General features: G+C 40.6%; 22 protein-coding genes, 2 long non-coding RNA genes and 1 other non-coding gene across 56 annotated transcripts; 12 read left to right on the top strand and 13 right to left on the bottom strand.

Annotated features, from left to right (window-relative positions):
* The first annotated feature begins 9,076 nt into the window (after positions 1-9,076).
* On the top strand, positions 9,077-142,731 carry nfixb (nuclear factor I/Xb). Of its 8 annotated transcripts, none has more exons than XM_088436028.1 (14): positions 9,077-9,670; positions 27,957-27,992; positions 51,791-52,322; positions 113,646-113,711; positions 116,384-116,458; positions 117,059-117,179; positions 118,488-118,523; positions 118,915-119,045; positions 120,939-121,013; positions 124,851-124,979; positions 129,000-129,175; positions 130,776-130,923; positions 132,752-132,843; positions 136,596-142,731. In XM_088436028.1, the coding sequence occupies exons 1-14, from the start codon at positions 9,668-9,670 to the stop codon at positions 136,608-136,610; spliced, it is 1,635 nt and encodes a 544-aa protein (XP_088292154.1). In that variant the 5' UTR covers positions 9,077-9,667; the 3' UTR covers positions 136,611-142,731. The 8 variants fall into 8 exon arrangements, with proteins under 8 accessions (XP_088292154.1, XP_088292153.1, XP_088292156.1 ...); XM_088436027.1 differs by lacking the exon at positions 9,077-9,670 and adding an exon at positions 25,349-25,825; XM_088436030.1 differs by lacking the exons at positions 9,077-9,670; positions 27,957-27,992 and adding an exon at positions 25,349-25,825.
* Positions 142,732-145,787: 3,056 nt separating this feature from the next.
* Positions 145,788-154,720, bottom strand: rad23aa (RAD23 homolog A, nucleotide excision repair protein a). 2 transcript variants are annotated; one of them, XM_088436034.1, is made up of 9 exons: positions 154,676-154,720; positions 153,197-153,358; positions 152,505-152,716; positions 151,984-152,027; positions 150,767-150,894; positions 148,493-148,580; positions 147,990-148,120; positions 147,437-147,598; positions 145,788-147,371 (listed from the first exon to the last, which is right to left on the bottom strand). In XM_088436034.1, exons 2-9 carry the CDS (start codon positions 153,206-153,208, stop codon positions 147,258-147,260), a joined length of 891 nt encoding a protein of 296 aa, XP_088292160.1. In that variant the 5' UTR covers positions 153,209-153,358; positions 154,676-154,720; the 3' UTR covers positions 145,788-147,257. The 2 variants fall into 2 exon arrangements, with proteins under 2 accessions (XP_088292160.1, XP_088292159.1); XM_088436033.1 differs by lacking the exon at positions 154,676-154,720 and adding an exon at positions 154,107-154,354.
* Positions 149,442-150,420, top strand: LOC148410958 (uncharacterized). Its single transcript, XR_015868076.1, has 3 exons — positions 149,442-149,498; positions 149,581-149,640; positions 149,921-150,420. It is a non-coding gene; the product is annotated as an uncharacterized LOC148410958 (long non-coding RNA).
* A 10,719-nt stretch (positions 154,721-165,439) lies between the features above and the next one.
* gng13b (guanine nucleotide binding protein (G protein), gamma 13b) lies at positions 165,440-173,148 on the bottom strand. Its single transcript, XM_088437362.1, has 3 exons — positions 172,749-173,148; positions 167,064-167,190; positions 165,440-166,075 (listed from the first exon to the last, which is right to left on the bottom strand). The coding sequence occupies exons 2-3, from the start codon at positions 167,159-167,161 to the stop codon at positions 165,970-165,972; spliced, it is 204 nt and encodes a 67-aa protein (XP_088293488.1). The 5' UTR covers positions 167,162-167,190; positions 172,749-173,148; the 3' UTR covers positions 165,440-165,969.
* Positions 173,149-177,900: 4,752 nt separating this feature from the next.
* Positions 177,901-186,540, top strand: traf7 (TNF receptor-associated factor 7). 2 transcript variants are annotated; one of them, XM_088437812.1, is made up of 22 exons: positions 177,901-178,031; positions 179,101-179,262; positions 179,458-179,515; positions 179,611-179,702; positions 179,837-179,953; positions 180,208-180,300; positions 180,659-180,692; positions 181,074-181,296; positions 181,374-181,508; positions 181,598-181,693; positions 181,838-181,959; positions 182,043-182,116; positions 182,323-182,371; positions 182,547-182,674; positions 183,077-183,159; positions 183,265-183,304; positions 183,404-183,520; positions 184,239-184,361; positions 184,952-185,071; positions 185,176-185,307; positions 185,379-185,498; positions 185,576-186,540. In XM_088437812.1, the coding sequence occupies exons 3-22, from the start codon at positions 179,464-179,466 to the stop codon at positions 185,588-185,590; spliced, it is 1,965 nt and encodes a 654-aa protein (XP_088293938.1). In that variant the 5' UTR covers positions 177,901-178,031; positions 179,101-179,262; positions 179,458-179,463; the 3' UTR covers positions 185,591-186,540. The 2 variants fall into 2 exon arrangements, with proteins under 2 accessions (XP_088293938.1, XP_088293939.1); XM_088437813.1 differs by having other exon boundaries at positions 179,614-179,702.
* A 552-nt stretch (positions 186,541-187,092) lies between these two features.
* Positions 187,093-242,954, bottom strand: caskin1 (CASK interacting protein 1). Of its 6 annotated transcripts, none has more exons than XM_088436660.1 (24): positions 242,783-242,954; positions 221,090-221,141; positions 217,736-217,833; positions 217,508-217,653; positions 216,470-216,565; positions 216,197-216,327; positions 214,209-214,317; positions 213,030-213,138; positions 211,632-211,726; positions 209,716-209,833; positions 206,650-206,895; positions 204,046-204,150; positions 203,256-203,374; positions 202,315-202,396; positions 200,965-201,074; positions 199,493-199,603; positions 198,079-198,180; positions 197,851-197,989; positions 197,161-197,304; positions 195,887-197,025; positions 195,542-195,811; positions 194,153-194,702; positions 192,629-193,127; positions 187,093-192,104 (listed from the first exon to the last, which is right to left on the bottom strand). In XM_088436660.1, the coding sequence occupies exons 1-24, from the start codon at positions 242,874-242,876 to the stop codon at positions 192,008-192,010; spliced, it is 4,761 nt and encodes a 1,586-aa protein (XP_088292786.1). In that variant the 5' UTR covers positions 242,877-242,954; the 3' UTR covers positions 187,093-192,007. The 6 variants fall into 6 exon arrangements, with proteins under 6 accessions (XP_088292786.1, XP_088292785.1, XP_088292789.1 ...); XM_088436659.1 differs by having other exon boundaries at positions 194,153-194,726; XM_088436663.1 differs by lacking the exon at positions 206,650-206,895 and having other exon boundaries at positions 194,153-194,726.
* A 2,971-nt stretch (positions 242,955-245,925) lies between these two features.
* LOC148410962 (phosphoribosyl pyrophosphate synthase-associated protein 2) lies at positions 245,926-256,084 on the top strand. 3 transcript variants are annotated; one of them, XM_088437422.1, is made up of 11 exons: positions 245,926-246,065; positions 247,791-247,951; positions 250,955-251,007; positions 251,361-251,427; positions 251,497-251,708; positions 251,812-251,927; positions 252,463-252,518; positions 252,604-252,752; positions 253,474-253,544; positions 253,614-253,760; positions 254,638-256,084. In XM_088437422.1, the coding sequence occupies exons 2-11, from the start codon at positions 247,869-247,871 to the stop codon at positions 254,794-254,796; spliced, it is 1,113 nt and encodes a 370-aa protein (XP_088293548.1). In that variant the 5' UTR covers positions 245,926-246,065; positions 247,791-247,868; the 3' UTR covers positions 254,797-256,084. The 3 variants fall into 3 exon arrangements, with proteins under 3 accessions (XP_088293548.1, XP_088293545.1, XP_088293547.1); XM_088437419.1 differs by lacking the exon at positions 245,926-246,065 and adding an exon at positions 246,686-247,673; XM_088437421.1 differs by lacking the exon at positions 245,926-246,065 and adding an exon at positions 247,020-247,673 and having other exon boundaries at positions 251,536-251,708.
* Positions 256,085-256,943: 859 nt separating this feature from the next.
* On the bottom strand, positions 256,944-283,979 carry LOC148410963 (neurabin-2-like). 3 transcript variants are annotated; one of them, XM_088437014.1, is made up of 15 exons: positions 283,892-283,979; positions 278,066-278,449; positions 277,087-277,295; positions 276,292-276,624; positions 274,668-275,342; positions 269,747-269,879; positions 268,148-268,268; positions 267,224-267,328; positions 266,853-266,988; positions 266,325-266,468; positions 264,860-264,913; positions 263,661-263,792; positions 263,037-263,134; positions 262,856-262,952; positions 256,944-261,551 (listed from the first exon to the last, which is right to left on the bottom strand). In XM_088437014.1, exons 2-15 carry the CDS (start codon positions 278,370-278,372, stop codon positions 261,498-261,500), a joined length of 2,598 nt encoding a protein of 865 aa, XP_088293140.1. In that variant the 5' UTR covers positions 278,373-278,449; positions 283,892-283,979; the 3' UTR covers positions 256,944-261,497. The 3 variants fall into 3 exon arrangements, with proteins under 3 accessions (XP_088293140.1, XP_088293138.1, XP_088293141.1); XM_088437012.1 differs by lacking the exon at positions 283,892-283,979 and having other exon boundaries at positions 278,066-278,908; XM_088437015.1 differs by lacking the exons at positions 256,944-261,551; positions 262,856-262,952; positions 263,037-263,134; ... (1 more) ...; positions 264,860-264,913; positions 283,892-283,979 and adding an exon at positions 265,350-265,916 and having other exon boundaries at positions 278,066-278,907.
* LOC148410964 (uncharacterized) lies at positions 264,647-269,901 on the top strand. Its single transcript, XR_015868176.1, has 3 exons — positions 264,647-265,326; positions 266,354-266,488; positions 269,757-269,901. It is a non-coding gene; the product is annotated as an uncharacterized LOC148410964 (long non-coding RNA).
* An 855-nt stretch (positions 283,980-284,834) lies between the features above and the next one.
* carhsp1 (calcium regulated heat stable protein 1) lies at positions 284,835-295,111 on the bottom strand. Of its 2 annotated transcripts, none has more exons than XM_088437050.1 (5): positions 294,920-295,111; positions 286,644-286,701; positions 286,419-286,527; positions 285,713-285,835; positions 284,835-285,472 (listed from the first exon to the last, which is right to left on the bottom strand). In XM_088437050.1, exons 3-5 carry the CDS (start codon positions 286,508-286,510, stop codon positions 285,310-285,312), a joined length of 378 nt encoding a protein of 125 aa, XP_088293176.1. In that variant the 5' UTR covers positions 286,511-286,527; positions 286,644-286,701; positions 294,920-295,111; the 3' UTR covers positions 284,835-285,309. The 2 variants fall into 2 exon arrangements, with proteins under 2 accessions (XP_088293176.1, XP_088293175.1); XM_088437049.1 differs by having other exon boundaries at positions 286,644-286,759; positions 294,920-295,110.
* A 1,060-nt stretch (positions 295,112-296,171) lies between these two features.
* Positions 296,172-300,951, bottom strand: naa60 (N-alpha-acetyltransferase 60, NatF catalytic subunit). The gene is made up of 7 exons (XM_088436078.1): positions 300,740-300,951; positions 299,742-299,857; positions 299,478-299,607; positions 299,190-299,286; positions 298,643-298,877; positions 297,504-297,673; positions 296,172-297,429 (listed from the first exon to the last, which is right to left on the bottom strand). The coding sequence occupies exons 2-6, from the start codon at positions 299,849-299,851 to the stop codon at positions 297,517-297,519; spliced, it is 729 nt and encodes a 242-aa protein (XP_088292204.1). The 5' UTR covers positions 299,852-299,857; positions 300,740-300,951; the 3' UTR covers positions 296,172-297,429; positions 297,504-297,516.
* A 946-nt stretch (positions 300,952-301,897) lies between these two features.
* On the top strand, positions 301,898-305,000 carry dnase1 (deoxyribonuclease I). Of its 2 annotated transcripts, none has more exons than XM_088437414.1 (9): positions 301,898-302,017; positions 302,657-302,824; positions 302,932-303,020; positions 303,125-303,211; positions 303,857-303,972; positions 304,141-304,253; positions 304,333-304,487; positions 304,601-304,694; positions 304,863-305,000. In XM_088437414.1, exons 2-9 carry the CDS (start codon positions 302,687-302,689, stop codon positions 304,911-304,913), a joined length of 843 nt encoding a protein of 280 aa, XP_088293540.1. In that variant the 5' UTR covers positions 301,898-302,017; positions 302,657-302,686; the 3' UTR covers positions 304,914-305,000. The 2 variants fall into 2 exon arrangements, with proteins under 2 accessions (XP_088293540.1, XP_088293539.1); XM_088437413.1 differs by having other exon boundaries at positions 302,686-302,824.
* trnaq-uug (transfer RNA glutamine (anticodon UUG)) lies at positions 304,762-304,833 on the top strand. The gene has a single exon. It is a non-coding gene; the product is annotated as a tRNA-Gln (tRNA).
* Positions 305,001-305,418: 418 nt separating the features above from the next.
* On the bottom strand, positions 305,419-307,977 carry eci1 (enoyl-CoA delta isomerase 1). Its single transcript, XM_088436172.1, has 7 exons — positions 307,921-307,977; positions 307,254-307,379; positions 307,004-307,131; positions 306,767-306,913; positions 306,247-306,368; positions 305,993-306,171; positions 305,419-305,915 (listed from the first exon to the last, which is right to left on the bottom strand). The coding sequence occupies exons 1-7, from the start codon at positions 307,961-307,963 to the stop codon at positions 305,749-305,751; spliced, it is 912 nt and encodes a 303-aa protein (XP_088292298.1). The 5' UTR covers positions 307,964-307,977; the 3' UTR covers positions 305,419-305,748.
* On the top strand, positions 305,888-313,695 carry LOC148410970 (growth hormone secretagogue receptor type 1). Its single transcript, XM_088436173.1, has 7 exons — positions 305,888-305,896; positions 309,465-309,585; positions 310,229-310,404; positions 310,514-310,812; positions 311,119-311,312; positions 312,494-312,581; positions 312,936-313,695. Exons 1-7 carry the CDS (start codon positions 305,888-305,890, stop codon positions 313,132-313,134), a joined length of 1,086 nt encoding a protein of 361 aa, XP_088292299.1. The 3' UTR covers positions 313,135-313,695.
* Positions 313,696-319,125: 5,430 nt separating this feature from the next.
* tac4 (tachykinin precursor 4) lies at positions 319,126-320,923 on the top strand. 2 transcript variants are annotated; one of them, XM_088436174.1, is made up of 5 exons: positions 319,126-319,317; positions 320,162-320,258; positions 320,395-320,427; positions 320,508-320,561; positions 320,680-320,923. In XM_088436174.1, the coding sequence occupies exons 1-5, from the start codon at positions 319,195-319,197 to the stop codon at positions 320,712-320,714; spliced, it is 342 nt and encodes a 113-aa protein (XP_088292300.1). In that variant the 5' UTR covers positions 319,126-319,194; the 3' UTR covers positions 320,715-320,923. The 2 variants fall into 2 exon arrangements, with proteins under 2 accessions (XP_088292300.1, XP_088292301.1); XM_088436175.1 differs by lacking the exon at positions 320,395-320,427.
* A 966-nt stretch (positions 320,924-321,889) lies between these two features.
* Positions 321,890-337,487, bottom strand: LOC148410972 (histone acetyltransferase KAT7-like). Of its 3 annotated transcripts, none has more exons than XM_088436171.1 (16): positions 337,287-337,487; positions 336,045-336,101; positions 335,794-335,938; positions 335,050-335,223; positions 334,261-334,542; positions 334,094-334,176; positions 333,528-333,614; positions 331,923-332,021; positions 331,752-331,841; positions 330,222-330,413; positions 329,783-329,872; positions 329,350-329,490; positions 328,857-328,950; positions 328,424-328,570; positions 326,343-326,449; positions 321,890-325,744 (listed from the first exon to the last, which is right to left on the bottom strand). In XM_088436171.1, the coding sequence occupies exons 2-16, from the start codon at positions 336,069-336,071 to the stop codon at positions 325,646-325,648; spliced, it is 1,857 nt and encodes a 618-aa protein (XP_088292297.1). In that variant the 5' UTR covers positions 336,072-336,101; positions 337,287-337,487; the 3' UTR covers positions 321,890-325,645. The 3 variants fall into 3 exon arrangements, with proteins under 3 accessions (XP_088292297.1, XP_088292295.1, XP_088292296.1); XM_088436169.1 differs by having other exon boundaries at positions 331,731-331,841; XM_088436170.1 differs by lacking the exon at positions 336,045-336,101 and having other exon boundaries at positions 331,731-331,841.
* aldh16a1 (aldehyde dehydrogenase 16 family, member A1) lies at positions 337,368-345,779 on the top strand. The gene is made up of 17 exons (XM_088436168.1): positions 337,368-338,120; positions 339,096-339,192; positions 339,403-339,529; positions 339,633-339,790; positions 340,050-340,127; positions 340,248-340,432; positions 340,521-340,679; positions 340,748-340,906; positions 341,065-341,218; positions 341,303-341,378; positions 341,590-341,695; positions 341,833-341,957; positions 342,342-342,512; positions 343,571-343,775; positions 343,884-344,069; positions 344,166-344,291; positions 344,381-345,779. The coding sequence occupies exons 1-17, from the start codon at positions 338,031-338,033 to the stop codon at positions 344,552-344,554; spliced, it is 2,376 nt and encodes a 791-aa protein (XP_088292294.1). The 5' UTR covers positions 337,368-338,030; the 3' UTR covers positions 344,555-345,779.
* A 1,462-nt stretch (positions 345,780-347,241) lies between these two features.
* On the top strand, positions 347,242-348,779 carry LOC148410974 (ferritin, middle subunit). The gene is made up of 4 exons (XM_088437739.1): positions 347,242-347,543; positions 348,031-348,177; positions 348,255-348,380; positions 348,460-348,779. Exons 1-4 carry the CDS (start codon positions 347,442-347,444, stop codon positions 348,613-348,615), a joined length of 531 nt encoding a protein of 176 aa, XP_088293865.1. The 5' UTR covers positions 347,242-347,441; the 3' UTR covers positions 348,616-348,779.
* A 1,011-nt stretch (positions 348,780-349,790) lies between these two features.
* On the top strand, positions 349,791-356,378 carry syt5a (synaptotagmin Va). 2 transcript variants are annotated; one of them, XM_088436843.1, is made up of 10 exons: positions 349,791-349,912; positions 351,324-351,475; positions 352,372-352,386; positions 352,605-352,786; positions 352,954-353,040; positions 353,129-353,296; positions 353,362-353,529; positions 353,678-353,795; positions 354,440-354,573; positions 354,695-356,378. In XM_088436843.1, exons 2-10 carry the CDS (start codon positions 351,328-351,330, stop codon positions 354,902-354,904), a joined length of 1,230 nt encoding a protein of 409 aa, XP_088292969.1. In that variant the 5' UTR covers positions 349,791-349,912; positions 351,324-351,327; the 3' UTR covers positions 354,905-356,378. The 2 variants fall into 2 exon arrangements, with proteins under 2 accessions (XP_088292969.1, XP_088292970.1); XM_088436844.1 differs by lacking the exon at positions 352,372-352,386.
* An 869-nt stretch (positions 356,379-357,247) lies between these two features.
* On the bottom strand, positions 357,248-366,776 carry tnnt1 (troponin T type 1 (skeletal, slow)). 5 transcript variants are annotated; one of them, XM_088436851.1, is made up of 14 exons: positions 366,750-366,776; positions 364,672-364,722; positions 361,801-361,828; positions 361,685-361,701; positions 361,470-361,592; positions 360,787-360,808; positions 360,388-360,448; positions 360,095-360,211; positions 359,383-359,460; positions 359,077-359,190; positions 358,893-359,002; positions 358,217-358,307; positions 357,558-357,598; positions 357,248-357,451 (listed from the first exon to the last, which is right to left on the bottom strand). In XM_088436851.1, the coding sequence occupies exons 3-14, from the start codon at positions 361,824-361,826 to the stop codon at positions 357,406-357,408; spliced, it is 846 nt and encodes a 281-aa protein (XP_088292977.1). In that variant the 5' UTR covers positions 361,827-361,828; positions 364,672-364,722; positions 366,750-366,776; the 3' UTR covers positions 357,248-357,405. The 5 variants fall into 5 exon arrangements, with proteins under 5 accessions (XP_088292977.1, XP_088292974.1, XP_088292972.1 ...); XM_088436848.1 differs by lacking the exon at positions 366,750-366,776 and adding an exon at positions 365,848-366,476; XM_088436846.1 differs by lacking the exon at positions 366,750-366,776 and having other exon boundaries at positions 364,672-366,476.
* Positions 364,695-371,886, bottom strand: pih1d1 (PIH1 domain containing 1). 2 transcript variants are annotated; one of them, XR_015868167.1, is made up of 13 exons: positions 371,740-371,886; positions 370,211-370,327; positions 369,931-370,027; positions 369,788-369,845; positions 369,523-369,711; positions 368,705-368,766; positions 368,411-368,492; positions 368,224-368,320; positions 367,865-367,891; positions 367,610-367,688; positions 367,054-367,197; positions 366,750-366,852; positions 364,695-364,722 (listed from the first exon to the last, which is right to left on the bottom strand). XR_015868167.1 is itself a non-coding variant. In XM_088436845.1 (12 exons), the coding sequence occupies exons 3-12, from the start codon at positions 370,009-370,011 to the stop codon at positions 366,820-366,822; spliced, it is 852 nt and encodes a 283-aa protein (XP_088292971.1). In that variant the 5' UTR covers positions 370,012-370,027; positions 370,211-370,327; positions 371,740-371,886; the 3' UTR covers positions 366,621-366,819. The 2 variants fall into 2 exon arrangements, 1 of the variants encoding a protein (XP_088292971.1); XM_088436845.1 differs by lacking the exon at positions 364,695-364,722 and having other exon boundaries at positions 366,621-366,852.
* LOC148410978 (uncharacterized) lies at positions 370,644-379,645 on the bottom strand. Its single transcript, XM_088436877.1, has 12 exons — positions 379,590-379,645; positions 377,093-377,177; positions 375,837-375,908; positions 375,449-375,514; positions 374,643-374,696; positions 374,479-374,559; positions 374,280-374,388; positions 373,419-373,457; positions 373,013-373,165; positions 372,792-372,904; positions 372,523-372,555; positions 370,644-371,988 (listed from the first exon to the last, which is right to left on the bottom strand). Exons 1-12 carry the CDS (start codon positions 379,643-379,645, stop codon positions 371,947-371,949), a joined length of 903 nt encoding a protein of 300 aa, XP_088293003.1. The 3' UTR covers positions 370,644-371,946.
* cpt1a2b (carnitine palmitoyltransferase 1A2b) lies at positions 377,711-393,282 on the bottom strand. Its single transcript, XM_088436842.1, has 19 exons — positions 393,216-393,282; positions 391,566-391,708; positions 390,525-390,664; positions 389,217-389,394; positions 388,824-388,925; positions 388,597-388,734; positions 388,099-388,176; positions 387,496-387,603; positions 387,268-387,355; positions 386,959-387,154; positions 386,550-386,738; positions 385,528-385,633; positions 384,632-384,748; positions 382,184-382,348; positions 381,435-381,563; positions 381,108-381,263; positions 380,554-380,667; positions 380,339-380,431; positions 377,711-380,215 (listed from the first exon to the last, which is right to left on the bottom strand). Exons 2-19 carry the CDS (start codon positions 391,704-391,706, stop codon positions 380,087-380,089), a joined length of 2,367 nt encoding a protein of 788 aa, XP_088292968.1. The 5' UTR covers positions 391,707-391,708; positions 393,216-393,282; the 3' UTR covers positions 377,711-380,086.
* A 1,254-nt stretch (positions 393,283-394,536) lies between these two features.
* LOC148410980 (serine/threonine-protein kinase BRSK1-like) lies at positions 394,537-412,608 on the bottom strand. 3 transcript variants are annotated; one of them, XM_088437154.1, is made up of 21 exons: positions 412,259-412,607; positions 411,354-412,169; positions 409,774-409,868; positions 407,910-407,995; positions 407,651-407,791; positions 406,986-407,102; positions 406,679-406,712; positions 406,541-406,609; positions 405,373-405,519; positions 404,428-404,459; positions 403,650-403,814; positions 402,744-402,841; positions 402,490-402,640; positions 402,356-402,416; positions 401,011-401,611; positions 400,398-400,446; positions 399,860-399,983; positions 399,653-399,754; positions 399,291-399,399; positions 398,326-398,415; positions 394,537-398,227 (listed from the first exon to the last, which is right to left on the bottom strand). In XM_088437154.1, exons 2-21 carry the CDS (start codon positions 411,445-411,447, stop codon positions 398,016-398,018), a joined length of 2,577 nt encoding a protein of 858 aa, XP_088293280.1. In that variant the 5' UTR covers positions 411,448-412,169; positions 412,259-412,607; the 3' UTR covers positions 394,537-398,015. The 3 variants fall into 3 exon arrangements, with proteins under 3 accessions (XP_088293280.1, XP_088293283.1, XP_088293281.1); XM_088437157.1 differs by having other exon boundaries at positions 401,011-401,287; positions 412,259-412,606; XM_088437155.1 differs by having other exon boundaries at positions 398,079-398,227; positions 398,295-398,415; positions 412,259-412,608.
* Positions 412,609-413,887: the final 1,279 nt, after the last annotated feature.

Below are 413,887 nucleotides of genomic sequence, written 5' to 3' on the forward strand. Positions count from 1 at the left end.
GTTAGCGCACACGTTGCTACGTTGGTTCGAGGTCGGTGACTCGGCAAGAGTGCACATGGCAGAAGGAGCACTTGGACCAGTAAACCATGAGGCACAGCTGCTTGGAGAGTGCTGTGTGGCATTTCTGTGTCGCTTCTTCCTCCAAACACACACACACACACACATCAGAGCATACATACAGTATATACTCCTACACACACACTCCACCGCTCAAGCAGCAGCACCATCCTACTACCACATTGCTCCTAAACATTTTTTTTTTTGCTGACATATTCATCATATATTTTTCAGCAGCAAGAAGAGGATTCTAGCGTGGGAGCCAACGTGACAGCGCGGAATGGCGTGGGAAAGGTGGCAGCTGTGTTACGACTTCTCTGCCAGGTCATGGCGCATGGTAGGATGGATTCTTCCTGTCTCCCTTTTATGACCAGTCAGTCTGTTTATCTTCCCCGCCTCTCGGTTCCCAACGCAACCGCAAGACGTCACGTTAGATGCGGATGCTGTTAAAAGACAATGTTTCGTTTTCCATAATTTGGTGGATCAAGGCCACGCAAAAAGGCTCGTTTGTTTATGAGCTGTGAGATATGAACTTTCTCCTTGAATCCAGTCACGTGATATTTTGAGTGAAAACATGAATGATTGACTACATCAATCACATCTAGGTCTTATCCCAAAGGATGTGAAAAACTCATTTAAACCCACCAGAGGAAATTGATTTCATTAAGGCCGCGATCCACTCAAGAGAAGTAAACCCATGTTTGCTCCTCATTTGAAACATTTTCTAACTTTTTTTCTTCGCTAATGTTATGTTTACCTTTTGAACTAACACACTATTGATTTCACATTGACTATCTTCTCTGTGCATGACCTTCAGGTAAATTATCCCAGATTTCTACCCTGACAACATCAATCATGCTCATTTCTTGGTCGGTACTTATTTTTTTATTATTATTTCCCCCCGTGCAGCATGCAGTGTTGATCACAGACGCGTCTCGAGGCCTGACATAGTTTGTAAACCCGAGGGTTCCTCTCGGTGCCAGCCTGCTGCACTCGCCGCTATATAGGGCAGAAGTAGACCCTTTGCTTGGATGGGTGGGAATGTAGGGGGGGGGTAAAAGGGGAGTTATGAAGGGATGGCGGCCAAAAATGGGGCCCCATGCAGGGATACAGGAGATGGCGAGCTGGGAGGGGGGTTACGGGGTGCTAGGGGGGCACGGAGAGGGGCGCAGGCTGGGCATGGGCAGCCTGGCAAAGGAGCAGCCCTCCATCTGTGCCGCTCCGTGTCTCGGCTCCGTGACATTTACGTGGGGCACAAGCCGCTGCGCGCGTAACGCTCGATTGTTTTGTTTGTTTTAGTTTTGAAACTTAGTTGCTCGTATTGTGAGAGATGGCGGGTTTATACGGCATCGCGAGGATGGGGATGGGGCAAAAGAGCTAGCGAGGGACGTAGGAGACAGTTGACTGATTTTTTTCGAGACCTGCATCAGGTCACATGCTCTTATTGAAAATCCGTTATGTGCTGTATCTTTGCTAGGGCCTGACCGAGATAGATTTTTCAGGCCAGTGCCTATTTTTGGCCGAAAAAAATGACAGATTAGGGATTAATCAAATGAATAAATAAAAATAAGATGTATGTGATGAATAAAATATTTTTGTTGCCCTCACTGGGCATCAGTTATTTGGTAGTTGCACCACTATTGCACCACTATTCCCCAATTTGCAATTGCGATGTTGATATCTGGAAAATATGTGAAGGCGTGGCGGGCAGGTATTAGGAGCGACTGGCCGCTCCTAAATGAATATACATGTAACACGGCAATGCTTGCGTGGCCAAAATCGCTCAGTCGATTAATTGCTATACATTGCTCACCAAAAGTTATCAGCAGCCACCGAAGGCTCATTTTATCAGCAGCCGATTCCCAAATTGATGATGTCATTACAATTGCAATTTATCATGGTTGACAATAGATGAAAAAAAGAATCTTGACAAAATCTTATCTAATTTGGAATATATAGGGAGGGAAGCTACCATTTCTGCCAGATCTGATCCAAAATGCACATTTGTTAGCCATTTAATGGAATATCCCATTTAATATGTTGAGGCAGCTACAGTACATCTCCGACAAATCTTATCAGATCAGCCTGTCATTTGTCCTGCTTATTACAATAGCCCCCAAAAAGCTGAATCTGAAAAAAAAAACATGAAGCTCCTTTAAGCTATTAAGATTGAGTCTTAATAGATGAACAGAGATTCACTTTTTGTAAATCACATTTTCCAAGGACCGCCATTGCAAATGTTTGCGGAAATAGAACAAAAAAATGTCCTTTTTATTCAGCAACAGATTCAATTTGACGACATTTGTTACTTTTCAGCTATAGTGAAGTTTAGCATATAAAAATTGCGATTGCAATTGCAATTTTTTTTTTTAAATACCCCAATTAATTCACGGACTCCCTGCAGTCGGGCCACGGACCCCCAGGGGTTCTCGGACCCCACTGTGAGAACCGCTGATATGAAATATTACTTAGAATTACAAGTTTGTAATGTATGTGGAGTTTGTAAGGGAACACTGCCATCCGATGGTCAGAATTATCACTGCAGAGCTCAATTGGCTTAATAATAGATAAGCATTAGTCAAGGGTGTCAGCTACCCTCTATAAAAAAAACGTATTTGACTAGAATTGTATTATTCATTTTATTATTTTACTGTTTTAAAGCCTTTTTGTCCATGTCACTAAAAGACTTAAAAATATTGCACATTTTTGTGGTCAAGCTCAGGACATTTCTTTTTAGCTTTAACGATCAGCTGTCTCCCTTTGCTACTGTCTCACTTCCTTTCATCTCTGTAGCTGTCTCTCTCCACCCCTAGACAGACCCTCCCATCGGTGGCCATTTCCCTCCGTCTGGCTTATCCCCTTCCTTTCACCCCGGCGACCCCACCGCCGCCCCAGTGTCTGTCCGTCCGATTCTCCTTTATCCAGATGCAGTCCGCCCGAACCACCGTTCCTCCTCACCGTCATATTTTATAGTACCAAGCGTTCGGCGGTCTCCTCGGCTCTTCCGACTCCGTCTTTGTTTCCGTAGATCACTTGCTTTTATTTCCCCTTGATTTTCCTCTTTTGGTACGCCGCTACGGCACAGATGTCTGGCTTGGCCTGCAACACCTGCTTCGCCATGTGTTACTACCAAGTGTTGCCTTCAACCGCAGTGCCCAGTGTGTGTGTCTGTGTGTGTTTTTTTGGAGATGGGGGAGTTGATGCCACAGAGCGAATTAGTCATGAATATTCAGTGTGGCGATAGCACCAAATAGAAAACGGTGCCACGGGGAAGACTCGACTTGGAAGTAGAGACCCAAAAAATGAGATGACACCACTCGCTAAGATTTTTATTCTCGATGCTTCTCAACTTCTTTTCAAAGCTGTGATTTTTTTTTTCAGCCAAATACCCTCTATTTTAACTAAATCATCTGTTCTACATTTGCTCTTTGAAATCATTGGTTCTTAAATAGAGGTGCAAGTACTCCAGAAGGAATCAGCAAACATAATACAGAATATCCATCCATCCATTCTCTAGTGCCGCTTATCGTCACAAGAGTTGCAGGCTTGCTGGTGCCTATCCCAGCTGACTCAACTGGTCGCCTGCTACTGTAAGTGCAGGGCACGCAGAGAAGAGAAAACGATATTTACATCATGAGCATTACCTCACTCATATGCACATGAATTAGTCAATACATGATATACCGTATTTTCTGCACTATAAGGCTCACCGGATTATAAGGCGGACCCTCAATTAATGACATATTTTAAACCTTTTTCCATCTATAAGGCGCACCGGATTATAAGGCGCACCCTAAATCAATGACATATTTGAAAACTTTTTCAATCACAATATAGTAATAGTCAAGGTAATAACAATAATAACTCAAATGATAACTCTAAACTCTCAATAGCATTATAACTCAATGTCAATACGAGCAACCTTGTTCAACTGTAAACACACAAAAGAAACAGGCAAATCTTACTTTATCACTTCATTCCCCATCTACCAATCCCAATTGCAATATTGATCCATATATAAGGCGCACCTGATTATAAGGCGCATCATCAGCTTTTTAAAAACATTATGGCTTTTAGGTGCGCCTTATAGTGCGGAAAATACGGTAATCCTAAACCTGGTGAGTTTTTTTCTAATATTTTTATCTTAAAGATGCGTAACTGATTACATGTCTCAAATGGGTACATCCCGAGATACAAAATACTTTTCAGAAAATGCTTGAATGTGTCATATGTTACTCACCTCCCTTGAAAGTGGAAACGAACGCTTTGCTTCCTTTTTGAATTGTTATTCATGACACTGACAACAAAGTTTCGGCTTAAGAAATGATTTGCGTTTTTTTTTTATGAACACAGGAAGTACATTATATCAGTTATTCGTGTACAACGCTGTCCAACAAGCCAAAACCTCTCAAATGTGCGCTTTGGGCAGGGTTAAGAACTTTTGTTGCGCTAACAACGGAAATTGCTCAAAAGTGCTGTAAAGTGCGATACGTTTGAAATCCAAGTTAAAAAGCAAGATGAGACGGAGGGAGAAAAAAATCAGGGAAAAGAGACGATAACATGTAAAGCGTCGGGGTGAGGGGCAGCACATCTAAGTGGACCAAGACCCTTGTGGCTGTTCCTCTCACTTTCATGGAGTGCCAAAAAAGGAGATTATACCAGCTCTGCTTTCTCCTATGGCGTTGGTGGAGGGGTGGAGGATATTGGGAGGGTGAGTCGACCGGTCCCTTCCACGCGTCCTCTCAATTCCCTCCCCCACAGATAGACTCCTCCGCTGGTAGAGGCTGGACGGAAAAGCAGACGAAAATGACTACGTTCATATTCAGTAGATTTTTCAAAGAATTTATGCAAAAAAAATGAGTCCGTTATAAATCGTGTTTGTATTTTGACTAAAGCAGGCATTTGTCTGGGTTATTAGTTGTGAGTTCTTGGCAAAAATGCACATTGGACAGAAATGTCCATTTTTGTATTTATACAAAAAAAAAAAAACTTAAAGTCTCAACCCAGGAGCCAGAAAGTCCAAAGTGATATCAAAGTGTATGAAAATAAGATTAGTGGACGATTTGGCTCGGGCACGCCTGCAAGACTAGTGAGGATAAGCGGCTAAGAAAATGATGGGATGGATTATTTATCTTACAAATTTAGCAAAAAATCTCATTTAGTCTCGTTCTTATGGACTCAATCTCGTGTGATATCTTGTTTTGTGAGATTTGTATCTAATCCCACCCCTAATAATTTTGTATTGGTAGAAAACTGATCAGCACATCCACCTCTCACGTGGAGGTTGTGGATTCGCTTCTGACTCCGCCCTTCCTGTGTTGAGTTTGCATGTTCTTCCCATGCCTCCCCATTTTCTCATTCAACTTCTTAAAGAGAAAGGTAGAAACTGGTTAGCACACCCGCCTCACAAATGGAGGTCGTGGATTTGCTTCTGGCGTCACCATTCTTGTGTTGAGTTTGCATATCCTCCCCATGCCTTCCCATTTTCTCAATCAACTTCTTAAAGTGAAACGGTAGAAACTGGTTCGCACACCGGCCTCACACGTGGCGGTTGTGGATTCGCCTCTGGTGTCGCCCTTCTTGCGTTGAGTTTGCATGTTCTCCCCATGCCTCCCAATTTTATCATTCAACGTCTCAAAGCGATGATGTAAATAGTCAAGACAACAAAGAAAACCCATCAAATGAGAAGATGTGTCCAAACTCTGCTGTATGTAAACATTTCGTCCCTTCGGGATGCATTCCAATGGTTCTGTGTGTGTCGTACTCTCCCAAAAAGTGCGTTGTTGAACATCCACTACACTTTAGCACCTCTCTTTCCGTCAATTAAAACAGACACCGGTCTGATATCTGCAATCATAATTACTTCTCACTTTCCCACCCCAAACAAGGCAGTCAAACAGTGAGTTAATCAGAGCTATAAAAGCCTACTTTGCCGCTGGAAGATAAAGCAGTTAGCTGGTCGTCCTGCACTGCTGAGAGCAGGAGAGGGGCCTTGTGGCTGCCTGATAAGAAAGGAGCGTGCGGGATACCCCGAGAGATCCGAGCACACATGTATGCACACTTAAGTTGGCTTCCCTCAGTGTCAGTTCAGCAAATCCTCTAAGGAGCCAATCGGCTATCAGCAAGGCCCCAGGCTCAACCAATCATTCGTCTGCATCAGTTGTTGATGTCAGCACTTTGCCCTGTAACCGTGTTCCTCTGTGTGTGTGTGTGTGTGTGTGTGTGTATATATATATTTTTTTTTAGGGTTAGGGTTTTTTTTTTTTTTTACATATTTCTAATGCTGTTTTACACAAATGATTGGTTTCAGCATGCGAAGTGCACTATAAGCTCCATTGTTATATGGGTTCTTAGACCTGTGTTTGTGCTCAAGTTCAAATATTCATATGTCATCACTCGTACAAAACGGCCACCCCACTTCAAATGGTTGGTTAGTAAATGAGAAGGGAGTGTAATCTAGACTAATGAAAATTTAAAGTGCAGTGCAATGAATACATGTCAGTTTATAAGCTGCAAGTTCAAATCTGATCAATTTTGCAATGTTGAAAGCTCACGTGCGGTTGAGGGCTTTGTCGGATGTCCGATTTCAATTTGAAACAATGCCCATGGAAAATTATTCATAAACAACATGTTATTTGTCATAAGAGTACACTTATTAACTTAATTTGTTGGCAGGAGATTTAACATTTTTATTTTATCAGCATATAGGTGCTAAAAGTATCTTGTTTTTGTAAAACAAGCAAAAAATAAGCTTGGACATTGTTTTTCTTTATTAATATTGTAATAATAAATTAAAACGACGGGCAATTATGAAAATAACGAAATAAGGTCACATTCCAATGTATTATTGACAGTAATGTGGATTTAGTATTTTTCTTTCTTTCTTTTTTTCTTTCATTCTTTCAACTTTTGCTACATTATCCATCGATGTTTTTAGTGTATTTTAATGCATTTCTGACTGATGCAAACGCGCTGGCCTCCCACCACAATGGCTACTTTTTATGCGCAGGTCAAATGCGCCAATTCCATCTCAAAGAAACCAGAGAATAGATGCGGTCGTGGCAGGTTGGAGTGGGCCTGCCAAGGTCAACATTCCTAAATGGACCGTTGCCCAGCGGGTCTTTTGTCTCAAAAGTTGAAGTTAAAAAGCCCAAGCCAAGACGATACAAATGGGCCTTCGGCATTCAGCGCAGACGGGTGCGTGCACGCGCATTAATGTTCGCGCAACACGTCAGGAAAAGGCACAACTTGTCGATGAAAATAAATGTAGTGCTAATATTTTGGATGCTTCGTGTCGCGCTTGCGCCGCAGTGCCGTTAAGCAGGTTTTTGGGGATATAGGCCTGTTACATAACGGTGCCAAATGACTCGTGTTCTGTTCAAACAACGAATATTGACCTCTTTAGTGGGCTATGTAGGAACATATTAAATCCGTTAAAAAGCATTTCGTTGCTAAGAAGATTATTAAAGCGCCGTATTACGCTTTTAGGTCGTATGTTTATTAGAGTAAGCTGCAAAGTGTTTTGAACGTTAACCATCAGTTGAAGTTCAAAATCAAGCCAATTGAGATTTTGAGGCCTATTTAATATCTTGGTCTGCGAAAATGTGATGTTTTATTCGTTTTGTTTCGTTAATTCTGTATAGAACATGATTTCTCAGTCGTGCTGTGGTGCGATCATCTCTTTTGCATGCTTGTTTAATTAAAAATGAATGTTTTTCTTGGCTGGACATGCCACCACTGTAAACTACGTTAATATTAAGAGCCTAATTTTGATAGTTACTCTCACCAATTATAATTGTGGCTGTTAAATAAAAATATGAATAGATCTCTTTTTTTAATTTCTCAAGCAGATGTATAAAAAGAGGATTTGGTGACGTACAGTAATACGTTTACTGTATTTATACTGCATGAATCAAATTATTTTACTCAATATTACAACACTTTTTTAGAATTTTATTTTTCCTGTTCTTTTTTCATTCAATCATTTGATAATACCTCAAAATGGTGCACACGGAAATCAAAGAAGCTGGCAACTTAAATGAAATATAATGCTACGAATGAATACATATGCTTGTGTAAATAAATAACTACGTGTGCAAAATACACAATGTCTAGAATTAGCAAAATAGCAGTGGGAAAAAAAAAAAAAAAACGTCAGAATCAGCCCCACCCAGAAACTAACATTGGTCAAAGCACTTTATTAATTACTGTGTGTATATATATATATATATATATATATATATATATATATATATATATATATATATATATATATATATATATATATATATATATATATATATATATATATATATAAAATGTGTGTGTGTGAAAAGAGAATTCATTTTGAAATGTAATGAAATTGAGTGTGTTTAAAAAATGTCGTCGTGTAGTTTATAGAGCTTTAAAAGCAACTTGCAGGCCACGCAATTCAATTGACCAAAAATATTTCAGAAACTATACAATTTAACTGCTTCATATTCTTCATCTGACCATTTCAGATTTGCTTCTCCATTTTTGGCACAAGAACCATGTCCCATAAACTTTATATTACGCAATCTTAAAATGCAGTTAATTTAAGGAAATTAAGCGTTAGATGTTGTTCCCATTCACGTCGACCGACTCAATTGCCTATGAATATCTTTTTTTTTTATCTTCTTAATTGAAATATATGGAACGATCTCCCCCTTGAGTTTTTATGGCATCCTTGCTGATCACATGGGACGATGCCCCGATGCCTCCTTAAGATCTGGTTATTTTATACCTTAACATTGCATTTCAACCCCCTCCCCAATCCAAAACTAGAATTTTTGACGAGCGGCACCGCGACTACCGAACCGATCTCGGATTCGCTCCCTCCCGTCCTGGCGAGGGAGTGAGTGCGTACTTCGGCCTGGAGCTGCGCTCGAGTCCGCTGCGGGCTCTCTAATCCCCCCCTGCGTCCACGCTTTCCTCTGAGCCGGTATTTAATTCCTCTAAACCCCCAGCTGCCGCCCTGCTTCCTCACTGAGCACGACAGACTGCGCACCGCTGCGGTTATTAATAATTCAGCCGCCCTCCGCTCCGCTTGGCGGCCGCAGTAGGAGACCCGGGCATCCTCGCTTGGCTCCGGTTGCGTGCATGCGCGCGGACCTCGCGCTTTTTCTTCTTCTTCTTTTTAATGCGCTTGTTCATCAACTCACAGGGACGTAAGAGCGACCCATCATTGAAAGATTTCCGCAACTTTCCCCCGCACGTGCAGCGAGGAGGACCGCTTAGTGAAAAGCATGCAGCCGGTTCGGGTCGACTGACGCTGGAAGCCCGGAGAGATCTCGCTGTAGAGCGCGAGCCCAACATCGGGACGGGTTTTGTGGAAATATGACGTACCTTGCATGAAGAAGTCGGGAAGATTGGATTACAGCCTGCGGTTTTCAAAAAACAAACAAAAAAAAAGAGCAACAATGTTTGCCAGACCGTGTTTGCTTCCGGTACCATAAGGTCGAGCTAAACGACAAACCGAGCCCTTTCCTTTCCCCCACAAACTTTTTTTTTTCTCTTCTGGAAGCCGAACTTTTTTTTAGAGTGGAAAATGGGTCTCTGAGAGGGTTTTGGCACCTTTCCCTACACCACAATGGTACGTGCTGTGTAAACCAATAATTTGCTCATTTGTGCAGTCAGCTCTAAACGTGATTGTAGCAGCGCATGCATTTAATGACTTGCATTTAGTGAAGTTTGGGATTTATTAGTAATATGTCTGCATGTGTGTGCCAAGGTCCCACCACATCACTTTATTTGTTTTATTATTGTTTAAATTACGTTGACATTCTCCGTTTTGCTTTCTCGATCTCCCGGAGCTGTTCTGATGAGTGAAATCTTAATATGCCTTCACCCTGCTATTAATACTTCCATATATGATATGGTATCATATCATACGGTGTAAGCAGACAAGCAGAATGCAGGCCAGAAGTTGTGGAAAGGTTGTTGACCTGTCAAGTGTGTGTGCAAAGTTATCTTTGGAAACTTGGCTGCAAAGGGGCCGTTTCAATAATGCAGCTTTTTGTGTAATTATGCAAAATGTGTCCATTCTGCAATGTTGGTTAGTTTTGCAATTCAATATTTTCACAGGCCACAGAACAAAGTTTGTGAGACCATCTGACCAATTCCAGATCCAGTAAAAATCCCCGTTTTGCCCCCAGTGAAACGTCGCCAGACTGTCAGCCACTGTAACAAAAAACGTCTGTTTTTTACAGATGCGCCGTGATGTTTAACTCGCACATCGTTGACCCTCAGATGAGTTCTATTTTCTACTTTTCGCAGTTGAACTTGAGCCAGTAGTTAGTGGAACCTCCCACATACAACCTTGGCGCTTCTCGAATTCCAGCAAGCCATCTTATTTGCACATGAATATGGGAGATTATTAGTATGAATAATTATTTGTTTACAAGAATCCGAGCTAATGTGGCAGCTGTTCAAAAAAAAAAAAAACTCCTCCGTGAAAAGGATACAGAATTCAGGACAAGTCTCGTGTGGGATTATCTTGATTTGCGAGTCTCCTGCTGTAGGAACTTGTCTCATTTGAGGAAAAAAAAAGATGTTTGCACCAAACAATCTTGCAGTGTGATGAGGTATGTGTTGATCAGTGTCAAGTTTCTCTGGAGACGAACTCTTCCGCACTGACACATAAACACCACTTAGATGATTTATATTCGCCACTATAGTGAGTTGTCCAAATATGCTGTGGAGCAAATGGGATGTTTAACCTCTTGCCCGGTCAACCTCCAAAAGTGTCGTGTGTTAAATGCTGGTTCAAAATGTTATCATTTAACATTCAAACAAGAAAAAGAAGACATTTTCAGATTTAAATCGTGGATACACTATGGTGGGAGTACTTTAGCCTTTTGAATGTGACCTATATGTGTTATATATACACAGCACGTTTGTATTTAAAAAAAATGCTGACATTTACTTACTGACATTCAAAGAATTTGAAATCCAGTTTGCTGCGTTTATGAATCTTTTTATTGTAGCAAATACTGCAAATTCAAATAGGTGATTCCAGGTCATGATAAATATTTATTCAGCAACAACAAACATACTGTGTGTATACAAATACAAATACGACACAAACAAGTGACCGAAATATTCCATCTTAGTGTATCCTCAAATAAAATCTGAAAGTATGTCTTATTTGTCTAATTTTTTTACACACACACAAGCTGCAAGAATCAAGCCAACTGACTATGGCATCTGGTACTTGCACTTTTGCTGAGTGACAACTGAACAAATGCTTTACAAGTCAGACAAATGAACCCTTGAGGCATTATGTTACAAATGATGACAATTCCTTTTTTTTTTTTAATGATATAACATAATTCATGGGAAAAAAAAACTAGGTGCTGAATTTCCTGCAGATTATTAAAACATGTAAAATTTTAAAACGCGACGATTCCGACAATTCTATGTGATTGCAGCTGGACGTGCGAGATTTTGTGTACAAAAATGCTCATTGTCCAAATTTTGGACCATGTAAAACCATTATAATTACAATTTTCGAGATGCAATTTAATAAGATTTATTGCATTGATTTTGCTGCGATTTTCGTAACATTCCATTGAGCAGCCGTCAAACTACGTCATTAAACAGAAAATTCTTTGTCGACTCGTGTTTCACCTCAAGACAGTAGGTGGCGGTAGAGGTCAGTTAATGGCTATGTCTTAAAGTGGCATCATCACAGATGACAAAGACCATTTTTCAAGTTTTTTGTGGGTGTTAGTAAATTTAACCAATATCTGTATGGATAAAACTAATCCAACTGAACATTTTGCGTGGTTGAGGAAAAACAAATATTCATAATTTATTCAAGACTCCTTTAAAAGCATTAACAGAATAAGGGGAAAATGGCAATGTGTGTAATTTGCAAAGTGTGTGCTCAAGGGTTAAGAATCACGCAATCAGTGACTTCATTTCAAGTAAATTTTTGTCATAAACGACACACCCTTTGACATCATGTCACCGCTAAGCAAAGGGAGCAGAAAGTTTGACTTCATGCAAGTTGCATTGCTAGTTTCTTTCGCAGAATATCTTGAGGTCTTGCGTGAAGTTACGAGTGACAGCGGGTTAAACTCTATGTGCCGCAAAAGAGGCTCGCTTTTCCACGAAACGGAACGACGGTTTTATTCTAAATTATATGACCTTTCCAATGGTTCCACTGTAAAAGTATTTTAAGTGTAGAATATGCGGCTTACTCCCTTTAAACTCAGAAAAATACCAATTTACATTAAAGTTACGGTGAGAACGGTTTCTACAAGCATATAACATCAAATTAGTGCGTTGCAACTACCTATATAAAAGTACACCAATCCTAAAAAAAAAAAAAGAGGAAAAAAAATATTAGTTTTTCTAAAGTCACCCTTTAAAACAACAGCTCAGGCACATACAGTAGTTGTGACAGGTTTGATACAATCAAGAGTAAAACCTGTAATTTGATATAGTATGCATCTGTTTTAGAGCGTTTGCACAGAACATTGCAAAAATGCAGTAGCTAATTGTATTCGGCGGACTTGGATGCATTATGAAAAGGAAAAGACGGCTTGACTTGTCCGTTCAAGACAAACCGTTTCAAACAAATCGGACGGTGTCCGAAGATGGCTACCTGCAGAAAAGTAACGAGGATGTTTGAACAAGCGATGAAGAGGAAGAAGCAAGTCCGAATTGAAATGGGAGGAGCTATTTGGTGTGCCTGATAGTGATGATAACTTTTAGACTATAATATTCAGACGTGTCAAAACAAAAAAAGATTGAAACTTCAAATAATGTCATTGTTTTTATCATTCGCATCCACGCGCATGAGTAGACTGCCTCGCAGTTTTGCCCCCCCCCCCCAATTGCAACAATATGTTACTCAATACAAGATCTAGAAATGCCTCTAAAAGTAGAGTAATTTCATCAGTTTAATAATACACATCGTGTGTTTTAATTGGACAGCCGTGATCTGTGTGACCACTAAAGTCGGGGTAGACTTATCATCGCGTTTTTGTAAAATTCACCGCATTTACAGTAGAAAGGGGGGGTAAAAGCCGTCAACTTGTGCTCGGAGAAATACGGTAATTTAGATTGTAATGGAACAAATGTGCGAAATGTGGGAAACAATCGCATGATGTACTCTGTAACTACCGACCAATAACACAGATGTTATAGCACTTAAACCATACAAATAAAGACACGGTTCGCCATGTTACTTTGTCTCACGCGGATAACGCTGCTCTCTCACAGCTAGCCCTGCTTCAATTACTTTGTCAAGATTTAACTCTCACATTAATTGGTTTCACAGGACATCCAGGCGGCACACCAGCTGCGTAAGAGTCATTTGAATCTACTTAATTTTGGAACGACTTGCTATCTACTGCTGTGTCATTTTAATTTGAAAATAAAATCACAGCAACAATACATGTATTTTCTCTGTTCTCGCTCCTCTTTAGGGCCTTAATGAGGAAATGGAGCCAATAGCATTATTCATTGCGCAGCGCTTGCCAGCTACTTATCGCTGCGACGATATTAGCATATTTTGGGGCTGATTTCCACCACTTTTTTGAAGCGTTCATAACCAGGTTTAGCATTTTGAATCATCTGGCATCAAGTATGTCTCAACAAACTGAATGCAGAAGCAGGACCGGTGGCAAGCCCCAGAAACATACTAAAAATCCTTTTAAACACACCCGCGCTGCTCTAATTACCGTCTCCCTCCCTGCACCCTGCCTTGTATTCCTCGCCCCTTAGATGCAGGTGTAAAATATCACATTTACCCAGCGTTTCTCCCCGAGGTGACGTTGGCTCGGGCTCACACAACACCAATTTCCCCTTTCATTTTTTTCGACAAACAAGGCGCTCCTCCCATCCTTTCCCGGACTTTGATGTCCTTGCCACATCTGCGCAGGTTTGTTAGCTTGTTAGCAGGTGAGGAACGAGGACGCGGTTAAGGCGGGACGAGGCGAGGCGCCCGTCGTGTCCTCGCCGATGGCCGGCCTCCGACGCCCTAGAAAGCGTCCGGCCCATCGCCTGGAAACGGAGCAATCGGAGGGCTGTCGGCTAATTGCGGGGGTACCTGCCTCTCGCGATCGCTTGGAGACCGCGGGGACCCAGGTGGTTTATGAGCTGCTGTGTGAAGTCTGAGTGATGGTGAAGGGTGGGCCATATGTATATGCGCTCTGATTAATCCAGCGCCATGAAACCTGGCCAACTTCAGCATCCCTGTTACGAGCTGTCATGCTTTATGAGAGGTGGAGATAACAGGCGGGCAGATGAGGGGCTACGCCGACTGAGATTAATGCGTCGCACTTTACTGTACTTACTAGGGATGCATCCCGATGAAAATGTTCGAACATGAGGGACGCTGAAAATCGAAAGAAAAACAGAAGAAACTTAAATGACTTTGGAGGGAAACCCTGCACAGGTCGTGAAATGATTATCCATTTTTAATGCCTGTTCAAAGAGGACTCATTTTAATGTGCTACATTTGTTTGGCGTAAATGCAAAAATGGTCATATATAACAAAGGCGTGTTTATTCTTTATTTCGATTCATTGACATACCAAGCACTAGAATGGAAAATAGAGGCGTTATCCGAATAGTTCTCAAAAACATAAGCGACTAGACGGGCAATTTTACACAATTCAATTGTCGTCAACAACAAGGCTCATTTTTCTTGATGCATTATGAAAAGGAAAACACGGCTTGAATTTTGCTTTCAAAACAAAAATGCGAGATTGCGTAATTTCGTCATTTTAATAAACACACCATGTGTTTTAATTGGGAATTTTGTAAAATCCCGCCAAATTGCAGTAAAAAAGGGGGCAGGGTCGACTTACAAGCAAAGCTGACTTGTATTTGGAGTAATACAATAACTATTAAGGCATTGATTGAATTCTTCTTTTTTGATAAGTTTGAAATGTTTGACTGCATCTGAATGCACCACATTTTATTTTGAAGTCGGCCTTCGCAACACGCCATTGGTGTGATGCGATGTTGTTCGTCTTCCTTGTTATGACTTTTTTATGGCTCACCCATTTTTTTTGTGAGCACTTAACTGCAGTCAAGCGTTCTTTGACCGCTGCTGAAAAAGTCCAGATTTTTCTGACAGGAATATTCTACTCGGTGCGCAGTACACATTCCTGGCTTGGACACAACTGGAAGAGGTGTGCTTGAGCCTGGCATGACCTCTCATTAATAAGCCAGCCAAACTTGACACTTTGTAACAATAACCGCAATATTACATAGTGGAAGTAACCTGAACCATTACGAGGGGAGGGAAAAGTCGTAAAAGTCTTGTACATAAGAACCGTTGATGCATGTCCCAAACAAAAGAGTTCTTCAACACTGGGACAGAAGTGTGTCAGCGTGGTTGGCGCAAGTGTTCAGCCCTTGAGTGGGACTGTGTTGAAAAATGTGTCCCTTTTAGTCTTGGCTTGAAATGTTTAGATACGCTTCTCGACAAAGTCAAATCATGAACGATTATGAACATGCATGTAGATTTGCCGTGTGATAAATCCAAGTTTTTATATCAGCAGAATTTATCTCCAAGCACCTTGATCAAACCCTCAAAAATCAGATGACACATTTTACCAGATTTTAGACTTGCTTTTGGATAGTAAGGTGTCAAATTTCAGTCCTTGAGGGCTGGTATCCTGCATCCATGCAGTATACTGGCCCTCGGGGACAGAGTTTGACACCTATGGTCTAAGGTCTAGTCGGCTTCCTGTTACTAAATTGTCACGTGCACCAGGAAGGTGTAAACACTCAAAACGCCAAGCATGGTACAGTCTGCTACATTCCTCAAAACGTCAAACTAGACTTGACCCAACAAGTAAAATGTTGTGCCCGTATTTTGTCGTATTAAAATTCTGGCGCTGATGACTCGTGAGTTGTGTTTGTTTCAATTTTAAATTAATATTGACAGAAAAGGCGACTGGTAGAGTTAGCCGGTTCCTGTTTTTTTCCCATCTGCTTGCCGTAGGCGATTCCGTTTTTCTCTCACCAAACTTGTATCCCCAGGGCTCTGCGTGGGCAGCGTATCATTACCAAAATTGGGTTAAACATGTTTAGTTTATTAAAAAGGTTATCATTGCATGATATATATATATACATGTGCCCAATGTGGCATACATGTAACAACACAGATCAAATTTGTTATTCTGAAAATAGACAAAAAAACATCAGAAATGCGTTTTTGTGGTCCACTTGTCCGTGGTAAACAGTAGACCACATCATTTTCCTTCAAGGAAAAATAGGTCTGGGTATTTATGGATTAAAATGTGCATGTAAATGCAAAGTTTGAATTTTCGCCAGCAAAGATTAATTTCACGTGTGACTAAATACTGATCTTTTTATATACAGTGGCATAGTCCCAAAATCCTGAAACTGTATTAGACTACATGACAACAACGTAATCCATTCGCCATTCTATCTGCATCATGTATGACACCAGGAGCCTCTGTGGATTCATACAATGCACACTCGCTAAACTCTCCATCAGTATGAATCTGGAAACAATCAGTTGTGCAGGAACAAATTAGCAAATTCAATGTTTTATGTCAGTCCAAACAAAACTCTCCAACGCAAGGATTTTGGCCCTTTTTCATTCCCAAACAAAATCAATATTCTTGAGGACATGAGTATGATGTCACGTAAAATGACGATTGTGCGTGTGTTTTTTTGACTGTGCTTCTGAGGTTCATTGATATTGTTTTCGGAAGTACTATCAGCATGTGGGAGTGGCTTTAGAAAATGTCTGTAATTTGAGAGAGTTTCGGAGGTTTATACAGTCATCAGTCATGGGCGTATGTGTTTGAAGACATGCTAGTGAATCAACACCCTCTCACATGTGTTTTAGTCATCAGAAGTGTCTTGGGGTTGCTCTGCAATTTGTTGTGAACTGGCAGACAGGACAACACTTGCATTTTGTCTGCCACCACCTGGGTGCTTTGCATTTATGCGGTAGGCTAAACTTGAGTTGCTTCTGTGATGAACAAGCTACTTTTTACGAAGAAAGTGTATTACTACTTTTAGCAAAGGTGCCATCTGGTGTTTACATTTTGAAAATGCTCCTCAATTTTCACATTTTCCCTCCTTTTTGCCTGTGAAACTGGTTCTGCGAAACACAATGACAACCAATCAGGGTCCACTTAAGAATGTGATTCACCTTTTTTTACCAATCTCCAAAAACTCAAGAAGCCAATGCATGAAAATGGATCTGATCACCAAAAAGCTAGGTATTAAAAATAAGGACACCATTTTAAAACATAACGTTTTAACTGTAATTAATTGATCGCAACATGAAACAATAAGCCCGTAAATAAACAACAACCCTCTGTGAGCGTCGCTAGCTAGATTGCGATGGAAGGATTAGCTCTCTTAAGCGTTCTACATATATTGTCAGTTTTCTCTTTCATGTCTACTTATGTCTTGGGCATACTTGAACCTGATTTGTTGCGCCCGAGTCATTTTTCAGCGTCACAACTCTTAACAGAAACAGGCACTTAGAATTGCCGGTCTGCCTTCGTTTGAGCTACTCTGTGATTATAAACAGAGTAAAATATATCCCTCAGCTGGACCGGCCAGTTTAAGAGCTTAGAAAAAAGCCCAGAGAAGTTGACAAGGTTACTATTTAGTGGGACAAATGGTTTCCCTCGGGTGTTATCCCACCAATTGATGATGACAAGAAAGGATGGATGCCGAGGCCGGACGCCATGCGCGATGTTTTCGCAGTCGCTTGGATTATTCCAGTTTTAAATTTGCGCGAGCGCTTCATGTGGCTTGCGCTCAACTCCTCAAGAGCGATGCAGCCTGTGCTTAACAAAACCAATGTTGATCTAGCTCTAATCATTCGGACCTTCTACCAAACAAACAGAGTAAATTCGCACAAGAAGAGTCCCCTTCCCGCGTCGGAGTCAAAGGGAAAAGGCTCGAGCTGTAACCTCTCATTCGGCCGGATATGAATAGCCTGTGTCTCTCGCTCGCAAACCGCAGCTCGCTCGGCCAAAGTCTGGGACTTATTATAGTTGTGTGTTTATGTATGTGTCTGTTCATGTATTTGTTCAAGTGCAGTCCCGTGTCATAGTTTGCACATGTGTGTGTTTCTGCATATGTAAAAGCTTAAGTGACCTAATGTCTGTTTTGATTCCATAAAAAATTGTTTATGCCACATGCCGGTTCAAATGGCGTAACTTGCCCATTATGAGATACTGTATACCTGTATTTGTTCCGGTGTTGGGCACGTTTGTTTCTCTTTAAGGTCACAATATAAAAGTTCTGGAAAATATGATTAGTTGCTTTCTTGCCCTTTATACGACGATTAAATCCATGGTTCCTCGTCTGAACTCACTTTCTTGAGTTGTTTTTTATTTTATCCATGCAATCACTGCCAGCTTAGTAAAAATGATTCTTTGGCGTCTATATCCGTCAATGGCAGTGAATGAGGGTGAAAAAAAAGATTTGAATTTCATTTATTCTTGCTCAACCTCCAAGTGTGACTTTCTTACGGCACTCAGATTACTTGTAGCTCACGTATACACGAATAAAAGTAATACTGCAAAAAGTATGAGAACATTTCAGCACTACCTTGTAAAAGGCATGCGAGGCAAACTAGGTGCTTGCGGTCATTTTCTCTGCCCCAAAAAAAATGTATTCATCGACTGGGAATACATTTTATAAGTCTGCATATCCCCTCTAAAGTTTATCCCAGCAGAATACCCGTTCAACATGCGCATTAATCTATTATTGATCGGTGACATGCTTGTCCCAGATATTCTTTATCGACTCGAGAGTGTGGGTTGTTAAGAGCGCCCCCTGCTGGTGGATGCAAGTGGTCATCGCACTGTTGGCGTCGCCTTCTGTACGACTCTTGCTACCTTAGTAAATGGTGTGCACTATCGCAATTTCTCTTTCTATGTCATATGGCGCTCAAAAAAAGCATCTGTCGGAGTAGTGGCTCGGTGCAACAGTGGTTAGCACATCTGCCTCACAGTTCGGGAACCCCAGTTCAAATCCGCCTTCCCGTGTGGAGTTTGCACATGGTGCAAAGAAAACCAGGCTTCATTCATCATCAGACCTTACCATGCCTACAGTAAAGTATGGTGGTGGCAGCATCATGCTATGGGGATGTTTTTCAGCAGCAGTAACTGTCAGGATAAAAGGAAAAAAGAAAAGACAGAAGAGTCTAAAGATAGGCAGGCTAAACTTGTGCTATTATATTTAAGAAGACTTGAGGCTGTAATTGTTGAAAAAGCTGGATCAAAAAGTATTAAAAAATATATTGAATATTTAAGTTTTCTATTTTTAATACATTCAAAAAAATGGCTAATAAAAACAAACTTATTGTATATTGGCAGTTAGATGACAAAATGTGGAAAAAGTTAAGCTTGGTGAATAGTGAATACTTTCCAGACACGTAATATTTATACAGAAGGTTAGACGTATGACCTGAGTACTGTATGTGGCTGGTGCGTGCATGTGTAACGTCAGTGACGTTGTGTGCATGTGTGTGTACGTGTGTGTGAATGATTTTTGCTGAATCAGTGAGCAATGCAGGTGAAATGGCAGCGACAGGAAATGCCATTGTGCTGGACTGTTGTGTGCTGCCACCACAGCGAATCACTTTGCTACCCATTCAAGTTGCAATGAGTGACGGGCTTCGGGCCTGCGCAGAACATGAGCTCGGGCAGACGACACACACTATTCAGCATGTATAGAGACAAATAGAGGCTGGGGAGGGGAGGGGGCATCTTATTTATTTATTTACTCCTTTATTTTTTTAATGGCATGTGATCATATGTGTTGGCACGTCATTTCATTGTTTGAGAAAGACAACACAACATGTGCCATCAAAACAGATGTTGATCACAACTATGCAAAAATATTTGGCCATCATTAGATCGGAATTGTTAGTTTTAGCATAAACGAGAACCCGTGATTACCAATATTTACCAAATTGTTCACCCTACGCCCGAAGAACCAAGTTAAATTCAAATGAGAGATGGGCCGATGTGGAAAAAGGTCAGAAAAAAGAACGCTCGGGGTGGCCCAATACTTTTGCACAGTTCTGCACAGGTTGTCAGTCCATGAGTGAGTAACTGTTGTGTTGTTATTTCAGGCAACCGAAAACTTTCTGTTGAATGAAGAACCCTCCAGAGGTCCTGGGATGCCTGAATGCTTTGTTGTATCAGATTCATACAGGGTATGCATTATTATTATTATTATTATTGTTATTATTATTGTGAGTCATTACTTATTACGACTATGACGGACAGTTGGTGTTCAAGCTCTTGGTAATTGCCACAATTATAGCGTCATTCACAGCACTATAAGTCAGCTGCAAGCCATTACAATCATTATTTCCACACGCACATTCTACGAAAAGGGGGCCTTCGCAAAACCCCCCTTAGCGTCAGCCCCCAAGGAATGAAAATGATGTTGTATGAAAATGTGAAAAGAATAGCAAAGCCTTCAAGGAAAAGATCAGTTGATTTCCACCAGTCATCGTGATTAAAATGGTTTGAAAAAAAAAAAAAGGAGTGAAGGGTTGAGGGGAGAAAGACGGCTGGGATTATGATTGCTAATGAGATGGGAGCCACAGGTTTTTTTTTTTAGGCCTCGGCCTTTTGTTTTCACTAAGTTTCGACTCATGCCAAGTCTCACGGAGAATCTGGTTCGCTATACCGTATCGTGTGTCTCGGGGTACAGAGATGAAGCATGATGGCTGTAATTGAAGTGCACGGCTAGTAGGAGCTTTTTTTTTTTTTTTTTTTTTTAAACTGGGAGGGAAATGTGGCTGTATTGGATTCCAGGGTAGTGAGTTCAAGAACTTCCACAGGAGGGTTTCTACCGTCTCATTGTCATGAGTAGGTCTGCACTGGACTTCCTTCTGGAGAACCTTGCCCCACTTAAACTTTCTGACAAGCGTATCTACAGTATAAACCAATAGCAAATAACGTATCACCAGGCATCATAGCAATTCTTGGCTATATGCAATTACGCCCCCTAGAGGCTCTTATCGTGATTTGATCACATCAAAAACAGCTTTTTAGAGTAATAATATGACAAAAAGTTGAGTATTGTGGGAGTGGTCTCACATGAGAGAACACTTTTCTCCTGGGGTCGAATGCTGAGATCTTTCTACATTCATTTCATACATACATAATATATATGCTGTGAGTATTTTTCTTTTGGAGCGGTTTTTGTGAAACATTAACTTAATTTGAGGATCAAGTTCCTTTTTCTTTTTTTTTTTTGCTTGGACCCGAATCATTAGTTTTATTAAACAACAATAATAATATGACATTATTCACAATTTTTATGATTACTACTATGTAGCCATCCATTTTATTAGCTGCCTTTCCCCACTAGGGTTGCGGGTGAGTTGGAGCCTATCTCAGTTATTATCTCTATTATTATTATTATCATTATTATTATTATTAGTGGTGTTGTTATTGTGGAGGAAAATATATCCTCAAGTGGGTCAGGCAGGTAAATTCATGCAATATTTCTTTTTAAAAAAGTGTCAGTTATATGTAGATTTTTGTGCATTTTTGGGGGTCTACTGTGAAAAGAATGTTGAAAAGGAAATTCAAAAAAATAAAGACAGTTCATGACGATTCTTTGCACATCTATAGATTAAAGCAAGAAACATTGTCAATTGAATCAAAATTCGTTTTGAATGGTAGACTCAAAAACCAGAACCCAATCAAATCATGAAGACAGCCAAAGATTCCTGTCCCTATCACAAACTACAACTTTCCCAGCTATGCGCTCCTCGAAGGATTCTTTCGGGATCTTCCGCAGCGCCGCCGTCGGAAGGATTCTCCCCAATGACCGCTTGAGCTTGGGAAAAAAGATTACAGTCACAGGAGGTGGGGTTCTCCCACATGGCGATCTTCTAACTGCCATAAACTGTCAATTGTTCTAGGATGAGGGTGTCAAACGTATGGCCCGTGGGCCGGATTCGGCCCGTGAGATGATTTGATGGAGCATTAGAAACATAAAAAAGGACTGCACCCATTAGTCCGTAATCGATACACAAACATCTTACTTTTATGAAACACTACATCACTTTTCATGTTCGCATTAGCTTAATAGAGTTCACAGTGGGCGGGGTCAAAATCTAGACATTTGACATTTTTAATTTTACTGAAATTTACAGCTCAGCAGTAAGCACGCAGCATTTCCGTATGTTATGTGACATCATGACATCTTTGGCGCCATCTACTGTCTTAAAGTGTTACACACAAGTGATTCGAGAAATTTCTATCTGTTGGCCTATCTTAACCACCGCTAAAGATCTCGGTTAAAAAATCGCAAGAAATGCAATATAACACATAGGTTTAACATCCATCGACAAAAACGTGGATTATAATGGGTGTGGGTATGTCCAATTTGGTTCCCATGAACATATGCGTCATAATTATTTAGAACGCCAAGTTGCAACAGTTTAGAATTTGCAGCTTGGTTGTATTTTGAACTTGAACATGATTATATAATTAGCGTGAAATTTCAACTCCCTGGTGTTTGTTTTCAACGCTTTCTCCTTTGATTTCACCAAGAAATCACCGAAAAGGTCCCGCATTGGTACCATGTGTGCACGAGGGTTAAAGTGCAAAACTCCAGGTTTGAAAATGCATCTATTGTGACCTCACGTATTGAGAGAAACTTCAAGTAACAAACACAATTGACTTCAGAAGTCAATTTTTGGACAGATCCTCTGACCAGCCAAGAGTCTTTGGCAGGTCATGACTTCTATATTTGGAGGCACTTAACGCAACGCCAGCCACCACAACCACACATCGCTTTCTCCCCTTTGCGCCGCAGCGACAGCTGGGTGTGGTGTTATTACCGACTGCGATATCAAGGCAAACCTCTGATTTCCCATCCTCTACCAACGCCGCTCTTCTCCTCGGCCGCGTTTCTTTCTTTTACATAGCCGAAAGTCTCAGTTCCGCTTGCAAAACGTCCCGCAGCCGTAAATACGCACGTTTGCGCCGCGCGAAAAGGCCAGGAGGCGCGGCAGACCTAGCGAGCGTAAGCATATGGCTCTAGCGTGCGCTCCTTAATGAGAGATTTACTCACGTCGACCGCTAAATGCGTGGCTCGTTTGGGGAGCGCTCGCATGTGTTTCGTGCAAGGCGACCCGTTTGAAGGATTACGATCTGTGTTCGGTCGCCCTCGTAACCTTTTGCACTCATGCTACTTTCAATAACTTGCACGATGCTCTGAAGTCCTGAAAACGAAAAAGGTTTCAGGTCCGGAAGGGGGTTTTACTCACGTCGGCGTTAAGCAGATCCGATCGGCTGGATCCGATTGGCATTTTATGCAAAATCGGGAATGAAATAATTTGCGGGTTGATTGTCGTCACCTTTGATCCAATCTGTTAACTCATTCAATGCCAGGGATGTTTTTTCACGTTTTTAAGTTTCTGGACAACCGATACTTAAGTACATTAAGGACATCAATTCCCAGATTAGGTATTAAATAGACACTTAAGTATATAGGATTGAATGTCTAAAAAACACGTGAAAATACGTCCATGGCTTTGAATTAATTAAAAATCCAAGGTTTCACAATACATACAAAAGAGGTGTATACTCAAATAGTGGGGTGGGGGGAAAGGGGGCATGACAAGGGCCCCCCCCCCCCGGGAAAAGACTTGGTTTTTTTCATGTGAAGTGTAAAAATAACAATTTTCATCTTTTTTTTTATTTCAGGCTCTTTGATGTACTTGGTTATTTTTTTCTGTTTTAGACTAAGCTGTAACCCATATAAATGCTGTAAAAATAAGTAACAGTTGTTGAAAAGTGATTTATATATTTTTTTTTTCTTTTGTTATTGTTACAAAGGATATGGGTTTAGGTATCATTATACAATTTATAGAGATAATAATCTTATATATAGTTGAGAAGCACTGACTTAGAATGATTGAAGTTAAAATTGTCTGGAATTGATTATTTTTAAGTAATTTGGGATTTTATCTGGGGTGGGCGGTATGCTACAATTATCTTTTTTTATTTCCAAGAGAATTTTCACGTTTTTATTGTGATCCCCCCCCCCCCCCCCCCCCCCACTGCATTTCAGTGAATGTAAATCACCTGTGTCAAACATAAGGCCCGGGGGCCAGATCCGGCCCGTCACATCATTTTATGTGGCCCATGAATTGAGAATTATGACTTCAAATTTCTGGCTAAAATACCAAATTTGCATGTTATCTTCAACTTTTACTCATCTTTTTGCAACCGATACTCCTTTAGAACATTTTTTAGCGGCCACTGATTTCAAAATGTGTAAACGTGCGACGGTCATAATTTGATTTGACTTGATAGTCACAATGGCCCTCCAACAAAAACTAGAACTACAATGTGGCCCATAATAAAAATGAGTTTGACACCCCGGTGTAAATTTTATGCAGATTTTTGACTCTTCGTGGTACCGTCTGTTCTCAATCCACCCCCTGAGTGTACAATAAATAAAAAGTTGCTTGCGTAGCGTAGATACGTTTTGATTGGATGAGTTATCATTTTTGAAAAAAATATTTTATTACTCTATGTGTATGGGAGGTGACAGGGGTTTTGACCACCGAGTTTTTTTTTTGTTTTTTTTTGTCCATCGTGACTGCAGTAATTAGCCACACAGACCCCAAATCTCTTTGTTTGACCTGCGCAGAACGCACAAGCGGAAGGCCTCATCAATTTGCGGGACTCCAATGTCAGGCCCCAAATTAGCTCCTCTTCTTTTACAATGACTTCACTCCCGCCCAACATTTCCACCATACATTCGGGACCTCATCCAAAAAAACTTCACTCTTTGTTTTTTTTTTTCTCTTTTTTTATGGGATGAATCACTCGCTACTGTGTGTGTGCGCGCGCACGACAAAACGACGCACGCATTTCTGCTGGATGGTATTTTGATACCGCTTGATTATATGTCTGTCCTCGGCATTTGGCGTTATTTCCCCTTTCAACTCCAGCGAATGCTGACTTGTTTGGCTTGGCTTCACATGAAAAGTACAGATGTGGCCTCTGGACGGGGTGAAAAATGGTTCAGTGGATAAATAGTCTTCACTTCATGAAATAATGCATCTATTCACACGCCCCGGGATGAATGAAGGTGTTAAATCCAGAGCGAAATGGAGCTCGGGTGAAATGATTGCATCAGCAGCCGCAACAGTTGAAAAACATTTGACATATTTGTATAAATCGGGATTTGAACGTTAACGCGTCGCCGCCGCACGAATTGATGGCGTCGTAACGTAAAGCGAAGGTTTGCGCCGAAGGAGACGCATTCGCCTCGCAGCTGGCGCATGTTTCTCAGAAGGCGTTTGCGTGGCATGATTTTCAAATGGAATCGTTCGACGAGTGTACTGCGGTGTCGCAAATCCGAAGGTTCAGTGAACGCAACTGGCGTGAATGTCATCGCAGCCGGAGGAAGCGATGACTTAAGTCGATAAATGCAGGAAAATATGTTTGCATAGTTTCACGTAATGAGCGCTTATGCGAGCGTGATCAAAAGTGAGAAGCGCGGAGTTGGAAGTCCTGCAAAGACGAGAAGAGGGTGGGAGGCAAACTTTTTCTCCCTGAAAGTTTGTGTAAGCGTTCAAGGCGGGGTTACTGTAAGCTTGCAGCATGGAGTGAGAGAAACAAGGACGGCGAGCGATTGCAATGCAGCACCACGCCGAGCTTCCATCCAATTTTAATAAGCTCTCCGCTTCTTCCGTGTGAAAAGTCACCATGTACTCCCCGTACTGCTTGACACAGGTAAACTGCCTTTTGTTTGTTTGTTTTGCGTCGCTTTGGCGCCGCTTTCGCTTGCGCTGGGCACGGAGATTCTATTTGGCAAAATTGTTTCCTTGTGCTTGAGTCGAACTCCAGCAAACTTGCACCGCGGTACTTTTTCCCAATGCTCGCGAGTCATTCGCCGCTTTTTTCTTTTTTTTTTTGGAAAGAGAAAATGGCGCTTATGCCCAAATGTATTTCATACAAAAAAGGAGGAGGAGATCCTACGGCAGGAGGAGGAGAGCGTCAGTGCGCACGGATACACTGACTGGATTTGGGAGTTTAATATTAGCGCTGGTAGCGAGGGAAGAGAGCGGGAGAAAGTGTATGGACGTGTGTATCCAAAGTGTGTGCGCGCACGTGCGTGTGTGCTGTGCGCGCACCCGCCCAACCTACATAGCTTTACAGTCAGTCTGCATCCTCTCACGTTGTATGTTGACTTTCCTATGGGATAGGACACTGCTTTTGCCAATTTGCGTGTTTTGCACTTGAACGCAACGCGTCATCTGTCGCGCACTGGATCAAGTTTATGATTTCGGATTTTACGGGTGTGTGTGTGAGTGTGTGTGTGAGGTTGTGCGCGCGCGCACGCCCTTGTAGATACGCGGGAAAGGGGGTTGTTGGTGAAAGACCTCTTTCAAACTGTCATTTTATTAACATCTGTGAGGAAGTTTTGCCTCTGGTTTGCTTGTCAGCCACCAAGATTTCGCAGAAACCACCAAAGCGAGCTTTTATGAACCTTGAAGGAGTGAACCGCCCCTAAACGTTGCTACATTATCACTCTGTGAATATATATATATATATATATATATATATATATATATATATATATATATATATATATATATATATATATATATATATATATATATAACATTGTGCAAATTACATACACAGACAATCCAACACTCTTTCTCTTCTTCCAGAAAATTATAATATTGATATTGTCTGTAGTAAAAGACTGCTCTCTATTATGTATTCCAAATTAAATCTAAAATAAACAGCAATGCCATTTCATATAGTCATTTTTATAGTTCATTTCTCTTTTGAGTGAGACCTACTTTTTCAGGTTAATATTCTGTGTATGTTGCATATGAGCGTGTCTGTTTTTGCGGTATGTATACTTTCCTATGTTAGAAATGTTTGGCCCTCATTAGCTTTGTTTGCAAGGCTTGATTTATTCTGTGTTTGTAGTTGTTTCATTGAACAGTTTACTATTAATTTCTGCTTGACGAATATGCTCTCTGCAGTATCTTTATCATGCGGCAAATCTTATGCCGGAGTTCTGCTTGAGAATATTAACTAGACAATTTGTCCTCTTGGTGATGCCAGAAAAAGGTAAAGGAGATTTGCGTGTTGGATTATTTTTTTCAAACAGGCTGCTGTGTGACTGAGTCAGAGAGTGTAGAATCACACCTACGTATAATAAGATGGAAAACAGACAGGGAATGATAGCAGTTTTATTGGTATTGCCTGTAAAATATGTTCCTACGCTTAGTATGTATTTATCGTCCATATCAGGTGATACAATTGAAAGTAAATGATAATATTCAGAGGCGTATTGTTTCTCCGAATAACTTCATACCTACGTTGGACGTTGCCTGAAAACAATGTGTGATATTTCTCGGAACTATAAATTTCCCTGACTGCTTATACACACACACACACACACACACACACACACACATACGCACGCTGAGACTTTTCCTACAATATTGTTTGCAGACAGACAACACATTTTGTCAATCTAATTTCTGTTAATCGTCAAAGAAAACCCAAACTCAGATGTGGAATATTGCGGTAGTCCACTAAAGATGAATGATTAACAATCGTGAATGATTGCTGAACAGCCGGGCACGTGCTGAGCCGTGGTCTGTGGAAGCAAAGTGTGTGTGTGTGTGTGTGTGTGTGTTCCTTTTCAAAATCTCCTCTTAGTTAAAAAAAAAAAAAAATGTGTTCCTTGTAGGCCAGAATGCGACCACACTTTGCAAAGCTTGTGATGTTTTGACTGGTGCGAACATTTTTAACTTATTCCTTCCCTCTGCCCTCTCTGCCCGCCTGGACGCTGACCCCCCTGCTCTCCTCGTCTCTTAACACCCTCTCAACACTAAAGTATTACCCTACTCACCTTCTAAACAATGCCCTAGTGGTAAGTCCTGTCCCTATTTATTCAGCAATAGTCTTTTCATATTTTTTTTTTAAGTATATGTTTTTTGTGTGTGATCATCTTTAGGGACATGCTGACCCGGAGCACAAATGATAGGCTCATGCACAATAGCGCTAACGTTTTGTCTAGATTTTCTTGAAGCTGTGTTATTGTATGGCGTTTGTTGCTATTTCGCCTCAGAAAAGAGTCCAGATAGTAGAACGGTCGTAGCTTTTCCATAAAGACGGAGTTAATTGTTCTAAGCTATGCAAAAGTAACCTTAGCTCTGTAAGATGAGGAGAAAACTCGGTGAAAATGAAAGAATAAAGCACTAGGCAATTTGGAACAGTAATAATGCCTTTTTTATAGCACTGCATTGCATTATATTATATGTTGTCTTGGGAAAACATAATTTCCTATGTTAAAGCAAAATGTTTTTTTTTTTTAATGTATTGGTCTTAAATTTTCATCCAGGCTATCTTATTTTAAAAGTTAAGTTCACATGTGCTTATTTATTAGATCGGTGGTTCTCAAATGGGGGTAATAGTGGTTTTAGGGGTACTTGAAGGAACTTCAGGGGGTACTTGTGGTTTTAAATAAAACCAACAAACAAACATGCAAAAATCTTTTAAAATTATTGAATTAACTAATCAGGAAAGTATAAGTTCATAAAACAAATGTTATGTTCAGTAGGTTATTTAATTTCATTATTTTAAAAACCCAGATTCTGCCCTGTACTAGGATGGTTCGGTCCAGCTTATGTGCCGCCTCTCGTTACCTGTCAAGTTAATGATTTGTTTTTGTGAACACATCTCTACTATGATCCCATTGGTTGAATATTTTTTCTGAAGTATTTTTTTCTTAATTATTTCTGAGAACAGGTCGAACACTTAATGTGGATTTTTTTTTTTGGGGGGGGAGGGGGAATATTCAATAATGATTAAGTTAATTATGTATTTTTGTGACAAATTTATTAAATGAATGATGTATTTTTGTGAACAGATCTCTATTGTCATCCTGAAACAGGACGGTTTATGTTTCATATTTTTCTGTGCACGAACATTTATATATAATTAGTTTTTTAGAACAGTTCTGACACTTTACATGCTTTATTTTTTGCGGAAAATTTATTTTTAATAATGAATCTATTTCTTTTGGAGAACTTAGCATGATGATAGCATGATTTAAGTTTTTTTTTTTTTTTGTTTTACCTAAAAATGATTTGCATTAGTTAAGGGGTACTTGGCTGAAAACATATTTCACAGGGGGTACATCTCTGAAAAAAGGTTGAGAACCACTGCATTAAATCCTCCCAAACTTTACACTTTTTAACTTATTAGCGCATCTCATCATATCGTGCGACTTTAGTGTATGCACTTTAAATATTTACAGTATATATAATGAGATGACTGATTGCTTGGTGGTAGCAGTCTAGTGCAAACACTTGCATGTTGCTCCAAGAGGATGTATTGTATTTTTGTTCCATCCCCAGCAGACGTTATCACCCTTTTAGAGAGCAATGTTGTGAAAGAAAACAGAAAAACATTATTCGGCATGGCAAGCCTGAGAACGCATGGGAAAACATAGCTTACTAATGATTTAAAGGGGAAGTCAAGTCAAAAATGTTCTTGATCATATGCTCCTTGTACCCTTGTCCAAACAAGGCATTTTGGAATAGGAATTAAGCAGCAAAAGGTGCTATAATGTTTTGTTTTTTTTTCAAAATGGACGCCTCGTGAGATGGATAAAAACCTGTGAATTTTGCTGCTGAATTGTTATTCCACAAGAGCAATATTAATCAGAATGTCGGGTTTAACTAATGTGGCTGCGAATTATTGTGAAGACCTTTTTTGAGTTGACTTTTTCTTTAAGGGGAATATAATCACAATTTGTTTTCACATGTGCTGAGGCGGCGTCAAATACGTCTTTTCTGGTTAGACCTGGAAAATAAGTTAAAAGATCTCTAGTCATATTCAAAGTGGTGGAATAGAGCTATTTTTGAAGTATTTTGTTTTCTCAGATATACAGTAAGTGGATCAGCTTCGTTTCATGTTCCTGCTCCGAACGCACAAGGTCGTTTTTGTGGAAGGTTTTATGGTTCCGAATAAAACGCCTGCACACACCTAGAAAAAGCTTTTCATGAAACACACTCTTTACACCTTTGCTGCCAGTTTCCAGCCTTGCTTAAAAATAGTCTTTGCTGGAAAATATCGTTAGTTTCATTTTTAAATGCATCATTAGCTGCTGGCTTGAGTCGTGCATAAGTTTTGACTCGCGAATCGAGAATTTTTGGACACTAAAAACAATGAAGTAGGTGTGTTTTTGATTGACAGGTAGGCTGATCTGTTTGGAACCAACTTTCAAGATTCTATTCTCATTTTAGGATTCAGAAGTTTGGTGTATTTTTATCTTTGAATTCTGCCTGTTTAAGGCAATCATGTATTTTAATGGGAATAATTCACAAACACATTTATGGGACAAATGTTACGCATCTATGAGTAGGAAAGTTCTCAAGAAATTATTTTAATATTAGTTGATAAAAAGTTAGACAACTCTTCTGTGTGGCATTATTCTTTTTTTTTTAAATAATGGAGGCGGGAGTTAAAAAAATAAGAGGGTAAGTTGACAAAAATATACAAAAATTACAAACAAATTTCTAGTTTGTGTAATACTATCTGCCATGCTTTTGGAATTTTGCTTATTGCATTACAAATACAACTCAAAATCAGGACTCAGTTTGATCAACTCCAAACACTGCCTGATTTAAAAAAAAAAAAAACCTTTATAATCATCAGAATAATGTGACTATAAATAGATGTACAATCTATTCTGAGGCTGTATGTTGGAAAAAAAAATACTCAAAGCTATAAACTGATTTGTGCATTAAAAAAAATGTTTCATATTGTTTTTTCTCAGGACTATATATATATATATATATATATATATATATATATATATATATATATATATATATATATAGTTAGGTGACTGAAAACATAAGTGACGGTTTACCACTTTTTGCCAGTTATTAAAAATAATTTACTGCCGAAGCAGCCGAAATACTGTCAAAACTCACTCGTGTACATATTGTGCATAGTTTGAACTAACAACATTGGAACCGTGGAATGCTGACGGATAAAATTTGATGAATGAGCATACAATGACATATGCATATTCATGTTCCTCTGATAAATGTCACATTTGTAATATGGATTTTCTGCTGGCGAGGGAGGCCCGATCGGGTGGGATTTATGGCAATGGTTTGCAAAGGATCGCATCAAATCAAAGGTGAGCTTTTGGCAAGCGGCGATATAGATTTGAATGAAGTCGCACGTAGTTCTTATCTGGCGCCGCACACAGAGGCGGAACCCACTAATTCAATATCAGCACAGCTGTCCCAGCATCCATGGAGAATGGATTCTTACCGCTATTGCCACAGGAGGCCCCGGCCAATAGGAACGGGAGCAAATCCAGAGTTGCGCGCTTGTGACTGAGAATCGTTAGTTTTACGCTAGTGTGTTGCTGTGCGCGTGTGAGATTTTTTTTTTTTTGATGTGTCCCTTTCTCTTCAGTACCGTCACCTCTGTCTTGGATTAGTCTTTGGCAAAACCCCGTCGCTGCCCACAGGCCCAGTGAGATTCCGCGGCGGGTGATATGTTATGCCGTCGCTACGGCAACCGAACACACAGGCAAATGCGAAATTGCATAATTGAGCGACCGTATACGAGAAAATAGTTAGCGTACGCAATATGGCGAGAGTGAAAAGAGGGGGCGTCAGCTCACACGCCGCCTCCGCAAGGCGGCCCAGCACCAGAAAATAGAAATTCGGCGGTGAATATTTGAGCGCTTCGTCATAACTGAGCTACAGCCGCCAGTACAGGATGTTCTTTCCTCAGATTTTGAATCATAAATCTAAATAACAGTGCAGCCATTATGCGCGTATTTGGAGCGCCGGGACGTCCAATCCGACGGGGCGACTGAGGACAAGGTGCTGGTGGCGACGCACACGTGCTGTTTATGACGGATGGAATCCTCCCTGCTTGTGTGAAAGAGGGAAGGGCCGCTTGGAGTCGTGACAAATACGGTTCGCCGCGGGGCGCGCGCTCCTATTTCAGCGCCGAACCCGCAACCGTCCCAGCTCGTCTGAGGCTTCGCTTTTTCTTCTTTTGTTTACCTATTGTATTTTTAACACCGGATTGGAATAAATGTGTCATTTTCTCCGGCTTGATAGATTGTCCGAAGAGAAAGTGAGAATTGCGTCGCGAGAAATTTTGAGAGCTGCGAGACGACGACGCCTCCAAAGAAATTCATAAGGACAGGAAAACGTGTTTTTGTCTTCGTCCACATTACTGATGCTTGTTGAAATGAAGAAAGTGACAATTCAAAGGCCTGTATCAGTATTTTCAGTTTTCCAAATATGCATTTAAATGATTAAATCTACCTTTGGCCAATCAGAAATGGAATTTCTTTTCAAATATGAGTGTTTTTGGTGCTTGACTTTCATACCAGGAAGTGAAACGGCTTGTTCCCTGAAACCCCGCCTCTCACTGTGTGACTGCCCCGCCCCCTCAGCAGACCGCCTTGACAAAAAAAAAAAAGTAATCGGTGATCAGTAATGGGAGTCAGAGGCAGAAGAAGCTCGAAACAGGCGTTTTACTGACATAATAAATGATAATGATAATAATATTGAAGGAAACGTTGCTGTTTACTTGGCCTTTGTTGTGCAAAATCTCTCCTCCCCAACCCGGAATGAAAATGAAAATAAAAAAGGGGACCGTAATTCGCATATATAAGGCGCGTCTGTGTATAAGACGCAGCCTTCATTTGGGGGTCAAATTCTGGTATTTTTCATGCTACCGTGTATAATATGCACCAACACTTGCAATGCAAAAACTATAGAAAAAAAAAAGAATAAATCTCATCGTTTGGAAACCCTTTATATTTTCTTGTATTTAGATCCGTAAGTTATATATTTGTTACGCGTTAGGTGTGTTTCAGATTTCCCATATGATGAGTGATCAGTGAACGCCTCGAAATACACATTTGCTCATAATTGTGAATGAGCAACAGGAAAGTTAAAGTTCCTGTGCGTGTACTCAAGTTTGCTGATTTGCGTATTGAATCTTGTCCACGTCCGCAAGTTATAATATCAAATGTGATTTGTTTTCAGAATGATTCCTGGGAAGCAAAACCCGGCCAACCACGCAGTGTGCAGTTAGCCTTAAATGTAAATTTTATGAAATCATTGTGACATTAAAAAAATGTTACATTGTGTTAATGACAGCCTGGAAAATGCTAGCGAGCGTGCTTTTGTTCTCGCATTGAGCACATTTGAACAAAAGCCAGTATCAACAGAAGGAACAAATGTTGACAGTAATTCACCCTCTGCGCTTTCTTTAATCAGTCACATTTTTGACAAACTGAATATAATTGAATTTTAAAGATCTTTTTTTTTCCCCCCCTCACGATAAAGACAAAGGTTTGACTGTGCGTAACTGGGAGCGTGCCGCATTGGTCCGCCGCAGGTCGACTCAATCGGATGGAGTTTTTGTTCCAAATCGATGGCGGCCCATCAAGGTCACTTCAGTGTGGGCAAACGGGGCATGTTGTCTGGCCTAGCCTGGCCCGGCCCGGCCCGGCCCGGCCTGCCTGTCTGACCTATATCTCCCTGCAACAGCTAAATATATACAGTAGAACCCTTCATTACAAAGCTTCCAGATTAATCTGGATGAAATCTGAGCCGTATTCGTCTCCGCTGCCGCTGCTTTCGCTTCAAACATTTTGACTAGGCTCACTTTGTCTACGCGCTCAAACTAAATGATTGTGAGGTTTCCATGGGCGCTAACCTGACTGTTGGGGTGACCGGACGTACCCGTTTAACTGGGACATTCCCGCTTTTGAGCAAGTGTAGTAGTGCACCATTATTTACTTGTCACTTGGTTAAAATACTCCTAGAATGATGTGGAAGAAAATGACCTAAAAATGATCAAAATACTACAAAAAGTTAAATTCATTTACAGAAAAACGATATTCCATGAGGAAACTTGAAAGTAGAGCTGCCTGTTAGCTGATAGCTCAATAACTTCCTGTTCTCCTTCTTTTTCATCTTCGTCTTCTTGACCAGCAGACTAGGAAGGTTTCACGTTTGACTACCTTCCACCGGTTGAAATTTGCACACCTAAAACCGAGTAACGACAAACTATAATATTTATTTATATTTATTAGTCGACTTGTATATTAAGTTGATGGACCCTACTTGGTCAACATTTTTCTCAGCTATAATTCAATGCACCAAACAGCGTTCACTAGATTGAGTACATTGCAGGGCATAATGGTTAGTGCCACTTGTTTTGCACTGTTGCACGTCAGATAATATCTAGCATTAACTAAAGTAGTAATGCGACCACTGGCTTTAACATTTTAACAGTTCTTTGTGGGGAATTTATTGCATATTTGATTTTGAGTGAAATTATAGTGTTCGTGGTTTGAATTTAGAAAACATGATCACTAGTAATAAAGGACTGAATGCAGTAAAGTTTCCATTTGAACTCAGAACATATTATGTTTCTAATAGACTGCGGCATGGATAGTAAAAAATATAAAAACAAAACAAAAAAAATAACGATTACAGGTTGTCCTCGTTATTTTAAACAAGCTGGTCTGTAATCGATTACGGGGCAACCTTTAACTTTCAACCGGTTTCCATGGACAAGACAACATTGGAATGAAGATGTTTATCTGTTATATATATATATATATATATATATATATATATATATATACATATATATATATATAGGTGGGAGTGGTGGAATCAGTTATGTAGTAAAGGCTTTTGTTAACTAAGGTTGTACTACATTATTTTTATTAAAAGAAGCAAGCAGACTGAACCAACGTCCGAATCCATCCATTTTCTCAAACAAGGGAATTAAGATGTGATTTATTCATGTTAAGGATTCATCAAGTCCTCCGGTTTGTTTTGTTTACTTACCTGTGTTGTCTTACTATGAAATATTTGCTTTTAATCTGGAAGGCTGCGTTGTAGTTCCTGTTTATATTCTCCGGTCGTCATTTAGCTTTTAGCGTTGTTCGTGGTAGCCAAGATCGTTACCTTCTTGGTTTCAAGAAACCGACCCAAAGTTTGAGTCCATCCATGTTCACATGCGAGGCTCTGAGATGACATTTATTCCGTGCTGCTTGAAGCGCATGTACGCCATTGGATTTCTCGCCGCGCACCTGGCGAAACCCGCAGAGACAGTTGCAATCATTTTTGTGCCTTAGATTAGGAAGTCATTGCAGGATGACATAACGCGTTGAAGCCACCAATTAATGTCAAAGCCTTCATCATCTTTTCACCACGTCTTTGGCTCCAAGTTGAAGTTGAGGTTACAGAAAGAGGCATTGATTGGCTCGCTGATTGCGTTTCGACTTTCCAGAAGTTTTCATCATCATCCTGCATTACCTCATATGTCCGTTCCAAAACAACAGCCCAGGGTGCAGGGCTTTTAATGTGCGCTGCAGAGAAACATTGACTTGTCGTCTAATGACGCTTGCAGCTGTTTATTCATGTTTCCGAAAGCAGTGGTTCTTTTTTTAGTGATATGTGATTTAGCAAAGCACCCCTTAACCAGTGCAAAGTATTTTTGGGTTTAAGAAAAAAAAAAGACTGAAAACATGCCATAAGTGTCTGATTTATGAAACTTAAGAACCTATCAAACTTTCAACAAAAAATAGACCTGTTCTCAGAAAAAAATAACTTATTTATTAATAAATATTTATCCACAAAAAAATAATCACCAAAGTGACAACCTGTTTCTCAAAAATAAATAATTATAAATAAATATTTGTCCAGAGAAAAATTTTAAACATATACCATCCTCATTTGAGATTACAGTAGAAGGTCACAAAAATAAATCATTAATTTAATAATCAATAAATATTTGTCAGCAGAAAATAATCAACATAGAGTGTCAGCCCTGTTCTCAAATTAAAAATAAATATTTGCCCAGAGGAAAATATTGGACACAAAGTGTTCTTGTTTGGGATTAAAGTAGAGGTCTGTTCAGAAAAATAAATAATTAAATTAATTATAAATATTATATTATAAATATTATAATATATAATAATAATATAATATAAATATTATAAATATTTATAATACTTATAAATATTTGTCCCCCAAAAAAATCAACGTTGCTCGACCTGTTATCAAAAAGAAATAATTATAACTAAATATTTGCCCACAGAATAATATTCAACTTATTATATCCTCTTTTGGGATCATAGTAGAGATCACAAAACAAATAAAAAAATCAATAAATTCACAAAAATATATCATGAACATGACAGGTAACGAGGGGTGGCACGCGACAGGATGGGTCAAACCATTCTAGTTAGGAGAAAAAACTGGGACTAACCTACTGGAAATAAAACTTGTTTTATGAACTTATATTTTCCCGAAACATTATTTTTGTTTTGCTTGTTTCATTTCAAATCTCGAGTACCCTCTGGAGTTCCTTCAAGTACCCCCATTTTCGAACCACCGTCCCAAACTCTTAATATGAACTTTTCTTTCACCAAGAATCTGACTGAAACTCGGCATTTATTGGGTTAACGTATGAAGGAAAATCTTTTCCTGTCTTGGGGGCGGGTGGAGGAACGTTGACGCTTGGAGGCTTATGAACCCGCAAGTCAAACAGTAATGAAAACAGTTGTGACCTGATTTTGAGAGCTGGGAAACAAGACGCAAAGTGGCTAGGAAAGAGCTTTTTTTTGTTGTTTTTTTTGCTAGGCAAAATGGAGGACAAAGAACAACGTGCAAAACTCTTTCTTTTGCCTTCTTGGGCTGGACGCTTTCCCATTTTCTCCACGTTACCTTTTTGCTCCGAGTATCTAAAAGGGTCACCCGTCCGGTCGGGACTAGCTGTCACCCAGGGGAACTAAGTGCTCGCTCGCGCTAGCTCTCTGGAGCAGGAAGCTGGCGTAGGGCCAAGGGTGGAAAATCTATACTGTGTTGCATAATATAACATATCTTTACCTCAGATGAACCCTGAGGAAACCTGGCAGCTGCCGGACCTTTTGCACTGTTAAATCACGATGTCTGCGGGAGCGTGTGCGTCGGGCATTTTGGGTGTTCGTTTTATGGTTCATGTGACTTGCCAAATAGACCCTTGTTTTGTTTTTGTTTTTTTTTGAAGGATCAGAGTGAGAGTTGTGTGAAGGAGGCCAAGGAGGGTTATACTCAAACACAACTCTGCGGCTTCTCCCTTTGGCTCTGGCAGCCAGTAACTACTATCCTCCTCCAGCGGCACCATACGCCGGGCTCCGGTTCAGATATAAAGTTTCTGCTCCGTTTAGGCCCGAAGAAACGGCTCCAAGATTTGTGGAAAGTCCTATCTTTCAATGGAAATTTCACTGAAGATTTGGCAGTAGCGTCGAGATCAAAAACAAAGATTGATCAGATTTATCTCTATCTTGAGAGTCTTCGCTTGATTACGAGAGTTCATAAATTTGCCTCGGTTCCTGCTGTCGTCTACTGGCTCCCCATATTTATGTGCATATGAGCTTCCAAAAATGAATGTCCTCAAATGGTAGAATTTGGGCTTCAACTAGGGCTGCGCATTTCATCGAATTTTAATCGCGGTCACGATATTGGCTGGGACGATTAGTTAAGATGATCTTCAGCAAGATTTAAAAAGGCGACACTACATTTCAAATCAAGCGCTATGTCATCCTACCACCAGGGGGCAATGTTTCCCACATGTTTGCATGACGAAAGCCTCTGCTTTTTCACCCTAACATATTATTTACCAGTGTGAAATGGCGTTGAGTTTCTCACCTGATTTCTAATGTTTACGGTGCTAGCTGTCCACCGAGACCGAAAATTGGAATACACTTGGTTTGAAATGACCGAAAATGACATTTTGACTGCGAATTGAGTAAAATTTGCTTACAAATCAATAATGTGCTTAATTCTAGGTAGGGTTAATTTTTATTCATTGGTTAGCATTCAGAAAATTAGCTGTGTTGCCCTGTGTGCCAAGTTTTTGCCTTGTCTAGTGAATTTGTTTTATTTATTATTTACTTTCTTTATTTGTTTTACTTGATTACTATTATTCAATATCAAGCCTAGAAGCCTTGTTTATATACTGCTTGTTTAAATCAAAAGGGCAATAAATTAGACATTTTTAACTTAGATGGGTAATTGTGATTAATAATTGTGGTTTCAAGATTGACCAAAATAATTGGGATTCTTTTGGACAAAATCGTGCAGCCTTAGCTTCAAACAAAATGCCTCAAATGTCACTCTTTTCTATGCCCGGTAAAATGCCATCATACGCGAAAATAACATTCTACTCAGGGAAACATGAATCCATTTTGCATTTTTCTTTCTCGTTTATTGGGAAATATTTTCAGTATCAAATATTTAAGCAGACCATAGAAACTGAATTGTGTTTTTATGCCAGACAGAAATACACTGAACTAGCCATGCCAATTCTTTTATTTTTTTTCCTTTGACGGAAAACATTTGAGTTTGACATTAAAAAATGACCAAGGGCAAGAGCTCAGCAGTTCATCTTTTATTTCCAGGTTCTGAATCTGTGACTCAAACCATCAGTTTTCAAATGAGAGGGTATATGAAAGTCTTTCAGGTTGTACCTGCGAATGCCATGACAGAGAACAGTGCATTTTTCTTTTCAAAATAAGAGCAGATTAATTGGAATATGAGGAATTACCCAACCCTTTGCTAAACTGTGTTATAGTGACTCCTGGAAAACTTTAAATGCTTTTCTTGTGTTTATATTTCACAGAAATGTTTCAAAGTATTTTGAAAAAAATTGAATTTTTTTTACTGGTTAAACCTAAAAAAAGAAGATTTCTAAGAATGAAAATGGAGCAATTACAAGGTTGAGATTAGATAGAAAATCAACCAGAGCCATTGCATAAACATTGACCATAGCCAGTGCCACCATTTAGAATTTACTGAAGAACGAAACAAACAAACAAACACAAATACCGGTGAGCATACAAAACTTTCTGCCAAAACAACAAAGACATTGAAGGTGGCATGGCCTTGTAAATCTCAAAACTTAAACCCCGTGGAGCTTGGCTTTTACCTGCTCAAACGAGTACCCATCCAAAACAAGCGCTTTGACGAGAGCTTGCCAAAGCATCGCAAATAAAAGGCAAAAGCTTTATTGATGCCAGCGGCTCATAGATGCAAAAAAGAATTTCAGATTCAAGTCAATCAAGTTCTCTATTTGAAGTTCAGCTGTTCCAATACTTTTGTTCACCTAAAAGGAGTAGATTCCAACTCATGACCTTGATGATCGCGCCGTGAGCCAATCACGTGTCTTGTAGGAGTGCCCATCCCCCTACGATGTGTATGAGTGTCCAACAAGAGATTTTTTTAAATTGCAACTGCTCTTATTTTGAAAAGAAAATTGCACTGTTCCCTGTCCTATATTGTTTTATACTTTGGAGGTCCCACTATTCTCAGAATAATATTCCTGTTAAATGTGGATACGGAAAAAAATGCGAGGACGCGTGGTTGGTGGTCGAACAAACGTCAAGCCGCTGTCAGTCTCGTCTGCCGCCACATCTTGAGATCAAATCCCAGTGAAACACAAACTGGGCTAATGACGGTCATCATCTGGAATAAGCGCAATCATCATCAACCACCTGTGGAAATCGCTCTCAAAGTTGTCGGTCGCAGTTGCATACATGTAACCCAGTCGTCGCTTTTGGTTTTTGTCTTGTTTTTTTTCCCCCCACACCTGAATAAAACTATTTGGGAGGAAGGAAAAGTTGAGAGTGGTGCGGGGACCACAAATTGACCGTATATTGCAGCCAGGCTTTGGAGATTTATGATGAAAGCGAATAGGGATGTGTGGGCGAGAATTCAAAGGTGCATGTTTTTTTAATACTTGGAGGAGCTGAAGGCCTTGAGAATGGAGTGGAAAAACTCAAAAAAAAAAAAAAGAATGGCTCTGTTATTTCTCTCCCTCTCAGCTCAAAAAAAGATTTAAAAAAAAAAAAGAGGGATTTTGGCGGGAAGGAGCGAGGCACGTTTTTTCATAATCATATTAGACTGGGGTCCACTCTTTTTTTTTTCACCACACAATTAGTTTGATTTACTCTCAATCAATCAGCGCATGACGTGTTTAAACCATTTCAAAGTATTTAAAAAAGACTATGATGCCGTTTGTCTTTTCCCTTTGAAGAGGAGCGTGATTAAAACAGACGATATAAGCATATTGAATTTCCCAGGGGATTGGAAGGAATGCAAATGCATCATAACTTTATTATGCTAGTTTGGAGCAGTTTGTATTGCCAAGCCTGTGGAAACAGGCGACTTAAATTTCCACAAGTTACCTTAAACAATGGTTCTCAATCTTTTTTTTCAGTGATGTACCCCCTATGAAATATTCTTTTCCAGTCCAGTACCCCTTAACCATTTCAAAGTAAAAAAAAAAAAAAAAAAAAAAAAAAAAAAAAAAAGACTTAAAACATGCCATCGGTGTCTCATTTATTGAACTTTAGAACCTTACGAACTTCGTTTGTATTGGTCCACCAAAAAATAATCAACATAAAGTGTCCTCTTTTGGATCATAGAAGAGATATGATATCAAAAAGAAATAACTTAATTATTATTATATATTTGTCCACACAAAAAAATTCAACAGTGTCAGACCTGTTCCTAAAAAGAAATAATCATGAATAAATATTTGTTCGCAGAAAAATACTAAGCATAAACTGTCCTCTTTTGGGATTTCAGTATAGGTCTGGTCACAAAAAATAAATTATTAATAAATAATCGTCCATAAAAAAATAATCAACATAATGTGTTAGACTCGTTCTCAAAAATACAAAATTATAATTAAATATTTGTCCACAGAAAAATGTTAAACATAAACTCTTTTGGAGTACAGTAGAAATCTGTTCACAAAAATAAATCATTAAAGCTGTAGTTATTAATTCATATATGTCCACAAAAATTAATCAACCTAAAGTGTCAGACCTGTTCTGAAAAAGAAATAAATATGTGTCGGTAGAAAAATATTCAACTTAAAGTGTCCTCTTTTGGGATCATAGTAGAGATGATAAATCATGATCTTGACAGGTAACGAGTGGTGGCACAAAATGACAAATTGAGTCCAACCATTCTAGTATGGGGGAACATCTGAGTTTTAAAAAAAATTCAAATACAATTAAATAACCTACCAAACAAAAAATGTGTTTACATTTAATTACTTCAATAACTATTTTTAAAGGATTTTTGCATTTATTTAAAATCTCGAGTACCCCCTGGAGTTCATTCAAGAACCTCCAGGTGTACTCCCACTGACCTAAAAGAACCCTCGGTCCTGCAAAAATACAGAATCACAGAACAGCAAAAACACAAAAGAATACCTGACACTATATTTGACATTTCATTTTGCTGGATTAAAAGCCATATTTTAACCAGCGCCAAAACACATTTCTGCCTTTTTTATTTGCGTGTGTGGATGTGTGCCCGAGTCTGCAGCACCCGTTTGGCATTTTAGTTGTGAGGGACGTATGTTGCTGGTGGGATTTTGGCCCGCACAATCCCTCCTCTGTTAAAACAATGCAGCAGTTGTCCTCTCTAACCTAATTACTCCCTCCAGGGGGAGAGAGGCAACAGAACCAAATCCCAGAGTTTGGAGCTCTGATCTGGGCCCTTGTGCAAGTAAAAGCCTTATTCACGTTTTTCTTGCCTTTATGTACAAGCACACACTTGGACATTTTCGCAGATGTTCCATTCAACTGGTATAGATGTTGAATACGCTCTTAAATGTAGTCTGATTATTTTACCGTATGCGATTATCATAAAATTGAAGCGGACACCAGGTACTAAAACCGTTTTAATGAATGTACCGTTTTTCTCGGATATAAGCCGCACCGGTATATAAGCCGCAGCAGCAAAGTGTGAACAAAAAAAAAAAAAAAAAAAGATTTTTGTCACGGATAAGCCGCACTGGACTATAAGCCGCTGGGAATAACATGAGATATTTACGCAAAAAGATGTTGCATGGAAGTTTATATATATTTTTTTTTTATTTATTTTTTTTGTAATTGTCTGCCAAAAGCAACATCCTCTCATGCATGTTTATAGAAAATGGATGGATATTTTCAACACTAACAGAATACTGTTAGTTAACTAGCAGTTCAAAATCACTACTTCTATAGCATTTTTTTTTTTATAGCTTTTTTTCATCTCCTTTTGTTTGATAGATTATTTTAGTGAACATAAAAACACATCACGCATAATTCATATATATATAATCATAAATATGTAAATAAAATCATATATCCTGTGTACTGTGTATAAAATTTACAGGTCACGAATTTACCCAAAATTTTATACATTCCCTCATTCGATATTTTTTTTTAATAATATATTTTTAAAACTCTTCTTGAGCACAGCCATTGATTCACATCTTTTCAGTTCTATTTCATAGTCGTTCCATAAATTGAAACCTCGAACAGAAACGCACATTTGCTTGCTGGTGGCTATCAAAAAAACAAACAGATAAGCCGCACTGGACTATAAGCCGCAGGGCTCAAATCACGAGAAAAAAGTCGCGTCATACAGTCCAAAAAATACGGTAAACGTATCTCAGTTTGCAATGACACCCTTTCTTTGTATTTCCTTCTTCTCTTCCTTTCATTTCATTTCCCTCTGGCCTCAACCAGGGCTCGTACAGACACATGCAACCACACCTCTGTTAAATATTTGCCCCTGGTTGGTGTTTTGTATACCCGTGAAGAGAAGGGACGTGAGCTAAAGGCCTACAGGCTTCACATTTGGTTCCTTGCTTTTTTCAAACTCCGCACAGCCCTAACCTGAGATACTCAGCCGATTTAATTAGCAGCCATCCGGTGGTTGAAACACGCCTCGGATAGGACGGCGACCTAAAACAGGAAGTCGCGCGGCGGCTTGCGCACGACGCGGAGGGTTGCGAGTCGGAGAAGCATTTGCATAAAGGGCAGGGCGGCATGCCCGATGGTGGAAGAGGTTGGCAACACGCCTTTCAGACTGGCAAAGAGGAAAGGCTGCAGAGACAGACAGAAAAAGAGGGGGTGTAGTCAATAGTGCATCCCTTGTTCCGAGAGAGGAGGTCCCTCGTTGTTGGCAGGAGCGCAGCCCTAAATCTCTAGTTTGATTGTGTGCTAGATTGTCCCTTTATTTGTCTGATTGCAAAGCGTTCAACGCGGCATTAGCGAAGGGCTTTATTTTCCTGCTGCTTTTATTCAGACAAGAGATTTCCCGTCTCTCAGCTTGGGCCGCCATTGTCGTTTCGCATACGTCTCCGCTTTTATGCTTTTTTTGAAGAACTTCCTAGTCTCTCCCCTGGATCCAATCTGGTCTCGGGGTTAACAAAATCATTTGATTGCCCTATATTCAAATGTGTTTTCAACAATTTACAATTCGCCAGAGATGTGTGGATAATTATAGGCCCCAAAAAGAGGCAGGCCAATCATTAGCGCGTGCAAATGTATACGTTGTGTTTGTCCAAATGCGCCGTCTGTGCAGATTTGATGGTGGCCCGTATGCATATTCCGTTTGGATTTATTCTCCACAGTGTTATGTTTTCCACGCCCCAGTGTAACATTCGTCCTAACCCTATAGTCAGGGCTAAACGATTTTCTAAAGTGAATCTTTGCATTTTTTTTTCTTTTACTATACTGTTAACTATGCATTTTTTCTCGTAGGATTGATCAAAATTCATGATTGTTCTTCGCTGAACCTTTTGACGTTCTAACAGCTCGGATTATAATTTTCAGACCGAAATCGTGAGCTCAGACGACCCGATTTTGAGATGGTCAAAGCTATGTTATTTTAAGGGGCTTCTATTGCTGTTCAATAGAATACAATTCACACAAATCAATTCCAAGTTAGTTAAAAAAAGAAATCAATCCGTCCATGTCACTTTCTCGCTCATACACATACAAGCGATTTGTTTTATGGCCGCTCTGCAAACGACAACACTCTGCGCTAAACTAGCTTGCGCCGCACCGGCACTGACTTCATATATGTCCGATGTGCCGTATTTTCCGCGCTATAAGGCGCGCCGGATTATAAGGCGCACCCTCAATTAATGACATATTTTAAAAGGTTTTCAATAACAATATAGTAATACTCAAAGTAATAACAATAACTCAAATAATAACTATAAACGCTCAATAGCATAATAACTCAATGTCAATATGACCAAACTTGTTCAACTGTGAACACACAAAAAAAAACAGGTAAAGCTTACTTTATCACTTCATTCCCTATCTACCAATCCCAATCTCAATATTGATCCACATATAAGGCGCACCCGATTATAAGGCGCACCATCAGCTTTTTTTAAAACTTAAGGGTTCGCCTTATAGTGCGGAAAATACCGTAATTCATGCAGCAAACGAGCTGCATGATTCAGATCCTCTCCATCGTGGCGAAATGAACTATCCTACTTACGAGTATCGCTTTTCAAAAAAGGTAAACAAGGTAAGCATGTCTTGCGTACGCATGTGTCAACTTGAGTCAGTGGCACGCCAGGCCGACTCGGCATCGCGGCAGCCGTGACTGTTTTCTCACCGTGCCAGCCGACAGACCGCCGCTCTCTCTCTCGGCCGCCGCTACCGACCGGACCGGAATGCGATTTGTTGTGCTAACGTTTTTACATTTAAATATAACGCTGGTGAATCGGGGGTGGCGGGGGATTTACGACTGACTGTGAAAGAAAAAGGTCCAAATACCCATCCTGCCAAAGTGGCTGGTTGATGTGACCAACTTCAAAAAGCACGGCCAGCTTTTAGCAGCATTTGGCCGTCATTGGGCGTTAATTTTCTACTCTGCTGAAAACCAGCTGTGCAATCGGTAAACACATTGCGGCTGACCTGCAACAAAGAAAAGATTGAACAAATTCATGTTATGATTGAATGCAGTAGTATAACCCTGGCGCACACACTTTGCAAACTATACACATTGCATGTTTTTTCCCTAATTTTGGAAATGATTTTCAAGGCATAATAATGAAAGTGATTTATTATTTTTTCCTTCGACCACTCAAATTGTTCAGTGGTATTAGTTCTATACATACATGGTAAAAATGGTATGGTCTGTATTTGTAGTCTGTGACATGATGATGACACTTTAAGACATAGCCTTTAACTGGTCTCTACTGCCACCTACTGTCTTGAGGTGACACATAAGTCAACAAAGACATTTCTGTTTGCTGACATAGTTTGAATGCCACTCAATGGAATATTGCAAAAATCGCAGGAAAATCAATACAATAAATCCTATTAAAATGCATCTCAAAAATTATAATTGTACTGATTTTATTTGGTCCAAAATTTGGACAACGATTATTTTTGTACACAAAATCACTGCTGCAATCACATAGAAGGGTCAGAATCGTTGCATTTTGAAATTTTACATGATTAAATCATCTGTTGGACATTTCAACTCCCCAGTCTTTTTGTCCCATTGATTCTTTTATAATATCATCAAAACAATCAAAGGAATTTCCATAATTTGTAACATAATGCCACGAGGGTTAAATAAAAGAAATACAAAAACATGTGGCTGCCGTATAAAGCGTATGTCTAATTATTTAGTGGTAGTCTTTATTACATATTACTTTTTTTTTTTTCACAGTCAAAAGCATGGTTGACATGAACTTCAGAGAGAATTACATGCATGCTGATTAGTCAACAGGCCCAAAGGATGTTACAACCGCGCTTATGTTTTTTTGTAGAATTCATTTTTTTCCCTAATGGAATTCATCTCTTTTAAAATGAAAAGTGCACGACTTTAGGGGAGTACGGGCACACTAAATGACGGCCGAAGCTTCCTCCGGAATCCCTCACATTGTGCATACTTGAGCATTTTTTAATGAGTATTACGCCGTTGTCTCCACCTTTTCCCACTCTCAAGGTACATGGTGTTTGACTGATTTATGAGCAAGCATTAACACCCTATTAGCGCTCCTAAAAGACATTACACCTTCTTTTTCCATCATATTGATGGATACTTATAGGACTTGCTGTTGTTATTGGGCTTTTTTTCTCCTCTTAAGTACAGCTTTAACATTGGAAAATGCTTTTCCTCATTAAAGTTTGGAACTGTACATGCTGCATTTTCTTGCGCCGGCTTTTTACCGTAACGTGCAAGTCACTTTGAAATATTCGACTTAATGGAAAACAACATAATCCACTAAAAAGCATGATGGCTGAAGCTTGTGCGTGTGCCATCGGTGAGTCATCCAAACCATTTTGGGATATTTTATAGTCATTTATTAAGTTTGTAATATGAAGAATTTACTCATCTCCACTGTGTTGAAGCCAGAACCATCAATTGGAGCCACAGTAAATTTGTGGTGGGGCTAAACAATCATTTAAATTCAAATTGACATTGCGATGTAGTAAAGCAATTTTCCAATTGCCAAGGCTGCAATTGTGAATAAAAACAAATAAAATTCATAACTTTTCTCTTGGTGGGTAGACTTTATTTTTTCTCTCTGTGTATATACATATATAACATATATACCTCTTATATATACCTCTATGATCCACATTATTCTTTTTGTGGACCAATACAAATGAAGTTCGAAAGGTTCTAAAGTTGAATAAATTAGACACTGGTGGCATGTTTTTTTTTGTTTGTTTTTTTTTTGGACCCAAAAATGCTTTGGACTGGTTTAGGAGTATTTGGCTGAAAAGATATTTCACAAGAGGGACATCACTGAAAAAAAAGGTTGAGAACCACCGGCATAGACAATATTCTAATCAACATTTTGGAGTTAGTAAACTCTTCAGGAGAAGCAAGCGGTGTAAAAACGGTACGAATTGCATCGGTTCACATTGGAACGCATAATAACACGGGTCTCGGTTGAATTTTTCTGGCTGAATTTGCCTCGCAACGTGCAACCTGCTGCAGAATGTCACACACCGGTTGACGGAGGGGTAAATAGGACAAGCTCGAAATTTCAGACCCAAAGATTTCAGCGAGGCATCAGAGCCTCTTTGTCGGATCGGAATGCGCCGTGCGTGCCTCTTCCTCAGTCGGTTTGACCGTGGACCACCCTGGGCAAAGTTAGTATGCAGACACCGCAAATTGCTTGCAGATTTTTCACACGTCGCAAGGTGCGGCTTTTTCTGAACTCTGATGAGTACAAGCCATTCAGGATGTAAATGGCTAACTCGCTCGCCGCAGCGACAAAGACTGTGGGTTGTTCTGGCCTCCTTTTTTTTCTCCCTGATTTCAAACGTAATCATGTGATGACTAACCGTAGTAGTAGTAGCGGTAAAGTAAATACTTCAATCTGTTTTTATGAAGACACGCACACCCACACGCAACCTTTTGAGGCAACTCCATCCTGGGCTTGACGTTTTATACGTCGGGGCTTTTTAGTCAGCTGAGCTCAAGTCAAGGGGATGCGGTGTCGTGCACTTTCCAGGGTCAGGGACGTGCGTTTGGGCAGAGGAGGACAGCAGAGCCCCCAACAGCACAAAACTGCACTAATGAAGGGCCGGGCGTATGTTTGCTGGGGCCTCTGGTCACGCAGGTTGTGTTTTAATTGGTCTAATGAGATGCAGCGCCACCTCGGTGAGGTCAGATGACACAGGAAGAGACAAAGCAGGCCTCAAGCAGAGACGTTTTTTTTTCTGGTTAGAGATAAATTGTTCAGGAAATTCAAAATTGAAAAATGTCATTGTTGGGATACAATAAAGACACAGCAGTGTTTGGCCAGTTTTAATGTCGCTCGGATTATTGGTGAGATCTTTTTAAAGGACTTTATTTGAACGCATGCAAATATATTTAAATATTTGAGTGCAATTTCCCTTTTTTTCCCTATTGTGAAGAGAGGAACTAATTTATCCATTCGCCAGAAAAAAATACAAGCAAATATTTGAACAGTGAAAACCAGTCCGAATTGTGTAATTAAACGAGAAGGTGACAGTGCAATGGGTTTTTAAAGCGCAGTTTGACAGAGTCACGCTTCTATTTGCAGACTTTTCCCTTCCATAGTGAAAGAGTTAATCCCAAATTGGCACCCGCGTCTGGGTCAGACGTGCAGAGAATTTAAAAAAAAAAAAAGAAATGCATGCAAAGAAATCACCTCGCGTCTGAATCAAGCTAATCCGCGACTGCGAATTTTCCGACGAATGAAATAAAATACGTTTGACGACAAATTCAGTGTGCGCGACCATATTTCACAGTAAATGATATTTTAGGAGTTTTTTTTAGAAATGCCGGTTTGTTTCTGCGTGCGCGTGTGTGTGTGTGTGTGTGCATTCACTGACATGCGAAACAGTGCAGACGAACGCGCGATTCATTTCCATGATACACACATCACACACACACACATCTTCTTGTGTGCGTCGTCAAACGATCGTTTTTGTTTTTTTTTGCAGTAAGGTAAATGCGTCGCTTGCAACGTAAAGACAATTAAAAAAAAAAAGTACGCTATTGTGTGAATGTGTTCCTATAATAGAGACGAGGAATGGCGTGTGTGTGTTTTCAGAAACCATTACTGAAGCGTAAACCCAGATGTAAAATACATATGATATTAGACGAAAAGAAAAAAAAACGGAATCTAATTAATGATAGATACAAATGTAATCTGGCCTAATTTAATTCCCGGATAAATGGACGAACCTATAAATCACCTACTCGTTATTTATATTGGCTGCAAGACCCTATTGTGAGAATCTCCATTCAAGTGGGCCTGCATGTAAAGCAGACACGCTGATCTAGCGCTCACCCACGGAGGTTTTCCACTTTGTAGTTTTACACCCACCAGATTTGGCAGTTTTAGATGTACACTTATGTGGATTTTTCAGGCTAGAAGTATGACTAAGGAGAATGACTGGAACACCCTTGAAGTCAAATTTTTGTGACGTTTGAATGGTGCTGTATTTGCATTTTGGCAGGGTCACCCAGAAAGCCGTCATTTAGTTTGAAAGGGAATCGCATTCAAGTGCCAGTTTATCTCGTTTTGAGTTTCCGGATTTTTGTTCCGCAGGTGGTGGCAGCGAACAAAAATATACATTTGAGGATGAAGCCACCTTCGCGGCGCACGTATTTGGGCAACACAATAAGACTTGTGAATCTCTTTTCCTTCCTTGGCTTCTTTTGTGGCTTTATCTCATTTGGCATCAGACAGCCGAGACCGAAGCCGAGTAAGGATGGATGTGGAGGTGTGAGGAGTGAGAGCCACCGTGGCCCTATGATGAAGCTCAAATGAGTGTTCTGCTGTTTGGAATTGGAAGATTTTATTAGCGGGACAATTGCTTGCGTTGTGCATGTCTGTGTGTGTAAGTTTTATATTGATTAAATATGAATTTCAAGCCACAGCATGTGACCTCCATTTTTTTTTTTTTTTAGTTTTCCAAGAGTCAGCAGAGTCTCATGAAAATGAATTGCCGCCGTTTGAGACATTTGACATCATTTTATTCTCAATTATTGGCTCCAGCAGTCTTATTATTATTTCGCAGTGGACGGGACATGCCAGCTCTTGAATGATGATCCGAGTTGTCTTTTTTTTTTTTTTGAGGATTGAGCAGTTTACCTTCAGAGTTACCGTCTGCAGTGCAGGTGCAACCCCGAATGACGTGCCAGGCGATGAGGCAACATGGCAGCCGGCGCCGCTGGCAGACTGGTTTCCCAAAATTGTCATGGGAATTTGGGAGGATGTGCGTAATTTTCGGATCGGTCGGCAGCGCATCGCACTCTGCTGAGCATTTATCTTGTGTGGAAACAGCTGAGGCAATTTCATCTTTGCCTCCCATGTTGCTTTTCTCTCAAAAATCTGTAACCATATCTGCGTTTTAGAACGCCCCCCCCCTTGCTCACACACAATGTATTGGTGCCTAGAAATCATCTGGCCATTCATGCGTATGCGCCTGGTGTGTGCACAGTCAGAGCCCGGGCTGGCTGGGTTTGTTTCCCCCCTCTTTGTTTGCTGTGGTAAACCCACGAGCAGCTGCGGGTGGCGCTGGTCTGGAGGGATTCTGAAGCTGCGCGTCCGTCTCCGTGCCATCCTCTGCCAAGGTGGCATTATGCAAGCGGGGCGGCGGGCAGGGGCTGGGGCGGCGGGCAGGGGCTGGGGCGGCGGGCAGGGGCTGGGGCTGGGGCGGGGGCGGCGCGCGGCGGAGGCCGTGCTAAAGATGGAGGGGTGCGGGGTAAGACTTACTCCCCTGAACTTTGTCTCCGTGTCAGAGTGGAACTTGTCGATTTGGCAAATCGCGCCACGTCGGACAAGGCTGCGCGCTCCCCGGCGGCCCCCCCTTCTCGTTCCCTCCGTCTCGTCGCCGCTCTCCCTCCTCCTCTCCCTCTGTCTCTCTTCCCTCCCTTTCAGCCCTTGAAGCAAAGGCATTGGCTGAGCTACAGGCGTCGCGTTGCCAAATAGGTGGGCCTTGCTCGTGCTGGCAAAGGCTCAAGCGATGGTTGGGGAAAGAGCGCGGCGAGGACGAGAGACGGCGAGCGGGAAAACAGAAAGAGAAAGAGAGAGAGTTGGAGAGAAAAGGGGAAAAAAGAAGCGGCACTCGGCTTTGCCAGCGGTCGTATGCGCTCGTCCAACATTGATTCGACTCTCCTTCCCCCCCGCTCTGTGCTTGCCCCCCCCCTCCTGCCTCTCTGTGTATGTATGTGTGTGAGTCTTGCACCGGGCCCAGGGATCAGAACAGACACCACTACCAATTACTCCTTGCCAAGGATTTTTTTTTTTTTTTTTTTCTGTGGGAGATGCACAATGGATCGTTTAATTTTTAAGTGCATCATCTCCGTTGTCCTTTTTTGATCCCCACAGTGCAATACTGTTAATAATTCTATTTTTGCTGGACTTTTTTTTTTTTTTTTATTGCATTTTCTGCTTTTGCTGGCCACTTTCCTATTGCAGTGAAACCTGAACTTTTTCCCTCTTGAATTTTTGTTTAAAAAAATTCCAACCCACTGCTTTTAGTAAGCGGCTTATTCTGCTAATTATTTTTGACATTGTCTCCATTTTTTTTCCTCTCTCCATTAATTCTCCACTTCTTGCCAAACCAGCCCTTGCTTTACATTGGGGAGCGCGGGAGGGAAAAAAAAAGAAAAAAAACTGTTGCAGGAGATTTTTTTTTTCACTAAACGCTGTGCCAAATTTATGATGAGAGTGCAAAATGGTAACTACCAGGCCGTCTGTCTTCTTGCTGTGTGGTGTTGTGTGACCATTTCTGTCTGCTTTCAGTTTGTTGTGGAAATGTGAGTCTGCTTGGAGCTCTTTTGCATGATATCAGAGACAGGAAATGGTATGGCTGATCTTTTAGCAGCGCATTTCAGCAGTGGTCTTGTGGCGGCAAAACTTGGCGATGGTGAGCGACCGGTGTGTGGCAACCCTGGCACGGGAACGCTATGGCGAGATCTGGGCTTTGTTGCCCAGAGATATGTAGTGAAGGTATTACGGTTCAGCAGAATAACTTGTCTTTTACCGCAGAAACTGGCGGGTGCGTGATTATGAATTTTCTAAGTGGCTCATTTTCTATTTGCATCCTTACTTATTTGTGCATGAGGATAGAAAGAGAATTGATTCTGCTCTCTTAAATGCTGCCATTTTAACTTCATTTTGCTTACGTCGTAAGAACGTGTGACGATTCTTACAAAAACGATATCATTAGCTGCTAAATATGAAGTACTTTAAATGTAATGCATGTCCCTTCATTTAAATGTGCCTTTGGTGTATTTTAGCACGCTTCCGTCCAAAGGAAAAAAGCACGCGCCCACCGTGATCTCTTTCTTTCACCAGGATGAATTTCATCCCTTCATCGAGGCCCTCCTCCCCCATGTGCGTGCCTTCTCCTACACCTGGTTCAACCTGCAGGCCCGTAAGCGCAAGTACTTCAAGAAGCACGAGAAGAGGATGACCAAGGACGAGGAGCGCGCGGTGAAGGACGAGCTGCTGGGAGAGAAGCCCGAGATCAAGCAGAAGTGGGCCTCGCGCCTGCTCGCCAAGCTGCGTAAAGACATTCGGCCCGAGTTCCGCGAGGACTTTGTGCTCACCATCACGGGGAAAAAGCCGCCCTGCTGCGTGCTGTCCAACCCCGACCAGAAAGGAAAGATCCGCCGCATCGACTGCCTCCGTCAGGCCGACAAGGTGTGGAGACTGGACCTGGTGATGGTCATCCTCTTCAAGGGCAGCCCGCTGGAGAGCACGGACGGCGAGCGGCTGGTCAAGTCGCCCCAGTGCTCCAACCACGGCTTGTGCGTCCAGCCGCACCACATTGGAGTGACGGTCAAAGAGCTGGACCTCTACCTGGCCTATTTCGTCCACACGCCAGGTATGTGCTACCGACATTTTGATTTCACCTAAATGTACACCATCACGGGTAGCAAACGTACACCCTAAAAACAAGTAGGGGCAAAAATGACCCAATTCGGGTCAAAAAAGACGTTTATTTGACCCCAAATCAGAAATAACCACATGAACAACCGGTTATTTGGATTATCCTTGTGGTTTTTAAAACGAATTTACACCCATCTGATGGGCTTGCTTTTGATCGACCCGTGATTGTTTTCAGGGGCAACCTTACGTCTTTTATTCGTAACTTTCTTTTCATTTGAGCCTTTTTTTCTTGTCTGGGCTGAACTTTCACTTTATGTCTGGCCACTTTTAGAGGTCGTTGATGTTTTTACCCGTGCATCTCTGTCAGTTTCTGGGCATGGCAAAAATGCTGTATTTGATAAATATTATACAAAGTTTTCTTGATACTCCATAAACAGTATACAAGTATATGTAATAAATAAACACGTTTTTTAAATATACATATTGCCCCATCTTGGGATCAGATTGGTGATCGGTTGTTTTTAAACTCAAATTGGGATCAGCCCCAAATTTCCTGATCGTGCAAAGTCCAATTTTTATAATAATCTATACCTTGATGAGCACATATCTTACATGGAAAAAAATGTACACCACAACGAATTATATACCACGTCCCTCCTCTCAATGCGTTTGTTTTGTGTGTGTTATTCATGTTATATTTCACCCAACTGTCTTTCGACACGCGTGATAGTCTACCCCGAACTGCATAATCTTAAACATGCCTCTGAGATTGATACTCATCTCCGGTTTTATGAGATTTTGCAAATTTAACAGCCAGGATCAAAACCTGTGTTTACCTAGGGCCGCGTTTGCGTCGCTGCATTTGTTCAAGTATTTGCGCACAAATTTGTCTAAATCCAAATGTGCACGTTTCCCAGCGCCATCTGTAAACATAAGCATCTGCAGACCTGTTTATCTGCGTGCGCACGCGTGCGTCTGTGTGTATGGCTCAATGTGTGTGCCCGCGCGCAGCAGTATGTCATGTGCCTATAATCCACGTGAATGTTTTTATGAGATTGCTGTGTATCAGTAGCAGTGTGCTGTGCGTGGCTTTCTTTTTTTATTCGTGCGTGTGGCGGGCTAGAGAACGCTGTGACAGCTGGCCTGATCCCAGGTAGTTTCAGAGACAGCGAGAGTCCGCCTGTCTGCATCCTCAGCCTGAATGAATCCGGCTCAGCTTTCTTTCCCTTCGCAGCCAGCACACACACACACACACACGCGCGCACTCTCACACATACGCACACACGCTGCGCACCGTTCCTTCAGATCCGGAACCCAGCCTCTGTCATTGATCTTTGCATTACGATCACACAAGCAAGTCAGTGCTTGATTTCATTCTTTGGTGCTCAGCGGTGATGAAAAAGATAAGAAAAATATGCAGGAATTTTACTGTGAGACCGTTTATTGATGCGAGGAAATTTCCTGTTAATATATCATAGAGTTTGCATCTAAAACAGACCGAAAACCTGATCAGAATTTGAATTTGAGACTTGCATTTATTTACCCTATATTATTTCATAAATGGCAATAACCTTGTAATTTTTTGCATGCACTCGTGGGAGCTTTAGGGGCATTACGGTACATACACACTCCTCCTCCGGTCGTGGTAGCTGGGGAGTGCCACCCCCCACGTAATATCATTTAATGATAACTAGACCTACGATTATATTTAAAACATACTGTTGGCTGTTAAAAACACATTTATTTGCAGGTTTTTGAAATTTATAATCATTGAATTGATCCATTTTGAATGAAAAACCATCTAAATCGTACACACTGTCACGGGGTTTTTCAAAATAAATGCAAGGGATAACGGCAAACGTGTCCTGCAGATTTGGAGAATTTGTTTGTCTCATATTTAAAAGGTGTCCAAAATGTGTTCAGCAGAAATTCTGCCCTTTTATGACTATCCCAGTTGAATTTAGCATAGACCGGCCTACGGTTACTGGGCTTTAATTCTTCTACTTGGCAGGGAGGCGCAGCCTTCCTCTGTGACAGCGAACCCCATGCCAGGCTCTTTTCAGCCCAGTGTGTAACACCGCTTGAGTTTGCCGGGCCTCCGCGAGCGCCTCTTCCTGTTCCACAATGCGCCGTGGCGAAGTGCGACTCAGATTAGCTCCCAGCGCAGCCTGGTGCCCCTTCGAGTAAAGCCTTTATTTACCCGCTGCCAGAATCCGCCAGCCAGTCGGAAGCCGCTCGCCCGTGCCCGGATAGACTTCGTCTTTTCGCCGTGCGCTTAAGTGTACTTAATAGCTGTGTAAGCGTTGTTTTTTTTGTTGTTGTTGTTTTTAAGAGCAATTTCGCTTGGTCCTCGTTTGGACCGGCCGCAACGTGCGTTCATTTGAACCTTCGGCGAGGTGATTTTAGACTTTTATTCTTAGCCCATGGTTCCAGGGAGTCCGTGTGTGGAGTCCATGCCGAAAGAGTTTGAGCGCTCTTGTCCCTCTGATGTCACTGTCGCCAGCTGCAGGGGAGACTCTGCTTTCAAGTGGTGTGATTGACAGGACAGCGGATCCTCCCTCTGTTTAACCCCTTGTCTGTGGCTTCTTCTCAGCTGGACAAGGCTCTCCCTTTCCAAGCTGGGATATTACATCCTGCGCGAATGGACACGTTAAATTAAGCGGCTCAAAACAACATTTGGATCGGCACTGCTGCTCCGCAGCTGCAACCTTACACTCGCAAAGAGGATTTTTTTTTTCCCCCTTTTTTGATGAATACATATATTGTCAGGCGCTGATGATTTATTTATTAATCATTCTGCAGTCGATTTTGGCCCTTCAAACATTGGCACAAAACAATTGGCCAATAATCCCCAATTATTTTATCTTTATGCATTGAAGACATTCTCAAGTAAAACGGGTGTCATTTATTACACAAAAATACATATCATGTGTTCTATCCTTGGATTTATTCAGGAAATGGCCCTTGATGCATTGCCCCCCCCAAAAAAAAATCGGCAAATATTTGCCAATTATTTAATCTCGTTACCTTTATGTACTCAAAACATTCACAAGTAACACATTATTTGTTGCAGAAAAATCTATATCATGCATTGTATCCATACGTTTTTTTCATGAAATTTATTGAGATGGTCAATATGAAAACAGTTCATTTTTACAAATAATCAAGAAATTGAAATAGATGCCACTACTTTACGCACCTAAAGACGCAGTTTGATTAAAATAATCATAATCGTGCAATATAAAGTAAACAAAAGTGGTAAATATGGCACACACATTCCACTTATGGTCACGAAAACACATATGACAATGGTTAATGTCCTTACAATGTGATAATTTCAATATGTTATGCCACACAAGCTATTCAGGGAAAATGTTTAATTTAAGAATATATTTACAGTTGACCCATGCTATTTTCGGGGAAAATGTATCAGGCCGGCCCAGTGAATAGTGAAAATATGCGCATACAGTAATCGATGCCCATTGAAATGCATAGGAAATAAACAAATGCTATTTTATTCATTATAACTTTTCAAACTAATCAGCCGAGATGAACCTGTATTTTTATTTTCTGCCTAAATTCAGCCTCAGAAAAAGAAATCCATATCGGTCGGGCCCTAGTGTGAAGTGTAGGACATGCGAAGCGAGGCGGGCGTTGAAGTTTTCCCTTTGAACACATTTATGGAAACCAACATTTGGCTCACCGTTCGGACTCCGCTTTGGCCCCGCTTCCATCCAGGGGCTCAGATCGGGTCATGTTCTCTGAGCCAAGTGTTCCGTATTTGTCATTCTTACTCATCCAAAGAGTTCCAGCATTAGTCATGTTTAGAGTCCGAGCCGCCTCATATGACTTTCATTACTTGTGCCGTTCGGATGAAAAGATGTTGCAGGGTGGCGCCGACATTACATCTCAAAACCAGCAGAGTGTGTGTTTGTGTGTGGGGGGTCCTCACAACATCCCCCATCTGCTATGGTGCTTTTACATGCTTATTTAATCATTTAATTGTCAGGGCTTAGTCGCCCAGCATTAAAAATGGCACAAAGAGTGTGTTTTCATACACATATCTTAGCTCAGTGGTTCTCAAACTTTATCAGTGAAGTACCCCCCTGCGAAATAAGTTTTCAGCTAAATTCTCCTTAACCAGTGCAGAGCATTTTTGGATTAAAAAAAAAAAGACTTTAAACATGCCATCAGTGTCTGATTTATTGAACTTTAGAATAAAAAAGAAAGAACTTAATTATCAATAAATATTTTTCCGCAAAAAATAATCAATATAAAGTGTCAGAATTAATTATAGATATTTTTTTCACAGAAAAATATTAGTGTTTTGGGATTACAGTAGAGATCTGTTCACAAAAATAACTTAATTATTAATAAATACTTGTCCACAAAAAATAATCAACAAAGTGTCAGACCTGATCTCAGAAAGAAATATGAATAAATACTTGTCTACAGAAAAATATTCAACATAAATCATCCTCTTTTGGGATTACATTAGGGATGTTTTCACAAAAGTAAATCATCAGCTTAATTTTTAATAAATATTTAACCACAAAGAATAATCAACATAAAGTGTCAGACTTGTTCTCACAAAGAAATAATAATAAATACATATTTTCCACAGAAAAATATTCAACCTAAATCATCCTCTTTTGGGATTACAGTAGGGGTTTTTTCACAAAAGTAAATCATCAACTTAATTTTTAATAAATATTTAACCACAAAAAATAATCAACATAAAGTGTCAGACCTGTTCTCACAAAGAAATAATAAGAAATACATATTTTCCACAGAAAAATATTCAACCTAAAGTACTTTTGGGATCGTATCAGAGATCTGTTCGCAAAAATAAATCTTCAACTCGACAGGTAACGAGAGCACCCCCATTTGAGAACCACTGTCTTAGCTTATATCACCAACCCAAAAACGAGATAAGATTATCTGATTTATAAGAGGAGAAAACACAGGTCATGCCGCTGATCGAATACAAGAAAAGGAGAAAAAAAAATGCGGTGGGACGTTTGGCGCGGAGCATTTTGGTTGGGCGCGAGAACACAGTTGTGCTCCAGCATCCTGGCACGGGTTCGTAACCGCGGCACACGGAGCGATGAATTGTGTTGGCGCCGTCGACGTGATGCGAGAAACACTGCCGGTCAGACACGTTTTACGGAAACTTCCTTGTCGCCATCTTGAATAACGCGACCAATAGAGACCGAGCTTCGGCAAGTGACGGGTTTTAGAAGAACCGTGGTGTAGGGCCCCCCTACCTTGGCAATTTTTCAGAGTCATTGTGTGTGTGTGTGTGTGTGTGTGTGTGTGTGTGTGTGTGTTGTAGGAGCGTAACAGAAGAAAAAACAAGTGTGTGAGCAGAGTATAAGGAAACAATGATAAACAGATTATTCCATTCCGCAAATGTTTGTGAAAAATGATAATTGCTGCGCTTACGCTCCACGTGATCTTCTGACTTGCTTTCACACAGCTCTCACGATATTCCTTTCCAACATACCGACAGGCTGACTATCGAAGAGCTCGACACACTGCTGGCAGCCCAAGCCGCTTCGCACGCGGCGTAATTATCCAGTTTAGTGAATAAAAGAAGACACGATACACATAATGCCGTGTTTGTGATTAAATTAAATTAAATTTAGAAACAAAGGTCAAGTTTTAGTTTTACAAATAGAAAAAGCCACCGTAGCAGAAAGTGATTATTGGATTACCTTTATTTCCTAATTTCACTGTACAGTAGTTTCTAATTGTTTGTATAATTAAGGTTAATGAATAAATGCAATGCTATGAACATCTTATGCTGTTAAGAAGCGCCAATCTGCATTTTTTTTCCTAGTCAATTTCCAAATAGTAGTTAATGTGTTTAACAGCAATCTATCTCCCGCATTAAACCCTGTGGCATTATGTTACAAATTATGGAAATTGTTTTGATATTTTTGATATCATAAAAGAGTCAATGTGGGGGAAAAAAACCTCGAGTTAACATTTCCAGCAGATGATTAAAACATGTAAAATTTCAAAATGATTCTGAAATGATTCTGACATTTCTATGTGCTTGCTTCTGGACGTGCGAGATTTTGTGTACAAACGTAATAATTGTCCAAATTTTGGACCATATAAAACCATTATAATGACTATTATTTAGATGCATTTTAATAGGATTTATAACATTTATTTTCCTGCGATTTTTGCAACACTTGGTTGAGAGGCGGTCAACCTATGTCAGCAAGCAGAAAATTCTTTTACTTGTGTTTCACCTCAAGACAGTAGGTGGCGGTAGAGACTAGTTAATGTCTTAAAGTGTCATCCATCCAGTGTCATACCATCAATTTTTGCGGGTGTTAATAAATGTAATCTACATATGTATGGATAGAACTGATGCCACTGAACAATTGGAGTGGTTGAAGGAAAAAAAATCACATTACACCTTTAAAAGCATTTACAAAATTAGGAAAAAATGCAATGCGTGTAGCTTGTAAATTGTGGACAAGGGTAAATAAGCATAGCAATACATTCAATAAAATCGAGATGCTAACTGCTATTTTCTTCCACTGGATGAATTTGACGGTGATTGATTTTTTTCAATGACAAAACTACGTCAAAATATTCCACGTGTGAACCCCCATAACTAGTCTGCTCCTTCTCTGTGCAAGCGCCAGGCCTGAAATCTGTCTTTCCTCCAAAAACATACGCGGACCCACGCAGGAGCGGCAGCTTGGCTCGTCCGCTTCCTGATCCGAGGGGCGGCGAACGAGCCGAGGGGAGAAGAGGTAGAAAAAGACCGGCGCCTTTTCTGGGCCGTTTCCCAGCAGCTCCATTCTAATCGCTCTCCCTCGCTCCTTGTTCTCCCGGACCGATGGAGCGGAGCGTGACCGGGCGGCCCGCTAATTTGGAACCGCCCTGCGTCTAGAAAAGGGCCTTGTAACGTTATCTGGTGCGGATACCACCAATCCTCTATTATTTCAAAATAGAAATAATCTGGGCAAGGGACCTAATATAATCATTCAAATAAACAGGACTCCAAAATATTTCTTCTTCATTTCTCCATCTTAGCGGCAATAAACGTCCGTCATTGGATTTAGGACGATGGCGAGCGCAGATATAAGGTAAGAAGAAAAGCTCGGGATAAAGCTGCTGCAGAATGCCACGTTGAAAACAAAGGGAGAGGGAGGGCAGATATTCAGGCTAGTGGCGCTGCTTGGCAGCATTTGGCACCCGAAGCCGCTGCTCCGTTTAGAAGATGCCAGCTTTTTCAAACCGACACACACTCCCTGCCAACTTCGCCGCTTCTGATCCTTTCTCTCGCTCGCTCTTCCTCGCTTGCCTTCCCTCTCATTTCGTCACTTCTCCCTTCCATTGCCTTGTTTACGTTTCGCACCTCTTTACCCTCTGTGCGTTTGTCCTGCCCCTCGCAGTAGCTCCTATGGGTAACATTTCAGCAAACGGACATCGGAACGAATCGTTTATTCGGTTTGTGTGTGAGGAGAGCCTAACCTAAAAATGATTTCTATTAAGTAAACCTTTTTACTTTTTTTTTTTAATGTAGGTTTTTTTTTGTGAATCTATATATATATATATATATATATATATATATATATATTAGTGTTTTTATTTGTTTTTAATTTTGCTACACCTATTAGATCACAATTGACTGGTCAATATTGTGATATATTGGGCACCTATATATATATATATATATATATATATATATATATATATATATATATATATATATATATATATATATATATAGTGTGTGTGTGGGCGGGGGGGGGGGGGTATTACATTACATATACAGTATAGGTATACATTGACTACAGTTCTAAATGTTTCTAGTACAAATATACATAGACAGGACAGGTGCCTGATGGACCTCCCAAAATTGAGGAATGGAAATGCGCGGTCAGATTAAAGCGCCAATCATTTGAGGAGCGTACTTCTTTGGATCCGCGAGCAAGGTGCCCGCCAGCGATGGGCGAAAGCCCTAAAGGCTGGCTTTGGGGGAGGATGGAATTACTCAATAATGATCAGAAAATTAGAGGCATTATTAGAGGAGAGTAAACAGGCCTCTCTTAGTGTGAAAGGGCCCCATTCAGCCCAAGCAGGAGCAGGACTCCTTTCTTCTTTTCATGGATCCACCCATGGCCTCAAGAGCCCGGCTTTTGTTTGCTGAAATAACACAGTGAATATATGGGGTTGCATGGGTGGGGGGTTCTCTTCCCGGTGTGAATCACTGTACTGAATAAAGCCTCAGACTGTAAAGTACACCCCATATATAAATGTCCTCGTTGGAGTTATCTATTCACAAGGCATAGCGTGCTTGCCCTTGTAAAAGTTTGAATCAGGCTTGCCTACTTTTTTTTTTTTTTTTTTTTGTGATGCGTTTAATGAGTCTTGAAGAAAATCCGAAAGCACATCCCGCTCGTTTCTACACGCTAAGAGGCGATGGTGGGCGCAAACCAGGCGCTAATGGCGCAACTTCTGTTTGTCAGTGTGAATGTTCGAATTCATGGCACGAGAATGAAAGTCGCTGCATTTCTGAGCAGCTGATCAGCAAATGTCAACTAAAACGGCGGCAAACTGGACAAGACTTTTTTTCACACTAAGAGTTTCTTTCAAGCGATTATTTCGCTCTGCTTTACTCTTACGTAGGCCCGGTCTGTTGGCGGTTCATTTCTTTGACGTTTTTTTTTTTTGAATGATTATGTTTTTCTGTGATGGCTATTAAATCCAGTCAGCAGCTTTCAAATCCTGATCAAAAAACCAGCCAAAAAAAGCGAACAGATTCACTCACATCTTTCCCTTTCATAAGGTTGGCCAGCTCCATTTCACAGTCGCAATTTTGGAGGGCAACGTGCTTATTATACCATCAACCGTCAACGCCGCACTCGTCTATGATTTCAAACCGCCTGGCAAGTCATTTGCATACGTTTCTTGAAACGCAGATTACAATCTCGCCGTTTGTAGATGGAGCACCTTAGTAAACTGATGGATTTGTTTTTGATTTGTTAATCAGTGACATTGAATTACCGTAATCCCCCAAATATCTGACGCACTTTTTTCAGCCAAAAAAACATAGGTAAGGGTGTGTCCTATAAACACTGAATTTTTTTTTTTTTTATTTCACTCCATTTGAGGAAGATTTCCATGTCATTGTTTTCATTAAAAGAAGCGAGCAGACTGAACCAACATCCAAGTCCGTCTTGGGCACACACAGGAAAACTACAAAAACTGAGAGGATCATGTAAAAGTTATGACGTTATGAAGTCCCCAGCTGATTCATTTAATTTTGGCAATGTATGGACCCTGTGTGCACCGGTTAGAGAAGACGGAAAGATATTCCATTTGACTTCAATTTGAGTTTAGAAACTGCAGTCTTTTGGCATATAAACACAATCAAAAACTCGGTGAAACACGGACGCTGCGCAACTTCGGGTATTTATGGTAAAACGAATACGCGCTGTTACATTGGCGAGGCGTTCACTGCTCACTCACAATGTGGGAAACACACTTAACGCTCAACAAATATATAATATACGGATATGCACACAAGAAAAAAATGAAGTGTTTATACAAAAGATTAGATTAATTCTGTCATGCTATCGTTTTTATATTGTTACCAAAGTTTTGGTGTGTCTTATGTATACACGGTAACATAGAAAATACCAGAATTTGACCCCTAAATTATCGCGTCTTATACACGGGTGCGCCTTATATTTGGGGAGTTGCGGTAATTGTTTTACATGGTTTATTGTTGCAAATTTCCGGAAGCTAGCAAATGAACAGAGCTACACTGATGACCAGAGCTATTTTTTTCCACAGTCTCCTTTTTTTTTTTTTTTTTCACGCTTCCCAGGATTGTCAGCTATTGGCCTGATTGGACTGATTCCTTGGCATGGTGGCCCACAGTGTGAGCACTGAGGCGCAAACAACAACACAGATCGTGTTCATTCTATAGAGGGCTTCCCCGGTCTCATGCATACCTATGACGCTGAATAAAAAAAAAAGTACCGGGGCGCAAAGAAAACAGTAGATTTAATCTAGCCGATTCATAAAAATTGCTGTCAATATTGTTGATTCATTCATTCACTGCCATTGACGGCTATAGACGTCAAAGATCAATTTTTACTAGGCTCGCAAAAAATGAAAATGTACTTTAAAACTTGCAGTGGATAAATCATTCTACCATGAAAATCTGCCATTTTGCAGAAGAACATTTAACTCATTCAATGCCATTGACGGCTATAGATATCAAAGATTCATGTTTACTGAGCGTGTTTCACCGAGTTTTAAAATTTAATTGAATGTGTCAGTGATTATTTAATTGGTGATATACAAACAAACAAAAAATTATGCGAACATTTAAAAAAATACATTTTTAAAAAAAATATATAATTTATTTGTTTGTTTGTTTGCACAAAAGGGCAATGACAACATATGAAATACAATAACAACAAACGGTGAATTTAAAATAAAAATATCAAAACTTTATTATCCGCAAAAAGAAGGTTGCAAGTTTGTACTAACCTGTATAAATCTGTATAAATTCTTGAATGCAATTTTGGGTGTGTTTATTAACGGGAACCTGCAACCACAAAACTCTATCATCCATCATTGGTCGTATTTTTTCACAATTTACAGTTTTTTATTTTAAGTGTTGCCAATGCTTCACATTAATGTTCCAGACCACCCGAAAACGAATCCTCTGGTTATGAATCATAAAAGGCAGTCTCATAGATCCCAAAGATATTAAAACAATAGCAACGAGAAGAGGTTGCGTAACTGTCGGACGGCCAAAGCAAAGCGTGGGGTTTTTGTTATGTTAAACAGATTCAGCACAGGCATATACAAGGCTTTCCTTGGCGTTTGTTGGAAATTGCATCATCTTGCTGACAGGAAAAAAAAAAAAAAAGAAGTTGGCCAAAACAATAGTTTTGTCATAACTTTCTTGGCATCGGAGATAAAGACAAAATCACTCAACCTCTGAAACGAATGTGTCTGTTATTTATGTATTATATATATATTAATATTATTCATTTAAAGGGTTTAGGAGCATTTTTTGGGGGGGTTTAGAACGGATTAAGTTATTTGCATGTAAAAAGTTTCTCTACTTACGAAAGAGTTTTAAGAAATGACTTCCGTAACAAATTAATTTCATAAGTAGAGGAACCACTGTATATAAATACCTACCTGAGATTAAATCACTGCACTCTTAAAAAATGTATAAATAAGTCTTTAGGATTGAATGAATTAACTCTTCTAGTTGGTTAGTATGTTTAGCATTTTCACTCATCTTTCAAGGCCTACAGAAAATTGTGTGGTATGTCTATGTAAATATAGGTGCTATCATATGAAAGATTGATTTCCGTTCCTTACTTTGCATGCGGGTAATATCTGTGTCGTAAGTGTGGAAACACTGCCATCCAATGGTCACAGTTATCACTACAGTGCTCAATTGTATTATATTAAGTCAGCATTAGTCAAGGGTGTCAGCTCCCCTCCGTAAAAAAACAACTTTGAATGTCATCGTTTATTATTGTTATTACTATTTTAAAAGACGTGAATTCTCATCCATGGCACTGAAAGAGTTAATGCTGAACTTGAGTCTTCAACGCACTGATGTCCGGACTACATTCACGCCAAAAATCCTATTACTTAATATGTATGGGTCTTGTTTCAAGACAAATGACATTTTCCACGTGATTCAACACAAATAACTAAACATAACTTTTGTTCATCAATAAAACATGACCTCTCCCATGATAAACCGTGCAAAATTATGATCAAAACTCCCTTTTAAGCCCCAAAGAGATTCTGTGTTGAGAGCTAAGGTCAGAGCTTTAACACCAGACATTAACTGCAGTATAAATACTCAACTGACGTATTAATCCATCCACTGCATGTGAGTTGTAGTTGAATTAACATTCATAAGCATGGGCCCGCAGCCCGCCTGCTTTCATTCCTTTAAGGCAATCTGCTTTCTCTCTTAAAAGATTAAGCCTAACTCCCAAGTGGCTGTCTGTAAGTCCGCCGGAGTCCAGCGTGTGATGTATGTTTTTGAGCTGTTGCGCATGCAGGAGTGCCGCCATGCATAAACGCACGTGCGCCATAGAAGGCGGCCGAGCGACAACAAACACTTTGCATCGGAGCGTGCGATGGTTCTCTCCGGAGCGCCCCTCGCTCACCCGGCACCTGAACCCACTTTGCACCTGATGCCCACGCGCGAGGCCCGCGTGTATACATGAATAGAGAAGACCGCATTTGCGAGCAAACATCTCCACGCGCTCGTATAACCCATCTGGAACGGCGCGGGACATGAATGGAGCGAAAATTAGGCCCTCATTAGAAACATGGGAAAAATTATTTTTATATAATGAAAATCCTTTCTAGAGATTATCCCTTCAATGTTTGTAATTAAGGAGAAAGGCAATGTATTTGTTTTTGGTTTATTTTGCTATTGTCCCTCTCCTTAATTACTAACATCAGCAGCAATGATGGACTGCTACTTGCCCTTTAAGTGCGACCATCTGATTGGTTTATTACAAGCGTCCCTACTTGAGCTTCTATTATTTTGTTTGTCGTCCTTCGTGCGAGACTCTCCACCAGCTAACGTACAAAACAAGCACACATTGATGCGTGCCTAACATTGCAACACAAGAGGAGATTCAAGGTAGTGTATTTAGTACGCCGATGTTAGTTTATGTAGATGCATTCAAGTTGAGTGTCATTAAAAGTCTCGAAAACAATTTAGAAGCGGCCAAGGAGGGGGAACGGGGAAAGAGAAAGAAAAGAAAAGATGGCGGCTAAATTATAACAGAACTTTTTTTTTTTTATCTTCTAAGATACAAACACCATACTGCTCCAAACTCCAAAAGGTTAAACAGTGAATATAACCGCGGCTCTCTGTGAAACTACAGCCAAAGGGAATGGAAGGGATAACAGTACAGTTAATGTGTAAGGTTTAATTGTAAATATGTGTATTGCAGTAATATTTGTCTTAAATATGTAAAGTATAAATACTTTTCACATTTAAATAATGCAATGATATAATAATTCAGCTGGTAGCTGACGGCAATGAATAACTTTCGATGTGTAGCTACACACAAAAACAACAAGCAAGGCCTCATTCAGATAAGAGTTAACTCCGAGGGCAACAGAAAATCTTTCACCTCTGACTAAAGTGGAAAATAAAGGTTTTTGTTTTACCGGTTGGTATGTTTCATAGCAAACGAATTTCTGTTTTTTGCGAAAAATCACTCGAAAAACCTTCCGAGCCAGGGAATGAAAGCAAAGGATTTCTGTAACTTAGTCCGGTCGACGTGTATTCTAGCACAGGACGTGAGCAAACCGTCTCAGGTTTTTTCTTTTCGTTCTCTGATACCACGATAGTCGTGAGATTCCTGTATTCTGCACAGAATCCAAACATCCAGTCCCTGAAGTAGCATAGCAACCCCAAACCATAACGCTTACATATTTCACAGTCGGTACATTGTTCTTTTTTTTTTTTTTTTTTTTTGCTTCCTTTAGTTATTTAAAAACATAAAGCTGATGGGACTTGCCAAAACGCTTCAATTTTTGTCTAATGTCTAAAAACTTTCTCACAGAAACCATTTTGGTGCGTTCCAGTCTTATCAATTTTCACCATTAAAGGTTTTTTTCTTTCTGTAGTAAAACAGGAATCAGTTTTATCTGGGTATGTAATTGTTTTGTTACAAACTTTGGAAATCGATGGTTTTGGGGCAAACTGACAAACTAGCAAACTAACGACAATAACATTTAAATTGAAAAACGACTTTTCCCCAATTAGTGTTTATGCAGTAATGATTCTTGATTATTTGGTATTGTTTAACGATTAGAGAACAATCTAAAAACTAAGCAATATCACATAAGAGGGATTAATGCTGTAATCACTAATATTTGGACAGTGATTCACTCATTGTTTTCCAAAGTAAAAACAGATGTTTGCAAACGTCTTATTTTTCATTAAACAAAAACTCGACTTTCATTCAGTAGAAAACAGAAAATGTTTTCTGTTGCAAACAATTGGACAATCGTATGTCAAACTCTTTGTTAAGATCTACATGATTACTCAATGAGTAAAATAATCGATACATTTGATAGTCGATCACTTTTCCATTAATTTATGAAGTTACAAACGCAACAATAATTGATGGGAAAGAACGTGAATGCATGCCCCCGTTTTGCCATGCGGATCAAAATAGCACACGCGATCACAACGAATTATAGAAATCTGGCCCTCGTTGAGCAGGAAGATTTTTATCAGTGGTTTTGGCTCAAAGAGCGATAACATCCCCCAAATGTTTTCTCCAGACTCGGCGCTTTGTTTTTGTTTCTGTCTTTACCCGCTATTTGGTTCTGACTGTAAAGCAAAATCCAAACAAGATCATATTGGCGGCAAAGGCATGAAGAATGGAGTCCTTTTCCCCCCTTGCCTTGGTCTTAAGTGGTTTTCCTCCAGCCTGACCTAAACAAATTTGCTGATGTGATTGCGACAGAGCCAAGGTTTCTCTTTTGGAAGGATGCTTTGAAAAATTCCCTCCGTCTTTTGATCCAGTCAAAGATTGTTTAATGCGCGATCCCGGCGGTTACGCAGGGAACTCCTTGTGTTAAGAATCACGATTATCTCAGCAATCTGAAGATGGCTTTACAGCAGACTCACACACTCACTTGCTCTCCCTGTGTGTGTGTGTGTGTATATATACATAAACTAAAACTAACATTTACTACTTGTTTATGATTTAAAACACATTTTTTTTCTCTCCGTCTTAGTATACTCTCAAGGGATTTATTCAAGCTAAATCTTTTAACAGAGAAACAGACTAATGAAAAGGCCGATTTTGCTCCTTATCTTTAAAATTTTAGATTGTGTCAACTTTTTCTCTGCTAAATGTCACGTTGACATTTTGCAGTGACACATTCCAGTTACAGTTTCAGTCAGAGTTGAAGTCCAGTGTGAAGTGTGTTCGTCACACATTTAAAATCTGGTAAAATCTGTTCAAAAGAGAGATTTGGTAGTAAGAATGCTTCTTTTCTTCCCCCCCAATATTTTTTAAAACTAAAGACAACTTGCAAATGTGGTATTTTAGACAGAAACTTGAAGTCAAATCGGGCCACATCAACTGATGAGGCGGGCCAGATCTAGCCCCCGGGCCTTGAATTTAACACCCGTAACCTACAAGGAAAGCATGTTTTAACACGCATTTTAATTTTAGCAATTTACTTAGCTTCTGTCAGGTTCACCTAATAGGCATTTGTGAAAAACTATAAACAAAGGAGGAGAAAAGGCATTCGTTTCTGCTAATGCATGAGGAGAACGGAGAAGGACTGCACAAATACAATCCTGCCGCAGTCTCTCAGAATCCTCTCTTTTTATTTGGTTCAGAGGTCCCTAGGTTACATGAAGGTTCAAGCCTTAGGTTTCTCATGCAATATAAATAAACATGAAGCTGTTGACTGACGTTTTAAAGGCTGCACACGTTCATTGCTCATCGCAAACACTCCCACATGCCACCATTCACACAAGCTTGTCCTCTGCTACCCTGATATTAAGAAGAAGCCTTGATGTGGTCAATGAATGGCGCGGCACTGCTTTACGACAACTTTCGCTTCTTCCTTGTCTGTTTTTTTTTTTCTTCTCTGTTCTGTTTTCTGCATCGTTCAAATACACATCTCCCCTCTCTTTTCCGTGCTGTTGTATTTACAGGATTTACAACATCATAACACTTAGCTATAATTCACTATTCCTTTGGCGGACGCAGAGAATATGTATTAAATTGAAAAAAAAAAAAAAAAAGTCCACGGAAATGTGTGAGCTTCCGTTTTCGGGCTGCGTTGTGGGATAAATGGAGTTGAGAATGTGTGCAGAAGGAGATAATAGCGCAACAGTCCACGCTCACACGTGTTGTAATTAAAAAGGTCTTTGGGTTCTTGGGCCTCGCGGCACTTGGATAAATGAGGGAAGCGAGTCAACTCCAGGCAGCAACAGGTAAATCCTGTTTAGATGGGGCCCAAGGCTGCGCTCATTTCTTGTTTTGTGTGTGCGCGCGCCTTACCTAAATCAACCCTCCATCTCCTCCTAATCTTGCGCAAGCACCCAGCACATGCTGATGTCTTGGGGTGCGCTGCCAGATCCCCTTCTGGATTTTTGAACTTACTGCACACATAAACTATTGATTGCTTTGCTTTCTTCCCCGTCTTATCTGGCGGCGCAAGCCGTAAGGTCAATTAAGTTGACGAATGTGACGCAGAAGGGCAAGGTGACTCTGACACTGTTATGCCAACATAAAGCGACACACTTTGCCCCCATAGTCAATAAACGTTTTTCGGCGCCGGCTGGAAATTTTGAAAATGTACTCCAAAGTTGTTGGGGGTGCGGAATTTGAAATAGACAACTTGCGTAGTCTTAATGAGATGCGGCGGATAATTAAGAGGGCGGCATGTCTCGCGAGACTTCAGCTTCACAAGCGTCTGAAGGATTTGCACTTTTTCTCCGGTGTTTTGAGTCTTTGGCTTTTCTGTGCTTTATTTGGAACGAAACGTATTGTCACTGTTGGGGGGGAAAAACCAACTATGGCCAAATTCTGTCAATTTCATATTTTTCATGAGTGTACTGTTGGTCATTCCCCTTAAATGCATTTTTAGATGATAGTTCAACAGCGCTAAAGTGGTCAGTGAGCCATGTTGCAAGTTTTTTGTGTTAAAATTTGCTTCCCCTGCTTTGAAAATCGAGTTGAGGCTGTTCCGATTTTGGTTTGTCAAATAAATAAGAAAATGTTTCCACGCACCTGCTGCAATGTGCTGCTATTCATTGCTAGTGGGTGTATTAAACCGGTATTTCCGTTGATGATAAAAATATCCTACAGTGTTGGTGGTCTTTGAATGCATCTTCAGTCCACTATCCCTGTTTGAATGTGAGCACTTTTTTTTTTTTTGCAAAATTTTCCCAAACTTTCTGGCTTTCTGGACTTAAAAAAAAAGATGCAATCTACATACAATCAGGAAAAAAAAAACAACAGTTGGAGAAATTCAAGATGCAAGGTTTAAAAACCGAAAAAGAGCGAAAAAATAAGAATAGATTTACACGGTGCTTACTTTCAGGGCATTTTTCTTTCGCCCATTTTAATGACAAAAGTAGACTAGCCCCAACGCCACCGAAAAGCAGGACTGAGTTGTGGCACAAGTGATGTAACAACTTCTGCACCATGCATCTGCTCACAATTCACGAGATATCTTTTGTGACACGAGTCCTGGAAATGTTATCTTACACTACAAAAAATATAACATCAAATAACCACAGATTGGATTTATTTTCAACCTTGAAGGATCCCCTAATACATAGTCAGAGGCTTATTCAATAATCCTGTATATCAGACTGACAATGTTTACATTGTCCCAGCTGCAGTGCATCTTTGTTCTTTTTTTTTTCCGATACATGCATTTAAAGAGCAAAAGACCAATAGTATTTCAGTGTTCTCCCAATCCATCTGTTCTCCCGGTGTGATGAGTATAACTTACAGTAGCGTGGAGGGTCTCCTGAGGTCAGAGAACAAAAATCACAAGGACATGTGGAATGCTGAAAATTGGCCAGTACAAACAGGCAGGCCTGGCTCTCCATCTGTGCAGAGCTCAGTAACCACCAGCAAGCCCACCGCCATCCAATAGAAGGTAAATTCATTGTATTTTTTAATGTGACTTTTAACTTTCAAACAGGAAATGAAATAAAAGTTTCAAAGCATTGTGACAGCTCAGAATGGGTAAAAATCAACTATCAAGTCATTCTTAATGTAAATGCGCATCTCAAAGCTTTCAGTTTTCTCAAAAACTGACAGCGCACCTTATAATGCAGCGCATAGACCGGGAGTTTCATTTTCGGAGATGAAAAATGAAATGAGATTCAAGAGTTTTATTGTCACATGCGTAGTAATACTGCACTCCAAGCAGACTATATTCAATAATCGAGCAAATAATAAACTAGGTAATAAAACAAAACAAAAAAATATTCACCATGTACATTTTTACCTCTGCATTTCAGGTATGAATGTATTTTTTTTACAATTAATTATTATTATTTTGTAAATAACCCTGTTTGACATTTTGATATCCTATTTTTGATGCAATTTATATGGGAACCAGGCACAAAAAACACAATTTTTTGTAAAAAAAAAAAAAAAAAAAAAAAAAGCCATTTTATAAAAGAAAAAAATCCAGAAATTATTTCAAATCAACAAAACAATATATTTTAAGGTTTTTGGTTACAATTTTATTTTTAAAAAAAAGTTTAATATTTAACTGAATATCCCCTTATATATTATATTTAACTAATATTCCCATTCATCAGATAGTACTTTCCACAACCCATCTTTGTTCTTCATTTGCGACTATCAATAAAGTTTGACTGATTCATCTGATTGTTTTGTTGACATTCCCTCTGGCGCAGCTCCATCTAGTGGCAACTCCAGCCACTACTGTAGCTTCTATTCTATGCGCCTTATAATATGGTGCTCCTTATGGACGAAAACATCTTTAAAACATACAATTCATTTAAAGTGCACCTTATAATCCGACCTCATGTTTGTCGTAGTGATGCACGCGTCATACAAGACGTGATAAATTGGACGACTGTATGACAAAGAGCGATTTTAGTTTTAGTTTACATCTCGGTGATCCCGTGGTATCCAATCTGATGATTATAATGCTTACCAACTGAGGTCCCCCTAAATTGTCCAATTTATGAGGCTTGGTTTCTCTCACTGGCACGCATCCATAACAATGGAAAGCATTTGGGTCCAGCGGGGCTCCAAATCCACACAAAATAAAGGCTTTCACCTTAGAGCTGCACAAAAGAAAAGGTTGCGGGCGGATGGGGGTGAGGGCAAAAAAAGAAAACAAACACAGTGGAATTGCTGAATTATGGGTAAAGACAGCTGAAGCTGACCAGGTTTGGCCTCCATAATGCAGTGGGGGGGCTTAGTGAAAAGTCCATGACTCAGTCTCAAGGCTGTCAATTTCTTCCCCAGAAATTGTACAAAAACACACGCAGTTAGATATAAAGCGGAACACCTTTAAAAACATAAAACCCGAGGGTTCAATATGGTCATGCAAATGTTCCACGTATCCTCGTTGTTATTGCCAAAAACGGAGGAGGCGGAGAACTGCGGTAAGACTGAAGGGAGCGAAGAGTGAAGGAAAGGAGAGATCTCTCCTCACATTTGCTATCAATTTAGGGCACTGAAAATAAGCACCAGGTTTCACTGGAACCGTGTGGAACACCAGGAATGTTATTCTGTATAAAATGTTGGGGGGTGGGGGGGGGGGGGGGGTATTGAGGGTTTGGAGGAGAGCGAAAGGAGAAAAATGATGACAAAAATTTCGTTTGAAAAAAAAATGCAGGGGGGTGGGGGGGGGGGGGTGATTGTGGTTTAGTAATAGCACCTTGGGTCCAGATGTGAATCCGTCAAAGTGGGAATGTGAAAGTGAGGCGGTTTTCGCGAATATGCTGACCCGCTTGACCTCGGAGGACAGGAGGAAAGGGTTCTAGCGTGATAGTCATTCTAAAGATTTGGCTTGGCGAGTAGCGGCGTAGAAATGACACCTCGGCGTTAAATGAGCATCAATCATGCCCGTCTTTTTTGCACTTCTCTGTTTGTGCATGCGATGGTGTCGGGGCCCGCCGGAGCGACCGGAGACTCCCTCAGGGCTCCGCTAGCCGCGGCGGATGAGGAATATTCTCTTTTGAGAAGGGGAATCGATACTCGAGCCGCCACATTCCTCATTTCTCTTGCGCGGTGCCGAAGCTTTGCCGCTTTACCGCACTAAAGAGCTCCAAAGGTCCGTCACCCACCAGTGTTGTATCAACAAATGGTTTCGGAGGCAGATAAATATACAGTCACTGAGCAGTTTGTATACATGAGGTTGAGGGACACAGCAGACTTGGACTCCGGCGACGGACTCGATTGAGCGGTTGACCCTCGAGCAAATCCGCTTCACCCGACTCTTCCCACCAACAAAGTGTTCCTCTTGTGCTGATAGAACCAGTCGAAAAGGACCAGAAACAAGGAGAGAGTTTAAAGAGTGAGCAGGCGAGAGTGGAAGGGGGGGGGGGGGGGGGCAGGAGACAGACCAGATGTGTCTTTTGTTTAGATTTGAACGAAGCGGAAAGGAGGGGTGTAGGAGTTAGGAGGCAAAAGAGAGAGGAAAACCAAGTGGGAGTGTTTTTCTTTTTTTTTTTTTTGGGTGGGGGGTGGGGGGATACTGTAATGAAACCAAGCATTCATAACTGAGCGGCTGAATGTGGGGAGAGCGGCTTTGCCATGCAGTGTGTTATTACCTACCAGTGAAACCACATTCATTATACTAATTGCTACAATGGTCCCGGCGGCTGGGGGGACTGGAAGAGAAAGCGGCTGAATTTTGAACATTTGTTAGGCTCGTTGAGTCCCAAATTCATTACATCTGTCATTATAGGTCACTGCGATGAGCTGCATTCTTTTATTTACAAAGACACCGATCAGCTAGAGGCCTAGTTTGACCTCTGAATCGCTGGTTCTGAACCCTGAACCCTGTGAAATAGGTTTTCAGCTAAGAACCCCTTAACCAGTGCAAAGCATTTCTGAGTACTTCAAACATGTCACCAGTATCTGATTTATTAAACTTTAGAACCCTTCAAACTTCATTTGTATTATATGTGTTTACCAAAAAAATAAATAAATCAACTTCAAGTGTCTTTTGGATCATATAAGAGATCAAAAAGAAAAAAAAACAAGACTTAAAACACGTCATCAGTGTCTGATTTATTAGACTTTAGATCTTTTCAAACTTCATTTGTATTGATCCACGAAACAATAACCAACATAAAGTGTCCCTTTTCGGATCATAGACGTGATCTGTTAAAAAGAAATAACTTCCCTGAAAAATAATCAACATACAGTGTCAGACCCATTCTCAAAAAGAAATAATTATGAATAAATATTTGCCCAAAATCAAATAATAAACATAATCCGTCATCTTTTGGGATTACAGTAATGATCTGTTCACTAAATAAGTCATTAACTTAATTATTAATAAATGTTTGTCCCCCCCAAAAAAATCATCAAAATAAAGTGTCGGACCTGTTCTAAAAAAGAAATCATTATAAATAAATATTTGTCCACGATCAAGTATTAAACATAAAGCGTCATCTTTTGAGATTACATTAGATATATTCACAAAAATTATTAAATGACTTAATTATTAATAAATATGTGTACACAAAAAAAATCAACATCAGACCTGTTCTCAAAAAAATGTATTATAAATAAATATTATCCTACAGAAAAATATTCAACGTTTGGGATCATAGTAGAGATCTGTTCACATAAATAAACAATTCACTTGACAGGTAACGAGTGGTGGCACGTGTCAAGTTGGGTCGAACCATCCTCGTATGGGGGACAATCTGGCTTTTAAAAATAATGACATTGAATAAACCTTTATGCACTTATATTTTCCTGGAACATTTATTTCAGTCAATAATTATTTTTAAACGACTTTTCCACGTTTGTGTCATTTCAAATCTGGTGTACCCCCCTGGAGTTCCTTCAAGTACCCCCAGGGAAACCCGTACCGTATATGAGAACCACTGCACAGCATCGGCAGGCATCACGCATGCATAGGCCATTATATGAATATTATGACTAAAATGGTAGGAATTTCCTGCATTTTCCCGCATACTATAGTCGCGCTCTCAGCAGCTTGTGTCAATATTTCACTCCTTCTGCATGTGTCCAAAGTATGCATAGTTCTCAGAGCGGGCGAATGCGATGACAGTTGGAACATGTGTGATGGCGAACACACACACCATCACAGCTCAATCTGCTGAGTGCTGGGCCCAAATCAAAATTGTTCCCCCCAAAACAGGGAATTTTGCCAGTTGTGATCTGCAATATGGCCAGCAGTTGTTTGTAAAACATTAGCACCACATTGCCGAATTCTTAAGTGTTCCTTCACGGGAAATGAAGGACTGAGTGACTTAAGGTCTTCATTACTAACCTTCTGACCACACAATCGCTTCCTGCATCATATATTATTTATTATGATTTATTCAAAGTAGTGTCTATGCCACTGCCATTGATGTATAACATGTAAAACTTTGGACGTGACTGTTGAGGCAACAGAAGCTCTCAGATGCTGCGTCACTGCAAATGTTGCCATTAAATATGATGAAATCAACATGTTATTCCTTTTTGAATAGGCATAATTTCCCAAATATAAGACGCACCCTTAAGTTTAGGGTCAAATGATGGTATTTTCTGTACATTACCACGTATAAGACGCGCCAACACAATTATAGCAAAACTGAAGACATCTCATTAATAAATTCTTCACATATGCTTGTGTTCCTATCCAAAAATTATATGGTATCAGTGACAAGTCAAATAAAACACAATTAAATACACGATACCAATGTGAATATCAAAAACCTCGCGCTTTAGAAGCTCGAGAAGAGGAACAAAATCGGCTAAAACAAGGGTTCCTTTTCTTTGATTATGCTTGTGAGGATTTGATGTTCATCTTTTAAAAACCAAAACAACAGATTCATCATACCTTTCATTATTTATTATTCATATATTTTATTATCATTATCTTTAGATAAGCAGCTTTTATTTTACAGCGTATAGAAAACGTCACGTAACTTACTCCCACTTCCTCGACACCCACGCCATTTTTCTTTCGCAATTAATCTTATTATCACCGCCTATTGTTGGGCACACTTTAAGTGATTCCCCCTACCCCACAAGAAAGCCCCAGAGTTGTATTTACGACAACGGCATGCCGGGACAATAACTCAATCTTCTTCTTTATAGCATTTTCTACCTTTCCTGCTCCACTGGCCAGAAGAAACCTTAGGAAGACTCTGGTCTGGCTACGCTAGCCTGTTTAGAGAGCCAAAATAAATGTGAAACCCTCCCTCCAACCTCACTCTTGGAAGTGCGCGCTAGTGTGGTAGGAGACCGATGTTTGAAGGGAATTCCTGTATGTTGACTGGAGCACTCATGCAACACTTACTGTGCATTATGTTCAACTGTATATTTACACAGAGTGAATGGGTGCTTCATCATAATGATTGATCGCAGATTCCCGTCAAATGTCAGGTAGATTTTACGCGGGTTCGTAATAGCGGGGCCGCGGTGACAAGAAGCGGAGAGAAATCAACCGCTTTGAGATGATGTTGGCCCGGCAACAGCACTGCAGCTCTGCTTTGTCACTGAAAGTTGACAGCTCACGGATGATATCGCCTTTCCTCGCGCTGGCATTTGCCCCACGTCTCCACCCCCCCCCCCTCCCCGTGCCCCGCCCGCTCAGGGGTAAAGAGGAGAGCGGAGTAGGCTTGAGGTTGCGGGTCCAAGTGTTTCTGTTACAGTGTGTAATGACTAAGTGTGGATGTGTGGAAATAGTTGCCACACTGTGGTGAGACTCCCCCAAGAGTAGGAGAAGCCGAGAAAAAGGTTATTACGCCTATTAAAGTAGTGAAAGTGCCCGGCAAAAATTAACCCTGGCAATCCCGAGAAATTGTCAGCGAATCATTGCAAACTTTTTTTGGGGGGAACTAATAAAAGTGGAAGTTTGAGATATTTAAGGCGTATATTGTTGCTGCCGGCTCAACTTCGCATGAGTAACAGATTTAATAGTAAAATCGTTACATACTACTAATAAAGTTCATTCGTGTTGAAGTGTTATTTGTTCGGAACATTCATAAGTATTAGCAAACATATTGAAGCATATTTGCAAACTCATTTGAACATATTTAAATGCATTAAACATATTTGCAAAGTTGTTCAAACAAGATGACTGCATTTATTCAGCCATTTCAAGTAAAACAATGTTTTGTCTGATTAATATCATAAATTATACATTTTTCATGTGCAACAAGAGTCTTTAAAAAAACGCATTTTTGCATATGACGTCCTCAAGGCTTAGGTAACAACCAATCATGTCTCAGCTTAGTCACATGACCAAACCCAGAAAACAGGTGATTTGTCAATGGTCATTATATTAAGTCTTGAGCACGTGTGATGTCATTTGCAGTCAACCGTACATGAAAAATGTTTTGTTGTCAAAAATATTGACATAATATTTACTTTTTGCTGCTTAAAAAAAAGCTTAAAAAGTTCAGTATCACTTTAAGTGCATTTAATGCAGTTCCATGCTTTCAGACATCATAAATTCCCAAGTTTGGTCGGAATTTAATTTAAAAAAATTTCAAGACGAATAAATAATGAAATAGGTACTAGAGTACTTTAATAATAAAGTAGATTTTCATCACAGTGATGACAGCTGAGCTTTCTTCTCTCGCTTTCCTTTCCTCGTTCTTGCTGTGGCACAAGGGGGGCTCCCATGCTGGGTGCATTTGAAGTGGCTTTAGGGAGGCCCTGGAGTGTGCCAAAAGGTCAGAGGTTACAACAACCGGGCCTCCCTGGACCACCCTCCCTCACACATACACACGTGCGTGCTTCATCTCACCCACCCACTCCTGTCAGGATCACAGATCACTTCCAGATCTCCCAGACACATTTGACAACAATAAATTAAACAAAAAATAAAAAATACAGTTCCAAAATGGTATCTTAAAAATGGGGGTAAAAAACACTAGGGAGCTGAAATTTCCAGTAGTTGATTAAAACACGTAAAATTTGAAAATGCAACAATTCTGACACCTCTCTGTGATTGCAGCTGGACATGCAAGGATTTGTGTACAAAAATAATTATTGTCCAATTTTTGGACCATAGAAAACCATTCTGATTACAATTTTTGAGATCGATTTTAATAGGATTCATCACATTGATTTTCCTGCGATTTTTGCAACATTCTGTTGAGCGGCGTTCTAAATATGTTTGCAAACAGAAAATTCTTTCTCGACGTGTGTTTCACCTCAAGACAGTAGGTGGTGGTAGAGACCAGTTAATGGCTACGTCTTTATGTCTCATCATCACGTCACAGATGACAAAAACAGACCCTACAATTTTTCGCTTTTTCTTTGTGGGTGTCAATAAATTTAACCTACATATGTATAGATAGAAAAGATGCTGCTGAACGATTTGAGTGGTTGAAAGAAAAAACCTCCACAAATAACTTCAATTTCTACGTCTTTAAAAGTATTTATAAAATCGGGAAAAAAATGCAATGTGTACAGTTTGCAAAGTATGTACACAATGGGTTAAATCAAAATATTCCCTTCTACTCCATGCAAAGCACAAAAGAAATGACACGTGAGGTCGATGGACACACGCGTTGATTGTTTTTGATCACGTGTAGAACTGCTTGACAAGAAAGCAATCAGAAAGTCATTTTTTAATTGATATTATTACCATGTATTTCATGAATGACCCGTTTAGCGCGTTTTCACCACTTGGTTTGTGCGGCGCTTTCCAAGAGGATGTTTTGTGCGCATTGTCACCAGCACAGGAGAATTTGTCAAGCATGCAGCAAGCTGTGAAATTACTCTGTCATTCATTTCACCTAGCAGAAAAAGAGGCGTCCAAACCGCTCTGATCCTTCCTGAGTCCGATTCGTTCAGCGGCCCCATTCTTTCTTTCTCTTTTACTAAAAGATGCGTGTCTTCGTTTCACTGAAGGATCAAGCGCTCGCTGCCCCTTGCCCCCCTCCTCAGCTTAACATCTGTTTTCAGTAAGGACCAGTGAGGGAATGTCGGACTCTTAAAATTAATTAGCGTATTACCAAACGCTGGAGTGAGCGAAGACCTCGTTAGACTCCTGTTACTCTACCCCAACGTACCGCAGTCCCAAGAGAGGGAGATTGTTTATCACGGGAGCAATTAGAGTAGGACGTGAGGTCGCTGACCTTATGTCTGGTTTCATCAGCTTCTGTGTCACCTAACAGGGGGCATGCCACCGCATGGAGGAATTCACAGAGAAGGGGATGCCGGCTGAGGGTTTTCTGTGTGTGTTTTGATCTCGGAGGTCACGACTCGCTTTTACCTGAGACGTCCTTGTTGTGAGATTTCGTCTGCGGGATATCATGAGTGAAAAATGACTTGTAAAAAGGGCTCTCTTTAAGCGAGAAACAACATAAACTCAGCTATTTTATTTAGTATCAGTGACATGTGTAATAATACAGTCAGGTAACAATGAGCCAGAATGCAAAGAGCCAAAACGACACGGTTCAGAAGATCGAGAAGAGGAACAAAACACGAAGTTGAAGCTAAACAGACGCAAACTAAAATGCAGAGTTTTTCTAACAAAATTCACTTTTATATGAGTAATTACAATATTTATAAGTTGACGGATGCAATATAAACAACATAAAATCATCTATTTTTTTTTTTATTATCAGTGACAAGTCTAATAATACACAATCAGATAACGATGAGCCAGAAACCTCGGAAGATCGAGAAGAGGAACAAAACACACATATTAAAGCTAAACAAACAAATTCTTAAAGTAAAAAGCGTACGTTTTCTACCAAAATGAACTAAGTTATATCAGTAGATGTGATACTAAGAAGTTGATGAGGGATGCTACATTCAAGTCCTCACCATTTTATTGCCATCACGTCACAGAGCGACCAACAACACTCCGCCATAAAAAAAATCAAATAGAATCACTGATTAAGGATCATTTATATTATCATTGTATAATACAGAACACGTATCCAGTGTTAGCCACTAGCTGCTAACTATGTACATGGTGCATGACAGCAAAGACGTAAATTTCAGACAGAAAGAAGTATATACCGCTAATGTCGAAATATTGTGGTTTTCCTATGTATAAAAGCTGACGTACATCAAGTTGGATGAAGGGAGTGAAATTTCTCAGATTTTTGTACTCGATTAAAATAAATGGTCCATCTACCGCCTCATGTTTAGTAAGCAGTTTTATTTCATTTGCAGACCTATGCAGGACGCCGCTTATGACATTACAGTGCGAAAAAAGTTGATTTTATTTGATTTCGTTCAGTGTTTCGCTTCCCTACAAGCTTTATTGGTTTTCATTTTCGACCCCAAATATTCATTTTGATGAATTTTGCGCATCATGGCCTTGCTGTGTAGAAACAATGGTGCTAATTGAGGCTTTCGTTGATTTTCTTTCCCCATGTTTGTACCCCTGACCTTCTGCTGCATTTGCCCTCCTCCCCAAAACAGGTAAGAAACAATCCTCTAAACTTGACCTTTTCCAAACGCTTTTCTCATTCCACCATCCATTCCCAAACACGGCTTTAAAATGTTGACACCGCCTTCAATTGGGAGTATTTTTATAGCATGTTGGAATAAAGGCCCGCTATTGTATTGCGCTCTGCGATAATGCATGCAGACAAATGTTTGAAGCGCCCACTCCTCCTCTCCTTCTGTCAAGTCTCGATTACAATGCCTTAATTTGTTCACAGACAACATTTGCCACCCTCGGCACCGGCGGCCCTCCCCGCCCCATCCACGATCCCACCTCTTCCTCCTCCTCCCGCTAGCTCGCTCGTTTTTTTGTTCTTCTTCTCCTATCTCCCATCTCTCCTCCTCCTTAACATTTGGCCTCCTCCTTTTCCACCCTCCTCTCGCTCTCAGGCCCAGTTCTGTTTGCGTCTGTTTACCTCCATCGTTTCACCAGATGGTTTGTGTTAAGACTCAACATTTGACAGCTCGGCTGCTTTTTTTTTTTTTTTTTTTCCTTTTTAATATTTTTTTAACACCGCGCGGACCGCTCAGACCTGTAGAAACATAGAAGAAAAGCAAGCGAGGGGGGGTACTAGGAAATTAAAATGCTGTATTAATTATCTCTCCACTTATTCTGTCAAGCGAAGGGCACTTGTCATCACTCGATGCGCTTTCAGTTGCTTCCACTATACTTTTTTAGGACAAATATAAATACATACCGGGTAGTTTAATATTGACTTAGAGCACATATGTGAGAGTGATTTAATCCGAGTTCTCTACCCTCTCTCTTCCATGTCTTTTTGGAAGGCAGAAATGGCCGCAGCTGCCAGAAATAATTGCCCGTTTGCTGGTATTTACTTAAAACTGTCAGAGACGGAAAATGAAAATGAGTCAGTGCAGGAGAAAGATGGAACAATCTACACGGATCATCTATCCATTCTGGCCGATCCTGTTTAGGGTTTTCCGGGAACCGGAGGCTATCCCGTATGACTTGGTTAAGGCGCTGCGCCTATATCAACAGACTAACTTTCGGAGGGTTACACATACAGAAAAAAAAAAAAAAAAACGTATAAAGCACAGCAAAATCATACATTGCTGGAATTTTATATTATTTATATTTTACTGTTTGTGTGTGCTTTTAACTGATCCTTGAGCAGCTTTCTATATGATGAATCGTTTAGGATTTGAAGTTTTGAGGTGGTTAGAGACCCTTTAACCTTCTAGAAGATTTCTCACCCTACACCCAACAGCAGCTAAACTTCATCTTTACATTCAGAACCTAAACAAGAACAATACGTTACTTAGGAATTACCGTATTTTTTGCACTGCAACTTTTTTCTCATGGTTTGAGCCCTGCAGCTTTATAGTCCAGTTTTAAAAATATCGTCTTAAAAAGATCAAAATTACGTCTAAAATTAATAAGATCTTGCATAAAATTTTGTGTAATTTGATATATGATTGTACGTATGAATTATGTGCAATGTGCATATATGTTGACACTGTTGCCGTAAGCAGGCATTTAAAAAGTTTTCAATAAATATTACGCCTATTTACCATCTTTCTCCATAAATATCTGATGTTATAACGTGCGGCTCATAGTTCGGTGTCACTTATATGCGACAAAATCTGTTTAATGCTCAATTTTTGCTGGTGCGACTGCTGTACCGATGCGGCTTATGTACCGGCGCGGCTTATAGTCTGAAAAATATGGTGATTAACAGTATACGTTCCCATTTTGGACCTTGTATATTTAAAACAGCTTTACTACATATCACACAAATTATTAATAGCAAATTTCATTTTTTTATGTATGCTGGAAGCCACTTAAAATTGAACAGTACGCCACAAATGGGCTCCAGCTCAGAGTTTGGACACTACTACCCAACAGGATGTTTTCCTTTTGTGATCCTCGTAGTTTTACCTTAACATAAGAGTATTACACTTGTATTGAATTTCAAAAGTGTCCAACAGTCAACACTACGTAGGAAAGAAATATGCCATCCGTTAAACCTTAAATCTCAGCCGGTGTTGGATGGATTTTGGCACAGGGTTCACAGGGCGGTCATGATCAAACGAAAAAGACAATACAGCGCTCCAGAAAAATTCTTTGTACAGTAATGTAAGTTATTGAATCATCCAAATGTTTGCTTATAAATGTGCTCTTTCTTTGCGCAGACTACATTGACTCCCACAAATGCAGTCTAATGCAGTTAGTTCCACTCTCCTGCTAAAGTACGCTATTGTTGCTGCTGATTGCATTCCATAGTGAGTTGTGACATCAATTTCTTGTTTGCCCATCATTGTGACGGATATACCCACATAACTCAAAACCAGACCATTTTTTTTCCGCATATCTGTGTTTGAATAACATTAATTCGAATGGGAAACAAGTAATATACAAATATTAAAATGATTATAGACAGGTTTTAGAGGGTTTGCACTTTCAAATGCACTCTTGTCTCATTGCCTCTTTCTTGTCAACAACGAGACTGCATGGGTCATTTTTCTGGCGGACTTTGACGCATTATGAAAAGGAAAAGATGGCTTAAGGAGCCATTTGGAGTATCAGATAATGATGATGACTTTTAGACGAATTCGCATTCAACCGTGTCCAAAAATAAAGCATTGAAACTTCAAATCGTTTTCAATTAGTTTCCGCATTCCCGGTTATGTGCGCATGTATATCGCCTTGCATTTGTCTCCCACAATAACCGCAACGGTATGTTATTTGATATACCATGAAGAAATGCTTCTAAAAGTACCGTAATTTCATCATTTTAATAACATACACCTTGTGTTTTAATTGGACAGCCATGATATGTGTAACCACTAAAATCAGGTGTAGACTTATACTCTTAAAATTCGACTTCTAAGCGAGGCGGACTTGTACTTGGAGAAATACGGTGCATCAAGCTGTGCACCTTTTGACCACAAATTAGTTGAGACTGACACATAGTCAATCAATGACTCATTCTATCCATTTTTTTCTGCGGGTTGTAGGCTAACCTTGGGCATAAATCAATTCTTAACTCAATCTGTCATCGTGACCTTTGCTAATTTGCAGTATATTCCTATTTTGAGAGCTTTTCTTCTGCCTAAAAACAAAAACTGAATAATAAGGAGGAGCAATATGCGGTAGAATCATGCTGTTTAATTTTTCTAAATATAATTAGTTTAGGAATTTGTCAGACAGCAGGAAGTCGTAGAGGTGGGTGCCTTTTATATTATGAGCAGGATCAGGATAACCCTCTGCCTCAAGCGAAGCTAATCACCTCTTGGCTCTCGCTTCTTGCCTAATGGATAGCCTCTCTGCAATCACGCCAAAAAGCACATTCCCTCTGAAAAAGTCTGTAAAAGTTGCCAAGAAGATTGCTAGCCATCTGGCTAGTTTGTAGTTTAGAAATCCCTTTCATAGTGAAGTGTACACACGGTCGGGTGTGTGTTTCATCCATAGTTGAGTGCAATAGTGCATCTTTGAGTGGGTGTTTCATTACCGTGCCTTCCATGATTTACATGCCTTGTCCTGAGCGGAACTTTGTCTTCGCACCTAAACCCCGGAACAGATTGAACGTTTTGACGTCATGATGCGGTGCGTAACTGTTTCTTACTCTATTTACGGTCGTTTTACAAAATAAGGTAGGATGGAACGATTTCGATAAAGGATCTTTTTCTCAATATTGCAGTGCAATAAACAATTTTTTTTCAAGGTCCTCTTCTCATGTGTTTCGTTTTAAACAATCACAAGCAGCAAACTACAGCGTTGCAATAGAAACAATATCGGAGTTGTTATACCTTATTTGTTTCATTTTATAGGTTATGCTCACACTAAAATAAAAGTAAAGTAACCATACATATATAAATATACACTACAATTAGTGTTTACCTGCCCTAGTGAGGGCAAGCAGCTATAGAAAATGGATAGATGGATGGTTGGTGGACCAAATACTTTGACTTGCAGTCTTTTACGTATTCCCGACGACGACTGAACAAATTTCCACCAATCAAACACGACATAAACTTAAATCAATGTCATAATTTTCATTGGAGTAGTAATGCAACTTTCCATGTTTCATGAAACAATAATATGAAAACATATGGACCACAACTCCTGAACTGAGTAATTTTACGATGGAACTCACCCATCCCTAAAACATACAGACTGTTTTTCTAACAAGAATAGGGTGTAAAATCCAGATTTTATTTGCTTATTTTTTCCACGATCAACTATGCATATGGATTCAACTAATGTGCACATCCCCTCATATTGATTTATACTTATTCTTTGGTTTTGTTTTATTTTAGTTTGCCACTTTTCCTGCAGAACCAAATTACTTGAAATATATATATATATATATATATATATATATATATATATATATATATATATATATATATATATATATAACTCATACAAACATGCCTAAAATACATGAGTCATGGTTTTGTCTGAAGATATAAGACTTTTGCTCACAAGGTTTGTTCCCGTCGTGTTTTGAGCTATTTTAGCTATCTTAGAATGTCGACGTCCATGAAAATCCACTTTATTTTGAAGCATGGTCCCAGTCTACGACGCACAGTAAGCCTAGCCGCTCTCCACTCCGTCCTCATCCTCTTCCACTCCCATTACCTCCTTTCTCCCCATTCGCCCTCCCCGAAGAACCACAAACAATAAACCTTCTGTTGCATTTAACCCCCTCGCGCATTTCCCTTCCTCCCCACCTCAATCTTTTGCTCTCCCTCTCATCGCTTGATAGATGTTTGGTTTCTCCCCTTATTTGCTCACTCATCTCTCTCGAGTCCTTTCGGCTTTAAAGTGTGGACTCGACAATACAGTGGGTCAAAGACCAAACGCACACGCACGCGGACTTATTCCGGCCTCTGCTTACTCTGCCACTGTAAGCCAATGACAGCAGAGATTAGTATCTGGTAGCAGATCAGATTGTGCGTAAAGTGGTGGTGTTTGTGTGCATGTTGACTGTACAATACCTTAGTAGTAGCATTACCTCACACGGGCTTCACAGCGGCGGCGGCGGCGGCATTGGGACCGCAAACAGATGTTGGCCTAATCTTCCCCTTAATGAGATTGGTCTCTCATTCCTACGTCTTTATGGGAGCAGCGAGCTGGCAGGCAAACAGACCGACGTTGTCGATGGGAGAGTGGACGCAAACGCTGACGATAGCGGCCGAAGCGGAATGACGTGGATGGGAGTTTCCTGACAACCAATCGATAAAGAACACAAAACCTCGGTGTTATATTGTGAAAGAATGAAAATCGTGTCTCAATTTGCTTCGACTTTTTTTTCTTATTCAGGTGGCCTGTTGCACAAAGCTTTCGTTTGGTTTTTGCAATACAATAGTAGCAGATGGATACACAAGTTAATTGTACCCTCGGGTGGAAAATTTAATTGGTCTGTCACACAGGACATCACTGGCATGGATAGATGGACAAAAATATAATCATTTGTCATAAAATGGGATTTTCTGGGGAAAATCACATGGTGAAAAAAAGTAAAGGGTTGGCTGGTGTTATGTGATGTCAAAAACAACCCGATGAAGGCTCAAAAAAGGATCACCCAATATTTGGATGAATCTGACCCAACTTTCTTTTTTATTTCATACAAAACAACCTCATTTTTAGGATCATCTTACACATATTCATTTTTTATTGCAAAACATCCCAAAGAATGGAGTCAAATTGACCCAATTTCTCTTCTTTTTTGACCCATAATGAGGTCATTTTTAACCTGAATTTCTGCATATATCAGCAAATGTAAAGTTTAATTCTTTGTTATTTGTGTATACAGTTGAGCCCCGTCATACGACATTAACCGTTTCCGAGATGCAATCGTATCATATTCATAGCACATGGGCATCTTCGTGACACCGTGACGCCGACCGATAGCAGACCAGCATCTTAGTGACATATGCAGTGATGCATTTAGTGACGTGTGAGCGTGGTGTGACTCGCACAGTCATTCGCAAACACGCTGACCCCCAAGTTTGAATTTTGTCATTGATGTTGATGCCATAAGGTTGGAAAAATGCCATAACAAGGCTAAGAAAATCTTCATATTCCACTCATGAAAAAAGCTACGGGCGCGGTAACCCGGGGGTCCATTGTATTTCTTTTCAAATTAAGAGCACATTCATTGGAACATGACGTCACTTTGTAACTGCTAAATTGTGGTCTAGTAACTCCCTTGCGAAACATACTCCTTTATTTTGTTAAGTTTGGTATGGATGCATTGTCATTTGTGATGCAATTTTACGGTAGGCAAGCCTGGAAATAAACTGACGATTCATGATTTATCTTCTGTTGAATTTTGAATCGTACACGCCTAGAGATACCAAAACATTTGCAGTTACCGAGTTTAATAAATCAGAAATCGCTGTCAATGCACACAAAAAAAGAAATCTGCGAGTAACGTCATCGGAAAAAGTTTGAGTGTGAAAAACGTGTCGAGCCGCGATTTGATTTTGACGTATGCATTCGCACACCATGGAGATCCAGTCGCCATCATGCTCATGGTGCCAGGCTCTTATTTCCCCACAAAAATAAATAGGTCCGAGTTGAATTTTATGACTATTGGCTTGCGTATTTAAACATGAAACGCTTTAACTCCGAGTGTCATGTTCTGATGCTTTTACAAGACACACGTTTTCTATTTTTAAGCAGTTAAGAGCACAGGTGGATTTTTTATTTTTTTTCCTTTCCTTTGAATCGGGATATCTCACGGCAAAACCCCGCCTATAGAAATGTTAGCTGCGTTTTGGATCGCGGTTGAGAAACAGAGGGGAAAATCCAACATGCCGTTACGGGGACAAAGTTTATGGTTTTCCAAATTTGGGGCTAAACGTTTTTCCCCACTGCTGAGGTGGTTGTAATGTGTAGGACTGTAAGATTTTGTGGCTTGCGGTCCATATGTACACAATGTTCTCGTCACTGCTAAGTTTGGAGCTTTCAGTCGGACATGTTACTTTTATTTCTTTTCTTTTCTTACTAACCTGTTACAAAATGTAACAGAAAGTTCCCCATGCCCCGTCAATGGAAATTTGTCATATTTCCGATGACGGAAGCAATCCGCATCGGCCCGGGCCTTAACCGCAGCCTGAAAAGGCCGGCTGCATGCTGCGGTTTAACATAATGTGCGCAGACACGCACACGCATTTATGCATGTACAGTATGTGGCAGATACAGGATATGTACGCACACACACACACACACATGCAAAGACACACTGCTCGGGGTTACTGGGTACGTTCTCCTAAAAGAATGACCTCACTTGAGCTGTTCGGAGGCTGCAGGCAGAACTGAAATCAAACTGAGGGAAAGAGAAAGGGCTCGGCAAAGAGTCACATGGGAACGTGCATATCGCGCGTTTTTTTTAACCAAAGCAAATATATTTAGTGTACGTTGTTAATAAATATAAACAAGTTCGGTTTCGGTCAATGAAATTGATGTGTACTATTTCGCATCGCAGTGAGACCTGGCCGGAACATGTGCGGGACTTGGAATTTTATTATTGGCGAACAGGTTTGTGTTACAAGAAGCGGTTTTGAAGGTCTAACTTACTCCTGCACGCTTAAAAAAATTCGAGTGAAGATTTCAAGGAAACAAACTAATATAGAATTAAGTATTTGGAGTTTTGTCAATGAGAAAAGACCAAAATGGACCAAAAAACACAAATGCATGTTTGGTGCGCTAACTGTCCCTCGCATTTGTTTTTTGTTTTTTTTTTGGACGATTTTCTTAAAAATTAGTTATTACTTTTCATTTACATTCAATGTCTTTAAAAACATTTTGCATTTACTGTCAACTGAAAATGACATCAATTGTGCTCAAGAAATAAGAAACAACCAATCACAGCTCATTTGTTTTCCGGGTTTGGTCATGTGACTTTGCTGAGCCGTGATTGGTTGTTACCTAAGTACATGTGACTGATATATTTAAATACATTGTTATCCTAAAGAAATAAATGAAATACATTTTACTAATTCCCGACCGAAATGATGTAAAGTATCCAGTATCCAGTTAATTTTAAGCCCCCACAAAATGAATTGTGTTTTTTTTTTTCACCACAGGCCTCAGTTTTTAGGTGTGTTAAGGATATGCAACGCATTTTTTCAACACATCATTTTAAATTCTAAACATACTCCTTATCCAAATTTACAGTGTGATTAGACGATAGTGAGCTGCTGCAAAAAGGGGCTGACGCCCGGATGACCGTCTTGTAAGAATTCTTCTGGGACACCTTATCCAGTATAGCGCCTGCCGCAAAAATACCCCTCTATTATCCTTTAGGGATATACCGAGCCCCACTGTGGGTTAAATTAGCTCCGGATAATCATCTCCTTCTGGACTATGGCACACTAGAACTGTTTTACACCCCATTTGCCAGGACGAGGGGGAACGACTTGCCTCGCTGACCCCTTTGCTTTAAATTCATATAGCCTTCAGCGAGAACATGAGTTCCTTCTGCTATTTATCAAATTAACACCCAAAATTAAGCAGATGTGAATAATCGTGTGACTTTGAGCATGCGAAAGGGAGAGGATGCAGCTGGAGCCGGCTGGGAATGTCAACTAACAGCAGGATTACACTGCAGATAGGACTGTAGCAAGAAAAAAAATGGCTGAAGTGTCTCTGAAGGATGATAGATCATGAAGGACCCTTGCGCTGTCTCCCCGGCCTCCTCTCCCTTGTCGTCATCCGCTGAAGCTGTATCTTTACCGCTCCCACACTCCCCTGCCACTCTACCCGTTGCTATTGCGTCTTAAATCTCTCTTTCCGCCTGATTTTGCCTGAAAGTTGGAGGAGGTTCTCGCTCTGGTAGGAAACGAGCGCCGCTACAGATGAAAGGATGTGCGTGGAATCGGCGCGTTACACAACCTCGCTGCTACAATCCTCTTTTCCATACCAGAATGATGCAACGCACACTTTGACATGCGAGCAACTATATGTTCAAATACCTCATCCATAGAGTCGGTAAAACCAACAATCAACAAGAAAACGTTTGAAAAGCTATTGAGATTTCTTTGTGTGCACGTCCAGACTCGCTGGGACACAAATTGTAAGTCCAGATTTGCTCTACGCACACACAACTCGCAGCGGCGTCCTGAGCCTGTGTGGCCCAGTGCTGGGATGTGGAGTGAAGCAGGAAATGTGTGAGCCATGAAGGCATGTGTTTATGCTGGCTGCAGTCGCCCATCACCAGCCAGAGGGAAAACAGACACCAGCGCCGCTCCGTTTGCTGCCGGCCTCCTTCGCGCTCATTCTCCTCCTGGCCCTCTTCTTCTTTTCTCACCTTTGGGCTCTCCGACGTGTCTTGCCTCAGTTTAGCTTCCTTTTTATTTTTGTCGTTTGTATTTTCTTGCTTTTCACCGTATGGGCTGCAACTCGCAAAGCTTTTGGATGACTAACCGAGTAACTCAAAGCTAGGGATGAAAAAAATGAGGGAAACAAATGATTCTTGTCGAAGTGGACTTCTGACTGGGTCACCGATGGGCTATAAATATAGTTAATTGCATCTATAAAATTATAGTACGAACACATTCGCCAATTTATTACTGATTTTTAAAATAGATAGAACTGACTACGCAGATCCATTAAGTCTCCCCTTGAAGAAAATTATTACTGACGACTTAAATCTTTTACATTGAATCCTGTGAAGCGGAGTGTTAAATCCGACAAAAGAGATCAAAATGAAGAAAGTTTTTGTCTATCTCATGGGTTAATTCGTAAAATATAACACCGGAAAAAAAGCTATACTTTCTTCTTAACGTTTCAAAATCTCCTGTGCAGGAAGAAAAAAACCACGTGTTCGACACGCTCATTTGTGTTTGTTTGTCTTCCCGCTCTTCACTGTGGACAAATAAGGGTGCGTTGAGAAATCCGTCCTGAGGGTGAACTGAATGCTTTGACTGAGAAAAGCGAAATAAGTACGACAGTGCAGTAACGATTTTACGAACAAATGCGCTCGTTGGCGAGCAATGGATTCATGTTTAAAATTTCCCTGCGCCCCAACTCTGACAACCACTACCGAAACCCAAAATTCGCTACCTTCTGGAACATTCTCAATCCATCCTCTTTATTTGTGTTATTTTGCTCACATTGTGTATTTATATTCAGAGATTGACACAATAGGAAAGCCCCGAGTCCGTGTTGCTAAAAGTGAAATCGTAATAAGCCTACTAATAATATCAAAATAAATCAAAGGCCGACTTACAGATCCTGGCTCTGACTCTCATCTTGCTTGGCCAGAGCCCCAAATCAACAATTCTGTCAAGGTTTTCCTTCAGCGATGGACATTAAGGCTTTTGGACAGGAGAAGGTTCCGTCACACAATTGAATGGATTTCAGTATTTCTACGTTTGTTAGACGGCTACATTAGCTTAATCATTACCTGATGTTTCCTGTATTCTGTGTGTGTGCAGTGCAGTTACCCAGAGGCACTGTCAGAGATTGCAATCAGATCTCTGGATTAGAAGGTGTTAGAGGAGAATGGAACACCACGCTAATCACATTTAGTCCCGTCTGTATTCTTCTGCACCGTTACCCCCATTCAAATACTGCTATTGATCCAAAAACATGCAAATTGTGATCTGTCGATCGCAAAAATATCAAGAGTCAGTAGATGGAAAATCCGTTTTTATTGTCTTTTCATTCCCTTTTACACTTCCATGTTCTCACGTCTGCCCAATCAGAAGGTCACGGAGAACGCCGTATTTTAATTCCTGTGAATGTTTACACGGGAAGTTATTAAAAAGTCTGGAAGTATGGACACCAGCACTATTTCTTTTCGTCACTCGCAATGCCCAACGTTCGAGCTGGATTTAAACTCCAGACTCCGAACTATGCTAACCACCGAGCCGCCCTTTACCTGCTGCATGCGATTGTCCCTGCACCCTGCCCTCGCTGGCATAATATCAATTCATTGCAAGCTGCTGCTGATAGGGATATAATATTGGTCAATGCAGCTAGGGCTAGCGCATCATCAGTGGCTGGAGAGGTCAGTTCTAGAGCAGATAGATTTAGCGCTCCGACCACGGTCAATGTCAGTGGGATCTGTGAGGCTAAGTCCTTGTGAGCGGGTAGATCCCGGTGATTGAGTGATTGAGCGCTTAGTGTTTGAGCCTGCGGACAGCCCAAACAAGTTAATCCCTACCACCGCTAACCCGCCTCCCTCACGATCCTTTTACTAACTCTACGGGCCGGGAGCAAATTTAAAGGACGGGGTTTTAGAAGGACTAGTCAAAAATCTCCTTAATGATTTAATCAGTGGAGATACTTATTTGCTGTAATGCAAGGGTGGCCTGTTGCACCCTGTACAGAGCAGCGAGGGTCGGGCCTGATGTCGACGGAGGAGCATTCGTGATTACGGGGCTGGATTAAAAGACTTGGTTGTGCTTTTTGATTGGGGGCACAATCTCGGCCTGAGGTCACAATGGCTTGTTGGAAATTGGATGATCCTTTATGGGAAGACAAGATTCGCTTAGATGCGTGCAATGGAACCTTTAGGATCTCTGTTTTACTTTGAATTGGATGAGGTCCGGGCTTTGTATGGTACAGTTGGGCTATTGTTGCAAATTCTCCAAATGCTCGCCTTTTTATTGTCTTTGCCTGATTCAAAAGTCTCTTAAAAGCTGAACGTGTTCATTTCTTAAAAATGTTTTGTGTCATCAGTGACATTTACACAAACGTGACGAGCTATACGAACTCCACAAAGGTGCGTGACATGGCATCGACAAACCTCAGAGACTATTAGTATCTAAATTCATTATCCAAAAGAAATCATCCGGCCCGCAACTCTAAAATTACGTTTTTGTCGATGTTTCCGAGAATGACGTCATTGGAGACTGTTTGATTATAAGAAAATACCAGCACACTAGTCTAAACACAGGTCCAGTTACATTTGAGAGAGGAACCACTGCAGTCAAGGGAAGTACCAATCAAGACGTCTGCTGTGACGGGGTTCTGAATACTTTTCCCTACCCAAACTGTTATCTTTGTAAGCTAGACTCTCGAGTCCACTTGAAAAACAAGAATAAGTATCTTTTTTAGTATTATTATTAACACGTTCTCTGCCATAGATGTCAAGGATCCATTTTAACTGGGATGGCAGTGAATGAGTTAAAACAGGTCTTTGGTTGTCATTTCTGAAGCGAACTGACTAAATCTTGTGAAAAATCATCAGAGCCCATGGTTCTCACATTACCGTCGGTATTTTTTCCTATGTTTATTGTCAGTTAAGCGAAGGAGACATATATTTAAAAAAGAAAAAAAAAAAAGCAGGCTTCCTGTAGTTTCAAGGTTGGAGATTGGAGTAGAAAGTGCAAGTAAGGAATAAGAATAAAGAGCAGAGTTGGAAACACTTCTCAGATCGCACCAATGACAACAACGCCGGGGCCAGTTTCTGCAGAGAGCTTTAGCAGTCGTTTCCCAGTCTCTTCCTCTCATGTGCTGTGTCCTTCGCTTGCAGTAACCCCCCCCAACAATTTTTTTCCATTTTCGCTTACGATCCCAGTGAGGTTAGTGTTGGTGAGGTGCTTCCTGCAGTAAAAATTTCCTTGAGCGTGTAAGTACTCTTTGAAATCACCTGGGGAGCAGTCAATCAGGATTGGACGATCTTCTGAATAGTTCAGCGATGCACTTGGTTTTTGTTTTAAATGTGTTCTTTTTTCCTGTAACCCAACCGGCAATGGACAAGTTAGCAAATCAGCTTCTTTTTATACTCTTGTATTGCTAAGCTCTGCAAGCTCACTTGTGAATTATCACTGGCATGTGCAGATACCAGAACGGTCCTGGAACTCTCGCATATGTCTCACATGTTTCACTGTCCGGTAAAGAGGAAACAACAGTTGATTTTAAATTATAGACGGAATGAAGGTGGTTCAAGTAGTCCTGGAACTGTTCAAAGGAGATTCATAGGCAATGGTAAGGGAATCTCATGCCGAGCGTCCGATAGATTAATTGTTTACCCCTCCATTCATTTTCCATACCGAGTGTTGGAGACTATCCGTACCGACTTTAAAGGCAGACTACATACTCCATCTTTCAGTCAGGATTCACACTCACATTTACACCATTTCTGACTGGGAGTTTAAACCTTAGGTGCCTACGTGGAGGCGGGGCTATCAAACCAAACGGTAGACTACCAAAGAGTGACTTGATATATACATAATGCAACCAGAAGATTCCCATAAAAGGCGCTTTGGGACGAACAGTTGTATTTCACCTCAAATTTCTTTAAATAACCAGGTAAATAGTTCCAATAAATGGCTATATTTCATTTTCTTGTCATTCTTCTCTCTCGTGGGATCATTCGTAAAAGTTAAATTCTTCCTCCCTGCTAAGATTTCATTTCAAGCATTTGAAGTGGGGGGAAAAAAAGCGCTGTCCTTCAGGCAGGGCATGTTCTTTTACGTGCAATTCCATCTCCAGAATCGATGGTATAACTCTTATTTTCCAAATCCCACATCACAGCCGGTTGTTCTGCCGATTTATCTGAACGTTCTTGCGATATGTTGACCCCCGACTGAGGAGATAATGTCTGATACAGATGTGGGGCTCATAAATGCAGTGAAAAAATGAGCTGGAAGGAGAGCAAGATGACAGAGGAATGACAGAGCACACTAGAAGTCTCTGATCCAGTTCACAATGCTTTGCTCTTTGGGAGCAATAGAAAGCAATCAAGGATACGGTTTGGGCTGAGATGACTGACGTCTGTTATCTTCGATGTGCTGACTCGGCGCATTTACACATATGGGGATACACTATATAGGCTATATTGTTTTTGTCAAAGAACTCAACTTTACGCAGTACTTGAAATGTGGGACGGCGTTTGGTATGCAGTATTTAAGTTCTTAGGCTCAAAAGTCATGTAGCTTTTTTCTTTTGTTAATGTAAAAAATATTCAATTCTCGGTATACTTAGGAATACTCATATTTATTCCAACCTGATATGTCTCATAAGATATACCATGCTTTGTAAGTAAAAAACAAAACAAAAAAAACGCTGTCAGTAGCAAACATATTTTCCGGTTCAAATTCAGGGTATTTTGCAGCAAAATGACACTGGCGGTCTCCCGGGACATGCGCACGTGTTGATTTCTACGTGGCCCAAGCTAGCTTCCCCTGAGGTCGCAGTCTCGCGAGATGATTGGTCCGAGCACTGTAAACTAAACGGGCTGTGTCCACTCTCTTAGAGCAGGTAGGGCCTTCTATTTTTGCTCTGACGGCTTTGGCAGATTTCAGGGAACCGGCAACACTAGCTAGCTGAAATGAATAGTCAAAACGAATGAATAAATATATTGCACTGGAAGCGGATATGAATGTCATGCAAAGAACATACCAGGGTAGAATCCTTTTATTTTTAAATATCTATGAATAAGTGTGTTTTTCTGAGTACGGTGAGGCCAGAAGAGAAGGATTTGCTGGTCCCCAGGGCCTACCACTGTATTTATATGCTAACGTTGTGGTTAGTAGCCCGAATTTATGATTTCATTGTGACTGTGAGACATGGGTAGTCAACAACAGCGGTGATTTACATTGGGATGTGCGCCCCCTGTCTGCAAGGGAGCAAGTCGCGCAACCTAAGCAAAGCAGTTATCGGATGACTTTGAAAGTCGGTCAGTCGAAATTCGGTCGAAAGCTCCTCCGAACCTCCCTCGATTCTGTCTTTTGTCAGTCCTCTCATTTGTACCATGCCCGCCTTCTGACACAAGGCTACATTGATCCCCCGACTTCTCCCGACGCCGCGGCGACATATCCCTGCAGCTCATTTTACCTGACATTACGCAGCATGCACGGCACAGGAAAGCCTCTTCGCTCTTCGCGGTCCCTTTGTTGACTGGCCTCCACTTGGGTGGCAGCCAATGACACGGACAATGTGAGTGATCTACACCATTTAGCCACCCCTCCTTGAACCTAAGCTTCTTGGTCTTCGCTGTATCCCTCTCTCCTTCCTGCCGACAGCACTCTAATCCGCAGAGAGGTATAATTCAATCTCTGGTGCCACTGGGAATACAGGCTTGGTTTCATTGTGATGTTTAATGGGCATAGCAACAGACAGGGTTACATGGCTGCAAGGCCATGCGGGTGCTGTTTCGGGGACGGCTCAGTGGGGAATTTGTAGTCTTAAACAATCGGTTTTTCCTTTTCACTTTCCTTGTCTCTACGTGCGCCGCGAAGATGAGACCGTCGCACCGCACGGTGTAAGATACGTACCACGTCGAAGTTAAGAAGGGATGCAAATTCGCTACTTGCTGACAGAAAACATACCGAATTTTTGTAATGCCCGCTGTCACAACGAAAATGTTTCGGGCAGACATCAGGCACTTCAAGCTGTTTAAAGGCTCCGTCTCTACAAAAATAATTGTAAATCCTGTTTGCGTGGTTAGACATGGCCTTGCATCACGCAAAGTGATCACGAAATGCCTTATCCGCCTGCGCACACATTGCGGATTCATACATGCGGACGCCGCGCTCGGAAAACATGCGTGGTTAAAAAAAGAAGGTGTTGAGACCTGAAAAACAGTGGTTGCTTTGTGGTAATTGTTCTCGAGGGCTTTGATTTGTATTCACGTATGATATGTGGGTCTGTTTTTTCTGGCCCGGGAGCTCCAGGTGGATAGATGATGGATTCAGAGAGTTTTGTATTTCCATTTAGTTTGTGTTTTTGGCTGGAGCATAAACATCTCCTGCAAGCCCCGTTGCCGTATGGAAGGGAAGACCAAAGCGAGAGAGCGAGCCTGGAACAAAAACCCGGTCTGGTTCGTTCCCTTCTTTGACTTCCCCTATCCTTTTTCCATAACTCCATCCATCCTCTCACACCTCCTTCTTTTCATTTCCTCTTCATTCCTCCTTTCGCCAGCCCCCAGAGTCAATTTCCTTCAAATGTCTTCACTCCCACCCCGGCCTGTAACCCCCCCCCCCCCCCCCCCCCTTTCGCAATTACAGTAATATGTAACATCAGGCTTGGTGAGATTTAGGACTTTACCTTACATAACCCTAGGATTTAGCTGCAAGGTTTTAAGGCCTCTGAGCCGCTGAGCTGGGGGCAATCGGGCCTCTTAAAAATATTTTCAAATGGCTGAAAATCCCCAAAGGGCCTATGAGCACGTCGGGCTAGGCAGGCTTTGAAGGCCCTGATACAGTGAAGCGTCATTATTTTTCTATTAGTATGGAGACTGATCCATTTAAAATAAGTCTTTCTCTCGGTTCAGCGGCAGTGTTGTCTGTTATTAGAGGTGGGTCAAAGAGGCGTTGGCTTGACTGACAGCTTGCGCATACTGCCAGATGAGGTTATGCCCTGTTAGGTTTCTGCTCTCACGTCTCGTTCAATTTTAGATTGATGTGTTGAAATACTGGTCATAGGGGCTGTAGGATCAGCCCAAATATTCAAACGCGCAAACACTAGCGCAATTCATTCACTATAACTAAAGTTATTTCTCGGACAAAGGCGAGAGGATTATGTTTGGAAGTGTAAAAAACTGCGTTGTGCTAATGGGTGTCTTTGTTTCAGTAATGCAAAGACCTTGGCACGCTTATTAAGACCTTTTTCATGTTTTATTTCTTACACTTAATATGATATGGCTTTGTATTGAACTGTAAAAGACTTTTTTTTTTTTTTAAAGTTCGAAGGGGGAGTTTGGGTTTGGCCGCAGATCGCATTGCCAACCAAAGGCTGATTTTATTCCTCCTCGAGGCAAGCCAAAGAGACAGGCCGTAAATTTGAAGTAATGAACTACCTGGCCTAAGTCGGTGATTTGATCCAGTGCGGGAAGTGAATTGCTGCGAAGGATTTTAGTCCCGCCCGACTGGCCCGCCAGTAACTTCAAGAGAATCCGGCGGAGCGAAAACAGATGGAGGTAACCTGTGTGTCGGAGTGTGACTTGAGGACATGCATTTGCATGAGATGAAGTAGACAAGAATATATGGGAGGAGCTAACGGTGGCTGGGACGCACTCTCGGTTATACGCCGCGTCGTGTCAGCGGGGTTAATGTTGCTCTCCAAAGCCGACTTCTTCAGCGTCTTAGGGCACATTTTTAATTTCTCTTCGGATCTTGTCCTGAGCTAGCGGGGGGAAAGTTTTAAGATGTAAAGCCGCAGGGATTAGGCCCGCATGAGGAGACGACACGGGAGGAGAGGACGGGATGAGCCCCCTCGGGGTCGAGGAGACTGTCGCTGACCGGTTTGCTTGTCAATTTCAGATAGTCAACAGGGGGGCTTTGCGCTAGCTCCGCAATGTCTGTTCTTACAGCGCACGCGATGGAGGGATGAGGACGAGATGGCGGGACGATTAAAATCGCTGAGGATGCAATTCTGGAATAGACTAGGCAAAGTTATAGCATGCGAGTTTCGAAATCTTGACTCGCTTTGCTAACGCCACATATCCAGAAACACTTCAGTATGGCTCAGGTCATTCATTGGCAATCAAACGTCATTTCCTTTGCGCTGTTTATCTCGGGAGCAACCATTCGCGATAGCAAATCGGCAATACAAAGACAAGTGGAGTGAGAGAGAATTTCAAAATAAAAGCACACCAAGGCTTTCGCCTACATATATTATTGGGTAAAGTAAGGTTTATTTTGAAGTTGGCCTCACGGCGTTTCCGGTGGGTTTTACTGTCATGCAGAGAATTCATTACTGTCGCTGCAATTGACTTGACGTGTTATTTGTTATGTACGCTAATAAGTGGGTATTTTGGACAAGAAAAATACATTGAGCATTTTTTTAAATTCCTCAAGGACTCGTTTCAGCCCACATCCTCTCTTTTGTACAGACAAAAATCGTAAAGGAAAAACTAACCTGGTTTGTTGAGGTCTTAGCTATTGTTTCTCGAGAAATTATTTTATTACTATTTCGCCAAAGGCTGCAACAATTGGGACATACGCTAAACCTAACAGGAAGTCCGCCTTTTTGTTTTATTTTGGAATTTGTTGACAAGTTTGGCCTTGTGAAATGTAAGCTTTTCTTCAGTGTTTGCACAATGTTACCATGCTGTTGCTCTGTTTGAAAAGAAAAATGTTTTTTTAGGGGTCTAAACCTAAGATGTCAGGTCTGGCAAATACATTTCCATTCTAGTGGGCTATTGGCCTATGTGCCAGTTCTCCAAAATGGCCAAGCTTGCGTAGATCCTCGATATCTCCTCGCAGCACCCGTTTTCTTGTTGTTCTTCATAATAATAAGTGACATTACGCAAACGTGGCTCGTTTTCTTTTTGTTCTCAGTAATAAAAAGTGACATGCCGTTCTTTGTAATAAAAAGTGGCGCGTAATAAAAACGTACCTCCAATGTTCTCTGTTATTGTGTTGGATTACGCTTAATAATTGAATTCCTTGGTGGAATACATTGTGTTGGGCCAGTATGATGTCACCTCACATGACACGGCTCAACATCTCACTCAGGTTAGCCCGCTAAAGCAGATCAGGGGATTCTTTCTGATCCCTTTATGGCAAGATGACCCGAACAGAACCGCTTTGCGAATATGTGGATTCCACTGTTTAGATTTGTTTGTCCTTTTATTAAAATTGTCACACATGGCCTCAGCGCTGCTCCTTGTAGTGTTCAGCACATTTCACTGGCCGTCCTGTGCTTTAGCGACTACTGCTGCAAAATAAATTAGAAAAGTACATTGACAAGTAAATTGTGGACCATAATGTCCATGCCGTCCTCTAATCTCAACCTTTTTCTTACAAACGCGTTCTCGCGCTCCCCTTTCCTTCTGCTCATCCTTAACCTCTGCCAGTTGACTGCTTTGCGCAGATGTTCGACAGTAGTTGTCTGTTTGTTTGTCTCTGTCTGCCCCCCCCCCCTCCTCCACCGCACACCCCAAAACTCCCAGTCTGCTTTTAACTCATGTACACTTTGTCTTTTGTCATGCTTTTTCCACTGCAGGCATCTTCTGCTTTTGATTAGTGTTAAGAAACTCAGCATAATGTAGTTTTCCCTCCTCTTACAGAAAACCATCACATATTCTTAAAAAAAAAAAGGTTGTTTAAGCTACGCGGCATGGAAAACACTTGCACTGTTTGGAGAGCGTTCCATCAATTTTATCTTGGACTTTTTAATCTTGTAAAATGATCCTGAATGAATAATGCTGATTGATGATTGCATGAATGGATACCTTCAATAGTAATGTACTGTGTACCAGCATGAATGAATAGATGAATGAATTTGCGACATGTTTTCTTTACACGTGTATTTTATGCGTGGCCCCATTTGGTTAAATACGCCATTCGATATTTTGTAAATCGAGCATCAAAATTCATCTGTTTTCATATATTTTGCAACTTGATGTTGACTGGAAAAGCCGTCACAATGCCAATCACACGATAGCATATTCAGTAACATGCAAAATAATTTTTGTCATGTAAAGTGCTTGGGTTGTGTGCCAGTGACAAAAATTCTTATCAACTATGTTTGTTTTTTTATCTTTTAATGAATGGGTTGATGCAGCACTCCCCTTAATATTATGCCAATCAAGCACTGTTGTAATGTAGTAATATACATACGCAAACTGTTATTTTGGCATAAACAACAAATGCTACTAAAAAAACTTGTGTCAAAGTCACACCGTTTCACAAAAAGCTCATTTTGTCCAAAATTGCTGTCACTCAAATGACCTATTTTCAAACAGGGATTACTAAAGAACGGAATAAGAATCTGACATAAAAAAAATCCAATCTTTCATATGGTACCACCTAGGTCCAAATAGTCATACAATATAATATTCTGCCGGCCTTGAAAGATGCACAAAATCGAAGGGTTGCCTTTTCGGATAATGCTTGGCACGGAAAGAGTGAAGAAAAATAAAAACATTTATTAAATAGAAATAAAAAGATGTTCTACAACCTGCCTCTAATACTACAAGATGGATAAAGAATTATGACATTTGCTTTGGGTCAAGGAGCTTGGACAGACATAGTAAATTCAATTGTGATCTAATTTTAATTTTTTTTGTAATATTTCTCTTCCCATCTTGATTGCTGACTTTCGAATGAGCTTATGTGTGTGCCTGTGAATAAATATGCAGAATGTTTCACCGTGACGGTCACGGTTTGGAGATATAAGGACAACGATCCTTTTTTGACCACACAAAAAAACTATGCAGATTGCCACAATATCCCACAGAATATCTTTTGGATGCTGTCAGTGTTTCCATAGCGATCCAACGCGCGTTTAGTTAATTGCTTAATTGGTAGATTTACCATGTCATGCAGTTACACACTACGATCCATAAACGTAAGCTTCTGTATTTTTTTTTTCCTTGGTTGAATGTGTGCTTCATGAATTAGAGAGCGCACCTGTTGTTCACCTGAATTTACTCCAAGCGAGGGACCCCCAGGCTACTCGGGGGCCTCAGGAGGACCCAGCACACATGCAAATGCAGGAAAACGGAAAACACCGCATGATCATCTCAAGCGGTTCCCCCTCTCGTTTCAGCCGCTAAACCTCCTCCTTTCTCTGCTATCTCTATTTTCTGTCCTCGCATGTCATGTAGTTCATTCTTCTGGTTTCTCCGCCGCTCCATCATTTCATTCCCGCTCATTCCTGCGTTTTCTGTTTTTCATAAACTTCTGGCCGAGCGAGCCCAGCGATCCCAGAGGCACGGTATGAAATGCTAGACATCTCTGTGCGAGTGCCAAACAGATGCAGGCTCCTCTGGTCTGTCCCTCAACTCCAGCATCTTCTCCGTTTTACCACTGGGCCACAGGCAATCATGCTGCAGATTTCTAAATTATATGTTTGAGTAGTAAGCTTGTCATGTCATGCTACTGTATGATATGTGAACCGCTGGCTAACGCCGTGTACAAATACTTTATGTGCCACCTTGAAGCCACATCAGTAGGAAGCGAAACTGAAGATCTCATTTGGGGGCGTTGAATTGCTGTTATGAAAGTTTCAATTGTCTTGGTCTGTCTTAGAAGGTATCTTTTCTAATTCACCCCCGAATTTGAATGAATGCTCTAAAAGCTTCTTCAAATGACAGTGGGAGCAAGTGTAATTGAAAACAATCAAGTTCTGGGCAGTTTTAAGGCACATTACCACATGGCGCAACATCGCCATGATGAAGATTACTGTCAAAAATTGCTCGTAATGAGACGCAAATGTCTTTTGCGCTCTCGTTGGGCTCCGTTAGCTTCTGGAACTAATATATATATATATATATACGGACGGATGAAAAACAGCTAAGATACATCTGAGGCTATGTATATAAAGTTAGTGGAAAAGGTTTAAATAAATTAAAATAAAGGAAAAAATAAATGAATGAGTAGACACATAGAAACACACACACTCACAAAAAATAGTTTGTTCCTATTTTGGGCTTCCTCAGTATGGAGATTGTACAGTAACTACCCACCTATTTAACATTCTTCCCAACATATACTTTTCTCTAAGCTCGTTTTATTTATTTTTTTGACTTTTTCATCTGTGAAAATGCTCTTTGCGATTATCCCTTGACATCGTACCTGTTCTCAGATGATAAAGCCATTCAGGATGTCTTATAATCATCACGTTTATCCGCATTGGGTGTTGTAACTCATTAAACGGATCGGCAGTGTTTTAATGTTGCTTGGATGGCGATGAGTGGGTGGAAGGAAGGTTTTTTCTTGGTTAATAAGTTAATAGACGGATTGATAGATGTAAGAATAAATCTCCAATCAGCTTGACCGAGAGTCAAGCCCTAAGCTGTCCCATCTAGGCCAATCCTCAATGTGCAACATGTATAACAAGCCTTTTGATTCACTTGCGTCGTCTGTTGACGTCAGTTTGTTAATTCTTGGCTCAACACAGGGCTGCAGAAGCATCCACGTTTCGACGTCAGTGTCCATTCACTGCCATTGACCTCTTTAGACGTCAAAAATAAAGCTTGCGAATGCCTCTGTGTGCTTTGGTGCGATGTGGTTCTGATAAATTTTTTTGATTTCCTCATTGTAAACGCCACTGAGCTGAACCTTACTGAACTGTTTGGTGGCTTTACCAGTTTGTAAAGCAAACCCGGATTTTAATTGTCCCGCCGCTTAATAGCATAGCGCAGAAATCACAGGAAATGCAATATAACACATCCGTCAAAAAAACGTGGATTATAATGAGTATGGGCGCGTCCAAACTGGGACAATAAACATTCGCGTAGTTAAAATTTAGTATGCCAAGCTGCAACAGTTTACAATTTGCAGCATGGTTGTATTTTGAACGTCAACATGATTAAATAAATAGCGTGAAATTTCAACTCGATTGTGTTTTTTTTTCCTATGCTTTCTCCTTTGATTTCACTAAGGAATCATCAAAAAAGTCCCATAATTGTACCAAAAAAATCATATCAGTGTTTTCCTTCTTTCCACATTTTACGTAGTGGACCTTGGCTAGGAACTGGAAAGCTGAGCCAGGCACTTGCTTGACTCTTTCTTCCTGTGGCCCGGACCTGACACGGGGGAACATGTGGTGAGGGCAGGAGGCTGCTAGCATGAACAGCTTGCAGCCCGGCTAGCATGCCAGAGACAGGAAGCCTGGGGGCAGCTGTTTACTTACCTTATCTGCCCGAGAGATAAAGCCAGCTTTGACACACATAGCCGACAGCTCCCACGCATAGACACAACGGCGTTCGCAACGCGGCAGTGTGCAGCCACACGCAGGCAAACCACACAAACGCCGGCCTGTGATGGGAGCCACTGACACTTGGACCGGGTTCATGCGGGGACGCAGACTGACAAATGCGGCTGGGCGGTGACTTCCAGACAGCTGGCGGTCAAAGGTCGCCTTTCTGTGTGTGCCCTCATTTTGGCTGCTTGATTTTTTTTTTTTTTCCCGCCTCTTCTCCCCTGTACGTCTCCTATGTTTAGTGCTCTCATCCTTAACCACTCTTACTGCTTAGAAAATTTAACGTCAGTTCATGCTGTCGGTATGCAGATTTTGCGGTTCCCTCTCCCAGAATTACTGCTTGTGAACCGCTTTTCCACCTATTTTTTTGGAAACCCTCCACTTATTTTGTCTTTTCTGATACTTGTGCATTTTCAGCTACTATTTGTATACACGTTCCTCAATAGTAATATGAATAGGGTGAATAGGATCTGCCATTTAAGATGATCAAACATTTGGTTTGTTTTTGAGCTCAAATCAGGAGTTTGCAATCACATGCTTCATGTCCAAAAATTGTAAAAATGCGATAATACCAAAAGTACCTATGCTGTTCATTTATATATTTATGAAATGGAAATTGTAATATCGGAGTATTGTGACTTTAGAAGAATTTTGCATTATGGGAGTCCAGGCTAAGCCAATCATCGAAGTGAAAGGCTTGCAAATGTCATAAGTTGGCCGCGTTGGGGAGTCAAACAAAAATTTCTATTAGGCCCCATTCAGGAGTTGCCCTCAAAAGAATTAACGCAAAAAATTGGGGGAAATACATGATAAAACATCGGGTTTTCAATATGTCCAAAATTGACAATTTTTCCAAATTTGAATGGCAGTAAATGATTCTGACATGGGCTAAATTTGACACCTATAGGGTGTACCTCTCGACTTCTTGTATGCAATGTTTTAGAAGGGACTGCGTATTGAAAGACATCATGTTTTGACACTCTATGCAGTATTTTAGTCTCCTAGTGTTTTGTTTTGGGTTTTTTTTGTATGTTTTTCCTTTGATAGCACACATTTTTGATAGCACAAATTTCCCCCAGGGGTTAAAGTGGCATCAGCCTCTGGATAAAAACAACTTCCTAAATTTCGGATCAAAAAAAAAAAAATGCGCATGAAACCTGATGATAATACACAGAGCATGCAGAAGAAAAACGCTTAAAGCCGTCGGAGAATCTGGAAAGCAAAAGCGTGCTGACTTACGGTACCTTCAAATGATACAGTATCGGACATTTTACATCTATCTAAATGGTGAAGGGAGGATGTGCAGCCAATTCATTAGTCCAAATGAGCATTTATGCAGCGTCCACATTATTTTTACAGGCCTACTTTATGTGTTTCTGTGGAGTTTTACAGCCCTCGTTAAAGATGTCCTCCAAGCTCCAGATCGAGTTGGGAGTGTTTATTTGCCTAGTTCACAAACCCAAAATAAATTGTTAGTGTTTTCTGGCCCAATTTGGATTAAACCGAAGTCCTACGGGTGTCAGAAAAGTGCGATTCCCAAAGCAAATTTTGACCTCCGTTGATATTTTTGCTCAAATGCGCGAGGTGCCTTTTGCAACCATTGCTCATTTGAATATATGATAATCTGCTTTTTGTTGATTTTCTAATTGTGCGGCCCTCGGGACATTGGTCCTTAGAGGTTCTACATTATGGCTACTGCCAGGATACTTTGTTGGAATTAACAATGCGCATTTGCATATATTTCCTTGTTTGACCGGGTAGTCATTTTAACAATCGGGCAGGATGGATTCGGCGCTAATCGTCTGTCCTCCGACCGCACGGTGCAAATTGTCGTGTTCTTTATGTTGCGGGAATTGTTTGTGATTTATGTCAAGTAGTGATTCGAGTGTCCTTTCGCTTTTCCGCGCCCCTAATGTTATGCCGCTGACGGAATGGCTCGGTACTAGCCGGTGCCCACTCTATAGCGCTTCAACCCCCCACCTTCCACCCCCTGCTCTCCTCCGCCGCTCTGCCAACAAGTCTCTTTCTTTCCCATTCCTTCTTTTATCCTCTCTTCGTCTCTTGGCGGGGCAAAATGTTCCCACAGCTCGCACAATGCCCCCCACCCTTTTTTCCCTCCTCTCATTCACTCCTCTTTCTGTCTTTTTCTTGTCTCTACTTCTCTATACTGTCTGTCCCGACTCCCTCTTTTTCTGCCGCCATTTTTTTGTCGCTGTCTCTCTCTCTCTCCATTCTCAGCCTCTCTCTCCACATTCCCTGGCAAAGCCTGGCATCACATGATCTTTTCCGCCATGCCCCGTGTAAACATTTGACACTTTGGAGTTTTCGACCCTCTGTGCTATACATTTTCAACATGGAACAGAATGTACTGCTCCTGTATTTTTCAGTGTTCATCCCAAGCTAGAGTTCAGTGAAAGTTAGAAGAAATACAACAATCAAATATGGCTGTACGATTCATCGCATTTTAATCGCGATCGCGATATTGGCTGCCACGATTAATTAAGCTGATTAAGATTTAAAAAGCCGGCTGCCGTACATGTCAAATCAAGCACTTTGTCATCCTACCACCAGGGGGCAATGTTTGCTACATGTCGCATGACAAAAGCTATGGGTTTTCTCACCCTAATGTATTATTTACCAGTGTGAAATGGCGTTGAGTTTCTCATCTGATTCCTAATATATACCTGCCAATTGAGGCCTGTTTTGAAAAATCCCAGTGGCAAAAATTGGAATAAATTCGGTTTGAAATGACCTAAAATCACATTTTGACTGCTAATTGATTAAAATAGTGTGCTTGGTTCTAAGTAGGCTCCATTTTTTTTCATTGGTTTGCACTCTGCAAGTAAGTTATCGTAGCTGTTGTCCTGTGTGCCATCTCTTTTTTTTTTGCCATCTTTTTGCCAAGTTTTTGCCATCTCTTGGGTGAATTAGTTTGAATTTTTATTTACTTTATTTATTTATTTTAGTTTATCATTGTTATTTGTTAGTATCAAATCTTGAAGGCCCATTTATATACTGCTTGTTTAAAAAAAGGTTTTGTTTATTGGTAGTTCATTATTATAGCCCTTATTGCTCTTACTGTTTTTTTAAATTATTTATTTATTTATTTTTATTGCCTACTGTATCATTCCCTCGATTGTGGAATTTAGTCTGCTCGGAGAAGTGAACAGAATAAGAATTCCATTGTGTAGTATTACTCCGCATTTGACAATTCAACTCTTGAATCTTGAATAAATGATGAATAACCATGATTTCAATATTGTCCCGAAATAATTTTGATCATTATTTTGGCCATAATCGCGCAGCCCTACAATCAAACAATAATAATTGACCAAAATGCTTGAATGAATACTGCAGTTGAGCTGGATGGAAATCTTAGTCCAGTATGTCAAATTTGACATACACTTGAGGGCTGGACATTTGAGTTTGGGAGATTTTTGGCGCCACAAATGTTTGGTCGGACTAAAGTGAAATATGCCAAAGTGCTCCCCCCCAGCAATAAACTCCAGCACCCTCCTGAAATCTCTCTTGATTTATTTCGCATGTCCCTGCCATGTGCGCCGTTGCTAACATAGGACATCTGCTGGCCAAACGGCAGAATTACACCCTCACCTCCTCTCATATTGCTTCATAGCAGTAGACAGGAAAAAAAACTTTACTTAAAAATGAAGCACCGTATTAACGTGCCATATAAGCCAAGCTTGACGATATCCATCAATGTTATATACGGAAAGCCACGAGAAGGAGGAGACGCCTCTCCGCTTTCCTTCCCCTGTACATCACAGCTCATCAGCATAGACAAAGATAAAAGGTAAAAGAAAAAGGGTTGTGGGGGTTGGGGGGTTGGGGGGCACGGGCATCCAGCCAGCCACCCCCTCCACTCACGCACACTCAGCCCTCCATCTTCCCATCCCTTGCCCTCGTCTCTCTCCCATGGTTGATTCCCTTTAGGCCCTTCTCACCCCCCCCCCCCCCCCCCCCCCCCCCCCCGCCTCCTCACTCTGTGGCATTGGCACTGGGAGGGCGCAGGCGGCACACAGACGGCCACGCAGATGGGCAACGGGCATTGCGAGGGCTGCCTCCCCACACCTGCTTCTTGCTGGCACAAGGCTCGCTCCGCTCCGCGCCGTGCACGTGCGCATACTCATACATGTACAGAAAAAGGAAAAAAAAAAAACATAGATGTTCATCCTATGTGAAGCGCGCATGCACCAACCGCATGCTTGTGTGTTTTTGAAAAAAAATCACTGTCTCCCTCCCACACGCCAATGCTCAGCCCTCAGTCACAGATGTTTACATGCTTATCTCCAACTGCGCCTCAACATGTGCTCGCCAGACATTTTTTTTCGCCGACATATACGCCATCATAAGAGACCTATAAGACACAATATCGCATCCATTTAAATCAAGCGCCGTATTTTTAGACGCACGCCCCCACACGGTCACACTCCAGCAAAGCCCCCCCCCCCAAAAAACACGTTTTACAATGAATCACCTCGTTTTGTCTTGTCACATGTAATGTCATACCGGTCTTTCAAGCGACTTCGTAAAGATGCGCTCCGCTTAATTTCTACGGCAGTAAAATGATTTCCGTCCTGTCGGAGTGGCGTTTTAAGAGGTCCTAATTGCCGCTTGGTTTCCTTCGACATAGGGGGACTTTTCGGCTGCGAAGCTGCCGGTTGAGTAATTAGGGAGTGGCGGCCAAAATAACTGTCAAGGAAAGCACCAAGAATAGTAAAAGGGGGAAACCCATCTTAGAGGCAGAAAATCACAGTCTAATTCCCACCATTTTTGAAGGCCTCTTTTTCGTTTGCCATTGATACTATGGATACCATTCATTTGAAATATTTGTTCACCTTTTGTTTATTTTGTTTATTAAAAAAAAATAGGTTTTCAAGTGTTTATTCCAAACAGGATATTCTTTCACATCGACAAAAACAATCGTTTATGATTTATTTCATTGCCGGTTTAGTCAGGAGCATGTCGGAAAATGGGCAAATATATTGATCAGTTTTTCAAAATAAAAGCAGGAGTTTGCAAATGTTTTAGTACAATTATATATTCACTAGATCCCATTGTTTGCTCTACATTTACATATTTGTACGAATTCCTCAATCACAGTGCGATTGTATGATACGTGGTGCATTCAAATTCAGTCAGGCATTTCAAACTCAGGCAGACAAAAGGTCCATCTTTGCATCAAACGTTAATTGTGACTATCTAAACCAGTGTTTCCATCAAACCGGCAATTCTTTTTGAGGAAGCTGATCATTAAAACAAAATAAAGGAACATATTTCACCTTGGATTCGAAAGAAATATTTTATTTTTACTAAAGACGGCTTTATGTGCACATAAAACAGGCGGTGTTGAGTACCTCCATCACTAACCGAAACAATGTGGGCTTACTATCAATCTATAAAAGGTTGCCTTCATCAAGAAGAATGATGGGAGTGCGATTATTTTGATTATTTTGCCTAATTACAATAAGTAGCCACCAAGCCACTTATTTTTCCAATACCCCATCACACAACAATAAAATCGAATACCTTTATTGTCCTTGTTTATCGGCGAAATTGTGCGTCCCGCTCCAATTACTGTATATTAATAAATACGACGAATAAATAGAATGAATAATATAAGATATAATTTAATACAACTGTACAATTGAAAACATCAACATCAAACCTGTTACCTGTGGAGGCAGAAGACGAGGCGGAAAATGAGGATGTGGTGAAGGAAGAGAAGGAAAAAAAAAAATGTTGAAATGAAGTCCAATAAAAGAGCCGAGCGAACATCTGTGTGGGATAGCCGTGGGGATTAGGAGGGTTTGGAACATTTTAAGCGCATTAAAGATTTAAAAAAAGGGTCAGAATGTTTAGCAACATACTGATAAACCTCTTAAGCGAAACCCAATTGGGGAGGCTGCTTGGGTTTCTTTATCCAGAGGCGAGTAGATGGGAGGGGGTTCCAGAGGCTGAGAGAATTGAAAATAGGGGAAACGCGCTCTTAAATGTGATGCCGTGCACTCATTAACCACTATGTTAGGTACACCTGCAGAAAAAAGTGAGATCCAGTGCAGGAGTCGTGTGAAAATTACTTGAAGGAACTCCAGGCAACTCCATGCAAAAAGCCTTTGGAAATAATTATTGAATTCATTAAATGTTTCAAGGAAAGATAAGTTCTTTAAAAGGAATATATTTTTGAGTAGGTTATTCAATTCCATGATTTTTAAAACCCAGATTCTCCCTCATACTAGAATGCTTTGACCCAACTTTTCTCGTGCCACCTCTCGTTACCTGTCGTTATGATTTATATATATATATATATATATATATATATATATATATATATATATTAGGGCAGGTCTCTTTTGTGGGCAAATATTTGTTCATAAGTAAGATATGTTTCACATTTTTCTGTTCTGGTCTGACGTTTACGTCGACTATTTTTTGTGGACAAATATTTAATACTATTGAAACGATTTCTTTTTGATAGCAGATCATTTCTATGATCCAAAAAAAGGACACATTGTGTTGTTGATTTTTTTGTGGACCAATACAAATGGAGTTTGAAAAGATCTTGAATAAATCAGACACCGATGACATGTTTGAAGTCTTTTTTATTTATTTATTTATTTTCAAACTTTTTTTTTTTTTGCACTGGTTAAGGGGTACTTAGCTAAAAATATAGTTCACAGGGAAAAAAGTTTGAGAACCACTGACATGGAAAGTATCCCTCTATGCCGATTCTTTCTGCATGACCCGCGGCAAAATCGTAAAAAACTCCCAGATGAAGAACTTTCAATACTTCTCGTATCCAAATTCTTGTTCTCTTGTCCTGAGAATACTCCTGCTCGCTTGTTTGCGAAATTCTCTTTCGCCGACAAAGTTTCCATCGCATCTGGCCGTAGATGTGCGGACACGAGACCGCAACTGGATTCCCACATTTACCCGGAGTCTGATACCGAGCTGTTGCCGGTACCCGCACGCCGGAGCTGCAATGACAGGGTTTGGACCAGCCACTGCTAACTGCCATAACTCATCTGGACAGATGAATAAGAGAGTGGCAGAGGGAAGACAGAGATGAAGTGGGTGAGAACAGTGGCGGACTTGTCGGCAGAGCTTTCAAGCAGTCGGAGGTGGAGGCCCCTATCATTTGACTGTGAAGTCAACCATGTCGGCATCTGCGCAGCTAGCCCTAAATGACACCGTGCACAGAGAGGCGAGGCGCGCTGACGGAACCAAAAGCTGTCGGTCACAGCCGAACGCTTGCTTGTTTGTCCCTGTTTGATTTGAGCGCCGAAGAGACTTCCGTAACGCAAGACCTTTCTAAATGGCGTGGAGATTTTCTCTTGGGGTTGTTTGAGAAGAAGCTTTGAGGAGATTGCACGTCTCCTACGGCTCTAAGAACCACAGCAGGAGCCGCGACGCAGCCCGACGTCGTTACGGCATGGGATAGAACTTTGTGTTTTTGAGAAAGAAGATCACAGCACGGAAGTGCACCTACATCCCCCACGATCGCAAACCGATTGTCTCCCCCGACACTTATAGGAAACGATTGTAACTAACTGGGACCAACCACCAAAATGAATAAATGAGGAGCGGACGAGATGTGCAGGTTCATGTCCACTCTCCTCGTGAGAAAAAGCTTGTTGTCTTCCTTCTGGTTTGTCGTTTAGTAAATGATTGCATGAACCTAAGGAACGGTTTGTGGACATGCCTCAGAACACGGAATGAATAAAGGTAACATTTTAAATGAATGAACACCAACTGGGTAATGTCTTATTTTTGGTAGGAAGCATTCTATTTGTGTCCAAGTGAAGCTTGAGTGTAATTGCCGCATTAGAAATCAGTAGCCGAAATAACTTACTTGAAAATCGTTGATAATTATCAGAATAACTGATACATTTACATGAGAAGATTCTTCGGCGTTTCCGTGATTGCTCGTCTGTCATCTGTCGGGGGGAAAAAAAAAGTTCCAACCGTCAAGGTACATTAGTTCAGAAGGTGTGTTTGCATTTGAGTGTTTGTGATGCGCAAGCACTCAATAGAACCTTTAGTGGGAAAAAAAAATAAAAGGCCATTTGTGCCATCTGCACTCACATACAGTATGAATGCGTACACTCTAAATGCCTCCATTAGTGCGAAGAATGGCTGCCGGTGAGTGATTGGGTGTTTCTTTTTTATAAGTTCAAGTGTCTCTTAATGATTTACCCCTGCACTTGTGTGTCATTGAGTGATGAAGTGCGTGTGTTTTTTTTTAAGTTTGCATCCTTACCTGCTTGTGAATTTTCGCCTGTGCACGTATGGAATTCGCAAGACAAAAACTGCACGTTCAGTCTTACTTTAAAGCTTTGCTTACAACGTGTGAAGAGTCTATCAGGGGGAGTACGCTATATTGACCAGGCATCATTATGTGTGTGGTAAGAGTGATAACATGGTGTATTTGGTGGCCCGCGTGTGTTTGTGCATTATCTTTGAAGGGGCATTACCAGGGGGCCTCGGGGCAACTGTGTGCACTAGATAAGGGTGATTCATCTGTGTTTCAATACGTGTGTGTGTAATAGCATTTTTGCAAGGAAATGAATCTGTGTCGTGCATGTGCGCGTGAGAATTTGAATGCATGTTAATAAGTGCGCTTGGGTTACACGCGCTGCAGTGTTTTGTGTGTATTTTTTATGTGTGTATGTGTGATGCCTGTGGGTATGAGATGCTTTTTGGCAGCGCTTCTTCCCTGCTGGTGGTCTTCGGAGCATCAGCCGGAGCAAGGTGCTCGTCGCAATACAGAGGCTCCCCATTGTTCGGATTGATAGAGGAGTGCCTTTACACTCTCCGCCTCCCCCTATGAACCCCCCATGACACCCCTTGTACCTCTTCCAAGGTGCCCATAGTAAACGCGGTAATAGATAGCTGTGCTGTAGCAACACAGAAATACGGTGGGTAATGAGAGATGGAGTCTACTTAAATACTCACCGTAATTCCTCACATATAAGACGCACCTGTGTATAAGACGCTCCCGTAATTTGGGGGTCAAATTCTGGGATTTTCTGTGTTACCCTTCTTTATAAGATGCACCAACACCTTGGCAACAATGCAAAAACCCTAATAAAACAGAATGCATATAATCTTGCAAAACGTTTTATATTTTCTCGCTCTCATGTCCGTAATTGTTTATCCATCTCCTCGCAACGCACCTCTGGTTCATTTTGCCATGAATGCAAGAAGTTGCGCAGCGTCCGTGTTTCACAAAGTTTAGCATTGTGTGTGTAGATGCAAAACGAGCACAATTAATAAACTTTTTTGTTCTCTAACCGGTGCACTCTTGTTTGAGTTGAGACGGAGACGTCAAAACTTTTACAAGACCCTCGCCGTTTTAGTAATATTCCTCTGGGTGAACAAGGATAGACTCGGACAATGGTTCAGTCCGCTCGCTTCTTTTATTGAAAATATTACCGTAACAACCTCAGCTAACACAAGTTGCTGCTAGCACCGGTTGCTAACAACCACCTAACGTCCGCCTTCTACCCCGTCCTGTTACGGCGATTATTGTGACAATACAACAGAAAGAAAAATGCTGTCAAAACTCGACTCATGTGGCTGACAGACCAATCGTTCTCGAGTGGAGTCGAAGAAAGAAAAAACAATCAAGTTTTTAAGTTACACACGCAAGTTACGTTTATAGGACGCACTCATATTTTTGGCCTTCGATTTTTGTCTTATATTTGAAATATAACAGTACACGCTACTTATATAGTAACAGTCGTAGACTTTATTTCGCTGTTAATTTTTGTCCTACCTCTAATAGCCTTCCCTCTACATAAGGGATCACTAGGTGGCAACATGGGCCTGGCTGGACTTCAGAAGCATCCCGCTGCACCGCATGAACAATACTTACACACTGTCGTTTTTATATTTAAGACCATTGGGTCTGCGTGAAGAACGGCGTGCGTGAGTGTGTGTTAAGTGATTGTGTGTGTGTGTGTGTGTGCATTGGTTCGGGGGTGCCGTCAGCTAGCAGGAATGCATGGGTTCCGCCAAATCTAAAATGGCTGCCAAGCGCTAAGATGGCTGCCAGGAGCGACAGCATGATAGATAAAGAAAAACAGAGGACAACTGCGGGTGATAGGAAATGAAGAAAACGTTCGCGAAGGCGGGCGGCGGGAGGCCGTAATGGTCGAAAATATTGAAATGGTTGACTTTCTCCCCGGGCTTCTCATCATGGCTTCTCTCTGACCCGGAGCGACGAGGTGATCGTGTTTGTGGCTTTTTGTTTGGTGTTGATGGGCAGCCGCGGTGAATAGCGCTGCAGCGGCCTGGCAAGCAAAGCGTGAGCGCCACCCAAGATCAAGTCACCGGTTTGGGCTTTGAGGACTTTGAGATTCGGGGGCAGAGTAGCGGCTGCGAGGGGCCGTATCCTGGCACGGGCCAAATTTTCCCCTCTTGGCCCTGGAAGGCCTCAATGCTACAACTCTGTGTGCTAATGGGCTTGGATGGTGCAGGACATAAAGCTCCACGAGGCTGCTTTAAGTAGGCCAAACAAACTGAGCCCAAACGGGCTGCCCTCTGACTGCCTGTCCCGAAACAATTTCGCATAAACACACAGCGATACACTCCGGACCAATTCCCGCCAGCTTAAAAACAATTACATTACAGGGCATATCAACATTGGTGACGTTTTCTGGACACAACAACAAATGTTATCTTATGACCGCAGCCTTTACTAAAACAGTAAATACAATCCAAAATTTCCTCAAAATGCACCCCACAATTATCACAGATGGTACCTAGATGTAATGCTAATAATCTGTAATTTCATATTAAAGGTTATTATTGCTCACTTGACCTATCAAATGTAGTCCTTTCTTTGAGTTATTAGATGTTTTTCAGGCTCATTCAATTAATTTTAAATGTTGGCTATTCAACGATCTCAGCACAAATATGTCTCGCTCTGTGTTGTCATTCCTGCATGTGTCCGCTCACGTCCCAGTCCTTTCCTCTAAATTTTAGTCTCTGCGTAGCTCTCTCACTCACAGCCACAAGTCTGTTAGAGTCCATCCATCCATTTTCTAGAGCCACTTATCTTCACAATAGTCGCAGGCCTTGCATTCCAATCACAGCTGACTTGGGGCAGCAGGCCTGAACTGGTTGCCAGCCAATCGCAGGGCACACAGAGATGAACAACCCTTCACGCACCCAATCACACCTAGGGACAATTTAGTATGTCCAATTAACCTGCCATGCATAACTTTTGGAATGTGAGAGTCAGAGTGCCTGGAGAAAAAAGGTGGAATGAGGCAGATTTGAACTCAGGTCTCTTAACTGTGAGGTGGACGTGCCTTCATTGTGGCTGAACAAGACCGAGTATTAACAGGCTGTTAGACTGCTATCTATCTATCTATCTATCTATCTATCTATCTATCTATCTATCTATCTATCTATCTATCTATCGATCTATCGATCTATCTATATGTATATATATGTGTGTGTATGATCGGCTCGGTTTGGCGTCCACCCAAATAACCTCGACTCTACTTTTGTCATGTTTCAGAACAATCAGGACAATCAGACAACACAAACCAGCAAGGAGAGACAGATGTCAAGCCCCCGCCAAACGGTAAGTACGCATTCATACACTGATGTCACAACGTAGCCAGTTATTCGCGCTCGCACAAGTGCTTTGAAACGACTGTCAGCATGGGCCCGTATAGATACGAACGCGGGGCCCCTCCGAGAGCGGGGCCGTCCCAACAGAGTCGGCCGGGTTTATTATGGTAAGGAGAGCTGATGGTACCGCGGTGCGGGGATGGTGGTGGGCCACTCATAAATCACACTGACGTTATTAGAAGATAGGAACCACATGGCCGTTGCGGAGCTAAGCGCTGACCTCATACGCTGTCGCCGCTGCGGTTAACCCTGACAGTGCTTGACTGAATGGAGAGCAAGAGATGGGGACCGGGAGGGGAAATGAGGCAAGGGGGTTGTAGCGAGGAGATAAACAATGTAAGGAACCGGCCGGGAAGTGCTGGGCTGATGGATGGAGGGATGAAATGAAGCCGGCCGCATTACATAGGGGTCAGCGCGTTGGGTCCGTCAGGACAATCTAATGAGATCTAACCCTCTCAGTATGAAGTGATGTTCTAGACCTGTTATTCTCCACCCTTTTTTCGGCCAACTACCCCTTAAAGTACCTCCTTAGAGATCTTTTTTTTTCTATGGCATATACGACCGGAAACATTTCCAGTGGTTTTATGTAGCAGCTCCAGCAGATAGATTGTGTCATTTCATCTGTTTTGTTCTTCGCCCATCAGAAAATCGCATCGCTGATTACAATGTGCATCTGTATCAAACTGAAGAAAATCAAGGTTTTGCAAGGGGCGCATACTTTAGCAAGGGTTCTGCATGTTCCACTGAATTTGCTCGTAATTTGAAAATAAAACAAGAACTGTTCTTATCATGGCGTTCAAAAGCATCACATTTGATTTGCACTGTTAAAATGAGTCGAATGAAAATTCCCATCCAGGTGGGACTGTTAAATTATGATAAGACTTCAAAATTTTGTCTTAAGGAAAATTTTTTAAAAATGGCACAAACTACCGAAATTCCCCAAATATGGGACGCACCATTGATTGTAGGGTAAAATCCTGGTATTTTCTATGTTACGGTGAAAAAAACTCATCTTTTGTCATTTCTTATTATTTGCTTGCGATCATATCTGTGAGTTATATATTTGTTGCGCCTCCCGTGCAACGTTGACTGCGAGTTGTTTTTCTTTTACTCGCAAACGAGTCAACTGGAACACATTTGCGTGTTCTCTAACCGGTGCACTCTTCATTGAATCAGATGGAGACATCTTTACATGATCTTCTTCATTTTAGTCATATTCCTGTGTGTGAACAAGGATGAACCCGAACCTTGGTTCAGTCTGCTCGCTTCTTTTATTGAAAATACTAATACGATTAATATTCAGTTATACCGTAATAGTTTTCGATCCTCTTCCCACAGTGCTAACATTAGCGTTACTGTGCCGTGCATTTTTAAATCCTTTGCCGCACACTAAAAACATACAATCAAGACGTGTTTATTTCAAGATTGACTTTTTGCTGCACTGACAAATCTTGATTGTGTTTACTATGTGTATTTTTTGGCTTGGCTTCTTTTTTCTGAACATGTCCTGGTCACTTAACAAGTATTCACTCCTGTATATTTTTACTCACCACAATGTCTTAAAAGTAAATTATACCTCCAGTCAGTCAGAGGAACATAAAAAGGAAGGCGAATAAAGCAGTATTGGAAGCTAGAGCTACTTAGGGTGTCAAATCTTATTTTGTATATTGTATATACCGTACCCCTTATATATTTCACTTGCTTCTGCGGACCATAAAGTTTGTGTCCTTTGCGTTCAGTTGTTTTGTGAAACAAAACTGACTTGTTTTCTCAGATATTGGCTCCAAAAAATAAGTTAAAAAAAAGGATAACAACTCGATTTTGTCCGCAAATGGAAAATAGGGAGAGAAAAAAAATACAGGTGCTTTGGATGTCTCATGGATGACGTTTATGACAAGGAAAATCAAAAAGTGAATTTCTGTCGGTACTTTTATTTAAAAAAATAAAATACATTAAAAAAAAATATTTAAAAGCATAAAAATACTAGGAAAACCGTTTCGACAACCTATTTTTAAAACAAAAATTGTGGAATTTTTGTGGAAAAATATTTCTTAATAATTAAATTATTTTTTATAACATTTTTTTCTCTCATCCAAAAAAAGAGAATTCTGGTTTATTATATTTTTTGTGCACCAATCGCAATGAAGGGTTTCAAATGTAATAAATAAGACACTCATGGCCTGTTTTAATTTTTCTTTTAATCCCTAAAAATGGCCTCGCACTGGTTAAGGGTTACTTGGCCGAAAGCATATTTCTCAGGGGGTACATCACTGCAAATAGGTTGCGAGCCACTGACGTAGTGTACTGTATACATTATAGAGCTGTCCTTGTGGAGATTGTACCCTTTAGTTGAGCCTAATTGGTGCGTGCGTGCACAACTGTCAAAGGAGAAAAGAATAACATGTGGAAACCGAAAGGCCTCCTGTACCTTATGGGAAACATATGTTCGCGCTGTATGACACCAGCCGCGTGTCAACCCTTTTGCACTTTCTCTCAGCGTCTTCGCGTATAGTAAAGTACACTATATGCTGTGTGTGTCCATTATGCACAATTTTACATTTTTGCTCTACAACATATGCCACGCAGCCCTCTCACTCACTCAATCTTTTTTTTTTTACACAGGCCACTTGAGTTTCCAGGACTGCTTTGTGACTTCAGGAGTGTGGAACGTAGCCGAGCTGGTCCGCGTGTCACAGAGTGAGTCACAGCTATAATTTAGCCTGTCAATCTCTCCAGAGAGACACACACACTTTCTATCTATCATTTGTTGCACGCCGCGCCGTATCCGAGTCAAACACGGCAGCGGCTCGCTTTGCAGCGACTGGTAAAAATTTGGAGGAGGGGAGTGTAATGCACATTTATGACATAAATTACAATTTTCGCTTGAGCTCACTAACTTCTTTCATATGTGCTTCCAAAACCTGATAGAACTTTTTCCATTCCTTCCCCCCCCCCCGTTGGCCATCCGGACTGTTGAACTACAACAAAAGCTGGATGGAATCACATCAGCGTCAATTCTTAATACCGAGCGCAGTGAAATTAGAAATGTAAGGCAAAGTGCTTTAAAAGTGCTTTGAGTGCCTTGAAGGGGGAAAAAGTGCTAAACGGGTAAAAGCCTACCCAAGAAGATCAGTTGAAAGCTGCACTCAGCTCCGCACTGACAAGGAACATTTATAATCGGAGCGATGTTGTTCAAAAGACGCGCGTGAATCATTTTCCGTTGTGTCATCTTGAAAAATCGCACCATATAACAGAAGGGGGAAATCTCATGAGCCGCCGTGTACTCGCATTCTGCAGCCCCGGTCGCCACGGCGACTGGGCCGAGCTTCTCTCTGGCTGACCTGGACAGCCCCGGATACTACAACATCAATCAGGTCACCCTGGGACGGCGCTCAATCACCTCCACACCTTCCACCAGGTAATGCGTCTATCGGTCACAAAGAAGTCACGTAGACATTTGATATATTACTTACAGTATAGACAGTGATATCATGGGCTGGCGCCTATTAATTTTTCTTTGCAATGCAATGTATTCAGTCATTTGATGGGCTGCCCATTTCTGGTTATAAGACTACTTAAGTACCAACATAAAGACCAAGCAACTGTGCAGTTCAGAGGAGATGAAAACTAAAGCCAGTGGCAACAGAAGATACATTTTAGAACATCCTGAAGAAGAAGGAAACTACTTTTGCGCTAATTAAAAGGTGTCAAATGATATGAACATTTTGAAGTTGACCAAAAATGGGCCTAAAAGATGCATCGTCATACTACATTATGAAATTCTTATTCTGTTCACTTCCACCAGTAGACTACATTCCATAATCGAGCAAATAATAAAGTAGGCAATAATACAAAAACAAACAAAAAAGAGTAATAGCGCAATAAGGGCAGTAATAATCAATCGCTAATAAATGAATAAAAAACAACTGTCGGGAGCGACCAAAACAACTTTTAGAGGAACTCAAAAGGTCAATAAATCACCGTTTACTATTCACTGAAGACTAAACAGTCCCAAAATAACCACATTCTGTGTTATTTTTTCTCTCACTTTTAACGGTTATAAAAATTCTGCTGCATAAAAATAATTGAAAAAGATTTGCACACAACTGAACCTCTTTACATCCAAAAATGATAAAAATGCAATAATAGCTAAGGTAACTACGCTGTACAGTATAATTATTTATTTATGACATTAAAATATTTATTACTTTATCCTTCATATTCTGACTTTTGAAGACTTTTTGGGCTTCCAGGCTAAGCCAATCGCAGAAGTCTTTGAAAGGCTCGCAGATATCATAAGTTGGCCGCTAGCGCCACCCGGTGGTTTCGGGGCGTCATTACCAAAATTTCTGCTGCGCCCCAGTGGCGAGTTGCCATTGAAAGGATTCATACAAAAATCATGGGAAACGCATGCTATTATGCTATTATTGCTATAAAAAGTTTGTTTTGGTGTCTCTTGTGCAGATCTACCTTATTCTGTTCTATGTTCTATATAACACTCTCAACAGCGGATCGACTGCATTAATACTTCTTTTTTCTTTAACATCTTCTACTGTACTCTTGCGCAGTTCTGCTTTTTTAATTGTGGTTTCTCCTCCCCCTTGTTCCTTCTTCATCGCTAATCCTTCTCATTTCCTTTCATTTTACCAACCGGTCCATCCGTCATTCTGTCTGATGTTTGGGTGTGTGTTTTTCCTTGTCCTCTCCCGCTCATCTTACGCTGCAGGACCGAAATGGAGCTTTATGCAAGTCTCCCACGGAGGTACACTCATCACGGCACATCTCCCTCGATACTAATGTAACGCAGATCCCTTCATCACACTCGCACAAAAGCCGTGCAAGCTGTCACACACACAATTTGAAGCGCTTGTACGCTTTCTGCCCCTTGTATTTTATTGTTCGCAGATGTCCGAGTCTATAAGAATGTGCAATCGCATGCAGAACGTATCCCGGCGTCACGTAACGTGGTGTGTTTGGTTTCTCGTGGTAGGGTGAAAGGTGATACGGCACGTTAAGTCAAAATCCGCTCTCGCGTTACTTACGGTCCTCCGCGGCATGAAACGTGATACAAAGTCGAACTCGAATATAGGTCATTTACGCCGCGGGGCAAATATCGCTTTTCCACAAACAAAGTTCTCCATCTTGCTTCTCAGCTCCAACAAGCGCAAGTCCATTGACGACAGTGAGATGGAGAGCCCGGTGGATGACGTTTTCTACTCGGGCCGCTCGCCGGCAGCCGGCAGCAGTTCGCAGTCCAGCGGTTGGCCCAATGATGTTGATGCAGGTAATCCATCCTCAGCCTTGGCCCTGACTTGATCCTTTGCACTTTTGGCACGTCTCTTCTGAGGTCCTTTTCAAGTCAGTAACAGTTACAATATTTGAATTAGGAACCGAGGAATTTGCGCGGCCTACGGGCCAAGCCCCGCAACAAAAAGGGAGACTCTCAATTACCGTATTTTCCACTATAAGGCGTTTATTTTGATATCACCCTGCTTGGATTTTTAATATGCTATAAATGCTCCAAATTTGAAGCCGTTTCTATGGGGACTTGGTGCAAAAACTGCGGGTTTCTGTAAAGGAAAGCGCCATTTGATGAAATAAATCCTCATATTTAAGAAAAATAAATAAATCGACTTGAAGTGGACCAAAAACAATTCATCTCTTCCATCATCCACCCCTTTGACATGTGATGAAGTACAAATGTAAACAATGCATATCATTGTATGCGTCGTTTATACTTGTACTTCATCATATGTCCCCTTACATCATTTTGATTATTTTTATCACTATGTCGTTCCCACGCTGACAACGATCAAAGTCCTGTTTGTGCCAGTATGCTATCGCATAATTACATGTAGAAACTTTTAATGGCTAGCTAAGGGGTAAATTTTACTCTATATCCAAGTCACAGAACATCTTGGAGCTTTTCAAGAAAAAAAAATGTTCAGCTCAGGCTCAGTTGTTGTTATCGGTGAAAGTGAGGTAGGGTACGAAGTGAAGCACGCAACGTTTCGCATCGGTGGTTTCTGCCATGTGTACTATATATGTGCATCCCACCTTTAATACAGTAAAAAACAAGGCGATGTATTTATTTCTATACATTACATATCATAGTATTGTAAATTACGGTAACAACCATGCATAATGTTCATGTTTGTGACATTGTGCATAGTTTAAATATTGACATCCTCTTATATATGCAGTAGAGAAGGAAATTGTACTTCAATGATTCAATTGCAGGTACAGCACATGCATTGTTTCATAAAATGTTCCTCAATAATTGTTTGCTATTAAGGTTAAATACAAATATGTTGTACTTAAAGGTAAAATACAACTAAATTCTACTTGAAAAATACACTGTTCTGGATTTTAGACAAATTCAACAATTATTCACCAGAAATAGGGTGTGTACCACTTTTTATTTAGTTTTGTTTTACTGTTTTGTTTCTCTCTTTTATTATTTGCATGGTATAAGAACTGCTGCCAACAAACTGTTCATGTGACACTTCGAAGAAAGTGCCTTCGGCAAAGTTGATGCGTAAATTTATCCACGATGTTGCATGACCTGTTATCCAGCGCTGTTTAGATAATGTTCCAGAACTAAATGTTTTGGCATTCATTTGCCACGTTTACCTTTGTAGCTGCCGTCGATGCAAACGTAAAACTTATATCAATACAAAAAAAAACAATATCGTGTGCTATGTCTATGTAAATATAATTGGTATCATCTGAAAGAATGACTTCCATTCCTTAGTTTGAGTTGCATGGAGGTAATATCTATGTGATACATGTGGAAACACTGCCATCCAATGGTCACAGTTATCCCTGCAGTGCTCAATTGGCTTGTATTAGGTCAGCATTAGTCAAGGGTGTGAGCTACCCTCCATAAAAAAACGTATTTGACGAGAATTTTATTATTTATCATTGTTGTTACTGTTGTAAAAGATGAGAATTCTCACCCATGGCACAGAAAGAGTTAAAAGCGCCGCGATAGCGATGAAACTATTTAACCGACAGACACTTGCTGCACCCCATAACGTAATACCCCCGTTGTCCATTATTTAACCAGCACCTCTCTTCCCCTCCCTCATTCTTTCCATTCTGTTTTCTTCTCTGTCTAATTTCGCTCCTTTCTTCCATTGTTAACTCTTCCCTTCTCCCCTGTTTGGCCTTTCAGTGCAGCACCATTTGGCCAGTGTGCAGGAGAGGAAGATTAAGCATGAGAGCGATGGAGTGCAGTTTCCTTACCATGGTTAGAGCAATATTAAACATTTTACTGTGTACATGTACTCTTCATGTAAATGCTCTACTTTGGCTCACACCTACATCATCTTGCATCCTTCTCACTTCACTCTTATGACGTACGTACTTTATCTGTGAACTCGTTTCCTATCTTCATCACTTGTGTGTCTTGTTTTCTGGCTATGCTGCCGCTGGGTGGGGTAATGTTTCTGCCAGATGTCTGCTGTTGTCCTCCATGGATTCGCCAAAGCTTTTTGGTCGCCCAGTATCTCCATAGCATTCACCGCCTGTCTGTCTGAGTGGCATCTGGGGGATAAGAAAAACCCCGGTACACTAAATCCATTCACATTTACTGTCCGTTCGAGTCAAAACAAACCTGACTGTGTTAATTTTATCATCAGTGGTTCTACCGTAGCATGTAAAAGTCTTTGGCCAGAAAAACAACAGCAGCAAACCACGCAGTTTTCTTAAGGGGTGGCACACAGGCTAAAGCTAAATCCATAATAAATAAATATATATATAAATAAATAAATATAAGGCATATATATATAAAAGCTTAAAGAAACACATTGGCGGCCAGAGACTTAAGCACGCTACCGATTTAAACACGCTACGTTGCATCATGTGCAAAACTCATAGCCCTTCTTGCTTTTTTTCCAAGATAAAGTAGTGAAGGAGATGTAGCTCCGTGCTTTGGCTGTTGTTAGAAAGTAGCGCGTGAGCAACTGTTGAATTATAGCGTTGGGGACTCCCTTTCTCTGGATTGTCTAAACAGAGCCGTCCAAGGGCATCCCACCTGCGGCAAGACCCGCCTCCCAACGACGGCACATTAGCCAAACAAATAGGACTAAAGGCACCCAGGTGTGTCATCAATGCGCAAGATGCCTTCTGTCACCCCGACGCAGTTCCGCCGAGGCGCACGTTTCCAAAAGGCGCATGCACGCCCGTGCAAAAGCCTGATTTGATCACACTGGCTCTCTCTCTGTGACATACATTCACACATGCACACCGGCCAATCTGGAGAGGGGCTGTGTTCCAGTCCAGATGGCGCCTCCATGTGTCTGCAGTGGAGGGAGCTACTGGGTTACAGCAGACATCTGCTCTGGTGGTGGTGGTGGTGGTGGTGATGGTGTTGAGAGTGATGGAGGACAGGAGGATGGGGGGGCGGGGGGAAGGCCCCCGCTTGCCTGCCTCCTCTGAAGGTAACTCTCAACCTGAATGGAAAGCTCTGAAGCTTAGCAGGTGATCATGTGATTGATCATGACTTTCGCTGCGTGCTGCCCTGCTCTCTCTCTCTCTCTCTCTCTCTCTCTCTCTCTCTCACTCTCTCTCGCCGCCTGCTTGCTTTTGCAGTGGTGGGAAAATCTGCTGCTTAACCTTTGGTGGGGGGGGGGGGGGATTTCCCAAGTATTTGTGGACTTTTGACAATTGTGTCCGGATGTGTGTCTGTTGTCATGGTTCCCATGCCTTGCCTCAAGTTAATGAAGCGTAAGCTCGTCGCCTAATTAAGGACTCTGCTCAGGCTCATTGTTTCTTCTTGCAAATCCGAGTTATTGTTTTTGTCCTACCTTTCTGCTATGCTCGCACTTATGTGCATTCTTGCGGTAGAATGTGTGCTAAGAACTCGTACTGTGACGCTTGTTCGGATGTTGGTGTGGTGACCGGTCTGCTTGTGCAGTGGACCTGTGAGACCGCTGTTTATTTTGGGGGTTTTTTACGCAGAAATGTGTCAAATTTGACATGGCCCAAGGAACTAAAACCAGTTTAGCCCATTTGCACAAAACTGCAAAACAACCATGCTGCAAAACACGGAAGAACGCTTCTTTTTACAAACTTTCACGAGAGAGCCTTGACGAGGTCGACCATTCACGTCGATAACGCAATTTATAAGACGACTTTACTCTTTTCCACTCCGTATTTTTCTAGAAAATGGATACAATTCAACAATCACCGTCAAAGAATCGCTAAGTGTTTACCTGCTAACATTTTTATCTCATTCAAACGTACCACGGCTAACGCTAATGAAATAAAATGAATACATTTGACAAAAAACCCAACAAACTTATGGCTGACGATGACAAAAGAAATCTAGGACAAGTCAAATAGAGCTGACTGCAGGGGCATAGCTAGTTGCGCAACATTTTTAATCATACCAATCAGGGTTTCATGAAATAAACAATACAGCCGTTCGTTTTAGCCGCGTGTCCTCACAAGGTTCCCGGGCACGCCAGAGGCTGTCCCAGCTGTCTTTGGGCAGATGGCGGGGTACACCCTAAACCGATTGCCAGCCAATCGCAGGGCACACATAAATGAACAAACATTCACACCCCCAAACACACCTCAGACCAATTTGTGATGTCCAATATACCTACCATGCATGATTTGAGGAATGCGGGAAGAAAACAATACACGCAGGCACGGGGAGGGTATGCAAACTCCACGCAGGCTCAAACTTTAGTCCCCCTTGTTTTTTTTTTATTCATGCGTTTAACAAATAGGTCATTCATGAGTGGAACTGAGCAGACGAACGTTTCTGTTCGATGAATATCGTTTGCGAGAGTTTCTTGCGAGTGTGTGAATCAGTAGCTGTTAATTCGAACAGCCAAACCGAACATGAAAACAATATGCCGTAGAGAGAAAAAAAAATGACTATTCTATACTCGGACTTCCCTGTTGGCGTCTGACTTTGTGGATTGTTGTATCCAGAGCTTGATTTCAGCTCGAAGGCCACACCGCTGTTCTCCGCAGAGGTCAAATGTGCCTTCTGGGTTTGGTCCTCAAACCTTGAAACTCTAAATTGCACCTTCTGGATTACCATATATCAAAATAAATTCCCTCAGCGCCGGCCACACCAGGCCTAGATCACAGCGGCAGGCCACTTATATCTGTAGCTCTCACACTTTTGGCCATGTTTCTGGTCCGCTGGTAAGCCGGGCCTGTAATTAGCGTGTCCATTTTTACCGAAATAACGGTTGTTTCATCCAGGTCTTTCACCTCAGCTGACGTTTATAAACGGGTCGGGAGGTACTCGTATATATTTGTACATGCGTGCCGGTCGTGCCGTCGCTATCGGTTTCCCGGTTAACTCCTTCTTGCGTCCATCTTGTTCCAGCCTTTAGTGGCGACTTGCCCAGCGTGTGTGTAACTGCTTCGTTATCCATACCGTCTTGAAGGGAGACCATAAAATAGTTGAAAAATGTCTGCCGTCGCGTCGCTCTCGCCGGCTGACTCGGCCCCAACTCCCGCCCCATTCGTTAGAAGGGCTAAACGTAGCTGCTGTTTGTGTGGAGTGTGTTCCCGTACATCGGTTTGATCCGGGTAGGTTTTTTCGAGGAGGTCGTAGAGGTTCGGGATGAGACATGACGTCGGCTGTGTTTGTGTGATTCTAATCGGTCGGTCGGCTTTGCGCTGGGCGTCAAAGCGCGCTCCGGCGGATTTCCCATTCGGATCGCCACTACATTTCCCAGCTCTCCCGATTCTCTGCGCCCAATCACGCTCCTCGCCCTCGGCGCCGCTTCCTTTTTTTTGTTTTTACTCTGACTGCTTCAAACATGGCCTCTCACCAAACCCCGCCCCCACAGCCCACGCCCAATAATGAGAGCCATAGGGTACGGTACGCCAACTGTACGCAAATACGAAGCGATAGTGAGTATAGACGACCCATCGAGTTCTGTTTCCTAAATCGATGATTGAAACGTTGATTTCAGTCGATCGCAATCATCCGATTCTTGCAATCAGATTCGAAATACTTGATTTTTTTTCATAGACTCAAAGTAAGCAACGCAGCCATGTTTCATTAAAACCTCGTCTCTGTTCTGCCATTTTGTTGATCCCCTTTTTTTACCAGGACTGTCATCGCCTGGTTCTCTTAAGAAGCCGGGGAAATTCGATTTCAGCGCCCTGTCCTCCCAGACGAGGTCCCCCCGCATGGCGTTCACCCACCACCCGCTGCCAATGCTGGCGGGAGTGAGACCAGGTGAGACCAACCCAGCTCCAGACCCTAATCGCTCCCTCCTCCTCCCCCATCAACCCCCCCCCTTATCCTCCTATCCACTCCCATCACTTGAGCCCTACCCCCAAAAGCAAACGCGGGAGCGTTGTTTCGGGGAAACGAGAGCGGCTGGGAACGGAAAAACTCGTGCCTCCTCCTCCTCTCGATCTTCTAACGTCGTAGGGTTTCGCTCAAACCGGTGGCGGCTCTGTGGAATCTCGGCATGTGCTTTTCTGGGCTTTTCTGTTGGTCGGTGGTGAGGGGTGGCAAATGATTTGCCTCCATCAAGTGCCTGAGCTTCCTTTTGCAGTCTGGCCTGATTGTCATACATTTGAGTCCATAAACTGATGTGTCCACGTTTTTTTGAAGACAGTAAACAGATTCTGCTATTTGATCTGTCACGTATACGTTTTTTTGTTTGTTGTATCAGCACTTCTGCGAGGAACTCTCCAGATGCGCTAATCTATGACCTGAATCCTTTGAGAATTTTACCATGAGAATTTTCCAAACATACCACAAAACCATCTTCATTTTTGTTTAGTTTCCTTAACTGTCATTTTGAATAGTAAGGCATTGTCTTCTTTTCAACTCAAACATAAAAATGAATAACGTCGTCCGGGAAATAAATACGTCGTGTAGATCGATCAAAGATGACATCATCATATGACGGGATTTACGACACAAAACCTGAACGCATTTGGATCACTTCCTTTTAAACACACGGTTAATGAACTGATTTATTATTCTTATTCTCAGTCAGCTTTTCGATCTAGATGATGCTAGATCGCATCCGTGCATTATTAGGAGCTACCTTATTTCCCCATATATAGGATCCACCTGTGTATAGGACACGGCGGTAATTTAAGGGTCAAATTTTGGTATTTTCTATGTTACCGTGTATAGGACTTCATTGAGATGGAATAAATGCCATATTTGTCATTTCAAATGTTCTCATATTTATATTTTTGAGTTATATTGTTGTTGCGCGTATGGTGCCTGCTGACGGCTATGTGGCTGTGGCTTGCAGGTGAGTGAGTGGGCGAGCGAGTGAGAGAGGGAGCCTTTGAGTGCGCAGATGAGCACTGGGGGGGGGGTTCACAGAGTTCTGTTGAAATAAATGAAAACCCTACCTCCTCGTCACCCTGTTTGCCCAAACCTTGTGGCAACCTCAGAGTCTCTAACCCGTTAAAGGAACCATTTTGTTCTTGAACGCTCCTGTGTGTGAACAAGGATGAACTCGGACGCTGGTTCAGTCTGCTCGCTTCTTTCATCGAAATGAATGCGGTAGTTTGCAGCTAATAAGCTGCTGGTGTTAGCTTATGTTGTTCTCACTGGTTAACAGCCAACCGACTGCCTCTAGTCTAGCTCCTCCCATTTCTGTGATTACCATAAATACGTCATAATTCAACTTATGTGGCTGACGGATGCAATCTTCCTCTAATGCTAAAAAAAACCCTCTAATCTATAAGTTACCGTTTATCTGAGTTTTAGCCTACCTTGGGGAAAAATGGTAATAGGTGAAATTTCTTGATATTCGACTCTCCACGGTTATCTTGTCCATCGTGTCACCCTTTGATTGTTTATCTAGTTTCTTCCCACTTACTGGATCCTCGCTCGCCTTTCATCCGAATTTGCCTTTATTTGCATAAACTGGGATTGATCAAGTGATCCAGTGATCACATCTGTTTTATTCAGACCGGCGAGAGCGTAAGATTAGCACTTGGAGCGAAACGCTTTGCGAAGCAGCTGGTGCTCCACCACGCCGAAGCGAGACGCTCACGATAACAGCAGATATCAAACAAAGCCAAACGAGTCCGGACAATAAATCGCGGCTCTCCTAATTTTATCGCCGCTGCGCAGCTCAAGCTGGGGGAGGAGGGTCTTCGCGGCACATGTGAATCCAGCCAAAGAAGAAGCTCTCTCACATCATTTTCCGTCAGCGTTTTGCATGGTCCGGGCGCATTAAAGGCCTATCAAGCCGGTATGAAGACATGTGCCCGCCCGTTAACTGTCGACTGGCCGCATCTCCACAGCATCCACAAATTTACCGCCGTTCGCGAGCATGTATTATTCAGACGCGATTTGTTTCTTCGTCTCCGAAGCGTTGTTGGCGGCGATCGTTTGGAGCGCGTGGTCAGGTAGTTGTTTTTCATGGTGCGCGCCGCAAAGGGATCTAAAGAGACGTTGAAGTGGGATTGAGAAGCACATTAGAGCTGTTCTTCTGCGAGGTGCTGCTTTTGACCACGCCGGTCCCTTTATTCCCTTTCAGAAGAGCGTCGGATCCAAAGTCTACCCTCTCATCATCTCCACTAGAACCGTAAAGCTTTTTCCCAACCCACCACCTATACTCCCAGATAGTTTGGCCTTCACCCAGTCCTTAATGGGATTAACAGGGGGACTATAGGAACTGGGAGGCAGCACCGATGGGTTGCAGGCGGCCTGGCATGGGTGCACGCTTGCTGAGCTCAGAGACATAGGCCCCTTTCTGGGGGGTAATGCAGACGGGTTGGCACTCTCATGAAGTACACTCGCGCGCACAATGTATAAGACGTAAGTACCGAAGAGTGTTGGCAGCCTTGCGTGGGCAGCTGGGGGGCTTGGATGGGGTGGGTGTCAGACTGGCACAGTTAAGGGAAGAGTGGGCCTCTAATATAAATCAAGTAGATTTAGGAATGGATGTAAGGTCTGACAGAGGGGGGGTTGTGTGTCCGGGCAACTGCCCTTCGCTTACACCATTATGGAGAAAATATAATCGAAAATTAAAGTCACGGTGGTTTATCATGATTATTTGGTCTGTGTATTGGCCTTTTTTTTTTAAATAAGAAGTATATAAACAAGGCGTCAATATTGAATTATAGTAATAACGTGAATGATAAACACAACAAATTCACACAAGGCATGGCAAAAACATGGCAGACAGGACAACGCAGCCAGCTTACTTGCTGAGTGCAAACCAATGAAAAAAATGAATACTTTGAACCAAGCACATTACGATTTTTTACGGATTTTTTAAAATGGGTCTCAATTGGCAGCTAGCACTGTACATAATAGGAATCATGTGGGAAACTCAGGGCTATTTCATGCCGGTAAATAATATATTTGCGTGAGGAATGCGGAGGCTTTTGTCACGCAAATATGTGTGAAACGTTGTCCCCTGGTGGTAGGATGACAAAGTACTTGATTTGACATGTACTCTAAACGGCTTTTTAAATGTCAGTATCGCCGAGGATCATCTTAATTAATCGTGGCAGCCAATATTGTGATCGCGATTAAAATGAATGAATTTTGCAGCCCTATCTCACACCAATACTCTAATCTACTCATCAATACCATAATGACAGATATTGAATTTGCTGCCATAGCTATAGCCTATGTGTAATTTTGTCGCTGCTAAACAGCCTATTTGGAATGCTGTTTGAAAAATGACTTGTATCATTCCAAAATGAGTCAGAACAAATATCGCTTTAGGGTCTCAATGAATCACACTCTCAAAACAGTTCATGGAGGTGCAGGGATTAAGAACTTCTAATTTAAGACGGTACGCAAGGATTTACAAGCTCTACCTGGTCCGATATTTATGTGTGAAGGTTCTGTGCTTGTGTGAACTATGTACGACTGAATGTCGCTGACTAAAAATATTGTTTTTTTGTTTTTTTGCCTGTGTCCACATCAGGAAGCATTGTGGGGGATGGGGGGGGTTACAGAGCGAAAGCTGTCCTCTGTAAAGCTTTATGGATTGACTGGAGTGATCGTATAACTTTACGAGCATTGCCCATAGCTATTAACCTAAAACGGCTTTTCATGAGAAAACAACATTTGCATTTTAGATTTGCACTTAAACTTTAATGATTCCTGTTGTGATGTGATCATCGCGTCCGCATCATTCGCACCATTTATCACTCCGCTCCATAAGAACGGTCGCAACTCGTCCCTGGTTCGGTTCCCCCCCCCCCCCCCCCCCCCTGCACGCAACAAGCCACGTAACGTAAACATCTCCGTCCGCAGGGAGTCCTCGCGCTTCTGCCTCGGCCCTGCACTTCCCATCTCCTTCCATCATCCAGCAGTCGAGCCCCTACTTCACCCACCCGACCATCCGCTACCACCACCACCCTGGACAGGATCCGTTGAAGGAGTTTGTGCAGTTTGTCTGCGCCGATGGCCCGGGGCAGGCCGGCGGACAGGTAAGGTGCCATTTAGGAAGGACCGCTAAATGCCTCGCACGCCCCAAGTGGTGTCTTCATTGAAAAGAAATAGTCGAACGGCCAATGGATGTTAATCACGTGATTCGGATGGTTAACTCAAACGGCGCCACCTGAAGGCGCTAGGTCAGATTTGAACAGGGTATGAGGAAATTGAATGTAATGCGTTCAATGCTGTGACCGGCAGAGAATGGTTTTCTTTTCAAATTAAGAGCAAATTAACGGCGAGGTGAAAGAACTCATTGCTAAATTGTGTAGTACCAAAGTTTCATAAATCCAGCGTCTTTGTTTTTTATGTTTGTTTTTTTTTAGTTACAGGCGGTGCTTAATTAAAAAAAGGATCAGAATCACTGGTTTAACCAATGAATAACTGAATAATTACAATAAAAATAAAGTGGAACAATTATGTTTTTTCATATAGAGATATATATTGAGAGAGTAATATAGTGTAAATATATATATAAATATATATATATATATATATATATATATATATATATATATATATATATATATATATATATATATATAGATATATTATTTCTCACACTTGAATAGTCATAAAACTTTAAAAAAAAGGAATAGAAAAAAACACCAAAGTGTACCTTGTTTATGAGGTTTTGAATCAAATATTAGTCATATTCATTTTGCTGGAATTTTGTAAATCCATCAATTTTTCCCTCATCCAAAAGTATTTAGCTTTTTATTTTTTATTTTTTATATTTGTATTTATTTTTTTCCTAAATCACAGGGGAACTTGATTGAATAAGGTTCTGAAACTGGTTTAACCATATATATATATATATATATATATATATATATATATATATATATATATATATATATATATATATATATATGTATATATATGTATATGTAGATAGATATAGATTTATACCAAAAAAAAAAAAAAACACCAAAGCGTGCCTTGTTTCTGCGGTTATGAATCAAATCGTCGTATTTCCCGATGCTCCCAATGGAATTGTTTTTTCTTTGGCTCCACCCACCCACGCAAACATCACAGCCATCAGCACACAGAACGTCACTCACGAGACACATCAGCTGAGCATACCGTATCGGTCCCGTGTTGTATTTCTGTTTCCATCACTCGATGTGGTCGCCTTTTTAGTTGGACTTTGGTTCTTTGGCGCGGGTATCGTTGATGGTGCCGTGCTTGTGTGGGAGTATCCTCTCATGGTTTTGATTTCTCGCCATCTTCTGGGTGAATGGCCGTCACTTACCTCTTCCACACCTCCTCCACCCACCATGGACCACCCCTGGCGGAGCCTCTCACGTCCAGCTCCGGCTCCCGCTCCGATCAAACCCTGTGGTGACTTTTATTTTTCACACCTCCATAAAAGATGCCGTCCCCATACGTCATCCCTTTGGTTGTTGTTATCCACCACCTTCCTCTCCCTTCTTCCACCATCGCCCGCCACTACCCCCACGGTCATGGATATATATTTTTTTTTGGACCTGGCATCCCGAGCTGCATCCGTTGTTGTTTTTTTTTTTTTTTTTCCATCCCTTGTTTGCGGATTGTCGCATGTCGCCCACCTGACCCTATTTGTGTTGTCTGCAGCCAAACGGGAGCGGCCAGAGCAAAATGCCAGGCTCCTTCTTGCTGCCTCCACCTCCCCCAGTGGCCCGCCCAGTGCCCCTTCCTATGCCCGACTCTAAACCCAACAGCACGCCCCCTGACGGCGGACTCTCATCGCCCGCATCTCCGTGTAAGTGACCCCACAAAGACCATTTCGAAAACCAAATTAAAGTTAAAAAAAAATTGACGTAAACTGCCCCCCCCCTTCCCCTTTAGGGAACCACCCCACCCCCAGCCCCGATGTTCTTCTCCCACCGTTGTTCATGTCTAACCGACGACTCGCATCCCTTTACCCTTGGAAGCGGGAACTAGGGAGAGATTAAAAGTGCCCAAACGTTGAAGACAAAACCGAAACTGTCCCAGCGGCCTTTGCGGTGTGCATCTGAGTTCAGTACCGGGTCCCATCAGTTTGAGTGGCTTCACTTGTCGTGCCCGAATGCGGGTGGTTGCCTTCTTGACTCCTCGGCAACAAGGAGAAACCTGAATTCCAAAGCAATTCTGCACGCACAGGTTTAGCGTAACGAGTGTGACGAGAATTCGTGAAAAGCGAGCCGCTGTGATATAATAGTTGTTGTAGGCGGGTAGAAGATTTTGTGAGCGTATCTGGAATTTAACGAGCGATTCCAGTCGGCGTGGATTTCTTCCTCGCCTGCAACTGGAGGGGCACTGGATGGAGCACCTTTGGATTTAGTAGTATTTCAAATGTAGTATTTGTGTTTACCACAGTCAGTGTCTGAGAGTCCTTTGTCCTTTGTATGTTATCCCAATTCGCGGTAAAAATGTCTCCATGCCATTTAATGACGCTTAAACTCCGACTTCTCCTTCTGTCTCTCTCTTTGTTCTGTCCATGTATTCGCTTTAGTCGTTGAACTGAAGGTGTGACTTCTCAAAAACCTGGATTCCCAAGCGTACCCCAACGGCCCTAAATTCACACTCGTTTAATTGAAGTCCGGCCACTAAAATTACAGCAAAGAAAATACATGTACTTGGTGAGGAACGACCGATAAGCCTCCAAGATCTTCACCAAACTCAAACTATTGTCTTCACCAACGAAACCTCATCCCGTTACTGATAGTTAAGCGCACTCTTAAAGCTCCTGACCACTTGGACCACAATGGACAGACGAAAAACACTGGACAGGTGCTCAAACCTTGAGCTTCTGGGTCTTGCGCAATCGCATTGCTCCCACCTCGAAACTGCATCCACGTTTGTAAAACGGATAAACTGAACTATCATGAATTAATTTACTCCAAACTCAGTTCGAATTGATATTTAACGTATTTTGACACCGGTGGGACTTATTAAACTATGGAAACGTCCCTCCTAAGGTCTGCAACCTTCTCAGAAATTGCCGGTGCCGCTTAATTCTGGTGAACATCGAAGACTAGTCTTTTTTAAAATAGTGAGTATAATAAATAACTTTCTCGTCAAATACTTTTTTGTATTATATTGGGTATTTTACACCCTTGACAAGTGCTTATCTAATCGTAAGTCAATTGAGACTGTAGTGATAACTGTGACCACTGGAGGGCAGTGTTTTCATACATACAACACGTACAGTATATTTATTACATGTAATTCTAAGTAAGCAATGGAAATCAATCATACCCAACTTGTATGACGCTCGCTCAATTATGCTATTTACTTATAGTGAAAATACAACATTTTTATTTCTGAAAATCGTTAAATAAGTATCCCTTTCAGAAGCTGAATTTGAACCTTGAAACATTTTTGCTAATAGACACAATAAACACAAAACTTGCCACTTTCATTGCAGACACGGAAGAAAAACGGCATTTTGTTGTCATGCGGTATTTGCGCTTCTATATCAACATTTTTTTATTAAAGTAATATAAGGAGGTGATGCTGGATGGTTTTGGCAATGTCGTATCTTAGCCATTATTCAACATCTGTCTCCGTTTAGTCTTACTGATTTTTATTCTCTTGTGTTTCGATAGCATACTCCACGCCAGGCGCCACAGCTCCCAACAGGTTTGTCGGCATCGGATCACGGGACAACAACTTTCTGAACATCCCGCAGCAGACACAGGTGGGACTCGACATATCGAGTTTGAGTAAAATTCTTCGACTTTTCTGTTTCTTTTACGCTTCCGCTTGTCGCAAACTATTCCAGATTTCACATCAGCATCTGTATCATCCCGCTCTCTTGCTACCTCGAATCGTAGTATTTTTTTTTTACCAGAAGTGGGCGCTTCGTCCGCGCCGTTTTGCCGACGATGAATGACGGGAACGCTCAAATTGACTTTGAATTGGCCCGGAAATGCAAGATAGAAGTTTTTTTTTTTAATTCCCTAATCAAATACGTGTTTTAGTAAATTCCACCTCAGCATGACTTTGTTTTAATTGTAGTGTATGTGACAGATGAACTTTAGACACATTTGAATGAAAGGTTTTGAAAGCCTAACCATCTAGAAAAGTTGACCAAGCAGTCATAAATGAGAAGAGACATCTAACTTATCAGTGTCATGTATAGCATGCTAATGCCATCGAGTGGACAGGATTGCTAACTGCACTCTGGTCCCACCTGCATTTAATCAACATGATGGTGTTAGGTGAGGTTAGGGTTAAAGCAACATTGTTGTCGTGTTACACTTATATCAATGTCATTATATCAATACTCGTGAATTTCGAAACAGCAAAAAAATACAATTTACCCACCTCTGGTGGCTACCTACCTCTCATATATTTCTCTCTGTGAGAAAACAAAAACCTTTTCTTTTACCAACGTCATGTTTTTCGTTCCACTACTGGTCATAAGCTTCCCACATTACCAGCAGTACTTTTCTCATTAGTATAGAACCACACCTGCCTGGAGCCAGCTCAGCTATGCTCCCAAACACATGGAAACCATCTGAAAGCGCTCTGTTGGTCCCTCCCTCGTTTCTCCGCCGTACTTTCACTCATCTTTACTGTCCGGTCCTTCCTCCACTTTTCTTCTCATTGTCTTTGCTTCTCTTCCTTCTTATGTTCTGTTGCTTTTACCAGATCTTTGATTCGCTATCTCTCTGTGACCCCGTTAGGCTTTTAAGATTTTTTTTTTAAATCTCATCTAAGCACAAGCAGATCATTTGAAGTTGTATCCCTTTTTTTCCATCATTTGGGTTAGTGTCCTCAAAACCACACGAGGACACAAGAGCCTTCTTGCTCCTGCAAAGATGAATCTCATGTTTCTCTATGCGTATGCTTCATTGAAAAAAACAAAATTAAAAATGGTTTATATGCGTATTCCTGGGTTTCAGGCGCTATCTAGCGGCGAGTCGGATAGTTGATGGAAAAGTAGGGTAATACATGGACTTTGTGACTAAAGTTGATCTAGAATTTGCGATGGGGTCTCTCAACCACCAAAACAGTCAGGCAGATGGAAATAAAAATCCGTCATCAATGATACCGCTTTTTTTAGTTATTAAAACAGTAAAAGCTCAACAGTAATAGTAAAAAATACAGCGCTGAGCAGGACCAGATCCACTGTCCAGGCTGAGTTTGATCCATCATGGGGTCTCCCCTTCGTGGGTGGGGGGGGGGGGGTCGTCATGCATCCCGGAAACGGAAAAACGGAACTACTTTAAGCGGTAAAACTTTTCTTTACACGCAAATAAAACAATAATCATCCATCCAAATACACAGTCATCATTTTTGAACAACATTGAAACTTGTTTCTTTGCATTATTCGAAACAATAAACATTTTGTCGAATCAGACTTAAAGGCAACACAGCCCTGCTTCATGTTAAAAACAAAACATTGAATTTGCGCTAGGGCGTTAATCGAATTTTAATCGCGATTATGATATTTACTGCTATGGCTTTGAGTTTCTCACCTGATCCTTAATATATACGGTGCTAGCTGTCAAAATTTGTTATTTGTTTTGAAATGACCGAAAATGACATTTTGACTGCTAATTGATTAAAATTAGCTTAAAACTAAATAATGTGCTTGGTTTTAAGTAGGCTTATTTTTTTTCATTGGTTTGCCACGTCTTGTAAATTTGTTTTCATTATTATTTACTTTATTTATTGTAATTTATTATTATTACTTGTAAATTTTGAAGTCCTTTTTATATATCGCTTGTTTAAAAAAAAGTGCAATAAATAGATAATGTGTTGAATCGTGATTTCAATATTGACCAAAATAATCGTGATTATTATTTTGACCATAATGGTGCAGCCTTGATATGCACTTTTGTTAACATTCTCAAAACTGTTATCGGTGGATGTAAATACATCATCGAGCTTCTAATCTACACAATTTGGTCATAAACCGTTGCTACATTTTTGCGAACCAATTCAACGCTTAAAAATACATCCCTGTGAGTACTTAAAAAGATACACAGCGCCTTTGGGAAAAAGAACTAGTTAACGCTTGCTTTAATTGTTTGAGTTTGTCTCCGACTAAATTTGGAGAGATTGATGACCCATACGGCAGTCGGCGCCCCCCGGGGGCCGTTGAGATTATTTGTGTTCACTTTGGGTGAGCTGTGAAACTCTGTACAGATGTTCATGGTTCCCAGAGGAAGACTACTACTGACTGATTTGCTTCACTAGGCAGTATTTTATGTTTCCCACCAACATGACTAATGTAGTATTGTTGACTTTACTTAAGGCACAGAACATTCGTCCTATCCTTCGCACCGTCCGATATCTTTTGAGATCAGGTTTTACGTGGATTTTGTTACTTAATTCCGCATGTAGAATATGAACGTACCGTGATTTTACGGTGCGCTACCGTTAAATGACACATAAACAGTGAACTGGGTATGGCATTGTAACGTAACATTATTCAGATAACTATCGCATAAACAACATTTATCAAAGTATCCGTGTCAAGCCGAATCACTAAATCCAGTGAAATCTCCCTCCTCTGTGTCACTTTTAAATAACTCCGCCAACTCTGGTGGTAGAAGATGCGGCACCTCCTCGTCTCCTCTCGTCGTCAGTTGCAGTTGCATTTATTCCATTTTTTTTTCTTCTTTTTATTAAGAGTAATATGATTTTTTTTTTTTAGATACTGTTTTTGTTGACCTTCTCTGTTGTTTTTATGAGTTACCGCCGATGTTGAAATGATCAACGCAGGCCGTGTTTAGATTAGTGGGGGTCTCATAGAACACATTATTGTCTAAAAGCATTTTGACTTCCTTGCTCTTTTGGTTAGCGCGCCACTTTTAAACAGCTTTTGTGGTTGAAGCAGTTATTTTTGTCCAGTGTTTTTAATCATTTGTTTACCTTATTTCAGTAACTGGTTGAATTCAAGAACATATTTCTGTGTTACACTGCGCAAATGATCATGATGTTGTCCATTTAGCCACGCTTGAAAGTAGGGCTGCACAATCAATCAAATTTTAATAACGATCATGATATTGGTTGCCATGATTAAATAAACCGATCCTCGGCAATATTAATATTTTGAAAGCTGTACATGTAGAATTAAGCACTTTGTCATCCTACCACCAGGAGGCAATGTTTCACACATGTTTGTTGGGTGAATTTGTTTGTTATTCACTTTCTTTGTTTATTTTACTTTATTATTATTATTTTAACGGGGCAAGCCTTGAAGACTCGTTTATATGCTGCTTGTTTTTAAAAAATATGGCAATAAATAGACGTTTGACCAAACACGCTGAAAAATTGTGATAAAAAATCGATTTTCACACTTACCAAAATAATCGTGATTATTATTTTGGCCTTCATCGTTGCAGCCCTACTTGAAAGTCGCAATTTTTGCATCCTCTGTATTAAAATATTGTTGGGCTTAACCTTTTTTATTTCCTCTCTCTCTCTCTCTTTCAGTCTTGGTTCCTCTGACAAGACCCGTGTGAAAACCAGCAACTAGATATTTTTCTTTACAATCGGGAATAGATAATTGTCCTCCAATCGACACAGCGACTGGCCATTACTTTTTTTTTTCTTTCATTCACAAAGGCAAAAACCCAATGAAGCACCGCAGGAAAATTCAGCAGCATTTAGAGGAACTCTGGGCTCATCATATTCAGTCGGAGGAAGGGGCCACGCGTGGCAAAGACGTCGAGATGGAAAGGTGACGGGACGGACGAGAGGACGGCGGCACGGTGAAGTCCACTAAGGCGGCCCGCGGTGGCGTCTCCTGAAAAGAAAGGAGGCGGCGCAACATCGGAGGAGTCGACGCGGTGGCCTCCAAAAAATCCACTTTTAAACAAACCCCACCGTGAATTTCTCAAATATGTTTCAAGCGGTCAATACTGCACGCAAAAGCAGTCAAATTGACCGACGCGTCTCTCTCGGAATGGCCAGTGACTCAATAAAAAAGCCCCCTTCCGCCCTCCAACTAACTAAAGAGACACTATGCCAAAACCTAGCTTGAAGGCTTTGCGCCAACGGGCTAAATCAATTAACATGAATCTTATCGATGTGCACTATTTACCTCCAAGGCACGGACGCCTGGCCTATTCCGAGTTTTCTTATAGAGGGAAAAAAAAAAAAGCGAGGCGCAAGAAGCCGACACATTGGTCCAATCTGAAAAGAATGCGTGCCACGAACGCAGTATTTGTATACGTTTCAAAACTCACGGTGTAGTATTTCTAGGAGGTGTGATGTGTAGGTAGAAAGCAAGCCCAGTGAAACGTCACTGCCTAATCGGTTAAAACCGACACCGCAAATTCAGTGCGCGTCAACGTACAGTGGAACCTCTAGATACAAATTTAATCCAGTTTGTATCCTGAATCGGTCTCATAGCCAATCGCAATTTTACATGTGAATTGCCAAATTTGTTCCAAGCTCAAAATAAACAGTTTTAAATTTTATAATATTGTACCTTACCGTTCAAAAAATAAAACAACAAAACAGATGTTCGGTAGAAGTCAGGCAAATGACAGAAAAAAATGGAAACTTGAATTTTCATCAGGTTTATCTTCGAAAAAAATGGCTGTAAACGGTAGCTTTAATTCCACTTGAATTATTTTTTTTGAAAACAACACACAAAACATTTAAATTCCAATTTTTATCAGTTGTTACCCAATCTTTTGCATCCACAACAGCTGTCCTTTAGCGCTTTATGGGAAAAGTTGAGCGTTAGCACATTAGCGCTGGCTACGCTGAGCTACGATGAAAAATTGTACAGCAACTGTACAGCACAGCCAATAGGAGAGCAGGACGAGGAATGTGAGGGATTCTGACCAATGGGAGAGCAGGATCCTGTTGAAGTGACATGGCGCGTTGAATGCTTGCGGGAATTTCAAGTTTTCTCAGAGCGTGCGAGTTATCGCTCGTATATCGGAATTTTTAAGCGGCAAAAACCTGGCCGACTTTTTACTCGTAAAGTGAATATTTGGTGTGCCGAAGCGTTCGTATCTTGGGGTTCCACTGTACGTAGCTAGCAACTATTGGTTCCCCGCCCTTTGCCCTCTTGTAATGTAGGTAATTGCTTTTGGTATCTCGTTGCATGTTCTTTTTATTTGAATTTCTTTTGGATTTGTACTATTTTGTAATTGTTTTGTATTTGAATGACAGCACCTTATAAAAGAAATGCAGTCGGATAGCTAGCAAGGCGGTTAAGGCCTCGCCCGCGGTCAAGTTTCAAAAACGGTAGAAACATTTTGGAACCATTCGCGTCAACGTGGTAATCGTAAATCCGCAACCTGTTTTAGCTTTTCAGAATTTGGTAGTACTGTTAGACGATTTTTGAATCGGTTTTGCCGGCCTCCGATTTTAAAACTAGGCGACAAACTCTGATTACAACGTGGCCCCGAAAAATGAGTTTGACACCCCCGCTCTAACCTAACCTATTTTGTGGAAGCCGATCAAACGTGTAGGGTGAAAACGGCAGACCTAAAACAGATTCGTTTGTATTTTGACGCAGATTTCGTCACTTTTTCGTTATTTCCCAAATTTGTACTGCAGTTTTTTGCGTACCGTACAAACACATGCTCCATTTACTCCCCGAAAAAAATAAACCGCTCATATGCTTTTTTTTTTTTACATTTACGGACTTTGTTTTCTTTTACGCCAAAAAGATACACCAACCCTGCACGTGTAATGGTGGCAACCGGTGCGGTACAAACTAGAAGGTTGTGACATGTGACAATCAAAAAAAAAAAATACAAACAAACATATTTTCCCGGAATTCCCGAAAAGGGCAGCGAAACCTCGGCTTGGACTATTCGGACCGCGTTTGGCTGGTAGTGATGACAAGTCTCGGAAATGGAAGAGAAGGGAAAGGTTGGCGAAAATGGGAAGGTCGCTCTTTTTCTGTCTCCCGAAAAAGGTTTACCCCTGTTGTTTACACTCCCAGACGGGCCGCTGCTCCAAGAGCGGAGGGAACCACGCTGCGGAGCAAAATCAATATGTGACATATCGTTTTGTTTTCAGTCGCCGTGTGCCCAGTTTTTTTTTTTTTTTTTTTTTTTCAAGCTGATTAATGAAAAAGAAGGGGATGTACAGGATTAGTCTTTAGTTGAATGATGTGGCTCTGCTAATGTCAGCCCATTTATTGTGAATTGATGAGCCCTCGTTGATGAAAAATGCACTAAAACAATCGCGCCAGCCAAACTTTTCTATCACCAATTAAAAATCAGTGTTCACACGCGTCTTAAATGCTAACACGCCAGAGGTGGGCTCTTCATCGCCACTGACGGGCTGCCCGTCATCGACAGACGCCCCTTTTGCCGACGGGACATTTCATTGTCAGGATAGACGTTACGTCAGCCTGCCGCGCCCCTTTTTGATTACTGAATTATAATAAACTGGCTCGGAAGAACATCGGTTCTCCGATTGGCTGTTGGCCAGAAAATCCAAGATAAAACGTTTATAATTCATAATCAAAGACGTTTTTAGTGAATTCAACCTCGGCAATACTTTGTTTTACTTGTCGTGCACGTGACAGATGAGATTTAGACAAATGCTAATGAAACCGTCTTCTATACTTGTAGGCAGTTATAAATGTCATGTAAAGTAAGATAAGGCCACCCAGTGGACATGATTGTTAATTGCGCCCCTGTCCCTTCTCAAATGTGGGATATTAAACACGATGGTATTTATAGCCTTGGGTGACCACAGGTGTCAAACTCAAGGCCCGGGTGCCAGATCCGGCCTGCCACATCATTTTGTGTGGTGTGGCCTGTGAAAGCCAATCATGTCAACTTGATTATGACTGTGACACTTGCTAAACTCACTTCCAAAATTTTGAATTTTCAAGTCTAACAAATAATAATGTTGAAATTTTGCAAGATAATTTGATTATTTTTGTTACAATAATTTCAACAATAATGCAGCAAACCCGTATCATTCACTTGTGATTTCAAAACTACTAAGCCATCAGCTTGTTTTGTACACTAATAATACTGTGAGATCCTTAAACATCTGCCTTTCCTCATCAAAATTGCCCAATGAGTTAAGCTGTAACTATAAAATGGCCCGTGACAAAAACGAGTTTGACACCCCTGCCCTAGGGTTAAACCCCTTTGATTATTTTATTTTCGTGTTACACTTATATTACCGTCTTGTGTTTCAATTGCAGTGTAACTGTCGAACTGCAGACGCGGTGTTAACTTTAAGTGTAAATACTAAAACAGAAAAAAAGAATTAGTGTGCGTGCAGACAGAAGTAGACCAGCGCCTGACAAATGACGGACCAGAAAAAAAAAGTCCGATATCGCCCTCTAGTGGCAATAGGAGGCCGGGCAAAAATACACAGACAGCCCGCCGATTACAATTTCGAAAGGGGGCGGGGCTCTGACGAATGACGACCGTCGGACCGGCAAAAAAAAGTTGCCCACCTCTGGAACACACACACACACTCTCCGCCCAACTGAACTCCCGGGAGGGAAGTCTTAAATGTGGACAATCTGACGAGGCCTTTACGCTTGTAATCTTTTCTACGAACGTCGCGATATTCCCTACAAAAGGAAAGCACCCACCCGACCTCACAAAATAACTGGACTGCCCGGCCACGTTCCTCACCGCAGGGAAGCTAGATACTTGGCCGACCATCTCATCCAGAGAGAGAGAGAGAGAGAGAGAGAGAGAGAGTTCAGACGACTTCACGGTGGCTTCTGTCATTTGTTTTCTAATCTAAAGGAAGTGCCTCTGTATTCCCATTATGCAATTTGTCAGACATGAATTCAGGTTCTTTTTTCATATATAAGCTATAGTGAATGGTGAAAAAAAAAATCTATGTCAGTAGAGGGGAGAGAACAGTTCACTAGATAATCGCAAGCATCTTTATATATAACACACATATATATTTATAGATATATACTTTTTGGTTTTTATTTGCAATATAAGCTCAGTGGCAGTCTAGTTATTTTTTGAAGCATGGCAGTCATAGGTTGCATCTCAGTAACGGCCGACGGGAGCTAAGTAGCAGCCTCTCGGTTGCACAAAATGGCAGGAAAGACGAGAAAAACGGATGGCAAAGGATCATTTCAAAAACAATCAGATGACGGAGATGGATTTGAAAAAAAAAACAACAACAGAATATCAGCTTACGTTTAGGTGTTTTCGTTCTTGTTTTGATGGGAAGCGTTGATTGAGCCATGTGCAATGCCTTGGTAGAGGATTTGTGTGTTTTGTTTGCGATTGTTTGAGGGTGTTGCAAGAAAAGAGGGGAAAAGCCCTCTTTTTTTTTTTTCCTGTTTTTCACTTATTATATGTGTTTCAAGTCCATATGCTCTGGGACTCTAAATATCAGAGTGGAGAAAAAAATCCAACTCTTTGTAAGTAAGGGGGGTATTGTTTTTTATAAATTTCTTTTTGTGTGTGTGTGTTTTTTAAAGAAAAACTTCTTTTCGCATCATTTGTTTTCAACGTGTGGGAGGGCTGAAGGATCAATTTTACAACACAGAACACAACACATATTACCCCGAAAAATGGTGCTTTCTCGCAGATAGTAGTATTATAGCCATACCGGAAAAAAAAAAGAAACGCCGAAAATGTATTTTGCTGAGCGCAAAAGCGTGGCGTGAATATTTTTCGCAACGTATTTTCAAAATGTGTTTCAACGACTTTGCAAATACATTTGAACTTGTTCGCAAATATGTACTTTGAGGACAAACGTTAAAAACGTCATTTTTTTGTATCGACTCGGACATACACAAAAAGTGTTTTGTTTTGTTTTCAATTTGGCCGACATTCTTCAATTATGTTGGAAAATGAAGCAAGCATGCATCTTTTATGATCGTATTTTTCACTCTATAAGGCGCACTAGATTATAAGGCGCACCTTCAGTGACTTAAAACTGTTTTTGTATACAAGGCGCAACAGCATTATAAGGCGCATAGAACAGAAGCTACAGTAGTGGCTGGGGTTGCAGTCAAACTTTGTAAGAATTGAAAACAATTTCTTACAATATTATTTTTTTAATCAAATTGTAACAGTTATAAACAGTTTCTGGCTTTATTTGATAAAATTGTGCTTAATTTTACAAAGACTCACAGTTTTTGCGCCTTGCCTCCATATAAATCGCTTCAAAATTGGAGCATGTATAGCACATCCAAATTTCAATTTTTTTTTCATCATCCAAAAAATGAAAATGGAATATAAGGCGCTCTCTGCTTTTGAGAAAATTGAAGGCTTTTTGGTGCGCTCTATAGTGCGGAAAATACGGTTGTATTTCTGCAATGCATGATTCAATCACCCCACCCTCCTTTTTTATAAACTCGTTCAATGCCAGGGACGTTTTTAATGTTTTTTTTAAGAGTCTGGACATTCAATCCAAGATACTTAAGTACTGATTTAATACTTAAGTATCTGGAAAATACTGTCCTTAAGGTACTTAAGTATCGATTTAATACTTAAGTATCTGGGATGTCATAAAAAATGTGAAAATACGTCCCTGGCATTGAATGTGTTAATTTGGCCAACGTTCTTCCAAAAATTGTCTAACTAAGCATTGTTTGCCAGTCGTTTTTATTTTATTTTATTTTTTTTTGTCTTTCCCATGTGGACTGTGTGCACATCAATACCTCGTGGCATTATGGGAAAAAAATGACTAAGTCTTGTGCATCTAGCCTGTTTGAACATATTTGCAACTTGGTTCAAACGAGTTTGCCTGTCAAACATGTTGGCAGTTCCGCTTTTTGGCCCTGAAATTCCTTGAGATCAAATTTTACTCAAATAGATTTGTAGTATAACAAAAGTTCATATTTTTATGACCCAAACGTCGATTATGACCATTAATGGCTTTGAGCTGAGCACTTTTGAAAGAATTCTACTGTTACTATTTTTTACCGTTCAATTTAAAAAAAAGTTTTATAAAAGTTTATCAAACTTTAATCATCATTTTTTTTTTCAGTGTGGCCCTAATACTTGCTTTCTAAAGGACCGTAAATCTGCAATAGGCCTACATGAATAATACTACACATGATTATAAAATTATCAAAATTTGAGGAAAACATGCATTATTCTTTTTGTCTTTTTGTATTGGGGGGGGCGTTGTTTAGTGGGGGGGGGGGGGAGAAGTTTGTTGTAACAAAAGGCATTTTTCCCTTCATGAACTTTTGGATTGTATCATCTCATATCCAATATCCTAATATGGGAAAAAGACAAGCTCCTCCCCTTTTGGGAGATGCACAAAAAAAGACCATGAATGATGATTTGTTTTCTTGTCTGGCAAGTGTTTTTTTTTTTGTATTATTTGGTGTAAAAATTCCATCTGAAATTTGCATTTGCTCTGAGTGGTGCTGTCACCCATTCAAGTGAAACCCCGCCCCTTCACCCCCATCACACACTTGTAAATTACTATAAATATTTGTTTGGTGAAGTAGTGTTATAGACTCAGAGCATCTTAAAAGTTGTCCCTAAAAAAGTGCCTTTTTGTTCACAGATTTCATCTTGTATACTCCTGAGAGTCCATCTCAAAAGGAAAAAAACAAAAAAAAACCTCCCTCCCTCATCCTTCTATATCCACTTGTTTCTCTTCTTCTCCTTTTTAAAGCAGTATACATCGTACTAAAGGCAATTGGTGTGATTTAGTTCCTGTTTTTATCGTTGAATACTTAAAAACAAAAAAAAGCAGAAAAAAAGTCGAAAAAAAAACGAAAAAAAAAAAGAAGCTTCTCTTTCCGCTGTATCTTGTCTTCTGTCAATCTTGGACACTGGAGTAGTCTTTAGCTGCCCCTCATCTTTTTTGCTTTTTTTCTCCTAATGGTGGGGTTTAAAAAAAAAAAAAAGACACCAGAGTTTATTTTCTTTTTCTTTTTTTTTCTTTTTTTTTTGGTCTGAGCAGAATGCAGTTAGCTCACATGTTATTCTCGTCTGTATGCTTCACATTGTATTACCATACCCATCTTCTTCAGCTTCTCCATTCAACCGCTAATGTAAGTGAACAAGTTACACCAGCGGGCTCTGGGCTGTGTTGAGGATGGAGTGGGTGGGGGTGGGGGGGCTGCCATGCGTCGGGGGGGGGTTTGAGAGGCAACAAGCAATCATATTTGGGTTCAAATAAGGGAGACGTGCTTAACGGCTGCTTGGAAAGGCAGGTTTTCAATTTTGTTTGTGTCTATTATTTATAATCACATTGGGACTTGATTATTGATTGGGGTTTTTTTTAGGGTTAGGATTGGGTTTGGGGTTGGAAAATTAGGAGTTTGAGGTTTAGGGTTAGAGGGTTTGGGGTTAGGGCTTTAGAGATAGAGGGTACGGGGTCAGAGGGTTAGGGAGAGTGGGTATGGGGTTAGGGTCAGTAGAGGGTTTAGGGTTAGGGTTAGGGATCGAATGTATGGAGTTAGGGGTAAAGGGTTAGGATTTAAGGTTAGGTATTAGGGGGTCGATGGTTTAGGGTGAGAGGGTTATAAATAGAGATATGGGGTTAGAGGGTTTGATTTGAGGATTATGGTGTAGGGTTAGAGATTTTGGGTTTGGTTGGGGATTTGCGGTTAGGGTTATAGGATTAGGGGTTAGAGGGTTATGGATAGGAGGTTTGTGTTAGAGGGTTAGGATTTAAGGTTAGGGGTTAGAGGGTTTGATTTGAGGTTCGAGGATTAGGGGGTAGAGGGTTAGGGGTTAGATTTAGGGTTATGGTTTGAGGTTAGGGGGTTTGTGGTTAGGGATAGAAGGTATGGGGTTAGAGGATTAGGGGCTAAAAGGTTAGGGTTTGGGGTTAGAGGGTTATGTTTAAAGGGTTTGTGGTTAGGGATTAGAGAGGGTTAGGGGTTAGGTTAAGGGTTAAGAGGGTTAGGTAACCCATATCCTTGGCGGCACTAAAACGCTGCACACAGTTTTGCACCTTTGAAGTGGTTGAATGGAACCCACTTTAAAAAAAATAAAATAAAAATAAAAAAAGGGTCATTTCTTTTTTTAAAGCACCTTATCAAAAGACCAGTTGAGGCTTAAAGGCTCATTTTAAGCACAATCAATCGAGAAAAAAATGGCACACACCGCCTCACAAAATGGAGTCTCTAAATTAGCAGTGTGTTGCAAACGTAGAGACTAAAGCGCTCTGTACCAGACTTCGGCAAGCAAAAGTAAAAGCACCTTTGAAACATACCAGCGGCAGTATTATCAAGCACCAGAGTCGAGAAGCCATATCGGAGAGAAGGCAGGTTGCGCACGTCAGCGGGGTTTAGGGAAGTTCTTGACACAAACCACCACCGCTTAACCCAGCGAGGGCGCTTCTCCTCTTCCTCCCTTCAAAGCAGTATCCCATCCTCAGACGCAATTCCGAGAGCCCTTGGTGAAATGCATGTGTTAAAGTTTCTTTTCCATAATAATAACGATTAAAAAAAACAGTTTGAAAAGAGCAACACTTGATTGAATAAAAGGATGTTCTTAACTGTAACTTGTGTTTGTGTTGACTTGAAGGTATGTGGGCGGCACATTCTAAGATAGGGGATATTTCGTTACGTGATAGTTAAATACTTTCCAGTGTGATATGTGCATATAAATTACGTTTGGCAAATTGCTGATTTGAATTCGTATTAAATAGTTTTATGGTACCGATCTTTTAGCGAGCATTCATTCCCCACTCCGCTTTAATCTAATATTTCACTGCAATGATCCACGCGGACACAAATGCCTGAAAGATGCTGATATTTAATGTAGCACAGCATAGTCCAAGATCATGTTGATGCTGCAAAGACAGTCAAGCACAAACTGCCCTCAAGTGTAAAGAATCCCACTGTGAACATTTGCTCCTCCTATCTGTTAAATGTGTTCAACATTAAAAAAAAAAAAATAAAAGCGTCACGCATGCTCATTCTACAAACTGGCTTGTTGGGTAGCATGAGGCACGACGTGACCGTTACTCCGGCTGGACGGGACAGAATGACGACGTTGCGGTAGACTTTTCACTTCCTAGACGATCCTCAAAATGAGCTTCGAGGGTCATATTTAATCAACATGAAACAGGATCAAATTGCATTCCATTTCAGAGCCAAGTTAACAAATTCAGCAATTACAATTCATTCCTTCAATGCCAGGGATGTATTTTTACGTTTTTTTAAGAGTCCGGACATTAAATCACCAGATACTTATTTAATCGATACTTTAGTACATTGAGGACATTCGTTTCTCGATACTTGAGTCTCAAATCGATACTTAGGGATCTGGGATTGAAAGTCTGATGAAAATACGTCTCTGGCATTGAATGAGTTAATGAGGTACAGGGGGCAAGAAATTCTTTGTACGCCATAGAATTTATAGGGCCTTCAGTCTTATAAGGTTTAGTTAGTGATCATTAACCACTGTGGTAAATCAGCAGCCTTGTGTGTTTTATTTTGTCAGGTTGTAAACAATGGTAGATGGATTTCTGGATCCTGCCGTGAGCCAATAAAGTGAGCAGCATCAGCTAGCGCGAGTAACATTTGCTTACTAGCAGAATAGTGTCTGCAAGGGGTCCGATTGGCCGCTGTCTTTCTGGTGCCATACAAAGGGAAGACCAAATATTGTCAGTTAATTCCATGTGCCCCAAAACAAGCGGCGGACACGAAGGCGGCGTCGATCACGTCGCCGAAGGAACGAATGTGCTCAGCTACAGCATGAACAAACTTGGGCGATGCAAACTGATTACGTGGGCGTATTTTGTGTCACATCTTGCACAGGCACGCAGGCGTGTGAACACACACGCGGACAAGCACACGCGCGCTCGCACACACACACACACGCACGCGCGCACACACACACTTAGCGCAGCAACTTCAGCCCCCCTTTTAAGTGTTCACAAAGCGCATCTAAAATCAAATTGTGGATGTCCCCTAAACAAAGCCCACACATTCCATTGGAATTGACGTGGATTTGCCCGCTCTCTTTCACACGACCTTCCATAAGCTAACGCATCATAAAGTCTGACCTTCCTGCACATAAACTCCGTTTTGTTTCGTCTTAACTTGACCTCATCCCATCCTACCCCACTCCCTTCTGGCTCTCCCCTCCTGTTGAGTGGAGCTGAGGTTGGTGGCTGTACAGTAAATTGGGGGTGCAGTCTTTGAAAAGGGGGAGGGGTGGGAGGGGAGGGGGGAGCAGGAAGGCGGGGCGTCTCAGCTCTTCAGTCGTCTTCTAGGCCCTGGTTGAGGAGGAAATTGGCGGCCAGGTTCTCGTTCTTCTCGCAGGCGAAGTAGGCCTGGATGACGAGCGCCTCGGGGAAGCCGAGCGCTTTTAGCTGCCGGCCGGCCAGAGAGACGCCATGAGTACGAGCGTCCGCGTTTCCGCGTGGACGTCACTCACCCTTTCGATGGCTTCCTTCTCCTGAGGTGTGACTTGGATGTAGTTGACGGGCGCACCCTCCTCGCCCGCCGCCCCGATCTCGCCGACCTCCGGCGCCTCCCCGCCCTCGCCCACTGGCTCGTTCAACATCTGGATGAACAGTTCCTGGTGCTGACTGATTTGCTGCGGGGAGGACAAATCGGACGCAAACAGAACGTCAAGCGGAGACAGCGTGCAGAAAGAAACTACATGGAAAAAGTCAAGGTCCGTACCAAAATCATCACTGCCATGGAAAAAAAAAAAAATCATTCAATCTCTGAATAACGATGCTAAGAAACCGCTCGTTAATTCTGTTGTCATCGTACGATAGAGCACAAGTCTCTGGTGAGCTCATATTTTACGTGCACTTTACGTTCGCCATCTCCTCCCCCTTTTTCTGCAAAGCAGACTGGCTGGAATGGATCATTATTATATCGATGAATCAAAAATCCAATCTAAGATTGCTGCCCCTAATAAAAAGACGAACAGCTCAAACAGGACACGTCAGTAAGAGTCCCGCAAGCGTGGCCGCTACCTGCAAGAGTTGGGGATTCTCCCTCCCGAGTTGTTGCAGAAGAGCTGGAAGCATAGCTGGGTTCTGCTGGATGGCCTGCCTCATGTGAAGAAATTGAGGCTGGGTCCGCAGGAATGCAAGGGGATTCTCTCCTGATGAGGAAAATGTCAGAATTTCATTAACAGGGGATATGCAGTAAAAGCATGAACACGGGGCAATACTTGAAATATATTTATGAGGGCACCTCATTTTGATATGTTTTTTTTTTCCATTAGATGCCAAACTCATTTAAAATATTTTTCTTTAAATTGGGACCTTAGTCTGATAAGTTTTAGTTAAGGGTTGAAAACCAAATATTTGTAAGGCCTATGATCCACTACATCCCATCAGTCCCAAGTTCAAATCATTACATGTAAAATAAACACACAAAAGGGGCAGATGCACAAACGCAACGTTTTCACTACATTGAGCATGATCACATATATGTCCTCCCCATCCATCATGAAAGCATCCAAACGCTTCACCTTCTGCTAGAGACGGCGCTTCTGCGGGTCCAGATGCTGGCGCGTGCGCCGGGGGATTCGTGTCCTGGATGGGACTGCTCGGGAGACCCTGGAAATTCACGCAACACTTTACTCAATGCACCTTTTAAAGTGGCTTAGAGTGAACCATGTAAATCAATAACAGATCAATGATGTGAAAAGCTGGCCGTCTTCCGCTCCAACTACTGTAAATATGTTTTGTTTTGTTTTTTTTCCATGAGGCGCCGTTCCAGGGGGCTCAACAAAAGAACTTCAAAAGCTGGACATCGACGGGGACGCGGTCAAGTTGCGAGCGGGGTGGGACAAATGGATGACGGACGGCGAACTGAGACTGGGAGGCAGCAGCGGGCAAGTAACGACACAATTTGTGAACGGATTGTGCATGCCTGAGCTAACGCGTCCGCTTGCACTGTTGTTGGAGCTTTCGCGAAAGCCGGCATCGTTTTTGAGACTGACTCAGACATCGGCCTGTTAGATGGAGAACTTGTTCATATCAGATACGGAAGATAAAGACGTTGATGGATCTGTGGAGGTGGATGGATCAAGAATAACTTGAGTACACTGTAAATACTTGGAGTGCAACTCAACACAGTTTTGCACTTGCTGTCTTAAAAAAAAAAAAATGAAATATATGAAGCGATTTTGAAAATATAGCAGACGTTTATTTTTACAATACCTGTGCCACCCAGTGGACATAAAGATTATTGTCAGTTAAGGCCATAAATCAAATACAAACGTTTTCATAGATGAAGTAAAATGTCAACATTTATCCATACAGGGACTATATTAGTTTTCGTCCATATATGTAACTGCTATTATCTAGCCTGATTTCTTCGATGTCGTTTTCATGCGACTGCACCGTCGAATTGACCTATCGCGAGATCGTTCAGGAATTGACCGCGAGACGTCGTGCGCACGTCTTTTTAAACATGGCCGAGCCCGGCATTCCCTCGTGAGTTGATTGCGGGACGGACCATAGCAGACTCAGGTACGCACTTAGCCGACCGATTTGAATCCGCGATGATCGTTTTCAAACACCGACGGTAACTGTTGTGCTTCCACCTTTGCAGATGTTCCGCCTTTCTCACGAGCAATTGTGCGCGCCATAAGTTGTTGCAAAAGAGGGACTGGTGAGTCAACATGCTGTCTGTCACTATTGTGCTAATGCTATTGTGCTAATGCTATTGTGTCTGTCCTATGTGTCCGTTACTTGAATATTTAACATGGTGTACTCCTGTGCTGTGACAAACCGTGTGACCACCGCTATTTAAAACCCTAGGATTCTATTGACTGTACATGATGATCGTGATAATGATTTATCAAATGATATCATGAAATACTATTTTACATTGTGATTTATGCGTAATGTGAGATTATTATATTACACATTTGTGGTCGTGTTTTATACAGGCCAGGTTCCTGTTGATGGCGAGCTAAACCCGCGAGCTAACGAAGCAGAGTGCATTCACCTGCCGGTGTGGTAGGAAGGCCGCACCCAATCACACACACCTATGCTGCTTCACAGTCACACATCAAATGGACACTGTGGGCTACATACTGTTCTAGACTCACTGAATGAGTGAGCCAACCAACTACCGACCTGTGCACATTGTTTATATTGTATATATTCCATTGTGTTGTTTTGGTTGTCTTCACTGTACATAATCACACATCTCTGAACGATATGCATTTCGCTTTCATCATTGAGCACCCCACTTTGCTTCTGCACTAGCCTAGTCATTCTTCAATACCAACATCATTATTCATATTGCAGCATAACAAGTGCTACATATAGTTTGGACAAGATGTTCTTATGGTATGTCATTTGGCGAACGGTAAAAGTTTGGCAGATATCGTTTCATACATTCGAACGACAACTCTGACCAGGTTCACAATATTTGCTTAAGTGCTCAGGGCGATGAATAGTGTTAATTTTGCAACCATCATAGCACATTACTACATTTGGGGCCCAAAAAATAAATTAATTCTTTCGCCGAGGATCTGACCGCCAATTTTTCTTTTTTAAAGACATTGCAATATGACTTAAGCAATTATGCTGGGACTGAGGAAGATTTCTAATAAATGCCAAGAAAAGAATGTCAAGCCACCATAAGAGAAATTCATTTGACAGCTGCTATCAAATATTTAGCCTGGACGTTGCACATAAACAATCTGATAGAACCATTACCTATTTGCAACACAGAGCATGATGCATCAATTATAAAAAAATCATCAGTATTTATAGGTAAGACTCACAGTGAGAAGGTACTCCACAGCTCTGTGAGGGTTATTGAAGCTGGCCCGTAGTGCAGCCACCACTCTCTCCCTTTCATAGCCCATAGACATGATCTCTTTGAGCATTGCTTCATACTCAGCTCCAGTCACTGAGAACAAAACACACACACAAACACAACGATGGTTAACATTTTTAATCATGACAAATCTTATGTTGTATCTGCATATTTCATATATTACTTCTAACTGTGATCAGTGGAAACGTAGTCACCTTTACCATGAATTAAATATTTCTTAACGACTGAAGTAGAGAAATATAATGAGGCCCTCCGTCCCATTTGATGATTTTTCACAGCTGACCGTCAACAAGTGACAAACATACAGTGGACTTAAATAGCAGAAGGACAAAGGCATGTGCATAATCTGTCAGTGGCCCAACAGGAATCCCTGGTACTAACTAAGACCTCACAACTGAGGCAGTATTTGTTTCGGTTTAAAAATAGGTAGCACATGTATTTCTTTGCAGCCTGTAATGTCCCTGACAATTGGCAACAGCATATAGCGTACAAAATGTGTCTGACAGCTAATGAACAGGTCTAAGTACTCATTTGGGGAAAGGACGCTCGTATTGCAGTTTTTGTTAACGCATATGCCATCTGGCAGAAACAGACTATGCTACTGAAATCATCCGAGTAGAAAATGATCAGTAATCGAGCATTTGGGACTCATGAGCATGAATGAGAACTGATTCTATTACTACATGCATACAAGAATTTACTGAATGTAATTCAAGAGTCAAAAACCGAGCCAATCACTGTCACTTTGTTATAATAAACCACAGATTTGGAAAAGGAATACGTCTTGGGCAAATTTGAGTAAGACAAGTTAATGTCAAATCTAAATGAATTCCACTGGTGGAACACAGTTTTTATGTTCTCTCTTTGACTAAAAGTAACAACAGGAGACACACAACTTACCAGGCTGATCCTCTGTGTGTGCATTTGGAGGCATAAGTCCACTTGAACATTTTAAAATGATTAAATATACATGCACAACATACAGTAATGACTGGGAAAGTCTAAAGGGAGATTCTAAAACAAAAATGTAATCGGACAGCGAAAGGTGTATTTTGTATCCCACTACTTATTGTCCAAATAATTAAAGTAAGCAATAACAAGATCTTGAGCTACCCACCATCTTTAAGAACTGTAACTGAAGCAATGATAGTCATGACATACCCAGTGCAGAAGATGCATCCAAACCCTGGCTCCCTCCACTGGAACTACAAAGAAAACATAGCGAAAAGGCCAAATTTAAATATTTTACATTTCCACGAAAAACAGATACAAAGACAAGAGGGAGAGGCAGTGAGGCTATTCAATGGAACCATGTAAATTTCAGTTCTGCCTTTTCCTTTTCAGCCACCAAACCCCTCACGCTTGCTTGTACAAAACAGAATTTCAAGAAGCATCCACAACCTTGAAAACAGCATTCCTGATCTAAATTATATTAATTCCATCCCCGTGACAGAAAGTCAGAGGGAAATCACAGTACTCTCGCATAAAATAAAATCAAGCTAAGGGTTGACCCAAATGAACACTAATATCTCATGATTGTATCAATTAACTAACTGAACTAGAATCAGTGCATCACGAACACCCTAAGATGAGGGATATTTCCATCCTGTTGTGCTTACACAGGTTTGTGACCTGACAAAGTAAACAGCTAGGGAAAATGCAGCATTAATGGCATTCCGTACCTGGGTGGTTGTGGGCTTTCTGTTGCTGTAACACTCGGCTCTTCCTTGGCCTCCTCGGGGGGTGTGAGGACAGCTGCTGGGGTGGAGGTTGCGGCCGGTGCTGGGGTTGAGGTTGAAGTGGGAACTGATGTAGTTGTGGAACCAGAATCCTGGGCAGGAGCTTTGGGTGCTTCTGAAGTAGGAGGTGTGGCGGCAGCAGCTGCGGTTTTTGCCTTTATTCGTGTTAAAAAAGACAAAGGGGGGGGAAAAAAAGTTTGCAGTGAGATTTCAACTTTGTGAACCCATTGTAGCTTAATAAGATGACAAAAAAAAATTCTCAACAGTGGCTCACCAAAAACAAACAAAATATCCGAGATTGTAGTTAAAAACATTTGGAGCGTGTAACAATAAATAAACTGGAAACTGAACGTATGGCAACAGAAATTATGGCTCCTCATAAAAATAGAGCCACATATTTAATGTTATATCAATTACATACAAAAATTTGTATCATTGAACAAATGCTACACTTACTGTACTTATTGTCCAAACAATGATAGCAAAGGACTCTTAATGCAAAATATTGTCATCCTTTATTATTAATGTAACCATCAACAGCATAGAAATGGCAGTCCGATTTTGACGGGATGTATGTTATCGTAAGACAATTCAAATGTAACTGAATGAAGCTCATTGAAGTGAACAGATCTCACCTTTGACACCATGACTACAACAAAATTTTTCTCATCAATTTTATAGTCCTTAATTTGAGTGTCATCTTGAAGGATTTTCCCAGCATATATCAGCTTCTGTCCAGACACGGGAAAATTGTCTTTTCCTCTCTCTGCTTCTATCTTCTCTTTTAAGGCCTTCACCTATTAAAAGACAAAAACAGGCGTAATAACTCATGGCATGGAAGAACTCGGGCATTTTTTTAAACCTTCATGTGTAATGCACAAGAATGTGTGAAATTTGAGCCCTGGCAACGTTCCATCAGGCCAAACTTTCTATGGAGGACCACCAACTTTTCAATTGACGAACAATCAAAAATAACATCTGGCGATCACATTAAATGTGAAAGTAGTGTGAGTAGCAGTGTGATCGGGAATCAAGCTTCTTGAATTGTTGGCGTTGGCCTGTTAAGTCTACATATTTGGGTTGTTACAAGGCTAACAAATTTAGCCTGCTACTTTGTAATGCTGTGGTTCATGAACGGCCAACAGCAATTAGCAGTGTCATTAGCTTTAGCATCAGCGTAAACATGACATGTTCTCAACTGTTACACCACATCTAGCACAAAAAACACCGAGGCAGGGGCGCAAATAAGGTTTCGGCTAGCACGCGCTCAAAAGGCCAACCCTCACGTTGAGCAGACTTTTAAATTGGCTTTTCGGCTAGCTAGGTGGCTAAAGCTAACAAGTGCGGCTGTGCGCTGTTCCCACCCCGCAGCAGCATGCGGTACAAAGCGAACACGCGCAAGGTCTGCGGGTACCCACGAATCACAACTTTCGACACATGACGACGAGTTGAAACAGAAGCACGGGGATTAACATGCGCCCAAACAGTCGTTTCACCGGCGGGCAGTGGAGCTAATGTTAGCTAGTTAGCCTCAAGGCTACTCACCGTTTGTTCGGGGTCTATCTCAATTTGAATGGTCTGCTGTTGCAGTGTTTTTAGTGTGATTTGCATGGTGGCGGTCGCCCACGTTGTTCCCGGTGTTCTTCCAACGGTTAAGTATCGGCTCGACGAGCGGTTAATTTATTTTTCCAGTTGACGTTTCTGCTAGGATAACTGCTAGCCGTAAAATGTGTGTATCCATGAGCACTCAGCAAATCGCCATCTTTGGTGACAAGTTGGTGGTGCGGTCAGAAACAGAACCCGGTCGAACGTACGAGATCTCGTTCAGTGCTGCGCGACTTGGGCAGCAACATTTGTCAGCGCATTTCACGTCCCCATAGTTTTAAAATATTTATGATAATGTTTCTCATATTTATTTTTACTATCATTATTATTATTGAGTATTATTGACTAGTGTGCCCTCGTTGGAGGAGTTGTGGTTAAACTGTTGAAAGATGATCATTTTCCCATATTGTCATAAATGCAACATTGTCGTGAAATTTAATTGTTACGTGCGGACACTTTACGTTAGTCTTTTTTTGTTGTTGTTTGTTTGTTCGTTTGTTTTTACCAACCTTTTATAGCAGCTCAGAAAAGCGCTGTTGCGATGGAGAGTCGCACTGCTCTTGTAAAATACTGATACAATATTGTGACAAAAAGGAATAAACATTAAATGATACAACGTCATATCTGGTGGTCATTCTTTTAAGTATTTAGTATTTCCGGATATGGATGTTGAAGTTGCAAACGCAACAAGTTGCATCGTTAATAATATAACTCGCATAGGTGTAAACGAATTATTTTCTGTTATTAAGTAGGATTTTAAAAGAATAATTACGTTTTTATTTACCTTAAGTAAAACTTTAAAATACAGATATAGAACCTTTTAAAAAGCACATTTCAGGTTCAGATCATATATCATAATAAATAACATTCAAATTATTAGTTTTAGAAGAAAATTTAATGCAAGAAAATTAATTAGTCTGGAAGCTTTTAATTCATGTCTCAAACTAAAGAGTTCTACACCGACATAATAGCATTTTAGTACGGATGGAGCAGGTGTTTAGAACTTGACGGAGACTTGAAAATTGAATGTTCAAAAATCTTTTGAGTGCCGTTGCATGCTATGCGTTCAACACTTGTGCAGTATCTTATACGGCCACTAGATGTCAAAGTTTAACAACTTTCAGATGATCCTGCTGAAGCCTAGTATTTGAGGACAATACAAAATAAAACAAAGCAAAAAAATAAACAACTTGACATTAGAGTTCACTCGTGTCATAAATTTTTGCAAACTTTTTTTTTACTGTTTTTAATTCATTTTCCCTTATTTTTGTACACAGAAAATAATGTGGTTGTGCGCGTTTCTAGGAAATATAACTCAAAAGACTAGATACACACATTTATGTGTGAGATTTTGTATGATTTGTTTACTCACTGTTTACTTACTATGAATAAGTTGAAGACTGGACACACTGCATTCATAACATTAGTTGTAATCAACAGGAATATTAATTTGAAGTCTTTGTCTTTTTGTTCACTTGAATTTATGTCAGCCTTCTCATCATTCATTTATGCAAACATTGTGCTGCCTTTGGTCATCAGTCAAAACCTTCCTCAAAATCTCCACAATATGAATGTTTTATAAACGTGTGCACTGAGCTGTGTGCTGAATGCCAGCTTTTGCATGGCTACCCAATCACGTTCATTATTCTGCCATTTTCTCATGTGTCCCTTCTATATCTATATTCCAAAACTGGATAAAGCATTTTCATTCATCCATCTGTTGGCCTAACTTTTCCGTGAATTAAACATTTTTTTTAAGTAGTTAAAACAGCTGCTGATCAAAGCAAAGGGTCAAAGACGCATGTGGGAAAATCTGCAAAAGAAGAAAACAGAGGAAGTCAAAGATGATGTGAATTTGAATAGGATTCAAGAAGACAGAGGGGAAAAAAAAAGTCAATTGCCTTAAAAAAAAATGACATTTTGCATTGTGCCCTGAATGTGTATTCATCTGGGTTAATTCTGAAGGACAGAACTATTAAAGATTAACACAGAATTATCATGTTTTATTGAGGCATGCTGCATTCATGGGCATATGGCTTCAGACAGACCTACTTAAAATGGTTGAATGTGCACGTGCGTCCTGATTCGAGACGGCTTTTGTCCACAAAACAACAGCCTTGTCTAAATTTGTGTATTGTGGGCAATGCTTTCACTTGAATACTGCACAGCCATGTCGTAGCCAATCGGACAAGCTTGACTTAACAGATACTACATTGAATAAACGCTCACATGCTACAGTATTCAACAACAAATCTTTTCTGTTAAAGCTTTGTTTTTACCCTGGTGTTTAAGTGGTATGCAGAAACTTGTGGGAATATTTCTTTCCTCTCAAGAGCAAGAAGTCATCAGTGAGTGGGAAGTGGCAATAGTTCAGTCCACAAGGACTTGACTTACACATTATTATTATTATTTACTTTTCCCCTTTGACTGCATTGGGTTACTTCTATTTTTCCGCGCTGTCATGCACGCAACATGAATTTCCCGGAAATATTCTCCGCATAAACATCATATTACTCTGTGTTTTAATATCCTTTAAATGTCTGTTCATATGTCTCCATTGAAATCATGTGCTTCGTGTTTCAGCACTGTAGCGCTGCTAAGATGAGTGATGCTGTTACTGAGGGCAAAATAGATTTGAGTTGTGTGTGGGTGTGACACACTCTGCGAGCCATGGAAGCTCCAGCAGGTCTGACTGACATTGCTTGTTCCCCACCAGTAGTCCATCCAACCTCCTATCCTTCCATAAAAAAACAAAAAATCCATGATGCTTATCCTTGTCAGCGCAAAAAAGGCTGCAATATATCCCACATTCATATCTACAAGCTTAAGTTAACCCCTATAGCATTATGTTACAAATTATGGAAATTCCTTTGATTATTATTTTTTTTTTTAAAGAATAAACGGGGGAAAGAAACACTACAGAGCTGAAAATTCTAGCAGATGGTGAAAACATTTTGTGTGCAAAAATAATCATTGTCCAAATGTTGGACTACATGAAACCATTATAATTACAATTTTTGGAATGCATTTTAAAGGATTTATGACAATGATTTTCCTATGATTTTTGCATAGTGTGAGTGGCTGTCAAACAATGTCAGCAAACAGAATATTCTTTGTTGACTTGTGTTTCATCTCAAGACAGTAGGTGGCAGTAGAGAATTTCACACACAAAGACAGACCATAACATTTTTCCATTTTTTCATGGGTGTTTATAAATTCAACCTACAAGCGTATGGATAGAATTTATGCCACTGAACAATTTAAGTGGTTGAAGGGAAAAAAAAAATCATAAATAATGAATTATTACACCTTCAAAAGTATTTACAAAATTCGGGAAGAATGCAATGTGTATAATATGCGAAGTGTATGCACAGGGTTAAACTTCAATCAACCTATGGTAAATTATTTAGATGAACGGGTCATAAAAAGACAACAATAACTATTGGTAAGACAATCTGCTTCATATCTCGTCAGAAAACTCTCTAGAAAACACAGCTGGTGTACACCTGATCACTGCAAAGACAGCACAGGACCTCCTTTGTCTGGCAAATAACAATTTGTCTTGCAAATCAGCTTTGATTTTATAGTATAATGACGTGTTGCAGATTTTACATATATTTACAGCAGAAACTACTCACAACTTGTCTCTTTTCCAATTTATGCAATTGCATTAGTCAACTGTTTTCCGACCTCCAAGTAAAGGACATACTGTGATTAACTAAATGTGGGCAATCTAACTGATTTGAAGAGTGCTGTCTTAAAAAAAAAAAAAAGCACTGCTGTAGTTCTTATGCAGCATGGCCAAACAAATTACTTCCTTGATTTAGCTGCGAAGTAAGTCATTCACCTCCAAATGATGCAGAGGATTGCATTTTATTTTTAAATAACCACACCCAAAAAAAATCATTGTGTCTGGTGTGTAACAGAAAGCTGAAATAGCCAGCAAAGGCCTCACAAATGTGAAAACATGCAATTGTGTGGAGTAAAACTCCACACAGAAGAACCAAAATTCGACTAGAGATCTTCTGTGAAAAAAAACACGCTTGCTTTTATTAAACTATTGTAACCAAAATACAATTGAATGCCATTTTTCCTGAATAACCCTATATAGTTTTCCTTCCAGGCATCAAATGTTCTCCTGAACTTGTGTAGCACATTCTAAAGCAGGGGTGTCAAACTCATTTTTATCGTGGGCAACATTGTAGTTGTAGTTTTTGTCAGCGGGCCGGAACAAATCTAAAAATAGTCTTAAAAAAAAACATCCTTAAGTCATTGCTTAAATTTTAACGTACCTCCGAATTTCTCTAAAATCCTGAAAATGTAGGACTTAAAAATAGAAAAAAAGTGTCTAAAGATAGATTTGGAACAGAAAAGTTTTTAGTTTTTTTTTTTTTAAAGATAACCTGTAAGTTTAGCGAGAAACTTGAAATCGAATCAGCATTTGTCGGGCCACATAAAATGATGCGGCGGGCCAGTACTGGCCCCCGGGCTTTGAGTTTGACACCTGTGTTCTAAAGCGACCTTACACGATACTTCACACAAAAAATAAAAGTTGATGATTCAAAGTTTGCATTCCACTCATCTGATTTGTATGCTGAACAAATTACTCATTGCATCTGTTGGTTGCCGTGGCAACCTCAGAACACATGACTCTTGCTGTGACAGCTCAAAGGCCATGCTGGGTAAACATGGACTCCCCCGAGAGGACGACAGAAGGTAATGACACCACGGAGAGAGCGAGAGAGAGAAAAAACATTGAATTGACGGAAGACATGCACACACGCATGGAACTCTCGTGGGTCTGGGGTGCTTGAGTGGTTACCAACCCCTGCGTCGACGTCCCTCCGTCCCAATGCTTTTCTCACTTCTATCTATATCTGTCCTCTCTAACCCCTGTCTCTTCATTTGGACCGCGGCATTCTCCCTTATTCAGTCAAAACTGGGCCACACTCCATTACCCGCCCATACACACCCCAATGCACATGAGAGAGAGAGAGAGCATGCTAATTAGCTCAGCTAACAGGTCTCAGCGTTTTCTACCTGTGTGTTAAAGGTGACCCGACGTGCTGGTCACTAACGAGCGCTTCCAAATCTTATTCTGTCCTCGTCTACGGAAATGAAGTTCGCCCTCCGAGCGACCCGAAATCTCCTGACAACGTGGAGTCGAAAGAGGAGGAAAGCGAAAAAGAAGGACAGATGAGCAAGGCATTTATGCAATATAGCGCACATTAACAAGACAGACATTAAATCTTGGATTAAAAATATTGTTGCAGCTTTACACAGTATATCCTTGTAAGGAAAAGGGTAGAGGCTACATAAAACCTCTAAAGCAGGGCTCGCGATCCACGGCTCAGCACACTTTCAACCAACCGCATCTTTTAATCCTCTCTCCATATACAGCAATGGAGTGTACGTGCAGGCTTTCACTTTGATTTCTAGAGCTATGTTAGGATGTCAAAACTTCAGGGCCACTTTATATTAAAGAAATGCATATTTCTTCTCGTTAGAAAGTTGGACGAGAGCATCAAAATACCTTTATTGTTTATTTTTTTCCTGTTTTTTTTTTTTCTGTTTTTGCAATGTGGCATGCAATCTTATGGGGCACCACGGAAATTTCTATCACTGGTACTGTGCAAGTCCATTTTCTCACACAGTCAGTATAAAAAGTCACCTCATTAACTCCAAGTTCTTTAAGGTTTTGGATGTAAAATCAAATTGAACCCTTGTGTAGGTCTGTGGGATCCTTTTTCAATTTTCTTCAAACGTCATCTTTGCACTTCAAATAGCTGTTGATCATAAAAAGATTCAAGAGTTTTATTGTCATATGCACTACACAATAACATTATTTGTTTACTTCCCGGAGCAGCATTACACACCACACAATAGAGCAAATAATAAAGTAGGCAATAAAAAACTAATCATGTTGAATATTTACCAGAAAAGCCAAAATCCGAGCAGCCCCACCAGAACTGTGATGGCTGAGAAACAACAATACTAACATCATAAAAAAACTTAATATAAACCGACAATGTTTCCCTGAAATCTGACTAAAATGAACGAAAACTATTGAGAAAATTCCAAAGCTTGAGTATTTTAATCCTGATCCAGCCGTCATATTCAGTAAACAGCCTCATTCCAAACGTACATACTAAATGACAATTTATGATCCTATAACTTCATGACAGCCGAGAGAGCGCGAAAGCCAAATAATTTTCAAGGACTAAAACAAAATGCTGCCTAATAACTCAATGTTATTTGAGATTTACGGACGTCTTTCTGGCGCTTGCACGGACTTGTAAAAACATTTGAGTTTCTGAAAGCTCCATCTGTGTACAAAAGAGGAGCTTGTAAGTAAATAAGCGGTAGCGCTGCAGGATTAACCTTTGCTTTGATTATGAGAGCCGATGGTTACCTCGAAGACTCGGAAATCTGCTACTGCGGATCGGTGCGGAAATCTCAAGGAGCAAACTTAGTCGCATGGATCAGTGGTTCTCAAATGGTACTAGTACCCATGCTTGAATGGTTGAATATTTCAACCCAACTTGTGCCACCTCTCGTTACCTGTCAAATTAATGATTTATTTTTGTGAACACATCTCTACTATGATCCCAAAAGAGGACACTTTGAGTTGAATATTTTAACAAAACTCCCTGAAGGGGAGGGAGTGACTCAAAAAACCCATCTGGGGAAAATAAGAAACCTTCAGAAGGGACTGCGGGTGGGAGGAGCTGCTGAGAAGCCAAGTCACCAGGTTTCAAGCTTCGATACATTTACATTCACAGAGGCTCAATTGATCAGCAAAACAGAGTTGATGAAAGAGCACTTACTCCGTGTGTGTGTGTGTACTTAAGTCTATGTGTGTGGAGACATAAAGAAAGCAGAGGATTAGCACTACTAGCAATATGCATTAGCAATTGCTACCAAAGTGTGTGAATCAAAGTGTGCCGCTATTTGCAGCGCAAATTATGTTAATCGTAATCCACGCAGCAATGGTCATGCTCTCGTGTTTCGGTGACTAGTGTGCTTTTTGAACGTGCACATGCGTGAACAGATGCGCTAGTGTGTGTGTTTGTGAGTCCAAAACTGTAATCTGAGACTAAATTGGGAGTTAAAGAGCCATTAACCAGCGCATTAGACCCAACACCAGTCAGACGGTGAGAAGACGGTTGGTGTGTGCGCGGGCGGTTGGAGGATTTTAGGGCGAAAGGGACAAAGGGGGTGTGGATTTAGCAGCGTGAGGGTGAGCGGGGATTGAGAGCATTAGTAAGCTTCGAGCAGTAAAATAGGCAAGAGGATTGAGGGGAGCTGACCCATAAAAAGTGAAGCGACCTGAGCTGGAGTCAGCTGTACATCAGCTCAACTTGTCACGTGAGGAGCAGAATTTGGACTCAGAAGCGTACAGGACGCAGAAATGGAGAAGTGGAATGTCTTCGTACCCCAAATTTTGACATAACCTCAGCTAGAGCCAGAAACTATACTTGGAAAACCGGACTTGGAAAGTAGACTCGGAAACTAAACTCAGATACTTGGAAACTAGATTTGGAAAACGAGACTCTGAACTAGACAATGAAAACTAGACTAAAAAAAGGAAGGTGGCGCTACAGCTTGAGAGCGTGGTGTTCTGACAATGTATCCCTGAGAACCATAACTCATTCAATGCCAGGGATGTATTTTCACATTTTTTAAGAGTCGAGACATTAAATCCCAAATACTTTAAGTATTAAATCGATACTTAAGTACAATAAAGACTTTAAATCCCAGATATTTAAGTATTAAATTGATACATGACTCATTCAATGCCAGGTACGTATTTTCACCTTTTTTAAGAGTCCAAACATTCAATCCCAAACACTTTAGGATTGATTTAATACTTAATTAATGTCCTTAATGTATTTAAGTATCGATTTAATACGTAAGTATCTGTGATTTAATGTGCGAACTCCTCGTGATTTATTTTAAATAAAGGTTTTCGTACAAACTTTATAAGTTTCATGTGAAAAATAAGAAATTCAGTAGATAGATTTTTTTTATGTAATACTTTTTATTATTATGAATTTTGACATCTAATAAGAGGAGTCTTTGAGATGTGAAACAATAATTATATTGAAATTTGTGTAAATAGAATACAAGGAGTAGGACTATATAAGTGTTATGCTTCTTCCTACTTCCTTTTGAAATGATAAATTTCACTGATCCGACAATTTATTTGCTTCTTATTTTGGGATTTTTGTTCTGAAATTTTGAAACGTGCTTATTACATGTTCAATCAATTTTACGACGCCATTGTGGAGATAATACCAATTTGCTCTTCCTACCATCAAATCTCCAAATGTAATTGTCGGGAAAATAAAAGGACACAAAAAAACCTCTCTCACAATCTGTAAATAAAATCTACTTTATTTAATAAGATCAATGTTTTTGCAAAAAAATTCAATAAAAAATCATCTTGAATTTATTGCTCGGCATCTTTTTACTTGGGCTTAATCTGATGCATAATGAGAACTCCAAAGCACACCCAGAAGGAATACTATGTGGCTAACTAGTGACACAAAACTTTCTGTTGACAATGTAGTAGAAGAAACATACACACACAGACGTTCTGAATACACGGACAAAAAAGTTACGCTAGTCGTTACTTAGAGCAAGGGGCAGGTTGAATCTTGTGCATTTGCTGTTTGGGGAAAGTTGAAGGCAACTTGCAAATTGAGAAGTTATAAATAGCATTTCGCCGGCCACATAAAACGATGTGGGGGGGCCCGATCTGGCCCCCGGGCCTTGAGTTTGACACCAATGCACTAACCCAACATCAAGCCACGTCCTTTGTTATTACTACTTCCGAATTTGACACACAACTTGAAAAGTAAGTTCAGAACGTTTATTTTTTTCTGTTCGCCTTTATTTTAGTCACACAATTGAATAAATACGATCAGTATTTTTATTTTTGGTAAGCCATTGGCGTTTTTGCACGTTCTTCAAGGAGTATGAGCTTATTTTTTCGATAACGCAGTCGTCGAAAATGAATTCATTAGCACATCATGGCGTACTTTCAATTAAATATTTGCAATGACTTCGTTGTACAAAAGTCACCCAATTACAGAACAGCCTTTGGGGAAGCGGGCCATCGAGAAAAAGCGATTATAATGAGAGTCATTACAGTACTGAGATGACGTGAAGTTCCCGTGTCGTCCTTGTCGTCCTTCATCACACCGAGCTGTGTGATGCGTGTTTTTTTTGTCAATTTTTTCAGCCTATCTACATGATGCAACCATCTTGAATACACATTAGTCACAATTAAACACGCAGGCGCTCACACACTTGGTGCGAGCTCAATTTAAATGTTTAAACCTCATGCCGTTTCTTTTTTTTTACATTCTAATTATGTCAAAGGCAGTAGATCTGACAAGGTGTGTTTCGTCATGGGATTTCTTTTCAAGTTGGAGCTAGGCAGAGGGAGACAATCAAAATCAAACAGGAAAGTGGTAGCATTCATCACAGGAAACAAACATTCATAAATAAATAAATAGAATAAATAGAGCAGAACAAAACATGTATGGATTAATAAGTTAAAGGGGTCTGGCTGTACATGGCTATCAAGCGAGTGTTTGTGTACAGGCTGTGTGTTTGTGTTGTCCATCGGGACCGTAGATAAGGAGGATTTAACCCCTGGAGAGAACCGGAGCAACAAAAACACACACTCTGACCTAATGACACCTAAGAACAATAACATGCGTTATAATGGTAAATTGGAAAAAAAAAAAAAACATGCTTTAAATGTTGTTATCTGTCGAAGCTGTAAACGTTTCTACTTTTGCTTGTCACGGTAAACATTTGTTCATTCCTGCTATGGTAAAAGGCGATTTTGGTCACTATTCCAGGCAGTGAATTTAGTCTTATGGGATACTTATCGGGAACTCAAATCTTGAAACGTTTCAAACAACTAAACCGCAAACAAATTTTCAATTTGCAACAACAAATGAGGGCCCCATTTACAAGAGTTACTTTTTCTTTTTCAACTTTATTTCAAGTACTGTGCAGTAATCCCTCATTTTTCGCAGTTAATGGAGACTGGATCCCCCCCCCCCCCCCCCCCCCCCCCCGTGATAAGCGAAAAAGCGGTGTACCTGAATTTTTTTTAATGTGGAAAATAAAATACTTGTACTTTACATATTTAAGATGTATATTACTGCAGTACACATATTTCGTTGAATCTTAAATGATTAAACCCTATTCAGTAACCGTACTGTTATCCTTTCCCATCCCTTTAGATGTAATCTCACGGAGAGCCGCGGTTATATTAGCGGCGCCTGGAAATCTAAATAAAGTGAAGCGTGTAGCTGACCAAAAGTGATAACAATCAGAGTTTACACGTGAAATTCCAAAATATTATAAAAGAAAACTAAGTAAGAGATTTACAACGCAGTGCTGCTTCCTCCTCCTCTACCTTCGCATCAACCTAACCCGGGGATCACTGTACTTTTTAGTGCTGTATCCTAATTTAAGGACTTGTGTCTTCCACATTAAAAATTGTTTAATTCACCAATTCCTCTTTGCGTATTGTGAAAGCTGTGACATTGGTGCTGAATAATAGCAAATTAGACGTGGGAAATCCTTGAAATGACATATGTCACGATCACATTTGTAAAAAAAGGCTTGTATTATACTAGAATTGGCCATTACAATTAAATGTCTAAAACACTAAAAACATAGCATCTGGTCCCAGATTGACATGCGTTCCCTAGAGCATTATGGGAAAAAAATGCTTCGTTTTTAGCGTTTAGCTAACAAGTACGTTCAAAGATATTTGAAAGTACGTTTGAGTGCATTTGAAAATATGTTTAAGCTTATAAATATTTCCAAACATGCTTGTGACTGTAGTAAATACATCGTATTACAAGTACGTTTCAACTCATTTACAATTATGTTCGGACATATTTTCATTTACGTTCAAACGTGTTTTCAAAAACCGCCAAACGCACTTGCGGACCGAACGCTAAAAACATAGCATCTGCTCCGATATTGACGCGCATTTCCCATAACATGGGAAAAATGCTTTGTTTTTAGCTTTTAGCTCACAAGTACGCTCAAACAAATTTGAACGTGCGTTGTTTGCCATGTTTAAAATTATAAACGTTCCGTAACATGCTCGCGAGTACGCTCGAAGGGTTTTCCGCCCGGAAACGTTGGGAAACTGTCCCATTTCAATCATTTTAGCCAACGTAAGGGGTTAACACAACTATTCCTCATTTCCGTTTAAGATAATCAGCAGACACAAATAATGACCATATGCAACTTTAAGGCATTATGTCAGCCATCAGTTAAAAAGAATCTGCTTACATTTGAGTATAAAAAGTTAGTTTCAGTTAGTAACAAGTAAGCAGCATGTCATTCCAAACTGTATCTGAGTGAAAATAAAAGACAGATCTTCAGAGTGCCGGACAGTGAAAGCTTAATAGAATGCGTTAGCTCATCAAACATGAGTAAATGAAGCGTGTCAATTGCAAAAAACAGAATGAAACATTGTGCCTTGCGGCTGCATAAGTAGGTCGTCGTATATAGAGACATCTAGTAAGTGTATTGATCACGTTGGAGGAACAATGCAATTACGTGGCAAGGACAAACTTGCAGTGGCCGTCAAGGCAAATATGTAGGTTAGTGTGTGTTTGTCAGGGTGTGTGTGCGTGCGCTCGGGGATGTTATACATTCACGGTGAGAGGTTGTGAGGCAGAGTCCTGGGGTCAGGGGGCATCTCTAGGTCTGTGTAGAGGGGAAAGTTGGAAGGGAGCGATCAGCCGGGCGCGTTCTTCTACAGAAGGATGCACTTTCCTTTCTCCACCCACGGGTTGTTCTTCATTAGTTCGGGGTTCAGAAAGGGATCCTCTGGGACGCCGTCTTCTATCCACTTCACCAAACTTTAGAGAGACAGAAAGATGTTTTGAATTCCGCTGCAATTTTACTAGCGCAATAAATCTTCAATGGACTTTCCTTCGTTTCCATTTATGGTAAGAAAGTAACTGTAATGTCCAGGATGATGTCAGATGTCAATTTCCTCCGCAACCCGTCTTTTTTTTTTTTTTTTTCTCAATTCAGTTTCTGTTGTTGGTGATGCTGTTGATGGACAATTATTACAAACCTCACTACCTACGAATTTACTCAAATAAAATGCTCGGTGTGATATTCTCCCGTACTATAGATGGCAGTAAATTGAGTCTACAGCATACAAGCAACACTACTCTTCAAAGAGGTAGTGAATTCAAACGATCTAAATTCGTCCAAGCTTTTTTTTAACAGACTCCTCATCTCGCCCCATTGTGCGCGCTCGCTAGGAGTTGTTTACAGTACCTAGGTCACGGTAGTCCTTTTCAGCCAAATTATAAAGGTATTTGTACCGGCGAACTTGCAGGGTTTTCTTTGCAACAGACCTGATTCGAATGTTTAGCTCATTAGCAAGCTCTACAGGAGCTTCATAACGATGTGATCATTTGAATCAGGTGTGTTGCAAAGAAAAACCTGGAAGTTAACGCCTCACCAGTGTAACTGAATGCCAGCCGGACATATCATAGCTTTTGCATGATCCTCTCGTCGTATTTCTTTGCGTGAATAAGGATGGTTTCGGACGGTGGTTCAGTCTGCTTGCTTCTTTTATTGAAAATAATGCTGCAACAACCTCAGCTAACACCAGTTGCTGTTAGCGGCAACGGACACTGGCTGCTAACAGCCAACTTGACGTCCACCCACTTGCTCGCCCCGTTACGGTTAGTTACCTTTTATCGGACGCATCAATACTTTTGGCCTTCATTTGTGTTTTATATTTGGGGAACTACAGTTCTTGAAGGATGGCATCCATTACGTCTATTCAAGCGGTGTTTTTTCCATTGAGGCTTGATCAAACAAACTCACTCTGTCACCGTTTTGGAGGACTTCTCTCTTTTGAAAGCCAACTGGTACTTGAGGCTCTCCACCTCCTTCTTCATCTGGGGCAGGTCCATCTCATCCATGACTGCAGTCCGATGTTAAACTTTTCTGTCTGTACACAGTGAACACACAAGTGTAAATATAGGCAGAAACAGTTCCCTGTTCCTTGTTTGCTTGCCTTTTTGTTCTTTTGAGATTAAAGGCTTGTTTTTGAGGTCAAATGTTCCTTGCCTCCCTGCTTTTGGGTCCCAAACCACACACATGAAAACACACACTTCAAAAAATATCAAGGAATTGTGACGGCGCTATGAACCTCTCCCAGAACTCACCCTAAATTAGTAGAACAACAATCACTTGAGTAATATCATTGTTTCTTTGCGTCTTTTTCTTTGTCTTTTGATTCCATCTACCAAACCCCTCCTCAATTTTATCTAATCTATCTATCTATCTAGCTAGCTAGCTAGCTAGCGTTTTATCTAGCTAGCTACCTAGCTATCTAGCTATCTATCATCCATCCATCCATCGGGGCAAGAAATGATTTCTCCTCTACGAGTGTCTTGAACGACTGCTCAGCTCAACTTTTATGAAGCTAAAACTGTGCCATAAAAATGGTATATATTAACCTGGTAAGTGCTTCCATTTTAACATCTTGGGTCCATATGAAGAACACTACTTATATGACTCAACAGGAAAGACAAGAATAGACCACACTGTGTGTAGTTGTGTGTCCTGTTGTGAGTTTGAGGTACATTATTATACAACACATGTCTCTTACCAGTAAAAAAAAAAAAAAAAAGACAGAGTAGGAGGGTTATGGCCAGTCCCTGCCTGAGATCCAGTTTCAGCCTCCAGAGTCCTCCAGAGACGACAGGAGGATGTTTGCCTCTTTCGGGCGCTATAATTCGTCATCTCTTCCATCTCATTTTCCCTCCCTTCATCTCTTCATGTTCACCTCTGCTTGTCTGCTCAATCCATCTGCTTTAGCACTCACCATAACATCACACCATATTTCTTACTCAAAGACGTATTCATTTTGTTATGGCAGAATTTTGAACATACAGTATGATGCGCTGGATCTGATTAGATGATCTGATTTTGTGACCATGGACTAATGATGGTATTCGGTGACAGTGTCTAATTATCTGCCATTGTTATTTGTTCCTCCTCAAATGAACTGTCTCAACCTTATTCAATTCAACATTCAAGAGTTTTATAGAATGTGTGCTCAAGCCTAAGAATTTCCATATCTTGGCTGGAAAAACCTTGTTTAGGAATTTGGCAGACCCTCTGGACAGACTGAGATCGTTATCATCTACACGCCTGACAATTTAGTGGCTGAAAGTAAAGTAAACCTGAAACCTGCGGGAACCAGGTCATTATTTTGTTCATAAATCTGACAGGAGAATCGAAAGGAAACCTCATCATTGTGTCTACAGTTGGACTGCGCATTTGATTACCTCCACCAAGCAAAAAGTGTAAAGTTAATGTGCTGATGGAGAACAGGATAACATTCAAATGATTCCCATTTAACTTTGCTGCAAATTGGCCTGAGGGAGATCTCATTAACTTTATATCAGTTCTGTCCAAATCCAAATGTTCATTTGTAACAGCCTACACTATTAACCAGAATCTTTCCTGCCAACTGAAAGAGCAATTGCTGACAAACAAAAAATGTGACTGGCCACAAATCAATATTCTCCTTTCCTGTTTTCTCAGATCAAATCAATCAATCAAAATTGAATTTCTCAGAACTACTTGTGAAACGTTCACATTATGTCACATGCACATGAGAAAACTGGCTTTTTTTTCTTATTTTCAGAACGTTATTAATCGCTTATAAGGTTTTTACATTTTCCCTTATGTGTTATGGCAATAAAATGGCATGTCAAATTAGTTTCAGACGTCCATTCATCCAATGAGCCTATCCCAGGCGTTTTCTGGCAGTGGCCAGCCAATCGCGGGGCACACAGGTAAGCAATCAATCACACTCACAAACACACCCAAGGACAATTTTGAGTGACCAATATAGCTGCTATGCATGTTTTCGGAATGTGGGAGGAAACTGCGGTACCCAGAGAAAATCCACGCAGGCATGGGGAGAACAGGCAAACCACACATTTTGCTCATTTCACTTGTGATGGGAGAAATACCATAATCTAAAGCTAAAAAATGCTTCCTCTATAACAATACCATCAATGTTGCATTTTGAGATGTTACAACAGTTTATTTTCATATAAATGTAATGGAGATATTGCAACCGTAAATGCATCTCATTTGCACAAGTGATTGTGTTGTTGCTGGCACTACACCCACCATTCATGAATTGGTGTGACCTTCTCAGCGTTTTGGATGAAGGTACTTACAATTTTGGATGTTTGGGCACACAGCCAAGCATAAGAAAAATTGACAGTTTTCAGTGTTGTCTACATTTTAGCTTCAGGTTAATAAAAATGTGAACATCTTTGTAGCATAAACAAACAGATGTTGTGAATATTTGTGATATGTCATCGTCTCGTCGCACTGTATTACGTGACGGAAATAGCACAATTGCTCGAGTTAGAGTTCCCTTTAGCAGTGTTCTCACTTTCTTTGCACTTTTATAGCTTCGTTATAGCTGTTTTCTGCCTCCTACTGTCCTCCACAGTTGCTCGCTCACGAAGGCTCCTTGTCTATTTTTAGTCCTTTCAAAGTGTTAAATCATTAATCCGCGGAAGCATTTTTCCTCCTCTGTTCGTCGTCGTCGTTGCACGGACCAGAAATTGCTAGCGTTATAATCATTGGAAGTAACACGTCCCCGCTTACTCCAACATCGGTGATGTCGCCAACGAATGTGTTATTTTATTGAGCTGTTTTTCCTAGCCGAGCCAAATGAAGAGACATTCGCTTACTTGCGACAACGTAACACAAAAGGCTCGCACGCAGATGATTTCATTTATTTTCAGGTGGGGTTTTTTTCATGAACTCTGGGAAAGGTGGAAACTGTCGTACATTGACACATATCGCTGTCATGTAACCGTCACATTTCAGCGTATGTTTTATGACAAAAAGATGCAAAAAGTATTCAAAAACAGAAGCTCCAGTGTTATTGTGTGGAACGTTTTTTTTTTTTTCCCTGGATATCTTTTCACTAATGATAAATTACAGAGGGATTGTATTACAATAAAATCAACAATTGCTGCAATCAAAAAGCTTTGTTTCCTCACCGGTGAGCAATCAATTCCATAATAGTGCTCCCATGCTATGCCGGTATTCTTCAATTCTGAATGACTGAAAAAGAATAAAAATAAAACAGAATACCCTGGAGAAAATCCACACAGATGTGGAAAAAAACATGCAAACTCCACACAGGAAGCTGCCCAGTTATTTTATAATTACTATGGCTCCCCCAGCATTGCTAGGCCATATCAGATAAACTCTAATTGCACCAATATAAACGTGAAAGGTTTATTCAGTTCACAAACAAAATCTTGGAACGAATTGATTTTATTATCTGAGGTTCTTCAAGCGCTCTCTGCGGCAAACTTCAGCGTTTGCGCTCAAGTTTTTAAAAACAACCCCCTCGTGAACTCCATCCCTCGCTGTCATGGTATATCCATACTCAACGATATTTTACTTCTTTTTATGCTTTAAGCGTAATTTACGTGTTGACCTTTTGAAGATCGACGCGTGAACTCCTGTATGTCAAAAGCCTCGTAAATACGTCACGGCTTTGCGGCAGAGAAATGTCGGCTGGTTATTTTATAGAGGGTATGTAGGTCATATAGTGATTTGGGTTAAAAGCATCCAGAGATTAACCTCTACCCCCTTTCTATTCTCCTGTCTTCCCAGCCACAACATACTGTTACAATATATACATGCACGTGCGTGTCCTTAAAGTGCTAAAGCAGTGAACCTATGACCAATGTGATGGAGTGTGAAAGAGAGTTTAGGCAAAGCAAGGAAATGAGGCAGATTGACCAAAGAGAAAGGAACAGAGTGAAAAGCGCCGTCTTGCCTCTATACTGTAGCTACTGCGTTGTAAATAGAGACTAAAAATAGAAAGGAACAAGCAGAGCTCCACGGACCAGCTGAGAGTGGAGATTGAGAATGAAGAGGCTCCTTGCTGTTAAACTGACTGAAATGATACTGACGCTGCTGCACAATATTCACAATGACTCAACTTGTCACCACCATGGGTACTGTCCGTCTGGAAAAAAAAGATCCAGTCGATTGGGGATGGTCAATAAGCTTTATGTAATGTGAGCAAAATAGTGTTAAACTCCCGCTTGCAAACCCACAAGGGTTTGGGGAAAAAAAAAAGTTCAAATTTGTTGGATTGCTGTTTGCATATACCAAATGGAAGGATTTTTAAGGCGCATAGAATAGAAGCTACAGTAGTGGATGGACTTGCGTTATCCACTAGATTAGCTGCGCTAAAGAGAATGTCAACAAAACAAGTCAAACTTGATTAACAGAATTTAAACCAATTCAATTAGTTTTTTTAATCAAATTGAAACAAAAAAACATTCAAATTCATTGTTTTGTTAATTTAAAAATGGTTTCAGGCTTTATTCTATGAAACCACGCTTTCTTTTACAAAAACATGTAAATTGCTTCAAATTTGGTACATATATTGGATATCAAAATTTCAAACAGGGTGTTTTGAGACTTTTAACTGTAAAAAAAAAATACATTTATAACTGAAATGCAAAGGTAAAAATTGAAGAATGGACTTCGTTATGGAGTTATTCTATTTTTTTATCCTCTCCCAAAATGAAAATTTGCATTTAATGTGAAGTATAAGGTGCAGCAGATTATGGGCTTTTTGGTGAGCCTTATAGTGTGGAAAATGCAACAGTAATGTCTTGTAAATCATTAAATAATAAACTGTTTTTTTTCTGTTGATTTTTTTCTGGTTATTTTTTCGGTTTTAGACTCCGCTGTAACCCATATAACAGTTGTTGAAAGTTGATTTATGTTGCTTTTTTCTTTTGTTATTTTTGAAAAATACATGTTTAGGTATACTCGCACAATTGTTATCGATATTAATCTTATTTATAGTCAGCGCATCGAGTACTGTATTCTCTTTCCGAGGGGGGACTTTGCAAAATATAGTTGAGAAACACTGATTGACAGCTGCAAGTTCTAATGACAAGAAAAGAAAAGAAAAATTTTTCTATTTGATGGCAATCAACTTGTGTATCCACCTTTGACGACATTCTTGTTTGGCGCTGTATCGTAAGTTGTTTTTCAAATGCAGAGGGTGTGTCCCAGTTTTTCTGTCGATGTGCTGATAATAAAAGCGGAATCATATCTTGGTTGGACTTAGACAAAATTGGAATTTGAGGGGACAGGAAGTGCAGGAAGATGTAAGTTTTATGTAACATTTGTTCGATATCTATGCACAGACACGCATAAAGACTGTCGAGGAGATGAAAGTATTCGCACATCTTCAGCCAGGACACTTGTCCTTGATTCACCCCTGCTTGAATAACCAAGGATGGCCATGATTCTTCTCCAACAAGGGAGATGTTGGAAGCAAACAAGCATAAAGTTGTAATTGTTGAAACAGAGCATCATTTATTTTCTGAAATACAGCAATGCACACGACATTCTTGTTTCGATTGCTTATGCGATAAATCGTCAATCAACCTCCCCCTGGGTTATTCAAAGAATCAGACGCATAATTACCTCACAGATGCGCCGCCGGAGGCTGTTGCTCTTCTCAACTGGACTGGTGCAGGTAAACGATAATGCGGCCACGGAGGACAAGCAGAAAAAAATCCAAAAATAAAAAAGGTCGTCTTTCCCGGTGTGAGATCAAGTCCAGACGGGTTTGATGTCAGATATTTCTGCCCACTCACAAAATCCCCGCAAGGAGAAGATAAATCCGCAGTCGTTGTGTGAGGTAGTCTGGGGCGGGGGTGGAAGAGTCGCTGGGATGTCGCGAGTCTGGCTTTTTGAGGCTGGAGCTGCGCGAGAATGAAGGAGAAGGACAGGAAGAGGACACCTTAACCTGCTGATGTGCAGAGCGTTCTTCACTCTGCTGGAAGCTTTGTCCCTCTGCGTGAGCCTTGTCATAGAGATGGAGAGAGAGAGAGAGAGAGAGAGAGAGAGCGAGCGAGAGAGGGAGCAAGGTAAAACTCCATGTCGAGAGACAAGTTGGGCAGCCTTTCATCTGCGCGTGTGTGTAAGGCACTCCAGTTCTGCCCTAATATGGCCACTGAAATCTGTGCCTGTTAAACTGTACACACTTGAACATTAACGAGTCAGTTGTAACCAAAGTTTACCATCGCAATGGCAGTGTACATTTTTTTCACGTTACAAAGTGGAATATTACATTTTATTATCCCTTCTTTACGGCCTTTTTTTCCGCTTTATGGTGTCAACAACTGTCATGAACTGTGGGGCTGGCTGAGTTTATGTTGTTTTGCCTCCCTCTTCAGGCGTTTTTAGGTGATTGCTCTTATTTTCAGGCCGCGTCAAACTGCCAGCGCTGCAACGCGTCGCTAAGATGCTGATCTGCTATTGGTCGGCGTCACCGTGTCAGTAAGCCGATATGCTAAAGACTTGATCTTCTGTGTGTGCTTACAATATCATATTTATCGTGCATTTTAGTGCTTAATTCAAACTTTAATTGGTTAGCCATGAGTCCCAAGATTGCTATTGATATTAAAGGTAGAAGTAAGTTGATGAGTATGATAATCAAGAAATACAGAACGAAGAGGCTAGGCTAGGCTACCCTCGCTAGGTATTAAGCTGGAGGTAGCTTAAGTCAACGTCACTCAAAGTTTAATAAAATTTTATTTATTTTCATCTAATTTCGGATGAATTTCGTATGGCGGGGGTCCACTGTAGTAATAAAAATAAAAGATAGCAAAATTCTCATCAATTAGTTTTTTTTTATGGAGGGTAGCTGACACCCATGACTAGTGCCTACCTAATATTACACCAATCGAGCACTGTAATGATAACTGCAACCATTAGATGTCAGTGTTGCCATACATACACACTTAAAACACTTTAAATCTAAATAAAGAATGGAAATCAGTCCGTCATATGATACCACCCACGTTTACAGAGACATAGCTCACAATATTCTATCGGCCTTCTCGGGAGAAATTGGAGAGCCCCCATGACAGATGAAAGGAAATCATCTCCGACACTTTGAGTTGAAAATTGTGCTGGGACTCCCATTATTCACATCTTGTCAGTGCATGATGGGTCGCTGATGGTCAATTCTCTCCTGTTGTCATCAAAGACCTTTATACAGACTTGCATATTTTTCCGTGTGAGGTACAGTATGAAATCTCATAAAATATTGTATTTGTATTAGCAAAGGCCAAAAAAGAAATTCACATGTATGTACATCTGTATGTTTAAATGTTCATGTGGTGTATTTGATTGCAGGATTAGGACCATTGTATACCAGCTACACACACACACACACACACATATATATATATATATATATATATATATATATATATATATATATATATATATATATATATATATATATATATATATATATATATATATATATATAACAGAGCCACTCACACAGATGGTGCAGCAGTGGTGATGGGTGCCATCAGCACTGAGATTTGTCTTACTCAGCACTGATCATTAATTCATGATGCACAGCTTAATGGATGTTAGTATCAGAAACCTCTGCTATAAATGACTAACGTTACAAACTAACAGAAAGCAAAGTCAGATTTGATTTTGTTGTGCACCATACAAATTGATTGTGTGTGTGTGTGGAAAATAGAACAATCAATCAAAGTACATGACAACATTGCTCACTAGACTGCTGTTATTGGTGCACTGAAAGAAGAAAAATAGCGCCCAGATACAAGTGTTAAAACATTAAATTTCATTGGGTTTTTTTTCTCTTATATTGTACGTATCCCCTCCAGGCCCCCTAACATCGGACCTTCCCTCCATTGTATGTCTCTAATCCTGTGTGTCTCCTTGTGGCGGAGTGGCATGTGGCTCAGCTGCACTTTAGCCTAATGGACCCAGTTATAGTAGAGAGCTGCCACCCTGTTAGCTTAATTCAGGTCAAGTGTGTGCATGTGTGTGCGCATGCATTCATCGGTTTGGCTACATGACACCCATGTGTGTTTTCTGGATATGGCTGATAGATAACATCAATAGAAATGTGCCAAAAATCAAAATCCAAAATAATCTGTTGGTATTCAACGATGGTTTTAACGTTTCACCTTTGTGTGCTCTAACCATTTACAGCACTTGTACAAGAGTAACAACACATAAATATATAGCATAGCCTGTTATCCTTAAATATACAGGATTCCCCTACATTGCTTAATCAGGTTGTTCTGTGGGCCCATCATCATACAAATTTGCAAAATGCAACGAGTTGACTTTCAATGAGGACGTGACGTTTGGATTTCCTCCATTGTTTGTTTTTGTGCGGTGTGCAGCTCACCGCTTGACTTTCCAGAACTGACTGTGTGATGACGTCATTGCACAGTACGCCTTTGACGTAGTAGGACGTGATGATGACACTTTAGGACATTGCCATTAACTGGTCTCTACCGCCACCTACTCTATTGAGGTGAAACACAAGTCAACAAAGATTTTTTTATTTGCTGACATAGTTTTGACCGCAGCTCAACGGAATGTTGCAAAAATTGCAACATAATCAATGTCATAAATCCTATTAAAATGCTTGTCCAATATTGGACCGGAAATTAGATTGGTTTGATATGATCCAAAATTTGGACAATGAATATTTTTGTACACAAATTGCCGCATGTCCAGTTCAAATCAAAAAGAAATATCAGAATGGTTGCATTTTGAAAATTTACATGTTTTAACCATCTGCTGGAAATTTAGTGTTTTTCCATAGTGTTTTTTTTTTTCTCCATTGATTCTTTTATGATATCACAAAAAAAATCAAAACAATTTCCATCATTTGGAACATAATAACCAAACAATTGGCATGACTCTTTTGGAAATTAACCTGTATTAAAATGTATTAACGAGGAAAAAAAAACATCTCTCAACTATTTCCATCAAAATACTTGTTGAAAACATTGTAGACAAAAGCACCTAATGTGTTAGCGTGTTGAATCTGATTGAGTGACGTTGAGAATGTGCGGAGGGATGGAGTCTTGTCAGTGTTGTTCCGCACAAAAAAAAGATAAAACCACTAATGGCCAGAGCATCCACTAATGGAATACTGCGTGTTTGTGTGTGCGGTGTGTGTGTTTGTGTGCACACACTTGCATCCACAAAGCTGCTGCATTCAATGCATCTCTTATTCATGGATGCATTACAGCATTCAGCCCTCACTGGCTGGCTTTTTTCTATTTACGGCTTCCTCTCTCCGTCTGGACACGCAGAAATCTCCTCACACACACCTACTCTTTCTCCAAGCTGTAGAGATGCTCAAACTGACTGATAAAAGTCATTGCTGTCATTGCTCTCTTCATACGTTGAAACTATTGCTGTGAGTGGAAATGAAAGGTGGCATAACGTGAAAAATCAACAGATGGCGTTCAGGCACCATCGCGAATCTCTTCGGCGATGAAAGGATTTCACCTGTTGTTGAGCGGTAGCTTGACAAAGCTAGATGCTAATGGCGTCATGAACGCTAGTGTAAATTTATACTTTCAGCAACTGATCAGCAACTGGTCAATTCGGCTTGTAAATTGCAGTGCTCATCGAGGATTGCTTGTAAAAGCACGAATTTTGCCTATTGTCTATTTGTCTATGTATAACCGACAAATCGATTTGGTCATATTCATTTTTTAGTACTACAGAAATGATGTAATGATGATTAAAAGTTGTAACATTTCAAAATGCAACCATTCTGACAGAAAAAAAATCAAATTCATCCTTTTTAAGAATAATAGTATTGGAAAAATCACTGTTTACAAAAAAAGTATAAACCTTGCTGGGGACGTATTTCCCCCTCATAGATTTAAGACTTTTTGCCACTTTTCAGCTTCAAATGTGAAGAAGATATGTCGGGAATATTTGGATGTGTTTCAAACTATATTTTATACGCTTTTGACTACTGAAAACCTGAAAATGTGTTTAAACGTTGGCCCCGTTCTGCCAGTGCTGCCAACTGACTCCAGAGGTTGCTGCCATCTAGTGGATGTTAAACTGCAATGCAGCTGCTTGGCTTCTATGGATGAGGACAGAACGCAATTTTTGGTGAGGTGAATTTTTTTATGTACACCTGAATGTGAGTGGATGTGGTGAACAATCTTAGGACGAATGGATGTTATCTGGACCTTGTTTGGTTTACCTGAGCAACTATGATGGCAAGTTATTTACCAGTTAGACAATTCCAGCAGAAACTTTTCCGAATGGAAAAGTGTTGGCGGTTTTGTAATTTCATGTTTGAAATGAAACGCTTTATCGTAACACGGGATTTTATTTTGCAATTTATTGTAATGCTGATGTAAATAAAGCCATAAGTACTATAAAGTACAGTGGTGCTTTTTGAGGTGTGGCTTTTTTCAGGTTTAAAAAAAGGAAAATGCTGGAGCGGATTTTTTAAAAAGTTAATATCCAGCCATAAATCCATCAATACACATACAAGTGTCAGCTGCTTCGTTTTAATTTATTTGAAGTTTTGGTCAAGTACACTACAAGCCGCTGCCTTAAAGTGAGCCAGCGTTTTCTCAGTATAAATTTGCCCCACAATATGGCGCCTAGTGGCGAGATCGTGACGTCAGTGAATACGATCTATTGGGGAAATATGCGTTTCTCAACTCCAAATCCAATGGCGTTTTTGTAAACTCGGTCATGGGTAGTGTAGTCCAAGCATCAAGCACGAGTGCTCATTCCACTACATATCCCAGCATGCCTTGGTCGTTAACTAGCGTGTCAGCGTGTGATGAGAGCTCAGAGAGGGGGGGCAAGAGTGGTGGAAAAAGGAATTTAGGAATTCGTCTGCAAACTTGGAGCAACCCTGTTGTTGAAACAATGGTACGTATATTAAAGACGACACCCATAAAAACATGATTTTGTCAACTACGGCATAACGCCAATTATCTGTTGGCGGCGTTCAGAAACATTTGCGCGATTGGTTTTGGTTGTGATTGCTAGTAGAAAACATTAGCTAACTTAAGCTAGCCAACAAGCCTGTTCAGCTAGCGTTAGCTACTTCGTTATCGCAGTCAAAAATCGTTGCGGGCCTGGGTGACAGCTGATAAGATCTGGTGGTTTATGTTGTAAGAATCCATCCCATTTTACGTGCTTAAATTGTAGTACAGATCACTGGCATTTGGTTAGCTGTCAGATTCAACTTTGGTCCCTAATGCGGATCCGCCCCCCTTCTTTGCCGAGAGGTCCCCCTTTTACGGGAATTTCCTGGTTGCGCCAAACACGAGTGAAACGCTGAACGAAGCCATGATTACAATACCCTGGCTATGTGTTTTCCCCTGGCAGATTGTGCAGAAACCTTTTGCCATTTTAGCTGACAGTTTGCATACCTACTCTGACGCCGTTTGTTGTTCGGGTTGCTGCTTTTTTTTGGCTGTCACTTACTATCTCTCTCCTTTGTTTGAGTTGCAGCCAATGTTTGCCTCAATTGGGCTTTCGAGTATAGTTAATTCTCTTTTTTTTATCTTCATGCTCTTTCTCAAACGGATTTTGACGCACTTACCTTTAAAATATTTTGGTGTGCACCCATGCTAAAATACACACTATGTTAGTCCTTAAAACAATTTGCCATTGAAGACAAAACGAACACAATCATCCCCCAAAGTACCCTTTGTTTTGGATTAAAACAGGAGTTATAGTTTTGTCTTTTTAACAAACACGCTTGGTCCAAGGTCACAGCAACAGCTATCCATTCATTACAGATACATTTGCAAAATACAGAGGAGTGGAAGAAGCAACACCGTTCAGTATGATCTAGAGCAGCAAAATGATGCACAATTTTTCTTTGAATTGTCAAAATTTGTCACTCTTGCATTCCATGAGAGGTTCCATAAGTATAAGAAAGGTTGTTTGATTTTTTTTTTTTTTTTTTTGTTCACATGTGTCTTTCCAGGCCTAAACAACGACCCAACTGCTCCCGTGTCCATCCCATGCTTGTGCGCGTCAAGTAATGAGCAGGAGCCAGACGTGCCACTACCGCAGATAATCCAGTAAAACAGCCGCAGCCACCATTCCAAACAGCCCCTTCACCCCCACAGCTGACTCAGCTCGCGGGGTGAGACAAATCAGATGCCTAGGTTCAATGCACAAAATGTGTAAATAACATTTACAAATGTAGCAATCCTCAATTTTAATTGACGTTTTCATTTTAAAATCGGTGCAGTTAAACCGCATTCAATAAAAATACTCAGATGGTGCTAATGTTCTTGTTTGTTAATCGAATTACTAATTTGTCATTACTGTGCTGCAGAGCAGTATGGAGGCGTCATTTGGTCCAACCTTTGCAGCCGTGGCGGCTGGAGCTAAAGGTGAGACACATGTCACATACTCTTACCAGCTACTTGTTGTTTTTATATTCTGTCGCTGACTTATTAAATTACAATTATTATGGCTGTCTTTTCAGCAGAAACATCCAGCACTTACAAGCAACATCGAAGAACTCCCTCCTCCTCAAGCACCTTGACCTACTCCCCTCGGGATGATGATGATGGAATGGTACTAATCCTTATTTTTGTTGTTGTAACAATGCACATTTTCAATGATGAAAATTGCAATAAGTTTAAGGTCAATCTACACTGCAGCTGAATCTTCATCATCTTAAACTTCAATTGTTCCTTTGTTTTGTTTAGCCACCCATTGGTACTCCCCGAAGGTCGGATTCGGCCATCTCAGTGCGATCTCATCATTCAGAATCCAACATGTCCCTGCGCTCAACTTTTTCTCTGCATGAAGAGGAGGATGACATGGTGCGCCCAACAGAATAAGTATAGAATAAGAAGTAAGGACGCATCAAACATTTGGCCACCGGAAATCCCCAAAGGACCTTTTTGGTCTTTTATCACTCAAATCATAAGACAGAACAATAAATGGTCCATCCACTGATTTTTATTTTTTTTTTTTTTTAAGGTTAGGGTCTTAAGGTCGAGTTTTAGCTTTTCTTTACAGCATACACGATTTAAAATATAATACAACAGAAACATTTGTCTGTGTCCATGCGTAGGAGCCCCAGTTATTTGCCGAACAGCCATCGGTGAAACTGTGTTGCCAGTTGTGCTGTAACGTTTTCAAGGACCCTGTTATCACAACTTGTGGGGTAAGTTTACACCTCTCTTTGTCCATCTGCATGGGTTTTCATTCTCTACAAGACGCCAACCTCAGTTTTAAAGATTCCCTTTTCAGATAGCTAGTAAAGAATTTGTGCTTGAATAGCATTATTATATTGTGTTCTGTGTTAGGCGGAAAATAAATACAGTCAAGCTCAATACAGTTTTTGCCTTTTTTCTTATCTTATAGTCCAACCAATATGTATGTACATGATTGAGTTCTAACCGAATCACAAAATAAGTCCCAATCAATGAGAGAACCAAGCTTGGTGATATTGTTGGCTTGAAGAAAGTTGTCATTTCTAGAAAATGATTCAGTGAATGCAATGTTTTTTTTCTTCCCCTCAGCACACCTTCTGCAGACGCTGTGCCTTGACATCAGGTGACTTTGGCTAATAGACTAGAAATAATAACAATAATGATGATTTTAAATAGAAAATAATTAGCATTTACTGTAACTACTTTGGAATGGTCTGGATTTCAACATCAAATGGTCATAAAATGTGATCTGCTATTCATCTGTGTGAGAACAACAAACAGTTTTGTTAAACTAATGCTACACAGTTAGCTTTCCATTTTTTTCTTGTATGCACATGTAGACACATACAGGTCAGGGTGTATAAAAATATTGGCAAAAAATTGGCATTTTTTTTCCTCTGGAGTATCTCAAGTCACCACTGTTATTTAAAACCCGTTTTTGTACCTGTTCTTGCCGTTGTGTATTATAATGTACATCTGACCCGGATGCTTTGACCCGTTTCAGACAAGTGTCCCGTGGACGCGGCAAAGCTGACGGTGGTGGTCAACAACATCGCAGTTGCCGAGCAGATCGGCGAGCTCTTTATTCACTGTAAATACGGCTGCATGGCCACTGTGGGTGGCGCGGGTGTGGGCGGGACCTCCAACACCACCGTGGCGGGGAAGCCCGGAGCCTACGAGGTGGACCCAGTGGGCTGCCCTTTCACCATCAAACTATCTGGCCGCAAGTACGAAACACTTCAAAATGAAGAAGCCTTACGTTTCATTTTGAAAATATCCTGTTTTCAAACGCGCCGCTTTGCAGAGAACACGAAGCCAGTTGTGACTACAGGCCTGTTCGATGCCCCAACAACCCCTCTTGCCCCCCGCTGCTCAGCATGAACCTGGAGGCGCACCTGAAAGAATGCGAGCACATCAAGTGTCCCCACTCAAAATATGGGTAGGCCCTTTCAAAAAAATATTGGCGCTGTTATGCGCTGAGTGTATTTGGGGTCAGCTTTTTCTCATCTCACTATGTTTTTCCAACAGGTGTACTTTCATTGGTAACCAGGACACATATGAAACACACCTGGAGATGTGTAAATTTGAAGGGCTGAAAGAGTTTCTGCAGCAGACGGATGACAGGTGAACGTTCGCACTTCACAGCTGGACACTTCAATCGAGTGTATTTGATGCATACGCCGTCCATCAAGTGGCTGGCTTGTCAAATCACCGGTGCGGTACGTCCGTTGCATCTAACTGGTCCTGTCTGACTTTTGACCCCATCAGGTTTCACGAGATGCAGTTAACTTTAGCTCAGAAGGACCAAGACATCGCCTTCCTGCGGTCAATGTTGGGCAAACTGTCCGAGAAATTGGATCAGCTCGAAAAAAACCTGGAGCTTAAATTTGGTAAGCGACAAACTGAAAAAAACGTTCTTAACGTTGTTAGGTTCAATCTTGTGCTGTGTTTGAGAATCCGTCGTTTGTTTCAGACATGCTGGATGAGAATCAAAGTAAACTGGGTGAGGACCTCATGGAGTTTCGTCGAGATGCTTCCATGCTTAACGTGAGTACGAATTTAACATCCGTTTGCAACGGTTTGTAGCTTATCTGCTTCCTGTATTAACCACGTCACTTTTAAAGCCGCATGATTCAAAGCGTGGGGAAAAAAAATGACAGAATACCATCATACTTTGATTTTCCTCTGAGGCTTTCACATGAATATGAATATGAGCTCACATCTGATTTGAATACTCTGCCGTTTTTTTATAGGACGAACTCTCCCACATCAACGCTCGACTCAACATGGGAATCTTGGGCTGTAAGAATCTCCTTAACTCATCCCTGTTGTAGAAATCATTCTTCTGTCTCCTTGTATCATCAACTTCTTTCATGGTCTCCTATTTTCCTCCTCGTTTTATTTTTTCAACTTCCGAATAAGTTTGTCCTCTTCGCTCTATACCTTTTATCAATTCTGTTTCTTTTTTCTTTTGTAGCATACGACCCCCAGCAGATTTTCAAGTGCAAAGGCACATTTGTTGGCCATCAAGGACCTGTTTGGTGTCTTTGCGTGTACTCCACCGGAGACTTGCTCTTTTCTGGCTCCTCAGACAAGACCATCAAGGTAATACAAACACACACACACACACACACAAACCTCTACACACAGTGTCTTATCTCACTGAGCGCCACTGAACTATACGCTATATTTGGTTATGGAACACTTTGCATTTCGTATGGCGTGTGCCCTGTGATTGGCTGGCTACCAGTCCAGGGTGCATTTCGATTTATTCTTTCTACCTGAACAATGGAGTTCTCTACATATCCGAGTCTTAGTACGCCCCGCATCCACAGCTTTAGCTGGCACTTCTAGACACAGCAACACTATTTTATATAGATTAAAAAACACACACACACCTTGGAATTATGTATTTGATTCGCAAAGTCAGTGTTAAATCATTCATGAGACTTGAGTTTCCCTGCTGGGTACAAGTAGCACACACAAAATGTTTCGCTTTGCGTTCAGGTGTGGGACACGTGCACCACCTACAAATGTCAGAAAACCCTGGAAGGCCACGATGGCATCGTGCTGGCACTCTGCATCCAGGGGTAATACGGTGCACGCGTTCGGACAAACACAAGCCGTCATTGCTAGCTCAGACTCTCTTGTAAATCCTTCAAATGTGATTTGACCACGTATACCCATCTCCTTAGAAACCGCCTCTACAGTGGCTCTGCAGACTGCACCATCATTGTAAGGACCAATTAAACGATCAATTATTCACTTCTAGAGAGAATTGAGAGAATTTCCACTGTTCTAAAAGTGTGTGTTTGCGTTGTTTACGTTGCATAGGTGTGGGATATCCAGACACTGCAGAAAGTCAACACCATTCGTGCCCATGACAACCCCGTTTGTACGCTGGTCTCCTCCCACAACATGCTGTTCAGCGGTTCCCTCAAGGCCATTAAGGTAGAGCAATGGCTCATCCAGAAAGAAATCGCCTGTTTTTAAAACTATCCGCTTCAACCGTTTTCCAGGGAACAAAACATGGAGGGTTTGTTATGCATCAATAAATGCAAGTATGACAGCATAGAGACCATAAAATAATAGAATAATCTGAAGCCTGGAATGACTCAAAGAACGTGGATGGGATGGAGCAATATCTGTTTCCTTGGTTACAGGAAGGAAAGCAAGGGAAGATGAGTGTAGGACTTGTTTCTTTTTTTTTTTTTTTAATTTCTCTTTAGCTGACTCATAATCTTCAGTTTTTTTTTTTAATAATCTTGGCTGGCGTTGTAGCCCTTATCATCTCTTCTGCCTGAAGTAGCCTACTATGCTCATACTGCTCGCTGCACACACACTATGCTCATGTTTTTCTGTGATCTCAAGCTTTAATTCAATTTACATAATCGGCTGCTGCTTCTTAGCACTCGCTTTCGTAGGACTCATGATTATTAAAAAAAAATAAATAGGCGAAGGGTGTGCACAAAAACTGAAAAATGTAAACACAAAACACAAGTTAACTTTTGCTGGTAAGTAACAAACATCAACAAGCGATAGTTGGATGTTGTGAAGTTTAGAATGCCAAAAGTTAAATAAAAAAATATCTTCTAAGCAGCGCCCCCTTTATTTATTTAACCTTTCTTTTGTGAAAGTGTACCTAATTATGTGGTGTGTTTGTGTGTAGGTGTGGGACATCGTGGGGACAGAGTTGAAGCTTAAGAAGGAGTTGACTGGGTTGAATCACTGGGTCCGAGCACTGGTGGCCTCCCAGAACCACCTGTACAGTGGATCATATCAGACCATCAAGGTAATGACGGAATAAGATTACTTACATAATATTCACATTTTGGGCCAATCATTGATTATTTTCATGAGCAAGGTGGTTAAAATTCAGAGCTAGAAGCTTAACTGAACCTCTATCAATTCTACTACTACTATTAAACCTTATACAGTAACTGTACTGTTGTCCCTTCCCGTTCTCATCCCTTCGGCTGTAGTCTCACGGAGAGCCCCGGTTATATTAGCGGCGCCCGGAAGTATAGTTAGAGTGAAGCTTGTAGCTGACCGAACATGATAACAATCAGAGTTTATACTTGAAATTCCAATTTATTACAAAAGAAATCTAGGTAAGAGATTTACAATGCTCTGCTGCAGCAGTTTTCTCCTCACTCCCCTCGCTCCAAGCAGCGTGTTTGAGTTTCATGAGGGAGACGGGCTTCCACCAATCATCGACCAATGAGGGCAGGAGTTGTAATCTACTCCCGTTCCAACTCCTTCCGCATCTGTGATTTCTGTTGCACACGTACCACTTATGTGTACTCGTGTATGTATAATGCAGGTACATATGCGCGACAGGTTTCTCATTTTTTGACAGCCTTCTTCTTTCTCACTTTGCAGATTTGGGACATCCGATCCTTGGAGTGTGTCCACGTCTTGCAGACCAGCGGCGGCAGCGTCTACTCTATCGCCGTCACTAATCATCATATAGTCTGCGGCACCTATGAAAACCTCATTCATGTAAGCTCCACGATGGCCAAAATCTTTTTTTTTTTTTTTCTCCTACAGTTGTGCTGTAATATTTTATTGTTTGGGTGTATTGAACTTTTATGTATCTTCTCCAGGTGTGGGACATTGAGTCCAAAGAGCAGGTGCGGACCCTGACAGGTCACGTGGGGACAGTTTATGCCCTAGCCGTCATCTCCACGCCCGACCAGACCAAAGTGTTCAGTGCCTCCTACGATCGTTCGCTAAGGGTGCGGACATATGTTTGTGATTTGCGCTTGATATGCTGCTTAATTGCAGATATTAAAATGTGTGTGTTCAGGTGTGGAGCATGGACAACATGATCTGCACCCAGACCCTCCTCAGACATCAAGGCAGCGTCACGGCTCTGGCCGTGTCCCGAGGTCGCCTCTTCTCCGGAGCGGTGGACAGCACGGTGAAGGTAGCGTGAAAGTTTGACGTCCCTTCTCCTGAATAAATTCAGATGTCTTTACGTGTCTTTGATCTTTGTCTCCCCAGGTGTGGACATGCTGAAGAGAGAGCCAGACCTCCACAGATCTTCTCACGTTTGTCAGGCATCCCAATCACCAACATTTCCTCCTGTTGTTTGTTCAACTTCACGGCCACAGTCTAGTTTAAAGTTCCAACCTTTGACCCCTCAAGGTAGTCAGGACCTAACGTTCAACTCAAGGTCTTCATTGATGTCCTCACATGGTGCGTTAAGGCGAGCTGTCACAAGGTTGGCCGACTGAACGCTTTTGTGCCTGTAAATGATTTTAATCACATCATCCATTTACTATTATTACAACGCAGCTGAATTTTTGATGCTTGGAGGACTCCTCGGGGCTGGTTTCACAAACGTGCTTTTTACATAATGTTCATGTTAAATACAGCCTCCCAGATTTCCTGTTTACAGTATTTTATAAAATGAGATTGCACTTCAGGGAGACCGAAAAAGAATATATCATTTTTTTCCCCGCGCGACTCGGTTTTGTGAAACCAGCCTTAAAGAGATTTAAGTTGAATAAGATTGGCGTTATATCGCTCAGCCACTTAAGTCCGGATTGTGTGCAGACTAACAAGTAATACACATATTTGTGTTTTTTGTTTTGTTTTTCTTTTTAATGAGTGCCATACGTCAGGGGTTCGGGGAAAACCTGCGTCATATGGTAACAAGTGGCACGCACATTAACGCCAAAACATGAGCTTTGTGTATGTTAACCGTCAGTAGGAAGCCGATGCGAAGCGGCACTGGGCAAACGTGATGTGCAAGTGCCCATATTGGGTTGAATATAAGTCTGTAGTCATAGCAACGTGTTGACCAACATTACGTTAACAAGTATACTGCGCCAACAGAACAAAATTTCCAAAGTATTTTGCTTTCATGTTAGTGCACAACTTGCCACTACTTAATGATTCCTTGTATATGTGTATTCATGTAAGCTCATTTTGATCACCGTTAAATAAAACGGTTGTCCACTTTGGCAACTGAGTGGTTTATTAAACAAGCAATCTGACGGCATTATTTACGTTTCTCCACCGGGAAACTTTTGCGGTTGTCAGATCGGGCCCTTTTTCTGCTTCTCTTGATTTTATTACTTTATCTATTCTTATTCTTGCTTCCTATTTTGTGCCGTTTTCTTTGATTTGCATACAGCACGATGGTCGATTGGTTTTAAAGTGCTTCGTAAATAAAGTGAGTTTTAATTGTGTTAGGGCCACAACGGTGAATATCTGTTGCTGCTTATAGATGCCACAAGATGGCGCCAAATCAAAGAATCCTTCATTTTTATTTTTTTTGATCATTTTCAGCTATAAAGGCTGGGGTGTCCAAAATTTGAATGAATGATTTGAAAGAATGATAAATCAAGCAGCAACTTTTGACAAGTGTAATTAGAATAACTAGGATTGGCACTTTGCACTTGTTTTTTTTTTATTTTTTCTCCAGTTTTAGTGTTTTTTTAGACAAAGTTTTACTCCTGGAGTATCTCTAGACTGTCTTTAAGGTCTGAAATGTTCCAAAAAAATGGATGATGCAGTTTGTATAGAATGTTTATTTATTTAGAGCAGATGGCCATACGACGCAGTCACTGCAAGCACACCAACCACTGTCCACTCGCTGCCACATACACGCACACAAGTCTCACGCGCGTTTCGCACAATCAAAAGCAGAGCAACACAAAACGCGCACACGCATTCGGCCTCCGTCTCTCATTCCGGTCACTGCAAAAACATGGGGACACCATTCAGCTATTCGTTCATATAGGGCTGCACCGTTATTCAACATGTTGGGTCAAACGTGTATTTTTTGTCCTTTTTTTTTTAAACAAGGCTTCAAGGCTTAATACTTAAAAATAATAATAATAAAGTGAATAATAATTTTTAAAAAATTGCCCGCGACACGACAAAAACTTGGGACACGGCAACGCAGCTAACTTACTTGCTTAGTGAAAACCGGTGAAAAAGTTGAAGCCTACTTAGAACCGAGCACATTATTTACTTTTGAGCATATTCGAATCAATTAGCAGTCGAGTTGCCATATTCGGTCATTTCAAATCGAAATTATTCCGTTTTCTATTTTCCAACTCCATCGGATTTTTCAAAATGTGTCTCAGTTGTCAGCTAGCACTGTATATATTTGGAATCAGGCGAGAAACTCAACGCCATTTCATACTGGTAAGTAATACATTAGGGTGAGCGAGGGAGAGGCCTTTGTCATGCAAAAATGTGTGAAACATTGCCCCCTGTTGGTAGGATGACAAACTACTTGATTTGACATGTACTCTTTTTAATGTTAATATCGCCGAGGATCATCTTAATTCATCGTGGCAGCCAATATTGTTATGGTGATTAAAATTTGATTAATTGTGCAGCCCTACGTTCATATAAGCACAGGCAGGAACTCTATTTTTAACAGATTGACTTTGTTGTCTTTTTTTCTTTAGAAATAAAACCAAACAGGAGCATCTTTGTCTTTTTACCTACAATTCCACCTCAACCCCATCATGCCTTCAAAATAATCACAATAAGAACCTAGCAGGAGCGAATAAATCTATGGCGAGTGTTTCCCTTTCACCGTTGATGTTTTTACACATGGATGATGGGTACAGTACTTTTTTTTTTTTTTAACCCTGCTTTTCAGAAATAAAAGCATCATACACAGGAGCAAATGGAAACTTTTTGGGTTCTCAAATAGAAAGTAGAAATCAGAAATCACCATACATAATAATTCCATATGACTTTTTTTTTTTTTGCCCTTAATTCAAGTGGATTTGGTGAAAAGGGAGCATCATGGTCCATTAAGGTCAGATGTGAAAATGTCAAATTCATAGGAGAGGATCTAGCACACTGGAAATTGAAAATCACAAAAGCAAGGCACATGTTTTTTGTTTTGTTTTTTTTAAAGGAAAACAACTGCCATCAACGAAAGCCAAATGATAAGGGCCGAAGAAGTGTTTGCTTGTATTCTACGCACACGGCTACAGTGGGACAATTGAACACGTGTCGGCAAGAACATCCATCCCGACCAGAAACCGTACGACGACTCATCAGCACGCATCACTTAAGCATGGAGAAGCGACTCGATTCGACACGCAGATTCGATCTGTTAACTTTGAAAAATAGTCTTCAGCTTGACACATACATCATAAATACAATTCTATTTCTGTTGCAAATATCCATATATATATATTATAATCTCTATTTGATTTAAATAGCACAAGTATTCTCTGAATAAGGAGAGTGGCTGCTTTGGCTTGGATGCAAATGTTGGATTGGATGAAGCAATTTGAAGGCGTACTCCACCAGTTTTACACAGAATATTATTTGTTTTTTGATTTATAAGCAGAGGTACATTTTTTTTGGGGGGGGGCTGACATTCGTCAGTCGCTGGTCTACCTCTGTCCGCACTCTGTGATTCTACACTTACACTGCAATTGAAACATAACACAGTCATATAAGTGTAACACGAAAACAAAGCCAGCTAAGGGGTTTAACCCTTTACTATGATACATCATCATGTTTAACACAGAGGACAAGAGTGCAATTAACTAACATGTCCACCGGATGGCATTGTAGGGCTTGACTGAAATGGTGGATGCTGGTTATCATTTATAACTGCCTGGCCTACAACAATAGAAGATGGTTTCATTAACTCGTTCAGTGCCATGGACGGGAATTCTCGTCTTTTGAAATAGCAATAACAATAATAAATGATAAAATTCTCGTCAAATGCGTTTTTTTGTGAAGGGTAGCTGACACCCTTGACTAATACTTACCTAATATAAACCAAACGAGCACTGAAGTGATAACTGTGACCATTGGATGGCAGCGTTTCCAAACTTATGACACAGCTATTACCTACATGCAATTCAAAGTAAGGAACGGAAATCAATCCTTCATATGATAACACCCATGTTTACATAGACATAGCACACAATATTCTGTCAGCCTTAAAAGATGAGTGAAAACGCTAAATATACTGGCCCTCTAGAGGTTTCCCTTTCCGATAACGCTTGGCACTGAAGAGTTAACGTCTATCTAAATTTCATCTGTCACATAGACAAAGTATTGCAGCGGTTTAAGTTACTAAAAAATGTCTTTAAATAGGAAATCAAAAAACTTCTATCTTGCATATCCTGGCCAAGAGTCAATCAGAGAAAAGATGCAAATATGGTCTACTTGAAACGCATCCCAGCAAGAAATGAAACCAGAGCGAAGACAGGGAGTAACTACATTTTTTTAAAGCATTCTCATCATTCGTCGGACCTTCAGCAAAACGGGCGTCCGTCACCGAGGAACAGTCCAATCAGTGCTGAGGAAGTGCCCACCTCCGATTGTAAGCCTATCAATAAATAGGAGTACGCCTTTAATGTTGCTCAAACAATCGTCACCGATCGCTGCTGCCTCCAACTCAATTCTGACACATTTCCAAACCCATCGACGCTGTTGTTGCGACACCTTGTGCAGTAACCATAGCAACTCCATTTCACATAGTGGGGGTGATGATGAAGCAGATTGTCATGGCAACAGAGGGCGGGCGCTTGCCAATGTGCGGACTGAGAACGAAAAGACTTTTAAAGAGAAGAATGTGTTCGCTTGAGACAAAACATGTGGGACTGGTTTGAATCCCAAATACTTATAGTATCACTTTAATACTTAGGCATTAAGTATTAAATACTTAAATATCTGGGATTTGATGTTTGGACTTTTAAAAAACGTGAAAATACATCCTTGGCATTGAGTGAGATAACATCACTAATAACGGATCAGTTGGTGCTGGGTGAAACACACTGTTGATTCGACAGTATTTTTAATTAAGCGTCACTGTAACGTGGCTGATGGAAATCGTCATTATACGTCATTAAATCGTCATTTTATCACGTATTTACGGACGGTAGTTTCACATCTCGAAACATGGTATAACTGAGCCAGGTTAGAAGGTTAGAACTGGTGCTTGTTTGGTTTTTGTCAACAAAAATCAGGATCTCAAACCTTCGTTTTTTATTCTTTTTTTTTATAGCAGCCTAACATCCAATTTGATATTTACGGAAGTGTTTATTTGGAAGTATATGCAGATATGTTTTCAAGTACATTCAAATTTAATTGAAAATACGTGTGAACCTAGTTGAAAATACGATGAAAAGTGCTTGAAAATAGGTTCCAATGTACACGTAGGCTGAATGCTATGCACATTTTTTCCTAATAACGCAATGGCGTATTGGCAAAATATTTTTTTTTTTAAATTAGCTTGGCTTACGTTATACTGTTACTTTGGAAAGTCAAGTCGTTTTATTTTGCACGTTCAAAATTTCCGGTATTCTCAAAAGTTCACACCTTGTATACATAATGTCACTTAATTGCAAATATTCTCAAACATATTTAAACATTTTACAACGTAGTTGAAAATACATTCGAATGTATTTGCAAAAAAGTACATCAGTCAAAATGCCTACTCCACAATAGCAGCTCACCGCTTCCGTAATTCTTTCCTAGTATCGAAAATAAAACCACGCACACATAATGTCAAGGTGTGCAAACGTGACAAAGGTCGTCATCAAGATAATTCAACGCCGATTGTAACCGGAAGAAAAATTTGCCACTTCCTTTCGTCGATAAAAATAACAGCAGGGATCGGTGATAATCTGAAACCGTGGTTTAAACCCCACAAGGAATGTGCTGCTTTACACTTGCGTTGACTTCAACACTTGTGTTTTTAAATGCATCCTGTATTCCATCATTTGTGAACTTTGATTTCTCCTCAAAACCCTCGGCTCACTTCCAACTATATATTGTGCAGGCTCCTGTGTGTGCGTGTGTGTGCGTGTGCGATCTAACCACGTTGTGCTTCTCCATGTTTGCATGTGTGTGTGGGTATGTTAAAGGTGATGCAAAGGAAACCGGAACGTCAAACCCAGACACACGCACCTGTCACTCTGTCTTTTTTTTTTTTCCCACCCCATCCAACGCAAACACACACGAACACGCACCTTCGGAGCCGAACGATGTGGTTTTGGTCACAGATTACATCGTTTTTATACATGATCAAAACACCAGAGGTCAGAATTTCACACAGAACCAAGACATCGATCCAAAGAGCGAGAGATTCATAATTATCTGTAGATTATATATTACTGTGCTAATGCAGGACTTTTTCAGTAGATATAAACTCTCCATGCTTCGAATGTACACGTAGCATCACGCTGTTGCTTTTCAATCACTATTAGTTTCATTTATTTGTTGACAAGTCTCCTCGTTGCACTTCCTGTTCAAAGCTTTCTTCCTGTTGTCAATTGTTTTTCCCTTTCGCTCTCCATAGTCAACGCTCTGCGTGTAGAGGAGGATGAGAGGTTTCCCAGACGACAGGTAGTGTGCCGAGTCCGTGAGCGAAGGACGACGAGAAAGAGAGACGGCGAGCCGAATCTGAGTCACTCGGGGAACGGCGGCGACCGGTTACTCCAACATCGCGTCCAACTGGTCGGCCAGGTCATCGAACATGCTGCCGATGTCGTCCAGGATGCTCACGGTGGTCTTTTGCTCTGTCGCGGAACTGCGGAACGTTAAAGGAAGGTGTTACTATCAAAATGGGGCTGCGCGATTTTCTCCAAAATAATAATGGCGAATATTTATCACGATTATTGATCAGTTTTGGTCAAGCATGTCTAATTAGTGCCCGTTTTTTAACCATTGCAGCTCGCTTCTTTCATTACGGGGTCGCTATTGCTATTCCTGAGGAAGAAGATAACAGAATGGACTCCTAAACTGCATTTCCCATCATCATCATAAAGTGAGTGTTTCCGTTGTTGCCGGATGTCTCCCCCAAGCCTTCGGGGCAGCAATGGTTTTCGTACCGAGGGCCGACCCAAATGAATAAATAAGGAGCGGAAAGATCCGTAACCAGACTGGAAGGAAATATGAGAAGGTTCAGGTTCTTGTAAGCTCTCCTCGCAAGAAATTAAAAAAAACTAGTTGTCTTCCTTCCTGTTTATTATTTATTGAATGTTCTAGGTTGCTTGAACTAACGGTTTTCACTTAGTTGCACTAAATAGGAACTTTGATTTGCATGCGACTCACTCCTCCTGCCGCAGTATCTTGTCCTCCACGGCCTGCAGGGCGGCAGCTAGCGACGCGCTGGTCTCCTCCAGCTTCTGATGCGCCAAGGAATCCACGCCAAAGTCTGTCGTTGACGACACCGGCGTATTCATCCCTATCGCCGTCATCCCGCTGTCCACAGATACGCCCCCGATGGAGGAGCGTGGAGGCTTGACCGGCGGGCTGGGAGTGGCAGGGGTCTGAGGAGTCTGCGGCGTGGTGGGCGTCTGCGGGGTGTGCGGGCTTTGCGCCGACGGGCTCGGTAACTTCACGTTCGGTGGGCTGGGCGTGTTGGAATTGGGGAGCGAGGGCGGCGAGCTGCTCTGCCGGGCCACCGTGGGGTGCAGCTTTACCGGAGGGGGGGTCGCAGGGGTCGGGGAAGGGGGGCTGGCCATGGAATGGATCAGCTTCGCTGGCTTCGGCGCCGTGGGCGGGGGGGCGGGTTTCGGCGACACCGGAGGAGGGATCTTTTTTCCTTCCACTGGAGTAGAAGAGAGAGGAGAGCAAAAGGTTAGGATGGAAGTCTGTTCAGTCCCCAGGGACTTTAATTAAGGACCAAAGTTCACAGCGTGTTCTAGTTTATATCAAATGAGGACATGGCCGAAGCCGCGCGGCGCATGTGCTTCAGCTTTCACGCGGAAAGCTCCATGTGTTGCCTGTCCTGGAAATTCACAATCAAGACGGTAGAAATGTTACATCGCGGCCAATAGTGCGAATTGTCCGTGATATTTTGTCAAGCCTTCAAAATGATGGCGCCTTGAGATACTGTAAACATTTTAATCGTTGCTTCGTGTTTAACCTGTGTCATAGCACCACAACACCGACGCTCATTGGTGTTATTAGCTTTAAGCTCGAGATAGTGAAAGGCTAAGTGCTGAACCGTTCATCATTTTCAGTCCAAAGTCATGATGTGAATGATATATGAATGATTGATTTCCACTCCTTACTTAGAATTACAAGTATGTAATATATGTGTTGTATGTCTGGCAACACCGCCATCCAATGGTCAGAGTTATCACTACAGTGCTCAATTGGTTTAATATTAGATTAGCACTCGTCAAGGGTGTCAGCTACCCTCCACAAAAAAACGTATTTGACGGGAATTGTATTATTTATTATTTTTATTACGATTTTAAAAGATGAGAATTCTCTTCCATGGCATTGAAAGAGTTAAAAATAATCCGATATGGAAAAGCGACTGACTCAACTCCAAATGTTTGTCCCATTTTGACTTATATTAGTTGATATTTGGCCCGGTGTGTGAAGCTCCTCTAAAATAAAACCCCCATCTTCTTGGGGGTTCTCTATCCCCAAGAACCAATCGAGGCAAAGTACCTTTGAAGATACGAGCATTAAAAAAATATGAGTGCCCCTGGGTGTACATTCATGGCTTTTCTTGTGGCCTTTTAGATGTAGGTGACATTTTGTTCTCCTTTCATGTGAAATGTCTGGGCGGTGCCTCTCACATCCCCTCCCACAGTCACACACACAAACACGCACTCATACCCGGACTGCCAGGTGTCCCCGGTCCCGGTAGAGGGACTCTCTTGTTGGAGGCTGCCTGCGGACTGTTCTGCGGGACTCCTTGTCTCTTGATCTGTGCCACGGCCGGCTTCGGGGAGACGGGCGGCTTTGGTTTTTTCACCGGAGCTTCCTCACCGCCCGCCGGAAGTCCTTTGTCCATACTGTCCCTTCGAGGAGTAGTGGTCGCTTGGGATTGCGGTTGCGGTTGAGGTTGGGGCTGCTCGGCCACTCCGGCGTCAGACGCTTGCCGACGTTTGACGGTGGCCGTGCCGTTCTGGTAGGGTACTGGCTGCGTGGTGTTTGGCGGTCCGCCGCCGGCGGGATCTCCGTTGGGGTCCGCGTATCCCTCCGGCTCCTTGTCGCGACTCTTGGGCCTCCGTTTGACGGTGGACGACTCCTGGAGGGTGAAGCCGGAGCCGTTGGGGTGACTCTTGGAGCCGCGGGGTCGGCGCTTTAAGGTCGCGGTGGCTTCCACCCGGGAGATGTCTTCCTGGGTATACCCGCCATCTCCCTGAGGTCCCTCGCCGTCGCCCTGCAGACAGACACAAAATACACACTAACGGAAAATTCATACATTCGTGGCAAGAGGTCATTGTTGCACAGACAAAACATTGACATTGATAAAAGTATACAAAATTGTTGATGACAACATAGTTGAAATATTACAACAGAGATAAAGAGTGATCATTTTAAACATTACGACATGGAAAGTGTCTGCTGATTTCAAATATTCAATCAATCAAAAAGTGAACCCCTGCATATTCGCTGTTTTTGTTTCTCGGAACCTATCCATAGTCATTCACTGAATTTTTGCTTTCAGATGTCTTGTATGACAGGCAGCATTTAACTGTACTTTATGCAATTTCAAAAACAAAAGTGTATTTTTGCTTCTTTCCTTGCCCGCAGTCCTGAACATTTCTTGTGTGTAAAAATAAAAGTTGAGCTTAGTGACTTCCTGCCTTTTGCGTAAATTCCAGGTGTGAATATTTGTTAGCGCTTGAGTGATGTTAGCTTCGCTTATGCTCGCATGTTATTTAGGCTAGTATGCTAGCTCATGGGTAGATTTGCTAGTGTTGTCTTATTTAAGTACTACATGAAGTTAGTGTACCGCCGCTTCATACTGCAGTTGTGTCCAATCTCGATGTTGTTGCCTCTTTCAGGTGCTTTGCTGCGTCTTTGTTTTTGATGGGGTTGATAAACAGATGATTTAAAGTGTTCGCCACAGGGCTCTATCTGTAGCCCCCACGAATTGCAGAGGTTCACTCACTAGATAGCTAGATAGATAGATAGATAGATAGATAGATAGATAGATAGATAGATAGATAGATAGATAGATAGATAGATAGACAAACATATATATATGATAGCTACCTGTCCTTCTCCTCGACCTTGTCGGCGGATGGTCAGGCTTCCCTCGTCGGCAAACGGCAGGTTTTCAGACGAACTTCCACTGCCTCCGGGGCTTGGATTGGGAGGAGGTGACGTTACAGGGGGCGGGGAGGATTCAGGCTGGCGGACCACAGACAGCGTCGGTTGGTCGCGCTTGGCCGCTGCCACCAGTTCGGTGACGGGCCCGCTGATGGTCCGTCGTCGGTTCACGACTTCACCGTCCAGACCGATGGTTTCGCGCGTTTTCCCCGCCTGAAAGTTCAAAACAAGCACGTCGCTCACAGCGCGGTCGCACGTTTATGGAATATGTAAGCCACCATTGCATACCTGCAGAAAGTTCTTCTGCAGTGCCATCCCTTTGGCTCCGCCCCCAATAGAAGACATTTCCAGCATGGCGGCGATGCTCCTCACACTTCCCATGCTGTTTGTCTCCACTGCTCCCGTTTCTACAGATACTCCCAAGTCGCTGGCCCGCCGTTGTTGGTGGTAAGGCACATCCAGCATGCCGTCAGTGGTAGTCAGCACTTGAAGTGGTGTGTTCCCTTCCGTCAGGTTGGAGTTGGAGGTCGAGATCGCTGAGCTGGAACGCTTGGGAGGTGGCGGGGGAGGTCCTTTCTTCTTCTGGCGCAGAGTGATGGACTGCGGCTGATTACGAGTAATAGTTTTGTCCTGGTTGCGGACGGAATGGCTGCGGCTGACACGGTGGGTGACTGTGGCGTATTTCCCACCTTCCGCTCGAACGTTTGAGGTTTGGCCCGTCGTCATCTGCCCTTCCCCACCCCGCCCTCTTCCAGCCCCCGTCCTCTCGTCGCACTCGCCATCCGAAGCGGTGTGGCGGTTAAGACTGTTGGCTCGCTTCTTCTGAAGCGCAGAGGGATCCGTTTCCTCACCGTCTGCGAGCTCCGCCTCCGGTGGGAGGCAGAGGAGTGGGACCTGTTGTTGTGTGCAGTCCACCATCTCATGTGGGTGGTTCTGATGGTGGATTTGATTCTGTTGCGGGGACTGGACTGGAGCGCCGCGGTGGTTTGGAGACTGAGGGGTCTGTGAACGTGGAGATAGAGGTGTTTCGCCTTGGATGAACTGGGGGGACACCCTGTGCTTGGACTGGGGAGAGGATGTGCTCTGGACGGAGGAGGTGGAAGAAGATGATGAAGTTCTGGTCTTGGTTGGGGTGTGAGGGGGTGTGTAGGGAGGTGCAGGTTGGGAGTGCGAGTGGGAGTGGCGGTGTTTGCCTTGAGAAGACACACTGCTCCTGTGGGAGGAGGTGCTTCCTTGACTGCTCTGCTGCCTCATTGTTCTCGCCTCCTTCTTCGGCGGTCCTCCTGCCGAGTTCAGTTCATCGGGTTCCTTGTTGAGGTTGCGTGTTTGGTGTGCTTTGACCTCATGAGCTGAATGGCTCATGGCATTCTGCAGCTCGCTGCTCAACTCGCTGTCCTGAAACGTGCTCATTTTTGGAGACGTCACATCTAGATCGACAAAAAGTTATTAGTTTTTTTAAAGCCACAGACCCAAATTTTGACCACCGACCGAGCTAATTTCTCAGCTCTAGATACAAAACACTCCCATGAACTTTATTTCTTGGTGTTAACGTGTTACCTCACCTTCTGGGGGCGGGCTTTCCATCGACATCACTTCCTGCTGCTGCGTGATTGCCGGGGGCTTCTTTCTGAGGGAGCCACGCCCATCTGAGTTGCGCTGCATTTCAGCTAGTCGCTTCACTGCCAACATTAGCTTCTTTTGATGGCCTATAACATGAACGAGTTGGAATCAAACATTCGGTCCATGACTGAAAAGGTGAAAATTTTGATAGTGTGTAGAATTCAAACAAGCATTATGTAGTTAGTTATCTCTGTAATTTTAACTGTACTAATGATAGGATTAATTATGCGGAGAGTTACGCTAACATTGACATGCAGCACCTGTTGCTCGTGTTTACCCGTGGCTTGGGTTTTGCTGCATTTAGCATAAATCAGAAGCAAGCTAGCAGCGCTCGAGCGCTCCCATACGCTGGCATAACAGACATAAGGGACTCTGCAAACTTTGATGCCGACAGACAGTTGCCGTTCCTACTGATCACAATTCAATAAACCGAGCTGATTCTTATGAGCTGTTTCAGTTGAGAAATGTTTCTCGTAGTAATAACAAACGACTGCTTCTGTCCAATTTAATTCTGAAGTGACAATATGTGGATGGAAATGATATCCTACGTTTTCTAAATATTTTAACCTCAGAACACACCAAGCCTCCATCTTCAGCATGAATTGATTTTGAGACATTATTGTACATCTTACCCAGTTTTGTAATGCCGATTTCTTGTAGGTCTTCCCAAGTGATGTCTGTGATGAAGTCGATGTTCTCGTACCCGTTCTGGACTAATACTTGGTGGTACTGACTTAGCCCAATAGCACACAGCCACTCTCCTAGACTGGCCTAAAACGAGATAAAAAAGAACACACTAGCACATATACTCACATTAAAAGAAGATTCTTCATATTTAAAAATCGTGTGCGTGTACTCACAGGTTTCTGCTCGGGCAGCCATTCGGTGACGCTCAGTTTATTAATCTCCGTTGTCATCTTCTTCCTGTGTCCAGGTTTGTTTATTCCGATGGCCGTCAGGTCCTACAAACACACAAGACATTGACGGAATATACAGCAGTGACGTGCGCAGGCTTTCATTTGCGCGCATGTACAGTACGCCATGAAAAGTAACCGCAAAATCGAGAAAGAGAGAAAGCGTGGTGTAGAAATAAAATCTCCGAAAATGACAGGTGAGAACAAATGCCAACTAAATGAAGCAGAAAAGAAAAACGAATTATTTATTTTCCTTACATTTACCAAGTTGCAAAGCTAAAATTAATGAATTGCATTTACTTTGGGGGTCAATAAATAAACCAGCAAGCACTTCTACTATATTCATTTGGGGGTTTAGGCGGATCACTGTGCTGGGCACACGTACAATAAACACCAATAAACAGACACACACACACACACACACACACACACACACACACAAAGAATGTGATGTTTTGTATGCTTTGCGCAAAGCGATAAATCATTATAAAACAGGACTGACCTGTGAGCACACCGGGCAAGAACCAAATGTATGGAATGGATTCAATTTCACAGCTAAACACTCCGAGACGGAGCACTGAAAGACATTTCACTCTCTGCGAACTATACTTGAAACATCTCCTGTACTTAGAAGCATCTCCCGTTGTTGGACACACAACAATTATGAGTGCCTTGAAAAGGCAACACCAACAAAACAACAAGCATCTATTAAGATCCCTGCACCTCACTTTACAGGCATGACCGATCATCTAATCCAGCTGTTCCACAAATGTTTTTTGTTTACATCTTTACATTGTTTCATCTGTTATATGTACATACTTTATACTACGGAACTGTGCTTTGTATTCAATAGTGAACGAAAATGAGGCAGTTTACCATTCAAAAAAATGTATTTGATTGCATTTATTTGATTGGGGGCGGCTTGGTGGAGCAGTGGTTAGCACGTCCGCCTCACAGTTTAGGGACCCGAGTTCAAATCTCCCTTCCTCTGGGCATTCTGTGTGGAGTTTGCATGTTCTCCCCAAGCCTGCATGTGTAGCAGGTGTATTGAAATTGTCCTTCCTGGAAGGCAAAATCTGTGCATCATATGAATAAACTATTTGGTGCACACATCAAAAGACAGCCAAGGGTCAAACAGAGATGCAGGTCAACACCAGGGTCAACATGACAAGGGTTACACCAAGCAGACTTGGTAAGAGGCACATTTGAGGCATTTCAATGTGCGTTTTTGATACAAGACGGGGTTTTTGCATGCATATTTGGAACAAGGAAGGCAAGACGAGTGGAATCTGTGCAGGCTTGTCCGCATTGCGGTCCTCGGAGAACGCTCGGACCGCTATTGGGGTCCAGTTTGCCTTACCTCGGGGGTCATTCGGCTAATTGTGGGCAAGTCATAACCAGCACCCAGGAAGTTGGGGGCGTAGACCTGCAGCTGAAAGTCGCTCAACCATTGGACAACTGCCTCTGAGGTCTACAGGAGAAAAAATAGGAGTGCACTGTCACTGGTTCTACGTCAGCAGCTTTCTCTCTGCAGGGCCATGTTGGGGCGCATGGGCCATAAACCACAACAAAGATCTTGCCCGGAACCGTGTCAGCGCTGAGATCCTAAATATATTAATTTTAGAATCCCATCTCACTGAATTTGGCCTAAATGACTACACTAGCCGCTGTAAGCCTCGATTGCTTCCGATGACCAAGCAATAGAAATTGTTTTTGATATATTTGAGCAAAAATGTTCAATGATTATGTGCAATGTGCACATATGTTGACTCTGTTGCTGTCGGCGGGTGCGATTAAAAAAAGGTTTAAAATAAGAATAAGGAAAAATATGTAAAACTTCCACATTCCGTTATATGGTATATTAATATCTGAATTGATGATCCTTGGGGGCTTCCCCACAATAAAAATTGTTCAAGTGTTCAATTTTTATATATCGATGCGGATTATAGTCGGAAAATAGTGTACTGTTTTTGCTATTTATTATAATATATTACAAAGGACATTATGATAAAAAAAATTCAGCATTTATCTAATTTCAGTTCAGATTAGTTCCACTTTCTTGTATTCGTATATTTTTCTGCGTTTCGTTTTGTTTCATCAACTTTCGTTTGCCTTTTCCTTCCATTGCAAATCTCAAACGATTAAACGGGTTCCTCCATTATTAGGGACCGCGTTAACAGATGGTCCCGAGAACATGACGCATACACTCGCGTCCAAACACACTTGTACGCGCACCGGCCGACGATTTACAAGAGCCGCACATCCCTGCTCCCAGATAATGTTGGCACGCCACCTTGAAATAATTACAAAACAACAAGTGACCTTCAACGCGAGCCCACACGCGTACTTCAGTAAATGACAGCTTAGCGCGCGTGTTGTAAACTCCTATTTCACACCTCTTGTGGTGAGCTAATGTGCCCACGCTGTGTGTCAACACACACACACACACACACACACGCGCCACATCCGTGCATACGCGCACAAAAACAACGAGTGCCCCCATCAGTGATCAACATAAAGACATCTCCGTCCAAAAAAAAGCTTTGGCTCAAAAGAATGGTTGAAAAATAACGGATAAAAAACAGGATGGATGGCATGCAGATTGACATGTGACGGACCCAACTCACCGTGTCGTGGCCGCATCCGAAAACCCGCAGCACGGATGAGGCCAGTTGTGACAGAAAGCGCTGGGACATCTTGACGCGTGTGGGTGTGTGTCGGTGCGGTGGATTTGACTGGCCCGGATGGGCTACATTGTCCTCGCGGCGCCAATTGCGATATGCGTGTGCGAAAGAGGGAGAGGAGTCTGCACGGACTTTGGGATTGTCCTACCTTCCCCTCGCCCGGCGCCTCCGCCTTCCTGTTGGCCGCGGCGTCATAAGGCGGCGCTTCGTGGAGGGGGCAGCCCGATAGGCTCGACGTCCGAGAGGAACTGGCGGAACCTAGCGAGAGAGACGCCATTGGCCGCTTTCAAAATGACATCCTACCATTGGAAAGGAAAATCAAGCAAATGGTCTCTCTAAATGACATATCACTGATTGCCAATCATAGAGTGAGCCTGACAAGCTACCGGTCGTATTGCAGACTTGTCAACCAATCACTTGCTCACTCTTCCCTCCTACATCCCCTGCTTTGGCCATCTGTCTGTAAGACAAGCCAAGATGAGGGTATTTCTGTTTGCGTGTTTCTCTGTGTATAGAAGACACAGAGAGAATTCCTAATAGTGCAAATGAAGATTTGTTTGTTTTCCTTTTTTGGGATTCAACTGTCTCTTGCTTCTTCTCTGTTGAACACACGGCCCTCCTTGTTGTTTTTGCTACTTACGTAACAGCAAAAAGAGCTGTTTCTGAGATGTTCTTTAGAGCAGTGGTTCTAAAAGCAAGGTCCGCGGACACTCGGGGGTCCGTGGCCTGACTGCAGCGGGTCCGTGAAGTTATTTTGGAATTCATTTTAACAGTTACAGATTTGGGCCTTGTTTGGCGAATTCTTGTTTTTTGGCGCCGCCTCTGGCCGCTGTTGATAGTGCTTTGATAGTGAGCTAATTTGTTCATTTTATTTTATGTTAAAATGTTGTGTAAAATGTGTAAAATGCTGTCTAAATAATTGGCAGCATCCTTTTGGGAGTAAATGGCCCGGTTTGTTATAAGGAGGTGTGCAATTTGCAATTTTTATTTTCGAAACTTCTGCATACATTTGCAATAGTGTCCTTTGGAAAATTTGCTATCCAAAAGGGGTCCCTGACTCCAAAAAGTTTGAGAACCTCTGCTTTAGGGCCATTTTTTAATTTGCATTTTATTTGTCAAATTTGATGTACGGTGGCAGAATGTGACTAAACAGAGCAATCGCGAGTCACATATTGCATGAGGGATTAGTAGTTTCGTCTAAACGTGGCTTCACTGATGGACAGAGTTTCCATCTTTGTCTCGTCAGACCCCAGAATTTCATTCATATAGTTTAAGAGTCCATCAGAAGCCCTGCTAGCTACAAACCTTTTGAATTACATTTGAGGGGGTGAGGGGCACTGTCCTCATTTGCACTTTCTGTATTCTTCCGCAGTTCTTAGTAGAAAAAAAAGGCTTCACCATATCAAAGCACTCAGAATTAAATACCCACAATTTGGTGAGTTTAGGCTGAGAAAGGAGAAATTTAGCTGTGATAAAGTGGTTATCTTGGCTGTATTACCTGCAGGCGTGTCTACGGACTTGGACTGCTCCAGTAAATGTTCCTTGGCTTTGGCAGACTGAGACAATACTGTGGCTAGGAGCTGTGGATACGCATGCAAAAACACATATACAAACAAGTCAGGAAGGACAAGCTAATGTTGCAGATAGTCCAGACATTCCCAGGCTTTCTTCTTTGTCTATTACGGGTTTTCTCATTTGCATTTTCAATTGCTTTGTTTATGTCGTTCCGAATTGAGAATGAGCCACCGCCGCTTGAATCGACTCCACAAAAGATAAAAGTCTGGAGCATCGTTAGCATTCATTTGGACCCGCTCTCCAGCCGCGTTTCTTTTGTTGTTTCTAAGTTGCTAAGATTGCGAGACTGACTCGGTCACTGGTACTGATGAAAGTTCCTTCAATCCATCATTATTAACTCTGGAAAATTATAGGATGGTCACAGATAGTGGCATGCATCGAATGGGGGAGAAATGGAGATCTGCTGTCACTGAGGCCATGGTACTTTAATCCATCAATATTGACTGGAAAATTGTGAGACGAACTCAGATTCATCGTGCTCGGACCAAGAAAATGATAAAAGGTGAAGAATGGCATCCAAATCCGCTGTCAAGGAAGCCAAGTTGAAAGGTCCTTCAGTATTGACTCTTAAAAATTCTGGGAGCAACTCCGAAGCTCAGATCAACTGGTACCAGGCCGCTCGGGCCGAATTAATGATGTTTTGGAACCGAGTGAACTTATTTAACCGTTCGTTTATTTGTGCTGTGTTTGGCTCGATCTTTGTTTTTTGGCACCTCCTCTGGCTGCCGTTGATATTACGCTTTGTAGTGAGGAAGGACGGCGTTGCTTCAACTGAGAGCAGTCAGTCGTTGTTCAGTCTAACAAACCGACAATTGTGGACCTCTGATATCCAAAATATATCTAAAACATCCATGCACATTATACCTTAACCCCTTCCGCTTGTGCATGAAGGATGTGTGTCGCACTTCCAGCGCTCTGACCACTGCCTGATGACCTCACACTGGTCACGCTGCCGGAACTTCCTATACTGCTTCGGTCTCCACCTGCAACACACCCACACACACGCACACACACACACACAACAAACAAACACACACACGAGGACGGATATGCAATCATATGCATGCAACCGGCCAAAACGATGTCATTGCACGCAGATGCATGCACGCAACACAAAAATGGATGCATTAACGCACAAACATACGCGCGTACACACACTTGGAGCGGTTTGGTCGATATCCAAGACAGAGTGATAATTGTTGACTCTCCTTTGAAATGCACTAGGCAGCATGGGATGGGACACATTGGACGGATGGACGATTGAGGGGCATGAATAAGACACTTCTCGCTGGACACAAAACGCACAGACAGGCACACTCTACGCCGCACTCTTGTTTCGATTCTAGTCCCCTCGCTGCCTAGACCTCCATACATACCGTCCACACAAACCACAGACCAATGTATATGGCCGCAGTCGGAAACATGAAGTTCCCCGAGTTTAGGTAAGCTTCTAGATGGAAGGACGGCGGGACATGACTTCTCGCAGGTCAAAGAGTATCTGATGACCTTTCAATCGCCAAATAATTGCTTTTACATTTAAGGACTGGACTAAGGCTTTCCTTTTGGGATTTTTTGAACGGACGCCAGATACTGCTTGATGCCTGATTTGGAGTCTAGAAGGATCCGAGGGCTCAGCGCAGTGCGGCTCAGTTACCTGCCACAGGCTTGCGCAGTACCCAGATCTCTTCGTTGGAGCCTCCATGGGGCCCACAGGACGTGGTGGGGGAGCTGTGAGGACTTGCCTCTGAGCCACGACAACCTTCAACACAGGACACTCCCGTTAGCTGCTAACTGGGTCCCGATTGGTCCGAAGAGACTTTGTTCGACGTTGGGAAATCTTTGGCGGCTTCGTGAGTTGTTTTAGTTCTCACTGATTCATATTGAACCATATTAGCCATAACGGGGAGATTATCCTTTCAGATCTGTTCAGGGTTCCGCTGAAAGCAGAATTTTTTTTTAAGACTGATTAATGAAGCTTTTGACTTTTCGGTGCCATCCGATTTTGAGCGTCTTCACTCATTTATTTTATATATTTTATGCAAGGAAAGATTGATTTCCATTTCTTACTTTGAATTACAAGTATGTAATGTATGTGTACTGAAGTATGTATAGCTTTCTTACCCACCGTGAGCAACGCTGCCATCTAATGTTCACAGTTCATCACTGCAATGCTCAAATGCTTAATACAGTGCTTCTCAATTATATTTTGAAAAGCCCCCACTAAGAAAGAGAAAACCTTTCATATCTATAAACACTGTATGATTATACCCAAAACTGAAGCATTTTTAACCTCAACAAAACAAAAAAAGTATGAGTAAACTTATTTGAGGACTGGATTTAAATTAAAATAAGCACTGGTCAAGGGTGTCAGGTTTCCTTTCATTAAAAAAAAAAAAAAAATGTATTTGACGAGAATTCTCGTCATTGGCACACAACGTATGCAATTTTAAAGAAGAGAATTCTCGTCGATGGCACTGAAAGAGTTAAATTCATCATTACGCAGTTATTAATTAGGGTACATAAAAATGGAACTTTCTTTTGGTTTTGCTTCATTATGAGATAAAAAAAATTCTCAAGCTGGTTTACATGAGGATTAGGGTTAGGGTTACCCTAAACCTAACACTTTAGTTTATGGTGTAAGACTGTCGAGCGTGACTGCTTTTTAATTTCATTTTCTAGGACAAGGAATCATAGGTACTAAGAATCAAAATGGACGAGCTGACACTTTAAGTATAATGCAAATAAAGCTAAATAAAAGCAATAAAAGAAAATTTACTATAGTAGGACAAGTTATATCTACAGGTATAATCAAATATTTTTTTTATCTGACTAAATGAAACAATACGTTTCATATTATAATGTATTTTACATGTTATTTATTATTATTATTTTTCTTATATATATAATCGATTTTTTATCTTATTATGTAATATATATAGTAATGCAATAGTTGCAACAAGTACTTTTTTTTTACTCGAACTGTACTTGTTAGTTCATATTTGGCAAAAAAAAAAAAACAACAACAAAAAAAACGAATAATCTGCTCTGCCTACAACTAAATCAAAGCTCTGACTCGGAATAAACTTTCTTAGCTCTGCTCCCATGTTATTATTTTGAAAAAGAGACTCTCTCACACACACTTGCACTCTCAGTACACATTTACACACAGAAAAAATACAGAATATAGATATATGAAAACATGTATAAAACCATTGCACGTAAAAAATTCATAACATGATTTTCTGTGTATATACACGTGCCATCATGTACATACACATACATATATAATACAGCCATCCGTTTGTGATTATATATGTAGGTCTTAATAAGAATGAAGCTGCTGTAAGTGCATTTGGAGAGCGTCATAAACCATCATAAGCATCCGTGTAGTTTATGAATGGTTGAAATGTGTGAGCGACAGCGCTCCAGAGAAACACGCAAGTTGCACAAGTTCTCGTTTCCGTTTGGTGAAATCACACAGCTCCTTCTTGCGCCCGTTTTGCATCCCTCCATGATGTCCGCCGAAGGACCGCGATGAAGAATGAAGTCATGCACATTTAGGCTAGCCAACACCTGATTCAAAAAACCTTTTTTCCCGACATTTGTCAACTTTGTTCTCGCGCCCGTTTCAAGTTGAAGTATTTGCGGTGCTCGTGTCTTGTTGTGAGAGGTTAAATGTCTTTTTTTTTTCTGCGTGCATGTGCAAGGGCTGTCCTAGCGTTTGGGAGAGCAAAACTTAATCATAGGACTTAATAAAAATAAATAAATAAATTAAAAAAAATCAACTCAGGTAATGTGTTGTAAAATGCTGCGCTGCGATGAATGTATTTATTGAGTTCGTCCTCAATAAACTAAAATTAATCCGAGAAACTGAACCATGATTTGTGTTCACTATCAACAATTAGAGTGCGCAATCGTCATGATAATGATGATGGAGTATTAATCATTTGGATTTGGTTATTGTGAATTTGCTTCCGCGCTATTAGTACTGCCAAGTAATGATGTAGGTCTCAATAATGGAAAATGACAACGGCGTCAACAAAAACAAAAGCAAGTCAACGTGAATAACAAACATATAAATCGACATAAATAATGACCCATAACAGAAAACTTTAAAGGATGCCTTCCCAGACGTAATTATAATATTTCATAGTCGATGAGCTTTTTGGGTCAGCGATAACTACGGAGAAGCAGAAAGCATCCCTTGAAGTTTTGGTAATAATAATAATAGTAATAATAGTGAAAAGGGGGCGTGTACCTGGGGCAGTGGGTGTGTCTCCCTGTGGGGTCGTCACGGGCGACCTGTTATAGCCAAAGGAAGTGAAAAGTGGAAGCAGTGGCTGATGGGAATGTGGTGGAGGAGGAGGCGGTGGAGGCAGGATATGGATCTGATGGAACGTGGTGTCGTTGCCGTTGACTACCACGTTGGCGGGGGCAACCGTCGCCGGGGCAACCAGCGGTATCTTTTGAAACTGTTGAGTGCAAATGACTGTGCTGGCCAAACCTAGATACACGCACCGTGACGACACACACACACAACCAGCCAACAGTGAACCACCGCCACGAAACAAACAACAAAAGGGAGACATAAGAAACATAAGAAAAGGGAAGGGGGGAAAAAAAAGAAAAAATTATAAACAAAGAAGGCTAACGTTAAGACTAAAACGATGAGGAGGGAGGTGAGGAAGTCACGTGACGCTTGAGAGGAGGGAACGACCAATGAGGGTGCTCTCGTGATGAAGTTGAAAATGAAACTGATTTTAATTTATGCTCTTAGTAACTGAAGATCCATAACGCACACAAATGTTAAGAGATCGAACTGATGGAAAGATACCTTTGTGTGTGTGTGTGTGTGTGTGTGTGTGTGCGATTATGGCCCAAATAATAATCACGATTATTTTGGTTATTATTCAAACAAGTCTATTTATTACCGTTTTTTTTAACATGCAGTGTATAAACAAGGCTTGATACTTAGAAATAATAATAATAAACAAAGATAAACATAGTAAATAAGTGCAAACAAATGAAAAAAAATCAAGCCTGCTTAGAACCAAGCACATTGTTTACTTTTAAGCAAATTTTAATCAATTAGCAGTCAATGTCGTTTCAAACTGAACTTTTTCAAATCGGCTTTTACAAAACGGGTTTCGATCCACAGCTAGCACTTTATTTATTAGGAATCGGGTGAGAAACTCAACGCCATTTCACACTGGTAAATAATACGTTAGGGTGAGAAAAGCAGAGGCTCTTGTCATGCAACATGAGGGAAACATTGCCCCCCGGTGGTAGGATGACAAAGTGCACGATTTGGCTTTTTAAATGTTAATATCGGCTTAATTGACCGTGGCAGTCAATGCGATTAATTGTGCAGCTCTCATTCCACGTTGTATGGAAATGACATATATGTTCTTGATTTCTTTTCATTCCATTTTTTGTTAGTTTTTCCGGCCTCTGATTTCAAAACTAGCTAAGTGTGTGACAAACATACTTATCCCTTTACTGGGCAAAAACGACCTTTATTAGGCACACATTTTCCTAATTTTGTCACATGTAGTGACAAGTTCAGTCACATGCATGCATGCATGCATGTATGTTTGCAAGTATTTATGTATGTATAATTATAATTATAATTATGTATAATTATTTGCAAGAATTTATGTGTTTACTGTATGTATGTGCAGGTATCGGGATGGCCCGTTTCTTGTCCTGGTAGTGTATGGAGTTGCATGTTCTGAAATGTGACAAAGAGCATCCTTCTATTTGATTGATGGCACTTGTCAAAGAGTGAGTGAGCACAGATGGAGGGAAAAATAATTACACAATGAATGGACCCCCCCTCCCTCCCAAAAAAGACAGTGGTGCGCCCTTAGCATATGTTCCGATGTCTTGTAATGAGAAGTGATCGTTACTTGAGTAAGAAGGTTTTACAGGTGAGAATGATGCTGATGATGGGGGACCACCAGAACACCACACACACACACAGTGAGAAATAAGATGAAGAAGACCATCGCACATTCATATTGACTGAGACAAGTGGACACAAAACCGGACAAACACAACTACCGTATTGACGGATAAACGCTAACACACATTTAAAAACGACTGACACCAGCTTGTGTATGTGCAGTGGAATGATGGGATGGATTCGAGCCAGAATGTGCTTCTGTTTGCCTCACCTGGTCAACCTTCCTGTTATGCAATTTATATATATATATGTATATATATATCTGATGTAAAATTTAGAATGTATTGACAATAACCTAAAACTTTATACGCATTGGGCAGCTATTCAATTCAAATGTTGTTTTCTCTTTAATGTTCCCAAGAAGTACCACAAATAAAAGTTGTGCCACTCAAGAGCAAAACAAATCTGAATTATATCACTTGAATAATTCAATGTACAGCTAAACTAAAGGAATGTTCCTGTAATCTGTGCCTTTAGTTTTGCTTTGAAAGAGGCTACCAAACACCACTTTTATCATAACAATTTTCATACTATCGATCTACAGGAAATAACAAAAAAAGGCTATAATCCACAAAGAAAACATAAAAAAAAATAGTACCGTATTTTCCGCACTATAAGGCGCACCTAAAAACCTTAATTTTTTTTTAAAAAGCTGATGGTGCGCCTTATCATCAGGTGCGCCTTATATATGAATCAATATTGCGATTGGGATCGGTAGATGGGGAATGAAGTGATAAAGTAAGCTTTACCTGTTTCTTTTGTGTGTTTACAGTTGAACAAGGTTGCTTGTATTGACATTGAGTTATGATGCTATTGAGAGTTTAGAGTTATTATTTGAGTTATTATTGTTATTACTTTGACTATTACTATACTGTGATTGAAAAAGTTTTGAAATATGTCATTAATTGAGGGTGCGCCTTATAATACGGTGCGCCTTATAGTGCGGAAAATGCCGTATATATATTTCTATGATGGAACATTTTATCATAATATTGGTGTAGATTTTAATATTGCTAGGTTCTTATGCTAGCTGTTTTTGCTTAGTTTCTTTCAACTGACTGTCAGCCATGAAAGGTGGAAAAAAAAGTACATGGATTTACAGTAATTTTTTGTTCCTCAGCAGGTACTTTGATCATCAAGCAGTGAAGAGGTGATGTATTGCCCCCGTAAAGTAGAAGAGACATGGTATCGTGCGACAAAGTCCCCAAGTGTGAGAAGAGACGTTAAATGGTCATTTGTTTGCTTTGAGTTGACGTTTCTGCCGGAAACCAAAGCCCTTGCCTTCATCATCTTCATCAATCAGATGGTTAGTTCTCGTGACGATAAATTCAACTCGCAATCACACGTACACGCGCGCACCTGTTCGTTTGCTGATGACCTCCACCATGGTGGAAGGGAAGTAGCCCACCCTATCGTTTCCTGTTCGGTTGTCATGGATACAGCCTTTCCAGCGTCCGTCAGGATGCTGCTCCAACACCTGCCGGATTAGAAGAGGATATATTGTTTGGGTACCGTAATTCCTCAAATACAAGACTCACCTGTGTGTAAGACGCTGAGTTATATAATTGTTGCCCGTTGAGCGTGGTTCAGATTTCCCGCATTGTGAGCAAGTCAGTGAACACCTCGCCAGTGTAACATCGAATGCGCTAGAAGCTGTTGTTTTTCCGGTTCTTTTTACCATAAATACTTGAAGTTGAGCAGCATCCAGGTTTCGCCAACTTTCTGATTGCGTGTATATGCCAAAATACCGCGATTAACAAATGAGTCAAGCGGAATACCCTTCTCTAACTGGTGCACTTAATTGAATCAGCCGGAGACATCAGAACTTTTTCCTCTCGGTTTTCGTAATATTCCTGTGTGTGAGCAAGGATGGACTCGGACGGTGGTTCAGTCTGCTCACTTCTTTTCTTGAAAATAATGCCAGAGCAACCTCAGCGAACACGACGCTCTAGCTCGTCCTGTGATTCAAAATTGAATTAGGGCAAGCACTTTCAAAGTGCCTTCAAGTGGGAGAACTGTGATAAAAGATACAGTTCTCTTACAAAACTCAGATTTTTTGAGACGCATTCAAAATCTTAGACAGCATCATTCCAATGTTAACAGTTGAATGAGAGCGTTTAAAGATTCTGTCGCGGCGGGAAAGCCAATGTGTTCTTTCGGAGCCTTAAGGGAGGAAAAACAGGCACTGCTTGGCTTCCCTGACAGTCATAAATATTCATGAATGGTTTTGGAGACTGGATGTAAGCAGTAAATACGTTTGTCTCGTAGTAATTGAGAAATGCTGAATTAGCTTATTCAAGCGTATTAATCAACCCAAAGCAGCACACACTCGTTCTCAAACAAAACTGCTCTCTCAGTGACACGACACATTAAATGAGATTTGAAATGTTGAATTCACACCCTGCAAAGAAAGAACAGATTTTGTTCATTGAATTGATCCAATTAAATTATTAAAATGTTTCTGTACTCTGTACGCAACCTCTAATTCGCAACTACATGTTGAAAAAAGCTAATAATATGAAGTAGAATGTTCTATCCATGACAATAATTGTGTTTTGGAACTTTGAATGGCTGCCTGAAACAGAATTTTATGTCTTTTTATTGCTTGCTTGTCAAAAGTATGCAGTTATTTTCCACTAAGCACTATGTAGCAACACTTTGTTTTACTTGTAGTGTATGTGACATATAAAATGTATACAAATGTTTGAATGAATGTTTAAACAACATAGCTGGCTTTGTTTTCGTGTTACACTTATATAACTGTTATGTTTCAGACCAGCGCCTGACGAATGACGAACCGGGAAAAGAAAAATTTTAAATGTCACCCTCTAGTGGTGGCGTAAGGTCGGGTAAAAATAGCAAAAAAAAATGTAAGTTGCCCACCTCTGCCTACATATCATGTTACGTCCCTTTAATATTCATCTTCTTTTTGAATGTTTGCATTTAGCTTTCACATTCATTTGTTTGATGAAAAAGGCCACTATTTTTCACCGTTTCAGGCTTAAGATTCCACCAACCTCTGAAAATAGTCCGAATAATTCACCAAAAGGCCAAACTGTGATCAAGCAGATCCCATCTCTGCCGCTTTGTGTTTGTCCTAGACACAGTGCCAGCATTAAATATTTCATGGCGGCTAAACATCAAAGTAGGTATTGCATTACTACCGTAGGCTAGTGTAACATACCTTTTTGTTTTGTTTTGTTTTTTTTTTTTGGGGGGGGGGGCATTATGGCAGTGTGTGTGTGTGTGTGTGTGTTTGTAGGTGTGCATCGTACCGTGATGACGTCTCCTGCTTTGATGTTGAGGCTGGTTAAGTCATAATTGTTGCAGTAGTCTTTCAAAGCCCGAACCTGAAGAGCTGCTGATGCATCTGTAAAACACAATGAAAAGTTTTCAACAACATCCAAAACTGCAGCACCAGGTCACTTACACTTAAAGTAGACACATTTTTAAAAAAAATCTCTTAATATCATGTATGCGGTAATTAATAACTTTTTTAAGGCTTGTGGAACACACTTTTGAATGCGGTCCTTGCTCATGAGTCAGTGACCGTTATCCCGCTCCAAATACTGTGGGCTAGTGGCAAGGGGATGGATTTTGTTACCATGACGACCAAAGTAGGTTCTTCCAGAATGAATGAGTCAAGTAAGTGACTTCTTCTTGTGGAAGGGAGTTTGGAAATACAAGACAATGGAACATATTTTCATTTGGGGAGTCATCATTAGTAAACCATTGAATTGCACTTGTCAATTGTCAATACGTGTTTCATTTCACAATTAATATATTATAAAATATTTACTTGTACACAAAAGAAGTTCAAAAATAATTTTTCCACAATATTTTGGCTTTCAGTGACAAGAAATAATTGTCAAGAATGATGTCACAAGATGTCAGCATAATTTGCGGAACCTGAGTGGCTAAGTTCATACAAGTTTTTAATATTACCTTTATTATTAAAAACATTACTATTCATAATAAATCCTTAAATACATCAGTTCAGTGATGGACGTTTTAACACATTTTGATTTTACATCTTTTTTTTGTTTGAAATGGTTAATATTGGTTGACAAAATTAAAAGGAGCAAACTTGCTGAAAAGTTCCGGCATCCACCCATCCATCCATCCAGCTAGCATGCTGAGCTAACTATCATCCATCCAACCAACAAGCATCCTAAGATAACTCGCATCCATCCATCCAGCTAGCATGCTGAGCTAACTAGCAAACATTCCAACCAACAAGCATACTAAGACATCCATCCATCCATTAATCTAACCAACCAGCTAGCATGTTGAGCTAATTAGCATCCATCCAGCGAACAAGCATGCTAAGATAACTAGCTTCCATCCATCCATTCATCCATCCATCCAGCCAGCCAACCAACCAGCTAGCATGTTGAGCTAACTAGCGTCCATCTAATCAGCTAGCATGCTAAGATAACTAGCATCCATCCATCCATCATCTATCCATCCATCCAACCAGCTAGCATGTTAAGATAACTAGCATCCATCCATCATCTATCCATCCATTCATCGAGCAACCAACCAGCTAGCATACTGCGCTAACTAGCATCCATCCAACAGGCTAGCAAGCGAAGATAACTGGCATCCATCCAGCCAACCAACCAGCTAGCATGCTAAGATAACTCGCATCCATGCATGCATGCATCCAGTACCCCGAAGTAGCTGCTTGATCTCTCTGCTTGCTTGGGTAGCAGTGAACTGATAGACAATGTCCAGCGCGGTCTGGCTGTAGGTGTTTCGCACCGTGGCGTTGATTCCACTCTACACACAGAAGGGGAAAGAAGAGAAAAGCAAAGAACTGTCACTAAGTGAAATTTGAAACACATTTATTCATAATACTGCATGGCTCGAAGTTAATTGCATTTCCACACGAGGAAAAACATTTGAACAGCATTAAACGCCCCGTCATAATTAAACACGGCGGGCTGTGGTCTTTAACTATGATGACTTAACGAGACAGTCAATAGCCAAAGAGCACAACCGAGTTCACATAACACTTATGTTAGATGAATAAAGACGATTGCAGCCTCAGGACGCGCCGGGACTAACAATTTGAAGATCTCACCTCGGGAGACCTTCACAGACATCTCACTTTGGACTTTTGATAAAAGAATATAATCAAGAGTCATTTTAACATACTGTAGCATGTTTCTTTGCAACATATAACAATCGATGTTAACTATACTGTTTCGCTTTCAGGTATAGCTTAAGTAATTGGTGAACAATGTTCTTGAAATGCAAGAACCGTCGGTAAATGAAGCCAATGACCTTCAACCAAATGTGACGGTCGCAATTTCAATGCTTCACACAACAAACAGCCATCAGCTTATGAAGACAAATGTCTTCTTACTGCTCCTTTACCTCCTCAAATGCACTACAAGCGATCCCTAAAAGCAGCTTAAATTCTCCCAATGATATGTTGAAATATGTCTAGAATTGGCTGAGGTAGAGCATCAGCTCTTATTTGCGTCACCATAAAGCTAAAGCTTTCTCTGCAGCGCTCCCAAATTCACTCTTTTCGTAACAGGAAGTGAGGAGGAGAAGGAGGAAAAGAATCTATTGAAATTTGTTGCAGTCTAGCTGTAGAACTATAGACATGGTGTTAAATTTAAGTGTAAGTACAAAAACAGAAAAAAAAATTTGTATGAGTGTAGTGTGTCATGAGTGCAGACAGAAGTAGACCAGCGCCTGACGAATGACGAACCAAGAAAAAAAAAAAAAAAAGTCAAATGTCACCCTCTAGTGGTGGCGTAAGGTCGGGTAAAAATAGCAACAACAAAAAATGTAAGTTGCCCACCTCTGCCTACATATCATGTTACTGCCCCACTTACTTCCAGGAGGAGTCTCACTGCCTCGGTCTTGCCGCAGAGGGCCGCCTCATGCAAGGCAGTGCCCGCTTTGGTCTGACGGTTGATGTCAATTCCCGAATGGATCAGCAGTCTGCTCGCAGAGCGGATACAGGAGCGAGAAGAGCGAGAAGAGCAAGGAAAAAAAAAAAAAAAACGTGGATATGAGGATTACAGAGGGTAGCAAGAACCTGTGCGACATTGCCGAAATAAACCGATGAACCACACAGAAGAAGCTTAATGTCAGTAGCACATATGAAAACACCAAGAAGGCTATCAGTTAGAGTTTCCTTCCTTTTCATATTTTACTACACGTATTCCAAATAATAAATATGACACTTTTAAGACATAGCCATTAACTGGTCTCTACCGCCACCTTCTGTCTTGAGGTGAAACACAAGTCAACAAAAAAAATTCTGTTTGCTGACATAGTTTGACTGCCGCTCCACGGAATGTTGCAAAAATCGCAGGAAAATCAATGTGATAAATACTTTTAAAATGCATCTCAAAAATTGTAATTATAATGGTTTTAAATGGTCCAAAATTTGGACGATGATTATCATTCTACACAAAATCTGGCGCGTCCAGCTGCAATCACATAGAAATGTCAAAACCGTTGCATTTTGAGATTTTGCATGTTTTAATCATCTGCGGAAAATTTCAGCTCCCTAGCGTTTTTTTTCTCATTGATTCTTTTATGATATTATAAAAAAAAATCTAAGGAATGTCCATAATTTGTCACGTAATGCCACAAGGGTAAAAGTAAATGCAATGAATTCACTGAGCGATTTTGTTGATTAGATGCCGCCGCCTCCGATCATTAGCTCAACAAACGAGGTAATATGCATATTTGACGCACACGCCAGGAATAAACGTGCCGTAATAGATCGGTCATATAATTTAAATATTGCTGCTTCATATATTTTGCATGAGCTGTTCCCAACGTAGCGAGTGTGTGTTAACACTTTGAGTGCCGTTGACGCGAGAGTGAAACGCTTCATTAATACAGTTTTTTTTTCGGCTTGTTTTATGGGAACGGGTGAAGAAATTTTTTTTTTGAAAACATAAACAAATGGATCTATTAGAATGCTTGATGGCATCAATTTTTTTCAATGGCTAGCATTAGAGTTCATCTGTTTTCCTGTGTGAGATTTTCCTCAACACAATGATTTGATTCACTCTTGTACTGTATTACTTTACTCCGGTTTATTGTTGGAAATAAGTCAAATATTTGATTGTTTGATTGTCAGGGTCAATGCAACTATAGCAAGATAAACCAAGGCCGAAAATGAAGCTGTCAGAAAAACTCATTTAAATGAATTATGCTCTGTTGTTGCTGCGTTTGCATGCATGTGTGTGTGTGTGTGTGTGTGTGTTGCAGACGGCTGGTCATCCTTAATGAGTATCATTTATCTGTATCACAGAGAGATCTTTGTTCCATCAACTACGATAGGATTTTCACTGCCTCTGTCAGACTTGTGGCAGGTGTTTTATAGTCGTGAGCACGTCCTGCCTCACAGACATGAGGATCTTCTTCTCCTTTTGGGTTTCTCCCCTTCGCCACAGCCAATCAAGTGCCTCTATCCAAGCATCTTCTTCCCTCACTTCAACTTCTTACATCTCCTCTTTCACGACACGTGTGAACCTTCTCTTCTTCCTGCCTAGCGATTCCAAATTCAGCATATATTCACCAATGTTTGAACCATCTCGGTCTAGTCTCCGCCCATCTTTATCTCCTCTCCCTGTATCTTCACACACGTCTTGCTAACCTTCATTCTGCTCTTTTCCAGGACCGACCTCCACCACTCTAGCTTCTCCTCCACCTGTTGCCTACTCACTGCAGATCACAATTTAATCTGAACATCATAGCCCCGCAGACACGAGGATCTGGGTGCAAATCATAACATATCTGCGGCATGCAGAAAACGCCTATAGGTGAGTATCTGCACATTTTGTGTAAATGGCCGTTGTACCTAATGATGTCAATATGTCCATTCTTGGCAGCCAAGTGTAGAGGAGATGTCCCATTGGGATCCGTGGTATCCCCTTTCTTAGGTTCCAGCAGAGCAGCACACATGTTACTCGACAGCAATAATTGGACAACCTGCATACACACACACACACAAACACACAGGGGACAATCACGCATGCATGCCCACGCACAGGGGAAGAGCAAAACAGGCCCTTGTTATTTCTGTGTATATTCTGATATTTGTAACGGGCTACCTAAAAACAAAGATCCGTACCCCAACTCTGCCGAACTCACAGGCTAGGTCCAGAGGGGTTTTGCCTGCATTATCCACAATGCAGGGGTTGGACTGGTGCTGGAGCAGCATTTCGGACTGGGGAAAAAAAAAATACAATTACTGGACAAGAACAGTGAAAAAAATCATCTTAAATTGCGTGTCACCGACTGACTGCTCTCAAAAGGACACCGTCCTTCTCAATATGTAATATCAACAGCGGCCAGAAGCGGCGCTAAAAACAAAGTTCAAGCTAAACAAAGCACAAATGATTGAATTTTTAAACTAAATCAGTTCTAAAATATTATTTTGAGTGCGGCCCATGCGGCCCGGTAACAGTTGATCCACGGACCGGTGGTTGGGGACCGCTGTTGTAGAACATATCATATATCATATTTCACTCATTTGTTGTTAATGGTGAGCTCATATTTATAAGCACTTTATATTCGCCATTCGCATTGCTCTATGTGTTGAGCTGTAAATAAAGAAAATATAGTAAATAGAGAAAAAAGAAACTTAAACTACTCAAGAACGCCAAGTGACGCCCCCCCCCCCCCAAAAAAAAAAAATCTCTAAAGATGAAGCCGATATCATTACTTGTACGCAATCTGATTTCCCATCTATTCTTCTTCCCTTTCCTTTGAAGGAATGTTTGTATAGTGGTAATATTTTTCACTTATGCATGTTAATGTTTTTCAGCGCAAAACATACGACGGCATAAAAGATGCATGAAAAGAAAATGTAAATGATGACCACATGCAGCCTGCAGGAAGGCACTGTTATTCAAGAGCTGACAGGAAGTCCTGAGGCTCTGAGCCGCTTTCATTATTATTCCAAGGAAAATACAGGTTGTTTTTATAAATGGTGCCATTTTTATGATATAAATATTTAAAGCTTGGCTTCGAATTCATTATATCTAGGAAGTTGGTATAGCAAAATAAATATCTTTCACAATGTTCGTCAAAAGAGAAAATTGTGGTCGTTTTTTGCATAATATTGTGGGACATTAGTTTTTTTTTTTTTTTTTTAAATATAGCTCACCACATCATAATGGCCATGTTGTGCTGACAGGTGGAGAGGAATCTGTCCTTCATCTGATTGGACATTGACAGACGAACCAGATTTCAGCAGCATCTTCATAGGCTCCGCCTTCCCCTGCCAGGCGGCGTAGTGCAGAGGCCGCATGCCTGTGCGAGAAAGTACCGACACGAACGGTAAAAATATGTCTTTTGACTTATTCCAGTACTTGCATGAATATTTTCATTTTACCTTTCTGGTCTCTGATGTCAACAGCTGCCTGTGACTCCAGTAACAGAGTAATAAGCTCCAAATTCCCATTGAGGGCTGCGTGATGCAGAGGGGAAAATCTACAGAAGACAAAAATAGCAGACATGCAAAAAAAAAAAAAAGTGTCAAACATTTGAATTACACCTGTATCAAGCACTGATTTATCATACTTTGCTAGTTACATATATATATATATATATATATATATATATATATATATATATATATATATATATATATGCAGCTAGCTAGCAGCTAATTTATGCTACACGCTGCGATAAACACCAGCAAGGGTCATGGTACAATACATCGTAGGCATAATCAAGTCCTTTTTTTTTCAGGATTGATGATTGAACATGACATTGTGTTATTTCGGGAGTCACGACAATTTGTGAGTCTAGTTAGAGCTGTCGCAACACGCATCCAGGAACAACTTCAAAATAAAAGCCTGCCAAAGGTGTTTTAACTGGACTCCACTGCAGATGTTTTTGCTGGTTTTTGACAATTTGACATTAGCGCCCCCTAATGGCGTCTTAATGATTAAATTCCTGTTTTAAGGATTGAATCAAACAAAACAACATCAGGAATATAACTTTCTATTCAGAAGTGTGGGAGTAAGTGAATAAATATAATAAGCTTTTCTTTGTTTTCATTTTTCTTTTCCGGTAACTTCAACGCTTGCTACCTTGACCAATTCTTACCAATTGACAGCGAATGCAATTTTCAATTTTTTTCTCATCACAGAACCGACACTGAAGCAGCATGAAAAAAACGAACACAACGAGTGCTCTTCTAGATCAGGATTTCCTTTGCTAAGCGCCAAATCAACTGTTACTGATTTGCCGGCAATTATACCTTGGCGCTAACTGTGCTCATGCATACTCTCCATTTAACTGGGAAAATTTCAGCGACTATAATAGCAGAGCATCAGCATCCTTTGACCTTCTAGTCGCCCTCACTTTGAACGCTGCAGGTGTAACGGCCCACTGAACAGTGAGTAAAAAGCATGTGTCATAACCTAATCTAGCCCCAGTTTCCCCTACAGGGTTAAGCAGGGATACATTACACAATGCTTTACTAGGCTGAACAACAACACACTGTTTGTGTGTGTGTGTGTTTGTACCTCCTTTTAGTATTAGTGGATGTATGCATGGGGGAAGGGGAAGGGAGCTTTTCCCTTTGCCAAGTAGTAAAACATGTCGTGCAATATTTATACCCCTCTTCCTTTATATCTATCTCCAATGAATCTTAGTCCTGAAGCTATTTCTCTCCACCGTTTCTCACTCTTGGAGCTCTATTTTTTCAGTAAACATATCATCATATCAGAGTCTGACGATATTATAAAGTGCAAAAATATCATGCTATCGAAATTGCTTTTTCGCAATGTCGCCTGCTTGTTTTCGAACGCGGAAAACATGCGAGACTGCCGTTACTTTAGCGCAGTAAACCGCGCGCGTCCCGTCTCGATATCATGTAGAATGGTCGTAAAAGTAGCATATGATAGCATCTTAGCCACATTAACCTGGGTATTTAGCTGTAGTAGCAAAGTTACAGTGGTACTCAAACTGCAGCCAAAGAGGACTCACGTAAGATACACAATGAGAGGAAGCTCCCGCTGCACACTGCAGTTGCGGGGGAAAAAAACATACAGGTTTTGACAAATTTGGACGGTTTTAAATAACAGTGTGTTTCAAAATCATGACATATTGCCAATACAGTTATCAGCCCACACCTATTTTCAAGCATATATCTTTTTAATTAACTGCAACATTTTGGTCCATGGTAAAACTGTCTATCATTGACCAGTCTGTGGTGATAAAAAGCTTGGGGACCCCTGATCTAATCTACTTCTCGAAGTTACAAAAAAAAAATCCATATTGGAACACAGCCAGCTATATAAATAAAAGCATGTTCAAATAAGTACTCTGAATATGTTACTAAAAAGCACTAAGAAACATATTTGAAGAGTAAAAATGTACGGTTGCCCGTAGGTGCTTGCCTTATGCGCCTTTCTCAGTGTCTGTCATGATTTATACATTTAATACAGTTGAAGTGTACCCAAAGGTCATCCTAGAGTTGCTTTCAAATTACATCAAGCTGTCGGTCATCATTTTATATGTCATGTCCAGGTAGTCAATGTAATTTTCCAACATATCGGCCAATTCCCTTAAAACGCCATTACTCTCGCACTTAAGTGGAAAATCTAAAGTAGATTAAGGTTGAGGTTCACGTTACATGGGAGCCCATACTGCTCGCACGGATTCTGAACTGTGAGGCGGACGGGCTAAACACTCTTCCACCGAGTCGCCCCGTAGACTTTGTACGTTTTGAAATTTCCCAGCACTTTGATAATGACTCTCCAGTGAGCGCCAAAAAGAGAAAACGACTCCTGCATTAATGAGCGTTTGCTGACTCATTAGCCATGAACGATCATTTGAGAGTCATCTTAAAAACTGTGATCACTGCTTTAATAAGGCAAGAGTATTAATGATGTCTTGGCAGGGAAACTTACTGTGTACCATGACCATGTATAGGACCGAGATTTAAAGTGTCACTGTGGTCCATTTTTCACTAAAAGGCTTATTTTGTGTATTTCTTTTCAATCAGGAATATGATATTAGCTTGCCGTTTCAATGTTGTCAAATTGATTTGTAAAAATACAGTGGACCCCCGTGTTACAACGTCCCTGACTTACGTTATTTTCACTTCCTCTTTATGACATTTTCCCGGTTTTGCAACTGTCATGAAAATACATTCAGTGAATGAATGATAAAAAATGAATGGACAGATTGGTGGAGACTGGGTCGTGACAGTGGTAATCCCTCTGAATTACTTTTTTTTTAATTCCTGATTGGTTCTTACAGGATTCCTTCATAGCTCTATAACAATGTGAACTCTTTCATATTGATAGACTTTCTGACGGCAGCGCCCTGAAAACAAAAATAATTCAATCGAAACGGTGTTGTTTGTTTTTATAAGTCAGAAACCTTAATTCTAACCGAGCCACATCCTGCTCACACGCAACCTCTCAACTGGAAAGCTATAGACAGATGTATACGACCACTAAAATCATAATAACAGAGCATTAGTCCTTACTTTTACCCACACATAGTCCATAAAACGCTATTTTGAATTTGATCTGAGTGGGATTTGGGCTTATCCTCCAGCCTTTTCACTACAGAGGCAAAACTAACTAGGACAATAAAGCTTTTATAGGAATGGAAGCAGAGAAAATACGAGAAGGAGGGGAAGAGGAAGGTGATGTTAGGATGACATAGAGAGTAAAGATAAGTGGGAAAAGCACAAATGCAAAGGGAGGAAAATAATGGAACTCACCCATCTGTATCCTGGAAGTTGACATTCACCTTCTTGGCAGACCCAAGCAACTCTGGAAAGCAAGGGGGAAATCAATTACTCTTTGCAGGATATAAAGCGTTAAGGATCGACCCATCGGATTATCAGGGCCGATATTCGCCTTATTGGTGCGTATCGGACTTTTTTTTTTTATTGATCTTACGGCCGATAAACTTCGTCCTGCCGGTCTGATCACGTAAACTTCTCTGACTGTCAAGGAGCCTCGCTCTAGCACTGCCCCGCCCATAGCAGCATCTGATTGGTTAGCCATGCAAAGCCACAGTTTGCTTTCGTCTTGTCTTACAAGGCAATGGTTAACCTAGCCTTAGGCTAACCTACGTTAGCTGTTAATTTGTGATGCCATCTCCCCAGTTTTCACTGAAAAAACACATTATTTCAACGAAACATCACTTCCACACTGAGAGCTCAGATAAAATTCAGAATAAGGCAAGTATTCCATAGCTTATGAGTCATCACTTTCTGTCATTTCTTCAGATATGAAAGCTAAGGCTGATAAAGCAACAGGGTTCCAAACAAAAAAACAAAAAAAAAACACTTTTGTTGACATATAAATACATTCCACAGTTTAAAATGTGCATATAAATTGCATTTGTATTTGCTCTTTGGATTTGTCCAATAGGCACACATCCATTTCTCTTTTCGGGCCTACACCCTGTTACTTCACCTCTCTGAATGTTTCTTCTATGTCCATCTCTCTCCCTGGCGCCGAGAACGGAAAATAGTGCGCTGCACTCTGGAAAGCTGAGAACAGACCCGTTGTGTTGGCCCTGATAGGTCGGTCCCCGATTCCTTTCCTCTGAAAATTCATTCATCTCTCCACCACTCTTTTTTTCAGGTTTGCAAAGATGTCGAACGTTATTTATCCTTTCGCCTTCTTTTGATTCGTTTGTTTCTGCCAGCACGATATCACGATAGAAGCACTGTTGCATGCGTATGCGTGCGAGGTGGAATTTTGTTTTATCGGTCACGAGTGCATTCGTTTGTTCGTAGGATTGCGCATAAACTGCGAATTTCCCTGATAAATTATTCTTTAAATCATCGTCTTGTAGTTTACGATGTGTTATGACAAATACAAACGTCATTGATCAGGTCATGTTCAACATTAGTAAATTGATTAAAAAAATAAATAAATATTAAACGTAATATTGGGCATTGGGGGTTGATTGCGCAAATATCTAATTTGATCATTTACTTTCGGGGGGGCGTGGATGATCCCAGGAAAAAGGCTTTGTTTTTGTCATGTCGAATGTAATTGCAATAAAGTAATCATTTTCATCATTTTCTTTTAGTTTCAGGCACTTTGGTGCACTTGCTACTTTTTTTCCGTTTTAGACTAAGCTGTAACCCGTGTAAACGCGATAAAAATAATTAACAGTTGTTGATAGTTGATTTATATTGCGTTTTTCTGTTGTTAATGTTAAAAAGGATACATGTGTAGGTATACTTCAACAATTTTCATCAATAATAATCTTATTTATAGTCAAACAAAAAAAAACAGCCAAAAGCGGGGAAAAATCTAAGACACAAAAGTGGACAACGACACAAAAACACACACGGAAAAACTGTCTGACTTCCAGTTTTGAGACGGAGGTCTGTTTCGCTCCTTGTATGCAAGCTACCGTGCGCATGTTTGTTTTTCCATGCACTGCGCCCCTTCTAAGTCTGCGCTCATAAAAAGACAGGAGCGTCCCACATTACTGATGTCATCAAATAAGGGCAAAGGCTGCGTACATATAAGGACGTCATATAAGGACAAATTCGGAGAGAGAGCGCCTGTTCCAAACCTGGTATACACACACGTCACAAAAACACTTAGAGTTAGATTCATATTCAAACCTGACATCAAAACATGTGTAACAGTGATTTGGGAACACGATTTGAACTTTGAAAATGGATTTGGATGAATGAATTTAACCATGTTTATGATTGCGGTGGAAGTTCGCAGACCACCACGTTAAACCGTCAACATAATGTCTTTGAAAATGCAAACGATGACCATCAATGACCCACAATGGCATTTTAAGATGCGTGCTGTAAAAAACAGAATGAGGAAAACATGTTTTCACTGGACGTCACAGATTTAATAAATAAATAATCCTGGAGCACCAGATGTGGATGTATCAGTATTTATCCAGAAGCTACGACAAAAATAAAATCAAAATGCTTTGATAGATAAAATGTGCAACAAGACGACAGAGACTTGATGTCCCGCCAAGAAGCGAGACCGGCCCAATATGGACCAGGGTGGGGATTTGGGGATCGGATTCCATCCAAGTTCAAGTGAAACCAGGTCAAGCTACCGAGCAGCAGAAAAATAATATTTACAGCACTTGACTGTGGTTAAGGTTCACAAGACATGTTTACAATCCCGCAGTTTTCTTATGATATTCAGTTATGTTGTTTGGTTTGCAGTGGTTATAATTTTCGGTAGGGTATCCGAATACAAAAAATACTTGATCGTTGCAGTACAAAAATGTCCGAAGTTAGAGACAGAAATGAACTCTTTCATTGGTAACCGTTATTGGAAAAAGAATTTCCACTCACCTTCCAAGGCCAACAGAATATTGTGTGCTATGTCTATGTAAATATGGGTGCTGCCATATGAAAGATTGACTTCCATTCTTCAATTGATGTAGGTAATAGTTGTGTTGTAAGTGTGGAAACACTGCCATCCAACTCCAACTACAGTGCTCAATTGCCTTATATTAGCTAAGCATTAGTCAAGGGTGTCAGCTACCCTCCATAAATTTTACATTCTTTATTAATACTCCAATTTTAAAGATGAAAATTCTCATCCGTGGCACTGAATGAGTTAATGAAGATACTGTACCTCATCAGGTACAGAAATGCAGTAAGAAAATGTCCTTCTTCCCTAACTGTTTCACAAAGCTGGAACACAAAATGCCAATTTGGCAGCAGAAAGTCCGTGTAAAGCTACGCTAGCGTGAACCAGGTCTAAAGAGTGGTACAGATGGTTTAATGCTATTTTAGTGAATTTGCTCAGGGCACAAGCACAAGCAGACAGATTGTGAGCCTCACGGACACACGCGTGAATGTCTTGTATTTCACTCCTAAAGTATTTCATGAGTATATTTTAGTCATAGCACCACTTCATTCTGTTTTCAATGAGTGTATGTTTTTTGTTGCCACACAAAGGGCAGTGCCAATACTCTGATCAAGCACAAATCGCTGCACCCTTTTCTGCAATTACATTTTGATTAGCGACATAATCGAGACGTGAGTGTGTTCACACCCACAGTAGCGCAAACCACACATAAAAAAATACCGCAAAATCACCCACACAAGCCTGTTTTGATGTTCATTTTTGGAGGAAAGTGATCTAAGATGATTTCGCTCTTTGTCCAATTTACTCTGGTCTAAAATGTTTCATTCGGGGATAATGGTCGCAGGCAGCAGGGTATTGCTAATTAATGATTAAAAACCATACCGGAAGGCCTTTTCCAGATGGTATTAACCTCCGACCACCTGCTGAGATAATGTCTATTTTGCCGCTTTTAATTCTGTGCAAGAAGTAGATAAATATGCAACTGTCAAGGAAAACAGGAAATAATGATCATTTCATCTATTTCATAAGCCGTTTTCCTTCATTAGGTTCATGTGTGACCTGCAGGGGCAGGAGTTGGGGTGCACACTTAACCTGTCACCAATTAATCGCAATGCACACAAACCACCGAAAATGCAAAATATCGATTTCCTGATGTTGCAGCTGAACTCCATCCTCAGCTACACATAATCTCACACACACACAAGCGCAAATAGACACGCGCGTGTACACAGACACAACTGCAAAGCCCAGGGTTGCGGAGAGAGGGGTTGCTAGGCAACAAGCATCCTCTCTGTCATCCTACACATGCAAGTGTGCTTGCACTCACACGGCAGATTCACCATCAGGCACCCACATACACACAAACACACAAAAACATTCGCACAGACAAACGCTAACGCTGCTGTGAAGAGAAATGATCATGTGAGCGTGTTGGCATTTTTGTTTCCAGATCAGCCTCAAACAATCTGCTTCCTCTAGAGAAACTCTATTTGGCCAAATGCAGCCATTTAGTTATGTCTTGCTCATTATTGGCTATCTCTAGATCCTTACGACCCATATGGCTCGGTTCTTGTAAAATGCACTAATTGCTAACATTAAACAGAGCGGCGAGAGGCAAAGCAAACTAGAACGCCGCTCATTAAAAAAGAAGGGCAATTAGAATCATAAATGAAAACACGAGACTATTTATCAGCATTCATGTTACAAATATAACTGGAACGTAGGTTTTAAATCCAGATAGCAGAAGGGGAAAAGGCTATTTCCAAAATAGTCTTTGATTGGTTTTATAGTGTGCAGGGTGAGTATAATGAGCCATGTTTTGGAAATTTGAAGATTTTAAAGTTTTTAAGTCTGATCAAGAAGAAAACAAAAACGGGCATTTATTTTTGGCCTGTAGTTTTATCCATTCCGCTTTCTTCCATGATACAACGTTGGAAAAGTTTAGGACCAAAACACACACCTACATACAACTCCCACAAAGACAACAACACAATATTTAACTCCTGCATCCAAAATCATTTTCAACACAGATTCGCACACAGATTCGCACTGCGTACACACATGCAGCTTCGCCATTTGCCAACGGAAGTCAGAATTGCAGTCGGCTCAATACACGTACTATAAATACATACTTTGTAACCTCTTTAACGGGCTCCACGCAGAACTATGTACTCTGCAGCGCAATCTCTCGCTTGAGTGTAAGCCTGACACATCCGCTTCCAACCCTCCAACGAGAGTGGAGGAGGGAACGAACGTGTGCGACAAATATCCCGACTCCGACATGTTGCTAAACTCCTGAGTCTGATAACCTGAAAACTCTCCTTTCGTCCTCGACATCCGAAAACATTTCGTTTTTCTTCGGTTCCTTTCCTTTGGTTAACCCTTGTGGAAGGTATGTTACAAATTGTGGAAATTCTGCTATTTTTTTATGTTAGCATAAAAGAATTGATGGGGAAAAAACACTAGGGAGGCTGAAATTTGCAGCAGATGATTAAACGTCAAATTTAAAAATGCAACAGTTCAGACGTTTCGATGTAGTTGCAGCTGGACGTGCGAGATTTTGCGGACTAAAATGATCATTGTCCAAATTTTGGACCATATCAAACCATTCTAATTATAATTTTTGGGATGCATCTTCATAGGATTCATGACATTGATTTTCCTGCGATTTTTATGACATTCCGTTGAGCGGCAGTCAAATTATGTCAGCAAACAGAATTTTTTGTTGTTGTTTCACCTCAAGACAGTAGGTGGCGATAGCGACCAGTTAATGCCTATGTCTTAAAGTGTCATTATGTCACAAAGAGAGACCATACCATTTTTCTTTTTTTTTTGCAGGTGTTAATAAATTTAACCTGCATATGTATGGATAGTAAAGGCAGTAAACAATTTGAGGGGTTGAAGGAAAAAAAATATTCATAACTAACTTTAATTATTACGCCTTCAAAAGCATTTACAAAATCAGGGGAAAAAAATGCAAGGTGTACGAACAAGGGTTTAAAAAAAAAAAACATCCATGAATCAATATACAAATGGAGAAATGTTCAAAAAATCTTGCTCATGGGCATCACAAAAAAAATACTCAGGCCGTCCCTCTACCAAGCATCGTGATTGTTGTGATTGAAATTAGAAAAAATCAAAAATCTCTCGACGTTGAGTGGAATTGGCAAAACGGACGAGACAGGATGCTTGCTTTGATTAGTTTGGAAAATGGATAAGCACATTTGCTTAGCTGCAGACAGACACACGCAAACACACACGCACACACTTCCATAAATGTGACTTCAGAAGCAGGTAAACAGGAAGTTGGCTGATTAAATTAGAGAGCCGGGACTGGAGCGTCTGATGGGCAAAGAGGGAGGGCAGAGGCGGAAGGTGGGACAGGAAGAGCTCATGCAAAGCCATCAATGTTGACTAACTGTAACAGACAACAGAGCTGTTGATTGGACAATATGTATTTGGCACCGATAGGCAGCTAATGAATCCGACCGCTTGACATATGGATGTTGTCATCGTCATTCATTAGAGTCATTTGCCCTTCGGCCGCGCGCTTTCAGAAAATCCGGAATCTATTTTAACATCGTTTAACAAGGAAACGCAATGAGAAAGTGGTGCTGCGTCTACCGCGTTTCTCCGAGTACAGGTCGAGTTTTTTCTCTCATTTTCAACCCCCATATTGGAGAAGGTCCGCTTAGAATCACATTAAGCTGAATGCGAAATAAGTAGCATCATTTACAAGGCTTAAATGTATTTTTTATACCTAATTTGATATAGTATGCATCCGTTTTAGTCGCATTTGTAATTGCCTCTTTCTGGTCAACAACGAAGCTGCGTGAATGTGTTTTTTTCGGCGGACTTTGATGCATTATGAAAAGGAAAAGACGGTTTGACTTGGTCTCCAAGTTTTGATTTTAGCTGATGTATCATCATATTTGCTATTTCTAATACGTATTGAGATAGTTTCAAGGCATTCCGGCCTTTGGTAGAGGTACAGTTCGTACAAATTATGCAAATGACAATGAATCATGAAGGAAGTGTGAGTGTAAGTGTGTATCAAACTTGTAGTTGGGGATGGAAGGTGAACGAAGAGTTCCCAAGATTAAAATGCCACAAGATTTCTCATCCCTACACAGCATAGTATCAATTTTTATTTGGTATGGTTTTATTTTGAAATGATTCCCGGCAGCGTGTCGCAACAATGGCTGACTTGACTCTTCAGTTTCTACCGCACAAACCGTTGGTCCCCGAGTCTTGTTTATATCTTTCTGTTCTGAAATTCAAGGCGCGAAAAACGACTCAATTACATATTTTATTGTACGGCGCCTGTTGTTAGCGTTTTGCACAACCTCCATTAGCTAGCATGCTCCAGTGCGCCGTATTGGCTAGCACACTTTGATGCTGACAACCTGACAGTTGCTGTTCCTACTGATCACTTTTTAACAAACTACACTAACTCAAATGTACATTCTATGGGTCTATGAGCTGTATGTTTTTGGATAAAGTATTTACTAAGAGGAAAGACCTCAGGTGCAGCTGAAAAATAAGCCTGAATGAAGCAGTAATGGCAGAACATAAACACACATGCGCACACTTTTTTGTCTACACGTAAAAAGCAACAGGCAAGCGCCTGCTTGCTGGTTTTGAACAATGTACGTGGCAGTCAAAGCCGTGTGTGTGTATTGTTGCTTTGACAAATGTTAGCCACCAGTGAGATAACCTTGACAGCGGGTAAAAGGCTGTTGCTAGGTAACTATAGTATGTCAGTGCGCTGCTAACTCTTGGAAGTATAACACGCTCAGGAGAGTCTTTCGAGCAATGATAATCAATGAAAAGTTGTTTTTGCAATATTAAGGGCAATATTGTTGATTGAAAATGTCTGCCTCTACGTGCGTCCTGGCACCAAATGGTCCAGGGACCAATATCGGGTTGCTGAAAACCGATGAAGACCAGATGAATGAAATTCAGCTATTGTAACTGAACGGGGTCAAAGAAGGTCTTCTACATGTCATGAATGTATTTGTTGTATTGTAATTACACAAAGAAAAAATAGGATCTCGTGTATTATGGGTATTTTAGCTGGACTCGATGACCTTTGATCAGCATGCTATTTCAAATTGCTGGGATTCCATGTACTTAGCTGTGTCTGGTTCGGGGATATTGTTGGATAAAATACTACGTGACACCCTAACTCATCTTTACTGTCTGCGATTTATTCCCGTCCATAGTGCCACAAATGGAACGCCTTTACAAAAAGAACAAGGGGTCAAATGGGGGCTTTTGGTTAGCCCAGAGAGAGGGCAATATTTCTGCAGCAAAACACACACAAGACAGTACAAACTACATTTACACTCGTATAATAATAGCAACTATATGTATAACCCTTCCAGCGCCACCAGGAAGTATTATAAAGGATTTAGGGATGTTGCTATGTATACAGCTGATCTAAATGTAATATCCATGCCCAGAATTAGAAATACCACAGGCGGGCCTTCACAATGATGGAGAAGCTGAAATGACTTTTTTTTTGGTAGAAAAATGACCTACCGCCATATTTACTGTTCAGTTAATATATCTAAACATGCTCTACAAAATCCAGCGGTGTTGAGTACAGCTAAGCTGATGCGAGCTGCCTTGAGAGGATCTCGTTATAGTCAGATTAAGCTCTGTGGTGCAGTGCCAAAGTCAGGACTAAATACGGGGAGATGAAAGTCCTGAAGTCTCCTGAAAACATCCATCATTAGGAGAAGAAAATATCGAGGTGCTAGGATGCCTTATTGCAAATTTTAAAATAAACATGATTGTGGCATCCGGGCGACGGTCGCTTGCCCTTTTTCAAAAGCCAAACTTTTCCCACAAAACCGACTTGGTTTCGAGGGGTTGGCCACCCTCCAGTTTTCGAGTCCTACTTTGAGCAATATCACATAAAACGCTCCACGAAAGTAACGTAAGCGGTAGTAGGCCGGCGAATCGGAAAGTGGACAACAGCAGCAGTAATATGATTGGCTGTTGCAGGAGAGAAGAACTCACGTATGGTACACAATGAGAAAAGGCTCCAGCTGCACAGTGCAGTTGCCCGTTAATGCAGACGACATGGGAGGGAAAAGAATTTACTGGTTTTGACAGATTTAGACGGTTTTAAACAACCGTGCCTTCTAAAATCACGATATATCGCAATCCGATTATTTCCACTGTTTTGCATTTTAATGTCAGTAAAACACTTGTTTTGAATTATTTACATTCATTTACTTCGCTGGGGTGGGTCCTAGCGGTTAAGACGATGAATGTTTGGATGTTTTCGTGGCCGGCCGGCATTGAACAATGTCATAAAGAGGCAAGGCAGCCGCACGGTGAGAGGTGTGGCTTCAGTAAACAAGACGCTTCATTTAGAAAAAAACAATATCATAAATCATTGTTTTACACAAGTGACGATAAAAAAATTCCTCTTGTAGCATCATTTTGTTCATCTTCACAGGGGATTGTGCATTTGTAGTACTGCATTTGTTGTGCTGACTGTGACAATAGACTTAAGAGTGCAGAGCTCAGGAGAACCCCGTGATTACTGCTGAACAATTACCTCATCACAAACACACGCACGCATACACACAGGGATTGTTAGGCTACAGTTTTAGGCAGTTTTTCCAAGCACATGCAGGAACATGCACAATGCAGGAACATGCACAACTATCCAAGTGGGTGTAAGGCTGCCTAGTAATTTCATCGAACAAAGGCCACGTAGAAATAATGGAAGTACTCGTAAAGCATGGGAAACGTACACCTAGAGGATATTTTAATTACAAGGTCTTATTATGGCTTCCTCTGTCTGGCGTTCCTCCAACATGCATTATGCAGAAAAGAGTATGTGTGTGTTTGAGGGGGAGGGTAAAAAAAGAAAATAAAGGTGGTCTAGATGGCATCTTAAATTATGGTCAGGTGAAGGAAACGAAGCCGAGTGACTATCGGTTTCACGATTGCATTACTTTTTAAGGGCTTTTCGAGAGGTTAGGAGACTGGTGGCGAAGGATGTCGAACGTAGAATAGATGCTTCCGCGTTCCACAGTGGATTGGCCAGCGTTTCCAAAGCCGGTCAGCGAGATCCATGTCGCAACTAGCATTAATGACAAGGTAAGCTAACATTCATTTTCACTGTACAATTCTGGTGCGCCTTATAATCAGGTGCGCCTTATATGTGGATCAATATTGAGATTGGGATTCGTATATGGGGAATGAACTGATAAAGTAAGCTTTACCTGTTTCTTTTGTGTGTTTACAGTTGAACAAGGTCGCTCATATTGACATTCAGTTATCATGCTATTGAGAGTTTAGAGTTATTATTGTTATAATCCGTTGCGCCTAATATATGGAAAATGTTTTAACATATGTCATTAATTGAGGGTGCGCCTTATAATCCAGTGCGTCTTATAGTGCGGAAAATACGGTAATATAAAAGTAATGCAACAGTAGTGTAATTCCTTGCATTTCAAATACAGTACAGTATTATTGTAATGTAACAAATTACCGTATTTTCCGCATTATAAGGCGCAGCGGATTATAAGGCGCACCCTCAATTAATGACATTTTAAAACTTTTTCAATCACAATATAGTCATACTCAAAGTAATAACAATAATAACTCAAATTATAACTCTAAACTCAATAGCATGATAACTCGCATAACTCGCAACTAGCATGATGTCAATATGAGCAACCTTGTTCAACTGTAAACACACAAAAGAAACAGGTAAAGCTTACTTTTTCACTTCATTCCCCATCTACCGATCCCAATCTTAATATCGATCCATATATAAGGCGCACCTGATTATAAGGCGCACCATCAGCTTTTTTTTTTTTTTTTAAAGGCTTTTAGGTGCGCCTTATAGCGTTTAGAATACGGTACTTTGAAACGACAGAAATAAATACCAATTTTTGAAGTAGCACACATTACCACAGCATTGCAAGTGCACAACGCTGTGCACTGGTTCTACATTGGCCCGGAACTCTCTGTAGGGCCTTTGTCTCCCCGATGACTCCAAACAGATGATGAGAAGCTCCAGAAGGCCTTTTGATGCCTGGGACTGTCAGTAATGTTTTTCTCCAGTGGCGCACACTATCCCATGGCATGACTCATCGCGATTATCCCCAGCTCACAGAACCACAAAGCACCCTCCACTACAGGCTCCATCCATTTCTCCGCATCGGTCTCTCCTTTAATACCAATCGCGTCTCTTTTCAAGACATTTTTTTCTTTCTTCTCGTACCCTCCTGCTCCTTTACTCGGCTTGGCTTTCCGAGCCTCACTCGCATTTCACGGCGTTTTCCATCATCCTCTTATTTCATCACCGCCGGCCAGTAAACTCCCATTTATTTTCTTCTCCTATAGAGGCTCTCTTCACCCTCTTTGTCCTTTTCTTCACCCACGCGCACAAATAAAGTGAGAGATGGCACAGCACATATCTGGTGCGCCAACTTTACCGTCTCTGATAACACTGATTTCTCCTGACGTTTTGGTCTAGAGGCTAGTTAGCGCCGCCATTGTTATGATGGACAATTAACTTTGTTGACGTGCGTAACAGCAGAGACATATTGTTACTGTTCATTGACAACCGTGTCAGATTTCCGTTTTTTTTATTTAAGGGCGAATGGAAACATGTTTTACAGCAAAATATTTCATGGAATCACTCAGGAAATAACTGTTGTGTTATTAATGTACCACAAGCTATATAGAGTAAGTACACTACGGATTAGGGCTGCATAATGAATCGAAATTTAATCGTGATCCCGATTTTGGCCGCCACGGTTAATTAAGCCGATCCTCGGTGATATTAACATTTAAAAAGCCGGCTACCACATATTCTCAATAAAAATAATTTTGAAAATTGTATGTGTTCTACTAGGCATGATATAAATATTGCACATGTCTCATCTGGTTCTCATGGGACATGTTGTCTCGTGGGAATTGTGTCTTGTCCCTTAAATGCATACACTATAGTACTAAAAACATGTTACACGAAAATAAAGATTTATAACTATTTTCTAAATCGTAATAGCTCCATTTTATTCAAAAGTTTGAATGATCATGCTCAGGACTGAAAATAAGACTTTCTGCCCATTTAGAGTGTAAAATATCGCAGTCCCTTGTAAATGCCTTGCAAGTAAAGTTTCTGACAGTTTTTCAGCAGTGAGGCACTTTCAGACACACACTGCACAAATGCACATTCAAGCGCACGTGACAATGACATCAACGGTCCCCGAAGTGTCAGAGAGTTGAATCCAGCAGAGGGACGCTCACATCTGACTCCAGATATAGCTCATGAACCAGGCTGCTCGCACCGCGCATGTGCGAACATGTGATGCTTGTGGAAATTAAAAAAAAACACGGTTAAATTAATAAACTAGCGTTATATATATATATATATATATATATATATATATATATATATATATATATATATATATATATATATATATATATATATATATATATATATATATATATATATATATATATATATATATATATATATATATAGGAGATTTGCAACGGCGTTTTGTGCAGGATAAACACTACAGTGATACTAAGATAGCTTTGCTTGCTTGGTTGTAAAAGGAAGTCGTGCAAAATAGTAAGTGGATGATGTTAAAATGGAAATGTGAGAGAGTGATTAAGCGTTGGGGGTGAGCCAGAATTTGTTAAGGCTTTGATGCACACGATGGTGCCCCCCTCTCGGCTTGTAAATGTCAGGTGTCTTAACTGCGTGTGTGTGTGTTTGCTGAGGTCTTAATGTGGATCTATTGCTTTTGTCTTCTGACAAACACAGTGCTATTTCTGTTTGATTGCCCTGAAAGAAAAATTCCATGCAGCCCTGCACGGGAAATCGTAACACCTGCATGCTTCTTCTTCCGACATTTAAGAGGGATTAAATATTAATTTTAATGAGCCATTTCCCCCCAAAATAAACGTGTCTATAAATAAAAACAAATAACAAAAGAAAATCACATTTTCATCACGTTATATCTAGTGTGGAGCTTCCAGGAATTCATTAGGTGACAAAATATACATCATGAATTTCTTGAGCCTGTAAATGGCATCATAAAACCCCAATTTCATGAATGGTGTCATTTTTACCTTTGGTAAAAAGTTAACACAGCAGAGGATAATTTAGCAGCGTTGTCCATTGATGCATGTAAGGAATTTAACAGTCATATTTTACAGCAATAGAGAGCGACAGTTGCATGTAAAAGTTATAGGGGGAGACAAAAACAACCAGCAGTTTTTCAACTGTTTTAAATTGTATTGAATTACTTTTTGATCGTATTCCCAAGTTAACGATTGCTCATTCAAGTGAAAATCCGTCACGGCGAAGCATTCTCGTCGCAATTTGAGCTATTGTAAAGGAAGTGAACCTTCACTGGCTTGAAGCTGAGTTAAAATAACAAAGTGAAGTCCTTGACGGCAAGCACCCAACTTTCTTTCGCTCACTCCGGCTTGTCAACCTGCTAAATGCCCCTTTGTATGGCTCCTATTCACACGCCCCAAGCAGTGGAAAGCTTTAGGCTGTTCTCTGAAGAAATGTGTGTGTGTGTGTGTGGGGATGTGTATGGTAGAGTTACATTGAGAACAACAGCCTGATTGTACTTAAATCTGTAGCTACTGTCCAGCCAGCCTTGATAGAAATCCAGCTCTGCAACCGAGACTTTTTATAGCTTTTTCTATGTAACATACCATATTCATTATTTTGCCCATAACATACAAGAGGGCTGTATCCCAGTGTCAACCGAAAATATGACTTTGTGTCCATAAATGAGCTCCCTCAGTGATGACTTGGTTTGCAAAACAACAGCCAAACATTCAAATTTGAAAAGCATTTAAAAGTCATAATAACACTTCATCCTATGACCACATTTTTTCATTTTAGACGAGGGGGCACTACGGTCACGTTAACGTTACATATCGCATTTAAAATTAAGCATAATAATATTTTTATGTTGGAATAGTAATCATTTCATAAATTAATCGTGTATATAATATGCTAATTAATTACTCAATTAGAGACGATAAATCAATCAAATACCACTTGTTTCCCACCAAAACGAAGGCCAAAAGTATGCTTGCGCCCTATAATAATATATATTCGGTGTATGTAAAATTACCGACTCTCCACTGAACATTAAACATTTCCCTGCAATAACAGAGTCATTCATGAGTTCCTATTGGATATTTTAAATCAGGATTAAGTGGTAGCATAAATCACATGTGGCAAATGTAGAATAAATGTACTTAACTCTGTATCTGTCATCTAAATTGACAAAAGGTGCATCCCCTTGGCTGTATGAGGTTCCTCGATTGCATGGCCATAATTATTCATGACATAATATTATAATAATTATGAGTCAAACCAAAGGAGGGAGGGGGAGGGTCATGTGAGCCCATGAAGGAAAAAAAAACGTAGGAGAGACATACAAAGGGATCAGGGAGGCAGGATAAAAAGGATGGCTGATGGATACAGAGATGAAAAGGATGGCAGGAAGTCGGAAAGGTTGGGGCCCTGGAATGATATGTGGAGGAATATAAAAAGAGATGCTTGAGGGAGAGACGAAAAGAGAAAGACGAGGAAAGAGAGTTGAAGAGGAAAAGAATTATTTAAATTATTCTATGACACTAAAGACAGTGAACCGGTAGATGTGATATCCTAATCTGTGTTGTCAGATTATAATGTAATCCCACACTGAAACACACACATGTGAAGGCCTAAGTATGTGGCTTGATCCCAACAATTTCTACCAAAGACACACTCGCATTCACTATGGCTAAAAGCATAAACTGCCTACATGGAAGTGTCCCAATATGCTCACGTTCACACTTGCTTTCTTTCTTACTAGGCCATATTTTGATTGAGAGTTAAATCCGTCCAAGGCTGGACAGGAAGTCATAAACAAAGCAGAGCTATACTAGTGTTGGCACACACAAGTCCTGGTGGGTGTCATTAGCAATAGCGCAATTTCAGGACAACCTAAAGCATGAAAAGGACAAGTGAAAACTGTTTGCACTTGGCATGCCTCCTTGAAATGAAACATATGGAAAACGGGGTTTTTATTGCTTCTCGACAATTGCCTGCACGTCCCAAAACGTGCACATTTATACAAATATATGACTATTTCGAAAACAAATGTGCCTTTGAGCAAGACTTTGAACTGCCCCGCTTTTACAGAACACTAGCACTATCTAACTACTGCCATACAAACTTACTACACTAATATTTTCACAGCTAAGACGGCCTGTGTAAAAGAACCGCTTTGACACAGCTGCACGAGCGTTATCCTCAAAGCCAAAAGGTAAGCACATCTGCAGTGTTGGTGAATATTAGCATTGGCTAACATTGTAATAAAAAAAAAACACTGTACAATGCGTTTGCCTTCCATGTTAATGTAGGCGTGGATGGTGCAGTAATATAGTAATTTTATTTAAAACGATATTACCTTAATTAGATGCACTTTTTCCCCAAAATGAAGGCCAAAATTATGGGTATGTCCTCTAAATAGTAACTGGAAAGTTTTTGGTTTTTTTGGATTTCAACATTATTTGCAGAAGATTGATTTGTTTTGATGCACAGATGTGCATTTTTATATCAGCCGCATTTTTACTGGATGTCAGTTGGCTTTTAGCAACAAATGCTTGTTGCTAGCTAATGTTAGCTGAGGTTGTTACGTCATTATTGAAAAAAAAAACAAAAAACAAGCGAGCAGACTGAACCAACGTGCGAGTCCAATTTTACTAAAATGGAGAGGATCATGTAAAACTTAAAATGTCTCCAGTTGATTCAATTAAGGGTGCACCAGAGAGAGAACACGGAAACGGGTTCGACTCATTTATTAATTAAGGTTAATTATGGTCTTTTGGCAAATACACACAATCATAGATGTGGTGCTCAACTTCAGTTAAAATGAACTTGAACCACATCGCAAGTAAATGTAAAAACAACTGCTTCGAGCGCATTTAACACTGGTGAGGCATTCACTGCAATGTGGGAAAGCTGAAACTCGCTTAACTTAACTTGCAACAAATATACAATTTACATATATGAACACAAGAAAATATGAATTATTTAGATTAATTCTGTTTTGCCAAAGTTTTTACATTGTTTATACACTGTAAAATAAAAAGTACCAAAATTTGCCCCAAAAATGAAGTGTGCGTCTTATATTTGTGTAATTTTTCCTCAGTAAACAACCTTGAAACCTCTCTTACTTCTATTCACGGTTTCCGTTCTGATCTGTCAATGAACAAGGTAATAAAAATAAGACGCATATCATATCCAATTTTAAAAGGCGAAAAAGCATCTTATTTCTTTCAAACAATATATTATTTGAATGTGAAGATGGCCTTTTGTTTTTAACTGTGATTAGCATCCCAGCTGTGCTCACTTCACAGCGCTGTGTGCGTGTCCGTATTTATGTTCCGATCACACACATGTGGCTTGGCTTATGACCAAAAAAGTATCCTTGAACAAGCGACCCCCCAGTTACTTGTGATACGGTGTCATAACTGGGTGATTTGTGTTAAAACCAAGCGAGTAACCAAAACGAAAGTGAAAAGACATGCAGTCATCTGATTAATTCTCCTTTCTCTGCCTTTGTTTTAACTTTCCAGATTGCTTCTCTTTTTCTGCATTTTCCCACCTTCCCCCTCCCCCAATAAACACCTTTCGCCTAACAGACACAGCGTCCTCTCTCTCTCTCGCAACCGAGTATATCAACACCCTTCGGCGATATGAGAGGAAGTAAGACGAAAGCTGAAAACAAAAAAAAAAAAAGGTAAGCTAGGAAAACCATGGAAATTTGGCAGCGACCCATAAAACGCAGCACGCACAAACAATCCGAGCCAGGTACACATGTTGTACATGTGTTGCACAGCTGTACACAACTCACGCATCGGTCGGAACATAAACAATGATGCTCATTGGCTCGGGAAACGCTGTGCTTTGGCGCCATTGGCAAACTTGCTTCAAACAAAAGTAACACACACCTACTGCGGTGATCAAAGGAGATGTGTTAACAGAAAGCGGCTGTTGGTGCCACATGTGCAATACACTGTACACTTTTGCAACAAGCTAATGCTCTGTTATCTTGTTAAATGTCAGCTTTAAGTAACAACCATGAAATCCTCAAAGACGTGAACATTTACACAGTCTCGTACGGGAACTGTAATCACAGTAAGCCGCGTGCACGTCGCGAAGCCAAGCAGTCAGAAACAATATTCTCGTTACATGATATTATTACATTACAGCAGTTATTCCTTTTTTTAATGCTAATATGCACAATCTATTCATCAAGGGACGGACGCACGGACCGCTAAATGACGAGGCACATTTTAAAAATGAAGGACGAAGCATGAGCGGATGGTAGACTGAATCCATAGTAGTAATCGTCACCTGGTTGATTTTTCCAAATTTCTGCGAGCTTGTAGTAATTGTAGCTTTATACTTGAGAGCATTGAAATATATACAGTCCAAATAAGCAATGAGCGCTACATTCCACCGTTTCATGAAATTAAAGCATGTACTCCGTAACTGTCAACCGTTTTGAATGAATAAATCGCACACACGTAGTTGAACAAAGCATTCTAAGACGCCTTTCCCTCGGATACAAATGAGCACATTGCCAAGGATGACCATCATGCTGACTGCTTCTCAGCCAGGAGATATTCAAGCTACAGTTTAAGAAATTAAGCACACACACACACACACACAGAGCACAAAGTGCACATGCAAACTCTGCACAAAAGCCGAGATTCAAACAACGGACCACTCATCTGTGAGTCAATTGTGACCAAAGGTACCGACCAGTGCAAGTTGGCAAACACAAAAAATGGGCCACATTTTTGTTTTTACAGGCCATTGACTCACTCCAGTACTGTTTCCAGCTACAGTTCAATGTATTCAAAATGGATGTGAGTCAGGACATCACTGAAAAGTCCTTGTAGTGGACAGTGGACAGCTTGGTCAGGTAATGATTTCTTAAGTATAAATAATACCTTTATTACTTGCTGGAGCGTTCATTTAAGGTGAAACGTAAAAGGCAGTACATTCAAATGTTATGAAAAGAAGTGGGCCTGCAAATGTTCTCCACAGTGAGTCTGAGGACACAGGCAATGCAATCTAACACACACCTACACACAGGTAGTTCGTTATATAAAAGTGACAAATAATATGGCTCATCTGCCCGTTGTTTCTGTTTTTTCATCCACCTGTGATTCATTTGCTAAGTCTGCAGAGGATTTTGTTGGCGTTTTAAGACGTCTATGTGCGTGACAACTTGCTGGAATGCAGCTTCTCAATTCTGAACCTTGAATTCTAAAAAAAAAAAAAAAAAAAAAAAAAAAGATTCTCTGGAAGTTCTAAAAAAAGGGGGGCGGTTGCACGTATGTGTGTGAGCGTGCTAACAAAAGTTAGCGCAGTTGGTGATTAACTCCAACTAATCAGTGCTGATTGAGCAAAAGTCAAGCCCGGCTTCCCTTCCCCAGTTCTGGGTGGTTTATAGTGCAGACAGAATAAAATATAATTGATTTATTCCAGAATAAGGACTATCATCCAAAATGGATGCTAAGAGAAGAAGAATACATAGAAGAGGCAGTCAACAGTCACATTTCTCTGATGTTTTCTCCAGTCCATAACTTATTTGAGGACTATGTATTTGTCTAAAATAACTGGGTCACAAATATGAACTCCCACTCAATTATTATTATTTTACCTTATCTCTATGATTAACAGTGAAACGCGGCTCCCAGTTGATCAAGATTTGATGGCCCACCCTGGAACATCTGGTGATTCACCTCCCTTCACAGTTCCAATTTCATCGCCTCTCCTGCGCTTTCCTTCTCCTTGAACTTGACAGTGACCCATTAAACTAGGATGTTATTTTTGGTACAGGGCATTGTGCAGATGAGTAAGTGTTTGCGAAAGAGATAAGAGAAGGCTTGCACAGTGAGCGCAGTAGTCGGGTAATGGGAAAACAGAGAGGTGGCAAGGATGCCGTTTAGCTATGCCATCTGTTACATCAGCATGTTCCCCCTTTCATCCATTTTTGATTTTCCTTGCCAGTTATCCCATCAGTCACACTCCCTTGACAAAAAACATCTATTTAGACACTAATCGATGTATCTCACTCATTATTTTGATTATTTTGCTTTAGTCGTGTATCCTCTAAGTAGAGAATATGGGTGTGAAATTTAGCCAATGTCGGGCTCATTTACTGCCATTCAAAATGGACAATATTGTCCATTGTGGACATAAGGAAAATCCAATGTTTTACTTGTTTCCCACGATTTTTGCATTGATCCTTCAACAGCAACCGATAGCATTTTTTGTGTTGACACCCAAAAATCACCTAGCGGCCAATTTATGATGTTTGCAAGCTTTTCAATGACTTTGATGATTGGCTTAGCCTGGACTCTCAGATGCAAAAGTCTTCAAAAGTCATGATACTCTAATTATGACATAATACATTTTCCTGTTTCAATTTTATAAATATATAAATAAACAGTGTAATTACTTTTGCTATGATTGCATTTTTACAATTTCTGCACATAATTTCTGCTGATGCCACTGAACATTTTGAGGGGTTATAAGTAATATATATTGATATTTGACAATGTTATGACCCTTTCAGTCCTAGTTGGGGTTAATGAATTCAATGTATAATTTAAGATAAATAAAGGTGTCTCCCAGCCTTCTACCAGCTCAAATAGAAAGAACATGTTACGGAGTTACTGCTAAGACTTTCCTTTCTCCGGCGCATCTTGTGTCGAGGCCAAGCGATCGGTCGCAATATTTTCCTGCTATGACCACGAAAGGACAAAGCGTGGGTATAGATGGCGTCCACGAAGCTGAGATTCTATCATATTTCCCTCCCTAAGGCGTCTAGCAGCCGCCAGAGCACAGTTAACACTGCGCTGACTCGGGATGACAGCATGTGAATCCTTCCACTCTGCCTCTCTGTTCCTTTGTGAATGTGCAGTGGTGTGGATGCAATCATCTGCTCCCCTCCTTTGCCAGCCTCGCATATCAACACACAAAGATGTGCGAGAGAAAACGAGAGAAAGACATGCTATCGAGGGGGTTTCGCGTGCATTAGCGTCGGCCGTTCTTTGGAAACGGACAAAGCAGCGGAGCGGAATCATAATCGTTTCTCCCAGATGGGCGCAGGTTATATCCAAAGAAATCTTGAGCCGCCTCCTCCCATGACGTGCAAACATTGAAACGGACCATCAACAAACACTGACGATGCGAGTACGTACACGCGGGCGCAAGCTCATGTGGTGCAGGCAAAGTGGCAGCAAAGTGATGATGGCTCTCCAGATGGTGCCAGATGTGTGTGTGTGTGTGTTGAGTCGGAGCAAATGACTTGATACGGGACGGAGCCTTCGCCAGACCCTCAACTCGCACACACGCGTTGAACTTCAACCTTTACAGTATTCTCCACATGCGCGGATACCTTACTAAACCTCGCTCGTGCTTCCCTTTCCTTCACAGGCAACCTCTCGGCCCAGCTGTCCTGTGAGCTTCATGGTTAATGCTTGATGACAAACAGGTCTGTGTTAACATCGCGCTGACATCAAACCGCCCCGCTCGTTCGTCTGAGACTCAGCTCCACACAGTTTGTTTTTTGTCCTTGTTTTAAGTTAGAAGGAACTGAAAAAAAACAACCCAATTTTTGAGGCTATCTTATCAAATTGACCCAGATAATGGGTCGGTCCTTTTAAGACCCATACTAGGGGTATTTTTAATAAGTGTGCTGTCATTTTCAGTCGACAACAAGACTCTGCAACTTAACCCTCTACGATACGTCCTAAAGCTTTTCAAAATTCTGCAGTGGGTATAGGACTCATAGCAATAACATAAAATTGCATCCCAGTGGTTCATTACACACCTATCTACAGATTCTTGTGGAATTTAGCAACTTTTCCAAACACATCAAGGTAGGTTGTACAATAGTTCACGATCTAGTACTGCGGGAATATATTGATAATGTGCTATATATGTGTGTTACTATAGATTACTGTATTTTCCGCACTATAAGGCGCACCTAAAAGCCTTAATTGATGGTGTGCCTTATAATCAGGTGCGCCTTATATGTGGATCGATGTTGAGATTGGGAATGAAGGATATGAATGAAGGATAACTCCTCACAATCAAATTAACTGATTTTTTTCTACTGGATTTAATGGATTAATTGTCATTATCACCACTCCTTTACTGGACCAATACAGTGAATAAAGAATACTGAATTAAACTTATTTCTGGAATGACTTTGTAAAACACGATACTGTATTTCCCCATGAAAAAGACTATTGAGAAAGTGAAGCCCAAGTTTACATAAAATGTTCGAATGGGCTTAACTGAGTGATCCACATTAGCGTTTATTAACCTCTACTGAATGAAAGCATTTATATAACATGGGAAACAATGCTATCAAATGAAAATAAGTCAATGCACAAGTGATTATGTACCTTTTGCCACCTAGTGGAAGGTCATTTAGGTATTTGTTTTGCCTGTCATTATACGCCACTGTCATAGATAGACAAAGATACATTATAAGTGAATAAATCAATCATTTTCAGCCCAAGGAAGTGAAATTGGCTCATTTCCAACAATTCACCTGATGATACCTCACCGCACACTACTAGTTATGAAGCACAGATGAGATTTACAGAGCACATGCTCTCTAGCAAGACTGTTGCCCACACATCAGAGTGGGATGTGGACGTGGAATATTGCTGTATGCTTAAGTGCGCTAGTGCCTGCAGAAAATAATCACCATAGGGCAGAGTCATTCAGGAAGCAGAATTTGTGTTTCCTTGAGCGTCTACGTTCCTTGATGCACAACACACAAGACTCAAAAAGGCTGAAGTTGTCATTTGCGAGACCCCAATTCCACCTCGATTCTGCTGCATTACATCACAGTCAAGCACCGTGTCATTTACACAATCCAGTAGCTCAATGATGCGCACCTGCAATACTGTGTAACTCTTGCAACATTTTCTATATGACTGCGCATGGGGTAAAGAGGAGACTCAACAAGAATGCCAATCCTTACTTGCTTTCCCCGGCCGGGGCCTTTGCAGCAGCTTCTGCACGGTGAGCAGATCCTCGGTCTTCACCGCCTGCAGCAGCTCCTGGTCCTTCCCCATCTTCCGCTCTGAGACGTACTACTCCCGCAACATCCTCCGACACAGGGGCGCTTGAGGCCGGCCTTTCCACGCGGGGAGTGCGCCACCACAAGCCTCCCTCCCTCCCTCCCTCCCTCCCTCCTCCTCCTTTCTTGGTCCCCGGCTAGACGAGACCCCTGGAGCTTTGGTGTATGATGGTATGGGAGAGGGCAAAATAAAGGGGAGAGGGAGGGGTGCGTTGGGATGGAGGGATGCTACGGTACTCCCACCCACCCACCCCACCTCCTTTGCTAGGTGCAGCGCTGAGAGATGCAGGCGGGATTGGGAGCTGCTGGGCCGCTTCCAAGCCGTCGCGGGGTGGGAGGTCCTCGGCTTCCTAGCGCCCCAAAAGAGAAGCGAGCGGAAGGCTCTCCGCAATGAGATTCTCCGACTGCAAAAGCAGCGCTAGCTTTCGCCGAGGTCATCAATCGCCGTGCATATATATCGTCGATTCCCGCATCGCGGCGGTTGACGCGCGAATAAACGAAATCAGCTCGGTGTCAAGCGGCGCTCTTGTGCTCTGCGTGGTAAACAGGCTCCAGGGCTGCAGCAGCCATCGCTCCGCGTGCGCTCTTGCCTCGGATTTGGTAACGTTTTCCCCCGCGTGGGGGCAGGAGTAGTGAAAGAGAGAGAGAGAGAGAGCTAGAGTGAATGTGGTGGTGGTTGGGGGGGTCGCACCCTCCCGCTGGACCAGCTCGTGGCGCTGATGTGCTCGTGAGGAGTTCTACAACAAGGGGGGAGGCGACTTTTCCCACCCTGGTTGCTATTCTGGCTTCCCTATGCATGCACCGGTGATAGACAGAGGGCAGCGGCGTATATCTGAATCAGGTTGAGCCATCTGGCCACATTCACTGGACACGCCCACCTCCAGGGGAAAAAGCTATTTGTGTTTTCTCCAATTTTCACAAAGATGCGATGTTCCGTTTGTATACGTCTACAGGTGATTTCCATAAAGCTTATTGCGCTTATGGCAGTCAAACATGGCTGAGAGGTCATCTTACATTCCACAGTCATTTCACAAAGTTAAATGTACACTTATATTAATCCCGCACACGCACTCGATAGAACCAGAAACATCCATTTTCCATCCATCATCCATTTTCTAGAGCCACTTATTCTCACAAGGGTCGCAGGCTTGCTGGTGCCTATCCCAGGGACACCCTGAACTGCTTGCCAGCACATTTGCAGGGCACATAAGGATTTAGTATGTCCAGTAAACCTACCTACCACCGTGAGGAAAACGGAGTGCCCGAGGAGATCTCACACAGGCTCGGGGAGAGCATGCAAACTTCACACAAGAACGCCGGAGCACGATGGATTTGAACCGCGAAGCAAAGCTCCACCGAGCCTTTTATTTTGTCTATCTCAGAGGGCGGCCATTTTGTTCTTAGCTGTTGCTGAAAATGACATCACACCTGCTCAGGGCTCTGATATCAACCAATCATGGCTCACCTGCTCTGAGCAATTGTGATGTCATTTTGAGCTGATAGAAAGGTGCAAAATTAGGGTGGGTTTTGCCACTTAATTAACATTCCACAAATGTAATATTGATCAGAATACGTGTTTAGACTTGCATAGAACATAATGCAAAAAATTGGGGTTGAACCCCCTTCAAGACATTTTTGTGTGACATTGATTGCAATCGCGAATCAGAGCATTAGAAAGAAGTAGATTGAGCCAGTACATGAATCAAAGTTGTTTTTTTTTGTAACAAACCTGAAAACCTCTCAGTATGCTACAATTCAAAGGCCACCCTATGAAGGAAATCACTGAGGGCGTTTATAAGGCAAAAAATAATTTCATTCAATAATTGCGATTTGACGACATGGCGAAAACGACACCTGCTAATTGTCATACAACTAGCCTGGATTTGAATGTGAAGCGTTTCTTTGAGCAGAGCAACCACCCACCATTTTCAACTGCACTGCCCCTCTCTTCGTTTGCCCGTGTGTGTTCAAACAGTGGGCAGTAAGCTGTACATGGATACTGTTCTCGGCCTCCCCCGCATCCAGCGAGTTATGTAAGAAAAAAAAAAAACCTAGCAATTGGTACTCTTGGAAATACAGCATAAGTAAAACTTGGTTATACAAGTAAAAAAGCAGGACTTTGCTGGGCTTAATTTACTGAGCAAGATTGTGTACAATATGCAGTTCGGTTTCTGAAACAATGACTCTGAAACGCCACGCATGTTGCCTCCATTCAGTACATTACATTAAGCACACCTTCTTTCGTAATATCATTACTTTTATAATAAATAATGCCCAAGTGTTCAGCCAGGTATTCCTGATGTATGTGCAGTATGTTAGCTGTCTATCAAGGCTGTGTTTACGCTCCCATGCGCGCATGTGTATAGCAGCATAATCTTTTGTCATACATTTGAGGATATAACTCAGTGAGGTGACAAACTACCGACAAACTGCCCATGTGCAAAATCCAAAAAAAAAGCAGTCTTAGTCTAATATAATTTGCAAAAATATAAACCAAAGTAGCATATGGGTGGTGCTACACAGGTCAGAAATTTGCAAGGCCCCAATTAAAAATACATTTAAATCAGCAGGTTGGTACTGTTGGTGACACTTTCACTGACGTGAAACAACTCTAACACAACATATTAATATTCGACTATCGATGGTTCATCCATTTTTGTTGCATGTTTCTCTTCAGAAAGGACTCTCGTGGCGCATTCATTCACGCACACTGCCCTCTAGTGGTCATTTATGCAGTGCACACCTTTAGACTTGACAAACTGAAGTCATTAATAAAATATAGGCTTAAATATTCTTGCAATATTCTGCATACTCTTCCTTCTCCAAATGCAGACACTGTACCAGATACTCTACCACTATATAACACTAGCTAGTAGTAGCAGTGGTAGTTTTAGTACAGGTAATTAAACAATAACAACAATAATCATTATTATTACTACTGCTGTTATTATAGCATGTGCTTATAGATAGTAGCTCGAGGTGAAAGTATTGTTTACGAGCTTACCTGAATGCATCTTAGCTATTGCCTTTTCCATAGTGATTGGTCGACCCTGCACGTCCTCTCAAGCTGATCGGCGTTCGGCACAAGCAGATGGAGTAAGGGGACAGGTTTAAAAGGGTTGGGATCTTGAACAATCGAACTCCGTTAATCACAAAAGACTGTAACCGAAGCCGACGCAAACTGGTAAGAAGTTGCATTCTGGTTTGTCTCGTGTGAACTGTTGTTTACTACAGAGACCCGATGACCACAAATGGAAATCGATGCTGCATTGAAGACCTTTTGACGGCGTCGTTATTTGTAGCGCGTGGTCGGGGTTAGCCCGCGTTGTCGCTTGGTCGCAAGTTTGATTTAAGATCATCTGACTTCAGTCTTTAAAACAAAATTGACCCACGGAGCGTAATCTTCTCAGCGGTGTTACATAATGAAGTAAACGCCTAATGTAAACGCTAAACCGCGGTTGCTATGATGCTAGCTTAGCATCACCGAGAAGCTAATGTCGTGCCTGTGATAATAATGTAGATGAGTAATTTCTAGGCAGAAAAATCACAAGATTACTCGTTCGCATCGCCGTTTATTTGTCTTTTGTTGTCCGGTGGTATTGTGCTCTTTTTCTGCGTGCATGCATGTATAAATGCATAAAGAACTCGCCTCACGTGTGCAGAAAAACAATCAAAACAAACCCCGAAAATATTCACTTATTTCCAGTAGAAATAAATTGTGGGAATTTTCCACTAATGTGAAATAGAGCAAATGAGTTCAACTGCCTGAATGTTATAGTCAGGTGGCTTGTTTATATTTAGATAAGTCCCTCCCTTTTGCAATGCTCCGCTCATCGTTCTTCTAATATTAAAAAAAAAAATAGCCGGAGGGTGTTCTTTCTTGAGCGACAGACCTTTGTTACCTACAACGCTAAAGTCATCTTATTAAATTGTTTATATTTTCTAATGCAACACTTGTGGCTGCTTTTAAACGCTCTAGATTGCTTGTGCCAATTCTCGTCACGCTTTCAAACTATAATTAATAACTCCATGCAAGTTTTTTTTTTTGGTAATGTTTCATGTTAAAGATTTGCTGAAATATTACCAACTGCAGTGTTAATGAGTAGTTGAATTTTTATTGTTTTTATTTTTATTATTTTTATTTTTATTGTTTATTGTTATTTTATTGAAACTATTGTTTTCAAATGTTTTTAAGCCTTATGTCTTGTTTTGGGGAAGTGGTTAAAACAGTGCTGTGTTTGTGTGTCCAGCATGAGACACCCTTCCCCCAACTAAATTAAGAACATGAGTAACAGAAGTGAGCGTTTGGTGGTTGGTCGGCCATTACATAATATTTCCACCAATGAGTATAAAACCCTCTTCACACTGCACTTGGCAGTGCGCAGTCGCTATCGACAAACCGATTAATTCTCCCTGTGGCGTTTTGCAGTCAGTTCTGTGCCTTGATGTGGAAAAAAGTTCATTTTGGAAGGGACGTTGCTGTGACGTGAGAAAGCGCATTGAATAGCCGAGGGGTCGGTGGAGTGATTTCAGAGTGCCGACATCAGAAGGTGTTTGATGGAGCTGTTTAATAAATCACGACGACAAAATGGAGGAATTAATAATAAATGTGGGGTCCTAGTGTCCCGAGCTTTGGGCCTCACAAATAATGACATATGATGTGGTGAAGAACCCACTGTGATAGGACCGTTAACTTCGATAACGCCTTTTCTTGTCTTGTGTGCTTATTTTATGGTTATAGTCCACAGTTACCACGCAGTTTCGAAGGCCAGCTAACATGATTTTACTTTGTGTAAGCATTTGCCGGTGCACAGCAATATGTCAATAAAGTTTGTAACACGGGCCTTCAGGTCGTGGGCTGGTTTGTTTAATGGCAAATAAGTTTGCTCCGCCCCCTTTCACGTACTAGGAAGGGCTCAGCGCAGCGTGGGTGCCCAGGGATCCTCTGCCTGAGTGTGTGGAGAGTAGCGGCCGAAACCCCAGCGACATGAACCACACCAAGGGCGGCCTCGTTATCTTCACCGCCAACTCGCACCCGTCTAGCCGCGAGTTGGGCAAGAGGATTGCAGAGTGAGTACATGACAATTTTCACACATTTGCAATTAGCGTTGCAGGAAGAGCAGCGAGATGTCATTTTCTGCTTGAACAAATCCTTATGGAGCAAATATGGCGCCTCATTTGTCTCAGAAATAGAATGCAGCGTCTTGTAAAGAACAATGCCTTCCATTGATTCTCCCTGTAAACAAATGCTCGGATGCGGGGGGTTTTTTCCACCTGAATTACTGCTTATGGTTGGGTCAGCAGTACTGTTGACAGTGCAGTGCCACTCACAAGTGAGTAAAGTGTCACAAAAAGTGACGATTCATCAAAATGTCAGCACTCAGCTTTATCTGACAGCTGTGGGATGGTATAGTCTGTCCCAGTCAGTCTTAAAGATCCAAATTAAGCAAACTTTTCACGAAAAGCTTAGTTGTCATCTTTAGCTTCCGTATCGAAAATATTCAGCTAGGTGCAATGCTACCCACATTCGCGATAAGAAAGTTCACCTGCAAGGACATCATAGTCTGTGAATGTTGACAGAACAACTCTTGCTTGACTAGAGGCATCAGTATAATTAGTACTCGCATCGTGTTGACAGTCAACACAAAATGTACGGACTGGAGACTCACATCAAGTTTTCCAAAAGAAAAAGAGCAAAAAAAGAACTCGATTCTGTGTAGGGCTGTGAAAAAGAAAAAAATCAGTCGATTTTAAAAATAGGTCGACTAAAAATATCCACCTTGAAGCTCTGCCGGAACCATTTTTGTTCCTCTGTGTTCTACACGGACCTTTCATGCAGACACATGCAGTGTTTCGATTATGGTAAGGAGAAAGACATTTTCCACTCAAAAAAGGGACAAAGTGGAAATGTACTTTGACACTGTTACCGCACTTATACATATGCAAACACCCTCTTGACTTACGGTTCCATTTTTTTGTGTCGCTTTACCGCCTTTTGACTGAAGGGCCGATACTTTTTGCGTGCTTAAAAAATGAACATTAAATTTCTAAGTTGCAGGCTCTCATAAAAAAAAAAAATACTAGCATATGGAGCGCCCTAAAAGAAAGTTATGAAGGTTCCAAAAAGAACGAGGGCTATATTACCCGAGAATGCAACATGTCTAAATCGTGTCCTGATTTTAGGTGTTCAAATTATAATCAGTAGGTGGCAGTCTAACTCAAGGACAGATTTACATGTTTTCCAAGTGACCGGTCAAATTTTTTTGATAAAGAACTTGTATCATAGTATTTTACTCAGTTGCCGACTTAATTTCTAATGAAATAAGGTTGTTTTTTTGTTTATTTGGAGCGACGTTTCTAATCAGGAAATGAAATTTCTCGCTGAAACGACGTCTCTCACAGCGTGGTTGACCCACCCCCTTCATGAGAGCGTTCTAAAGCCGACCGGCCACAAAACAATGACTAAGCGAATCCCAACATAACCTTGGGGTATGTAAACTTAGATGCACAACTGCGATTTTACAGCATCAAGAAACTCAAAAGTAGACACAAACAATACTTCACTTTGAGAAATGTTAGGAGCAGAAGAAAAATGCCCCATCAAGTAGCGGTCTTAAAACAGCATAAAGGTGCTATTCATCCAATGCACATGGTTATTTTCTATACAATGAAGCTAATGTCCACTTGCAGTTACGGCCTCTACATTGTGTTCAACTGTGGGAATTGTGCCAGCTTTCGGTCGTAATGAAATTCCAATTTTGTTTGGGCGATATTTCACCACGCAGTCCTCCATGAAAGGTTGACTACAACAAGCGCCTGCTGGTTGTCCGGACGTTGTCATGCACACATTTTTGACACTTTATGACTTACGAATGAAAGGCTTTTTACTCTGCCAACTGTGTGCAAAATCTCTTCTCCCCAATTTGGGAATGAGAATGAAAATAAGTGGGCACAATCCTCAGATAATGTGGGAATGTGTTTACGCCACACTGCGTGTATAGTGAGTGGTATAGAGGCAGTACAAAGGCCTTCCTTCGCACTGTGACATTACAATAAGCAAGACTCCCCAGCAATGGATTTAGGAAATAAAATAACTCTTTGGAGTTATTTAGGGTGAGTAATTATTGTAACATGGTTAAACGTGTTCGGTTCAGGTAACCTGGAACATTTAATAACAAACCAGATGGAAGACAAGTAGCTTTTACTTGCGAGGAGAGCGGACGGAAATGTGTGTACGGTTCACCAATCTCCTTATTTATTCATATGGGTTGGCCCTGGTTACATAGCCATTGCTGTCCTTAAGGTCTGGGGGAGACTTATGGTAACAATGTAAACAATCAGTTTGTGATTGTGGAGAATGGAAGTAATTGTTTAACATAATATTATTAGACATACTATTTTGGCTTCGCTTGGCAGGGGTGAACGCTCTGAAGCTCGCATAGTTTCTCAAACCTTGTCTCCTGCTCTGATTTGGAAAAAGTGTGAAAATGAAAGTGCCTCACTTCCAAAAATATTCCTGTGAGCACTGCGCAGCTGTTCGGAAATTTGAACCAATATGTCGACGTGACAGCCAGAGTCCCGCTGCCGGACTGCATAGGAGCACTATTTTGCCAAAGCAAAAAGTAAGCAATGTTATCACAGAGAAGTGTTAGCAAACAATCTTATCGGTACTGGCTTACGATAGGCAGCAGATTCTCGAATGTTCAGCTATGCTAGGAGCCAGGGGGTATTTGTGTTTGCCGGTGTGTCCGCTACAGTTAGCTGACAAGTGTAATTTGTTGGCTTGCTTGATGAAGTGAGAATAAGTGCATGTCTTATTTCCTCCTGCAAAGCAATGAAAAATTGTCTTGTTGATCCTGTACTGATATGGAAAATTGGTTAACGTCACCAATATGGCATGCTAACATGTAGTTTATGGGATTTTTTTTTTTGCAACTTTAGAACGTATGCTTAATATTACCACTTAAGATTCTTAATCAGACTGCAAATATTTCAAAATAATTTAGACTCAGGTATCTTGTTTTCTGCCCCCAAATTGCCAATTGAAAGACTTAACTGTTTATATTTTCTCAGGCGATTAGGGGTGGAGCTTGGCAAGGTGCAGGTGTACCAGGAAGCCAACAGAGGTAAACGAATGTCTCACTAACACACCTGCGTGTAATTATAAAATTATAACAATTAAGAGTAGTTCTCAGTGGTTGTTTTGAAAGGAAATATACGATTGATTATATCGTCCAATTGATAGGCTATTTTTCAAGTTCTGAATATCTAAGGAGGCTGAAGTCAAGTGTAGCATGTTTCCCACATGCCTCTGGGAACGAAATGTTTTTGCTCTAAACCTCAGGCACATTTTTGGAGTACAAACATCTGCATTTTCACACAGTGGAGTGGTGCGTTTGTGTGGGAGACACCGCCTACGAGAAGGGCATTTTGAGGCCTCACTCTTCTCTTCTTCCCGTGTCCTCTTTTGTTCCCATAGAAACACGTGTCCAAATCCAAGAGTCTGTGCGAGGGAAGGATGTTTTTGTGATTCAGACCGTGTCCAAGTAGGAACGAACTCCCTAACAAAATTTTCAGCAAGGGTTCCCCTCATTTGAAATGCTCCGTTGTTTTAGTCCCTTTTTCTCTTCTGTCTGGAATTCTTGGCCGACTAGAGACGTGAACACGACCATCATGGAGATGTTGATCCTGGTGTACGCGTGCAGGACATCTTGCGCGAAAAGCATCACAGGCGTCCTCCCCTACTTCCCTTACAGTAAACAGTGTAAAATGAGAAAGAGGGGCTCTATCGTCTCCAAGCTTATTGCCTCCATGATGTGTAAAGCAGGTGAGTCGTCTACATTTGCTTTTCTGTAGCGCTTCACAATTTGTACGCGTAATATATACACCAAACACAAGACCATAATAGGTACTCTTGTCTTGTTGTGTAGGTCTTACACACCTGATCACCATGGATCTCCATCAGAAGGAGATTCAAGGCTTTTTTAACATCCCCGTAGACAACCTGAGAGCGTCGCCCTTCTTGTTGCAGTACATCCAAGAAGAGGTACTACCAAATCGGATTCAAACGCAGTTCTTTTCTTTCATATTACAGCAAAATTTCATCAAAGTACTGTTCATTTTCTCATTGGAATAACACACCATGTGTTTTCATCGGACAGCCATGATCGATCGTACGTAAGCACTAAAGTCAGGAGTAGACTTCTACTCGCGTTTTTGTCAAATTCACCCAAATTGCAGTTAAAAAAAAGGGGGGGGGGTTGACTTATCGGCGAGGTTGACCCGTATTCGAGAAATGCGCGAAGTAATTTTTTTCTTTTTGCAATTGAGCGTGATTTTCAGTTTATTGTTTGTTTACATTGGGTTTAACTCCAGGATAGAGGATCAGTTCGTGCAGTCACTGTCACTGCAACATGCATTCCGGGGAAGAACTTCAAAATAAAAGTGTCCCAAGGGCTTCGTGTCCAAAAATAAATGAGAAATTGTGTTTTTAATACTGATTTGTTAAGTATTGGCAGCCTTTGTTCTCTTGTGTTTTATTTTATTTTTTTGTGCGCTCTGCGTATTGTTTGTCCCTCCAGATCCCCGACTACAGGAACGCCGTGATTGTGGCCAAATCACCAGCTTCTGCCAAAAGGTTGGTTCCTCTTTTCAGAACCGCTCACAGTTTTCTCTATTTTGTTGGGGTTTGGATAAAAGAGACTGAAAATGGTGGCGTGCAGGGCCCAGTCGTTTGCAGAGCGCCTGCGCCTCGGGATCGCGGTGATCCACGGCGAAGCTCAGGACGCCGAGTCCGACCAAGTCGACGGGCGCCACTCGCCGCCCACTGTCAAGACCACTGGAGCCATTCATCCAAGCATGGAGATACCATGTAATAACCCCGTCACGTTCGCATATTTCACAATTCTTGTGGTTTTCGGCACATTTTTTTTTTGCTGCGTTATTTTTTTTATGTTTACAAATTTGCTTTTTGTTTTTTTGTCGGTTTTGTTAATTTTTTGATTGCATCTTTTGGGGTGTTTTTTTTGTGTGTTTACATTTTATGTTTGCAGTTTTTTTTATGTTTACAAATTTACTTTTTGCTTTTTTGTCGGTTTTGTTAATTTTTTGATTGCATCTTTTGGGGTGTTTTTTTGTGTGTTTACATTTTTTGTTTGCAGTTTTTTTTATGTTTACAAATTTGCTTTTTGTTTTTTCGTCGGTTTTGTTAATTTTTTGATTGCATCTTTTGGGGTGTTTTTTTGTGTGTTTACATTTTTTGTTTGCAGTTTTTTTGTCGTTGCTTTTATGTCATTCTGTGTTTTTAGCGTTCAGCTGGCTACAGTGCATTTTCCCTTGTTGGCCACCATATTTTTTTGTAATTATTTTCATAACTCAATTATGATGAATGGGTATTTAAAAGAATAGTTAATTATATTTGCAAGGTGATACTTTGTTCTATTTGGGCATTTGCAGTCAACGAATGAGAATTCACCAGTCAGATTTTAATACCTGATTAATGGTTTTAATAAATGCATTTTAGAAATAGCGCAACTATCTTGTAAACACCAGATCTTAGCAATCAGGTCTCATTCTTTTCTTGCTACCTCCAGTGTTGATTCCCAAGGAGAAGCCTCCCATCACTGTGGTAGGAGATGTAGGCGGTCGCATCGCCATTATAGTGGTAAGAAATAAATAGCTCATTCTTTGGGTCAAATAGGAAAAAGCGGTCTCACAATCTCCCGTGGCGCAGGATGACATCATCGACGACGTTGACAGTTTCGTGGCGGCCGCGGAGACCCTGAAGGAACGAGGAGCATACAAGATCTTCATCATGGCGACGCACGGCATCCTCTCCTGCGACGCCCCCAGATTCATCGAGGAGTCGGCTATCGACGAGGTGCGTGCGATCACATTTAGCACCTGTCGTGACATGATATTAAAACACTTTCCGCAGCACATTAGGCACATTGGTGATTTCATTTCTTATTGAATATGAATTTTAGGGTGTTTCCTTTCTAATAGGAAGTAAAACGGTTCATTTGCTCTTACCGTGTCGCACCCTTTTGCGGTTCATAAATCCATCATCATGAAGACGATTCCAAAAGCATAAATAACGGGGCCAAAAACAGCCGTTTTACTGACATTAAAATGCAAAGCGGTGTCGATATACCGCGCTCGCTGACAACCGTTCCTTCCATCAAATCAGTCCCTGTGGGAACCCAGCGTTCATAACAATAGTTCCGCTATTTACTACTGACTCTAATTTCCTGGCTGCGTGCTCCCAAACACACATTTTGCCCACCTCAGCATTTCTACAGTGAATAAATGAAACGTTGTTGTTTACTTGGGACGACCCGTCCCGAAATCTCCCCTCCTCAGCCCCGGAACCAAAACGAAACTAAAAAATGCGGATAAAGTCGGCACGCGTTTGATCTCGCGCGGGCGGTGTGGGGAGTTGGAATTGCTCCCGCCGTCATATGCGAATTTCAAGCTTCCCGAAGGGGAAGGAAAAACGCAAAAACCCCGTCTGGGGAAAATAAGAAACCTTGAGAGGGGACCGCGGGTGGGAGGAGCTCCCATCCATTCTCAACAAGTTGCACTAGATGCCGAGTGCGAAAAATAACATAATCAAGGAAAATCACTCTTTGGAGTGTTTCGGGTGAGAATTCCAACATTGGAAAATGGGCAACAGCTCCAAAAAATGGACTTTTTATATCACGGCCCTTTAAGGCTTTTCTCCTCATTTTCACTTCCTCTCGCTCGTTGGCCCGAAGGTGGTGGTGACCAACACCATCCCTCACGAGCTGCAAAAACTCCAGTGTCCCAAGATCAAGACGGTGGACATCAGCATGATCCTTTCGGAGGCTATCCGCCGCATCCACAACGGGGAGTCCATGTCCTATCTTTTCCGCAACATAGGAGTGGACGACTGAACGGTGCGCATGAGGTACACACATGCGCATACCGCGTGTTACATGCCATTTGCCTTGTCAGACCTCAAAGCGTGTGCACTGTATATAGACACGCAATACGTACAAGAACGCCCATACATTGATGTCCTCCACCTACATTTCACATGACTGCAGAAGCAAAACTTTTCCTTGGTGTTCGCAAACACTACTCACTAAAAAAAAAAAAAAGTCAACTCATTTGGGCCTTCACTCAAAAGTCTCAAACGTACACACTTCTACATAATGGTGTTTTGCTTTCAGTGTATCGATCCGTGCCCTCCACGCACTCCATTTAAGTCAAATGTACGTAGTTTTTCACTCCCGTGTTTTGACTCGTGCCAGTTTTTAGCGTTGTCTACTTTTTCCACATTATCTCGTATTTATAGTTGCTGCATAGTGTATTAGAGGATTTTTTTCAGTTTGTTTTTTTTGGCTGAGCAAGTTTAGTCGTCAAATTTCTTGCAGAATCGGCGATGTTTCAGGGGTTGTAGCAATATTAGCATTGAGCATTTTTTTTTTAATGATACCCACAGTTATCTGGGGTGAAAGTGTCATACTTCTAGCTAAGGGTTCTACTGAGTTCTCGTCGGGATACTTGTCAGTGATGAATGTCCTCAAAGAACGATTGTACCACGTGTGCCAGTGCCTACAGGCGGGACACACTCACCAATACAATCCTTTACCAGATGGTCAAGTTATTCAGGAAAGATCTCGTCATAAATCAGGTTTTTTTTTTTTTTTGACCAGACTTGAGAAAGCGTCCTGCTGCTTTTTGTTTTGAGTTCAGTTTCTGTTATTTGTGTTTTTGGCTGTTGTCCATCCTACTGAGTCTTACATGTGTTGTCGCCATAGTTACAACTGAGGTCAAGTCTACTTGCTGAGTAGGAACTGGAATTAACATATTGCTTTTTGTCATGGCTTCCGATTGCTGCGAGAGCGCGTCCGTTTAAGAATGTGCCATTATGTACTCGATACCTCCATGTGTTGTGAAGATCTCAAATGCCACAAAGATGTTCAAAGTCCTGGGACCATGTCAATTTGTCCCTCTTAAAGAGTCACATGTTCTTCCAACCAAGTAATTACTGTATCTGTAAAAGCTTGTTGTTGATGATCACTTGTTCATCCATTTCCATCAGAGAAGCTAGGAAGCTACAGCTGTTTTTTCTAGCAAACAAATTGACTGAAGCAGGTCTTTGTCATTTTGACAGATGTGGTCCAAAAAACATTTTGTATTTATTTTCTGCACTAATGGAATAAATATTAAAATACACTCTCCTGTTGTAGTTGTTTTTAAAACCATCTTTTTCATTTTTTTTCATCTGTTTGGGTGGAAAAAACCCGCTGGCATTAGGTCACTTTTATTTAGATATTTTGCTTTAGCCCCTCCAAAAGGTCATGCCTGTTTTATTTAACATAAACCAGTTTTTTTTTTTTATACACACATAAATACACGTACTGTATTTTCCACACTATAAGGTGCACCGGATTATAAGACGCACACTCAATTAAGGACATTTTAAAACCTTTTCCATATATAAGGCGCACTGGATTATAAGGCGCACCCTCAATTAATGACATATTTTAAAACTTTTTCAATCCCAATATAGTAATACTCAAAGCAATAATAACTCTTAACTCTCAATAGCATAATAACTGAATGTGAGCAACCTTGTTCAACTGTAAACACACAAATAGGTAAAGCTTGCTTTATCACTTCATTCCCCTCTGCGAATCTCAATATTGATCCATATATAAGGCGCACCTGATTATAAGGCGCACCATCAGCTTTTAAATAAAAAATAAGGCTTTTAGGTGCGCCTTATAGTGCGGAAAATACAGTACACACACACACACAATACACACAGCGTGGTTACTTTTGCTAGTATCACATTTTGTTGGACAGGGCTGATGACAACATCAAGTCTAGTGAAAAATCCCCAGACACTGCGGTTAAGTAACTCAGCACTAAATCATTTTAGATAATGTACTAAATAATCTCATGTTAAATTACTTAACGCATTTACGTAGTTATTAAAAATATCACAAAATAAATGTCGGCCAACTTCATTCACACTCATGCACATCGAACAGTTAAATAGGGAGAAAAAAATGATCAATCGCCAACTGTGTGTTGTGGTTCCACATGTTTATTGAAATGTTGATAAACAGGTGTTGGTTCAGACAAACAAGGTGCCATCCTCTGAAGAACGGATCCAGGCAGAGAGGTAAAGATTGTCCCACTCACACTGTTTGGCACCGACTCGTAACTACCATTCATTCCGCAAACTACATGGCACATTTCTTATTCCATCACTTTGTTCTAAACCAAACACATAAAAAAAAAAAAAACACACACACACACATTGGGATTTGGCTAAAGAAGCATTAAAACACTACATTTTTTTTCGTTCCATCTGCTCTATCGGACCAAAGCAACTGCGGATATCAGCGGTGTTTAGTAGTGATTCCAGGACAGGTTTTCCAGTTTTATTTCCACCCTGAGTATTGACACATAATATGAACCAAATACCTCTTGTTCAATTTCTTATACTAGCATCGCCCTTAAGCAAGGCACTTCACGCATTCGGCTGCTCCTGCAGATCCGTTCTGTGAGTGAAATACTGCACTGTGGTCCACTTTATGACACGGGTAAACATTTGGATATTGCGGCGTTATGGAGGAAGGCATCAGTCTGATTACAATCAAATGAAATTGAAGTGCGATGACGCGATATGTTCGTTTTAGCGGTAAACACATCACGTTTTGCTTCCGAGAGCTCTGAGCGGACGTGGGAGACTTGGAAAGCATTCGAGGGTTTCTTTTGACTCAAATGGCTCGCCGTATATTCTAAAGCTATGCTAAAACATTAAAGGCAAAAGGAGCTAACGGGGCTAATCAATCGCAACCGAAAAATCCAGTCAACAAGCGTAAGTGCGGCGATTAGATCCTTTAAAAATGTCCAGCTTCAACACAACATACAATTGACAAATAGATGATCTTCGCATCTGTACAGTTTTAACACGAATTCCAAATACACAATGAACCAAAAAAAAAAAAAAAAGATCGGAAAGGAAAAGAGCTGCGGGCTGTATTTAGCTACAACATGAAGCGTTTACTGCTAATCCCAGCACAGCCGAAAAATTGGACAGTAATAAACTCAAATCCTGTTGCGAAAAAATAACACAAATCCCATACACAGAAGTGTCATGTGCTACAAACGTTCATCCAGGGGACTTAAGTGTTCAGTCACAATACTCCAAAGGGCAACACCGCTATTACTATTTCTTGTAGTTTTCTCTTTCAAATGTGTCTCAAATGTCCCATTTCCTTGAAATAACTCAATTTCTTGCATTGAAACTCTGAAAAACATGTAACACTGACCAGCCAGCTCACATGAGCGGATGGATTAATAATTTTAAAAAGCACTTTCTTAGAATTTTTGACTACTGATAAACATACAACAGCGTGGGGTTTTTTTGTTGTTGTTTTGCGTTGCATGACGGATTTATATGATTTCAATAAATACACTTGTCCTGTATTGAAATTGGAGCTATCTAAACCCGTTGGAATAAACACTAAGATATTTTCCTCCCCAACCTCTAAAGTACCTTATTTGAAAATTGGGGAAATGTCCAGTCTACATTAATTTATACGGGTCCACATAGGACAAAAAAATCGCCTGCCTCAAATTAATTTATAGAATGTTATATCATTCGGATGCTGAATGAGATTTAATTTATAGTTTACTATTAGTGTAGGTTGTGTAATTAATTAAAAAAAAAAAAATGCTATTACCATATTTTCCGCACTATATAGCGCACCTTCAATTTTCTCAAGATGACAGTGTGCCTTGGTGCTTTAGGCAGTGCGTAAACCGCAATTTTTTTAAATGTAATCTAAAACATATTTTTCCCAATTCTTCAGACAATACTTTCCGCAAATTCTTTATTGTTATTTTCTGTTTGAAAAATTTGACGGATTTATGTTATGATGTTCCCTTTAGCACAGGGCCATCTAGTGGATGCAAATGCAACGCCAGCCACTAGTCTAGCTTCTATTCTATGCGCCTTATAATGTGGTGTGCCTTATATATGAAATCGGTTATAAAACAGGCCATTCGTTGAAGGTGCGCCTTCAACTTTTCTGATTGAAAAGTTTAAAGGACTTCTTTGATGGTTTTGTTGACGTTCCCTTTAGTACAGCTCCATCTAGTGGCTGCATTACGCAATGCCAGTCACTACTCTAGCTTCTATTCTATGTGCCTTATAATGCGGTGCGCCTGATATGAGCTGTTTCAAAATACGCCATTGATCGAAGGTGCGCTTTATAGTGCGGAAAATTACGGGAACACCTAAAGACTACAGATTTATTCTGTCCTTTTTACGTGTTTTATACTTTTGGTCCATCGCCTCAATCCAACTGGTGTGATGGAAGATATGCATTTGTGATCCGGAATCAAGAGGCTACAAATGTGCATGTAAACACAGATAAAACACAACATATAAGTTAGAATCTCTACAAGCACATTTTGAACAATTCACACCCTGTTTGCCAGTTGAATATTGGAAAAAAAGTCTTGAAACGGACTTCAATCTGGACCACTGAATACAGCAACATGTCAGCTTTGCTCTCGGCTTCCTCATAAGCAGGCACGTGCACACATAGCATGCCCCTTTTTATATAATATTGAAGAAAAAGTCTAATGAACCTTTTCGTATATTTCATTAGTCAATTTAGATACTTCATTACTTCAGGATTTAATTTAAAAAAAACAATATATATAACTAAGTACTTAGGGTTGAATGTTTGACTTGCTCTATTTTTTTGGACTTATTTGAAAAAATTTTATATCTACTGGGGCTTCCTTTTGCCTCTTTTGTTAAACGTTGAATGATTTACTGTGTTGATAGACTTAACAGAAATAAATATACCAACACATACTACTGTTTTTTTTTTCAAATCAGTTGTATATTAATCAATAATACATTTGTAAATGGATGCCGTTTTTTGGCGTGATCACTTTCCGCCAAAACGTGTGCACGTGCAAGCTCATAACACACCTGGTGGATACAACCAAAGTGGACACATCCCTGATTAACGGCAGGTTTTTGTGAGGTTTTAATGAATAATTGCCTCTTCTAGATTTGGAGAGCCTGTCAAACCTGCACAGCCAGATTAAAACATTCCCTACCAATGACGGAAATAGCCGTCAAAGTTTTTTACTGGGCTCGTAAGGTTAAAACGTGGACAAACACTAAGCCGATCATATAAAGAAAAGCAATACATCTCAGAACTGAGCACTTGAGCTGGAGGCTATCCCAGCAAACTTTTGGCAAAAGGCATGGCACCCCCAAGACTGATTGCCAGCCAATACAAGTCACATCAAAACAAACTCACGCTAGGGCCGCACGATTATGGCCAAAATAATAATCACGATTATTTTGGTCAATGTTGAAATCCAAACATGTTAATTTGTTGCCCTTTTTTTTAAACAAGCAGTATAGAAAGAAGTCTTGAAGGCTTGATAGTTACAAATAATAACCTAAAATAAATAATTGCAACAAATTCACTCGACATGGCAAAAACTTGGCACAAGCCTACTTAGAACCAAGCACATTATTTACTTTGAAGCAAATTTAAATCAGCCCGCAGTCAAAATGCCATTTTCGGTCGTTTCAAGCTAAATTTATTCCAATCGGATTTTTCAAAATGGGACAGCTAGCACAGAATATATTAGGTGAGAAACTCGACGCCATTTCACACTGGTAAATAATATATTAGGGTGAGAAAAGCAGAGGCTTTCAAAACATTGCCCCCTGGCGGCGGAATGACAAAGTGCTTGATTTGACACGTACGGTAACCGGATTTTTAAATATTAATCCCCTCGAGAATCAGCTTCATTTATCGTGGCAGCCAATAACGTGCTTTAAAATTCATATTCACATCCATGGACAATTTCGAGTTTCGTGCATGTTTTCGTATTGGCGACAGCGCTTACTATTTTGAGGTGACCCTTCATCACAGAAACCTCATCAGGGGTGTGCGCGGTATCCACCACCAGTCATAACACTTGAAATCAACACTGCGAATATTTACAAAACAGGACGTCAGCACACTTCTCTACCCAAAATGCAAATGTTTACCTGATTCCTTGGCTGATGGAGAAAAAGACTCAAAGTTGGGTACAAAGGATGTGAACTAAACAGGGCAGAATCTGGATTCAACCGGGCACTTCTCGTCTCGTTTAATCTCCGTGCATATTCAGTGGAAGGTTGCGACCACCTGCTGCGGTTGTCCTTCGTAAGACGTCCTCCGTCACTCCAAAGCACTTGGTGACGAGCCTGCTTCTTCAACAAAATAAATCATCTATGGATCAAGGACAGGGAGGCTGAGGATGGTTTTCTTGTTGATTGCCGAGAGAGATGCCAGGAAGACACACAAAAAAAAAAAAGATTGTGGGTGTCATAAAAAGTGCATTCTGGGATTGCTGATAGGCCATAAATTCAAAGACAGAAGACACTCTTGTCCCTATGTTATCCCGCGCTTCTTGTTCTACGTTCCACTTTGTCAAGTTTTGTTTGCGCCCCGCTGCCGTGAGTCACGAACTGAACTCCAGTCCGTCAAGTGTGAAGGCAGAGCGCCGCGTCGTCCCGTCACAGACAGGAAGCGGCGCTGCGAGCAGTCTAGGAAGTTTTGGGGGGCTTCAGAGCGTCTACTTGGATCTCCAAGTCTGTAATCTGTGGGAACAGCGACATGTTCAATGCGGTGGGAAATCGGAGATGGCACAAGCGTTCAAACCCAGAACCGGGCGGCCTTGACCGCGAGACTCCAATTGACGATGCGGTACTGCATTGTCCAATAGTCTTCGGGTTCGTCAGAGCCCCGCCCCCTTTCCGTCATCGGGCCGTCATTTTTATAAACCAGGCGAAATTGTGATCGGTCCGTCGGGGTATTTTTGCCCAACCTTCCGCCGCCACTAGAGGGCGACATTTGACTTTTTTGGGGGGTCATCCTTCAAGAGTTGGTCTACTTTTGTCTGTGCTCATTGTAATTATTTTTCAGTTTTAGTACTTACACTTCAATTTAACACCATGTCTGTGGTTCTACAGTTACACTGCAATTGAAACAACACAGTAATATAAATATAACACAAAAACCAAGCCATCTACGGAGTTTAACCCTAGGCCATAATACACCATTATGTTTATTAACCTACATCTGAGGGACCAGAGTGCAATCCACGGGATGGCATTATCATGCTTTACATGACACGCAAATGGTGGATGTTGGTTCACGTTTACAACTTTAAACGACAGTTTCATTACCATTTGTCTAAATTTTATCTGTCACACACACTACAAATAAAACAGTGTTGCTTTAATTCGTGAATTTAAAAACTTCTATCTTGCATGTCCTGGCCAAGAGCCAATCAGAGAAAGAATGCAATTTTCTTCTGCATTCATTGGTTACTTGAGTGTCCGCCTTGCAGTGGAAACATATCCCAGAATGCTCTTATGAGCAACAAACCTGAAACCAGGACAAAGAAAAGGAGCAACTACAAATAAATCCCCGGTAAAGTCAGCTGTGTTATAGCTGAGAATGGCAAGTAGTGAATTGACAAAACCTTAGGTAGATTAGAAACTAAAATTATAAATGAGTTTATTAAATCATTCAGAGCCATGGATGAGAATTGTTTTCTTAATATATTATGATAAATAATAACAATAATAAAAGATACAATTCTGATCAAATCCGTTTTTTTAAGGTCAGGAGCCGGCACACTTGGCTAATGCTTACCTAATAGGCAATTGAGCACTGTAGTAATAACTGTGACCATTAGATGGCAGTGTTTCCACACTTAACAGCTATTATCTACAATAATCCAACATAATGTCAATCACAGAGCACATGTTGACAAGAAAACAAATCATACAAGAGTATATGCAAATCCCACATGGATTCTGAGCGTGAGGGACACTTTCAAAATTGCCGACGGACTCAATTCAAATAAAAAGCTAAAAGCCGAACTAAATTCACTTACCTTTTCTTGCAAGTTGCCCGCCTCCTCTTTGTGCGAGGCCTCACTGTCTTCCTCCGCTTGACGCTGAGCTGCCTCCTTTTTCAGATACTCAAGTTCCCTACAAGGCGAAACAAAACATAAAACACACATGAACAAAATATTGCCTCGGCATCCCTTATTGGCTTCGTCTTCACACCCTTACTTTTGCTGATATTCTTTGATCATTCGCTTGGCTTTACTGTACTTCCTCTCCAAGGTTTGGTATTGAGCTTGGGTCTCCTTCAAGTGTTCATCCACTGCCTAAAATACAAAACACAATCGCAAACTCTTAGTAGATCAGATTCGCCCGTTTTTAATCAATTTATTCTTAGAGAAAAGAAAAGAAAAATCCCTAAGTAACAACGCAAGTAAATCTCTCCAATGTTAGTCGTACGCTGAAAAAAAAATGTACTTAAAATGGATCGGGGTCCAGATAAATCATTTTATTTTGTGCGACCACTTGGAGAAAAAAAGTTTGGTACATTCAAACGACATCTTTTAGCGTAGTAACATCTCATAACTTATGAGAATGTTTCATATTCTAATTCCAGGTTTTTGTTGTTCTCCAGTCATTTATGTAGTTATAACCTAATATTTTTGTTTTTTCATCTTGGTTGACTCATTTTGAAATTCCGTTCACTTCCCTGAGCAGACTACATTTCATAATCGAGCAAATCATAAAGTAGGCGATAAAGTAACATATGATCACTGTGTGCTTTTGTTTCATTAGCGGAGGCATACCATTATTTTTTTTTTCCACATGATTATCTCTTCCCTAATGAATTACCTTACACAGAGACTGGGCTTCCATCCAGTAACCCTCCAGTTTCTCCATCCTTTCTTTACTGTCGCGGATGCTTTGTTCCAGCTGGGCACGCTCCATCCGCCAGCGCAATTTATCCTGCTCTGCGTGAGCCAACTGGGGGAAAGTTTGTCATGGGTGAGTCAGCGAAAGAAGCTACAAATATATTGCAGTACATATGGCGGCACAGCATGCATATTGATACTTCTTTAGGGGTCGTAGCATGAAAAATCGACTTTTTGGAGCTTTTAACCATGTTCCAATGTTGATTTCTCACTCTCTCAAAGTATTACGGTGATCCCTCGCTACTTTGGCCCTCACCTACCGCGCTGTGAAGGTTCCTTGCGTACCAGACAGACGCGTTAACTATAAACGCCACGGGCGCTCCTTGAACATCAAACTACAGCAGTACATGTATTTACTTAAATCTTAAATTATTAAACCTTATACAGTAACTGTACTGTTGTCCCTTCCTGTTCCCATCCCTTTGGCTGGAGTCTCACGGTGAGCCGCGGTTATATTAGCGGTGCCCGGCAATCGGAGAAGAGTGAAGTCTGAAACGGAGCAAACACGCGTCCACCTAACAGGTGTTTCATGAGATGGGCGACACGTGATTCGCTCCCGGTGCGACCATCGACAAATGAGGGCAGGAGTAGCTACGACTCCCGGGCGGGAGTAGATTACAACTCCTGCCCTCACGTATCTTGTAGGAATGCCCGTCTCCCTCATGAAACTCTTACTGTTAGGTAGACACAAAGGGAGCACAGGAAAGAGCAGTGCTGCACCAGAGCGTTTGAAATCTCTTACCAAGATTTTTGGAATTTCAAGTGTAAACCGATTATTATCGAATATAACCGCGGCTCTCCGTGAGACTACAGCCAAAGGGATGGGGAAGGGACAACAGTACAGTTACTGCATAAGGTTTAATAATTCAACATTTAAGTCGATGTGTACTGCAGTAATATTAGTCTTAAATGTGTAAAGTATATTGACTTTGATTTGATGATGGATTGAAACATGCACTTGAACTGCAAGATGAAGCGACACGGTAGGAGCATATGAATCGTTTTACTTCCTGGTTAGTAAGATTGATACCGTTAAACTCATATTTGATAAGAAATTATATCACCAGTGTGTCAATAGTAATTTATATACAAATATTACACCGTGGAAAGTACTCTCACCTTCCTCTTTAGCAGCTGGACCTCAGCTTGGGTAACTGCATGTTTGATTTGAAGCTGCAAGTAGATGAAGATGGTATGATACAAGTGTAAACAGAGGTTCTTTATCAACCCGTAGATAAATAAACAGCACATACAATACTTGATTTGTGTTCTCCAACTATATCGTTGCTTAATATTATTAGCAAGCATTTCAGAAATGTCCATTTTTAAATTTTGAGTGCCTTTGGGGGGGGGATCAGTTGGTGGACGCTCATTGCTGGTCGGAGCCAAAATGAGTAAGCCAAACAGACAGGACACAAATTGGTAAAACGGTATTTTTCTGACCTGATATTTGAAGTGGATCTTTATCCTTCATCCTGTGAATTGTCTCATTCTCTCATCTCATTGTATTCTCAGGGCCCTGAACGCCTCGCAACTGGACTGTTCTGCTTGTCTTTGAAGATGTCTCGCCTCTCATCCAGGCTCAGGTTAATCTCCAGAAATATTCTTACGTTTCATTTTGATTAGTAGTGGGTTTTGATGAAAACAAGATCACAGGTTAGATACTGTGAAAATATTTTCAATTTTTTTTTAGGATGTTTGAGGGGGTCTCTGGAAATCTTGTGGCAGCTAAGCAATTGTCTACGTATGCCGAATAATAGTTGCCTGCTTATGACTTGTAGCATTTTGCGCTTATATTTGGTCAGATGAATATTAAATACATGAACCTGACCGCTGAAAATTAAGAGTGCATGTTAAAAGTATCTCAAAACATTAGAAGCATCAACAGGCGTTTAGCCTTTCCTCCTCTGTTGCAGTACTGTAGTTTTACCAGTGAATGGTGCTATTGCTCAGTGTTATATCTTGGTGAGCTAAAAAAATATCAACAATTAACAATTTTCTCTATGGCATGAAAAATAAAATCAATGAAAATCAGAAACTACAGAGAACTACAATGGAAAGCAATTTTATTCAATCACTATTTGTTTATTTTTTACTCTTGATGATGCAAATGAGGCTCCGCCTCTCCTGCCTCCCCTGACTGCATGTCTCTGGTTTTGTCCAGCAGCACTGAGGTCTATTAAAAGAGATGCATCTTAATCAAGAACTTAGCTCCACTAATATCCGCTGCTCCAAAAGAACAGACATTATATTGTCTGACCTAACGTTTATGCTAATTTTCGTTAGCCAATCCCTGACATTTCGTGTCAGGTTAGCGTTAAACTGCTAGCCTTTATGGTGTAGAAATGCCTCTAAAAGTATCGTAATTTTGGAACCACTCAAGTCAGGGGTAGACTTAGAATTGTGTAAAATTCACCCAAATTGCAATAAAAAAAAGGGGGCGGGGGTCGACTTGTAACCGAGTTTGATTTAGAAATACGGTACCCCCCAGAAAAGGTTTTGTCTATATTGCAGATTTTTACCTTCAGTCGGTTTTTGTGAAAAGTAGGAAGTAGATGACGCTAAGGACATAAAATCATTGTACCTCCTTGAATTTGTGGGTCAACTTCTCAGGGTCCAGCTCAACGGGAGACAACGAGTCCTGGTGTTCGGCGAGGTCGAAAACCTCGATGGAGTTTGGAAACATGGGACTCATCTCCTCATCCTCATCTGTCACATATTCACCTGTCTGAAAGACATCAATGAGAAGTGAGGTCACAATAGCAACTTCTATCACTATTTTATTATGAAAAATGGCACAAAAACGTTGTTGTGCGGAAGTGAATTCTACCTTACAAATAATATCACAAACATTTTAATCACGTTTAGAATTTAATATTGTTGATTCAATGCCAAAAGTTCACCCTGACACCCTGCAGATCCGCCAGTGCTTATGGTTATTAATTTAATGTTCATGTAAAAACATTTTGTGCACGACTGGTGAATACTTCCCTCTCTGGCCAGCAGGTGGGGATGATGGACTATGTTTAAGAATACTAAACCTGTAGTGCAGTTCTTTATATTACGCATTATATTACGTTTTAGTGCACGGATCGTTATCATTTAGTCTTACCTCCTCATCGTCGTCCATGTACTGCTTGTATCGCTGCTCCATCATCTCTCGCTGCCATCTCTCCTGTTCCAGAGTTTGTTGGATAAGCTGAGCCACTTCGCTCTGTTCCCCGGGCTTCTCCCGACCGATCACAAACCTGGAAAGGATATGCCATTAAGATAACCTTTCCGATAAGCCCTTTTTACGAGCCCGTCGTTTCCAAAGCACAACCGAGCATTGAAATATGCATTTATGACCAAAGTGGTGATAAAAATCACAAATCGTCGGGAAACAAAGGAAACGGTACAGTAACAAATATAGATGTTTACATACAGGAAAGTTTCAATGTGCCAGACATGTAAAGGTCGATACGAAGCATTTGCATTGCTTACTTGACAGTGCCTGATGTGTTGCGTAGGACAGAGGCAGCAAAGTTCTGAGTCACACCAACCAGGCTGGTGCCATCAACCTCAACGATCAGATCGTTCACCTGGATCCTACAATTCAAGCAGAATACATGGACTGTATGCATGGAAAAAAAAAAAAAAAAAACAAGAATGCATGTGTATTATATGCTAACGAATAACACAGTTTTTGATACGTTTTTGTAATTTATTTATATGCCAGCTCAGCTTGTCCACTAATGAGACGCTAGTTTATTGTACCGATTTTTACTGCGGTTTTTACACGCTTCATCCACACTTCCCACCAACGATTCACACCGTGCCGTAAAACTAACAAAAATAAAATAAAACATTAGCTATGGCTGACATTGTACCAACGATATTCACCTAAAAGCACATACGTAACATACCGCTTTGGGCTGTTGCGTCTGTCGGCGTCGTTAGCACTTTAGCTGGTGGACTGAATGACGTCACACGGGAAGCACTTCGCATGACCGCAAAATAAACTTAGGTAAATGTAAATGCTCAAAATAATCCCAAAATATAAAATTGGATTTGAGTCAAATGCAGCAGTGACCATCTCATCCTGAGAGATCCAAACTGAAGCAATTGAAGGAATGTTAGTTGACATAAAGCAGCTATCCTGCTAGCAGCTCTGCAGCAAATATTATGTGACATTTAGAGGATCTATAAACCCAAAAGGATCGAGGAAGCCTTTTAGACGAAACACAATTAAGCTTTTAGCCTCTAGTGAGACAAGCGAAAAACAAGCATGCCCTTTTTCCTTCGCCTCCTCGATCAATTTGCCTTTTAGTAGAACAAACTGGCAGTCAAAACTTAAATGGGTTAACCCTTCATTGTGAATCCAACACCGATAAATCATTTGGATCGAAATTGAACCAACACCTTTACCTGCCGTCTCGCTGTGCGGCTCCGCCCTCGGTCACCGTTTTGACGAAGATGCCCAGTTTCTCCAGACCCATGTCAGCTCCTGCGCCCATTCCGATGATACTGATCCCGAGACCGTCACTGTCTGAAACGCACATGCACTGTGTTCATAACATATCCTGTAAATCTATAAACCAAACGCAATGGCTATAATAAGCTTTTATTTTGAAGTCTGCCTTCGCAGGGGTGGTCGACACTTTCTTAAATTCCGTTTTTACTGGGAGGAATGATGAGGGCGAATTACTTTTTATTTGCAATAGCCAATCAAATTCGAGAGCTTTCGTCTTTCATTCTCGTAGCTGGCATGTCAACCAATCAAAATAAAGGATAGCGTAGCAGAACAGAGCGGCTTATGTGACTGTATCTCCTTGACCATCTCTATTTATTGATCTGAAATGATCTTCAAATTGTCCAACACGTGTGGGGGCGGTTGCTAGTTCAATTCCATAGCCTCCAGAATTACACTCCTAATTAGGCTAATCCCCACTGACTTTAATCTCCTAATAGGATAACGGAGTTGTCGGCCGACAGATGTATTCGCGTACAGTATGCTCACTGACTCGGCGCCTTATCACTGACCAAATGCAGAAAACGTTCTGCCTTTACAAAGATTATACAGTATAATATGATTGACGCTACCAGAGAAGTATTATTATTTTAATCCCTGGGTGTCCGGGGATTTTTCACTAGCCTGGCCTTATCAAAGGGTCATAACATCGTCAAATATAAAAATATATTTTCTTTCAAGCCCTCAAAATGTTCAGTGATATCAACCCTATCCATACATATCCAAAAAATAAAATATAAAAATAAAACATTTGCCCCCTTTACTTACTAAAATTGCGATAATAGCAAAAGTAACTATGCTGTTTGGTTCTATATTTAAGAAATTAAAATAGGAATATTTATGACAGAGTATTATGATTTTTGAAGATTTTTTGCATTATGTGAGTCCAGGCTAAGCCAATCATGGGAGTCATTGAAAGGCTTGCAAGTGTCAAAAGTTGGCAGTTTGCGCCACCTGGTGGTTTTGGGGTTGTCAACACAAAATTTTTTACTGCGCCTAGTTCGCGAGTTGCCGTTGAAAGGATTAATGCAAAAATCAAGGAAAATGGAGGATAAAACATCAAGTTTTCAATATGTCCAAAATAGTCAATATTTCCAATTTTGAATGGCAGTAAATGAGCTTGACATGGGCTAAATTTGACACCTATAGGGTGTACCCCTCGACCTCCCGTTTGCAAGCATTTAGAAGTGACGGCAGCATGGCATATTGAGTGTCGTTGTGTTTTGACAATCAATGCAATATTTTACCCACCTAGTGTTTTTTTTGTTTGCTTTCCCTTTGTTATAATACATCAAAAACATCAAAAAGCCCGAATTGGATCAAAATTTCCAATTTTGATTATCGTAGTTTTCAGTGGTCTAGTACGGCACTGCATTGTAATGAAAGCTGTTCCGAATATATTCCAAAAGTGGTCACAGTATTGTGCCTGCTTGTTGTTCTCAGTCGTTTTAGAAATGTACTGTAATGTGTGAGTGTGTGTGTGTGTGTGTGTTTACCTTTCTCCAGCTCAACGGGAAACAGATCCAGCTTCTCAACTCTCTTCTCTAGCTCATACTCGGCCGACGCTGCCATGGGATCCACGTCATCATTACGCCGATCATAGTCTTCGTTACAGTAGGTGGTGAATACCTACAAAACACGGAATTTTGTGTCAATTAAAGGGTTGTTTTCCATTTGATGTGGATTCTGACATGAATATACTGTATTCAATTATTGTTTGGGTTGCAATGTCATGTGCATTTTTCCAGGCTTAATAATTTCTTAGCAAAAGTGGTGGATGCCGATTCTTATTTATAACTTCCTGTCCTACAACTATAGAAGACGGGTTTATTGAATAATGGTCTAAATTTGTCCAAATTTCACCTGTCACATACACTAAAAGTGAAACAAAGTATTGCTGAGGTTGAACGGACTAAAAAAAGTCTTTCATTTGGGAATTAAAAAAACTTCTATCTTGCATTTCCTGACCAAGAGCCAATCAAAGAGAAAAAAACGCAAATTTGGTCTGCATCTAAGACAGGACTAAGACAGAAGGCAGCTACAAGTAAATTAACAAGTAGCGAACTGAACCAAGCCAGTTTTTTAACTCAACTGAACATATTTCTCCACTGCTTGGTGGTAATGGAAAGTGTCTACTGTCCAACATCCAAGTCAGTGACGACAAAGTGCCCACCTCTAAATGCACACCAAAAAATTGAAACCTTAGTCTGCTTTATGAAGTGCAAATACTGCATAAAACAAAAAACTGGAACCCAGAGTTGAAAATACAAGAAAAAGACAGAGAAATCGCAAACACTTGAACCGGACAACGTGATGATTGCAAAGTTAAAAAGTGGTCGATACCTCAATGATGAATTTCAATATCGCCATGACAAGTTGGAGCAAGCCAAAGAGGGATATGAAATCCTCCCCCTAATTCTAGCTGTGATAAAAACTGTGACAGGATCACAAAGAAGAGCCCGAGTGAAAACAAACGTGACCAGACATGACAGGAATTCAGGTTGAACAATGAATAGAAAAAAAAAAAAAAATGAAGATCTGGCAGGATGCAAAAACGCGCAAGGTCAACTTCAAAAGAGACGTGTGGGCGGGATGCGGAGTGGGCAGAGGCACAAGGGGGAAGTGCAACAGAACCTGCAAGTTTTAATTAAGACTGGTTTAAAAAAAAAAAAAGTTGACCAAGTCAGGTAAGTCGACTTTAAAATAAGTAGACTAAAAACATCCGCCTCAAGATCTCTACTGTTATCTATCACTTCAAAAAAAAAAAACTATAGTTGCTCGGTTTTAGGTGCCCATTTCTTAACCTGTAGGGGGCAGTCAAGAACAAAATATGCTCAGTCTACTCATCTAGAAGATGATGAAGAATTGGAAGTTAAAAGACTTTAAGGATGTGTAACGTACATATAATATTATGTATGTGTGAAGTAAATGGTCATTTACGTTTGTTGACCTTAAATGGTAATCGGTATAGCACTAATGCTAATGGTGATTGCTATCCGGATATGGTCGTGTGATGTTATCGTCAACAAAATACTGTTTCTCCATGTAGATGAGTCAGCGGCTTCAAAACAAATACAGAAATGATTTACCGTATAACCGCAGCATGGGAAAACAAAAACAAACAAATGAAATATGATTTCTTACGCTTACGTGCATTTCCATCTAATCTTCCTGAACGAACTTCATCGTTCTTTGACCCATTATAAACCACGCCCCTCCCGTTTGTCTGAAAAAAACCGTCAGCATCTATCTCAGCAATGACCGTCTCTGATCACATGGGGCCGTTTCCGTGGCAACGGCAGACTTGCCTGCCGTGATTTTGGCAATAGTACTGACTTGTTCCCTCTCCCTAGTTCTGTGTCTGATAGACATGCTAATTTGTTTGCGGCAGACACAGCCAAATCTATTTTACGCGGGCTACATAATGAATTGCATTGTGATATACGGGCACACCGTACGGTACGCGCAGACGCATTCTCACAAAGCGACAGGAATAGGGTTCGAGAGCGGGATTGTTGAACCGCTTCCTGTTGTCACGTTTCCTTCCTGTTGAGTAACTTTATAGCTGCGCCAATGTGTGTGCGACTTCGGCATGCGCCGTGCCAGGTCAAACTTTCCGTGGTGACGGAAACGTCAACAAACGGGCAGGACTGAAATAAACGACGCATATTCAAACAGGAACAAGTAAACTACTAAATATTCTATGCACAGTGTCTACTGGAGCAAGATAACAAGAATACAAACAATCAACTTGCCCTAACAAGTACAGGACGGTCATGAGATAGCTCATGAACTTCTTCACGCGGTTAAAATATTTTTTTCTGGTCCCCCTTCAACTCCATGCGCTAACTATAAATAAGATTATTATCGATAAAAATTGTCGAAGGATACCTAAATATGTATCCTTTTTAATATTAACCAAAGAAAGAAAAAAGCAATATAAATCAACTTGACAACTGTTAATAATTTTTACAGTGTTTATACTGGTTACGGCTTAGTCTAAAACTGAAAAAAACAAGTGCATCAAAGTGCTTGAAACTAAAATATATACACACACACATATATATACACACATATATATACACACACATATATTTACACACACATATATACAACTATAGAAGACGGGTTTATTTAACAATGGTCTAACTTTGTCCAAATTTCACCTGTCACATACACTAAAAGTGAAACGAAGTATTGCTGAGGTTGAATGGACTAAAAAAAAGTCTTTCATTTGGGAATTAAAAAAACTTCTTAGTGTGTCAGGGTAACAAAAAAAAAAAAAAAAAAAAAAAACAATTAGACCAAGTCCAAACATTCAACCCTAGGTAATCATTTATTTGTGTATATATATATATATATATATATGATGTGCCCTAACCAGTAGGTGCATAATTTTAATATTCCATTCATTGTAACCACACATATCTGTGTGCGTTAAAAAAAACAAACACCCAGCCACATTCCAACAGCTTTTCTCACACTCACAGGGGGAACCTTGTTCACTATTCAGCACACGTAAACACAAGAGTGCAGAGTTGAGAGGCGACGAGTTGCAAAGTGTTAAGACATCGTACAGAGGGAATCACACAGCCTCCTAATTTGTGCGCAATTCTGTTTCAGTTTGTGCTAATCACTAAAATGCAATTAAAAAAAAATGAAAAATGACACAGCATAATTTTATCAGGGGAGAGAATGGGCAAAATGTATCAATAGACACATTTTGAATGCTTCAGTCAGAGATAAATTAGGCAAAGTTTGTCGAAAAAAATCATATGTATCAATGAGTAGTTACTGTATATCCACTCCACTCACTTCAAGTCAAGTTCAACCTTAGTGTTATTTAAAAAAAAAAAAATTACAGACATAGGTTACAGCTTGGCACAACAAAATATCCTTTTTATTTAAAAGACTGTGCGAGTGAGCGAATATTATCTCTCTGTATCAGATTTTCGCCTGTTATTGGTTGGTAAGGAACGTACTCCCTTCAATAAACAGAGATTCATGTTGCCATGGCGACCAGGAAAGGGATTCTCTGAGAGCAAATGATGAATTCATTTCTTATTAGCCCATGCAAAGACGCCTGGTCATGCTAGAATGTTTTTTTTTTTTCTCTTTATAATTAGGATTTGATATATTCGCGACTTGGTTTAGTGTCCTCTTTGGGTAGGCGTGGTCAGTATAAAAACATGCAACTGGCTGGAGCGTAAACCCTGCATAAAAGTATGAAAAAAAAAAACCATGTCGTTGCATCGCTCAAGACAAACGAGCAGTCACAAACGCAAGCATGTAATAACACGTCTGGCAACCTCTCATTACATTACTACCGTCTATTTCTTTTACGTCCCCGAGAAAAGCGGCCGCCTATCAACTACTTTGACCGACTTCGTTCCAAGCTCGACCGCCACAAGACGCGTCCTCGGCGAAGCGGTCTGTGGACGGGCATTTCCAGATCCAACCAATGAAAATAATAAACACATGCGTCACCCTCTTCCTTGTGATCAACCTCCCGCAATAGGCTGGATGACGTAAGGGTCATCCATCAAACATAATTTTGCACCCCACGGCGACAATGTGTATTCTTCTGTGACTCTGATCCCATAATTCCATGTAGTCATCTTCAGTGAGGAAGTATATCATAGTTGCAACACAATGAATCAGCTGACTGCTGAGTTGCGGCTCCCCTTTCCCATGTGCGCACAGTACTGGAAGCCGTGAGGGGCGGAGCCATGACACGGTTTTGACAACCTTCCTTTCCATGTCTCCCATTCAATGTGTATTATTTTCATGCTCACATTTGAGTGAAGTCCTAACCCTAACCTTAACCCTAACCCTAACCCACCCCCCCCTCCTTAAGCATGGCTGTGGGCATGTTGTCTCCACAAATAATTTCCTATACCTGTTTCAAGCTTGCTCCAAGACAATCAGGGAAAGAAAACAGTTCTTAACTCTGACAGTGCCAGGGTAACAAAAAAAACTAGTAGACCAAGTCCAAACATTCAACCCTACGTAATTATATATATATTTATATATATATACTTTTTTTCCAAAGTGTACTAACTCAATCAAATACTAAAATGAATGAATTACCGTAATTAAGTACTAATCACTTATATTAAATCATAGAATATATGAATAAACCTTTATGCATTAAAGTAATACATTTCTTTAAGAAATTAAGTCTTTAAGTAATAAAGTAGCTAAATTGACTAATTCCTTAAAGTTGTGCTTGTGTACGAGACTATATATATATATTATATATATATATATATATATTATATATATATATATATATATATATATATATATATATATATATATATATATATATATATGGTAGGATCCCGGGTAAAGAATGGAAAGCAGTCTTTGGTAGCACCCATACCACGGAACTAGAACTAGAAGTTTGAAAGTTACCTTGATGGGCTCAGTGCTGAATCGAATCTTCCTATTGGCCGCTACGGGTTCCTCCTCCTCGGGAAGACCCTCAATCTCCGTGCAGCTGCTTTCCGGATGGTACGCGTCGTCGTCGTCCTCCTCGTCGTCGTCGTCCAACTGGCTTCCCCCGGAGTCGTCGTCGCCGAGGCCGCTGTACGCGCTCACGTCCACCGGATCGCCCTCGGAGTAATCCTCCTTCCTGGAGCCGTCCTCGTCGTTCTCCCCGTCCTCGGCCCCCGTCCGGGGGCCGGCTTCGGCGAGCTCGAGAGCCGGCGGCTCTTTTTCCCCGTTTTCGAGCGAAGCGTGGACGTCGGCTTGGAGCGACTTGTCCCCGGCCTCGATATCCCCCCGACAACAATCCTGTTCCGCGGCTAAGGGCTCCTGACAAGATGCGGCCGCGGTGCTCGAGCCCCTGTCTTCCGTCAGCGCCGCCTGGGATTCCGATTCCGCTTTGGCCTCGTGGCAAAAAGAGGCGTCGGCCGAGGCGGAGTGCTGATCACCCGAAAGTCTAAAGGTTTTCTCCTCGCCGCCCGCTGCTCCGCCGACGTCGCACTGCGGGAGCGGATCCGTGGCTTTGACCTCCGCCCCCTGGTTGTTGACACTTCCGGTTCTTCCCTCCTCTAAGTCCTCTTTGCTTGGCGGAGGCGCTTTCATCTGAGCGAGGCAAATTATACAAGCGTTCAATCACACTTAGCACGCTTCGCGGTCCACATTCAATGCCGGGGACGGAATTTCACGTGTCTTTTTTTTTCTCATTTTTTTGGGTGCATTTTTATATCGGTCGTATTACCGTATTTTCCGCACTATAAGGCACACCTAAAAGCTTTTTTCAAAAGCTGATGGTGCGCCTTATAATCAGGTGCGCCTTATATATGGATCAATATTGAAATTGGGATCGGTAGATGGGGAATGAAGTGATAAAGTAAGCTTTACCTGTTTCTTTTGTGTGTTTACAGTTGAACAAGGTTGCTCATATTGACATTCATTTATTATGCTATTTAGAGTTTAGAGTTATTATTTGAGTTATTATTGCTATTACTTTGATTATTACTATATTGTGATTGAAAAAGTTTTAAAATGTCATTAATTGAGGGTGCGCCTTATAAACCAGTGCGCCTTGTATTGCGGAAAATACGGTACTTCCAAAAATGACCATAATGGGACGAGCCGGATGTCAGTTGGCTGTTAGCGACAAGTGCCTGTTGCCGCTAACAGTAGAGCGTGTTCGCTAAGGTTATCGCATTATTTTCAATAAAACAAGCGAACGGACTGAACCAACGTGCGAGTCCACCCCTGTTCACACACAGGAATATCGTGGAATATAGTGCACGGAATTCAATTCGAGTCATAAACTTGGTGAAACGCGGATGATGCTCAACTTGGGGTAGTCGTGCTCAAATAAACTCGAATCACATCAAGAGGAAAAGGAAAAACGACTGCTGCTGCGGCCAACAAAAACCTGCGCGATCTTCGAAGCACCTTGATAAATCCATAAGCACTAAGTTCAAATAGGTGACTTCAGGATTATAAAAGTATAGATCAAGAACTACAAAAGTGAAATTTGGGCGAAGAGAATCCCTTGAAGACAAATGAATCTTCTTACCTGGCTTTTAGCAGGCCCCGATTTGGCTGGAAGTGTTGGCTTTGGTGCTGGGGCGGGTCTTGACCGACGACTGGGGAGGTAGAGATTGTTTTGTAGATCGGCTTTCTCAAACACGGCGCTGAGTTGGCTCACGGTGGGGCTGACGGCCTCAGCGGGCCCCAAAGCGGCTGCGGCGGCGGGGATGGGAACGGGAGCAGGAAGCGGGGGGTCATCCAAGCGGTCCAGGGCCTCGGTAGAGCCATTAAAGCGTGCCACGACGTCCAGCCGACTGTCCTGGAAACCCGACGCTCGCTCCTTCTTCAGCAAAATCCTGTTGGTGGCGGCTTGTTTCTCCTGGAGGAAACCATAGCGCGTGATCTTCATCTTTTAATTCATCTTCAGCTTCCCGTTCAGTTTTGAATCTTAGAGGAACCTAGCACGTTTTATCACGGCGTAAACCGCAGAATTCCAAAATGCTCCCAGGTAGTTTTTGTAACAAAAATACAGCTTGGTGAGATAGCTGGTGGTTTGCGCCGTTGTGAGTGTGAACAGTAACTTTACATCAACTCTCTCATTCCTTCTAAAAACGCCATGTGTGTTACTTCGTATCGAATGGTGGCTGTCAGGTTGATGTGTATTCCACCCATTTGTTTATTTATTTATTTTGACATCTTTTCGGACTAAAATGGCAACCAGGGTTACACTTGAGTCACCCTTCGCTTACTATATAAAAAATCGAGCGCCTTAAATCACGTACAACTTTAAAGCTATTTAGCTATTATTTATATGCTGGATTAAAATGGCGCCATCTCTGACCTGTAGCGTCCGTTGTTCAAACATCCTCCTGGTTTCCTGGAGCTTGGACAAGCCCGATGAGATGCTGGCACCATCTCCGTCCGTTCTGGCGTCAAAGCGGTTGACCCTCTCTGAAACCGTGCCCCCCAGTTTGAGCAGGGCGCTGTGGTCTACATTCTCGTTGAGGCTGGACGCCCTCGGCAGGGACAGTTTGACCGCCTGATCGTTTCCTGCCGACGAGAGAATTTTCCTGGCGTAAAATACTTTGGATTTGTTTTCATGAATGGACGGATGACACGTGTGACCAGTGATCCTCTTAATAATAAGCCAATCGTGCACTGTAGTTTTTTTTCTGTTTTAGACTAAGCTAACTAAGACTAAGCTAACATTTAACAGTTGTCAAGTAGATTGTTTTTTTTTCCTTTTCTGAAATAACAGGTTTAGATACACTTATTTACAAATAACATATTTTCCGCACTATAAGGCGCACCAAAAAGCCTTGAATTTTCAGTTGTGAGAATGCCTATACTCTACTCGTAAAGTTTGACTGACTTATCTGATTTTGTTGACGTTCCCTTTAGCGCAGCTCCATCTAATGGATGCATAACGCAAGCCCGGCCACTGCTGTAGCTTCTATTCTATGCGCCTTATAATGCGGTGCACCTTATATATGAAAAGAGTCTTCAAATAGGCCGGAATAGTGCGGAAAATACGGTAAACTTATTAATAATCGGGAAGTCCTGGGCTGCAAGAACGCAAGCCCGGCCACTTCTGTAGCTTCTATTCTATGCGCCTTATAATGCGGTCCACCTCATATATGAAAAGAGTCTTCAAATAGGTCGTAATAGTGCGGAAAATACGGTCATCTTATTTATAATCAGGCGCGAAAGGTTTTCTCTTTCCTAGGGGGGCTTGGCAAAATATAATAGAGAAGCACTGCACTCGGGTTACTGCAAGAGTTCACGATGGAGCTTATTAAATGCGGAACACTATTATTTACCAATCACTTTGGCACCATCTTCCTCATCTCCTGGCGACTGCATCTGCATGAACATATTCTTGATGCGGTGAACGTTGGATCCGTATCTCCGACCCCTCCCGTTGGGCCGAGGCAGGGGCGTCGGCTTGGAGGCGGGGTCGTAGCCTCCGTTGAGGTGATCGGTGGCTTTCTTCAGCGCCGCCAGACCCGCCTCGTAAGCGTTGCGATGCGGCGAGGCGCTGCGCGTGTTGGAGCTCCCGCTTCCCCCGCCGTTGGCGGCGGCGGCCCCGTTGTCTGCTGAGGCAGACGCGGGTCCCGTCTTCATCATGGTTGAGAATTCAAATGTCCCCCGGTGAGCAGCAGGTTAGAGGAGATGAGGGTGGCAGCATGTCTGGAGAACATGGGCTGTGAGACCAGAAGAGAAACTAAAAATGACTGTCTGTATTGATTCCATAAATGCATGTTACCATCATTTGCTCATTTCACATTTCATTGTACTTAAATGTTTGTAACCTATCGCTAAATAGGTCATATTTTCAATGGCTTTGGTAATTAAGGTCAGGATTTCTCAGAAGGACGAATGGTCCCATTACATTTATGGAACAATCCCACAGACGAAAATAAAATGAAATAAAACAATGCTCCCAACGGTTCAATTGTCCATGGTTGTATATGACGATTTGAAAAAATGCTGTCAAATTGCATCCCTTTAAATTTCGGTGACTAACAGAGCCATGATGTCAAGAAAATCACCTAAATAAAAATCATATCGCTCTCAAAACTAATACAATGATGATGTCATAAAAACATCAAACTAAATAAATCCTTGATTAAAAGGATAGTGTACATGAGGTTATTCAGCAAATATTCCAAAAAAAAAAAAAGTCCCCTCAGAGCTCATCAAAATTGAATCACATTTTAAAAACAGGCAACGATTAAGTTGGCATGTTACTAAATACTCTATGGTATTTTCCTTTGGAATCTTAACAGATCAGGTCAGGCTCAGGGGCACTTTGGCCATTGGGAAATTCGGGACAACTCCCGAACGGCCGCTCCGTTCCGTCGTGAAAAATTGATGTAAACGAGCAGACGCTGTTTTCCCATCGTCGACGAGTCCCTTCAATACATTTTTCATTGATTTTCCGTGTTATTTACCCCTTCGGTCCCGGGACGTGGTTTCTTCTATCGGGAAGTCCTGGGCTAAACGTTCTCCTGCTTGTTGCAATTCCAGCCACTGTCATTTTTAAATGTTGCCATCAAAATTCGGAAAGTTTTGAAGTGGAGCCTTCAACTGCGAGCCTTCAGATACGATTTATATTCCACGAGTCCCTTCAGATTTCGTTATTGAAGAAGTCGAAGGTCAGACCACGGATTCCGCCTCCCGTTTTGGTTCCGTTGCCGCGTTTTATTTCATACTTGTGTGACAGCTAATGTTAACAAAATTAGAGGAGAATGAATCCAAATGTAACTGATCTCAAAAAGGAATTCGGGTTTGAAAGTTGGGCAAAGAACAGCCTCGCGCAACTCATTATGGTCGACCACTGTATCATACAGTAGAATCAACCCTGCATAATCACGGTTAAGAGTCGCAATTTTGCAGACTCAGGAATTTAGTTTTGGGACTTATCGTCCATATTTGCTTGAAAAATAAAAGTCTCGCTATTCACTGCTCAGGCCAAAACTATTTTTACTTTGGTACCATCTGGTGGAATCTTGATGAATATATATATATATATATATATATATATATATATATATATATATATATATATATATATATATATATACATATATATATATATGTATATGAGGGTGTTCCAACTCTGAAATTAGCCAACTAATGATGAGCATTGCTTAGTTATGTGTCATTCAGGATCATCTAAAATCAGCTAGAGATTTGATATGAACATTCCGGCGGTGAAAAAAAAAACCTTCTTCCCATTAGTTGGAAAATAAAAAATCCACGCGGGGACAGACTGTGATCCTAAATTGAGGTTTTAATCGACGTAAACAGCATGAAAGAATATTTGCGATATAACTGACAGGCAACGCCACAACAAAAGCCTTCACCATTAAAACCCAGTGATTAGATACGTATAATGGAAAATACTTGGGTCGTAAGCTAGATAAAAACATGGGATCATATGTTTCGCCCACAGTAGTAATTATCTTTATTTTTATCCTAACTGAGTCATTTTCGACATCTGGAGAACATTCCCTTTAAAGGAGATGTGATTTTTGCCCCCTGTTCCAAACAAATTTCAGGTGTTTAACAGCATGTCTACTTTCTGACAAGCTAACGTTGTTAGCTAGTGCTAATCCAAACTTAAAGCAGCTGTTTACCTTTTGGCTTTGGGTTTCAGTCCAGCCATTAGCTCAGCCTTGCTTCTACATCATGGGTGGCGAAACTAAGTGTGGGGGCAGTTGTTATGTACGTAAATTAGATGAATTGTGACACCGCTAAAAAACATTGCGCAATTCAGATTGGTTAGCTAACAGACGTTCTCAGAAAAAGGATACTGAGTTAGTTGTTTTTGCCCCGAAGATTGTAGAAGGAAAAACACAGTAAAGTTACAACTAACATGTTCATTTTTCTCTTACCCCTTGTGGTATTATGTTACAGATTATGGATTTTTTTTTATATCACTAAAAAAAATAAACACTAGGGAGCAAAAAAAATGTCAAATTTCAAAATGCAACGATTCTGACATTTCTATGTGATTGCAGCTGGACGTGCCAGATTTGGTGTGCAAAAATAATGATTGTCCAAATTTTGGACCATATAAAACCATTATAATTACAATTTTTGAGATGCATTTTAGTGGGATTTACGACATTGATTTTCCTGCGATTTTTGCAACATTCCATTGCGCAGCGGTCAAACGACGTCGGTAAACAGAAAATTCTTTGTTGACATGTGTTTCACCTCAAGACAGTAGGTGGCAGTAGAGGTCATTTAATGGCTACGTCTTAAAGTGTCATCATCACGTCGCAGACTACAAAGACAAACCGTCCCGGTTTTTCAATTTTTTGTGAGTGTTACAAAATTTAACCAGCATGGATAGAAATATCATAAATATCTTTAAAAGCATTTGCAAAATTAGGGGAAAAAATGGATCGTGTGTAGTTTCGCAAAGTGTGTTCACAACGGTTAATATACCATTTTTAATCATGAAAATGTGCAAAATGCGGTCGATTGATTCAAATATGTCAAAGTCAGGAGAGTCAAGGACAAAGTGAAGAACTGCGTGCCATTTTTTGAGCGAGAATCACCGAACGATCCCTTGATAAGGAGTAGAATGCTTCACTTCTCATTCGAAAGGAACGAAAGAAAAGCGGCTAAAACGGCACGACGTGCTCGTCGACGCTTCCAACCTTGAGGCGAAAGATTTTCACACGCGCGCGCCTCGCAATCAAAGCACATCTTGTGATCCCGTCTCACCAAACCGGCGGCTTCTCATACAGGGATCATGTGAAATTTACTGGGCCAACGTGAACAGATGCGCGCACACAGAAAAAAGCTGGCGTCAGCCAAGACTGCATTTTCTGCGTCATTAATCAGTCCAAGAACAACTACTGTATATCCACTGCTTTTGGTTTGAGGTCATTTTCTGTGGGGGGGGGGTGCATCAACACCAGGCTTTATAGTTCTTGCATTTGATGAATAGATTTGCTCTCCTCAGGATAAACATGAGAAGCAATCTATCGATCGAGATGTTGATTGCGCAATCCCCCGCACGGCCCGCAAAAATAAAGGACACTTTAACGCTACGATTCTCTGCAATGGCGCTTTTAAAGTTAATGGAGCAAAAGTTGGATCGTCTGGAGTTCAACGACTAAATGGCTTGCTAAAAAATACAGTTGAGCACTAACGGCGCGAACATCAAGCATGAAGTCCAAGGAATTGTAGAGCCGCGAGACGGGATTGTCTTGAGGTACAAATCTGGTACAGAACGACTTGTGCGGCTTTGAAGGTCCCAATGAGCGCAGTGGCCTCCATTATTCGTAAACGCAAGATGTTTGGAACCACTACCAAAAAACCCAATGGTCAGGACAACGACTAGAAGAATACAATCAAGATCTTAAAAGATTAGCTTCAGAACCACAATCCTGGAGTGGCCCAGCCAGAGTCAGCCCAGACTCTTGGCCTCGGCGATAAATTGATATTCTCGATTAATTCCAATTTTTGTAGCACGCCATTTTGAAAATTCATACAATTGATATTTTCCTTCCCCGTTTGCTGGATACAGGAGTTGTATCGTCATTGGTTTGGGAGTGCTTAAGATTTGCGGTGACAGACGTGGAGCAATTACAGAGTCCAAATACTTTTGATTATATCCTGTTTGTATTTCTCAAAAAGAAAAATGAAAGAGTTTTTAAAATGATCCAACATAAATTGTTATCTTTTCGAATTACAGCAGAGATCTGTTCATAAAAATAAATTAACGTAATTATTTACCTACAAAAAATATACATAAAGTGTCAGACCTGTCCTCAAAAAGAAATCATTAAAGATATATATTGGTCCACAAAAAAAAAAAACTTTTTGGATGATAGTAGTGATCAGTATCACAAAAACAAATTAACTTAAAGGGATAGTGTGTGAGATTTAGAGCGTTTTTCATTACGGCCAGCAGGAGCTGCTGCAGGTGTTGCATTTACCATTGTCCGTAGCTATAACAAACATGGCCGCCTCCGGACAAGTGCCACCCCCCCATGTAATATCATTTCATAACTAAGCTATGATTATACTTAAAACAATGTTTTTGAAATTTACAATCATTTAATTCATTCCTTGGTCATGAAAAAACCGTCTAAATCTTACACACTGTCCCTTTAAGAGTCGAGAGGTAACACGTGACAAGTTGCGCCGAACCAATTCTAGTACGTAGGAGAATCTGGCTTTTAAAAATAATGAAATTGAATCAAAACTGATATTTTCCCGCAACATGTAACCAACCCAATATTCTTTTAACGGATTTTTACATGTTTCTTCAAAATCTCGAGTACCCCCTGGAGTTCCTTCAAGTACCACTGGTAGAAGACAACAATGCTTACTTTTTGTTGTGCCGTCCACCCGAATGTCGCATAATTAATACTTTCAGCCTACGTCGACACTGTCAAGCAAGCGACAAAAGCAAAGGCGTTCAAAAGCAATGTGAGACAGCCTCTGGGGTGCAGCAGATGCTTCTTCCTGCTCTATTTTTTCCTTTGCAGCCTGTACTGGCATGACCATGACTGCGAGCACACACGGCATTGAACAGAGGACACATTATGGCAACACAATACCTCCATCTATTCACAATCACTGCACAAGTGGAGGAAACTCCCAGGCCTGATGGTCCTGTGCTTAAAAAAAAAAAAAAGGCTCCACTACACTGGCATACACGCAAAAAGCGTCTCCGTGTTGGCATGGACGCCGCTAACTGCGAACGTCCATTGCAACGCACAATATTCACGCCAGCTTTTGCTTTTCTCCGGAAACGTTTAGAAATATAGCCCGTTACTGTCAAATCCAGCGTCGCACATAACAGAGCACTAAAACACGTTTCCTTTGTGTTTTTTGCGCCTCTGTCGCATTTATTGTTTATCGATTCGAACATCCTAAAATGTGATCCGAAAGAGCTCGGCGTTGTCCACGTTTTGCGTGCATGCTGTCAGAAAGAGTGCAATAACGTGTCACCGGCACCGGTTTAGGACCCGGAGGCGGGCTTAGGAGAGCCAGGCCCCGCTGGGTGTCTTTCTGCAAAGCCGCTTGCTTCGCTTCCTTCCTCTCTACCACAGGCACAAACCCACACAACGACGAACCCCGATTTCGTCTGACTCGCTCGGTTCTGTTAGTCTTACCTTAATATCCGGTTCTGTCGGGTAGATAGGAGTCCATTGTCTTTCTTGTGCTGCTGCTGCTGCTGCTGCGTCCTCCTGCTGGCTAAACAGACCGACTGCCTGCTTTCCGCTCCTCCTTCTCCTCCTCCTCCTCTTCCTCCCCCTCCCCTCATCTGTTTACCTCCATCCCGCTCTTCTCCTCGCCCTTTCCTCCCCTCTTTTCCTCATCTCCCCTCTCCTGCTATATTCCATTCTTCATCAGAAGTCTGTCGTGTTTTTCACGTTCCTGAGCACGTCATTTTTCATCTTTTATACCTTCGTAAAATCACTCGATATGATTTTAGTTTCTATCAATCAAAATTGTCGCAAACGAAATCAGGACTTTTAAAGGATGCAGAGTTCCAATAGAGTGGAGCTAATCCCTTCATGCCCTGTCGGTTTACCTGCTCGTTTGGGGGATTTGGCGACCTCTAGTGGCTTTTCTATCTATCTATCTATCTATCTATCTATCTATCTATCTATCTATCTATCTATCTATCTATCTATCTATCTATCTATCTATCTATCTATCTATCTATCTATCTATCTATCTATCTATCTATCTATCTATCTATCTATCTATCTATGTTTATGTTCGAAGTCTGAGAGGTACTTAAAAGAAGAACGTATTTACTTACCACTGCTCCTTAATAGTACTAACTAATTATGGACAGACGATGGCAGCAAATCCACGCTTATTGTGATAAAATTGTAGTTCTTTTCTACATTTTCTTGGCATATTCCATCTGTTTGTTTTCATTGCACATATTGAGCTGAACAGCCATACGTTTCCTTACAATTCGTTTCATATCCGGTTAGGTGGTTAACATCACTTCCTCTTTGCACACTCGTGTGTTTGAATCACAATAACAGTAAGGTACAATGCGACGGACACCTAAGTGTTGAATTATGAAATAGGCGAAGCTCACTTAGATGCTGACAACTCTTTAATATATCCAACCACAAATGATCAAATACAGAGTACAAATGTATCAGGCACAAGAAGTTTAAGTTCCGACGGCAGAAGTAGGCACAGTGTTGACCTTGTTTGAGAGGGGGAAAAAAAAAACTTGTGATGCTGTACCAGAAATTCCAAAATGGTTGAACAATAGCCACAACACGGTATAGCTCTTCTCAAATAATAAAGCACGACTCCAAACACGGTAAATCTTCCACAGTGTCAAAAAGTTAACTACCGAAATATTTGAAGCTTTTGTGTGATAAGCGCCTCCACCGTAAGTCTATGTATCTCAATACCAACTGTCTATTTTTGTTTCAAAGTATAGACAACTATTTGCCCGAGGACAAAAGAGAAGAATAGTTAAGAGTCCCTTCTAATTTGCACTACTGATGTGCTTCAGGCTAGTAACCCCGTCATCCGGAACTTGTTAGTCAAATATTCAGCTGTTAACGACATTTCCAGTCCAGGTCTCGTGTTTAGTTCCTGGTTTGAGGTGGGTGATGGTCACCTCGACCGCCTGGACCTTCTCAAACTTTGGAGGGATGGCGCACACCTTGTAGCTCACCTCATCACCTTCAATCGGCACGTACTCGCCCTCGATGCTGAAACGTGAATATTTCAATGCAATTGATCAAGTCCACTTTATTTGGATAGGCCTGGAGTTGCGTACTCATACCGCTATCGGTTTGAAAAAAAAAATGGTATCGAACATCCCCAGTATTCTCATAATATATTACAGTATATCCAATTAAAGACACCACAGCAGGAAATACTTCATACTATCACCAACGGACAGTTATTGTCGGCAGAGCATGATATCGAGCGCACGATTATGAGCTTACTCTGAGATGTGGACAAAGATGTCGCTTCCCCCATCAGCAGGTATGATGAAGCCATGGCCTTTGGAGCGGGAAAAACATTTGCACACACCAGAAAACACCGGACCTTCTGATGCGCGAGCTGCCCTGTATGGAAATGATGAACGATATCCGTGGTTATTTCATCGCAAGCAGATTACATATTTGGAAGTATACTCCAACAAAAGTGCTTAAATAGTAGGAGAAATACTTTGACTCGGATTGAAGTAGAATATCATATGAAAGGAAAGCGTGAAGAATTTTTACCCTCTTCTTAATTATATACAATGAAGATTTGGTTATTTTTACCCCCGAGATTTAGATTTAGGTCGATTTAGGTATGCATGCGGGGCATAAATTACCAATGGCTTAGCGTCCCGTGCGTCACTTTGCGCAGTTTGCCTTACCTAACTTTCCCTCGTGACAACAACCGAGCCAGAGCTGAACATTTTTTTTGCGCATTTGCCTTACCTAACTTTCCCTCGTGACAACAACCGAGCCAGAGCTGAACAATTTTTCCCCCCTGAAAAAGTGCCTCCAAGATGTGCCGTGGCTTGAAGCACACTTATAAATTTGGCGCAAGATTTACGACTCATGTCCTCAGCTAGCAGACAAAACTGGTGTGTTTATGATAACAGCACGGGAACGTGTGTGTGTGTGTGTGTGTGTGTGTGTGTGTGTGTGCCCTCACGCTGAACAGGTCCTGTTCCTACGAGTGGGCATGGGGCTAGGAATGTTCAAGCCCCGCATGGGTGAAGGTGAGCGATCTCTGTCCCTGCACATCGGAGGCTTCAGGGACTCTGATTGGACGGGAGGGAAAAACAAACAAACATCACATCATAATACAAAACACCTCTTACACACAGCAGCGCTTCAACAAATTTTGTTCTCCGACAAAGTCGTACAATAAGTATACCTTTTGTCCCATCGGTTGGTGATCCTCCGGAGTTCAACGGCGGCGGCGCTGATCGTTCCTGTGAAGACATGGTGGTGGATGAAAATAGGTAGGCACCTAAAAGGGATTCAAGGACCCTGAGTGGAGGACAAGCCAAAAATATATTTCAGTCTCAGGTTAGTAACTCCAGTTAACGCATGTCGTATTTGTGTTTACCCTCTCAAAAGCGAGATAAGAGATACGATACGAGATTGAGATGTATTTCAGTATTACAAGGTGGTATCAGGATTTATCCATCGGGTTTGAATCTAAATCAGGGGAGGAGAACTCATTTTGTGAAAGGGCCATGTCAGCGGCGAATCAAGTTATTATTCTTGGTTCTGTTGCATATATTTTTCCTTCTGAGTCCTTAATCGAAAAATCGTAATTGTAATAGCGACGACTCATGAAGGGTTCTACATCACAGGTGTGAAACTAAAGGCCCGATCACATCATTTTATGTGGCCCACGAAATGCTCAACCTACTTCAAATTTCTGGTTGTCTTCAAGTTGTCTATTTTTACCTATTCACCTATTTTTAACAGTTTTTATCGGCCTCCGATTTCAAAACTAGCAAAGCATTTGACGAACCAGAAAATGGATTTGACTTCACAGTCATTCCTGCCCATAAAGGACATTTAAACACTTAATAGAGATTTTGCATCATCTTGATAAGGTTTTTCCTCAAAATGAAAACACTCCTATTACCACTTGGACTCGAATCGTTTCGGCACCGCAGCAGCAGACACATTTTGAGACTAGGGTTCAGTCTGGATTCATGAGATAGTGTCTTGAGGAGACGGGAAGGGGAGGGTTGGGGATTACAGTAGAAGAGGACAGACTGCAACGAAAACACCCTGCAAAGACCATCTGGGGTTGACAGACAGACCACCGGAGCACCACCTCAAAAAAAAAACAAAACAACTAAAGCAAGGACAGGAACGGCATGTTAAATGAAAGCCTATTGGATGGTGTCAATCTAAACTGAATTATTCATTATAAAGGAAACTTGGAAAAGTGAGCAGTGGGTCTTTAGGACGAATAACAATCAAATGAAGATTAACACGTTATTAAAGTCATCTGTTTTACAAAAAAAAAAAAAAAAAATCACATCACACCTCTACTAGCACTCACATTCACAGTTATAAGCTAAACGCATCACACAGTTTGAACGAAGAGAAAAAAAGTCAGCACAAAGGCCAGCCGCCCTCCTAACTCAATAGACGGGACTTTGATGAGATTACAGTTTCTCCACACCACACAGCAACTGTGCTGTTGATTTATGACCGATGACACCCGCTCAAACAGGGGAAAAGATTTCAACTTGGCAATCGCAAGCAAAGATGTTTAGAAGGAGCAAACGCATTAGAATCTTGCGTTGTGCGTATGCAGTGGGCCCCCGTGTAACGACATTAATCCGTTCCGCGGTTGGGGTCGTAAGACGGGCAATCCAAACCTACGTTAAATAGCTAATGCGTTTAGAACCCTAGAAAAAAACATAAACATTGTACATATTAAAAACCGGTACCAAAATAATACAGTAAGTGCTACGTATATATAATATACAAGTATACAATCAGAAAACATCATAAATAAAAAATATATACATCGCCATCAAGCCGATCCATGACCATATTTCAAGGTATCGTCACTTGCAATTATCGCTAATATTACAATTTCTGTTATTCGACAATCCGGGCTCTCCGTTGTTGGATTTTGCACTTCATAACACACAATGGGAGACAAATAGATTACTTGATATTACATAAAGTTTGTATTTAAAAAAGTACCAAAGAAGGGTGAAAAAAAACAGATTTACTGGTAGGTGACTATCACCACACAATCAAATCAAATAGAACGGTAGCACAAGTTCCACTGAAGTTTGTGTACGTCATACGCGCACTCACACACACACACACACACACACACCTGAGCGTTGTGGAATTTTCCAAAATTGGTCACTGTTAGTACTAACCAGAGAGCCTGCTGATACAGCAAATACCAGCCCAGCGGGGTGAATGAAAACACGCACACGCACAAAACAGGAAGGATGACCAATTTCAACAATCCGCTGATCTCACTGCTTCACTTTGAAATAGGGACAGACCATCAAATCAATCTGAAATCCTGTTTACAGGAAACTCATATTACAAAGGTCAATTATACAGAGGGAGGAAACAGTGCGTGAACTCTGGAATTTCTACATAGGTTGCTCATAAATCGTGACCCAATCGTTATCGAAATCACAAGAATTAACAGTGGATTTAAACTAATATCGTGTATTTATTGAAAGTAAGTGAACGCGCATATTTGGTACTAATAACCTCAATCAAATATTTGCAATAGTTGCAGATCAGACATGCGTAATGATATGGATGAATTTTGGAAGGGCGAATAAGTGTGCACCTCAAATTTGTTCATTTGATTGGCTAGCGTATTAGCCGCAGTCACAAACTGTTGGATCAACAAACAAACTAATTTGGGGCATATTGTCATAAATGACAACAGTCTGATAAAGAAAGTACAACTTAAACACTTGCGCGCCAAATCTCAACTGAGCCTCACTTCCTCACTACAAAATGTAATTTCAACAGCAGCCAGAGGGGGCGCCAAAAAACAAAGATCTTGCCAAACAATGCACAAGTAAATGAACTGTTGAAGAATAAACTAAAACTAAAAAATGTAAGTTGCCCACCTCTGTATATCATATACATGTGACACTACTTGTTTTTAAAGTACTGGCATGTTCCATCATTTTACAAGTCCCGCCCACTTCAGAATAGATTTTCCTGCATGTGGCCCCTGACCTAACACGTGTTTGACAATGGCTTTTACGGCTCCATTAACATTACAGCTGATGAATATTAATGTCATGAAAGTCAAATACATCTGATTCCAGACCCATGTTTTTCATAATACACCCTTCAAACAGTAAACAAATCGACAAAAATGCTCTTAATCCACAGACAACAGGATTTATTTTTTTTTTCTCCAAGGTGATATCCTTGAATTGTCTCGAACGCGACCATCCTTTTTATGTGGCGGGAAGTCCTGTCGCCTCCCATCCTGCCGGGCCCTTACTTACAGACCACAAAAGCTCTGTGGTTGTGCCGTAGTCATCAATGGAACAAGAAATGTCTACAAATCGTTGCATGAAAGCATTAGACCCCAATTGATTATTCCAATTAGATTGTTAGGACCCATTATGCACACAAGCACTTTGCTGTTGAAAAAAAAAAAAAAGAATCTGACCTTGATTTTTTTTTTTTTTTTTTTTGGGGGGGGGGGGGGGGGGGTGCAAATGTGTAACGTGAATGTTTTGCAACTAGAAAACTGGGCAGTTATTTTGATGAAACTAAATATATACAGAATAGTGTACAGTAACTGTACTGTTATCCTTTCCCATCCCGTCCAGGAGTCGTTTCCAGCCTTGCCCTTATTGGTCGAAGGTCGCGCTGGGAGCCAATCGCGTATCTTGGAGGAGTGCCCGTGAGTTTATTCGACAGATTGGCTGAGCAGTCCTCCTCATGAGACTCACACACAAGCTGTGAGGGAGCGGCAGCAAATGGTTGTAAATCTCTTACTTCGATTTCTTGTGTAATAAATTGGAATTTCACATGTAAACTTTGCTCGTTATTGTGTTTGGTCAGCTAGAGGCTTCACTGTGATCCGACTTCCGAGCGCTATCCGAGGGCAACTGCGGATTTTTGTGATCCTGACTACGGACAAGGGATGGAACCGGGAAGGGATAACAGTACACTTACTGTATAAAGTTGAATCATTTATGATTGAAGTATCTACAGTACAGCAGTAATATTTGCCTTAAATATATTTAAAACTTGGCGGATTTCACTTTTCTTGGGGGATTTTTGGTCCCGATTAATCGTGAAAAACAAGGCATTGCTTACATAATGTGGTTGAACATACCGAAAGGAAAAAGACGCTAAATAAAAGTCAGCGCGTCAACTAACAGCCAAAGCAGCAAAGTTTGAACAATGGGCAAAATATAATTATGAAAAACATGTTTAATTCATTAAATGCCCTGGGCGTATTTAAATAAAAAGCGTAAGACATATTGATATAGCCAAGCAAGCTATCACTATTTCTTGCCATTAAATACGTGTTTTATCATCAAATATCAGCATCTTTCTGAATATGCTCACAAAACCAAATTCAGCCAGTCTTAACGTATGCAAGGACCACCGCTTGCTTCAGGCGGCTTTTGAAGACCCGAATCCATCGGCATGAGACGGAAGCTAACTCACGTCCACTACGGAGCCAGCGGTGAGCCGCTAAGGCAGAGAGCGTGAACCTCAAACACAAGCTGCCCATTATATTGCGTCCTTTGTGGGCTTGAAAGCGTGTGTGGGTGTGCGTATGCATGGAGAAGGCCAAATGGGATGTGTTGACGCAACTGAAGATGAGGGTTCTGATCCTGCAACGGGATGATTCATCCTCGACATGCGTCAGCGCCGCATCCCTTCACTGAACGTAAATTCGCACCTTGTTTGTTAGCTTGTCGTCAAAACGCACGTAAACCGAATGACATCATCGTATGTTTGGACTTTTTCAAATGATCTACAATACGCAATCATATCCAAGATTGAAAAGGGCAATTTTAATACTTGAAAGTCACATGGACAGTGGCGCATCTGTTTATATTGATTATAAATTAGTGTATTGAAAAACCAACTTGTATTTCTAAAAAATGTCTAGATTTAATTGTTGGTCAAATTACATGCTACTATTGTACGAGACAATCTGTACCGCTTCTCCAAGTTTTCCGTTCTGCAGTAGCATTGCATGGCATATTTTAACTCTTTCAGTGCCATGGACGAGAATTCTCATCTTTTATAATAATAATAACAATAATAAATAACAAAATTCTCCTCAAATACTTTTTTATGAAGGGTAGCTGACATATATAAGATATAAGCCAATTGAGCACTGTAGTGATAACTATGACCATCGGATGGCAGTGTTTCCACACTTAAAACACAGCTATTACCTACGTCAATTCTAACTGAAGAATGGAGGTCAATCTTTCACATGGCAGCACCCATATTTACATAGATATAGCAAACGATATTCTCCTTGAAAGATGAGTCAAAATGCAAAATATATAATAACACAGCCACGTCGCAGAAAACTTCGATGATAAAATAAATAATCTTAAGGCCGTTTTTTTTTTTAAACGGATTACGAAACAATCCCTAAATCACTTGCCTGAGATTGCAATTTCAGTCCCAAAACAACTTATCTTTCAGGCCTACCGCTGAATAAAGAAAGCCATTTTACAAAACAGACACGCTTCCAAAAGACAGAATTGTGGCATATTTGCTGGGTCTTACATAGTGCTTGTCACAATTGGGTCAGCACGACCTGCTCGATTTTCACACAGCTGATGGGAAGAAGGGCATCGAGTCCAAAAAACATAAGAGCACAAAACCATTATGACGCAGCAAATTCAGCCCTCACATTTTCATCCGTTATCGACTCAAGTCACTACAACGCCAATTTGTGTTTTTTACTGATGAAATGACTATGTTTTTTTTTTTTTTTTGTAGTGCACGTACTTGGATGTCCAACCTATATTTCGTGACACAGTTTCACACCGTGTTACGTCATAAAAATAACTTTTCATCTTCGATTGTATGAGATCAAATGAACCTCTGAATTTACCAGGTCAAAATCTACTACTACATGAATTAAAATTTTATCTATCAATAGCAATCGCGCTATCTATTCTTAGTAAGAATGAGTACTCAAGAACATCCCTAAAAATGATACAAGATTTTTGCTTTCAGCAACAAAAAAGCTTTCCTGCTGTAAGACACTACATACATGACAAATACGCCATTGATACATGCTGTATTTTATTTTCCTACTTTTCTGTGTTTTGTAGGGCATACAGAATATGAATTGGTGTCCATGGTGATAATTGAGGTTCCTGTGTGATTAAGCAGACTGAATAAGGATTGGGTTACAATAAAAACTGGAAGAAAATGATCACAATTAGGTATCAAACACAAAGAGTACGGTGTGTGTTCCATGTTTGGCGGCCGTTAGCTTTAATGTGTTAATTACCTACTCGGGTCAGAGGTATTAAAAAAAATAATAAAAAATAAATATCAAAATGTTTAGGGCATCAGCCCTATTCATACATGTCTAAAGATTGTTTTGGGGGTGAACCTTTATGTACAAAAATTGTAAAAATGCGAATGGCAAAAGTAACTACGCTGTATATTTATATCTTTATGAAATTGAAGTAGGAATATTATTATGTTAGAGTATTATGACTTTTGAAGACTTGCATTATGGGAGTCCAGGCTAAGCCAATCATCGAAGTCATTGAAAGGCTTGCAAATGTCATACTTTGGCCGCTAGCGCCACCCCGTGGTTTTGGGGTGTCAACACAAAAATTTCTATCGCACCCCCATTTGCGAATTGCCGTTGACAGGATTCAAGCAAAAATCGGGGGAAATGCATGATTAAATAAAATCTGAATTACAACATGTCCAAAATGGACACTATTTTTTATTTTGAATGTCAGTAAATGAGCTCGACAGGGGCTAAATTTGACATCTGTACGGTGTACCCCTCCACCTCCTGCTTGCAACCATTTATTTGGCTCAGGTGAAAAATATGGAGAGGTGTTGCATCGTGCCCGAGCGATGCGATAATTGCATGAACTATAATGCAAAAAAAAAGGAACTATTGTTAAAAACTGGGCGTAAAAAAGAAGGTCACAAATTCAATACGCAAGTATGAAATTACAACCTCAAGCTATTTGGCCCGTTAGTGGACTTCAACCTGTTGTAGTCAGCTGCGTGACATCAATAGTCATGGTGACAAACCCATCAACTTCAACGAACCACTTGCCCACCCCGTCATCTGATGTTTTATGTTTCAAACAAAAACATGCGTCAACGAGGTTCCCTCTGCACCTCTGCTAATCCTCCTTGCATTGCATTTACTTGAGCTATGCCTACACATTTGCTTGCAGAGCAAATCGCAAAACGATATAAACCATCTATATTTTTTAGGCCTTTGTGATGTAAGTCCAAAATTGTGACGGATTTTATGTTTGTTCATTCCCTTACTGATACCTTTTAGCAGGAGGTGGATACAAGGAAGTGTCAAAAGACTGCAAGACAATTCAGCAGCTAAAATGTGTGGGTTTTTTTTTTTTTTATGTTCTAAATCTCTCCTATTTCTTAAACCAGGCGTAACCTATGTTCTTAATGCTCAAGATCATGGGTGTCAAACTCAACTCGCTGGTTCCAGTTCCCAGTGAATAGCAGCCACCACCTGTATATATATTGTTGTAAAAAAATAAAAAATAGATAGATAGATAGATAGATAGATAGATAGGTAGATAGATAGATAGATAGATAGATAGATAGATAGATAGATAGATAGATAGATAGATAGATAGATATTCAAATGGCGTCAATTAGAAAGGCATCTCAGAACTATGTGCAAGCGATTTATTCATTCAGATCATATAAAAAGCAATATAACACAAAGGTTTTTTAATGCTTGACTTTAAACATTGCTTTCAACCAATGTGCACTGTGCATTACAATTAATACATTTAGTATTAAAAAATATTACAATGTTACACACTGTCCCTTTAATTGGTCTGTAGATCAATGCAAGTAATTGCTGTTTTGCATGAAAGGTGCATCTAGCCATTTTTTCATTTATGTTTAGAGGTCTGAGTTATGGCATTTACATTCCTTCTAAAGTGCCTAAAAAAGGGAAACAACTTCAAAGAACAAGTGCGTTTGTAATGCCTGGATTTTGAATTGGCTTATTTCCTCCTATTTCGATCGATTGTGCTGGCACCAATTATAGTTCCTGGTGATTGCATAATCTTTCTTTTTTTATATGTGTACGAAAAAACGTCTCTTTTGCATTTGACGGGCAAGTTACAACAGCTGTATACCCGCAACCTATACATACCTAACACGCACACGCAACATAAACATACCTAACGCACGCACACACATAAAACGATAATGAAATGGTAATCAACATTTAGCCAGTCTCACCTAAGTTGCAGCACTTTATTAACTCAGAACTTCATTAACTCATAGGGAGCGGTGCGTTTTCTAGCAACAAAGAATGCCTGTCACGAACGCTATTAAACGCACAAGTGAAAATCGCAAAAGGAACCCGCAATAGATTGTAGATTTTTTTTTTTTTTTAAATCGATGATGTTCCGAAAGTGAACATTTGAGTCACTGACTCACCGTCTCCTTTCACGTGGCGCAGAACGTTGACGGGCCAAAGCAAATCAGGTGCTGCGTTATTTAGATGATTTCCGTCGAACAGGTTGTGAAGGTCCTGCGTTGCTCAGATGGCGAGGTTGGATTCACCCAAGAACTTCCAGCAACATTGTTTGTTACGATGCCTCTCACTATTTTACTGAATGGGCGGAGCCGCCCAGGTAGTGACGTCACATAATAGCACGTTACCGTAATGACGGCAAGAAGCGGGCTTTCACAAAAACAAAATCAACAGCACGCAATTTGGTGATTTTTGGACATCACTTAGATCTGCTCAGAGGAAAAGTACCGGTTGTCTTTACTTAAATGAAAGTAGATGCGTAAAAACAAATGAATTATAAAATATCTTTATAGTCATTGCTATGGTGTACAACGAAATTGGGGATTTGAAGAGCGAAGAGCTGCTGCAGTTTTGCAGATACCTCGGTCTGTGGAAAGAACGGTTTTGGCTACTACAATTGTCACGACTCAGGACAAGTAAATTGTGAGTTGTGACCAAAAGAGAAGGTGGGATGAAAGATGGAAGACCTTTGCTCCACGGCTCAGCTTCTTCTGTACTATACTCTGCATCATCATGTTATTTTGTTACATGACACGCAAACGGAGATAAAGGTTTTGAGTTCTTTCTTCTACCTTGTGGAAGAAAGTTTTGTTTTGGATAATATTGTGCAGCCATTCTGAAGCTGTATTTTGAATTTGAAGTGATAATTTAAAAATGTATATCAAAGTCTTTTGCTTTTTTACAATGCAACAGTGGCCTCTAGTGGCAAGGGAAATATAAACGCAATGTGAATGGAAACAAAACTGGGTCAAATTTGCTGTAAAATAAAAGTGCAAGCCTGACATCAAAATTCCATCATAAGATGTCATAAAAGAGTATTATCTGCTGAGGAATGAAAAGGATATTTTACTTTCACTTTTTCCCTACAGAGAATGAATTGCCTCCCTCTAAATGTCTCCTGCATCTTCTTCTCTCACAACTACATCTTCAAGTCCTCTTTTATTACATATATACCATACTCATACAAACACAGGAAAGGTCAGCACCATTTTGATTATCGCGGCGCCAAAATCTTACCCTCCAAAGCCCGTCCGCTTCATCTCGCTCGATAGGACGGGAGGAAACTTTTGTCGGCAAAAAAAAAGTCATTGTTCTAATGGGAACAATGTTAAAAGAAGGCTGGATTTAAAAGACATAAAACAAAGGAGTCAAATAGTTGTTAGAATCCAAGGAAATTGTATTGCATACAAACTGTCTGAAATGTTCTTTTGAAATTCACACCTTTGAACAAACACATTTCACAGTCACTTTTACATAAGTGACAAAGTGGGTTAACTAGTTAGGCTGAACGTATTTAGACCAATATTTGGCACCTTATATGTGCTAATTCCAGACTTTGCGCATACACACACACACACACACTCACAGACCCATTAAGAGGAACAAATATATATATTTAGGGAGCATTGTTTATACACTATCATCTCTATAAATCAAGCAAATGTTGAATTCAAATCTGAATCATAATTTAAATCATTCATTTACATTAGCAGCAACTTCACAGACAGGAGACTGCATAACCTTTCAACTACCAGAGCATCTGCGCCATTATACGGATTATATATATGGATAGTTTGGAAAGGCAACCATAGCAGCCATCCCAGACTTTTAAAACGCTACTGCTGAATTCAAAACGCCTGTAAACATTGTTTTGCAGCCTTTTTCAACAGTAGCGATGAGCTAAAACGTGTTGGTCTGTGCCGGCGCTCAAGTAACCAATACAGTACATTTATTTGGTTATTGCACACATAAAATGTCATCAGTTTTAAAAAGGGAACATCATTTAACACCGATGAAAATAATTGCCCATCTACATTGTGTTCCGCTGTTCCCAATGCAAGATTCAAATCTATTTTACACTTACAAGCGTCGCTAGATTCACAGTCCAGCGCGATTTGTTCTTGGGTCCCTATGTCACAATTTGAAATGAACTTAAATCATGGACTCAAAATCGGCAGCCGCAATATCAGACACCGTACTTGATCCTGTACGTGAAATCAATGATCTGAGTATATATCACAATCCAAATGTAGACATACATGTTAATTAACTGGATGAGGCGAAAATGTAAAATTTAGGTCAGTTTTGACCCACTGGACTCTATTCCATAGATAGCTCATTACTGCTTAGTTCTGGTGCTACACTGAACGCACACTCCTGTCACAACGATGGAATGAAATAGTAGTGTTGAGATAGAATACCTGATGACCCCCCCCGCTCCCAAATGCTCCGCACCATCAGTCACATTGCACTTTTGAGAACGATGCGGTGCGGGCACAATTTTCAGCGACGCGCGCGCAGATACGGTGCGTCAAACTTGCACCGAGTCGGGATAGACCCAGGATCTTTGTCCGTTCCACGATAGAACTGCATTAGGGAAGACTGGTGAAAAAAAACTGAACACTTGGGGCTCCTGGAGAGGGAAAAAAGGGGGAGAGAGAACATTAGAAAGAGAAATGAAATAAATAGCGGGAACGGGACACAAACCGGCAACGTTGCGTCACATTGTTCGGCTGTATTGTATGCCAGTCTTGGAGGCGATATTGGACCACGGTAGCAGAGATCGCAGCAGAGTCTGGGCCTGTCGATATAACCTCTGTGGGATGGAGCAGGGGCTGAGGTTGGCTAGAGTTGCACCAATGTGCTGGATATAATCAGTGGAATCCCGAGTTAAAGAAAAATAAACGGACCGATGTCATCAACTCGCTAGTGCCACGGACAAGAATTCCCGTCATGTCAAGTGAGAGGCTTACATAGTTTGGCCAAGCGTGACATTTACCGCATCCTGCGGCCTGGATCTGACCCGCAAGACTTTGAGAAGCTCTTAGAAAAAATAGGATCGAACACATGAATCTGCTGTCCATACCAACAGACAAAAATTCAGACTTTTTCAAGCAATGCCTCGATGAGCACTGCATCTTACAAGCGGAAGTGACCAGTAGAGTTGAACACTAAACTAGCCTTCACGTTAGCAATAGCATCTAGCTTCATTGTGCTACTGCTCAGTGCAGGTAAAATCCTTCGCCATCTGGTCCATTACTGGACATTTGGCTTTGGTCGGTGTTGTTTTACAAAAAATAAGTCTTGCATTTCTTAAATTTACCACCAGCTCAGCAGTTAGGACACAACATTTCTGTAGGTCGCATGACACATGACCTCTGAGTGGGTTTTCAATTTCTTCTGTATGTATGTCAGTAAGTGGGCGCCACTCAGTGTCCAAAATGAGACACTACAGAACTATTTTATTGTGTTCAATTTCTCTTGCACTTCTCTATACCCCTTGAAAAGAAGTTGCACATCACATATCTTGATTGGGGCATGTTGCTTCCATTGCTCGTGTGATAAAAAATAACTGGGAAGAGTTTTAGAAAAAAAAACACAGCATAAAAAGTTACTATGTTGAAAGGAGAAAAACAATTCCAATTGGATCTGTTGGATTTTTTCCACCAAATTATTCAGCCTCGGCATACGCCCTGTTTAAATGGTTTGGCTCTATTTCACCAGTAGTTGTTGAACTGTAACTCTTATTCTACACTTTGTGAACTCAAATCTCAAATCAACACGCTCTGCAGACTAAAAACGCTTAGAGTAAAGAAAAAAAATGTCCGCTTCGACCAAAAGGATATAATATTGTCCAAGGCGGATGACCCCCATTGATGTATAGCACATATGTGAATCCATCTTTCAGGACGCCGCGTATGGAGTAGTAGTAGGGCAGGTAGTGATGTTGCTTGAAGTCCCTGTTCTCGTAGAAGTGGATGGCAGTGTTATTGGTGGTGAGAACATGCAGGTAGATTGCCTTGCAGTGGTCCTGGGCTGTTGTGGAAATGTGCTCCTTCAGACTGTCCAGCAGTAAGGAGCCTGAATGGAGACACGGGCAGAAAAAGACCCATGTCAAAATAGATGAGATTTGCCATTTAAAGTAACCGTGTGATATATTTACAGTTATTAGTTTTGAAAACTCGCTCTAAATTTCAATAAGGTGTCAATAAATGTGTTCTATCAAAACAACGTGTTGTCATATTTAATGGTAGGTCTAGTAACTGCGATTTATATTACATGGGGACACAATGAGTCTTTAAATTGAGATTTTGTGGCGCTATTGGTGCTAGCGGTTATGGTGACAATGTTTTGAATTCTTGTGAGCGCTTTCAGTAGGAAAGTAAACAATACCTATGCCATGTTTCCGGAACTCTTTCACCACTCCCAGGCTGAGGATATAGGCTACCTGTGTGTCCACAGGGAAACTAGATGCAAGAACATCTCCATCCTGACACACATAAACAATCAAAAACGGCATTCGCTGAAACATTACAGTAATTGTTCAACTGAATTGAGATGCCTTTCATTATACACCCACAAAAGCAATTTTTTTTAAGAAGAAAACATGTTTAATAAAGACGTTTTTTTTTAAATGAAAAGTAAACTAATCATTTCATTGGCATGGTCATATCATCCTACCTCTTTATGTACTTTGGTCCGACTTTTGATCTCAGCCACAATCATTCCCACAATGCCTCCTCTGAAGGTGGCAGCGAGAGAAAAGAACTTCTTGTTTGAGGTGATGTCCTGGTACCATGAGTCTGGGTACCTGGGTTCAGGTCACAAGTCAAAACATGATGTTATTCAGCGATCAAGGCCAAAAAAAAAAACAAAAAAAACTGCGGTGTGAACATGAAACGTTTAAATTGAACATGAACACTCTCTCCATAAAATCATCCTTACTCAATCGGGAACCAGTCACCACAGAGCAGTTTCACGCTGTCTATGTCATCGTGGCACAGGAACCGTAGCTGGACTTCACTGAGAGCTGCGGGAGGCACCACGTCACTCATTCACACCTTGAAAAAAAAAACAAGAAACGGTAGACTGAATGAGTCAAACTCACAGATTATTGAGGTTTTTATGAGAGAACAAATTAGTGAAAAGTGTAAAGTAAAAGTTGATTTCTGTGATCAGTTGGCAAATAACACAAACTTGGAATGACAATGTCACCATTAGATGCCCTCATAATAAAGATTTATCCTTTATCCTTTATATCGCTTTTAATTCAGTAAATGCTAAACTACACTGCACAAGCAAGCTAGTGCCGATATACAGTGGCTTGCGAAATTATTTGGCCCCCTTGAACTTTGTGACCTTTTTGCCACATTTCAGGCTTCAAACATAAGGATATAAAACTGTAATTTCTTGTGAAGAATGAAGAACAACAAAGTTCAAGGGGGCCAAATAGTTTCGCAAGCCACTGTACGATGGATTACAAATGGAGACCACAGGCTCAGCAGTTAGGAACATAAAATCAATTAAGCTGACAGTGAGAACAATGTGAGGAAGCTTAAAATGTATATGCCACGCAAGGGGAATGGTGATTAGAATGAAACAAAATCAAATAAACAACTTCTAAAAAGGGGCTACAGTGCAGAATGAGAAATTCGAGTTTATTACATTTATTTTATAAGCTCTGCAAAATTGCGATTTTTTTTTTAATTCTCTTTGTAGCAGACATTGATAAAAAAAAAATAAACTGCCTGCACAACTGGATCATTGAGTTTAGAACATTTACACTTTTTTGAGGGGGGGGTCTGCTCAGTTTAACCACACAAGCTACAATGGAACAACACATTTTATAATTATCAGAGAGTTGGAAAAAAACAGCTTGACGCTGCTTCACGTCAGATGAGAGCAGTTAAGCTAACATTTCAAATAGGCTAACGGTTTCCTACCTTATTTCAACCCTCGAACCAAAGGAAAGTCAAAGAGATTTAACTTGTTTGGTTACAAGCCGGGCGGATCCCTACTTTGGATACAGCATTACAGAACACACGTCCACTCTTGATTCTCATTACTGTCATCGATTTTAGGCTGAAGCTAAAGTAAGCTAACCTGGTCAAAAACTGAGACCGGATGTTTTTTTCCTGTATACTGCAGCTACGGAAATGACGTCACGCTGACATTTGCTTCCCCTTCCCCTCTGACGGCAGGCTTTTTGGTGCATCCACCTACTGGCTTATTAATGAATCGCTACACTCGTCACAGTGCAATACAACGACACACGTTTTAATTTAAACATTGCGTAAGCGTTTCGTTTGTAAAATATATTATAATCCATAAACATTTCAATTGAATTGCAATATTCACTGCACCTTTCAAAAGTATGTTTATCCCTGCATTTTCCCTTAATGGATTTTGGTTTCAGGAGGAACCTAAATTCACCTTAATCTCTACATGTTACTTTAATTTGACTTTATAAAAACTTTAAAATTGACATGTTACTGCTCTATGTTTATATTATATTTTTTGTATAATTTGCCGTGCATGAACTCGATCATCAGCGTGTTTATTTTACTTTTACAGTGTTTCTACTAGTTACAGAATAAACTAATTTAGTGCATCAAATCGCCTGAAATAAAAACGTCAAACAATTCAGTTCCAACTACTAAAGCTCAAGTCCTAGACTCAAAACAAGTCCTTAAATAAACTTTCTTATCGAATATTTATGTCATCTGTTGCCTTCCCAGCGCTTGGCGTGCCAAAAGACTTTATAAAATAGCATTTAATGTCGAGAAATGTAGAGAAAATATATTTGATTTTATCATCTGTGTCATTAACACAGTGACAGTCATGCAAAGATCGTTAGAAAATGTGATTTTTGAAAGCAAAGTGATCGCAAACATTTGAGGTTAACTAGAAAGTAATGGGGTTATTTTTTGCATGTGTGTTTATTTTCTGTCACTCTCTGTGTTTTGCTGCAATTTCATATGTTTTTTTTTTTCCACAAATAAAAGGCATGTTCTGTGAGTGGACATTTGCAACTTTCATTGCCACGTGATGACCTCTCAAATTACTGCTACTTTGTAGCCTATCCACAACACTCCACATATCTTCAAACATGGCCAGGATGATGTTGTCACATGCACCCGCAGTCAAATAAAGAATATCGGAGATTTAGTTCAGAAGTTGCAGAGGCACCTTTGAGGATTCACACTGGCTATGAGGATCAGGTAGATACTGTGACCTTATGAGTCATTTTTCTTCTTTCTGGGTATTGCAAATATATTTTCAGTTGAACAAAATTGCACTTGCGCACACAATTTTTTTGGGGGGGACAACCGTATGGTATAATATTCCTAATTAATTAAAAAAGGCATCATTAAAATGGCAGCAATTTTCTATATGGTAAATGTATGGTTTATGTAAGAATGCTTTGCTCAGCTCTTAAATTGTTATACATTCATGAAAAAAAACTGAGATCTACTGTTCTATACCGAATATAGTGACATGCAAAACAATTAAAGGATCGTCCACTTAGACGGCAGTAAATTCATTACTAATCTGTGCATCCGCTTTTTGTGGCTTTTGTTTGATGGTTTGTGTTATTGTAAAAAAATCTCAAGTACAATAAAAGTGAGTGAACTGAAGTATGTTTTCATTCATTTCTGACTAAGTCCTTACACTTTAAAATGTGGAAAACTTTGACCACACTTTTAAGGTAACTTTGGTCTCTCCTGAGTAATACATTATCCTGTAAGTGTAATATTTCACCTTGCATGAAGCACAAAATCTTCCTGTAAACCGATGTCAACGTTGTTTTGCAACACGTTGCAAAATTAGATCTTTTTTTTTTTTTTTTTAATTTCTAGCAAAAGCCAACCTCTGTATGATTTCCCAGGATGCATCCAGTGTACACTTTGGGTCTCCTTTTGGCCTTGCTACAGCTGTCTACATCTTTGCTCTTAGGAGCCTTCAACATTAAGTCTTTCGGCGACAAGAAAGCTTCCAACACAACCTTGATGAACATCATCAGCAAGGTCAGATCCAACGACCTCTAATGACATCTTTTAGAGATATTGTTGGAATTACTGAGCAGAGGACTACAGCAAACATTTTAATGATGGATTTTGTGTTGCTGTTGCAGATCGTCCACCGCTATGACATCATTCTGATCCAGGAGGTCCGAGACAATGACCTCTCAGCCACCAAAAAACTCATGCAGCATGTTAACAAGTTGGGATGAACATAAAATATTGTGTATTTTAGTTGTTATAGTAAGTGGACAGTGTTGAGATATGTCAGAAGTGCTATTGAATTAATCCTGCTTGTTTTTTCAGAGGACATCCAGAATTTCGGTACAAGCACATTGTCAGTGAACCTTTGGGTCGTAGTTCCTACAAGGAACGGTATCTCTTTCTGTACAGGTACACAGCAGTGATATAATAGTTTGGGGTTTTACAATATATTTACTTTGTATTTTGTTGATAATGCTGGTTTAAAATCGTAACACAGTTTGGGATGACTCAAACTCACCTGAAGAGGGAGGCAAAACAACACAAACACAAGGCAACTCTTCGAGGATATCATTATTTTGACCTCATCAAGATTCATCCATCACATAGCAAATGAGAAATGACTTTTGCTGCCATGATGAAACATTGCTGCAATTCGTTTTTAAAGTGACTTTGTTGTTAAGATTTCAAAAGTTAGCATTTTTTAAAATGATTTTTTCTTCATTTATTATATTTTTGTAGCATAGCAAAATTAGCAGCTGCTGTCTATTTTTTAAAAGCCCAACTTTGCGTTTTGTGTATAAATGAGCACGATGCAGATAGCATTGCCTTATATTCCATTTCTTTTGTTTTATTATTTTGGGATAAAGTGCATATGAGCTCTATAAGCTGCCTACTAATTTTTCAGTTGATTATTAATATCTGAATAGAAACAAGTGTCAGAACGAGAACAAAATCAAAATGTCAATCTAGGTTTCAGAAGAAAGTCATTAGGTATAAAGCTGAAATACTGTATACCAGCAGAAATTTATAACTGTATGCTTTTTTATTTTCCAGAGAGGAGTTGGTGTCAGTAGCCAAAAACTACACTTACGACGACGGTTGCGAGCCCTGTGGGACCGACACTTTTATAAGGGAGCCCTTTGTTGTCATGTTTTCCTCAAATGACACTGGTAGGCTATATATATATATATATATATATATATATATATATATTTTTTTTTTTTTTTTGGAACACTGTAGCATAAGGTACATCAAATATTTATCCTTATACGATAAAATCATTTTAAATGATAATAACTAACATTCTCATGTCCTCTCCCTTATTCCCTTGTTTCTAGTCGTGAGGAACTTTGCTCTGATCCCACAACACACTTCACCCGACTTTGCCTTGCAGGAAGTTGACGAGCTGTATGATGTGGTGACCGATGTCCGTAGCAGATGGAACATCAATGTGAGTACGATTTTACTGAGCAAGAACGTCTTTGCATGAAAGTGAACGAGTGGCAGATCTACGTACATTGCGACTGCAGGACATCATTCTTCTCGGCGACTTCAACACAGACTGCAGCTATGTCACAGGCTCGGAGTGGATGCAGATCCGCCTCTTTACAGACAAGAGCTTCCATTGGTTGATCCCTGATGAGGCTGACACCACAGTGTCACACACTGATTGTGCATATGACAGGTACAGTAGATACACTCAAACGTATGTACACGGTATCTGATTGAACATAATTATTGATCTCAGGCGAACATTTGACACAAATCATTTAGCATCATCCATCTGGATGTTTTTAGGATTGTGGTGACTGATGACATGAAGAAGGGAGTAGAGGACCACAGTGCTGAGGTGTACGACTTCATGATGGATCTCAATCTCAGCTTCAGTATGGTAAAAAATGTTTGCGGTTGAGTTTGTGTTTGAATACAAGGTCGGACTTTCCAAATGTTACCTTTAGGGTTCCATGGTGTAAAGGTTAGCACTCTGGACTTTGAATCCAGTAATCTGAGTTCAAATCTCAGTGGAACCTTCGCACGCTTAAAAAAAATACTTTTTCAGGCAATGGCTGTCAGTGACCATTTCCCTGTGGAGGTGAAGCTGCTCGTTTGAGCATTAGCATCAAGACACCCTAAGGAACACCCCCATTCCCGATGAAAACACTGGGGCGCAAGAAGAATAAAATCCCTGCTAAGTAAATGAATAACAGTGTATGTCTTTTCTATCTTAAATAAGCCATGGATGACACAGGGTATTAAGAGTGCATGTACAAACGTTTCTGAATTTTAAGAACAAAAGATGCTGACTTTAATTCCGAAAAAATCTGAAAAATAAATTATTTAATCTAACACTTATTATAAATGCTGTAGATCATATTGAAATTACAAATATGTTGTAATCAATTCCTGCCCTTATTGGTCAATGTCGTGCCAGGAGCCAACCACGTCTTGTAGGAGTGCCCGTGAGCTGATTGACAGATTGGCTGGCCGGTCATGTTCAAGCTGTTGCCAACAGTACTTGGAATATTTGCAGTACTTTGCGGATTTCTCTTTTCACAGTTGTGTGGCCCACTCATGTAGATACACAGTTTATATAATGATCATTTTTCCAGTTAAAATGCAGTTTGTAAAATGAGCAGTTTATTTCCAGGCACGATCTTATACACCAGAGTTCTTTAAATGTCAGACAATGGTTTATTTAGCTTTTTGCGTCCATATTTTGATGCATCTGAATCACTGTACAACAGCGGCAAAAAAGGACATTGCTCTTCAAAACTGGGGATTTAACCATTAAATCTACATCCCAAGAACAAAAGGAGATCAAACTAAATACAGAGAAAAAGGAATAAACGCACCAAGGTTTAAGGTTTAGTTCGGGCACTTTACTGATGAAACTCGGATGCTCATGTTACTGACTTCTTCAGGCCTTCGCTTATCACAGCAGCTCATTAAGCCTTCCTCTTTTTGAGCATCTCAAGATACATCCGAAGTGAATTCTGGATGGCATCTTTGGTGATAAAACTCACAAAGTTTTGGACATCAGCCTCTCTTTTGGAGACCAACTGGTCAATGGTTGACTTCCTCATCATGGACTTGGTGATCTGTCTGGCGTGGGCTGCCAAACAAAGATAGTTTGCTCAGGTCACTGAATATAAGCGAGGAAATACAGATGCTCCTCCCGCTACGACGCACCTGGAATGGCCAACCACTTGGCCATCATTTGCTCGGCTGTGCTCATGAGCTTATCTTCTGGCACTATCTGGTCCACCAGTCCTATCTTCAGAGCCTCTGTTGGGCTGTAGAGCAGCCCCAGAGCCAGGCCCATCTCCGTGTTCCGGTGGCCCACCGTATTAAGCATGGTGTCCTTAAACCTGTCAGCAAAAAAGGCAATTCACGATTTGCTACTGCATTTATCCTCCGGTGTTGCCAGGCGGTAAAAGTCTTACCAAAAAGGTGCCACTATGCCCAGTTGAGTCTCATTAAGGCCGATGCTATACCGTGGGTTGTCCACCATGATTCTATAGTCACAAGTCATAGACATTAGACAGCCACCTGCAGGACTGGAGCCCTGTGGAAGGAGGGAAACTTCAATTATCCATTTTTTGCTTACCATCACTCAGGTAGCGGGTGTGCTGGAGCCTATCCCAGCTATTTTTGGGCAGCAGGTACACCCTGAACTGGGCTGCAGTAACCAAGACAGCTTGTGGATGTCAGTTGACTGCTAGTCGCCAGTGCCTGTTGCAGCTAACAGCAGCTCGTGTTAGCTGAGGTTGTTTATGGTATTATTTTCAATAAAAGAAGCGAGCAGACTGAACCACCGCCCGAGTCCATCCTTGTAAACACACAGGAATATTACTAAAACGGAGAAGATCATCTCAAAGTTATGATGTCTCCGGCGGATTCAATTAAGAATGGTAAGGTAAGCATAAAAATACAAAAAAATAAAAACCCTAACCCTATACATACATTGATTGCAGCTATAGTGACCATGTTGGAGCTGTAGAATTTCAACCACATCTCCTGAACTGCTTTCCAAAACTCCCCGCAGCTTTCCGGACTCTTGCCATACATCTCCATGATGTCCAGCCCCGCTGAGAACACCTTGGGCAGACTCTAGATCACAAATCAAAGAATTTAGACAAAGTGAGCATTTATTATTTGTTTAAACCAAATAAGCAAGAACGGTTTCAAGAACTTCTGTACAGAGGTAATGATGAGGCCTCGGCAGCTTTTGTCCATCTCTAGTTTCTCCAAGCTAATGCAAATCTCTGTCAGGAAGTCCAGACTAAGGCTATTGACTGGAGGATTTTTCATACGCATCACAGCCACGCCTACAAAAAACACATGGATAATCAGAAATGAATTTGAGATGTTGATGACAGGCATAGTGTTTGTTTTATAGATATTGACTTAAGGCACACTTGAAATGGTCGTAGAAAAAAAAAAAAATCACCTGTACTCTGGTCAAAATCCACAGAAATTCTAGATGTCGTGGAGTTGCTCCTCTGCTGTGCAGCAAGTATGGTGGATGCACAAACTCTGCCATGACTGCTGTTGAATGACCACTGGGAGAGAATGCCTGGACACACATGCAGACACATTAACAAAGAAATTTATTCAACTCACATCTGTGCCCAAGTACTAAAATGTTTGAAGGCATAGGAAGTGAGCCAGTCCAAGTCCGATGTTAGTAAATTTGCAGTTAAAGAGAAGGGACATTCATTTTCTTTATTGTATTAGAAGTTATTTACCAAATGAAAACAAAACATCTGTCGTATTGGAACGCCATATCAATTAAAATATTTGATTTACCCTCCCTGCAAGACAAATCCAAGGAGACACGACTAAACACAGCTGGTTTAATATTGGACAAAATATACAAGGCCTACGACGAGTACATTTTAATACAAACGTAGATTATGTAAGGACTTTACTGCTAATAATGAAGAAGTTATCGTTTGAATGAAAACAGGACCCTCCGTGACCTTTACTCCATATTCCGCGCACCAGATAACGCCGCTACAAGTTAGCCGAACAAGAGCAGTTTAACGTGCATCTTCAGTTGATAACTAATAAACAATATGCCCCCCACATTGCAAAACGCTATAAGAGCGACATACCTTTTAAAGCACACTTGTTCCTCAAAGCTGCTCTCAACGCCATTCTGTTGTCAGCAGCTGCAGACAGACAAGGAAAAAAAATCAAACTTCTTTGGACCTTCTGAAACAGCGCTTTGACTGTACAGTGGCCGGGATGTGTAATTACAACTTTCGGGTGATACCATCGTGGAAAAAAAGATGTTTTGCGACGTCATGTATTCATACGGAGCTTTGTGTCCAAGAAATGCAAAATTAATTGCATAACCCCCAAATATAATTGGAAATGCCAGAATTTCCTCCTAAAGGGCACACGAGGACTTAATAGGGGAGTTTGAATGAATCAAAAGGTGAAACAAAGTCGACCAAAAAAAAAAAAAAATGTCGACCATAGAGGACAATTAAAATGTGCTGGTTCTGTGGGTAACACGTGGCCTAAAGGGTTCTCATACAAAAATGTAATCTAATTAATAAGATTTAATTTTGTTTTTGCATTCTGCATTTATGGTCATGTGGATTTGCTGTACGGCAGATTTGTGCCATCTTGGCTTGGTATAAACTTTTTATGCAAGGGATCCTATTGCACAGGGGATTTTTTTAATCATTATCATCAATGTTGTTTCAAACCCCACATGGTTGAGAAATTGATGTTATATGCATTTGCCCATTAAAATATATGAAGATACTCTACTTATCAATAGTTTAAAAAACATGCAAATATTTTGTCTTTATTTAAAATGGCCTTTGTGTCAGCAACGTGTTTTTGGAATATGTACCCGGTAAATGCATAAATTAAGAATTTCCATAGTCAGGTAGGCATGAACCAGAAATGAGTTTAAAATGTTCTTTTCGATAAACCTTTGACATGTTATTGATTCCAATATCGGGAAGAAATAGCACTGAAATGCCGTACAAATATCGATCAATCCTACTCTAGTGAGTGTAACATTAGCAGATAGTGGACTATCAAAGATGAGAGTTGAGAGATAGAGGGAGGGGGGGGGGGGGCAGATCATTCTGAAGGTGTCGAACTGACAGCTCGAGCTGGAGTGTGACACGCACAGAAGCTTCCTTTGACCAGCAAATATCCCATTTGGCCCTAGAGGTTTGTCTTTCTATTGTTTAGCAAGAATAATTTTATATTTCCTTAAATTGTATAACTCTACTAGATAGTAGCTGCAAATGATGTGGTGGTGATGCTAATAATGACAGGGTATGACAAAAATGGATTATATTGATGATTTCTGATGGATTATAATGATGATTTGATATGTGAGCCACACTTAAATATCATTCTTTTCTTTGTGTTCATTGTTGAAACATTGAAACATTTTAACATGTAACTATGTACAAATGCAATGCTTTTTTGGTAACAAGTGTTGTTTAGAGCCAGAACATTTTTTTCGATGATTTAAGATCACTGATGTGACCACAAAAAAAAAATCCGCTTTCCATCCTGAACATACACTGAATGTGATTGAGTGGGAAATCTATCAATGTGGATCCTGCTGCGTTCTCTCTTGTTTTTCTTTGAAAGCTCACCCTGTGAAATTATGGATCCGATGGAGTTGGAGGACATGGGCAGCGGCTGCAAAGATGAGGACTGTGGTCTAGCGTCAGGCTTTCTGGACGACTGTTCCAGGCAACCTTGTTATGGTGAAGAACCCATGTTTGGATTTACAGAGCTAGGTTTGTATTTGTACCAGTAAAAGCATGGTGATTATGCGCAAACTGTTTTTGAATATTTTAAAACGTAATTCATTACGATGCAATTTGATCTTATACCAGAGGAAATTACAGCCAGAAAATGTTGTTCAAGTAAAACAGGATAATGGATGGACAAAAGTCACACTTGTAGGCTCAGCTAGCAAAAAACAAATGCCACCTGATTTTGATTGGTCCTAACTCCGCCCCCTAAAGCATGCAATGCAGTTGAAGTGACTTGAGGTGTTCCTTTTGTATTACGTTGAATGCAAAACAATATATATGTTGGATGTTTGTTTTTTTTTTTTTTACCTGTATTATACATATGTAATTTGAAAGGGGTTTAAGTTTAAAATTAAAATACACAGTATGAATAACTGTTGAATTTTTAAAATTGAGGTGGAATGGAACAACAACCAACCAGAAATCAAACCTAATTTTTCTGGACTTTCCAGGTGAGGGATCCCTTTGTTGGAAGTGCGCCCCTATATAATTCCTGGGGTCCAATTCCAGACTATTTTCCTCGAAATAAACATTGATGTTTTATGTAGGATGGACTTTTTGATGCGAAATGTCAGAAACCACGATCTACTAAATCCAGGTTTATTACTTATCTTTTCCTTTCTAGTGTGTGTGACGATCATCTACATTCCTGTGCTGCTCCTTGGTCTCCTCGGAAATATCCTAACAATTCTAGTGGTTTGGCTACGTCCACATATGAGAAGTTCTACCTACTTGTATCTGAGTAGCATGGCTGTCAGCGATCTAATGATACTCCTGCTCCTACCTCTGGATCTGTATAAGGTACATCTTATTTGCGTATGAATGTTTGGCGAGTTTGACATGTGACATCTTCTGAAAATGCTTCTGATTTTGTTTCACACCGAACTTTGTGTCTCTTTTTCTATCGCAGCTATGGAGGCCAAGGCCGTGGCCCTTCGGAGACCTCGTGTGTAAGATGACCATGTTTCTTTCAGAGTGTTGCACCTTCTGCACCATCCTACACATCACCTTCCTCTCTCTGGAGAGGTACGTGGCAGTCTGCTGGCCAATTATAGCGAAGACTCTGGTGACACGGCGAAGAACCAGGGCTCTCATTGGCTTCTTGTGGCTGGGTGCCGCAATCAGTGCGGCGCCTGTGTTGGTGATGGTTGGAGTGGAGGAAGTTGGACAAGAAGATCTCAGGGGCAGTGGTTGGAGGGAGAATGGAAGGTGGGTGGGTGAGGATGGGGAATCGGTCGGCTTTACGATGGACGGAGATGAAAGGATACATCCGTCGTCTTCATTTGAGCAAAAATGGAAAGAAAAAGACAGGCGGAGTCAACAAGTCGCCGAGTTGAAATTATTCAACGGTAACCAAGCGGGAATGGGAGCATTACGTGAACGGAACGAAAAACAGGGAGGTGGCCCAAGAAACATCACCGAGGACGTTTATGGAGATCAGCAAAACAAGACGAAAGAAGATGAAGGAGGAGGATTGGAAGCCAGTGCGGCTCAACACGGGACTTGGATTGACAGAAGGGAGTGCCGCTGCACACAATACGCCATTTCCTCTGGTCTATTGTCAGCCATGATGATTCTATCCAACCTGTACTTCCTGGTTCCGGTCTGCATCCTTGGATTGGTCTATGGTATGATTGGAAGAACGCTTTGGCTACGCCCCCAGAGCAACCGCAGAGACCAAAGTCATCGGCACACTGTCAAAATGCTTGGTGAGGAAAAGTCACGCTCGCTCATTCTACCCTACGTGATTTGTTTGTTTACGCATTCTCAAACAATACTTTGAATATGATAAGCAAGAAATACATCACAATATGCAGGTGAGGTAGAAACTCGTTACGTGCTAGTTAAAAACCCCACCTTAAGAAATAGAAGAATAGAATATTGTTGAAAACAATACTAACAATGCGGTATAAATTTAAGATTTGAGATTTTTTATCGACATATGCAACACTACACTGAGAAATTCTTATTCTGCCCACTTCCCCGAGCAGATGTTCACGCCACACAATAGAGCAAACAATAAAGTAGACAATAGTGGGCAATAAAAACAGTAATAGGGCGATAAGGGCAGTGATAATGAGGCACTAATATAAGACTATACTCATATATTATGGAGTAGATGGAGAGGAAAAAACTCAGAATGTAAGTCTATTCATTTATAAGTGGTTCGTTATCATTGCCCTTATTTCTCTACTACTGTGTTTTAGTTTTTGTTTCATTGCCTACTTTATTATTTGCTTGATTATGGAATTTAGTCTGCTGGGGGTAGTGAACAGAATAAGATTTTCATTGTGTAGTATAACTATGCATATGACAATAAAACGCTTGAATCTTGAAAACTGTCCTTGAGTTGTCTGCTACGGTAGCAATTACAAGTTATTTATTTATCTGGTTGTATAATAATTGACTTGACAAATACAAATGGGAAACGTTAATAAAACATGATAATAATAATAATATATATAACAAAAAAATACCCAGGAGATTTCATTGAAAAAATGTGAGTGGTTACAGTGCGTTGCTTGGAAAAAGTAACCAATGTTGGTGGCACAGAACTATGTTGGTGTGGGTTGAATAGTTTGTTTTCAAGAAAGGTCCTGCTATACGAAGACCTTGTCGAATCAAGATGTCAAGGAGCTACATTGAAAGGAATTGAGGATCTTAATTTGGACAAAATCAGCGCTTTACCACAATCTTGTGGCATCTATAAGCAAACATGACCTTTTGGGGTGGGGGGTGGGATTACATAACTCTCAACTGCATATCTCTAGCCCCTTTTGATAGTTGTAATGAAAAGACAGCATAACACATTTGTGATGTACTGATATTCTTAAAATGACTCATTGCTATGCTGTGTGGTCTCCCTTCGCTATCCCCTTTGTCCTGGCAGGAGTCATCGTAATGGCGTTTGTCCTATGCTGGCTTCCTTTCCACGTTGGTCGGACGATATTTGTTTTCTCTCTGGGAACCGGTACTGACCAATCGCCTGGCAACAGCGAGGAATCCGTCAACAACAATGTTACTAAAGCTGCTCAATCAGACCTGCATGTTAATACCACATTGGGTGATTCTTATGAACCACTCATCAAAATTCTGGATCCAAACAGAGAAAGTGGCCTAATTGCAGTCATAAACACAGTAGCACACAAAGAGTCAGCACCCACGCAACAATCTACACAGAGCACAACCATTTGTGCGGCCTCACAAAGCTACGACACACAAAACCGCACGTGTTCCGCCACAGGATCCAGTTTGCATGTTGTGACACCCACAAGTCAAATTAAAGAGACACGCGTCACTCACAACACACACACTGACACGCACTTATATTTCCTATACTATCTGTCTCAGTATTTTAACCTGGGCTCCTCCGTGCTTTACTACCTCAGCGCTGCCGTCAATCCTTTACTGTACAACGTGATGTCGTCAAGATACAGGCGCGCCGTACACAGCCTCATACAAACGCGCTCGCGAAGACAGGACCAACACTTGTGGACACTTGGACGACAGCGCACCACTTCGAATTTGTAGAAGTGTACTCCGTACCCTCAGTGTGGGGGAAAACATCGCTCATACCATCTTCCGTCGGGACAATGCATCCCACGGCTTTTCACGAAATCGCGGCGGGTATCGGAATGGTAGCAATAAGTTGAAATGGCATGCCGGCACTTCATTACACACCTATTTACAGATTCTAGAGGCTACTAGCAAAAGCCAGTGCTGGGCCCACTGTCAACAAGGTAGCTTGCATTGTACAAGGTTAGGTTGCGTTGTACAATTTCTCGTGAATAACGGTGTAGTACGGCAGAAATATATTGATAATATGCGCTATATATGTGCGCTACTATAGATTACACTGATTACTGTGTATTGTAGGCGTTTGGTGACCATTTTCAATTCTATGGCACATTTGTATTATTATTATTATAAAATACAGGACAAAAAAAAGCCCAAGGTCTGTAACCTAATGAATGGAAATTTTAAACGAATTTTCCAAGTATCCTAGACTTATGAACAAGTAACATATGCCATAAGTTTGTTATTTTTCCACCCAAAACAAAAAATAATCGGTAGGGAAAGTGTTAATAATCGACTCACAGAAAGCTTTGGATTTTCAACGTTTGGATGAAATGTCAGGTTCATACAGTCACACGATTTGCGTCGCATGTTCCACACAATGATAAATGTTTTGATTTGATTTTCTCTCCCGTGCTAACGGTTTTGTTCCTGTGGCGCTGGCATCAGAATGGTTTTCTTGAAGTTTGGAAAACAGCGCACCCTCAGGCTAAAGGACAATTGATCGGATTGGATTTGTAAGCCATGCTCTTCCTGACATCTTGCTCAAGAGCAACAATATGAATCTTTAAAATTGAAAGTGACTCCACGGGAGAGTGAGCGAATCAGTCAGGTTTATAGTCTGCTGTCATATGATATAATGTAATATGGGATATTACACAAAAGCCATCAGTTACAATAACTTTTGTTTTTTTCACAGCTTTGCATTTGCAAATGTTATTAATATGGCGTACTGTATTTTCTTTTCATTTTTTTTCATTTTTTTGCATTTCAACATGGATGTGGAACACTGTGCATTCTATTCCATTTCAAGCAAAAAAATAAACTCTCCAAATGATTTATTGCTACTAACCCCAAGTGTTTCCGGGGATTTTTTTTTTTTTTTTTTTTACAAACCTGGCTTTATTATTACCCAACTGGGCTGACTTTGAAAGGGTCATAAAATCATCAAATATAAATACTGCATATTTTTACTTTCAATCCCTTTCAATCATACTGATGACTGGCTGCATGTAAATATTTGATTTTTAAATATTTCCATGTTTTATGTTTGGTCTTCAATCTAAGGATTTAAAAATTGTAGATCACCTTGTAAATTGTAAAATACACTAGTACCATAACCGATGGTGTAACTAAAAATTTACACCACTAGATGACGCTGTGCGCCAAGAATACTGATATATCAGTACTTTTGAGATTACTACTGCCTCGTGTCTGAATTGAGGGAGCAGAGTGTACCAACGTTGTTTGTCTTTTCTATTTTTTAAAATCATCCTCAATCGTACACATGAGTAGGATGCAAGATTGAAACGTACAATATATCCCTTCTAAATCGCAACATGTTTTAAATGTAAATTATATGCATATATTTCACCGTGGAAAGTTTAAAATCCAGTATCATATGGGTGGGCCCTTTGAGGATAGAATTTTTTCATTCATTTCACGCAATTTAAGGAAAAAATGCAAAAATGTAATGATTTATTTGATCATTACTTTTTGTTTGTATTAATGTATGCATGTATGTATGAAGGAATGAATGCATGTATGTATGCATATATTTATGCATGTATGTATGCATGCCATGCATGTAAGCAGGTAAGTGGGTAGCTAGACAGTCAAGAGCAAAATAAAAAGTTTCTCAGAGTTGAATTAAATTGTGATCCCTATTCAGACTGATTGAAAACAAAAGGTATTAAAAGGTAAAGTTATTGGTATCGGTATTGCTTTTGTTCCTTGGGGTACGCTCTACAGAAATGTACCATCACTGATATTTAATATACAATTACACTCCATGAAGCCCAATATTCCGCTCTGGGAACCATAATTTGGTAGCGCTTCACTTTAAATATTATTCATGCATGCATCAAATGATTATCTTCTTGGTAGTCTATTATCAAAATTACTGTGAAAACATGGGAAGAAAATGTGCATTTTCATTTTTTTAAGAACACTCTCCAGTTGCTTATAAAGCGCATAATAATGGCACTCAAGCAATTAGCAAGAACAAAGCAGCACTTGGCAGCACATGGTACAGTGGGGAAATAAGCAGCGCGTTTCTGGCCTTTGATACAAATTCAATAAAATCCTGGCGCATTTCAGTGGACCTGAACACCCATTAGCGGGAGAGTATTTCAACGGAGTTAAGGTCTCAATTAATCGAGCGATCTAAAGTGCAATTTGAACACGCGTGTTAATGCATTACACCTCACGTGTTTCGAAGGGTCATAAATCACCAGCAAGCGCTCCCATCTTCCTCTTCCGGACGAACGCACAGAAGATTTCACTGTGTCCCCCGAGCAAGGCGCTGAGAATGGCGCTCGGTGGCCGCCTCATCTGCGGGAGGGAGAATGCCAATGAGCATTAATTATGGAATAGTAAGGACAATGGGCGTTAGATGCTGCCCAATTACTGTGTCAATAAGATCGCAGCTGAACAAATGATGAAGAAAAAACAGATTTAAGATGGAGAAATGTTTTGAGTTCTTGGAGTTGAGAGAATGTCAATCTAGAATTACAAAGATGGATCATCCGTATATTTTTCGTACAGCTTGCTCTCAGTCGCAGGTGAGCTGGAGCCTTTTTCAGATGATTTTACATGAATATGCCACACCGCCCCACTAGGGTTTACCTGAAGCCATTTCAGGAACTCAGGAATCAGGTTCTTCATGGTTTTTGGTCTGTGCAGAGTCCAGCTCAGCATAACACAAGGGCTCTCCTCCTTCCAAGCAACCTTGGTCTTGGGTCGCCCCTTGCCCACTCCGCTTCCTGGTCATCGCCTGGCACTTTCATCAGGTTCTTCTTGGACAGTTTGGTGGAACTAGCTCTACATTTTTTTGCTTTCACAACAACACGGGTGAAAAACATTCAAAACAGACATTCTATTATACCGCGAGACGTCACTGAACGGCAGAGGTTCACCACAAGTTCTGAATGACTCTTCTTCACCGTGTAGATGTTGTTGCCCCTCCATCTTCTGGCGGCGGTCCTGAGTTCCTGCGGCTTCTATGTGAGGTTGAGGTGAGTGCCGTTGACTCCTCGCGACCTCGCTGTTATTCGTCATTCCAAGCACCGCTTTCGGCGATCTGGAGGGGCGAAATCCAATGACAGTTTGCGCATGTAGGTTCTGAGGGACAGACATTTGAGTGCAGCATGATAACGGCATCCAATGGACATGAACGGTAACGCGTTCTCGTCCCTTTTTTTTCCGCCTAGCAATGCCCGAAGCATTTGGCACAGATACCAACTCATGAGACTTACTCTCAAGTGCAGTACTAACAACACTACATCAGCCCTCTCAATAGCAAAAGCATGAAAGCTCTAGCAAGTACACAGTTCAACGCAGCAAATGATTGAGTGATTTTAATCATGAAGTGTGAAAAAGCTTTGCTCGCCGGCAAAAATAATCACCCGAAGGTATGTCTTTTATATGCACGGGATATCGTTTTATGTGATTTACAATCTCTTGTATTGAAAACTGCTGTAGTTACGCATATGCATGTCATAAAATGCATAGTATGTGAGTAGGGAGATGTTTTCATAGCATGCAAGCTTTTCTGTTTACCACTACAACCACCAAACCGCCAGTTTAAGACCATTTTTCTTCATTAAGGAAAAGATAGCAAAAACGAAATTTTATTGTAAGAAGGGATTTTCTCATGTGCGTTGTTTTAGACATTTATAGCAAGACACCTTCATTTTCTGACTCTATAATTTAAGTTAAATCACTTTTTAGAATGATGTTAACTGAAATCTACTGCATTGTACTTCACCTTTTAAAGTTTATTATACTGTATGTGGACAACAGTATTACTTTTTACAAGAAAAAAAATCTGTATTTCATAAGAAAACCACGTGCAAACTATTGTACATGGACATTGTACTTTTAGTTGAATCACCGTTGAAAAATGGCACTCAAAAGCATTGCAAAAACGGATTTAATGCGAAATACGGAACGTAAATATCACACACAGAGTCAACCATTGACTTACACGAATGTAAGCTTTGAATATGTCTTCAAAGCTTGAACTTCATGCATTTTGTATCGCCATGTAGCTGCATTCGCTTTTCAACATGAATATTCATTTGAATAATGACGTATGTCGCTCGATCATCTCGGTACAGTGACTAAACATAACGGAGGTTACGGACTTGTTGTCCTCGCTCATTGAAGCGTACCGCTGCCTAGCGTCATGTCGACCGTCTCCGGAGTGGCAGCGGTGCCGAAAGATGTTCTACTTTCATCATATTTAACTTACATATGAACAAATGCAAAACGATACAAAAAATATTCAATCCACGGTGGAATATGTCATTAATTGATCTAATTCAGCATATTATTTCATGCCAGGTACTGAGTGCAACCATTAGTTCCAATTAAAAAGTGAAATGGTGTGGTTTCCTTTTGTGAATTGTCAAATAACTGCGGATTAACGTTTAAATAAAACATAATTGATCTTGTCAATCGTAGAGGTGCTCGAAACAAAGCGTGTTCGCGAGTTTAGTTTGGCAAAGAGCTTTGCGTCGGCTCTCTAAATTCGCATCTTTGTTGCTATAGTTAACTGTCTGCAGTCACAGCTGGGTGCTTTGCATTTATGTGTTAGGCTGAATTTGAGATGCTTCTGTGGTAAAGCAAATCTCTAAAAGGTTACAAATGTGCCACAAGGTGTTTTTTAAAGTTAAATTGACCATCGATCGCACCGGCAACTCGCCCACAACAGGAGACTATTAGGTTTACAAAGAGGAAATAAGCTTCAGACGTGATTAGTTTTGTGTTAGTAAAAAAATTGTCAACTGGAGTCATCAATTGCAAAAGCATGCGGAAAATGTAGATTTTAGCACCATTGCTTTTCTATGAGATGAAATAAGTAGATGATGTTGATAAATGTTGCTTTACAAAGAGCGCAGATACACTAAAAATGAAAAGTATGGTTCTACAAGTTAATTTATTTTATGAGCGGGACAGCACTACAAACATTCTTTAAAAGCAGTACTAAAAGTTGAGCTGTATTACTTTTATTACTTTAATCGGTGTCAGCATGTATATTTCCTTTTTATTTTCATATTAGTCTGGCCGGGGTAAGTTTCATAGTCGTAACAGTTATGTTTTCATGAAATAATTAGGAAGCTTACGGCACTATTTTCAATAAAATAAGCGAGCGGGCTGAACCACCGTTCGAGTCAATCCATGTTCACGCACAGCAATATTACTAAAACCGAGGGGATCATAAAAAAATATGTCTCCAGCTGATTCAATGAAGAGAACATCGGTTAGAGAACACTGAAAGGTATTTCATTTGACTCATTTCTTAATTACGGGTTTTTGGCATATGCACACAATCATAAACGTGGTGAAACACAGACGCTGCTCAATTTTGGGTATTTATGGTAAAATGAACTTGAACCACGTTGCGAGGAAACATTAGCGTTCAACATTACACTGGCGAGGTGTTTACCGGCCGCTCACCATGTGGGGAATCTGAAACACGCTTAACTTTATGTAAAACATGTGGACATGAACATAAGGAAATATGAAGAGTTTACAAAAGATGAGACTTATAGCGCTGACTCACAAGCAATCACACACACATTCGCACACAAAGAAGACAGGAGGAAAAAAAAAAAAAAAACAGAAGCAGGATTCATTCCTCTGCGTGAGGTAAGGGAGGTGGGGAGGAGCAAGAGATGCTTTATAAAGGTGCAACCTCCTTCTGGATCAACTTACATGAAGAGCAGCTTTTTATTTTACAATTCGGGCCCCTGTTACTTCTGAGTTTTCCAACAGCGCCTTAAAGTGAGCATGGATGCTCCAAAGTTCATGGCTCTGCTTTTGGTCATGCTCACGCAGTCTCTTTGTGCACTGGGAAGTCCGCTCAACAGCCAGGAGGAGGGCAGGGAGCTGTGGACACTGGAAAACTGGCAGGTAACACTTCATTATAAAGACTTGATTCTCATTCTCTTTTGGGGGGGTTATGTGTTGCTTGAAAATAATAGTGCTGTACCTTCTCCAATATGTAATATACACGGATATATATTGATGCTGCTATATGTATATTTACACATAAAAAGCAAAAAAAAAAAAATACATACATATGTACTATATATATATATATATATATATATATATATATATATATATATATATATATATTTATAGATTTATATATATAGATTTTTTTCATCCTAGTGAGATTCCATTGTGTGCATTTAATTATTTTATTGTCAGCAAGGCCGAATTTTAAAATATACATAAAAAATATAAATTGATAAATAATGGTAAACTCCAACATCCTGATGATTAGGAATCAATGGCAGTCAAATCGTTACAGAATTGTTATTTAACACACATTTACTATCAAAAGCAAATATAGCAGATCAAAATGGATATTTGTTGGCATAATGTACCTTAAAAAAAGCGTTAATACTATATAATGCCTTAATATAGAGTATGCTGGGATGTTATAACTATTGTACAAAAGCAATGCTGCAAGTCTACGTTTAAAGAACAGAATGTTATGCTTTTTCTCTCATTTTTTGGTTTCATTCACTGAATGGTGCACACCAGTCCAGCGATAATTTACTCATGTTTAGAAGAATTTGAGATGTTCTTCTCTAAAATCTTTTTACAATCACTACAATTTTGCTCCCGTTCAGAACTGGACAGCTCCACTTCAATTTCTAGCCAGGCTTGTATTAGGTTCAATGTAGTTTTTTTCGGCAAAATCACATGTAAATTTCCCGCTGTGTGTATGTCCGCGTGTGTGTAGGACTATCCGCTAGAAAGGGGGATCAGCATCCGTCTGGCAGACCTCATCAAACGCTCTAAAGCGCAGCAGTTCCACGGCCTGATGGGAAGGAGCTTGGGTAAACAAACGCATAAAATACGTAATATAATAATAGTAATAATAACCGTGCTTCCATAATGCCTTTTAGTATACTGTTTTACTATAGTCATATTTTACATTATGCCGTTTGCATTTGCATGCCTTTTGTCTTCCAGGGGCATCACATCCGATGAGCCTGGAAAGCAAAAGTAATCTCATTACACCGCTATCGTTGTTTTATTTGTCTATTTATCGCTTTCTTTTAACTCGTGCCTTCCTTCTCAACCAGGAAATAAAGGGGAGATGTTTGTGGGACTCATGGGCAGAAGGAGTTTAGATGAAGGTATAAACATCTGAATTTTCAGTCAAACGTTGAATTACAGGAAGTAGAAAGCTTGCGTGTCATTATTATCTGCTGAAATTGATATCAAAGTGAGTATTTTGCCGTTGTGTTTCCACAGATATGCAAGAGGAGTGGAAATCCTACTCATATTGAAGATTTTATACATCGCTTTCAGAGACATCAAAGATTTTGTTGAAATTCTGCAATGTATCATTTACCATTAGTGTCCCAATGAAGTTGCAGTATAATAGCAGGACAATGTGTTTACATGACATGTCGCACACTGCATTGGTATTACAAATACTGTATGTTTACATCGTTTTTCATTTCTGCTTCAATAAACTTGATTAGTTAGAAATCAAGACCTTGGAAAATGATTTGTGCAAAGCATCCAGAAATATTCAACTTTTACACATTTCTGCTTGCTGATCCTAAATTGGATTGGATTTTTTTTTTTAAATTCTACATGCAATATCCAATATGGGCATGATTTTATTTTATTTTGCAGTATTGTTTATTTAATTTTGTCAATGTTTTAAAACAGTGATTCTCAACCTTTTTTCCTGTGATTTTTTTTTTTTTTTTCCAGAAAAGTACCCCTTAAGCAAGGCAAAACATTTTAGGCTTTAGAGCTTTGCAAACTTCATTTGTATTGGTCCACAAAAAAAGAAAGAAAAAAATCAATAAAAAGTGGTCTCTTTTGATCATAGAAAAGACCCATTATATATATATATATATATATATATATAAAGATTTCATATTTAACCAAAATTCGTCCCCAAAAATGATGATCAGTGTAAAGTTACAGACCTTTTTTTAAAAAAATAAATAGTTATAAATAAATATTTGTCGACAGGTTTTTAAAATAATCAAAGAGTAAGTTTGTTCTCATTATAAGATTTCGTTTTTGCTATCATTTCCGAAATTAGAAAACAATGGTCTTGGTCTTAAGCCGAAGATCATTCAAAATCGAAACAAACAAACGTAAATTAAACACATACTTACAGAGTATGAGCCGAGGGTGACAGTTTGAGGGAAAAAAAAACAAACAAACAAAAAAAGAACTTGAAGCTTCTGCCACTGCTAGCTTGTTATACCCATAAATCTAACAGTGCTAACGGCTCACCTGCTCCCTTAAAGGGGCAGCACATTTGCTTCCTTAAAGGGGCAGCGCAATAATTATTTTAAGCCTAAAAGATAAGAAAAGAATGCTCCCACTAAGCGCAATAACTTTCAATAGATGGCCACTTTCAAAAATATATTTGCATTAAATGTCTGGTATGCACACTGTTGCCATGGTAGTCTGTAACAAAAACGTCACAACAAAGAAACTTCATTCGGTGTTTATTGAAGAGGAAGCAAACAGTGGAAGTAAACACAAAAGCACAACAGAGCTACATGTTCGATGCTAAGCTATGCTTCACTGCTGCTGCGTTGTGTCACTATAAGTAAATATGGAGCAAGGTGCTCTGACATTTGGGATTATATCGCTGGTGCTGTACGGAAAAGTACACTCAAGATCTGTTAATGCCCAAAGCAAAAGTATTTGAGGCTAACGGACCATAGCTGCCATTGGCTAATTGATAATGACATGTCGTTGTTGCTAATTGAAATGTACAGAAAACAACAGGCAACTTGTTAAAAAAACAAAAACAAAAAATAACCAACAACAGAAACACTACCAGTATTTAATGGATTGGGTTTGTCAAATTGAAGATACAAATCAAAGAAAAAACAAAAAAGAAAAACACACTTCAGCCTTGGCAACACTAGTTAAGAGACAGGATGTATGTAGAAAAAAAAAAACACCACATAAGTGACAAAAAACATACCTATTGGTACATAGTTTTTAACGTACACAAAAAAGCAAAATACATAAAAAAGCAATTCAGATGCAACACGGAAGGTTAAGACAATTAAAGTACCCCTAAACGTAAACAGCTTAGCATTAGCACTGGAAACAAATCAGAGCATCAACAAAATAAAAATCTTACATTGGATTTGTAACTATTACAACATTTTACTTCATTTTTGATGGAATATTTACCTAAACGTTTCATTTGCAGGGAGCTTTTGCAAAGACGCTCGAATCTTGAACAAGTTTTGCTAGTCGAAAATAGGCTAGGCTAAAATAAGATCACTTGCTAAATTGTGTTATTCAAACTCTTAAAATCTCATTCGAAATTGTACCAACATATGCTCTCTGTTCATCTAAAATAAAGCAAATCTGTGCAATGTCTGTTCAATGAAGACAATTAAAAAAAAATAATGAACAAACTTAGAAAATAACAGTTCTGTGTTTCAGTGTTAATCCCACCTTTGCATCAGCTGTATACTCTTCAGGCTGGATTTAAACTGTGAGGTTCCTTTTTTTTGTTGGCAAGTGGCACAAAAGACATGCGTCATGGCAGTGGAAATAGAAAAAAAAAACATGTATTCGCATATCCTTATATCGAAATCAGGCCTCTTCCAAACGTAGATAAAAATCCATTATGTATCAGATCTATACCAGCAGCATATACACACAGATATAATACAGTATACCCTGTTAATGTGAGCGCTTTACTCAAAATGAACAATAAAATTTGGGCAAAAATAGTTAAGGCTTTCTTCTGGAATACGGCACTTGGACTTGAAGTGTAAATCCAGTTTTGCAGGATAAGAGATAAAATGATCAGAGGTGGGCAACTTACATTTTTCTGCTGGTCCGACATTTTCTTTCACGCTGAAAATTGAAATCGTCGGTCCGTCAGATGCTTTACACCATATACAAACGCTGGATGTCAGTTCTCACTTATAACGGCCTGGTAAACAATTGTAAAAGACTATTTCCATTCAAATGTGTCCATCACATACACTACAAGTAAAATAAAGTACTGCTAAAAAAAACAAACAAACACGTAATTAGGGAATTAAAAAAACTTCTATCTTGCATCTTGCATCCCAGCCTCATCAGCAAACAATTCCAAACATTACTTCTAACTTTTGATCGGCGAGATTATGCACAGTATGCGTTTTGGTTCATGAAACCAGGACTCAGAAAAGGAGCAACTACAAAGAAATCACCAGTAAAGTCAGCTGTATTATAGCGATGAATATCAAGTAGTGTACTGAACCAACCTAGTTTATTCGCGTGGCGCAGTAAAGTGACTATTGTCACATTAACTGTAGCGTAATTGCAGTTTGTACTTCGTCGGTCCGTCGCGAAAACGGGTGTCGGTCGGACAGTCCGTCAGTGCTGAAGAAGTGCCCACCTCTGAAAATGATGACATACGTAAATGACCTTTGCCTACAGTAGCTTTCAAGAAAATCTCAATCTAAATGTATTTTTACATAAATATTTCTATTCATATGGAAGAATCCCGTCACTACGTTATTTTACACTTTGCATTGTTAAAACATAAATAACACATTTTCTTTCAAGAAATCACGTAAAAACAATACTTAACACGAGAAATATTTACACAATAACAGTCTTCACGTGGAATATTTCAACATCTATACAGTGGTGAAACCTAAGGATATTATTAAATATTGAGAACTTTGAGAGGGAAAAATCAAAATCTGGTGTTGACAAAAAGGCCGATTCCTTCTTAAATTAAAGACACACAAAAGTCCAAATAAGGCCAATGGCAGCTATAGCTTATAGATTTGCTTTGAATACCCGGCATGCATTAATTTGCTCCACGCTTCCTGAACAAAAAGATGGCATTCATTTTCATAGCTCCCGCATCTACAATCTCAGTCAGTTTTCACGTGAGACTTTTCAAACAACACCCATGAATTGCGTAATTTTCTCTCAATTATTTTCAAGTATTTTCCCAGTCGGAGCTCAGTCAGACTGATTTCAGGTCGGGCTTGCTATTATTAAGAATGTTATTGATTTCTACCTGCATTGTGCTGTCTTGACAAAAGTGTAATTGAAGCACTCTTTTCCACTTAAAAAAAAAATCTCGCCATGTCATTCATTATATGAACATAGTTGAACATGTTCAGAAAGAGGCTACAAACACATTTTCAAGGACAAAGCAAGTTTGTAAAATGCCCAGTTCTGCGTAAATAAATCAGAATAATCCACTATATGATATTTTATACAGTTCTAGTGTTTCAGAAAAGAACTCATCAACAGTGCCAAAGAAGTCAGGGAACACATGTGACAGTGAGTCTTCATACGCCCTACATTACTGCCTACTGCATTTACGCATATGTTCTTGTTCAGGCTGACAATCATTCAAGAGCGAACACCGGAGACTATTAAAGGGGCCGTAACATGAAAACTCAACTTTTTGGAGCTTTTAACCACGTTCCGGAAGGAGGAGAGATTTTGCACCGGGTCAGCCAAGTAAAACAGCAACACTTCATTTATTATCTACAATTTTTTACTGTAGAAATGCTGATGTGGCCAAATTATGTTTGGAAGCACGCAGTCGGACAATTAGCGTCAGTGGTAAATAATTCACCCGCGGTTTGAACTACAGTATTGTTATGAATACTGGGTTCCCGCGGGGACTGAATTGATAGAAGGAACGCTTGCTAGTAAGAGCGGTATATCGACACCACTTTGCATTTTAATATCAGTAAAACGCCTGTTTTTGACCCTATTATTCATGCTGTTGGAATAATCTTAATGATGATGGATGGATGCACGTTGCGTGGCTCGCCGCTTGAGCTGCTAGGGGGCGCTCCAGCTACACGGCAAAATAAAGTTTTACTTCTTGTTTAGAGAGATTTGTCCCATAAAACTCATATCTAATAAGAAATTAAATCGCCAATGTGCAAAAAAACGTCTTTTATATGCGCATATTACACTGTGCAAAGTACTTAAATATCATGTTACAGCCCCTTTAATATGAAATAATAATAAGTATAAGCTGGAGACCCAACAAATACTTTGTTTGTTATAATTGGAGTGTGTGCATGAGCTCGAACAATATCAGACTTTGTAAGAAGCTGCTGGAAGCAACAGTGTGAGTATGAATATCTTTGTGTGTGTGTGTGTGTGTGTGTGTGTGTGTGTGTGTGCTTGCCAGTGTGCAGAAGAGGATGTGACTGCTTTATGAGTGGGAGTGTGAAAAGATGCTCCTCTACGTCCCTTTAGGCGGCGTCCACTTCAAGGCTGTGGGGTCGATGGTCTTTCCGCTACCACGTTTGCGCTCCTTGGCTTTCCAGTCATCAATTAAATCCTAAAACAGGGGGATTCGGTTAAGCTTGAGGTTTATTTGTTGTATTTGTTTGCTGCAAACGCTGCAACAAGAATTAGCACATCATAAACCGGGTACCTCCATGTGCTTGCGCTTGTCGCATGAGAAAAGGCCTAAAAGCTTTTAAAAACACAACATCTAACGGCATTCGGAAGCAGAGAAAAAAAAAGGAACGTACAAAAGTAGGATTTTAAAAAATGACTAAAGCTCTGTACTATGAAAGGGATTTATAACAGAAAAAGCACAGCCTTTACACTCATGGCTGACTTCACGTCTTTTTCCTTTTGTGCTTTGTTTGGCTTTTTTGGCGCCACCTCTGGCCGTTGTTGATATAACATTTTGTAGTGAGGAAGGACGACGTGGCTTCAATTGAGGGCAGTCACAACGTGTGACTATGGATAACATGCTAGCTAATGTTAGCGCCTATCTTCAGCATATTATATAGCGCTGCTATGTATGCGTTCAGCTCGTTAGCATTTTCGTATTAATGTCAGCAAAACGGCTGTTTTATGCAAAGGTTTTGCACTGAAACGTTTTGTATTGAAACGAATAGCAACCATCAGGCGGAGATCAATCCTACCTGTCGCTTTAAAACCAGGTGTTTCCCCTTCCAATACTTGAGCATCTGGAGGGACTGCAGTGTGCTGACAATGTCCACTGGGTTCACCGCAGTCTCCTGGCTGATTTCTATCCATAAAGAAATGGTGATTTAAAAAAACAAATCAATAAATAATAACAAATAAGTATTACTTAAGAAATTGGACACAGAGAGGGAAATTGAAGAGCTGCATAATAAACAAGGAAAACTGTGGACTAGCTAGACAACATTACCCGTAACCAGTACAACAAGCCGCCTTTAGTGGAATTACCTGAAATGTATAGAAAATATAAATAAATAAATAAATAAATAGCGCTGGTATTGCAATGGCGGATGGATTTTCGACAGCTATCCACAATAATAGTGATCAAAGTCTGAACAGCTCACCTACCTCCAGTCAATTTTAATTGGGTAATGGGAGGACTGAAAATAACAGGAGGCAATCATGAACTTTCCATTGAGATGGAGATGAAATCATTTGATTATAAAAAAAAAACCAAAGATTATTAGTGTGTAAATATGTGTGCAGTTCAAATTTGAGGCTTGAAATCACGGAGTATAGTTTCTGAGACATATGCTGGATTGTTGTGTGCCACTTTATTACAGAAGATGCCGGATGACATTGCACTTGCTTATATGCGTGAAATTGGTTTGGGGGAAAAAAAATGATGGTTCCAGAACACATAACCTTTCAACAGCGAGGTTGAAAGCAGAGAGCGTGCCATGCATTTGACTAAGGCAGCAAGTCTTGATAACAAAAAGTCCCATCCATCTAACCAGTGCAAATTTAAGACGGAAATCGGGAGTGGAAAATTCAAAAGGCCATTTTTGCCCTAAGCTACGGTGCTCCACGCCAACACTCCCCACGGACGGGGCCCAGAGCCCATCTGTAGGGGGCCTAATACTGAAGTCTATGACTACACTGAGCGCACGTTCCAGAAAATGGGAATGCGTTGCCTTAGCTAAAGACGCATCAACAAATTCTGTAGATCCAAGATGTCATGAAGAAAAAAAAATCACTCGACAATGTGTGATAACGGTGAAACTATAAAACCTTCAAACGCCGCAAGTGATGCTGTCATGAGATTAAGGCCACTTCTGAAAAGACGTAAAAATACGTCCTTGCTTTTTAATTACATCGAACACCGAAGACAAAGAAAAATATTCAGATTCGCATATCGGGCATACATTAGCTGCCGTGTACGTCCAAATACAAACCCTGAGCAATCTAAAATAGAAAGAGAAAAAGAATCCTTGAATTTTATCAGACATGGTAGAGAATAGAAGCTGAGTGTGTGAATCGTTCCAGCACATTGATTCCAAATAACTTTCAAAGAAATGAAATGACGTGGATATTTTCCAACATTTCTCTCAAATTTACCAAACACATTTCTAAAAAAAAGATCGGAAAATAAGCCATTTGGCTATTGTTAACAGCATTGTTAAAAGCATTAACCTTTGCATGACTGCCTCATTGTTCAAAGATTCGTGTGTACAGTTAGCATTTTATTCCAGTGTTTGCAATTTCGCATTTAATAACCCTACATTACATTAAAAAAAAAAACATGCATGGTACGTTGATTTAAGACTCTAAATTGCTCATAGGTATGAACCAATGAGAATGGCTTTTTAAATCGCCCTGTTCTTTGTGATTGACCGGCAACGAGTCCAGGGATGTCGTCTGCTTTACAGCCAATGTTAGACAGAGCGGGCTCAAGATCTCGACTGACAAAAGGACGCCTCAATCCATCGCTATCGACTCCGGAACATTGTGACATTGACTCGGCTTGCTCGCGATGTGAGGAAGAAAATGGTCTGCATTGAATAGGAGACAATGGAAGGAAGAGTTGGCTGTCAACAAGGCCGTGTCATGTCTCCGCCAGCCCCAACCCCCTCCTGGCAAGTATGTCTCTATCTTATCTTATCTTTCTATCTATCCATATATGTGCATTTTCCTTCTGAGCACCACAGTTAGACTTGAAATGTACATATTCGCTACTCGTATCGTCAGCGTTACAGAATGTTTTTTTTTTTTTTTTTTGGAGACGCAATCCAGTTCTAACCTTTAATGGAGATCTCTTTTCCCTGAAAGTTATTCAGGTAACGCAGCAAGACTTCTTTCCAGTAACTGCGATAGCTGATAAGGCCCAGGTCAGATAGCGGCCGCTCCGGTGAGCCCACTTTCTCCTCCACCTTCGACAACAAGTAACCTGAAAGGAAATATCAAAGAACGGGCTCTATTTCGGTGTTCATTTTTTACATTACTTTATGTTAGACTAGTTTAGACGTTTAGGAGTGCGGTCTACTTTCTGTGACCGAATTATCGGTGTGTGAAGGATGGCCAACAATACGTGCTAGGATAAACTCGGTTTTTAGATCGAGCTCATCTGTGCCAGTCTTCCAAATTAGAGCCCAGTTACAAACTAAAATTTACTGTTATGGTTTTTGGAAACCTAGAGGGACACACATGCGTGCGCAAAATGAGTTGATACTCACTGAAGTCTATAAGCATCTTGCCGTAGCCTTGCCTCATGTACTGCGGCATGGTGAGGATGCAGGATACATTGTAGTTCAGGAAAGAGTTTTTTTCCTATACAATGACAACAGGATAAAAAAAATATATGTTAAAGGTGGCTACACATGAGACGTGAACTGGATTTTAACAAGAGAGATATTGATTTCTTTATTTCTACTCATTGTGACATGCGACTGGGAAGAACTTCAAAATAAAAGCGAACCAAGGTGTTTGCGTGCATACATTATTTGATACGGTAAGGTTTATTTTGAAGCGTGGAAGTGTGTTATACTTGCACTCGTTGCCCAACGAGCGAGAAAAAAAAAGGAGAAAAAAAACCTCGTGGAGCGCAGGGACAAACACATGAAATATCATCCTCATTTTTCCTGTTCCATCCCTAATAACTGCAGTGAAATCCTAGAATAAACCCTTGTTTTCTATATGAACATGAACCAAATATGATGAAGAATTTACCTTGGAGAAATATCCCACAAGATGACACCCTGTGTTGTCAACTTCAGTCATGACGTAGAAGAGGAAAGGTTCAACATCATAATACAGGGTTTTGTGGTCAAGAAAAAGTTTGGCGAGCAGACACAGGTTCTGACAGAAAATCTGCCGGGAAAAAAAAAAAAAAGAGTTATTACAAATATTTTACAAATATTTACAAATATTTTACAAATATTTTCCCAATGAAATCAAGAAGTCATTGATAAGATTTTTGTCGTCGTGTTTTAGTATCGAACTATTACATAAACTACAAACAATTTGGTTGATGCCAAATTACATTTTTAAGCTAAAAATTCATAATTATTGATCATTTTTTAATCTTGAATGTGATATGCCTGCCAGAACTATTCCTTTTTTTAAACATGTTGAACTGAGGAGCTGAAGTAAGCTTTCGTACCTTGTTCTTCTTGCCATCGACCTCAAAAACTGAAATGTTGCCTTTCCGATAGATTTCATCACCTGGGGGATGCTTCCAGACGCATTTGGCCTAACGTGAAAAGGACAGAAAAACACGCTCAAGTCTGTTTTCGGATTCAAGATTCCAGTTTTATTGTCATATGCATATTAACGCTACACGACGGGATTCTTATTCTGTTCACTTCCCCGAGCAGACTTCGTTCCATAAGTGAACAAATAATAAAGTAGGCAAAAAAAAAAATGGATGGATAGATCATCTCATCAGATTTGTATTGTAGGTATCATATTATGTCAGCGTGAGCAGCTCCATGATTCTGTTTACCTTTCAAGCATCTGATTGATAGCGGGCACAAGTATTTATCCATATTTGCGTGAGCTACGAAATCAAGTCCGCTCCAAAGCCGGATAAAAAGTCTTACCATATGTCTGCGCAGGATGGTCTGGCTCTTCATATACTTAAGGCAGAATTCACACATGTACAGCCTTCCAAGGCGGGCATATTCCTCTGGGTACGGTGAGTGGTACCACGTGTCTAGCTCGTAGCGTCCGAACACAATGATTTTAATCATGTTGCTCCCCTCCGACACCTGGCCAGCCAGGCGAAGCTTCTCCTGTAATGACCAGGGTAAGAGGGTGACGATGAAGATGGGTTGTGAAAGGAAATGAAAAGAGGAGGGAACGGGGAAATAGGTTGCCGTGACAAAAGAGGAATAAGAAAAGAAACAAGGAAAAAGAGCTCTATTCGTCTGGGTAGCTAAGAAGTTCAGGCATAAAAGAACACCCAGTAATACGATGAAAAACGAGTTGATGAGCGCAGTTTTAAAATTCCGAATGTCTTTTAAGACGCTGGGTGCTGGAATTGTGCAGTCTCGATGAGACAAGCTAGGACTAGAGCTGTGCTTATTGATTATTTTTTGCAAAAATCCACAAGAGAACCCCCCCCCCTCCCCACTTGCTGCATTGACTATAAATAACATTATGGAGAGACTATGTCTCTCGGCTGGTCCTGGAAGCTGGACCAAGAGACCGGGGAGAGCGAAGCCTGGGTTGAAAATCCCTTGCTAACTTTTTTTTCTTTTTGCTACGATACAAACAGTTGAACAAACTGGACGTTTGGGAGGTCCCTTGAAAAGCGATGGTTTTGGAGATATGAAGATTCTGCCAGTTATAAAAAAAAATAAACGTAATTACAGCAAATTTCTTATTTCGGAAGTGTATCAAACTGGAACTGTTCACATCAGAGGGTCAAGAAGAGGGCATGGCTATCAGCTTAATCAAGAAAGCTGGCAACCATGTGATCTAGTCTCTCAGTTCTTACCAAGATTGCCAATTAAAGAGTATAAAGCGGAATCATCACCAAACAATTTAAATCCTAAAAATGTAAGTATACTTTTGTCTTGGCATCCCTGTAATAAATCATTAGTCATAGAAAAATGCACGAGAAATTACAAAATGATAAAGAGGCATCCAAGATCCAAGGTGTGCAGCAATATATGTAGCGAATTCTAACAAGATTAAATATTGAACTGAAAGGTTCTATGCTGTGGATTCGATTACGCAACATGAATAAAACGCTAATTAAAGCTGTTATTATAACGACACAACACCGGAAGGTGTCCACTAAGGCCCCAATTGAAACATTCATATTTAATGCGTTTGCCTCGGATATGGGGAGTCGTTTAAGGATCAAAACAAAATAACGTGACTTCGGAATGGGTCTCCATGGAACAGGACAGCGGGAGAAACAGGGGACAGAGAATAACTGAAAGGGTTTCTTCCATCTACCAAGTATAATTCAGACTCCTCCTGAGGTTGTAGAGGAGGGTGGAAGAGAGAAGGAGGAGGCAGGAAGGGGCGGTCGAGGAGCGGGAGGCAAAAAAACATAACGAGAGGAACGAAAGAGGAGGATGATGAGTTTTCTCTCTTACAAGGTCCTCCGAGGCACGTGCCTGCGCTTTCCTGAACAGGTCCAGGTCATAGTCACTGGTGATGTTCTCCAGCAGGGGCTCCCGACTCATCCCGTGACTCTGACGATGACCCTAGAAGCCAGGGCAGGCGTGAAGATCAAAAATGCGCACGGTTGTTCAAAATGGACGAAGACAAATCTCTCATTGACAAACCATGCACTTGTCCTTCTCCTCTTTATTAAGGCCGGTGTTCCTCTTCTTCCTCAGCTCAGTCACCTTCTCCTTATATCGCATCTGGCGTTCTGTTGGGGTCTGACACATCGCTAACTGTTAGGACCAGCTCACACCTGGTAATAACATGTCCTAGATGGTCTGATCACACATGGGCAGCTATGAGGACAGGCATGAACCACAGATTGCGTTCTACCGTCGCAGCCGGCTTGGCCTTTAGAAAAACAAGAGTTTGTTTTGTAATGTCTACCCAAATCAAGTGTTGAAAATGTGTCAGTGACTTAGATATTCTGAACTTCTGCGGTTTTTTAAGTGCGTTCCATGTGGCCTCAGAGATGACACATCCACTCCAAAAAGCGAAGCTCCGCAGGGCAAATGAAAGTTACGTTAACCCTTGCGCACATTTCGCAAACTATACGCGTTGCATTTTCCCCTAATTTTGTCAAAAATGTATAAGGCGTAGTAATTAAAGTTATTTATGAATGTTTTTCCTTCAACCGCTCAAATTGTTCAGCGGTATCAGTTCTATCCTTACATATGTAGGTTTACTTTATTAACGCCCACAAAAACTTGAAAAATGGTATGGTCGGTCTTTGTAGTCTGTGACGTGACGGGGACACTTTACGACACAGCCATTTACTGGTCTCTACCGCCACCTACTGTCTTGAGGTGAAACACGAGTCAACAAAGAATTTTCTGTTTGCAAAAGTAGTTTGACCGCCGCTCGACAGAATGTTGCAGGAAAATCAATGTAATAAATTCTTTTGAAATGCATCTCAAAAATTGTAATTACAATGGTTTTATATGGTCCAAAATTTGGACAGTTATTATTTTTGCACACAAAATCTTGCATGTCCACCTGCAATCACATAGAAACGTCAGAATACTGAAATGCTGAAAACAGAATGCTGGAAATTTCAGCTCCCTAGTTTTTCTTCCCTGGGGCTCTTAGAAAATCAAAGGAATGTCCTTAATTTGTAACATAATAATATCACATAGAATATAACATAAAACCACAATTTAACAATAACATTGTTAAATCAAAACTCAAGTTTGAGACTATAGGCTTTGGATAAGGCGTCCAAAATAAGCCCAAAGTAAACGTTTTGATTTGTATTAGCTGCTAAAAGTTGACTGAGTAAGTGCCTTGAGGGGAAAACAACTATTATTATTTATTTTCGTAATGTAGCTTTCATCCAAGATAAGACACACTTTTCATCTATATTGGACCACAAAATGAAGGGAGTAGCCCAGTCCATCAGTTTATCACTGCTCAACGCAACGTCAACGACAGGACAACAGTTCATGTCTGCTCCTGCCCCAGGAAAGAAGAACGCTGAAAAAGTTCAACAGCTTTTATGAGGCTTCTGCTGGTCGAGTATGGGCGCCAGCTTGTGGGTAAACAGTAATGTCCAGCGGAGAAGACAATAACCGTAATCCAGCATACGATCTGCGGCCTTTATTAAATATGACTTTATGATTATTTAATGCTCGCTCATTTCACATCTCATTTCAAGGCAGGAGAGAGAAAGGAAGATGACTCAGCGGTTAACTTTTACACATAATACCGCTGAAACGACACCTTACCTGGTTTCTCGTGGAATGTCGATTCTCGTCGTGGCGGTGAGACAGCGTCCTTTCCTCGGCCGCTTTTTCGCGAGTTGACACCTTGCCCTGGGAAAATAACACTTTGTGATGACAGCAACTGACAGGCGGCCCGCGGCACAAAAAACTTGCAGGCGCCCGCCTGTGTTCCGAAAGGCTTTGAAACCTGACAAATTCAATGTGAACCTGTTGGGTCTTCTCAGTTTTTCTTCCGCCGTTGACACGTTCCCCAGTGCCTGCTTTGTTTGAGTAATAACATCTGGACTATATGCGCAGAAGGAGCGGAACTTTTCATGATCGGGTCTTCTTCCGTCATCGTTCAAACGAGCTCTCCGCTCTTACGTACTTTCTTTTTTCTCCATTTTTCTCCCCATTCCTTTACTTTCTTCCCGACCTTCTTCTTGCCTCCTCCCCTTCCTCTGCATCCCTTTCCTCCCTTACTTCATTCCTTCATCCTTCTCATCCGTCCTTCCTCCCCCCTTAACTCATCACATTCAATAAAAAGAACACACAAACCAAATGATGCAAGCCAGCTGCCATGTTAATACCTTGCATTCATCGACTGAGAGGTTGTGGTATAGAGGACACCCTGATATGGAGAAGTGCCGCTCGTGTCGCCCCGTCAGGTGACCTACAGAATATCAGAGGACCTTAGCATGGCCACGCTAGAGCACAACATTTGTACGTGATCACGTTCAAACAAACAAGGCATTACCCAGCGAATTGCATCCAGGCGTGGGACACTTCATGTTGAAGTTGTAGCTTTCGTGAAAACGCCGTCGTTTGGGCCTGTGGGAAAGGTCGTGAGCGGCGGCCTCTTTGAGCGAAAGCTCTTTTGCCAATCTCTCATCCTCCTCTTGAGAAACAACTACATCGTTGCTGGAGGAGACCAGGTCGTTCCCGGGGCTAGAGGTCTCGAGATCTGACTCTGAAGAGGGGGCGTTGCCCGTCGGCGTGCGGGGAGGGGTCTCGTCGTGGTCTGCTGCCTGCTTTACGCCTACAGAACCAATGCAGGCGAAGAAAAATTGTTATTGAAGGGGATCAGGACTAAGGCCTGAGCTGGCATTGTGAGCCCGTGTTTTTGCAATGACAAGAAACTTTAGCAGAGGAATTCAATTCGCATTCATATTTTTTGTTTGTCTATTTTTTCTTTATTCCAAGGTCTCAAAGCTCGAGGCAACCAAGCTAACAAATCACCGACACCCTCCACAAGGATGTACTTAGCAGCGCCCTCTGAGATCTAGCAGCGGAATCCTATAGTCAAGACTGAAGTAAGTGCGCAAAAAGGGGCAGAGAGCTCTGAGATCTGAGGAGCAGATGAAAGAACACGATGTGGTCCTTTCCTTCTTCTCCACTCACATTGGAGTCACCATTAATATAGCTGTTACTTTGGAAGATAAAGGCAAGCTAGAAGTAAAAAAAATTCTAGTGTAAAATATGTAGTGCTTCACATGTCTATTTATGTTAAAAAATAAAGGACAGACATTTTTATTTTTACACTAACCATTGTTAACCTCCGTATCAGAGCCAGATAACCTCCCCTGTCGTAGTGGGTATTTTTTGGCCGTGGTGTTTGTCTCCCTCTGCTGGCTACGCGTGCTCCTGCGTCTTGAAGACAACGCAGAGGCAGCTGCCTCCACTGGTGCAGGAGAAATGCTTCGTGCTGTGCCGGTGGTTTCTGGAAGCGAAAGGTTTTGTTTTGAACACGCCCTCTCATCTTGTCTTGTACGATCCAATACAAGAACCGTATCAAACATCGTCTTTTCAAAGATATTATTGCTCAATGATCAACAAGACGTCAGCAAGAAGCAGTGTTGTTTTTCAACAATATTGCAAAGCATGACAATAATTAGCATTGTGCTTACAACTCTGGAAATGAGATTCTGAATGATTAATAATTATTTTTGAGAACAGTTCTGATACTTCAATTTTCAAAAGAGGACACTTAATGTTGATTTTATTCTTGTGGACCAATACAAATTAAATTTGAGAGGTTGTATCGTTTAATAAATTAGACACTGATGGTATGTTTTAAGTCACTGCTCTGAAGGGATGGGCAACTTGTATAACGGGAGGGCACAATTTTTCATCGGTGCAACTGGGGGGGGCACATACTGCAGAACCATGCACTTATGCATATGAGCTCTTACGTAAGACATCTAAAAAAAATACTTTTCTCATTGCGTGTATAAGAGATAATTATCCAAACTTAATAACAAATACTGTGAAGCAAAGAAAACATAAAGACCTCTCGTGCTTCGGCTGAGACGTAGGGACGTGCGAGTCAGGCGCGTTCTATTACGTCGTTGCGGGTTTCCCACTGCTTCCGCCGGCTCCAGGTCCGCGGAGAAATCAGAGTCCTCTGTCCCGTCCGAGCTGCTGCATGTAGTCCTCTGCACAAAACCCAACAACAGAAATAAATATCCTTGCTCAAAGCGAAAAAAAAAAATCACTAACCACAGACTGCACCACGGTTTATTATGATCATTATTTTATTACCAGTGGATAATCCAACAAAGAGCCCATCCTGGGGGAGGAGCGTCATATCATCCACATCTCCACGCGATAAATTTGTCAATAAATAATCACAATAAACTAGTCACCAAAAGCAAACATTAAACTCGAGCCGGGTGTAAGGAGTGATGTTTATAACATTTATCATTATGTTCAAAAAGTATAACGTGTCGAAAATAAGAGCTGTCGAAACTGACATCGGGTGACGCTGTAATGGAGGATGAAGTGTCGCTCATATGCAAACTCGGGGTGGGGGTGGGGCCGGACACTAACATTCTGCCACAAGGCTCCCTTAATTTGTATTAAAAATGTGTAACTGAATAATTTATTTTTTTATTATTATCATTACTGTTGTAAATATAATCATTAAAATGTATTCCAACGTGTTCATCTAATCGTTGCTAACTTCAACTATATCAAAAATATTAACTTACATAAATATCTCTAAGACGTCGTCAATCAAAACGGAGCAATACGTACGCTAGAAAAAATAAATAATAGAATATTTTAAATGGGTGTCGGTAGACTTGTGAGGACCTTAGAATGGTCGATTTGTTCGATTTTGTTAAGACAAGTTTTGATTGAAAGCATGATAAACAAATGATTGCTAGTAATCACGTTTGTAAAAATTACCCAGGAAACGTCACTCAATATCAAAGCCCTTTTGAGCTCACTTTTAACAGGAAACCAGCAACTCATTTGCATATATCCAATGACAGGAGTAAAGAGGCGGATCTCTAAAAGGCTGGACCAATGAGCACAATATTATTTGGGATTCTGACCAATCACTGCGTTGTTTTGGTACGGACGCGTCGCACGATCCTCAAACCAGCAAAAAAACACAGTCTGCTCCTTCAGCCCAAATGCGAAGTTGTCGTATTCGCGGCTGCAGAGGTTAGCATCAACGCACTTTGCGCGAATCGCGATTATCGATCGAAAGCCAAACAGACATTTTACAATAAACAAAACAACGCATTTTAGCAACCAGGAAATTAACATCTGCAAAGAGGTGAACAAATTCGACGACGCTATGAATTAACCAATAATCACATCTGAAAGTGTACCCGAAGCCCATTAACAGCTGCTTAGCTGTGTGGGTGTTGTTTGAATCGGCTGGTTACAGCTAGTTTACATCCTAAATTGAACAACGTAATCGATGACGTTATGGGAGCCAGCTTGCGCTCGGTTTTAAAGGCTGTTTTGCACCACAGTAATGCTCTGCCTTACCTTTCTCCGGGGCATTTTCACAGAATTGTGGCGTCGTTGTGTGTTGGCTTGATAATCAGTACGCCGGGAGACTTTTAGGTCAGATCCCAGCAATATTTAAGAGCAACCAACATCCCGATTTCACTACAAGCCAAGTCAGCTGAAAACCGCGTATCATTATTTCTGCTTTTTCTCTCAAGGCGCACGCTCGGTACGTTTACAAAATCTTACCGTCTGGAAACAAGATAAGATGATTTTATTATTGCCGTGGGTAGCGAAAACCCGTACAATATCGCTCCCAAGTACAATTCGGCACTATGTATCATGGGACTGCAATTCTTTTATCGGTTACAATTCTTTCACTTGCTGGTTCCGATCAGCGGTGGAACGTTCTATTTGCTTTCAATTTGTAATGCGGTGTGCTTATTTTAAAATAACCAAACTGATATTAGTTGTTAAATAAAACGGCGTTTCAACATTATTACAACCAAATGATGTACCTTAACACCCGGAAGTAGGGCTGAAAATACACTTCACAAACGAATGTGGTCGAAGCCGGAAGTAATCGGGAGGGAACCTTCTCACATCAAGTTGTGAGTCGGTGAGTTTGACGAGGAGCAAGTTCATTCCGACGTGTTGGCCTTTTCCCCTCTTCTGCTGGGGCAACCTTTGTTTAAAAAAAAAAAAAGGCTGGACATTTAAACCCTCCCAGAAGCGAGTTGGCTGCTATTGTGGTGCTTTTCTGCATATTAAGCTCTGGCTATTATGGCCGGTACCACCACAAAATCTGTATACGATATTTTTCAAAGTATGGAGCGCGGACCAGTTGCAACTTCCAGCACTGCCGCTGCAGAGGTAAAGAATTATTTTCAGTACAAGATCAAATTAAACAAGATTCTGTTTTGCAACTTTTGTTCAATTCTACGTTGCATGTTTTATGTATCTCACTGCATTTGCCGCTCACACTCCAGGTCAAACCAACGTTAGACTCTTGGACCCATGTAAAGTTCATTAACTCTTAACTCACAAGACAAACATGTGACTGAACTATAAAATAACCTAATGAATTTTCATGGAGAAGCAAGGTGATGGAGACTCTTTTTTCAAACTGCATTGGAACGCCAGTATAAAATCCTACACTTGAGCAAATGGCTGGTTTTTGCACTTTGTCCTCGCTCGGTAATTTATTGTATCTCTGAATGCCTCGATTAATCCGAGTTGAAACCTATGGAGCCTCAAACGTGACAAAGAGAAAAGTCAAACATTTGACCGGTGGTCTTCGATTACTTTCAACTCAGACAAAGCAAGCAATTTGTCACATATTGCAAGCTTGCAAAAGAAACGTTGAAGTCTGCTATAAAAGGGAAGTAGTGATAAACAACTAAGATGATTGTGATTGGACAAGTTTGCAACTCTTTCAAGTTCAATGACACCGTGTTTTAAATTTAACCATTCAAATTTATGTGAAGTCAGACCATGTCTTTTAGCTAACCCCTTAAGTTGCAGTGATCTAAAAAGAGTAGGAATGATAAATCTTTGTTTTATTTTTTTCTATCAGTCCATCCATTTTTCTATCCAACCATAGCTGTCTGAAAATCGTTGCCAGCCAATCGTAGAGCACATAGGAACGAACAACCATTCACGCACCCAATCATATCTTAGGACAATTTGTCCGCATCGGGCTGGAATCAAACTCGGGACTCTGAACTATGAGGCGGACGTGTTAGCCGCCCGTCTTATGTTATTTATTATGTTAACATGTGGCATTTGAAATGGGGTCCGTTCACTTATGACATTCATCCGCTGTATGATTTATGTTTGCCCTTACAGGCATGGCTGGATAATCATTCCCGCTCTTTGGGTCTGTTTATTGATGGCAAGTTTGTCTATCCTGAAGGCAGACGGGCACAATTCAGGCAATCGCCAGGTGAGATCCGTTTTTGCGCTAGAAAAATCGACGGCTCGCCGCAGCTTGGAACTTTTCAATCAGATCAAATCCTGCGATATGCTGGTTTCTTTATTCAAATATTGATAGTTCCGATAGTGCGCCCTTTGATGTCAATATTTGTCACCATGACTAATTTGTGCGTGTAGAGGAAGCTGATTTTCCAACTAAAATTCAGATTTGTTCTGTTAGGTGGGCCCGTGTGCGTAACGATGTTTGCTAAGGAGGACGATATTCCTCAATGTGCATCGGCCGCTATGAAGGGCTTTGAGGCTTGGAGTGGCCTTTCCTGCTACCAGAGGTCCAAGGTGCTGCTCAGGTACTCTGAATACACCAAGGGATTCTGAACAGGGTTAAAGAATATAAATGATTCCGCTAGTGTTTGTGCGTGCACCATTGGCTCTATGTCACCTTCTCCTCAGGATGGCGAGCGTACTTAGGCAGCATGGCCGGACTGTTGCCGAGCTGTGCGACCTGTGTCGAGGCCCCTGCTCCTCCTCCACACTTGTCAGGTTGTTGGAGTACTACAGTGGCTGGGCTCAGCTTAGAGACACTCTCATTGGCAACTGGACGCCGCTGGGTATGTGAGCTGGGCCATTCCGTTGACAAACAATAAGCTTATTATTCTCCATCAAAGTGGGGCTGCTGTTCTTATGTATTTCTCCGTGTACAAGTTGAGTTTTTTTCGGGGTCGACTTATAGGCGCATAACTCAAAACAGACCATTTTTTTCCCACATATATGTGTTTGTTTCTCGTACTCGGGAAAACTCGGTATTTGTTGCAAAGTTATGGGCATAAATTTGGTGCAAAAGTAACTTGTTACTTGCTGTTTTTTTAGGTGTGGTTTTAGTAGCGGTCTCTGATGACTGCACACTCTACTCCCTGATGCTCAAAGTTTTACCAGCACTTGCCATGGGTAAACAAACAACTACAATTTCATGACAAACACAAAGGTTCTTCATGATTTATGTTATTTATACGCCATAGCATCACATTCAACTGTTGTTGTTGCTTTTAAATGTGCCTCCCTCTTCAGGCAACTCTGTCATCATTGTCCCCGGTGGAAGTACTGGCCCCCCAGTACTTTTATTGGCTCAGCTCTTTATGGCCGCGGGCCTTCCTGCTGGGGTTCTCAATGTTTTAACGGGTCCTCTTTCACTGGCTGCCGATGTGGCGCGGAACTCCAGCATCAGCTATGTCACCTATAGCGGTAACAAGCAGGTGCGCATAGCAATGAGGGATCTAACCAGACGTAAGGATACCTAAAGAATCTACAGTAAGTGACTTTTTTTTTTTCAAACTGCTTTAGGATGCTGTGAAGCTGTGCAAATCTACAGCAGGGATGAGTGTTCCCGTCTCTGTATCCCCAAATATCGGCGCTACATGCCCCATCATCATTTTTGAGTCGGCTGACCTCAACAGTGCAGTGGATGAAGTGTTAGACATCGCCTTCAATAAGAAGAAAGAAGTAAGTCCACTGTGTTTTTTCTTTGAATTTTTGACTGGTTTAACACGCTCGTGGCTTCCTTTCTACAGGTATACTGGTTGTTGTACGTGCAAGAGAGCGTGCTGGACAGCGTGATGGCTCGTCTAAGGCTGCGCATGGCAGGCTTGAAATGCGTGCCGCTTTCCAGCGATGGGGTCAAAGCACTCGTGGACACTGCAGTGCGGGAAGCGGAAAACAAGGGGGCAACGGTTAGTTAGAAAATATTCATTCAGCCCTATAGCTACCATTATTATATATATATATATATATATATATATATATATATATATATATATATATATATATATATATATATATATATATATATATATATATATATTTTTTTTTTTTTTTTTCCGTCTCTCAGTTGCTGCAGTCCTGCGCCGTCCCCACTGATGGACAGTATCCTCCTACGGTGCTATGTGGAGCAGCCCCCTCGTCACCGTGTGTGGTCATGCCCTCTCCTGGGCCACTGCTGCCTCTTATGACCTTCAGAAGTAACACAGAAGCAGTGACGCTGGGTAAAGATATAAAATGACCTCTAAGGGTTAAAGTTTTGTTGTTGTTTTTTTTTTTAGTACATTTCTCCTATGTGTTGCACTCAGGGAACCACAGTCCGCACGGACTAGCAGCATGTATCTGGACTGAAGACCTCACTCTGGCTTTGGAGACATCAAAGAGGTATGTCTCATTTACACAGCCACACTTTAGATGGTTTGGTTTTGTGCATTAACATATTTAAAAATGATCTTTTGCAAGCATATGATGTTGCCCGTTTTCCGAGTTTGGTCATGTGACTGAAGTTCACAAGCTGAGCTGTGATCGGTTGTTCCTGAGCTCTGAAGTCATTTTCGATATTATTCTTTCTTTCTCTCGCTTTCTCTCTGCTCAGTCTGTGTGTCGGGTCAGTGTGGGTGAACTCGTGCCCTTTTTCTGATCCGTGTCTGCCTGTTTCTGGTCACAAAGACAGCGGCACCTGCACCGATGGAGGGCAGGAGGTGAGCTTAATTAGTTTGACTTTTTGTTACACTTAAATGAACACTTAAGCGAAATATTGTGCACCCTCTGCGGATGTGCAGTATCAGTAATATATTTGGAGCATTAACGTGGATTCTGTTTTTCTCTGATATTTCAGGGTCTGTATCAGTTTCTGCGGCCTTCCTCTTCCTCTGTTCTTCCTCGTACTTCTCCTGTTGCTCTGGACTACGCCAAGTTTGGAAGTGACGCACCCCCAGTAATCATTCCGGATGAGAATGCTGGGTGGGCTTTCTCGCTCTTGTTTATTCGCTTATTCACTGCCAGTGACGAACATAGACGTCAAACATCCGCTTTGGCAGTGGGAAAAGGGGAAGTCAAGTCAAAACTTTTCAGTTAAAGGGGGAGTCAAGTCAAAACTTTTCTTTACAAATAACATCTTCTATTTTCCCCAGCCCGTCTAAATACAAAATTTTGATTAATTTTGCCACTTTCGGTCAACTGAAAATGACATAACAGTTCAGCTCAGGGCTCGGGTAATAAAAGTTTTTTTTGTATTTGTTTTTTTTTACTTGACTTCCCCTTTTGAATATGGTTATTAATAAAAAGGCATTAACATAATGTGATGTGATTTTGCACATCGTATATCTATTTCCTATCTCTCCTCAGTGCCATTCCGTTCTATGCACAATTTGTTGCTGGCAAGGCATGCAAATCGGTGTCTGGTGCCAGCGTAGCGATGCATCCCAAAGGGGGCGCCAAAACGTTAGGCTACTGTCCTGATGGAGGCCAAAAAGATGTCCGCAACGCTGTGGAGGCAGCCATCAAAGTTCAGCCAGGGTGAGTTACTAGCATGTGCTCGAACAATCAATAATTTACAAATATAGCTATCTAGCTAGCTATCATGAACCATTTCGCTCATTTAGTCATTCATTGATGTATTTTTTTTTTTTTTATTTCCCAAATTTTCACAACTTTGGTCTGCTGAGAACAACTCACCCTGCGTAGTACCAAAAATTTATCGGGACACAAAGGCTAAACCCGCATAGAGTTCAGCCAGTTATTGCGTAACCCTGAGTTGATGATGAGTTCATATCTAACTGACATGACGACTCATAGGGATTAATTTAAAAACACTGCAGTGACAGCTTGTATATTCTGGAATCACGGTTTCTTTTCTGACTATTAAAACAAAACACTGCTATATCATCGATGTTTTCCAACCTTTATTGAGGATAGGCCACACCTATTATGAGAAAAAAAATCTCATGGCAGACTACCAAACACCTTCTAGTAACTTCTAGTCCTGTAGTTCTCAAATGGGGGGGACTAGTACCCCAGGGGGAACTTGAAGGAACTTTGGGGCGTACTTGAGATTTTAAATAAAACAAATATTCAAAAATCCTTTGAAAATAATTATTGATATAATTGTTTCAGGAAAATATAAGTTCATGAAACTAATTTTATGGTTGGTAGGTTATTCCATTTCCCAAAACAGGACACTTTATGTTGAATATTTTTCTGTGGAAAAATATTTACATATAATTACTTCTTTTTGAGAACAGGTCTGACACTTTATGTTGATTATTTTTGGGGGGGACAAATATTTAGTCATAATTTAGTTAATGATTTATTTTTATGAACAGATCCCTACTGTAATCCCAATTTTTATATATAGTTTTTTTTTTTTTTTTTAGAACAGGGGTGACACTCTATATTAATTATTTTTTGTGGAATTTTTTTTCTATTAATTATTAAGTCTTTTCGTTTTGATAATCCAAAAGAGGACACTTTGGGTTGATTTTTTTTTTAATACTTTTTTATACTTTTATATGTTGTTTTATACTTGTCATACTCGTTTTGTGAATTTACCGCATATTTACCATTGTGACCTTCAGCTGGATGAAAAAGAGTCCATCTGCGCGTGCCCAGTCCATTCTATCTATGTCCAAGGGTCTTGAGCTAAAAAGACAGGACATAGCATCATCAATCAGTACCCAAACTGGTCTACCTATGGAAGCGGCGGAAAAGGAGGTGGAGCTCAGTATTGTCAGGCTCAGTGACTGGGCAGCCTACTGTGACAAGATTCACGGCGGACCTCTGGTGAAGCTTTTGAATTTCGAACAAATTCAGACCTTTCCAAATATGTAGACGTGCTGATCAAGCGGTTTTAAACTTGCTGTAAAATCCGCCGCGGTTGCCGTGGTTCAGCCTGTACCGCAGTCCGGCACGGGGTTCTCCATCCCCGAAGCGTTGGGCGTGGTGGGCGCGGTCCTCCCCGAAGAGCATCCCCTCCTCTCCTTGGTAACGCTTCTCGGAGCGGCCCTCGCCACCGGCAACGCCATCATCCTGGTTCCCGGTCAGGAGTGTACGCTGCCGGCACTGGCCTTTATTCAGGTAGGGGGAACAACCGATCCGTACGTAGTGAAAACGAGCACTAAAAAGACAAAATGGCGCCGATCTTTCACGTTTGGAGTTTTTACGGTCCTCTAGGTGCTCTCGTCTTCAGATCTGCCGGCGGGCTTGGTGAACATCATCACGGGAAGGCGAGACCAGTTGACAAAGGCCTTGGCCAATCACAGCGTTATCAAGGCCATCTGGTATTGGGGCAACTGTGAGGTGAGCGCAACCTTCAAACAGAAGTTTCATAAGTTTAAAAAGTCCTTTCTGATGTGAACTCACACAGCTCACATGATCTCTTGTTGCAGGGCTTCCAATACCTCCAGTACACCTGCACCAGCCCGCTCAAAACTCTGCGCCTGTTCCGCCAGACGGACAGGGACGGGAAGCGTTGCCACGGAGATTGGACGCAGGTCTCCATTATGGAGCAGTGGTGGAGAAATGCCGTGCAGTGGAAGAGTGTGTGGATTCCGACGGCATGAAAAAAAATAATAGGGAGAGTGCAAGGTGACAAAATGACAGTTTGGCAGTAGGGGTTTACTGTACCAGGCAGGTTAAAGGATAATAAACTTTTAAAAGTGAACTAACCGCGGTAGGAAAGCCTGTAAAAGTACACAATTTATCAATGACTAACAATAGTACCGTATTTCCTGCACTATAAGGCACACCGTTATGCATCCACTAGATGGAGCTGCGCTAAAGGGAATGTCAACAAAATCAGATCATTCAGTCAAACTTGATTAATAGACAATCAGAAATCAAGAAGATGATTTGTGGAAAGTACTATCTGAAGAATGGGGCGAAAAAAGTACTTCTTAATTACACTAAAAATTAAATTACATTAAAAAAAGATTTTAGATCAATGCTGAGACCAAACGAGTTAAAAAAAAAAACATAATTGTGATTCAATTAAGTATTAAATTCAAATATTTTAATCAAATTGCAACCGAAAGCCTTAAAATATTTTGTTTTGTTGATATAAATACAGTTTCTGGATTTCTTTGATAAAATGGCGCTTTCTTTAAAAAGAACTCGCAAGTTTTGCGCCTTTTCCCCATATAAATTGCTTCCAAATTGGAGCATATATAGCATATCAACATTTCAAACGGTGTTATTATAATTTCAATTGTGAAAAATACATTTATACCCGAAATGCATTAGTAAAAATGGAAGAATATTCAAAACGTGCGTTTTATGCACTGTATAAGACAAACCGGATTATAGTGCGGAAAATACGGTACTCAACTAAATGATTTGTTTTAATTCATCGTTCTTGTTTCCCAGCCGTGTAAAATGTTGCTTTCAGAAAGGTGAAATCACTCCCTTTAATCATCTGTTCAATATGTTGTTAAACGAAGGTTGAAGTCTAGAATCATATGATGGCCAAAGGTATATTTTACAACAGTGAAGAGAGCAGCGTGTACTCACACGCAATCACATTTGTTGGCAGGGTTAATGAAGGATTTGGCTGGCGTTGGCATGCTAGCTATCACCGTGCAAACTCTTGTCCTTAAAAGTCCTATCGAAGAGGACATTTTGGTTCAAATGCCTCACTGTAATGTAAGAATCATGCTTTACCATAAACATGCACTTATTTTGTTTTGTAAACACAATACTGAAGTGTTTGCTTCAAATCAACATTCCTGTTTTTTTAAGTGAACCAGAGTTTTATCCGTTTAAAAGGTACAAATAAAAATCGTGTTTGAACATTTTTTTGTCTCCTTGTCTGCAAAATATGCATGTTAGATAATTAAACATTGTCAAACTGCCTTTGCTTTGTGACTGAGAGAATTATTAGGTCATGTCATGAGAAGTAAAACAAATAATCTAATAGCTGTCTGTAAAACCTTGCAAAGGGGAATACGGTACTATGTATTGATCGGGTAAAAAATGGGGAAAAAACAAAACATTTTAAAATATGCAGTGTGGCTATGACTGATAAACTTTCCATATATCTTGTGCAATCTTTTTTTCCCTGTCTCATCTCTTTTCGAGGTCCATTTCCCGTCAGATGCGTCTTGGTCACAAGATCCCTCCCACTCAGTGGTAAAAAAAAAAAAAAAAAAAAGGAAGGACATCTTGTAATTGCAGAATACAGGGTCGTCATAATGACACAGCAAAATCTGGCAGGTTTAAACAAGACATTATCAAGGAATGAGTCACTACTGTTGCTTTCTCACGCTAAAACAACAAAACACAAGTTAAGCATACAACCGGAGATGCTGAGGTGTGTTCTAGATTGCTGAGTAATCGTGACTCAGCATATGTGCGGGGTTTGGACTGGATATTTTGCTTCTATTAAGTATTAATGTATTGAATCGGCAAATGTGAGGCGGTTTCATTATATATTCTGGATGTGCATTTTTTACTTTTGTAAAGTCACATTCATTCTTGCATTTTTGCACACTTTGATTGCTGATCAACGCTTGTTTTTTACATGAAGCAATTGCAGTGCGAATTGTGTACTGGTGAAGGCGGTTCGCATGTCCTCTGAGCTAAACCATGGGGACGTTTTCAGAAGGTTCCACAATAAAAAAAAAAAAAAAATTTGAAAGCAGACAATTTGACAACCATTGAGTGAGTGATTACATTTCTGGGAAACCGCAATTAATTGCAAACACTTGACGGTACTATAATAATAATTATTATTACACTACTACTATTTTTAAGGGACTGGGAGGTATAAAATAGTATGAAAATAGATGTCTTTGAGTATTTTTTTTACACAATAAGTGATCGAGGCGGAGATAGTTTTTTCTAGATATTAATTCTCTTCCTGCTTAACTATCAGTTTTCAAACTTTGCATTATTCTTTTAGTATATGGAGCTAGCAAACTAGCCGCTAACAGTTCAACTAATATCACGCTATTGTTGATGCTGAGCACATTACAGTGATTCAACCAAAAAAAAAAATATATTTAAAAAAAAAAGTGACATCAATGTATTTTTTTAATTGGGTCAGATTTTGGCCTCCAGTGATCCAGAGGTATCTAAAGTAGTATTAAAAATGTTACTGCAGATTTAAACGTGCATCAAGTAACGTAAATTTGGTCAATACAGGTATGTATTGTTCGTCTGTTGCCACTTTCGGTGATTGTCACGTGCTTCGAGGGCTGCGGATATGACGTCAAAGCAAGCCTCAGCTGGAGGAGTATAAATAGCAGGCGCTTCCACTGTTTCTTCACAACGAAGGCGTCGCTTCGAGGTTCTTGCTTCAACAGTGCTTGAACGGAACTTCTTTCGTCCCTTTTTCTGTCTTTCGACCAGATTTTTTTCCTCTTTCCGCTTCTACAACCAGGTACCTCGACTTGAGCTCTATTTTTCTACTTTTTTTTTTTGCAAGAAAAGACAAAACGCCAGCAAACTAAGATGGAGTCTCAAGTGCGTCAGAACTACCACCGCGAATGCGAGGCCGCCATTAACCGAATGGTCAACATGGAGCTGTTCGCCTCCTACACCTACACTTCAATGGTAAGCGTGTACATAACCAATACCATCACATAGCATTTTTTTTTAATCATTTGCGCCTATAAAACACCCATTCAAATTAGCCAAAATAACATATGCTTCCTTTTGTTGTCTCGCCCAAACGGGTATTTCCGGTGTTAGAGTTTAGCTGTTTTTATTTCCTGACTGCAGATTCGTCACAAGGAACGTCGATATCATTAAATTGTCTTCTCCATCAATAAACACGCGAAACGAATCGGCTCCTTTTCAACTCCTGATTGTCGGCAAGAAAACGGAATCCTAGTGATCATCTAAATAATAGAAATAAGTGTCAAGAACAAATGGCGCACCTGCAAATGCTTTACCACTACGCTACCCGGTGCCACTATTTTCATCCGTCCATAAGTTATCTCTTAGTTAACGCCCATCTTAACTGGATATGTTTATATTTTGCTGATTTAAACCTACATAAATAGGCTTATGTATTTTTTTTAAAATGTTCGTTTGCCAGGCCTTTTACTTCTCCCGAGATGACGTGGCCCTCCCAGGCTTTGCCCATTTCTTCAAGGAGAACAGCGAGGAAGAGCGGGAGCATGCTGACAAGCTGCTCTCCTTCCAGAACAACCGAGGTGGACGCATCTTTCTCCAGGATGTCAAGGTGTGTGCTCTACAAGCGTTCACAAAATCAAAATGGTCACACTTGGTTTGCTGTAATTTGCATTTCTTTTTCTGCAGAAACCAGAGCGTGATGAGTGGGGTAGTGGGCTTGAGGCCATGCAGTGCGCCCTGCAGTTGGAGAAGAATGTCAACCAGGCTTTGCTGGAACTTCACAAACTGGCCTCTGATCATGTAGATCCTCATGTAAGTGCTTATTTCTACAATCTTAACATCGTTGACCTTGTTTTGGGTTTTCTTAATCTTGTTCATTTGGCGTCCACAGCTGTGCGACTTCTTGGAGACCCACTACCTAAACGAGCAGGTGGAGGCCATCAAGAAGTTGGGCGACTACATCAGCAACCTGAGCCGCATGGATGCCCAAAACAACAAGATGGCGGAGTACCTGTTTGACAAGCACTCTCTGGGGGGCAAAAGCTAAATTCATAATGGGCCTCGACATTTGTGTTCTCGATTAAGCTAATTATCTAATCTGGTTTATCATCGTATGGCGCATGTTCTGATGCTTGCTTGACAATTAAATTTGTTACCATCACGCAGAGAAGTGGTGAAGATGCTCTGAATAAACATTTGAGCTGGAATCTAGCATAATTTGTCTTATTCATTGCCATTAGTCTCATTTATTTCTGATAGTTTAGCGATAGTCTACAAAGGAGCAGGCGGAGAACATCTCTTGACAACTGGTAAGACTTTTTTTGGGGGGGGGGCAGATTCTAATTTAAATGGAAAGATTAAACACAAAAAAACGAAGAGTAAGAGATTCAATATGATTGATTTTCCCTTGGCCATGTAATGTCGATGAAATCCCACTACCTGGTCATTATTTAAATCGCGTCTTTAATCAAACCGTGCCATCTAGGGGAGTAAAAAAATATGGTTATTGAAAGGAAGTTTAAAGAGCATTTCTCCCATTGTCTCAGCCCCAGAATATAGGACAGGATTATTTTTAAACCAATAGTTTTTTTTTCCTTTGTCACCAGTAATTACTAGGAGCTTTTGCGGCATCTAACTTGAACTTTTAATAGTGTAAAAAAATTAGGGACACACACTATAGTTTGATTTGTAAAGTAAAACATTTACTCAATGCAAATTCACTATAGTACTATTAAATGGACGTTAGTGTGAAGCATAGGGAAAATTTTGTTTTTCATTGACACTTTTTTTTTTTTTTTCCTTAGAGAACGATATTGTAACTTGTACGTAAGTATGCAAATGAGTACGCCGGCTATAGCAGGGCGTTAAAATTAAGACGACCACGTATAGCCGGAATTTAAAATCCTGCGGAGTAAGGCAATTTCAAAAATTAAACTCCGGCAAAACATTTTTTTGGGCAATTGTTTTTGTAATAAATACATGACAAATATGTATTTGTACATTCATTAATATTGCAATGGTTTTAACAGTGCGACTGGTTTATAAGGGTTTTCTAAGTGGGTTTATAGCTCAAGTATTGCATCTCCTTTTTTTAAGGAGATCTCTAACAGTAAATTGAAGCCCTAAGACCAAATGTGTTGTGCTGTGTGTCCAGTAAGTAGTTGGCAGTGAGGGATAATGAGGGGATTTAAAAAAAGAGGACGAGGGAGGGCAAAAGCGAGAGAAAGAGAGAGAGAGAGAGAGAGTTGTGGACAAGCACTTCTCTCAAAACAAACGCTGTTGGATCCGAGCGCAAGATATTTGCATGCATAATATTAGAAGTGAAAGAACTGCGACAAAGATCGGTAAGTCATAATTCTATTTCTTCCATTGAGTTGACTTTTACTCACATTTAACTGGTTAACTGGACATTATACGTTCTTAGTAATAAACAGCAAATTGCACAGCAATGTATTGTACATTTCTTTGAGGTTTTTTTCCACGATTAAAATTCAATTTTCTTCACTTGCGTCCATTCATCATCCAAGCATGAGAAACTCACGCGATTTAACAACGAAGCACGTCTTCTAAAACGGCATAAGATTATAGTTTAAGTAGCTTAGATGTGGCCGCGGTGCTCTTCTATTTACAGTGTTGACAACTCAATCTTTTACATACTCAAACTCGCTAGGTTGATTATGGTATGACGCAAAATAATTCTCCAATAGCATCCAGCGCAGTTGGAAATCAATGACAACTCCAAGCACAGCGATAATCATGACGTTAAATCAATACTTGTTAAAATATTACTGTTGAGCGTTTACCGTCTTCACAACATGGATATATATTTATATATATGGATATATATTTCATCTTAAAAGTGAACATGATGGTGGCGCAATCGTAATACGCACGCAAATGCATCCACCCATAAACACTCACATGCACACACACACACGCGCAAAAATCCAATCATCTCTATAAGCCATTGCGAAGCGATATGTCATTACAAAAATTGATGTGTAAGTGATGCGGCTAGTCTGTGATTGGTCACAAGGGAGGAGGATTAATACCACATAGTGAGAAACGTCCAAATAGGGAGGAGACTATAAAAAAGAAAAAAAAACAGTGCTTAATTTGTTTAAATCCTGGGATTTGGGGATTACCTTGGCTATTTAATCTGGTTATAATGCTGCCCAGTGACACGGGGATGTCTACTACGGCTTGTTATTGAGTGTGACATTGAATGGTGTGAGGCTCAGCTCACACAATTAGTAAATTTCCTCAAATTGCATGAAATGAATGCAAATGTTCTATTATCATTTTTCAATTCCTTCATAAAGTACATATTTTAAAACACTTGCATCCAGCCTCTCTCAGCGCTAAAACGCACCGCTTCCAAACACTTGAAAATGAGCCATCTACCCTAATATATGTATATATCGACACAAAGCTCCGGTTTTCTGATTTCAATATCCGTTGGAATTAAATTGCTGGCGCTGAGGAGTTATGATGATTTGAATGACATCTCGCGGGCCGAAATTAACACCTATGGGTCCGTATCCGGCCCGCGGGCCGAATGTTTGACACCCGTGCTTTAGCTCGCTGCTTATACTGCACAACTTTTTTTCAGGCATTCAAAAACAATGTTATCATATTCACACCATGGTTGTTTTTCTACAGTACAACAAGGGAAACATTCTTTGAATTAATATAATACGTGAGATCTGTTGGGAAACAAAACAGTTCACACGCGAGCTGATTTTATTTCCACAGCGCAATGATGCGATTGCTCAGTATGGCCGGGGGCCGAATCCGCAGGGCGGCGGAGGAAGAAAAAAGGGAGCCCCCGCAACCCCAACCCCCCTCACACCACCAGTTTGCAAGTATGAAGAACAAATTCTTCAACGAGCTCACACATTTGCCCAGTAAGTAAAAACACAAATGTCCAATCCAAAATACAGTAGCGTCATTTTCAAAACAAATTACAATATGATGCAGTGTGGTATTGCAAACGTAAACGGAAACTCACACAAACAAAAAACAGAAGCCAAAAAGACTTTACAAGAGAGACGCGCACAAGAAAAAAAAGCACACAGTAAAAAAAGAACACAAAAGAAAAGCACACAGGAAAAAAGGTGTAAACAAGAAAAAGATGCAAACATAAAAAAGAGCAAACAACCAAAAAAGAAGCAAACAAGAATAAAGCACACGAGAAAAAGAACAAAAGATAAATGACACACACAATAATGTTTGTGTCTTTTTCTTGTTTGCTTCTTTTTTCTTGCATGCTTTTTTATTATGTTTTTTTCTTGTTTTTATCTTTTTTCTTGTTTGCTTCTTTATCTGAGCTTTCTTTTTCTTGCGAGCGCTTTTTTCTTGTTTGCTACTTTTTTCCTTTCTTTTTCTTGTATGCTCTTTTTTATTGTTTGCACCTTTTTTCTTGTTAGCTCCTCTTTTGTGCTTTGTTTTTTTTGTGCGCTCCTTTTTGTTAATTGCATCCTTTTTCCCGTTTGCTTCTCTTTTCTTTCACGCTCTTTTTTTGCTTGTGTGCCTCTTTTTTTCTTTTGTGCTCTTTTTTGCTGTTTACATCTTTTTTTCTTGCATACTCTTTTTATTGTGTGCTTTTTTTCCTTGTGAATTTTTTTGAGAATTGTTGTATTTTTCAAGGTAGTATTAATTATATAGCTCTTATACTCTCATATTTGTTTGCATTGCGCTACATCGGTCATATGATCCATTCGTTTTGCATCATCTCACTTTTCATTCGTGTTGTCTTCTTTCTTTCCATTTCATTGTCATGTGACCATTGTTCCCTCCCTAGACCACAAACTCAATTGTAAGTACCATTACTTGAAATACTCTTTTCATGAAGGTTCTTTAGATTCATGCATAAATCCAAGTTAGAGATTAGAGAGTCAGACAAAGGGTTTATTAAGATTTCTGGTTAAATTTCCATTTGACTATTAAAACACTAATTTTGGCAACGGCCCTTCGTTTGATGCTACCCAGCATGCCTTGTATTGGACGTAACCTTGCTTGTTTTTTTTCCCCAAGTGCCCATGTGGGCGGTGGGTGCCATTGTGGTGGTCGTCCTTGCCCTCATCGCCTGTATGGGATTCTGCATCTACAAGAAATGCTTCAACAAGGGCAAGAAGCCCAAAAAGGTCAGAGAAAGGAAGGCGGGGCGAGGACGCAAAAAGAAGGAAACGGAAGGAGAGGAGGGCGAGGAGAAGAAGGTGAGAAAAGTCGTCTTTTCTCCATGACGCTTGAGCCGTCGCGCTAAGGATGCCTTTGTAGCTATGAGGCCTCCATCTTGGATTTGTCGCACGTGATAGAACGTTAGTATTTCAATTGAATGTTATTTTGTGTTTGTACGTTCAATAAATCAAATCTGCTTTTCTAGGAAGGAGAAGAAGGGAAAGAAGAGGAGGAAAAAGAGAACTTTGGAAAACTGGAGTACACATTGGACTATAACTTCACCGATAACCAGGTGCAGTTCACCTAAATCTTCCATCACAGCTGTGCGCACGTTCCGTCTGAAACATCCAGACTAATGTTTGTCCTATTGTTCTTCCTAGTTGATCGTCGGCATCTTGCAAGCTCAGGACCTGGCAGCCATGGACATGGGCGGAACTTCAGACCCCTATGTCAAAGTCTACATGCTGCCCGACAAGAAGAAAAAGTTCGAGACCAAAGTCCAGCGCAAGAACCTCTGTCCTGTTTTCAATGAGACCTTCATCTTCAAGGTGCGTCGTATTCAAAGAAAAAAAACAAAAACGTTTTAAAAACTTGGTCTTTTTCCCGCGTCCAGATACCCTACACAGAGCTGGGCGGTCAGACCCTTGTGCTCCAGGTTTTCGACTTTGATCGCTTTGGCAAACATGATGTCATCGGGGAGATCAAGATTCCCATGAACACCGTGGACCTCGGGCAGCCCATCCATGAATGGAGGGATTTGATTGGCGGGGAGAAAGAGGAGGTGTGTTTAAAAAAAATACATCGGAATTTTGACCTGTTCTCTGCTGCACAGTAAAATTAATCCCAGGCTATCATTGCATGAAAAGGATAAAGCCTAATGGTAGATATTTTTAAATCATTAATACATGTTTTTTTTTTTTTATATAAAGCAAGAAAAGCTTGGAGACATCTGCATTTCCCTGCGCTATGTCCCCACGGCTGGAAAGCTTACGGTGAATGTCATGGAAGCCAAGAACTTGAAAAAAATGGACGTTGGAGGACTGTCTGGTGAGTACACACTTTACATGCATTGACATATTTACCCATATTTGTTTCTACTGTAATGAGTTGCGGGAATGATGAACTAAGAACCTAATCACAGACACGATGACCTAATGACCTCATCAAAAAAATGGAACAATACGGGGTCTGTTGCCATTTTCCTGGGAAACAAGAAGATAGCAGTGATTGCATGGACTGATAATGTATGGACCTAATCCAACATCCCCCACTGTCAGAAACTGATGAGCAAAAAGAGTTCAAGCCCCTTGTCTTATTTAAACAGGCATTGCCACATCTTGTGATTGATCTAAAACTATTTGGCAGTTGTGATCGGCTTGAAACATCCTGATGGTGCATCGTTACATCTTGGAACAAATTTAAATACTTTCTGTGCTTGTTAACATATACCTGCGAGTACACCCACCCTTTTTTCTTCCACATTATTTCCGCAGTGCTTTAGCCAAGGAATGGCACACTGCTGGTCGTGTGATAAATAAGCGGTCATGCCATGTCAAAGTTTGGGTGAAATTTCAGCTTCCTAGTGTTTTATTTTAATACTTTCCCATTGATGTGAATCGAATCGCTTTCGGTGTAAATATCGAGTGGCCAAAATACCCGATTGCCGGAACTTGTCTTCCTCTCTTCCACAGATCCATTCGTGAAAGTGGTTCTTCAGCACAACGGGAAGCGCCTGAAGAAGAAGAAGACATCCGTGAAGCAAAACACGCTGAATCCATACTTCAATGAAAGCTTCAGCTTTGAGATCCCCTTCTCCCAGATCCAGGTGCGTAAACCCCAAATCAACAAAGTATTGCGCAACGATCCAAAATGTCCGCTTTATTCACGCTTTAAAAATGCTGCCGCATGTCAACGTGATCGTCGGTTTTCTGCGTCGGACCCCGCAGAAAGTCCAGGTGATCATCACCGTGTACGACTACGACAAACTGGGAAGCAACGACCCCATCGGGAAATGCTGGATCGGTTACGGCGCTTCGGGTGTGGGATTACGTCACTGGTCTGACATGTTGGCCAATCCGCGACGTCCGGTGGCTCAGTGGCACGTCCTGCAGCCGGAGGAGGAGGTCGACGCCGCTCTCAAGGCTCCGATCCGCTAAACTAACTAAATGCCGCGTTTTACTACGCACTGTACAAACGGCGCACGGACGCCGAGGGCTCTATTTTCGTGGACAGCGCAAATTCCGGCGGATTGTCATTTGCGCGTAGCGATCTCCTCCAAGACGTGTTTGGCAGAGTGACAATTTGGTGGCAGAAAAAAAACGACTACTCAGATAGCGTAAACCGAGCTTCTCAACGTGCTCAAATTGCGTTACCGGAACGTGACTATGCAGTGACGATGTTGCGGTCACATCTGGGTCGCTGCAAGATACTCTGCCACATTTAAGGGCGAAAAGTGGAGCGTTTTTGGCGGCAACTTAAGTTGGGTGTGATCACACCCACAGCGGCGCAACTTGCCCACTTGCAGCTCTGCCAGGCGGTGCTTATCTAGGAAATTATAAACATTGTCTTACTGAGCGACATTCGCAACACCCCTCACGCCGCCGGATTAACGGTACGCTGTTCACGAAAATAGGGTCCTGTCTCATTTCTCGACAGTAGTTTGCAAAAACATTCACACAAACACAAACGTGTTTTGTTGGGATTTTATTTCAAGTCTTGTCAGTTAAAATTCCAAGAAAATTTGTGGTTGTAAAGTGACAAAATGTGGAAGACCTTTTGTACTTTTGCAAATCACTCTATATCATAGGTGTGGAACTCCAGTCCTTGAGGGCCGGTATCCCGCATGTTTTCCGGTTTTCTCCCCCCGCTGCACCTGATTCAGATGATTAGTTGGTTAGCAACAGGAGCCCAATTTTTTGAATCAGGTGTGTTTGAGAGAGAAGCTTTGAAAACACGCAGGATACCGACTCTCAAGGACTGGAGTTCCACACCTGAGGTCATCATTATTATTTTGACTTATAATATTGTCGTAATTTCACAAAGATACTAATCCATTTTGATTTTATGTGTGTAATCTGAAATTCTCGGGAATGTCTTACCGAGAAGAAGTTGAATGTGAAATTTCTGTCAGTATGTTTTGAAGAAGCGCAAAATCTTCGCACTGCGATTGTTTTTGCAGACGAGTTTCAACGCAATTTTTGAAAACCATCTTGTATGATTGAAAATGATGCAAAAGGGGGAGTTTGAATACACACCTTAAAAACGCGTGACGCAAAATTGCATTGATACAACGTAATATTTTCAAGGTTCAATATTATGTACGACTTCCCATGTTTACCCGGTTTTGTGTTTAGCTAATTTTTTTCTAAACAGTTCCTCTCGGTTGCTTTCTTTGCGCGCGAAAAAGAAAATGAATGTGATCGTGTGTACGTGTGTAATACGGTATACTTGTGAATAAAAATCCAAATGGAATATTTCAGAAAAAAATTCTGTGACAGATGGTTCAGTGGATTTAACCTTTAGCTCTCTCTCTCTCACACAAACACACACGCACAAGCGCACACGCCCCCTCTGGAAAATCTGCTTGAATAATAAACTATTATGGGATAGGATTGATCCCATTTAAGTGTTGCTTTGCTGTTTATTTTTGTATAATCTAATCAGTTCATGATTGTATTTATTTTGCACATTTATCCACCGATTTGAACCCTTTTTTTTTTTTCTTACCAGTGCGTGTCTTTACTACATTTGCGCACGTGTGAATGGTGGTGCGCTCTCAGGAATGAAAGACTGGATTAGCGGAGCAGCCTCTTTAGTCCTTGTCTCACGCGGTGAGCCAAACATGTGAGAGCGGAATTAAACGGGTGCTAGCATAGTATGAAAAGGACGCCGACAAGCCTGTTATTTAGATTACAGTATAATTAAACAATTAATTCATCAATTAATAATGAGTCAAATGGAATACCTTTCCGTGTGCTCTAACCGCAGCACTCGCCTCCGGCTGGTTCAGTCAAGAGTGGCGAGATGTGGAGACGTCGTAACCTTTACATGATCCTCTCCGTTTTAGTCATATTCCTGCGTTTGAACAAGGATGGACTCGAACGTTGGTTCAGTCCGCTCGCTTCTGTTATTTTTTATTTCATTATTCCGTAATTGCAGCACTTGTCTCCAGCTGGTTCCGTTAAGAGTGGTGAGGTGTGGAGACGTCGTCACCTTTACACGATCCTCTCCGTTTTAGTCATATTCCTGCGCGTGAACAAGGATGGACTCGGACGTTGGTTCAGTCTGCTCGCTTCTTTTATTTTTTTATTTCATGTAACTGTAGCACTCGTCTCCAGCTGGTTCAGTTAAGAGTGACGATTGCAAGGTTTTTGAATGCAACTCTCGTTTGCGCTACTATTTGAGCTGTCTTTCCACCCCTCCACAAACTTCTTTAGCGTCATCAAATCTTACTGTTCGTGAATAAAAATCTTTGCAGTGAGGGAGGGAAAAGCCAAATATCGAGAGCATGTTGTTTATTAATAAGACATTATTAATAAAGAAGCAGTCTCATGCACAGAGAAGACATATAGCTACTGTAGATTGAAGATCACCGCTCCTGCACTTCTCCCCGCAAGTATCACTTTGATTTTGAATTATGGGTCTTCGTTCCACACTTTTACTTCCAGCGGCCACCCACTTTGCCTTTGCCATGCACCTTTTTACTGCAACGAAAAGAAGAAAGTTTGATGCAAAAAAAACTGTTGAAAAAAAACCTGCCTGCCCACCACACGTGTTTGTGTTGAAAAAAAAAAAATACAAAGTACTCACAATTTTTGAGCATGTTGGATTCTGTTGAGCAGTACAATAATCTGTACAAAGCAAGTGAAGAGAAGGTTGTGATCATAAAAAGAAAAATGATGATATTTTAATACAGATAAAGCAAGATGTAAGCCCATAATTTGCTGAATGGACCAAAGAATGTCAGTCATATTTTGATAAGACACTTGGGCAACAGTTTTAAATTGTTGAAAATGAGCATGTCATCTCCTGTAATATTGTGCAGTTTAATTTCTAGGGCTGTCCCAATACCGTTTTAATTTTGATACAAAGCTGATATTGCAGCCTAGAGCGGTCCAACCAATACCGGACCGCATGGGCGGCACCCGAAATAATGATATCTGGAAATAATTTAGTTTACCCTTTAACACTTCATTCATTTGTGCTTTGTTTGGTTTGATCTTTGTTTTTTGGCGCCGCCTCTGGCCGCTGTTGATATTACATTTTGTTGTCGTGAAGGACGCCGAGGCTTCTGTTGGAAGCGGTCATTGTCGGTAAAAAGTTAAAAAAAAAAAACTATATGCACAGCATTTGCATGGACAACACTCATGGCGTGGACCGATATAGTGTCTTCTTTTTTTTTTCCGATATGGGGACAGCCTTTGTAGTTTCACGCATCGTAAAATGCTGTTTATTGACCACCTGCTCACCTCATATTTCTGGTGCTTCATATGTTCCATATGGTCAAATTTTTCAGACTCCAGCTGGTAGATCCAGTTCCACAGCTCCTGGGCTCGTTGTCTGTTGGGAACATTCAAAGGAAAAGCGTTTTGATTTGGTAGTCTGCCGTCTGTGCGGCCGGTGTAAACAACGGCGTTCAATCAGGTCTAGTCTACTAAATAAATCCAGAGTTTGTTTTTAAATCAACAAAACTCTATATTTTAAGGTTTTTGAAGTTTAATTTGAAGTTGAATATTTAATTCAATCATAATTATATTCTTTCAAACTCTTGATTCATCTCGGTATTGATCCAAACAGTCACTTAACGTAATTAAGAGGTATTTTTTCCCGTTCTTCGGATAGTGCTTTCCGTAAATCATCTTTATTCTTGATTTTTGATTGAAAAGTTTGTCTGACTCATCTGATTGTTTTGTTGGCATTCCCTTTAGGGCAGCTCCATCTGGTGGATGAATAACGCAACCCCAGCCACTGCTGTAGCTTCTATTCTATGCGCCTTATAATGCGGTGCGCCTTATATATGAAAACAGGTTTAAAATAGGCCATTCGTCGAAGGTGCACCGTAAAGTACGAAAAATACACATGCGATTAAAGTAAATGGCGATTTACTGGCGCCATACTGATGAATACATCAAAGTGAACGATCACCTGAGGGAATCCTCTCTCATACTCTCGATGCCAAGCGGTTGACGCCTGTCGGCCAGGGTCTTCTTCTTGACCTCTCTGCCGGTCATACGCTTGCCCCTCCTTAATTCAGCCTAGAATAGACACGTACGCGTGGAAATATCCGCGTCTCGCCTTGTTTCCTCAGCATCGGCGACGGTAACGATACCTTAGCCAGGAAGCCTCCAAAGTTGGCCCCCATGCCAGAGAGCACTTTCTTCTTCTTGGCTTCGTCATCAGCCTTTTTTTTGGCTTCTTCTTCCTCTTTCCTCTGACGCTCTTCCTGGCAGATCATTGCGATAATAACACAATGACATGCGTATTTTGAATTTATAACCGATTGACGAGCACCACTGATCACCACGCGGGCGCCATCAAGTGAAGTTTAACAGGTTTTAGTCTAAATTGGGTCTGTTTTGATCCAATAAGCTTTTACTTTATATTAATTTCATAATTCTGCGTGTGAATGTTTTACCGCAATCTTGTTCTGTCTGTCCTTCTCTTTCTCTGCTCGGACTCTTTGGATTTCTGCACGCTCTGACCGACGGCGTTCCTGATGAAAGGGAAGAAAAACAATCATTCCGAATGTCATTATTATTAAAGACATGAATAGTCAAGTTTTTGGAGCTTTTAACCATGTTCCGATGTTGATTTCTCACCCTAAGCACTCCCAAAGTATTGTTTTCCTTCATTGTTGCATTTCTAAGCATTCCTTGTTTATTCTGCGCTCTCACAACGGCCCCATCATGCAGCTGAAGAAAACGACTTAAAAGTTTGTTTATGACCGACAGCGCAAGAGAAAATACACTCCAACCTCATCCTCGTCTTTTAGTTTTGTTTCGGAGATGAGGAGGAGAGATTTTGCACTGGGTCGGTCAAGTAAACAGCAACATTTCATTTATTAGCGACGATGTTTTATGGGGAAATGCTGCGTTGGCCAAAACGTGTGCTTGGGAGCACACAGTGGGACAATTAATTTTTCAATGAAACTGTAGCCCTGACAGATAACACACTGTATATACAAACACAAAAACACGGTCCCAAAAATAAAGACAGTGAACCCCAAAACAAATCTAGCCTCTTCTAAATTCTTTAGGAAGAAAAAAATATTATTATTATTAGTAGAATGTGATATTCAAAAACTCATAAAGGACATTTTTAGCTGAACCAAGGTTAGCGTCTCTTACAATTCGTTCCTTGAGCCCAATAAGTTCCTCTTCGTCCTTCTTCCTTTGTTCAAAGTGGACGTCGATCAGTGTGTGCAGCTCCAGCATGTCTTTTTCCATTCGCTTTCTGTGGATGTCCTGATGGAACACCTGGCTTTAAAGTTTCTTACGAGTAGTTGAGTTACATGTTTGTTAAGTTTGAAAGTAAAACTAAATCCAACAACTTTTTCCACCAGTTTTCCACATAATATTGTTTTTTTTCTCATAAAATTATGGTTGGGATGAATGATAAAAGTTACACAAGGTCGTCTTACATCAAAATCAACTCGATCTCCTTCAGGAATCTTTGGTGGGGCAATCTGAGGCACCAGCGGTCTAAAGGTAAAGAGAAAGCACAAAGGTTCAATCCATTTTAAGAAATGATGTTTGTTTGTTATGCTTTCAGACTTAGCTGATACAGTAGCACAAAAAATATAATATATTTCTTGAAAATGAAAAAAAAGAGACTCAAGTTAGCTCTTCACTGGGTTTCGTCCATCTGAATTTAGCTAGTATTTGTCCAACTTAAAATATACGTACTATCACAGGCATAAAATTATGGTATGGCACCTAGGTGCTGAATCTGATACAGGTCAACGACAGGATGTATTTTTAATATACACTACTCAAAGAAATGATACTTTGGCCAAAAATGGAGATATTTGTAAACCTACTTTGGTTTGGGACGTTCCTCCTCTGTTGAAAAGAGGGAGAGGAAAAGAACATTATCCATAGAAGTGGTGAGTAATAATGGATGAAACTTGCACAAAACACAGAAAAGAAAATATGCGCCTTATTTCAAATATGAATAAGAGCAATACTGAAAAAAAAAAACTGAGCCGCCCTTTATCGTATGTACCAACTCAAAATTGCAAAATTGCTCTTTCATCAAGCGCCACCTAATTGCCTCTTAGTTGTCTACAACGAGGCTACGTGGCTCATTTTTTTCGGTGGACTTGGATGCATTATGAAAAGGAAAATACGGCTTGACTTGTCTGTTCGAGACAAAAATGTGAAAATGTCGACTTTTAAGCGAGGTTAGGGTTAGAGCAAGGATGGTATCCATCCTTTTGCAATAATACTTTGCAATAATAGAAAATCCAGAGTTGATAACAGTTGAGAACCAGTGGTCACATTTGACGCATTTTACTGAATGTATATGACAAAAATGTTAACGCAGGAAGATCCCACAGAAATGACTTAAAACTGAGATAAGCAAAAGTTCAAAAAGTTCAAAAAGATATTGCTTTTGAATGGTGGCTACATTGAGTTATTTCAAGAAAAGAATCATGTAATTTATGTAAATGTTCAACCAAGGTGTGTTCCGTAATTAACATAAGAGCTGGCCAAACCTTACCCGTTTCATCCTCGTACACCTGCTGCTCTTGCTCCTCTTCTTCCTCGTACTCATGCTGCAGCTCATATGCCTCCTCCTCCTCCTCTTCTTGCTCTTGTGGCTGCTCCTCTTCCTCCTCTACTTCTGCCAAGGAAAGATGGATCGCATATTTACTTTAAAGCTTTTGATTCTCATGTTTTGCAGAGACTCATATGAAGCAATCCTCAAATTCTTACCCTCCTCGGCCTGGTCCCTGGAAAAAGATCAGAGAACAAAAAATGAAGAATATACAATAATATGCATTCATGGCTGTTATTGGTTTCCATAAAAGAATAAGTGAATGGATACTCACTCGTACTCCTCTTCAATGTCAGACATGGCTGCAAGACACACAAAGTCGGGAATAAAGCAAAAGGCAGACTAAAAAAAATAAAAGTGATATGCTTCACTCCTTGCACTCTCCGGGGAGACGGCATGCCTCCTGCAGCAGTAAAAAGAAAAGCTGGAACCTCGACCTAATCACAGGTACAACGACCTAATCGCAGGCACGCCAACCTAATCGCAGGCACCGTGACCTAATCACAGGATGGAACAGTACACATTAGCACAGTGTTCCATGTTCCTGGGAAAGAAGATACCAGTGATTCCATGGACTGATAGTGTATGGGCGCCACCTACATCCCCCACTATCAGAAGCAGTTTACTTTCCTGGCATAATGTCTCCCCTAACCTTTACACCAAGTGCTTTTGTAACTAGGGCAAACCCTAATGAAAAAAAGAGGGGCTTACGACCGCTTACGATATTGTATTTATCGTGCGTTTTAGTCCTTAATTCAAACTTCAATTCGTTAGCCATGGCTCCAAAAATTGCAGGTGTTATTAAAGGGAGAAGTAAGAAGATGATTAGTATGGAAATGAAGCTGGAGATAATCAAGAAATACGCGCTGGGGAATAGCTAGCTTAAGTCACGTCACTCCAAAGGTAAATAAAATTTCATTTTCCCTTTTATATTTTTATTTAATATACATGTATATTATATATATATATATATATATATATATATATATATATATATATAAGTAGTACTTACTATACTATTTTGTTACTAATTTTTAATATGTATGTAACATTTGGATGATGGGTTTTGCACGCATAAACTAACTATCATAGGTTTCTATTGGCCACCAAACGACGATTTCGCTCCGTAACGGATGAATTTGGCGTGGCGGGGGTCCACTGCATGTGTGAGAGCTGTATCGCACAAGGCCACAACTCCAATTTTCCTAGTCATAAATCACTTTAAATACACAGGGAGATAATGCCCAGATGGGTCCAGCTATAAACTATTCCCGAGCTGCCATATCTGTCGCATAAAACAATGCGGAGACACAGACGGCGCGTGCTGACACCTTCCTGGCAAAAGATGCTTGAGAACTGATGGAAGAACAGCAGGTGAGAATGCCACGAAGGTTAAACAAAGAGAGCTAGAGTTTCTCCCCCGTTCTTTAGACATTGCTCATACTTTGCCGTCAAATACACTCTTTACAAAAAAATGCAAATCTTTATCTCTTGAAAGCCCGCAAAATGGAAATAAAGCGTCAAAAACATTTCCGATTCCAGCACTTCCGTCGCCGTAACTCGTCAAAAGTTTGACGAGCTGTTTTCGCGAAGCTAAAAGTAGAAAGGGAGCGGCGGGCTGAATCAAGCGGAGGATTTAGGGCGCGTCAGGATCCGGCAGGCAAAAAGCGTCGGTCTTACGTGGGATCATTTTTAGTCAAGAACAGTATGTGTCTTCTAAAAATGACCCGCAATTGTTTTTGTCGTCAAAAAGAATGCTGCGTTAATGATAAGACAAGCTTCCAAGTACTATTGCGCGTATTGTGTGATGAAAGAATTGTGAGCTTTTCAAAAATGACATCATAAACGGACAAATGATTATTATACTGAAATTTTTTTTAAAGGTCACACGATAACATTCAGGGTTTGAATCCCAGCTGTGGCCTTTCTTAAAGGGACAGTGTGTAAGATTTAGAGCGTTTTTCATTGCGGCCAGCAGGAGGTGCTGCAGGTGCTGCATTTACCATTGTCCGTAGTAGCTATAACAAACATGGCTGCCTCCGGAGAAGTGCCGCCCCCCATGTAATACAATTTCATGATAACTAGACCGACGATTATATTTAAAACACACCGTTGGTCGTTAAGAACACATTCATTCGCAAGTTTTTAATAAGTTCTTAATAAAAAAAACGTCTAAATCGTACGCACAGTCTCTTTAAAACATACTGTTGGTCGTTAAGAACATATTTATTAGCAAGTTTTTTTTATTTATAATTTATTCATTTTTTATGGAAAAATGATCTAAATATTACACATTGTCCCTTTAAAAATATTAAATGTCTGTAATATTGAAATTTAAAAGAAAATATGCGCCTTATTGCGACATGAAACGTTTAATCTGCCATATACTTACTGTACATTAAATACTCATTATTTTTACTTAAAATATTACAACAATAGTGAATGACCATTTCAGGATGATCCTGAAAAGTAGTTTAGTGATTTACTGCAAACAGGCAGAGATTCTTTGTCGCTGTCAGACATTTAACAGCTCACAGAGAAATGAGAAAAGGGTGTTAAGTAGTAAACGCTAAGTGTTGAGTCCAATGGCATTTCCAGCAACTCCAAAAATGTAAATGACAGAAATTGAAAGTACAAAACTGTGTCAAATTCTAGAATTTTATCATATCGTAACTTTTTACCATCCGTTTTTTTTGTGACATAATCAGATATGCATCAACATCTTCAGTATACGCTGCATAGGCCACTAAAAACACGTGAACTAACGATAAATAAACAAAGATCTATCCGTGTAAATAAGTTATCAAAAATACAAATGAGTAAAACGAACAGACCTGTACGAAGATGTGGGATCAGCTGACGCACACACACAAGCAAGACTGTGAAAACTGTTCAAAGATGAGGAGTTTTATAGCAATGGGAAAACAATGTGTGTGTGTGTGTGTGTGTGTGTGTGTACGGATGACTAGGTACACATGCATTCAACGACTATGATGGAGCGTTTGAACGTACGATTCAAAAATAGCAGCGAGCGCGTGTGCAAATCTGCAGGTGCGCGCGTGCACGGTCAGGGCCGACGGCCATGGGCGGATTAGGCGGCTGCAAAATGAGTACCCCGCGGGATTAAGGGGAACGGCGGACTGACCTCACAGGACAAATGGAGGCTCGCCGCACAGGACAGGTGGAGCGGGGACGACTAAATGAGAGAGAGACAGTGAATCAGGAGACAAAGCTGGCAGAGAGGCATTGGCGCAGGGCGGAAGGGCTATTTATACATATCATTTTGGTTGTTCTAGCAATGCTACGATCTATTCACGCTACGAGGACCGTTTATAAAATGAGAGACACTCAGAGCGCTGTACATCAAACTTCAAGTGCTTCATGGAGTCTTGTATTTGTCCAGCTGTTTTGTTAGCGTCTTCTGAGTTCCCGAGCAGGGGTATCACACATACGGCGCGCGCCAAAGACGATTTATGAAGCATTAAATGAATAGGACCATTAGTCCACGTTCTATGATATCCTATTTTCCACACTATGAGGCGCACCTTCAGCGAATGGCCCATTTTAAACTGTTTTCATATATAAGGCGCACCGCATTATAAGGCGCATAGAATAGAAACTACAGTGATGCCTGGGCTTGCATTATGGATCCACTAGATGGAGCTGCGCTAAAGAGAATGTCAACAAAACAATCAAACACGTCAGACAAACTTTATTAATAGAATTTAAATAAATTGAATGCAATATTATTTTTTTTAATCAAATTGCAACCAAAAACAAATACAATGTTGGGTTGATTTAAAAACTGCTTCTGGCTTTCTTTTATAATATTGCGCTTTCATTTGCAAAAATTTGCTGACATAGAAATTGTTTCAGGATTGGAGCATATGCGTATAGCATGTTAAAATTTCAAACAGGGTGTTGTGAAAAATGTAATTGCAAAAAACACAAAACGGAAATGCAGGTCAATTTGTAATAACTTACTTGGTAATGAAGTTATTTCATATTTTCGTCCAGCAACAAAGAAAACCTTATAAGGCGCACCGGATTATAAAACGCACTGTCAGCTTTTGAGAAAATTGAATACTTTTTGGTGCGCCTTATAGTGCGTAAAATATGGTAGTATGACTGCCATTCTATGTGTAAAATGATTTACTCAGTCATGGTTCTGTTTGATCACTTTTTTATTGAAAGAAAAATGGGATTAACTGTTAAAAAGTCGACCCCCGCGGGTTTCCTCGTGCCTGACAACGCTGAGCGTTACAAAACACGAAAAAATCGTATTTTTCCAAGCAATGCCAAGATCAGAACTTCAACTTACATGACTTCTTCTTTGTGAGTTTTTTTTTTACGTCTTCTGTTACGTATCTCATTAAGTGGGTCCGAAAGGTCCAGAATAAGATTCGCTTCAAATCTTTGCAGTTCACTGCAGCCATTTCGGAAAAAAAAATATACACAAAGCCATGCAGAATCAAACAACGTTTAGATCATTGGTGGAAAAAAAAATACATTCTACTTACGAGCAACGTCATTTTGCAAGTACTCTTCCAAATTGCAATTGACCGATTTTCTTGATTCGGTGTTCGTTTTGGATTAACTCTAAAGCCTGAATGACTTCCATTAATCCCTCACACGGATCAAAACATTTGTTAGCAGATCTCGAATGAATGATTGTAACCAAAACTAAGATTCAATTAAGATAAACAGAAGGTGTTATATTGCTACATAATCCACAAACGTTTTGGTTGAGCCGATAATTAATTAGCACCTGAAACGGAGCCAGGGAAGATTAAGGAAGAGACCGAGTTGAATTGCGTGTTTAGACACGCTCTCAAAGAGGTGTGAGAAGCATGGGGGGGCAAAGGGGGGGGACAGATGCCCAGCAACGGTATGAATATGAGGGAAGGGGGGGCAAAAGAACAGTGACCAGATCCTAAAATAGCCCATTGGCTTTTTCCATTAAGAGCAGGGTAGGGTTCTAAGTGTCGACATTATAGTAAAAAAGTAAAAAAGTCACCTGACTAGACTAGGTTCTAAAAATGAATGTGGACATATTAAAAAATAAAGCAAGAATGAAATACAATTTCTCTCCTATTTCATGCTGAAGACTTTAATGGATTATATTTATTTACATTCATTTTGATTTCCAAGTATATTTATTGAGGCAATTTTGCTCCCCCCAACGTATGTCTGGTAAGAAATCAGAATTGAAGCTTCACTCACTTGGTGGGGCCTGACCACCATTTTCACAGCGTCTAAATAAATAAATAAATGGCAATTACGTGTTGTTCCGTTATGACACCACAGGCATGGTGATTGTGAGGATCTAAAAGACACAAAACGACAAAATCAATCAACAGTGATATTGACCTGTATCATGTGTGTATTGTATTCATTTTTTAGAGGGGTCGCATTTGTTTATTCGAAACATCAAGCGTGTCCTTTCAGCACTAATGTTTTTGAATAAAGAAATGAATGGTAGCACAATCGTCATTGGCGGAAATGGCGTGAGTTTAGCTGTCCGTACCTGAGTGCTGCCGTTGTACTGCGCCGCGCTCGAATCCTGATCGACGAGGAAGGGATGGAAGATGTCAAGGAAATAGAGCGAGGGTCGAGCGGTCAGCACCAGGCGGTCTTCGCCGATGTCAAGGACCAGCGAGCGTGATGAGACCTGCAGAAGTGACACATTGAAGCCGATACTTTATTAGCTTTTACGCTGTATTTGCGCTGAGAACTGATATGACCTCATTTAAAGGGGTGGAAAAGCAGCATTATTTAAAAAAAAAAAGTTCAAAAATACTTGACAATATTCTCTTGTGAGGGGTTAGGGGTTATGATATGATTCACATGATAATACGGTATGAGGTATTGGTACAGTTGATGCAAAATGTTTTGCAGGTTTGTATTTTTGTATTGCACCTGTTGTAGAGCATTTATCTTGGATAATGGTGGAAGTGTGACTTGAGAAAATCCTTATCCTTAAAGTTATTTCAAAACCGTAATGCATTATTTATTACTGTCCTCGCAAAATCATTACATTTTTATAGTTTAATATTTTGAACAAATATGAGCGTGTTCCTTACCACACCGGGCAACTTGATTTCTGCGATGAGGTACTCAGGGACACCAGAGGGAGGCTCCAAAAACAAGGTGAACTCCGGTCTGGGGAGTAAGATGAGGAGGATAGTTGACACATAGAGTGGGAACGCAAATATGATAGTAAGGGAAAAACAACTTTTTGACCCAATACAAAACAAGAAGTTATCATATTTGACCCTAAAATGAAGGGTGCATCCTATATTTAGGGAATTACGGGTGCAATTTGAGAATATGCTTACCTTTTGGCTTCTGAAGTGACGTTTTCCCTGGAGAACAAAAAGGGGTAAAAGCACGAAATCTGTGAGTGAAATCACTTACTGAGCTGATAAATTTTCAGTTTTTTATGTTGTGTCAGCTTTCCTGCAGAAAGGATGTGCATTTATTATGACGACAAAATGCGTTTTGTTCAAAAATGTGCTTTGTACTAGCCTGTTGCCAAATCAAATCAAGAACTTTAGAAGACTGTTGGATTCTGTTTGAATTTTGTCTTGTTTTACAGTGTCAGTAGGGTAGAATAATGTGTTATGTGTGCCAATTTATTTTAGTTTGACTACTTTCTGGGGACTAAATATGAATTGAATTCTTCATTGAGACGTACGGAGGTTGCAACTCTTGAATGACAGGCTTGCTTTTTGTTCGAATGTTCTGCTCGCTGACGGACCCCAAGAACTTTCTGTTCTTCAGCACCTTCCATTCTGGGAGGAAAAGACAAAAAAAATTCAATATTAATCATGCAACTTAACAACGACTTAGAACGCCAAAATGAAGAAGAGGCGCACACATACCTCGACTTAGTTCGAGGTTGTATTTGTTCTCTAAACCTTCCATAGAGACCATAATAACAAACTGCTGGAACAAGGGTTCCTTCTGCAAGACACACACAGGCAATAGCAGCATGTGCATCATAGAAACATAGAAACCGGCTTGCTGGTGCCTATCCCAGCAGTCATCGAGCGGGAGGCGGGGGACACCTTGAATTGCAAGTCAGGGCAGAATTTTCTTTGAATACATTTTAAATGATCTATACCTCTTTCTGAAAACAAGAGTGCATTATTGCAGGGAGGAATACAAAAACATACCTGACACTTCTGGAAAAACTCCTGATTGATGACTACATCATACGCAGTACAACCCTGAGAGTCTGCCAAGAGAAAAATGATATTCAAGCAATTCACAGCAAAATTATAATTTGATTACGATAGACGATCTTTATACAAGTAGAATTGACAAGTAGTGTAATTATCCAAACGGTGGTAGCAAGGGAAGCAAAATTAGGAAGCAAAAAGAAACAACTGAAATTATGTAGTAGAGCAAGAATGTAACACCGTCTATTATAAGTTATATATATATATATATATATATATATATATATATATATATATATATATATATATATATATATATATATATATATATATAAGTTTTTGGCTGTGTTCAGAATGAAAAAAATCACCTTCAAACTTACTTAAGTTAAATAGGAGTTGGGATGATGTCATTTCAAGTGCCTCTGATTAACTCTTTCAGTGCAATGAATGAGAATAGAATAGAATAGAGAATAGAATAATAGAATAATAAAGAAAAATAGTACTAACAATAACAGATAAAAACATTCTCATAAAATATGTTTTTTATGGAGAGTACAGCTGACACTTTTGACTAACGCTTACCTAATATCATACCTACATGCAGTTCAAAATAAGGAATGGAAGTCAATCTTTCATATGACAGTATCTTTTGCAGGTTTACTTTGCTATTTTGTGATATTATTCATCTTTTTTAAACAAAAGGAAGAAAATAAAAAGAAGAAACAGGCAAAATCAAAACAAAAAAACAGATTTTGGTTACAGTGGGTATTTGGGGGAAGATAACCTCTGGGATACATGTTTAAAAGACTTACTGTTGTCCAATTCAGTATGTGGCTCCCCGAGGCTCATGGGAACTCTGTAGCCACTGGGATCTTCTAATTGAAGCAAGTCCAAAAGTTTCACTTTGGAGATCTCCGGTGGAGGTGGAACCAAATTTGACTGACAGATATTGACAAAGACCTTCTGCTTGCTGGGTTCTGTTACAGTCTTCACACATATTCCTGAGAGGAAGGAAAAACGAACATTTCCCACTTGTATTCCCTAATTTGGAATCACTTCTGTTGTGAAATTACACACCGGGCTGCGGACGAATCACTTTGGAATCTGGATTTGCAGTCTGCATATTTCCTATTGTCTGAACGAAATAAAAATTCCAATCATTTGCAGACCCATCATATGTTCATATATTTCACAAATAAATACAGCAAGATTGAAATTACCTGCGCTAACAGCTGCTGATACAGATCTTCTTGCTGCTGCAATTCCATCTCTGAATTGAGGAGCGTCGAGTCAGTCGTCATGGTTTTAGCTTCAGTTCTGTGGTTCCACGCACAAATCAAATAGATTAGATAAAAGTCACAATTATAAATTTTTCCATTGAATACTTAGGAAATACCGAAAGTATGACTCAGTAAAACGACTCAGTCGCTTCAAAATTTCGCACGTACAGTTTAACAATATCAAAGTTTGATAAAACAGTAAAGGTAAAGTGGGACTGACCTCACGTTGCTACGAATTTGTTTATTTACGTCGCGTTGAACACCGGAAGCATGTTTTTCTTTATTTCCTGCAGATTGGGAAGGTCAGGTGCGTTGCTGCCCTCTACTGGTCAGCTGACTGCAAGCACATTAAAGCAAACCTAACTCCTTTTCCATTTCAAGATTTTCCCCACTTGTTTTTCTTAAAACGTACAAAACCACAAACCATCAGCTCAGCTTTTGGAAAATACTTTGCAGTGTTCTTTTAACAGTTCCTGAAAGTTTGAAATCAATTTCATTTTCCTCAGATGCTGGTTGCTACTGATCTTTGACAGATTCATGTACCAAAACTTTAAACACATTTTTCTCAAGACTAGGGATTTCCAACAAGCACCATTAAGTGTTGAATTAGAACATAATAACTTTTGAGGACTCGTTTTTCAGAGACGTTCACATATTGGATACTGGCGTGAGTTTATTGACACTTAGAAATTCATTGCTTTCCAGCTGACATGCTTCTGCTTGTTTCTGCTCAACGCTCGATCCCCTTGAGATGAAAACATCACCCAGGAATGAAAACAATTGCTTTTTTTTTGTTTGTTTTGGCTCCCGTTATGCCATACTCTCAAAAATGCTGCTAAGGATCACATTGATTTGCTTTTTCTTGATGCTCTCCATATGAGTTGACTTTTTTTTAACACGTGACAGTTTTCCCACTACCGAAAATATACTTCGGATGAAAAATAAACAAAATCCATGCAAGAAGTGTTTTTTTTTTTTTTAATGAAGTCATAGAGTGACTCTTGGTAAAACTTGCAGGCAATCCCAGACTATTTGTTGGTTTGTTACCTTTAAGTGCTAATGTTGGATTAACAAAGAAATTGTATATATATAGGATATTTCCAAGTATCTTAATTAAATGTTGAAAATTGTAATATTTGCAATTCATGTACTGTTATGAAAAGAAGCAGACAAACACTCGTGCTTGACTCCCACAAAATTGAAGCTTATTGATGTGAGGAAATGTCTTTTTTCTTCACCTACACCACTGCTTCTCAATTAAAATTTGACAAGCCCCTCCTAGGACACAGAAGTTTTTTTTGTGCCTCGCCCCCACTGACTACAAATAATATTATTTTCTATTAAAATTGTGTAAGTATACCTAAACCTGTATCCTTTTTAATGTTAACAAAAGAAAAAAGCTAAATAAATTATTTTTTACAGCGTGTATACGGGTTATAGCTTAGTCTAAAACTGAAAAAAAAAAACTAAGTGCATCAAAGTGCCTGAAGTAAAAAAATAAAAAAATAACAAAATCAACAAAAACAAAAACAAAGCCCCCCCCATTTGAGAAACACTGATCACTCATCATTATAACATAGCTCTGTTGTTGCTGTGTGCACATAAACTGCTTAAAGCGAACACACAAAGAAAAACAACAACACTGTTCATATGACACTATCCATATGATCGGACATAACACTGTCCACAACATAACATCTATTAAAATGAAATCCAATACAAGGTAAGTAGAAAATAAATACTTCGAACCTTTCCGAAACACCTCGCACAAAGATAATATTGTTAGTTTTGATTGGCTCAGCCAGAGTTTGTTGTGATCCGTGCAGCGGAACTGTACAGCAGCTTTCTGGGAGCTCTTATCAATGTTTTGAACTTCTCATGAAGCGAGATGATGGAAGTCTCTGTAGCATCCTTTTGCTGTGGTTTGTAAAGCTTGTCAAGTCAGTCGGCTCCACTCTACTGCCTAGGTAACGATGGAGGGACTGGAATGTTCTCCATCTAAGCGAAAAGAGAGGCGAGTAAGTGAGTGATCTTCACAATACTAACCCCTTTTTTTGTTGCAGACAAGTAATCAATCTAGTGACCCGATCGCCTTTTCTATGTTGTATTTAAGACAGGAAAACACATTTTTTTCCCAAAATGTCATGGAGTATTGACTTATGTATGCACAAATCAATATGTGGTATTGTGCGTAAAAACGAAGAACGCAAAAAGAACAAAAAAAGACTCGTAAACAGTGTTGGTTTACTTAACTTTAAAATATATTGGTAGAATGTGGGGCAAAGGCTGAGAATATATCATTTTTTAAAAACATTTTACATCTCTTCTAACTTCATTTGCACATAATGTATGACAATGCTCTATGTTATATAAGTTAAAGGTTTAGAAATCCAGACAGATGAAAGGTCAAATGGTATCTTAGAACAGATTACGTTTTACAAGTCTGAGTGCGTATCCGCTCTTTGAATTTAAGTAATTTATAAAATGACCTGTAATAAATTTGTGCGCGTCAGTACTGACCTCAATACTTACCAGCAAATCAGAATTCGAAGATGGTTTGTCATACTAGAGGGGAACACACAAAAAGTACTACTTTTTTAATCACATAAAAAAATATATGAAAAAAAAAAAATATATATATATATATATATATTTTATATATATATATATATATATATATATATATATATATATATATATATATATATATATATATATATACACTTTTTTTTAAATTAAAATACTCCATACGTAAATACTTGCTTGAGAACCTCATCAGCTTGTCATTCTTATTGACTTACTTGCCACCTCTTGTCTTGATTCATTCGCCGGTGCATGTAGAAGTAAACAGCACATGGCATGACAATGGCAAGCGTTGAAGAAATCACTAAAAACACCTTCAGGGTAACAACATCTGGTGGAAAAAAAAAGACAAACAAGTCATTATTTTTAGTATTTGTTATTCAATAAGACCACACCAGGAAAAAAATGCGTATCTGTATGTCGATGTCATAAAGCTCACCATTGCTTTGACAGGCTATATTCTCGGTATGCTTTTCATTTCCTGCCACCACCAGTGTAATTTTTGGGTTGGATACATGTGATGTTGGTGCAGTCTGAGCAGACCAAACAGATGATGTCAACGTTTGTGGTGTGCTTGTAGGGAGTGCAGTTGCTAGTGACAGAAAAAAAAACCAAAAAATGCAGGTGAAGTTTAAATGGGACGGCATTCAAAGTGTTTGGCGGTAGAATGTGAACAAAAATGAAAAGATGAGCTTAATTTTAAAATATATTCAACAATTGAATACTTTCAAACGGATTGAATCACAAATATTGGTTTGGATACTTTTAAGTCAAGCGTACGTTTTCAATTTTTCAGTGTGGTAAAATTAGCATTTGTGTAAATAAAGGAAAATAAAACTCCATACCAGCTTGCAACCTTTCCTCAAATAATGGGCAAACACTTTCTAAAAAAGATAAGAGAATACAAGATATTACTTAATATGCACAGTTTGAGAAATATACGTATTATATAAGGAGACATCATCATTTAAATGTAAACACATACCATATTCACAGCCTGCCGTGTAAAAAGAAAACATAACAAGACATTACATTTTGAAATTCCATCACATGTTCAATAGATTTAATTCTTAATAAACTTCACAAGATTCCTAAGGCCTTATTTTGGTAGAGCGGCACCCGTGGGATCGGTGTAAAAACACCCGCATCCTCATTTTGGTCCTGATGCAGGTCTTGTCTACCGTATTAGGGGCTCTGTTGCTTCAGTCTAGGTAGAAAATGGCCTTTTGAAGCATTATGAAAAGGAGAAGACGGCTTGACTTGTCTCCTGGTTCTGAGCTTGAAGCCGTAATGGAAGTTGGCAGGTAGGGAGAGAAACAGTGAAGCGCATCCTTCCACGCTCTGATGTCAAAACAGTCGTCACTTAGTTTAAGAACATCCCAAGTAAGATGATCGGCGAAGCATTTTCGAAGACCTCCATTTCAAGCAAATTGGACGGGTACGAAGATGTGCGTCTATTTAAAATTTAAAAGTACCGTAAACACACACCTTGAGTTTCAAAAAATGGGGGTCGCCTTATAAACAAGCTCATATTGAACTCGGAGAAATTGTTTTTTTTTTTTTTTTTTTTTTAGAAAAGCTCGACTAAAAACATTGAAATTGAAGCAATTATCTTAACTAGTTACATTGAAATGTACTCAAGACAAAGAAGAAATGAAAGGAAATAATATTCCAAATATGAGAAAGATTAAATAAATGATACAAACCCTTTACAGTTTTCCCAGAATCCACCACTCTGGCTAACAGGCACATAAAGTGATGAGTATGAACAGTAACAGTAGCATTCGATAAACACTTTTCACTTTCCAGCATGGCCTGAGGAGGAAAAAGAAAAATATTTCGTATGCAAACTTATTCGTATAATCGGCGGTCAAATGGTGAAACGACGCAGCGTGATGCACTCACATCTCTGTGAAAACAGTCATTCAACAAATGACACATCTTGCCCTGCAAACAGTAGCTCTCCAAAGTACACTCTGCTACATCCTTGAAAAAAAAAAAAAAAAAAAAGACAATATCTTAATGCTCATGTGTGTATCTATCCAATCCGATTTCAATTTGTGTCTTACTGTGATGTTGTTGGGGATCACAAGAGAGACCATTTTCACTTCAGTGGCATCTTCCTGCGGGACAATAAGATAGAAAACTTGGGTGACATTTATATGTTTTTAGGTTTCAAATAACGAGATCACGTTTATGCGATTCGCTTTCGAAAAGCCACCGAGTTGTGGGAAAGTTGATTTGATGATTGTGGGAGCCACACTCGTGAAAAATCAACCGATTTTGTTTCTACTATGACATATATTTATTATTCTTGTGCTTTATTTATAACTTTTGGAAAGCAAACTGCTGTAAGCGAATACGGCAGAAGCACGGAGCAAAGAATCAATTTGAAGTTCCTGATTTGGTTTGGAAAAAACACATCTGACTGCACACAACCTTGCTCAGCACATTCACTGTACAGATCTGAAGTAAAATGCAATGTTTAGAAATAAGTATTAAGGATTTTTGTGTTGTTTTGCTTTTTAGATATGATTTGAATGAACAAATCGCTTGCACATAGTTGATAAAAAGAATTCTAGTAACCAACTGGCACATCGCAGGGATCTCACTTTGATCGGTTCTTACCCAGGAAATGCAAGTTCCCCCAATTTTCCCTCAAGACATTATATCAGCAAAACTTTTCAACTGACGGACCGGCGACAAAATGCAAAATGCACACTTCCGCCGTTTTGTACCATTTAAAACAAACTGAATAACTTGAAACCACCATCCAACTCAACTATGAATTAAAACATTTCTAGTCACACAAAATAAAAAACACATGATAAAAAGAAATCCATATAGTCAAAGAAAAACAGAGGAAACAACATACCCATTCTTTTTCTGTAAAATAGTCTTTACAGTTCTGTTTTGATGGTTTAGTCAAGCTCAGGAATACCTATGACAGACAAACACGTCAATAGCATGATTAACACTTTTTTAAGGGAATTTATCATTGTAACATGGAAACACTATGATTCCATGGTGTAAAACTAGAATTATTTGTCTCTTGTAAAATTTAAATGCAAACAACACTTTACATTATCCAACAATGTAATTTCAACAGCTTTCACCATTAAAAAAATGCTCATATATTTGCATCATAATGGCAGCAATACAAAACCTTGTATGGTTCTCTAACCAAATAGAAAAATGGAGAATTTTGATTTCTTATGTTTCTTTAATTTTGCTGAATGCTGTAAACTATTGTGCTTACTTACAATAAGACACAGGCAGGGGCCGGACCTCCATGTCATTATGCTTCTGTAAACATCCAGGCTCACACTATGAAACTAGATCAAGTGACGAGAAAAATAATTGAAAAAAAAAAAAAGCATTCATTTGCACAATGCACAATGGTAATTTTTGTTGCAGGCTGCTAAGTAAAAAGGAGACATTTTGAAGGATATGTTATGCATGATTTTATGTTATTTAATAACAATAATCGTGGGATTAGAGTCTCATCCCGTCTCTTAATCAACACTATTCAACAATTATGAGTCACTCCAAATATGCACTGTGTGCTTTATGGGGCGAAACTGGCTTTGCAATTTTCATCTTCCGGTTTCATCTTTTCTTTGGCTCATATTTGATTTACATTCTTCCCTCTTAAATGAGCATAAAGCTAACCCTAACAACATGTGTTTACAACCGTTACTAATGCATTAAATGCAGCTTTTAAGCAAGTTAGTTACGCACAAGCTACGAATAGCTATTTTTGCAGAAGCTATGAATGTTAAAGTTGACCTTAAAACCGATTTTAAATATTTCTATACAGTTGTCAGAATATTTTGTACAGGATTTTTTTTTTAATTCATCGAATCCTTTATTTTAAATAAATATCTGTTTGGTTCTATTAAAATCGATCACATTTGCTGTCGCCCAGAATGACCGGGAAAAAAAAAAAACTACAGTAAAACCAAAACCGGAAAGCTCATCCGGACTGACGCCTGACAATGACGTGCGCGATCCTTTTCTTTGGGTTTGGACACAACCGAGTCTCCAACAAAACACATTAAGGATTCGAGCATCTGCGTGCAGCCTCGTGCATATCCACAACGTCATTGTCAAATAGCACAAAATCAACCGTGCAACGGTTTCACTCTCCGAACACAGTGTTTATTCCGTTCCACTTTCTAAACACAGCGTACTTCTTTGTCTAAAAGTTTGCATTTCTATTTGGCCGCAACAACGGCATTTTGCATCCTAACTACCCATAGAAACGAGGAACTAGATGATTTGGAGATAAATTAAATATATAAAACACAATATAATAATTCAACACGTGTGATTGAAACCGGCTCTTGTTCGGCGGTACAAGGAAAACAAATCTTCGAAGCTGACTCTTTTATAGTCTCAGATTGCAAACGTGAGATCCAAATCAGCAATGCACTCGTATCACTTTTCCTTATTAATCGTTTTTAGTCGTGAGCACAATAAAAATGATAAGGAATAAAACAATTCTTTGTGGACTCACCAAGTTGATGGAGCTTGTCTGATTTGACTCCAGACGGCGGACATTGCTTGCTTTACTGACGATAGTTTCACTTTCACCTTTGCCCCTATATCAGTCCCGCCTCACCGATACTTGGATCGCAACCAATTTGACGAAACAACGATTGGGGGATTTTAGGGACGCCATTCGTGGGATGCTGGCTCTCAGTCCACGTTACAGAATCAAAACGGAATTTTGGAGTATTTTGTAATCGATACACACGTTCCAATTCGGCAAGTTTTGTTTTTTTTTTCTATGTAAAAGAGGATGAAATCAATTGCATCAGCAGAATCACTTCCAAGTTCCAGTCTCCGTTTTTTTTTTTCCGGATGAAGCTCAAATCTAAACAATAAGTGCATGTGTTTGTCTTAAATTCAAAGGTTATCATGCAAACACATTTCAAAAGTCGCAGGACTCAAATCCAAAACGAGTGAATACATGAAAACAAATCTTTGTTTACTTGTTTAGTTGTACAGGACGAAACGTGTTTGCAAATCATTAGAATTGAATTTTGTTTACATTCCGTTTGATTTTGCCACTCCATTGGCATTGTGGTTCATCTAAAATGTTCAATAAAAAACAATGCAATCGCAAAAGAAATTCAGTAAAGTCAATGATTATTTTATTCCAGGAAACATTCCATCACCATATTCAAAAGCATTGGTCACAAAAAGAACAACAAACATTTACAACGCAATATAATGAGATAAGAAAAAAAAAAAAAGACCCAAAACAAAGGATACAAAACACATGAAAAAAACAACACCAATTTAATAAAAAAACACTACAAGGGTAAACAATATGGATCCCGAGGTAAATTGTTAACCGTATTGTTAACTATTAAATGCACAAAGCGGTATTTCCTGGAAGGCGATGCTGTAAACTGATACTCAATGACCAACGATACCGATTCAAAAGAAATAACTTCAACCAAATTTTAACTGCGTAAAATACCATTTGGATTTGCGACTTTTTTCCCCCTCGCCATTATAATAAACTTTTGATCACAAGCCTAAAAGACCGGTGAAGGAATTTAGCACATTTTGGAACAACAACAATTTTGAAGGCAAATGTGATTTACTGTACATTATGATACAAGGAAATCCGTAGCAAACATCAACGCCACGATTTCCCAATGCGCAGATTGTTTATTTAGTCGCTATCGCCGGGCATTTATTTGAAGTGGGGTGCTTCACATTACACTTTGAATTTTCATGTCATAAAAGCTAGCGATTACAATGCAGTTAAGCTATTACATCGCAATGCAGTTAAAATAAATCAAGTTTACACATTAACGTGCTTGAAGTGTGCTTAAAGTTGATTTATTTACGGCCCGTTTGTCAATAGCTATAAAAATAAATCCCAGCCCAGCCAATATGAGTGTGACGTTTGGAGTAAAAACGGAAGGAAAACCGAAAAGGCCGTTAAGAAAATGCAATAATTTCTTGCTTATACGTCATACACTGTCCATGCACGGCACTTTACTATGTTGCAATTTTCAGTAAGTCACGTCACACGCTGTCAGGCGCCACTGCTTTGATATCAGGCTATTTACAGGACAAAGCGAGGAAACAAGCCCGTGTCAGCTGCTTGGCAAAAGTTAAGCTTCATTTGGCTACTTATGAAAAAAACAAGGGATCTATTAACTCACTCAATGCCAGGGACGTATTTTCACGTTTTTTTTTAAGAGTCCAGACGTTCAATCCAAGATACTTAAGTATTGACTTAATACCTAAGTATCTGGGATTTAATGGTGGTCTATCACGTACAATCAATCAATCCCAGATACTTAAGTATTGATGTAATACTTAAGTATTACTGTAGTAATACTTAAGTATCTGGGATTTAATGTCTGGACTCTTTAAAAAAAAAACAAAAAAACCGTGAAAATACATCCTTGGCATTGAATGAGTTAATAGATCTCTTGTCTTTTCATCAACGCAAATGCTGTACTGTATTTCCTTAAAATAGTGGCCTCAACTTTAACTCACTCAATGCCAGGGACGTTTTTTCACGTTCTTTAAAAAGTCCAGACATTCAATCCCAGATACTTAAGTATCAAGTTAATACTTAAGTACCTGGGATTTAGACATTAAGTATCGATTCAATACTCAAGTATCTTGGATTTAATGTCTGGACTCTTTAAAAAATAAAAAAAAACGTGAAAATACGTCCCTGGCATTGAATGGGTTAAAGCGGATGCCACTATTCTGAGGAAATACAGTACAGAATTTGCACGGATGAAACCGATGACAAGGCCGACCATTTTCACCAACATGTAAGGTGTTTCATGCAACAGCAATGGCACGAACAAAAATTGCCGATTTCAAACTAAAACACAGTCTCCACTATGTCAAAAATGAACTAAACCTGTACAATAAAAATAACACCTGGACCTCAATCCCGCTTTAATTTGCTTCCCAATAACGTGGTTTAATTTGATTGGCCCTTTCCCTCACACGTTTGCCGTTTGTCACACTTGCGCGACTTGCATTGCGCTTGAAAAGCCTCATTGAAGTCGCAGTGATAGTTCATATCTAACTCGATGTTATTTCAGGTCTGAGGTTTCCGGCAAATAATCCGACCGCCGCAAAGAGCCACTGGCACATGAAAATCCGTAACCACATCCTCTTAAAAAAAAAAAAAAAAGAGAGAGAGAGAGCAGACTACTTCTGCAATGGAGTCACCGCACTCCTGCGCAAATCAAAAGTCCCTATTCAGCCTAAACGGAATATGAAAATATCCAAATTGCTGTGCAGAAAAAAAAGGCCACAGTAATATGACTCACAGCTATAAAATTCAAGTTAGCACCATACGCTCAAATGTGCTTCAAATGTTATCTTCTCTCCTTACGTTTCCCTTCCCACGAGATGAGTGTCACATTAGTTCTTAAAGACTTACTCACCGCAAACATTCTCTCGTAAAGCAAAGCTCCGTTTCGATACGAGTAAATGCTAACTAAAAGTTGGACCGTGTTCAGATATTCTTCTTAGGCTGAGGCCCGGCTGTGGCCTTGGAAGATGGAGGAATTTTGGTGTCAGCAGAAAGGACGCTCATAATGTCCTGGAGAGCTTTGTTTATCTGGCCTCCAAATCTGTGAGAGTCCTGAAAAGTAAACAGGAAATAACTCCTCAGCGTTTCATGATGGTTCTGGTTGCTTTGTCACAAATGGGACGAAGTGTAAATGGAAGACTGTTAGAAACGATGGGAGAAAATGACTTTACTCACGGTTTCATTGCAGGAATGTTTGCAAGACACGTGGAAGTTGATCATATCTTCACCGACGATGATGTAAGAAACGCCGTAACCATCATCGGCAACCTGGCGGGACCGCGGACAAGAGGGAGACGTGTACAGCATGTCACTGATGTCTCTGACCAAATACATGTTCTTGTTCTCATAATGTGAGAACAAGAAAAAAGAAAATGTGGTGTGATGCTCACAGGTCCGAATCCTCCACCTAGTGATACAAATTCAGGGTGGTTCTTCAAGTCGAAGAGCTCCATTTGCTGAACTGGCGTCTGACTGGTTGAGAGACGCCAAGGCTCAGACAAAACCTGCAATGTTCAACAAAAGAGAGACACGTGTTAATGAAACCGTCTTCTCTAGTTGTAGGGCAGGAGGTAAAAAATGAATACCAACATCCACCATTGGACTGTCATGTAAAGCGTGATAATGCCATCCAGTGGATATGATTGTTAATTGCGCTCTTGTCCCATGCATTTCTCAAATGTGGGATAATAAACATGATGGTGTATTACAGCCTAGGGTTAAAGCCCTTCACGGGAATTGTTTTCGTGTTACACTTATATTACTGTGTCGTGTTTCAATCGCAGTGTAAAAGTACTAAAACAGGAAAAAAAAAAAAAAAAAGGATCGTGTGAGTGCAGACAGAATTAGTCCAGCGCCTGACGAATGACGGACCAAAAAAAAAAAAAAAAGTAGTTGTCCACGTTGACCCTCTTGCTGGTTACTTTCCAGGTGAACCTGTGCTTACCTCTTTGAGGAACGGCGATTCCACCCCCAGATATTTAGAGACGACGTACAAGCAGAAGAGATGCCGATCAATTCCAGCACCAGTCATAGCCAATCGATAGAGATTCTGGTGTCGCTCTGAAGCAAGTCTGAAGAGGCGCCGACATTGTTCTGCCGTCTATCCACACAAGCACACGTTTCGCTTCATCAACAATAAAATCGAGAGAAAACGAAAGACCATTACGTAGACTACATTCGATCTGAGGTGATACACCGAATTTTATTTCCCGTTTTAAAGGTGTTCACTTTAAAGTGAGATGAAAAACAAAAGGTTCAAGACCTACAGTACCTCTCCACTCTCCAAGGCTTTGACAAAGGCGCTGCTTTCGTTGGAGCACGATCGCACAGTCTCCGTCCTTCCTTCCCTGAAGAGACGGGTCATGGACGCCTCATATGTCAGACAGAAGCCGCCACGATCCTGAGGAACGGAAAACAATGTTCCCATAGAGAAAATTGACACACCCTGCAAAAAAACATGCACTGAGGAGAACATCTGGGTCTGTTGGGTGAGAGCGACATTTTGGCCCCAATCTTCATTCAACACTTCCTGAAAGCTTTTCCTAGGTCGAACGAGCGTGCCAAAACTTCTCAAAACTACCGTAGTTCTCCAAATACAGGTTGAAATCGAGTTCTTCTTTCTCCTTGTCAATTGTTCAGACATCCTCGTTACATTTCCATGGATAGTCATCTTCAGACCGTCCAGTTTGCTTGAAATGGAGGTCTCCAGAAATTTTTTTTTTACCCTAGTGACGACTGCGGCGAGATCAGGAAAGTCGCCCTTCGCAGTGCTTCTACCGCCACCTGCTGACATCCACGCGCGCCACTGCTCTGGCCTTTTTGTCTTGAATGGACAAGTCAAGCCTTGTTTTCCTTTTCATAATGCTTCAAAGTCCACTAAGAATCAGGGCATGCAAATCGCACAGAGTTCAACCGTGCACAAACGGAAGTAGACTAGTAAATAGTAGAGACTTATTTAGCTTTTGGAGAAGCCCCCCCCCCCCCCCCAAATAAATCAAAGAAATGTGTGAAATGTCTTACCCTGTAGTACGCCAATTGTAACGCAATCTGAATGAATGCGTCGGGGCTGACGCGAAGCTTCTTAATTCGGCCTTTTCCAAAATCTCGGAAAGGGAAGACATGGCAGTCCACATCGTCGGCCAAAGCCTGAGCGACGGCAAGAGAGCTGCGCACTTGAGCTTGAACCTGCGAGTCCAACAGAGACGCGAGACACACTTGAACAAAGCATCTAATTGGGTCTTATTGGCCTTGCAACAGCAGATCATTTTGCGTCCTACCTCGAGCGATATCACGTTAAACACTGCGTGAAAGTAACATGACAACATGTTAGCCACGCTACTAGTTAGCCGGAGGAGCAAAATTATATCGACGCTAAATCGGCAAAACAGGAAATGGACAACGTGATTGGCCGCTGCAGCGGATGTTAAATTGTGAACACAGCCAGTGTGTGCACAGTATCAGTTTAAAAATATGGTTTCTATTCTGAAAAACACGGGTTATAAGGTCAAAATAACAGTGGAAAGGTTCTTGAAATTTCATTGGTCTATCAGAAATCTGGCATTTAACAACAATAGGGTTGTGTAGACTGTTTATATCCACTTTTTTGCATGCTTTCCTTAGGAAAGGGAGAACGTTTTTCCATTCTTGTTCAGGAAGAAGGCCATAAAAGGAACTTTCGCTTTCGGTATGACACACTCATTATTGATCCCACATTCCATTTCAGCAAGGCAACACCAGCACTTATGAGATGATGATGTGATGGGGTCCACATAGGAAACAACAGTTTTTTTTTTTTTGTAGTTCTCAGTTGGATCGCACATGGAATTGCCTTCACCGCTTTGCCAGCAATTTTGTTTTGATTCACAAAATATGAAAAAAAAAAATCACAATATAAAGTACATTTATAATCAAGTCACTAGCAAACCCATAGACACTAAAATGATGAGTTTAAGAATAAGATAACATTGGCAAAAAATAAATAAATAAATTCTGTTCTTGATTTTAGGATTCTGTAACATCTGCCTGATGGTAGAAGCCCAAACAGTTGATTTCTAGGGTGGAATGAGTCCATTTTTTTTGCAATTCTTTGAGGTAACTGAGAGGGCAATCGGCGATTTTCTGCGGACAGCCTTCCTGTCGGCTATTGTGCAGGTAGAAGGGATGCAGGAAGTCAGGATGTTTCACTTGAAAAGGCCACCTGCAGATTTTGCGGGAGATTGAGATTTGTCAGGAAATCCAAACTGGCTCGAATTAGCTATCCAAGATAACTAATTCATCATCTAGGGTGCGGTTGGTATTAAACGCCAAACGGAAGTCCCCAGAGGACACAGTCAGGAACTCGATTCAATGCCATATTACACAGCACGGGACAGCGCCACGCCACGCCTCGACATCTGGTGTGAACTTTCAACAACATTCATTTGTTGATACCGCAAGCCTGTCCGAACGCATTAGCAAATGGAATGAAAACATTCAGGTGTGTGTGATAGGATCTGGAGTGTGCACGTGGTTATGGGGTCTGCCTAAACATGAGTGGTGAGTGGGCGAGTGGGAGAAAAGCTACCATATTTTTTTGCACTATAAGGCGCACCCAAAAGCCTTATTTTTATTTAAAAAGCCAATGGTGCGCCTTATAATCAGGTGCGCCTTATATACGGATCGATATTGAGATTGGGATCGGTAGATGGGGAATGAAGTGATAAAGTAAGCTTTACCTGTTTCTTTTGTGTGTTTACAGTTCAACAAGTTCGCTCATATTGACATTGAGTTATTATGCTACTGAGAGTTTAAAGTTTATTATTATTTGAGTTATTGTTGTTATTACTTTGAGTATTACTATATTGTGATTGAAAAAGTTTTCGACCCAAAAAGATGCGTACCCGTGAAAATTTCAATTGTGACTTTGATTAAAAAGCTATTTATTTCAAATTACAACCGCACATTATTCAGTTTATGGAAGACCATTCACCAGAGTTTCAGCTATTTCTGTCAATTTTTAGTCAATTTATGGCTTTCCCAAGATGTGTTCCAAATGTCCACCATTCCGTTGCAAGCAAACCTGTACTCGTCTGACAAAGTTGTCAATCGCTTTTACACACTCCTCTTTCGGGATGGCTCTTATTTTTGCTGTGATGGCAGTTTTCGGTTCCTCAATTGTTTGTGGATTTCCCTGGTATACATCGTCTTTGAGGAAACCCCACATTTTTTATCGAATAAAATATGGGTACGCATCTTTTTGGGTCACCCTGTATGTCATTAATTGAGGGTGCGCCTTATAATCCGGTGCGCCTTATATATGGAAAACGTTTTCAGATATGTCATTAATTGAGGGTGCGCCTTATAAGCCGGTGCGCCTTATATGTGGAAAACGTTTTCAAATATGTCATTAATTGAGGGTGCGCCTTAAAGCGCGGAAAATACAGTAGCTTGTTCTACAACGCAAATGATATACTAAAGTCATAATATTACCTCTGCTGGGAGGTCCCAGGTAAGCCTCTGAGGGTGAGGTAATGAGCGGTCCACTTCACCCTTACAGTGTCCATCCTCAGTGTATCCCAGATGGAAGGCGTCAGTGGCGAGCGTGTACTGAAAATACGCGGATTCAAAAGTCAAGACAATGTGAAATTCGGTGAGAAGGTTTTTTTGTGCGTTTGAAATCAGTAGCGTATGTGTGATGAATGAGGCACCTACAGCATTTGAAGGAACTAAACAGGTCATAGGAAACAATCTACACTTCTTTTAAGTTTTTTAATTTGAGGATTAGCAGCTGTAAGCCATAACATCACTATGAGCATTTATTAACGTTATATTTCACTGGAAGACAACCAATTGATCTCATCGTTCTATTCTTCTATTCAAGTTGATATTTCCATTTCGCTCAAACTGATAAACTGACATTGATATATCGGGGCCTTAACATCAGAAAATGTTTCAGCAATTTTTTTCAGATATTGAATGTTGCTTGCAGAAAACTTTACCGATAACATAGTTAAAAGCAGAGACGCCAACGTAAAATGTGAATGAACGGACAGAAATTTCCTTTGACTTATTTAAGACTGTTAGAATAACTTTTAAGGCGATTTTAAAGGTGAGTGTTCTGCCAAAGTTGGGACTGGACTTTAATCACCATTATTTATATACTCTATCTGTTGCTTTTTTCATTTTTATTTTGAGGATTGTACACACTCAAATATTTATTTTCCTCATTTGTTGAACCTTGTAAATTGGAATACATTAGATTCATCAACACATAGGAATACCTTTGGATAATATGGACACGTAATAGCTTTTGAGATGTAGATTTGTTGTAGAATTGCATCTGTAGAAACCAAGGACACACCCCTCCCTCTCACACACACACACACCTCCCAAAGATGAGCCACGGTTGGTGCATCAGCCCAGGAGTGTTCAGCGTTGAGTCCATTCTTCCCATTCTTGTAGATTACAACTGAAAACGATTTGTCAAACCACCTAGGAAACGCAGGAAAGAAACAGGAAAAGAAAAACTGAAATTTGACATCATTAGGTTCGGGATTGGTGCAACAGGATAAGTGGAAGAGTGGTTGGCACGTCTGCCACACAGTTCGGGGGCCCCGAGTTCAAATCCACCTCGCGCCTGTGTGGAGTTTGCATGTTCTCCCCGAGCCAATGTGGGTTTTCTGCGGGAAATCTGGCTTCCTCCCACGCCCCATTAAAAAACATGAACGGTAGGTGCATTGGACATTCTAAATTGTCCTTAGGTGTGATTGTTTGTCTCTGTGTGAACTGCAATTGGCTGGCAACCAGCTGCCCAGTGTCAGCTGGGATAGGCACCAGCAAGCCTGTGACACTTGTGAGGATAAGCCACTATAGAATAAAGTGTTGCCTTGGGTTACAAGGTTAACTCATTCCAGACCATTTATCATAACGCAATTTAATTGATAATTCAGTTTTTCCGCTGAAATGGTCATTAAAATCCCAGCACTCCAAAAAATACAGAGTTTTTATTCAAGAAAATTGTACTCTATATGAAAACAAGAAAACATTGAAAAGATAAGTTCAAATAAAAGTGTATTTACTGTACATACTGTAGTATCCAAGTGTTGGATGCGAGTCTCTTATGGGTGTGGCCTAGCAAGTGATGCCACAAACAGGTTATTTTTTTACATTTGACCAAAAGATGGCTTATAACTTGAAAAAGGAGGTCGTCAAAATGTCACTGCATATATAAAGCAGCATAGTTTTGCACAATGCCCGAAGACGGTTGGGATAGGCACCGGCTAAAGAAAATGGATGGGTGGGCGGGCGACGGACATGATGGATAATTGAATCAAACCTCACGTGAAAGATCTTGTGTTGTTGAAGAATATGGACTTTTGCCATTTCATTTCTTCACTTTTGTCCTCACCTATCGTAACATTTGCCATGGAGCAGCGACTTGGCATATCGGTCCAAATTTCCTGCCGGGTCGTTCCCCCGCATGCCTTGCTCTTCGTCGTCCAAGGTGACGAAGAAAGCCGCCTTCTCTATCGCGTCCAACGATCGCTTGTTGATGCCGGAGCGGAAGTACTGCTTTCTCACCTGGGACCAAGGAATTCTGGGAATGGATAGGAACACAGAAAGAAAAAAATGCTGCTAGCATACGACTATTATTGTGCGGGAAAGAATTGGCTGTAGCTAATGATCTCTAATCTTATAGCCTGGTTACTTTTCATGTATATGTGGTGGCATATGAACACAAATGTGAAGTACAGTCACACATCATAAAAGAAGCCCAATTAATAGGGAACACATTTGGCATTCGCCGTGGTTTCTACCTGTCTCCAGCAGTGAGTGCTCCTAGTTTGTCTTCTCCAGGTTGTGGGGGTGAAGGGTCATCTAGGATCCTCTGCATCTGGTACTCAATCTCTCTTGGAGAGAGCAGGCGGCCAGCCCGGTACACCCACAAGCGGAAATAGCGTCCCTTGTGATATACAGCCACAAACTCGCTGTCCAGCCAGTGCTGGAGAACATCTGTGAAATTTGAGGACAGCGGTGGAAAAACAAGGATAGAATTTGCTTCGCTGCTCATTTTTGTCAACACGTAGAGCACACTTGTCGAAATGGTGCATGCGTGTGTGTGTTACCAGTCTCAACTCCAGGAGTACGTGTCGTGTTGAACATCCTCTCGGTTTGGGCGGCACAAAGAGGGATGACGGTACCTGGAACGCGGCTCTAGGTCATAGACAAACAAAAATAAAAACCATCTATTGAATAATTTATTCAACTGTGTACAAACATGTAACCTGTTTCTTATTTCACAGGAAAGAAAACACTTTCCCGGTTCAGAAATTATATCGAAAGAGACTAAATACCGGCTTGAGTTCCTCCCGGTTGACCTTGCGGCGATAAAGGAGCATGGCTGTAATTGTGTTGCCTGCCCTTGCAGCTTGCATCGAAGTTGGGGTCACATATAGGAAGTCCTGCAAAGTACACGCAAACATATAGAATGGGGAAGATTGTAGATCACAACCGATGATTTTTCGAAACTATAAGCCACCGATAGAGATAGAAAGTGTCAAAGAGGTCAATAAAATTAAACTATTCCGCAGAAACCTCACACAAAAACCATTTATTCCTTTAGTAAAATGCAAATTTGGTCATAAGAAAGCTGCTAACTGGCCTCCCGGGCAATTTGGTTCATATCTGACTTACAGGCAAATTTCAGTACTTTACGTAATGCCCCACTTCTGTTGAGAATCTGTACTTGATTAAGTTTATTTCTTTGTTTGATTGATCACTTTGCTGGATATTAGTAACCCCCCACTTTCGGACAAAACAAAAAAAAGAAAGTGTTGCGTTGGAACTGATAGGGTACAGATGTGAATTGACACGAAAGAACGCTTCAAGCACAAGTATTGCACATTTAGAAGTAATTGGCTCCCCCTAGTGGTCTAAGAAAAAATACGGGTGGTTACCATGCCATAGTAGTTACTGTTGACCATTATAGGGCCTCGGCTTCTGAGGTAAATGTATTCTTCCCACCAGTCACTCACCTGAAAAGAAAACAGTCATTTATATATATTTAGGGCAAAACTCTTTTTAATAAATAAGTAAATAATAACTACCATTCCACTGTATAAATAAGAAAACATGCTAAAAAAGTGATCAGTAGGAACAGCAACTGTCAGGTTGTCAGCATCAACGAGTGCAGTTGATTGCTTACTGTACATTTATTAAACAGTCTTTGAAAAGTAATCAGACTACAGGATGGCGTACAAAACAATGTCAGTGTAATGAAGTCATTTTGTTGGCGCCCTTAATTTGCCATTCAATTGATTTCAATCAGGAATGCTAATGAATAATTTTCAAGTGCATAAGAAGCACCGATTTACTGCCAAACACCAAAGAACGGTAACAAGTATGAAAACGTGAAAAATGTTAGCGTTGTTACGAATAATCGGCAAGTTACTTACATAATTTGTAGCCCAGAGAGCTTTGAGTTTTAAGTAACGTTGGAGTCGATTGCCCAGGTTGCACTCAAAATCAGACGCCAGTTTCGTCATCCGTTTGAATTCAGAATCCGACAACAGCGGACGCGTCGACTCCAAGTACTGAGGAAGAAACGGAACGTTAACGATGTTATCGTAACGTACTAATCGATACCCCGCGAATGGAGACGTGTTAGTGTTTGTTCACGCACCCTGCTCAGTGTGTCCTTTATGGCAGGAACAGGCAGATGAGGTAGTGATGTTTGATAGCTGTACAGAAGAGGCTTTCTGCTGGATAAGAGCCTCAATAGAGTCTGAAAAAAATGTGAGCAAAAACCGCCAACAGATATTAACACACATCACAGTAAAATTTACTGAAATAGAATGCACTTACATGTAGCATCCGCCATCGTCTTTTTCATCTCGCAACCACTGTTTATTTGTTTAGTTTCAAATTGTCTGTTTTGTTCCTCTTCTCGAGCTTTCGAAACATTTTGTTTTGGCTCCATTACTTTGCCGGGTATACTTTATTGCACTTTTTTAGAAGGCATTTTAGAAAGGGGGGGGGGGGGGGGGGGGGGGGGGGGGGTAGGAGCATGACTTACCACCCAGATTTTGGTGGTGTTGGAAACTCGGCCGTGCTGCTCAAACATCCACTGGTGGTAGGAGAGCAGTAGTTTGAGGCAGAACCTGAGTGCAAGGATAATGGAAAGCCACAGCAGCGTGCTGAAGACCAGTGCTGAAAGCATCGTCTGACCCTGAGCGCTGAGGGACACGTGGAGGCTGGATGGATGAGGCAAAAGAAAGAAAACAGAAGGTTGTTGTTTTGTCTTTTTTTAAATTGAGTCATAGTAATCAGACATTGAACTACACGCTAATGTTTTATTTAGACTTGTATGCTATCCAATGCTATCGATTAGCTTCATCTTAGCTTCATCTTTGTAAAGGCAAAATTTTGGTTCTCAAATTGGGGTACGCGCACCCCTGCATTTATTTAAAAAAAAAAAAAGCTTGAAAGAATGAGAAAAATCCTAATTTTCAGCGTTGATTGTTGTTAGCCTTACCAGTCTTCTTTTCAATAAACAATTCTAGATTTTAAGATGCTTTTAGCCATTTCTGTACTTTGTGAAATGATTTTTGAGAACAGATGTGCACTATGATCGAAAGAGAGGACAGTTTCATGTCAACTGTTTGTCCAATACATATAATAATACATATACACAAGATATACATTGATCCTTCTGGGAAATATCTGTTACATTATGCAACATGTACATTAGCTGATAAATTGGTGTAATAGTGGGCCTGTCCGAATTGCTGCTCAATCGTGACGGTTTAAATATCTATTAGGGAGTATTAGCAACAATTTGCAGATTTGAATCGGGTCAGTAGACTCTGCATGCCAATAGGATGGTGGCGACGTTTGGGAGTAATGTCTAGGACAGAGCAGGCGGTGAAGTAATTTACTAATGGATGCTATCAAAATAAAATGGAACGAGCGTGTGCGTGAGTGTACGCGTGTTAGACCATAATGCGAACAGTGAGTCAGTACCGCTGAGTGGCAGTCAATCAAGCGGCTGTTTGGGATATGGGTCAAAGTTCATGTGCTGGAAACACACCCACATTGCTCACTGATGACTCTTCAGTCAAATATGCAGAGAACGTACGGTAGGTGTGTTGGAGCAACTTCTATTATTGTTTTTATTTCGCTCGTCTGGCAACATCGTGTCACACTGGCACAGTGACTGGACCGTGACCTCAATTTGGTCGCGTTATAGACAGGCAAATTTTGCATTTAAAAATCTGCACAGAGGGAATTGCTCAGTGGAAAAGAATAAATACTGTAAATATTGATCATGCCAAAAAGCAAAGAGAAACACTCAAAGAGGCTCCTTATTTTTATGTATCTTTACCTGAGGGGGAGGTGTTGCTGTATCTTGGCAATGAGCCCCATGCTGGGATCAGAACGCATGTACATGGTGGCCAGGATGGCAATGACCACAAATAGCCAGGATGAAGGGCTGGCCGGATACATCCCCTTAATCACCCGGTTCTGCAAAGCAAATTTTAAAAGAGTACAGTAAAGCTCATCCCTATGGGAAATTCAAATAGACAACCATCTCTAAATGAATCTCTAAACACATACTTTGAAATAAATATGACAATTCTGCCTTTAAAAAGAATGTTGCGTTTTTTTCAAGCATTAGAGGTACTTTAAAACATTAAAGACAGCAAAGGTGATCGCACGAATGACGCTGTTAGGTAACCAGGATCTTAAAAGTCGTAGCAACACAACCGAATGTAAATATTTCACGGTACATGTACGCCAGAGAATACTCGAAATTTGCAGACGGGAGCACGTGTGCTAGGTCGAAATACAAGCACGCTTTCAATTTCCTGCAGGTGCAAGTCTAGTTGAGAATTTGGTAGACCGTTTTGTGCATTTCTGGTCGTGCTGGCGCGCGGAGAGGCCTCTCCCTCAACACATCTGAAATTTTGGTAACTGCGCTCCACGACCGCGGCGCATCTTGCAACTTTGGAACAAAAAGTAGACAACATTTTAGACCACCTTAAAAGGGGGTCTGTTTGGATGTCTTCGAAAAGGATTTGCTGATCATCTTACTTGGGATATAATCCCAAGCTTTCTTGCGACTGTTGTGAGATCAGAGCGTGGAACATTTGTTCAAGCGCACGTCCAAGGTTATAAGTTGAACCCCCCCCTAAAATGGGGGTTGAAAACGAGGGAAAAAAACTCGACTTGTACTCGGAGAAATATGGTCTGTATTATGTATTAAAAAAATACATTTTACTTCTATTTCATTCATAAACGTTTTTGATTCAGAGGCACTGATTTACACCTCAACCCTTTTCACACTCGGCAAAAACACAGCAGGTAAATTTCAGCGAGCTAAACATAAATTAAGCAGACATCTATCAAGCTTTCGTTGACTTACCCTCATGCGGCTGACACGCTTTTTCCACGATCGTACTCCCGACAGGTAGATTTGGTTGAGTGCCTGATATGAGAGCTGCAGATCGATGCCCTCCGGCGTTATGGTGAACTGGAAGGCCACGGCCTGGTGAGCCTCCGCCATGGCTATTGATCCACGCGACAAAATAATCAACAAGACATTTTTAAAATAGTGACAAAGTCAGTTTCATATCAAAAATCAACCTAACTTTTCTCACTCCTTGCTTACTAGGATGTAGCCAGCGTTGCAATATAGAATAGTCTATTTGTCATAGTACCATGTCTCCACACAGAATGTTATGATGCAGCCATCAGTGTCTTTTTGCAGTCATAAAGTATATGATTGAATCATAGATTATATATTATTGAAAGGACAATGACACTGTTTGTAAAAATTGGACTATCCTGGCTTTAGCCACCCTTTAAATTCTGTTGTTCTATGTTTAAATACAAACATGCCAATATTCATAACACGATGTAGAATCAGTATTACTTTTTATGTTCGTTTAGTTAAATAACAGCTTGGGATAAGAACCAGATGTCATACAGAGGTCACAGGGCAAGATCTGTAGCTGTGAAAATATGTCACAGCAAAAAAAAAACTGAAATAATTTGAAAGCAAAAAAAAAATTGTAATGATTTTAACTGCAGACAGAGATGTGTTGTATGTTGTAATGTTTATTCAGGGTATTTGTACATTGAATCCTCACCCAATTCCGATGCTTCAACACAAAGTACAGAGCCAAAAAAAATTAAAATTACTTACTAAAACATTTTAAAAAATTACTTATTAAAAAAATATTTTTTTAACTTTTTTTTAAAATATTTTTTTACTTAAAAAAATATATTGTATATATTATGTATATTTTGTGTGTGTGTATATATATATATATATATATATATATATATATATATATATATATATATATATTATACACACACACATACATACATACACACACACACACACACACACACAACTATTTTGCAGGATTGAGGAACTGTATTTAAATTGAGAGGGAACACACTTTGTTTGGATGAAAAAAAAAGAACAGATTGTAAGCAAACGGGGAACAATGCAATTCAAATATTTTCAAGAATCTCAAGCATCTGCGGAATCGCCCCATCGCAAATCACTGGGCCTATTAAAGAACTAAAAGCAAACGACTTTCAAAAATGCAGCAGGTTGACGTCACAGCATCATCACCGCGTGTCACTAATAATAATAATTTCAGTTCACGCTCAAGGCTTTAATCAATTATGCGTCGTGAGACGACGCAAGCATGACAACCGTCGGCCAAACTTGCTTTGATGTGTCTTTACTCTCGAAAACCGGTTTTGTTGCACAACTGGCATACCTCGTGCTGTACTCCATCCCCGCGCCATCCGCGTCCAGCGAATAGTAACAATAAATAAAAATCACATCAAGCTAAATCATATGCATTTTCCGATATAGGACATTTCATCTCATTTTTGAGAAGCAATGCAGTAGGCTGCACACAAGAGCGCCATTCAGGCTCAGCACCATCCCCGCCCGCCCCGAAACACAACGAGCGCACGGATCTTTGCAATAAATCCTCAAAACTACACAATTAACACGAGAAAATTGAACACAATGCGAGTTCGTATATACCTGGGTTTTGCTGGAAGGCGGTTGCACGGCAAGTGTGACTGACAGAGAAGCTTCTGTTTGTGCCCCTCCCTCCTCCTCCTCCTCCTCCTCCTCCTCCGCCTCGCCGGCTCTCTAGCACCCTCCGGGTAAACTAGCTTAGCTTGCTAGCAACTCGGCTTTCACCATTCACTCTCGACGCCAAAGATCGTCTGCGTACAAGAAGACGACTTCCTCTTTGCTATTTACTGCGTTAGGTTATTTCCGGTGAGAAACAGTGGATTTGGACAGCACATTCGTTACGGAATTCCACATAAAAATATAACAAAATAAATGTGTGGATCAAAAAATTAATTCAAAGAAACATCGGAAACAATGTTTTTTCTCTATGCTATCCTTAGCCTACCGTTATTGCCGAGAAAAATACATAAAATGGGTTAAGTGCAAATGCAAATGAGTACACTCCTCAGCAAATGGTAGCAAAAAGTACCCTGCGATTTTTATTAGGAATGAAACCTCTTTATAGTAGCATTGAAGTGCGAAACACAAGAACAAATAATTGAAGGAAACAACAACAAAACTAAGTGCATAGCACAAATGAAAAGTTAATTCATAAAAACAAATCACAATGTACCAAGAACTAAATATGACAGCTAATGAAAACACGCACTCTCACACACAAAACAAATGATTAAACACAACAGTACATAAAAAACACGTTAATAGATATCTAAATTCAAAGGAAACTCTTACAAAAAGACGAGGTCATGTGTACAGGGAATAGAAGTTTATGGATTGGACGAGAGGGGCAGCTTAAAACTTAAAAAAAGGTTTAGCTGTCTATTTTAGTGTTTTTTAATTTGCTGCCATGTTTTGCTGTTTAATGTGTCTATTGCTGTGTTTTACTCTGCCAATAATAAATTCGGTAAAATTACTGTAACAAGGCTGGGAAAGTCACGGAATTTAACTCAACTTAAAGTCTCTACAGTTTTGAATTAGTGAAGTGATTGCAGGTAAATTTGTGCTTGTTGGTCATGCAGCTGTTAATGCCAAGTATTGTTATTATTGTCAATATGTGTTGCTGTATGCAGTCTACAAAAAAGCAAAGCATTCATTGTAGTATTTTTATTTACTTATCGCCATCATCCCATGGCCGCTATCCTGCATGCTTTTGATTATTACGTTCTCCAAGAACCTTCGAGCTCGCTGATGATCTGATCATTTGAATCAGTAGTTGGAGGGCAGAAACCTAAAAAAAAATAAAAAATCAAGAACTGGACAATCCTGTCCTTTAGCATAACTTCTACATCCTTAAATGTCAACATGAACATCAATTACCCACACATAATTTCATTGCTGTTTATTGATCAACATTTCTTACAGGCAATACCGTAATAACGACTATGTTTCCCCTCATAACAGTAAGTATCATTTTGAATTTGACTTTGAGTGGAGGGTGAGAGGCGCAGTTGTGTTTAGTGCCCTTTTGAGTGAAGCGGTACCAAAAAACGCAGGTGAAAGTGGAAGAATGACACAAAGATAATGTGGGGAAACGTTTTATGGCGACTACAGTGTCAATAAAAGACAACGAACGCTACATGGTAACAGATGGCATACAATGGAGACACACAAGGGATATATTATGCATGTGCATTTAAGTAATCGGTGTGAAATGTATACAAAGGCAAGGGGAGGGGGGGTGATTAAATGACTGGGAAGGGGTCGGGATGGCTAAGATATATGTATAGAAATGACAATAGGGTGAAGATGGATTGTTGTTTGCAGTAGTAGCAATGCATTCAAACTTGAGTTTTCTCAAGGGGGCTTTAAACGCAGCAGCCCGTAGTGGTAAGGAGCTCACGATTTTCTTCTTTAAATCCTAAAAAGTTTCTTTGCAGGGAAAAAAAAAAAAATAACTGAGAGTTACAAGATGCCATGCGTCTCTCAATGATCTTTTATCCTCCTAACATTTCAGAAAAGCTGACGTTTAAAACTTTGCGGGAAACACTTTCAAGGCCGACCTCTCGAATACGGAGGGGGAAGAAAGTTCAAGCTGATTACTGGCGATACATTGTTGAATGTTAGGTTGGAAAGATCTAAAAATGTGAGTTCCAATTGTCTTGGTAAAATAATGATATTTTTAAGTTGATTATGTCATGTGTCTGTTTTAGATAGACAAAAAACTGTCCAGTTGGATGATGAAAAATAAACACAAGCAAGTCAAAAATCAGAGAGAAACATTAACTCATTCAATGCCAGGGACGTATTTTCACGTTTTTTTTTTTCTCTATCAGTATTAATTTGATACTTAAGTCCATCAAGGACATTAAATAACTCATTCAATGCCAGGGACGTATTTTCACGTTTTTTAAGAGTCCGGACATCCAATCCCGGACGCTTAAGTATCGATTTCATACCTAAGTATCTAGAAATCTGAAATCAGAGAGAAACATGAACTCATTCAATGCCTGGGACGTATTTTCACTTTTTTTTTTCTTCAGATTCCGGACATTAAAGCTCAGATACGTAAGTATTAATTTGATACTTAAGTACATCAAGGACATTAATTCACTCATTCAATACCAGAGACGTATTTTCACTTTTTTTTAAGAGTTTGGACGTTTAAGTATTGATTTAATACCTTTGTATCTGGAAATGAACGTCCTTAATGTACACAAGTACTGATTGAATACATAAAGGGACAATGTGTAAGATATAGACCAGTTTTTACAGCAGAAGGTGCTGCATTGTCCGTAGCTATAACAGACATGGCAACTTCTGGAGGAGGCAATTTACACATAGCCCCTTTAAGTATCTGGCATTTAATCTCTGGACTCTTAAAAAACATGAAAATACGTCCCTGGCATTGATTGATTTTGAATATTTTTTTAATATAACAATAGTTGCATGGTGAGCGAAGGACTGGAAGACTGCTGCCTGTAATTGAAAGTGTTTACTTGCGTGTTTGCACTGATTTTCTGAAAAGAGCGTCAAAGAAATTGAGTGACAGAGAAAAATGAACTAAAAGTATTTTGCTGTGTTTGATTGGGATATTTACCTTTGAAAATGGAAGTCGTTTAGAGTAGCAAACAATGAGAATTGGAGCAGAATGTCGGTTCAGAGTAAACAACACAATATAATAACACAGGGCGGTGTTTTGCAGCATTAATTTTTCACAATAGTAAAAGCTTTTTTTTTTAAGTCAGTAAAATAAATAATAAATAATTGAAAAAATAAACATTTAAATGATAGACATTCATACTGGTAGTGCTTTGCTGGTGGCATGAAAAAAAACCACCAAACAAGTTAAAAAAAAAAAAAAAAGGTAAAACTATCTTTACACGTGGCTTGAACTTTTTTTTTTTTTTGCCTTTCCTTCTATTAGTATTTTCCGTGCAGCATTTTTACAATGACATACATCACAATCAATGTGTTTGACATTTGCACATTCGTTTGCCTTTTGTGAGCAATACATTGTTATGTGTTTTTCTCTTCTTCCATAATAATAACAAATATTTCTGGTATACTGTGACTTTAAAGCAATAACTGCCATCAGTCTGATCAAATCGCCATTTTTGGGTGGGTATTCTCGCGTAGTATTGCCAGAGGCAATATAAATATGAGCAAGAGAAACAAACATACCGTTAAGGATGTCATAGAGTACAGCAATTGAAATGGAAATTTCTTTTTCAAATATTTTTTTGCCAACAAAACCCCCATTAAGAGCTACGATCAATCATATTGCGCTAGCCAGACTAACTTGAACAGAATCACGCCTGTGACGGTTCAAATGAATTTTGGTATGGAACAAAGACGGCCGAAATCAACAAAATGCACATAAAGGTCCGATTCGAAAAGCAGGTACAGGAAGGTAGATGTTCAACATATGATGCCACCTATATCCAGGTGATCTAATATTTAATAACAAAAAAAAAAAGACAAAACACCATAAAAAGACCTTAATTGTCATCTCTAAGTTGGTTGGCGATTTCTGCTACTTTTATTCTGTCCTTCAATGTCCCGTTGAGCCATTCATTATTTTGTCTTTCTAACATCTAACAGCATTTTTTTGAGCCTCTCCACATGCGTGTGCATTGTGAATGGAAATTGGGGATCAAATGGAAATGGCCATCCACTATTTCTCCTCCGTTAAAGGCAATACGGTATCATAGCGTTTGTCGACAGAATTCGGAATTTACCGTGAGACTTTATGACTCATCAGTTGGCCTGGTTTTAGTATCTGGGGGGGTAACGATAGACCCCATTTGTGTGTTTCGAATCGCTATTTTCATCCCGAAATGCAGCATCAGTAAAAGCCATTCATCCGGCGCTCCCTTTCTGCAGACATAACATTCGTGTTTTGCGCATTCTAAATCAACATTTCTTAAGCTAGTGTGACTGGTGATGTTAGGCGCGGGGTGATGGAGAAATAAATGCAAACGTCTGGAGGCGCTCGGTCATTTGACGACGATCAGAGGTTTTGCAGCGGAGTGTGAGCTATGTGAAGCATCCGATACATTAGTGGGCGGGTCATGTGCTTTCTTCATTAGCGAGTGAATGTGTTTTTTCTTGTGAGATTTTCCGCTAAGGTGGGACTTGTTTTTTTTTTTTTTTGGGGGGGGGGGGGTGTTTCCCACTGCTCCTTGAGGACTGAGAAAAGAACAGCTCTTTCACAGACCTTTAAGCGTTTTTTCTCTGCCCGTCTCCAATCCGTCGCCGCGTACTTGGCCGTCGGGCCAGGTATCAAGGCGGAAAGGAGGAATCGAAAGGATGCGGGTGGAAGAAAGGACAGAGGAGAGATCCTTCCTCTTCAAAACATTCTATTCAGGGGTGTGACTGCGTCCCATTGGTTGTGGAGAGAAGTCTGGTCTTGTCTTTCCCTGACCCTTGCCTCTGTAAGACGCCGCCGCCGTTGCTGCCGCTTCCACTGGCCGCATCGGCGGCGCGCTCCTTCTCGCATGGATCGGATCCGCTTTCAGATTGCTTGGAATTCTGCCGCGTGCTGGCTTGGCGGGAGGGTTTGCCATTTTTCTCATCTGAAGGGTGCGAGGTCACATTTAAGAGGAAACAGATGGTAACAAGAATATACACACGGGTACATACAGCTTATCCATTTTTTTGGGGCGTTACACACCAGCCAGTGCCTGCACAGAAGGCTGATCGTGAGTACTAAGGAGCTGAGCTTGGATGGTTTCCACAACTCGCTTGAATCTGCGACTAGGACCTGAGAAGAACCGGAGAAAACGCCTTGAAATGGGAAGTCGAGTCGGTGAAACGGTAAGTTTGAATTCTAACATGTTGCATGCGGCCCCGCATATCCAAGCACAAAAATGCACCCATTTTTACGTACCGTATTTTCCAGACTAGAAACCGCACCCGCATATAAGCCGCACCCGCATATAAGCCGCAGCAGCAAAGATTTTTTTTTGTAACGGATAAGCCGCAATGGACTACAAGCCACAGGTCATAACATCGGATATTTATGCAAAAAGACGGTGTATGAAGGTTTAGAATTTTTTTTTTTAATTGTCTACCAACAGCAACATCCTCCCTTTAAAAGACTGAACATGTCTGCATGTTTAGTCCCAATATTATATTTGTAGAAAGTTGATGGATATTTTCAACGTATCACCAACAGAATTCTGCATGGAGAGTAAAATAGGAGTTCGAACTCGAAATCAATTCTTCGAAGCATCTTCTTCTGTCTCCAGTTGTTGAATTGATTGATTATTTTAGTGAACGTTGCGCACATTGCACATAATTACTATATACAATCGTAAATTTATGAATACAATCGTATATGCACTGTATACCATATATCAAGTTTACACGTCGCTTTTATACAAGATCTTATTCAATTTATAAATATTTCTTTTGTATTTTTGATCATATATTTGAAAACTCTTTTTGAGCACAGCCATTGATTGACATTTTTTCACTTATTTTTTCATACACATATTTGCTTGACCGGTAGAAAAGACCCGCAGAGAAGCCGCGCTGGACTATAAGCCGCAGGGATCAAATAACGAGTAAAAAGTCACGGTTTATAGTCTGAAAAATACGGTAAATGCTTTCAGGGATAAAGTCTCGTGTCTTTACCTGTTATTAGGGTGAAGGTAACGCTGTATATGCCCAGCGCTCTTCTGCCTTCTCTCTCTCCTCGCTCCCTTTCCAACTCCCTGTCTCCCTCCGAGAAGCCAATGTCCACCTGAAGGGGGAGACAGAGAACGTGATTTGCACTAGTAGACAACCACGCAGTCGTTCTAAAAGATAGCAAAGAAGAATGCAATTTTTCGATTCTTTAATTTAGTTTAACCCATTCTCTTTCTACTTTGATGGAAAACGGATTTTCTTCTGAAATAAATGATAGCCTAGCTAGTTAAAGTCTGATGAGAGCTCTAACTTGGGAAAATCGGAATCAACAGTCTTATTTTTGTGTTTGTTAGAAGAAAAATGCATACTTGGAACTTGACAGGCTTCTGGAAGACAGATGGGCCACCAGAGGACTTGTATTCTGCACGAAAACTGTTCTGAGACACTACACTGTGACCTAGGGAAGGGATCTGCAAAAAAAAAAACACAGACATCATCAAAAATATACAGTATATGAGTATTCCCCCCGCTTCGGAATTGTGGCCAATTGTTTTGAAAAACGGAGGCGTACTTACAGAAAGAAATGCATGGACAATGTCCGCCTTGATCGAGCTGAGGGGTTTGTCTCTTATTAAAACAAAGATTTGCTCCTCTTTCTCCAGGCTGATGAAATTGCCAAACCAGGACCTCTTTGCTAGTCTGTACACAATATTTACATGCACACATTAGAGCAACTGAAAAGCTGTTAGAATAAACGTACACAGGTTATCCTACATTTACTCTTATTGTATCGCAAATCATTTATTTAGCAGTATAACCTTGTTTGTTTGAATCATGAAAGAGGAAATTGTCTGTAAAAGCACGGAACACAAGAAGAAAGGAAACACCGTGACCTGACTACAGGACTCAATAGACTCATCATTATGTCTTTTTTTTACCATAAGTACGGTATTTTAAATACTGGACTGTAGTTATGTAAACGGTGCATTTATAAAACATTTTAAACTGCCAGATCAGTTGTCTGCTATGATGTCATGCTGCAACCACAACTCAACGTTGCTCAAGTGTAATTTTTAGTCATGTAGACAAAAAGTAAGTTGAATATGTTCTTACTCTGGACTGGACTCAGGAGTTAAACTGGACATGTCCTCTGATGTTGGAACTGCAGAAAGAACAGACACAAAAGAGATACGACGTATGACTCCAAATTGCGTTGGATTTGAATTGTTTTCGTATGAGTACGATTCTAAATTGTGTTGAGTTTACGAATCGATTATATTTTGAATACCGTATTTTCCGCACTATAAGGCGCACCGGATTATAAGGCGCACCCTCAATTAATGACATATTTTTTAACTTTTTCAAGCACAATATAGTAATACTAATAATAATAATAACTCAAATAATAATAAGAGCAACCTTGTTCAACTGTAAACACACATTAAGGCTTTTAGGTGCGCCTTATAGTGCGGAAAATAGGGTACATCTCTTGTTTGCATTCCTTTGGATTAGTGGATTCGATCCTTTGGATTGGAGTTGAACATGCAAATTAAGATGAAAAATAATTCATTAATAATAATTCATTAAAAGTGTTAGTTACCCCCCAAAAGCAAGCGGTCTTTTCTAGACGCACCAGGTTTAAACACGCGTACGTCTTGACGATCTTACTCCACAGAAAAGCAGATGAGGATTCTCGCCGTGTTACCATGAAGGCAACCTTTCTCACCTTGGAGTTTGCGTCGGTGGAATCGCGGCGAGCCAAGTAGGTTATTTTTAAAAGAGTTGAGCCTCGTCCTCCAGAGGGCGGAGCTGGAGGAGGCCAGGCCGCCGCTGCTACCCGGGCTGGAGGGCGGCGTCAGTGACAGAGAAGCACCTCCGGACCCGTCTCCTCTAGGAGAAGAAGAGGAGGAGGAGGAGGAGGGAGGGGTTGTGGAGGACGGGTGTTGGATTTGGTGCACAGGCGTGCCCAACGGGGTGGGAAGAGGCGAGCCTTGCGGCGTGACCTGCGACACAGGAGCGGCGGCAGAGGCGTTAGAGGACGAGTGGGTATTCTTGGACTTGAAGACAGACGGAGAGGGGAAGTTGAAAAAGCGTGGTATGGGGGAGAGAAGCGGAGAGGGGGATGGCGATGGAGTGCGCGGGGTCTGGAGCGGGAGGGATTTCATGGAGTTGAGATGGGGACGGTCGGTGGGGCCTTTTGACGGCAGGGTCTGAGTTTTGGGGTCGGGCGCCGGGCGGATAGGTCGAGGTGTGGTTGCGCTCGTCGCTTTGGGATCTTTAGAGGAAGCCGGAGGGACTTCCGATTGGCTGAAAGTGAAGACCGGGCTCTGACGGGGTGTGGAGAGATGAGAAAGAAAGCAATGGTCATGAAATGTTGTATGGAGGTAATTGTTCAACAAAAAAGAAGGAAGATGAATTCATGATCCTTATTGCTCGTTATCAAACCAAATATGAGATATTCGAACTGAACAAGGAGCTCGTCACACCCAAAATGACATGGATGACATGTATGAAGATGAAAACCCAAGCTTTCAGAACGTCATAACGCTGGATTTTTTTTTTTTTGGAATGCTAGTCACAGAGCACACACAGAACCAGTTAATTAGCCCTCAATTTCAACTTGTCACAAAGTGAGAACTGAACTACAGAAGCGTGGAGCCGCCAATGTGGCGTTTTCGAAAACTAAATGAATGCGTCTGAAATCAACAAATATGTTTGAAGGTCTGCGCTAAACACCTCCAAACGTCCTTGTAGCCTAAATGCTAAAAACAATAGCATTTGTTCCTATTATATGGTGAGCTGTTGATTAGCATATGTCGTAGCTTCAGCTTTTAGCATTTAGCTAACTCGTTTTACAACGGAATCGAGTATACGTTTAAACTTACACCTCCTTAACCATCCCCACGCACTATGATTAGTTAATAAAATTATATAATTTGATATGATCATGATTCATTAAAAGAAATGTGTCACTGTCACTGGATTAGGACACTGATTGGGACAGCGAATGAAAATTATCTCCGAAAATGATGTCATTTATCAATTCTAGTAGAATAAAGACAGCTTCTTACCCTGGGACTGCTTAGAGGACTAGAAGACAGACCGGTGGATGCTCCACTGACTGAACGAGACCTTTTGAAAACATCGGACAGAAATCAATGAGCGCTAGTCCAACGTCGCGTCTTTCAACTTGATCCATATCTACCTTTGACTGTGCGCGTTGGTGTCCAAGTTCCTGCGGGGTGGGGTAGGAGAGCCCTGTTCAGTTACGCTTAGAACTTCCAGACTTTTCCTCTCTGGTCTACAACGACCATAGCGGGTCAACATAGGCGAATCCACGCGCTTCCTAGGTGGGTCTTTAAAAGCAATTCAATGGCTGAGGTACAACGTACACTTACCGATCTCGTCGTTATGTATTTCATTTTGCGGATGTGCATTGCAGAAAGGTAATTGTCTTACCGGCGTCATTTCTTGGTGGCAGATCTTCATCCTCATAGCTGGGGTAACGTTCTTTTCTGTCCAACAGGAGGTAGTAAATCATCTTTTCCTGGTTCTCTCTGCGGACGAGACAAACAGATAGAGCAATCCGCTTGCGGTCTTTTGGATGGTAAAAGTTGAAACGTGCTGCGATATATGCATTAAATAATAAGGTTAGAACATTAGGGTTAAAATGACATTTTGAAATGTGCCTCTGATTGGATAAGCTTCGACTCTATCAATGGAGTTTGAATTTCATTTGCAGTAATTTGAAGTGTTATTTGTGAGCAGATCTCCACGATGGTCCTGAAAGACGACACTTTAAGTTGGATATTTTTCTGCGGACAAATATGTTTTTATAATTATTTCTTTTTGAGAGCGGGTCTGACACTTTATGTTGATTAATTTTTGTGGACAAATATTTATTGATAATCAAGTTATTTATTTGATAACAGATCTCTTCTATGATTCAAAAGAGGACACTTTATGTTGATTTTTTTGTGGATGAATACAAATAAATAAATAATAAATCCGACACTTATGGCATGTTTGAAGTCTTTTTTTCTATCTATCTATCTATCTATCTATCTATCTATCTATCTATCTATCTATCTATCTATCTATCTATCTATCTATCTATCTATCTATCAAGATTGAGTATTAACAGGCTGTTAGATAGATAGATAGATAGATAGATAGATAGATAGATAGATAGATAGATAGATAGATAGATAGATAGATAGATAGATAGATAGATAGATAGATAGATAGATAGATAGATAGATAGATAGATAGATAGATAGATAGATAGATAGATAGATAGATGGATCCATCTATCTATCTATCTATCTATCAGTTGGAGATGATGGATCGTTGAGATGTACTCACTCCTCACTTGTAAGGTCCCGTGTGAGTTTGACTCGATCCCGGAAGCACCCTAAAGAGTACATGCTTTCCAAGACATCGGGGTCCAGGTCAGTCAACGACAGCACCCTCGTCACACACACACGACGGGGAGGGGGCTGCTCAGGGCACGGCTCGTTGCGACCGCTCCTGATGGAGGAGGCAAAGCCAGTCTGATATTTAAACAAGTTCACAACATTCTTTTAAATCCGCTGTAATCGCGTATGCTGTTAAAACCAAACTTCATGCTTAAAATGTCACAATTCTCTCGCATTCTCGCTCTCTCAACTCCCCCCCTTTCTTATGTCACACAATGCTATAATATATATTTTTTTTTTCTTCTTTTTTTTGTAAATACTGATGTGTCAGTGGTAGTATCAGATTAGGTCACTTAATCCCCACTAAACTAAGGGCCATATTCAGTAAACATTTTAAGATTGAAAATATTTGTGGTAAGCGACTATGTTAGTGCTGCTCCTCTCAAGAAGCTTAGTGCTCTAACTACTAATTAAAAACCTCGACATTGAATTAAATACAGTCCTATGCCACTGCAAATTACAGCCTTGATTCTACATATAAACAAAACACTTCAGACAGGGCTAATGATCATGGACAATAGCAATTATCGTATGCATTACATTGTGAAGATGCATTTAATGACCTGTGGGTGGAAGCCATCAATAATTGCAAATAATGGGGGGGAGAATTGAAAAAAAAATTACATAATACAAGAATATTTCTCGTAAAAAAGGGATACACTTACTGGTACCAGGCGTGGGTCTGTATTGCTTCTAGCTGTAAAATAAAAATAGCAAATCATTTATCAACTAAACTGTGGGTCCAGTGCATAATACATGCCAGACTATCATAGGAACCTCTCGAAATACTGGATACCACCAGGATTTTTCACTGATCGTAAAAATGTGCCCGCCATTGGTCTTATAATGGCGTTGCGCTGCTCTGTGACACTTTTACTTATTTAAACGCCTTGCAGAAGAGACCAGGCGATTCCTGAGTCATGATTAGGTCTGAATTGGAGAAAGTACGCTGAACCGCACTTGCATGTGTCTCTGTGTTGTGGGTGGTTTCTATTCGGAGAACTGGCTGACAAAAGTGAGACTGCCTGACCTGCTTTCAGGCTCCATTAATCAGAAGTTCATCAGACGAACGCGCGGCTTTGATTAAATCCGCGCTCGGTGGTAAATGAACGACTGACTGATGAGACGTTCCCTTTATCTCTGCTTCTATTTTACAACGTGTTTTTGTGCCCGCGTGTCTCTCGTGATCCTTTTCGGCCCCCCCCTCCTTTCGTAACCTTGGTGCAAATGTATATTTGAAGGGGAAAAGAATAGAGTGCAATTGCGGCGCTATTTTTAATACCGGGCCAAGTAGTTCTCATTACAGCGAAGCTTTATGTAGCCCTTCACATCTACCCTGAAACATATTTAACACCCGGCCTGGTGTGCTCTTGGAGATCACGCCTAATTTGTCACGGGGAGACTACAAAGGGCAAGTTAGTCTTGGCAAATTTCCGCTTCTGGAACACATGATGACAAAATTGGTTTCAAATGAGCCACCTTTGTATTGTTAGCTATTGTTATTCCACTCCAGGCCAGTAGGTGGCTGTAATATGCCATCGTGACGTACGCACCGAGCGATTTTGACAATGTATTGGAAGCGCGGCTAGAAAAATCAACTTTAGACTTACCGTGAGTCGCTTGTCGGGGTTGACTTCTATCATTCCTTTGAGCAATCCTTGACAGTCAGGCGGTATAAAGTGGGGCATATGGAAGACCCCGCTTTTGACCTTTTCCAGGAGCTGCCGCAAGTTGTCGTGGTCAAATGGTAGAGCACCCTGTGAAGAAATTAGACAAAATGGAGCGCTCTTATTTTCCTCAATTCGGTCTCATCTAAAGGACTACGTGTCGTCAGCTCGGGGCTGGATCCACACATTTCCAAATCTATTATAAGACAGTATTAGGGCTGCACAATTAATCCAATTTGAATCACGATATAGGCTGCCAAGATTAATGAAGCTAATCCTCGGCAAAATTAACATTTAAAAAGTCAAATTAAGTACTTTGTCATCCTACCACCAGGGGGCAATGTTTCCCATATTTGCATGATGAAAGCTTTTCTTTTTCACACATATATTATTTAACGGTGTGAAATGGCATTACGTTTCTCACCTGATTCCTAATAAATACAATGGTGGAAAAGTGCAATATAAGTGAAAGTCTATTTTACCTTTTTTTAAATTAACTTATTTTTTAGCTGTCAACTGAGACCCATTTTGAAAAATCCGCAAAAAATTGGAATAAATTTGGTTTGAAATGACCGAAAATAACGTCTTGACATCTAATTGATTAAAATTTGCATAAAAGTAAAAAATGTTCTTGGTTCAAAGTAGGTTTCATTTTTTTCATTGGTTTGCACTCAGCGAGTGAGTTAGCTGTGTTGCCCTGTGTGCCAAGTTTTTGCCATAATTATTATTTATTTAGTTTAGTTTATAATTATTATTTGTAAGCATCAAGCCTTGAAGCCTTGTTTATATACTGCTTATTTTAAAAAATGGACATAAATAATAATTTTTTGACCAAACATGTTGAATTATCGTGATTCAATATTGACCAAAAAAATGGTGATTATTTTTTTATCTATAACCATGCAGCCCTCCTAGATACTATTAACACATTTAAACAGACAATATTTTCAAAAGGTTTTTTCTTCAAATGAAGATATGTTGAAAAAAAAAATCCAGAGCCTCTCTTCCATCTAAAAATTAATACGCAGTGTGCTTAGTGTAGATAAAATTATGAGAAAAAAATATGAGTGAGAATAAAAACATTTAAATCAAGGGGGAAAAAAATACTTACCACGAGAAGTGCAAAAAGGATGACTCCACAACTCCAGACGTCTGCCCGACGGCCATCATACTTCTCCCCCTACGACGCAACAAAATCATTACACATGCGGAAACCAATACAAACACATGTATACGCACTCTCACTTACCCTTATTACTTCAGGGCAAGCGTAATGTGGGGATCTATAATGAAAAGCGACACGTTTTTCAATAAATCGTTCGGAAAATGGATTTTTCACACTCTCCGCGTCAGACGGACAGCCGTTAAATCATTTTCAGCCATAAATGATGCAAGGTGAACTTTTTCCATTTGAAACATATCCGACAGCGTCTCTTAGCTAGGGTTCAAAATTATGGCGTTGAAGTGCTTGGTGCTGAGTCAAATGTATTCTAATCAAAGCACAAGCATCCTGAAAAATTTCTGAAGAAGGACTTGAACAAAAAGCTAATACTTACCCACAACTAGTTTCAAGTAGACTGTCCCCAACCTGTAATGAGGCCATGCCAAAATCTGCTATCCTGATGTTGTTCTTCTCATCCAGGAGAAGATTCTCAGGCTTCAAGTCTCTGTGACTGGAGATAGACAAAATTACAGTACGACACGCAAAAAACGAAAAACAGGACTCACGTTTTCAGAAAAAAAATGTGTGTATGCTTTGTGATGCCGCCGCAGGATAGCGTTTAGCACGAAATGAGTGTGAAAATGGCCACGGAACATATATATCGCACAGATGCTGAAATGCAGTCCTCGAGGGCCGGTATCCTGCATGTTTTCAAAACTTCTCTTTTAAATACACCTGATCCAAATGAGTAGGATCATTTTTGAGCTTGCTAAAAAGCTAATCAATTCAATCAAGTGTGTTGGGGAGAGAACACCAGAAAACATGCAGGATACCGGCCCTCGAGGACTGTATTTCGGCGCCAGTGCTATATAGATGTTCTGTGACTATACTACTATACGTTTCATACTATACTATATGTTTCATACTAAAGGCCCTAACATAATCATGTCATATATTCTACTTGGAAACTGTCAGGGGAAAGAGATACATATATAGAAATAGTGAAACTCCCCTTGAGCTACAATACAAAAAACGCGGTTCTAACTGCAGAGCACTGACCATATGGAGTAACTGTGGCAGAAGTCCAGAGCGGAGATGATCTGCCTGAAAAACTTCCTGGCCTCTTTGGGGGTCAACCTGCCCTTTTTGACCAGATAGTCAAAGAGTTCTCCACCAGACACATGCTCCAACACCAGGTACCTGGCAGGATGAGACGTAGATAAAGACCATGCGAAAGAACACTAAGCGGAAAACCGAAACAGACGCTTATCTAACACGTTTTTGTTGGGATTCAGTCCGCAGGGAGACAGATACTCACAGATACTTGTTATTTTCATAGACATCATGCAGCTTCAGAACGTGAGGGTGCTCAATTAGTTTCAGAATTGCTATTTCTCTCTCCACCTGCGGTGACAGATGGAGGGAGATAAAGAGAGCAGGATAGGGCAGGGGTTAGAGAAATAGAGATAGGGGTGTTAAAACAGGCACGCGGATTTGACGGGAGGCGGCGAGAGTGCGAAGAGAGTCAGCAGACGTACGTGGTGGATCCCATAAAAGGATTTGCGTTTCTAGCCTGGCGACGATGAGGCGAAAAGTGAAAAGTCAGATCGAGCGTTAGAAAAGTTATGATGGAAATGTTGGAAAATGCACGCGGTCATGAGCACCTACCTAAAAGCGATGAGCTACAATAAATAAAATATAAAACACACCCGTGTGAAGGACGCACCCGTGACTCGTTCAGCGGCACGGACGAGAATTCTCGTCTTTTGAAATAATAACAAATGAGTGGTAACGACAAGACAAATTCTGGTCAAATATGTTTTTTTTATGGAGAGGAGCTGACACCCTTGACTAATGCCAACCTATTATAAGCCAATCGAGCACTGTAGTGCTAACTGTGACCAGTGGATGGCAGTGTTTCCACACTTACAACACAGCTGTTACCTGCAACAATTCTCACTGAAGAATGGAAGTCAATCTTTCATAGTGTCAACCATGGTATTGCGGTTCTGTGCTAACCTCCAACCTTAATTAATAGGCCACAATGGTTGACCGTGAGCAGACATTCCAGCTTGTCCAAGAGTCACTTAAAGCCCTTGTAGACCCACAATTGCTTATGTCTACTTGCCGATATCTGTATAAACTATGACGAGTGTCTATGTAAAGATCAAATGAGAAAAGAGATATAAAACATACGCTCGAGTCAACACAGAAAGTACTTGTAGCTGCAATGTGCTTCAGAAAACCTTTGCTGTTGATATCTGTACCTGTTGGGCATCTTTCCAACGCAACATAAACCGCAAACAGCAAACCGGACACGTGACGCACTGTAGCTTGTTACCGATCAAAATCAAAATGTTGGAATTATTCTAGGTTTACCGATTACGGGAAAAGAGAACACTGTATTTATTGCCCAGGTATGACATTTCGAATTGCTAAACTCAAGAAGTGCAGCGTATCTAAATGCCAAACACTTTCATCATCTTATTGGTGTATATATGTATATTAGAGGTCCCCAACCGCCGATCTGCGGCCCGATACCGGTCTGTAAATCAACCTACAGAAAGGTATTTTATTTTGAAAAAAAAAAACGTTTTATTTTGAAAACTCTCCAGATTCTCTTGGATTCAATTCAGTCACTTGAGCGCCAAAATTTCACTCACAAATATAGTCAAATGAGTAAAAAGCAGACATCTTTGGGAAAGGGGAAAAGCCCAGTCAAGGGACAGGTGACGAGCCTACAACTTCAAAGAAAAAGAACGTTTTCAACCGGCAGTACCAGGAATCCTACTTGAAATAATAAATACTCATTATAAGGACTTCAAGCGCCAATTTGTAGCCAAAAAGGACCCACAAAGTAACAAGGAGTGGATTCCATACATATTTTTTTATCGAACTAGATGAACTAGCAAATCGCAGCAGCCCTAAAGTATTTTCAAGACTCCCGATATCTCATCTGTGTGAAGAAAGAAATAAGACAACAGCTTCCATTAGTTTTCCCATCGCCCGCGTTACGTCCCTGTCCACAAAAAAAATCTGAAGCCCTGACCGTTCCCTGGTGATAAAAAGGTTGGGGACCCCCGGTGTATATCCAACAAGAGCTGTTTTATCCACAGCTGTGAACAAATATATACTTCTGATTATGTTCCAAAGAAGTCGAGAATGACGGAGTTCTCCAGTACCTTCATGAGAACTGATTCTGAGAGTTTTTCTCTGTTGACGATCTTTATGGCCACTTTCTGTCCGGTTATACAGTGGACACCTAACTTCACCAGTCCTAAAACACAAACAGAGATACACAATTAAATGTCAACATAAAGATTACTCTTATGCTGACATTTGAACATCTTTGGCCAATTTAGTGTCTTCAATCAACCTACCATGGAGACAACCAGGCAAAATACAAGTCACATGTGCTACCCACCATGTGCTAACCATAACCATAAGCCTCCATCAATATTTGACATCAATGTCAACAATTTGTATCCTGAAGTGGAGCTCATGGTTAGCACGGTGAGTGATTAGCACGTCCAGCTGGCTCCGGCCTTCTTATGTGGAGTTTGCATGCTCTCCCCGAGCCCAGGTTCTCTCCGGGAACTCCGGCTTCTTCCCACACTCCAAAAACTTGCATGGCAGGTGTATTGGAGACTCTAAATTGTCCTTATGTGTGATTGGGCGCGTGAATGGTTGTTCGTGCCTCTGTGCCCTGCGATTGGCTGGCAACCGGTCCAGGGTGTCCCTCACATACTGCCAGTGCAAAGACAGCTACACTCATGCATTTTGTTTTTCCATCTTAGCAAATGCACTCACTAAGGACCAAGGTTCTGGGGCAGATCATGGCTGACTCCAGGTAACCGGTCACCAATCAATGCACGTCACATATACAAACACCCCTTAAACCATATTATAGTGACAATAGAATTTAGTGCCATCTAATGGTGAACGAAGAGAATGCAACCTTTTTGGAACATCCAGACTACGGTGTCCCACAAAGACCATACTTTGAACGTTTACTACCGCTATTCTGCATTTGCAAAATTCTGCTTCTTCTCATATTCAGCGAGAAATTTCAGCCTCCTGTAAGGCAGGCAGGACTTTAATTACATTACATATTACTAGACCTACAATTCTGTTAAAGACAATGAATGCTGATGTGAGAAAACTTGTTTTTGCATATTGATGAACTTTGTGTGTTTTTTAAAAAATATATATTAAATTAGTAAGTAAAAATAAAAAAATGTTCAATCAGTTTCGTGAGTTTGGTGGGCTGAGCTGTGATTGGCCAGTCCCTGAGCCTTGAGTGATTGTGATGTCATTTTCAGTCGACCAAAAGTGTCAAAATGACCACTGAGATGGATAAAAATGGGTAAATTTTGCTGCTGAATTCATACCATGAGCGCAATATCGATCAGCATTCCATGTTTAGGCGTTGCATTTAACATATTGTCATTATTTATTCATTTTGACCGAGCAAACGGACCGAGAGAAACCCCACACAGACACTGGGAGAGTAAAACTCCACACTGGAAGGTCAGAGGTGAAATAAATACCCGGAACCTTAGGACAATTTTAAACATCTTTGCTGAAAACAGCCACCAGACTAAACAAGTAGTGCAGCCGATGGTTAATTCTTTCAAAACGTAACATTAAAGTCCGATTAAATAGCAATGAAGTGACTATTTCTAAACAAGGAAGTAGTAGGCTGCAGGATGAACGATCGGTAGCACCGGCCGATGAAAACTGCAAGTAAAGAGATTCTTACCAGTCTGTCCCTTCCCGAGGGTCTTCTCCAACCGGTAAGGCCCCACATACTGGTTGGACTGGCCCAGTTCCTTGCCGCTCATCTTTCCCGACATTTCCCCCGGAAGAACGCAAATGCAAAAATAAAAAACGCCAGTTTCGAAGAAGACGAATCAAGAAAACCGCGGGCCCGTTTCGACTCGCAATGCAGCAAGGCTCATCCCCGGAGACTTTGGCGTCGGAGGTGGTCGTGATCTAACGCCGGGCCCTGCAGGCTACTCCCATTCACTTATTTGTCGTAGAGCCTACCGGGCCGCCCCCCACCCGAAAAGAAACGAAGGAAACTATGGACTCAAGTAAGAAACCGAATGTGGCCTTTTACTGGCATGTGCAGGTTTGACGTAGAAAAACGTGGAGATCAAAGGATGACGTGACGGTGGAGGTGCTCACAAAATGTGAATAGCCACCCCACTCCCTGTTCTAAATGAGCTGACTGCTCCTTATTTTACTGCGTGCATTTGTACTAAAGTGGTGCAGATCTTACTCAGACGTGAACAGGAAGACTACCGGATTGATTTCTGGAAGTGCAGAGTCTCAAATATCCCAAGTCAGAATGCCTCAATCCATGCCCTGATCGATAGCGGGAACCCCCCCATTTCTCTCTCCTAATGTCAAAAAAACATTTCCGAATCCGCCTGAGCGCGCGATGGCTTCTGTCTTCATGTGCTCGCTCGTTCGACGCTTCGTCCAGATAATCGCCTCTTATCGCGGCGGTATCAGCATCCAGAATGGCTTTTCCAATATCCGGTACACACTTTGGCTCACCCCCTCCTCGGCCCTGCATCAGGAAATAGAGGAAGAAGGGGGAGGGCGGGGTGGGGGCGTCAAAGAGGTGCGGACAGGCCGGGCCAGACGAGACGAACCCACCCCGGTTCCGAACGAGGATGTTTTGATCAGGAGAAGCGGAGCCGACGGTGACGCTTGTTCCAGAAAGCCCGAAGCGGCATCCTCGGCTCGGATGTGCTAGCCTGGCGGACTGCTCACCTCTCCTCCCGTCTCTCTCCCCAACCGAGCGCGCTCATTGTGCCCTAAACTCACATCTCCTTCCCCGGCGTACAAAGGAAATGCAAAAGAGCCCAAAAAGCGCACTTGGGGGCGGGAAAGGAGATGTTTCAGAAGTTGCTCGTGGCCCTCATCCAGCACTCCGCAGTCCGTAAAGGTCCCCTTCTCTTTAGTCCTCCTCCCCTCCTGCATCCCTCTATTCAACCAATACGGTCAGCATCAGCATCCGGGTTCCGCTTTCCCCTCCCCTTTCCTCTCCTCCCCTCCCTTCTTCCACCATGTCTCTCCCTTTCTCTCGCCTCCACCCCATCTCCGATTTTTTTTTAGAGCAAAATTGCATCCAAGTTGCGACGATAGCTTCCAATAGGAGAGAATTCAAGTTAGGATAAGCAAATCTCATTCGCTGCAGCGGACGAGCAGGAAGTCACATGAGCACCAACAACAATGACAAAAACAGCAACAACAAGAACATTATTGAGAATTAAAGGAAACAGAATTAAGGTCAAGCTGGACTTAAAGGGGAAGACAAGTCCAAAAATGTTTTACAATAATATGTTCTATACAGCCCCTTTGGTCTAAAAATTTTCATTTCGATCAATGTTATGTTTGTGGAATAAGAAATACGTATCTTAGAAAAACAAAATCCGTAGCTGTAAAAGTAGTGTCCATTTGTGACAGCTGGTGGAACTCAACATGCCTTGCGTGCAGACAGCGCTGGTTTAAATTCCATCCGCTGCCCTAATACACGACTATATGCTACATTAGATGGCTCTAGACCTAGATTGAAAAAAAATAGGTTGAGGCTTTGATGGAAGGGACTATAACGTTTAAAAAACGTGCTTAACAAGTTAATGCAATGACTCGCTGTGGTGACCCCCAAAGGAACGAGATGGAAGTAAAATAAAAAAGTGATTCATCATTTCATTCGTAGGAATAAACATGAATTAAATAGTAAAGATAAAATTGTTTTACAAGTGCAAATAATTACGGTAGACTTCCTGACTACATATCAATAGGGGGCGGCATACTAAGCAAAAATGCTGCACGATAAGGTGTGTGTGTGTGTCATGGTCAGGGTCCATGCAAATCTCAAATCAGCTGACCAGTCAATCACTTTCCATTACAGGATTGCGTAACAGGAAACCTGGTGAGAGGTGAAAGGTGCGGCTTCAGTAAACGAGGCGTTTCACTTCTTCGTTAGAAATATTGGTACCATGAGACTCATTTAATAGGCGTTCAAATTGCCAATCTGCCAAGTGTAATTTTTATGCATATAAAAGTTTAAAATATCATGACAAGGGCCATTTTAGTCCACTTCAAAAGCCTTAAAATTCTCAGAGTAAATTCAATTTTTGCAAGAGCTTCTTTTTGGGTGAAATATTCTATGTGGCCACAGGGTGGCACTGTTAGAACTACATTTCGTTCACCGAAAGAAATGATTACTGTATTCATGCTGTACCGTATTTGGCTTCATTAGCGCCTTTACAAAGAACA

The sequence above is a fragment of the Hippichthys cyanospilos genome, chromosome 16 (genome assembly GCF_059441005.1).
Source record: "Hippichthys cyanospilos isolate Australia breed blue-spotted pipefish chromosome 16, RoL_Hcya_1.0, whole genome shotgun sequence".
NCBI lineage: Eukaryota > Metazoa > Chordata > Actinopteri > Syngnathiformes > Syngnathidae > Hippichthys > Hippichthys cyanospilos.

Coding starts and splice junctions, on each gene's coding strand:
- nfixb (XM_088436025.1), top strand. CDS start 51,275: ATGATATCAGAGACAGGAAATGGTATGGCTGATCTTTTAGCAGCGCAT. Junction 113,712..116,383: donor TGTCAAGCCCCCGCCAAACG/GTAAGTACGCAT, acceptor TTTTTTACACAG/GCCACTTGAGTTTCCAGGAC. Junction 121,014..124,850: donor AGTGCAGTTTCCTTACCATG/GTTAGAGCAATA, acceptor TTTTTTTACCAG/GACTGTCATCGCCTGGTTCT.
- rad23aa (XM_088436033.1), bottom strand. CDS start 154,172: ATGCAAATCACACTAAAAACACTGCAACAGCAGACCATTCAAATTGAG. Junction 153,359..154,106: donor AGATAGACCCCGAACAAACG/GTGAGTAGCCTT, acceptor GTCTTTTAATAG/GTGAAGGCCTTAAAAGAGAA. Junction 147,372..147,436: donor AGAAGGAAGCCATCGAAAGG/GTGAGTGACGTC, acceptor GCCGGCCGGCAG/CTAAAAGCGCTCGGCTTCCC.
- gng13b (XM_088437362.1), bottom strand. CDS start 167,161: ATGGATGAGATGGACCTGCCCCAGATGAAGAAGGAGGTGGAGAGCCTC. Junction 166,076..167,063: donor TCCTCCAAAACGGTGACAGA/GTGAGTTTGTTT, acceptor GTCTCTCTAAAG/TTTGGTGAAGTGGATAGAAG.
- traf7 (XM_088437812.1), top strand. CDS start 179,464: ATGGAGGCGTCATTTGGTCCAACCTTTGCAGCCGTGGCGGCTGGAGCT. Junction 181,694..181,837: donor CTGCAGCAGACGGATGACAG/GTGAACGTTCGC, acceptor TGACCCCATCAG/GTTTCACGAGATGCAGTTAA. Junction 185,308..185,378: donor CCTACGATCGTTCGCTAAGG/GTGCGGACATAT, acceptor GTGTGTGTTCAG/GTGTGGAGCATGGACAACAT.
- caskin1 (XM_088436659.1), bottom strand. CDS start 242,876: ATGGGGAAGGACCAGGAGCTGCTGCAGGCGGTGAAGACCGAGGATCTG. Junction 214,318..216,196: donor GGACATATTGACATCATTAG/GTACAACGGCCA, acceptor CTCTGCGAGCAG/ACTGCTGATCCATTCGGGAA. Junction 198,181..199,492: donor TTAGCCGAATGACCCCCGAG/GTAAGGCAAACT, acceptor GTGTGTTTGTAG/GACCTGACGGCCATCGGAAT.
- LOC148410962 (XM_088437419.1), top strand. Junction 251,928..252,462: donor TGCAGTACATCCAAGAAGAG/GTACTACCAAAT, acceptor TTGTCCCTCCAG/ATCCCCGACTACAGGAACGC. Junction 253,545..253,613: donor GTCGCATCGCCATTATAGTG/GTAAGAAATAAA, acceptor CCCGTGGCGCAG/GATGACATCATCGACGACGT.
- LOC148410963 (XM_088437014.1), bottom strand. CDS start 278,372: ATGATGAAGACGGGACCCGCGTCTGCCTCAGCAGACAACGGGGCCGCC. Junction 276,625..277,086: donor TTGAACAACGGACGCTACAG/GTCAGAGATGGC, acceptor GGTTTCCTCCAG/GAGAAACAAGCCGCCACCAA. Junction 262,953..263,036: donor ATCAAAGAATATCAGCAAAA/GTAAGGGTGTGA, acceptor TTCGCCTTGTAG/GGAACTTGAGTATCTGAAAA.
- carhsp1 (XM_088437049.1), bottom strand. CDS start 286,713: ATGTCTTCACAGGAACGATCAGCGCCGCCGCCGTTGAACTCCGGAGGA. Junction 285,836..286,418: donor AGGAACAGGACCTGTTCAGC/GTGAGGGCACAC, acceptor ATTTCCATACAG/GGCAGCTCGCGCATCAGAAG. Junction 285,473..285,712: donor ATCTTTGTCCACATCTCAGA/GTAAGCTCATAA, acceptor TTCACGTTTCAG/CATCGAGGGCGAGTACGTGC.
- naa60 (XM_088436078.1), bottom strand. CDS start 299,851: ATGAGTGACGTGGTGCCTCCCGCAGCTCTCAGTGAAGTCCAGCTACGG. Junction 299,608..299,741: donor GGTGACTGGTTCCCGATTGA/GTAAGGATGATT, acceptor ACCTGAACCCAG/GTACCCAGACTCATGGTACC. Junction 298,878..299,189: donor GTTCCGGAAACATGGCATAG/GTATTGTTTACT, acceptor GTCTCCATTCAG/GCTCCTTACTGCTGGACAGT.
- dnase1 (XM_088437413.1), top strand. Junction 304,488..304,600: donor ACTGATTGTGCATATGACAG/GTACAGTAGATA, acceptor GGATGTTTTTAG/GATTGTGGTGACTGATGACA. Junction 304,695..304,862: donor TCAATCTCAGCTTCAGTATG/GTAAAAAATGTT, acceptor ATACTTTTTCAG/GCAATGGCTGTCAGTGACCA.
- LOC148410970 (XM_088436173.1), top strand. Junction 309,586..310,228: donor GTTTGGATTTACAGAGCTAG/GTTTGTATTTGT, acceptor TTTCCTTTCTAG/TGTGTGTGACGATCATCTAC. Junction 311,313..312,493: donor GCACACTGTCAAAATGCTTG/GTGAGGAAAAGT, acceptor TTGTCCTGGCAG/GAGTCATCGTAATGGCGTTT.
- eci1 (XM_088436172.1), bottom strand. CDS start 307,963: ATGGCGTTGAGAGCAGCTTTGAGGAACAAGTGTGCTTTAAAAG. Junction 306,369..306,766: donor TCACTATAGCTGCAATCAAT/GTATGTATAGGG, acceptor CTCCTTCCACAG/GGCTCCAGTCCTGCAGGTGG. Junction 306,172..306,246: donor GGCATAGTGGCACCTTTTTG/GTAAGACTTTTA, acceptor TTTTGCTGACAG/GTTTAAGGACACCATGCTTA.
- tac4 (XM_088436174.1), top strand. CDS start 319,195: ATGGATGCTCCAAAGTTCATGGCTCTGCTTTTGGTCATGCTCACGCAG. Junction 319,318..320,161: donor GGACACTGGAAAACTGGCAG/GTAACACTTCAT, acceptor GCGTGTGTGTAG/GACTATCCGCTAGAAAGGGG. Junction 320,562..320,679: donor CAGAAGGAGTTTAGATGAAG/GTATAAACATCT, acceptor GTGTTTCCACAG/ATATGCAAGAGGAGTGGAAA.
- LOC148410972 (XM_088436169.1), bottom strand. CDS start 336,071: ATGGGCTCTTTGTTGGATTATCCACTG. Junction 335,224..335,793: donor TCTCAGCCGAAGCACGAGAG/GTCTTTATGTTT, acceptor TTTCGCTTCCAG/AAACCACCGGCACAGCACGA. Junction 334,177..334,260: donor GCCTGGATGCAATTCGCTGG/GTAATGCCTTGT, acceptor GATATTCTGTAG/GTCACCTGACGGGGCGACAC.
- aldh16a1 (XM_088436168.1), top strand. CDS start 338,031: ATGGCCGGTACCACCACAAAATCTGTATACGATATTTTTCAAAGTATG. Junction 340,433..340,520: donor CCTATAGCGGTAACAAGCAG/GTGCGCATAGCA, acceptor AAACTGCTTTAG/GATGCTGTGAAGCTGTGCAA. Junction 344,070..344,165: donor CGGCACTGGCCTTTATTCAG/GTAGGGGGAACA, acceptor ACGGTCCTCTAG/GTGCTCTCGTCTTCAGATCT.
- LOC148410974 (XM_088437739.1), top strand. CDS start 347,442: ATGGAGTCTCAAGTGCGTCAGAACTACCACCGCGAATGCGAGGCCGCC. Junction 347,544..348,030: donor CCTACACCTACACTTCAATG/GTAAGCGTGTAC, acceptor TTCGTTTGCCAG/GCCTTTTACTTCTCCCGAGA. Junction 348,381..348,459: donor CTGATCATGTAGATCCTCAT/GTAAGTGCTTAT, acceptor TGGCGTCCACAG/CTGTGCGACTTCTTGGAGAC.
- syt5a (XM_088436843.1), top strand. CDS start 351,328: ATGATGCGATTGCTCAGTATGGCCGGGGGCCGAATCCGCAGGGCGGCG. Junction 352,787..352,953: donor AGGAGGGCGAGGAGAAGAAG/GTGAGAAAAGTC, acceptor CTGCTTTTCTAG/GAAGGAGAAGAAGGGAAAGA. Junction 353,041..353,128: donor ATAACTTCACCGATAACCAG/GTGCAGTTCACC, acceptor TGTTCTTCCTAG/TTGATCGTCGGCATCTTGCA.
- tnnt1 (XM_088436851.1), bottom strand. CDS start 361,826: ATGTCTGACATTGAAGAGGAGTACGA. Junction 359,461..360,094: donor TTGGGCTCAAGGAACGAATT/GTAAGAGACGCT, acceptor CCCTTTCATCAG/GAACGCCGTCGGTCAGAGCG. Junction 359,191..359,382: donor ACAGACAGAACAAGATTGCG/GTAAAACATTCA, acceptor ATGATCTGCCAG/GAAGAGCGTCAGAGGAAAGA.
- pih1d1 (XM_088436845.1), bottom strand. CDS start 370,011: ATGACGACTGACTCGACGCTCCTCAATTCAGAGATGGAATTGCAGCAG. Junction 368,767..369,522: donor ACATACTGAATTGGACAACA/GTAAGTCTTTTA, acceptor TTCTCTTGGCAG/ACTCTCAGGGTTGTACTGCG. Junction 367,198..367,609: donor AAATCAAGTTGCCCGGTGTG/GTAAGGAACACG, acceptor TCACTTCTGCAG/GTCTCATCACGCTCGCTGGT.
- LOC148410978 (XM_088436877.1), bottom strand. CDS start 379,645: ATGAACTATCACTGCGACTTCAATGAGGCTTTTCAAGCGCAATGCAAG. Junction 377,178..379,589: donor GCGCAATGCAAGTCGCGCAA/GTGTGACAAACG, acceptor GGACTGATATAG/GGGCAAAGGTGAAAGTGAAA. Junction 374,697..375,448: donor ATTTTACAGAAAAAGAATGG/GTATGTTGTTTC, acceptor ATTGTCCCGCAG/GAAGATGCCACTGAAGTGAA.
- cpt1a2b (XM_088436842.1), bottom strand. CDS start 391,706: ATGGCGGAGGCTCACCAGGCCGTGGCCTTCCAGTTCACCATAACGCCG. Junction 387,155..387,267: donor TACTCCTGGAGTTGAGACTG/GTAACACACACA, acceptor CAAATTTCACAG/ATGTTCTCCAGCACTGGCTG. Junction 382,349..384,631: donor CCTGGGACCTCCCAGCAGAG/GTAATATTATGA, acceptor TTGGACTCGCAG/GTTCAAGCTCAAGTGCGCAG.
- LOC148410980 (XM_088437154.1), bottom strand. CDS start 411,447: ATGTCGGGAAAGATGAGCGGCAAGGAACTGGGCCAGTCCAACCAGTAT. Junction 409,869..411,353: donor CCTCGGGAAGGGACAGACTG/GTAAGAATCTCT, acceptor TTTGTGTTTTAG/GACTGGTGAAGTTAGGTGTC. Junction 402,417..402,489: donor ACCAACGCGCACAGTCAAAG/GTAGATATGGAT, acceptor TGTTTTCAAAAG/GTCTCGTTCAGTCAGTGGAG.